Source organism: Prinia subflava, chromosome 14, assembly GCF_021018805.1.
Source record: "Prinia subflava isolate CZ2003 ecotype Zambia chromosome 14, Cam_Psub_1.2, whole genome shotgun sequence".
Lineage (NCBI taxonomy): Eukaryota > Metazoa > Chordata > Aves > Passeriformes > Cisticolidae > Prinia > Prinia subflava.
Genome location: NC_086260.1, coordinates 11,159,707 through 11,731,348, shown reverse-complemented (window position 1 = coordinate 11,731,348; position 571,642 = coordinate 11,159,707). Strand labels below are relative to the sequence as shown.

At 42.3% G+C, this 571,642-nt stretch overlaps 8 protein-coding genes and 4 long non-coding RNA genes across 17 annotated transcripts; 5 read left to right on the top strand and 7 right to left on the bottom strand.

The window, feature by feature from the left end:
- Positions 1-10,213: 10,213 nt before the first annotated feature.
- On the top strand, positions 10,214-30,845 carry LOC134558126 (uncharacterized). Its single transcript, XR_010082288.1, has 4 exons — positions 10,214-10,491; positions 11,213-11,447; positions 26,981-30,301; positions 30,406-30,845. It is a non-coding gene; the product is annotated as an uncharacterized LOC134558126 (long non-coding RNA).
- On the bottom strand, positions 29,666-33,884 carry LOC134558125 (uncharacterized). Its single transcript, XR_010082287.1, has 2 exons — positions 32,761-33,884; positions 29,666-30,485 (listed from the first exon to the last, which is right to left on the bottom strand). It is a non-coding gene; the product is annotated as an uncharacterized LOC134558125 (long non-coding RNA).
- Positions 31,846-50,383, top strand: GATA2 (GATA binding protein 2). Of its 2 annotated transcripts, none has more exons than XM_063411692.1 (6): positions 31,846-32,120; positions 39,172-39,659; positions 40,360-40,959; positions 43,639-43,784; positions 46,742-46,867; positions 47,679-50,383. In XM_063411692.1, the coding sequence occupies exons 2-6, from the start codon at positions 39,431-39,433 to the stop codon at positions 47,976-47,978; spliced, it is 1,401 nt and encodes a 466-aa protein (XP_063267762.1). In that variant the 5' UTR covers positions 31,846-32,120; positions 39,172-39,430; the 3' UTR covers positions 47,979-50,383. The 2 variants fall into 2 exon arrangements, with proteins under 2 accessions (XP_063267762.1, XP_063267760.1); XM_063411690.1 differs by lacking the exon at positions 31,846-32,120 and adding an exon at positions 38,288-38,647.
- On the bottom strand, positions 49,362-55,788 carry LOC134558127 (uncharacterized). Its single transcript, XR_010082289.1, has 2 exons — positions 52,879-55,788; positions 49,362-51,942 (listed from the first exon to the last, which is right to left on the bottom strand). It is a non-coding gene; the product is annotated as an uncharacterized LOC134558127 (long non-coding RNA).
- A 50,539-nt stretch (positions 55,789-106,327) lies between these two features.
- On the top strand, positions 106,328-106,966 carry DNAJB8 (DnaJ heat shock protein family (Hsp40) member B8). Its single transcript, XM_063411488.1, has one exon. It carries the CDS (start codon positions 106,328-106,330, stop codon positions 106,964-106,966), a length of 639 nt encoding a protein of 212 aa, XP_063267558.1.
- Positions 106,967-128,961: 21,995 nt separating this feature from the next.
- Positions 128,962-151,740, bottom strand: LOC134558181 (uncharacterized). Of its 2 annotated transcripts, none has more exons than XR_010082298.1 (3): positions 151,574-151,740; positions 139,193-139,223; positions 128,962-132,961 (listed from the first exon to the last, which is right to left on the bottom strand). It is a non-coding gene; the product is annotated as an uncharacterized LOC134558181 (long non-coding RNA). The 2 variants fall into 2 exon arrangements; XR_010082297.1 differs by lacking the exon at positions 151,574-151,740 and adding an exon at positions 140,306-141,223.
- A 30,079-nt stretch (positions 151,741-181,819) lies between these two features.
- On the bottom strand, positions 181,820-379,245 carry EEFSEC (eukaryotic elongation factor, selenocysteine-tRNA specific). Of its 2 annotated transcripts, none has more exons than XM_063411299.1 (10): positions 378,804-379,245; positions 345,409-345,616; positions 343,031-343,127; positions 341,278-341,442; positions 311,950-312,588; positions 297,349-297,505; positions 255,837-257,015; positions 248,205-248,263; positions 183,185-183,554; positions 181,820-182,041 (listed from the first exon to the last, which is right to left on the bottom strand). In XM_063411299.1, exons 1-7 carry the CDS (start codon positions 379,072-379,074, stop codon positions 256,831-256,833), a joined length of 1,722 nt encoding a protein of 573 aa, XP_063267369.1. In that variant the 5' UTR covers positions 379,075-379,245; the 3' UTR covers positions 181,820-182,041; positions 183,185-183,554; positions 248,205-248,263; positions 255,837-256,830. The 2 variants fall into 2 exon arrangements, with proteins under 2 accessions (XP_063267369.1, XP_063267370.1); XM_063411300.1 differs by having other exon boundaries at positions 183,346-183,554.
- Positions 379,246-385,370: 6,125 nt separating this feature from the next.
- On the top strand, positions 385,371-402,067 carry RUVBL1 (RuvB like AAA ATPase 1). The gene is made up of 11 exons (XM_063411502.1): positions 385,371-385,607; positions 386,337-386,423; positions 387,043-387,175; positions 391,073-391,224; positions 392,477-392,566; positions 393,385-393,534; positions 394,880-394,943; positions 396,040-396,238; positions 397,956-398,058; positions 401,092-401,183; positions 401,480-402,067. Exons 1-11 carry the CDS (start codon positions 385,467-385,469, stop codon positions 401,637-401,639), a joined length of 1,371 nt encoding a protein of 456 aa, XP_063267572.1. The 5' UTR covers positions 385,371-385,466; the 3' UTR covers positions 401,640-402,067.
- A 3,355-nt stretch (positions 402,068-405,422) lies between these two features.
- LOC134558328 (uncharacterized) lies at positions 405,423-414,396 on the bottom strand. Of its 2 annotated transcripts, XM_063412077.1 has the most exons (3): positions 413,668-414,396; positions 406,987-407,163; positions 405,423-405,608 (listed from the first exon to the last, which is right to left on the bottom strand). In XM_063412077.1, exons 1-3 carry the CDS (start codon positions 414,109-414,111, stop codon positions 405,588-405,590), a joined length of 642 nt encoding a protein of 213 aa, XP_063268147.1. In that variant the 5' UTR covers positions 414,112-414,396; the 3' UTR covers positions 405,423-405,587. The 2 variants fall into 2 exon arrangements, with proteins under 2 accessions (XP_063268147.1, XP_063268146.1); XM_063412076.1 differs by lacking the exon at positions 405,423-405,608 and having other exon boundaries at positions 406,860-407,163.
- Positions 414,397-421,523: 7,127 nt separating this feature from the next.
- On the bottom strand, positions 421,524-433,853 carry SEC61A1 (SEC61 translocon subunit alpha 1). Its single transcript, XM_063411363.1, has 12 exons — positions 433,739-433,853; positions 432,448-432,515; positions 431,715-431,780; positions 431,548-431,626; positions 430,475-430,606; positions 429,002-429,111; positions 428,647-428,800; positions 427,683-427,843; positions 426,822-427,019; positions 426,320-426,511; positions 424,638-424,714; positions 421,524-423,851 (listed from the first exon to the last, which is right to left on the bottom strand). Exons 1-12 carry the CDS (start codon positions 433,743-433,745, stop codon positions 423,665-423,667), a joined length of 1,431 nt encoding a protein of 476 aa, XP_063267433.1. The 5' UTR covers positions 433,746-433,853; the 3' UTR covers positions 421,524-423,664.
- Positions 433,854-449,666: 15,813 nt separating this feature from the next.
- Positions 449,667-482,708, bottom strand: KBTBD12 (kelch repeat and BTB domain containing 12). The gene is made up of 5 exons (XM_063411980.1): positions 481,639-482,708; positions 480,423-480,693; positions 477,134-477,284; positions 464,182-464,379; positions 449,667-450,709 (listed from the first exon to the last, which is right to left on the bottom strand). The coding sequence occupies exons 1-5, from the start codon at positions 482,706-482,708 to the stop codon at positions 450,540-450,542; spliced, it is 1,860 nt and encodes a 619-aa protein (XP_063268050.1). The 3' UTR covers positions 449,667-450,539.
- Positions 482,709-504,731: 22,023 nt separating this feature from the next.
- Positions 504,732-566,374, top strand: MGLL (monoglyceride lipase). 2 transcript variants are annotated; one of them, XM_063411981.1, is made up of 8 exons: positions 504,732-505,300; positions 506,365-506,503; positions 525,573-525,679; positions 550,601-550,737; positions 552,243-552,353; positions 556,282-556,371; positions 561,457-561,672; positions 562,641-566,374. In XM_063411981.1, the coding sequence occupies exons 1-8, from the start codon at positions 504,736-504,738 to the stop codon at positions 562,764-562,766; spliced, it is 1,491 nt and encodes a 496-aa protein (XP_063268051.1). In that variant the 5' UTR covers positions 504,732-504,735; the 3' UTR covers positions 562,767-566,374. The 2 variants fall into 2 exon arrangements, with proteins under 2 accessions (XP_063268051.1, XP_063268052.1); XM_063411982.1 differs by having other exon boundaries at positions 505,167-505,775.
- The last annotated feature ends 5,268 nt before the right edge of the window (positions 566,375-571,642 follow it).

Here is a 571,642-nt window from a genome sequence, read left to right as displayed (position 1 = left end):
CCAGCTGCTCCATGATACCATGCTGACAGCACGAACCCCTGGAGCCACCCCAAAGAAAACCCAGCCCGAGTCTGGTGTCTGTGCTCCAGGCCAGTCATCCTTGAGGCTAGGTAGATAGGAAGCCTGAGGTGTGTTGAGCTTCTTTTGTTCTCAGTCTGGTTTGCAGTGCCTTAGTACGTGGCTGGCTGTGAGCATGGCAGAGGATCTGCAGTGGCAGCCTGGGTGCACCCATGGCACCTGCCTTCAGCAGGCACAGGCTGTTGCAGAGCTGGATGGTATCAAGGCCACATGTGACCCATGCTGGCAGAGCTGGGCCGGGCAGGTTATGGCACATAGTCAAGTTCTCTGCCACTTAATGAGTTATCAGAGCTAATAAGTTCTCACAGACAAACACAAGCTGCTGCTGCCAGGCTGTGGTTTCAGCAAGGAGCCCAGGCAATCACTGCAGCTGACTGAGAGAGCAGCTCCTTGTGCGGCAGTAAATGCCCCTGGCACTGCTTTGCTGACCCCTGCAGCTTTGTTCAGGTACATGTTTCTACTTAGATTTGGCTTCTGGTGACTGAGACATCAACAATAATTTCATAAAAAGGAACATGATGAAGCAGGTAAGAAATGGCCTGCACAGAGCAGGAGAGCAGCCTGGGAAAATTCCATGTATGGACACAGGTTCCCCTGTGCCCAGTGCCTGCTCAGGACATTTTCTCACTCAGGTAAACAACACCCTGCACGTAATACCCTCCCTTCAGCCCTGCTCCTGGAGATGCATCCAGTCTGCCTGACCACTGCCCAAAGCCCCATGAGGAGGTCTAGCCCCCTACCCATGCTCACAGAGGACCCATTTTCAGGCAGAAGGTGCTACCTCAGTGCTGGCTGCCTGCATAGGCTGCCAGTACCTTTGTGACCATGCTTTCCACAACTGCACCAAGCACAGAACAGCCCTTGAAGTGCTGATGTGGGTCACTGGGCAGTAAAGCCCTGGGGAGCAGCAACTTAGGAAGAGAGGGGTTTGAGGGGTTTTGTGGCTCTCCAGGTTTTATTTCTAATTGCTACTGATTGCAAATGATTTTAAAAAACCAAACCAAACCAACCAAACAAACAAAAAACCCAAACACACACAAAAAAACCAAAACAAAACAAATGTATACACACTTTAGCTATTTACTTGCATGCTGCATGCCCCTCTTTTCCCAGGCTCTTCTGATGCCTCCACAAATATCTCATCATCCCAGAGGTCTCCAGAGCTCCTAGATGGCAGTGATAGCTTTGTGTAGTTCAAATGCTCTGGGGAAAAGCTGGTTACCACAGTGGGCTCCCCCTGCTCTAAGGTATTGTCAGAGTCCCCCAATCCAACAGTGAATTTTGTTCCTCTTGAGTCAAATACAATTTTTAAAACCAAGAAATGGAAAAGCAAACATCTGGCCCAAAATACAGGCAGCTTCATCCTCTGTGAATAGACATTGCCAGGGCAAAGGGTTAACTCCTGTCTTCAGTGAGTGATGACTATCACAAACCTCCAGGGGCTTGCAGGGGTGACCTGGACTGTTAGCAGCAGAGAGGTACTCAGATCACCACCCTCTCACCTCTCCTCTCTCTCCTGCAGAGAGGCCTGTGCCCTGTTTGCTTGCCTCCAGCACTAGTGGTGCTGGGGGCTCCTGGGGCACACTGGAAAGTTGTCCTGGCAGAGACAGAGCCACAAAGCAGCAGCACCTGCTCTGAGCGCATCCTGCCTGTGTCAGGAGGCAGAGGCTGCTGAGAGACATCTGTCATTGGTGCAGCTTCTTCTCTTCAAGTTCCTGTTGTGCTCCTTTGAGCACATTGGGAAGGTTTGCCAGACTAATCCTGCTTGGTATCCACCCCTTCTGAAACTGGGAAAACAATGCCAGCCCTTAACTTTGTAATCCCAGCAGGCTGGGGAACATGCATGCTTTGAAGGCAGCCCTGCCTCAGCCCATCTGTAGGGCAGGGCTGGGAGCCTCTGTCCTCTGTTGTCATCCTGTGACAGCTCCAGAAGACATCTGTCACCGCTGGTCTGGTGCAGGCATGTGGCCGAGCCAGCACAGCCTGTTGGAGGGGGCTCTGGGCACCTATCGCCCTGGCCCCACCCCTTTCCCCTGCTGCAGCAAATTCAGTTGGAGGGGAAAGGCTCTTCCAAACCACCATTGGGATGTGCCTTCCACAGAGACCCAAGGGCCAGTGGCTCAGAAAGCCTTGCAAGGGGCTCTGGGGCTACTCAGGCCTCAGGAGCCCCTGCCCAGCCCAAATATTCCTCCTTTCTTCCTGTAGGAGGTCTGGGGACTTGCCACTGGTGCCAGTAGGAGAGGAGCTGCCGTCCCCACTCACTCTGCGAGGGTAACACAAACAGGAAAACTGTCAGGGACCCAGCCCTTTCCAGCTGGGAGACAGGAAAGAGACACTCTGGGTCCCACTCAGGGGTCAAGCCAGGTGTGCTAGCAGCCACAATAGCACCCAAACACCAAACAGAGCCCACGCTGGGGTGTCCATCCTGCCAGGCTCTTCTCAGGATCACCCCATCCCTTTACAGCCCCTTCACTGCCCACCCAGGACCAGATCATTCCCAGATTTCCTGAACCTAAAACCAAGAAATGTTACCACCCCTTGAGTGGGAGCCAGCCAGGCTCGGGATCCTGGGGGTGATTCAGAGGCTGGGGCTGCAGGGACCCCATGGCTTCTCTCTAGGGAGGGGTCTGGCCCCACAGCACAGGAGCAGTTTGATGCCCACACAGTATTTCCCCGGGCTGAGGGACAGGAAGAGTTCAGCCAACGGGAAGCCAGGGAAAAGCAGAGACCAAAGGAGGGAAACCCCTACAGACTAAAATAACAGAAGCGACATCGCAATTCGCTGGCCCCGAGCTTGGCGGGTCCCTGGCAGCGGCTGCGCTCCAGGCTGGCTGCGAGCTCGGCCCCGGGGCCGCCGGAGGGCACCATCCGCCCGCTTTTCCCGACTGCCTGGCGCTCCCGAGGATCATCCTCTGCCCTGCTGTCCCCAAAGCAGCCGGGACGCCGTGAGGTTCAACATCTACAGCCTGCTGTCTAAAACAAGAACCCTCCTTCTCCAGCACCCCTAATCTCTGCTCAACCCCATGCACGGGGGAATGTGTGAAAAGTGGTCACAGGCATCCCCACACCGGTGACAATAGGCAGAAGGGAGCAGGACCCAAGAGGTGTTGGCCCCAGTGAGAGGAAGCAATCCCACAGCACCAGACTCCCAGTTCCTGGGGAGCAAGACACAGTGCTGGGCCACATTGGTATTTTTGGGGTTGGAAGTGATGAGGTTTAGTGCACGCTGCAAGGAAACAGCTGGTTCTCAGAGAACCCCAGCCCCACCTGCAGTCCTGGGTGTAAATGTGCCCTGGATATGACACAGAAAGCCAAGGGCACAGCATGGCTGTGGATTCACATCAAATTACTCTCCAGGCTTGGACATGCAGAGATAGAGAAGGAGAGACCTCCACCCATCCCTGTCCCCAGTCCATGCCCACAACAGCTGCCTTCTCCTCTGCAGTCAAGCCTCTGTCTCCTGTCACCATGCCGCTTGCCTTTATTTGAAGTGCCTTGCCACTGTCTGCCAGTGACGAACCCCTGTCTGTGGTGCCATTCCCCCTGTCTGCACCTGGCTGCCCTGCAGGTGTGAAGACAGGACAGCCCTTTATGTGTGAGCCTTCCCGATGTGCCCCCACCCCTGGTGCTGGGCTCCCTCCAGCCTTCGCCCGTCTCCCCCCAGCTTTTCATCTCCTCCCCTCTGGCCCTTCATAAAGGGCATCCCTGTCCTGTGTGGGAATGGAAGCTCTGGTGGGATGGCATGTGCTGCACATCACCCAGAGATGGATTTCCCTGGGGCTGGGCTGGAGTGAGGGAAACAGGGAGACAGGTGAATCTCCTAGGCAAGCCATGATGACGGACAGAACACAGCCCTGAAAAGTAGGCTCAAGAGAGTTTTGCACATCTCTACATATCCCACTTGTGGCCATGCAGCAAGGAGAGGAGTGATTTTGGATATGGACTGCTCCATCATCCCACTCAAGGAGCAGCCTTGGATACAGCCCCCCATGGTGCTTCTCAGGGTGGGGAGAAACCTGCTTCTGGTGTGGTTTGCTCTTTACTGAGCTTTTTAGGGCCAGGAGTTCTTACCACCATGAAGGAGCAAGTCTGACCTCCTCCTCTTCAGAGTTTCTAATTCATTCCATTGAGGAATTTCCCCTGAGAGAACAGTGAAGCAGTTGCCATTATGCCCAGTAGGCTGATTGCCTGCAGGCAACTGGGGTTGGTTTGCAAAACAGAGAGACAAAACAGGTTATGTTTGAATTATTTGCAGCTCTTCCTGTAACAACAAAAACTCAGCCTGTAGCTTCTGACCTGGCACAGATCACAGCCCCTGTGTTTGTTTGGTGGCCTTGAGATTTACACCTGGCCACTGGGGACAGGCAGGGAGACCTTCAGTCACAGCTAAGAGCAGAAAGTGTGTTGCCCTGGCTGCCTGCCCACTCCAGGCCAGGGATTTCTGTGGGCTTGGGATATCCTGCTCCTTCTGCCCCAGGATAGCAGGTGTTGCCCAATCTCAGCAAATCCCTCCCTCCTGCCTGCAGACACAGTTCTGGCACAAGCAGCTGTGCATGTCCCCCACTTGGGACAAGAGACAATGGAAAGGATCAGATCCTCTGAGCAGTGGGCTCGTGGCCTTGGGTGCTTTGCAAAGCAGTATTTCCCTTCCCCTACTCCAAATCTGCAGTTCTTTGGGCACCATTAAATCACAGTGATTTGAAAGTTTGTTTTGCAGTTCATTGATCCCACATTGAGCTGGCACACACTGGCCAAGTGGCAGGAGGATGAGGGATACAGGGTTAGGCTGGAAAAAGAGTTCTCCATCATGCCTTCCCCCTTTTGGAAAATAAACTAGACAGCTCGCTTTGCTCTGTTCTGTGCTGCACGCTCCACTTTCCAAAGCCTTTGCCAGACATCCCCCTGTGACTCTCCTCTGCAGAGCCCGCACTGCAATTGCTGCCCCTTCCTGTTCTCTGTCCCACAGATCATTAACTAGCTCTGCTCTCTCTCCTTTTATTTTTTTCTTCCCTTTTGAATGTATCAGCCTCATGGAATCAAAGAGACATTTCAGTGACTCAGGCGTTTCCCATTGCCCTATTCCAGCATCCTCTACTCTTAAAGCTGAGAGCTTTTCACGTCCTATTTGGAACTGATAGGAAGCCCTTTCATTGTTTCACTACATGGATATTAACACTGATGAAGGAAATGCTCCATCTGATAACAGAACCACTGAAAAGAGCACCATTTCCAAACAGGCCGACTAGGAGACAGTGCATTCCTGCAACTCTCACCAGCCCAGCACACTCACCTCAGGCAGCTTTGGCATGTGGGACCACTTCCCCTCTACTCATCCCTGCAGGCTTGGCTCTCACTTCAGGACCTCCAGGAAACATGCTCTTCCCTCGTCACAGAACAGGACAGTGCCCAGGTTTATTCTTGAGATCAACTTGGCATTTTCCAGGCTGTAAGGAAAAGCTACATTTGAGATGGTCTGGCTTGATTAGCCCAATGGCCAACTGTGAGGTCAGCCCCTGACTGGAGGGAATCTATGTGTCTCAAGGAGTCAAGCAAAAAAAGCATACTGCCTGGGAGGACATAAACTGACATTTAAGGCATTCTCTGAGCTGGTGTCCGTTCTACTTACCAGCTTTTAATTAATTAATCCTGAGAGTCCCTCCTGGGGATGAAGTCTCTTAAATGGAGCTCAGAAGAGATAATAAGTCTCTTGAGGGATGGCTACAGAGAGAGCCAAAAGCTCCATCTCATGCCCCAGCACCGAGTACAGCCACCATAATCTCCAGGGTCATCCCAGACCAACAGCTGTGCCATACCCCAGGGTCCCCAGAAACAGCACAAGCAGGTGGGCAACTTCTCTTCAGGCTATATCCCAAGTCAGGCACCAGAAATACTCTTTCCAAAATGTTTTGATTGTTTCAGGACTTTCTGCTCTCCCTGACACCTCTCCAAAGCTGGCTAGGCAGTGTGGTTTTCTCTCTCCTGAAACTAATTTCCTGCTGCTGTGTCTGCCTTAATCAATTAGTAACTTATAAATAGCCTCCCCGATTGCACAGTGACATCCAAAGCACATCATCACTGCCAGTTTACTCCTCTACCTGGGGAGCAGGCTTTTTCCAAAGCATGGAGGGTAAGTGGGGATCACTCCTCTGCCCAACACTCTTTAATGCTTCCCACCACTGGGTGACTTTCCACTCTCTGCCCATCTCCTCCCACTCCCATGCAAAAAGAAATTGAGTTTTGAGCCTTTGATGTTCTAGTAACACACAGAACAACACAGAAAAGGTCCCTAAGCTCTACTTGCTCTACCTTTGGAGTGGTGGTCACTCCTACACAATTCCACTGAAAAGCCCATTTATCCCATTTACTCCTGACCATCAAGGTCAGTGCTACCATCCCAGCAGATGCTCCAGCTTCCAGAAATGATGATCAACACAATCTCTGTTATCAGCAAACCTCCCAATTCACTGAACAGGTTAAAAAGAGAATCAGGAAGCTTTAGAGGGTGACCCAGCACAGGGACCACAGGGGAGTCTATAGACAAGATCCAGCCTGACAGCACCTATCTGGGACCATCTTCCCACCTGGTGACACGCTCAATGTCTCAGGCAGGATGGCAATGTGTGGTCACCACTGCATGCTTATTGCTGCAGGACAGCCGTGACTATCTCTTTCTTCTGCTGACCAAGCAAAGATAATTAAATCATAAAGTCAGACAGTATCCCAAGTTGGAAGTCACCCACAAGAATCTTCAAGTCCAAGGCTCTGCACAGGACCATCCCACCATGTGCCTGAGGGCATTGTTCTATGTTAAAATCAAAGCATTGTTTGAAATAGAGGGAATGAGGTTATCATGGCTGGCTACCACTTTCTGCCATTTTCCTTTTCCAGCTGATATGCAAACCCCAAATCTGATGGTCCCACTGGACTTTTGCTCTGCACTTTTTCAGTAGATGAGGAATTGAGGGCTTTCACTTCTGAATTATTACAGTAGCCAAGCTGGCTCACAAGCCTGGAAATATAGGAATTCACAGTTTATTAAATGTGTGTGTGTAGAAGAGAAATCAGGTCATCTATCAGAATATACATATCTCATTTATATTTTTTATTGAAACCTCCCTCACTGGGGTCTTGCCTGGGCCATGCAGCAGGGCTGTCCCACAGAAGCTGCTATTCTGAGGACCCAAGACACTCAGTAATTTAAAAATTTCTTTTTTCTTGTATCTTGCCTCTGAAGGGCGGCCTCTGGCACCACTGGAGGAAGTCACCCAGTGTTCTGTTCTCATAAACTGCCCCTTTGATCAGCTGTGATTTGAGTGGATCAAACAGCTCTGAGGACATAACCACGAGTCCCAGGACATTCTATGACTGGCAGGGAAGTGGTGTCTCCAGCATGAGTTGGCAAAGCCTTGGCCATCAGGAAACAGCGCCCTACCCTGACCTGGCCCAAAACCCCCAGTAGGCATTTCCAGGTTGCTACGATGGCCACAGGTGATGGTCTGGCTGGAGCAAAACTCCTGGGACGTGGCTCAGCAGGGAAACACTCCTGCCCTTCCAGCATGCTGAGCCACAGTGTTGGCACTGCACTGCCAAGCCTCAGGCACATGGGGGGTTTTCTCACCATCCCAGTCAGTGCTGACTGCTCCATAGCTGCTTCCTTTTGCCCAGCTCCTTCCCTGTCTTTGGGAACTAACACAATCCTTATACATGTCTGGGGCAATCCCCATCCCTGAGCAGCAAAGCCAGCCACAAGCCTCAGGTAAGTGTAAGTGTCCATGCTCATCCTTCTGGGCACACAGAGAAGGGCTTGGGTGGAAAATGAGATTCTCAAAGATCAGGCTGTACCACAACATTGCATGTTTGACATATTTTTTCCATGTATAATAAGCAAGGGACAGGAGCTCAGCACACAGTTCCTCAGGAGGGACCTGAGTGATCCCTACATCTGGTCTCCCAATACTTGGATATACACAAACCACCATGTTCCTTATGTCTTAGAAGTGTGTTGGTCTGGGAACAGCTGCCCTACAAAAGCAATGTCCAGCTATTTGTTGTCACAAAGCTGCAGCCGCATGTAGAATCTCTGCTGGCTAATGAAAGGTTGAGTGCATGTTCTGCTCTTTCCCTCTGTGGTAGCACTAACAAGCCCTTTTCTCTACCAGTTCAGGACTTTGCACACACATTCTCAGGGGCCTTGAAAAGCCCAGAAAAACAGTTGGACGGGCACATTGAGATTTACATAACTGATGTGCACAAAAAAGTGCATGTAAGAGTCATAGCTTTTGTGCTCCAAAAAAAAAGGAGCAGAGGGTTTGCTGGTGGACTGGATGAGACAAGCTGTCATGGGAGACAGGACACAGTGTCCCTCCAGTCAGCCACCCTCCCCTCCATCAAAGGGACAGCAGCCTCCACAATTTGCTTGTGTCACAAGTCCCCTCTCAGCCACCTTTTGCCAGCTCACATGGCTGCCAGCTCATGGCTAGGAGTTCATTTGGCTGGGTTTGGTGTTCTTCTTAAATCTCAGCTGCTAGAGTCAGGAGAACTGACACTTGTTTGTGATCCACAGTTTGTGATATTTTTACCTAAAAACAAGAGTAATTTTAGCACCTGGAATTAGAGTGGGAGAACCGCCCCCCCCCCCCCCTCACCAAAACCCAGCAGGCAGATGAAAACAACACCCAAAATGTTAATTTTGGTCAAATTTTTTGATTCTGATCATTCATACCAACAACATGGAACAGAGAGATGCCAAACTCACACTGGGTTCAGCAGGGAAACAGGGCAAAAAAGGTAAAACCCTATACAAGATAAAGGCATGCAAGGTATGAGAGAAGCATTGTGCTGGACCAGGCTGGGCAGGAGATGGAGGATGAAATTGTTCCATCAGAGGCTTTGTCATGGAGAAGGATGGTGGCAGATACCAGGCAGATACCCAGGGCGGCCAAGGGCCAGGGACCAGCCCTAGCAGGCACTTTGCATGGGCCAGCCTTAAGCATATTTCCACAGAGCTGGAAGGAAACCCCAGCTGCAGTCCTGAAAAATAACAAATAATAAAAGTGGCTGTGAGCAGCAGCAGGGCTGGCAGGAAACATTCCCAGTAGCAGCTGCTTCCTGAGTGCGACATTTATTTGATCCCCTGGCACCATCTGGGCCATGCCGTACTCTTTGTTTTCATTAAAAGTTTAGAAAAACAATTCAGCTTTGACTAATTGCTCTTTAAGGTCCCAGGCTTACCCTTTCTCCTCCCCCACATTTCCTCTCCCAATGCCTCACCCTCCATACATGCCCTCCATCCCTTCTAGTCAGCTCTCCCCTCCCATCCAGGCCACATAACTCTCCTTGGCCCTGTGTTCCCAGATATACCTGGTGTCCTCTAGTGCCAGGCAGAACATAGCTTCACATGTTGCTCCCCAGAAGCATCATCCTTTGCCTGCACAGGAAACATTGGCAGAAGCACAGCAACACATGCCATGGTGTGCCAGGCAAACTCTGAAATGTCCTGCTGTGCCCCCCTTGGCAAGGAAAATGAAGTGGGTCAGCAGCATCATCCAGGACAACCGTGCTGTGAGTGGACACCTCCCAAATCCTGTAGGCTGAGAGCAGCTGGAGCCCTGTCCAGACCCCTCTTTCCATCTTCAACATGAGTGTGTTCTCCTGGGGGAAGCAGCCCTACAATGCAGTCCAGAGAGGGAGCCCGTTTTGTTGAATGTGTATTTTCCACCCTGGAATAACGAGACAGTAAAAACTCAAGCCTTGATTTGAAATCCTTGCCATGCTGGGAGGGGTTTGTTATTGCACAGGACTTGCATGTTCCTCCCTAACCTGGTGACCTCACCTGATGGCTTTAGCAGGATTCAAAGGCAGGTCAAGGAACCAGAGGAATTCCGGCCCCCTAATTACACTTTCTGGGAGGAATTTGCTTTTGCAATATCCCTGCTGAGTTAACCTAATAAGCATGGAGACGAGCCTTTCTTGTTTAATTAGCAGCTCCACCATGAAGTCCACTTCACAGCACGCACAGGCTGGCTGCCCCCTCCTCGAGAGCCCTGCCGGTGTTTGTTCCCTCTCCCCTCACCCTTTGCCCTTTGCAATCTTCTGCGAAAGCTCAAAGCACTTAAATGCCTTCCTACTCCCACTTTCCGGTCCTAAAAGGTGTGCTTGGGTCGAGGCAGCGGCTCTGTTTCCTTGCTCCTTCCTAACAAGTGTTTCCTGCTCCTTGCTGCCTGTGATTATGTGGAGCTCACGAAGCGCTAGGATTTCCTCCCCTGGAAACCCCGCTGGCCTCACGGTGCTCTCTCCTCTGCTCTCGTCGGAGGGCTGGGTAACTCATTATTCCAGCCCTGCAATCTCGGCTGGGAAAGCCGCCGCCTGGGAAACCGCAGCCACCACCAGCGCTCCCGCTTCCTACAGCGGCAGGTTGGCAGAGGGCTGCAGGGGGAAATTGGCCAAAGGGCGGGGGGGGGGGGGGGGGGGGGAGGGGTTTGGAGTGGTTTAGGGAGTTTTTTTATCCAGTGGGGCTTGCTGCTGGATAGAGGTGGCAGGGATAGGGGGAGCACATTCATTGTGGATTGCTGTGAGTTGCTTCAGAGCCATCAAAGCCCGCAGGCTGGGTCGCACTCAAGGCTTGGTGAAGGTCACAGGTAGAGCTTGGCTTTTAAACAGGGATGAGTCCAGTTCCAGGTGTGGTGTGGCAGCCCAGGTAGCAGAGATCACTGGTGGGCCAGGCTTATGCTGCCAGAACAAGGACTGCCAGGGAAAACCCACCGGGGGTTTGCAGGCTAAAGTACTGACCCTCTCCAAGGCAGAGCGGTGCTGTCAAACTCTGCAGTGAAGAGACTTGTCTTATACTCCAGGCTAGCTGGAGTTGTATTGTAATGAGACAAAACAGAAAAATAGGCTTTCTGGACCTCAAGAATCATGGTGCTTGGCCTCAACTGTGTTGGCTTGGAATGTTGTGTTTTCCCCTGCTGTGAACTGTGGGGTTTCAATAGCTCCAGCTTGCATCCTTAAGTACTGTGGGCATGTATCAGCTTCAAATAGGTACACCACAACCCTCTATCCAAAAAGTTGCCCAGTGAGACTTTCCTTATCACCGGTGCCCATCTGCTTTCTGACTTTGCTGACTATGTCATTCCAGCCCCGAAGCAGAGGCTCCTACAGCCATCCCACTGCTCTCACTTCCATGGACAGCACTCAGCTCCATCCAGAATGGAGACAGAGCTCTCATCTGCCTGCTGAAAGAACCGACAGGGCAACAGAGAAGCAGCACTGCAAGCAGGTGCAGCAGTGGCTTTGCATGACTGCAGGATGCCAGGAGAAATGAACCAGGACATGGCCACCACATGGACTTTCTGGAGCAAGAGTAAACTCAGGTATGAGCCTCTTGCTGAGGATTGAACTCACTCAGTGGGCTGGCAGAAAACAAAGCTGCTAACCCTCTTGGAGATGTGCTGTTGTGCCAGCACAGAGCCCAAACTTGTTCAACTGGTGGATGGATTAAGGGAATTATATATGAACACAGGCAAGGGGGAATCATAGAGGTCTATGAGGAAGACAAAAGGAATCACAGTAATTATTAATCAATTGAGGTCTTTCTGGCTAAAACACATGCACTTTAACACAGGAAATAACCCATAGCAAAAGTGTGGAAGAGGTTATGGGAGAAAAGCCCAAAGTCTCATCCTCCCAGGTTGATTGTGGGCAGCAAGACAGATAGAAGGATATGGCAACAGCTAGAAGAAACATTGTAACAAGCTGCACTCTAAGCCATACCCTAGCTGCAGGCCACATGAGTAGAAGGAAGGAAACAACACTGTCCCTTAGGGACGGGGTCTGTTGCCAACTGTTCTAAACTCTAAAACACAGCAGTTTAGGTTCCTCCAGGGCTGAAGCCGAGGAGATGCAGAGCAGAGGTCCACAGGGAAATGACATTTGTGTGGGCAGTGTGGATGCATGGCATAGAGGAGACATGCTGTGACAAGTCTGAGGTAGGACAGGAGCAACAGGGTACTGCTCTTTTCCACAACGAAACCATTTAAAACGTGCATGTGCTGTCTCCTATGGCATCCAGCCTGGTTGCAGGCACTGCTTGGGTTGGAGGCTGTCCTGGCAGGCTGCAGGAAGTGTGACTTGGGTTTTCAGCAAAGGAATGCTGGGCAGCAGCAGCCAGCTTCCTGCTGCATGTTTCCTGCTCCTGACCCCTGCCTGCAGCCACAGCCTTACTGGAAACCATGACTGCTGCTCAGTGTTGCCAGCCTAGTCACTGGCACTGCCCAAGTGGCAATGGGCCATTGTGAGCCATGGCCTTGCTCTCACCCTTCCCCTCTGCTTTGTGCTACTGCTGGAGCAAAGTGCTTGTGTTCTTTCCACAGGGATCTGAAATAGAATGGGACAGTGAAAATAGAGGGGAGAAATGGCACAAACCCTGGCTGTGGGACATGACTCTGGCCATGGGGAGTTTCACCCACTCTGTCCTTCTTGGTGCCTGGGCTTATGGGGGAGTCACTCTCCATGGAGAGTACCCAGCAGGCTCTCCCAGTTTGGAGTTGCATTAGCCAGGCAGAGAGCTCATGCCTTCAGGATTTGGGCTCACAGACCTGTGCTGCCTAATAGGAACAGGGCTCTTCATTCTTTGCCTTCCAACCCTCACTCCCTCCCATCACCAAAGACCCACACCCAGGCTCCCCTCTAAGGAACTGGCTTAATCTCCTCCCTGCCCATACATCTATCCCAGCTTGCACCAGCAGTTTCTTGCTCTTCAAATCTACCTCCTCTTGTGTGGATTCTTGTGCCAGCCCTGGCCAATGTCACTGGAGGATGCTGCAACCTTCTTGGGACCCACCTTAGCTCCAAAGCTGCTTAGCAACACCACAGATCAAATCTCACCACTTGCAGCCTAGCCCTCCTCATGCCATTTGGTCTCACCTTGACCTTGTTTCTGCAGCACAGACATCTCCCTGTCAGGTTTTTGCAAGGTTCTCTCTGCACAGCTCAAGCCTCATGCTTCACTTTTCTTCCCATGGGGCAGCCATGAGCCTTCTTGCCCTTTTCTCCTTTCACAACATTCTGAGGATGGATAAACTCATCCCACCTGACTTCTGGGTATCCCCAGTCGTTCCTTCACACCACGAACAGGAGTTAACTCCATGCTTACACCCCACTGTGGGCATCACCTGACAGCTGGCCTTCCCTAGGCCAGACAGCCAGCACCTGGCTCTGCCATGGAACACCAGGGATGCCAGTCCTCAGGCACACATCAAATCAGTGTCATCTAAAATGTACCTCAGCTGGCTGGGCAGAAGCATCTCACTCTGCACTAGGTAACCACCTAATCTCCCCAGAGACAGTCCTCCAAGGCTGTTGCTGTTCAGGCACTGATAAAAATCTGACCAAGATGTTTTCAACAGTAACCTGGGAGTAATTGCAAAGTAACCAACCCCTACCCTCCAGCTGGGAAAGGTCTCTTTGGAGTTTTCTTTATAAACGTGCTTTTTTAAATAAATATACATAATTTTTAAAATTTTAGCCTCTGGTGCTAGCCTGACTTGTTGTTGGGGTAGTCCCAAATGTGCATTCCTGGGGTTGGGGGAAGGGAGAGGGATAGATCAGAGGTGAGACAGAGCTCTGCTCTCCTCCCACCAGCCAAGCATCATGGTGGCACCTGGGTCGCAGTGAGAGTGGAGCAGAGGCTGGACCTCAGTTAATCTCCAGTAAAGCCAGGCAACACCTTTGCTCTTGGGAAGGTGACAGAATTCTGCCCACACTAATGCCCAGGGAGCAGGGTGAAGAAAAAAGGGATGGCAGAGTAAAATGAAGCAGTAGCCCCTGCAGAGGGTTTTCACATTCTGCTCCCTTTGGGAGTATGCATAGCACAGGTCCACTTGCACCCACATCTCAGGCAATAAGTAAATCCAACACAGAGACATGGACAGGGCACACCAGCAGTGCCAGCAGCAGCTCTGCCTTGTAGACACCAGCAACTACACCTGTCAGGGCCCATCTTCTTCCACCAGGCCCTCATATCCATAGTGTTTGCCATTCCCTCATGTCTGAGTGCCATGCAAAACGTGATTCTAGTCTCTATCTGCTCCTCCTGGCAGCTGCCAGGGCAAGAGCATGGCTGTGGGCTGGCTCCCCAGAGGGGAGAGCCATCCTTGGAGGTTTGCAGGCCTTGACTGAGCTGATCTAGGATCAGCAAGAGTCCTGCACTCTCAGGCTGCAGCCCTCCAGGAGTGGCTTCCAGCCAACATCTCCAAGACTGATCCCTCTTCTGTAGCCATGCCAGCTGGAGCAATGCCTGCCCTGGAGCAGCAGACAGAGCTGCTTATGTGATGGATCCCAGACTCATAATTGAGATTCTCCAGGCTTGCCACAGATTTGCACTGCAATAAAATGAGTTACACCAAACCAGGTAGCCTTGATCCTCTTGGCTGGGTGAGTATAACACAAACCCACCAGTGCAGAGATAGGCACTGCCATTAAGGCAAGCAGCACCCAGCAGCAGCCACATGTCTGTGCTGGACATCACATGATTTACTAGGCCAGGGCTGCACATGCCCATACATACCCACAGTCTCAATAACCATCACCCAGCATTTCTTTGCAGTTCAGGGGATTTATAAATGCAGTTAATTTAAAAACCACCACAGAAATCCTATCACAGATAAAGAACTTGGCATGAAGGTGAAGGAGTTGGCAGTTTTGGCTGGAGGACTTAAACACCCTCATTTTATAGTGCTGACAATCCACAGCACAAATGTGTCACTGCATGAAAACCATTCTGTGAAATTCAAGAGGCTCATTAGTCAAAGGCATTTAGGGTGGAAACTAACCAAAACACCCTGGAAAATAAATCATGTCAGAAAAAAAAAAGGGGAAAAAAAAGAGAAAGAAAACAAAAAAAAAAAGAAAGGAGGAAAGGAAAAAGAAAGGAAGATAGTAAGAGATTCGAGGGGAGGGAGGGAGGGAGGGAGGGAAGGGAAGGAGGGAAGGGAAGGAAGGAAGGAAGGGAAGGAAGGAAGGAAGGAGGGAAGGGAGGGAAGGAAGGAAGGAGGGAAGGGAGGGAAGGAAGGAAGGAGGGAAGGGAGGGAAGGAAGGAAGGAGGGAGGGGAGGAAGGGAGGAAGGGAGGAAGGGAGGAAGGGAGGAAGGGAGGAAGGGAGGAAGGGAGGAAGGGAGGAAGGGAGGAAGGGAGGAAGGGAGGAAGGGAGGAAGGGAGGAAGGGAGGAAGGGAGGAAGGGAGGAAGGGAGGAAGGGAGGAAGGGAGGAAGGGAGGAAGGAAGGAAGGAAGGAAGGAAGGAAGGAAGGAAGGGAGGGAGGGAGGGAGGGAGGGAGGGAGGGAGGGAGGGAGGGAGGGAGGGAGGGAGGGAGGGAGGGAGGGAGGGAGGGAGGGAGGGAGGGAGGGAGGGAGGGAGGGAGGGAGGGAGGGAGGGAGGGAGGGAGGGAGGGAGGGAGGGAGGGAGGGAGGGAGGGAGGGTCCTGGATAAATATGAGATCAGCAGCAGGATCCCAAGGAAAACAGAACTAGCCAAACACTGGGACACAAAGTCCTCCACAAGCAGCTCTGTCACTGTCACTGTGAGTCTGGCTCAGCCCTGGGGCCAGACTGAGCACACACCACATCTGTGTTTGGGCTAAATAAAGTATTTAATTAGCACTCCAACTAGCTAAGAAAATATCACTACCTGATCTTGTGGAGCAACACATATTTTTAAAAACAGGCTATTTTAATCCTTGGAGCCACAGAGAAATTACAAACCAGTCACTTGATTATCAGAGGAAAATTAAAAGTCCAACTTCAGTGACAACAGAAATAACACAAAGTTATATGTCATGAAGTTCAATAAACAGCATGGGATCAGAATGCTCTTTAAACAGGTTTTTTAATCTCCTCTCCCCTCTGCTCATAATATTGCATTTATTATTTTCTGATGTGGAACCTGATTCCCACATGTGTCGTGGATGCTGGCAGCAGGGTAATGGAGCAGCAGCAATTTCTCCTGAGCAGACCTCAGTGATTTAATATGCCTGCAGAGAGAGAGAGGGGCAAGAAGCAGCTCAGGAGAAGAGAGTGAGCTGGGCAGGAGGTGCCAGCAATATACCACAGTGATTAAGAGCTGGCCATGCTGAGCAGGGTTCAACAGCGAAGGGTAAGCAATGGCCACTCACACCAGCACCATGTCCCTTCCCAGTGCTCTGCCATGCCTGCCACAGCCCTTGGCATTGGTGAGGAAGGTGTCCCAAGTACAAGGATGGGTAAAGGCCATGAGAACTGCAGCCTATTGCCCACATCTGCCCATAGCTGAATTTTGCCAGTCCATGCTACGTGTTCCTGGTGATCCAGAAGAGCCAGGTTGTTGCACAAATGCCCTTCTCAGCCAAGGCCCCACTTACTTGGGAGGGCATTTAGAAAGAGCCCCAGAGAACAGAGAAACAGGATGGGTCACTGGGAGGAAGGTGCCCTATTGCCTGTCCAGCACACTGTACTGACTGCCACAGGGGACAGCGGGGCCATGGAGCCAGTGTGAAGGTCTCTACTGGGTTAAGAAAAAGGAAACTTGGGATCTGAACAGCAGCTTTCCTGTTGCCATCCCACATCTGGCCTCTCAGGACTACTATAACCATCATCTCTGCTGTGTTTCACTATTGAGCTCTGCATGGCCATTCACAATCATCCTGATTGTGACCACTGGTGTGAAACCAGTAGCAGTGACAGACACTGAAGGAGAATATCTAATGGTAGGATATTGGTGACAACACAACAGAGAAGGTATGAAAAGCAAAGGGACTGGAAGAGAGCTCATATCTCCTCCATCCCTGCATAAGAGCATCCACTGTGAGGGAAAGCTCCCCTGGTGCTTACGGTCCCTCTGCTGTCTGTGCCCTTCTGCCTGACAGTGGGACATGTGACTGTAGCTGGAGTGATGGATGGGACTGGAGTCCCTCTTTAATACTATCTCACAGTGGTTTCCGTAAGTTGATGGAGATTGCACAACACTGCCAACTGCCATGCCGGATATATTTTGTAACCAAGGCTTCTATGCCACATCTGTAGGATGATATGCCTCAGGGTCTTCTGAGGAGGTCTAGGGAAGTTTGAGCACAGGAAGAAAAAAGAAAAATAAAAGGAAAAGAAAGTCAACAAACCTCTTTCCATAGCAGCTATTTTGGTGAGGGACCCTGGCCTGAGAGAGGCTGGCACCAGCCAGCTTTGGAGGCACAACAGCCCAGCAGGTTTGCTCAGAGCTCTGCCCACTCCTAGCTGAGAGGTCTCTTTCCCATGGGTGGGTGGCAGTGCACCATCAAACGCCCAGACAGGAACTGCAGACAAAGTCTGCTCACCAGGAGTAGCTGCAAGGCAGGGCTTGAGGTGGTAACAGACCTCCCTGGGGAAGAAACACTGTTGAAATATGTGGGAGGTGTTGGACAGCTGCTGAGGGTGGCTGTGGGCTGTCCCAGCTGATGGCCCTGGGAAGTGCCATACTTGTCATCCAGGTTCAGCAGCTCATGCCAGAGAGTGAAAACTCCCATAACTTGAGGTCATGCCATCTTCCTTCTTCTTGGCCTCTGTCCAGAAGAGGAGAAAGGACTTCAGGATACATGACTGGACTAGAGGATGTTGGAGAAGATATTCAAAGTGATGCTAGCCTAGCTGGTACCACACGTCTTGATCATCAGCAGCTCTATGGCAGAAGCTCCCAGCAGTGACCCAAAGTAACATTGACTCTCAACATCAATCTGTACATCAGCATCACACTTCAAACCCTTCAACAATATTAAAATTCACAACACAATCACAAATGCAAGGTAGCACACCCCACAGCAGTATCCCCATAAAATTACCTTCTTAAGAAAAACTTTGGGCCCAGGAGAAGAGCCAGCCTGTTGATTCCATCAGGTTAGGGCGGCCAAGCGAAGAGAACTCCAGGAATCACTGTGTTCCTGGACTCAGACATGAAACCTTCAGCTCTTGATTTAGGAGGAAAGAGGTGGTCTCTGACATAGGGAACTTGTAAGACTTGATAGACCAAAGCAGGCCATGGGAGACAGGAGCTCCTTACAGGGACAGGACATCAGACAGGTACTGAATTCCCTGTATGACAGCTTCTCATCAGGAAGGAGATGTGGGTTCAGAGGGTAGAATGAAACCAAGGCTTCAAAGATGCTCAGAGTTTAAGTGGCTGAAAATTAAAGTGCTGGGATATTTTTTCAGCCCACATTTAACAGTGGAGATGAGAATGTCAAAAGTTGACCACCAAGAGAGCATCTCTTGCAAAAGACTTGCAAATTATGCTAGCAAAAAACAAAGCTGAGAACTTTATGGCAATGCTTCCATCACGTTGGAGCTGAGCTCTGCTCTGTGTGGAATCCCTACATGCTGACCAATATAGGTCCAGTCATATGTTTCCCATCACTGATGAGAAATGGTGCTATTCATATCACTCCCCTGCCTTGTCATGGATCTCCCTGCTCCCAACACCCAAGCAAGCGAGCAGCTCTTTTCTCTGCAAATTTAATGGGTAGGAGATTCTTTATGGGTGCTAAGAAAACCTTCTAAAACCCCGGTAAGACACAACTCAGTGGAAGATCTGCTAAGGGCTCCCCAAGACTTTTACCTCTCATCCGTTTTCCACAGCTCTGCCAACACGCACCCGGTGTCCTACCTGAGCTCAGACCTTGGAATAACCATGGCCTGACTGTAATCAAAGAGAGGAGAGTTTATTAAGCGGAGATGTCTCACTGCTATAGGACGGGGAAAATCTCACTAATTACCTCTTAAATTAGATGCACTGGAATCCTGGCATGCTTCTCTAAGTCTCAGCTATACCAATGGTTCCTTGATGACCTTGCCAGTCCTGACCACCCCACCTGTGCATGGGTTCTCTCATCTTCAGTATCTCCAGTTTCTCTTTGATGCCTCAGTCCAGCCTGGTTTCATTCCATTCAGAGGCGTAGATAGCACAGACCTCACTCCCTGGACACTCAGGATGCATTGCCCAGATTCTTCATTCAGGGCCAGCCCTTCCCAAGATCACCATGCTAGCATTCCCCATCCCACTCTTCTTATGATACCACCACCATATTGCTGAAACAACACCACATGTTGTTTCTGCTGCTGCTGTCTGGTGCCCTGTGAGCAGGTTTGACAGCCAAAATGCTTCTGGGGGGGGGGGGAGGCCTGTGCTCAAAGCAGTGTAATTCTGTATGTATCAAACATAAGCATCAAGATCCAGTAGGGGGTGTGGACCACAAACAGACTCTGTGACACAGAGAGTGAGGGCATTGGAGGAGTAGCATGGAAAACACTTCCTTCAAATTTCCGTACTCACCCTCACTCCTGGGAGGAAAAAAGGAAGCAAAGAAATAAAAGGGGGAAAATGTATCCTTTTCAAAGCAAGGATGTGGTAAGGCCCAAACATTCTCCCCTGACGTGTAAGGCAGGATACAGAAATGCTGTTTTTTCCAGGAAAAAAGAAGGGATTTTGCTGTATCCTTCACTTAATGAAAAGTTCATCTTACATCTCTACAGGTGAGGGCAGCTTAGCTCCACATTCCTGATGACTTCCCCATGCCTCAGTTTCCCCACCAGTAAATCAGGTTGAGACTCATCTGTGGCAGAGCCAGACAATGAGCCTTAACCTGAAGCTGGAAAGCCCTTGGAGGGCTTCCACAGACTCCACCATTCATCACTGTCTACAATATGAACACAGAGCTTTTGTAGTGAAAAAGCAGGTCCCAGACAGGGAAAGACACTGCCCTTTGGGGCTCAGACCCTCTCCCTTCTCGTCCTCCAACAACAGTTTCCCTTCCCTCTTCTTCCTGCACAGGCCAGACACAGAGCCAAGCTAGTAATTCAGATAACAGAATTAAACCAATCCTGATTAGGAAAAGCCTTTACCCTGAAAAAAGCGAACTCTGGCTGTAATCCAATAGTCTCCTACAGCAGTACTGCAAACCCAAAACCTACCTCCAGGCAAAGGCACTTTGTCTTGGAACAACGGAAGTTAAATGTGTCTTAATGGGAATTTTGACACGTTTTGCTTTGATTTCACTAATGTTACAAAAGTAACTGTTAGAAAATATTTCAACCCCCCCCCATAAGGAGTCAGGTCATTGTGTGTATAGACGAACTGCCCAGGCAGTTGGAAAGAGATTGTGGCTGTGGGGAGAAGAGGTCTTGGTGCCAAACCTCTTCACACTTTCCTGGGTGCAACTGTTTCTTTAGAAGTCCATCATGGAGTCAGGAACCCTTCAGCTACCCCAGTTTACAGTGGCACCTCTGGGGTAGCCAGCATCACAGATGGGACCTCTTCTTGTTTGCCCATACAGACAAAAAATGGGGAGATAATCCAGGCTGGGGGGCTATGACTGCTAGGATGGTGAGTCTGGCACTGTTTTAGTGGGCACTGAGGATAAAGGTCTGCTTGATGGGCATCCCATGGAGCCCACAGAAACACCATCACAAGATGCAGGAAAAAAAGGATATACATGAGAATTGCAAAGAGGGGAGATGCTAAAACAGCACCCACCTGCAAGACCTTTCAGGAGGCAAAGGTGGGTTGTCTGCAACATGCCCTGGGGATCCTTCTCTGTTTATTTTCCACTTCACTTGTGCTGTTTGACTAGGATAGGGCTGTCATTCTGTGCAGAAGCAACACCAGCTCCTGCGCTCTCTTAAAAGCCATCTCCCCTCTTTGTGGAATGGAAAACAAAGTCATTAGGGTGCTCTTCTGCTCAGGCATTTGTCACTGTTAAGGACAGTAAGGCCACTGCCATGTTCTTGATGGGGTGGGAGAGGCGTTCCCCCTCGCCCCCATGGAACCTCTTGGCAGACCCTCCTGGGGCTCCTCCCTCCCCAGCACTGTTTCCAGCCCTAGGCTGGCATTTTATCTGCCCCAGGCAGAGCAGGGTAAGATTCAGCGTGGGAAGGATGGTGTCACGAGCCCGTTAATAACTCCCTGAAGCTGCAGTTATTTCTTTTCATTTGGCACCAAAACAGGACCTGATGCTTCCCTGGTCCTCAGTGACTTGTGGCTGGGGAGATGTCCTATGTGTTAAATGAACTCCAGGAATATTTTGAGTGCATTTAACTCTGAAGCACCTGGGGAAATATGGGAAGAGGGAACCAGATGCCTCTCACAGTGAGGCACTAAGGCTTAGGTAAATACCTGGGAGAGCAGGGGCAGGACATGCTCTCACCAGTGTTTGGGTACTCCTCCTTTCTCCATTCAGAGACAAGAGCATTCCTGATGGATGCAGTCTGGATCTTAACTGCTATCCCAATGAAATGTGCCACATAACCCCTAATCCCAGATATTTAATGGGCAAGAAGCAGGATTTCCTTGGCTTTCCAGCCCAGTGCTCACTCTGTGGGCTTGCAGCACATCCCTGACTGAGTTTTAGGGTGGAGAGAACTAGGGTACCGACAGCAAGACTGCTGAGTGGGCTGAGCAAGAAGTGGAGAAATAAACCTGGTGCAGTTAGGACAGCACTAATTTTAGCAAGGCTGAATGCAACAAGCTCAACTGGAATAAATCAGATAAGCAGCCAGGGCTGGGGGGTTGCAGGAAGAATCTCTGTGCCTCCATGGAGATAGTGTTTACTTGCAGCAGCTTTTTCCGTCCCTGCTCCAGTGGCCCCATCTACACCCAGCCTGAAACAGCCCACATCTGTAAGCTATTTTTTGTTGTTTTAACACAATGCTGCAATTCTAACCCATAGCCTCAGATTGTCAAGCAGTTTTTTCTTCTCTTTCCTTCAGAAAAAAAAATACAGCTGAACTAATTTGATGAAAGAAGAAAATAAAATGTAAGCCAGACTAAACACATGCAGTTCCTACCTACAGCTAGGGTCTGGCTTCTCCCAGGCCAAAGTCAACACATGTCAATTTTTAACATGACAGGGCTTTAAAAGGGAGGCTTGAGCCCTGGATGAGAGGCAGCTGGAAAACATTAATAACAAGGTCTGTCAATTAAAGGCAGGTATGACAAGCCACCAAGACAAGAGCTGGAGGGGGTCCTCTCCTCCCCGTCTTTTCCCTCTTAGTTTGGTGGGAAAAAAAAGTGATTTAAGAACAAAAACCTCAATTCTGAAAGAAATGGAGCCACATTACCTGCTGAAAGATGAGTTTTGTTTAGGAGCCTTGAGAACAGCCCAACAGGCAAGGGTTGAGATTAACAGGTTAAGAAAAGCATTGCTTTCAAGGATGCTCCCAGTGGCTCCACCTATCCCAGTGCCATTGTTCCCACTTCACCTGTGCATGCTGGGGAGAAGCAGCAGCCTGGCTGCCTCCTCCAGAGCATCAAGCATCATCATCCAGAAGGATTTGCAGTTACTGCACCGAGGTGACTTGGTGACAACAGGCAGGTGATGGATCAGTGGCACTGGAAAGGGCTATTTTGGGTCTTGGTCAGGAAAAAAAAAAACAACCCCAAAAAACCCCAAAACCCCCAAAAAACAAACAAAAAGCACCACCCTGCTTTTATCAGCCCCACAGGAAGTGTTTCTATGACTTTCATAAGCTGGGCAGGTTTCTAGCCCAAGCCACCCACTGAGCTCCCAAACTGTTGGGAAAAACAAGGGAAAGGGGCAGAGTAGTTGACAGCCTCACCAGCCTTTTGAAATGAAGGCAAAAGTGAGTGAGGAGAGGGGTAAGGGGGAGTGAGTGTTGGCATTAGGGGGTGTGGAGGGAAAAGGCCTTTACTCCCAAAATCCAGCAAACATCCCACTGAGCCAGGAGAAGGTTCCCGTGGTACAGAGAAGCAGTGTTGTCTTTCAGCTGGGAAAAGTGGGTAAAGATTCAGCCCAGAGGGAGATGGCAGAGATTCATTTCACCTTCATTTCACCCACAGTCACACACTCTGCACAGCATATACTGTGCTGGTGTGCATTACACATCCACACAGCAGAGAAACTGGCTGGTGGAGCAGCTCCAACATCCCCTGCTGCCATATCCCGTCTCCAGCTAGATGCCTTAATAGTTCATAAGAGACTACAATAGTCAAAGGCAATGTGCTCTGCCTTCCAGCATCAGCTCTCTTACTCTCTCAAGGGGAGAGGACCTTCCCGGAGACCCTCTAGTTACAGACATTGCATCCACCCACTGACCTGACTGGTGGATGTGCGGGGCTGCAGCAACACAGTTCCAGTGGCTCAGATGTGCAGGGGCTTTGAGGGATGAAGCTCTGCCCTTTCATGTGCTGCCTGAGTGTGGCAGGTGAGCTGAGCTCCTGCCCTGCACTCTCAGGTTGTGTTCCACTTTTTCTGGCCCAGCAAAAAACCCGCTCCTTCCAACACACATGGAGTTCACTTTGCAAGGACAGGCAGAAACATGCCAGGCTGATTTATTCCAACAAGCCCTAGGCCAGGCCCCTGAGGTGGTAAAAGGCTCCTGGGGTCTCTTAAATGCCATCTCCCCTCTCCATGGAGTGGAAAACAAAGTCATTGGGTACTCTTTTGCTCAGGGATTTGTTACTGCTAAGGACAGTAAGACCAAGACCAACATGCCGAGTGAAGACAGTGGTGAAGCTGATGTTTTCACCCCACTACAGATTAAATGCTCCTGAGGATGGAGAAACCCCACAGGAGAGCCCATACCTGAGCTCTTACACTGGGCAGATCAGTCTTCTCCATTTGTGGCACACTGACCTCACTGCCCAACTTTGGCCACTGCCTCAGCAGCACAGGCCCACTAGGCAGTGCCCACCCATGCTCAGCACTACAAAGCTTGTGATGATATTTCACAAGAGCCACTTTCATCATCAAAAAGCATTTGAAGGCAGAGCTCAGAAAGCCTTCGGCTGTCTGTGCTCTGTGCCCGTGGCTTCGGGAAGCTGTTTCATTGATGCTTCCCATTGCTATGGTGCTGGTGGGACAGGTGTTGGCAGCACCATTGACATGTCCACAGGCAGTGGCTGGAAAACATTGGTCTGAACAATAGAAGCACTGTGGCTGAAGTCAAGAGCAGCTGCCTGTGCTCCTGGCCTTACTCATTTAAATCCTTTGCTCTGGCGGCTGCTACCATGCCCTCTGAACCATCCATTCTCTGGGTGAGTGCTGGCTGCCAGCACACTCCAGGCCCTAGGCTTCCCAGGGCAAAGCCAGAGCATGGTGCTCCAGACACTGGGGCATGGGTAGGTGGCACCTGGGATGATTTATGCCTTTTCTGCTGAGGTACTCTTTGGGTTTTTGGAGATAGACTGTCAGATGCAGTTCAAAGGAGATTGAAGCAGGGAGATGATCACTCTGTGGCCAGCAGGGACTATCTGTACATCTCCATCCCAGTGGCTGCCTGTTGTCACTGTGCTGTCACCATACCCACACTGTTCCTCTAGCACGCAAGTCGACCCTCAGTCACATTTCACATGCACTGCTCTCGTCATTCTCCAAATATCCAGCACAGCCTATCACCAGTCCTTCCTCCTCCCCTTCCCTTCCAGGCAGGCAGAGCAGCCCCTGCTTCCCCTAGTATCATCCAGCAGGATCGCACAGCACTGGGGAACAAAATTGAAGGAAAGCACTTTTAAATCAACTTCATGCCTTGCATCAAGAAAGGTTAGTCTTCCACTCTCCAGATAATGGATACAGATGTTACACTGTTGCCACATTTGATTTCAGAAAGCCAAGAGAATTTAAAACATTTATTCATCTCAAACTGTAAGCAAAGCTTATTCTCAGTAATTTCAATTATTATTCAACTTCTCCCACATCACAAGGAACAGCCATACAATGGCAAGGTTTCCTGCCTCCATAGGACCCTGCTCAGAGCAGAGATCAGAGATTTGCAAGAAATCTCTTTAAAGAGATGTTGCTAGGGTTCCTGAACTGGATTCAACAGGATTGCTTAGGACTCAAAGCAGGATCAGGGTCTGAACTCTTCCCATTCAAGACCAACATATTTGATCCAAGAGCATCAAGGGCTGTTGGTGTCACTATAAGACCAGAAACATACAAAGTCATGAGGGATTAGTAGGACTTAAATCCCTCTCAAACTCCACAAGACCTTTTCAGGCATACAGTGGGGACAAGGATAAATTAAGCATCTCCAGTGTAGCATCAAGTGAACAATTACCAAAAGCTACCCAAGAGGGCCTGATGGAACAGAGCAAGGAGATTTTCTTCCCAGACATGTGTACTAGAAACAGCCTGAAACATTTCCATTTCTGTTGCCTTTTAATAACAAGGTCAGCTCCTTTCTGCCTACCCTGACATCCACCATCAGGGCCTCTTTCTGGGAACTCACAGCAATGCACCAGATGCCACTCAGAGACAGAAAAACAACCAGGATCCAAACTGGGGCATTTCACCATGGCCCTGAATGAACCACACGGCATTTTGCTCACTGGGGAAGGGAGCAGAGAGCAGCCCCTTCATTGCACTGCCAGGCCTCCCAAGCCCCTGGGGCTGGAAGGAGCCCCTTTCTCCCAGCATGAACAGCCACCTTGCTCCTGGAAAAAGCCAGCAGCCCCACATCCTCCAGGCTCTCCCCAGCACTATCTGGCCACTGGAAATAATCTAAATATTTTCAGCCCAAAGGAGACTTGTTTGTTTTCCCCATTTTTGCTGAGTTTGAACAGCACTCAGCATGGTACCCAGCACAGTTCCAGTTCCCAGTAGCCGCAGTGGACTCCAGCGCACAAATATCCCCACTTGTTGGAGGACAGGAATGATCACAGTGAGCCCTGTCACAGTCCCTCCATAACAACCACACTACCAGCACTGAGGCATCTCAGCCCTTACCTGTCACAGCAGCAGCTATCACAGGAGAGCCAGAGCTGTGAGAAAAGACCAACATCACCACCCCAAGAAGAGGGTACTAACACCGTTCTTAAGGGAACATGCTTTTTTAGCTGAAGGACACAATTACTCCCAGATTTCTAAAGGCTTTCTAAGGACTACAGACCTCAGGTATGCAACCCCCATGACAGCTGCTGATCAAGAGGGCAAGGATGAAGTAGGAGAGAAAAGAAACCACAAGACTTAAGAAAGAAACCCACCTGTGTTTGCTGATGCGCTGAATTTCTCCTTCAAATATTCAGCTCAGAACATGTTTCCAGCCTTCTTCTCTTTAGTCCAAATCTTGAGACTAAACATTCATCCACCTTAAAAAACCCCCAAACCATCAAACATCCCAATCCCAGGATCTAAGGTTTAAAAATGTGTAGGTTTGTATTAGCCGTAAAAATGCAGCCATCTGCTCTCCCCTCAAAGGAGCAAAAGGAAGCAGAGAGCAAAGGAAGGGGTGGGGGGGGGGGAGGGGGTAAGATGTTGGTGTGGGCTTTTATGGGAGCACAGGTGCCCTTGGTTAGTGGGTTCCCAGCTGGGGAAGCCATCTTGGCATCCCCCTCCCAGGTGTGCTGCTGAGAGCAGAGGCTGCTCTCTGCTTTCAGAAGGAAGGCATGGCTCTGGCAACTGCTGTGCAACACCTACACGCAAATAGCTTATTGAAAGCACCCTTGGGCATGTGCTGACCTCTGGCAACACCTATTTGCCCTCACCCAGGTTAGGGAAAGCTGAGGCAGTGGGGAAAAAGTAGGTTAGGCTGGGATTTGGCTTTGCCTACACCAGCTCTTATCTCCCAGTCCCATTCCACCTCTCTGCAGCAGGTGTAGATCTCCAGGGATAGACTGGAATACCCCATCCCTGCTTAACCCTCCACCTGGGTTGAGCTGCTCCAACAGCATGGCTGGGGCCTCCTGGGGATGGAGGCATGGGGAAAAAACAGGAAAAAAAAATATCTTCCATCCTTTTGCCACCCTCAAGCTTCTCCCCATTTCCACATATTTCCATAGTATCTATTTTTCCACATTAAAGGGGACTGGAATAAATGTCACGTTGCAGCATATATCTGTGAACAAAGCCACAAGTGTGAATGGCCACATGCACAAATTTTCTCTCCTGATTTCCTAGGTTTTCAGGAGTGACCTTGGAAAAAGAGTGAGCTGTAGTTCTTCACAGCATGGATGATAACAGGTTTGACACCATTCAAACTGTCTGAAGGCTGCCCAGTTTTTATTTTATTTCATTTCGAGGTATCACCAAGACCCGGTTGAATTACATTGCCAACTCTTTCATAAAAGAAAGAAAAGTGACTTTGCTTTCCCGCAAAGGGATAGGGCTTATGGGAGTCACTCAAACGTGTGTGTAACCCCTTTTTCTTTTTTTTCTTTTCTTTCTCTTTTTTTCTTTCCCTGCAAGCGTGTAATAGCTAAAATTTGCAGGTGAAAGGCTTTGGGAACCTACTTGCTCTAGTAAATAAAAATGTTTAATCACCACAGAAAGAAGCAGATGCAGACCCTTGAGTCTGCAGCTTCAAGCCTGCAAGCGGGATTATATTAATTGTTACTATCCGGCGAAGACTTGAGAGGTGCCGTCCCGGGGCGCGCCCCTGGGGTACACCCGTGAGGACCACACGGACCCCCAGGCGAGCGCGGCTTCTGCCTCGCTCACCGCCGGTCCGCGAGCGGGGGATCCTGGGCGATGGCTGCCTTGACACCCCTGGCTGCCTCAGCTGCACCGAGTCTCACTCACTGCTGCCAGAAGGTGCCGCCGTCCGCCTGCGAATCGCTCCCAGCCCAATTAGGCGGCAGGTATCGGCTGCAATCAAGACTGCTGATAGAGATAAATTGGGAAGGCACTACCTGCCCAACAATAATGTGTGCGTATGTGTGTTTTTTTAAGGGAAAAATACTAGAGAGAAAAAGAGAGAGAGAAGAAAACAATTGAACTTTTCATCAGCTGCTAATCATGATTTTTTTTATTGCTTTGCTTAGCATTTTCTGGGGAATAAAACCTTAGAGGAGCCCAGTCTTTTGTGTAAAATGAAAGGGCATATAAAAAAATGAATGTACATGGATTCTAAATATTTCAGGTTGTATGACTTTGTGTTTGACCTTAGCAGAAGATGAACTAATCCTGCAATATAATAGACTTTCATAGAGATATGGAAAATGGCTGCTTTTTTATCTCAGTTGCCATGGGAACCATCAGAGGAAAAGGCCTAGCTGAGATGCAATAGAAGGTTATTAAATGTGTGCTTGTGTATATTGGAAAAATACAGCTTTTTGTCATCTTGTGTCACTCATAGGTCTTTAATGCGTAATGTTTAGGTTATTAATAAACTAACACAGGTCCATTTTTTGCAGAGAACGAACAACTGTGAACACAGCCATATAAAATTAGTACAAGTTGAACATTTGCAAAACTCTCAAGCATGGGCAGGGGCTGTTGCTTGCCTGCAATATCCCATGAAAGTTTCTTTCTCTTTCCAGGCAGGAACAAGATGAGATTTGCTGGACAGGCAGAGGGGACCAGGGGATGGTGGGTGTCCTGTCCCCAACCCAGAATCTTGCTGTACCCCTGGTCTGGGGTCCAGGGCAGTCTTAGTAATATGTGATGTGCTGTAGTGGGGCAGAATAAAATGTTTCCTTGTCTGGTTCCTTGGCAGGTACTAACAGAAGAAAGAAGGGTTGGGTGAGCCAAAGGGACATCTGTCCCTAGGTCTGGGTTGGAGGATCTCCTGTTCTTGGAGTTGGGGGCTGCAGACCCAGACTGGGAGACATTTACTGTTATATAGATAAATTTTGGGAGGGGAAAAAAAAACCAAAACCACACACACACAAAAAAAACAAAACAAAACAAAACAAAACAAAACCAAAAAAAAAAAAAATTAAGAAACAAGGAGAGTAGAGGAAGAGAGAAAGAAAGGAAGGAAAATTTCATATTGCCCTGAGCTGAAAGGGACAGACTTCACGTAACTCTAGGAGCAAATAACTCCCTTTCTGTAAGGTTTAGTTTTGTCCCTCAGAATCACCAATTGCTTCCTAAATTTAGTCTGCCTCAGGTGCCCTGTGACTGGGAGGTGGAGGGATCACCCAGCACCAACAGTGAAGGCTAGAAGCCAGCCCAGCCCTTGGAGGACCCAAGGGACTGGCAGGGCTCCATGACCAAGGTTTGGGGAGAACAAGCTGAGGAAAGCACTGGGAGTTTTTACTAGAATTACCCAGCTGGACCCTGAGACTGCTGAGGGCTGGGGCAGGATTGGGACACTGCTGAGCCTGGACATGGCTTTCTGGGTGGGGACAGAGATGCTGCCATGCACTTCATCACTCCTGAAGCAGTGACTGCCCATGAATGCAGGTGAAGGTGGCTGTGGGTGCAGGAGTGAGTGTGAGCAGGTGCCTGGAATGCCCAGGATGATGTTCACAACTCTTCTCCCTTCCCTGCAAATCCACCAGTACCTCAGCAGAGCAACTCCAAATTTTCAAGCATTCTGTGTTGCAGCACCCTGCATGGTGAGCTGTTGTCCCACCCTGCTCCCCTGGATTGGGTATGGACAGGGGACCCTCTTGTCACTCCATGGAATCCACAGCAAAGACACGAGTGTGAGAAGAGCCTCGGGGGTGTCCCAGGCCCAGCTGGGGGCAACCCTCATGCACAGCAGCCCCACATCCATGCAGACTCAATAAAGCAAGGAATACATAGATTTTGCCTATCTGCCGATCAAACGTGGAGATCTGCTCTGGTAAATGATGCATTAGATGCGGTGGCTGTATTTGTTGTGTGAGTTTTGAAAGGGTTCTGATAATCTGGAAATGAGAGATAAGGAACACCATTTATTCAGCAGCACTTTGGAACCAATTTTCAACCCTGTTCAACCCCATTCTCCAGCAGCCTCCAGGAGCCCAGGAGATAAGAATTGGGCTATTCATTATCTTCACAAGGAACAAAGATTAGCTAGCAGAGATGAAAAATTACCCCTGGATAGTAATAATAAGAAAGCGAACCTGGAGAGCTGCTGAGCCTATATTCTCCTTGCTGTTGGTGCTGCTTCTTCTCTTTTAAAATTCTCTCCCTCTTTTTTTGTTGAATCAATATTGAAAAGGTTGGGGTGTTTTTCTTCTTCTTCTTCTTTTTTTTCCCCCTTCTTTTTTAAAGTTTTTAATGAGGGAGGAAATATTCCCCCACTGTCTATCATGTTTTTCAATATGCAGAATATGGTTGTTACCAAGAAAGAGAGCAATCCCCCCTTCCTCCCAGACTTTCAGATGACATCTTTAGTACGAAAGCTTAACAAGAAAGAAAAACATCCTTCTCTTCCAGAGGACGTGAGGGGAAAATCCTGGCTCCCTGCCCCTCAACCCCCAATGTCTCTGGTGGCACGTGGAGGGGTGAGCCCAGCTGTCCTGGGACAGAGCGGCTGGAGAGAAGGCACAGTGTGGTGAAGCTCGGGTGGGCACTGCTCCGGTCTCGGCCCCTGAGCTCCCAGCTCCCACACCCCCGTCTGACCCCACTTGGGGAAAATCTGTAGCCTTCAAACCCCTCTTTTCCCGTAGTTGAGTGACAGTTCCTGGTTTTGGAGACATTCCGTGCAGGGCGATCCCAGGACGCGGCTGCCGACAGCATCTCCCTCTTCCTGGGCACAAGGAAGAGAAAAAAGAGAGAATATATGTATGTATGTATTTTAATACCACATTGTTTTGTATTTTTCGCCTGCATAAATCTGGTGATGTATCTTCTCTCAGAGGATGAAGGGTAATACAGGAGTAATTAAAACACTTACTTTGGAGATGGGCTGCATGGGGCTGATAAGAATTATCTGCCACATATCAAGCACCCTTCTTCCCCCAAACCATATCACAAAGACAGACAGAAAATGCCAGCAGAATAGGCTCTCTCTCCCTCCTTTTCCCTACTCACATTTCTACCTCCATTATGATGATAATTCCTTTCCCGCTAAACTTTTCTGCTTCCCTTCCCGAACCGTATTTCGTTCCCCCACCTCCCGCAGAGCCCCCAGCGATCGGTCAGGCCTTTGTTTCTGTATTAATATGGTTTTCCTGCAGCCTCGGGCGGGGGTCCTGCCTGTTCCCCCCTCTGGAGAATCTCGCCGTGCCCTCCGAGCTGCCTCGACACGGCCCCCGCGGCCCCGGCGCCCGTCACCCCATCCAGGCAGCGGGCGCTTAGCGACGGAAGCCCTCAGCCCCGTACACACACACACCGGCAGGAAAATACCCGGCAGGTGAGGACTGCCAAGCCAGAGCTGGAGCGTGCAAACATTTCCAAAAACATTCGTTCTAGCTGGATTTCTTATGCTCTTCAAAGTATGTATTTTACCGTCTCTTTCCTAGCTATAACAACAACTCGTCGCATAATATCTGCTTGTGCCTCTTCCAGTTTCTCCACTACTTCACTTACATGCAGGTGCATAGCCTAAAAGGCTGAATTTGGAAGGGAAGGGTGTGAGAAGAAACATGAGGTTGTACAAAAACCAGGCTGGCCAATGGAAAAAAATCCAAGACTCCCAAAGCATTTTCTTCACTAGAGAGGGAAAGAAAATTAATACGACTAGGAGTTATTTATAGGAATAATTGATCCTACAAAGCGGTCCCCCACAGCCCATCTTCCTTGGGACCAGAGCAAGAAGAGAGAGGCTCGGGAGAATCTGCGGCTGCGGCACCCACCGTGCCGGAGCCCGGTTTCCCAGCGCCTGGGATGTGAGTGCGTGTTGTTGGTATAATATCAAGTCATTTAAAATATGAAAGTCAAGTCGCGTAGACTGTGACAGTAACCGTAACAAAAGGTGCAAGCAACAGACAATGTGATGTTCTTGTACAGATATTGTAATGATGCAAATGAAGTGGAGGGGACGAGCTGCCTTATTATGTACATAAATACAGAGTGGCTCGCTGTGCCATCCGTGAATGCAGGAGAGTGAGAGAGAGAAGGGGAGGGAAAGAAGGGAGAGAGGAAAGGAGAGGGAGGGAGGAGGGAGGAAGGGAAGGGGGGAAGGAGGGAAGGGAGGAAAAAAAGGGGCTAAGCTCAAAACTGCTGCCAGTTTTCAGCAGTGAGCGTGGCGACAGCCCCTCGGCCGGGCTGCGCGCACCCTCCGCCCGCGGCAGAGCCACCTCTCTCTTCGCGGGCAGGCGGGGAGGCTCTGGCGGCCGGACCCCTACCCAGCCCTCGAAACGACCCCGCGAGGAGCAGAACTGACGCTTCCCACGCACCGTGCGGAGAACAGAAAGAAAAACGAGGACAGGCGAAAGTCAAGGTAAGGGTAGCGCGGCTCTGCGTGGCCCGGGGGAGGCCCTGTCGGCGCCGAGGTGCGGGTCCCGTTGCGGAAGCGCTTCGCTCGGGGCAGTTTTCCCCAGGGACAAATTTGACACATTTGTAAAGAACGAAAAAAAAGTCCCCAGTGCAGCCGGATCCCTCGGGCTGCCGCCTCCCAGCCGGCCGGGCTGAGCCCGGTGCAGCGCCCGTCAGCCCGGGGACACCGCGGGACTCCCCCGCCTCTGCCGGGCGGCAGGGCTCTCCCTGCGGGGAGCGGGGCCGCCAGGCCCTGGTTGGATCTGAGGTTGGTTGTTTTGATTTTTTTTTTCTTTCCCATTGTCGCTGGGGTGATTATTTAAATCTCCATCTTGGAAAGTTGCATTTCACCCAGGGCGGCCAGGCAGAGATTTCCTGGAGACAGAGTGTGCAGAGCGTCCCCTCCCCGCAGCTACATCCTATCTTCTCTCTCCCTTTGTTGGCAGATTTGGGCGGAAAAAAAAAAAAAAAAAGAAAAAAGAAAAAAAAAGAGGGTTTGTTCTGCCCCGAAAGCCGGCCGCTCTCTCTGCACCTGCCTGCCGGAGAGTCCTCCCGTCCCAGTCCCGTGCGGCAGCTTTACGGAGCTTTGCATGATTTAAAATTACCCAGGCACATCGGGGACACGGCCGCTCCTCTCCGTCGACTCTTTCACCACTTCTCCTTTTTTCCCTTCCGTTTTTGTATGTGCAAAATTCCCCTCTTTTTATCCTTCTTTTGCTTTGGGGTGCTCAGGCTGGAAGTCAAGGGGAAAAAAAAAAAAAAAAAAAAAAAAAAAAAAAAAAAAAAAAGAAGAAAAAAAAGGGAAGTGTCCGAGAGCGAAGCCTGCCTGGATTTGATGCAATTTCAATAAGAAAAGCGATTTCACTAAGGAGGTGTGAGTTTTGGTCGTTGAGATAGTTCTTTCCCGGCTCACGGAGCATCTTTATTAAATACAAATATTTTTTCCTTGGAAATCTAAACTCCGGTCTGGCTCAGCCCCGTGGCTCGCAGGGGCAGGAGGCCGCGGGGCACCGCCGTTGCCGGGCGGGAGTCGAGTCCCGTTCACCATGCCGAGTCGGTCCCTACCCAGCAAACTTTTGCCTGAGGAGAAACAAATCAAACCTGCGGGGTCGGCCTCGTTCCTCCCTCCAACAACAGCTGCTCCCGAAATAACCTTGAAAGCAAAACAAACAAACAAACAAACAACCCAAAAAAACAACCAATCCCCCCCCCCCGCCAAAACCCCCAAACACCAAAACCCAAACCAACAAAAAACCAAAATCTTAAAATTAAAGAGAGATCCTGCAAACGAAATCTTTCTTGGCAGCGCCTGAAAAAGAAAATTATATCTTTCTGGACAAAGCTGCGCGTGTGCAACCTCCCCCTTCGCCATGAAGGCATTTCTCCGCACTAACTTACACGAAAGGCGGTTTTGTGGGCAGGCTGGGGTCTGCTTGAGGCTTTCCCCCCATCATTTTGCAGCCTAGCGAGCCGGGGGGCTGCGCTCACCAGGTAAATTGCGGACAAAGCGCAGGTGAAGGCGTGTGCGGGAGCCTGTCGGGATCGAGACTGAGACCGATGGTTCCCACAGAGGGGTGCATACCCCCCAGATATCCTCTGCGGGATAGATGATAGCGTTTTTACAAAAACAGGGAAAATTTAAAATTTCAGTGATCTATTCCCCTAGTCGTATCTCTCACGCGCTTTTTTCTTTTTTTTTTTTTTTTTTTCCTTTTTTTTTTTTTTTCTTCATGCAGTTTAAGTGAGTTTAAGTCTTGTAGTTACGAGGTAAACTGTCACTTTATAGCCCCATCAGTAGCCATTGTACGTGCTAGTAACGCAGGACGGGGGAGCCGTGGGAGAAGAAAAGCAAAACGGAGACAAGACCAGAGGGCCGAAAACACGGACAATTTTTTTTTTTTTTTTTTTTTTTTTTTTAAGACAAAAAGCAAGAACTTTCTCTTCCCCCAAAATCCAAGGAAATACACCCGAGACGGGTGGGCGAGCTGCTCGCAGGGACCGGCTGTTCGAGGCTCCTACCTGCGGGCGGGTGGGAGCCGCTGGCAGAGCAGGCAGGTCCCCAACCTGCGGGACGCCCACAGCAGGCCCTCCCAGTCCCCTCCCCGCCGGCGTGCAGCCGCCTTTCCCAGCCCGCCCGGGGCTCGCACATCGCCCGCCGGCACCGAGAGCGCCGCGGCCGCATGCGGTGTTAAGCACTGAGCACTTCTCTCCCTCTTCTTTCTTTTCACTGCCCTCCCTGCTTGCGTCTGTGGGTTGCACCTCAGGGAGGCAGCGGGGCAATGCTACACGGAAGGTCTCGACCCCCAGGTCTCCGTTCATCCGGAGAGAGTGTAGCCCTCGGGGAGCCGCCCGGGGGCACCCCAGGAAGGGATATCTGGAGGAACGTGCCCTGGGGTCTGCGGGTATTCCTCAAATACAGTTTTTCCCAGATCCAAACACCCAGGATGGAGGGGGAAAAAAAGGGGGAAAAAGAGGAAGAATCCCCTCTCCGGACATCTAAATAAAGGGTCCGTGTGCGGCCCCGGCTTATTTATTTTCTGCCTTCTCTTCTGCCCGAGAATAGGTGTCAACTCTGTCACATGGCACTACTAACTGTTGCTAAAACATGTTGTCGTCTCCCCACTCCCTTAACGATATGACATCACTTGTCAATCAAATCAAAATAACCAGTTGTGCTTCCAGATCTGGGAAAGCTCCCTTATTAAAAGAGAAAAAATAAATTCCAACAGCAATAAACAAACAAACAAATAAATAAATAAAAGCTAACAAAACAGAGCCTGTAATGCCCAGGGGAAAGAAGGTAAAAGGGGATTGGCAGGCGCGGGGTGAAGGAGTGGGGCCCGGCCGGACCCTCTCCCGGGAAGCTTTGGCAGAAAATTGAGGGAAGAGCTGCTTAACCAGCCATGTGAGCGGTGGGCTGCGGAGCGGAGCTAAGCCGCTCGCCTCCAGCAGCCAGCGCAGTTCGCTACTGCTCCCGGTGGGTGAATTAATTCAATTAAAAACCTCACCCCTGCCGCCGGGGTGTTGAGCGGCCGAGACCATAGCCAGCACCTGGTTCGCCGGGACGAGACACGTCGGGAATTGAAAAAAAAAATTTAAAAAATTATAAAATAGAACAAAACAAACCAACATACTCAGAGCCGGCCGGCTAGGAAGTCTCCCAGCTCAGCCCCTCTCTCAGCAGAATTCTTTCATCCCTGCTAGAGGGGTCATTTTTTTTACGAAGGGTTTTAATGGGAGAGGTTGCAGAAGGCAAGAGGTGAGTGCCAGGAGAGGCGCCGGCCGCAGGAGGAGAGCACCCGGCTGCGGGAAGTTGGTAGCCGGACCTCCGGCCCGGAGGTGGGGTGGGCGCCGGGGAAGCCGGTCCCGAGGTGGCGCGGCCGGAGCGGCCGCAGCCGCCCTCTCGCCCCTCCTGTTTTCCTTCGCCTGCCGGGCCTCGGGTAACCCGAGACGGGGTCTTCAGGGAGCTCTGTCCGGCCAGCCCTGGGGTCTGCCTCGCCATAAATCAAGCCGCCTGATTAATCTTTACAATTTGTCTTTTAAAACAAACACGAACGAATTATCAGCTCGTTAACTGCGATTTTATCACCTGCCTAAAACAAACAGCCCACCCCATTTCCACCCCCACCTCCAAAACCCCAAAAATCACGTCCTCGTGCTGATGGCAGGACGGCAGTAATTAAAACATCCACATTTATTAATAAGCATGTAGCGAGGAGCTGGATTTCGATGGCGGTTGGGAGCGGGAGCCGGCGAGGCCCGAATGATCCCTGCTGACCGCCGCCCTGCTACACCGGCCGGGACTCCCTGGGCACCGCGCATCACGTCCCCGGTCACCTCCGGCAGCGGGTAGAATGAGGCGCCGAGGGGATCTACCTTCAACTGCCCACGCCTATTTTATAGTCACCTTTCTTTCAAAACATTAAAAAATCCATTTTCGGGTGATACTTGGGTGATTTTGGCGCAAGTACAAAGAAAACGCTTCGGAGGGAGAAGTTGGAATTTTTGAAAGCGCGCTTGGCTTTCTCTTGCCTTTTAACTTTCCCTTTTTAAAATAATTGTTTTTAGTTTTTGCTCTGTTTCCCTTGCCTCCCGGGCACCACGGAACTAAGGCTCCCAAGCACGCTCCGCAGCGCGGGGAGCATTTGCCCTTCCGAACCCGGCCTCTCTCCCATCAAGCCTGGCCCGGCGTCTGTCTCCGGCCTGCCCGGGCCAACCAGCCCGTCCCGGGAGAAGCCGTCTCCACTGCCGCCGGAGGAGCTGCTGCCCGGCCCCACCGCTTGCGACCCCCCCGCAGGGACAGGAGGGGGTGAGGGGCGCCGCGGTCCCGGCGCCACCGCGCAGCCCCGAGGTCAGGGGGCCGGGAGGAGCGGGACACCCGGGCTTTGGATGGAGGAGGCGTCAGAGGAGAGCATGTGGAGGGGGAGGAGGGGGAAACATAATCGCCTCCCCCTGTCCCAACCTTTAGCTCCCCCAATATGCCCCCCGCTCCCCCGCCCCGCCGGGCAGCGCTGTGGGTTCTCACCGGGGGGCTGCGTTGAGGGTCCCCTGGGGGAAGGTTACAGGGGGACAACGAGTGGTGGTGGGGGAATAGTAAGGGAGGGAGCCCCATGTCGCTCCGAGCAGACGTGCTCTGCAGTGAGGAAAAGGAGTTTTATTTTTATTATTATTATTATTTATTATTATTGTTGGTATTGTTATTGGTATTAGGATTATATTTTTAAAAGTTAATTTCCTGGCGAATTTGGCAGTGACGGGTGACGTCAGAGCCCCGGCGTCGTAGTGACTGGGGCGGTCGGGCCAAGGGAGGCCGGCTCCAGCTCTCAACCTCCAGCGCTGCCTGCCGCGGGGGCGGCCGTGGGGGTAGCAGCAGCAGCATCCTCGGGGCCGCCCCGCTCCCATTGCACACAGCCCCCCGGATGGGCCCGGCGCAAGTCCGCACTGCCCCGACCGCTCCCGCGCCCCCTGTCCCCGCCACGCCGTCGGGCTGGAGCCGCGGCCGCTGCCCGGCGAGCGGAGTGGCTGCTCTCCTCCGCCCCCGCCCCGATCTCTGGGCAGAGACACTGTCCTTGCCCCGCGCCCAACTAGGAGGGTTGAAGGATTGCGATCAGCATTTCCCTTTCCCCCCTAAAGCAGCGGCTGAGGAACGGGAGAGGAGCGCCTGGGAAGCGGGACCTGCAGAAGCGCCCGGCCGCGCTCCGGGGAGTTGGTAGTGCCTTTCCCATTACTATTATTTTCTCCTCCAAAGGCGGACCGGTATCCCCACCTTCGCGGGTGGGGAAGCCAGACCAGCACCCTGCCTGCTGCTGAGCTGCACCACAAACTCCACAGAAAACGCCTGTTAATTCGGGGTACACCTTCACTCCCTGCCCCAAAGCACACGAGCAATTGCAAATATTAAACGTGTGATGTTTGGTTTTTGTATTGATTATTTTAAGAAAAAGGTGTGAAATTGGAAAAGAAAAAATAGTGTTTGTGTTATCGCAGCCCCACCGGGAGGACTGTACTCCGTCCTTGTGTCTCGGCCCGGTTCGGCTCGGCTCCCCGGGCCCAGGGTCGCCAGCCAACCCCAGCCCGGGTCCAGGCCGAGCACTACTGGCCAGAGAACGGGCATGGTCCGTCCCTGCCCTGCCGCCGGCTCGGCGCGGCCCCGCTGCCCGGGCCCTGCTCATCCCGTCGGTCTCCGGCGTCGGCGCGGAGCCTCGCAATTATTTGTTTTAAATTATTTTTTCCCAATCCAGACAGTTATTTCAAACTAATGTGATCAGGCTGAGGTTTGTCCCGCTCTCAGCTGCGCTGCTGTGCCTGATTTAGGGATTTTAGCATATTTATCTCGCCGGTGCCCATTTCCAGCCGGAGGCATCCCGGCGGCGGCGCTGGAAGTTACGGCTCGGCGGCAGGGCAGCACCCGGCGGAGTCGACCCCATCGCCGAGCCGTTCCCGCACTCCATCTACCCTCGCCCCCCCCCCTCCCCACTCCGCATCCCCGCACTCCCCGGCGGGACCCTCTCTATTTTGCCGTCCCCGCCCCACAGGGGCGTGCAGCGCCCGGGCGGGGAAAGCCCCCACGGCGCTGCCGGGCGAGATGCTGAGCGCAGGGGAAGGGGGGCGGAGGAGGGGGTCTGCCACACTACCCCCACTCCCCGGGCCGGCTCCGTTTGGGGCCGGGGGTGCGGCTGGGGGCGGTGTGGGGCGGCGGGATTGGCTGGCCCGGCCGCCGGCCCTGCGCGCCCCGGCCCGTCTGCGGCGCCGCGGCCAGCTGGCGCCAGCGCTCATATAGGATGCGCGGGGATGGGACCGAGTCGGCCAGAGCAGTGGCTTTGCCATCTGAGTAACACCCGCCGTCCAATCTCCTCTGCTCCTCCCGCTCTCGCTCTGTCTTTCCTCCCTCCTCTCCGTCCTCGCTCTTTTATTCCCCCTCCGTTCTCCCCCTCTTTGCTGCACTCGCATCCTCTACGTCGGCATTCACGGCCACCCAGCCTCCCGCGCCGGGTAAGTGTGGGGCGCGGGGGGATCGCCGCGCCACTGCCAGGGCTCACTCGATGCTTTCTCTAAACACCTTTCTCTCCACTCTTCTTCTCTGCCCCCTCCCTATTTCACCCCCTCCTTTTCCTTTTGTGTCAGTTGGAGTTCTTGCTAGAACTACGCTATATTAGTTCTGCCGTTCTTCCTTTTTCACCCCCCTTTTGAAGCCAGCTGGAAAAGCTCCTATTGACGTTTGTAGCGGGGCGGGGGGAACGAAGCTTTTCCCCTTTTTTCCTTTTTTCCCCTCCTTTTTTCCTTTTTGTTTTTAGCTAAGTGTTTGGAATAGCTCTCTGTTTATTTTATGGGGCAATGAGCAGGGAGAGAGCAAGGCAAGGAGTTTCGGGGACAGGATATTTTTGGAAGGGAGGACGGGCTCTGCTTCCCCCTCCCCATCCATATACCTCTGGGAAAAGAAGCCGGCCGAGAGCCGGCCCAGCGAGCAGCGCACCTAGGGCTGCCGAGCTGCTAAACCCTCCCTTCTCTCCCTACAGGTGCTGCCCTGGCGCTTCCCCGGACCTGCCTCCGCTACCCGCCTGTTGATAGAGGGACACGCTGATTTCAGGGGTCCTGTCCCACTCCTCAGAGGGCGCCCTCCAGTCACCCGGCGGTTTTCTTTCTAAGAAAAACCACCTCAATCTCTTAAAACCCACCAAGCAGCGTCAAAAGCAACCCTCCGAGCAGTAGTCCCCTCCCCCACAGAGCGCCGCTCGCTTCTGGCCTGGGGGTGGGTGAGAGGGGAGGCCCAAGGCCATGGAGGTGGCCACGGATCAGCCTCGCTGGATGGCCCACCACGCCGTGCTCAACGGGCAGCATCCCGATAGCCACCACCCCGGGCTGGCTCACAACTACATGGAACCAGCGCAGCTCCTACCTCCGGATGAAGTCGACGTCTTCTTCAATCACCTGGACTCCCAGGGCAACCCTTACTACGCCAATTCCGCCCATGCCCGGGCCAGGGTCTCCTATAGCCAGGCACACGGTAAATCAGCACCCGGGCCCCTTTCCTACCGTCTCGGCAGCTCTCCGGGCCCCTCCGTATGAGCCGCGGGCGGCCTGCGCGGGGATGAGAAGTTTTGCTCGGTGCCACTTCGGTGTGTTGGAGCAGGAGAAAAGGAGATTGAAAGCAGGATAGACAGTCGGGCATGAGTGGATTTTAACCCTAGGGATAACCAAGGACTAGCGGAGGGGAGAGAAAGGGGGGAGGTGAGAGAGGAAGGGGAAACAGTGTGCGCACGGGCTGAAACTTCTCAGACACAGCTACTTCCCGGATGCAAAGTACAAACGATTCAAAACAGTGATAGATTTTATTTGGGGGTGTTTTTAGGAGCCGAAGAGAGCGCGTTACGGCAGCTGAGAAAGATAGAGAAGAAAGGGATTTGCTACATTTTCCCAGGAATGGGATGGGAGGAAAGGGATTGCCTGAGTCCCCCCCATCCTGCTCCCCTTGCTCCTTCTGGCCGTGCTGGCTGGTATCTCCCTCAGATGGGACAGGGTGAAGGGGCTGCAGCACCAGCCTTGCTGCTCTTCCCCGGGTTGTGAAGCCTCTCCCGTGGCTGCCTGTCCTCTGGCTGCCCGCAGACCGAGGAGCTGCGAGAACTACGGGGAGTTGGGGTCTTTCCCGAGCCGCTCTGGGCTTAGCCGCCCCACCCTGACCTCAAATGTTCTTGTGTTTCTTACAGCCCGCCTGACTGGGAGTCAAATGTGCCGGCCTCATCTTATCCACAGCCCCGGGATCCCTTGGCTGGACAGCAGCAAGGCGGCACTGTCTGCCCATCACCACAACCCCTGGACCGTCAGCCCCTTCAGCAAGACACCCCTGCACCCCTCAGCGGCTGCAGCGCCTGGAGCCATCTCAGTGTACCCGGGCAGCAGCACCTCCAGCACTGCGTCGGTGTCTTCGCTCACCCCAGCCTCGCACTCCGGCTCCCACCTCTTCGGCTTCCCCCCGACCCCTCCCAAGGAAGTGTCCCCAGACCCCAACTCCACCAGCGCCGCCTCCCCTTCTTCCTCCGCCGGGGCTCGGCAGGAGGACAAAGACAGCATCAAGTACCAAGTGTCGCTGTCGGAAGGGATGAAGATGGAGAGTGCCAGCCCGCTCAGAAGCAGCCTCACTAGCATGGGGGGCCAGCCCTCTACCCACCACCCCATCCCCACCTACCCCTCTTACGTGCCGGCAGCCCACGACTACAGCAGCAGCCTCTTCCACCCGGGCAGCTTTCTGGGGGGCCCCGCTTCCAGTTTCACCCCCAAGCCGCGGAGCAAGGCCAGGTCCTGTTCAGGTAAGTGTCGCATCCTGTGGCCTTCCCTCCGTGTCCCGGGTGGAAAGGCCACGCTCTTTAGGCTTCGTGCGGATGGTGGGTGGCTGTACAGGCTGTAGGGGTGAGGATCCAGGCTGCTGCGAGGCTGGGTCCTTGTGTTGGCCCTATTCGGGATAGAGGGACAGGTGACTGCTTGGTTGTGCTTTTCTGGGTTTTTAAAAGTAGGAGATGGAGCTTGGACTGGGCTTCTACGAGTGCCAGTGCATCCAGGCACTGGCCACAGGACACTCGAAGGGGCCGCGGGGCACGGGACCAGGGCAGTCTGAGCCAGCAGACCGCGTTGTACAAAGAGGGATTTATATGGAGAAAGAAACCCGAACCCTATTAGCCGGAGAAAAGCAGGCCTTAGGCTCCCGAGGGGCTCTGGCTCGACCCTGCTCCCTCAAGTCAGGCAAACTTCCATGAATGACACATGGGGACTTACCAGCGATAGGTATTTCTCCCTCCATAATTTCCACGTCTCTCCGTTAACACCACCCAAGGCCTCAGTGCAAGATGAAAGCGAAACTTCCCTGGCCTGTCCCCTTCAGATCGCAAAGGGCCTTTTTCCCTTCGCATTTTACAGGAGCAAAAGTTCAAATATCGTTTACATACCAGTGCAAAAGAATAAGGTGTCCAGTCACTGCTTACTCCAGCCTAACTTTACCTAGAAAATACTCCCCCGGGCTTTTTTTTTTTTTTTTTTTTTTTTTTTTTTTTTTTTTTTTTTTTTACCCTGAACCAGACATACCTCTGCTTCCAAACGACTGCCTGCAGACCTTTCCCATGTTCACAACCCTTCCTTGCATTTCTTCTAAAAGTGCAGTCCTAAATCTGTAAATCAGGCAATGAAAAAAGTTTTGACCCCACTTTGACATCACAGTAGTTATACTGCTAGACACAAATTACGACAATTTATGTATTTCTACTGACCTTCTTGGTTTAACATTCTCACCAATGGAAGGAAAATAACTGCAATATATTGGGGCTGAATTTAGACAGCCCTTTGAAAATAAATGGCCATATAGGCATTTGCATATGTATTCCATTGAACATATTTGCTTATGAATACACTACATGTTTTTTATTTATGTAGACAATAATTTAGAAATATGATCTCTTATGAGTTTTGCAACAACAATACCAGCTATTTTACAAGCTCATCATTACTGTTTCACATGATTCCTCTAAGAGGAAAAATACATTTTTCTCTGCCATTATTTCCAGGTAGTTGTTACTATGTGTATGTATTTTTAGGTAATGCATGGAAGAGAAACTAAAGGCAATGGGTAGCCCAAACCTCCTGAGTTTGGAAACTGGTTCAAGAGCCAGATCTCTAAAGACAGAGGAATCCTGAGTAGCTTTTTTAAAAAAATTGTTGCATAGCTGCTGCTGATTTTTAGATGGGGGAAGGAAGGACCTTTTTTCTTTTGTTTTACAGTTGCTTCCCCCTGCCCCAAGGGAGCTCCCAGTGCTAGGAACTGGGGAAAGTTCGTGACCACTCAATGTTTTTGTAGGAAAACTAAGACTCACGACAAGACGACTCCTGCAGCTTCCTGCTCTAGGAGGGGTCCAAATGCAGTGCCGCAGAGCTCCCCTCATTTCTCACTCTGGACTGTGTTGTTTAAAAGCTACCCACTCCCTAGATTAAAGCAGACACAAGCCCTGCTGAACTGAACATGATCTGCTTCAGTTATTAGCGAAAAGAATTTCCTTTCCAGTTAAATACTGTAGGATTTGCATAAACGGTATTAAGAGAGATTTCTACATTAAGCAGACCTGCTCTCAAACCATCCAAGGCAAATGAACTTTTAGCAAGAAGTTTTCTGATGCAGAAACAGATATCTAGGAGTTACATGTTGTGATTTATTTAATGCAGCCATTCTGTAATGCCATGTTTACCACATTGTACTAAAACTAATAATGAAGGTAAACTGCTCCCTACCAAATTCAAACTGGATTGTTAAAAAATCACAGAAACAGAAAAGCACTGAAGCTTGTTTTTTACAGTAATATCCAGTGAAACTGAACTTTCTCAAAGAACAGCAGTAACAGCATTTTTATGCCTTCAGAATAAAAATCATAACTGAGACTCTGGTATTCTTTATTCCCAGTCCGCTCAGCTCTACTTTCTCATATGTAGCATTTGCAGCAAAAAAGAAAGTGCAGAATTGAAGGTCTTTTTGCTTAGATTTATTTCTAGAAAACCTCTTCCTCTGACTCTCTTTAACATGTTGTGTGCTTGCAAGTGTGTGTGTTTGTGTGCACGTGCACGGGTGTTTTTGTGGCAGTGGAACACAGGATTTCACCACCAGAGTGCAATAGATATGGGAGGAGAGTGGTGCCCAGTGAAGACTGAAGGAGTCCTTGCTGAGATGGTAACTTCCATCTGACACAATAATAGTGTCACTCTTTCTCACCTTGCAGAGAGCGCTGCCTGCTCCTGATCGTGACACAAAATACTCGTTGGAGCCTGGGAACTCTTGAAACACTGAGCTCCTTGCTGCCTGTACTGTAGATGTCACTGCTGTCTGGTTGTGCTTAACTAACTGAATTAGCACACTGTTTTGACCTCTGAAAGATGCCTAAAGGACAATGCAAAAAGATTTTTTGAATTTGTTTTTTAAAAAAGAAAATTGTTTTCTTTGTGTTTCCATTTAGAAGGCAGAGAGTGTGTGAACTGTGGAGCCACTGCTACTCCTCTCTGGAGAAGAGACGGCACCGGGCACTACCTGTGTAACGCCTGTGGGCTCTACCACAAAATGAACGGTCAAAACCGACCTCTCATTAAACCTAAGAGAAGGCTGGTAGGTTTCTTTATTTCTCTTGGGTTTGGGGATAAATGAGGCAACGGGACCACACACAGGCACAGGTCAATCGTGCCTCATCTCTGTTCAGCCCCTGCGTGGAGCCGAGCTGCAGTCACCACCCCACCACCCACCACCTGTGCCCCACACCCCCCCCACCCAGGTCATTGCTGTGCCTCGGGGCACATCTCCTTCTCCATCCCTCCCCAGTAGGACCACTGATCCCACCTCTGTCCTAAGCCTCCCTGCCGCTCACAATGCATGCGGGATATCGTGTGTCCTTCTCTCCGTTTGTCCTCAGATGATAGCTTTTAATTTAACTTCTCAATTAGCTGGCCTCTTGCGATGGTTTGGGCACACACTGGGAGTGAAAGGGTTATGAGCATGAATGTCCTCTACCATGTACTAAAAAAAAGTTCCAGCTTCAGAAAAGCAAAACAAATCAGATTAATCAAAGTTACTGCTCCCTACAAAAATTATTTGTATAAAAGCCATGAAGTAATTTTCACTCTTATATTCTCAGGCAATATTAATATTGGATCCCTCCCCAGGCAGTCACCTACTGTTTAAAAGAATTCTGTTATATTTCCATGGAGTCACCTATACTTCGTATTTTCATTTGGTTGATTAAAAAAAAAAAAAAAAAAAAAAAAAAAGAGTCCTTTCTAAGCTCCTGGTAGTAGTTTCCTATCCGGATATCTGTACGTTAAAGATAATGAAACTTTGTGTATCTGTTTCCTGACTCTAAAAGCTTTAGAGAGTTTCTATAGGCAAGCCTTGCCAGTCATGCTTGCTGTTTTGAAATTTCTAATACACTCTACTCTGCAAATAATGCATAAAATGCTAAGAATAATAAATATATTTTTTGGAGCTTTGTGATTTGTGGTGCCTAAGTCTCCTAGCTATTCGTAGTGAGGTTTAGAAAGCAGAAAATTGGCATTTCTGTTGTAACACCGGGATGGGATATAGCAGATTTCTGTTCTAAGTCAGAATTTCAGCTATGCAAGCTCCTTAATGACTTGCTTTCTGAAGAGACTGACATATAGAAAAATGTTAAGACAACAGTGTAACATTATCACCCTCTCAAGCTCAAGTGCTTTCCAGACTGAATGGGACAGGCCATAGAGTTAAGTAGCATAGTTGAGTAAGCCATCTCAAATATGCAAACATAGGTCTCCACCTTCCAGTGTGTTGGGAGACTGTTATACTTAGCTCAGTGTGCAGGGTTTGGGGGGCACTAGAGAGGTTTTCTTTTCGTGTTTAGCTCTTAAAATGTTTTGTTTCAATTGATTTACAGCTTTGTTTATTGCCCCTTTTTCCACTGTAGTTTGCTTGTTTGTGTGGGAGAGGAGGTGGCCATCTTTGGGAATTTGTTAATCTGCCATGCAATAGCAAAGTGATCGTATTAATAATGTCAGCATTTGGACGTCTGACATTAATTGTGTTTGGGTTGCATGAGTGCATTTGCAGTAGGGGGTACCCCCTCTTTCTGGCTTTGGCCTGTTCTCACAGGCACCGAAATACGAGTCTCGGAGGGCCTGATTCTTGCCTAAAGCTGCTAAACCATCCCATCAATTTTAGAAAAGTTACAGAGGGCCATGGCATAAATCAGGAGCAAGTGAGAACAGAACCCTGTGCTCCTCTTTGGTGAGGGGCCCGAGCTGTGCTTCCAGCGGTGCCTGCTCCCCACTGGAGATGGCAGGCAGAGAAGCACAGAGTTCTCTGGGAATCCCACTGCCCTGGGATTGGCTCTGTGCTCACAGAGATGCCCTGTGCATTACTGTGAGCTTTGCTGCTGCTTCACCCCATGGCTCTCCATGGCTAACTGCAGAAATATCCAGGGAGCAAGGCCCCCGGGGAATGACCATGACTGATAAGCTTTAGGAAGTAAACTCCAATTTAAGAAAATACTGACTCCTCAGCATTAATTCAGTAGCACAAAATAGACTTGGTATTTTGACCACTTCGAGAGGCAGGGCTGAAGGTTGCTAATACAAAATAATTTCCCAAAATATGGGGTGCAGTTAGTCTGTCCATAACACTTTATATGTCACTGTTCATGCAAAGGAGGCTTTATCGTGGGGTTGCTAGACAAGGGCCTGTCCAAGAATCACAGGTGCCTGCTGTTCTACTTTTCCTGTTCTTATTTTGGGAGATGGGTGAATGTTTGTGCATTTTTCACCCCCCTCACCTTGGCTTTAGCAGAACAATAGTTTTAGGAATGGGTGGTGGATTTTTCGTGGTTTTGTTTAATTTTAAGACAGTTGTTTGAGGGCTTGTCAGCCAAGGAACTAAGTAGAGACAGAGGCGGCAGACAGGGGTCAGCAGAATCGTTGCTGCAAGGCATGAAATTTGGTTTGCTAAGTATGTAAAGAAAGTTGGACCCGGTTTTGTTTTCTCTCTTTCACTTGTAAATGCAAACTGAATTTTCAGTGATGGCTCTGATAAATACTGCACCCAGTTAAGTAATGTGGTTCATTTTCTTTTGTGTCCACCTTTCAAGGGCCAGAGTAGAGGTAAAAATCACATTCTTTAAAAATACCTTGTTTTCAAACCCAGTCCAAACATTGGCACAGACTAAACTGGTCATAAAAGAAAAAGGCTAATGCGTTTTCATGATGCGTTCTAGAATCCTGAAAAGGGAAAATTTAAAAAAGTCAAGATTATTTTCCTCCCTCTAAAATTTTTGTTTATGGAATCTGAGATTCATTGTTTCTCTCCTTACTTCCGTTGCACACAGAGTGCTATGAGGTTTGAAAGTTTGCATAGGAGAATAATTAAACAAAAGAAAACATTCATAAAACTTGAAACTGACAGCAACTTTCCTCCAGCCCTGATGCTTTGTAAAATCTTAGTAAAATGTTCTCCCCAAACTAAACATTGAGTCCAATTTGACCTTTCTCATGATATCTCTCCACCTGGTGATAAATTTTAATTTTCTTTCTGTTTTTTGTTAGTCAGCGGCCAGGAGAGCAGGGACTTGTTGTGCCAACTGTCAAACAACCACCACAACCTTATGGCGACGTAATGCAAACGGAGACCCCGTTTGTAATGCCTGCGGACTCTACTATAAATTGCACAATGTGAGTATTTACTAATCTCATGTGTCGCTGCTTGCTTAGTGTGGATTGATGTCTTAACTGCATGGTGTACACTAGGCTTTTATTGGTTTCAGGGGTTTGGTTGTTTTATTCCTTCCCCATCTCTAAGGTTCCCCTGGGAAGTGACAGCCGTTCTTTGTCAGCATAGTGATGCTAAGTTCAGTGACATTACAATGTATTAGCTTGGCTTCTAACGCTTGTGCAAACCAAGCAAAATAGAGCTGCCACACTTCGTTTTAACTTAAGTGGGTTTCCCTCCAGAAACAGAGGCAATTTGGAATGGGCTCTGTGCAAAAATTAATCCTGATGGGCTATTTTCACTTTGACTTGTAAAAAAAATATTTGTGTCTATGGCTTTGTTGTAATTTTATTTTTTTTAAAGAAATGAATCCTAATCAGGAACACTTGATACATTGGAACATTATTTACACTGTCCATAACAGAGGTTACTGGTACAAGATTGCTCATGTCTCAGGACTGAATTTGGGTCAGTGTGTGCCTCCTAGTTTGATCTTCTATTAGAAAATTAATGAGGACTGAGGGTAAGCCTACGGGAAAGAGAGTCATCAGCTGCCAAATTCAGTTCAATTTATTTTTCATGTCTAGAGGTTTTTTGTGTCTGGTTTTATTAAACAAATCAATATAAACAACTTCTGCAGAGAGAAACACCATTTCTTTTAGCCAGAAAAAGGTCTCCATCCAGGAAAAACACATGGGGGCTGTCCAAATATTTTCATTTTTGCACAATAATGTCATTTTGTCTGCATGAGCCTGATTTTCTCATTTCTTGCAGGTGAACAGGCCTCTGACCATGAAAAAGGAAGGAATTCAGACCAGGAATAGGAAAATGTCCAACAAATCAAAGAAAAGCAAGAAAGGCTCTGAGTGTTTTGAGGAACTGTCCAAGTGCATGCAGGAGAAGTCTTCTCCCTTCAGTGCTGCTGCCCTTGCCAGTCACATGACACCGATGGGGCATTTGCCCCCTTTCAGCCACTCTGGACACATCCTACCAACACCTACCCCCATCCACCCATCTTCCAGCATCTCATTTGGACACCCACACCCATCCAGCATGGTTACAGCCATGGGATAAAACCTGATGACCAAGAGACCCATCCAGATATTAAGAACATGGGACTTTGCCTAATATGACACCAAGTAAGACAATGTTCTGCCAACAGGAAAATGTAGGGATGGCAAAAGGAGACCTTTGCACCCATGTGGTTTAACTCTTAATACTGGACTAAAACCTTGCAAATGATGGGTCTTCTGCAGAAATGTGTAGTAGTGCCTGTAATGCACTTTGCCCCCTCAGGTATAAGAAAAAAAATTCACCTGTTCAATACTTAATGGTCCAGTAGGAAGCAAAACATGGCAGAAGATGAAGGAGGAGGCTTGGAACTGGCTTTCCTTTCTCTCTTTGTTACTACTGTGAATATTGTAAAGAGATATAAGCAGCCTCCTGGGATGGAATTGGCTCACTGGAAGCCAGACATGCTGGATTTCTATTGCTGACTTTATTTGGGATAGGGAAAAAAAGCAGAAAAAAAGAAAAAAAGAAAAAAAAAAAAAAAAGAAAAAAAAAAGCAAAGAAAAAAATGAAAAAAGAAAGAAAGAAAAGGGCATCTTAATTAAATGGTAATTTTTAAAATCAGACACAAAGCCATATTTATTTTGTTTTCCACAAAAAAACGGAACCCCTCTGATTGCATGTTTTTGTGCTGTCATTTGCAATGGCTACCCTGTATGAAAAGCTGCCTTCAGAACAAGGAGAGGGGAAATGTACTCAACAGCCCTCTTGGATTAGCTCCATCTAGCTTCCATACCAAAGTTACTAAGAAGGGGGAAAAGATTGTGAGGGCAAGGAACAAAGTGAAAATGTAGCTGTAATATGGAATTTTAATATGCCCAGGATGGTGATTATTTTGACACAACCTTCATTCTTCTCCCCAGCATGAATGATTTATTTTAAAAAAGAGTCCCTTTCCCAACTACTCTACTGTTCCTCAAACCAGACAACCTAGGTCAGACAAACTGTTGGGAAAAAACTCTTGGGAAGGCAATCCTGCACTAGCAAGGGGTGATAGCTGCAACACAATTTTGGTAAATGCCTGTGTAAGTTCTAGCACAGCCAAAACTAATGGGGCACAAAAACCATCCTGCTTGCAGACTTTAGCGATTGAAGCATTTTGTTCTGTTGTGTTGGCAGCTGTCACTTAAAAATACAGATTAGATGCTTGGGTAAACTTTAGGCAGTGTGGCCACCACATCCACATGCAGCCAATGTGTGCTGTCTCCGGCATCCAGGCCCTGGTGGACTTCACAGGCAGGAAAGGGCAGAAATGAGGCTGAGATCTCTGCAGAGGTGAAAAAGAGAGACAATCAGTTTAAACTTCACACATCCATCAAATCCCAGACACAGAGACAGCTGAGGGAAAGCATTGTTCTAAGGAGAACATCTGTTTTCTGTAGTGGATTTTATATGAAAAAAAAAAAATCCATTATTAAACCATATTGTACGTAAATGACCAAAACTATTGCCAGTGTGAAGTGTATTCTATTGATTGTTATGATCTGATGCCTCTCATAAATACAAGCTCCAATATAACATACAGTGTACATATTTAAGTATACTTCTGATGAAAATGCCCCAATGAACAGAGGGGTTTGATAATGTAAACCACGTAAGCTTAACTCTGTGACAAGCTTCTTTTTAGTTTACTTTTTAAATTTTAACTATTTTGTTGTTGGGTTTTTTGCTGTTGTGGGGTTTTTTTGTTTGTTTGTTTTGTTAGTTTGTTTGTTTGGGGTTTTTTTGGTTTTTTTCTTTGATCAAGCCAAATTGTATTTTTATTGCAAAAGTCCTGCTTTAAAGAAAAAACCAGAATGAAACAAAAAATGGATGTATGTAAATTTTTTTAAAACCTGTAATTCTAGTATTTTATAATTAAGAACCAAGCAGCCATGAAAATCCTGCTTTCCTCCTTTTTTTTTTTGGTCTGCATAGGCATATAGGTGCACTTTGTAAAGAAGTGGAAATAAATGGGGAACTAAATTGGTTGGGAGAAATCATAAGGATTTTTAATCTGCTGAGGTAAATAATTCGGTCTTTTTTACTTTTTACCTCTTAAAATGGTACAGTTGTATATTATTTGTACCCAACTCAAATTTCTGTAGGATTTGGGTGGAGGAGAAGGGATGTGGGTGAAAGACAGGGATTACTTATACAGTTGACAAAGTGCAATATATTGTCAGTCACTGCAGCATAGACAACAGCAGTTGAGATTTAAATTATTTTGTACTTGTATCAGCATAAAAAATTCTTCAGTATTTTCTGTTTTTATTTTAATTTTTATTTTGATTATTTTTGGATTAGTGAACTAAATTATTGTTAATTATGTACAACATGTTTATATATTGTCTGTAAAAAGTGTATGCTTTCCTCATATTCCTTCAAGGTGAATATTGCTAAGAATAATAAATACCTTTTTTGTGAAACTACCTGTGCCCTGCTTCATGTCATAAAGACTGCTTCTAGTAGGGAGAGAGGAAAAATTACCATCATTGTTGCCAATAGAATTATTAGCTTATACTTTATGCAGAGCAGTCTATTGATATTTCAAAAATCTAACAGGGTAGGACAAAAAAAAAGGTAGTTAAATAATGATTTAGTATTAGAAGCACAGTACAAAAGCTCATTCTTTGGTGTTGTTTTGGGGTGGCGAGGTCATGCAGTTAAGTACGCATAAGTTTCTAAGCTAGTTTAAATTTTGAGGCAGCAACATTGTAGATGATGAACTGTGGTTTCTCTTGATTTTTTTTTTGTGTGTTGATTCTTTTATTAAAGTGTTTGCAAGAATGCTTTTACATTAAAAACACATTTTAAAAACACTGTAAATATAGAAAAGTGGCCAGCTGCTTAATGGATTTTAAGGCAAGACCCGTATTAGACCAGGGAAAGTCCTCCAAAGAACATTCTCCACCTGGAAACCTGTTTCTTGCCATTTGTCAATGTCAGTGGCGTGAAGGGAGCAAGGGGGGATGGCCAGCCTGGAGCTGCTCAGTGCAGCCTTTGGAAAGAAGGCTGCAGCCCTTGGTGCAGGGAGGTGTGCACAGGGACTACCGTATGAGGATGTAGAAAAGTGCTTACTAAACAGATCTTCCATGACCAAAACTTTGCAGCTGCTTTCATCACACAGTCAAGTTTCAAACTCAGTCGAGTTTGACCCACACAAGGAACCCTTTGGGGCCTTACAAAGTGAAGCAAAGGCTTACAAAGTCACCCTGCCATGTGTAGGGGTGGGCATTGCTGCTGCAACAATATTGTCAAGAAAACTGCTAATGAATTTTCAGTTTCCTCTTTTGACCCCCTGTGGAAACCAGCTTGGGGACAACTCTACTCATTAAGGAAAAAAATAACCTGGGTTCCTTTTTCTGTGTGTGTGTGTGTGTGTGTAAATTCCAACCCTTTCTAGCAGTGCTTCTCTTTCCCCCTGCAGCCTCCTGTCCAGCCCTAGTTGGAAGTCCTGCTTGTGAATATCACGGAGTTGCAACAGCTCTCCATGAGCTGAAGGAAGAACACACAACTGGGACAAGGCCTTCCTGCATCATTTCAGATGAGTTAATCATCTCTCTAACTTGTTCAGCAAGACTTAGTGCAAACAATTAAAAAAAAAAAAAAAAAAAAGAAAAAGAAAAGAAAAAGAAGCAGTTTATAGCATACAGTGTAAGCTTCATTTAAAAAGAAACATGATTCTTTTTTCAGACAAGTTTAAAACAGGTTTATAACTAAACTCAGCCTCTCTCCCTCCATCTTTGAATAGCTGAGAAAGGAGAACAAACAACATCCCTTTCAAATACCGAACGATCAAGCTGTTTGCTTTGGTTGCCTAGTACACATCCCATTCAGGTTGTGATAGTGGCTTACCTGGGGGCGGCTTCTCTGCCATCAGTTTGCTGGTTTGGTTGGATCAGCTCACAGAACTGGGGCCATAATCCATCAGGCTGTCAGGACAGGTGGTGCATCCCTCAATGCCTGGAGGAGGCTTCAGCAGTTCCTGCAACACAGATAATAAATAATCCCGTGTTTGTCAGGTGACACTAATCTGTGAAAGATCAAACCATCCCTCTGCAATGCACGAATTGCGTTTGTCTCCAGACATTCTGCATAGCAAAAGAAAAACAAATAGCAGGGAATGGAAGTGGAGCAAGTGTGTAAAGTTCAACGTAAAGTGTAAGCGCAGCGCAGCTATCAAGGCAACAAATTGGGATTTACACTCCTTTCACTACCACCAAACACTGGGGGACAGGATTTTTGTGAGGGAGGAATCCTGACATTACTTGCCTTTGGTTTCTGTTGTCGGGATTATTGTTTTAAGCAGTGCATAATTGTCATGTCTCCACGGCCATATCAAAAGCCAAGAAGATTAGGTTACAGGGAGTGTTTGATGTCAAAATACAAAATAAATAAAAGGGAAGCTGAAAAGGTACTGTATTTTTCATTATGTCTACTGAGGTTTTTGCTTCAAACATCCCTTTTTAAATTATTATTTTGCAGAGGTTGCACTTTTATTGACAAGATTTTATTTACTTACTTTCAAATTACTCCACTGCTTTCCTGCAACAGCTCAAAAGGGTTAATATCCCCTCTTTGATGGCAAATGTGACATAATTAAAGCAAACTTCTTAAGTATCCTGGTGACCTGTAGATGGCCACATGAGAATTTTTTTATTTACTGACTTGCCAAACGTTTATTGCTTATAGAAGGAAAAGTGGGAGGCAGGCATTAATTTTGATGCTGTTATCTGTGATTGCATGTAAAGTTCATAGCAGAGAGTGCCTATATGTCAACAGCAATTAAGCATTTTCCCATTTTTTAAAAAATTAATTTCACGTTGGTGGAGGGGGTTGAGGCCGCAGATTTACAAACTGAGCTCCTGCCCATTTGCAGAGCAGGCATGACACAGCCAGACACAGGACAATTTCCTCTTACCTGCAAGCTGCAAAAGAAAACAGTCTGGCACCATGGAGCATTTGATCCTTGGCTTCTCCACGGAGACAGTCAAATCACTACCAACTGTGGCAGAGCAGAGAGGGATATTTTATGGTGAGGCATCTCCCCTTGGAAATTAGCCTGAAAAACAACCGAAAATGAAGGCAAAAGTGGCTATCAGGTGAGTATGTTCATTTATCACCAGCCTGGACTGGATTAGAGTGTATGACCTAGAAGTAAAATGTTTTGTTTAGCCCAGTTCCCTGGGCCATCTGGTCCTTGCAAGTAAACATTTCTAAGTGAGATTAAGTGTCTGTTCTTAAAGAACAGCATGGTGATACGAGTGCAAACCAGGCTGCTCTGGGTCTAACAGATCAAACCTCAGCATCAGGGCAGGCAGCTGGTGCCAGTTCAGAGACACCATTTGCTTGAACAGCTTTGGTTGCAATTCTATGTGGTGCCAGCTTTGCAGTCCACCCTGGTTCAGTCTGATGTGTCCCTGTTACATCCAGATCTTGTCCTAAATCCAGGGCTCACATTGCACCGAGGTGCTGCTGGGAGGTCCAGGACCCCCATCAGAGGAAACTTATGGGAGACACTGCAGAACTGCCCCGCATTTGCAGTAAGAACTAAGTTGCATTTCTGAGCACTGAAAGCGCATCTGAACAAAATGTGGTTTCAGGGTGAGAGATACAGCACAGAAAACATCCAGCAGGTAGAAAGACAATAGTGAACTAACCCCTCCTTTGGGGAAAGGCTTCAACATACCACTGAGGGAGGGAACTAATTCTTTTTGGTCTATAAAAATCTGAATCAGGGAAATATAATGTTAACCCAACCTACACAGGGTTTCTACCAGGCAGAAAACAGTCCTTGCCTATATCCTGCACCCATCTCTCTCTGTGATTCTGCACTCTGGACTGCAGGGAGTTATTTGGGGAAAAGTTGACTCTGGCTCAGGAGGGTCAAGAGCCTGTGTAAATCATTTGGGGTTGGGCTTATCAATGCCATAGTGTGAACATGGACCCTTGTTTCTTCTAAACACTTCAGTGCTTCACGGAAGTGCTTCACAAAAGTCTTCCCCAATGCTTTTAGTGTCCTCTGGCTCTTGATTCAGCTCCTGCCCGCTCTCTGTCAGGCAGAGTGTACAGGGCAAATTTCTTTACTTGGCATGTTTTGTTGTTTATTTGGTTATGATCTTTTATCTCTGGTTCTTTAGTTCACTCCCACTTGCCCACATTGGCATTCTGGTGGCAGGTTATAGTACTAGGGTATACTAGGGTGGTCTCAAGGCAATCCCTGCTCTGGATTTTGCTGTAAAATACTGCTTTAATTCAGCCATTGTAGTTTCCATTATTGTAACTACAATATTGTAGTTACATTTAACTACATTTAACATACATTTAACTATTGTAACTACAATCCATTATTGTAGTTTCTTTTTCTTTCTTTCTGGTGTTTTTTTTTGTTTTTGTTTTTGTTTTTTTTTTGTTTGTTTGTTTTTTTTGTGGATCTTTGAAAAATTTGGAAGTAAAATCACATCACTTTGAGAGTTAATCATACACAGAAGAGAACTAGATGAACAAAAAGGAACAGACCAAAATTTTTCACATAACCTTTGAGCCCACAGGCCCTCTGGACTGCACACTATTTTCTTCTTTCCAAACATTACTTCCAGCAGCACAGGAAAGATGTTCTTGATGAAAAGGCACATCTCTGGAGGCAGACCACTGCCTGACTGGTGCCAAGACTCACCCCATTTCCTCACATACACACTTCTGATAACAAGCAGAATTACAGTACTCTGTGCCTCAGTTTACCCTTTCAAAGCAGGCATAAAGAAGACATGACCTGCCCTATCAGCTACATACAAGTGTTAACTTGTTCCAGCCTAGCAAATTTCAGAGCAAGTTCTAACAAATGTCAGCATGTGGTATGTACTGATAGGCACAGGGAAAGGGCACAGCACTCTCTAGGTTAGAAACTCCTTCCTGCCTTTGCTGTTGAGCTGCTGCACTGCTCTGACCACCTCCATACAGCTGTTTGTGGCACAAATTACACACTGGAGCCATTAGTCATTGGAGTGCATCCCCCTGGCTGATTCCAAGTGCTGACCACACACACTCATGGAGAGCCCCACGCACACACACAGTTGCACGCAGTGCCTCCAGCCCTGGCCCATTGTGAAGCAGCCCTTTCACCATCTCCCATGCTGTCAGCCCCTGACCTTCCTTTCACATGCTCTAATGGTCACTAGAACACTGCAGAGAGAACACAGTCCTGGTATTCAATAACCATAGGCCTTTCCCCCTCCTTCCCCTTATCTCAGTCTCCTGCAACTTAACGTTTAAAACAGCTGAAGTTTACAACAAATCAAAGCTCCCAATAGGCCCAGATTGTCTAAATACGGAAAACAGGAAGTGAGTAACCTTCAACGGGAAATTGTTCATCCGATGGAGGCCAAGACCCAAGGCCCGGTGCTTTGCAGTCCTACCCTAGCCCAGCAGACACAGCGTGTACCGAGTAGACACATGAAGTTTGGCAGGAGGGAGCGGGTGGGGGGCAACTTTTGCTTCTCTTGCAGTCATGTTGCAGCTACCTCAAGAAAGGAGATTGTGTTTGTTCCCATAAAGAACAGTAGAAGGGCAGTTGGAAGGGTTACTTTTAGGAAGACCAGTGATGGGATGGAGGAGACAAAAGTCAGAAGGGAACACAGAAAAGATACATAAATCCAAACTAAAATGGTCTCTTGCTTCTCATGACAGTGAAAAGAGCACTGCAAATGGTATTGGGCTGCTTCCAGAAAGATTTTGTGTGACAGCCCACTTGATGATGAAAAGGAGAGCACTTCATTTCCTAGGCAGTGAGATTAATAATTTCTTTTTGTTGAGTAACTTGCCTTCCTCCCCCCGCCAGGAAAAATCCAAATTATTTTACCAGCTGTTTATCTAAGGCTTAAATTATTCACTCCTGAATTGCAACCATTAGTGGGGTGAAACAAAGCAGCTGTTTAACAACTCAAAACAATGGCTCTTTTTTTATGGAAGGTCATATTAAGATCCTCTCTACTGGAGGTGAACTTCTTGCTACGTGCTGCTTCCTCTGGAATAAAACTTTGCTCACAATTACATTTCTGCAAGAGAACCCAAACTGCTAAAGAAACTAGGATGCACAAACACACCCAAGCATACCCAAGTCCTTCCGCTCCAGCTCTGGACTGGGCTAATGAACCATGTACCACAAAGGTACCTGTGTCACAAGCAAACTTCTTCTTACTGCCTTGGAACTTGTACTTGCGCTCATATACCAGGTTTCCTCTGGGCGACTTATGGGATAAGCAGCAGCAATGAAGGCTGGTCTCCAATTTGAGAAACAGGCAGAGAAATAAACAGGCATGGCTTGGTTTGGAGTTGGGCACTACTGTCAAGGAGATGTAGGTTGTTTGGTCCCATCCTGATTTCCTGCCCCAGGACTGGGAGTGCTACAGGTAAAGGGCACTCCTGGGCAGATGTGTACACATGGGACAGTCTCCAGAGGACATTCATGCACAAAACACAGTTGGAACTGGACCTGCCTGACTGGGGTGCTGCACCTCTGTGAAGACTACAGAGACTAGGGGCTACAGAGAAAAGTACAGCAATGGTAACTATTGTGCCTTTTGAGGAAGACAAGCTAGAGATGAAGCTTCTAGATAGATCTCTCTGCTGCAGAATTTCAAATACTGCACTGAAATTACCCTTTAAATATATTTTTTAAATATTTGGTTTAGGCAGAAATATTTTCCCTCTTGCTCCTACAGTCCTTTTCTGCAAAGATTTCCCCAGATTTCTTGTGGTTTATATGGGTGAATAAAATGGAACTCGTGGCATTTGCTTCACAGAGATTTTCTCTCTTGCATAAAGATGAAGTCTAGTTGGTTGTTTTGCTAGCAAACCAGCTGGCTGGGAGAAAGATGCTCTTAATCAAACAGCCTTGCTGTCTCTCTGGAGAGAATTCTGTCTTTTTTTCCCATCACAACAGGTTTCTTCTTTGTTCTGTGGGGGGCAGGTGTTGTCCCTCTGGGATGTGAAAAAGGGCAGGCTCTGATCCCATTAAATCTAGCCCCATTGGTAATAGATCAGAGGGGCATCCCTAGGTTGTGGGAGAGTATGCCTGTCTTGCTTCACTGGCTACAGAATAATAGAGCTGGCTCTAAATGATACTTTCAGGGTTTCTAACAAGAGTCCTGTTCTCCAGAGGGACAATGAAAAGGAAAGGAACCCAGAGAGTGATGGCTGTGTCTCGCATTGCCAGAAATCACAGCTGGTCCTGCAAGTGATGGGAATGGGGATGATGTGTCTACCCAGGAAAGATGCAAAAAAGTGCTCCCCCCACTGCATTATCTCGTTGCTTTATTCTCTTTCTCCACTAATTCCACAGCAAGCTGACTTTGAGGGATATGAATGTGAATTTTTGCACCACTGGAAGGCAAGACATGGACAATCACAGAGATAAAAACACTGCTGTTAACTCCTGATCTCAGCCACTCCTTGGACCTTCTATCTTGAAGGTTACAGCAGCTCTATCTGCCTTCCTAGGAAGAAAGATAGGTTGTGTGGGCTAAAGGAGGTCAGGGAGCTCCAACCACATCCCTGGCCTGGATGAGGTGGTCAGGTCATCAGGGCTGTGGCTTGCCCAGTGGAGCCTGTCTGCCTGCAGTCCAGACATAGCATGGAGTAGCTGTTTTTCTGCTGACCTTGCGCTCAGAAGAGCTGAGATAGCAGCAAGAATCTCTAGATCATTTCCTTCTGTGCTTTCTAAAATCCTCCAGGAGGTGGGTCCACTGTACCTAGGAGCCACAGACTCCTGAGATTTAGAACAGGCTCTACACCTGCTTAACTCAGACCCCTACAGTCTCTGCCTGCTTAGTTAAGGCAGAATTTTTCTATATCATGTAGTGTTGTGGCAATCCATTAATCTGTGTTAGTGCAGGCTTTGGACATGGTCACATGCCAGGAATGGAAATTTGCAGCTGGATACATGTAGCAGGCAAAATATGCAGCTCTCACTGCAAACCATACCATAGGCACATTCCCAAAGTATGCACCAGCACTGTGGGCCTAGAGGCTTGTCCAGATGAAGCAACAGCTCTTACAGACAATCCAGGCACAGGCTTCATGAACTTCCTTTCTTTCTCATGATCCCTGTTGCCAGAGTCATTCCAGCTCCAGCAAAATTGTTCAGGAGGCACACAGACCTGCCCAGCAAAGGTCCTGCATTACTGAGTTAACCCTGAGCTCCTAAGTTAATGCCCAGGAAAGCAGCCACTGCAGACAGTCTCACTGAGGTCAGCTTTGAACACTGCCTTCATAGGACCCTGCAGGACTTGGAACTCTATAGCAACTGAGTACAGTGGTGTCAGGATAAGAACAGAGATGATATTGGAACATTAGACAGCTGGCTATACTTTAACACAGTCTTTTTACTTCGTTTTCCTATGTTCCTCCTTAGTGTCACTTGAAAATTACACTCCCTTTGACCTATGCACTTTTCACCACTTGGCCATCTTTTCATCTGCACCCTCATCCTGGCTGCTTTCTGAAGGTCCACTCTCCCATGTACATCTTTGCTGAATTTACCTCTGTGGCTTACAAACCACCTAGAATCCTTTAAATCCACTGCACTAGGTCCTCAGAAGACTGGTCATTCTTGTAAAGCCACGGGCTCAGGCCATTGCATTTGTATCCAGCCCTGCCTGAAATCACCATCCCTGCTCAGCATTCCTACATGCTACCTTCACTTATAGCCCCAGTGCTGAAAAAGCACAGCTCCCTCTCTGTGTATTATACACATGCTCCCCCCCACAGAAAGAGACTGATTTTGCAAGGTTTAATATGCTCCCAGTTCTGCTGTGGACTCTTCCTCTTTTGTTGCAGCTGTGGTTTTACGGCAGGCTTTGTGGGTTTCAGAGAGTCCTTGGATGCCTTAGGAAATGTTCTGCAGAAGTGCACTTTCTCTCCATGCATTTTGCACTCCAGCCACCAGGTCGTGAAATCTCAGTGCACAGGATTTCCCCTATTTAGATGAACACCAAATCTACTTGACTTTCAGGCATTGTTTCTGATTGATACCACTCATTTATGTCTCCAGGGTCAGGCAAAGAAACAGAAGAGCCAGCTGGACTCCCTCCTGGATCAGCAGTGTCTCTAACTGAGCCACAGCACAATATCAGATGCTCTGAACAGGCTAAGAACCACCACCTCCTCACAGCCACAGCAGCTCTGGGGTGGCTGATGTGAGCTGCTTTGCCACAGCTCTGGAGAGAATAAGATCTCACTCATTACCCCTAATGTTGTCCCTGACATAGGAGAAGCAATATAGCCTACCTTGTAAAAAATAAGGGAAAGCCTACAAGCACCAGATAACTGAAACAGAAACATCATCTGCTTCTCCTGTTCTTATCCTAGTTATTCATGAGGGAAAAGTAACCCTGCCTTAGAAAAGCTGAGGATTATCCCAACACACCTGAGTACCACCTGCTGTTTTAGGGTCTCCAGCTCACAGTTTTGTGACAAGCTGGGTGCTTGGCAACAATATCCCTTTGAAATGGCAGGAATAGAGCTGAAGGTTTGGAAAAGCATTGCTACAGCACAGGGTAATTATCAATATGCACAAAGACAAGCTTCCTGGGGCTGGTTGAGGGCAAGATGGGGGCAGCTTGGGTGGAAAAAATGCTTAAACCACAGCACAAGGCACACTTGTGTTCCAAACCAGCTACCCAGCAACTTGGCCCTTTGGAGTCAGAGCAGCCTTGAGGTGGCTCTGACAGACAAAGCACACAAATGCTGTGATAATAAAACAACCCCCAAAAGCAACAGAATGTCCCACAAGGTTTAAAAGCCCAGTTGTTCAGCCTCACCTATTTGTATGGGAAGCAGGAGCTGTAGCTCCTGAACATGGAGCTGGCAGGCAGCATAGGAAAGGAGAGGGAGGCAAGATAGGTGGCTGAGGAATTTGCAGCCTTCAAGTTTCATCTCTCATGCCTCCTCCTCTCAAAGAAAATCAAAGAAGCCTCTTTTGTGGAAGGAGGCTGGTAGGTGTGCATGCGTGAGTGTGTTTGGGAGCAGCCTGGTCTTGCTATTCCCCTTCCCGGTGTGCTGGGCACCTCTTGTCCCCTTGCCTGTGCTCGGGGATGCCAGAGTACTCTGGGCCGGCTCAGGGCTATTCTCGGAAATTTCCTCATTGTGTCTGAAAAGGTAGATCAGGCAACAGAAGGGGCAAAGGCAGAAGTGGCAATGTCCGGGTTCCGAAGGACTGCCTTTTCAATTTTTTTTTTTTCTGTAAAACAACCCCTCCAAACTTCTTCCTCCTTCCCTCCCCCACTTTACCTTGCTGAATCATAGTGCTAGAGCAGCAGGGCCTGAAACTGGAGGAAAGCAAAAGACAAAAAAGGGGCAATGTGCTTTGTTAAGAGTGATGACAAGGACCAAGGCCAGCAAGACTGGCTGTGGGCATGGCCATGGACAGCTGCTGCTTGCCTTCACCCAGGACTGAACATGGAGTGGAGCAGGCAGCCAGCCCTCTCGTCTGCTTTAGCCTCTGTTTCCACAATAACAGGAACAAAAGAATGGCTGTTCATCCCCATCCCCACCCACTGTATTCATTACATGGTGTACCTGCATTGCCTGGTGGCCTCTCCTTCAGGTGTCCTTAGGAGGGAGAGGAAAAGCATGGCTGGAAATCGCACTTCTGTTTATGTCTCTTTGTTAGCAGTAAAATCATCCTCTCGCTGTGCTTGCTCCTGAGGGAGGTGGTAGCAGTGGGCTGAGGAATGAGAGGGTGGCCCAAGACCCTTCCTCCTGCACCCTAAAATAGTAGGCAGAACAGGCTGTCTCAGTATGGCAATGGTGAACAGGTCTACACCATCCCCTGTGGGCTTTTACCACCATGATCCCCTGCCACAGAGTGCTGGAGAGCTCTTAGTCCACCTTCAGCCTTTCTGGTTTTCTGGGTCAAAAATAAACCCTGCATAAATAATACTTTCTGAAAAACATGTAATTTTTACTTTGCGTATTTTCTGTAGAACAAAAGATATTAGGTGAAGAATGCAACTGTCTGAGAAGGTAGGAATCCCCCAAGAAGGAAGGGCAAATCCAGCATTGCAAAAAAAAAAATTGCACAGTGCCAAAGGAAAAAGGTGAATGAGTTGCAGTGAATTAAGAAATGGAGCAAGTAATGTGCCATGTGAGTCAGTCCTGAGATCTACACATCCTGAGATGTATGTAAGGTAGATGGGGTCTAGCTTACGTAGCAAGGTGGGAAAGGAAGAGTAAATAAAGAATAAAAATGCAAGAAATAAGCCTGCTCAGAGATCTGAGGATTAAAAAGAAAACCTTTAGTAGAAATGGAAAACAGGGAAGCAACCACACAAGAATATTCAGTCAGTTAAGGCTTGCAGGGAAAAGATAAGGGCAGCCAAAATGCAGAACAAGTTAATTATAGCCAAAGGGATTAAGGAGAATAAGAGGCCTTTTACAAATATATCAGGGGAAACAGAAACACTAGGTAGAAGGTGGGTCTGTTAATAATAGGTCAGAGTAGGGAAAGAAAATAATGAAACAAGGGGACAAACCATGCCAACAGCACTGTGGGCATCTTCCTGTTACCAGCCAGTCCAAGACCTCCAAAACACCATAACAGGTCCATTGATGGCGACTGGTTTCAACCCAGAGACTGCCCATCCACAGGGGCAATTCTGAGCTGCCATCACCGTAGAGCTGGATACAGAAATGAATCTCCCCATGTAGTGCCTGACACTTCCTACAAGAAATCAGCATGTTTTCAGAGATGTAATTGCCTCAGCCTGGCTTTTTGTTTTGTAGGAGGCTGGAGAAAGCGCATACATCCAGTTTAGGCCACACATGTTGTCCAATGGCCTTGGAAGAAGACCTGGTAAAACAACCATTGAGTGATAGACTAACTGACCAACTAACTATGGGCTTCTCATCAACTCTTGTTCCTTGGCTTGGCTGTTTCCTCTGTCTGCCTCTCTTACCTCCACTGAAAGCAACAAGAATAAAAACCAGTAAATCCTCTGGGGCTGAAAGCAAGGATTGGCAAATATTAGGACTTTGCAAAGCTTGCATCACACTGATTTATGGGTCAGATTCTCATCTCCTAAGAAATTTTGCTCAAGAATTTTAAATATTTGAAATATGCACACCTTTCTGACATCATGATTTTGGCCTTCTCCCACTTCAGAACTAAAGTTTGGCTCCATTTGGAGGTTTCTGTCTCAGTTCCTATTAAAACAAAAGTCTCAGTTAGTAAAACTACAGGCTACTTAAGTCTTCTCAAAGTCAAAACAGAACCATGAGGAGACAAAAACTGTTTCACCCAGTTCTTTCACAAGAGGAAACCCACCCCTCTCCTGTCTGCCTGTGGGTGCATTTTGCATACTGGAGACATTCCTTGAACAAGACCCCTCAGGCACCTTCCATCTGCCAGCGAGTCACACTGTGAAAAAAAGGGCCAGTTCCTCTGTCTGAGGAGACAAGGTGAAAATCTGCCTGGGTCTTTTTACCAAAGGGAGGGATGCTAGCAGTGTGAGAATGGGGGCTGGGACCATTGCAGGGGTGGGGATTATTTGTCCTCTATTCCCAGCTCTCAGGTGCTTTCTCCACCCTTCTGTCTCCTTCTGATTTTCATGTCTTGTCAGCTTGGTTTTTTGAAATGTTTTAAATAGATATTTAGGAGGCTGCTGTTTTAAGATGGATGATAGATAGGTAGATGATAGACAGATAGATAGATAGATAGATAGATAGATAGATAGATAGATAGATAGATAGATTCTATTTCTCAAAGGGTCCAGTGATCTAATTCCCTACACCTTCACCCACCAATGATACAGGGTTCTTAATCCATGAATAACCATAAATGCACATAAACAACACATACCTTGTCCTGTACTAAGTGCATACCTTTTCCTGCATCCCTACTGCATTTCCTGCCGAGAGCAGCCATGAGGAGATACCTGGGGCCAGGTTCTAGAACACATGGCAATCATACCTGTTTTCCAGCCACACATTTGCTCACTCAACCATGACAGAAATGGACAAATAGAAAAATGTGTGGGACACCAGCACTAGAGATTTTCCTCCTATACTCATCCTACTTACCTTGGAGACCACAAGAGTGACAAAACCAAGTCAGCTTTCCCCCCTTTTAACCTATGTTGCATGTTACAGGGTGAAATTAATACTATCTCTCTGCTGCCTCTGCACTTTCAACTCAAGTACATAAAACTGAACAAGGAAGGAAAGGTTAAAATAACAACACTCCATTATAAATTATATGCTGTCCTTTATAGGTCTTCCCTTTACACCACTGGTCCTTTTACCAACATTGTCTTGGTTGGGTGTTATGTTAGAAGGAGTCTCCAGGAACATGCTGAACATGATACTGGATTTTATAAAAAATAAAAATGTATGCCTCTGTTTTGTATTGCACCCTCAGCCTAAGAAATAACACACAGGTGATGCTTCTAGAGGCATATTTGTGTATGTTCCTCCATCTCTTGCTATATTTGCCTAGCTGTATCACAACACGAGTCCTTCCACTTCTGTTCACTCTGGCAGTCAAGGGCTCAAACAGAAGTGGCAGAATTGCAAAGTATTGCTGCTTCCATGGCTCAGTCCCTCTTAGAGCAGGGACAGAATTCTCTTGCTCTCTGGACTCACGTTTTTTCTCCTGTGCACAGAGGCTTTGCTGCATTACATCTAACCTACTCTTCTCTGATTTTTCTTCTCTTCCTGTGGCTTCCAAGAGATGGTTTGCAAAATCTGGCCAGGAGAGGTGGTGCTGTAGGGAGGGAAAAGGAGGTAGAGCCCAGCACCAAAAGCAGCAGCCACAGAGGAAGGCAAAACTTTGAATGGTCTCATGAATCAGCCATATTATCTACAGTGAAATGCCTAGGAAGGGATTTCTCATGTCCTACCCTGACCTGGAAAAGTCTGAAGGGCATTTTGACTGCCAAAGACAAAGGCTAAATTAGAAGGAAATTATATTTTATTTAACCTCTGCATCACAGTGGAGGCCTGAGGAGAGGGTAGAGGCAGGGGGTGTTGATAGAGGCATTGGGATAATAAGGGGAATTCAGAACAGATAACTCAAGAAAGTAGGCTCTCACTGAAGCAGTGTGTTCCATCAAAAAGCCAATTTCCCTTGACATGCTGTCAACCACTGCTGAGGGAGGGCAGAGCCCCACACAACAGCCCAGTCTGCTCTGCCAGGGCTGTGCTCTGCCATATCACCGTGCTGTTTAGTGCAGAGATGGAATTTCCCTTAGGAAAAGGGCTGTGGTAATTGTTTCTCTACACAGTGCTTTCCAGACAACATGCCAGACATTGGAGCCCTTATACAGGAAAATCTCCCAGGGACACCCTGACTTGGCCTGGAAGACAGCTGGGGCTCCGAGTATGCAACATTATGGAGGATCAGGCTGAAGGACTGTACCTATTGGTGCAGGGACCAGCTCTCATGTAGGTGTCCTGTTCCCAAAGTGTGGCTGGTGGCCATTAAAGAAATCAACATCACAAGAGCTTTGGAGTGTGGGGTGAGGTGAACTTACTTCTTTGCTTACATGGCATTTTAGCTGCAAAAGCTTTAGATGCTATCCTCACATGACATTGTTATAGGAAGTTGCTATAGATGTCCTGAGAACCCAGGCAATCTGGTGAGTAGGTGGAGAAGGGCTATCCAGCAGGGAGGGACTGGGAGAGAAGGCAGAGAATGTAACAGTGCCTCCAAGGGAAGGTGGGGCCCATACCACCCTGATTGTGGGCTTTATGCAAGAATGCCCCAGAGGAGAGGTGGGGACCAAGGCTGTGGAGTACAACCTGTGGTGCCAGCAAGGTGAGGCCTGGGCGGTGGTGTTAGCTCTCAATGCAGGAAAGATAACAAGAGTATCTGAACATCTCCAATGATTCTGTGAATCCCAGCCTTTCCAGGATTGCTCTCTCTCAAGTTTTTTAGCATAGCTGGAGGCACAAATAGGATGGAGATCAGAGAACAAGAGGCATGAGAAGTAGGAAAGGCCTTCAGTATAGATCACCTTATCTGGTATTTCATCAGACCATGCAGGCCTACAATGGCACCTTATCACTTCTTTTGGGAGGTAGTTTCCCTACCTTTTATGCACCAGGAATATAAAAACAACATTGGGTTGTATTTTGCCCAATTTCTGTTTCACTGTAAGTAGAAAATAGTAATGGATTTCCATATGAGTTTTTACAAGTGAAAAGAACTTAAAAGTGAACACCCCCTCCTGCCTTCCCACCCTACCAAAATTATCACATGTCAAAGATCCTCCTTCTGAGAGCTGAACTCTCCCTTCAGACAAAGTTCAAGGACTGAGGCTTGTTCCAAGCATTTCTATTTCAGACTTGGTCTTTGACCAAATCATTGCATTTCAGGCTTGTGCTGAAGACGTAAGGACCATATTTGTTTGTATTCCCTTTGTATTAAGGGCCCGAGGCACAGTCTCATAGTCAGAGATATACAAAGGCAGCAGAAAGCCTCAGCCTTTCCTGAGCAGGTTCTCCCAGATATGTGTTTCCTTAGAGGTCCTGGATACTTTGGGCACAGGTCAGGCACACACCAGTTCTCCAGCTCTGCTGTGTAGGGAACCTACAGCACAAATTAATCTATGGGGAGCATGACCCAAAGTGTCAAAACAGGGCCTTTAACATTTTCCACTGCCACCAAACCTGTTTGACTGAATTGCAGGTTAAAAAGGCATTGTGTCTATAATTGTTGGGCTTTAGAGAGCATGTCTTTTCCTTTAATGAAATACCTTGCTCATTCCATTTGAAAAGGAACCAAAGACTTCTCAGGTTTATGATAAAGTTGTAAAAATTTTATTTACCCCATATTTTCTGCTGGGTTATTTATGAGGTATTTTGTCAGTTCTCATAAAACTGCCTAGTGAAATATATTTTCTTACAAAAAAAAAAAAAATTTGTGTGGAACATCTTGAGAGTAGTGAGGACAGAGTTAATGGGATACACACACATTCCGACCCTGGGAGAAAACAAAACAGAACGAAAGCCAGGCATTGTTGTGCTGCATTAGTTAATAATAGCTCTAGAGCTGAAATCCTGCTCCCACTGATGTTACTGGAAGTTAGTCCTTAATATAAAATAATCAGAGAACAAGCTGCCATGAATTACAGAGCCCCAAAATGAACCTGAGATGTATCAAAGCACCCAGAGGACACACTTCTATTGGGATTTCACAGGAAACACCAGCTCAAAAGGGGTTTTTTAAAATTATGGTGGTTTAGGTTTATGTAAGTTGGGGATGGATGCAAATTTTCACTCAGTCTGCAACTCCAGGTTGATTGATTATTAATACAATAACTTTTACCCACTTAAGGGTCAAGAGACGTGACATGCTCCTTGACGTAAACCTGGAGGAAATCCTATCCTGGTAGTTGCTTTTGAATAAACAGCCTGGGCACAGGAAAAGCATGACCCACCCACTCCAGGCACAGCTGGAGTGCATTTGCCTCTTTTGGAGCACAGTTTTCCAGTTTTATATCACATGTTTGCATCTGCTCGGTTCTCTGTGGTCTAAACTTTTGCTTTTTATTCCAGCAGTACTCATGTTCCCTAATCCCAGTGGGAATCTTGAGGCACAAAGTTTGTTGTGTAGTATCACCCCTAACACCATTCATTTCAACCCTTGAAGCTTCACTCCAGCTATACTCACCACTTGCAGATAAGCAGGACACAGGTAAAAACTCCTTTCCATGTGGCAGGCTTGGTCTGGCTCAGTCAGGAGCTCAGCAAAGGTATTCTAGCTTGGAGGCATCAGAAATATAAAGGAAACAAGAAAATAATGAATAAAAGATTAAAAAAACCCCCACAAATAAAACAGGGGAGGTTGTTTTTAAAACAACAAGACCTGGATACTGGGAAGCAGTCAGAGGTCTTTTGTTCTGTGCCTGTACAGCACTTTGCACAATACAACCCCAAATTACAGCTGAGCTCTTGCTCCTGCTACCCTGCAAACATTAAGAAGCAGAAGCCAAGTATAGGAAATAGGCAAGAAGCCAGGTTTGCAAAGGTATTTAAGTGTGTAAAGACACAGGGGGATATTTATTTACAGATGTTAGTAGAGGTCCTATTTCCTACAGGAGCCAAGGCACATTAGGCTCTCACTCCAGTAGTTTATCAGTACCACCAGGATCTTTAGGTACAGATAGAGCTGGGCTTACCACTCTTCTCAATATAATTTTTTTAAATGCTTCTCTTATCACGGGGTTGCTCTTTATTTGTGCATTTTTCAATGCAAGGTCTTTCTTCAGCCACAGAACCTGTGACAGCATTTAGCAATGACAGGTCCATGCTGTTTTGGGCATGTGCAGATGTTGGGCTGTGCTTTCCTTTGGCACAGCTGTGTTTCTCTTGGGAGGCAGGGAGGTCAGGAGGTGTCTGGGTGATCCAGAGGCCTGGAGCTACCCAGAAATCCCTCTCAGCCTTCTCTTGGGGAGTGGAAGGGGGGATCTGTCTGCTAAACAGAGCAAGGGAGGCTCCCAGGAAAACACCTACATAGAGTGAGATGTACCAGACCTGAGCTTTAACAAGCAGTTCAGGAACTGGCTGCGATTTTAGCAGTTCAACCAAACTGGACCGAAATTCCTCCAGCTCAGCCCTGATAGAAGTGTCTGATAGACCAGAAAATGCCGTCAAACTGCTACATTCTCCCTAGACTGAACTAAGTCCACTAGACTAATGCAGCAAGCAAATTCAAGTTGGACTCACCTGGAATATTTGTCAGTTGTCTAGAAATAAATGCAGTTGGAACCCCAGTGTTGGTAGTCTAGAGAGGAGAGGAGAAATGTGTCTAAAGCCGCTCCAGATGTGACTCGGAATGTTGAGTAAGTGAAGTTGGAGAAGGAAAGCCACTTCTATTCCAGATATCAAATAAGCTCCCAGGAGCTCCTTCTAGAGCTCAATCCATTTAAAAAGATAACACCTTTGCCTCCCAGCTTTCGAGAGGTTTTGGCATCCTCTACAGCCAGCACAGTCAGTTGTTCCAGAATCAACAGTTTTGGTCAATGACTGACAAGGAAAGGCTGCTTTGCCTCAGTGCCCCAGGAAGAAACCAGCAGACATGTGGCAGACACGTTATTTGCACTGGTGGGACTAATGCCTTTGAGTTAGCTTGCTAAAGGTGAGCTGGCAGGATGTTAGCATACTGCATGCTTTGACAAACCCGTGGTGATGAGAGAGCTGCTGGAGACCAGAGCAATCTGGCCCAGGAGGAATGTTTCTCTCCATTCCAGCAGACTGTGCCTATTAATGGGGCAAATTCCAAATTTAAAACTACAAAAAGCACCTCTCTGTGCTCCAAGGCAGGAGTCAGAACATATGGTGCTTAAGGTCTAAAGCCACCTGGTGCTATTTTTAGGAGGGGAAACATAAAAGGACACAGATAGTGGAGATGTGCAATGGCCCATGCTGAGGGCTCTGAAATGCTGCCATTGGATAGGAGTCCTTGTCAAATCATTCCAATCATATAAGCAGACACGAGGCTTGTAGCTGCCCCTCGTTTTTTTTGTTCTTTGCAACAAGCTGTGTTATTTCTCTTCCCTACTGCCAATTAGCATCAGAGACCAACTTATCCACAGCAAACACAAAGATTTGGGTTGTCTGAAACCAGGCAAGACCCTCATCTGGGGAACACTCTGGGGCTGTTTAATGAAGTTAAGAGACCAGAGAAGCATCCAAGTTTTCCTACCATGGTAGGAGAAGATGAAATTCTTTAATTGTTTGTGTTTGACTAAAACTCATATAAAAAGAGGATTTGGGATTCTGGGGAAGCTTTAGAATGGAGTCTGACTTTAAGCCATGTTTCTGAACAGCATCACACGCTCTCACACTGTCCTTCCTGCAGCCACTCTGGAATCTCAGTCCTCATTTACATCCCTCTTACTCAGGTGCATGGAGGGATTCAGGGAGGCAACAGATATTTTATCCTATAGTTAGTACAAGAACTTCTGAGGCCTGTAGCCCAGGCAACTTAAAAGAATCTGTGCCTCTCTTGGGCAAACAAACATGCAAACACTCTGCATCCCATTACAGCTCAATTACCCAGTTATGCAGAAATCCTAAAGTGGTTTGGATCCCAGGTTGGGGTTTCTCCTTAACCCCAGTCTGAGCACATCTGCAACATTTAACCTATTCTGCTCTCATTCTACCCCACATAGTCCTTATCACAGTGCTCAGCTGTTTCCAAGGAGTAGTAAAAGGAATAGACCAATTAAGTTTAGTATGTGAATTTTACTTTGAAAGGCAGAAATCTCATAGGACAATCAGTTTTCATAATTCTGTCTTCATTTGGAATTGAAGTTCTGTGAGCCTGCTAAATTAGCTGCTGTTTAGACCCAAACAAAGTCCTACCTGCTAAAATCCACCCAAATTTGGAACTAGTAGTGGTCATATGAAATCTAAGAACATAAGAAAGCAGTTGCCAGCCCAGTATGTTTCTGTACTGGAAAAAACAGTAGAAGGATCTGAATCTTCCTAAACCTCAGATAAGCTCATTAATGCTGTAGTCAGCCTTTGTATCATCTCTCAATCTTGAAAAAAACAAAGTGGGTTTTGGTGGTATTGGTTTTTAGTTGGCTGGAGTTTTATTTGCTTTAACTGGGAGATACAGGGACCACTAGGAGCTGCTTTAACTTTTTAATCTTGAAAGTCCTTATGGGGTAGGAACTCTGCCTTCCATCCTGCACCACTTCACATTCACAAGTTACTTGTAGAGATGATGAGAAATTTTTCCCTTACATAAGTAAGGGATAAGATTGCATAAGTTTTATTGTCATTTGAGATATAGCTTTGGATGTCATCAAAGCTGTGGCACAAGCACAGGCTTGAAGGTGAAACACAGAATGTTTCTTTGGCTCAAAAGATGCCAGGATACTTGCCCTCAAATGCCATCTGGCACAGTGGAAATCTCACTGACAAAAAGAGCAAGTAACCAAACTGACAATAGAGGAAAAAAACCCAGACATAACAGCACTGACTGCTTACTGCTTTTCCTAAAATTTCTGTATTTTAACCTACTATACCTCTATGAGGAATAACTAAAGAGACTGGGGCATTTCAGTCTGGGAAGTAAATGAATGAGTAAATGATCACAGAGGGCTATAAAATGCTGTGTGGAACTGGCAAAGGTGAATTAGGAACAATCGTTGAGCAGCTTTTACGGCAAAGGTAGGGAGCAACTGGGGAAGCTGGGAGGAGGCAGACGCATAAGAAACAGAAGACAGTGTCTGGGCACTGTATGGTACAGCCTGGCCCCACCAAGTCGCTGTTTTGAAAAATAATCCAGACGAGGGCTACCAGCCCTGACAAAGCTGGGCTGAACAGGCACCAAATCTCTGCATGCTCAACTGAAGGACAGGTCTGGTTAATGACAGGGTGCCTTTGTGAGGGCTGGTCTCAACTGCAGGGAAGACAGATGCTTTCAGTCAACCCTAAAAAAATAACTGTAGGTTTTTTCCCCCTGGTAGTGACATAAAAGTGGATTAAGAGCCTTCCACCTTCTCATAATCCTGGATGGCAGGAATGTTTAGCAGTCAAAGCATGGCACAGGCTGGTTCAAATTCTCATGCTGCAGTACTGGTTATACCACCATTTTATTGCATGGCATTACAAAACACATCTAAGGTCTTGGCATATATATGATGGGTGTCAATCAAGCAATAGGTAGGGTTCTGTAGTCTAAACTGGCTGATCTTGAGAATGTCACTCTTTGCATGGTGGTATCTCAGGAGGGTGGGACTTCCCCTAACATTGCAGAGGTTTAAGGATGCCCAAGTGTTAATTGTGCACATTTGAATTAAACTGAGTAAATTAACCCCAGTTTTTCAGGGTGAGTTGGCAGAAGGCAGAACAATCTGCAAATAAGGAGGAAATATGTTCAGTTTTGCATCCTGAAAGAAAATGCAGATCTAAGGGTTTGGGTTTTTTGTTTCTACTTGAGTTTCAGTGCTGGTCTTCTCTGATTCTACACCTTCTGGCACAGGAATGAAACCAGTCTAATTTCAGTAACTGGCCAAGGAATGCTCAGGCTTTCTGAAGTCCCAGCCTACTTGGTTAGCTCTGTTTCTGAGACAGACAAACAGCAATCTTTCTACTTTTAACATCAATAACACCAGTTATTCTCCCAAAGAATTATTATCAACAATTCCTTTGCTATATTCACAAAGAAGCAGGGCTATTCTTAGAGAAAACATTTTTAAAAAGCCATTTTATTTAGCTTTCTTGGCAGTTATACAAAAATGTAAGGAATGTAGTGAGTTAAAAACATCAAATACCCAGCAGGAGCCTATAAGAGCTTCGTAATGCATATTTACAATATAGAAAGCAACCACCTTCCTATTTTGTAGAAAAAACAGGGAACCTTCTCTTTCCTCCTAGCTGTTCTTGAAGACCAAACATTAAGTTAGACACAGAATGTAGCTTTTAATGGTGTGGGTTGTAAACTTTTAACACCTAGAAAATGGGACTTTATATAAAAGCCTTCTTTTCCTAAAAAGGAATTGGAAGCAAATTCTACTGCTGTTTTTAGGAAAGTTCTGTATTGGCAGCCCAGGGTATCCAAATGCTCCTTTAGCCACAGCTTGGTTTGGCATAGGCAGCAGCAGTGCTAACTTCTTCCATGCTGATTTTGGCCTAGGCAAGGGCATGCACCCCAGAGAGGCAGGGACTGGGGGGAACCCTGTATTCCCATAGAGACCCAGCTCAGTGTGGGGACACGATTATTTGGAAACACCAGCAGGGGACCACCCCATTGTCTCCATATGTGCAACAGCATCTCAGTACTTTGCTCCAGCCTCTGAATACCATTAGGAAGAATCTCTTAGAGGCATTACTTACTGCTTAAGAAGGAGACTGTGTGGTGCATCCAGACCATAGCTTTCCTGATGATGCTGAAAACAAACAAACAAAAGACAGGCATTATTGCCTCAGATTTTGGGGTGGGGGTTAATGAGTTAATCTCTTAGCTGGTGAAAATGGACAAATGCCAGCAATGTTACTTGTATTGCATTAAGCCCAAAAGATTCCCTAACTGTTGTGTCAATACCTCCCTTAAAGAATAGTCTTCCTCACTTTCTTCACAACAAAACTCAGTCATTGGGATTTTGTAAATTAACTGGTATAGACAACATACTGCAAGGGATAATCCTCTACAGGTAGGATTTTTTTTTTTCCAGCTATAACTACACCCTCCCCCCCCTCCATTTATCTCTTAAGTTTGCCAGTGTTGGAGACCCCCTGGTCTTCTGAGCCAGCTTGAAACTGAAGATCTGAAAAGGCTCCAGATCCCATTCCCCATACATTAAATTAGCTCAGGTCTCCCAGGTTAGAGAGAGGCTGGAATCATACTGCCCTATCCCAGCCTCTGAACCAAATCACCATTTGTTGATATGCTGCTGCTAGAAAGCCTTTTGTTTCAGTGGGTCATTCCTGAACCTTCCTTAGGGTGGTGATAAAATTGCTCTGAAGTACTCAAGCTTTTGTTTTTATAACTAATACTCATTGAATTTTATTCAGATTATTATTTTTTCTTTTCTGATCCTTATGAAAGATAATGGCCAAAAAAGTAAAAATCCTTCCTTGACCTACATTGAATCAGTGCTCCAATACTGGAAATGTGTTTTTGGTTTCCTTTGCCCAAATGCCAAGGGCCACAGTCCTGAGAGTTCTACCATTGTCCTCCCTACGAAGGGTGCAATCTCCCTCTTCCCAGGCTGTCCAAATGTGCCACAGCCCTGACACTACAGTGGAAAACAAATATATCATGCAATCATTTTGCAAAGTAACATACCAGGATCTGATAAATTAGCCCTTCAAAACACCCTGCTGCTCCGTTGGCATTAGCTAAAACCAGCAGGAGAGCAGCTTGGCTCTTGCCCTGCCATGGAGCAAGGCAATGCCAGGTTGGAACAAATCCTAATATGGCCCATAATCTCACTGCAGTGAAGGGATAGGACCTAGGGGAGTAACTGCTCCTCGAAGCCGATGATGCAACCCCAGTCAGGATTTCTATGGGTTTTTGTGATTTGTACCATAACCACATGCTTCTTTTTCTACTTTAGAGTGATCAGAACTAAGCAAGGCCTCACCCAGAAAAAAAACCAAACCAACAAACAGGCAAGATAACAAGCACAGTTGAAGGCATCAAGAGGAAAGGAGAGACTCTTCACCCTTTGGCTTCCATTGGCTGTCATGTAACAGTTTCATCATTGTAAGAAGTGTCAATAAGACACCAACAGGGTAAACAATCGTCAGACACATTTTCACAGAGCCAGCTGATTGGACTATGGCTGCTTTGTACACTATGCCAATGCAGTGTAATTTCTAATGGGGGAATTTATACAGTATAAGTATGTCAGAATTTGTTCCAGGATACACACGGTTTAGTTATAAACCTGGCCATTGCCTGTGATTAGTCGAGAGTTTTAAATAACACTAATTATATCAAGTCAGAGGAAGAAAATTGGTGCATTTTAGTGCTTGCCACATACCAGCCCCCGAAGGGGATTAGCTAAGATCATGCCCCCTTTATTGCTGGAAGTTTTGATACATTAGGTCACATCCTCATCACCTGGACCATCTCGCAAACCATTTAAAGACCTTAGTTTGGCCTTTGTAATTATGGAGCAGAAGGGACCTCATGCAAATGACAAGATTCCCAGATGATTGGCTGTAGATGGATGGGATTGAAATGCAAAAAGATGCAGGCTGCCTCACATAGCAACACATGGCCAAAGCGGCTTTGCATCAGAGAGATCTCTCAGAATGTTTGCAGACATATGTGGATGTCAGGCATGCTGTCACCAGTGACCTGAGGATCATGGGCAGGTTTGGTTGCAGCAAAAGGTCATGTTTTTGTCCTGATGGTGGTAATGGAAAAAGCAAAGCTCCTCCAGGCCTGCATGAGCATGGCATCACATTGACAAAGGTTTGCAAAAGTGAATGCTCCATCCAAGAGGGACAGAAGAAGGCTTTAAAAGAGAAAGTAACCTGGATGAATAATAATGGCTGAAAGGTAAGCAGATTGCAGGGTTATGTGATACTTCTATTTTGCATTTTCTGTTAAAAGTGCCCTAATCATCTGGCATCCACAGATTCCCATAGCCAAGAGAGAGAAAACAGATCCATTGCTTTCCAAGTCATACTAAGCTTCAGTTCTGTAAAAGGGACAGAGCTGGCTGATACCGTCGTTCTCTGGCTCTGGCCCCACAAGGCTGTTACAAGCTATTCTGCTTTGTAGCTGCTCTCCTGAGGGCTATTACAATGGTTGAAAATTGCCACCATTTTCAGTCTAACTCAGTCCTGCCTTCATTTCTTGCACTGTGTCACAGAGGGTGCTACCCCTTCACTTTACTTTTTCTTTCCAGTAAATGCTCACTTGAACATGAAGCAATGCGTGGAGAGCTCCAGAGCTCATGGGATGAGGCATCTGAGATTTTGCAGCCAAATTGGACTGAGTCACTATTGCATCATGCTCTTTAGGAGTGGAGCTGAAGCCTAGACCCCAGTAAGCATCTCCTGTGGAAAAGCCGCTTGGGGAGACTCAGCAAAGCAGTCAAGCTCACATCCATACACGCCACGTGGCTAGCTCAGCATGGAGAGGTAAGAAGGCCCCTTGCACCAGATCAGTTCCAGCCAGGTTTATTTCTACCAGCCAAAGGGAAATCCAGAGCCAAGAGGGCTGAATATGTCCCAGTCTCAGGCTTAAGTATGAGCTTCAGCAGCCAATGACCTTGAGACATGGGGGCAGTACAAAGGGCAGGTAAGGTCAGTGACCTATAGGGAAAACAGGGCTGGTCATTGAGATCCCACCACCAATGGAGATACAGGAGAAAGGAGAAACCAAAGAAACAAGGGCATTAGGAACGGGGGGAGGCCAGGGCAAACCATCATGTACAGAGCACAGTTGGGGAGTTCTCTCTCTCAGGCTGGCCAGGGATTTAAAGTCTGTCATGCCAAGGCCAAACCCTGGGTATTGAGTCAAGGGGTTGCAGGGACTCCACAAGTCACAATCAGAAATGGTGCTATTGCTGGTGCTTTACAGTGTCTGCTCTAGAAGAGGCTGAGACACTCAAGACTGTAGAGATACACTTTTAGAAACTGGTAGGATAATTAATGAGAAATCCCCACTACTTCTGCTTCTTCCTGATCTGAAGAGCTACAGCATCAACAATTATTTGTAGTATCCTAGTATTTCTACTTTGTCTGGGATGGGAATTAAACCAGGTGCTAGACTGACAACAGAAATAAGAGAGTGGTGGAAGATTAGCCAAATTTTTTTTCTTGAGATTTTAAAAGTTGCCTTTCATTTTATGAGCCAGCATTCAGAATAGTTTTTTTTTTTTTTTCTGGACTGATTCACCCTTCCCGTTCCTTTGACCTGACAGAATGATGACTGAAGCTCTAGTCTCTGCATCCTGTTCCAGCTGCAGCCAAACTGTGTGGAAGTGTCTGTCCACGGCTGCTTTTCATGGCTTTCATCCAGAGGTTGCCACCTCTTCTGATCTCGCAGTACAACTATTTGTACCATCAACTATTTGTACCATTACTTGCCTAGCTCAATCAAAATAGTCCTGCATACAGAAGACTGAAATTAAATGGGCTTTAAATACAGATACCACATAGGTCTTTGTTGGGATGGGACTAAGGGAAGAACTGCTGTTAAACAGCATGTTCTGGTCAATGCATTGAGCAAGAACCAGAACAAGCATCCATACAACGTATATAATGTACCAGCATTAAAGAAACGAGGTTGGAGGCAGCAGTCCTGCAGCATCCCCAGGCAATCTCTCTGCTGGGGACACTCTCCCACTTGGTCTCCCTCTTTTCCACTTCTTTTCACTTGATCCTGTAAAGAACTGCCTCGATACACTGAGTTGGCCAAAAAACCTAATGAAACCAAAAATTGCTTTCATTTTGCTGCTCAGCATCCTGAGCAGGCTCAGAGCAGTATCCAGTGAGCCCCAGAACTAGTGAGAGGAGGGAGGCTGCTCTGCAGTCACAGCCTAGATACATTGCTGTAACAAGGTGTGTCTCTAGGTCTTAGTCACAAAATCTGCATCTCCAAGCTGCTGTGAAAATAAAAGATGCTGTGGGCAACAGAGAGGGGGATCTGAACAGATGTAAATTTGTGTTTTAAATGAGAAAAAGGGAGTGGGGTGAAGAATAAAGGGTAGTGAGAAGAAGGATGCATTTTTTGAAAAAAGCACCATTGTTGTATAGGACAGGGTATCTCCTGAATTACTTGAAGGCTGATAATTTTACATCTACTTCTGGATGGTAATTCCTAGTCATTTTATGTCATGTCATCAATTGTTCTACAAGAGCCAGCCTTGTAAAATTGCTGCTGTATTTATCAAAGTGCAGTCACATTATGTATATGCATTCCAGTCTACCAACTGGAAAAAGGAAGTAAAACTCAATACCTCCATCAAATTTGCCATCTGAGGTGCTCTGTCTCAGTGTAAGCAGGTCAAAAGTATAAAATCTATATAAATATTAGGCAATGAATGAAGGGATTGGTGGTGGGTTGGCTTGCTGTGATTTATATCCAGTACCTCCCTGCTCTGGAATACCTGGCTGTTCACCTAGAACTGGTTTTCATTTTCACCTGGATTGGGGTTTTGACAAAGGCTCCTTGTTGCTTGTCCATAAAATTGTCATATGAGTGGAAATACTATTCAGTATTGCACTGGGAGCAATGAAAGCCTATTCTGGCTGGAAGTGTCTGTGACTGTGCTGTTCTCACTCTGACCATCAGAGTGCTGAACTAACAGCCCTGGCTCATAACAATTGTTTATTTGGCTGGTTTCTTACCACAGCAGAACACTGAGAGGTGATATTGGCTTAATATTGCCAGTGCCCAGGGTATCCAGCCTGTCTTGCCCAGCAAAGAGGGTAAACCAAGCAATGTTTCATTCTGAGCTGCTTATCTCCTCCACTGTATAGAATTTCTGAGCATAGCAGGTGGCGGATGCTCCAGTCCCAAACTGTGCTGGTGACATGTGGCTCAGACGGCCTCTGTGCTGGCACAGTTCCTGTTCTGAGACACCTCTGGAAAGATTTCAGGGATCTTCCAGCTTCCCTGCTTGAAGGAGCAAGAGAAATTAACTTTTCTTACTTGCTTAGATTTTTGTTAATAGTCAGAGAAGTCACAGTGCTACAGCAGCCTGGAGCAAAGCAAAACCCCACTGCACAGGGCCTTGTAACTACAAGAGCAAGTAGAACAAAAGACAAGCCAAAGATGTGTGTGGGCTCAGATGCTCCAATGTATAGCCCTGTATTCCTTTTCCAAACACCTCAGGAAGTTGTTTGTGACCATGGCTCTTGGATGAGAGAAGGAGGCTTTGCTCTAGGGAGTGGCCCAGAGGCCTGTGAAGTCTGTCACCCAGCCCTGAGTTCCTCTTGTTCTTCTAGCAGTAATAGAAGCCTGGCACAACTTTGCTTGGGAACAAGCAGGGCCAAGCAGCCTCTGATTCTGCCTTGTGCCAAATTATTTTGGTCGCTTTGACACAGAGCTGGAAGGAACAGATCCGTGTAAATGAAGGGATGCATGGGCTATCAGAGGCATCAGTCAGTTGGTGCCAGGTAGGGAGTCAGGGACTTTAAGCCTTGGAGGTAATAAGACTCTCATCAATGACTGCACCAGAACTCTAAAGCTGCAGAGAAGATGGATTCAGCCAGATATGAAAAGGACACGATTTCCCTTTTTTTTGCCTTTCTTTATGTGTCTGTCACCTCCCAAACACCAATTTTCTTGTGTTGCAGAGATGCTGTAATATTTGGAGGAAAAGCACTTTGGGGATAGGAGTCTCAGGTGTGCTGAGCTACAGCCTCACAGTCACCTGCACTACAGCCATCAAACTTGGGGAAGGACTGCAGGAACTGGGAGGTGGCATTGATTATCCTTGTGGAGCTTGGGTGCCAGTGAGGACACTGACCAAGAAAAATGAAATGCAGAAAAAGAATTGCTTTATTCTTCTATACTAACATGGCCTAAAAAGTTAATTGACATGGCTTTGCCCCAACTCTTGATGGGGTTTTCAGTGGTTTTCAGTGCTAAAAAGTGAAATTGATGAAATGATGAATGAAATGTGATGAAGTGGAGCAGTTGGGGATGCACCAGGACAAGGAGGAGAGCAAGGAAAAAGGCATATCAGAGAAAAAGGAAGAAAGATTGGTGAAGGAGAAGGCTGTGGCGTGGCAAAGAAACCCCTTCAGCAACAGCTTCCCGGGAGCAGCAGCCAGCCAGCATGGCTTGCTCCCAGCCTCCAGCCTGGTCCAACTGCAATAACATCTGTTACACTTGAGCTCAGCTCAGTTATAGTGGCATGTTTATTTAATTGTGGACCTAGTTTGTTATTTTGCTTCCCATTAAGAAGCTGAAGAAAGGAGAATGGTGTTTTCATTCTGGGGAGCATTCTGCCAGGACAATGAGGTTTTTTTCAATGGCACTGGGCAGCTAGAACTAGCTGTACTGCTTCTCAAGACAAGGCAGATGCCTCCAAAGCCCATTGTTCAACCTGATGCATTAAGGGCTCACACTTGTAATTTTGGCGCTGGTCCCTTTGCTCATCGTGTGAGCAGAATGGAGAGAAAAAGGAGAGTCTGTCCTCTTTATCTGGCAGTAAGAAAGGGAAGCAGCAGTGGTGGCAGTGACTCCTCCGCTTGCCAAGGTTTCAGCTCTCCTGTGGCAGTAGTGGGGAAGGAGGGCTTGGTGGCTTTGAAATCTTCCTTGGTCACTCCCAGGAAAGTCACTCAGCTTTCAGTCTGTTGCAATTCCTTGGCATCCCTCCAATTTTCCCAAATTCATCACTGTCTATTTTGGAAAAATGACTTCTTCCTGCCTGAGCATTCAAGCTTTTTTGTTTTAATAAAACAGAGAATTGTTGAAAGGGGAATTTTCTAGTGCTGAACAGCAGCCCTGAAACCAGTACCCTCTGCTGCTCCATGCACTGCTGTCAGAAAACAGCAGGAACAAACTCCCATGCCACTGTCTGCATTGTGGTTTTTTTCCAGATCTGACCAAGGTGGTGCAAAGGGCATCCATGACATGAACATCTCCTTCATATGCCAGGGATGGTATTAAAGCCCCCTGAGAGATGTTGGCTTGTCAGAGGAGCTGGCATGTGCAGGCATATCCTGGTCTTGCTCAGAGGCAGGACAGCTGACCAGCTTTCTGACTCAGCACCAAGCACAGATTTTTCTGACAGCAGAAAGCATGTCCTAGCAGCCACTGGGACAAAAGAACTTCAGGAATGGTGATGGGACATACTTCGTACAGTACAGTTCTCCTGCTCCTTCATTATTGGTCAAAACTAGCGACACCAACACAAACCACTGGACCCACTACTGCAGCAACATGCTGAACTCACAAGGGACACTTCACACATCTGCTCAAAAAGCAAAGCAAGAAACCTCTTTCCAAATCATGGCTGGATTAAAAAAAATGAACAGAGCATCAGAAACTTAAATATAAACTTAAAATATTAAACAGGCAATACAAATGGAGCCCTGACTTTGCAAATATTTGTATATGCAAAAACCCTGGGTACTTGGAGCTCGAGGGCAAGTATCCTATATCTAAATATACTCATAAGGACCAGTATCTGCCAGGACACTGTGAATGCTCTGGGGTGTTACAGCAGGGATCCACTGCTGAAGCCCAGCAAGAGTCCACATTTGACCAGAACCTCATTGGCAGAAATAAAATGTTTTGGATTGTAAGCAACCTGGACAGAAACATCAGAAAAACAGCGGAAGTTGTTTTTGATTTTGAATACAACTACAAAATGCTTCTCAGCTTCATTGTTGCAGACTCAAGACTGTCCAGCCCAGCTCTGGCAGAACTGTGCTCTCTATGGCCAGTCTGTCCTCCAAGGAAGGACCCAGCCATGCCTGGTTGCATTCTGTGGATCCCAAACTTCACCCTCAGGCCTGTTGGCTCCATGTTACCTTTAGAAAAGGAATTTTCCTTTACTGCATTTGTGACACTGCAGTTGATCCCTGAAGTGTTGAAACCAGCACTTCAGTTATACCTGGAGTCTCTGTGCCAGCTGTGTTTGGAGCTTGGTATTTTGGGTGAGCTGCCCCAGCTGGTGGAAATTTGGGCAAAGGAGTCTTGCCTCTTTCACATCATTCTGGCTGAGCATGATCTGGTCTGGGGAGGGAAGAGGGACCCTTTGATGGGCTTCTTCTCCCAGATCCTGAAAGCCAGTTATGTTATGGCAAACTATGGTAGGAACTTTAAATAACTAGGAGTCTTGCTGCCAACAATTAAGACTCACTTTACTGAGCTAATTCCATCCATGTAATTAGATGTCTAATTCCAATTAGATGCTTTGACCATTAGAAACTACAGCTTCCAGCCCCACAGGTCAAGAATTATCCAGAGGCAATGGAGGACATCAGTTTTTCCTGTTCCTAAAGATCAGTCTTTGGAGGACTTGAGTTTTTCCTGTTCCTAAAGATCAATCTCTGGATCAATCTCTGCTGGTTTCAGCTACATTTAACAGCCATGCTGGTAGAGCAAGACTCTCTCTTCCTTCCAAACATGTGCCTCTTACATTTTACACCATCTTGCCATGCCTGTCTCAGTGCATGACCTCAAAGGACAGGAGGCATCATCATACCTGCTACCTTTGCAGAGCAGCACATCCTCAATTGCATTTGACATCCACAAGTGTCAGCCAGGTGAAAACAGCAGTGTCTTTTCCTTTCTGGAGCCACAGATGAACAGACTGACTCAATAAAAAACCTCTCTTCCACAAGGCAGAAATCCAGCCTTAGCTCCAGCCTTGCCAGCCATGGCTCACTTGACTTTCTGTACAATGTGAGATGTAGTTTGCTAACCTATTCCAAGGCAGTGGACTCTGTGGGTGCTGCCTATGTGAATGCTGTAAGCCACGGAAAGTAAATTTATTTGGGGTCTGGCACTAAAACAGCTTTATGGGATAAACTGCAGTTCCCATGTTCTTGGGTACCAGCTTCAGTCTCCATGAGGACCATGGTCTGACCTCTGACCTCTATGGTCAGAGGCTCAACAGCCCTGTAGCTTAACTTGATTGTAAGGTCTGCTTGGACCAAATATTAATGAGAAGTCTCCATGCTGGAGGGCTGACTGAGTGGAGGCTCAGTTACAGAGCAAGTGTCCATTAGTGCAGGAGGCAGTGCAGATGTTATCTGGCTACAGTATTATCCCTCACTGTCCTAACTTCGCTTTGGACAGTTAAGATCTTGATGACATTATGAGGAGGACTAAGGGTAAACTGTGGCCACAGCTAGATTAGTGGCACACACAGGGCCTGGCTAGGGAAGCACTGTCTGCTGGCAGTCGCTTGCTGCTGTTGCTGCTCCTTTCCTGGGCTGTCCTATTCCTGATCTGGAGAGTAGTGCCCCGTGTCTGTACCAGCACAATTCCTTGCAAACCATCACAGTCTAATAAGGTGAATTTAAATAAAACTACCAAGGAAAACATATGGGAAACACCTAGTTACACGCCCAGCTGCAGTAAGCAACAGAGGCAGAGAGACATTCCCTGCTTTGCTGAGCGAAAGGTGTGATAGCAGGATAACCTCTCCCATGGGTTCAACCCAGGCACCTCCCAGCAAAGCTTTTACCACCCTCAGCCCAGGGGCGGGTGATGTTTGCTTAAGCTCAGGCAGGTTTCACGTTTTCACAGTGATATGATAATTGCATTTAGATAGCCCTGTCTCTCTGCTGGGCTTTCACAGGGCTCTCCTGGCCTCCAGCAGGGCTCATTTAAAAGCAGCTTCTCAATGATATGCCACAGTGTTTTCAAAAAGAAACAACCAACAGTGGCTCCCTAGAAAAATAACAAAGAGACGCAATTACAAGCAAATGTGTTGAAGGGTCCCAGGGCCCTCTGTAAGCAAATTAGGGACAATTAAAGGTCAAAATGATTTAAGGTATAAGGACAAGAGAGAGAAGGGAAACAGCTGGTCAGATTCCTGCACAGAGTGTGTGTCTGCTGCTAGGTTTGAATATGTTTTAGCACCCAAATAGTGGATTAACTTTAGAGTTGAGGTTGTGTCTGATTTTTAAAGTGGGTAATTTTTACTTTCTCTTCCATCCACGTTCGAGAAAGTGCTTGGTGTGCTCACAGTCAGCAGTCTGTCTCTGATGAGCTCTGCTAGGACCTGGCACATGGGCTGCCTGCATGACCACCCCCCCGTACCCCCGCCCCGTGCAATCTCAAACCCTTGGGCAGTGGTGAGTAGATGAGTTCCATTGTCACTCAAAAACTGTGTGGAGGATGTACTCTGACTATCCTTGATATCCAAAGGGAAAGAGGGGACTCAGAGCAACACTGCAGGTCCTCACTGGCCAAGTTACAGCTAGGGCTTGGACTGGCTGTTTCATCAAGTTTGTTGAATGCAAGGCAAAGCTGAATATTTTTTTGGACAAGTTGGACGGGTCGCCTAGGGAAATGGTGACAGCCATACAGCCTGACAGCCCTGTCTCATCCATTCACATCCTCTCCCACCACACCTCTGCAGTTCTGACCTCTGCCTGTATTCCTGTTAGCTCCATAACTTCATAGCATGTTTATGGACAGGCTGGCCATGGCTGTTTTGGGCAGATGGACTGCTAAGCTTTTATACTCACCTTCCTGCAAAGGTAGCTTGAAATGCAGGACTAGATGTAACCCTGAAGGGTAATGCTCAATCACATAATTTAAATTTTTTTTCAGCAAACCATCTCTTTGGGACAACTGAAAATATTTAAACAGTCATACTCAAGTGAGGTGCACAACTTTTCTGAATGAAACTCTTCCCTCCTGCTACCCCAATATCAAAGCAAAGGGAAAAGCAGCTTTCCCCTCCCTCACTAGGATGTCTCTTTCCATGCCCTCATAGATGAGATCATCTTAACCCACTTAAAAAAGCTGACATCTCATCCAGAAATGGCCCAGCACATGAATCTGTAAATGGGCTGGAGATCTGACACCAAGTTTCCGTACAGAACCTGTTCCTCTGTCTGCAGTCACCACAAGTACCCCAGATATACTGCAACAAATACAACATGATAAATACTTTCACCAGATCTATTTAAAATCAGAAAACATGTTCAACCTCAACAGTTTTCTGTTGAATTTCAGATGAACCCTATGCAGGAGTTGGTTTTTTCATAGTCATTTTTATCCAGAGACAAAGAAGCCTGGGTGAAGTTTGAACTGATTGCTTCCCCACATTACCCCTGGTTCATAGTGGAGATCCACACAGACACTGGAAGGAGTTAAAAGGAAAAGCCAGGGGCACTCTGCCTGCTGCAGGGGGAAGGATGACAGGGGTGGCTGGACCCTGAGCACAGAGAAGTGGATATTGTATGACACAAACCCTCACAGGGGGATCCAGGTCTCCTTTCATGTTCAATTGCTCATCATTGTCTCATCTTAGTAATGGACAGAAATGTAACGACCTAAAGCTTAATTTGTTATTATCTTTTTAAAATTTTCTTTCTCTTCTTGCCCCTTCCCTGCCCAAGAACAGAAGGGCCATTTGAAAACAGTACCCTGGATTTAGAATTCACATTCCTTGGTGAAGAAGTGCTGAAATCTGGAGAAAGAGTCAGGGAAAATTAGTAATGAAATAGCATTTTGCATAGCCCATGATACTGGTTAGCTTTTTATAAGAAAGCAAATAAAATCATTGAGGAAGGAATCACACCACAAATGGTTTTCCCAATTATTCATTATCCTGTGACATCTTCATCATCAGCTACCTGGACCATTCAGAAACAGCTTATTATTTGCAACATATTTCCATGAAGACTTGCTTTAAAAACCTGCCAACAAACCTAAAACAATAAGAGAAGAATAGTTTAAACCCATTTTGTAAATGGCTCTAAAACATCCAACCTTATCCCATCTCCTTCCCGTTTCCTACATTCTCCAGCTGGAAAGAAGACCATAAAGCACTTTTGTGCAGTCACATGTAAATCCCTTGTCTCTGTTAAGCCAACAGATTAGCCTGTTAACAAAGTCAGCATGTCACCTACTATGCTTAATCCTTGCATTTCAAAGTGTAATTTTATTGAGCACCTTGGAGTTGGTATGTGCTATTTATTTATTTTGTTCCCTACTTTTTTTTTTTTTTTTTTTTTTTTTTTTTTTTTTTTTTTTAATTCACCTGGAGCCCAAAAGATTTTTTTTCCTGCCCTGCTGAAACCTGTGACTTTTGGAAAGGCAGCACTTGTGCCATTTGTATTAATTTTAATACCTTTATTTAACCCTTCAGGGACTGAGGTAGTGCAAAGACCCCCCTCCCTCCTCCTCCTCTCCCCACACCTTTCTGAGACGACAGTCAGGCAGTCTCCACACGGTGCCTGTACGGCTTCTGGTGCAGTGGCATATCCTGGCCATAAATCTGTCAATACAAAGAGAACAACACACACACAAAATGTGGCTAAAACCAAGAAATGTAGCATAATTACAGGTTCATTATTGCAAACAAAAGCATCCCCCGATCCCACTCCCTTTGGCAGGGACGGGAGCAATTCAAACAGGCTCATTATGTAGTTACCTACCCAGGGTCAGAGCCTCCTGAATAGCTGTTGTGGCTCTGCTTATTATCTGGCTCCGGACGCTGGGAATCTGCCCGTTCAAGCTGTGGAGGTACAGGAGCACTGGGAGCAGCGAGGCTCCAGGTCTGCTCTCCCCCACCCTTCCTACCTATTGTTATCTCCAGCCTCAGAAGAAGATCTGCCTCTGTACTTGCTTTAAAGAATGTTTGGCCATGGCAAATTGTGCCAGGTTGACAGCCTTGGAGACTGAAGTCTTGTGTTCCTTTGTTGAGTGGGTACAGCAGGAAAAGGGGAGATGGGGTACAGCAACAGGCATGGAAAGGGGAACAACTTTTTCATCTCCATTGCCTGCTCCATTTCCCCTCCAAAATTGCCTGCCACAAGGCTGGATGCTGGCTGGGTGAGGCACACAGTTCCTGCAGACCCCCTAGCAAACACTTCTTTGTTTGGAAACAGCTTGTACTGACCTAGGCTGGAAAAATCGCAGTTTTCCAAACGATCCTCAATTTCCCAGAAGTTTGAGGGCATTCATAACATGCTAAACCAGCACACTGCCTTGGGCTAGCAGTCAAAACTTTTGCCCAAAACATCTGCTCCAGCCCTGTGCCAGCCTGTGCTCTGTCCCATCACTCCTTCCCTACACCCAGCCGTTGGCAGAAGCACAAGCAGCCAGGGATGCAGCCAGTGCTTGTTGAATGTTTCCAGCCTGGGCTCCCTTTCTCACAAGGCCGGGAAGTGGTGTGGAGTCCCCTTTGACACCACATGCCCCTTCCAGAGCCACAGCTTCCCTCTCTGATGGCTGAAGAATTGAGGAACTCCAAACGGTACCGCTGAATATTCAGGGAACCTGCCAGCCCCCTTCCCCTCTGCTTGCAGCAGTGGTGAACACCACTCTCACCCACGCTGAGCCTGCCTCCATCTATAACCCAAATGTCAAAACATTTCCTCTTGCAGCCCCATTCGTCTCATGGAAGCCCGGATCCCAGGTCCCAGTCATGCTGCTGTTGGGGTCTGCCGCGCTAAGCCATTACTGCCACTGCCTCACTGTGCGCAGATAAGAATAGGCTGCTTCTTCTGACTCATTTAGCTAAAACAATGGAGTCACCAGAGACCAAATTAATCTCTGATGACTTTAGTAGAGTTACACCAGTCTAAATTTGGTCCCAAGCATACAATTAGTACAGAGGCAAGCACAATGTTATGACCGTGTCTTGGCTCTCCCTCTAGGCTTCCTTCACCAGGCTCACCCTCTCTGCAGAGCAGCTGGGTGTTCCCTCTCAGCCACCTCATGACCACTGGTCATGTCTTGCAATTTCTGGGCACTGGGGAGGGCACTGTGCAAGGGGAAAAGGCAACTCATCACCAGCAGTTTTTGCCTGGGAAGGGCAGATCCTCTTTCCCCCAGTATATAGGAAGAAAAAGCTCATCTTCCTCACCTTGGTCTTGAAAGAAAATGAAACCCATTCCCTGTGAAGACATGCCTCCAGCATGGACCCTTACAGCACTGGGCATCCTCCTTCAGCTGGCTGAAAATCGCTCTCAGGTCTAGTCTCCAGGCCCTTTTACTAGCACACCATAGGTCATTAAATTCAACCCTGAATCAGCCTTTCATCATAATCATCACCAGTTTTGTGCAATCAGATTCCTTCTAGTAATAGTTAAGCCACTGAACTACTCTTTTTCAGCATATTTCAAATGCTAAGAAAATGTCTTGGAAAATTATTTTCTTTGGTTGCTCTTGGCTGACCAAACACTAGGAGAAGTGGAGGCATTGCCTGTGTGTTCCTGCAGCCACACAGAAATGCCACACCCAAGAAATAGAAGAGGCAGAAAAAAATTAATTAAAAAATATAAAAAGGGCAACTACCCAGAACTTTTCAAACTCCCTAAACACTTCCTCAAAAAAAAAAAAAAAAAGGTTTGTGCATCATGCATGAGCAGAGCCTAGATCACAGAGCTACTTCCACATGCTGTTCAGCAGCAAGGTGTGGGAAATGCCACACCAGCAGTGCCATGGTGTAGGATTGTGGCTTTGCTCAAACTGTAAGAAAATTCTTGCTGGCTTCAGAAAGTGCATGTGTGTGTGAGAGAGAAAAAAATAAGCAACGAAAAAAAATCTAATAATTTAAGAAGAAAAGGGGAACAAAGAGCAGAATGTGGGTCTGGAGAAGGTCTGTGCTCGATGCCTCCCTCTCCCTGTCCCCCTGCTCCCTCTGGGTCCACAATCCACAGCCTTTTCAAACATTCAGACTTCTCATTCCTTTGACAATTCTTCAAAGGCTCTAGGATTTGAGGGTACTTCCTGTTTCGTTGCAAACCCTCACTTTCTTTTCCTTTTCCAGACTATTAAATCCTGTGCTAACAAGTGGTGTTTGCCGCATGTCCCACAGCCCTGCCTGCTGCGTGACATTAAAGATACACTGCTCAAGGTGTTTTGGTCCTTACATCCCCCTTCTGACCCCTGAGTTTACTGCAGAGCAAAGTCTCATTAAGCTTGACACTGGAAAATATATCTCCTTCCCCGGATGCCCATAGTGGTTGTTTGTATAGCATTGTATAGGGTTGTGTGTATTATTTTGTTATTGCAGGGTTGCTGGTGACAACTGATCTGCACACACTGCTTTGTTATTGTAGGGTTGCTTTAAAGACCTAGACTCGTGGTCTTAGTTTTATTTATTTTAGGGAAAGGTAGTTTTTGAGAGTCAAAAAATAAATATGCTTAAACACTTATCAAGACATGGCAAAGAAATGGCACGGAGAGGAAATCCTGTCCAATCCAGGGCCATTCCTGCCTGAGCTGTGCCCCTCCAGCATGACCACTGCTCTCACCTCTGCTCTTCTGTGTCTGTCATGACCGAGCAGCAGTGACTGACTTCTGATACTCAGCATTTTTAGAGGGCATGTTAATTTTGCTGTGAAAACAGCTCAGCATTAACAGTTCTCAAAGGCTTGAGTTACTGTAAAAATCTGCACCAGACATGAAGTTTAAAAGTTCAGATAAAGGAAGAGCTAGAAGGGAGGAAAAGAGCAGGAAGGAAGGGAGAAGTGAATGTTTGCATGTTCTGATGGCTCTTGGTGTAACAGACAGGCATCACCCCAGACAGGATCCCCAGTGCTGCCAGGGAGCACCTGGAAGGGCTGCTGGAATGGCTGCTGAAACTCTCTTCATTGTCTTCTGGTGGGTGACCAGCTGTCAGAAAGGACTTGTGAAATCACAGAAATTCATCCCAGCATCTATCTCACCTACAACATCCCCCAAAACACCTAAATTTGCTCATTTAGACCAGTGTCAGAGTCCAGTCCCTGACATGACTCAGGAGCAGAGCATAGCAGTGATGGTGCAAGGGCCCAGACCCTCACCTTGCCCTGAAATCATCTGGGCCTTGTTTTCCTCATCTGCTGAGGGAAGGGGGAAACCAATGAGTTTGGGCAATATAGAGGAGAAGCAGAAACATGTGACAGTGCACCCTTCCCAGCAAAGCATCCACAGCTCTCCTGTGAAACAGGAGACTGAGAAGACAATGAAATTAAGGGGAGAGACTCATGTCAAGTTAAATAATTAAGTCCCAGGGTACATAATTGATGGGCTTTTGATGTGGACCTTAAATCATTTACAAAGCTAGTGCACCACCCAACATATGCGGCTCTGGCATGGCAAGAGCAAGGGATGAGCACCTCCTGCAGCAGAGTGAACCAAGCAGGGCACTTCTGGTGTGGGTCACACTGCCCAAGAACACACTCCCAAGGGCGGGCTGCCTCAGGGTGCTGCACCTGCCTGCTTCCTGCTTCCCCACCTCTGTAATCAGGTACCTCACCATTGAGCTATCCCACTTGCCTGGCCTTGTGCTCTGGTAGACAAGAGTAGCTCCACTAACCCAGGAAAGAGGTTCATGTGGTAGGACAGAGAGGTATGAGAGGGAGATGCTGCTGTTTTTCTGCCAAGACTTTTCACCCAGCTTCAACTAAGCACAGCCTCAGCTGAATCTTAAACATCAACACAAGATACCCAGCACTACTGTAACATGCACAGAGTTTTTTTCCACCACTAGAGCCAAACTGGAGCTTGCCTGCAGTGTACACAAATGGTCTGCTGGATACAAACATTCCTGCCTAGCACTGTTTGGGAACAGCTCTTTCAAACTCCTCCTTTCCCTACAGCTATGCTGATCCATGTCCCTAACCAAGAGAGATGGAGTAATCAGTACACAAACAAACTGCTGGACTAAACAAGGCCAGATGGGATAGGGCTGTGCTGTGGATAGAATCCCTGGGGTTTCTCTGCCTGGGCTGAGGAGAAGGATGCAGACCCAGCAGCTGACTGCACTGTCCCATAAGAAATACATCTCAAGGGTTTTTTCCACTGTCAGTTATCCGCAGTGCTCCTTCCTGCTCCATCAGTTGCAAAAGTCAAATGGTACCATGCATCTTATTCTGGCCTGGTTCTTTTCTTTTTTCTTTTTTCTTTTTCCTTTTTCCTTTTTTCTTTTTTCTTTTTTCTTTTTTCTTTTTTCTTTTTTCTTTTTCTTTTTTTCTCTTTCTACTCTCCTTCATCAAGAAGACCGCTTTCTCCTCTTCTCATGCCTTCCTATGACCCTGTCACCTGCCTTGCAGGGACACCAATACATTTCATGAATCTTCTGGACATCATCAGCTGCCTGGCCTGGTGGCAAGAGCATGGAGCAGGAGCACAACCCAGGGCTGTCTGCTGTCACAGAAACTGACCAGGAGAGCAGCATATTGGCTCCATGTTGAAAAATATCACTGTTCCTCCTAGTTACCCCCTGCTCCCAGCGTTTTGACAGTCAGCTTGATGAGCTGAGTGTGTTAACAGTCACCCAAAGCCCCCACCGGCTCCACTCCACCCTCTGCCCACCCCAGGCATGCGCTGTCTGCCTGACACTGTCTACAAACTCTATTAGCTTTGTAATTAAAAACAGCTGTAATCTGATCAGGTGGAGATCACGGTTACAAAATGAAGGAAGCCATTAGCAGGAAATGTTGTGGTTCAGGCAGACATCAAATCAGTTTAAAGAGATTGGGTTTCATTGTTTTTATAGTTACTCCATTACTATAATGCACTGGATCTATTTAAGCGGCTGGCTCTGAGGAGTGCTCATAAGGCAGTAGTGACATCTATGTGAAATGAACGGCATAAACGGCAAACGCCGAGGAGATAGTGGTGAATTTACACTCCTGGCTCTGCGGTGAATATTAGTGCACTGTGAGCTGTTGGAGTGGGGCTTGTTGGGGGACTGGTTTTCTCTCCTCTTCCTCCAGCCCCATTGGTGTTGCTGGTGCCTCTGTGGGACTGGAAGAGCCTTCCCAGCAGGAATCAGATCCAAGGAAAATTCCTCTTTACCCTCCAGCCACAAACCAAACCACGGGTCCAGTTTCTCTGTAGCAAGGTGGAGTGAGAACTGAAACCACAGCAGCCACATTGCTTTGCTTCCTCCTGGCCTCTTCACCCCTGTTTAAACACCAGTCAGTCAGGACAAAAGCAGGAGAGTGAAATATTTAAGTTCTCACAAGGGATGTTGCCCCTTTCCTCTATTTTCTCTCACAAAAAAGGGGCAAGCAATCTGTGTTTGAAAGCATCAGACTGGTCCAAGAGCATGCAGCCCAGTAAGGTGCATGAGGTGACCTAAAGGCATTGCCATCAGGAGGGGCTGACTCTTGCTTTTAGTCCTATCCTGAAGCCCATAGCCAAGATAAAGCTTAGGTATCTGAAGGAAAACCTACATCAAGAGGCACAGCATGGCCCCTGACTTCTGCAAAGCTGATGGTGGTGACTAGAGGAGTGAGCAGGGTAGACAGTGGGAGTTTTTACAATATTTTGGGTGTTGCACAGCACCAGTAGGGAAAAGACTAGTGAGCTGAGCTGGACCAGGTTGCCATGAAAAAGCACATCCAGGACCAATGTGAGGGAAGGGCTGTGTTCCCCTGATTTCAGCCTATCTTTGGTGCCTGTGAGCTCTTCATGCTCCGAATATTGGTAGGACAATTGGTGCCTCTAATGGGTCTCTAGAAAATGCCCCTTGTGGTACCACTTGGGTTCATTTTCTCTTCCAAGCCTTGCAGCTTCCTTCCAGCAGGAAAATGGTTAAGGAAATTCATGATGGAGCTGGTAAAGGGTTTAAGATGAGGAAGGTGTTAAGGAGATGCAAACATGATGAGAGCTAGCTACCAGAAGGGAACTCTGACCATACCATGATCCTGTCTGAGGAGTAAATGGACTCTCCAGGCATTACAGAATACAAACACCCCTCTCCCCTTGCCGATCTACTAATCAGTGAAAGAGATAAAAGTGCCCTGCAGATAAATGTTCAGCCTGCCCCCTGCCCACCTGACCAATCTGAACACAGGGAACCCTTGCTCTGGTCAAAATGCTCTTGTTATTGCTAAAGCCCTCTTGGCTGGAAAATGGTTCTGACATTTTCCTACTAATCCAGTTCCCACACAAACAGGCAACGTCTTTCCTTCCCTGCCACCACTTATTGCCTTTGTCTCCTAGTCTCCCCCTCCCCCTTTCCACCCCAAACTGTATCAAATGAATCAAAGCCCGAGTAAATTATGTTCCCTTTGACCTGTTGGCAACAAGTTCAGCCAGAGTACATTAAAAGAGTAGAGGAGTAGAGGCTGAAGTTTCATGGTCAGTGAAGGCAGAAGCAGAGAGAGAACTGCAGGCCTTTTTGCTGCATTGCTTTTGTCTTCAGCAGTGATGTTTTCAGCCAAGTTCAGTGGGTACTCAATACTAAGGTTTGGGGCTCAGCCTGTATGTGAAAGGGGGTGCAGCTGTGAAGCCAGGAGATGATTTCTGAACAGGCCCCACAGCTGCCTGTCCTGGCTGGGTGGTCTGACCCAGCACGGCAATGGCATTGCCTCCCATCAACCATTTCTGGAGATAATGGGCTGGACAGAGGTTAATGGGGGCCCAGGGGAAGTGGCAAGGGCAGGAGGCACAACATAGCTGGGCTGGCTGAATCTTTACAAACCCCTGTGCGGGTGCAACTTTCTTCATTGGGGTTCACCGCGCATGCTGGGCTGATCATAACCTCATAAAACTCTCCCTTATCCTGATGGTTTCCCCAGGCACAGTCTGTGCTTTGGAATTCAGAAGATTACATGTGCAATCCAGGCAGCTTCATATGGTTTGGGGTTTGCTTGCAAATGATGGCTGCTGCTGCCTTACAGCCAGCCATACCTTTGCTGATGATGGTTCCTTAGGCTGCAGCTTACTGCAAGGAAAAGACCTGGGGCTGGTAATGTCAGCAGGTCATGGATTTCTTTTGGGGGAACTTTGTGGGCTCAAACTGGATAAGACAACTAGTGCCCCAAGTTTCTAGCCAGTTGTCCCCAATGTGTGTGAAGTTGTAATGCAGAGGAATGCTCAGAATCACTACAAACCTTTAGCACCCTGTGCGCAATGGCCTGTGTTGAAAAGGGGAATGAAACTGGAGAAAAGTGCATCTCTGGCTTTTGCTCACTGGCTCCAAACAAGATGAAGGACATAAACCAATGGTAAATATTCTGTTGCCTGTAGAGAAGCAGAGGTGTACAGGGACCGGCTGTCATTTCACAGCACTGAGACAATTCGTGCTCTCGCATCTTGGCTGTTCCTGCCCTGACTCCAGGCTCACGCAGATCTTGGAGCACCCTCCTCTGAAGTTGCCGTGACAGCCATGCCAATCCCCTAAGATGCGGCATCCAATTTGGAGCCTGTGAAGACATTGCCAGCAAAATAAATATTCAGTAATATTTTTAGCCTGCTCTTGTTCAGAGAGAATTTCTTTGTGTCCTTCTGAGGAGCTCGCCGAATTTTTCATCAGTTTGTTTTTCTCATTAGCTGGCACAAGCTTTGTTCTTATTTAATAAAGATTAGGGTCTGCTGCCTCCAGCCCTCTCTTTTTGCTCCTCCATCAGGCCCATGAGGGCTCAGGCTGCAGTGACATGTTTGATGTTCGGCCATGGAAGTTGAAATGTGGCACAGAAACTGTTCAGGTCTCACATTTGCTTCCCCAAAAAGCCCTGTCCCACATTGCTTCACCCCTGCACCACCAGCCTCTGCAGAGAGCTGCCCTGCGGCAGGAGAAGAGAAGGGGATGGGACTGATTGGGAACTGCTGCTTGGATCATCCAGAGGTCTCCAGGCTCAGCTGGCTTGAAGCATTGGTCTTGATCTGAGCCCTTGACAGAATGGGGGAAAACCAGGGAACAACTGATACAGCCTGTGCGTGAGGCTAATAAAATAGGAGACATGCCATAAATAAGGGAATGGCTTCCAGTTTCAGAGGTCAGAGGGATATAACAGATCTCACATCCCTTCATATATCATTGAATTTTCCTAGTTATCAGTAAAGTAAAATAGGTGCTTTTTTTCTTGAGCTGAATCATTACTCAGAAAAGAATTACTTTAAAACAATAGCAGGTATGAACCAGAATGAATTTTATGAACTTCCAGAAGACAGTGGGGTCTTCTGAGTTTTGAAATTCTGATCTCTGCTGACAGCCCCCACCACTGCGTGCTGCTCTGGTAGGAATATCACTGCATCCAACTGGAATAAAGGCTGCTATGTGCCAGTGTGGCTGCAGAGCACTCCAGGGGCAGGACCAATGCCACATCCCTGGGACAGGGATGGGAAGGGGATCAGTTATGCCTGTGATGAAGGCAGAACCTATGTCCCAGTTCAAGGTCCTCCTTATTGGCTCCACCGCCAACTGCACAGATGAGCTGGGCTATTGCTCTGCACCTCAGTGTAGTCATCCCTGGAGCTACAGTACGTTTACCTTGTAAGAAATGCTGTGGTTATTTACTTGTGGAAACATATATAATTAGGTTTATACAGATCTAGTGCTGTTAATATTGCTATATGTTAATATGCTTCTTTCTTGGAGATTTTTATTAAAAAAAAATTAAAACATCCACTCTTGGTACGGAGACTTCCATTCCAGCAGGAGAGTCTGTTTTGCATATGTGTAACTTTGAAGGGGATGAATAACTTCATGGCCAATAACATTTATAGCTTTGCCTTGCACGGGGAGATAAGGGCAGAGAAACGAAGGATTCCAGGGCAGGAGCTGTTTGCTGAGAGGGGCCGGAAAAGAATCCAGTCCCCATCCTGCTGCAGCTTTACCTGTGCCCAGGTGTGCAGCTGTGGTGCTGAGCCCCGCCAGCCCAGCACCAGCTGCTGCATAAGGTTGGATACCAAACCTCCGAGCTCATAGCTGGAAGGGGAGGAGGAAAGGGGGACGAATGGGGGAGGAACAGCAGGGAAGGCAAATTTTAGAAATACTTTTTGAACAGTCACACTTGTAAATGAACTCATCCTCATCATGTTTGTGTCACTTGTGTTTGCTGCCTGGGGCTATGTGAGAGCACAACTTTTCCTGGCACAACTGCTCTTGGAAAAATCAGCTTCCAATCCATATATGATAGTATTCATGGAAACCATAATTCTAATTTACATGCACTGATTCCATGCCAGAAACCGTGCTGGCATACAAATTGGCCTTAAAATGCTGTCCTGTGACTTTCCTGCCCCATCACAGCCAACCAATGCAGTTAGAACTGAAATATTTTCCAGGGACGGTTTGCAACCCACAGCCTAGAAAAAGAAAACTTTTCCCAAATTCATGTGGTGGCTCAGCACTACAAATGTATTTAAGAGGCTTCCTGATAGGTATTTTCCAAGACACTACAAAGGCAAAATAAACAAACTCTTGAGAACTAAATCTTTCAGATACAAAATTTCTTATATATTCTTTATTCACATTTTCTCCCTTGTTTTTTCAAGGACTTTACACCATGCTACACAGACATACTCACAGGTCACCCATGCACACAGAAGAACCTGGACCTTTTAAGCCCCTTCTGCCCTGGCCAAATCCAGGGAGAGGTTCTCCTTCCTCTCCCCTTGCTGAGCTCAACCCAGGGACCTGCTTTCTCTGCTCCAGCCACTGCTGTGCTCTGTGCAATGGAGCAAAGGTTGGGGTGGTGGAGACAGAGTCCTTAATAAAGATAAAATCTATTTCTAATGGCTATAAAAACCAAACCCAAATTCCCAGTTACTTCAGCGTGAGCAGTGGAGATGGGATAATGGAGAATAGAGTTATTTATTAATAGAAGGGCATTTCAATAGAGATGGGAGGAGGTGATATGGACCAAATGGAAGCATTTACAGAAATAACGATCAGGAGGTTTTACCCAGCTTGGCCAGGTGTCTCACCAGTGTTTCTTAAGAAAACTTGTCTCGCATTCCCTGAAGAAGAGTTTTTGGGGAGCTGCATGTTCACAAAGCCCTGCTATCATTCAACCCATTTACCCTAGACATGGCTTTCTTTTCCATCTGGAAGTGGAACCAGAAGAACAAGCTTGGAGAGGGGTCCTATTATTGCTGGATTTTTTGCGAAGCAGTGTGTTGCTGATACACTACCCCAGCTCAGACCCTTCCACCCCACACCCAGCGAAGGTCAGAGGGAGCCACAGCCCCTCTGGCACACTCCTTGCCTTTACCTGCCTAGGCAAGGAGCCCCAAGGTCAGGAGCCTTAAAAGTTGCATGAGACCCCACTCTGATTCTTACCACTGCCTCCTACAAAATGCAAAATTTCTCTCCCTAAATTTCTTGCTAAATCCTTTTTGACACACACCTTTGCCCTTGCTTGGCAAGCAAACAGTGCCGAAATTCCCACCTGCCTCTCCCTTGCAACCCCTTCTGGAGTAGCTCATCAGCCATGCAAATAAAAAATGCTCTGAAAACCCGATAGCAAATTTCCCCTCTGCACTGGCAAGGAATGACAATTCACAGGGGTCTTCAGGGATTCGGGACCGAGGGAGGGAGGAACGCGGCCCAGCGTGGCTGCATGAGGCAATCAAGCTTTCCCACCGCCACCCGTCCCCAGGGAGCATCCCAGCTCCTGTTGTAAAGAGACAGCGGCGTCCCTCCCCCCACCTTGTTACTCCCCTTTCGCTGTGCTCCCGGCTCTCGCATCCCCACCCTGACTCCCGGGAGCCCTGGGAAAGCAGCACCCAGTTCTGGCTGCCCCTTCTCCCCTCTGCCTCACTGCGCAGCGGCGCAGGGAGGGGCGGGAGGAGAAGGGGAAATGTGCGTTTTCTTAATTGATTTTGGTGAAAAAGGAAGCCGCGGTACTGTCAGATTAATTAGTTCCAGAGCGGTTTGCAGTTATGAGCCGCGTAAGATCAGTGCCCATTGCGTTTTGGTGCTAGGGAGTGGCGGGGGAAGTTTTTGTAAGTTTTTTTGTTGTGGCGGCCTTCCTTAAAAACACAGAAGAAAATAAAAAAGAGCCCTGTCTGCCAGCGCTGCCCTCAGGGCCAACTCCTGTCCTGTTGCAGCACAGAGGATGGGGTTGAAGTGGCTCCTTTAGTCCTTGTGACGTTCTCCGCCCCAGGCTGAGCAAAGCCAGTGCTTTGCTGCAGCTCTGGCCAGACTCTCCCCTCCTTGCAAGGGCTGGCCAAGCCCTAAGTTTCACCCCGGTGCCATTCCTGCCAAAGTGTGGTGACAACACCAGTTTCTGCATCCCTGCCAAAGTGTGAAGCCAGGCAGCCAGACACACCAGTATCACCTCCAGAGATGCTTGGCCCCTTTTGTCCCCTCTTGCCCTCTCCCCTCAGAGAGCAGAGTGGGCCGAAGACTGGAGGAGAGTCTCTGAAACACCCAGTGCGGCTCATGGGGCTCAGATCCCTGATAAGATGCAAACGCCTGCTGCAACCTGATAACACGGCAGCATCTGACAGGGAGGCTCCAGGGGTGCTCCTTGCACTGAGCAGCGCCTGTTGTTTCGGGAGATATTACCCTGCACTCATGCTTACATCTGGATATCGATAAGCAAACCTGTTTATGCATAAACACAGTGCAACCTGCGGCCACATTCCTCTGCACTCCTCCTCCCCTCCCTCCCCTTATTTGTATATCTCCTTCTCATCTGCTCTTGCCCATTAAATGTTATTTCTGTTCTGCATTCAGAACCAAGTCCCGGGAAAGGACGGTTCTAGTGGGTTACACATATAGAGTGCTGAGGAATGACAAATATTTTAGGTGAATTTCCAAAGTTTTCAAGGGCCTGGGTGGAGAGAAGCAAGGGAAGACACTTTTGCCAGACCAGAACACTGCCAAATAGAGTCCAGCCAGGGTAGGAAAAGGCACCATGGTTTGACCAATATACACAGTATGTTCCTGAGTCTGCTCAGGCAGGACCTCTGCCTCTGGACTTGCACCCCGAGCCTCATCTGCCCAGCCATGCACACAGGCACCCACGGCCCTACATTTGCACATGCTCTTGTGGCAAGAGTGCTACATCTACTGCAAAAGCAAAAGAGCAGGAATGTGGATTTTACAGTGATTAAAAATGATTAAAAAATATAACCTCCCCTCTTCTGCTCCTCATTTGATAAAAGAAGGTCTGAGGAATGAGCAAACACCAGGTGTACCAAACACTACTCTCAGCACCTATGGCTGTCCCCACAGACTAGAACCATCTCTGAGACAAAACACTGCCAAAACTGTGTGCTCTGGGCTTAGACCCTGGGAGATGGGAAACATCCAGCAATGCTGTTGGGTAGATTCAAGTCACTTTTTTCAGAGAAACATGTCAGGAACTCAAGGACTTAGCTTTGCTGAAAGGCTGGCATGCATTATTGCTGGTGCTGCTGTTGGCCCCTGTGCTGGACCCTGAAAGTGAACTCTGGTACGCAGAGGAGCCTCAGTGCTGCCCCACACCTGCCATTGGAGTTGGGGCCTGTGCACAGGGGGCTGCAGGGCACTGTTTTTCAAAAAGCAGTCTGAGGCTTACCTTGAGACCTTCAAAGCATAGCCTTCCCCAAACACTGACCCCTGGGCACTTGTGCAAGGTCAGGGAACCAACTGCCAAGCCCAACGCTTTTATGCTTTCTGTGTGGTGGGGGCTTGGTCCTCTTGACCAGGAAGAAATGCATCCCATTGAGTCTTCTGGTGTTCTCCCAGGATTTGTCCCCAACTCTCCTTGCTCAGACTATGCCATAAGCTCTGCCTTCAGCAGGACAGCAGGTTGCCACTGGGTGTTACATCCCCACATTAGGGCTCCAAGACCAAAAGCTATGTCCTTTGCATGGGCTGAATTAATCCTAGAAGAAGGCTGGTTTCCAGCTCTCTATCTCCCTAGAAAAAGAGGGGAAAGCACATAATGCCAAAGCAATTATGCTTAAGCAATTTATCCAAGAAATTTTGTCCTGGACCAGCTCAGTGACAGCTGCAGCCCAGTTGTTACAAACGTAATCACAACTCACCTCAGAATCAGCTTGACACATTAAACACTGCTCCAAGAAGCTCTCCTCAATCCTTCTGTGTCAGATTATACTCTTTTCTGACTTAGAGATGGGGCAACTGAGAGATGTTTCAAAAACTTTTATTCTATTTTCAGTCTCATATGAAGGGTGAGACAATACAAAAGTTACAATTCACACCATCACAATCGGAAGCCAACTATTTCCTAATTACAATACATTATAAGTGTTTCTTGGTCTATCAACTTTTGCCACACAATGCTGCTAGTGCCTTAAAGCCAATCATCTAAATTTACCCCTCATGGGTCATACCACAATGCACATATGCATAGTTCTATTTCTCCAAAATGTCTAGTCTTTATTTGCAAGGCCATCCTTTGAAACACATTTCTAGTTCCATTTCTTTCTCAACAATGTCTGTCCTATTCCATGGCATTTCTAAGTCAGCATTTCTTATTTCGAAGTTTGCATACAGATGCACAAGGTTATGTGAACCTTCTGTCAGGCTCTGAGAATTCTCTACAAACCCATTTCTCACTTTTCCCCCTCTCTCTTGAATGGAAAAGACTTCTTTGATGGCCTTGTTCGTCATTCGCTGTGCACAGTGAAGTATACACAAGGCAATATCACTAATATTATTACTATAACCATCAATGTATATAAACCTATTTTGCAAAACTCCTTTAGCCAAGGTGCAAAGCTCTATCCTTCAAACAAGTCATCTAACCGAGATCCATCATCTGCTGTAATTTGATTTGCCAAATCTCTCAGTTTTTGAAGTTGTTTGTGGATGGACTCTGAATGGTCAGACAAATTCATACAACACAATCTTTTAAATTCCTCACAACAATGGCCATGTGCTAGTAAAAGAAAACCAATAGCAGCTCTGTTTTGTAAGGTTGCATGTCTGACAGCACTAACATCTGTCATCATGTCACTAATTGCAATGGAAGTAGCATTGACTTTACTCTGCTAACACACCACTCAGTTTAATTTTTTCAGTGAGGCAAGTTGAGGCAGAAATAAACCTGATGTAAGTCATTTTGCAGAGCCCCAGGGTCTGAAATTGCTATTAGTTTTCCTTATAATGATGGGCAAATCTTTTTCCTCTATCTTTTCTCTTGATGGCTTTTTCAACATTAGGTGCTATCACAGTGAGCTGTCCAATGCTACATGGGTCACTTTCAATTTTTGAGGGAATGCCTTGCCAGGCTCTATCTCCACAAATGAGCCAAAATCCTTTTGATAGTTGCTGTGGGGACTCACCCAGATTAGCAATCTCACCTTTAGGGGGCACTGGGGTAGTATAATTGCACCACAAACTGAGTTTCTGTACACAGGATGATGGGGAGTAACATTTAATTGTGGATCTCCCTGGTACTGAAACTCAGCAAAAAATTCTATTGCCAAAGAACCAAGAATTTCCAGTTCTTGAAGTTCAGAGGATGCTTTAAGATGATCAGGGGCCCAAAGATGTCAATTGGTTATGGAATTTGTCTCACTGACAGCTTCAAGCCAATAATCGTCACAATTAGGTATTCGCCACTCCTTGGCTGGATGTGGTAGATTTGTAGATGCACAAGGCTATGTGAGCCTTCTGTCATGCTTTGAGAATTCTCTGCAAATCTATTTTTCACACCTCTTCTCACAGGGGTCACTCAGCTCCTGGATAGGGGACACAAGAGGGATAACTGAAAAACTGGGGGACGGACCTGTGCATTAGTCAAAAGCTATCATTCCCACTCTGGCATTCTCCATTGCAGCTCAGAAGCGATGCCGCTTTGACTGATTCCATGTGTGGGACCAAGTTGCCTATGCTAGTCTTGCTGCCCACACACAAGGACCATGAAGCTCCTCTGCAAGCACTAAGTAAGGATACTTGGATAGCAAGTGTCTATCTAATGCAAGCAAATGGCTCCTCAGTGAGGGGAGGGAACTGTCTTCACTCCTAGGAACTCATCTTCAAGGACCTCCACTTGTTCCCTCACTGCAGTGACTGCAAATACTGCTCCAGCACTAGTGCTGGTTTCTGGGCTGAAGCAGTGGCAGGGTGTCTATGTCTGTACATAAGCAGTGAACTCCTAGTGTGCACGGGCAGGACAGCATCCCTGTCCGGTGTGTGTTTGTTTCCAAGCATCTGTGCACACACATGCGAATGCAGTGTTTTGGGAGCTAGGCAGGGCAGAAGGGCTTCCTGCAGGACATGGGTTTGAGCAATGGGAGCAAGGGCAGCTTGTGAGCCCAAGGCAGTGTGGCTGCGTTGCATGCAAGCTCTCTGGAATGGGGCTGTACACTGAATTTATGAGCTCTTAAGTCATCACATTTACAATTTGTATTCTCCAGTCTTTTAATCTCAGCAATAAACTCAGACTAAACCTTTGCTGAGGCAGTGTGGAAATTTCACTGTCAGCCCATCAGCCCTATGTACAAAGTGCCCACGGGCAGGACCAGAACACACTTCCTGATGGCTTCAGTGTTTTTATTCCGTTCCCCATTCCCATAAAAGTAATTGATCAGTCCTGCTACCTGGGTTGCCCAGGCCGCCCTTGTTGGATGTAAGTATAACACATTAGAAAATATGGGGGCACAAACACTTACCATCTCTCCTGCATGTCTGTGTGCACATCATGGGGAACTTCACCAAAGTTTTGTACCACTTAGGACTCCCCTCTTTCCCTACAAACCAGCACCACTTGTGCATCCACATCAGTAAAACATCTCCAGGAGGTTTTCTGCTAGAGAGCTGGCTCTCAGTAGGGACTAGTCTTCAAAGTGAGCATCTTCTTCATTAACAGGCCTTGAACTGAGATGAAATAAGCACTGATAAACTTACTAATGGAGTCAGGCCTTCCCTGATTGGATGAACCCCACACTTTCAGAGGAGGGTGGCATAATTTCTGCAGAATGCTTGAGTGGCCTTAAATAACACACTGAACTGTCAGGCACAAGCCCAAGTGATGGTGTGAGCCAGCACTGAAATAATGAGAAGTTGATCTACAGCTTTTCCCCTCTGGTTTATTAAATGAATGCTCCACATACCACTTCCCACTGAATGGAAACAGGGAGAAGATCCAGAACAGTAACTCATCATCCTTTCTTTCCCCACAAAAGATTCAAGGCTGTGGCTATGTATGGATGTTGTGAAGTGATAAAGTTGCTGTGGCTTCACAAGTTGCCACACATCAGCTGAACTGTGCCATCTGACCATGCTCCCAGCTCCCTGCAACTGGGTGGTGAAACATGTTCACTCATGATGGGGCTGGAGCAGGTACACTGGCGGGCTCCAGATAAGCATGCTTTGCTGATAAGCTGTACCTCATTAAGCCCCAGGACTCAAAGGCTTGCAATACAATCCTTGCCCCAGAAGCCCCTCCTCTTCTCAAGTTGTAGCCCTTAGTCATGGAACAAACAGCAGGAAACCCCTCTGAGAAAGGAGTCAGTGTTGGATTAATTTCTGTGCATTACATGGGGAGGATTTAGGGCTAGAGACTGTGCCAAAGAGGAGTGGTAGAAGGACCAGCCAACCATGTTGCTGAGTCCAACTTCACCATAGCTATGTCAGGAGAGGATACTGCAAATAACATGTGGAGATGATCCAGTCAGTGAAACCAAAGTGTTCTGAACTCTGCTGGGGTCAGAGTCCATGGACATGAGTTACAGTAGCATTTGGATTTTTCAAGACTAAGCAAGGTCCAGCCTTGGGTATGGGGCATGATATAACATAAAAAACATGTCAGATTTGTTCTTGACTCCACTAAGTAGGACCAGACTCCACTAAGTAGGATCAGGCCTCTTTGTCCTCATATCTCAAAAAAGAATGTTTTTCTGATATTCCTGCTCTTCCCCACTACCACTTGGAGGAAATGGTTTTCTTCTTGCCTGAATCTTGGTTTAGCCTTAAGCCCCAGCCTGAGTCCCAGAAAAGCTGGAAACAGACCCAGCTCTGTGTCCCAGCCTCTGAGGGTCTCTTCCAGTCAGCACTCCCCAGAGCCACCACATCTTCCATCCCACATCCAACCTCTGTGCTAAGCCAGACACATGCGATCAATGCACAGGACTTGCTGACACTCCTTCCTGTACAGAGTGAGGAATCTGTGTTGTTTAAGCCTTTTCTTCTCAACATTCAGAGCTGCAAAAACAGCAGACAATCTCCTGACCTCCCAAAACTGAGCACCAGGCACCCTTCTCCACTGCTCCACCCAGATGCTCTTGGGATGGGAGCTACACACATTCAGGATGGGTTCTCCTTATCTAGGTGTTGTATATTGAGAGGTGAGGAGACCTTCTTCAGGGCAAAATTTCTATTTAGTTTTCAGTCTTGTTCTGAAGTCAGGCAGGTTCCTCTGTTCGACCCCAGTGGGAGGTTGGCCCAGTGTGCCCATTCCTGACCATCATCCCCAGGAAAGTTGCTCCAAGGCTGAGCACAGCATGCCCCCCAACAAGGCTGACCCATGGGGAGGCATCTAATGACAGTTTGACTGGTGGAGGAAAGCATGACTCATGTTTGTTTGGATAGTCAAAGGGCTTGGAACAAATGTCTCTGACTTGTGTTGATTTAGATAAAAGGACCCCAGCCTTGTCACAGAATCAACAGGGCTGATGAGAAATCACTTGTGTAGACCTCATCTGCCCTCAGATGCTTTTAAAACAGAAAAAAACCCCATGATAATAACAATAATAATTATTCTTTAGATTGGAAAAGACCTTTAAAATCACCAAGTCAAACCATTAAACTGAGTGCTGCCAATCCTACCACTAACCCACCACAACTTTTAAATACCTTTTTAAATACCTTGAGTGTGGTGATCCAACCACTGCCATGGGCAGCCTGATCCAATTCTTGACAGTCCTTTTCTTGAAGAAAGTTTTCCTAATATTAATAATCAAAATAATAATAGAATTTTTTTTTCACAGCTTAGAGGCACTTAATCTTTCTGGACCAGGGCTCACTGGGGTGACAAGGGCAAGATCAGGGATTGAGGCTGCATGGTTGGGATCACCTGTCATCTGGGTGACAAAAAGTTTGGGACATTTTGCTGCATGGTGCCTTCTGTTTTGCTCCCCATCCTGACTGGGCTGATAATCCCTGCCCTTACAGACCCAATATCTTGCTGGGAGGGAGGAGAAGGCTGGACATGGCAGTGCCTGGGGTGGGGAACTGAGGGGGTCAGGGACTGCTACATCCACATCCATCTGGCATACTGAAGCAGGGAATGAGGGAAAAGGAAGAAGAGGGCGGGTAGGAAAGAAAATCCCAAAGATCCTCAGATAATAAGCACCATTAAGGTTAGTCTGTCTCATGATTGTTTCTTATTAAAAAGAGACTGTACTTTATCTGTGCAGGATATGCTGTTTGGATGAGGGAATTAGCAGAGTGACTGCCTCCATATCATCTAATTAGCAAAAATGTTGATAAGCAGATACAATCACATATGATTAGGATCCTTTTAAAAAGCCACTCCATTAATTAAATAGACAGAAAGGCTGCCTACAGCTCTCGCGTGCCACTGATTAGAATACAAATATTTACACTAATCTCACCTCTATCAGCCATGGGACACTTTTGAGTATTTTTAGTGACATCAGATTACTATTGATTTTCATCCCCAATGTCAGACCATTTTGTTAGTATCTGAAAGTGCTGCCTTCAGTTTCGGATGCTTTAAATCATGCTAAGGGTTTATCTTAATGATACTGCTGATAACCACTGTTCAGGTCACTCGTACTTTCTCTTCAAAGAACACAGTCTGGGCTGGCTTTTATTGTTTGTACTTGAGATTTAAGATACAAAAAACATTTCTCATTTCAAAGCCTTGGTTCCTAGGGGCTGCCAGGCCAGTTTGGGTCTGGTTACTTGATGTGTGCATGTCTCATTTCCCTTTCTCCCTGCTTCTCCTTGACTCTTCCTTTTTTTCCTTGCAAACCCTTTTGGCTCACAGCAGTGGCTTGTCTTGAATGGCTGCTAATCACTGATGCCTGCTGCAGGCAGCAGACAGACAGGCAGCGAACATCCTCCATTCAGGGATGACAGGAGAAAAACACTCCCTACTTTTCAGCTGGGTAGGATGTGCTAAATTCAAGACAGATAACCCAGTGCGCCAGCCAGTCTGAGATGGGCTCTGAGCATCAAAAGCAAGTAGGGGAAGAGATGCTTTGGAAAGACAACACAAAAGTCAGTCAGCTCTCTTCCGTGCATAGCCCCACTCCCCGAAGTTGATAATTTGGAGAGGACCTGGGATCCTCTCTGACAGACTTTCTGATGTCCAGTTTTCCCTTCTGGGTAATAGAGAGTAGGAACAGCAATTCTTGAAATTTCTGCCAAGCATTTGCAAAAGGACTATGCTGGCAATGGCTATGAGCTGTTGGCACCTTCTGGGGACTTGTGGGTGGTAAACTTGGATCACCCTCAAATCCAATGGACAATCCTTAAAAAATCTAGTCCCTTTCATGAAGATTTCAAGCATAAGACTACAGTCTGAGTGAGCCATCAAGTCTTAGTTCTTCCCTCAGTGTAGAACACCCAGGGTGTTTTGGGAATGCAAAGAGGCCTCTGAGCTCAAATGGGCAGCAGCAGCTTGCTGTTACTTTTGCCATTTCTACAGAACAAACAACATCCAGAACAGCAGAAAAACAAATCATGTAGCACAACTACCCTGTAATTAAGAAGACTTCTATCCCAAAAGAGGCAAAAGCTGAGATCTCTTCAGTGAGGTGAGCCCACAGGACCATGAGCTCATTTGCTTTGCAGTTCCTTCAGCCCCAGCTCCCACACCTACACTGTCCTGTGGCAACTTTTACTGCCCAAAGCTGACAAGCTACTCCATGCTACTGCCCCATCACTGACCAGTGAGAGCACCAGCAGTATAAATACCTTTCTCAACACTGTCAGCTCAGTTGCCTTCCTCCTTCTGTCTCCATTGCTGCCTCCAGGCTGACATGACTGCCCCTTGCTTTCACAGCACTCTCCCCCTCCCCCACCTCCCGGTTGTGTGCTAGGACAGCAGCCAGCTCATACGCTGTGCAAATGCTCTTTTTGGTCCAGCTGGCTCTTGACTCCTTCCCAAAGTGTGGGATAACGGAAAAGAGGGCAGTGATCTGGAATATATGCTGCTATTAGTAGGTGTTTATGACCCTGTGTTACAGACAGATGAATTCTCATTATTGGCACTTCCTTGGAGAGCTTCTTCATGTCATGTTTCCCTCTGAGGATATTGTATTTCCCACCAGAATGGCAAATCCAAGGAACAGAAACAGATGCAGGATAACCCTAGGTTTGATTGCTTGTGTCGAGTTCCTGGGCCATCCCTGTTGTACATGCGTACATACCTTGGGACACATATCCAAAGAGGCACATAGAAAAGAGGCTAAAGTTGGTAATTCTGGGAATTTAATTTACTACCAACATGAAAATGAGGCTCTTCTGAAAGTGTTAGTCTTGTCTGTAAATTCAGAAAAGATTATGATGTCCATCTAATCATGATTTTAAGAAAAATTCCCACTCAGGGTTTAAAAATGGGGAAGTTCTAGTGATTCACTATCTTCATAAAGAAGGATGTACAATGTATTTTGAATTTAAATTTGGCTAATGATATCTTCCAACTGCTTTGTCTGGCAGCCTGAAAATCCCTATGGCACTGAATTTCTGTTCCCATGGAGGTTCTTGCTGACTATGATGCAGCTGGCATTGAACTTCCTCTTTCCCCAAGTCTCTCCCTCCAGAGCATATTTTCCAGTCCCTTAGTTACATTTTATAGCCTTTCCCTGGGCTTTCTCTGATTTATCAACAGTCTTTCTGAACTATGTGTAGCCAAACTGCAGCTTCCCTATAGCTGCTGCCATAGGTAACTATGTCCCATGGAATAGTATGACCTGACTATACCACACTTCCCTGGATTGCACTTGAAACCACACTGAGTATCTGAGGGCAGGTTAAGGCCTAAAGTAGTCTGAAAAAGTCATGAGGGTGGTAAAACAGTGAGACATTGCCCACAGAAGCTGTGGGTGGCTCATCCCTGGAAGTGTTCAAGACCAGTTTGGTTGGGGTATTAAGCAACCAGTTATAGTGGGAGGACACCCTGCCCATGGCAGGGGGAAAGGATTAGATAACCTTTAAAAATGGTCACTTCCCACCCAAACCATTTTATGATTCTATGGCAGTCCTACATCACAGCTGAGTCAGCACTGTTGCATCCAGCAGCTACAACATCATGTGCATAATCTACATTTGGAAACAGAAGGCCAGTGACAACCAACTCCACCCTGGAATGTGGTCCGGACAACTGAGCCAAGGTTGGCTGAACCCTCTCTGAGGTCACAATCTCACGGTTTGTGAGCAACAGGTTTGTACAGAATGTCTATGGTCAAGCAGCTCTTGGTGGCCTTGTACTGCAGCAGACAGAGCAGCTCATGGGGCAGACTGAACATCTCCTACCTGTGAGGAGCGCAGTGTCACTGGGTGTCCAGGAGTCTCTGAATGCTGATCAGCCTTGGTGGGAGAGAGATAACCAGGCATCTTCCAAAAAAACCCCAGCTTTCCTCTGAGATGGCAGATTACTACAAGGTCCTTGGACTGCAAAAAAATGCCTCACAGGATGATATTAAGAAATCCTACCACAAATTGGCACTAAAATGGCATCCTGATAAGAATCCTGGAAACAAGGAGGAAGCTGAGAAGAAATTCAAAGAAATTGTTGAAGCATACGAGATTTTGTCCAACCCTCAGAAGCGATCACTCTATGACAAGTCTGTTGAGGAGAGCAGAACCCTCAGAGAAAGGGCCGCAGTGGGTTATAACAGCTTCTTTGGTTCCCATCATGGATTCTCCCATCAAGAAGAGGTCTTTGGAGGGATGTATCCATTTACATGTATTTTCTTGAACTCTTTTGACATCAGAATCAATGGTGAAAACTGGCAGAGCACAAGTGGAAGAGGAGGAAGGTCCAGGGAGCCGTTTGTGCAATGGAATTCATTCTGTCCCAGCAGGCACACCACCTCCTTCTTTGCTGAAAACACAGCTGGGCCATATCGTGTTAGAACAGTGATAACCACTACTGAAGTGATCAATGGCAAGACAATCACCACCCGGAAAATCATTGAGGATGGGCACGAGACAAAAGAAGTAGAAGAAGATGGCCAGCTGAAGTCTGTAATAATCAATGGGAGAGACTACCTGAATTCTTAATGTCACCAGCACAAGTATTTACTACAAGCTGTGGGATGTGCTCTCATAGCTCAACTGATGGGATCTACTACAAGCAGCATCAATAAATGCTAGTTCATGACACAATCAATCCAGACTTCTTAATGGTTGGGAGCAAAATATTTCACAGTTAAAGATATGGTTATGCTAAACTAAAGAGTGTGAGTCCACAAAGCCTGAAGGAGGTAATAGCTAGTGATTATTCAGTAAATATGTATCACAGACACATGTGAAAGCAACCTTACTCGTTTGCCAAAGAGACCAAGTTGACTAATACAGCAAAAGGAGACAAGCTGGTTTGTGGGCACGTAAGAGAGCCCTACAACAAGCTATAGGTCTTTTCCCACTCCTTGAAATGCCAGTATTAAAGTCCACCAGCTGGATGAATAAAGCCTTGTATGACTCTCATATATCACCCTGAGACTAAGTGAAGAATACCCTTCCTACTTTTGGTGCATGAGAAGATGCACATCCATTGAAAAATGTTTTTATACATGGGCAAGAGGGTTGGCAGGGGGCAGTGGGACATGGAGAGCCTAGAGAATGGCATAGGAAAAAACAAAGGAAGGAACAAAATGTCACTCCTTCAAGTGTAAAAGAAAACTGGAGCTTTCTTGAGAACGCCCTGCAAATTATGACCAGAGGCCCTGATGGAAGTACTGCATAACTCAGGGGCTGAAAGTGAGCAGGGAAAAGGTGAGTTTGACTCTCTGACTGGGACAATCTATATTCCCTCTCTTCCTGGAGTCATTCAAACACAAAGAGCTGAATTCAAACCATAAGCCAACAGATTCCAGGGGGCTAAATTTAGCTCCCTCTTTGTGCAAAGCTGGATATGAAGACTTAGATGGTGCTTTACCATCTTTATTGTCTTACTCACAGCTGCAAGAGCCAGTTCACAATGCATTTCTTGCACAGCCTGCCAGTACACTGCTCTTGTCCTCCACTGAGCTACGGAATGTGCTCCGCATGTTTCCGCCCTCCCCTGGGCTGACATGAACAGCTGAGCCTTGCTTGGCCAGATCACCTTAAGCATTTAAAATCTTACACACCTCTTATTTTTGGTCCCATGCTACATCCTCTTGAGTTTCCCAGATTTCCCTGCCTAGTGAGGTCTCCCTGAAGACTGGAACTAGTTTTCAGGGACATTTTCACTCTAATCCAGATTGCAATTGCTGCCTGCATTTGGGCAGGTCTTTGCATCCTCTGCTGTAAAATGGGAATAACAGACTCCTGTGCTTTGAAGGAGACTGTGAGGTAGTGTTGCTAGAAAATGACTCTGAGCATTAACCAATAAGTTAAATTAGCCAGAATTCTGCCACCCATTATTCAAAGCCTTTTTCTCTTGCAAAGACAAATGTAGCTTAAATCACCATCCTTAGCAATTGATGCCGTGTCCAGCATGGAAAAACAGACAAAAAACTGCATTTGTTCTGTTAAAGGCTGATAAGTCCCTCTCCCAGTGAGAAAAAGACAGCGCTGGGCAGCAAGTGGAAGCTTAACTGCATGCTGGGTGCATAGAGGGAGGCCAGTGGTAATGGGAGCAGGGAAAACCTCTGTGCAGGGACAAACCATGTCTGCTGCTCCTCCACAGTTTGGAAGCCATCAACAGTCCTGCAGGCATTGAGACTCTGAGAACTGCAAATATTTAAGAGAATTGTTACAGAAAAATTATTTTGGTCAGAGCAAACATGAGTAAATATTTCTACCGATACTTCTTCTGTGGACACCATATTCATGAGAGATGGCTTATTGAATTTACGTTATGCTGCCTCAGAGGAAGTCCAAGGTAAAAAAAAAAAAAAAAAATCAAACCAACCAACCAAAAACCCAATGACAACAACAACAACAACAAAAATCAAACTGCACATTTTGAATTGGAAACTGTAATAGTCTTTGATCAAACAACACGTTTGGAAATCTGGACCAGAGTTGAAATCCCATCTCCTGAACCTTTTCAGCTTTTTAGGGCTAAAACTTTGTTTCAGTTTTGTCTCTAATGTTATATTTATTTATGCCCATCAATATTTTTTGATCTGAGACAAAGGTATGCAAGTCTATATACATCTTAGACCTTTCTTGCTTTGGGTCAGTACTTCCCTCTCCTGTGTTGGTATCTAAAGCAGCACCTAAGAGCAAGTTCTTTCTTTTCCATCCCTGGGTCAGAGTGTGTCTATTGCTGCTTGCAGTAGCAGGGATCCCCTGGGGCAGCTCTGGCAGCTGCACATACCCAAACCTGCTGGAAGGAGTAAGGGAACACAGACTGGGAAGGGACCGAGCTCACCCAGAAAGTTGTTGAGTCCAGGAGGACTTGCAGATCCTCTTCCATTTTTCCCTGTGCACTGCAGACCACAGAATGCCTTGCAGCACTTTCTGTGAGCTAAATATTTGAGATTAAAAAAACCAAAACAAGACCAAGATCATAAAGGTCTGATGGTAAGAGAGGAAGTCAATCTGCATTAGCAAAGTCCTGCATTCCTGCAATAGCAAGAAATCTGCCAGGTGTGCCCAAACCACCCCTGGAATGGATTGTGTCTCTGTTAGAGTAAATAACAGAGACACAACCCAGTCTCTAAGTTCTGTAAGTGAACCCCAACACACCTTGCCTTGGAAGCAAACCCCTTTCTGTCTCAGGACATTGGATCAGACTGACACTGAGCCTGCCAACAAAACACCAACACCTTCAAGGAGTTTTAAAAAGCTTTTTCTCATGCCATTTAGCAGCTGCAGCACCGGAAGAGACAGCACCAGATGTCCAACCAGCCACAGCACAATTTTGTGAGTCTTTGCCTTGCCCAATTCCAGTTCTCTGTTCTTCTCCCAAAAACACCTCTTCCCTCCAAAACCTGTATTTTGGGACCTTGCCTGGTCAGTGGTGAGTCTTTCAGGTGTGTTCATGGCTGAAGGTGCTTGCATGTCAATCCCCCTATGAGGACCAGGGGTACCAACTGCACACCCTTATATTTAGCTGCTGAATGGAAACCAGCCCATCATCCTTCCAGTCACTGCTGAGCTTGATGGGTTTATTTCCAGCACCAGCCCTGCTTCAAGATGTCACCCTTGGGGGCAGCTGGAAGCCTCCCTTCTGATTGTGGCTCCAGACCCAACTGTGTGGCCCCAGCTGCCTGTGGCACCAGGCAGAGCAGGGAGCAAGGGTGGCTCAAGCTCCATCACTGAGTGCGGCCAGCAGTCTGTGCTGAGAGGCTGATTTTAATAGCAGGGCCCGGCCCACAACTACTTTAATGTGGGCTTAGGCTGCAAAAACAAAAACATACATAAAACCATTTGGAATTACTTCATAAGGTACTAAATCACGATGTTAACTGACTGACCTTTGCTCTATGCAGACCTGCTAATTTTAGCAATTACAGCCAACAACTTGAACATATCAAGTGAGCAACTGTTTAACAATAATGACATCTGCTTGGAAAATCAAATTATGTCTAAACATCTTTAAATCCCCACCAGGGGATACCTGGTTTTTTTTGCAACTGTTAGTCCCCATTTAATAGGATTTTAAACTCACAGCTGGCTGCACACTCTGGTGGCAGCAGCCCCTCTCCCTGGAGTGACAACAACAGGACAGACATCCCATTAAGCAGAGAGTGAGTCTCTCCTCAGACAGTGATGGAAGTGGTTTGGGTTTTGGCAGCTTAATCTGATACACGGGTGCATTAGCTGGATCCCTTTGCTTGCCTGTGCCTCTGCAGATATTGCTCCCTTCCGCAGTACCCCAAGATTACATGTGCTGAACACATCCAGGGCTGATCTCCACTGGTTGTTGCTTGGGAAGGATGGAACCTTGCTACCAAGATGAGCTTTACAGCTTTCAGTGTTGTTTGTGGAGCAACTGACACAAGATTTCCTCCTGCAATGTCCTCAGACACAATCTGGTTTTATTTTTGGTGATGAGTTCTGTTTCTTCCCTCTCTTTTCTCTCCTCTCTCCTCCTTATCCTCTGCTGCTAAAATCCCTACCTGCTGTTTTCTGCTTCATGGGTGAAACTCCAACACTGAGATCTGTTCTCCCTGATAACGGCCTAAAATATGGCTATAACAGCCTGCAGTTGCTGTTATAGCCATATTTCAGGTCTGTAGGTTTTTCTTGCCAAGAAAAGTGACTTTAGAAGCAAATAGAACCAGTGAGGAAGGGTTGAGCACAAGACACCACATCTCCACTGAGGCACACCAATACAGTCCAAGACCCTCCACCATAAAATTAAGGTCCTTATTTAGCCCCCAGTTAGGTTGCTGCAATGCCCTGAGTTCTGCTGATCTGGGAACAGTCTCAGCTCCATGGTCCCACTCCTGATCACTCAGCACCCTGAGCTGCAAGGCTGTTGTCAGATATTTGAATTGAGATACAAGAACAGAATATTTCTGCCCCTTCTCCCTCCCTCTCTCTCCCTCCCCCAACCAGTCTGGCACTTCTCTGATGAAGTGTGCAGCAAAATCACAATCACATGTTTGCAGCAGTAGGAGGCCATTGGCATGGAAGTGGCAGTGATGTCACAAACATTTCCACTCTATCCCATTTCTCCAGAACAGTCTCCGTTTTTATGACCCCATCCTGAGATCTGCAGGAAATCAAATTGTCCTGATACTATTTTGAGTGCTGGTGTCATAGCATCAATATATAAAGACATGGTGTCAAGCCAGAGAGGCTGGAGCACTTCGTCACAGTGTTGCAGCCCGTTTGTTTTGTGCCGCTTAAGGACTGGATCGCAGCCCTGCAGATCCCACATTTGCCGTGCTGGGACCCACGCGATGTGTGTGCTGAGCCAAGGGGGTGAGCTGAGCAGGGCACACCACAGGGCAGGCCTGGCTTCTGTCCATATCAGCAGTTCCTGCACCCTGTTGGAGGTTACCAGACCCTGGGGCAACACAGTACCAGGGGGCAAAGCAAGCGCACAGGCACGTGGCATGTGGTTCCTATACCCTGGCACGCTGGATGTCAACCACCCTGGGGGCTGCATGCAAGGAAAGAGCAGGATTACAAGACATTCATGAATGGCAAGGGGAGATTTGAGGAAAGACAGACACTGGCAGGGTGCCTAGGACACGAAACCAAATGACAATCTGACCAAAATGGGGAGAAACAGCACCCAGCAGCTACAAATGTTTGTCTGAACTAGGATTGCCATCTAAACAGAATGAGCCATGGGTTAGATAGTTGTCTATCAAACTGAGATTTAAACAGCAGTATGGATTCCACTGTGCTCACAAACCCTCCTCTAATGGTTCCCACCAACACATGAACCTCTGCAGACTGGAACTCTTCCTTGTGCCTGTGCCTCACAGGAAAGATTCAGGTCCTGCAATATCTCTTGCCAATTAAGCTCCAATGGAATCCCTACCTGATTAATCTCCTGCACCCAAATCTTATCTTCTCCTCAAAGAACATCAGATCTAACACGTGGCATACACAGAATACTCCTGAACTGAGATCTTGAACAGAAGAAACAACATCTGCAGTAAAATTTTATCTATTGGACAAAGCTTATCCTGGAAGAACTTAAGAACCCACAGAGACCCTTGCAGCAGAGCAGGAACAAGTACCAGTTTGACTAAAAATAAGCAGTGGGAGAGACATGGTGGTGGCCCAGAGCTCCTAGTGAGTAAGAAAATATGAACTGCTTTTCAGAAAGTGTAGTGGGAGCTCCTCTGCTACTTCTTTTAAGGGACAGGACAATCCCATATCTTTAAAGTTTATGCAGAAGGGTACATGTTCGAATCCTACATTAAGAGCAGCTTCTCCAGGAGAAACATTTTTATAAGGCTGTGTTATGAAAAGCTAGAGCCTCCTTGTGAAGGCAGAAGAGCCTGGTGACAGAATACGAGTGTCTCAAGGCTGACAAAATGCGTCCCAAGTGCTCATGTGTGCTTTCTCTCCACAGTACCAGAAAATATCATGCTACAACACAGAGAGGAAGGGATTTTAACCCTTGAGGCACTTTGTTTCTGATTCTGCTTTTAAGCACGTGGTGTGATGGTTGGGATGTCCTGTGCAGAGCCAGGAGTTGGACTCAATAAGCCTGGTGAGTCCCTTTCAACTCAATGTATTCTGTAATTCTATGATAAAACTCCATTATCTCTTCTGAACCTCACCAAGACCGAATGTGATTACTTGCCTTTAGTCATAACCGCTAAACTCATTGCATCCACAGGAGTCAGTCAGGAGCATCCACAGCTGAGACCAAACAACCATTTTGTAACCTCCTGTATGGGGAATATTAGTAATTGGAGATAGTGTCTAGCAGCTTTCCAGCCTGAGATAACACTTAAATTCACGTGAAATTGAACTGACCCATGAACTGGGTCATTAGTCATTTCTTCTAGCTTTCATTTTCAAGCCCTCCTTTATCTTTGGCTACAATTAGCACTCAGTTGCATTCACCTTTGGGCACCCTCCAAAAAGCACCAGGCAAAGGAGTTCATGGGACTTGAATACCACCCACTTCTCAAGCAGTCAAGAAAGTTCTTTACTGTTTGACTTCAGTATCTGCTTTCCCATCTTCCATGGGGCTATGCCCTGTAATTCTCTCTTTGTAGCTGGCAGAACTTTGTTCCCTTCCTCAGGCTCAGACCTCCCTGGTGCCACTACAGACAGCTCCTCACTTTCCCATGCCCTTGATCACTCAGCATCTTGGCTCAGTGACACCATCCAACCTTTCCAGCTTCTCTGCTTCCTCACTTTACCCTAAATTCCTCTCACCTCCCTCCAATGCCCTCCAGGAGCTGTTTTCTTGCCTTCCTCCTGCTGCTTGCAAATTCTTTCCTTTTCACTTTGGACACTACACTCCTGTAAATAAATAGTTGCTTGAACTTCTTGGTTAAGGACCTGGCCTCTTCCAACTACCCAAGGCAGGAGGAGAACCCTCAATGGTGTTTAAGCAGCTGCAGAATGAGGCCCAGCAGCATCAAGTGACTTGACAAGGAGTGACATTGGTGTTACAGAGACACACGTTCCAGTGTGGCCAAAGTGAGGAGACTACGTAGGGTGATAACATTTTCTTAATCTAATTTTTTATTTTATTATTCCTTCTCTTGTGGTCCCTTCTGTTCCCACAATGAACAGGGGTCTTAATTGCTGGGGTTAAAAAACACGAATTTGCATTACATTCTGGCTCCCACTGTAATACTTTAGTCTTGTTTCTCTCATCCCCTCTCCAGAAGAACTGATGCTATCACAGGCTGATTTAATTTCAAAGACGGATTGTGATTTGGCAGTCATGGGTGGGGGGGGGAAGCCATGTTAATCAAAAGTCACCATCTGCTGTGTTGCCATGGGGATATTCCTCCCCAATAAATGTGCTCTTTGCCAAAATCACAGATAACAGCACTATAGAGGGTGGGAGGTGGAGGGGGGGGAATCAAGGAAAGAAGTTCCAACACTAAGGGGGAATAAATGAAAGAGAGAAACAAGAAGCAGGAGAGAAAAGAACATGGACTACTGAGGAAAAATGACAAATGGACCAACTAGGGACAAGGAGGAAAACAGACTAACAAGCAAGCTGAGGGTGACAAAGTGCTGGAGGAAGACAGACAGCTGGAAAGGAGGAAAGAGGAAAGACACCTCAAGACACTCTGCCACATAATATACCAAAACAAAACAAGCAGAGATAAGAGAATTGCCCTCAAAGCCTTGTCTCAGGGGAAAGGGAGAAAACTGAAGCATCAGTGAGAACTCTGAGGGATGCTGGTTGGAGCACAAGAAAAGATCTTACCATTATTCACACTGCAAAAATAAATCTCTGAGATGGATCGGAACATGTGGGCATGACCGGGGTCAGGTCCCTGGTGTTTCAGCAGCCTGGATGCTGTCAGGTCCCTGTGGTGAGCTGGAAAGGATTGTCATGGTGCAACACAGCACCAGCACCTGGTGGGATAAAATACAAATAATCTAGAAGTGAGCGTCTTCAAGCATCTTGAGATGACAGAGAGACAGGGGCTGGTCACTCAACAGCTGTTCTTGCTTTTCATTTCCCCTTATCATACTGGGCGCTTTGGGTTATAGAATATAAGGCCAAAGAGTGCATCTTTGCACTCTTTTGGCCAAAGAGTGCAAGGGGACATTGCTCTCCCCAGTGCTTAGAGGGGACCAGCCAGGCTTCTGCACCACTGTGCACCCCAGGCACAGGCACCGGGCAAGGCACTTGCCCAAAGAGAAATGGGGTCACCTAATATGAAATGAGTAAAAGCTGTCAAATTTTAGGTCACAATGTGTTGCCTGCCCCCTGACCCTGCTTAGAGTGTGCTTGTGTGTGGTGAGTGCCCCTATTAACCCCAGCAGCTAACAGAGATATGAGAGGCATCCTACCCTCCTCCCCAGCCCTAGTAGGGGCCAAGCAAAGGGGTCAGTTAGCACCCATGCTGGTAGGATGGGATGAATTACTCACAACAGAGGCACCACCAGCCTTTTTCTTCCTCCTTCCCTGTTGGGGAATAATCCTGGAATAGATCGCAAGTTGTATGAATTCTTCACTCAAAAAATAAATGAATGCCTTCAGCATGAACTTGGTTTGCAATTCAACATTAGCACTGAAAAGAAATTGCCACTGCCAATTACTGGAGGAACACAACACCATGTTGCCCATATCCAACAGTTAAAAATGTGAATCAGCTATTCAGTCTTCCCTTTGCTCCCACCTCCTCCCCCAACTAAGAGGTGCTGTAAAAATCTTAAGTCTGAAACCACAGTGTTGGATGGTTTTTTCTGTATAATCATTTCAAGGCACTGGAGTCACACTTCCAACCTCTGCTCAATTGCATAAATGTTTTGTTTGAGGGAAAGCTAGACAGACTCCCATCACATACCTCTGGGAACTGGAGTGTAGAACTGTGCACTAGGTATGTCCCACAAGAGCATTAATGTCACTTTAACCTATGTACATGGGAAGAGTGAATTAATTTAAGAATTACAATGGGAGGTATTGAGTAATATTTTTCAGAGTAGCTTTAGTGAAGACTGAAGGTATTGAGAACTCTGAGCTCAAATGGCCTCACCTGTGCAAAGAGAGACAGATGGGCTGTCACAGCAGCAGTTTCTGTATTCCACATCCCATCCTCCTACCATAACACTAACTCAAGGCTCCCAAAACACCAGGCAATGTCTAGGGAAGCAGAGATGACCATGGAAGTAGTGGGACTCTTCCAGACCCAGTATCTTCTCTGTTTTGGCATAGTGGAACTCACCTCTGGCTGGTGCTGAGGAAAGGTCCAGCAGTTGTCTAAAACCTCTTTATCCTTTGCAGATGCAGGATGGTGCCTTTAGGGAGCCCTGTGGGGCTTCTCTATCATGCCTCCCTCTCTCCTCTCCCTGGACTATTATAACATTTTACAGTGCTGGAAGAATGGTAGTTTCAGCAAGACAAGGGACAAAAATAGGAAATAATGTGGATTTTTTTAAAATTAAAGAATTTAGATAAACAAAAGCTTTTCCTATGCAGTCATTCTATTACTACGACCAGTTTTCTACCCCTCCTCTCCCCAGTTAAACAGCCAATTATACTTATCAAAGAAAAGAAACTAAAGAGAAATCTGAAAGACTGTGAGAAATCTTTAATTATTAGTATAGCGGCATGAAAACCTGTTGATCCCCTTGGAAACATACATGGCCAATTATCAAAAAATATAAGAGATGCAGAAAGAAAGGTTTGTCTAAAGGTTTGTCTAGGGCCATTTAGAACACTAGTGTTAAAGCATTAGAGTTAAATGGAAAAGTAAAAAGGGGCTGATGCTTTTAACTGTTTCACAGGAGGACAAGAGGTTGATACTGATAAGACAAGCAGTATAGTGAAGTTAATTATCTGCGGCCCTTGGTGCACAAAGCTTTTTGAGCTGGTGATTAATAGAGATAAACCATTCAAACTTCACATTTCTAAGGTGAATGAAGATGGCAGAGGAGCTGCACAGCCCCAGCATACTAACAACATACTCAGAGCATACTAACAGCACACTGTCTCCTCTGACAGTGACAGGCTGGCTGCTGCAGGGGGCACTGGGTGGGTTTATCAAACCTGATCTGCTTCCTCTCCTCCAACGGCAAGGAGGTTTGGAAGTATGGAGAAGGGGTGGCCACATCCCCAATGCCTCTGGGTGTTCTTCATTGGAGATGGCTGGGGCAGCTTCCCTTTAACTAATACAAATAATTGTTACAAATACTCCAGTGTTACCTCTCTGTCAGTAACACAGTCTAGGGGATGTTTCTATACAAGTATTTAATGCCATGCACTGCATTTGCTCTTTGTACAAGGCCTGCTTGCTCCTGGGTATGTGCAGAGGACCCTTCAGCCTCATCCCACCCTTTAGCTCGGGAAGAAGTATTGCAACCTCCCTGGACCAGTGTCAGTGAAGCAGGTAGGACTTGGAAGCTTGGACGAAGCATGAGACCTAGACAGTAGTTCTGTGGGGTACCTGCATGGAGGATAGGATTAAGTAGTCTTGCACTTTGGTGAGAACTGTGAAAAAAAGATGTGAAAGATGACTCAGCCCTTGATCTTCCTGAGACAAATAAATCAGGCACCAGGGGGTTTATCATGCTTGAGTCTGGCAGATAAGACCTAAAAACTGGAGAGCCTGGATAGAAAATCAAGAGAGACAGATCTTGATCTTAGAAGATTTCTAGCCCCATCTCCAGACCAAAACAGTTTAGACATGCTCCTAAGACAGTCCTAACCCCTAAACTCTGGGATTTGGGTCAAATATTTCTCCAAATCTCCTGAAACTGAACAACTCCCAGAAGATTTCTGATACTTCCCACTGTACTCCCCTAGATGCTGTAAGGACTAGTTTTCTTCTTCTGATACTTCAGTGTTTTTATCTAGAAGTCAGTTAGAACACTGAAGTTCAGAGACAGCAGCAAAAATGGATCAGGGAAAATGAACTTCATTTCTAAGCTTCACAAACTACATGGTGCATAGGTTTCCACTTCAATTTGAATTCTAGGATGACTTTGGGCTTGGTTATTTTCTTCAAAGTGGTTCCCTTGTCCTTGATAAGTTTGGAAAGGCATCTAAACTTCAGCATCTGCAAACAAAAGAATCTTATATTTTTGGCCAAACTAAATTGAATAAAATTTGTGTTTGTTAATTTCATCCAGGCCAACCTTGTGCAGGGCCAAGTTTCAGTCCAGTGGGATCTGCACATGGACTGGATACAAGCTATTGTAAATGGGGATCCCTGAAAGAAAAGCTGACAGATGCTGATTCTAAAAATGTTTGCCAGAGCCAGCCTTTGTGACACAGAAAACCCATAGCCAAGGGGGTCCCTGAGTTGGAGAGATGGTTCTGAAATATGTGGAAGGCCAGGGGAGGTTGTTGGTACTGGAGAAATTTGACTGAGCCTCTTCTCATTGCTTGCCAAACCTGTTTCCCTTAGAACCTCTTCTCTAAGGTCTGTTTATCTGGATAAAATTAAAATTGTATCAATGCTGCACCTGGTTTTCATCTACGTATTCCAAACTCACTCTTATTTCCATGCTGTAAAATAGGACCAAGATGGACATAGTTTATCCAAGCTGTATGGAAACCCTCCTCTATCAGTACCATGAACAGAGTTACATTTTGGCTTGTGCATCAGCTTTTTGGTGATGGGATCAATACCAAAACGCATTGGTCCATCTCCCCATTAGTACCACTTTTCTTCTAACTAAATGGCGCATCAAAAGCCTGGATGAGGAAAGGTTCCATGCAGCACATAAAAGCAATTCATGAGGAAAAATTTCTCCTTGTGATTTCCTTGTCAACATTGCAAATTCAAAAGTTTCCAGGCAAGGAAGATAAGATCCAAAAATGAATTTCTAAATTGGCCCCATTCATAACATCAGCATCCTAAGACACCAACAGCTTTCCCAAAGTGCTCTGCAGCAAGCATCAAGCTTTTGCAGTTAAGATTCACTCTTGGAAACAACAGGTCTCTGCCTTCCCTTGCTCATCATCATCAGTGTCAAGTTTCAGAGGCTGCCAAAAAATGGCTACATGAAAAGCAGTAATAGAGTTTAAACAATATAAAGGTGCTGTGGGGTCACCTCTGCCTGATAACTCCCGGAAGGGGAATGAGGAGCTGGAGGTGCCTGGACTGTGGAGCCCAGGTTCACAAAGAGCCTGGACACCTGGGGGAGAGGGGAGTTTGCTCCAGGGTGGCAGCACTGGCTCCAGGAGAGGTTACAAGGCCCTGGCAATCAAGTTCAAATTATGTATCAGACACACACTCCCACAAACAGACTCCAGATACCAGCTGTTTATTTTTAGACTGAAAAAGCCTTTTCTTACCAACACAAGTGGTGAGGCTGGAGCATGCAGAGCACCAGCAGAGCCAGCAACCCCATGTCCAGCTGTCCCCAAAGGGGCAGTGCCAACAACCCTCCCAGCATTTTCTAGTCATCTCTTTGCACTTTCACGATGGAAAAGGCTGAAACATTTTCTGAATTGCAGCAGAGGGGACCATGAGAAGCTCTCCTGATACCCTTGCAGAGAGTGTGCACAGCTCTAGCGTGCCTTGCCTGCTGTGATGACCAGGCTTGAGCTCTCTGCTGAGCTCATCAGTCCCAATGTTCAGCAACACTCATTCAGAAACTTAAAGAAAACAATATAGCACCTTGGGAATTGCTTCTAAAACCCCCTTAGCTTTTCTGCATTGCATTCCTCATCATTATAGCTGTAACCAGACTAGTTCACAAGTCCTGACATCCTGCTAGCTCCTTCAGCAACTGGACAAATCATTTGGATCAAATTATTTATTTAATGAATTCTGCTTTTTCCCTGCAAACAGCAAGAGTCCGCAATTGGTTTGGAAACATTTTCTAACTTTTCTGCAACTAATTTTCATGACTTGCATCAATCATTGCAGCATTTGTCATCTGAAAACTGAAATTTAAATCCTTCATCTGGCTCCTAGCAAACATACCTGTCACATGCCCATTTAGGTGGTAAAAAAAATTATGAAAACACATTAAAAACATTAAAAAAGCTGCCCCTCACCCCCCATCATTCTCTGTCATTAGCTCATTTTATCTGTTGCCAATCATATTAATATACATATTATATTATGTATATTAATGTGTATGCCAGGATATTAATGGAAAGTCAATACCAACAGGAAACAAGCTGAGCAAATACATTTTCCATAACTTCATGTCAAATAGCTGTTCTGTGAAAATGCACATTCTTCCTCTTACATCTCTGAATTATACATGGAAAATACAAGAAACAAGAACTTATCTAAGATACCCTTTACAGGAATGGGAAAGCAAAGTTCACAAAATATTTCAGACATGAAGATAAACATTTTCAGAAAAAAAAAACAACAAAAAGAGAAATGGGCTATTCAAATCTCTAAGTTTAAACAAGAGACAGCATTAAGCATTAAACAAGAAAACCAATCTTTCCCTCTCAGGGGAACTCACCTTTCTGAACTCTGACTGCAACATAAGGCTCCACAGAGCCCCTTGGCTCCTGCCATCTTACAAGATCCTACAAAAAAACATATTTTTCTAAAAATCCATATGAATTCACCAGGGGTAATGAAGTATTTCTCCACAAAAAAAAAAAAAAAAAAAAAAAAAAAAAAAAAAAAAAAAAGGCTGCTTCTAGAACTTACATTCTTACTTAACAATGTTCTTACTTCTAGAACATTGTATTTAATGCACTTTCTGCCCAAGACATTCCTTCTGCAGACTTTGACAAGGAAAGCTTGAGATCTGTGCAGCCCTGCAGTGATGGTCACTGCTGTATCCAAACTGTACATTTGGGGTTTTCATCCACATGGTGAGGCCTCAGCAGGGCATAGGACTTAGCAGCAGCTTACACATGGCTGGCACAACAAGGACAGGGAGTCCTAAAGGAGCTCAGCTTCACTAGGAGCAGTCATTTCTGCATGGACATTGAAAAATAATGCCTAAATTTTGGGAGATGTATCCACACCAGAATATTTTTTTTTCCTTTTAAGCAAGAATAACTCTATGATAGGTTTTAGCAGTAATGGAAGAGTACAGCAAGAGCTAGTAATGGAAGAGTGTAGCAAGACCCAGGCGGTGTCTGTCAGAGGTATTCTGCTACAAATACCAACAAGATTTTTATCAAGGGTAACACAAGCACTCAAAGAAAATCCAGTGTGACAAGTTTGTTCCCATCTACCTTAACATCTGGTTATGCCCTTTTGGCAGGACACAGCTCATGAACAAACTCTTACCTCACCTATCATTTTTGAGTGGGTTTAACTCGATCACACTATTGCAAAGGTAATTTATTAGCTCTTCTCCCTGTGTTACACCTCCTGCCCCAAATCTTTGTGCTTTATGGCCAATGGCACCCCCAAGGCAACCATGAAAAATATTCCAGTTGCTTGTGCTGTCCTATTATGGGAAGGTCTTGTCCTTTCATGACCATTCCTGGGGAGTAAATGATATAACACAGTGGTGACATCTCACTGAAGATAAAGCATTGCACAGAGTAAAACCAGACTGCTTCAGGTTTCTGTTCTCTGTCTCCCCTGCCAGCCATTTGTCAGGAATTTATGCATGATTTTTAGTCACAGTTGACTCACCTTCTCTCCTTTGCTTTTAATCACTCTTCAAATAGCACAGGAGAGATCAAGTTCTGCTCACTTCCTTGGTTAGGAAATCAAATGTTTGGAAAACACTGGGCGCATCTTCCTCCCTCAAGACACAACTCATGCATCCTCCTTACTGGGATTGCAGAAGAGTCTTCATCCCCCCTCTCTCCCATCTAATTTTTCTAATGACTCACTTATGGTAGTACAGCAGGGGCTTTCCAGTTTTTCAAAGCAGAATAATCCTGAAGTACTAAGGCAGACTGAAGAACCCCTTCTCAAGCATGTTTTTGTTACAATAAAAGCCCTTAACTCAAAGGAAAGACCTCGGCACCCAAAGGGTAGGTTCTGAGCACCCTGACTCAGTCAGCACCAATGAGCTGTGTGGTTTCCCAGTACCCTTCAGGATGAAAGGCTTTCAAAGAACAATTCATAGATGTTTTTGGAAGTTATGGAAGGCTGTAAATTAGCAACAGGAAGACATGCAAAAGGTCTATTCCATCATGAAGTCTCTGCTATGGAATCATTTTTGTTGTAATTTAGTACAATTAATGATGATAACTAACTATAAAGCCCTAATAAATTTGCCAAATGGCTTTTTTTTTCCACCTAGGAGCTACGCAGCCATATGCTCAACTGCACTCCTTTTTGCATAAGTTAGGCACGTACTTGGCATCTCAAGACTCTCAGTCTGAATTCAGACATGACAAAATACAAATGTGCATGTAACTGCACAAATGGGTAAGTGCCTGCTGGAAAAAAGGAAGGTGGACATCAAACAGATTATACAGTTACATGGTAAATGCTGGGAGATATTCTAGAGAATTTCTCATACAAAGAAAAAGAAATCTTGGTCACAGCTTACTGGGATATTTTAAGAAATAAAGTTTAAGAAAAGGAGAACATTAAAACAGCAACTCCAACATTTTTCTGACAGCAAAAACCATTATTGGCCATTATTTAAGGCAGGTTGTAAAACACATAGATTGGAAAGATGGGGATAACAACATGAATGATTTGCAAGTTAATGTTGGGTTTCAAATTATAATAGAGATTCACTTAACCACTATTTGGGAGGGATATGATGGGATCACCTCAAACTGCAGTGATTAACTGCTTAATTATTTCTAAAGTATGTAAAGGCAAATTACTTTTTGCTCCAGGTCTTTATTTTCTGAGATGAAATTAGAATGATCAGACTTCTTTTGCTTCATGATACTGTTTCTGTTGCCAAAACCTAAAGTATATGTTCTGAGTATAATAAAGCCAATTTGGTTCTTGCTAACACCACAAACTTGCATTGAGTTTTTTAAAAAGGATGAATTTTATCATGCTTACTTGGAACCAACAGCTATTCTCTGTCTCTCACATGCTCATAATTACTATTTTTACCTATATGTGTACATACATTACATAAACATACATATGTATACAAGTATACCATAATCTTCATGCCCAAATCAAGTAGGCAGCTCACTGAATTCAAATAGTTTCTGCTTGCAAAGTTCTCCCATAAAATCCAACAATACATTTCAGAATAAGAGTAAAAAGGAGTGACAAAAGAGAGAGAAAGAAACCAGCACTGCTGAATATATATGGAGCCTGGACTACTTCATTTCTCTGTGTTGAAACTAATTTGTTGCATTATGTTTCTATCTCTTGCATGTCCACATTGCCACAAGCTCTTATTTTCACAAAACAGACCCATCATTCTTTCCCACAGGATGAAAACACAGCTAAATACTTGCTGTAAAAAAACCATTATGTGATGTGCTAGCCAAATGATACACTAATACTCCGATGTAAGTGCTTTTTTGGCAACTACTCAAAGGAGCAAAAATTACATAGTTTTCAACCCCAGTGATGATAAGATTACACAAAAGAAAGCAAAATATACAAAACGGGTTGATGATAAATATTGTACAATAAGTGGAGAATAAGCCAGTTTTCTTGCTGTCACACTCTTTGCAGTTTTCTGCAATTTTTCCATCACTTGAGGTAGCCCTACCAATTATTTCCATTGCATTTGGTGTCCCCTGTAAAAAATTGGCCAAAATAAGGATTTGAAAGATTCCTTTTCAGGAACTTCCTCCACCAACTATTTCCTCCTTTTGAAATGGGGCTTTCAGAGAGGAAGTGGTGGCCAACAGTAACATTCCCCACGGGAGGGACCCATCTTCTCTTCACATGTGGAGAAACAAGAATATCCTTTTATGAGGCAAAGCAGGAAAAGAAATCATCCTTTCATTGGCAATGTATTCTGCCCAGATAGGTGTCTGGTGCCGTGTCCATGATGGTACCTTCAGGGGAGTCATTGCCAGCTGGCTTCAAGCCCCACATTGCAGAAAGACAATCAAGAGCCTGTTGGTTTATGCTCTACCCTACTTACATTGGTTGGAGACAAATCAAGACATTAAAAACCAAATAAAAGCAACGCTTGATCTTCCCTCAGATCCTCCACCATGAAAAGATTTTCTTAGATCCTCAGTGAGGGGCTTAAATATTTCTCCTTGTTGCTAGCAGACACGGAATTGGTGGGAAATGTTCCTTGAAGACTTTCACCCTTTTTTTCCCCACAAGTTTGCAAACCCAATTTCCTGCCTTCTGAGTATTCCTGTGCTCCTTATGAGTGTTTACTAGGTAGGTGGAAGGAACCGAATGTCAAAGGTGCAGAGGAGCTGTGTGCTTTGAATATACTTTGTTGTATTTAGGTACATAATTCACAACTGAGCTCCCTAGGTAAGTTTTTAAACAGAGGGGAAGAAATAAAGGATTACAGTTAGAATGAGGCATGGGCTCAGTGGATGGTAAAGGGGGAAGTCTGCAGCAAAGAAGCCATCATCTCCCTTGTCATTATTAAATACAGTGTGTTTATCGCAATCTCCAAATATCTAGAATCCCACAGGAGCAGCAGCCAGTGGACTACAGCACCACAGCATCTGATGGCACATACCACACTCCCAGAAAGCATCCAGATCACTGGGGAGCCCCCAGCACCCGCTGCTGTCCCGGGCTGCATGATCCAGCCACACAGCTGCCACATGTGGCCAGGAGCTGAGGCTGCCCCAGGGAGCCAGACGAAAAACAGGCACTTGCTGGTGGCCCAGCAAAACATCCCTTGTACACAGATGTTTGGAAAGGCAGGCTCAGGGGGGCCATGGAGCAGGCCAGCGTCCCAGAGGTGTGATAGCACCAGGAATGTTTGCAAACACCATTTAGCGGAAGTCAGATGCCTACTTATCGCTTTCAAAGGGAGACGAGATCAGCTGTTTAGAGTTCGAAGGATCAAATGGGTAAATTAGAGGCAAAAAAGATCGCCATTTGGGCTAATAGGATTTACACTCTCAAATCAAGTTATGTGGATGCATTATAGGGAGTTCACACTGAGGGAAGCCAATTACCCCATTAGCACTAATAGGAATTGCACTAAGGCATTGCGTGAGAAGACACATCCAAAAAGATCGCAGCTTTCCCTCACTTATGCAGGATTATTTTCCTGAAACAAGGCAATAACTGATGGACCTCTCTCCCCTAAACACAGGCCATGGTTTAGATGTTAAGTGTTGGCTTCATCCAGCCTCCTCATTCATAAAGCTGGGAAGAACAAGGAGGGCTCACCTCTCCTGTACCTGTTGCCATGTCAGTTAGTGTGCAACAAGAGCATAAACCCAAGTCCTTCTGCTGCTAAGGAAGCTGCATCCAAGGATGTGCCATTTGTCTGTGGTTCCTTCTGACTCTCTGAAGCTGCTTGCTTGCTTTGTCTCCAGTTGCTGCTGTTTATCACCATCTCTTCACTGGTGAGTGCCCAGCAGTGCCAACATTTATTCCCTCTGCAGTACATGGAGGCATCCTAAACACATACCTATAACCCTAATGACAGTTCTGTAATGAAGAAAAGGCAGTCAAATTAAATGCGACTGGCACATTACCACACTTGTCTTAAATAGATATTTAATTAAAAAGTTAATTATTAATTAAGTTTATCAATTGCACATCAGTTGTTCAATAGAAAAGGGCTCATTAATTTAATTATCTGTGTGCAACCTATAGTATATGCTTTTTAGCCAGGCAAGGTTATCTCTGCATCTGTTCTAATTTAGATCAGTTTAGCTTCTAATCTATAGAGAGTGCTTTCTTTTTCAAGCTTTTGATTTGATCTATAAATGTTTACTCACAGAACTGTTAGGTTTTAGAAGCTGATCAAATAAAGGGAAGAGCTACTTGGAGTTGCATTGAGCTTACCAAAGGGCTGTGGTGTTTTCTTGCAAAGACCTGCTCAGTCTTTGCTTTAACAATGAGCCTGCTGTAAAGTTTCATAAAAGATAAACATCCACCCTGAAAGTATGTTAATAGCCCAAACAACGAGGAATCTTCAAAGGGCAAGAGAGGCCTGAGAGCAGAATACAGCGACAGACGGCCACCACTGCCTGGGGAACCTCCTCACGGCTCCTGATGCAGATGACTGCGGGGCACAGATGATGGTGAGGGCTGTACAGAGGTTTCAGCTTCAGCCCAGGGTGCTAGGGAAACACCCACAAAAAACTAGGCCTCCAGCTTTCCTTTTCCTTTAAAGTTATTCCTAGGTGCAAATCAAAAGCTTTTTATAGAGGATTTTTGGATGCCTCGTAGTAAACCTTGTAATAAAGTCTTCCAGTACTTGGATAGTATAACAGAGAAAGATGCCCGTGGAGGCTGTGACTCCAATAGTGTATTCTAATAAATTATCTTGCATTTATTTTCATTGTAAATCACAGTCCTGTTCAGTTTCTAATAAAAGTAGCATTCAGTACATATATTAAAAATATTAGAGTCCTGGTATATTAGTATGTGACTGGGGACCAGATCTGCCTGGTGTTGATGATGCTAAACATCAGTAAATTTAGTAAGAAACTGAGGGTAACAAGACTTGTGAGCATTTTAGGAAGCAATAGATGGGTGCTGTGTAACTAATTAGAAACAGCCCTTAGCTCAAGCTTTCAGGCTTCAGCCCCAAAATGGGCTGCAGCTCTTGCATATCCCTAAATGATTCTCATATCCATGGCAGGATAGATGGCTTTCCATAGGCAACCACCACAGCACAGGCCCTGCCCCAGGAGTTCAACTCAGATCATGAATGTGTGACAGAAAATGTGGCAAACTACTGAGGGTAAGGCAAGGAAAAGATGAGAGAAGAAGATGCTACAGAACAGAGGGCAGACCGAACTGCCTTGAGGGGGCAATGCTGAAACAGATGTATCTTTTCAGGGCTTAGTTTATCAAGAAAAGGAAATGTATCACAAGAAGTAAATAGCTGCAGCACAGAGGTTCATATAATTCAGGTGAATACCCAGAGTCTGCAGCTTGTATTTGATCTGAAGACAACAAGCCCAGGGCTGTCTCCCATCTCCTGAGTGAAAAGCACTAAGGAGAGAGGGCTTTTAAAAGGAAGGTAATTTACAATGCAATATTGCCAGGGGTAGTGGTGCTGGTTTGTTTGTACAACTGGAAAGATGATAAAAGAAATCTCCATGAATAGTAACCCTGTGTTTATAGATGGGTGCCTCTTTGCCAACATTGCATGCAATGTGTATTCATCTTCACCAGATATTCAAGTGGCAGGACTTTTTCAAGCAACAGTGTTTATAGAACATGACTGTTTTTAAGCTTTACACACTAGAATTTGAGGAAACTTAAAATTCACATTTACAAACATCATCAGTCACCCTATCTGATAATTCAGAACAGAGGAATCTGGCTTAACTACTATAGATAGGCAGCAAACAACAGTCAGTTTCTCTAGAGATTTGCTATTATGGGTTAAAATAAGAAATGTAGCATGCATTGGCTCACAGATACTCAGGGGGAAAAAAAAGCCAAACAAATCAAAGCACTGATTTGTGAGGAATTGTTTACACCAGTGCTTTTTCTTGACTAGGGGACCAAACAGGAAAATTTCTTTTCTATTGTATCACCGCATTTGATGCAGCATTGAGCCACACGATGCTCCTTTCCCTCCAGTGACAGGACTAAGGTGAAAATAAAGAACTTCCACATTGTCACGAGCTACCAATGAAAGTGCTATATAAGCCAGCAGCTCTGAGAGATGGGGGTCAGGGAAAAAAACAAAGCCAGTTTATTTGTTCTTTAAGGTGCCACTGCACAATAAGATGGTTGATAAAGTGAGAGTGTTTGTGACTGGAGCTTTTCCACAACTGGGGGCACCAGAGAGTCTTTTGCCTCCCCCTTGACCCATCCTCTGCTTAGGATCCTCTGCTGTATGATAAGCAGTGAATTAACATTGCAACTGTTTCCTAATAGGGGTGCTAATTTAGTTGGTCATCCCCAGCTGACCAGCTTTTCTGACAAAGCCTGTAAGAATTTCATATGTCTGAGCTCTTCAGGCTTTGTGGCCAAGTGAGTTTGAAGAAGTCACTTGAGGAGGGATTGAGAGATGCTGGCCTGATGTAGGATGTCACACCATTTGTCTTTGAATTCTTGCATTGAAAAAAAATCTAGGATAATTTAAACAACTTCTGTATGTATTGAGCAGCAGGACTTTTCGGATGAGAGCATTTCTTTATAAGTTATGAAAAACCAATAACCACCTTCCTTCCATCGCCTGCAGAAATTAGTTAAAATAAACTAGATTCCTCTAAACCTACAGCCCAAGGGGGTCAACGCTTACCTGAGTGTTAACTCTCTCTTTCTGCCCCAAAGGGTGAACCTTTCCAGCAGTCAATAAGCAGTAAGCAAGACATCAGTCAAGGAAGAACCAGGTCTTCACACAACACTTTGATTAAACCTTTGGTTTCAAAGCTGAATCTCCTGTGTCCTTCTGTAGTCCCAGGCTTCACTGGCAAACAAATGCAGAAATGCCTCTGGGGAAAGCATGTTTGTGTGAGATTTCCAAACCAATTTTGCAGACTCAGATGTTAGGCAGTTTAGATAAGGGGATGATTAGAGGTCTGAGCCTAAGGTTTGAAATACCCAGACTTCCTGGAACCACTAGTGCAAATCCCAGCAGGGCTGACTCAGCCTTCATCTCTCAATGAAGATAAAGTGAGCTCCATGCACAAGTGTGACTTTTGAGGCTCCACCAGCCAAGACCCCACTGGGGCAGAGATGGTGTCAACAGTGTAGAAGGAGATTCCCTATGTGGCAGAGGCGAAGTGCTCTAGGTCTGTCCCCACCACAGCTGATGCTCCCATTCCTGGTCTCCGCCACAAGTGATTTATGAATCCTAAACTTTTCTAGAATTTCACTTCTGCATGTCTTGGTATGTCCAGAGTCTTGCAGTGCTCCTGGCTAAACTATAACCCTTCTTGTCTTTCTGTTGTGCTATATACTGATCCCTTCAGAGGAGCTCTGTATCACAGAGTTTGTGACTCACTCAAAGAAAAGCCCTACAGAATCATATTACATAATTTTTCTATCAATCAGTGCTGTGATCCAATAATTTTTATTTCAGAAAATAAACCAAACTCCCAAATCTCTGGTATGATGTTCACACAAACATTTAGTTTGCCAAGTGCAACTACCCAAAAGCAAAAGCCTTTTAATAAACAATCAGAACTAATCGATTTATCCTTTCTTTTCCTTTCAGCTACTGGACAAATAGCCAACATGACAAAAAATTCTAGCATGCATTTCCTCTTTGAAATTATTCATAATATTCTCCTTTAATAATTCACAGGGTACTTGCAATTTATTCTTTTGTGCCATGTTCTGAAAATTAAGTCATCTTACCAGGGGCTTCTCAGGAAAAGAGATAAAACCACACAGTTTCTGTAACCATCAAACACAGCATTGATGACTGATTTCACAATGAAGCATATCATTTGAAATGCACTTTAAGAATGCATTGAAACAGCAGAGCTAATTAAACCTTCGCTTTCCAGTAACATTCACCTCAGTACAGCTCAGACATTCACAGAGCAAATCTGCACGGGACGCACATATTTGAATATTCTCAAGTGAAATGACAAAAATGACAAAACCAGATGCACATTTTTTCATTCCTCCTCCCATACCAAGACCAACACATTGATCACATTGACCAAATCATGCAACAGGTACTCAGTTCTGTTACTCGACTCAACATAAAAACAGCAGTAAGAAAATCCTCTCTCTAGCTGCTGTTTTCAATCTGGCCAGTTGGATGATGAATCATCAGCACTTCCACCCCCAAAATGTTCTCCAAGAGGGGCAGGAGATAGTGTGCTCATTCACGGTTCTTTAAGCCACAAGAAGCATCTCCAGACTGCCACCCACCTGTGGTGGTGCAAAATTATGACTGTTAAGTTTATTAAGTTGATTGTAACGGTTTGTTCCATGTACCCATTTTCTTATGGTTCGTCCTAAGTTATATAACTGCCAGTGGCGGTTATCTGTCACTCTTCCCCCTCTGTCCATGTAAACCCCACCTACCTATTCCTGATTGGTTTATGGAAAGTTACCTCACTGTTGTACCACCCCCTGAGTTTGAGCTTATTGGTTGTTACAGCCTCACCACTCCCCTCACCACCTGGGTATAAAACACTGTGTCACAGTAGCCTCTTCGGCTAGCTGAGGCTGTCCTGCAGGTGGTGAGGAGGTTGTGTCCTACTCCTCAATAAATTCCCCGTTGGATCCCTCAGCTGGCTCCTCCTGTCATTCCTCCATTGTGGTCAGTGCACGTACATCAGCCACTCGAGCTCTCAGGAGCCAAGGACCCACAGGAATCAGCCCAGCCTGTGCATCTCGCTGGCTGATCCTTAGACAACTGCCGCCGGTGCCTGAGCTAGTCTGGCAGGCAGAGAGACTGTGGTCTCTAGTGGCACCGCAACACCATCCAATTATACAAGTGAATTCAAAACAAACAGGTAATTTCCAGGGAGGTGGAAATAATGACCCAGTTTTCCTGAAATCTACATTCTCATGGTTGAATTATCCTGTGTCCTAAAATGTACAAATCTCATGTAGGTCTTGTGACAGAAACATCTCCAATGCCTGCAAGACAATACCTTACCCTTCTTTTCCTCTTTCTCATACCTTTTAATGCTAATTATACCGCTTCTGCATGTGCAAAAGCTTTTCTTTCAGTTGAAATAATGGCTTGGTTGCCTCTTCTCCTCCTAGTATTTTATTTTCACAAAACAGGAACACAGTATTTTTGAGACCTCTAGCCTCCTGCCATCTTTCACTGAACCTTGCACATAGGCTCCAGTGTTACTGAGGGAAGGAGTGAAACATATTTCTTTTAAGCCAAGAGTAAAAGTTACTGTAGAAGACATGCATGCACACAAGAAAAACTAAATTACTTAATGGAATCCATGGCTTTCCAAGAAGTATCCACTTTCTGGTTTTTGATACAATGCAGCCAGCATTTTCACTCTGATTTGGTCTGGCTTAAATTTGAACTCCCTTGGGACAGTGTCTTTGCCTTTCTATTTACTTTTAAAATGCCCTATGTGCCCAGCAGCTCCAAATATAAAATAATCTCCAGAGCTGCAAGGAGAAAAGTCTCCATGAAGACGTGCCTGAATTTTGTAATGAAGTTGTCTCCATGTTGTGATGGAGAATGTTTCCTGGTGCAGAAAAATTTCTTCGACACGGTTTCACTAGCACAAATATTTGCTTTTTGTCATTTCATGTTAGAATACACAGGAAGACTGCATCTGAGCTTGGGTAAGCATCCACATCAGAGCAGCTTTGTAAGTAAAATTCTCACTCAGAAAACAGAAGGAGTGATTTTTCTTGACCCATTCCAATTCAGCAATAAAATTCAAATGTGGAAAACCAGGCCATCCAGGCTTTTTTTTTTCCCTTTTTTTTTTTTTTTTTTTTTTTTTTTTTTTTTTTTTTTTTTTTCTCAGTCCCTCATGTCTCCTTTTTTCTTAAAGCAACAAACATTTTGTTGAACTGTTCTAAATAATGACAACATTTGAAACAGCTTCAGTCTGTTTAGGATCTCAAGGGAAAATTTGGTGAGTAAATGACTCAGGATAAATCAATAACTGTGTAATAACTGTGCCTCTCACTCTTCTTATCTCAATTGCTGTCCCTACTTCCATGGTCTCCCAACCCCTGGGCATCACCCTTTGCTCTGAAGTCTCTACTGCACTTGTCTCCAGCTGTGCAGTGGTCTTCATCCCACCTCCTATCATCGAGCTCTGAGGTTTCTTCTGTCTCATCTTCCATTGCAATTCTTTTCTCAGTGCAGTTCCCAGCCTCCGTCCACCAGCCCCACACACCTGCCAGTGCCTTCTCTCCCTCCCTGCCCATCAAGCCTGCTGCACAGCTCTCTCTGTTGTTGTCTGGCCACTCTTCTCCCCTAAAATCAATTCTCACACAGGCAAAATCCCACCTGGACCAGACTCTACAGAGGTGTAGAGGGGTACCCCTGTAGAGGTACCCCTCTACACCTCATTGCAAAACTAAGCCAACACCCTTTGCTTCTCCCCTCTCTCTCCTGCCCCACCATCCTCTCCCGATGCTGCTGTTCACCATTTGACACAGTAGCTGCAAAGCTGACAGCGTCCTTTTCCACAGCCTTTGAGTACAGATTGCATGGGAAATGCCACATGACACTGAGCTGCCTCCTGTGCCCAGGCTGTGTGGCAGAGTCAGGAGAGGTCGGGTTTGACCTCCTGAGCCCATCTGCCTCCACGCAAGTGAAGACGCACGCTCTAAACATGGATTATATTTTCAGGACATTTGTTTCGGGAGCGAGTTGTGCTACGCAAAGGTACATCAATTGACAATAAACGCTGTCATTTGTGGGTGATTTGATGAAAACCAGACCATGTAATCAGGTCTAAGGGGTCCCTAATACCAGAGACGCTGGTGCTGTCGGTTATAGAAAATAATTAGAACGTTATCCCTGTGGCAAGCAGAATGTAAATACATCTAAAATACGACATAATGTCATTCTCCTCTGTAAGCCAGGGGATCTGCTTCAAATAAAAGAGCCATTAACACAACAATTAAAGCCAAGGGGGCCGGTGAAGTAGGGAGCTGGCCCGGTGGAGGGCGAGGCGAGGCCAGCGAACGCCCGGTGTAAATCTTTCTCTTTCGCCATCCCAGCCAGGAATGTGACTATTAGCCCTCTCATGACCCGAGGGCTTCCCAATAATGCATCTGCTCTCTGTCAGGGCCAGGATTTCGTAACGTCCTCCAGTGCGAGCCCAGGGCTGACTCCACGGTGCGGCGCCAAAGCAGGAGTCGGCGGGAGCGGGAGGCTCCGCGCTGGACCTTGGCCCCAGTTCAGCCAAGCACTTAAACCACTGGACCCTGGACACGTCTCCTCCCAAGGATGTCTGGGCACTCGGAGATGAGTGATGGATGGACTTCACTCAGTCACTTTCATAGAGCAGAGCTGGACCTGTGGTCATCCTGAGCAGTCCATCTCCGCTGTGGGGATGTGCCCACGGAACGGGGAATGTCCTAGTAAAATTCCAGCTCAGGGAACCTGCAAGAACCAAGACACAGAGAGCACCACGGAAATCAAGGCATTTTTCAAAGGAAATAATGTCACTGCTTTCACCATCCAAACAGCAAACACTCTGAACAGGCTACAGGCAACACAGAGATAATATTATCTATAAGCTCTTTAGCAAACTTTTGAAAATGATGGACAAGTGCCTGGAGAGGCCAGCAGTTCCTACCTTTCATCCAGTCTGAAATACGTGATGATAAAAGTCCTAAACATGTCAGGAGCTTTGATTCTAAGACAGAATGCATCCAGCACATCCCTGCAGGTTGTTGGCAAAGGAAAAATATCACTGAAGTGGTAAAATCAACTTCCACAATAATATCAGGCTCAGGCATAAGTTCCCCTAAAGCTGACAAGTTAGGTCAGAAATAAAATTTTTATTTGCTTCCTTGTAGAGATGAAAGTCTCATCAGATTTAAAAGACTTTTTCATATTTTTTCTCTGTTTTTGATTTTTAGCTTTGTGACTTTTTGTGGTAAATGCAAAATTTTATATATCCAGTGGAAATATAAATGCCAGAAAACAGGAAATGGTTGAATCTTGAAGGAAGAGAACAGCACCAAATCCAGCTCTTTGGGAAAAATCTATCAAAAGTCAGTTTTATTGAACCTATTCTCTTTTTCAGTTCTAATAATGCTTCTAAGAGTATGACATAGCAGGGTCTTCAAAACAAAACAAAACAAAATCCTCAGAATTGTACTGTTAAGCACCAGTGTTTCAAAATCCAAAGTTAACATGCTACCCATGTCCTGTTTTGGGCAAATGGACATTCCCAATTTCCACCCCAAATGAATCAATTTAAATAGTTGCAGGACATACAGAAACTTGTAAAGCAAGTTAAAAATTAATGTTAATTTTTTCAAAAGAAGATAATTCATATCCTCTCAACCTTTATAAGTAAGGAAGATCTGAAAATAACAACTACAGAAGCCACATTTCTCTTACAAAATCATACCAAACACCCAGAAGACACACAGAGAATTTCTCCCTATATTAGTGACTTTCACAAAAGAAGCCCTTGTTTAATAACTGAGAAGCAGAATAACTCAAGGTACACTAAGTGAAAATCAGAACTTGATATCCAGCAATATTTGCATCTCAGAGAAATGAGGCTGGGCTCTGAGTTGCCAAGAAATTCAGAAATTCAGACCCAGTTTTGGGGCAAAGCGAAAATGTCTCATACAGTCTGAGCTGTGTGGGCACTCAGTCCATCCGCCACTGACAGATACAGGATCAACACCCTCTAGAGGATGGACAGCTGAGCTAAGAGAGAATTATGTATGTCAAGGTAGAGCTCACAGCACAGTAGGATCTCAGTATGGGAAAAAATTACATAAGCAAAAGATTATCTGCATGTCCAGTATAGAATAATCTTTGAAAAATCTCATTACAAGTAAACACAGGATAATAACTGATGGATAAGCTAATTAGTCATGCAAATCTGATGGATTTTCACTGCCTTCTTCCAGCCACTTACTTCTTTAGAAGGCATTTCATTTTCTGAGTAGTGCACAGTTTAACATCCAATTCATATTAGTTGTGCAAAAAGACAGTCCTTTAATCTTCTGACACTTGGGTCCTCAGTGTGAGACACAGGGAAACTGTCCAACGGAGAAGCAAAATGGGTCATAATATAAAACCAAATTTTAGCAAAAGCTCCCATGGGACAAAATGAGGTGGTGTTCTTTGGCAGATCTCATGCCTGAGCATTGTACACAGCAGTAACTTGTAACCTGCAATTGCAGAGACAGTAGCTGACACGTGTCCCTTTCAATTATGTGAGCTGCCTTATATATATATAAAGCTGGTAAAAAACATGTGAAATAAACCACAGCTAGCCCTTACAGCTAAGGTCACACCAGCCAAAAGGGTTGTGCATGTTCTAGCAAGCTAGGAACAAGTTTCTAGACAGCTGGAGATATTTTGAGCAAACATGGGCCAAATTAAACCGAAGTGGGAAGCCAAAGTGAAACCAGTAAAAGCTTGCCTACTCAGATGACTTTTGTTTCAGCTGGAAGCTAAATTCAAACAAAATTCCTGGGAGGATGCTGCTTTGACTATGAGCAGACACCTGAGTCACATGATAAGCACTTTGCTTTAAAAATTCCACCATATCACTCCTGAGAACACTAGCATTTCAGATCCATGAGAAGCAAAAGGGAGAAAAAAAGAAAAATAACAGCTTTTGTACAAACCCTGTGGATCAAGTCCCCTATGTCTCTTTCCTTCCAGACATTTGTGGAAAAACAGCTCACTGGAATCACAAAAAACAAAAACTGAGCAGGATTCTAATATGGGACATCCTGCTGGACCAGTGTGAGCTGAAGGAATAAAGAAAGCCACAAACATGAGAACTCAAGTTATACACTCAAACCTAAAGCCTTAAATTTTCGTGCATTTTTTTCATTTAAACTAGTGTAATCTATTGGCCACCATAATAGAGGCTTCAAGCAGCTGGCTCAGTTATGTTCATCTGTGACAAACTCTGGAACCAAAGCCATGTGTTGAAAAGTATACACACTAGGAAATATAAATAAATTATCAACTATGGTGTCTTAAAATATCTACAGTTGACTTTGTGCATCACCACTAATAAGTATCATAGCATACTGTATAGTCCTAATGTTGTCTGTGGAGCTTCCAATCAGTTCCCTAGAAATACAGTTTATACAGCATTAAGTCCTAGGGATGGATTTCCCTTCATATTGACTTAAAAACCATAAATGAAGTTTTATCAAGGATCATTGCCTTGTGCTAATGACCCTATCTTGGGAAACGTTGCTGTTCAGAGAGCATGAGAAATAGTATGAAGAGATTATCAAGAAAAGAAAGACTATAAACAAGATAGTAACTTGGGAAAATGTTTTTTTTTTTTCCCCAGGAAGCAGTAAATAACTGGAAAACTGGAAGGTTTCCTAATCTTTCCTAATTAATCTTTCCTAATTAACCTAAAAGAATTCTTTAAAAGCAGACACTTAAAAGAACATTAGTGACAAGGTCCACAAGTAGTTCTTACCCACCTCTGTCTACCAGGTGGTCTCTACTTTGCTTCCTTCCTGCCAGCTGGGCATCAAGACTTCATGGCTCCACTGAGTTGAGCAGGGCACTGTCACTTACCCCATGCACTGGTCCCCAGTGCTCACCAGCCTGGAGACAAAAGGCTGCAAGGATGAAGCAAAACTGAGCCCAGTCACAGCATGGTGTCAGATCATGGCTGGACCACAACTCCCAGCCAGAGTCCAGCTTGGATCAAGGAGCTGGAAAATGCTCCTTGGACTCTATTCCACTTCTGGGGTGTTTTTAAAAATTGAACTAGCTGCAGAGCCAAGGTCTGATAAAATGGAACCTGGAACATGACCAGGTCTGTTCTTTGGATTTACAACCCCAAAATCCTACAGCCAAGACATCACAAATCCAATAGGGTGCCTGACAAGTTGTGCTGCTTCAGGGCCCATGCTTTTAAGGTCCACATTTGGGTTTATCATATGTTCCAGTATGGTGCAACTGTCCCCTTCATGGCCTTTTACCTCAAAGAGGACCCACACATGCTCAGTTTTGTTGTATCTACCTTCTTTACCTCCACTTTCTCTACACTCCACTACCGCTGTCTTTTTCCATGTTTAGCAGCCTCAAAGATAAACCCAGTAATAAATGGCCAAGGGATGTTGAGGCTGCTGCAAGAACAAAACCAACCCCTGATTCTCTTTTTATCTATTAAGTCAAAGGCTTAAATTATCCTAAAAAAACCCTGGGTTTTGTTGCAAAAGAAAGAAAAAATCCTAGCAACAACAAGAACAGAGATAAATGTTCTAAGAGAATATAATGGAACTGGAGTAAATTACTTTAAAATAAGAAATCCAGGGTGATGGGGAAACTCCCCAGAAGTGAACAAGTGCTTTTCACATCTTAAGTAAAGATTCCTTCCCATCCTCTTTTTTTTTTTTTTTTTCTTTTTTTCTTTTTTTCTTTTTTTTTTTCCCAGCAGCTAGAAATCCCATCTGGTTCCTGTTTCTATTTGTCTGATCTCCTACAAATTTCTAAAAGCCATAAGCATCAGCCAAAAATTCCCCAGGCATGGACTCCTTTCCAAAATAGCCCACAAAACAGCTTTTTTTAGGTGGATTGGTTTGGAAGGAGCAGAAAGGGGAATGTTAATTTCTGTAAAATTCCTAGGAATTTCTTGTATTTATTCTCCCGTGGAGAATTTATTTTCTGCCTGAAATTCCTTTCCACTTTCCACTGTCATGGTGGTCAGCATTGGGACTGCCCACTCCCATGTAGCAGGATTCAGCTCTTCTTGTGGCAGTCCACAAGATGATGAGAGGCTTTTACCCCCAAGGAAGGCAAATGAAGTTGCAATTCTCTTGCAGCTGAGATCTCCTCTGCTGGGCTGGTCTCTGTGCCATTTGGAGGCTGCATAACTGGACTGTAAGCAGAGGCAGAGTTTTTTGGCACCATCAGCTCTCATGGCTAAAGAGTATGGTGGCTCTGAAAAGCAACCAGAGTGTCCAATTTGTGTATGGATCTGATCCAAGCAACTTTTGTCAAGGTGATTAGCTCTCACTGACCTTGGCATGTGCTTAAGAGCTTCCCTGGGCACTTTACATAACTACGACCAAACAAAAGTAGCCCCATCTAATTCATTGTGAGTACACCTCTTGACTGCACCCATGCTTCTTGTAAAGGTGCACAGACGTGTCATGGAGACTCCAAGCTTCTTGGTCTCCTCTGCTTTTGAAGCCTCTTGATCCTTCACTGAACCAAACAAGCTTTTACAAACTTTTAGATAAAGGTTCAGAAACACAGGGAGAACAGGGGAGCTCCAGAGATGGGACATTGACTCTAGAGGTTTGTCCCCCACAAAAAATCAGACCAGGTCACTGATGACTTATAGATTGCTACTTTTTTCATTAATCTGAATTAATGAAATTATTTTAACCTCACAAAAAAACCCAGCTGCCACACTGGAACTGTCCAGTATTTATAGAGTAACAGAATAATCTAAAAGGTCACAGCCTTATCTCTACACTCTCCACTTGCTTGTGCTTGCTTAAGAAAATAAGCTAGAGAGAGCAGTCAGGCTCTAAGGCTCTGTGGCACAGCTCCAGGACAAAATGCCATGCTATGCAGAGTTCAGCACATCCTCTTGTGTTGTCAAAACACATCCACTCAACAAGTCTTGGGTCATCTTAGCATCTAGTCCTGTTAGAGAAGATATCACTGGAGTTCCCTGGCTCTCCTGGCACAACCGCACAACCGTGGCATGTCACCAAAAACCCCACGGCATCCCCTTGGCCTTCCCATTCACAAAATATTTAACCTAGCCTGGTTTTTTGTACTAAAGACCAACTGGCATTTCTAGTCCATGCGCAGTCTGAGATCCGACTAAGAACATCTCTCAAACCCTCTGTTCAATTAAATATTTCATCAATGAAAAGTAAACACACTTCATTTTCTATTGTAAAAGAATCTCTCCCTCCCCCCATGATGTTTTATTTTAGCAAGTGCACTCAACCATGTTCTCAATCTGCATTTCATTTCCTCCTATTCAGTCTTCTGTGGTTCACAGACAAAAATACCTGGGGGAAAAAAACCAAAAAACACACAATACCAGATCCCAGGGGGCTCTGATTTACCACAGGAGAAAAAACTGTAGCATTGTACAACAGGAGCCTGCTGCCCAGGATGGGAGCTGGAGGCACAATGAGTGAAACAGAGCACATTAAGCTCAGGGACAGCTGTGTCAAGAGCTTCTCAAGTCCTCTTCCAGCCAAGGGTTTCCCCAAGAAGGTATCCTTGTCTTCTTCATCTATCATTTATCACTGCAGAAGTAGTAAAGAAAGAAATGGGGTCTTTCTGTGCAGGGTATTCCACCAGCCCAAGAAAAAGAGCAGATAAGAGCTTTAGTCCCTGTTCCTGCCAGACCAGGCCCTTTCATCATTATAGAGTAAACATAGAGAAATGCACTTCTGCAGCCACTTCCATACATGAGGATCCTAGAGTGCAGGGTCTTCTGCAGCTGTGGTTGGTGTAAGGTATGAAAGCAGGCAGAACCTGACAGCAGATTGCCACGGAATTTATAGAGCAAGATGTACAGCAAAATGACATGGCCATTCTCTTTGCAGTTTGGGCAGAAGGAGGTTTGGGAAGAGAGGTTTGGTGTTCTTGGCAATGAGGTTCGTCGCACCCACTGCAGCACAGACTTACCTCACCAAACAGATGCTTCTGGTGCTGCTCCCTGTCAGAGAGAAAACAGGGTACACAGGTGAGTCAAAACAAAAGAATAATCCACCAAAAGAGAGCCAACAGATCCACCTCCTCCACTGCAGCAAGTCAGAGCAGCCAAGGGACAGAAGATAAGGCTGGAGATGGAATTGTGTCCATCCCAGCAAGCATGGTCCCACCCCACCTATTCCACTGGTTACAGTGGTGATGGAAACCACAGCAGGGAGTTCATTCACGTTTTATCACATCACTTCACCTCAAGTAATGTGCAACTAGGCACTAAGTAGGTGACACAGAACTACAAACATCAAGCCTTGTTTCTATGCTCCAGCTTCCCCTGCTATCCCAAGCAGAGAATTGCAAATTACAGGTTTTGCTGGAGTTGATATAGCAAAGAGAAAGGAGGGGGACAGAGCAAGGCCAGAGAAGAAAAAGATGGAGAAAGGAAAGACTGGAGGAAGGAGGAGACTTGGAGCTAAATACAAATGTTAGGGAACAGGGCATGTAAGCACAGGGATAGGAAGGCAGAGAGGAAGAGCCAAGGATAAATTGTTTTGATGACTGCTTCAACGCTGAAATTACTGTAACTACCCAAGGGGGCTGTGTGGCTCAGTCTGACATTTTGGCTATTTTTTTTCAGGCCACCAGATGTAATCAATTTACTGGGGGGTGAGGGGGGAAACACACACATATTTTTATTGCGTTCTAATATATTTAAAAAAAAAAAAAAAAAAAAAAAAAAAAAAAGTGACTTGTTTTGTTTGCGTTTTTTTTCTAGTCATAGTATATGTACAGAACCAACACTGCCCTTTACCATCATAGCATCACAGAAATTGGAGTTTTGGGGTCTGGGTACAGATCAAGCCTCTCATCTACAGCTGAATCCCCAAGCTGAAGGAGGATGTAAGGGGTAGCTGTGCAACTTTGTTCACATTCGCCTCAATACACATGAGGGAACAAATATGGCCAATAACATCCTAAGATATTGTGGTGCTGAAATTCTTTGTTTACTAAGAAACGACATGTTGAAAGCCCTTGGCATTTATGAAGCAGATAATTTCTATTCATTCAATTGAAGCATTTTACAGTACTTACCCAGACACTTGGAGCAATTAACTTGCCAGATCTCATGCAGAGGACTGTGAGGGGCAGATGTGTGAGCTCCACAAAAATCTCTTCGTGTCCTAGAGGAAGTAGCGTGGTACTTGGGTGGGTGGTGCTCTTCCTTCTATCCTGGACCAAGGTAAGGGAGGGGGCCTGTACTGCTAGTTTCTTTCAGTTGTAGCTTCAATTGGGCATTCAGAAACTGTCAACTCCTGTCCAAAACTTGGGGGAAATATTTCTGTGCACTGTTAAACAGCTCCTTCATTCCACCCAGGGGCTGATGCCGTTCTGTGGTAGGTGAATAATTCCTGTATTTACTCTTCGCAAAATATTTTGGACTCCAGAGTTTTTGCTCAGGCAGACTCCTCCTGAATTAATAATAGCTTTGCCTGAGCAACAGCTAAGAAATGAGAAGACAGTGCTGCAGAAATTTGTATTTTTTAATTCATCTTGGTCATAGGCTCTGCAGATTAGCATGCTCGTGGGAAATACATATTCCCGTCTTTCTGTTACATAGCTGCCCTCCTCTATCTCCTGCCCATGTATCTTTCAAGGGGCCATAGGAACTTAGCCCAACACAGGACCAAGGATCACACATCCAATAACTAAGCATAACTATTCACTGAACTCCAATCCACTGAACTGCCAAGCCTCCATCCAATGACCAACATAATGTCCATTACATCCAACCTCTAACCCATAATCAGACCTGCATTTTATTTCAAAATCTGCAAAGATGCAGCAATCCTCAAGAGTTACTTCCACCACAACTAGATTTTTGAGTGTCTTCTCCTTGGATGGCTATTGGCATGGAAAATAAACCCTCAACTTTCCCTTATAGGGTGTCTGTTTTTCAGCTCTCATTAAATTAATCCCCCTCCCATTTCCTAGGAGCTCTGTGCTGAAGGCCATCAGAAACAAGGGAGTTCTGTGAAGCTGCTTAGTTTTAAAAGATGGTCTCTAGTATATCAACTCTGAGCACACAATTTTTTTCTTTAACACATCCTCAGATTCTGAAACTGTTTTTCAAAATCAAATCCACTGCATTTATTTAAAATGTCACAGTTGCTCTTATCTGTCAGGTTAATTATAAAGACTTTTTTCCCTTTAAGTGGGAGTAATTTTAAATATATATAAATGATTCCATAACATGACTTCTTATCACTTATTCTAATGTTTCAAATCAAGTCATCCACTGTGATCCATCCTGGTATTTTGCAAATTAGCCATTTTGAATGTGTTTTGTGTGCAAGGAATTATGCCTTGTGCTCTGTGCACAGTCTACACTGATTTTGTATAAGCATGTACATGTCTGAAAACATTTAAGAAGTTGCCCCATCACAATAGCGTAGAGAAGGAGGTAGAGAAAATTCTACAGCTGCACAATGAGTTTGTCTTAACTCTGTAACATCATTAATCCTTGGACTGGAAATTGCTAAGTTATGAATATTAAATTAATTAAGTAAGCTTAGTATTTGGTTATCCTACCTTTCTAAGAAAAGGAATGTTGTCTAATGAAAACAACCTTTAAGTTTGAAAATCTTAAGGAAAAACATGTATTAAACCACAAGCCTCCTGTAAATGATAAATTCAACCCTGGAATCACTGTTTTAGAATCACCACGAATGCAGGTCTCCCAATCCCCAGAGGTAATTTTTAGTCCTGCGGTCCTAAAGAAATTTTTCTGTATTTCAGCTGTCCTTAAAAAAAACAGAAAAAAACCCACAAAAAACCCCCCACCACAAACCAAAAGCGTTCTACCAGAGATACCCTTAACTAAGACCAGGTTTTTAAGTCTGTCATCCTCAACCCAGATGGGAGGAAAAGCGATCTGCAAATCCAATACTTGCACTAAGATAGCCATTTAAAATTTCCACAATTTTATAACTGATAAAATGCTTTTCCTTAAGCAGAATATTTTTTTTACCTTCCTTGCTAAGGAGATGGAATTGAAGTCATGATAAAGAAACAAACAAAAAAGCTGATACATTAGACATAGGAAGTTTTTGCTTTTATGTTTTTGAATCATCCTGAAAAAGTAGAGCAGATGAAAAACTAATGACCAATTTTTTTTTTTTTAATAGAAAGTGTAGTTTTCACAAAATCTGAATGTTCCATGGAAAAACTTTAATTTTGCCAGAGCTGCTTAGATTTCCACTGGGGAAGATGTAAACAAGAGATTTCCTTTTAAGTTCTAGTTGACTGAAATGTAAGATTTTAAGTAACTTTTTCAAATAATAAGGTAAATAAAGTAGGATCCATCCTCTAAGGATTTTCTTCAACCTGATATCTCCTGAGACACAAAAGATGGACCTTTACCACAAGGCACAGGTTAGCAAGGAGCTCTACAAAGAGGACTCCAAAGAGCACAGTCCCTACCTTCAGCAAAAATGTGTCACTGGGCATGGAAAATTTCAACACAAAGGCAGTGAGCCTGAGAGAGACATGCACACAAGTGATGGAGGACAGGCAGGAATAGCAGTTTGAGCTCTACCTCTGTTCCAGCAGCTCTTGCCCACCGTTAATAAATAACAGTCTCCCTGTGCAGACCACGTGCAGCCAAGGTGAGATAGACACAGTCACTTGTGCTGCTGTTAAGCCTGCAGTAAGTACCTGCTGTGGTTTCATGAGCAAAGACCTACACCATCGTTCTTATCTCCAGGGACATAATCTTTTGGGATGTGATATGTTAAGGGCAATATCCTACTTTTCTGAGCTTCCATGCATGGATCCCTCTGGCTGCTGATGGTTTAGGAGTCTTGCAAGCACCAGAGGTGTGGTTGGGTGCCACCATCTCATGCACACCCTCAGCACAGACTCAGGTCCTTCTGCATGTCTTCCTTGAGCACAGGGGCACTACATCATGACTCACAGGTGACCAGCAGGAAGGGAGCCTGTCCTCTTCCACTTCTCTTCCTGCCAGGACTGGTTCTGGCCAACCAGGACATCTGCTGCAGAAGATGATTCTCCTATGGGGAGGAAAAGTTTCATGGAGCCTTTCCACTGCACACCTGACCTCTCCTTGTCCTTCTTGAGAATCTGGCATTGCTGAGACCTGAGCACAATCTGAGGCAACTGCAACCTGAGTCCTGTCCCAGCCTGAGACACCCCACACAGCTTCTCCCCACACATCTCTGCTCTTTCAGAGCAGGGCAGCTGTCTCCAGAAGGCAGCTCTTGAGACAATTTTCAGACAATCTAATACAAATGGAATTTGAAAACCTGTTTCTTCACAGTTTCTTCCTTCCCTGAAGCACCTTTTATTTTTGTTCACACTGCTGGTGCTCAGCAAAATGGAGAATGGTTTTCTTTTCCTCTGGTAAACAAAAAAAATCAGTGTTGCCAACTCTTGAAATCTTAGTCCCACTATATTTGATGCTTTTCTTCATCTCCTCCTCAGCTTCTTGCTTCAGTGTGTTATACAAAAATCTCAGATTTCAGTTTTAAAGAGAAGAAAAAGGAACAAGCAGTTCGTGGACTTCCATGTTCCAGAAAAAAGCTGAGAAACATTAAGTCAGAGCATCCTAAGGCACCTCCAAACCAAAAAAGAAAGCATAGAGAAAATAATATTTATCACCTTTTTTTTCTTTCTTTTTTTTTTTTTTAAGAGGTGAATTAAAAAAAACCAAAACATCTTGACCTGAAGGACCCAAATGATTTTTGAGCCCTTGGGGTGAAGAGTCATCTAACTCCATAGGTGCCACCAGTGGCTTGCACTGGCCAGATTTCAGCTTCCTGTGCAACAACATGGAGATAAAGAGATTTCTTTTTTTTTAGGAGCAGGGCTAAGCTTCTACCCTACACCTTGGTCTTCTGGAAGAAAAAAGGAATGAATTATGGCTGGAAGGGAAGGAAGATTGTACTTCAGTGGGATTTCAGAGTTGCTCTGTGAGATGGTTCTGTGGTGGTCTGTCGTTCCAGGAAAACAAGTGCCCATGTAAGCCATGTTTTTTCCTGGGTAAATCAGAAGATCCAAGGATCTTCTGCTTATAGACATATAGACATATAGATATATAGATATATAGCATATAGACATACGGACATATAGACATACAGACATATAGACATATAGATGCCAAGAGATACAGGGTGCACACTGAGAGCATGGGCTGCCTTCTCACGCACCCCATCATGTTCTGGGGGACCAGTCAACTCCAGGAATTGTCCCTCCTGTGCTTGCTGTGTCTTGGTGCTTTTAAGAATCATGCCAAGACAGCCTACTTAGTCCCTGTGTCAAGAACCCATTTCAGAGGGATGAGATGCACACAGAGTAACTGAACTGCTCGGAGACTTTGCTTTTCCTCGGTCTTGTTCTGGCACTGCATTTTTTTTAAAGATCTAAAACACAAGACACCAATTTTTGAATTTTGTGGCTGAAATTTTGTGGCTGCTGTTTATGTATGGAAAATATTTAACAGTTCAAGTCAGAAAGCTCAATATTCAGAACCTTAAGGGCAATCCAAAACTCCTAGGGTCTTCACAATCAGAATAAAAATAACATGGGAACAGGCTTCCTTGGACCAGATACTGATTTTTCTGCAGCAGTGTGGAGGAATTAAAGCTGTCCTTAAGCACCAGCTGGGAGCTGCCCTGACATTTTCATGTCATCTGCTCCCTGGTCCTCTAGTGAAGGCCATGCAGTGATGGGCTGGAGGCTTTCAGGGCCCTACTATAATCCAGCAAACCTTGGCTGGTAGAACCAGCCCCAGAAGAGATTCCAGCTGGCTTAAGTTAGAGCAGCCCTGTGGATGTCTAACTTAAACCACCTGCCAGTTCGGTCCTGGGCCAGCTGTAGGATCTGGGAGGTAGAAAAGTGGATAAAAGCCAAATTTGCCTGCTGTCTTCCTCATCTGTCCCAATAGGAGACTAGAGATCCAAATTCTATTTAGAGATGTCCCTGGTATAAGGCATCAGAGGAACACCTTTGAGCTCCTGGTTGCATCTAAAATCCAAGAATGCCCACTATTCAGTCCCATCTTCCTTCCTTACCTTCTCTCATCACAGTGCTTCCATTCACAATATTGAGGCCTGAACATGAGGAAATGTGCAAGGACAGGTTATTTCCTGGAACAGCTAATGCTTTCTGCCCTCTTTTGACTTCCCAGGCAGCCTCGCCCCTGCCGCTCTTGTGCCTCCACTTCTGTAGGGAACCAGTGATATAGAACAGACCAGACAGAGAGGGATTTTTTTCTCTTTTAAAGAGTGGAAGATAAGAAAGTAAATTAAAAAACAAACAAACAAAACTTTCCCCAAATATTTCCAGAGCTGCTGATTCTGATTTGAGCTTTGGCAGTAAGATCACAATAGATTTAAACAGGCCCAATTCACCTTTTTACAGAGACACACACAACCATGTGCAATGGTAGGAATTACCCTGATAATACCGTCTGACTTGTCCTGCCCCTTCCCTTCCTCCTTGTTTTTCACTGTGAAGCTACCAAAGATGAGTAACACTGATATTAAACAGGGATTTGGGGTTTTTTTACCATTTTTTCCCCAGAAAGTGGATAACATCCTACAGTAGATAGAAAAATCCATCCAACTTTATTTAACTGTAACATTTATTAAGAGCAGTGTAAAGGTCAGCATGGAGCTTCCACTGTATGGGGTAAACTCCTTCCGTTAACCTTGAATTTGACAACAGAGCAGATCCTTTAAGATGCAACTATCTTAAGCTTCCCTCCAATGGTTAAACTCTTAGTAATTCTAGGTTTTGGAGACAAACATCAAAGCAGAGGACTCTTCCCTTCATTATTCAAGAAGAGGCCCCATCAATATTATCTGTAATAAGAATCTGCTGTTGACATGGCTCACCCTCCAGTTCCTGTTCCAGGCAGTAGTCCCTGTCAATAGGATTAAAGTGGAGGAACGCCTTTGACAAGTCCACTGGTTGCTGATTCATTGCTACCATCAGGCTGCCGGCTGGGAAAGGCAATAGGCACCATGAGCCAGTCCTGCTGTGGCCAGGCAGGGACAAGTGCCCCTGAAGCTTTGATTTCTTGTGCCAGAGGGCACCTTCCTGGAGCTGCAGGGGAAGAGGGGAGAGGGAAAGCCTGCAAGTGGTTTGCACTGCTGGTGTCCTACCCGGTTGCTTTTGGTTGAGCAATGGGCACATCAGCTGGGAAATTCTGAGGTGGTTTGATGAGCAGTGTTGAACCCAGTGGCATAGGGAAGCCATCCACCATGTACAGGATGGGAAGGAATGTTCCTCAGCCTCTGTCACCACCATCTCCCCTTTGTCAGCCTGGGAGATTTCACACTGAGATGAAAGAGAGACTCTGCTCTCAGCTCTCACACTGGGGTGCTCTTAGTGCCAAGCAGCCCACAGGAAGCCATGAACAGGGACACCTGTGCAGTGCTGCACAGCTGCAGTGATGGCAGCTGACAGACCTGAGGTACAATGGTCCCAGGAACCCACAGCAAGAGGCATGAGCAACTTTCTCTGACTCTTCTTTGTCCTGGAGCTTGGCCTATGCTTCACTAGTCATAAGGATGCAGGGATGTGCTCAAGGGACCAGGAGTAACATCATGGTAAAAATGAACCACTGTGGTTAAAGCCCTGGAAGAAAAAGTCTGGGCACCAGGGGGTGCAGATTGCTGGTGCATAGTTGGGCACATCCAGTCCTTGACAATACTGACTTGTGTCTTCCTTCTTGTTTACCACAGCTTCCTATAAAAAGGCTCTGTCATCACCCCCTGGTTTGCACAGCTCCAGGTTTGCAAAGACCCTGGCTCACCCTCCCCTGCAGGCTGTTGCCTACAGTGGAGGAGCCAGAGAAGGGATTGTGCAGCTCCTCAAGAGCCTGCAGAGTCTGACAGTGGCTAAAAACAAGCACTCAACCACAAAGGTAAGGAGAAAAGTCAGGTGAGGCGAAAAGTCAGGTGCAGGGAAAATCTGAGCTTCTTAAACTTCCACGTCTCAACTCTTTGAGTAGAGTATGCGGGACATATGTGCACACACACACATTAACATCCTCATATTTTCCAATGACTATGCTCCTGTTTAATTCATTCCATTCCTGTCCCCTCAGGTGCTGAGGCCAGGTCAGGAAGCAAGCAGCCTAGAGCAAATAGACCAGCTCTTTTAAAAATAAAACTTCTATTATTATCTTTAGGAAAAAAAATAACAACCCTCATTTTCAGGAACTGTTACATTTTATAAGGCTGCAGGTTCCACTGGGCTCCACAAATGGAGCCAAGAAAGCATGAATGTCAAAATATTCTGCACACAAGATGAAAAACCCTGAGCCGGGCGATCCAGTGAAAGGGAGCCCTGTCAGCCTGCCTGTCAACTGTGCTGCAGATTTTTCAAACCTAATTAAAATGATCTTTATTTTTTTTCTTCTGCTTTTAAAGAAACACATTTTTCTTTTCTTTTTTTTAAATTTTTTTTCCGCTTTAGTTTTTAATCATTCTGATTTCCTCCATTGAGCCAGCCAGGAAGAAAGTGAAAGGGAGACTCACACAGGCATCCAGGACTGGAGAACAGGAGGATGGGTGGCTGTTCAGGCAGCAAAGTCTTTGCTGTAGCTCATCACGCATCCACTGTTTACTCACATATGAGATCAGCCCTAACAGGAAGAATAAGGTACCAAATTCTGTCCCTGTCTCTTTCCTGCCACCTTTGGTGTATGGGACCTTTTCGGCTCTTTGTAAATAAACAGGAGCACATCAAAGGGACACCTGACCACTGCACCCATTTTTGGAAAAACTAGAACTTAACAGGCACTTGAATTTTTGGCAGACAGCTCATACCGAAAAGGCCTTTACTGCCCTGGGATTAGCAGCTCTGATGGTTTGGAGCTGATAGAGGAAACCAGTTTACAAATCTTAAAACAGGAGCCTTATAGGACAGTTTGAGCCACTGATTAATTTTGCTCACACCTATGCCTTGCCCCTGCAGGGCCCTGCCAGCCCCCTCTCCCTCACTGGGTTCATTGTTTATATGTGTGAAGTTATTTGGATGGGTTGATCTCAGAAAAGTGGTCTGTAGAATTTTGCAGCAAAACAGGAGCTTGCTGAGACGAAGACAGCAGCACAGGGCAGAGCAAGTCATTAGGACTACTAACCAGCATGACAAAAATGGGCATAAATGGGGATAAAGAGATTTAAACTAAGAAACAAAAGCTTAGGGGAGGTTAGGTCAACAGCTATATAAACACACATTTCCCCTCCCACCTCCCCTGCTCTAGTGTCTTCAAGAAAAATATTTGCTTACTTACACAACCTTTTTTCAGCCTAGTTTCCTAGAGAAACAACTTGGTTTTGATCACATTGTGGGTGTGTCTGTCTCCCTAACAAAATTGGTGAACTCCCTGGCCAGTTTCAATCAACTTTACCAGTAGGGCTGAGTCCTCAAAGATACCAACTGCTTTAAGATCTTGCCAGAGCTGGGTAGACAAGAGAACACTGAGCCTGTGGTGGTGGGTTTTTGATAAGTTTTGATATGTTATTGTTGGGTTGTTTTCCCAGTGTTCCTGTTGTTCCCCCCCACGGTGCATTTGGTGTTGTCCTAGGTTCTCCCCTCCCCCCTCACTCCCAGTGCCCACCTCCCTGACCTTGCCCCTTGGTGAGCTGCCCATCACACCAGGGGACAATCAGCTAATTGCACCACCCTCTGTTATCACCCATTTTTAAAGCTGGTGCTTTTTGCCCTCTCTCTAGCACCATCCTTTGGAGAGTAAGGATCTCTGAGAGAGCCTTCTCTGATTCTTGCTTTGAACCTAGACGCCAATGATATACAGGGACTGCAGAGAGCAGAAGGCAGCTACGCCATTACTTAGACTGCAAGCAGTGCGGGAATGGCCACTCTTGACCACGTGGCCAGGGTGAGAGCTAGCTGGAGTTTCCCGGCCCTTTGCATCAGACCCTATGGTGAGACAAAGGCTGCAGCCTGGGTACTCCTGACATTAAACACCAGAGCATCCAACCTGGAGTTGCCTCATCTGTTTCTCTGCAGGAAGCCACAGTTCACTGAATCACCCAAAATGTGCTGTAGAAATACCATCATTTGGGCTGAGAAATCAGAATTGTGGTCTCTCTTTCTGAGAAATGCCACAAGAGTAGTGTTAGCATGGGCAGGAGTCCCGAACACGTAAAATGAGGTGCCTGCAGGAACAGGGTAGCACCAGCACTGCTCTCCAGCCACCTAAACTGGTCCTCAGCCCTTCCTGCACCAAAGCCACCTCTTGGCCACCAAGGAGATCCAAGGCCAGGAGCAGGGATGGGGTTGCCTTCTGCTGCATGCAACATCCCAGCTGCAGGGTCTTTCCTGCTGCTTGAGTGAGCACAAGTAGAGGTAGGAGCAGTCCAGCTACTGTGGGAGTCAGTGACTCATAAACTGAGGGCATTTAACCTGCGATCAGCCAGAGGGAAGGACATTCTAACAAGGTCACTCTCCTACAGCATCAATTTTCAGGCTCAACTCGTACTTAAAGAGTAGATTGGGAAAGACCTGCTGCAGATGTCTCTCTCTCATATAAGGGCACAAGGATGCTCTTGGTTGGGGTGGGAGCATGGAAGCTCCCACCTGGGTCCTGCCGTGCTCCAAGAGAGCTTGGGTGCTGATGGGGAGGAGCATTTGTAAAGGACAGTGGAATAAATTGAGAGTCCCAACTAGGGCTGCTCAGTGCCAGCACAAGAAAATGTCTTGATTAAGAGGGTCTCTTTCCTCTAGGTTTGGTTTAGGATGGTTTAGTAAAGTCAGATTTAGGATGCACTAAATGAAGGAAAAAAAGTCAAAGGCATTACCAAATGTTTGGATGCAGCCTCATGGCTCCTGTTCTCCAAGATGATGGCAACAACACAGAGGAAAGCAAAAAGGACATTTCTAATGGGGAGGATCTCAATTTCAACAATCTTACCCCTGCTCCCACATCATTTAAATTTGGAAATCTCCTCAGAATATCACAACAATCCATTTTGCTGTGAATGTCCTGGCCCTTCTTCCCTCTCATCAATTCCCTATTATGTCACTGGGAACACCCTCTCATCTGCTGAAAAAAATAAAACATCTCTTGGAATAAGAAAACCCTTCAGTCATAGCTAAAGGAAGCCTGGCAGGTTTTCCCCTGTGATTGCTCAGGGAAAATTTACCCATGTGATCTTCGTGTCCCATGGAAGAGGTGAAATCAAGTCTTGCACAAGGTGTTGCAGGAATGGACAGGTGGATTTGCCCTCACAGTGAACAAGCTGGGATCTTGCATGCCTGGCAATCATGTCTGTAGGAGAATAGATGGAGCTGGCATTTTTGGGACCCTATGACTAGTTGTCCAATTTAGCAAAGGGTGAGCAGATAATTTCCTGTTGGACTGGTCTGTTGGAAGGGCCTTTCCCCTCTAGGGAGCTGCTGGATACGCAGCCAAGCCTGAAGACCCACGGAGGCAAAGCGTGCTCACTCCTTTTATAGCGGGACTGGTTTCCCCACATTGTCGTCATCCTGAGGGTGAGCAGCGCTGTAAGACATTTGAGGCTCTCCCCCACATAGGGTAAAAAGTCAAAAGGGTATTAAGCTGTCACATTGGGGCAATTTATGTGTATAAACAGAGGCCTGTTTTGCTGATTTACACCCTGATAGCACATAGCCTACAGGTAATGAATGCAGCACATCCCCACATCTGCCAGTGGAAGCAGTTTGGATTGACTGACCCATAAAACTGCAAGGCTTGAAGTTATCTGTCTTCACATCTACATATACACATGCAAACAGCCACAGCTAGCAAGTGCTCATGGAGTAACATGATATAAGCAATAAACGCTTTCTCCCAGCAAAAGTCAAGGGAGATATTAGATAAGATGGCTAAAACAAACTTTAAGCACCATGGTGGTGAGCTTGACTAGGCTGTCCTTTTACTCAGCTGAATAAGTCACAGTGTAGGGAGCCCACAGTACCAGTCACCCTGTAGTGCTGGTTTCCCAAAGGGTGCAGACAACCCAAATTAGCAAGCACATCTGCACTCTCTGTGAAAGCACCCTTATCCCCATCATTATGAGAGAGCCGTGCTCCCTCCCAAGCTCAGGGCCCAGTTAAGTCTTGTCTCTCACTGGAGAGGGGTGCCAAATCCTTTTTCCCATTTGGGAATGCTCCTGTTGGGAGCTAGAGACATGGCTGGCCTTGGTGGGTATAGGGGAGAGGGAGGCATCTCTGGTGCCATTGCTCCCCTCCCAGGTGGTGCAATGAGCCACAGCTCACTTCAACTACATTGCACAACCAAATCCCACTCCCTCCCACCTTTCCAGGGAAAATCATGTTGCAACTTACCTAGAAACTCCATCCTTCCCCGTTCAATGACACCAAGAAAGACTACCCCCCAACCACCAACATCTGAAGATAGGACTGACGGACACGCAGATGGGTGCCTGCTCCTGAACACCATGTGCAGTGTTTTCTTCCCATCATTGCAGTCCATGCCTTCACATCATTTTGCCGCTGTGGGGATGTGAACAGCCACTGCATTCCCCTTCTGCCCAGCAGACTTCAGTGTCAATTGCATGCTTTGGGCAAGAATAACAATTGGAAAAAGTAATCACATTTATCATGTTGATGACTCAGCCAGCTACATAAGAATGTTACATAGCAAAACCACAGAATTCAGCCTGTTTTCACACAGACAGCAGAACAATGACTGGCAGGAGTCCCCTGACATCAGACACTTGCCTTCAAAAACTCAAGCAGTTTTTCCACCATCTCAAATCCAGCAACCTGGGATGCCACAGCAATACAGCCTTCAGGTAAAGCTGAAGCTGATGAACATACCAACAGCCAGAGGACATTTTCCAACAACAATTAAGCAGGGAGGAACACCACAGCAGACTTTTCTACTATTTTGTCAGTGGAGGCTCAGAAAGATGTAGGATTTAACTTCTCAAGTCACACCATGATTCATAGGAAATTAAACTTCCCATGCTTGAGGCAGCAGTGATGGGTGACAGATTATGGAAGAGGCAAATGATGGCTCTTCCAGTGACCATAGACCTCACAGATGTGTGAATTGCAGCTGTACCTCTTACTGTAGCTTTTCAACCTCCACAGTACTGTATGTTATTTCAGTTTAGACTTTCCTTCTTTGCTTAGCCCACTAACTCTGCCCCTGTGTAACCTGGTCACTTTGCATGCACACTGCTTTCTTGCACAATTTGTCTCATTAGAATATGCTGCTAACTAGCTTTGCTGTTGTGAAGAGAGATTTAAGATAATGCAATGCCCATCTCAAAGAGTCCAAGTCAGAAAGTCAACTGTTATTAAACAGGCTCCATCCCTTCTAACTGAAAGGGGCCAGAAAAATCCCACCCGCTCTTTTGGACTGCAGTGACTGGGAAGCCACTCTGAAAGTAGTATTTTTTCAAAGTAGATTGGACCAATTTGAAACCAGCTCATCAAAACAGAGCCTGCACAAGCAGCAAGTAAATCCAGCTCCTCAGATGGTTGCATGGTCACTTCATCCAACACAAGAGACAAGGTGAGGTGGGAAGCTAAAGAGCAGTGCTGCCCCTTTTGTATGCAGTGCCCAGCTAGATGGGTTAGCCAAAACATGAAAATATTCCCCAAAGCCTTGTAAGCAAATGTGAGTTAAAATAGTTCCCTCTTGGAGTCAGTATTCATTGGTCTTCTGATTCCATGGTGTGTAAATTATGTCAGTTGTAGACTCCCCACAACTTCATTGTCTTGGCATAAAACACTGAAATGAATCTGCCTGGGGCATTCTTTTGCTCACAGGATATAAACTGTTGGCAGTGACTGATCTGCCACTTGTCAATGCACTCTTCTAGCCTGATCCTGCAAAATAAACTGCATTTGCCAAAGCTACCTTCAACCTGCAGTAAAGCCATCCCTGGCATTATCTTGTTCTTCTCAATAAAACTTGAACTGCCTCAGATCTTATTTAGCAAACAACCTAAATACATAGCAACACTAGTGCAACTACACTTAAATTGGTCCTAGATGTTGGTTCATGCTGTGAATACAGGTTGTGATTGACATCCTTGTCCTCCAGGTCTTCCTGTGCTAGCTGGTAGTTTGACCACAAGATGCTGATTGGCGCCTCCCTAGAGAGGCTGCCACCCCACAAACCCATTGATGGATATAATCTTTTCAAGCTGAGGTGTACAAGAACCAGTTCGTTGTGGGTGTGATAACATTTCAGCTATCACAGCTGCTTACATTGTGAACACCTAAAGATTTGGAGTTACAACCAGCAGTTTTAAGTCAATTTTAAGATGTTCATCCAAGAACTTGTACTACATTAATTTAAAAATACTTTAGTGTTTTTTCCACAATTGTGTATAGACCAGGATAAAAAGGTGCCTAATAATTCAGAAGTTCTACCTCCCCCAAGACCATTGGCACTTTTTGGTACAGACTTCAACACAAGCAAGGCTTCAGCTTTTACTTATGTGCAGGTGTCAGTTACCAATCTGGCTATGCCAGTGTAGCAATGCTGGTTTAATCTGGCTGAGATTCTGATGCCCTGCACTCAGGTATGCCATGAGTTGCTGAGCCTGGACAAAGATCTCACACAACACAAATTAATTCCTGATAAAGCTGACTCTTGAAGCCTTTTTCCATCTGACTCCCTCCACACTCAGCTTCCAGTTGCTATGAAGGGGTCTACTACAGGAAAGAAAAATCCTAGTATTTACTTCACTACCCACATCTGCAAATTGTGACCAACTCTATCTTCAACTTTGCTCTGGTGGCTTAGCAAACGGGGTCACTCAGGGCTTTGCTATCTTTCCAAAATTTTCCTTGTCTCTTTCCTGAACCCTCTCCAACATTTTGACAGTTTTACTCACCACAGCAGCACTGCCATCAGGAGGAAATAAATTAGAGACACTTTATGCTCTTTCTACCTCCAGGTGTCCTCATGTTCATTTACAGCTTAGCACCAAGACCATCCAGTCAGCTGATATGGGCTGGTGAAGAAGCTTTTCAAAAAAAAAAAAAAAAAGAAGCTTCCCAAAAGCTTCTTCAGGGTCCTTCTTCCTGGAGTTCACTGTTTTATAAATGCAGCCTTTATCCTTTGTTCTTGCACTCACCTGCATCACCATATTTGTTGTTTGCTTGAGCCTGGCTCCCCAAGTACTCTGTATTCCCCCCTATCGATGACCTCCCCTCTCCATTATTTACTGTTTCCATCTCATCACACCATCAGCAGACTACATCAGTGGTGATTTTATGCTTTCTTCCATGTCATTAATAAAAATATTAAAATCAAGAATACTGGAGGGACTTTGCTACAAACACAGCTGGCAGATGATTTACAGTTATACTTGGAGACTTGTCAGGGAGCCAGGTTTTAATCCATGTAAAGCACACCCTCTTGATTTTATACTGCTCTAGATCCTTAATCAAAATGTCATGTGATACCCAGTCAACTGTCTCACAGAAGTCTTGTACGCTACTATCACTTTTATCAACTAAGCTAAAGAGAGGCATCCCATTCTATGTTCCATTAACTCATATCGATTGGCATTACTTACAGTTTTCATCCTTTAATTGCTCATGGACTCCCATGAATAAGGGCTTACTTGCACCACCCAGTGCACCACTAACAGCATCTGTCTGACTCACCCTTGGCACAGCCCATGTGTATTTTGAGAACAACAATCCTGTAAAACCTGAAGCTGGACCTTGGCACAAGCAAAACTGGGCACTATCTGAAGTGGCACAATAGGGGGACCATGGAAACAATCATGGTCTTGCTGATGGCTTTGCCTGTTTCAGAGGGCTGGAAGGGCAGGTGAGCTGTTCATTTTGGACACTGATGAAAGGATGTGAAGAATGGCTCTGTAAAGTGAATCAACCACAACCAGTCTTTGAGACAGTGCTGATCTACACTGGAATCACTTCCCCAGGAGTGGTCAGGAGAGTTTTTTTCATGGTAGTAGGGGTGATACAAAATGTTTCTCTCATTGCAAAGAGACCAAAGCTGTTTATTCAGCATACACTTGAGACTGAAACATACTTCTAACAATAACGTAGCATGTGTTATCTTATTATCAAAACGATTTTGTTTTCTTCCTTGAAGGCTAGACATAATTCATTAGCTTACCTCTGTGTCACTGCCTTGGTTTTTTCAACTCTCCGAGTGAAATACAGGAAGAAGTCCCACAACACCTACCCACAATACTGCCATGTCTATGACCCTGGATTATTCTCTTTTTATCCTTTAACTCTGCAAATCATTGTCTAAGTGTCCCAAGTGGAAGTAATTCCTCACCAAGAAACTACAGAGAATAGAAGGAAAAAAGAATTTAGCTTCAAACATCCAAATCATGTTGGTTTTCATTTTAATGTAGTTGGCATTTTTAAAAACTTTGTAGCAGAACAGAAGTATTGGTTTAACTTTAAACTTTTTATTTTTTTATGAAGGAGGTACGTTGAAAAATTGATTTAAATAAAACTGAAGGAAATTTCTAGGAATAAATGTCTCATGTTTTGCAGGAGAGGAGAGAATATAAGCTGAACATAAGCTGCAGTCCTTCCAACACAATAGCAAAGGCACATCAAAGTGAAGTCACTAAACATTTCAGCATCACTAAAACAGCATTTGTGTATTTCCTACAAATACTCTAGCTGAGGGATTTTTCCAATCACCAGTCTTGGTCAGTTACTACCAGAATTCAACTGCAGCTAATCTCCATTTCAAGTGTGCAAGCCCTAGTAAAGGGTAGAGATGAAAGCCTCATTACTACCAAAAAAAGTAATTCCCATAACAAGACCTGCTTGGATAGAATTGAAGTACCTGATGTAACTACCTAGAAAGCCCTTCTGAATCCTGAGTTTGGAGCCCCACAAATCCAAGCACGAGAAGCAGAGGAGGATGGGGGATATAAGATTGCAGCTCCCCAGACAGGACCATTCTCAGTGGCTTTTTTTCCCTTTTTTCACTTGTCCAACAATGAAAAAAATGACTGTGCTGGACAGTAGGGATGCTTCCCTGCTCAGTGGTGATCATACACAGGCTTTTCTCTGTCCCAGGGAACAACATAGCAGACAGTAAGCTGTAAGACACTCTAGTTTTCATCTTTTCTCTGCTTAAGGCAAAATCTTGGCAGAACATACTGGAAAAACACAAAGGATATTGCAGTCTTGGGGTTAATGGCTATGCTGCTGAAAACTTTGCAGAGCCTTTGACTTATCTCATTAGCAAGCCAGAGATCTGCTTTGGCATGAGATGTCACCTATGCATTTGGAACAATCCCCAGCATCAATAAATCTCAGCAAAATCCCCTCACTGCAACCCAAGCACCTGCAAGGGTGCTAATCCTCAGCCAACATTCACTTGGCCAAATTATTTTTAAAAGATGATGCAGCTAATACTCCTTATTCCAGAGAATCCTGCATTGTTTTCCTTGTAAATTGCTCCTCCAAAAGGATAAAAGCTACAGCTTCTCACTTTCCACTCCAAAATAACCCTTCTCTGCTGGAGCAGCAGCCTGTGAACTTCCCCAGGAAAAGTGAGATGTATCTGGTGAGTCTGAGCCCAGTCCCCGGCCACAGCCAGAGTGATGGCCAGGGGCCACGGCTTCGTTTTGTCATCCCTTGCTCTTTGTTCTGTGCCTGGAGTTTATGTCTGTTTCCCTCCTGAATTTGGGTGTTCCTCCTGCGGTGGGGCTGGGGGGCAGGAGCGAGGCCATGCAGGAATCAGCGCATTGAAGGGCTCTGCGCTGGCAGAACAATGGTTTGCTCCAGGCAGAGCTACTGACTTTTAACAGCTCTTTGCCAGTAACCTCATACGGGATTGCATCACGGAAAATCCTAGTGGAAAGCCAGGAACAAAGGAAAGATGTCAGGCTGCTTTTAAAAGGAACTTGTTCTCGTGGCAGAGGAAGCCCTTTGGCAGCCAGAGTGGGAGGCTCAGCAAGAGGAACCTGAGCTCTGTTAAAGACTGGAGGCAAATCTGGAGACATACACCAGATGGGAGAGATGACAAAAGGGCAATGCTCAGGAGGCGACAGCTTTGCCTCACTTTGCGGCGTTCCTGCATTGTCTAGATATGAAGTGTGTGTGTCTATGTGGAAAAAATTCCTATGCAGATGTAATGTCCCTTTATTGAATTGTCCCCATGGTCCCTGAAGAGTCCAGAGTGCTGGTCAGGACAGAGGATGCAACAAAACCCACAAGCTACTGAGCTTTCATCTCTGATCCAACCTCCCCAGAAAAGGAGCCAGGCCAGAGACATGTCCCTGAAAACCGTGCCTTGGGACACTGCCTGGACCCTGCCCAGGCTCAGATAGCTGAAATGCACCCAGAGCTGACTTTATAATGCATGTCAAGAGACTTTGGTCAAGAAAAGCTCTGTTCTTCAATAGAGAACATAGTGAAAGGTACAAACAGAATCATCACTCCACTTCTGAAGGGATCACAGCCCTAAGGGGTATCACATTGCAAGCCCAATGAGAAACCTTTTGATGGGGGATTAGAAAAGCAACATTATTTCTGTAAGTATGGAAGAAATTGCTCATGAGAAGAAGGAAAATTCCGAAGGAAAACTCAGCAAAGATGCTCTACAATGCCCAACCATATACCATGTGACTTTGGCTCTGATGTGATATCTAACTTACAAAGGCAGACCTTCTTCTCTGTCTTTCTTATTCTAAATTTGTTTTTCTTTAACGCCCCCAGGGACAGCATGTGGAAGGATAATGCACAGCAGGTGCTTGAGAAGCTCTGCTTCCTACTTTGTTGTTCCACTCAAAACACTCCATTTCTCATTGGCAACACAAGGACAATCCCACTAGCCAGTGTGATGCACTTAGATCACATGGCAAAAGGAGGGACACTCAGGTACCATCCATAGAAAGGAAGCAGCAGAGGCTGTAAGCAAGCCTGGAAAACACATTTGCATTCTCATTAGCTGTATGGAAAATAGCTTGGAAGATGATTTTGTTTTTGTTTTTGTGGTGGTTTTGTTGGTATTTTTTGGTTTTGTTTTGGGTTTTTGTTGTTGGGGTTTGTTTGTTTGTTTGTTTTGGGTTTTTTTGTTTGTTTTTGGGTTTTGGTTTTTGGTGTGGGGGTTTTGTTTGTTTGTTTGTTTTTTGGTTTGTTGGTGGTTTTTTTGTTGTTGGTTTTTTGGGTTTGTTTTTGGTTTGGTTTGGTTTTTTGTCAATACAGCTAGCCATTGACTTGCTTACTTGGCTGAAAGACTGATGCCAAGGAGCAGCAAAGCAAAGCAAGAGAGCTGGCCTTGAACCAAGGGATTTTGCAGAGCTCTCATTTTGCATTCATTCTCCTTAGTCCGGGGGTCTTAAGTATTGTCAGTTTTAGGGCATGATTTGGAAACTGGATTGCAGAAGGACCTCTTCCCTATTTGCATTAGGTGTCTCTGCCTTTTCTTTCACTCCATCCTTGGCCAAATAGTTCAGATTTTGGACAGAAAATCCCTGCCAAACTCCAATGCTTCCATGCTTGAGAGTGTAGAGGGCTGGCTGACTGGAGCAGGGCGTGGAGCAGGGCTGGTCCTGCTGTGGCAGCACGGTCACATCCACAGTGCCTGGCCAGCTTGTCCTACTGCTGGCTGGGGATAGCTCTGCTGCCACTCCTTGTCACAAAGGGCACACTCCTTGCTCAGCCAGCACCGCTGGACACCGCTCTGGGCTGCTTCAGTTCCAGTAATACTGGTAGTGTTGCTGGATGATAAATAACTGAGGGCACAGCTCCCTTGCCTGAGAGCCCCAGCATGGACTGGATATTTCAATCATCTTGACCCAGTTGTCTCCAGAAATGACAGCCATAGCAGGAACAGCACACCTATCTCCTGCCTGTACCAAAAACCACCATCAGGGACACGATGGCCCCATGCAAACATCATGGAGCAGCCTATCCCAGATTGCCAGAAGACTGGGAATGCTCCTGGTTTTCCATTACTGTGGCATTATGTGGGACTTTGCTTATAAAGGTTTGCTGCTTTGAGTTGCCCTGAGAAATCCTGACAAGAAGTTGGAAAAGAGTCAATCAGATACCAGCTATGAAGTGAAACCCTTCTTCCAGCAACTTCCTTTAAGGTTGGAGGTGGTTACCTATCTCAAACCTTTTTCCCTACCATCATTTCAAATAAATGGTTTAAATATGGTCTGCCTGCATTCACACGCTTTTGTTTGTTTACTAATAATATTCTATCAATGGCATTTACTGTCAGGTATATTTACCGAAATGGCAAATAATAGAAACCTCAGAAACACAGGAATTCAGACCAGAATCTGGTTCTGAAAGTCACGTACTAGTATTTAAGAGAAGAAACAATGCCGTGTGAATGTTCACCTAAGCCAAAGTCACCAGCACAGCTGAGATTTCAACCATTCACTAGTAACGGGTTCATTAACAAGATATATTGCCTGAATTATTTCTAGATGTTATTCAGAGAATTATTTCAAATAATTAATATATGTAAGAAAATTACTGGCTCTGAACAGAAGAATTGAACTTGTCATATTAGAGATGAATAAATGCCCTGCAACTATTCACTCCTCTCTTTTGGATACACTAATTTCGTCAGATCCAATCTTTAACCCCATTGGGGCTGAAGGAAAAGTTCTCCTATAATTCTACTTGCTGTGGTTTGGGACACATTCCCCAGGAACTCCATGCCTCTCTGTAGGGGAACTGTGGCCTTGTCTCACGGACTTTCCATTGTATTTCAGGAAGGAGAGTCATAGTTTTACCTTTCACTTACCTCAGGATAATTTCTGTGGTCTTCAGGAGAGCTGTGGTTACACCTCCATGCACAGGATGAGAATTGCACCAGGTTTAATCCTGTCAATAGGTCATTGTTTCAGCATCTCAGAGGAGGTGCAGGAAACACTGCGAGCAGAGGGAGGTGCTGGCAGGAGCTGGCAGGACCTGGTGGTCCACAGCCAGATGGTGGGGACAGCCAAACCAGGGCATGCTGGAACCTGTGCTTGGATCTCCAAGAAACAAAGGAACCTTGAAACTATTTGGGCTGGTCTCAGGAAGGGAAAAGTGAGTGTGACCAGTATGTCCAAACATAGATATAAGAAGAATCAGATCCAGAAACTGAAATTCCTGACTTGTACTGTCACAGAAAAATGCAGTGGTAAGAACCACAGATTCTCAGCAGCCATGCATTTTGATAACATGTTTACCAAGTGTTGTGGGTTTTTTTCATTGGTTTGTTTGGGTTTTTGTGCCTATGGTACATTCCAGACACCAAAAGGAGCACAGAGGCTGTAGCCCTCTGTGCCCACAGAGCAACACAACCCCACCAACCTGCACTTGCACCGCAGGTGACTTGTGTCCCACAGCTTTTGTCTTTCATAGTCACACAATGAATTTCTGTTACCAGTAAGAGCAGCTTTGTCCCTAGAATCCCTCCACCACGTATGATGGAGCTTCAGTATTAAGGATGCAGGATCAGGCTTTACATGGAGAAGAGATAAAAATATAGAGAGACATGTAAGACAAGTAGAATAACTAAGGGAAGAGGCATATTTACATGAAAGTTTCCAAATAGGTGGCTTGTTAACTGCATTGTGGCATTATTCCTTGTCCTGTCATTACCAAGGGCTTGATCCTTTCTCATGCGAGCCCAGGACAGGCTTAACTTGACTGAAGACAGGGTCTAAGTTTTACCTGGGAACAGAGGTCAGTATGGGGAAAGAGTCTGCCTTGCAGGGATTGAAGAGGGATTTGGGTGAGGAAGGGCCCAGCGGTCACAATGGGATCTTTTGGAAGACCTCAATGATGCAGCTGATGGCATCTTAGCTGCCCAAAAACATACATAGTCTCAAGACCCAGGAGAACTTTTCTACATCAACAATCAGCACAAAAGTAGTAGAAATAACTAGGAGTATCTGAAAGGGGTTCTTTGCTATTCTCTCCCCCTCATCCCCCCCAACTCCTCCTTTTTTTTTTTATTTCCCTGACTGACAGAGGATTTAAATGCAAAGTGGATCTAATGCACACCCTGAAGTCGGCTGGCAGTATGCAAATGACCTGTCAGATTAAAATCTGAATGAAAGAGATAACAAGCTTATCTTCATAACAAAAGACTCTTACGGGCAAACTATTTGACGCAGTGTTGATGTTTGTTTTAACCCGTGGACTTTGGGCAGTGCAATATTTCAGAGGCTTTGCTCTCCTCACTCCCCAGTGCTTGTACGCCTGTGTGTGGTGTGTGTGTGTGTATTTGTATTTGCACTGGCAACAAAAGGCAAGTGCTGTGATAATAAAAGAGGGAGGAGAAAAAAAAAGAAAAGAAAGAAAGAAAGAAGCCTACTAAGGGCTCTAACAGTTGATTTCGAAGTCTTTTGCGGGGAGGGGATGGCTCTGCAGAGGCGGTGCCAAAGAAACCAGCTATAGGTCAACTCACGCTTGGGACCAGCACTACAGCTGCAGTGAGAATAAGCAAACACAGCGGCAGAGGAAAGAATTAAAAGAGGGGGCTGGGAGTGAGGCGGGCGATTTATTCTTCTGGCACGTGCAGAGGGGCTGGAGATGGATCAGCTGTATTTATTCTGTGAAAAGGGGAAAGAAAAGGTGGCAAAAGAGCAAAGCAAGTTTCACTGCATCAGAGAAAACAAAGATTTTCAATAAACTCCCCATTGCCATCCGCTCCCCGAAAAAGGGGGAGAGGAATAAATAAAAAGAAAAAAGAAAGAAAAAAAAAAAAAGAAAAAAAAGAAAAAATAGCTGCAGGTGTTTGTGAGCGGTCTGTATAGAAGCTGTGCAGGGAATTAGCAACTGAGGCAAGTTGCCTTTGGAAAAGGAATCTGCCCTGAATAGATTTGCATTTCTTAATTTAAGGATCATCAGCAAACAAGAGCCAAAGAAAGCACCCCTTTGCAGCACCAGGGGCTTCAAAGTGAGCAGGGCCGTGTGCCGGGTGGCCTGGGAGGCAGCCGGGCTGGCTATTGAGGCTGGCCGGGCTCCCGCTGGGGCCGGGCTCCTTCGGCTGGCGCCGGCCGGACCCAGAGCCCAAGTCCCTCAGGCCACCCCTCTTTATTCTCCCCACACAATAGGGGAGTGCGAACATTGAGCGTTCCTAGCCCAGAGGAAGTGCCAACAAATCCTACCCTTTCAGGTCCTTCCCAATCCTCTAAAGCCCCTCAGTTAATACCCCGCGGCTCTGCTCCCTTCCTGCTAGCCTCAAACCACCAAGCAGTATTTACAAGCTTTTCCCCACGTTGCAATTTATCCTGATGCTGACCCCTTTGCTGTAGGGGACAGCAGAAATGTGCCCATGCCACAGGGACAGTGGCAGGAGCAGAGTCCTGAGATAGAGCCTGGACCTGCACCACCAAACCAAGGCAGTGGTCTTCACTCCCTAGAGTGACAATGAATCTCAACTTCATCCCACATCCAAACAATTTCCTATTATTCATATATATTCTTGTGTAAGGGCAGTCTTTGCACAGTACACCTTCCCATACATGGTGGTCTGTAGCGTTCCCCAGGCTCAGTCCTGCACTACAGAAATATACCTGCTCTGAATTGCTCTGTGGGAAATGGGCTGGAAGAGAAATCCCAAAGGCAATTGTCTTGGATGAGATTTCAGAGTGTGAAACCACAGGCCAGGGAGAGCCCTTCAGGGCAGGTCTGCACTCCATGAAAAGGCCTTTCAATTCTGGAATGGAAAAGCAAAAAGAAATGTTCCATAGATGTTAAATGAGGAGGGATTTGAGTACTGTGAAACTTAGCCAGTATGCCTCTCACAGCTCTGTCTGAACATGAGACTGCAGCAGATAAACCTGCAGATGCAAAAGGACAGATGAAGTATGTCAGAGATACAGAGCCATAGAATTATTTAGGATAGGAAAGTCTTTTCAGATTATAGAGCTCAACTGTTTAGCCAGCACTGTCAAGGACACCACTAACCCATATCCCTCAATGCCACCTCTACATGTCTTCTAAATACCTTCAAGGGTGGTGGTTCCACCATTGCCCTGGGCAGCCTGTTCCAGTGCTTGCCAGCCCAGTTGGTGAAGATTTCTTCCTAAAATCCAATCCCATTGTACCTCCCCTGGTGAAACTGAGGCTGTTTCTTCTTATCCTATTGTTTGTTACTTGGAAAAATCTGCGCAACAACTCTTACCAACTTTTATGGCTATGGAGTGTCTATAGGTGGACTGGGATTCCTTGAAATTTGTTGGTGGCCATTTCCAATTCTCACTTGCACTGTGGCTACTGATGTGCTGCTTAGCTGTGATCAGGGATGACATGGGCATGTGAAACAGCTTTTTAGCTGGATAAGTAGCACTCCCTCTCAGTCCTGTGGGAAGGGTTGAATATTCAGTGATGTCAAATCTACTCAGCACAATCAGTAAGTTCCAGTGAAATATGTTGGTACAAACAGACAGAGGAACCAGACAAGGGTAAAAATGCAGTCAAAAGGGGTAGTGAAAAAAATTCCAAACTTCTAGTCCTAGAACACTGTTTCCCAGAGCAAAATTTTCTGTGTTCTGGGAAACAGCTTTGCTGGGCCTTCTCTACCCATCTTGTATTTTTGTAGCTGGCTTGAGACCACAAGCTCACAGTGAGCTGATACTACACAAGGTTTTCCCTGCAACTTCAGTTTTATCTCTCAGAGGCAACAAATGAAACCAGAGATGAGGGATTGTCACATAAACTCTAACCTGGGTAACTAACTTTGGGAGGTTGGTGTCTAAATGGTCCTTTCAGAGGAGCATGAAAACCTTAGAAAGAGTAGTTTCTCCATACAGGTATCTAAGACAGGTGTATCAAGGTGAGCACTACAAATACCCACACATTCCTCAACAGGTAAAAAGAGTATCTAGCCTTCATTTATTTGGGAAAAGGATGAAAATACATATTTTTAAGTACCCTTATGGTTTCAAACACAGAAAGCAGGTAAAAACTGCCAGCAATTAAGTTAGCCTTTTAAAAACTTTCTTGCTTGCAATCCAAGGTCATTGTTTTGCATGAATCTTGGATTGCAACCTCTAAATCTTGGATAGCACCATAGCAAGAAAATAACTTATTTTTAGTGACTCAGCCCAAGGATTTGCAAAGAAGTTGTCGTGGTTGGGGGGGGAGGTGAATTTTTCCAGGGAGATGTGGGCAGTCCAATCAGTGATCAGCTTTTCTGCTAGCACCTGGATTGGTCACTCGGAGGTTTGGACACGCCTCTGAGGACACAAAGAGTTAAAAGCAGGAGTCTGGGGGGTTTGGCCTCTTTTCAGATCCTGGTTTCAGTAGAGAGACGTGTGAGGCCTCCTTCCCCTGCCCGGCCACGAGGCTGGGTGGGGGAGGGGAAACACGTGGTCGGCTCAGGTAAGCCGGAGCCCCCGGGGGAAGAGAAGAGAGGGGACAGGACTGGAACTGAACTGCCCCGTCCAGGATGGAGGGGTGGAAAACTGTGGAAGTGCCTTCTGTGTGTGCTCACCCCCCTCCTCCCCCCCAAACTCCGGGAGAAGGTGCCCAGCCACGTGGGGGTTTGCGGAGCCTGGGAGTGCCTCTGCCTGCAGCACCCTGCTGAGAAGAAACTGTTAACCCTTGCTTGGTAGAAAGAAACTTTTCTTAGACATTGATTCTCATGACTGGTGGTTTTCGGAGAGAGGGAAGCGGCCTGGGACCGAGATGATAAAGCATGATTGGAAGGAACTCGATGGAAGAATGAGAGGAGTAGCCTTTTGAGCCGGACTTCTCTTGCATAATGTCAGCCATGGACTGAACTTGAGTCTCTTTTGAACATAAACTGCATTTTTGGGTGGATACAGCTGCCCTTGCTTTTGCTACAGTGACTGGCACTTGAAGTGAGTAGCGAGCAGAGAAGAGAGGGGGAGGGTGAGGTGGCACCCTCTGCCCTCAGGGCAGACCTGCTCCTGGAACCCTGGCCCCTGGGTAAAAAGGGGAGAGCTCGGCATGCAAGTATCCTTAAAAGAGCCCTGTATGCAGTTTTCAGCCTGTGGACAGTGGTGAGAGCGCTGGACATAGGAAAAAGAGAGTGTCACCCTGGCAGACCTCTCTGGGCGGTGCCACGGGTGACATGGGAACACATAAGGGGTGGACCCGTGTTTTCTGAGGAACAGTCTGTGGTGCGAGAGAGACTCCTCTCTCCCTTGCTGAATTGAAGATTAGTTTGTTTTTGAGTGGTGATTGTTTGATCTAAAACCCAAGGGTTGGTCTGTGAAGAGTGATGGGTGGGGAGGTAGAAACTGGGAGAAGAAATGTTCTAAGAAGTTTTTATTTCTGTCTCTATGTGTGTTTAAGAGTATTTCTGTCCCTGTTCTTATGTAATTAATAAAGTTTTGGTGGGTTTTTTTTGTTTTCAAGATTCGAGCCTGCTCTGCTCTGTTCCTGATCACATCCCACAGGAGTTGTTAGAGAAAAAACATATATTCATGGGTGCACTAACATCTGGCCAGTGCTAACCCATGACAGAAGTGTAGACTACTCTTTGCTGAACAGGAATCCTGGACTATTCACTGCCAAGATTAAGCCTGGAACAAAGTAATACATAGAAATGTACAGAAAATTTAGGTCCAGGTTGTAGGAGGCTATTTTTATTATGGTATTTCCAACAGCAGGAAGAGCAAGTGTTTAACCAGCATGTCTGGGTAGCCATAGGTTCATTGGGACATGCCTTCGCTAAAGAGAGGCACCCCAGCCAGCACAGCTCTGCAGTGCTTAGGGCTCATGCTCACCATCTGAGGCTTCTCCAGGCCAAGACTTTGCCAGCAGATCCAAATCCTGTTACCTGCTGAAGCTCTGTTGAAGGCAAGAATGACTCTTAAACCAGGAACTTCTTGGGAGAGGGCAGTTATGACTCCACTCAAATGGACAACAAAGCTGTGTCTGTCTTAATTATATTCAGCATTTCATGCCATCTTGTCTGTTAAATGCCTTAGAGTGCCCCAACCAACTTCAGTGCTATATAGACAGTAAAAAGCCATGAACACAGCATTTCTGCCCTTGTCCTTTGCATCATTTGTCTGTTGGTGATTTTGGTTTTAAGAACTAGCAGTGAACAAAAATCTGTATATTAATTAAGCCTATAGGACACATAAGGCAAAACCTCCCTTGTGCTGGGCATTCACTTTTGGTCTTTTCTCAGCAATAAATAGAAGCAGTAAGGATCCTCAGCTGCCATGACTCAACACAGCTTATTTGAACTCACACAGTGACACACTGCTCCTCTGCAGCACAGATCCTGGCTCCATCTACACAAGCTGAGCCTGTGTTTGCTCCAGAAAGTAAAATAGGATCTAGTGAGATGGCACTACTAAAATGAGGGTGGGAGGATAAAGCCAGACAGCTGGGACAAGGCAGACAGTCCATGACAAGCTGGAATTATTATATTAATTTTTAATTTTTTTTTTTTTTTTTAAGGAAGAGACTCCACTGATGGGACACCGACGTGTAGCTGAGGCTGGAGTTCTCTTTGTCAAGGGCCCTCGTGGAGAGCCCTTGAAGTTTTTGATTGTGCTTATCCAAAAGGAGTTTCAAGATGAGTTCCTTCCAACCAAATTTTTTCTGAGAAATGATCCATGTCTGGAGCATCCTGCCCCATCAGCGACCAAGCTACAAAACCTTAAACTCATGAGGCACATTCTCTTCCTCCCCTTACCTCCTGTGTGCTGCTGATGTGTGTGGACAAACTCCATCAAGTGAATAACTTTTGGGCTGCCCTCCCATTATCCTTGTGCACAGGGAACATCTGCTAGTGCCATGACAGGGGAGCCCTGAGCCCTCTTTCCAAATCTTCCCTGCTTCACAGGCTTTCTTCATTCACAAACCTTCAGGACCTCTCCGTGCCTCAGTTTTCCTGAGTATAAAGCTGACAGAAAAGAAACTCCCACTTCCCCATTCTTTTTCTTTAAATTATTATGACTTCCTTTTACAATGGCAATGAACAGACACAACCAAGATACAAATCACAGAGTACAAATATATGAGAAAAGGCAGTCCTGCTCCAGACATGGCTTTGAACACAGACTGCAGTCAATTTGAACTGGCTCTGTTCATGTTTTTTGCCAAAACATCAGCGCTTTGTAAATAATACTGTGATTCCCTGCTTCATAGGGTTGCTTTAAACCCTCGGTCATCTTGTGTGGAAGAGCAGTGTGAACATCAGCCTTTCCCATGTGAAGTAGTTTATACTGTTAAATCAGGGCATGTGGGAATAGACTCACAAGCACTTTACCTGTAGCTTCCATGGATTGCCCTGTTTTCAGCCAATGCCTGTTTTCCCCCTCTGGTTACATAAGGATAGTGGTCAGGGGGAGGTTGCTGGCAGTGTAGAAACAGCTAATATACAAAGCCAGAGATAAAGTGCTTTGTGAAATAAAAAACAATACAGAAAATCCCCTTGCATTCGCGAATCATCAGGAATTGACTGGCTTATACTCTTAGCTATACAAGTATGAAATAAATAAAGATGATGTTCATTTTGAGCGTGTGTCTAATCCTATATTCTCATTTAACCTTGTTCCTTTAAAAGAGCTCAGGACAATCAGAATCATCTTTACAGAAGACTGCGTCTGCTTTTAAATTAGCTTTTTAAAATGCAGCAATTCTCTTTCTCCTTTTCCAATTCCCATTCACACTTGGTACAGACAAACACAGGCAGGCCAGAGCTAGGAGCTCTCCGAATGTTTAAATGGAAACCACACTCCAGAAGAACAGTGTTTTTCCCCCACAGCAAGTACACAATTTACTGTCTGCCCAAGCCGTAAGAGATTCAAAAGTTTTGTTTGTCAGCAACCCCTCAAATACCAAAAGTTTAGGTAGACAGCTTGCAAAACAACTACCAGTCCATGTGACCACTCATAACACAGGTGAGAAAAGGTTTTACGTTCCAGTAATACCACAGAAAGCACCTTGCTCCCTCAGAAACGTTACTATCCGGTGCAGGTCAAATCTATTTAACCTAATTTTTGCCTATCCTGGGTTTATATCCAAAAGTCAAGTCCAGCTCCCAGCCACATGGGGAGTTGTTCATGACACTGATCTTTGTGTCAAGCACAAACTTGGAAACTGGTGCAGAATTTGACCTGTGACATTTGTTATAACCTCTTTATTAATCATCTTTGTCACTTCTCCAGTGCCTCCCCTCTGTGGATGCAGGAGCACCTTGCAAGCCAAAGTGAACTAAAGTGATGGTGTGGGTTAAGAAGCATATCTCCAGTTTCCACCTGGGAACAGAGGAGCACATGGGGCTGTGTAATTAATGCTCAGGAGATGCAGTCTTCTGGCATTCTCACAGCTGAAGATAAGTCCTGCCAACACTCAAAACCTGCTCCCACTGTGGTCCTGAATGCACAGGGATGTCCTCCTGTGGTGGGGCTGCAGCGTGGGAGAGGAGCCACAGTGGTGCTGTGCCGGATGACTGGAAATGATACAGGAAAATGAACACATTTTGTGGTCAAGGATGGCATGTGCTGGGTGGGGGAATCACAACACAGAAACCATCAGGGAAAAAAGGTTCCATTCTGCAAATGCTGGAATTGAACCACCCTTATCATCACTGGGGCTGCGTAATGGTGCACTTGAATGATCAAATTACTGTTCTGTCTGTGAGCTCAAGTTAAAATCCTAGCAGAGATGATGTCTGGCTTTAGCACAGTGTTTTGCACTACTTACAGGTAGCTCAGCTCAGGCAGGCACTGCTGTGCAGCTTTGCTGCCAGTGACACTGGCACAGCTTATGAGACCGATGTGGAAGGATGTGCCTTGGTGACGTGAACAGGAGCGAGCAGCCAGGACCCCAGTGTCTAGAGGCCCTCCTGCCCTCTGTCTCTGAAGTCCTTGGACCAGCAGGTTTGATTCAGAGTCCTAGACAGACCCAGGTAAAAGGTAATACTATATCCAAGTCTGTAATCCCAATTTTACCACAGTGAGATCCCATCCTAACCTCTTTCAGTCCCTTACAGCTTTGGAAAATAAGTGTTATGCACTTGACATATTTCATCCTCACATTCAACAGCAAAGAAAAATTCACAGAGTGAGGTTTTCCCTTTTATCAGATCAGCTGGAAGCACTAGAGGAGAAAAGACAAGTTACCAATGTTTAAGCGCCTCTTCAAACAGTGTGTGTAAGAATATTCCAAACTGTGGTCTGCAACAGAAATTTCTGCTGATTTAATAATATCCTAGACAGATTAATTACCTTCTTAGTTGAATATTTGTAATCAGTACTGTTTTGCATGTCTTAGAAAAACAGCCCCACAAGTTAGCCATGGGGAAAGTGCAGAAGGAGCCCTGGATGGTCACACGTAACATTGCACAAAACCACACTGGGAGTGAGAAAAAAGGAACTTCTTACATGACAAAATCAGCTTTTCAAATAAGAATGCTTTTTGAACAAAAAGTTTTGAGTTACATTTTGCTTTCTTTTCAAGCAAAAAAAAAAATAAATTAAATGAAATTGTTTTCTCAGTACCAATTCCAGTTTTAAATAAATTGTTTTTTAATCCCAAAAGGTTCTTTGCCTTCTTCTGAAGCACTGAAAAAAAAAACATTCCTTCAAGCTTTTAGGGCAAATGCAGTATTTCCCATCCACCCCCAGCCAGTAGTTTTCAGTGCATTTTTGAATGTGGGGGGAAGCATCAGCATACTTCAGTAATGTGTATTTTCAGTAACACTGGCTTTATAGTTCACCTTGGAAGCCTCAAATTGCTGCTCAGGGCAGCTCAGATGGCAGAGCACCAACAGCAGAGGTGCCACTTGGTACAGACAGGCTGGATCAAATATTGATCAAATGGTCTAAGTGTTCTGATTGAAACTTCTATTATAAGACATGGTAGGGAGGAAAGAGCTTATAATAGCCCCCAGTATTTAAGGAAGGGCAGATGATCTTGCAGAGAAGACGAGGCAGAGTATGGGCAGGGCTCTCTGGCTCAGACTCACGCATCTCTGGGCTCTTGCATCATTTACTCGATGAGCTCCTGCTTAGTGCTGCTTTAAGTTGGAATTAACTAAGAGTTTTCCCACCCTGAAATGTACTTTTAGTACAACAGGGTTTGTGCAAACCCATGCTTTGAAAAATGGGAACAGTTGTCTGTTTTTAAAGGTTGTTAGGGTAAAACTTGGGCAACTGGATGGGTTTGATGAGCAGGGTGCCAGGGAGGTGTTTGGAGACCTGGATTTCGTGGCTGACTGCACACGCAGCTGGGGGATCCCAGTCAAGCGCACACACTATCTCTCTATCTCACTTTCTGCAGCAGTAAAACGAGAGCATTTCTCAAGACCATTAGGAGGCTAAATTCACAAATACTTGAAATTTGCATTGAGATCTCTGAGGGACAGGATTGTGGTGTGCCAAACCATGGCAGCACTATGCGCGTTGGAGGCACGGTGCATACTAGCCAATTAACTGCAGATTTTTATGTATAGAGGAGTTTAACTCCTGGATTCTGATTTGGTACAGCCAGGAGGGTATAACAGTCCCTCTGCTGTGTCCATTAGTGCAGGGTCTCTGTGGTGCAGAAAAGCTGAACCCCACACCAACACCATTCAACAACTGATCATGGACAAAAACTGTCGCCACCAGAGGCTGTCTGGGGAGAGCAGGGGGAATTTGCCTTTTATCTAAACTGATTCTGAAGCTCTCAATTCTTCTCACCCCCATCTTTTTCCTTCAATGTTCCCTTCAGTATTTTGGGAGAGGTGAACATAGTAAACAGCACATCTGATCAAGAATTCTGTTACCCCTAAGTATTTGCTTTCCAGCCTGCCTGGCCACAGTGGGAGCAGTGGTCAGGTCCCGAAGGACTGGATATCTCTGACTCCGGGAGCAGGAATCAGAGCCATGCAGATAAGGCTGTCATCAGAGATAACAGCAGTCAACAACCCTAAGTGTCATTATCTCAGCAAAGGGAAAAAGCGGGCAGCCCCCCTTAATATACAAAGTGCGATGGTTATATATGTGTCCTTTTCAATGATAGATGGAAATGGATAAAGGGAGAAATCTAACAGAAAACCTTCAAAGCCAGCCTGCTTCACATCCTTGCTCTCCCAAACTGGAGCATGTTTCCATAAAAGCAGTAAACAGCCTTCCCCCAGCCCACACCGATGCTCACCCAGCAAAGTGGCTCCAGCAAAGCAATTTCACCATAGATATGAGCAAGGGCTGTTTTCCCCTCCTTTGTTTAATGGAATTTCTTAAGAAGGAATAATGAAGCGGTGATTGTCAAACACACCTTACTGGAAGACAAACAAATTGGGTGGATCAGGCCTTTCTAATTCAAAAAAATAAATAGAATAAACCTGAATTTATTTGCAATGGTTTGATTGTTGTCCAAAGCCATTACACTGTTAAGCTCCTTTTCACCTTGTAATCAAACTCCATGAACATAACATACTCCAGCATGTCACTGTCCTGTGTGAGCTGGCCCAGGATTTACCCAGCTGCATCCTCCCACACAGTGCAGTCCAGGACCCAGCACTTCTCTGCCACAGCTGGTTACTTCCAGGTAGGAGCTTGCATGTCACCGTCACCAAAATCTCAACACCAGCATGACATGCTGCAACTGCCCCTTTCAAATACACCAACTAGTTTGCAAAGCCCCAGATGAGCTGATCCTCAAAGAAACACCTTAATCAAAGCAAAAGAGGAAGCAGGGCAAATTAATAAGCAAAGACACAAGGAAAAGGAAAAACGGCAAAATACTAAATAAAATGTTTGGGTCTGATTTCTTTATGTGCATTTCTGAAGTGAGAAGAAGCACACAGAAGGACATTTAATTAAATCAAAGGGTAAAGGAAGGGGTTGCCATGCAGCTTGCAATTATGTTACAGTTCACTAAAATGAAAACTTATTTTTAAACCTCTGGTATTAATTTGAGATTATTCAGATACTTAATTAAAAGTGCAGCATGTGTTAAATATTATTTCAACAAAGATTATCATCAAACCCTCTATGTAATAAGATCCTTCAATGCTTAGAGCGATATTTTATGCAAATTTTCTATGCCACCAAATGAAGGTCTCTTCAATTTTTTCCCCCCTTCTTCATTTGCTGCAGCAAAATGTTCCTGGCAGGGGTAAAAAAAAAGGTTTCTAGAATAACAAGTATACTATAGATAATGAAGTGCAACAAATAGCAGCTTGTGGTAGTCATGTTTCTGTGCTCAACTCCCTTCCTGATACCACTCGGCAATAAAGAACAAGATCAAACAGGCTTCCATTAGAGCTAAAGGGCTGAATTTTGCTCCCACTGAGGTTACAGATGGTGTAAGCCAGGAGTAAATTTGCCCTGGCAAAACCCTGTCAGAGTACGAAAGGCAGGAATTCACCCTTCATGCATCGGGAATGAACCAACAGTTCATACTTGGAACATATAAGATAACAAGGTTTCCAGGGCAAAGAATATGCTTTCCTTTGTGGGATTTCTCCTGTGGCCTTTACTCCTACAAATGAAGTAAGTGAAGCTGATGGGAATTAATCCTGTAAGACCAAGGTTCAGTGCAAAGTTTTCAGTGTCATTTGCAGAGTTTGATTTTTTTTTTAGAGAAAATAAGATTAAATACTTTCTCTAAGTGACATTATCCTGCCTGAAAACCAGCAAATGAAACCCCTAGGAAAAGAATCAAATACTTACATGGACTTCACTCTCATATAACGGCTGCGTCAGTCCTGCCACAAGCAAATTTCATTTATTGATTAGGGCTAGCATTGCACTGATTCCCTAACAAACCCAGGTCCTGAGCAAAGACCTCTTTGTTTAAAGCAAACATAACAGTCGCAAGGAATTGCACATACTAGTTTGAACATATAAAACACCAATACTCCACAATGCAGAACAACTTCAAAAATAGTTTGTTCTTGCTATTCAGCATGCACTCAATACACTGATTTTCTAAAGACTGGGAATGACTTCCATTTACTAGAAAATTAGAAAATTTAGAAAAGTTACTAGAAAAACTAGAAAATTTACTGCTGTCAAAATATAGGAAAAGCAGCTACTTTCAGTTTAGGGAATAGCTCAAGCCATCATCAGAAACAGAAGAAAAATCTTTCAGAGAACCAAAAATCAAAAATAACATTTTCAGTGTATTAAAAAGTCTGCCCATATCCTACACCCCAGAACCACACACACTCACAGCCTCTCTCATAGATTCTTCGCTTTCACGGCTGTCACGCAGTTTGAAAGCCCCCACTGAAACGACAAGCCATGTATTCTGCTGAAATCACAGCCTGAAAAATCTAGGGATGGGAAATGCTGAGGCTATGTTATAGCAACTGTTAGCCAGCTTCAGATTGTGGTTGGAGGTAAACTGCACCAGCAACACAAGGAAGAGATAATATGGAAGGATAATTTAAAAATATCCAAGTCAACAAATCAGAGTAGCAGAATGCCAGCTGCAGCTTCAGTCTGAGAGCCAGGAAGGAGATTCTTCTGCGCTGGATAAAGATTATCGGTGTGGCTGTCCTCAGAACAAACTGTGGGAAAGGTGCAATAAAGTGCATTTAAGGCGAAGAGAAAATTGTGGAGCTGAGGAGCAGTGCTCGTTTGTAACCATTTGTTCAGTCTTTCCTGCAGCTCGGTCAGTGCTTCAGCAGTGGCAGCGGCTGCAAACTCACGCAAGAAGCTCACCCTTGTACTTGCCAGAAAAGTTCAGAACTGGCTACTGATGCTACCAACATTGGAGTAACAAATCCACATGGGATCTAAAAGAATTTTGGTATAGTTTGGTTTTCAAAGGATCATGTTAACAGGCAAAGAGAGAGTTAGAAAATGTAATAATCATGGGATTTTATTACTGAGTGTGCATGTGCTGAAACCAGCAATGTTAGAAATGATGAAATAAGAGTTAAAAGATGTTCCATCGTGAAATCTACCCATAGCTGTATCTTGAAACAAAGATCTAAGCGTAACACGATATATCATCTTGGGTTTCATATGGACCCACATGCAAACAAAAAGCTGCTTTTACAGGAACTTACATATTCTATATACATAATTAGTCAGATGTACTTCAGGGTGTATTTTTGCACAAGCAATATAATATTATTTCTAGGTATTTAAGTGGCTGGGTGTTTTGTTTTCTTTTTAATAGGTCTTTAAGTTTGGTTTTGTTTTTTTCTATTATGGGGAAAGTTACCTAGGACATCACGCCAGAGCCCCCTCACTCCGCTCTGCAATTATACACACACAAACAGAGAAAAAGCTAAAAACCGCAAAAAAACCACCCTTCTCGCAGGAGGCTGTTGCCGTGATAAGCAGGGATCGCGTGGCTCGGGTTGGCTGCGGGGAGGAGTTTGCGCGGTTGGTGAGGAGTCTGAGAGGTTGGTGCGGGGTTTGCGCGGGGCTGGTGCAGAGTTGGTGCGGTTGATGCGCGGTTGGTCCGGAGTTGGTGCGGGTGCGGCCCGAGCGCGGTCCGAGCGCAGGCGGCTGCTGCCCCCTATGGGCCGGGCCGCGCCGCGCACCGCCCCGCCCGGCGCGGCGTCCGCGGCTCCGGCCCCGCAGCAGCGCAAGCGGCCGCGGCACAGCGCACACGCACGGCTCGGAGCGCCCGCTAAGCCGCCGCCAACTGCCCGTGCTTGGGCTTACCGGGTCAGACAAAGGCAGGCTGGCAAGAGCAGGTCTGCTCAGGGCATTGCTTTCCCAGCGTCGCTCCCGCCTACTTTCACTATCTGAACTGTTAAACAAAACTCCTGGCTTTATTGCGGGCTCTTTGCACTTTAGCTCACTGTTTTATGGTTTCAAAAAGGGATTGACACAATGAGGGAAGAGGGAGCACAAGCACAAGATTCCCACAAGAGCAGACGACTAAGTATTAAAAAAACAAAAAACAAAACAAAAAGAAACAAAAACAAACAAACAAACCCACCAAAAAGATGGGACTTTTGACCACCAAAGAAAGGGGGGGGGGGGGGGGAAGAGCATAGCAATGCACAGGTATTGACTGGTGAAGCCCCACACTTAGGTGCAGTCATTTCTCAGAAGGGCTGAAAGCAACACCCTTACCCAGTCCCTTACACAAGTGTGTCCACGCAAACACTCATGTTCAAAAAGCTCAAGTGTTCCTCTCAATCCTGTCCTCATTTCCACTGATTTTGAAAATCTGGAGAAAAGCCACAAAATTAAATTAAACCAGCAAGAGTTTAGAATCAAGTTTCCAAATATAGTAATTTTAAAGGGTGAACTTGCTCCTCCTAATAATGCATAAAATGTTGATGTCAGTCCTGTTTCCATTTAAGCCCTTATAAATAGTCATATACAAATTGTGTATAATATGATGTCTAAGTAGAAAGAGAATCATGTAAGTGTATCCAGACTGTATTAAAGATAATAAATATGCACGTTCTGTCTGCCCAAAATGCATATTGGGGTAAACACTGAAGCATATAAGACGATGTATATATATACATTTCAGGCATTAGAAATAGCTAATAAGAACAGGCAATGAAAACTTAGGAAAATTTAAGATCATCATTTAAAGCAACTAAGATTAGATCAATCTTTTCAAAAAATAAGTCAGACATCAGGCCCCAGATGTCAACATATCTTGTCTCTCAGGTAATAGCTGAGAAATATAAACCAAGTTGTGGGGTTTGTACTAATCTGAATGTGCGCAGGTGCTTCTCTGATGGGGGCATGTAACTGCCTCAGTCCCAGAACAGAGGCAGTTCAGGATGAACTGTGAGGCTAGTCAGAGCTGAACACCCATCCTCTACCCAATACGGTATTCATAAAAACCAAACCAAATTTATTCCCTTCCTTAAGGTCTTTCAGCCTTACCTGCACCAATCTGTTAGTTCATAACTGCTGCAAGGGTAAAGGCTGCTCTTAATTCCCATGTCTGGTGTGAGGCAGAGGACAGAACTGGTTTTAAAAAGCTAGTCATGGTGAGAGCATGCAGTGCAATGAAAACTGAACAGGGTCAGTAACATTTTGTGATATGCTTTGCAAATTTTATCCCGTCTTTTTCTTCTATTGCAATTAGAAATAAATTAGCTGGCAGAGAAAGCAAGCAGTGATGTGCAGCTGGCCTAGGGGGCATTGTGAAATTTATTATGAAGTCACACAAGTCAAGATTTCCATCACATGGAGGTCAGTGTGCAGTGCACAGAACTCCATAAGCATGTTCTGCGGATCATGTTTTTGTCTTCCTAAATGAATGTGTCTCTACACTAACCGAACGCTTGTTTGCTTGTACAGAGCTCATTACAGCTGGGTCATACTTGAAATCCCAGAGTTTATGGCATGTGCAGGGGAAATTATTTTTCGTATCTCTGGTCCTGCTTCTCTGCAGGCATTTAGAAACACCCACACAGCCCACATCTCGCTGCCAGCCAAGCTGCCTAACACCAATCAGTCAGTGTTTTAAAACTACCCATATCCATAAGCAGCTTTCCATTGACCAAAATGATGGCTGTTAGTCTTCATCAAACTTAAAGGGATACCAACACATCTAAAATACATTTGTCTCCTTTTTTTGTCTGAAAAAAAGAAAGGAAGAGCCACAACTCTGATCAGAAGAAAACTCTGAAAAAGCAGCATGTTTGTTATTGACTGACTGCACAGTGTGACACCAGGTACCTGAACTGGCGCTCCAAAACTTTCTGTGTTCCTACCATGTCTATTAATTGCACTGAAAAGTCCTTCAGTTATTTGAAGCCCTCAGTTATCCAAAATTCTTCCCTTCTCCACCACTGTGTTCAGATAATTGAGGCTGCGTGAAGCACACTTGCAGCCAGTTAGAAGAGCGAGCATTATCTTTCAGCTGATACAACTATCAATAGCAAGTGTACAACATATACTACAAAGGCTTTATTGTGCATATGTAGGGAGATAGAGATGAGATACAGTTCCGGGAGGCAGTCTGTCTAGTGGTTACAGTACAGAGTTGGGTGTCATGAGACCAAAGTTTTAATTACTACCTCTGCTACTGACTCTTGTTACTCAGATAAACCATTCGCTGTCTCTGCATGCCAGCATCTCACCCTGCAAAAAAAGGGCACTATGAGAATTACCCACCTTTGTCAAGCACTTTGATACCCTTAGATAACAGCTTTTAATGTATAACTGCAGAGTATTACTGACCATTTAATTGCATTTCTGAAACTCTTTGGAAAGAAAGGACTGAAATAAAATAGCTGAAAACATTTGAGAAGCATAACTTTAGTTATCAGAGACTGGCACAAAGTTCAGCAGAGCTGTGCTGACTTAAATTAAGGCAGACCTAGCCCTTGAGACATAGTTTGCTGAATGTGAAGTGAGCTGTATGAACACGCTGTACCTGTGCTAGGTACAAACTACCAAATGCAGATTCCTATGTATTGATGCAAAAATCTTTGTCTTACCACAAACTAGTACCAGTATTTGGTATTTGAGCAAGAATAATTCAACATTCATTAAAACAATAATCTTTGTGTTCAGTGTGCTCTGAACAAAGTAATTGTGTTTAGAGAGTCCCAAAACCTTCTGCATAGAAGGATCAGCACCAGTGTGTGTGCTCCCCTTGAATGAAGCCAAGCGATGCACAGCACATCACACACTGGCACCAGGAAAGGTGCCAGGCTCAAAGAACACATCTTAAACCATAGTGCCATTAATGCTTCCAGCACACAAAATGCACAAAGATAATAGAAAACAAAGGTCTTTGAACAGTGATAAACTTCTTGATTACAGGTGAGAGACTACACAAGCTCCTTGTACAAAGCTGTAACTGCATGTACAGTACACCCGGATATGGTGCAGACATATTTGTAATCACTATTCACCAAACTCCTTAAGAGCAGGCAGAACATGACCCTGTGAGGTAAGGAGAAAGCACCTGCCACTCTGCTATCTTTCTGCTTAGTATTATAAGCATCTGAAATTCTGTTTTAAGGCTTTTCCATGTGGTGATTTCTATAAATCACCCTTATCGGCTGGAGTGCTGAGGTGAGAGGAAAAAATCCGGTGCTCACTTAAAGTCTTTTATTTCTCTTGTGACATGGACATCTTGGAGAGCAGATTAGCCAAAGGAGAAAAAAAAAAGCAAGCAGAATACCGTGACATAATCCTTCCTCTCAGAAAAATAAAGGGGGAAAAAATCCTCTTGTGATCTCCAAGGAGTAACTTGCCTTGTAAACTAGTCTCCCGCTTGAAACAGAAATGAGAATGTGAATCTTGATACAGAGAAGCTACCAAAGGCAGGGAACAACTTAACAGACCAGAGATTTTCCCTTTCAGTGCAACGCAGGGTATTACACTGGTCCTGCCTACATTAGAAATACAGGTAGTGAAAACTAAACAGGTTACAAGATCCTTTGGCCACAAAGACATCCAAAGGTGGTTATTAGTATACACCAGGCAGAAGCATAATCTGTGTCCAAGTTTATAAACTGTGGGCTTGTAATTTATTAAAAGGATTATATTACTGGCTCCCCTCTCTTCAGTTATTGCATCCAACCCCCGTGACATGCACTTACAGCCCTCTCAAGCCCGCCCCTCTATAAAACCAGGAATGCTGCCCCTGCCCCCTTACTCCCCTTAGAGAATGGGGGCAATCAGCATTAGAGTAACTAAATATTTGAAGAAGAGATCCATTTTTACTGGCAAACATGATTTGGAATAAAACTTTGTACTTCCTCAAGTGCTTAGATAAAAGGGCACAAAGGCAGGCACACTGGGCGCCATTGTCCTTTTCTGTCAGGTAAGAAATCTGAGATCTGGGGCAAGCTCATGGCAAAATTGAAAACCCCTCAAAGTTCCCCAGGCCCCTTTGGAGCACCAAAGTGGACAATTGGCCCACTGAGCCTAGTCTCTTCTCCAGCTTCAGCCAGCCAGATCAATTCTAACAGCCAATTCTTGAAACAAATTTAATTTCTCCTCCTGCATGCACATGCCCATGACTAGGCTACTTACACCCTCCATTTTTCATTGTCCAGAAATACTTGGAGTGGTGAGGTTTTTTTCAGCTTTGAACATCTCATTCCATTACCAAGAAGCATTGTGAATATGCTCTGAGCACTGTGATGGCATCACTTCTGTTACCTCCAAGCAGAGCATCCGAGCATTGCTGGCTCTGACACATAAACACAACTGGCATGAAAAGCTTCCAGGAGTACTCTCGTGTTTGTGCGCTTGTTTTACTCTGCAGAAGCACAAACACCAGTGAAAGCCTAAATGGAGAGGAACATATGCAAACTGAACTTCATTGTGGCAACAGCTAATTCTCTTTTAAATTCCAGGTATTATCTTCAGAATTCTTTTTTTGCATCCTCCCCAGTTCCTATCCAAGTATCCAATGTCCACGGCTTCCTAAAACATGGTGGCAGATGCCATTCTGATAGGAAACCAGAAATTCCTTCCTGATCCAGCAGATGACATCATACCTCTGAAATGAAAGATCAAATCCAATCCAGCTACCTGTCCATTTCCAGAGTGCCTATCAATTAGCATTAAACACTAATTTGATTAAATCAGTATGTTGAAATTTTATTTGATTCCACCTAAGGACTGTAATTCTCCTTGCACGTTCTCTGTAAACCACTAATTTTCCAATGGAATGGGAAAACACAGGTTGGGATTTGGAGGCTAGTTCTTCTACTTGTTAACATGTGAGCTTAAAACCGCAGTAAAAAATAAATCTGTGCAACTTGGTAGAATGAGACTTGCCAGTTTAAGAGAAAACAGCTTTCTACAGAATAACCCAGATGGGGGAAAAGAAGTATACTTTTAATTCTGAAACCTGAAGTGTTCTTTGAGGGAAAATGAATACATTTTAGCCTTAAAGGGATCATAGACTGCAATTATATAATTCTTGTCAACTGATGTTAAAGATAGGCTGGAAAGAATGTATGCTGAGGCCCTGCAATAAAATGAGCTCCTTTACTCCTTTCAAATGTTTGCAAGCCTTGGAGGTTATCCAAAGGTCGAACACAGGAAAAGTCTTGGTGAACAGAAAACATAATCATGAGCTTTTTTAATACGGGCTCTTTTTGTAATAAAATAAAATTATGGTAAGGGAAGGGAGGGTGGGCTCTGTCTCCTCAGATCTAAGGCCAGGGGGGCTGAGTTTTAATCAGAGGCTGCTGTTCTCTCCTCCTTTCTCCTCCCCAGGCTGTCAATGTACAGAGAGAGAAGCCAGCAGAGGTGCACAGGCACTGCAGAGGGGCAAAGGCACAGGTCTGCACTGAAACCCTTTGGCTTTGCTGCAATGCAAGTACATATTTCCTAAGAGGGAGATGGATCTTCATGGCCAGCCAGCTTGCACAGGGAAGCAGCAGATCCTCCTCAACACCTTCCTAACCTGGGGCATGTTGGAGGACAGCTTCATACAATGCTGGAACTAATGTGTTGCCCCTTCTGGGGTGCACCAGAACAAATGGCATGTTTCCCAAAGAAACACCCCTGGAAGCTGGAAGTAAGGTATATTGAGAATATCACATCCAGCTGCTACTACACAGGAGTTTAAAGGTGGGTTGTCAATATACTCATGGATTTTGGGGTGGAATCCAGGGCTGCAGTCTTTACTCTTTCCAAAAGTGATAGGGCTTTAGTTGTGACCACCTGCAGTCAGGGAGCTGCTTTCTGTTTGACTTGGAGTACCTGGAGACACTGCCTGGTTACCCCACCTGGGCTATGGCCACAAGTCACACACAAGCACTTGAATCATCTCCTGCATTTGGTTCAGAACTTTTCTATCCAGATACAGATTTGACCCCATACCCTCTGTCTGCTAAATGCAAACCTGGAGCAGCAAACCATGAAGTATCTGGAGGGAATTCATGAAGTGGACATTTGCTGAAGGCATCAGGCACCATCACTCTCCATCAGAAAACCATGAGACACCCACCAAGAGTTGCTTTCTTCTAATCCCACACTCTGTAACACTTTATACTATTTATCTCTTATGGTGACTGCTCCATCATCCAGCTGTTGCTACAAATCTGTCTTACCCGTACCTCACAGGCTGAGAAAACAATTTTACAACACACAATATTTTTTTCTCTCAAAAATTAAAAATCTGTTTTAATGATCTAACTGTACTGCCTGGGGAATGTCATTCATGCTGACAAGTCCACCAGTGTTTTGAAGTTACTTTTTCCTGTTTCTTGAATTTCTTCTGGACTTCCTCTGGCATCGCACCATTATCAGTGTGGTTGGAGACACCTTTCCCATTCTATGCTTCATATGAATAAATATAATTAGGGGGAAAAAAGGGAAAAGAACATACCTACCATTCCTATCATAGCAAGAAACCTACTTCAGAGCTGGAGAGAGTTGGAGTAATGTGGATTGACTGGTAAATGCACCTGCTTTTTTAGGATTTGAAGCGGTTTCACATTAGCAGTGCTCCCATGGACCATCTCTCAGCCTACAGACATGAAAACTTGACTGCATATTTAATGTAAATTTAAGCCTTGAGGATGTCCTGTGCAGGGCCAGGAGGTGACTTTTGATGATCTTAGTGGGTCACTTGCAACTCAGGATATTCTAAGATTCCATAAAAGTATTTTTTATGTCATTTCATGCCTGTAGTGTGTTTTCTGTTATGAACAGCACATTTTGTTCTCCCTCATCTTTGAAGAATAGATGCAGAGCTGCCTTTCACAAAGCCAGGAGACAAAGATCTTTGACAGACCCTCAACACTATTGCATGCAGAATTACCATATATTTATTTTTAATAGTACAGTGAGTCACAAAAGAGTTGTGATTGGCAGCCCTATTGCATTCCAGGAATGATAGTACAAGCCTCCCATTAGGAGGTATGACCTCTCCATTTCATTTCATCTCTTCCTCTTTCATCCAATCCTCTTCTTGCTGAGAGGTGTTCCATGGCTTTATCCACATGTTCTTCCTCTTCTCTTTAAGCTGAAAAGTCAAGGGAAGAAATACATGAGCACTGGAAAAGCCACTATAAAGCCAAGGGCTCATTATAAAAATAAAGGTACACATTCACAGGCTGATTTAGAGAGTTGTTTTGGCATGTACCTAAATGCAGCAGATCTCCACAAGATGTAAAAATGCGCTAAAACTCAGACTCCAAAACTCAAAAAGACATTGAGAAGCCCTTCCTCCATGAAGCCACTTGCCCAAGCTAAGAGATAAGTCAAGATATCCTAGAGAAATTCCACATGCTCAGGACAGCTCTTGGGCCCAAGAAACTGTGATAGCAGTAAGCTAACCCTGCACACCAAAATTAAATCAGAGCCTAGGAAGATGAGATCCAGTTTTTTTTCAGAGCAGAAAATGGATGCTCAGTGGTGCTGCAGGCAGGCAGCTCTTCAAATGAGCTGCACACATGGGAACAAACATGTCCAAAGGCCTCACACCCAAAGGGAAGCTGTTGGGTGCTGAACACAGCTGAAAATCTGGCACTCAGAGTGGGCACTGAACCTATGCAAATCCAACCCCCATCCCTGCTGAAAATCTGTCACCACATCATCAGTGTTAGGAGACGAGTTTTTCAAATGGGAAAAGTGTGTTTATCACCCTCAGCGAACTCACAAACAACACAAGGCATAAGTGCTCAAATGTCAAATAAAAATGCTTCTCTGCACAAACACCACGCGTGGACCCTTTTTGATCCCTAAATATGAATGCTTTAGAACAGGATGAGCATGTGGCTAGCAGGGCTGGAATGGAGAGTGCTTTGTAACCTTAACTACACCAGGCGTGATAAAATGCCCGCTATCATGAAAAAAAAGCTCATCTATAAGACAGAGGGAAACCAGATGGGAAAAGAACACAAACTCTCAGCAGAAATTTCAGGGATTTTTTTTACATTGCTTTCAATTTTTCCAAAATCAAAATCTCTTCCCAGTGCTCAGTGCCAAGTAGAAATATGGTCTGATCACCTGACGCATTCTGAGGGCAAGGCTGAAAGGTCAGGGTTAGCTCTGGTGCTGGAGCTGCAGCCTCCCATGCCATCGGGATCTGTGAGCCCAGCCCAGAGGAGCAAGTACTGCCAGGCCCTCCACCCCATCAGGCACCTGGAGCTGCAGGAGTGCCTACCTCAGCTATTGCTGACTGCAACACCTTGGCTACTTCTGATACTGCAATTCTTTCTGCTGCCCTGGCAAATGCTTCAACAACCCTTTCTGCCCCTGGGTTTTCTGATGCTCCCACCACAATCGCCGCTGCTCCTCCAGGAGTGACCACCTTCCTGCCCAGACCTGCTTCCACTAGGCTTTCTGCCTCTGGCATTGCAGCTGCTTTTTCTGCTTTTTCTGCCTCGGCTTGTGATGCTGTTGTGTCCTTCCCTGCTTCCTCTGGTGCTGTGACAGCCAGCAGCTCCATGTCCCTTGCAAGGTCATCAGCAGCCAATGCAGCAGGAGGACCCTTCCTTCCCTGAAGACAGCACAGTTGTAGACCTGGGTGGAACCTGTTGGTAGAAAGAGAGTGTGAAGCAGCACAACTGTAAAGAAATGTGTTTTCTGGTGTCACTACAAATGGACCAGCGACAGGTCCTGAAGCCAGCAAGGACTGCTTTCCCATGTCCTGCCTTGTCCACAGCAGCCCAGAACAAGAGACTGGGACTCGCAGCACTTGTGTAGTAGCACAGCTTTGACTGTCATATCCCAGCCTCACATTCTCTTGTGGGTAGCAGCCACTTTTGCAGTCTTGGACTGAGGCCAAGCTCCCAGTGTAACGCAAAACATCTCAATGCCTCATATCATGTGATTTGTGTAGCAAAAAAGAGAATAAAAAGAAGGCTGACTCTTTCCCAAGATACATTTTTCCTTAATATTCCAGGAAAAAACCCCAACATTCTTTACAGAGAAAACAGCGTAAAACCTATGGAACACGCAAGTCAAAGTGTTTTTTCAAATTGTCATAGTCTCCTATGAAAAGAATCTGAGGGTCATGCCCACAGGTCGGGAATAGCAGGCTTGGGTCAGACAGACATGGTGTGTCTTGTCCCAGAGTTTCTGCTGATGCATCTCACTCCTGGCCTGCACCAGCCTCCCTGCTGCAGTCTGTGCTCCCCGTACACATTTTGGCTGTTTGGCTTCAAAATCTCTTCAGTCACACTAAGTTTTCAACTGGCATGTTTGTCCCATGCCATGGGAGATACAGGTACAGAAATTTTGACAATTCAGCTATCTTTTCTGGTAAATACACAAGGGACATTGGTAGAAGAGATCCATAACTATTTAATATGCATGTATTAATCAACTTTTGTATTAGAAAGATCCTCTAACAAGTGTAGCTGTTATCAGGTCAAAATATATCTTGCAGTGAAGTAAATGAGTAATTTCCATAACAAACTGTGAGAGGTGGTGTACTGTAGATGCTGCTGCTCCTCCCTGTTGATACCTACTCCAGTCTATAAGTCAGGACAAGTCTGAGAGGTGATGCTGGAAGGACTAAATTGTATGAGTTTGCAGTACGAGTTAAGGAGTCAGAAAAAACCATTGAATCTGCTCATACCCACTGACTTGGGCAGAAAAAAAAATCACCATTTGATTAATTCCTGCATGTTTTGTCCCATCTCTCTTACAGAGACCAACACAAGCACCCAATTAACACACACGTAACTTTTGGCTTTTACTACAAAGCAATAAAAAGAGATTTCTGGAGCATGGAGGCATCCTCATGCTGGCTGTAACCCTGCCAGCACAACACCAGGGTTTGGCACAGCTCACAACCCCCTGCACACCTCCACAGGCTGTCCCAAGAAAAAGAAAAGTAACACTTGACAGATGTGCTGAGAAACTGAGATCGGTGAGCACATGGAGGACACTGGCTGTTCCGAGCTCACACGTGCTCCATAAACTACTGGCACGAACTTGGGCAGGCCTGATGAAATAGTGATGACACCACCGTTCAATGCTGCTTAGCATCAGTAATTAAAAAAAGAAGAGGAAAAAGAAGGTGGAGAGATATGAAAGGACAGGATGGAATAAACAAGAAGTGCTAGGGTTGAAAAAAAGACAATAGTAGAGAAAAAAGGTAAAAGGAGAGCAGAGAAGGTAGAGATGAAAAAGTGGAGAGGAGGGAAATGGGATATGGATTGTCACTGCTGAGTGTTGTGCCCAACTGCACTTAGAGAGAAGACGGGGCCCGAAAGCCACCTGAAGTGTCCTGTCACACACACCTACATCCTTGTGGACACAAGTCAGTCACTTGCTCACTAAACAAGTTACCTGCATATCTGCTTCATTAAATAGTAACCCTGTAGGTCTGCTGACAAGAACATACTTCTCTCTCCTTTGGTAATTAGCCCTGAAGGCTGGTCATGCTCACTGGCCATGAAACACTGCAACAAGCAGCCTTTTCATGACTCAAGCTTACCTTTGTCCCTGTCTGTCCCCGTCAGGCTAGTAAAGGCAGGCACGATACCCACCTGACACTGGTGCTCCCTGGTTGCATTCATGCTCTCACCCCGACCAGAGGGTGCTGGCGTCTCTCAACAGGACAGATATGAGCTTGCTGGGACAGTCATGACCGTAGAAACCAGGAATATTCAGCCTTTTCCTTCTGCTTGGAAAAAACCCAAGGGCAGACTCAGGAGCAGCAATTTGTTGCCAGTCAGCTTGAGACAGCTGCAATTTGATATGCTGGGAAGAGGAAGGGCCTTACAAGGCTCCAGGCATACACGAGAGAAGCGCAGGGTTTTGTGTCAGGAGCTGGACAGGAACTGGAGGCTCAGCGCTTCTGCAGTGGCTGGGTACACTGTTTTCTCAGCAAACCTGAAACTGGGGCTGAGCTTTCTCTCACTTTTTGCTACCAAGGGCAGAACTTTGCAGGCACAGCTCTAGCTCCAATCTGACATAGTCATAAGAGCAGTAAGAGACCCAAACCTATTTTAACAAACGTAAAATTCCTGCCAAAGTTCCTGCAAAGTGGGTTAAGTTAAGCAAAAGCTGACATAAACTCAGTGTAAGGGATTAAAATGGGTTTGGAATTTTTGGGTTTTGTTTTTCTAAATTACTTTTCTTGTCAAAAAACAAAGGAGGCAGATTACTTACACTTACCCCTTTCAAACTCATTAGGAGCCTGAAAAGAAGCATGCATAGCCCAAAGCTTTAGCTTTATGATCACATTTCCCCTCCAAAGTATTTTGGAGATAAATTCCAGGCACTTCAGCCTGGAGAACTTCACTGGAGAACAGTGCTAAGATTAAAACCAAACATATTGCCAGTAATTCCTGGCAGCCTGTTTCAGCAGTGAGACCATGGACATGGGAGTGAACCTTCACCTGTGCTCTGACTCAAGATAAAACCTTGAGTGAATCCCACCTGCTTCTCTGGCCTGCCATACTCTGCAGGGGCAATGACTGAGAATTAGCAAAGGTTATTCCTTATTTTATGGTGTCTGAAGTCTGGTCTCTACAAGCCTGTTTTTTCAGGAAGCTTGCTGCCTGTCTGCACAGTTTTTGTATATGTACATATTAGCATTTTGACCCACTTGCATAGGGGTCAATTTCATCTCCTAACCTCCATTTTAACCTCATAAATTGCCTCCAAGCCACCAGAACATTACTCTGCTGTTCCCCCAGGAGAACAGACTGGCAGGATTCTGGATCAAGCCACCACTCAGCTGCACTGTACTGTCAAAGTCCACCACCCTCTGCCCAGCTCACTCCAAAACTGGACCTGCATTGATCCCAACCTGACCTCCTTTTCCCAACCACTTGCACACCTGGCTCAAGGCTGCTATGTAGGTAAACTCCCTTGTGCTATACAAGCCATGTTCCTTCCACCAGAGACCATTTCAAGGTCTGTTTTCTGCTCTGCAACAATTCTTTCCATGCAGAGACACAGTTTGCAAAGCCCATTTTTAAAAACCTCTCCCACCATTTAGCACTCATCTAATCTGCCCCCAGCCCAATTGTTTATGTTTGACTAATGTTCATTGCTTCAAAATAAATTTAGAGCTAATGCTGCGTCTACCAAATAAATGTTTGATGGAATGACATCAAAATAAAAACAGACAGAAAAAAGTATTTTCCTTTGATATGCTGACCACATTGTACAAAACTCACTATTATAAGACTCAGGTTGCTTAGAATTTTGCCAGACTTTTATCCTTTGAATTAAAGCTTTTGATGCTGGTTGTCTGCCCTGGTGGAATTCAGGGTGAAAATTTCAGGTAATGCAGTTCATCCATTACAGGAAAGTTTTTAACCCTGGTTATAAAAAGAGAAAAACAAACAACTGATATCTCATGCAAGGTTTTGGTTGAATAGTCTCAGTGCTATCATTTTGAGCTCTGCTTTAAATTTTGGCAGGAAGGTCATAATGATGTCATGGAATAATTTTTTTGCAGGAAGGGTAATGCACCTTTGGCCAAGCTGTGAGCTTCTGAAAAATCAATTTTTATATGCTCTGTAGTGATTTGTGATAGGCAGCAAAAATATTTTCCAAAGTCCTGATTTCACAATCTAAATATTCTTTTTGTGCAGTTTTGTTTTTCTTTAATGTAATCTATAAAAATAGCTAGTGACCTTTAGTGACATCTAAACAGGCTCCCAGTTTCTTTCCATGGTTTGAAGCCTTAAACAATAGTCCCAAAGAAATGACTCAGTACCACACACACATATACTTGATGCCTGGGAAATTGCTGGTTGTTGGTCAAAACAAGGAGATTCACACAGCTCCAATGCATGACAGGTTCAGGGAATTTGGGGAACTCAAGGCATCGAAGGCCTGAGATGCAGGAAAGCCAACATTCCTCCAGCTACCACTCTGCACTCCAAGCAGTGTGAGGATGTCCATGAGTTTTGAGTGAAAGATAATGAGGGTAAAAAACCTTTTGGAATTCCATGGGACATTGTGGCTCCACTCACTAAGCTGCCGGCACAACACTTTCCATGTGCTGACCTCCCAACTTCTTAGTACAGGCTGCTGAAGTCTTTCAGTGTGGCAGAGGGGAGGATTTGTGCTCCCAAATCAGTGTATTCCTATATTAGAGCAGGAGCATTAAATTACCCTCGTTCTTAAAGAAGGAGAAAATTTCAGAATCCTATTAGGCAAAATTCACCTGACACTAGCTTTTAACATGTTTATGTATAATCTCAGACAGAAAGGAACATTTTGACAGCTCAGCTGGTGGAACTGTTGCCTTTAGACCACAAGCAACATATGTGAAACCTGAGAGAGTAAATCTGCAGGTTTCTGAATAAGTCAGGATTCTGGAAGTGGGATCAGCCTTCTGACTGATAGTCACAATATGGCAACCACCAGTGTCCAAGACAGTGGGCAGTTTGCAATGAATTATGTTGTTGCTCTGAAACCCCTGTGTCCTAAGGACTTCCTTTCTATGTATCTGCCAAAGCTGCTATTTACCCAACATAGTCATAGCATTGGGTCATTAAACAATACTGATGGCAATGCCCAGAGAATTCCAAGCACCTATTGTACTATCACTGAATTCCTCCTTTGATCACCATGGTCAGAAATATCTGATTTTTATCACCCTTTAATAGCTCCCAAACAACTTTAAGAAGTTACCACAATGCTCATGGTAGAACCTTTGTCAGACCAGGCTAATAATTGACAAATCCAGAACAGCAGATCTCACTAGCTCCCCACTGTCAGTCATATATGACCTTCTCCATGAGTTTGAAACCCCAGGGACAGGGTCTGAGCTTCCATGTTGAAGATTACTCTGCCTGTGTAAAAGCAAAAAGAGCTGTAAATGTAGAAGCCTTTTCTCCAGCTTTCTGCAAAAGCCCACAGAGATAATTAGGGAATAAAATTTGAAGTGCATTTGAGTAATCTCAGGACACACACTCCTAAGCATGAAATAGGAACATTTGCGGACATGTTACTAGATCACTCAAGAGAAATACCTCTTTCTGATGCTTAAGACCCAATAAGACTCTTCCTTGTACAATTCTGCCACCCTTCACCTGTGTACCAGACCATGCTTACAAATAATCAGGCAACACCTCCCAGTCACTGTTACGACTTAGAGATACCTACTTTCACCATCTTCCCCTCACGAAGGTGGTCTAATTCACACATATCTAACCACAAGCAGCTGCTTATTCAGTATATGGTTAGCACTGACAGCTTCTGGTTCAGATTTGGAGGGCTCATGTGCCTCAAAGTTTGCCTGAGCTCCCCAACCATGCTGCTCCATCTAATAAAAGACACTATCTCTACCTACAAGCCTTGTCCAGCAGTAATCAGAGAAATGAATCTTGTCTGATTCCAAAATTTGTCAGCTAAAAGGAAATTAAAACCCAGTGCTCTGATGAATGCTTCTGAAAACAAAATGGTCAAAAGAAAGGAATCTGAAATCAAGTTTATAAATTATAGAAGTTAATATTATTTTACAAATCCCTGTTTTCTGGATGCCGCTAATGTTGCTCTTGAGAAGCTTATTCTTGAAACCTAGGAAACTCTCAAGAATCAAAAACACTGGAAGTGAGTTTAGGACCAAGACTTCTCTTGGTGAAGGAGACATACATCAATACCCATGATGGCTTGTTTAGGTGAAAACAAAAAGGGTTATCCTTGGATTTGGATTTATTCTTTGAAACTAATGAAGATTATAACCCAGTTGCAACATATTTAATGAATCATAATAAGCAGATGACAAATTTGCAACAGCCATTTGAAGAGGAAGAATTTTTAGGTAATCATAAATTATGTAATTAAATTATTAATGGTCTAATTTGTAGGTAGTCAAAACATGGCAATAATACATACTAACAACATGTTTAATCCAGCTCCATAATGTGCAGTTGTAACCCCATGTTCAGATAAGAATTTCTCTCTTTATTACCTTCCTGATGATCTACAGCCTGGAAATTCCCAGACTGACACAGAAGCACCAGGCATTATCTAGAGGCAATACAGTGGATTCAAGAGACAGCTGTACAGTATATTGGCCAATTGGGGTGACTTTCTAAAGGGTTAAACAATAATGGGAATTTACAAGACTTGCATGTTCCTGAGGAGTAAGAAAAAAAAGGAAAAATCACATATGTCTAAATGAAACTTTTAGAGTGGGCGTGTTCATGTAAGATACCTGGGAAAGATGAAATAAAAAGTGTAGCTTGCATTCAATTAAAAAAAAAATCTTTATTTGATACTTAAAACCACTGAGTTCTAAAACACTGAAGTGTTATTTAATGACCACTATGGCAGTGTAACAGCCAGATGCAAGCTGTTCTGAGCTGTCCAAACTCAGGTTCCCAGGGGTGATGCTCTGCATGACACAAACACTCCTAGCAACGAGTCTGACAGTCAGAGTCAACAGAGCAGCTCCACAATGTTTGAGTCCTTGACTCAGCACACAGCAAGGCACAACATCCATCTCCTCTTGCTCTGGGTGGGACAGAGGGGTCGAACTCCCCTTCAAAGCAGCCTTATGTTACACTATCCACTAAACTGTATCCATGGCTCTCTGGAGTGGCTCACAGAGCTGCTCTTGGGCTCTGTCTCTTCCTACTGAAGCCACTGAGCATCTTGTAAGGAGCAAATGGGAAAAGACCTTGCATTATGCTTATGCTATATGGCAACATAGTCCATATAGAGCATGCATATAGAATAATTGAACCTTTTCCACAAAGCATCTGTCTCAGGCTTAGAAACCAATGTGTCTTCACTAATTAGCCAATATAAAGATTGAGTTACTAAGGAACAAGTACCCATTCTCTCAGGGAAACCTTTATAGCATATATGGATGTACCAAGCTTTTTGTCTGGTGAGCTCTAATTACTGAAAACCACACAGATGCAAGTAGCCAGACCGTGCTCAGCCTCTCAGAGGGACACTTGAAAAGCTCTCTTCTAATCACCACACTGCATCAGAGAAGCACAATTAGAAAAATTCAAGCAAATCCTTTCTAGTTTCTCAAAGGAAACTCTTATCCAATCCTACCATCTACTCAGAGATTCTGTTTTTGAAGGAAAAGGACTTGCCTCCCATCACAAAGTTTCCTCCAGCATCTGAGCTGAGCCAAGTGCAAATGAAACCTTGAACCTATGCCCAGAATGATCATCAAGAACTGAAACTTTTGTATTAGGACAATGTAAAATATGCCAATAAAATTTCTTTACTGCAAGTCCTGTTCTGATGTATAAATCTTGCCTCACATCCCTCCCAGTCTAGCTAAAACCTGGGCTGTGCAAAAACCCCAGGGAAACCCCACTCACTGTATTTCTGACACAAGCCAGGGAGCAGTTGAAATTACAAAAGACAGTTCTCAGATCAAAGAGACCCACCTCAATTTGCATGAACTTTTATATAAACACCAAAAAAAAGTTGAAAGTTCACTGAGGGACTCTTTTCTGCAATCACTCTCACACAAATCTTATATTTGCTATTTGTCTTGAAGGATGGTAAGGTCTTAGGGCAGGCATTACCACTTCCTCTGCATTAGTAAAATACCCACCATCAACCTTTGGTTCTAAATGGAGCCTGTGAGTCCTGCCACAGTATAAATAGAATTCGTAACCTATCCAATCCCTAACACAACTTCATGAAGACCCTCCTCTCCTCTATCCATGCTGCTCTAAGTTACTGAGGTGAAATTTAGTGAGGTTAGAATGTGAAATTGGCTCATGCATGCTGTGTCGAAATGATCAGAGATGGGAAACAAGACACATAACCAGGACATATCAGAGTAAAACTGAAAAATTTACAATAGAACTCATCTCTCTCTCATTCCTCCTTTAATCACCAGATGCTCTCCATTCAACTACCTGCTATCCTCTCTGAGATTTAAATTAGGCACATAGTACTCCCAGAGATATGATCACAGCACAGAAATGTTATAGGAGAAATACATTTTTGCCTTTGCATCCTACAACTGGTAAGAGATATGAAAAGAACTAAAAATCCTGTGATGACAAGCTGGCTTCGGGCACCCTAACTAAGAGTTCAGAAATCTCACTATTTCCCTTGTATTAGAGAGAGCAGCTTCACAAAGAGTCAAACCCTAGATTATCTTCAGGGTTATTGTGAGGTGACTGCAAAGCTTTCTCATCAGGCTGCCAGTGGGGGAGACAAAAAAAAGCTTTCTGAATTAGGCACTTATCATTTATACCCCACTACAATCCAAAATGAAAAATTACTTGCTCCAGATTTGATAGAATAAAGCATCTTGAGATGCCACAGAAGTACCCAATTTTCAATGAAGACATTAAACCTAAGATTCAAATAAAGGAATAATTACGTTGCTTTTGCTTTGCATTCTAATGTTAAAAGTGTCAATTTATAAAACTAGGTAAACCACAATTCCTAAGCAGACAGAAGCTAATTAGACCCCTTTTTGATCTTTTATTTTGCCTAGAAGCTTATTTAACAACTTTACACAAAACTCAAGGTTTTGACACACTAGTGGACTGGGGGAGAGAGGAGACCACAGAAAAGAAAACTTTTCTCTGCTGCTTGCTAAGGTGGGAGGTGGTCTCTTCCTGAAGCACACTCACTAACAGCAAGCCTGGGAAACTTTCTAGCCATAAAAACAATTGCCTCTTATTTGAGCTATCTTGATGGAGACATTAAGAATGATGATGCAGAACAAAATATGAATATCAAAGCACAAATCAAGTGGTTACAAATGCTCCAGCTCTACATGCACTATTTGTGTGTGAGAGTTACTGGTTTAGATGAAGGATCACAACAGTGAAGACCAAACAGAATGACTCCAGAGCATTGGGAGGGGTTGTCTTTACTTGCTACTGCAAATAAACTGGGCACTGGTGTTCCAGTATTCCCCAAAAGGGCTGTGGAGTGCAGAGAGAGGAGGGAGCTGCAGTTTCCTACCCGAGCAGCAACGACCTACCCTGCAGAGGAGGAGCCCAACAGGGTCTGGTGGGAGTAGGACAGGCAGTGCTGGTCAGAGCAGCAGAGCCCATCCTGTGCAATGCTGCACCAAAACAAACCTTTGAGCAAGTTGACTCCATCTTGGGGCAGCAGAAAGCATTGGACAAAATCTCCATGTCCCTTCCAGCCCTCCTTCCCATGAGGAACTGACATTAAAATAACCATGGTGACACAGAAGCCACTAGAACTTGGGCACTTGTCATTTCTGTGACCACATCACATCTCCCTCCGTTCGGTAACAGGAGAGACAGACATCCCTACTCCCAGGAACTCACCATGGCAGCAAAGTCAGGAGTGTTAAGGGCAAAAAGCTTCTTGTCCTGTCCTGAAATTGAACAGCATCATTAGACTTGAGGGACTCAGATCGTTGGGCTCATGCACACAGAGAAAAGCAAAAGACATAAACATCCTTCCCATTCATAACAACTGAGAGATCACTCCCCCTGTGGATAATCCCCGCTCTGCCTGGGCATACCAGTGGGTGTCTCTGCAATCTTTCCCAGAGGATGACAGTTTCACACCATCCACCTACATTGCAGCAGCCTTCCCACTACCCGGGTGTGATGGTCAGCCCTTAAAGTAGGAAGCCGGGCATGGAGAGGGAAGAGTAACAGAGGGGAGAGAGGGAGTGAGCTGCTTCAACAGCATAGCTGTGTCTGCACTGACATGCTCCTGTCTGCAAGCAGATCCCATCAAGCAAGTATCTGGATAAATCTGAAATAACCATAACTATCTTGATTTACTGATTCAGCTGTGTTAATCCTCTAACAAGCAAACCTGGAGCCTGGTGCAAACCTCAGTCCAATGTTAGTAACAGACCTCCAGTGTTTCCTTGTCACCACTTAACTGTCTTCAGTCTTGAGGTGGGAAAATCTGAGCTTACCTGATAGCTTAATTTGCCTAAGGTTCTTTGTTCAAGCAGGAATAAACATGCTGATGGCAGCTCTCAGGCCCCACTGAGCTTTTACAGCCTGCGCACACCCACAGCCAGGTATCACCCAGAGGATTCAGACACAGCCCTTGACTGTGGTCCTATTCTCCCACCCTAGGCTCACAACCACTAAGAAAGCTTAAAAATTTGCAAATTTCTTGAAAAATTGATCTTCCTCACCCAGTTCCAAGGCTGTCCTGGCTTGCAACTTCCTTTTCTCCTCACTGTTCTGCAGGTGCATCAGCTGAATGAAGGTTCAACAGAGGAAGGGAAGAAGGAAGTGACCAGAGGTGGTACCTGCACAGCAGCAGTTATTTCACCCTCATGCTGCACATTGCAATGTTAATGATTTCAGAGAAAAACATTTGCAAAGCTAAAAGCTTAATGTAGGAACAAAAATCAATACTGTGCTCGCTGAAGTCCCCTGATACTGTAGACTCTAAAATATCCTTCAGGTATATAGCTGTGGGTATTCCCTCCTTAATGACTGCTTGCAGATCATTAAAGACTGGACAGTACTTTAATTTATCCTCTTTATCATTCTAATATAGATCTTCCCTTTTTAAATGGTGATTGTACTTTTTACTGCAATCTGGGTTCAGAAATAGAACAAGTCCTAAAAGCTGGGATCAATACAGTCTACATTACCTTTCAGAAGGGAGGCAAAGAGTACAGCAAAGAGAAGAGGGCCAAATGCCCCGCTGGCAGAAATAGTGAGTTCCTTGATGCTGCTGTTTAAAATATGAGTCAAAATATAGACTCAAACCTAGCTGACTAAATAAAAATTAAAAAGGGGGGGGGGGGGGGGGGAGTTTAAAAAAAACCAGCCAAAACACCAAACCAAATTTAAAAAACCAACACAAACCAAAAAACTATTCCTCCTTCTTTTGCCAAGAACAGCTCTCTGCAAATGATTTCAAGCCTTTTCCAACTGTTAATAATTTACAATGTATCACTACTGATAACACTGGCAAATGGTACTGTTGGGATGCAGAAACTGAGCAAGAAGTCTGACCTACCCAAGGCAACAAGCAAAAGAGATGAGCCAGCTCACTTGCCTGCTGCCCATGCTGCCTCTGGCACAGAAGGATCTCTTCCCCTTTCCCAATACTCCATGCTATCCAGACACCTGAGAATTTTAAGTAATTTATCTGGAACTATTCACAAGTGAAACAGTAAACATAAAAGCTCCTTTTGCTTGCAAGGGCAAACACTGTTTTACAAACATTAAGGTTCTGTGAATCCACAGAAATTATGATCCCTGATTCCAGAAAACTTCAAATGCTGTGAGTCTGGTCTGTCTCTTTTCAAGAAAGGATTATTCCCAAGGTTTTCTTGTTTGTTTTTGTATGCCAGACTCCTGCCCTCTGAGCAGAGGTGGAGCATAGAAAGGCATTTCCCTGTGTTGGCCACAGTGGGCTTGAAAATCTTCCTAAAGGAAGCAAGCTTAACAAACAACAGCAATCAGTCCAACAAGCTTCCTCCTTGGCTCCCTAGGTGCAGAAGGAAATAGATTGAAAAAAAACATGCTCCCCCCAAAAAATAGTGGAGGGAAGATTTTGAAAAAGTGGCCTGTCAATATTTCATTTTGGCTGTGTACATCAATGAAATTTTTAAGAATTTAAATGTTGTGGGGTAATTCCAGAATGAAAATTGATCTATGTGTTCAAGTCTCATGCAGCTGTAACATTTAAACAAGAACTAGCTCTAGACAGTTAATGGACACAGAAATGATGATCAGGTATGTAAGATGATCTCCAAAAGTTGCAGGGTTAGCACAAAACTAGCACCTCTCTCCAAAAGAGACAGGTTAGTACACAGTGTTTTGACGTACACAGGTCACCCCAGGTGATCTGAGGTGTCTCTGTAATCCAAAATAATTTATGCATCCTTACAGGAGAATGTGCAACAGGCACAGAAGCTTAACTAAAGTTTGGTTTTTTCTGATTTAATTGATATAGGTTTCTCAATCTGACATTGCCCTAAGGGTCAGAGATACTCTCTACTTTTATTACACACAGATGGCAGATCCATATAGCTGTGTTCCACAAGAAAGAAATCCCCCAAAATTCTAATTGTTTTACATTAAAAACCCAAGCAAATGAAAAACAAACCCTCTCCCGCCACCTACTCAACAAGCACATGCAACTCTACCCAAATACTGCTGCTAATGCTTTGCAGTAACACTTGCTCAACACCAAATAAAAGCACCTATAAGTCATGGAGTCAGCTGGTAAAATCAGATCTAATATGTCAAAATATTTCAGTTTCACCCAAACACTCTTGGTTAGTTAGTGCTAAATATTCATTCCATCTCTTAATCCTTCTGCTAGGCAAGCCAGATTTCCTGCTGGCAAATGAAGTCAAGCAACATGTCTAAGATCACAGAGGAATGTTACCTGGACCAAAACATTAACGAACATCTCATCCTTCAGTCTGCCCCTCTCCAAAAAACAAGGGTCCACTCCTTCCACTTCAGGACATTACGCCATAGTGGCTTTTATCCACTGCTTATTCATTTATTTCCTCTCTCCTAGAATCCAAATAAATATGCATGGTGCTGAGTTCCTACAAAACAAACAGTGGAAGAAAGGCATCTCAACCCCCTAATTCACTGAACAGCTCAAGCAACCCAGGAAAACGAGCCACGTGTCCCCTGAGGCCATGCATGGCCCTCGAGGTGACTTCTTTGGGGGAGCACCCACCATTTCCTCAAGGAAGCCCCTGCAGATCACTCACTGTCCCTGCTTGAGCAGTGGGGCTGGAGCCTTCAGTTCTGTCTTGCTACACTGTCTCCTGGGTTTGACCCAATCCCTGAATCCTTCCACCCATTCTTGGGAGCTGAGGTTCACCAGGGAGCATCAGAACATGTTTAAAAAGCAATGGCTGAAGAGTGTCCAGAAAGCTCTATGAGTACAAGTGCTTTTGCTTCCACAGGAGAAGTATCTACAGGGCAGCATTTAGGGAAAGTGCAAAGAAACATCTGTGTGCTCACAGCAGAAGCAGTACAGGCACAAGCTGCAGCTGCAAAGCCCCTGCAGCTTGGCTGGTGTGCTCTGCTAACTGCTGGCACAAATATAGCAACAGGGTTGCACATATGGCAGGCTGTTTAATTTTAGAAATCAAAACTATCGAGTGATTTAGTCATCCTTCCTCAATTTGGGACCAATACAACACTACCAAAGGCAGTGGTCATAACCACTGTGGTTTGCCAAAGAGGAGGAGAGTGCATATGCTCCTGCAGCAGCAGGGAACACCAGAAACCCAGTCCTACTCTGTCCAGCCTGGCTTCTCAAAGTAGGATCAGACAGAATTGAAGAAAATCCAACTTAAACTAGCCTACAAATGAAAACTGAGAGCCTGCAGATTTGCACACATGAACATGCACACCCTGCAACATGTTCTGGATGGGGTGAGGCAGAACTGCTGCCCTGAACCTGGTGCTTTCAAAAAGTGTGATGAAAGTCCCACCATGCCAATTGGCCTCTGGAAGTGAGATCCATTCAAATCTCAGTCAGGGACTTGAATTTCCCAAAGGAAACTAATGAAGAGGGAAATGGGAGCCCAGTTCAGTCAGCATGGCTGTCAGGGTGCAAACATACCTCGGTCAGGAGTAAGAGCAAGTTGTGTGCTGGGACCCTGGACAACCCCTTGTCACCAACTGGCTGAGTCCTACCGTGCTCAGCAGCATAGCCTGTGCCAACATGAACCCACCTGTGGCTGGGAGGGGCCTTAATGCACCCCCAAACCAGCTGCTCCCTCTGCAGAGCCTGTGGCTTATCCTCAGCTGCAGCATCAGTGTCACCAGGAGGATGCAGCCCTGCAAAGCCAGCCAGTATCTTTCCCTTCCAGTGAAAACCAACGAATGGAGAAAGCAAACAAGCCATGGAGGGATTATCTGTTTCTCTAGACAAACACTATAAGAACAGTTCAAAAGAGGCTAATTAAATTCCAAAATCCCTGCACAAATACATTAATAATAATTTTGAAATTAGCAGTTAACCAAGGAAGTTTTCAAGGTGGGAAGTGTTTGATACAGAAGAGTGTGTGAGAAAGAGCTGCCCAGCCTACATTAGAGACAATCTCTCTGGCTAGCACATGTGTTCAGGGGAGTGGGCATAGCAAATACCCCTGGGCCCAGGAACATCAGTGTCCCTAGCAGAGGGACAGAGAAGCCAATCCCCTTCATTCCAAATCACCAGGAAGCCAAGTAAACACTAAATGACATGGTCTCAAGTCTGAACAGTCGCTGCATAGCCTCACCAAAGAGCTCCTCTTACCCATTTCTAGGATGAAGGAAAAGCAAAAGACTTTTTTTCTCTCTTGCTGTCATTATAGGAAATTTCCAGACACCAGTTAAATCTTTTTTGTCTTCCCACACAATTCTAGGCAAATCAAGCATCTACCCACCTTGTGCACGAAGCACGAAATGATGAAAAATGGATAACTTGTTATAATTGCTCATATGGCGGTGGAAAAATCTGATATTGTTGCATGGTCTGCACTCCCACGGTTCATGGACCCTCTCAGTGTTAAATGCTATCATTCTCACAAGCAGGAAGGACAATAGTACCTGCCAGTGTCTTTCTCTTCAAGTGAAAGATATCCATCTTTTTTCATTTAACAATGGCAAATCAAGAAAAGAAGTGATGTGAAAAAAACACAGAAGAGAAGTGCTCTGTCATGGACTTTACATACTTGTAAAGTCCATGACAGAGCAAGGACTTAAACCCACTGGCTGAGGCCCTGAGCACCAGATCACCATATCTCAAATCTCCAGCCATGGTCACAACATTCTCTCACTCTTTTCCTTTTGTTCTTTACATGTCTTTTCCCAGCAAAATACAATTATGTTTTTTTCAGGCAAGCTCTCATGAGATACCAATTCATATGCTTGTTAAAACTTAGGTCTATTATGCCTCTTTTTGCTTTCATTCACTAATTTTATTGTCCAATAAAATAAAAGGTTTTCTGGTGAGTCATATTTAGTGTGCTGCCACTACTGCCAAAGGCATAGAGCTGACATCATCTTCCAGAAACAGGTTTGTTTATTTCATAAATCCTGGTTTCAGTATTTTGCTAAATACAGAAATTACATATAGGATAATAAATTCCAGGATCATTCTTCCTTTGGATATGACAAATAGAACTGCAGTTCTTTCCCCAGCCCTGAATTACTTCTTTAAAAGAGCAGTTAGCAGCCTGATAACTTTAGATAAACCATTTAATTTCCAGAAGGAGCCTTGTCTGTATACACATAGTCTATTGGGTGTTCTCCTTTCTCCCTGACTGCTCCCTGTTGGGAAGCAGAGGCTTTGGTTGAGTAACTGGCAGTCTCAGCTTTCTGCATCACAAAGCTGTCTCATTCAAAATTTAAGAATCACTTTCATGAACAAAAAGAAACTGTGTTATTTACCTCTGCCACGATCCAAGTATGCTGTTCTACGGTTTCACAGCCTAGGAGAAGAGGCTCAACAACTTTTTTTTTTCTTTTTTTTTTTTCCCTTTATTTGTATGAAACTAGGAGGGAAAGTACGAAGTAAAGATAGAATAAAAAATGACCACGAATTGTGAGGGACTGGCTTAGGAGGGAAAACAATGAAAGAGTGAAAAAGCTATGTAGCTTTGACTCCTGTTTAAATGCTTCAAGAAAGGGGAATAACTTAGAGGTAAATCCAGTAGGTATAACTAGAAGAGAAGGAAGTTAACTGCCAAGTTCAACTAGATCACCAGAAAAAGCCTCCAAGCAGTTTGATTCTTTATACCTTGGTTAATCCTGCTTAGGGAGAGATTTCACATTTAAAAGCAGCTCAAATATATGTAACTGGAGATATGCTCACCATACATGAACACACATCGGCTACCTTTAACTAAAACTTGCATATTGATAATAGCAGAAACAGGACAGGACAGCTCAGTACAAACCGGTCATCAACATCTCCACAACTTCAGACAAATCAGCCTTCCCAATACACACATCTCTATGAGAGCCCTGTCTAACAAAATGCATGGAAGAGTCAAGATGGCAGAAGAATTCCAGGATGTTAAAATTTATTTCCTTGTAACTCTCTAATTCTCTTTCAAGCTTGACCTAGGGCTGAGGCAGCTCAGCACAAGAAGGAGCTCTGCCCAAGGTGCTCAAAGCAGTCATTCCCACTCACACCACTAGTATTCCCTCTTGAAATTTCACGTGGGTAAATCACCCTTTACCCTGCTTGTCCTGCTAATGTGGAGCTGCTGATCATCCAACCAGACAAGCCAGTCACCTGGAAAAGGGCTTGCATCCTTTGAATTTGCACTGAGGCCCTTTGCAAGGCACACAGAGATTCTCCATAGACAGCAGCTCACTGCCAGTGAGGGAAGGTGGGCAGCAGAATTTCTGAGTGTGTTAATCTCTTATAATGGCAAAAGTATATTTTGCTCATGCTAAGGTTTATTTTTGTCCACCTGAAAATCACTAGGAACAGTGATTAAAAAGTGCAGAATAAGGCCCATAACACCTCCTGTCTGGAATCTAGGGACTATTAATCAAGAACATCAGTGCTTTTGCACAAAAATGTTGTTAGATTTTGTTGTCTGTACTTTTCCATGCATCCTTGGGTAAGGATTTCCCCCCACTGGTCTCACAGCAGCTAAACAGTACTGAACCCCTGAGAAGGTATGGTCACAGAGTAAAGATCCTCACTGCAGAGATTTTACAGTCTTTTCCAAATCAATGACTAGAGACATACCAGGTTAATCCTGATTAGTAACAAACACCTTTGCTGTGATTATACTGGTAATAACCACTTAAGGCTTCAGGTGGATCTCATTTCATGCTCACAGCTGTGTAAGGTATTTTAGCCACTTCTCCATCCTTTTTCTCACTTGTCCGTTCTTTCACATATTTCTGTAACTGAGGAAAACAAAACCAGAAAGAGGTAGGAGTGATTATCAGAATAGAAGTCTCCCACTACTACCACTTCTCCCTCCAGCCAAGGATTGCGTTCCTGTTGGGTCTCCCTTCCCCTAGCTGAGCTTTGGAGTGCTAAGGCACCCTTAAAATCTGCCTTGTTAGAACAGGTCTGTCACATTATAATAGAGCGGAAAAAAAAAATCACAGACCAGCAAGGCTGAGTTACTGGGAGAACCGTGCTATGCAAACATTTCAGTACCTGCACTACACAGGTATTTATACACCTTATGGGCTGCTCCTAGAGACAACAACCCCAGGCTAAATACACAAGGATTGGGATGACAGGGTGATCTAGAAGTATGGTGAGTGTGCAACCACTCAGCTAGACATTGTGGGATAGCAATGGAAAGAGCTGGCACATGCAGAGCATCAGTTATTTGGGAACAGAGACAGCTCATTGGCTGTGCTAAATTTGCCATACCTCAGTAAGCCCATTTGTAAGGTTGCAATACAACAATGTAAAATCCAGAGAAACACTCCCCTTGTCTGCAACATGCTGTAATATGAAAGAACACAGAGGTTACTTGCAACAAACACCAAGCACAAAGAAGCATGTGCTTTAACCAGCTGTTCGTGTGTCAGAAGAGGTCTGATGTCAGAGCTGAGATGTCTGAAGGTCAGCAACATTGGTCAGTGGGCCAGAGCAGGGCATCCTGGCTCCTGTCTTCAGCTTGAAGGGTGTTTTATCTCATAGTCAAAAGCAGGTGAACCTAGATCAAGTTTTTGCTCCTCATTCAACACTGACTCACTCTGTAACCTTGAACAAGATCCTACACCATACCTTCCCAACATGGAAATGGTACAATTTATTCATTTCCCTGTGCTTGTGCGCCTGGTGCAGCCAGTGCCCACGAGGTACTTTCAGGTCACCGGCTCAAGGGTGCCAGGTGAGAACAGAACCTGGCTGTTTTAATACATCCCAGGCTTATTCCATACAATGTTAGAGCCTAGGTCAATGTATGTGATTTTTTTCCAGCATTCCATGAGTTTTCTGTATAGCAAAGTTAAAGCAAGCAAGAGAGAGAGAGAAAGAGAGGGGTTCCCATTTGATTGGCTGTGACTAGCTGCAATTAAAAACTGTAATTTATTACCCTGGATTATGAGTATAATTTCAATGCAGAGAATTAAGGTTTTCTTCTGAGATGGAAATAAAGATTAATTTTTAATTTCCTTTCTCACTGCACATTTAAGAGCAATGGACTCCATAGAAAACTACAGGTCAAAGTAGTTTTATGAAGGAATGACAATGTTCCATTGCCGAATAATTTAATGCTCTTACTGCCTTTTTAATATTTGACTGCAGCTCCTTCATGCGTAACAGCGGCAGCAGATGCTGTACACGTTTGCTGCAGCACTCAGGTCAAAGTGACTTTGAAACAATAAAGTTTCACTGTTCAGGATGTGGACAGCTTTTGGAGTTCTCTGATGCAGGCAGCTGCTGCAAGAAAGGCACAGGCAGCCCTTCCATCAAGGCAGGCAGCTGGTCTGGGGATGGGGAGAGCAAAGGTGGAATTAAAGGCTGAGGAAAGACAAGGATACTGAAGCCTGAATGGAATAGGTACACAGCAGGTGCATCCCAGCTTGGACATGGACAGGTACATTCAGATAAAGCAAGAGAAGTATTTCCATCCTGGAAATGCTGCTGTAGGACAGCAGGACTCAGTGGGTTTGCCTGCACACAGATTGTGTTATTCCAGTCTGCACAGCACATCAGCAGAACACAGGGGAAAACTGGAAATCATGAGATCATGAATTCACTTGGTCATGGACCATGATTAGGTCACTGCTTGCCAAAACTGCTCCCAGTCCCTGGAGAAAACAGCCTGGGAAAAGATGAGAAATCCACAAAATCACACAGTACTGCTGGGTGACCTGTAAAGGAGAATCCAATACCACACGAGAAAAGAGAGTGGGGCTGTGTGCATCCATTCCTCCAAGAAAAAGAATCTCTCAGGACAGGATTTTCTGTTGCTGTTCACAGCAGACCAATACCAGCATATGCTGTAGGCCTAATATTTTACTATGGACAACTGGCAGAGAACAAAAATGTAACTGAAATTCAGGAATACTTTAAATCCTTGCTCTCATAGTAGAAATTTAAAAACAAAAACAACAAAAACACAAACAAACAAACAAACCTTTTAAAAACCCACACAAACTAAGCAATAAAATCCTGCCATACAAATTGCTTGGATCCCAGTTAACTGAATAACCCTGTGCTGACAGAACTGCATCCTCAATGGCCTGGTAATATATAGTATAACCTTTCCATTGCAGGGTTTTAAAAATTTATTGGCATCTTATACTTGGCATCTTGGGTTACAAACGCAATTAGATGCCTAAGTGATGCAACTCCTGAGCACTGTGCAGGGTCACCAGGAGGAACATCCCCATGGGACCCAGTGGTGGCAGTGCTTTCAATATGGACCAGATCCTCTGAGTGCCAAAGAGCCGCAGCTCTCTTGGTGGTCTTCAGATGAAGTCTGTTTAAGGAGGGGAGAGAAGACATTTTGTGAAAATCTTTTCCCTGTGTGAAATCTGTTCACATAGATATCTTAGGGGAGATTTGGACAGAATAATGAAACAAGTTCTCAAAGTTTTGGCAGTCCCTTTCCCTCCAGAACTTCACAGATGCATGTAAAGTTCATTCATTTTCAGTGCAGAACAACAGGAGAGCTAGGAGCCCAGTTTAGGACCAATCAACACCTGTCTGCTACTCACATCTGGGCTTATAAATTGATCCTGTGTAAGATGGCAGTTTCATGAGGCATCTCCTCAAAAAAGAGGACAAAAAAATCAAATGGTGCTGTCATTCACCCAGAAATCTACACAAACTGTATTTCAACCTTTTCATGTTAAGTCCCAAAATAGAAGAAATAACACCCACAGACAGAGCTTCCCATAACTCTCACTGCCTAGGCAGCAGGACTGCTCTGAGTCTGCTGCTTGTGCAGGGACAGCTCCAGCCATTTGATGTGCTTCTGCTCATCAGTCCAGGGAAAGACTCCTCTGAGCTATCAGGAAAAATCAAGATGAGCAGTTACTCAGAAGCACTCTAGAGAAAGCACAGAAGCTGAAAAAATTAAGGTAACTGAATGGGGAGTGCCGCTTCCTTCTAGTCAGGGCTGCTTCACAAACTAACCTCTTACTTCGTGTGAGAGTTTGGAAAACAACTCCAGCCAATTGCAGTGACCAGAGCTGCCTCAGTACTTCTTGCAGCAAGGGTGCTAAGTAACACCTGGACTGATTTCTACCTTGGGCATTTATCACATCCTGACACTTTACAGAATTTTCTGCAGATTTCCAGTTGCCTACATCATTTTCTTGCACTGTCTGTCCTAAACAATTGTGTCTAGATATTGTTCTCTTGAATCAATTATGTTTCTCTTCCCCTGTGGCTGCCTTTCAGCAGCAACTGAAGCACTCACTAACTACAACAAGTTTTCTTCTGATGGCTGATGACTCACAAACCCTGCAAAGGCAATACACACAAGTCTGGATGTGACCAGATTTTGGGAGTGTCGAGCTTTATTCAGCCCAAAGCACATAGAATTTTGGTGGGTTTTTCAAAAACATTTCCCCTTCCACTGCAGGGATGTTTATGGCCATCTTTGCCAAATACTCCAGGTATTGCACCATTTGGGACTCCAGTTTTGGAGCTCTGGGGAAGCAAAGGAGACACAGAACCACCAGCTACAATAAAGCATCTTGCTCATGAGCATTCTTCATCAGCCCTGTCTCTAGCAGCCCACCCTGGTATAACCATTGACTGAGTGCAAAGACTGGTGTGTGTCTTCGGAAATGGAGTTTAGATGTTTGTCTTATCTGAACAAATTCAGTGACTGAACATGCTGCACAAAGAGCATGAGTAACCCTGACAAAGCAACTGCCGCCTCCTTATCACCGTCTCCAAAAGGACTGAAAAGAATCAAGCATCAGAGGCTTATCTCTGGAGAGATGTTCAGTGCCCATGCCTGGCTTACCAATCAGCCCTCACTCCCTTTTCCACTAGGGTTCTTTTGCCTTGTTTTTGGTCATACAGGACAGCCTTGCCACTTCCTGAGTGTGGAGGAGTTGTGAGGCGAAGTGGGGTGTGGAGGATGGGCCCCTTTGCCCACGCTGTTTTCTTGTATTTCTGGATGGTGGGATGTTTTTACCCATGACAATTTAACCATTATGATAACCATAACGGCCATCCTGGTAGCACAGAAGGGTTCTGAAGGTTTGTGTGATGACAAAGAAACAGAAGCTGAGGACAGGTTTTCTTGAAGCCACATTAATCTGGGGTCCTTCTGACAGCCTACCCCTGCCCTCAGAGCTCAATTCAGGGTCCTGCTGCCAATGTGCCAGCTATCTGAAGGAGAAGTGCTCACCCTGAGATGGGAGAAGGCTCCTGGTTGTGGCTTACTTCCAGCTCCATATGAGCCTTTTGGGTTATGGTGTTACTCAGCAAAAACAGAGCCATCACAAGAGTCACTACATGATAGTGGGACACCTGCCAACTGGCATTTTTTGTGCCTGGATTAATGGCTCAACTCCTTATGTCAGAACCTGCCTGCAAGAAACAGGCTGGGATTGGTCACATACTAGCTCCATGGGTAATACTGTTATGGGGATCATAAGCCTCAAATGATCTCCTACATTCACAATGTTCAAGATGGTAAAAATTGAAATGCAGAAAATATCAGGTGTAGAGAAGGAGGATTCTGATTTTCACTCACGCCCAAATCTTAACCAAATTGTGCTAAACCAGGTCAGAAGAGCCTACATCTACACCTAAAATTTTATTTAATCTCCTTTCACTGCCTTATCCCAAGTTGATTTATTTAGACCTAATATACACTCTTGAGATCACTCTGAGTTCTGATATTTCTTAAACATGAACATTTTTCTTATTGACCCTTTGTTCTGAATGCAGTAAAGGTATAAAACTAGCATCATGCTTTATCCTTAAGACCACCAGCACCTCTCTCCTCAAAATGCAGGGTGGAAGGCAGACATCATGAGAAGGATAGTGAAAACACCACAGAGAGAGATTTAGCACTAATTTACAGGACTATTCCCATTTGTCCTTTGCCCACATAGGCCTGAGGGCACAGCAGTGTTTGAGAATTGGGCAGAGCCACAAGAGCTGCAGCCTAGCCCAGTTTTGTTCCTACATTCTTGCATGCAGCCCTGAGCAGGTCACCTTACCCATCGTCCTCCCTCCACCCAGCTGTCTGCCCTGGCTAGGACTGTCTCAAGCTATTTGTAGCAAGGTATATCTCCTCAGGCATATTCTGTACCTTGTTCAGTGAAGCCCTACTCTGACCTAAGGTCTCTAAGCACTTCTCTGAGACATATATTCAATAATAACATGAAACGGATGCTAAGCAGTTGTGCAAATACCTCCATTCATTTCCATATTTTAAAATCTTTCATCCAGAAAACCCACATAATCAACACAGATGTCTACCCATAATCATGCAAGGCTGAATTCATAACAGATGATGTTTGTGGAGAAGTCTCACTGAAGGAGCTTTACATAGCTGAAGTTCTTTTATCAGGCATTCCCCAAGCAGTCCCCCTCTTATGCAGTGCTCAGCTAAACAGATACAACAGGGGCTGGAGAGGAATTTTCAGCTGGCAGATAATAACCATCACTTGAATTTTTTTTCCAAACCTGCAGATTGCCAAGGTTTGGCACACTGATCATCAAGAGCTTAACTTAGCTCATGGCTTCACATCAATTTGTACAGGACACTGTGGAGTTCTGCAAGATTTGCTCAAACATCTCCAGCAGCTGTACCAGAACCTGAGCTATAATAAAAATTTCTCAGCTGTTTGTCATTAGGCTTTTTCTCTAGGAGGATAAGGACCAGGCAAAACAGTTCTCCTCTTCATCTCCAAACCCATTATGGCTGCCCATTTCAATCACAGTCTGCCACTTCTCACATTTGCCAGAAGCAGTCACTTAAGGAATGAGTCCAGACCCTTGCCCACAGAGTATATGCCATCACAAGGCATGGTTCAACATAAAATAGTTATCCAGCCTTTGCTGCATAGGCCTGAAATAAGCTTTAGAGACTGTATAATGGAGATCTTCTACACGCTCCCCCAAAACCCCCCCCCCAAAAAATAGAATTCAGCAGAGACTGTAAGGAGCACTGGCTGGCCACTACCCATGGGGCACCCATGTTTCTTGGAAATCAACAGGAGAAAGGGCTTTATCACAGGTCAGACCTACCAAACAGAGCTCTGAACAAAAATACATCTTGTTTTCAAAGATTTTCCTCTAACAGGCATTGGATGAAGAGAGGAAAAAACCCAACAAAAACCCCAAGCTCTGATGAGAAAGATAAATTCTCAAAAACAGTGACAGACGCACAGAGCAGATACCAGAGGAAAAGTGCCACCAAGATCCGATTAGCTCGGTGAATCAGCACTGTGGACAGTATCTCTAAACCAAACTGCTCTTCGATTTTCCCCTCCCACACTCTTCTTCCCATCATTACAAAGTCCTCCCAGCCCACAGCTCACATTCTGCCAGGGGTCTGGTGCTATCAGTGCTGGCTCACACAAGCCCCTCTGTTGAGGCCAATGAAGTCAATGCTGGTGTAGACACTGGACCCTTGGCTTGGGATAGCTTCCCTCTCTACATGGTTGCTGATGTCTGCTTCCAGCTTACTTTTAGACTGCATTTGGGACAATTCTGAGTTCATGCAATTGGGAGGGATTGGGTTGGCATGCAGGGAAAATGCCTTTATGTGAAAGATAAGAAATGTCTTCTTTTTATCAAAGGAAGACACACAATTGTTAGACAGGTGATGTTCTGCTGCATTTTCAACCAGGGTGCACTCTCTATACTAACACAGGTTTTCTCCTGCAGCTCTTGGAAGTCTCCTAGGAAGAAAGAAATAACCCTTATAGAAAGTTTGTTGACTTCATGACCTTAGGGTCTGGAGGCTTGAGTGAAGAAGTGTCCTATTCCCTTTTCCAGTGATCTAGCCCTGTGTACTGGTCAGTGATGGCAACTGAAGACTTCACCAAGCTATCTCTAAGCCATCCAGTCTGCCATGGGCGGTGGTTGTTGGCTGGATGAGAAGCCTGCACAAGGTTCTCTGAAGCCACTTGTATACAGGGAGATTAGCTCAGAAAAGTTATGTGATTCAGCCACAGCCAAGGCAGATCTGCCTCAAGTGCTTTCCATCAGCTGAAGCAAGAGAGGACAGCAGTATCCAAGTCAAGCAGCACTGGACAGGTTGTCTCTGCTCTCAGCCTTTCCCTGGGAAATGGAAAAACTGCAAAGGGTGTGAAGGACACTGAGAGAATATTGCTCTTCCACTGCACTGAGTTTCTTCTTTTCCTCAAGAGAACAAATAACAGCCACTGTGAGCCAGAGTACTGGGTGAGCAGAAGCTGTGAGAGGAAAAATTATCTCCAGAATAACCAATTGTGGTCCAAGAGCAAAGAAGCAGGAAGAGGAGTGGCAGGTGGATCCTGTCCTGAGCTGATAGAGGAATTCAGTCAGGTTTTAGCTATTTACAATCCCCCTGCTAATTCACTAGCAGACCTTTCAGTGACTTTTCCCAGCAGTAAGACAGTTCCCATACCGTAAGCTGCATCATATCACTCCCATGCCAGCCAGATCAAGTCATAGTTTTCAGACCAAAGGGGTACCATTTTGGTATGTCCAAACTCAACAGACAAACTCAGAAAGAAAGCCTGGAGTAGACAGATTCTGCAGCCTTACCAAACCACTGGCAGCAGCTTTACCACGTAAACATAAAGCTGGACTCTATCTGCTTCAAGGGGGCTGCTTGAGCCCCTGGCTGTAGAGCAAGACCAGTGCCACTATGCACAGTGGCTCTCCCAGACCTCCTTCTGCTCTGTTCTGGGGCCAGGATAAGCAATATTTCTGTGGAAATAAGCCCTAAGAGTTGCTCTGGGTCCAGCAGGAGGAGGTGGCTAAACGCATATTTTTGTCTTAATGTAGGGCCTAAATAAACAGTCAAATAAGACCTCAGTTTGAAAAATCCTGTAGTTTAAAGGATTCCCTCAATCTCAGTATTTCTTTTATTCCCCTGGCAACTGATATGAGTCTGATTTGCAGCCCAAATATTTTCTCCTGCCTCCTTTTCCAGTGTAACTGGAAACATACACAAATTTAATATTGGCTTGTACAGCTTTTGCAAATACTGTAACACATTTATTCTCAGTAATTGGTGAAAGCACATTGCATTTTTAAAAAATACGTATCAACTGCACTGACACACAAGCAGAACATTTGTGTAACTGAGAGACTCAGAAGTACTCAAAGACTTCCTATCCATACATCCAAAAGCTGCAGTGCAGGGAGTCAGTTAACTCTTACCTTTAGGCCATTTGGGCAGGCAGGGGTGCACAGACCAGCCACTTAGTTGCCCACACCAACCCAGCAGTAGTCCTGTTACTTCTCCATACTGACTGCAGGGCCAGCAGATTCAGCCAAATGTCATCAACCCCAGGTTTCCTAATAATCATCCTCCTTTCAGGCCCTGCTGCTACTGCCATGTCATTTGGCACTTAGTGCCATGGTTTTGCTGACAAGGTGGTGATCAGCCAGAGGTTGGACTCAAAGATATTAGAGGTTGTTTCCAACTTAAATGATTCTGTGACTTGGCAGGAACAGCAGTTTCTGGTTCCTCTGGTTAATGAAGGCTGAGTTCAACCATAACTCACTTGCCATGAAGGAGCTGGAATCAAATGGAAAGACCCTCACTTTAATTATGTGGTTTAAACAGAGATGTAGAAAACCACCATCTCAGTCTTCAGGTCATCCCTCAAGATTTTGTCATTTGCTGGCCAAACTGCCACACTGAATCCTCTTCAATTCCTAACCATAGTAATAAGGAGCTTGCAGGACTAGCTTCTTATTTGGCACACTTACCAATTTATTTAGCAGAGTTTGGGTCACTTTTCAAAGGGTCCATGCTCCTGCCACCAAAATATACATTTCCTGAGACCCTTTAAAAGCTTTGTAAAATATCTTGCTCAGCACCAAATAACAATGGAACAGCTTGCTCCCAAGCTGGGAGCAGGCTTTTCCAGGGACTAGGAGAGAAGCAGTAAGGACTTTGCAAAATTGTCAGATATGTGCACCTGCTTATGAGTGGATATTTTTTCCCATATTTTTGTAGTAGAAAAAGAAATCAGAGGTTTTACCTGACAGCTTCTTACAATCCGACCAGTGTAAGGTATAATACAGTCTTTTTTTCCTTTGCTTCTCAGATCTCAGGAGTGTGTGCCAAAAGACTGTCAACTTGTTAAAAGTACATTAATGCAAATTCCAGAGCTTTCAGTTATGTTTATGCTAATAGAAAGCCCCCCCCTCACCCCGTGACAGGCCCAAGTGAAGAGTCAGTAACAGGAAAATTAATTCCAGCTGTTGAAATTGATTTAAAACTAGCTTATTCATAATAATAATAATAAGGCGGGGGGGGTGTGGAAATCCTGAAATAAAAATAAAAAAGGGAAGTACAAAATCATGTTTACTGCATGAAAGCAGAAAGGGTTCCCTGTTGGGGAAGAAATCTTCCAAATTTAATCAAGCCTGGTTAGAAGAAAGCTCTAGCTTGTTATCGGGTTGTAAGTGTAGATTAACATGAAAAGAATTAGCTATGTGCACAGCCTGATTTTGCAAAGGAAGCACAAGGGTTTTGTGCATGTATTTTGTTTTATATTCCTTATGTTTAATCCACAGGCAAGGAGACCAAATCTAGGCTGCAACAGGAGAGATAATATTTTAGATAGTAATGGTTGCATACTGAGAACTCCAGAGCTCTGAGTGGAGAAGACTGCTGCATTTATTCAGTGCCTTTACATACATTTCTTCTGACTTGAGTTCTGAGTGATTTCTGTGTGTATACAACCACATTCTTGGGATCACATACCCAAACTTTGCTGGAGTTTCAGAGTTCAAACCGAGATCTGGTGGTGAAACTGCTGGCTGGTGTGCCATTTCTAAAATGGTCTCAAATGTCCATATCCTTGATCTAAATATCCACACCATTTTTATCTGAATTTTTCCTTTTAATTTTCCATCAGTGATACCCCTAAGTCCTTGACTGTGTGTATGCGTAGCCCTAAAAGTTGAAGGAACACAACATCTTGCAAAATTCAGTTTTGATGTCGAAGGGGAGGCAGTCTTTAAAAATTTGTTCAGAAAGTGACTTTCACTCATTCAACACCTACAACTGGAACCAGATTTGAAAATGCAAGGTATTCTCATTTAGCCAAGAGAAGAGAGTTTCCAAAGTACTGGTCTCAGACTACTACAATCCTCCCTGAGTATAGGATCTGCCCTTTCCTAAGGAGCACTTGTGAAAGACCAGAGGTCTTATTTAGGGTCCTGTATAAATCCTAAGCCTTATTGTTTGCCACAGGGGCATCATCTGATTAGGTCCATATTCCTTGCTGCTTTCGAAGGGACTGATCCAGAGTTCACTGAAATCAATACAAACCTCTCTATTGGCTCAGCAGTTTTCACATCCAGTTTTAAGGGACAAACTTGCACTTCATTATTGAAACAGTCTAATAAGCTCCACAGACTCTGTCTTCACAGCCCTCCTCTTAGTTCCATATCCCCACCTTGTATCTATTTGCATTTGCCTCCATTTTAAACACCACACATTTTTCACAGGGGTGGATGGAGGGGCAAAGACAAAGAGATGCCATGACTTACATGGAACCTCATCAACTTACGACACTGAGAAATTTACATGTGTGGGTGGATGTGAGGAAGAACATTTAGAAAAGCCAAGTCAAACCCATAGTTATGCAGGAAGTTAACAAAGAATGCCAGCCCTAACCCTATAAGGAAAGAAGTGGGCTGATGTGTTTGCAGAAGATTGCTTCATTTCAAGGTAGGGGGAAAAGGGAAGGAATTTTCTCTAGAAATATTCCTAGAATTTCAGAAATTCGCCTCTTTATTGTCAATTACAGAGAATTAAGACAAACCTTAGAGTATGGCACAGCTCAGTCAAACAATGAAATGGGCAGATTAATTGCTGAAAAGAAGACACCGTTGGTTCAGAGACTGACAACGCCCCTGACTCATGTCATCAGAGGGAGGAAAAAACAACAATAAAGAAAGCAGGGGCTATTTCTCAGAGTGCACCCCATGACTTCTGCTAGCTCATGCCAGCAAAGAAGGACACTGCACATTTTCAGCTGAAGTGTGGTCAGGTAGAACCATCATTTGCACTTAAAAGGGCCATTCAATACTTTATTTACCAAATACAGTTAACCATGTGGGGAAACAAAGCATTGCAATTTAAATGAAAACCTGATTAATAAAGGAGGAAGGGATATCATACATTGCAAGACTGAAAAGTGAGGGAAGTGTGTGGAAGCTGGAAGGATTTTCTGTAAGGGCTAATGTTTCCTTCCATGGAATTCACACCATTTTGCAGGCACTTGCACACCAAGCTTCCATGGTCTTTGCTCACATAATTTTGCAGGCACTTGCACAGCAGGCTTAACAGGCTCAGGCCATTTACAAGCAAACCACCAGTTTTTTGCTTCTCTGTTCTAATGCAAGTCAGGCTTCTACCTGCCTTCAGTTCCTATGGCCTAAAACCAGCAACACAAACCCAGGAATTCAAATAACATTAGTCTGGGGATGGGATAGTGATGTTTGTTTTTAATAACAATCAGCTTTGGGTTGTTTTTCTCTGCCTTCTGGATCTTGAGTCTTTCAAGCATAACCAAATCACACTTTCAAATTACATGGGGAGGAGTGTGGGGTGTAGAGTTCACACAAACATCAGGGCTAGAAACATGCCTTTGAAGTGAAGTTAAAATTCTCAAGCAATTATTTAATTCCCAAAGACCAAACACTAAACAATAAAAAATATCCCTGTCCTCACTGGAAAGCCTTGTGCTGCAAATTCCCTCTTCCTACATATTTCTTATTGACATGAAGGAAGTTTGACTTGAGACCTGAGGAAAGACAATGAGAATTTAGCTTTATGACTTAAAGAAACTGTTATGATCCAAAATCTGTAATGGAAAGCAGAACCACAAGTCTCTTTTCCCCAAATAAATGGGGTTTGCTTGAAGCAGGCAAGAATCCTGTGCTGTAAAAATTCAGGAAAAAGTGTGGATAAAAGCTCAGAAGGAAAATGCACATAAGTAACATTAGGAGGGCTTCTCTTCCTTGCTCTGGCATGGCTTTTGAGCCCACTGCTCTAGTCAGGATGATAATGGAACACAGGGATTTGAAAAAAGAGATAAAACTCACTGTCACCTCAGCAGCACCCTGGCTGGACAAGTCTGATTCCCGCACCTGCTGGGAAGACCAGAACATTCCGGATTCCACACACACAGGGTCGGAGTCAAATTCCCTGTGTGCTGCCCTGTTCCTGTTCCTATCCTCCTGCAGAAGGCCAGGCTGGCCAAAAAAGCTGGAGCATTCCGAACAACTCTCATACTGCCCACGACTGATCAGCTGTTTCCCCAAAGCATCCCAAGGCTGTGCAGCACAAATACACCTCCTGCTGGACCCATTCAAAGAGCTGTAGCTACAGGAGAAAGGAGCTGAGGTCTTTTACAAGGCATTAAGTTTCATTTGCAATTACTTGGAATTTTATTGCACTACTGAATATAACAGGTTCCTTAACTGGGCCAGCAGCATTGTACCCATATGCCTTTTTAACAGAGCTTTTCTGTTATTGTTTCCTTATTGGTCTTTTCCCTTTTGCTACACACAACTGGATTTTACTGGCATCCAGCTTGTGCAACAGGCCCCAGGTGGCTCCTCCAAGAGCCTTATTTGTTAATTTGATGGCATGAGGAATGAAAACTACTGAAATGCAATGCCCAAGATGCTACTTCACAGCAGTGGCAACAACCCAGGAAATGTTCCCCGGAGTAAGGCTGCTGGGTGAAGCAGTTCCTTGTCCAGTTCATCCTTGGAAGCAAGACACTCCTTGATAAAACAGCTACTTTTTTCTGCAATTGATTGTGACTGCAGTAGGATGCTAAAGAGCTGTAACAAATCACCCTACTAGAGCCACAATGTGCTGCACAGGGATGGAGCCACATGGAGAGATAACAGGGCTCTTGCTTCTGCAAATATAAGCTTCAGAACACCTGCAAGACTTAAGTGCGCCTTAGAGACAGACGACAAGTAAGAAAATGCAAAAAGCCCCAGCATTTCCATAGAGGACACCATTTTTTGGGCAAAAATTCAGAAAAAAAAAAATCCCGGTTCAGTCCAACAACTTCCATTCAGAATACAATGACCAGGTTTACAAAGGAATTTAGCACCCACTGGCATCAAGTGTTAAGTGAATTCAAGAACTCCAGCTCCTTTGAAAACCTGGTTTCCTGAACAAGATACCAGCAGCTGATGGTAGAACACTAAGGGTTCTACCATCAGGGTTCACTGTACTCTTGCTCTTTCCTTGTTAAATAATGCATTTCTTTCTACAGTGAATAAGAACTGATAAGTGTTGTGGGAGGAATACATCTGAAGAAGGCATTAGAACAGAGATAAGCCAGTGGTGGAGGAGGAGTTCTATTTGCAGAATTCCACATCAAGATTTTTTTTTCTGCAAAAACACCCCACTCCTCATCAGAAATTTCAAGTTATCACAAGGAAAATGTGTGTAAGAAAGGACTGCTTATATTTCTGACTTGGGGAAAATTGGGGGAAAGGTTTCCGGTTGTTTGCCATGACTCTTAATTTGGATGTCCTAATTTAGACTTGGAGAAGACTTGAAATAAAAATAGCAAAAACTAAAATAGATGTTTCAGTTGTTCAGGTCATATGTTACCCGAGTCTTTAGGTTTTATGGTGGGAGGGCTATTTTGTTTTAAGATTTTTAAGTAGAGACATCATTATCCTGATTTAGGAGATTAGTTGGTTTTGGCTATTTTTTCTTGTGCTGAAAAATTCTCCTGAGATGGGAAATCATGGTGAGCTCTGTTCTAGACCCAAGTACAAGGAACAATATCAAAAGACATCACCACCTGAGAGTAATTCCTTTTGCTGAAACAGAATACCAAAACATTTGCTTTGCCAAGAATAAAAGAATAGAAACAGCATGCTCTTGCTGGGTTAGAAGCCACCATTAACAAATATAATCTCCTCATATCCCAAAAAAGAGCATCTTGTGCAGCTTTACTGAGTCAGGGTTGCTTGAATTGAGTAGAAGATGCATTCCTGATAATCCACAGCAGAGACAAGAAAACTTTACTTCTCCTCAGCGCTTCTCTTTGCCCTACCTACTCAAGTTTACCCTCATATTATGTCACAGATAACAGTGAAACACAGAAAAGGCATTATCCAGGGAAAACCTGCCCTGATACATCCTTCAGCCCTCCCCACAAAACCCCTTGATGTAACTCCTCACCTCTCCACCTTCCCAGAACCTAGTGGAGCCCTGCCAGCATCTTCTCCACCAGTACCCTGGACACTTGAGGCAGTGAAGGGTATCTCCACATGCAATTCCACACCAAATCTGAACCCTTCAGTGCTTTCTGGAACACCCAGAGCTATCTTCAGAATCCCTAACAAATACATTAACTGCTTTCAATTTATCAGCCTCAAATCATTCTGTCTAATTACCATTCATCTAGAGTTTGTGTTTTTAATGGTTTATGGGTATTGGTGGTAATCTTTTAATTTCTCATTAAAAACAATATCTTGTACTCACTACGTGTGAAAAGCCGTAATCCGATAAATCAAGCAAGAGTAACACAGTTAAAAGGAAATCAGTGGAACAATATTTGGGTTTATATATTTCTGCCAGTCAATTTGTAATTAAAAGTTGCTGCTTTAAAAAACAGTTGTTGCTGTGAAAGCCATTATCAGTCGGCATTTTCATATGAATACTGCTTTAATTAATTAGCCAAAGTAAATACATTATATATCAAAAACCGCTTTCCCACTGAACCCATGCGTTCCAGAACAAAAGGCTTAATAAACCATACAAAAGAGGGACAAATTAGCTGATCTCACCCTCCCTTTTCAGATTTAAAGTCTTTTAAACTTCTCCAAGGTTTTTTTTTACCCCACACTTGCTTTTTTTTTAATACATTGTTTGTTTTTCTTTAGAAGTGGGGGAGAAGATGCTACATAAACACAAAACATGCCATTCAAACTAAATTATTTGGAATTCAGTTTAGCTGGTTCTTAGAAAACAGGAGTGTTTATGATTATTAAAACCCAAATGTAATTATGATCACATACAACACAGTCTCTTTGGAACACAGTATTTGCTGAACATTAAGGGGTTGGAGTTTGATTCACAAATGGAAAAGAAGTGTCTGTAAAATTCTTTTGTCTAGGGGCATTCCAGAGACTGGAAACAGCAAAAGAAAACTCTACATTTTCATCAACAAGCTGGAGAGAAAGTGTGGATGAGTAGTGTTGTTTCAGACTAAGGCCTATGATAAGAACACCTTGAAACATCAATGGCATCTCTTATCTCATAGGCCTTTAACAAGAAACAAGGGTCCTGCCATCTGACTAGCAAACAAATCATTCACCTCATCCTGTCTCTCTCCTGCTGAAGTGCTGCAAGCAGGCTTCATATGTGGGTAAGGAGCAGAGAGGAACTAGTGTCTCAGTTGAGCAATGACTGTGGCAAGGGCTGGGCTACCTTGAGACAACAGATTGGGCAAAGGCAAAGGCAACCACTCACACAGGTGTAGAACAGGTGTAGAACCTGACCGAAACAAAGAACTCAGTAAGGCTCTGAGCGATGGATAAGACAAAAAAATTTAATTATGCTTACCTACTGAGCTGGAGTTCACAGCACAGTGATGAACAGCAACATCAGTAGGCTGATCCTCACCACCTTTTTAACAGCATAAACAAATATTGGTGAACCGGTAAGGCCGAGGAGTGCAATTATCAGACTGAAAGTGTTGAAGCCCAGGTTGGGTGGGGCTCTGAGCAACCCAGTCTAGTGCAAGGTGTCCCTGCTCACAGACACAAACCATTCCATGATTCCATGAAGTCCAAAAGGATTCAGTGGAAAAAAAGGAAATTACTCAAGGGACAATTTTTCCATGAGAGTACTGGAGGTTTTAAACCAAAGCATACCTCCAAAAATAAAAATCAGCACTAAGAATATGAGAATATTGGACTGGCTAATGGCTAATGGTATGGCTAATGGTATGGCTGTGTAACCCATGCAAACATCCAAAATTTCACTAACATAGGAAAACCAGGGGCGCACGCATGCAAAAGCAGTTTGCAGTCACCAAGTCCAACCCTCTCCACCAAATTTCCTCTCTTATCAGATATTTCAACACTCCACTCAATCCTGACTCCTCCCACTTGCTGAGATGCAAGTATTCCTTGCAAAGTAGATTGCAAGCAATCCTTCTTGAAGGAAGTCCTGAATCGTCTTCCTCTAATCTTGGATGCAAGATTTTACAGCCTGTCCCAATCCCATACATCCTGCTTTCTTATGCTTCTCTTCCCATGTATGCTTAGACTTCAATTCTTTGGAGAAGGGACAGTTTTTCACTCTGACTCACAGCTTTGCAGTGACACACACTCCGACATGACTCAGAATTAATGCTTCAGGATGTCTTAAGTACTCAGATGATTTTGAAGATTGTCCTCCTGCTCATTCGGTTCCTTTACACCATCACATTGCAACAGCAAATTTCTTCAGCCTTTTCTGACAGGAAATCTTCATCTTTACACCTTGCTTCTCATCCAAGGCCTTCAGCGCAACCCTGTGTCCCAACCTCCATCCCTCACACATCAACTCTGAGGCACAGTTTGACAACTCGCTTCTCGGGTCCCAGCATGACCTGTACATAAGAACAGTGCCAGCTTTCCAGAGAGATGAAAGTCACAGTCCTAATCCATTGCTGGCTTCTTGCAAGGGCTGACATACCAGCCCTGCTATAATCCCACTGCACTGGGATGACATCTTGTTGCATTTGGGTGATTATTCACCTGGACATGTTTCTAGTAGGATTTGCACCTCAATCAGTGTGAAATCTCGTTAGGAAGGTACCATTAAATCAAGCCAGAATTCCCCCAGCAAAGGGTTCATTTGGGCAGACACAGGGGGATGAGACAGCAATGGGTGGAGTGCCCAGAGCAGCACCGTGCTGAGCGATGTTTCAGCACAGAGAAGTGTGTGCTTCATGCACAGGCATTCTTTTCCCTGCACATAACTTCATTGATTTTTATCATTGTTTTATTTGGTTTAGCCGCCCATCTGGAGAATTCTTGCCTCCCCTGGCCCCCATAAATAACCAAACTCGGCTCTAACCAAAGGCAGTTGACAGAATCAGCCCCACTGCCCTTTGGCAGTTCTTCCAGGAATTTTTAGGGTTTTTACCAGTCAGGAAAAAGCTTTGATGCTTTGGAATCAGGATTTTATGAAGATCACTTTGCAGGGTTCAGCCAACTCATGAAGTGTCAAATGTGAGGCACTCTTTCATCTCATCGCTGGATAGGGAAAAGATCCTCCCTCTTACCAGAATGAGGACTGGAGAGGGGGGAAACAAAGAGACGAAGTTCATCCATATCTTTTCTCTTGATAGAGTTCACTTGCTGCATTCCCATCATACTGATTGCTGCAGTCCTATCTGTCTGCTTTCCAGGCTACATCAGATAAGAGAACTACTTGTTTGCTGTGGTTCTGATCCTGTGCTGAGGGGCCTCCCAGCTGCAAGGCCAGGCTCTTCCTCACCATTCTTTTCCAGCTGCTGTTTTAAGTGGCTGCTGCATCAGGAGGGATGCTCTCAGGAAACCTGCCACATGCAAAGAATGAGATAGTAATTGAGACCAGCCTAAGGAAGTTTCATCTTCCACTTCACACTCATAAACACCCATCTACAAAAGAGAGCAAGAAAAACCCTGTTCTCACTCAAAATTTATGTGCAAATTCCTACCCAGCTATACCTGGACTGTTAAGAGCTTGGCTGCCACCTCCCCCTGAACCAGTCCCACTGTTGATGGCATTCACACACTAATGGGCTGTTTCTGAAGCTTGCAGCTCCACTGCCTCAATAATTGTTCAGAAGCTGCAGACTAATGTCTATTTGGCAGAACTTAAGGCTTCTGTGATGCTGTGAGCTACACAGCCCATCTTCATCTAGCAGCTGATGTCATTCCACCTGGTTCAGAGCAGCTGAGTTGCACAACAATTGCTTGCATTCTCTCCCATGGATGGGCATGGCTGTATTGTCCTGGTTTACCTCAGTGCAAATACAGCTTCTTTGTTTGGGTACTCTGCTCAGGTCAGACCACTCAGAAAGTATTCCTTTGCTGGCTGTCTGTCAAACACACATCCATCAGATCCATGGACTAGAAGAGGGAAAATAGCAAGCAGGACGTCCTACACCCAGAGCTTCCACTCCTCTTCTGCAAAGTAGAAGCCAAAGGCAATGTCAGCAACCGTCCCAAGGGAAATGACAGCAAAAATAACCCTGATGACCTCCTTCATCTTGCTTCATTCATGTTCACAACCAAACACAAACAGAGGCCAGTCCAGGGTTCATCAAACTTACGATCCAATGCAAGGCACAAAGACAGCATGAACACTGGTGGCAAGGGGGCTTCTGCTGTATCTGCACAGCGTTGCCGAGGTTTAAGTGGGGAGACCTGGAAAAAAATGTTTCATGATGGTCACATGCCTCCAACATACTGCTTTTCTAGGGGCACAACCTCCACCACACCAGAGAACATGAAAGAGCTACTGAAAACAGCCAAGCAGTCTCACAGCCATTTCTCAGCCAGCAAAATACCAGTGAGAATCAGTATGGAATTGCCCTTTGCTGCTGTTGCACAATATAGCCTTCTATATATTATGTCTTTTAGGTCTATTACTAAAGGTAGAAGACTCAGGTACTTACACCGCTGGAGTAGGTCTGCTTCCAGTTCCCAGCTCTGTATATGTGACCTTGCAAAAGTCATTCAACTTTTCAATGGCTGAGTCATTCAACTTTTCAATGGCTGAGCCATTCAACTGCAAACCAAGACTTTTTCAGCGTTTGGCTGTCTTGTCTGTTTAGACAGACAAGCTCTTCAGGACAGGGACTGTCTGCTATTAAACAATTGTAACTCTCAATTAGGGTCTTCTACACATCCAGGGCCCTCACAAAAATGTCATAAAACAAAAGCTTTCTAATAAATTCTGGGGGATTCCAGACTGTGATCCAAAACAGCTCAGTGGTTTTCCCTGCTGAATATGATGCCGAATCCCTTGTTAGTTTGTGTGTGTGAGGGGGGAGAAGGGAGACTATAATTTAAAGAGATTGCATAAAAGACCATTTAAGTCATTGTGGCTGTATATTTCTTTTAATTAGTTTATGCACAGTGCATTTGCATGGGAAGCTGCACAGTGTGTGGACAGACTTAATTAGGAGAACAATACATTCCTCTTAAGATAATGACTTGAGGATTATGAAAATTATTTTTCCAGATCCATCCATGGGTCATTCGAGGTTCAATATCCAACGAACTTTTAAAATGCATTGAGGTCAGCAGTTTGGATACTGTCAGTAAAGTAACTTGATTTTACTGTTGCTTAAATGATTAATTATGAACAGTGGCTGCAGGCATACCCCAAGCCACACAATAGCCCAAGGACTCACTGCATTTCACATGTGCCATCAGCTCCTCTGGAGAGACAGATGTCTTGAATGGGGCCGTAAGATCCACTGCAGACATCTGCCAGCAAAGTCTCCTTGTGAGCTCACCCCACTCCCTTTCATCCATCTCTTTGCCTTTATATTCCTGGCTGGGGAGGCAAGAAATTTCCATCTCCTCTAATTAATCTTTGCAGTTGGAGAATCAAGACAATTAGATGAGAGTTTTAGGACAGGTCAGTAGCCCACATGAGATTGGCTACTCACATGTCACATTTTAGAGCAGAGCATCATAGGCAACTGAGCTGAAGACATCACCTGAGTGCACCTCAGCTTTAGCTCATAGCTTGGTGGGTCTTAAAAAAGGTTGGGTTTTTTTCTGCCTCCCTCCAAAGTCCAATAAATTTTCTTTACTCTTAGGAAAGTAGGATCATTGTGACAAAGCATAGGAACAGTCCTCTTTGAAAGAGTTTCCACTCTTCCATATTTCAGAGCCGACGCAGTTCAAATAATCTGAGTACCCATCCTGCTGCCCCTCGTCAGAAATGGTTGCTTTTGGGTGAACAGATTCCCCACTGCAGCAGGGCACCCTGGAGAGGGGCAGCCCTCTATCCCAAATCTCCATCTCTAACTGTAAAGGCTATGGGAAATACTATCCTCAAATTTGAACCACCAGGTGCAGAACAGACAGCAATCCCATTTTTCACCTTAAAAAGCAAAGCCATATATGCAGTTGAGGAGGACAAGGTCAGCTCTTTCCACATCAAAATCCATGATCATTTAGGAATCATAGCAATCACATCTTGAGCATCCTTTCCTTCCTCTTGCCCTATAATGATAAGACAAGTTTTCCACTCAAATGCAATGACTGTGAATTAAGTCAGGCTCTTTAATAGCAGTGACAGCAGAAACTTGGTGAAACCATTAAGTGTGGTGCTGCTTTTAGAGCTGAGGAAACAGCAATTCTGGAAGCAGAGAGGACATCTTCAGCTGTACCTCCCCCACTGAAAAACTTTGATTTAGGTTGATCAAAAACTGACATTTCACATCTGGAGGTGAGAGAAAAATAGGTTTGAAGGGAAAAAAAGAAAGACAGTTAAGGAAAAGAAATTTCAAAGGATCATTCTGTGGATTAAGAACAACTCAGCCCAGTGATTAAATCCCTCACAGTCTTTGTACATCTTCTCCAAAACTTCAAGACAAGAGAAAGAATGAGATGTAATGTCTGTACTCACATTGGCAAAGGGAAAAATCTGTGACTGGTCCCAGCAGCTGGTCCCTGCACTTTTCCTTGCTACTTTTGCTATTTTAAGGCTTCCTGAAGCCATAGTGGTGCTTAAGGCCAACTGGGGAGAGTGAATACCACAGAAAAACCACGGTTTGTACAGCAGGACATGAGGCTGTGCCCAGGAGAGGGCACAGCTCCTGTCACAGCACAAACACCATGCAGTGGCTCAGCAGTGGCTCCATCTCATCTACGGCCAGAGGGCTCAGCAAGGTCTGGTTATTATGAAGCAGGGGGAGGAAAACAAAAGCACTATTAATAATAGCATGAGGAGAGAACAGCTCCTCAACTCTTCAGGGTCAACAGACATGATTCGAGAGCATCACCCATTACGCAACCTCTCTTGTTGATAATATGGCACCCAAAGCATGCCAGACACTGTGCAGGGCAAACAGAGATGTCCCTGCCCTAAAGAGATTGCCATCTAATTCTGATTTTACAGTCATATTTCAAAAGCACAGTGAGATCAAAGCCCTTCTTTCCTCCCTGGGGCACTCATTCTCTCTGGTGCAAGAGATATCTTGATTCATAAATCAGAGAAGCAGCGATCTCAGTGAACACTGCCATTCAGGACACAAAAGGAAACACTGAGATGCGAGAGGTAGTCCTAATATCATGCTAGTGCTCAGTAGAGTAATCTGATGTGCAAGAGGAGGGAAAACACAGCAATTATTTTTTTTTTTCATTACCATAGCAGATTTTTTGTCTGTCTGCAGCACAGACAGCAGTAACAGCACATGACAATGACCCATGGCACCCTAGAACAAAAAAATGTAAAAAAAGAGCTCAGTCTAGAAATTAAATGTAAGTTCAGGAGCTATTAGGTGAGATGGTCAGAAAATACCTCGAGAATGAAAACAGACATTGGAATATGGTAGCACTCATTTGGGAAAGGACACTGAATTAGACAAGCAATCCCAAAGGCAAATCCCAATGTCCGCTACTTTCTGATTCATCCACAGGTAGCACCAGCAGCATCAGGACACACTTAAACACACAGGAGTAAAGCTGGTGGTCTCCCAAGAACTATTCCCACTGCAATATCTATGGGTTCCTCCCCCCATCCGTCCCCCAAAAAATCTGCAATTTAAAAACTAAATTTTCCCCAGCACTGCAAGCTCCAGCAATCTCCCTGCAATGGGTGCACAGGCAACAGATGCTCAGAAACCAACCTGGCACTTTGCACACCTGAACGTGTGACTGGAGCAAGACAGAAAGGATGCACATTGCCTGGGAACATCAGAAAAGGCCATGCCCTTCAGAGCCTGCACAGCAGTGAAGGGGCAGGAGAGAGGCTTAGAAATAGCCAGAAGCTTTCTTCTTCCATGAGTCACTCCTGCTTCAAGGAGCTACAGCTTTGATTATTAACTGGGCTAGTCAGCTAGATATTTAAATGATTCCCAAAAGTCATTAAAAGCCCAATCAGATATGCAGTGCTTGACTCTAGCACAGGATGCAGAGAGGGAATTATCAGCATAAACTATGCTTTAGAGAAAACCTACACGTATTTTGTATTTCAGGGTACAGGGGAATCTGATTTAAAGAGAAGAAAAAACAGCTTAAGCAATTTATGGGAGAACATTAAACATGGAAGGGAGTAAAAATATTAAAAGAAAACATCAGCTACCTCAGGGATTATGAATAAAAAAAATAATGTCAAAGCACTCTTCCTCTCTATTCTCTAAGTAACAGGCAGCTCCTTTAGATTTCCCTTGACTTTTCAGAGAGCAAATTTACACTCAAAGTCAAAGCACTGCTGAAAGTTGCATGCCTGGTCGGGAGACCTGATAACCCTGCTGTACTCTGTCCCAGACTGAGACCAGAGGTATGAGTTGATGCAAGAAGTGAGGGAATGGGCAGACACAGATTTTTTATATTTACCTGGCCTCCACTACAAAGCCATGACACAGACCCTCCCTCAGCAAAATCTCAAAGCCAATCTTCTGTAGATTAGTTCTACAGGAAATATGGTTTAGCAAGAAACCCACTGGATTCAGTACCAGAAAACAATACCAAAACAGAAGCAATGCCAGAGTAGGGGTAATTTCATTCTCTGAAATGGCAGAGGGTCACCTAACTTGTCTGCAGCTTTTCTGCTGGTTTGTAATTCACCCCACATCTCTGTACGCTCAACCTAGCAGCTAGTTCCTGCCACATCCTGCATGGAATCCAGCTCCTGGGATGGTGAAGCAGCACAGGACTCTGTGCAGGGGCTCATTCAGAGCAATCATACCCAGTATGTTGCATTCTTGCTGCTTCAGCTTAAAATCAGAGCCACTAAAACAAATCTGCAAGACAAAACCTGATTCAGGGTGATAGGAAAGATGGGCTAAGCTTGGAATTTATAACAAAAGAAGAAGGCAGGCAAAAGTGGTGCTTGCAAAATTGTGTGTGGGATCATCCCTTTAGAAGCAAAGAGTGATCAGCAATTCCCTTCGTAGCCCTGCTTTTCAGCAAAAAACTCCATGGTTTCTCACAAGAAGTCAGTAAATAGCATAACCAGAGGCTGGTCACTGGAACTCTTTATCCATCAGTTCCTAAATCCATACATTGGGGCTTAAAGTTTTTTACTTTCTTCTTTCCATTAAGGAATGGGAGCTGGCAGATTGAATGTGCTCATGGCTATGATACACCTTTTTCAGAAAGAGACTGCCATAAAGAGGGCAAAACTGTATTGTGACTGCGATTAGAAACCTCCCATGCAGTTATTTAATTAAATCATAAATACAAATGGATAAGTGTCTAATGAGCCAGCTCTACACAGTGTATTTATATTCCTCTGAAAAAGAACAATGCTTAAACTGGTTGCAAATAATAGTCCTCTCTCCCAGCCTGGTTTTCCCTGCAATCAGGAATCAGGCTGCACAGTAGTTTGCTGACAAATTGGTTCATGTTATGAAGATAATGAAGGCATCAAATTACTCTGCACTCCTTCCCCCTGGAAGCAGCAAGGCTCTTGCAGACAGCGATTGCCAGGGTTTTATTTGTGCCTGCATGTGTGTGTCATTTGTAAGCAGACAAGCCCCAGAGGCCTGTCAGCCAAGGCAGGATTACTCCAGCCATCACTTCCTGGCAAACTCCTGGTGCTGCACTGACCTTCTGGCTGTGCACTTGTCAGGCTGCCAGGGAGGTGACCATGGCAAAGAGCCACAGCCTCTGAAAGGCATTTTTCTCCTTCAGCACCCAGAGAGATGCTCCAGGTTGTTAAATGAGAGCTTGCATGGGTACCAGAACCATTTAGTGATGCTAGGGCAGCATTTCTCTTGCTATAGTACACTCAGCTTTCCAGGAACAAAGCCTAAAGCAACAGATCCAGCAAAGCATTTAACCAAGAAGCTGAACAAGGTCATCTCCAGAAGAAATAAAATACTTTGGCTGGATCACAGTCCTTTTGGACACTGGCTGTGGAATTTTTTCTACCTCTCTTCCCTTTTCTACTTGCTAAAAGGATGTTTTAACTCCTTCTTTGTAGAGATTCCTAGAACTCAGGTGGAGAAGGATAGGAGAGAGGAAAATATTCCTATCCTGAGGTGTTATTATTAAATATATAAATAGATTCTGAACAGGTAAGATTTCACTAAACTGGATCCAAATAGCTTTTTAAAGCCACTGTGGGCACCAATAAGCCAAGAAAAACTTTTTAGTGATCATAACAAATGTGACAGGCTTTACCATGCAATTGATTAGCTTTTGGTAACATAAGTTAAGCTTTAAATCTGTATTTCATATATAATCAAGCAGGCCTTTTAATATAGAACCCAGACCAGCTGCTGTGTCTTTAACTCAACAAAGCTACAGCCAGGGAAGTGACAGTTCTTTATTATTATCCCCCCTGATCATACCCAACTTCTCATCTCTCTTATCAAATTTCTGGGCCTTTTTGATAAAAAATAATTTAAGAGTGCGCTCCACAGGAAGCACATGAAGATTACAGATTGAGCAATGCCTGGGAACCCCTCCTTAAAAGGTGCAAACAGAAAAAGGGCCTGAGAAGAGGGGCTGCACACAAGGGTGCCAGGGTCAGACACTCTGGGAGAACTCTCTTCCCTTCATAGTCACCAACAGTACGTTCTGTTGCTGGAACCCAAATGAGGGAGGGCTTTTGAAAATCACTCTCTAGCCACTCATCGGTGTTGCTTGTTTTCCTCACTCTCTCCCGCTCCTGCATTGCAAAGCTTCCCCAAACGGCCCACTCTACACTGCTGAGTCAGGCTGAAGAAGAAAGTTCTTCAACTCTTTCTTACGAAAAATGACTTGGGTTGGGGTTTGTTTTGTTGGTTTTTTTGGTTTGTATTTTTTCCCCCTAGTACTTTCTTCAGCAAAACAATTTTCTCTGTTGGCTGGGTTTTTCTTTTTCTTTAAACTGGTCACAGAATTTTTCTCTCCTGCTTTGCTGGGGCTACAGTTTCATGCTAGAAATTTGGTGGGAATTACAGTTTTGGGGATTCCTTTCTGAGTGCATCGCCTTGCAATGTGTGATACCCTAGGTGTGCTGCTGCAGAGGTCTATGACATCAGCCTGGCTGGAGAACTGATTCACTGTGACAAGAAACACACAGGACACACAATAGCAGGGTTTTTCTTTTTCTTGTGCAGCTGGATCTGTTCCCTAAGATATTTCACTGCACTGCCTTATAAAACCACATGGTCACCCATGACAGAGATGGCTGCTGCAGGCTGGGAATACCTCAGACCGTGATGCCAGGAAGTTCTGCAGATGAAAACAGAGCTTGCTGTGGCTGGCTCATGCCTAGCTTCATACTTCTGCAAGTGAATAAGTGTGGTGTCTCCACATCAGCAATTATATCTAATAATAAAACACAGCCCCTTTGGTGAATCAAGGTTTTTCTTTTAGATGTCTCTTCTGGGACATTTCAGATTGAAGCTTCTCACAAGGACCAAAGAAATTTGAGGATTTGGTTTAGATGCCATTTCATAGCCAGCTACACAAGTGACAAAGATTCCACCCATCTATGAAAGACAAAATGGATTTATGTCCAAATTCACTGTTTAGCCCTCTGTGACTGCTCCACAAATCAGTGTATTTTTCACTTGCAGCAATAGCCCACAAATCAACATGCAACAGGAAATTTAGAGTTCAGGCTGGCACCTTCATCCATACTTTGCACTGTCAAGGGGAAGAATAGGAGGAAAAGACCTAAAGGGCATATTTTTTGTCTCTGGAAAAAAAATGGACGGAAGGTTCTGCCAGTCATTCACAACCTTATTCTTCATGGACCACGTCTCTGTTACAGACTAGCAAACTACTGCACTCATATTCAATGAGCTGCATTCACAAATGCCAGTCCCTGAAAGCCAGATCAGCAGAAAGGCAAGGATTTTCAAGCTTATCTCTTACCTCTCCTGCAAATTTCCCGCCACTGCAATTCGCTTGCTGCCCAGTACTTATAATTGGGTTACTTTACAAAGTTTCTGCCTTAGAATAACGATTCAGTGTTAACACTTTGAGATACCGGGTGGCAACATTATAATGCCCTTTCCTAGTGCTGCAGGGTCACACCACAAGGTATGAGAAAATAGTATTTTTCCCTCTAAAGAGAAAAAGGGGTTTAATTCTAGATTATTGTGTTGCAGAGGAACTTTGTTACAGTTTGAGCTTTGCCAGATTCAGCCTGGACCCTTTAGTTAAATAACTTCACAAGATGTGACAATTTCAACACTTCCTGTACCCCAAGCAAGACCTCCTAACCAGATATTCACAGAGGAATGGAGTTTGCTTGGCCATTGAAGGTTTTCACAGGTTTTTGTTTTGGTTTGGTTTTTTAAACATATTTTTAAGCTTTGCCTTGAAATACCTTCGAAATGGGTTGACTGGCTGATGGCTAACACCTGCAAGTCAGGATGGTGGCTCAGTGTTTTCCAGTTCAAGCCAAATAATTTTCTAAAAGATATAAGCCATGATGTATGTATGGAGTCAATTAGCAACATAGGGTTTTCTGAACTTGGATTTGGGAGAGCTCAATTTTTAGGTTACTAATTTCAAACGTTTAAAAATAACCTAGATGCTTAAAAAGAGCTATTTTATGCCAGTCTCTGAAAAGCACCCTACTCCAAGAACCCAAAAAATAAGTGAGTACTCAAAATCCCTGTGCATTTTTCAGAATCTTAGAACAAATATGAAGATGATTTTATTTTCTTTTTGGAAGTGAGTAGTACTTATGGCCCATATATTTGTATTTCCTAAGGTTCTGCACCTCCATGATGTCCCTGCGGAGTATTTTGCTTTCCCAGGTCCAGCAGCTTCCCCACACTGCACTAGGGCTGTTTCAGGCCAGGTATAGTCACGAAAAGGTCTGTCAGGTTCTTGGGAGCAACACATGGAGGGGGTTTTTGCAATGTGCCTAGTAGGAGCTATTAAATTAAAAAAAAAAAAAAAATCACTTCAACTGAAATAAAATAAGAAAAGCTTATCCCTGAGGCTTCAGCACCAAAACAGGTGGGAGGGGGGGGTGACAAAAACACATGAAAACCCACAAAACCAAATAGCAAAAATTACTTTTGTGGCCTTGCTGTTTACACATAACCAGCACAAGACTGCTCACACTTTATCCAAGACTTTCTGAGAGAGCTGAGCATCAATCATCATACATTGCCTATAGTCTAGCATTAACTCCTCTCCTAGGTGGATGATTAAAATGTACAAAGGCCATTTAATCAGCACCTCATGTCATGCCTTAAAACTTGCAGTCATCTTGTGGTAGCTACCAGACAGAGCCATACACATCCACCCAGACACTGTCACCCCCCAGGAACACAAGTTCCTCCTAAGCAATTATATCTGTGCGCCCCCTAATTCTGATCTCTTGCGCATTTAATGCGTTTGCTCTGGGGTCTACACAATCCTGCTCTAATTTTGCCAGGGGCCTTCGTATCAAAGGCCTGAGCTGTGTGAAAGGTGATTTAGCAGAGATGGTGTCAGTGATTATTTTCAAAGGAACTGTTGCAGCCCCACCATGAGCGACACTGCAGCCTCCAGATAGGGGACCCTTATCATATTTTCTATTCTCAGATAAGATTATGTTTCGTTTTTTCATCCTCCTTCCTGAATGTTCTTGATAACAATTGGGGGCCAATCATGGAGGTTTAATCATAGAGGTTGAAATAACCAAAAGGATTCCTGGGGTAGTGCTGGGGAGGGCAGGGAACAGGGCCAGGTGTGTGGGGAGGAGGGAGAAGCCTCACTGGACAGAAAAGTTGGGTAAGAGCAACTAAGAAATTAAGCCAGCAGAAATAGAGTTATTTCAAAGTGAACAGCTGTTAAACTGCAACCAAACAAAAAGCACATGCAGCCAATGTTCTTGTGGTCACTCGTCAAAAACAAAACAAGTTGATCATGTGCCCATTCTGTGGTCTAAACAAATCAGAGTGAAAATGGGACCAAGACAGGAAGATGGATGACCTCAAAACAATGGGGACAGGCCCTTTGTGAAACAGCCCTTTCTGCTGCTGGTAGGGGGTTTCTAAACACTAATATCTTTACAATAAGATGAATCACTAGGGCGTGATGTGAATTGGTTCCAGGGAACCAACTCTGACCCCTGTGGTTCAATTCTACTTGGACTGAGCATCAGAGACCAAAGAGAGCAGTGAGTGCCCTGTGTTACTGCCCCAAAAAAGGATTCAGACTTGGAGTCAGAGGGGTACAAGGAGCTCTGTAGCTCTGGCCAAGACTGTCCATTCCAGGACAACACAGTAATGTTACAGCATGGTGAACTCCCTGGCGTATGTCCAGGGGGGTTAAAAAACTAGTCAGTATTTGAATGAGATTTTTAAAGAAACACACATCTGACCTCCTCCACAATGACACCATGCCCTCCAAGTCTGGTCTGAATCAGCACCTAAATGTTGCATCAGAAGGTGCCACGCTTAGACAGTGGCAGTTGAGGAGCAGAAGGTGGAGTGAGAAGATAACATATTTCAGATGGATTATAAATCAGAACTGTTCATCGCCTGTTGCTGTTTACCATCCCCCTCTCCCTTCTTGCTCCGTTGCAAAAACCTGAAATATCCCATTGTGCCTTAGTAGCATTACACCCAAACAACCCCTCAATCACCAGTGTCTGTTGTGTCAGTGCCAACATCCCCACATGCCAAACCACAGAGGACTGTTGGCCCACCTGTGCAAAAGGAAACGATTCTGCCCTTATGGACTGTTTGCGGTGAGAGGCAAAGCATATCTAAGACACCAAAGAACCTCTCAAGGCATGTCTTACCTTCCTCAGCTTGGAATGATTGCCTAAAGGCAGCCTGGACAAGAAAAAACCATTGAGACACTGCCACCACAATATGACAGTGGTAGGGACAGGGCCAGCAAGAGCCATTCTGTCCATTGTCCCTGCTCAGAACTAACAAAAAGGTCTCTGTTTTCAACTGCAACACTGGAGGCACCTAGAACTGCCCAGGGACCAGGTCATACATGAAGCTCCCAAACATGGATGGGATGCATAAGCCCATTGTCCAGCTTTTGGCCACTGACGTCAGAGCTCTGTTCTCTCCTGAGCCTGGCCTTTGAGACTAGAACCAAACCTTGGACCTACCTTTCACCAGTGACAACCAGTTCCAACTGAGCTGCCCAAGCAGAGCACTTATCCTCCAAGACATTCCCATGCAGAGTTCAAAGCCAGGCCTGTGTGACCGTGAGGCAGCGGATGGCAGCTTAACACAGAGTTCCTGGTAATAAACTGTTTGAAGACTCAGTGAAAAGTGTGTTCCTAATAGAGGATAACATTTCATGGTCATTATGTGATACACTTAACTTTAAAAGGAACAAAAATGCTGAGAAAGTAATTTTCTGAAAAGGACTCACGGATTTCATTACTATGGGTCAAGTGCCTGGGGAGAAGAATTAAAGAAAAACACGAACTTGTGCACAAATTAATTAAAGATATTTCCACTAATAAATTGTCCCCATATCCCAAGGCAGAGTCTTCAGTTTGCAAAATGGGGTAATATTCAAGTTGTAGTTTTTTCCACCAGGCAAGCGGTTCAGCAACATTTAAAATCAAATGGACAAGAGCTGGGGATGTGGAGTTTGGGAATGGGATGGGATTTGCTTTCTACTTCAGCCCCTATAAAAATTAAGGTATTTTAGTGCATTTCTAAGAAAAAGCAAAAAAAAAGTCTTGTTATCCTCCAAGACTCTGATGACCATTTAAATTCTTATTTTTCCTTGATACAGCCAGATTCTCCAAACATCATCCCCTCCTCCACATTCTTCCACCAAAATTGTGAAGGACTGTTCCTTTTGATGCAAAGGCAGTGTCAGTTGCTGTAACATGAGGAAATTGCAGCACAAGAAGAAAGAAAACAAAACAAAAATCCCAGAAGGAAAAACAGAATTCACTGTCAGCAGCTTTGAGGAACAGGCCCAATACAGCCCAGTGTTAGTGACCTCCTTCCAGCTCAGGAGCAGCTACACAAGAGGAGCTGTATTTAAGCAGCTCAGAGCAACAGTGGGATGGCAGCTGAGCACCCTAGGTATAAGCTCTTTTCAGTACATGGCCAAAGCTACTTGGTTGTCTTGACAGGCTTAATAACATATAGATCCACTGTCGGGCAAGGCACCCCCAGCTGAAGGTCCTGGGCTGTGCTGAAGCCAGAATGCATCACTGCATGGAAATTGTTGGCTTATGAGGTTATTGCCACAAGGGGTAACAGCTGAGTGCTCAGACATGTCTTCTCATTTTCCCCTGTAACCACCAAAGAAAACTGAAGCTGAACTTGATTTTTTTTTTATTCCTATGACACTATCCCATTTTGTGGTGTTTTTCACTTGGAGGAAAGGGAGGTGGGAAGATTTGGAATCCTTTAGCAGCACATCTTCTGCAGACAACCACAGTCTTAGATCACTACTGGCCTAGTGACAGATGGGAAGAATTTGGTCTCGAAAGTAGGTAACCAACAAAAGAATAAGTCTCTCAGATACACAAATACAGCTAAATACTCCTGTCCTAAGAGCTGGGACAGTTTATTTGGTTTGTATTGACATGGTTGCATTTGAACATCCCCGTTCTTAGACTGATCAGGGGCTGAGATGGAAGGAAATAGCTTCAAGCTTCTCTTTTCCTTTTTTTTCTTCCTCCTTCTCCTCGCTACCACTTAAATTTCACAGGCACCTGAATCTGATCACAACTTCCTCTGTCCAGTGTAAAGTTTAGTCTGAGAGAGTGCACATACCACAATATGTTGGGATAATATTAATGTATAGTATTTGAAGCCCCAGGGCTTGTATGTTTCATTAATTTCCTCCCCATTAAAGTAAAATGAGGATATCCTGTAGAGAATTGCAGTGAACCATTTGGACCGTGAAACTCGTCCTGACCCTGCTAAGAAAAACAGACAGAATAGGAAAGAGCAGCTGATCGCAATATAGAGCCACCCAAATGAAACACAGGGGCTCTTTGCTCAGCCCTCTCTGCACCACCACCATGCAAATATGTAGCTTAACAGGATGTGAAGAGCTGGCCAGCAAGCGTTAAAAAAATACACACTGATTTTTATTTGTTTAAAACATAAAACATTTCCCCTACATTCTTTGCAGTGCATTAACCTCAGGCACAATTTCCACTCTGGGATTGAGCAAGCCAGGGACCTGGGTTGCACACAAATAATTCAGATTACTGCATCTGTTTGTGTGTGGTAGAAGCCTGCATACCGATCCTTGCTCATTAATCCAGTACATCCAAGCTCTGCCAAACCCTTGAGGGCTGCCATCCTCAAGGAGGCATCTCTTCCAGGACAACTGGCCATTGTGATGGTGAATCCCAGCCCATGAATGGCTATCAGCTTTAGGACAAATCTAGCAGAGCCCAAGGCCTTAAAAAGCACAATATATGCACTCTACTCTGTTACCATCCTAGTTCTGGTGTTGCTCCTTGCTTAAAACCCTTGACTCCCTCTATCCAGTAACCTTGGTCCTCACACCCTACACCATAGCTTACCTATCCCCCAGCTCATTTAGCAATGACTAAAGGAGAAAAGTTCCCCCTTTGGACTTGAAAACCCAAGTGTAATCATATGGATTTCATAAGCAGGAAAGGAATGGTTTCTTTGCAGAGGACAAGGGCAGCCATTCAGCCAAGGTTCAAGTTCTATCAGTTCCTTTTTTTCAGCTTTTTCAACCAACTCTGCCCAAATGCCTGAGCTCCACTGCTCCATGGCAGCTGGCAAGACCGGCAAGGTAGGAGGCAGAGCTGTGAGCCCTCTGAATATCACTGAACAAGTGAAGAGACTCAGAGCTTACTGCCTTCATTTTTTGGCAGGCACTGACTTTGCTCTGCAGGTTTTCCTATTTGTCCAGCAATTTTCACATCATGCCTGAAGTGTTCCCCAGGAAGGCAGGGTGAAGCCTGGGGACCAGCCCTGCTCAGGGTAACTGGAACAGACTGCACAGCCAAGAGGTTGCACAAACTTTCAGTTGTTCTGGAAAGCAAGCACCTAGATTGGTCTAAATTACTGTCCACTGACAAGAGACATGCTTCAAAAATACATCTGGGAAATCAATTTCCTCTTTGTAGCCCCTTCCAACACCAATCCTTTGATGACTTAATTTCAGTCCCAAGCAATGGTACTGCCCTGGTCCCAAGGCTGCAGGTTAAAAAGTATATTTTGGAGGCAGTGTCTCCTGCCCTGGGGGAAGGAGGCAGTTTGAATTACCGTGAACCAGCCACTCTGGATTGCTAACAGACCTGCATGGCTAGCCTGCAGAAGATGCCCTGCCTGTGTCTGAGAGAGTACAGTGGGTTTGTGATGCATGGTATGGGGTAAACCCAGATAGGGGTAAATCTCAGAGGACTAGGAAGGTGTCCTTGCTCTCCTTACACAAAAAACCCCACAAAAAACTAAAAACCAAACACTCCCCCCCAAACCCCCCCCAAAAAACCAAACACATACCCCCCCTCCCAAAAAACCCCACAAACCAAACCAACCAACCAAAAAAACCAAAACAAAACACCAAAACCCCAACAACAACAAAAGAAAGAAAAAATCCTCTCCATGCTTCTGCCTATGCATCAGGGTACAAGTTCCAGACAACTTGACCTCTGCAAATGCTGCTGAGACTCAGGGGCACAGAGGTGACAGTAGTGCAGGGTAACATGCCCCTCCAAGGCAATAGCCAGTTAAATCATCCCCAGCATGCACTCCTCTGAGATAAGAGTTAAGAGTCATGGAATTATTAGGGAATTTGGTTGACTACCCCTCAAAATCTTAGTCCAGCACCTCACTTGCACTGTCACAAAGGTGTAACTCTAACTGATGGTCTTGACTTGCAAACCCATTGCCAATGCACCTCCCATGCCAGAGGCTCATAAGAATTAGCCATTTGTACTTGCTTGGACTTTAAAAGCAAATCCCATTTCAGATAAACTCTCATTCCCGTATTTCCCAGCTGCAGTTAACCATTTCCTCAGCTTTCTACCAGCTCCTTCCAACAAATCCCAGCCAATTCTTCTCCCATTTCACTCCACCTCTGCTCTTTGCCAGCAACTTTTTTCCTTCTTCTACCCCAGAAGTATCTTACTCTTACCCATTGCCCAGCACACATTTCAAATGCTTCCCTAAATTAGAGCTGGATCCAAAGAATGAAGGTCAATTCCACATGTTGTGATGCTTCTGTGGCATTTGGCTCCCAGGCAGCCACTTGGGCCTTTTTCTCCTTCCAGGGCCCTAAACTGCTTGAAGAATTTGACCTCTGGGCATTACAGGAATGCATATAATAATTGATCACAAAAGGCTCCAAGCACAACATATATGCTGGCAATCCCATTTGCACCATTTAAGATCTGAAACAAGGACTTTTATGCTTATATTGGCTTGTACAGTGCCAAGCTCCCATTTGAGACTGTGAATGTATCATTTTCCCATTCTGCACAGACCAAGCCTTCAGCCAGCTCTCATCGGGGGTGGGGGGAGGGCACAGTCATGATATAATATGCAGTAGTCTGATGATCAGTAGTATTTCTTAATAAAAAAGCACATATTAAAAAAAATCCAGCACTAAAAACCCACAGCCCTCAGCTCATTATTTGAATAAGGAGGAGGGAAGAAGGTGTGGGGAGAAATTGTCTTAATTAAAATTCTCCCTTTCATCCTGGTAATTACATTCAAACAGGCAACAGCAGCAGCATTGCTGTTTTGTCACCATGCCAAAAAAAAAATTGATTTGATCACTGGGACATCATGTTGCATAAAATAAAATTCTTAAAAATTGCCAGCTTTTTTTTTTTAACTGTAATTACTTCTTAAACACTGCAAAGAAGGGTGAAAACAGAGAAAAAAAAAAAGAAAAGGAGGGGAAGAAGGAGGAAGAAGGAGACCCTATGGCAGACAATATGCCAGTAATGATGGAAACACCTGTAAGCCAGTGGAGATCTAGCAGCCATCAGCTTTGGCTGCATGCCATATCCATTAGCTACAAGAGGCAGCTTGGGTTCCAGGAAAGGAGGGGGCTAGCTCTGACAACTGGTGAAAAGCTGATGAAAACGTACCAAAGGGGCAGTCACGGTGCTGCCATTTGATAAAGAAGGAAAAAAAATACAGAGGAAAGGGAGAAGGAAAAAAAAAAGCCAGGAGTAAATCAGTCTAATTAATGGCTTTGCTCATTTATCAGGGGCAAACGCTAATTATTCTTTTTAATCAGTTTTCTGCCACAGTTGCTCATTCTCTCTGATTTTTTTTTTCCCCTGCCAGCTCTGCTTAGTGAGAGAGTCTGGAGAAAAGCAAACCAAACCTCTGGCTTATACATAAGGAAAGCACAAGAGAAAATGAAAGAATGGATAAAATTGTTCTATGAAATCCTACCAAGCTTGCCTCCGTGCATAAACTCCCAGCACCCTTGCTGGTCTCCTACCTCCTTTTATGACCCACTGGGTAAAAACCAAAATGCAAGATCAGTACTTGAGAGAGGCTAAAGATCCTGAAGATAGCTTTTAAAGTCAACCCTTCAAACTCTGAACTGCTGCCCTCATAAAGCACATTGCTATCCCTTATTATTCACCAACACCTGCATGGACAGCTTTTGCTCATGCGAATCTGCAGGAAGCAACTCTCTGTGACAAACCCAAGAGCTTCTGTGTGTCAGTACCAGTGGTCAGCTTTCCCTTCTGTTGTTTTATCCATGATGCGCAGGGCAGGGCTTTCAAAAGCAGTAAGCAATGATGGTTGCACATCTCCAGGCACCTCAAGAGGCTGGCTTTGAGAAGGCAGCAAACACACCACCTTCTTAAGCCTTTTCCAGGTGGTTACCTGAAAAAGCCACAAATTGCCACCATAAATCTTGATCCTATTCAACAAGAGGTGAGCAGAAACTTGGGGGTTTGGTGACCAAATAGTCCATAAACACAGGGACTGAATCTGAAACAAACCCACAGACTTAAAAAAAATTCAACAAAACCACCCAGTGAATTGTCAAAAGAAGAAAAACCAAAAGCCTACACGCAGGAGCAAATGCCAGACTGAAATCAAATCCCAACAGAACAAGACTCAATTCATGGCTGTCTGGACTAAGATGTGGATGAGCACCCACAAAGAGACAAAGGTAAACCATGACTGCCAGACATGACCAACTGTATTTGCAAGTATGTGTGAGAAGCATTGCTTAGCCAACACAGCCAAGACCTGAGAGCCTAGTTTTCCTTGCCTTTAATTTGCAGAAGGAAACAAATTGCTCACCCCAGTGAGACAGGTGTATCAGCCTAAGCACCTCTTCCCTTAAGAGCAATGCTCCCCATGGCAGCAGGATCTGGAGGTGAGCTGTAAAAGGAAACTGTCAGCAGAGCAGCTTTCTTCAGTCACTGTTTAAAGGTCTCCAGTAAGAATTTAATTCAACAATCCAGTTACCACATAGTAAATCCCCTGAGTACTAGATGTGTGTCTTGATAGCTGCTAAACCTCAGTAAACAAATCTTTAATCATCCATTGGTAATTAATTAGCAAACAAGAACTAATCGCAACTAGATAGCTTTCTTAGATTCAAGACAGTTGTTTTACATTAATTAAATATAGAGGTCTGTGAGTTACACAAATACATTCTAACCAACATACATGCAGGTTTCTAAAATGCATTTGGCTCCTAATGAACCAAACCCCATTAAAATTGTTCAAAGGAAGCAAATTTCAGGGTGGTGTAAAGACTGGCATCTGTGACAGGTGCCCACAAGCACAGATACACTCATCCAGCTGAAAACAGGACACCACAAAAAGGAAAAAACAAGCTCAGGAATTCAGAGCCCAGAGTCCAATGCTCAGTGAAAGGCTGAAAAAGCAAGAAATTATAAATGAATGAGGAATTTAGTCTCTACTACACTTGTAGTCTGTTCTATGCAAAGTTGCTCCTGGAAAAACTGTTTGCCTGGATTTGATGCCAATCCTAACAGCATTAAGTCAGACTTTTGTCACCAGTTTTGAAAAGAACCAAAGCTTTTAATTTACCCTGTGTTTCCAGGCCTCACTTTATCACCCATTAAAACAAGCAAAGCCCTGGACCACAAAGTGGTACTAAAACAAGAGAAATCAAAGCCCCAGTTTGGCATTACCACCAAAGATTTTGCATAATCAAATGAAAATTTGTGTCTCTTGCTCCCTCAGGTTGATCTGAATTACAGGTTTTATAGACCCCTTTGTCCGTCTTCAAAGACTCTGGGACCTTCTTTTCCCAGCTGTGCCACTCACTTGCCAGGCAATATTCACCAGCAATTCCATGTGATGTCCTAACAGCCATTTATAGTGATAATTTGTAAGATTTGGTAAAATGCTGGGGTTATGTCAGCATTTCCTAAGAGGGAGAGATCATTTTGAGTCCAGGAAGGTTACAGAGAAAATGAACTTGCGTGGCTCAGATGTCTGGGGCTGCAGTGCAGAGGTTCTTGGGCAGGGAGAGACAAGGAAGGACAGATGACTCCTCACTGAAGAGGTATAAAAGAGAGGGATGAAGCTAGGCAGATGAAGTTCAACAATTGTGATGTAAATGCACAATGGAAAAGCAGCAACCAAATGGTCTGGGATCCAAGTCCCAGATGCTGCAGCTCTTTGCTGTGAGGAGGCTCTGTCCCCTTGGCACAGCCTTCCCAGACACTGTACTACACATAGTTATGAGATAATTTCATCCAAATGTGCAAATACACAAAACAGACAATCGAAAGAGTTTGAGCTGAAATGCATTAATGACTACGACATCCTAAACTCTCCCTGCACAGCTCAAACAACAGAACCTTGCTGCCCAAACTCCTCAAAGGGGCTGGCACACAACTCCTTTTTCATGTCAGAGCATGGGGGAGGCAAAATCTCTACACTGCAAACTCTTATCTGTTCACATTTACCCACCCAGCAAGAGCTGGACTTGAACAGAAGTGAAGGGACAGAAGGTGAGATTTTTCATCTCAACCAGCAGATCTCATCTCACTCAGCAGCCTCTTAACCCTGTAACACCCCTTTCAGGCCCCTGTATCCCTTTAAAACACACGCACTGAGCATGTGCTTACTAACACACCATTTATATGTGTCACATGCTCCCAGACAGCATGCCAGGAGAGAGATTTAAACAAAAAATATGTTTTTCTCTAAATACTGTATGTTCCCTTGGTCTATTCATTTCATTCTGCTTTATCTATCAAAAATATATTAACCCAAAAGCCTGTTTCCATCAAAGTCTTGATTTTATGAACATTTAAAGATAAGCCTTACCTTATTACTGGTGCATTAACAACAGAAATCTAAAGGGCTACTGTCAATCATCTCCTTTTGTCCATTTCCTTTTCCTCTCCCCTCAAAACAGCTTTGCAGAGCACAACTGGGATCTCACAGGGGTTCTGGCAGACACACACACAAGCACAACCTGCTCCAGTGAAAAGTACCATGGAAAAAACTGATGGTTTGACCAAGGTCAGGCATGCACACATGGAAAAGGAAAGAAAGTAGCATCAGGCAGCATCCACCCAAACCAAGAAGGAGCTCACACAAATTTCTACAGATGCTCCCTTCATGCAGAGCCTCATGGCAGATGATCCCAAAGCAATTTTCAAGAAGTTTGCACAGAAGAAATGAATCACTTGAAAAAATCCAAGGTCATAGAGGTCCCACTTCTAACTCCATTGTATCTCCTGCTTTATTACAACAATTTTTTCCCTTGCCATCCTTTAATTCACTACTTTTCCCCTCTATACCATCTTCCCAACATCATGTGTTTAAATTTTAAATAATTCTTCTTAGGATATTTGCATCAAACTAAGGCATCATCCAAGTATCTTGGCAGAGATGTTTGTTTGAGGCTTTAAATTAAAAGGTTGTAGATTACTTGTGGAAAACAGTAATCATTTTTTACAGTGATCTTCTGGGGCAGAGCAAACTCTGCAGTGGACTGCAATTCCATGCTTCTGGGGCAATTAAAATATCCACCTTAATTTTGCAGCAATGCGTTTTCCTTCCCTTGCCATTTTTTTTGCTTTCTAATTAGAAGTTTTAATTTTGCAATGAGAGTCACTAAGAGACTGAGCCAAAAATAACACAGCCTGTTCCAAAGGCCCTTTGAAAAGCTTTTCTTTTTAAAAGCCAGAACAAGACAGACAATCCAAGAATGATAAATCCAAGGTTTCTGAAAAGAGCTGAGGATAGCAGGAGGGCAAAGAGACAGCTATGGATGAACAGCATGCACAGTGCAGCTCATAGTAAAAACAAACTTCTTCTCATATGAAAAACTCAACTGCACAAGTAAATTTCTACCAGAGATCTTACCAAGCCTTGCTACGGGCCAAAGTAGTCATCATCACCGAGGACTTTCATTCTCAAGGCCTGATAACCTCTAACATCAGCAGCCCCTGGACTGGGTTTGCCATCCTATTTCTCCAGATATAGGAGAAAGCTCAAGCTTTGAATGTCTTTGCCTGGGGTCTGTCCCCTGAGCCATATGAGAGAGCATATTTTCTCCAGCCATGAAAAGGAATACTCTTCTGGAAACATGGCTCTGGGACTCTCTATAATGTCCCTCCAGTCAGTTGAGTGCAGTGAAACCACTGCACGTGGTCAGTAGCTTCCTGGCCATTTATGTCAGATCAGTTTCATCTTCACAGGCCCAGCACAGAGAATCCACCACAGCCAGAGCAGCACCACAGATGTTCAGGACTGTCCCACCCTGTGCACAGCTGGAAGCTGGAACCAGACAACAATTGCTACAAATGACGCTTCTAGAAGAGTTTTATTTCACCTTCTCTTCACAACTTTTTCAACAATTTATCTGTTGTATGCCCTCAGTTCTAGGAAACATTTGATCTTCAGATCAAAACTCCCACTATAGGAGGCTGACACAAAGAAGCAGCAATGAAAACATTATCTACGGATGATGTTCTTTTAAGCTACAGGAATCTCAGGGTGAACAAAACTGATTTTAACTGTGGCTGCACATGGTCTAGCACAGATTCGCAGAAATTAGGATTCACAGATATTGGGAAAACATCTAGCACCAACCTCTGCTGAAAGAAAAGTTATTTCAAACTCGGTGACTTTATCCCAGTTGGTCCTGAAAATTTTGCAAGAATAGAGATTCCAGAAATTGAAATGACAATTCCTGGTCCAACCTACATATCTTTCCAGACTGAAGCACTGTCCTTTCTATCAAGTGTACTGAGGGGGAGAGACAAGGTTAAATTGTGTGAAATAGTTTAACAGGTCACTGCTGGAGACAGAAAAGCATTTAAGTGTTTCTCTGAAGTACTATTTGTTGTATCACATAAACTTGCATTCAGATAAACTCATCTACAGCATCAATCAAGTCACACCCAACAGTTCAAGGCAGAATTAAAATCAGGTTACATGTTATGGATTCTGAGAAAATAGAAGAGTGCCCTGTAGATCTTCCAAAAACACTGCACAGGGACACACAATTTTAACCAGGAAAACACATCAGATATTTATGCATGTTAGGTGTTTATTTTTCAATAAGGTACTTGTGCCTAGACCATGACAGGATGTTTGAACTGTGCATATCAGGTCTTTCACCCACTGTTTATATGAATGTCATTCACTATCAGCTCTCTGCGGAAGACAAACAGACTGAAGAGAGATGTGGACATATCAGAGTTTTGCATTGCTTCCGCCTCTAACTTTGCTCCTGGTGCTATAAGAAACAAAACCTCTTGACCAGAAGCATGTCAGAAAAAAAACAGGGAAGGGAGAAAATGCATTGGTCACAAACCAGGAAGCAGAGAACAGTGCAAATCAAAGACATCTACATCATAATGTTTAGAGATGTGTATTCTTCAGACCATGGGACACCCAGGGCAATTTTTCAGGTGTCTGAAGGCAACAGACACAAAGTAGCTGAAACTAAGACCAAAAAGACACATGCTCTACTTAGTTGGCAGAAAATATTCCACATGCATGGCAGAGAGACTTGCTAAGGGGACTGAAGGATGGCCAAATCCTTGCTGACATTTGTATCACTGGGTTTCTTTCTCACTCCAACACTTGTGAAGTTTCCGAACACACAAAGTCAAGCAGTAGGCTTGGACCTATGCATGATGCAGGGAGAAGGGCTTAAACGCCAATCACAAACAGTATTATTCTTTGATACAGTGCACACCATGGTCAAATTGACAAAAAACATGGGCACAAGCTGTAAACCAGTATCTTTTGGTAGAGCCATCCTTGTCCTGTTTTTGCAGTGGATGATCCCAAGATTTCACACACACCAAAAGACAATATCCAATTGTATTCAGTGGTCTGTGCTCATATTCTACCTTCCTTAGATGTTTTCCCTTCATTTTTCCTTTCCTCTGCAGGAATACCAGTTTACTGTGTATGTGAGGAGAGGTTTGAGACTAGAGACTATTGAACAGAATATGCCCTATAAAATAAGAGGTTAAATCCCTGTAATTCAGAGGAAAATGCACTAACTCTGTTGGACCAAGGTCACTTGCAGCCATAACAAATCAGGTATAGCAATTTGGTTTGGGCTGTCAGCTGCATGCTATGTGCACACTCCTACCCCTGAAGTTAGCCATGAAACTCGCTCCGACTGTTTTAAGAGTAGGTTTAGGGTTACTGCTTCTGAAAATCCCATTCATGGGATACCACCTTTACCTTTGAAAGGTAATGAGAAATAATGATTCAACCTATGTACCTGACACAGGGCGGACAGCTAAGAGCAAAAGGGATATTTGCTGCACTCATTTCTACGTTCAAGCTTTTAGAGCACAAAATACTATCTTGGTTGTTATCTAAAAGTCACTTACACTGACTAGAGATTAAGATGAACAAAAGGCAGATGATATGGGGAACTCTCCCTTTACACATTTTATAACATTGACTGATAGAATTAACAAATAAGAGGATAGCAAGACCATGTGCAATCCCCCAACAGCCCCAAAACTCCACTGTTACTGTTGGGAAGCTCATAGACTCAGACTGCAAAAGAAAAGAGCAAGTAACAAACTAGCAGCATTTAGTGACAAAATGAGGCCTTAAGCCTGTGACAAACAGCAACTTGGTGGCCGTACCAAAGAGTTTACTGATAAAAATTGTTGGTGAAACAAAGGGAGAGAGAAGCAGCAATGATGGGGTAAAGATAACTTCTTCACGGGAGGACCAATGAATTCACCACTCAAATATCTGCAAACTCAGAGTGGAAAGACCACTTCCCTTGCATTTGAGGTACTCTTATGCACTTCAGGACAGATACCATCAAAGCCCAGTGTATTTTCTGTGTGGCCCACTGTTCCCTGGCTGAAGAGCCATCTTTTGAAAAGATGAAAACATCAAATGCTAGGTATTTTCCATGAAACATCCCTAACCCCAGGTGTTTAAGATGCAATCTAATTCCGCTGCACCATGGGGACAAAAGTACATATAACTCCTACTTTCGGTTTTGCGAGCAATCAGAACATCAAGATATCATTTGAGCAGTCACATTTACTGGAAGAAAATGCTACAGGAGAGTGTAGGCCTGAGCCTCCTTGGGGTGGGTGACTGGATAGTATGCTGCTGCTTAAGGCACTTATCCATAGGCACGATTAAAAGGGTAGACCCTATAACAGATTATTGCCCAGTCAAGTTAGAGTGGTAACTTACTCACACCATCCCCAATATTTTGGAATGAAGATTTCCAGATGCATACCTCCATGTCACTACCTGGGGCCCACACCAGCACCATGCATTATTTCCCATTCCTACAAATGAGCCCCAATCCTCACTTAATGGCATTCAGTGAATTTCTCACATGGCCCTGAAGGCAACCTTCTGTCTCTGCTCCTCCTTGGAAGGACAGCTGCAGAGTAAGAACTCCAAGTCCCAGTTTCAAGCTTTTTGTTTCAATTTCATCATTTCCCATCCCAAGCTGGGTGGGGGGAGATAAAGGCTATCAGTCTGTCTGCAGAACAGGCTGGCTCTGTTTGGCCCATGCCCCAGCCAACAGAGACTGTTGACTTTTAATGGGGCACTCAGGTTTCCATTGATGCCAGTTGCAGATACAGCAGCAAACAAATTCAGTCCCTGAGAGCTGCTCAGATTCTCCTCCTATTTGTTAGTTTACTGTAAAAATACAGTTGGGCTAATTCTTGCTAGTGTGATTGTAAAGATATGTTTCCCTCCTCTTTGGAACAAGTAAGGGGAAAAACCAAGCAAGTGCAGTGGGGCTAATGGAGTAAGAGAGCATTTCCTATGGCTTAGGAGATAGAAGGGATTTTCGGCTGGGGATTGTTTGCTGAACACCCTCTGCAGAGGTGAAGTTGTGCGGCACTTTATAATAACTAAGACCCATTCATTACACACAAAGATGCAAGAGGCATCCTAGTATCTCCATGTTCAGATGGGCTGAAATACAATAGCTCCTCACGATGTCAGCTGTTTAATTTATTATATGCTTATTACAAGGCCAAGAAAGGAGAAGGAATTATTAGCAAATATCTTAATTGATTTTTAAATGTTAACGAAAACACTTTAATCACACCTGAAAGCATCATGATACTGAAATGGACCACAATACTAACCGGCAATTCAAATCCCCACTTATTCCATAATGAAAATGACCCTGAATGTCTCCTTGGACTCCTGTTAGGATTCACTCTTGTCACCAAAGTGTTGTTTAATTCAACTGGAAGATTTGCTGCTTCTTAATCCTAAAAGCCTTACAGGCTGTGATTTAGACTGGACACATAAGAGAGAAAAGCTGCAGGGCTTAAACTGGGTCCAGGCTGTATTTGGATGCTTGGCACCCAAGTGTTTGATGACAGCTCTGATTTAGGTCTGCAAGTGCAGAATACTTAAACCACACTGCGAACACAGTCTTGCAGGTCAAGATTAAAATGCACCTACAGAACAAAGATAACTTGCACATCACCTATGTGCAGTGTCTTTTGCACCAAAGCAGTCCACATTCCTAAGCATCCTCTTACACACTAAAAATTTAAATTTTTCTAAGAAAAATGGATTCTAGTAAAACCCAAAAATAAACACATGCCTTGGGGCAGCAGGCTCCACACAGGTCCAGTTTTGCAGCTGAAGACAAATAAGAACAGTATGAATAACTCTGAAAATATCACCTAGAATATAGGTGTAGGTAGCTTGATTTAGAAAAAAAACTTTTGACAGTTTTCCACAAGATATTTGCCTAAGCAAGCTAGGGAAAAGTCACCTAGAGAAACTAATAGAGAAACTAAACTAGGCTGAGCATGAGACTGTTTGGAGAACACAGAATAGTTATTGATGGTATGCTGTTTGGGTGGGTGTATTAAGCATGGTTCACAGAAGCCTGTCCTTGAGCTAATTCTATTCAATATTTTCATTAATGATCTCAATTACTTGATAGATCAGTTGGGAATGAATATGCTGGAGGAATGGACTAGAATGTGAGCCCAGCAAACCGGGACAGTAGTCTGAAAAAATAAGAAGCTATTTAAGAAGGGATGTTGAAATGTGTAAGTACAGAATAAGAAATGTAAGTCTGTGTTAACAAACCTACAGACAGGCATTGTGATCTGAGCTCACACATTAAACTCGAGGCAATAAACTCCTAATTGTGCAAAACCTACAGACAGGGAAGCATAAACAGGAAGATGTCCTGAGACATCCCCAAAGTTAAAATCCTACTTAAATTAGTCAGCACTTGTGAGGTCTTAGCTAGCGAACTGCCTGGCTGAGAGAAATGTACTTCAGAAAGGACACAGATCATTTGGAGAAACTCAGGAAGACAGAAACAAGACCAAGTCCAGAAAACACAGCCCCCAAGGGAAGAAACTGTACCAACAAAGAACATTTAGTCCAGAGGAAAGAAGATTGATCATATCCATGCTCAGTCTTCAAGTATATAAAGAATACTGTAAAGTGAAAAAGAATAGACTATTCTCTGTATTAGCACAGTGGATGGGGATTTAAAAAAAATTTTTTTTAAAAAATATATAAATAGACTTACACTGCAACAAGGAAGATAACCAGGAGAAAAAAACCTGTTCCCTTGGTCTCCCAAGCAACCCTAATGATACTGAAGTCCTGTGACAGCTAGTAACAAAAATCTCTAAAACCCAGTTAGCTGCACACCAGAAAAGAACATATATACAACTGATCCTTCCTTTGGGTAGAGAGAGGGACAAGATCACTTTAGGATTTCCTTCAAACCGTAATAGTTCCTGCCATTCAATATCTGTGGGTAAAAAACAATTAGTGGCTGACTTGAAATTGACAACTGGATTAACCAATTAAATATAAGGATACACCTTTGTCTCACACAGGCTTAAAAATCAGAAGAATCCCGGCAAGATTCCTTTCCCTTCCGGCCACAAGAGCAGGCAACACCGGCCCCCTGGGGCCGCTCTATGGAGAGGCCCAGGCTGGCTAGATCTCCTGCCGCTCCCCCACTTCTGGGGGAGAGCCGGCCCTGGCCTGGCTGTGCCGACGGGCCCCCATCGGCTGCCGGTGGGAGGGGTGGGAGGCTGCAGCTTAACATCTAGCCAACTTTAAAGCCTACCCCAAGCCAGCCGACCTGAGGAAGATGTCTGCTGAGCCCCTGATAGCAGCTCCAGGCTCGCACTGGGGCTGGCCCCACTCTGCCACGAGCCCATGAGACCAGGGGTGGGAAGGAGCCATCTACATTCCCGGCTGTTAAGATGTCTGACTACGCAAGCAGCTCCTATCTCTCAGCTTAAGTTCCACCCTCCCCCCCGACCTCATCGGCACAGCTTTAAAATTTAACACAGTGAGCCACAGCCCAAAGGAGAGAGGACCTAGGCAAAATATTAACTCTTTCCTTACACTAATAAAGCTTCCAAAGCCCTAACCCTTCTCTGAGGGTGAGAAAAGGGACAGAGTGAACGTAGAGAAGACATGGCATGAGATAAAAGTCAGTGAAGAGAAAGTGAAAAGACTTATTAGGAAAAAGGTTTGTGGAGTTATCATTTTAGGCTAAACTTCTCTTACGAGCTATGGTAATGAACTGTAATGTATTGGTATTCCCTTAAAACCATGGAAAAATATGCATTTTGGGGAGATGGTTATTCAGATTTGTGGATTTAAGCAAAGGTATCTGTGATGGCCTAAGTGAATATTGAATTAGTAGCTGTGATCTTATGATCCCATGAGATGTTTGAACAGAGAGAGATAAGAAGTCCTCTGCGCCACTGAAGAAGTGAGAAGACATCTCTGTTCCCTGTGATGAAGAATCAAAATGACATCCCAGTATGCATGAGTCCATAACCCATAAGCAGCTTGGGAAACTGCTAATGGAAGGGGCTTCACAGTCTGCAGAGAGTTTTTTTTTTCCAGGCGGGTGCAGATTCGTGACATAGGAGCCACCAGAGGACTGTTTTCTTGTGGGGATGTTTCCACAGGAAACTAAGAGAGACTCCTCTCCCTAAAGAACTAATGAAAGATTATTTTTTAAATGATGAAACTAACTGAAAATCACAAGTTTTGTCTCTTTATTAGTTATTAGTGGGAAAGTGAACACTTGGGCAGATGAGGAGGAGTGTTTTGAAAGTTTCATTTTAATTCTTATTTTCTTCTTTTAGTGTGTGTTAATAAATCTATCTTTATACCTTTAAGTTTGGGCCTGCTTTGCTTCTCTCCTGATCCTATCTCACAGAGAGAAAAAGAGAGTAAACACTCAAACCACTATACTAAATTTAGCAAACAAAATTCAGTGAACATGAAACCACAACAACATCCAACAGATGACAGCTCCTCACTGAAAATGTGCACAGAGATGCTTGTCAATCACAGATTCTGAGGAGATCTTGCTAATGGAACAGAAAAAAATGCTTGCTCTCTTAATATTTTTATATTGATAAAAAAGCAAGCCACAGGATTCCAAGACAAAAATGGAAATGTCAGAAACAGAGTGGAAGTTCAGTACACAGTACTTCAAATGGGATTTGGTGCTGTCTTAAACAGACACTTTTGTATCGACATCCAATTCATACATGTAACAGAGCTCCTTCTCTTCACACACAAAAGCCACAAGCTGGAATTGATGTGGCACTGCTGCTCTGTAACTCACTCTGCTGTTGCTGACCATCCCTCTGGGAAAGGCTGCACACCTGTGCTTAAATGAAGGGATTCTCCTATTCTAAAATGTGCAAATCACTCACCTGTATTTGATATTTTGAGCTTAGAGTAGCAGAAACTCCAGTACCACAAGCACAAAACAGTGAGATGGGCCACAAATGGAAAGACACCTAATTTTGCAAGCCAGGAGCCACAGCCTGTTTACACCAGAATGTCTCAGCTATAAACATTTAATTAAATCAGCCTTTTTTCAATCATGGCATATTTTCTACATCACTGCTCATTTTCAAGTAGTTGCAAAGCCTCTCCTGATGTTCCCTTTTTAAGACACTGAAAAGCTGGACTCAAAGTTACTGCAACAGGCAGGAGTCAGGAGCAGCCAAGGGCTGAAGAATGACACTGGATTTGCTTAGCCACTTCTCAAGCATTGCCCACCTCAATATCCACAATACCTGCAAAAGTCCTTCCAGCAAAAAACTCATCATGCTGCTGACAGTGCTATCTTACAGTTCAGATGAAAATAAAAATTTCATCTTTACAAACTTAAAACAGAATCTGCTTTTGCTAGCAGGTGACAAACTCTAGAATTTGTGTTTGCGACCTAGAACTGCTCAGCAAAAAGTGGAGATGCTCAATAACATTCATTAATTATCAACTTAGTCACTTCTATTGATAGGTATAAAAATGACAAATTCACTAAGTAAATGCATGATCAGCAGAAAATGACTGATAAAATGCTTCATTGATTATTGACAGCATTTTTAAATTATTTACACACTAACAGATATATATGTCTTAACTACAGTCAATCACCAGAGTTACCACTTTCTTTAAAAGAGAACTCACAAAGAATTACAGACCAGTGTCAGCTTACTTCAATGTCAGATAAAAACATGAGGCATCAATCAAAACCAGGATGGCCCATCATCCTGATCAATGTCGTTCACTGAGCACCAAAAAAAGCCAAGGAAAACTGGATACCTCTATTATACTGGAACTGTGCACACACATTCATAATCCATTTGGTTACCAAAGACTTCCTGCAAGAAAAGCAAAGAAAGAAAAGGACAGAAGTAAGAATCTGGCTTTATTCAAATGAAAGATAAAGTGCCAAAAACGTCCACACTAACTCAGTGTTGCTTAACTAGTGACCCTCCAGAAAGGGAAGAATTACAACTGGACAAGATTTGCAAAAAGCAGAAGGTTAATTTAGCTGTCAGGGAGAGGAGGAAGAACTTAAGTACCACCAAAGCTAGGCTGAAATTGAGTATTGACAAGTGAAAATTAACCATCAGTAACACATAAATTGAACTATGTGGATACATTAACAGAAGAATCCAAAATGAAAGATTTGGACATGAGCATGAACACTCAATAGAAATGAACACTCAATAGAACAGAGACCCTGCACAGCAGGACTCTGTGGGATGATGCTTAAAAGGGACAGATATTGAAATTATTGAAATGCTGCTTATTAATCTTCATTTGGAAGAGCATATTGATTGACTAAAGCCATTAGAAGCATAGATAGTTTTCTATACCAACAGAGGTTGCAAAGATTTGCACTTCTGAAGACAGATGACATCTGATAAACAAATTAACAGCAAGAAGTAACAGAAATCATGACTTCTGTTCCAGCAGAACACAAAATCAACTCAAAATAGCAAATTATAACTGCAGTACCATAATTAGTTTGTGGATTAGAGTGCCACAAGACATCTTGGAAAATGCATTTCAGCAGTTTTTTAAATGATTGTGTATTTGTCTGGCTAACAGAAAAACCCACACTTACTCTAGACAGAACAAAAATATGGATTGTCATGCTCAAAGGACACAAGATATTCACCAGTTGTGAGGAGACTCGGGAAACAGTTCCCTTATATAGGTTATTAATCTGTCCTATTTCCCCTTGAATCTGATTTAAAACAAGAAAGAATAAGGTAAGGGAGATTGAGCAACTCCAAACATATCAGCCCACAAGGCTCCCTCGCACCCAGCAACTCACTATGCATGGTGTGTTACAGACAGCCCAGATCAGCAGATCAAGGATGGGGAAGCCTCTTCAGGCAGCTCTTCTCCATTACAGGACTGGACACTGGAGTTGCAGAAGGGCCAGGACAGGAACTGATCTCTAAAGACAAGGAACCTTCCTGCACTGGCGGCAACACAACTGGAGTTAAGTGGACAAAGGTGCTGCGGTGAAACACTCCAACAATTGACCTATTAGTCATTCAGGTTTGAGACTTTGTCCTTACACCTTGTGTATGATCTGTGAATCTGCAGCTCTTCCCTAAGCTCAGGCTCCTTGGAACAAATGAGGTCTGATCAGGAAGATGAATGCTTCCTACCTTGAGGAACATTTCCTGATCCAAGAAGCAAAACACACCTGCAGGCAGGAGGGTGGGAGGTAATCCCTGTTGTGCTGCAACCCTACAGAGAGAGCTGATCCTTCTGCAATTTCGAACTGCCAGTCAAAGCTTTAACATCTTAATACACAGCATGCTCTAATTAAAATTTCTAATTAAGGGGAAAAACTATCCCGCTCTAACCAACAAAATGAATGTTGCAAATTAACAATTCTTATGTACTAATTGAAGGTGGTCTTTGGTGCTCTTTCATAGATTACTTTAATGTTAGTATTTTAAGCAAATAATTGTGGACAAAGTCACCACAAGTTCCCTTCTACCAGTTTTAGTAGTGGGACACAAGTACTAATTCCTACATGAGCTTTCTGTGTTAGGGTGGATGGCAATCCACAGACACTCCATTTAAGCAACCTCCTTTGGAAGATGGATGAAACCAAATATGGACCATATGGACAAACTCTGCATTGCCTCAGTGAAAAATAAAGTTATGACAGATTTCCTCTTACTTTTGCCACAGGAAAGAAATGTTCTGAGGAGTCCAAACTAGCTACCCTCAAGGCTGGCAACAGCAGACTCATCAGTGCCTTTCACATGGCAGCAAGGGAGATGTGGGAAGAGAAGCAGCAGGAGCCATAGTCTGAAGAGTCAAGTCCACCCCCGTGACATCCCACATGAGACAGTGGACAACTGAACAAATTCATTCTCCCACTTTTATATCTATCAGTTGGGCATCAACTCACTGCACTAACACATAAATGAGGGCAAGTTGTAGATAATGATGTGGTTTTGAAATACTTCATGTATCAAAGGCAAAAATTGTCAAATATTGTCAGCCCTTAGTACTGGGAAATCAAAATACTTTGTAAGAGCTTTTCTCAATACTGATCTCACAGCAACTCAGCTTTAAGAGAAATTGTATATGTTAAACTGTGATGCTTAAACATTAATATACCTATTGTAACAACAGAATTACTAAATAAATGTACTCAGATACCATTATTACAGCAGTTCAAAGTCTCTACAAATACATTTCAGCCAAAACCCCATGCCTCTCATTGAGTTTTGTGTTCCTGATAGTTCTATTTTCATTCCAGTCTGGCAAACCTCTGTGTTCTTCCACTGTTCTAAATTCAGACCTCTGTCTGGAACTGCCCGGTCATGCCATATTTTGCCAGATGGCAGATGAGATTTACAGCTCAATTCAGAACTGGACAGAGACCAAACTGTCCACTCACCCAGTGGGGTTCTAAGCACAGATCAATCTTCACTCTTCAGTTAAAAACCACACAAAATTCCCCCAACACTGAGGTATAAAGTGATTTGCATTTCTCCCCAAACAAAATGCTTCTCTTGCCAGAGCTCCCCAACAATATTTTTAAAAGGCAAGATGACACATCACCATCCTTTCCTTTTCCCTTCCACATTCATCAGCAATTGAAACCTACTTTAGTTCATCTAAAAAATGAAACAAATAAGATGTACATGAGAAAACTCAGTTCTCAGATGTCTGATTTTTGGGGGGGAATAACTTTAGTTATTCCTGCACAATAAATAACTAAGTAGCCCATCTGCATTTCTACTGTCCTTACAGACAGCATGACCAGCACTCTGCAGAAAAAAAAAATCCCATATCAATTTAACAGAGGTGGGCACCAATATAGATAATATTTCAATAACTGTGTCTAGAAGAGCTTCTGAAAGACCTTGGTCTTTCCAGGTAAGAAACCTATGTTCTCAGAGAGTGCAGAGTTCAAGTCAGCTTTGGTTGAAGTGAGGCTTAAGAAAGAAAACTAGACGATGGATTGCTTACTTTAGCAAAAACTAAAGAAATTTAGGCAACACCTCTGTGTGGGGTCTAAGTTTCAGCTTGTCCTTATGGAATGCTGCTTTGAGAATTAATTCACCATGAGGGCACGGATCACTCCTGACTGTCAGACTGAAGTTATAGGCACTAAAATATCAGTTTTCACAGAAAACAGTATAAAAGAACTGGTTCCTACACATCTGAATGTGGGCCACATACAGCCTAATAAAAGCAATTTTGTGGTCCAAAAAGGATGGAGTCTCTCTGATTGACATGAATGAGGCCCTTGAGAAATCTCAGAATGATCACCCAAAACCACAAGAAGACTGCATGACTGCCACTCAAAGGAGAAGAAATTGATGTAAACAGAACATGCTAGAGCTAATGAACAGCCTAGCTTTCTTAAAGCTGTCAAAAATAATCAGATCAGTTTAGTGCCAAATGCCAATGCAAGGGTGTTAGCAGGCACCTCATTCACTGCTGGGGTTGTTTGTTTAGTAGCACTTGATCCTGACCTCAAATTACCTTTTGGTTAAGAAATATGAACTAGAATAGGCAGGATTGGGAAGGACTCAGTAGTCAAAAAGACAGTCTTGTTTTTAAATTTTGCGTTGTAAAGCAGTGCAGGGTTGAGATTTACCAAAGATCTTGCAGTATTTTCTGATTCTGCTCAGTAAGTTCCTTTCACAGCTGACTGTGAAATACAAAAAGATAAGAATTTGATAGATTCACTCTCCAGTCCTTTACTACAAAAAGTATACAAATCTATACTTTGTGTAATGTATCAGAAATGCATGGCTTAGACATCCCTTAGAGGACTCACTTTTGACAAGCAACAGTCACCTTGAGGGGGAAGTGGATGATCCGAGTCTTGCAGACCGATTGCACCATCTTGGAAAAGCACTCGCATCAGACAAACAAAAGAAAACAAAGAACTGTAACTGAGGAATGGAAACCCAACAACTGGAACTTCAACTAGCACAGCATGCACAGCAGGAGATGTGAGAATGACTCCATATTCTGGCGTTGACAATGGGAAATAAGCAGATCCACTGTACTCTTTTTCCTCATACATTGTCAACAGTGTAAACTGACATTTTTAACCTGTTTTTGCACAGAAGAGCAGGAGAATTTGTGGGGAATCCCAGAAGACTGGCAGTACCTTGCTTTAACTCAGCCTCCTCAAGACCCTGGATTCTTTCTGGGTGCCCATCATCTAGCAAAACTGGCCTTACCATACAGTCATACAGTCCTTCCCCTTCTGCCAGGCCTGGCAGGTTAGCTCCCAGTGCCAGGCTCTATCTTAAAATAATTCTATTTATATCCTCAACAAGTTTGTTTAAAACTGATGTGTTTGTAAATGAAGAGCTTTTCAGCTCACTGTGGATATGAAACTAAAAGGGAAACATGAAGGGGTTTTGAAACTGCTAATAAGGTAGCATTCCTCTGCTGCCTTTCATCCTTCATTTCACAAGATCCCAGAGCACTTTGCAGACATAAACACAGAGCTGCTCTCCCAGCAGAGAAAGGCAAACAGTGCTGGGCTGTACTGTAGCTTCACCACTGCAACTCCCCATGAGCTGTGATGGGCTCTCATTTGCTTTACCACCCTGTGGTTGTTCAACTTCAGAGTCCAACAGACAAGGAAAGTGCTATTTCCCAGAAAGAGATGCCTTGTATACATCAAGAACACTCCTGTTGCAGATGGCTCACTTTTCCATAGTCAGTTACTTGCAATCAACTAATACAGGATTTAAGAGATAGAGCTATTTTCAGCTGAGCCAGAAACATACAGAAAGCACACTGGTGCCTCAGGCTTTGGTCAACAGATTGGAGTTGATGGCTCTGTCACAGACATTAAATGCATTGTAGTTTTTAATAGAAGCTGTTCTTTAAGAGCTGGGTTGTAAGCCTGATGCAAACCCTTCTGTCTCAGTTCCAGTGAAAACCCCCTTTTTAGGTGGGGAGACACAGCTTTGATTCCAAGCAAAGGATGCCACCTACTGAATCCTTTCTACCATAAACACAGCTTTGACCCTCCTGGCTCCAGACCTCTAGCATGATCACAAGCCAGACTGCAGTCCCAAAACAAATTCCAAGGAAAAGTAGAAAATAGGCTTGTAAAAATGAAGCTTTTCTCCCTGCTACTCTCCCCACAACCCAAAGATGTATTACTCACCAAACATCTGCACAGCCACAAAAATTTCTAGTTTTGCAACACTGACAACCTTAACAGTATTAAAAAAAAAAACCCCTTACAATCTTTATTCTATTTGGGATTCATTATAATACAGTCTGACAATATATGCTAGTGCAGTACATTCTGCAACATTTAACCCATGTTCCCAGTTGCTGTTCTTAACTTCATGGCTTAATGACAGAGTCAGTAGATCACAGTATGACCCTGGTAATATTTTTTTAATGCCGTTTTTACAAATTACAGCATAATGCACTGATTATGAGGATGAAAGGAAAGTCTCTACATCTGTCTGGAAACCAAATAAAAGAATGTTTGAACATCTGTTCATCCTACAAATGTCTTTAAAAGCTTTGATTTTCCCATAATCATTTTGTTCCACCATTTCACCCTTTTTTGAATGTGTATCCAACAGCCTCAGGACAGCAGCCAGAGATCTGCAGTAATAGCACATTATAATCAAAGTTCTTGGGCACACTCAGATTCTCCCTTTGGAAGTCTACATTGGAGAAACACAAAACCAAATCCCAGTCTTCAACAGATCACTCCCCAGCTGCATATCCTGCACAAACCTCTACTATAGGAGCAAAATGAGAGGATGAGGCTTTGTGACAGGGGCTCTCCACAGACGATTCCAAGGCACAAGGACAGGCTAGGGTGGCAGTTGAAGGCACAGCCTGCTCCTGTGGGTCCTTCAGAGCTGCCTATGGTCAAAGCCTGAATAGAGGCAGCTCCTCAGTGCACACAGGAGCTGGGATGAGCTGCAGCTCAAAAGCCTTCCCCACCTCACTGGGCTCCCAGCAACCGTTGTGGGAGCCCTGCCATGGATCCCCAGGGCAAGAGCAGAGCCAGAGCAAGCAGAAGCAATGAGCAAAGAAGGAAATGGGAGCACTGAGGAGGAGATCAGACCTTAGACTGAGAAGATGGAAGAAAAATGCCAAGCTAGTATGCTAGTCTGGAAATGAAATGGAAGATAGGAAGATTTTAAAAACATGTTTACAAAGACTGGATGAGAAAGGGATGTAGGTTCAACTCTGGAATTACTGCTGCTCAATCTCTTGGAGTACCCCAAGCAAGTAAACCATTGAACTCCCTGCACTAGAGTCCTTTCAGCCAAGCAGATGACGGCAAATCTAAGTGTTCAGGGTTAATGAGTTTTCAAAGGGATCAGATTCTGTAACAACAGATCCTGTTAAGGACAATCCATGATGTGGGGAGGAAAACATTAATCAGACAGGCTTTTGTAAAATTACATACCCCCATTTACACTGACAATCTCCTTTCCAGAACTACTCAAAAATGTCTTAGAAATGAGAAAGACAAAACCCTGTAAGTGCAAGATAACTCTAGAAGCACCTTTCCTGATCACTCCCCTTTTCTTTCCAATACTTCAAATTAGCAACCCATTTAAAATTTGGCAAGGACACTAGAACTATACAGATACAAATATAAGTTCCTTAATAACTAGGAGTATTTAATTAGATTTTTTTAAAACCCATAATTCTTAGATTAACCTGGGATGACCAAAGAATGCTTTTGGGGGTGTTTGGGAAGAAGAGAGAAATGGGGAACAAGAGGTGACAGCGCTGTGAAATGCATTTTTTCCATTACAGAAGGATATATTTTCCAGCAAGGCTGGCAGCACAAGTTATGGTAAGCCAATAGCTGAAGCTGCCTGCCTAATTCCTCTGGGATCACACTGAAAGCATACCCCATAATCTTAAGGGATGTGCTAAAGCTTTGCTGGGACTCACTCAGCAGAAACTGTTTGGGATTATTACACAAAGCACTAATTCTGTTATGATTTAAAGGGGGAACTATCAGCCTAGTTTACACACCAGGCTTGCTCTGTCTTGCAACTGTCCAGCTGTAAATATCCTCTCAACAGCTGTTGAGATATCCTCCTCAATACCTGTGCCATTTGTAACCACTTTGGCTACCTAGAAATTAAAAAGGAAAAGACTGGAAAAAAATCAGGATCATTTTAACACAATGTTAACTCATGCCCATCAAGACATATAATAATACGATTAATAAGAATGAATGTAGCAATTATTTACCTCCATGTGCAACTAATGCACTTACATTTTACCTATGGTCACCATCTATAGCTGACTTCAGCAAAGGGTCACAGGCTATTATTCAGCATGAACAAGGCAATATGCCTTGTCCAAAAGGCAAGAACTAACATTTGCCATGCTGCCAAGCCTGAGTCCAATTTCCGTTCCACACTGCAGCTTTCATACCTGTGGAATTGCTGTTAGTTTTCATGTTAAGGTGTTCTATCCTTTGTATGCAACAAGGACGGGATATTACCAGTGCTCTCCTTTTCATGAGCCTAGGACATGAAATTGAGAGAAAGTACTATGAAATCCCTATTGAAAACTAATGGCTCCATCTTGGAGACACTCATTTTACAAGGCTTATGCAGCAATCTTCTATCATTATTTTAATGAAAGGAAGCTCTTGACTATTTCCAGAGACAACTTTTTCTTTCACACACCAAAGGCATTTTGGTTACAAAAAAAAACCCAAAAACACCAGTTTTGGAATGGGATTCATTGCAGAACAAGCAGGAAAATCAGAGAAGTTACATAAAATGTCACTGAAGTTAAATTCTGAACCTTTGGAACAGCAAACAGAACAATTAAGACTCTCAGCTACACAGATCATTATGTTTAATATGAAAAACATTTCTAGCTATAAATCATATTTATAAAAAACACCCATACCATCTCTCAGATAGCATCTTAGAGAGTTCCAACTGAAGGAATGTGAAACATCCATTTTAGATTTCACCTATTAAATAGTGGGCCTTCTGTCTCCCACTTTGCTCAAGGAAATAAGAATAATCAGCTTTATTTGTGGGTCACGTGAAATTCACATCTTGACTTGATTTAGATTAATACTGGTGGGAAACTTCTAAATCAAGAGAAACTTCAACACAATTATCCAGGAAAACAGTGCAATTAGAATGTAAACCCCAGTGTGCTCACCTGGCAGGTGAGATTCTCTGAGATGCCAAAATGATGCACATCACAGAGATGACAAAATAAGCATATTTGAACAGAACAATATGAGATTGCACAGATTTTGAAAGGGGGCACAGTCAGCATGAGCTTCCAGGCTCTTTTTGTGAGGAAGGAACAGGTCTAACGTGTTAGGACAGGAAACACATTCCACCTCAATGCATTTCAGGGTCTGGACTTTGAGGTGTAATCAGAGGCCTTTCTTGCTTCCTCAGGATTGAATCATTTTCTTCTGTGTGTCAAAAATGTATCTTTTAAAGATAAGAGAGATAGTAACAGGCTGAGCTGAATCATTCTTGCTGCTTTCATCCTCTTTGGTCATATCCCCCTTCCCTCCCTTAGATTTCTTCTTGGAGGCAGCAGTTAGCACCGTCTTGGTATCTGGCTTCAGCCCATCTGTAAAAGAACAAGAATATGCATGACTAACACACTCAACATCACATTTCAGAGAACTAGAAAAAATGAGCATGTTTTCATTTGAAATCAACCTAACAAAATAAAGTAAATTAAATGCATTAGCGAGGTCCCATTTCTGCATAAGACTCCTGCAATATGGTAATTTACATAGAAAATAAGAGATGTCTTTAAACATAACAAAGTTCACAACAGTGATACCACAAATCCAGTGCAGTATCTTGAATCCTTCAGTGTCCATCTGCAGCTTTTGAAGTATTAAACACAGGCAAGAATTTAAACAAGGCACATCAGCTTGCCTGGTCTAAGTAGTTTACCTGGCAGGCCTTTCTTTTTATTTAGACACATACCCAAAGTTTCTTGTCATCACTAAGAATATTTATAAAAATTTAAGTAATGAATAAAAAACAACTGGTAAAACACTAAAATTATAGAAAGTCACAAGACTCAAAAGATTCTTCAATTTCTTTAAGTCTATTTTCTGGATTTAGCAGAAGCACACTGCTTTTTTATAACTTGCATGTTGTAAATGATACACCTTTTGTGTTTATTTTTGTTTGTTGGGTTTTTGTTTTGTTTTTATTTTAAGACAAGTATTTGTTAGGGGTTTCAACATGCATTTCTTGCTTAGGGGCACTAGAATTAAGCTGCATAATATTTTGGGGATCTGTTCCTCCAGACATTTGTGCCAAACAAAAATATTTGTCCTTTTCTTTCCAAATGGCCAGGGTTTATTACATCTTTATTTTTCCTTATAGCTCAGCACACTGGTAACATTTTAGATAAGAAATGCAAGATAGCAAAGACCAAAGAAAAGCTATAAAATAAGACAGATGCAGCTCCTCAAAGAGCACTCCTGAAGAAGCTTTTTCATAAAGCAGAAGGCAACAAAATCCTTGGAAGCTTTTTTCAATGCTACCACAATACACTGCAATGTGGTTTTCAGGCAATGGGAAAAATCAGTTCAAGTATTTTTAAGCTGTAGTGTCACATAACCTTATCACAAACACTTAATCAGCCTCTCTCTCTTAATACTGCAATTCAGATGCGGATTCTCATATCATGGCCTGACAAAAAGATTGAAATGCTTATGATTTACTGGAGACAGGAGGTCTACAGACAGAGATCAACTGCTTCAGCTCAGACACATCCAGAAGCACTCACAGCTGATGGCAAGGGGACCCGGCCCCAGAGGCCACCTTCTCACCTTGCTGTGTGTCAAGGGAACAAATTGTTGCAGCAGCATTCCCACCACATGGCCAAGGGAAGGGAGGAAATGACAAAGTGTTGAAGCAAAACCAGGAAACTGCCCATTTGCCATTTCACAATCAGAGGCTGTAAACCATCCCTAAGGCCCTGCAGTGGGGATATTTTGACAGAGACAGGTGTTTTTTGTTTGTTTTAAAACCAAACAAAACCAAAAAACCAAACTGAACAAAAAAACCAACACACAAAAAACCACCAAAATAAAACAAAAAAACCCCAAAAAACCAAACCAAAACAACACAAGAAAACCAACCAACCACAACAACCACAAAAAAGTGCAAGGGTCCAAAAGAAGAGAAAGGCAACATGTTTTGTACGTAACTAAATTACAGCCCACACTAGGGCTGGAGGAGTCCAGCATCAAGCAGTTCTGCAAGATCATGCATTTCACAGTCATGGTAGCTGCTGTTTTCTCTTTCCAGATGGCAAGACACAAAAAAGCAATGATTATTTCATTTTGAAAATAATTGAGACTGTTCTTCCTTAATGGCTGAGGAGTCTGATAGTGACTATCTTTGCACATGTAAGGTTCAATTAATCAAACTATGTAATATGGTGTGGCAAGACCACATATTTATTATATTATTTTATTACATTGTAAAGTCATGTTTGATGCATCTGTTTCGATTTTTTAATTGGATGCTTTCATATAAATCCCATTAATATCATTACCCTTACAATCACTGCATCCTCACTATGAAAAATAATTTATCGCTACATGAAAAGCAACTTATTTCCTATTTGGAAAGCTGTAAGAGCACCATGGGTACTGCTAGAAAAAAAATAGCAATAGTCAAAAAAGGGGAAAACAAAATCAGCAAAAAAAGTGACTTCACGCAGCCCCACTTGCTACCTTTGCAGAATTTATTTAATACTTTATGTTTTCTATTGTTTTGATCACCCTAATTGTAACTATCCCTGCACAGGGTTTCCTCCGCTTTCCTGAGATGATAATTTATTTTTTGGACAAAAACATTTAATTTTGGTTTCTAGTTGGTTTCCCTTTCTGGGTCTTATCACTATTACAAATGTTGCTGTTACTGGCACAGCACTATTTAAGAAAGATGCTTAACTAAATCCTTTCAGAAAGACACAATTTAATTAAAGCAAACAAATCCTAAAACACTTTTATTTATGTTAGCAGGCTTTGTGAGATTCTAATTTCAAAAAAATGCTAATTGGCGGAAAGGAGAGAGGAAGGGTGGAGATGTGGCATTAAAACAGCAGCCAGAATTTTCCCTTATGGGTATCTGAAGAACCCAGGCTGCCTCTGCAAGCCCTTATCCACAGGGACATGGCAGTGGTTGGCCTCTCATCCCACAGAGACCCCTGGCTGCAGCAGCAAGTCAGGGAAGTCTCAGCCACGAGGGTGAAATAACCACCGTGGATAAACTGAGCTTCAAACTCACCAGTAACACTGGCTTGGATGGCCCGACACAATTGAAACCTGGCACAGCATCTGCAGCATTCAAACAAAGCATCTCATGTCTGAAAAAATTTGTTTTTGAGAAAAAAAGACATGATGCATGTGGAACTCTGCCGGGGAAAATGCGTTTAGAACTGAGCCATCTCACCTCCTTCACCCTATCACTAACTTCCACATAGAAGTAAAGGTATACCTCATATACCTCATCTGCAGCACTTAACACCTATTTGGGCTAAATACGGTATTCCAGGTAAGAAGTTTACAGAAAAAATGGCAGAACGTGGTAGTTCCTACCAATGAAGTGACAGGCTAACAGCCAAAGGTAGCTCAGGTATTATTAAACTCACATGGTATCTAAACTACCTAATCAGATCCCATGGCTCTCATTCTGCAAACAGATTAGTTGGCTGGCATCATAGCCTGACAAATGGCATTTTCTGTTTTTCTGCTCTCATGCCAGCAGGTCTCAGGGCTGAGGAGGCTCTGAGACAGGGAGCAGCACAAAGGAGCAGGCAGAGCGAGACAGGCACAATCGGGGTTTCATCTACCTCCGTGGATTTCTCATATTACACACAATGCATACTTTACATTTTACAAAACCAAGGAAATGAAGGGAAATATATCTGTCACCGAAGAAGACATCAGAGCTTTAATAGCTGAAATGACAGATATTTTTAGATGGAGGTCTAGTTTAACTTACTTACATTAAGGGTCTAATCTCTGCTGAATAATAGCTGTGTTAGCTTGAACACATAGTGAGAAATCTGTTCCATTAATTAAGTGCTGCCTGACTACTCGGATTTGTAGCAAATGCTAATAGATTTTTTTTCTTCCTCTGTTGGACAATTACTTTATTTTGGCAAGTTGCTAATGGATTAAATTGAAAAGGTCCGTGTATTAAAAAAAAAAAACCACAACCAAACTTCAGCTTCAAAGTTCTAAAAAATGCTTTGCATACAACAATGGAAAATAACTATGTGTTAATATTATTAATGGACCTTCCTCAAAGGCACATAAGACATGTGAAAGCTTACCAAATTCATTCCTACCCATCAAAACCATGACTGTAAGAAGTGCCCAGACAAGGTCTTATGCAAAATGTACTTTTAGCATCCACTAACTCAGGTTAGATATGAAAACCTAGTTGCAAAACAGTGTAATCTACTTCATTCTTTTCAACTACTGTTAGTAACAAATACAGACTCTTTAATATCCTTTGTCTCAGAATGGCCTGAAGCATTTAGTCCAAACTGATCAATTTATAAATTATATTAATAAAAAAACGCATTTTCAAATTCAAATGAAAGCAATATCACATCATCAGGAAAAATACTTTCCAAGTCTAAAAACAATTTCACATGCACAAAATAAAGGAAAACGACAGTTATTTTATACAATTTCCACAAATAAAAAGCTAGCACCTTAGTGATCTACATTATCTTACACATTTAATGAATGGCAGTGTTGAGTTGTACAATTGCTCAAACAAGAAATTTGCATAGAAACATGCAGGTTTTAACCACTTCATATGGAAATTCCACACTAGAATTCTGGACCCTTTCTTATGTATAGATTAAAATAAAATTTTATCTATACACAATCAATTCAGCTTCTCTCCCTCCGATGAAGTTACACCCATGGACACAAGTTTTGTGCTCAGGTTAAGCAGGATGTGGCACAGTCGTGCGATGAACACCCTCCTGCAGATCCTGAGGTGGGCCTGGGACAGCCTCAACATCAGCCAGCCTGGAATACCAGCCTGGACAGGAATCACAACACCCACACACAGCACCATCATCAGGTTCACTTTTTCTTTGTTTTTACTACTGCTTCAGCTGGAAGGAGGATGAAAGCTGACAAAAGTATCTGCTCTCTAATTCCTTTTGCTCACCCAACGTAAGGGTGAAGGAGCACCTCTGTGCTTTTGCCCCACATAAATATTTATTTTATCTATTACCTATAATGTTGGACTCTGCTTTGCCTTTTACACTTTTAACTTCTCCACTATACATCCTCCTTCACTTAATACTGTCATTCCTTATCAACATCCCTTGTCAGATTTGTTGACTTTTTTCCTTATTAGCCTTCTGCTTCCCTGCTCCTTCAAAAGGTCTCCAAGGGTGGTCTCCATTCATTCTTTCTAAAGTCCAACTCCTTCTTCCGTGACTCACAATTGCACTTGCTATTCAGCCCTTCAGGAGTTTTATCTCTCTCTCTCTCCCCCTTTTCCAATTTAATTTTTCAGATGTTTCATCTCTGTATTTCCATTTCCTATTTTCACAGTTCTCTTCAATATTTAGGAATAGTCCTGTCTCCTTCAAAGCTAATGAAACATTGTGTTCGAATGTAAGATTTTAAAGACTGAATGGCAGAAGCACTTTAGATGAGAAGCAAGATAATACAGTACCTCCTTGTAGACCAGCCAGAGACAGGAACAATTTTTAAGCAACTGATAAACCCATCATTGAAAACAGGTGTAATAATATAGGTGCAGGGCATGCTTTCCAGCACAGCCAGGGAGAATAATTTATTTTGCTGAACTTCAACAACTCCCTTCTCCTGTGCACACTTGTAAAAAAAGCCTACTGCTAACTATGCTGGTGAACATGGAAGTATTTGCATGGATGACTACACAGTTTTCTCACAGCATAAGAGTTGTAATGGGAAAAAAAAAATCATGTTAAAAGATTTCAATGCTCCCAATTAATGAAAACTTTGCTTTCAGGCCAAAATTAAAAGTTTATCCTACCCTGCACTGATACTTGCCATTGTCTGCTGGAAAAGCACTGGCTCAGGATCCTTACCATGCTGTTTAGAAAAAGCACATTGAGGCTACACCAGCATCTACCCTGGGAACAGAAAATATTCCTTTCTGCATTACATATTAAGAAATTACTAGCCTGTTCTTGACTTGCCAATACTATTGCCAAACTTTCCATTCCATTCAGGAATTTGTGAGCAGAATTTCAGTGGGAAACTGAACTTGCTTCTCCCTTCTGTAAACAAAATATCCTATTCACTTCCTTCAAATGCTGCAGGTAGAAGACTCAGCTACATGCAACTTCTTATTTCCTGTCAAGATTCAAATGTTAAAAATTGACTAAACATCAGAGAACAAGTCAACATAGCATATTTAATGTTGGAAATAATTTTAATCTGAAGCAAACGTAACCTGTTATTATGAGAGGCAGACATTTTTCTTTCCTCACGAGGGAAGGAAAAGAAGAGCAAAACTTGAAAGAGGTGAAGTGTTGGGGATAATCCTCACTCACAATGGATTATTCGTAACAGCTGGTTTGCGCAATTTCAGGATTTCCTTAAATTGAACTCTCAGAACCTAAACCCTAATTACACAGTTAGAGAGTGTGTGCATCAACTCTTGCTAACAGAGAGCACAAAAGCTGGTTGACCTGAAAATCAGAAATAATTAGAAGCCCAGATGGAGACATCCAAGCTATAGTCTGATGCAGAGGGGCTTCACCAGAGAGTGTACAAAGACCAGCCTCTCCCTCAGCTTACTGCAATGATGGACTACTGAAAGGAAATAGAAACTTTTTACCAGTATTGCAGGACTCGAGAATCCTATATTTCAGCCCAACACAATTAAAAACTATATACATTTATCTATCCTTAAAAAACATCCATTCTTAAAAAAAAAAAGCTACCTATGTCCAAAGAAAGGTACAAGGTTCAAACAGAGCAGTACTCCCATTTGTTTCACATTCTGATCAACTTTAAAATAACAATAATAAATTTATCATTGGTTTCTATCAAAATTAATAGAAATACCAGTGTTAGAAGTAATTCTCAGAGTTCCACAATACACTAGAAAGTACACAGTTATTTTTCAACTAGTCCCAAAACATATCAGCAGTTCTACAGAATTGTTTCTATGCACCCTAAAAACTTGAAAAGCTCATGTAATAGCCCTAAAGTAACACTCCAGAGTTTTGATTTAAACAAAAGTCAGAAGCATTCCAAAATGAGAAGCCCTGTTTGCCCAGCCTCTCCTGTTACAATTATCTCTGCAGTCAGGCAGAAAGGACAAGAACAACAAAATAAAACATCCTGCTACCTCAACTCCTTAAATCAGTTAGCAACTCTGCTTCTTTTCTCCTCTGCTTAAGCTACCTCAAATCTTACCTTTTGATTTTATTATTGCAATTTTGGACCTTCAATATCCTAGGAAAACAAACAAACAAACAAACAAACAACCAAACAAAAAAAACTACAATGAACCAAAACCAAACCCAACAAAACAAAAATCCAAACCAAAAAAATGCTGAACTGATCAGGAAAACCAAGATTTTTGTGAGCATTTCCAAGGACAAAAATACTACGTTACTGTACCCATAAACACTGTAATACGGACCTCAAATGCACCACACTGCTTCTAGTGGACTGGATGACAGGTCATCTAGAGACTGCTGATCCTATCTAGCATGGCATCATATCTGCCTATCATGAATATATTGTGCTTCAGAAAGAGTGAGAGTGAAACTGTGTCCTGAGCTAACCGGAGCCCAGGATCAGGCAGGAATTCTCTACCTGACAAGAGGGTCAAGACCTATAAATCTTTTATATGCAGAAGATTTAAGTTCTCTTACAGGAGCTAATCTACTCTGTTCCTAGGTATTCATCATCACAATAACAAATATAATATGATTATCAAAGACAATTTCAATAATAGTAATAGTTGATCAGAGATTCACTCAAGAAACAAGGGATACTCCTTTCCTTACTACCCTCAGAAGCTCAGGATTTGAGCTTCAACTACTTTCACAGATCAAGCAATGGATTTTACTTATGTAAATCCCTTCACAATTCTCCAGTAATTCTATTTTGAATTCACACCACCCTTTCCACATTTCTTGTCAGCTCTCTCAAATATTCTGTTAGAGTTGCAAACTCCAGAGAAGAGTAATCTTTCTTTTCTGGCCAGTAGAAGATCAGTTATTATCACCTTACTTGGCTTGTGAATATTAATAGGGCTACAGCAAGAAGTTGGCCAGGGAGCAACCAGTCTCCAAGAAGAAAAGGAGACTCCTTCCTTCTAAATGTGCTAAATCTTCAGCATGGTATTTGGGATCTACGTAAAATATCCACAATTCATTATTTGATGAGAGACAAGAAAAAAAAAATCTCACAGCCACTTTGAGCAGAAGTAGACTGCCCCATGTTCCAAACAAACACTGTTGTGACAGTCAGTCTGCATCTACCAATGCTATTCCTGAAGTCTCAGCATGGCAGACTGCTTGGAAATCCTTAACAAATAAAACATCTACCCATAAATTGGGGAACAGCTGTCCTGTACCACGTCAGAGAAGGCTACAGCTCAGTGGTGAGCAGGATTGAGTCTTGCGTATCAATTTAAGTTTATACAGGCTTTTGGACTGAAAGACATTATTATAAGACATGGTACTACTGAAAATAACATGGATTTCATTATGTGCTCCTACTTCACGGGGAAAGAGCCAATCTTCCTTGATGAGGAAGACAGAAGCTGTTTTAATTTAAGAAGTTGGCCTCGGTGAAGTTCAGGCTGAAGCTGGGTTCGGAAAACTCTCCCATCAAGCCGGACACAACCCTTTCAAGCTCAGTGCCAATTCCACACAATGGCTTGAACTGCTCTCCGGCAGCACTTAAAGGCACATTTTGTATCTTGGCTTTTGTTGCAAGCAATCAAGAAAGAATGCAAGAAACAAAACTGTTTCCCAAGCACTGTCTGGTGCTTATGCTGGTGGCATAATTAATATAATCAAACAATTCCACAAATTACTTTCAATTGTTGGCGTCACTTTCATGTGCAGAGACAGATTTCCAAAGAAGGGTCCTTCTTGTCTTACATCCTTACACTGGTAACCCTTGCTTCACACAATAGTAAACAAGATCTCGCTAAATAGTAGAGGGTAATTGGTACTGTAATAGGTCCCCAAGGCACCATGGACACAATTTGAAATGCCATCTAATTTTTCTTTTTAATTAAAAAAGCAGTTACTATATTTAAACAACAACACAAAGAAGTTCAGAGGGGACAGATCCGAGTTTCCCACAGCTCTCTGGAAGTTTTCTCAAGGTCAGGAAGAGTTTTATAGGCTCAACTGGTACACATTTTTTTCTTTAATTAGTCTGTCATACCTTCTACATGAAGTCAGCGTCTTGATTTTCAGTCTGATATTTTTTCATATTGCTAAATAGAGCACAGACTCCAGCACCATACCGTAGCTGCTGACTGCTGAGAGGGTTGTACACTTCCCTGTACTTGTTTGCCTGCCCCTTCCCTCTCCCCTCTTCATCCTAAGCCTGTCATCCACATTGAGGAGACCCAGCATAATGCAGTGCATTGAGTATGCCATTCATTCAGCTTTATATTTCTCAATTTCCAGCAAGATGATGAGGATATATTATCTGATTTCCCAAACTTACATAATATGACCACATTTTAAATTGTTTTTCAAAAATAAAATGCAACTATTAAACACCATGTACAAATGGATCACTGTCATCTGAAGCCACATAGCAGGACAGATTTCTGAACTTGACAAATCCCCATTATGTATCACACCACTGCTCTGCATCCACCTCATTACTTAAGTAAATCTACACAAGCCCACACACACTTTAGAAGGATATTTGTAGTTCCCACAGTGGGTTTTCCAAAATACACCCTAATCCAACATACCCTTCAGCCTTAAATGACAGCATGGAGACTAAGTGACATACTTAAAGTCTTAATTTCTTGGCCAGCTGGCCATCCTTCAGCAGAATCAGCTGTGAGTACCAAACCTAATCCCATTTTATAGGCCAACACAGCTGCTGTTGCACGGCACACCACAACCATTTGTTGGCCAAGCCTTCCTGGAGCAACTTCCCCAAGAGCAGAGGACTTGCACTCTTGGAGCACAACTATGAGTTGCATACTCTACAAAATTTCATCTTTCTGTGCAGGAGGGACTAACATTAATACAGGTTATAGGGCGACTCCAGTGCACCATGCACTAGGTCTAGGCTACACAAATTAAGCGTACGCACAACACAATGGATCAAGTGTCAGGGCTAAAAGACAACCACTATGATCATATTTCTAGCCTCAAATCCAACACTGTTCCACTACCCTAGAGGAAATTTTCAAATTAATTTCTCCATGCGCTTTCAGTACAGTAACAAGGTTGCAATTATGCCAGCTGATGTATCATACCAATAATTATCAAAACTCTATTCTCATTTGACGGCCACTCAAGGTCCACAAAGCCATTGAGATCATGTGCAAATGCTGTACTTGCTCTCCCAGTATACCTGCAGGGAGAGGCACCACTCACACAGGTGCTGTGATTTCAGTCCACACATTCTTCAAGCTCCCTGAAGCAAAAACTGAATGCATGGAAAATACTCAGTGCATAACAGGAGCAACTACAAAAAATTAATAGAACTAATAAGGAATCAAATTATTAATACATATAAATGTAATGTTGGAAGCTTAGGATTATAGGCAGGCTCTTCTTACAATTCAACAGTAGAAAAATTACAGGTCATCATGAAATACCTAAGACCATTCAAAACACTCGAAGTCACAACAGTGTCTTGAAATCAGAATTACTATCACTGGATCTCCTAAGTTCTCTCTCTCCTGGCAGAGTACTAAGAAACATGCAGATAGAAATACAGAGTAGAACTTGGAAGAGTCTATGACAACTGTTGGACAGGACAGATTTTCACAAGTTTTATTGTTGAGGTAGTCCTTGCTGAATAAATTCTCATATCAAGAGGAACAATATCACAAACATGCCCCCAGAGAGTACAGTTAGATATGTAAAAATAGATCAAGGAATCACTAAGCACAGGAGCTTTCATAATTTTAAAAATCATAGACCATCCCTTTGGCACTAGATTTCTATCCAGTGAGGGAGTTTATCAGACCAAAGCCACTCAGCAGTGGTGCAGAAGACACTTTGGTTGTGTTTTTGTCAGCACTCCAGTACCTATTAAATAGTAAATAAACCAAACCAACAGTGCTCATGCTGTATGCACCAAGGTGAGCAGAAACAACTAAAACCAGATCTTGCATTCAACACAAGGGACTAAAACTTCATCATCCCAGTGAAAACAGAACAACAAAACCTGCATCAGCGCCCAGTATCTCCTACAGCAGCCTCTCAAATGTATACAATGCAGAAGTTCAGGTTAGCAGACGTGACACAGAATCAAAGGCAATTCATTACAAAGCAGCTCCAAATGAAAGTGCTCAATCCACAGGCCTGTCTGTAATCTTCCCACCTTGCCTGCAACTCTTGATGTGGAGGAGGCATTGCAGCTGCCAGTTAAGTTGGACCAACTTCTCTGACATATCCCAGGCATCTGCTGCTCAGCACTGGTCTAGAGTTTAAGTCTGGTGATATTCAACTTCCCCCCGGCTACCTTTTTAGAGCAATCCTGAACAATGGGACTTCTGAATAAAGACTAAAACATTTAAATATTTTTTTAAAAATTTCTAGGCAAGGGCCTTTAAGGCGATTAGAAGGGGAGGGGGATTGGATAGCAGCTTTTGCTTTTTCATGTTATGTATATTGTGTGTAAACAAATATGCAATTTGCTTTAAAAAGATAAGGTGATTAAATTTTTATCGGGCTTGTACTCTGTTGTCACCATAACAAAGAGAATTAGGAGGAGGAAAGAAAGGCCTTTTTATTTGAATTACGCTCTTACCAGAGGTTCTCTGCAGCACAGCTGTAAAGCCACTCAATGTTCTCCAAACAGGCCCTTTGATTACATTTTATTCAACTTGTTTGCATTTGGAGCAATTGAAAGGAAAAGAACGCTCCACATTTTGATGTCTTAATGTTCCTTAATACCTTCTTTAATTTACATTAAGCTTCTTAACTAGGGTGATGAATTCTTCAAAAACAATAAAGACCTAGTACAGAAATCTTTCACACACCATGAAAATTGAAATTATAATGTATTAATGGCTTTTTTTGTTATAAAAAACATTATTTAGAAAAAAGATTTAAAGCATATGAAAAAAAAACCCCAAAGTTGTATGAAAATTACTTGAGCCAGAGAAACAGAGGAACGTTCAAACTAATTATTACAAGGGAAATAGAATGTTGTAGAAGGTGGAGGAGAATAAACAGCATGAGAATTTTGGGCTACTGTGAAGTATTCGGTCTTTTAATAAACTATAAATATCTTTTCTATGGCTTTCTACAAAAAAAAGAAAAACAACAACCAACAAATCCACACACACAAAAAAACTCCACCCACTAAAAATTTGTAAAATTTTGTTTTACCAAGACAAAATCAAATGTTTGCCAGTTCTTTTTCCTTTATTATTCATATACTTTTTCCCTAAGATGACTCTTCAGAGTTCTACAGTGTGTTCCACTCCCAGTGCCTTCCATAGTCTGCCAAGACCAACAGCCAATACTGAAATTGATGACCATCACAAAGGGGTACTCAAACACCCTCAGATGCAGCAGCTCCATGGGGCACAGATGTGTTCCTGGGTGAGGTTCCCAGAGTCAAATCCCATCCACAGGTGGGTCTCAATTAAACAGGAGGGAAGGCTGCGTGAGAAAAGCAAGCGTCACTCAAAAAGTAGAGGGACACTTGAGGGACAAGACTGGACAGGTTTGCTGTCACAGGCACTGTGTTTTCCAGTTATAGTGGATGCTCAAACACTAGTTATCTGGCTCATGTATCAAAACTCATTCTCAACAATTTCAATGTTCTTTAAAAAATCCCTTCTGCAGAAAATTAACTCAGCTTTCAGTGAAAGCCCATTATGGACTTCTACACACAAATATATGTATGTTTTGTATGCTTTACATACAAAGCAGCCTTAGAAAGAAACATCCAAGGGTGTACTTTGTCTTTGCTTCCCAATTTGTCTACTATTTTACCTTTCTTTTTACTTAAAAATTGTACATTCTAATTCATCTGCTTTAAGTTTTCAGCAGTATATATGCATCTGCACATGGATAGCCACAAATGCCTCACTTTGCTCCCCCCTGTTCTCTGCAAAAGAACTCCAGAGGAAAAAAACCACAAGCTGTGGCTGGTACTTCTCTGAACACCAATACAGTGCCCAGGGCTGTGCTACAGTGACTGAGTGTCTGGGTACTACAGCAGCAGAGAAATGAGCTTCCTAAGTGAATACTGAACTACATAAAATCCTCAAAATATTCTTGAAATAATAGATTTGAAAGAGAACAGACATTTTGATCTGGAATAATTGTAATTTTCTGTTGACATCCACTGACTGCTTGCTTACATTCTCAGAGTCATGTTTTTAAGCAAATTCCAAGAAAGCTGAGTTTAAAACCTCACAATAAAGCCTGCCACGCTTACAAAATGTTTGTGGAAAAGCTCACTTAGCTGTACCAGAAATCAACTGGCCACAATAATTAAAACAATTAAAAATTCACATGCTGCATTTACCACAGAATAAAACAGTGCTGATACTAATTTAACACTGTTGGTACCCTGGTTGAAACGACACCTTCCACTCCAAAACAAGTCACACCACACCAGCACGGAGCAGCACAACCCAAGTTAAAGAGTGAATATGGATCAACAGATCAAAACTGAAAAACCTGACTACCACGAAATTGCAGACTGTGACTAAAGCAGCACGAAACAGCTTTACCAGAAAACAAACACATTCTTGCCTTCTGCTATGGTGGAATGTTTTCTTCACAGCTGTTCTGCAAAGTAGTCACTGCTTTTGCAGGAAACAAGAGAAAGAGATGATACAATGCTAATATAAACAATGATTCACACACAATAATTATTGCATAACAGGTAACCACTGCTGTAGCCCAACTATTTAAACTTTCATCTGCATTTTTTAAGGGAGCAAGTACAACTACATATCCCAAATAGTATTTATGTATGTAACCAGTTAAGTCTTAACTGCTGTATCTATAAAAGCTTGTGCCTTTAAGCACAAATGATTCATGAATTTTAATTTGTTTTAAATGTTGAAAAACTCTATCCAAGTAAATTGAGTCAACAAGCCAAACGATGAAGACATGTATCTGGCTTTTATTTAAAAAATAAAAAATCAAGTCTATAAATTTCTTAGTCACCCACAAATCCTCTAGCAGTGAAAAATACTTTCCAATAACTAAGTTTCCTGCATTTCTTTTAATTAAGACACTATGCTTTTCACATGCTGGTTGAACACTACTGACCCTTAACATGATTCTCTTTCTATTATTCAACTACAATATTTCTAAATGCTCTTACAGAAATAAATTAGCCAATGACTATCAGAAGGGGGGGTGGGGGGGGTAAGATTGTAGAATGGGACCCTGTAAGCTGCTTCAATATCGTTAATTTAAACAACACAAAGTCATCACTCTACAAATAAAAATGCTTAAAAATAATATAAGCATTATTCTAAAGGTAATAATTTATTTATATTTCCTTCCCAAATATCAAGACTTAGTTCAATCTTTTCATGCTTTTTCTTAGTAAATACAAAGACCAGAAATAAAACTTGGAATATAAAAGTTAATGTTTTCTAATAATTACTTATAGTACTCAAGCTCCAAATAAACAGCAATGTCAACCAAACTGAACATAGACAGTGATATGTTTCAAAAAGGGACAGGCACAGTAAGTCAGACTTCAAATGAGATAGCACAAGCTGCAGAGATACAGTGACACAGACCTAGCACATATTAATAACTTAATACCTCTGTCCATGCCACAGCACTACTTCCATTTTTCTAGGCAAGCTCCCAAGGGCTGGGTTTCCTTCCTCATTACACTCTTCCTGGGGCACAGACTGTTCTAAAGCCCAGTCATGTAAAATATCAGAAAACAGGTACAGCCTCTGTCCAAGTCCAGGGAAGCAGATCGTATTTAGGCTGAAGATCAGCTTTCCTGAACCATCACCCCAAAACTCTCTCTTAATCTTTCTGAAATTTCTAGGTGCTGATCACACTGTTTAGAAATAAGATGTAGGCAATTCACAGGGCTCTGATGCAGAAATTATTAACAAGTGTCCTGACACAGGTGGCTGGCTGGAACAGAACAAATTACAGCAACCTAATGGACAAGATTCCTCCTACCAATGCAAAGCTGTTTGAGTGTCTGGGTCCAAATTCAGCTGTGAAATGGAAAAGGTTTGCAACTTATACTGCAGGGTGTTACAAAAACCAGTCCAGCTCTGTGGAGCGACAACCTGGAGTGACGAGAGCCACTGCACATTTCCAGCACACCAACTCACTCTGACTTGCACAGCAAAAAAATCCAACTCCCACAAATAAATATGGTGTTTCTAGGGAGTGCAGTAAAAGGCAGCATTGAGGCAAAGGAAAATTAAATTACAGAAGATGTAATATGACCAGCCAAAACACACAAACAAGAATAAATCAGCCCCATTACTAAAACCACAAAGGCAGCATCTTGTGTGATGACTATTGATTTCATTAAGTTTAGGTTCTAATACAGTCTATTTCAGGAGCAGAGGCTGTCAGATCTGAAAACTTGTTTTTCTCGACAAATAATTGTTAAGCGTTTGCCATGTATTAACATACCAACGTTTACAATATCTTAAATTACTCAGACAACATAGGAACATATTTAGCCTATCATTATAAATAACTTGTAGAGTGACCCAAGAAAGGCATGGAGTATCTTTTGCCCACTGAGTTTTCCTAGAATACTGAATTTTTGAAAGGGGGTAATTCAAGAAATGTTCATATTCAAATTACATTTTCTCTGGTAGCTCCTCTACATCTTCCTTGTAGCACCCATTATGATACTGCTCCAGTCAACTCTGCACTTCACAGCATCTGAAAAGTCATCCAGTAAAAGGAAACCTTGGCCCTTCCCATATCCATGTTCTCTATTTTGAGCTCTGATATCTCCAGTTATAGCTCGGGGCAGAGTTGATCAACTGCAGGTACTACGATGGCAACCAAGAAGCCATTTACAATTAACAAGTAACAGCTGTTACTGATTTTGCAGCAGAATTATGGCAAATCTGTAGTTCAAACCCTTCTTCCTTATGAGGAGGGGGAAAACAAAAACAAGCAAAAAAACCACACACACACCAAAACAAAAACAAAAACAAAACAAAAAAAAAAAAAAAAAAAAAAAAAAAAAAAAAAAAAACACAAAAACACAAAAACAAAAACAAACAAAAAAACCCCCACAAACAAACAAAAAAACCCAACCACAAGCACACCAAAAAAACACCACCAAAAAAACCCCACCACAAACAAAAAAACAAAACCCAAACTAAACCAACAAACAAAAAACCAAGAAAAGGGAAGGACTGGGGAAGCGTCATGGATAAAGAGCACAGCCCTGGCTAATAACAGCTTTGCCTGTGCAAAACTAGGAACACAGTTCCTATCACACCATGTTAAGTCAAGCCCAAGGTCCTATCTTATCCAGGTTCCTTCCTTAAAGGGAGGCAAGCAAAGGGGGAAGTCTGTAGCACACCATAATATTGAGCCTTGTTCTCCTTCTAAAGCTCTCCATGCTCTTCTCCACAGACTGAGGCACAGTGCGGGGCTACCTCAGGGACTGCACAAGGAAACAGTCCAGCCAGGAATCAGATCTCCACGCAGGTTAATTGTCGTGCCAGCACGAGCACCAGCTCAGGCTTTATTAGTCTTCCATTCCATCAAAATGGAAGCAGCAGCATTCCTTCATCCTGCATGCTAATGAGGGAATTGATCGAAGCGTTCATAAAGGTGTTTTACATGCAGTTCATCGAGGCTATGGTTCTACAGGAAGTTTACATTACTACTTATGCTGCTAAAATTGAAGTGCTAGTAAAAACTCTAGGGAGAAAGAAAAACCTGAGTGTTTACAAAACCTACCAGATGCACTCCCTTCCAAATAGATCTAAACAATAAGTCTTAACAAGATTTTCCCAAAGACAGCTATCCCTAAATCCTTGGAAGAAATATGGGATACTGTGAGGAAGACACAAGCCTATCTCTCTGGAAGGTAACCAGGTACTTTGCCCAAGAGACAAGGCAGGTGGTTAGAATGTGGCAGCCTCTTCCTCCCTCTGAAACAAAAGCAGCCTCTATGTCTTGAATGCCCGTATTTCAGACAACCTGTGTGGTACCCAAGGCTGCTCAAGATGCAAGAGAAATTACCAGCCTTCAGACAGAAATGAACTGGTCTTATTTCCTGTAGTAGGTAAAAAGAAGCTAACCAAGGTCATTTTAGCAGAATTCAAAAGATGCATAAAACAATTATTTTTAGCATTTTGTTTGATGCTTGCATGCATCAGCTTTGACCCAACAACTTTTTTTTTAAAAGTCAGCAGGAGTAAAACACACATTCCAGGTAAGACCTGCTCAACTTGCAACTCCAAAGTATACTTCTAGTGAACTTCATCAGAACAACAACAAAAAAATTATTAAAATAGCATTTACATTGGAAGAGTCTCTCAGTCAGCTGACTTCAAATGAAGGTTAGTTTGTGCTCTGTAATCTAAAACTATAATGGACAGGGCACTCTATTCCCAGCTTTTATTCAGTCCTATTTTACTACTTTAAATATATACTACCTAAATCTGTATACTATTTAACAGTAATTAATCTTCAATTAAAATACCTAGAGCAGAAACTAAGATAACTGGTTCAAAAGGTAAAAGCTCACTGACAAAAATGTATTCTTCATATTGCTATTTTTTTAAATTCTGCATATTAAAAATGTCATTTTTATGACTTGGAAAACATATTCAGGAATAATGAAGGCTAACAAAAGACTGAAGAGCAGTAATTTAAAAAGCTCCATATGTAGCATCCTGATTACTGTATCAGTCCCATTCCCATAACGAAGGGAGAAGTCACCAAACTGCCTGTCCTTTCCGGTGACAAGAAAAGGGCAAAGAGGACAGCATGTTTCCAAGGCATCATCCTTCAGGCTCTAAGGGAAGAACAAGAAGTCTCCTGCAGTACAAGATGTGGGAATCCGTGTCCAGCACTTTTCTGGAATACGGTAACCCCAGCTTTGGTGGTCCCTGCACATGTAGTTAATTTGGAAGCAGCTGAGTTCAAAAGTTTATCCTCTTTTTGACCTGCAAAGGTTTCGTGTGTGGGCATGCACGAGTGTGTACAACATACCACACAAGCAGAAGATGTGCAGCCACAATATCACAATATACACTGTGTGTGAGCATTTATGTGTCAGGGTTTGCACACTTAACATGCTGCATCTTCCAATATACCACAACATCATCAAGTATGTGCTGGAGTGATGTACACTTGATGCATCGTTCAGCCATCCCAAGCCAAACATAGCCAGTCTGCATTTCAAAAAGCTTCTGGAATTTTTAAGCATAATTTCAAAAGGACAAACTACTGAAAAAAATTAATTGCAAAACTACCTACTTAGATAAATAGATTGAACATGCTCCAGATAAAGTACACTGACAAGTTCTGCAAGACTGACTAGATCTACACACTAACATGCCCACCACAGCTACACCCAAGTAATGGATTCAACAGACAAGGACTTCTCATCATATTTACAGTGCTTTTCATCACAGACACTGCAGGATAAAAGTGTACATGAAGCTCAGAGTTCAGTAAGATGAGCAGGAAGACCAGAAAGCATGAGGAGGCTGAGGATCACTGAGCACAGTAAGTTCATAAGTAACAGTGACAAAAGTAGAGTCACAGACTAGTGGAATATTCACAATTTGGAAGAATGAATGTATTCTCCAGCCAGCATCTGAGTATCTTCTTGAATTGCTCTAAAGCACCCTACAGTTGCAGGAAGAAATCTCTGATCTTGGCATAAAGGATATATTTTTCAACCATCTGTCATTTTATGGCTCAGAGGCACAAGCAAGTCAGCTGAACTTCAGTAACTGCGAAATGCTGCTCAGCACATTGTATTCGCTACAAAACATCTTCACTGGAATTTAAACAGAGATCTGAGGTTATGAATTTATGGCACATTTATGATGGAGTTTGAGCACTCAGACAGTCACTATCACTGAGATAACAAACAGTAACTTATTAATCCATGGAAATGTGACACTATAGTTGAGTGCAGCAGTCTTCTCAGCACTTGTGTTATTTTGAAATCTTGAATCAATTGTTTACAGAAGCTCTTCATTTGTGTTCACAGCAGTAAGTGCTCTACATACCAGTCAATCTTTAATACTTCCTAAGTTGCAGCATGTATGAAATAGTGGTTTCTTTTATTTAAACAATAAAAATCAGCACAGATGGATAAATAGTTCATGATGAGTGTAAGACAAATTTTCAAACAGAACAAGCACTTAGTATTTCTTGATGAACTTGTACCTTTCAGTCAGAATTACATAAAATAACCCTATAACAAACCAGTTCCAAAGACAACAAGGGTAAAATACTGTATGCAACACAAATCAAGTAAAGTATGTAGGCATAATGGCATAGGAGGAAAACAAAAGTTATTTAACAGAAGAGCCCATACCTCAGCAACAAACTGGGAATTAAAACACAAGATGGAGCCCTAGGGGGAACAATTAATACAAAGACAGTAAAGACAGCAAGTCTGTCAAGTCAAGACTACTTGACCAATGCCAAAAACCACCAAACTCTCTTCAAAAGTTCCAGGAACAAAGTGAAAAGTTAATGTTCAGAGCTATCGTTCATTTCAAACTTTCTTGTGACCTAAAAATAAAATCCATCCAGCTTTACAGAGAAATTTCCTGTTTTCAAAAAAGATGTTTTATATACTGCTTTAGCATCAGATGTGATGCCTAATACATGAAAAATAAAGGTAAAAGCTCTCCAAGAAAACAAAAACTATATTTTCATTGTTATACAGTAATCCTAACATCTAGTCAAAGAAAACACTTCCTATGTATGTTTCAGCACAGTAATACCCAACTACTTTAAAAAATCCCCAAACAAATGAAATTAATAATAGCAAGTCTGATATATTCCATTAAAGCAAATAAATAAAAGAGAGAACAACAGGCTCCCAATGCCATGCAAGGCTTTGGGCTGACGGGTCTTTGGAAGGGACACCTGTCCTAACTGCTGTGTGAGCAGGGATAGCATGTTTATTCTCTCACAAGTAAAATCTGTTTTGTAAGAAAGATGTGGGAGTAACTCTACACATTTGATGGTTGAAATGAGAGGACAAATCAATCATTAACTGTTGCTTACAAAAATGAAAACAGAGGGACAGATACTGCCTTACAGAAGCCTCCAGATTATCACACAACTTGCTCTCAAATTTTTGCAGCCCTAATATGCAGACATTTAGATTGGAAATTAAGAAACCTAGGCCTAGGTGGTTTTGCTTCTTTGGTTTCCATCAGTTCACAACATTATTTCAGCTCTGTCTCAGCTTCCTCACTTAGAGAACATTGTTCCTAATGCTACAGTTCTTTATACAATACCTTGGAATACAGAGTCCTTTTTCAACCTGAAAAAAAGCTAGACATTCTGTGTAAGTTTACAAAGTGTCATTGTTGATGAAATAGCCTGTTCCTTTCATTTCATGTTTAAACAACTCTGCTGAGGTCTGAAGATGCTGATTTATTTCTGATTTTACAAATTTTAAAAAAGGCTTTCCATGGAGATGTAATTCATGAGTTTAACATTTCATCAAATATGCTTTTTTTAAGTGTGGTTGAGCAGGCACATTACTCAAGGTCATAAAGTTTAAGTCAAATCACAGGCAACTGAGCATCTCCTGTGTTTTTTCTATGGTCTCTGCACCTCCACAGAAGGCTAATTATTTTACAACAAAACTTGAGAAGTGTATTTTTTTCCCTGAAGCCATATTTGTTCCTTGTTTCACTATTTCTGTTTCCACAGCAGGAACTCTTACCTGCAGTTCATACTTTCCCATCAGAACCACAGTGCTTGAACCATCCGTACACCAGCAAAAAGAATCATGTTGAAGGTAAATTACATCCTTAAGAAGCATTAACTTCTGAGCGATGTGAAATTTAAACCACAACAAAAGAAAACATAGACACAGAGTTCAAAAGTCAAATAAGAATCAGAAGAATCTCTCTCAGCTTGTATAGCTGTGGGTCTTTCAATGTTGCTGGCAAAAAAACACAAACCAACAAACCAAAACCCCACTGTCCTCTCTTTTTTGATTGTGACACAATCAAAAGGTACTAGAAAGAAAGTGAAAAAACCCAAAAACTAGTAAGTTCTATTTGCTAAAAACTTGATCTATTTGGGTCCTTACAACTAAAGATGTATATAGAATTATGTAAAATTATTACATCATCCAGAGAATATCGCAATTTAAGACAAGATATTTCCTGAATGTACAACTTTGGTTACCTTTCCAGATGCATTTACAACTCTTATGAATTAGATAACACACAGTTTTCTTCTGAAGATTAATCCTTAACAGAGAATGAATGCAGTGGATCAAAACACACTATTATGACAAGTAATTTAAAAAAAATAAATTACCAACAGTCAATGCCAACAGGTTTCTTCTGACTGATGCAATAACTAACCTGAAAGACAGCACACTGCAGAAGCTCCAGGAGATGGACTTATACTGGTTCAAAACCAAAAATCCAGTGTCTTCTTCACTGTACTGCCATAAATTTGGGGGCAACTTATGTAATACCTCTACATATCTGCTCCATGGCTTTATAGAGGAAAAAAAGAATAAATTCCATCTGATATGAGACAGGTACTAGCTGGGGGCTACCACTACAAATTGTCAGGGAAAGGACTTGAAACAGTTGCAACCCATCATACTCATATTAACATTATGGATATAGCAATAAAATTCACGTGTGAATATACAAAAATTCAGACTGTCCAGTTTTGCCCAGAATTTTGCTGGACAAGAACTCTGCAGATAATGTGCACATTGCCAGAACTCAGCAGTCTTCTGGAAAAAAAAAAAGAAAAAAAGGAAAAAAAAAAGCCCTAACCTCTTTGCTTGTACTGAGGTAGGCACATTGTGCTCAGTTATTTGAGCATGTAAGTTGTTTGAATTCATTTTTACATTGAATATAACTTTCTTCATTCATATAGGGGTTTTTTTAATCAGTGTCAAATTTGCAGAAAAAGAGTCCTGCAAAAGTAAACAGTTTCATTATTTCTAAGCAACAAATCAGATGGCTATGATGAAAACCATTATTATTACATTCAGGTCCATTCTTAGGACAAGCCCCAAGATGTGCTGACATAAAAAACAGAAGTCATGGAAATACAGAAACAAAAGTCTCAGGGCATTGTTTTGTACAAAAATAGGTATTCCTATTTTTAGAAGAAAAAATATCCAAAAAAACAGCAAATGTATTGCTGAACTGTGACTGGTCTGGAAAAGGGAGTTCCCTGACTATATAAATTGTCGACCTCACTCAAAATAAAGCTAGTGGGTTGTTTTGGTTTGGGGTTTTTTTACATCTGTTAGGAACAAGTGACCCTCTTAAGGGAGGTAAAGTCTATTTTAATCTCTTCAGTTGTCCTGAAGCTCTTATTTTATCTTTGTCAGTTCTACAAACTGGTCTTTCACAAGTACCCCTGAACTCAACCTTCAAGTTCTTTCCTACTCATGGCACTTTTCTGAGTATGTTTGAGGGAACAACAATCACATATATGCTGGCAAAGGGCTTCCTGCACAGAAAAAGACTCACACGCTCAAATAACCTGGGATGAGACAAAAAAAAAATGCCATGATAAAATACCATGTGCCAGCCATTTGCTGTTCAGGAAATCAGTCCTTAAAAGTAGTGTCATAAAACACAGCTGAGCAAATGAAAAAAGAAGTCCTACACTTTCATTCTAGGTATTACAACTGTCTCTGATAAGAAAAGAAGGGAGATCAGCAACTATACTGGGAGACAATGAAATCATAACACATAGTACTGCTCGAGGTGCTAAAAACATTCACTTTTCAGGAGCTGGAACACACGGGGATCTCATATGTGGCTCTCCCAGGGCAGCCAAAACACACATGCTGTCTTGAGTCAGTGCTTAGCAAAAGCCCATTCTGAAATCCATGAAACCTCTTTGGACACAACACAGTGAAATCAAATGGCAGGGATGCTCAAACTGCTTCTCCATCTTCTTCCAAGCACTACATACAGCATTCCTTTGTATAGCCTTGGCCACAAGCCCACTGGTTTCCCCACTTAATGCTGAGATGAGCTGTAAAGCTTTTATATTTGTGGAAGCACGTTGAGAAAGTGCCTGAAAAGTGCCAGTACATGTCTGAAATGCCACCAGCCCGTACCATCTTAAAATCACATGCAACATTAAGAAAAGACTGATAAGTAAGACTCATATAAAACAGGTCCAACAAACCCAATTTAATAAAAGAAATTAATTTATAACTACTGCAATCTTTCTCTTTTCATGATGACCAAATATGGGTACAAAGCATCAGCTTTCAGTAAGGCTGGGGGAAGGGGAAAGACTTAACAGTTGGTCACATTTAGTGAGACAAAGCTGGAAGGATGCAAAAGAGTAATAATTTAGTGATGAAGAAACTCCAAAGACCTAGAAAAGCATGGCAGCCTCCAGAGATGGGGCTTGCCAAAAGGCTATTTTGGGGACAGATAGGGCTACAAAGCTGCTATTAGGCTTCAATCCTTAAAATAAGCCCATAAACTCAGAAAATATTTATCTGTAAGGGTGGCAGCCCAATAAAAGTTTTATGAATGTTTTAAAACTGCCCTGCCAAGGGGCTAGCCACTCAGTCACCTCCCTCACTCCTAAAAAACAAAACAAGCAAGAAAGTTAGGCCCATGTGTCAGGTTCCCAAGCAGGAATGACAGGACAGTCTGAAAAATGGCTCTGCACCTCCTGCACCTTCTCATGAAGCCAGCAAAGCACACACCTCCCTGCTGGGAACAGGGCCCTGCCACAGCGTTCCCTCTGCTACCACAGGCAAGCACATCCCTGCACCCATCACCCAGCCCTACACACCCCCTCAGAGATCTTTCCTCCTTCCTCTTACTCACTGCATGTTTGGGAAGGGGGGAAAGAAATCAGTATATATGAACAAGGAACATCACAGACAATGGGAAAAAACAAACCCCATCCAGTTTTAAAGTTTAATTTCTGAAATCTTGTTGGATCCAGAAATGGTAGTAACATTCGGTTTGTGCTGCCCAAATGAAGTGGTCACTGTTAATTTGGCACCGGCTTAGAGACAAACAGTGGGCCAAGTGTAGAGGATCAAGAAATCTCCACTCTGGACTTTCCATGTGTCCCATTTTTATTAACATCTAAAGACTTTAGAGGAAAAATTAAGCCGAAATAATGCAGACAGAAAGACTGATTTTAAGTAAAAGAATAATATAATAATAATATAATATAATAATACTCATTTACAAAACTGTATGAAGCCTGGAAACCCCAGACAGAAGAGTGATGCTGCTCCTCCCTCCTACCACATATTTTTTCCTTTCCTATTCCCCACTGTCACCAAATCTAAAACTCCACACAAAGCTTAGCCAGAGGCTTGGCACATTCCTCAAAATCCAGAGAAGGAATAATCACTGACAGCAAAATCAAAACGGGATGATAGATAAGAATGAGCAACGAAAAATTGTTTACAGCCAACCAGACTCTCACTGCTCACATGCAGAATTTGCCATGACAGTAGTTAGGTCCAATTTAAAACAGCTTCCAAAAAAATGAACTACAGTTTGTTTATACTTAGTCCACTCTTCCTAAGCAGCACCATCTTACATGGTTTCTTCATTTTCAAGTAAAATGCTTATAGACTTAAAACCAACACAAAATGCTCAAAGAAAATAACCCAAACCTCTGTGGCAGAACAGAGGGTCTGATGTGCACTCATACAATGGAGCACACACAGCTCCCAGGCTGGTGATGCAGATGTGAGGCCGTGGCCAGCTCAGGGATGGTTGGCAATGCAGATGTTTCCTGTCACCAGTGTTATGTTTGTGCTGCTACAGATTTATTTTTTTTAATGTATTGTGTTACTCCATCTATCTTAGTGAACTGTCCACCTTGTAAAATTCTAATTATATTATTTTCTTCTTGTTATCTGCATTAGCTAAAATTATTTATACTATTATAACCTTGGTTTCAAACACTGGTTATAAACATTGTTACAACAGTTATGAGATATGGGTTCCTATACATACACACAGAGAAATGAATAATTTACTTTTTAACTGGTCTGAAATGCTGGAACATGCTTCTGTTTGCCCAGCACGCTTCTCTAGCAAAAGTCAAAAAAAAAAATCCCCAACAAACTAGAGGGACAAGATCCAATCTGTCTTCCCCTGAGATCTCAAAATAGCAGCTTTCCTGAAGATGGCACAACACTGTCTTGAATTTGAAGCTTTGTTGGCCACTTCTATCTGGGGGCGCAGAGCAGTTGCTGAGCCAAAGTTTGGCAGGAGTAAGTGCTCTGTTAGATTAAATTTCAGCATAATGCTCTCGATAGGAATCAGAGCACCATCCTGAAAGTGCAACGGGAGGGTAAAACGCCAGCCATCAAGATGGATGGTTTGTTTTTATTTTTATAGAGATTTTCTAAACCTCAACTTTCACCTCTTAGCCCCCTCCTCCTCCTGTTCTCAGTCACCTCCAATATTCCATCTGTCTGCTTCATTTAATAGAAACCTATATTTCCTAGCTAATGGATGCATTTGGCTAAGAAGATAATCTCTTTGAGTTCGCTTTAGTTGCCACATTCCAGTTATCATATTAATACTGATTAAATACGAAACCCAACATTGAAGTCAGACCCCACGCATTATTTAAAAGCAACAAGATGTTCAGATTTTGGCACTTTGAAACCTCAGCCAGCATGGAAGTGACCTCTCCCCCCACTCTGAACACCTTTCAGCTGGGATGCCATCCATATGGATTTGTACAGGACAGGATACTTTTAAGAGCATCGTCTTAATTGAGAACACCAAACAAAGTTCAGGTTTCCTGAGAAGCTCTAGGAGCGCACAAACCGTTCTCAAGGAAGTGAAGACACTGCAGGTCAAGCAGCACAACAGTGGAGGTTACAAGACAAGAAAGGTCCGCATAGATCTCTCTGCTCACTCAAAAATGTCCAGGGGCCATTAAGAACCCATGTTTGTGCCTCAGTTTCCCCATCTGTATGAGAGGATATTTTGCAACCTGTGCTGTAGGTGTGCACTCAGATATTTATTAATTTCTATTTAGGTCTGCATGGCTACAGACTGAAGCTGCTGCAGAAAAATAAAGTACAAATAACCAGACATCAAATCAGCAAAAACTGATTTAACAAATTCTGGGATTTAAGCCAACTTCGTAACATGTCACATTTTAAAATCACCCAGTCTCATGTGTGATAAAGCACACTTCTAACCCTGAGCAAAGACATCCTTAAATTCCAGAACAACTCTACTCATCAGAACTACACTACAATAAGACGCAGATGAATTTGCACCATTCCTTTGTCATTTCTGATGTGACCATCACCATCCTCTGTGGAGGATGAAAACTGGGACAGAACAGCCATGGAAATCAGCCTAATGAGATGCATGCTTTATCTCTCTGTATAGTTCAACATGAAACCATCACTATTTTTTTAAAATAAAAAATTATTAACATAACTACTTATTTATTTGATGTTTATCCCATTCACTTTAATGGGCTACCACTGCCAAGTCAACAGAAGCAGAAATTAGTAAGACAACCTCAAAGTTCTGGTGAACTTAGGCATGTATGTCACTGACTTCTCAGAACCGAAATCAGTAAGTCTGAGTTGCATCTTGCATGATGTGCAAACATCAAGACTCATAATGAAAGCACCATAGTTACACATGCTACACGTGCAAATTATCTATGAGTTCCTGAAGACAGACCCAGTGTTCCAGCCACTCTGATTACATCTACCTTTCTTTGAGACCAGGTCTGAGCTGCACACTCCATTCAGCCAGTACTTCTCCTAGAAGGTGATGCAACACCTCTGGAGCAGCTTTGGAGCAGACGAGGTTACAGCATGGTCAGGAAAGCTCCCTTGGGATGTCTAGAAAGCTAAACTAACCTTCTGAGATCCGTATAAACAAACAACCGAACATGGAGAGCCTTGAACCTAGGGACTGCTGTTTATCTAACCCCTGAACTGCAAAAGACATCAATCCCTGGCTTATTAAAGAAATGCATACGCTAGCCAGGCATGCCTGCTTCATCATCTCTCCCATTCACAGCTTCTCCAGGGTTGGAGGAAGTTTCAACAGGCCCTGCTGCATAAATAAAATCCTTCTGGCTGGTGATATGTAAATTGTATTAAGACTGGCTCAGACAGCTTCAATTAGAAATAATCAGCAAGGGTGGACTGAAATATCCTCCATCAATTTGCTTACAGACGGTCTTTTCCTCCCCAAGCCAATTCTACCTGGTTCAATGAAAGTAGCGGGGAATCCATAACATGCTTCTACTTATTCTATGTGTAATCCTTATGTATGTGTGTCCTGAAACCAAAACCTAGCATCTAATATAAGAGTAAAAGCTTTAAATAAAAAGCTTTGGTAGGCTCTTGCTTATAGAGGCAATCAACAGGTCTTTAACACAAGATTCCAAATCATCAGCAAGCAAACCCAGGAAACTTCAGAGTCTGAATAACACAGACCCTTCCTCATGTTTACAAGATTTCTATCATTTCTTTAGCCACCTGAAAAGCAGTCATTTGTGTATACTACAAATCCCTCCTTTCTTTATGAAGATCACAGAAAATAAGGTTATTCAACCAAACTCATTTGCAAAACTCTACAGCATAGTCTTCTTACAAGAATCAATATTTATTAAAGCTCAGAATCTTACAGAGAAATGACATTTAAAATCTGTTGTTAATCTACCTATATTTTTTTCCAAATGCCAAATAAAACTTCTTTTTCCTGTGCTTATAGGAAACAAATTCTACAAGAGACTCACTCCTGCTCCAGCATACATTTACTGTGAACTCTAATCACATATTTAAGATTAAACACTAGTGAATTGCACAATGATCAACTGAACAGAAATAGTCAAGTTGTAGTATTTTCATAGATGTGAGAAATTAATTTGATTTTTCACAGGAATAAATTGTCAAACATTAAATTTTAGTATTTTCCAAAAAAACCTCTCTATTTGGCCTTAGTCAGTGGAAAAATATTCTTTAAAAAAATCCACTTCTCTTCACAGAAAGAGTAGTCCAACAGAGAGCCTGGGTCAATAAAGCCAAGCTTAAATTTCACTTCAAGTAAAAAATAAAACCACTGATAATTCACTGAATAAGTCAGTCTTGCTCTGAATATGCACAATTTCAAGAGAGAAAAATAAAATGCACAACTAAATTCAATTACATTATGTCCTCAAATTACTTGCTTCAGAGCATAACAAGGAAAATATGAAGAAAAACTAGGGGGAAAAAGTCTGGGATTGGGGAAGCAAGCATCAATTTCCACATGAACTCCAAAGGGACTATAATCTTTGAACATCTTCTGAGGAGGTACTTGTGAGAACAATCGACTGTAATGAGCCATGAAAAGAAAATCCCCAGTTCACGATATACAGTCTGCTCTCCTGTCAGCAGGAACTTGCATTCTTTAGCACATTTTCAGTCCTCAAAAAACAATTCCTTTTTCTTATGCCTGGCACATGCTGCTTGGTACAGCCTGTGTTACCATTGCAGGAGCTTGAAATGATAATTCATTGCAAACATAAAGAAAACAAATGCATATTCTTCAGGCTGCATTCATGTTGTAATGCCAATCCTGATGAGCTGATACTTCAACAGGCAAACAGTTCCTTGCCTAACACATCCATAGATCAGCTGGCTATATTAGGGAGAGAGAATGTTGTTCTTTGACAGAAAACTGAGAAGGTAAAAAAACATGCTGAGGAGTAAATACAAACCTGGCAGCAAACTTGTACTGAATTAAAAATCCTCAGGTGCACAGCAAAAGCCTACACCACACAAACAATGTTCCTTATTTACATACAATGACACAGTTTAGAACAACAAAGTAATCAAAAGGATGGCACCTGTCCATCTTCTTGGTTCACAGTATATATATACACAGACACACACATACATATACACACACACATATGTTTTTCCCTTTAAAAAAAACTCCAAAAAACAGCAGAGGCTGCTCTGGGTTGTGTGGGAAAGATCAGGGCAAGGGGCTGCAGAAGTAAGAAAAGGCAAATGACCAAACAGAGAGGGAACGGAGTGGGGAGGGGGGAGCAGAAATAGATGAGAGTAGGACAAGAAAAAAATCAAACAGGGTAACTCATCAGTTCTAACAGGAAAGACTAAGTTCTCCGAATCACCTAATTGTCTTGATTTGCTAATCTGGAATTGTTGACATGTGTGAGGGGAAAGCGGTGAGGGGAATTAAGGGTTCAGAGGTTTAAGAAAATAGTCATAAAACCCATAGCACAAAAGCATGCAATATGGAATTCTTGGGACTGAAGTTACAATTTCAGCTATTACACAAATGATTTTTCTAAGCAGGATAATGGTCTTCTCTACCTTTCCTATAACTTTCATTCCATGTATTAAGTATTTTTTAAAGTATTTTTTGCAGATTTTTTAAATTCAGTAATACCGCAGCTATGGGCAGGAAATGCTTTTATTGTTTATGTATAACATTATATAAAATCATGTTACAGCAGAGCCTTTCCTATGAAAACAGGTCTATTGAAGCTCCAGTTATTTCCCATTCTTTATTAAACACTCAAATCCCTTTGTGAAAACACAAACCAAAGACTGCTTTACAGAGACTTCCTTGAAATCAATGCACACTATTAAGAGCAACTATTATTTTTGTCCCCAAACTCAAAACACAGATCAGGCTCTCAAGGTTAACGTCCTTGTCACAAAACAGTTCTCATACACTGTGCACTGGCCACTGTTGTGAGTCAATACTTCAAATACTCTGCAATTTGGAAACCACAAAGCTCTATGCTTCCAGGAAACCCCTGTGGTGTATTTTTTTTACTCAGACTTCAAAAAGCTATCAGAACAAACACTGTTGGAAAGGGAAGGTGAAAGACCCAGGGGATGAATGATCAAAATCAAGTAAGCGAGCACAAACAGTTTACAGAAAGGGAGACAAATTTCATGGCGATGGGGCAACCTGAATGCATGAGTGACCCTTGTAAAGACTTAAGAATATCAAAGTTATGTAATGGCTTGTAACCTAAGTATTTTCCACCCAAATACTGCAAGGCCGTGAGTGAGAACTGTAACATCCAAAAACCAGCATCCTGTTTTACACACAAGAAAGCAGAAATAAAGATGAAGGTACCTTCTTTGGTATTTTGTAAATAAACTACAGATCTGAGGACACAAAATTTGGATTCATGGCTTCCACTTCCTTTCTTCACATATACAAGAGGGCTCTTGGAGAAAGCTGCCCACTAAAAATAAGACACATCAAGTTTCTCCTGGTCAGCTCATCCTGAAACCCTTGGTCCACCTGTCTACAGAGTATTTCAGTCATCTCTCACCAAAAAATGTAACGCTTCAAAGTAAAATTCCACCTTAAACATCAAAAGAAGTAATTATAAATTGCATATTTCCCCTCCATTATTTTTTGGAGAATTTAAGGATCACTTTAAAAAGCACCATGTTTGGGCAGTTCGGTCATGTACCTGAAGCTCTCACATTTAGCTGTACTGACATCAGCTAAGTCCTCGGCAAGAAAAAGGGCCACTCCTTCCCAAAAGACAATGCTTAACTAGCAGCAAACCAACAGAAATCTTAATGTCATTTTGTAACTCTTCAAAATGACTTTCAAAACTCTTCAAAACTGTGTTTTGTTCTTTCTGTACATTTTTCCAAGGCACTCACTGAAGCATCCCAAACTTGCAAAGGGCAAGTATATGCGAACGAAAAAAAAAAATTTTTTTCTCATTTTTTCTAGGAGATACAAGGTATTAACAAACTATTATTTTTTGATGCTCTAAGGCTGCTTAGCCAAATTGTATAGACACATAATAAAATCCACTGTTAGATATATTCGTTTTCAAGAAAAAAAATGTTTTCACGTTTGAATTACAGCAAGCATGTACTGCAAAATGAAACACCTGCTGCTATTTGCAGGATGTGTGATACACTAAACTTCTGTACTATTTCATGAAAGTAAGAGCAATCATGTTGTTCCATGCCATGTTCTAATCCAAATTGTTTGCAACTTCAGCAGCATAAACCTAGTGATGCCAAAATTAAATTAAGAACTTGGTCTGTAAGGAACAGTATATTTGGGTTGTAGTAACTATACAAGGCATTACCACTTAAAATGAAAAATATCCAAATTAAAAATGCATCAGAAATTTTAAAACCTGAATATGGTTCTATTCTGCAGTTGTGTGTTTATGGAACTATCACATATGCAAAACAGGGCAGAATTGCTTTTATAGAGGAAATAAACTTATTCAGCTCCTCATTTGAATATTTAATTTTGCCTCCCACCCATATGTTGGATTTTTTCCTCCTTTTTTCTTCAAAAAGGTAAAGGAGCACTGAACAAAGGATGTCCTAAGCACATGAAGCAAGATTCACAACAACCCAGCAGGCAGTTTACGTAACAGCAGCATGGAGCCAAAATGTATTAGATAATTTGGAAACAGTGTCCAAGTAAGTTAGTGGTGATGTGATGGCAAATACAAGCACAGAACAAACACAGACAAATAGAGCAACCTGTTTGTCCACATCCACTGCAGACATGACCTGCCAGAGAGCCGGACTGAGCAATAGGCTCCAAGAGTTTACAGCTGCTGTTATAATTATTCAAAATTCAGCACAGTAACAGCCCTAAATGTGCAAGATGCTTATCTTCTCCCAGGGAATGCAGCTTTCCACAATAACTACATTCCCGCAAAATAACAAAGCCTGGATTAATTGGAAAGGCGTACGATCACAAGAGACTCTAGACAGAAGTAAGGTTATTATATACAGCAGCATTTCCAGCTCTCAGTTTTACCACCAATCTCAAGATAAGTACACCTCTTTATCCCAGATGCTAAAAACATGCAACTGAGTGCAAATCTCAGTTTGTTTAAATTATGTATCTAGCTTTTGTAGCTTAGGAGAATCTTATATATGACCTGAGTTTATCCAAAAAAAGAAACAATCTTTACAGATTTTTTTTTCTTTTAATGAAAGGAAAATCATTCTTTGTGGGCTTACTATCATGAGTACTTTGGACAGCTGACTACCAATGTCACTTGCAACTGAAACAACAACTGTGCAGTTTCAAAAATACTTGTAAAAACCCACAGTTGTCTCCCAAGCTCTTCCCACACTATCAGATCCCGATTTTATCTTCAAATTAAGATAAATTCTACTAGAGCATCTTTCCATTTTGCAACAGGGATTTGAAACTTAACTTCAGGATAACTAGTAAAACAATTGCTGTTCTTGGAGGCAAAAAAGGAAACTTAATTAGAATGCACTTAAAGCATACTGTTTGGGAGCTCAATTCCCAGTGATCTCCATTTGCAGAGGGCAATCTCAGGCACAGAGCTAGACTGGATTTTCCCTTCAGCCCTTCCTTTCAAGAGCTCACAATATTGCAGCACAAGAACATCCCCAGGTCAAAAAAATCACCCCTACCTTGCAGATCCCTACAGAAGCCTGAAAATGCTGGTAGAAATATTTGAGGGCAAACCAAGCTGTTACTGGCATCCAGCTTCAGAGACCAAGAAAGATGGGCAGGAGATGCATAGCAGATGAATAAAAAACAGAAGCAAGAGAGAGGTGAGAGTATTAGCAAAAACTTAGTCAAAGTGAAAGGAGGCTCAATGGAGACTGGAAACAAATATTAAGAAAAGAAAATGTATGCATGTGATTACTAAGTGGGGTTTCTTTTGGTTGTGGGTTGCAGGTTTTTATTTTCTTTCCCAAGTGGTAGAATCTGTAGAAGTTAAGATACCTTATGGTCAAACAAATCCCATCTGCGGGAATTATTTTTTTTTTATTAATAGGATTTTTTTCCATAAATGGTACAAATAATTCATTTCATATTTACAGCAGGACTCCAGTGAAATGCAAAAAATACAGGAGTTGATTACTCATTGAGGAGAAAAAATCCCTCCGTACACGACAACAGGTCAATTACAAAGCATCACTAGCAAAGTTTTCCTTGCGTGTGTCAGCATGGGGAATGCAATGACTCAATTAGACCTGGTATCATAATGCCTCTCACAATGAAGAACTAATTAAAATATCCTTTTTTATATCTGAAGTTCTATATGCTTACACTTCACCACCTTGTCTTTTCAAGGTAATTATCTTTATAGGTTGAGGCAACACCTACATCCTTAATACTTTCCACATACAAACAGTAAGCTCAGAAAAACACGCTCTTGTGAGTTGTACAGAAATAAACTAAACACAAACTGAACAGGCAGCAAAGCCCAGAGCGAAAGCTCAGTTTGCTTTGGAGCTGAGCTCACACTTTGTGTAAGTGTGAGTTGCTTTGCTACTCAGGGGAGCAAAAAGGGTTCAGTACACACTACTCTTTACTGCCATGGCAGTACTGGTCAGAGAACAACAGCACTTCTTCCTGAAGGCCATTCAATAGCCCTGCCCTTGAGGGGAGTTGTGATGGTCACCAGTGTGATGTGGTCTGTAGGAAAGAAACACTGCAGTTACATCATGTGGTACAGAACCACCAATGTTCCTTCTGTTGCACTAGTGACAGTTCCATTAAGGTCCTCTTGCACAAGAATAGAAAGGGTGGGTGTCAGTAAAAGAAAAGATAAAATTTAAAAAAATTCCCTCTCACTCTTTTCAATGATCCAGAGGATCACTATGTAGCCCATACTGTACCCAACACAAGGACTCACACAGGAGCTGCACTCTTTTCTCGCAGACACACTCAAATGCTGCTAACATCACCCGATGCCTGATAATTCCATAATCCGTGTCTGCTTGATCCCAAAAAACCAACCTGTTGGACAGACACTCCAATGGAAACTTCAAATCCAAAGATTCATAACCTCCCCTGGGAACAGCATCTGCTCTAGTGTGCAATGACCTACTGCCTGTGAAACCAATCTTACTATCAATACATTCCCCCTTCAGAGCTCTCAGTTCAGAGATTCCATCCCGCAATTCTGTCACTGCAGACAAGACCAGGATCCCCCAATCCTATCACGAATGAGGCAGACAGGCAGTTGTAAGTTAACATTTCATTGACTTCTGTTTTCATTCAGAAGGAATGTACACAAATTTTGACTTTGATTCCACAAGAACAATCTAAGGTCAATAAATTGGGTTATTCAGCTTCAAAGGTCAATATGGGCTCACACGATGCCACTGCTCGAAAGTAGGCTTGACTGCTCCAGGCCAACCTTTTTGTGTAAATGCAGTACAAATTCTTAGTTCCTATGTGATCATCAGGACTTCCACATCACTACAGTTTAATCTGCTCAAGAGGGGATCATACAAGGAAGTGATGCCTCCCTGCCAACAATCCTCTCCCAGCCTCTGTCCATACTACACCAGCCAACTTTCACAAAAAGGAGAGAAGGAGATTTATGGCTGAAGTACCCCTTAAGGATTTTAAGTTTTGTTTGGTTTAGAGGGTAGGGGGAAAGAGACTGTGAAAGAACAAGCAGAGCTAATCCCCAGCTTTTAAATAAAACACAGCTACACAGATTTCATTGCCCTTGGGCTTTTGTTTTTCCTCGACTGAAATCCTGCTCAGCCTCACCTGATACTGACAGGGATGGCAACCCACCAGACCCTTGCAGCCAACAATTTTTTATTTTCATTTATTAAAACAGAAGCCAGGCTGGGAAAACAAGGACATTAAATGTGCCTAAATTCCATTTCACCTAAGAGATTATCCTAATCTAATGCAACACAAGCAAAGAATTCCAAATGCCAAGATCTCCCACAAAAAAAGTATGCTGCTTAGTGACAGGATGTTTAACTATTCTCAGGGTAATGAAAAGCTTTAGGCTACCCCATTCCTACTGATGTCAGTAAGGAGTGCCCTCCAAATCAGAGTTGGGAATGAAATTTATCTTCAGTCATTTAAAGCTTGTCTCCTACAGTTAAGAAAAACCTAACACCCTGAAAGTACTATTCCACAAATGCCAGCTATATTGGTGTGTTGAGACCTACCTGAACAAAGCGCCATGTGCCATGAATAATAATGGGAAAAAAAATCAAATATAAAAAAAGAATACAATTAAGATAGCTCTTAAGGAGGAGGCTACAGAAGACAATGTGATACACAAATTATTCCACTGCTGTATTTTTCAATCTTCACATAACTTTAATATTTCTCTCATGCTATTTAACCTCTAGTCACCTTCCTTGTTTAAGTGGAATGCTAAAAAATACTGAAAAAGAATTGAATTCCACTTTTAAACCCTCAGTTTTTAACTGGAATTGAAATCATTCAGAGTAGTGATGTTCATGTACAGCTGTTACACCACAGCTCTCTCGCTATGTCATTAAGTACTTTGCAAGACAGTGTGGGATCTCATCCAATGAAAGAAGTGGCCAAATATAAAAACACCAAAGATGTACCAAATCCACAATATACCAAGGGGAAAACATATTCTGCATTTCTACCTTTAATTTCACGTGTAAGAACACAAGGAATTCTCAAGAATGAGACAGTTTGCTGAATTCTGACCACTTCATGTCACGTTATACCAATACTGCAGGATCCCAGAGGTACTGGGATAGGTGTCCGGGGCTAGGGAGAAGATTTGTGCTGTTACTTCAGAACAGACTTTTATGGCACATTCAATCTCTCTTACCATGAGACAAGCAGTGGAAACAGTGGAAACAGTGAAATGGACTTGTTCTCGAAAACGCAAAGCAAAAAGTTACTGGCAACAAAAGCTGGTGATAAACCAGTTTGTTTTCACCTGTTTTAAGAAACTTAAAACTCCTGTTATGCTGTATGGCTAAAAAGAACAGAGAAGCCACAAAGCTTATACTACAATACTCTCATTTTTATCTCTTCTTATGGGAAGTGTCTTTTATTATATTTAAATTTACTCAATTCAGAAATGTGTTCAGCTCTTAGGAGTGTTAGATATGCACTGCTTCTTTTGCATTAAGAAATAAGGTAACTCAAACTAAGTCACGTACAGCAAGTTTTAGTCAAAAAGAGGAGGATGGCAGTCACATTGCAGTGCCTCAGAAAGATGAACATGTCACTAGAAATTTGACAGAAAGATAGAAATGAAAGTGAACCATGCCTGAGATATCACACATGCTCCAACTAGATTTAAGAAGTTGCTACATTGTACAATAATCAAGCACAAGACAAATGCAACGAGCCAAAACCAAAGAAATGGCATATCTAAAATCAACCTTTTAGAAGATGTCAAGATACGTAGCAACAGATTGTGATTTTGCAAACCGAGCATAGTTTTATAGGGTCAGTTCTTGGGTGAGAGACAGTTAAATAAAAACCACTAGGTTATACAAATGATTTGCTGAATTTTCTCAATGTCTGATCAACTGGCACAACATTCCTTGGTGCAAGGTATGTTGAAATAAGCATTTTCCAAAGACTGTAATTGTTAGTTTTTATCTTTAAAATAAGACACTTAAACATACAGTTCCTGCCTCCCCTAACTTGTTCTTGAACAATACTTTTCACTCATTTACCCTTTAGTGTTCTGTTTACAACTATAATAGCTGCCACATATCACCCACCTCAGTAAGCGGCGCCCCATCAGTAGCTCGCTTCCTTATCCACACAAAGCATAACTTTAAAATGTAGTGTAGCTTGTCTTTCAAATCCCATTTGCTTTTTAAGCAGCTTGTTAAACTATGCAAAATTATCTTGTGAGTTTAGAGATTATGTCCTCCTTTTTATGCATTTGATCATGCAACCAATCTCAAAAGGAAGCATCATCCTGTCAATTAACAGGGCTTGAAAATTTGCCTTCAGTTAAAGCACAAACAGCTCCATAACTAAGCCCTACAGAACAGCAGATGTGCCAGCAAATACATTCTAGAAAGTAGGTTATACCTTGTCATTCAAGCAATAAAAGCATGCCTGGACACAAAACCAAAAGTGAGATGAAAAATAAATTGTACTTCCACCCACCATCCTACGGCCTGCCTGTTTTACCCTGCACTAGCAAACATCAGGCAACCTACACAAGTATTGTCAAATTGGAATACATCATCTTCCTCTGCAAAGATAATCTGGCAGTACAAGACATCTCTGCTAAATAAAATCTCTCAATAGGCAACTTACACTTTGTTTTATTTCATGTTATTTAGCTTTGCTTCCACCTCCTTGGACCACCCTAAGGGATTCTTCTCCGTTATGTTCTTCAAATACTTGTGTATAATGATGTCTCTCACTTAGACATCATTTAGCCAAGTTTCTTGCAATTCTTTTCATCTTCTTTCCCTCATAAATCAATTCCTTCAGCCTCTCCAGCACTCTTGCTGCTCTTCCCTGAATTTTTTCCAAACTACTGACATCTTTCAGCAACTGAGGAACTTCCAATTGCATGCTGTACTCTAGATGTGCTTTTTGTACTCTGAAGAAAGATAATTACATCTTTCCAAGAAATATTAATGCTCTGAACCTGGAATAAATCTAAATCAGGAATTTCATTATTTGAGGTTTTTTTCCAGAATGGATAGTAATTATCCCCATTTCACACAGCAGAAGACCACAGAGAAGTATCTGACTTATTGCTGTACACAAGCAGTGCCAGAGTAAGAAATAGATGCACATTCTGCCATTCCCAGTCGTGGTCTGCCAAGTTTCAGCCCACAGATTACATTAGACAATGTTCCCAGGCTGACCTATAGCAAACAAGCCATTTCCAAGTGAGTACGGAAGAACACTTGGGGAGCCCAACACTTGCTCATGTGAGTGGGTGGTGTTGGTAGCAGGGGGACCATGCAACACCCTAAGATGTGCCATGGTCTATTATTACCTTTAGTAATCAGGACACAAATCTCTGACACATCTCCTTGAATTTTACTGCCATGGAGAGGTTTGTTTCTAAAACCAGCCACCAGCTATCATCAGGTCAACTAGCTGAACAAGCAAACTCAGTTCTAGAGGTTGATTGGTTTTAAATACGAGAGGACTGATGACCTGCCAGACTGAGGCAGTACAAGGCAGTTTTCAATCTGGACATTTCCTTCCCTTCCTTCCCACTCCCTGATACATTTCTGGATGAATCACGGAAAAATAACTCAGAAAAATTTAAGAATATGTCTACACAAAAAAAATGTAAGACACTGTATGAGAGGAGGCAAGTATGAAGAATGGGGTGAAGGTAAGGGAGAGAGAAGTCTGACCAATTAAATTAAAAAAACCCAACCCACAAACAGGATGCAGACACATTAAAAAAACAGCACTGATCTAACAAAGGAATGTGAACTGCAGTTGACTCAAGCAGTATCACAGCAATGGCCCTCCCACTACACACAAATCTCTGGAACTCTTAAAGGGACAGGTTTTTAGGCTCTTTCAAATTCTGTGCTCCTTTCCCATTCCTTGATACCCCCAGTCAAACGTAATTTAACTTCCTGCCTTTTCTTTCAAGACAACAAGAGCACCCAAGTTTGGCCCAGGCTAAAGCAAAGCAAACTTGTTGCCATGAGGTTTTTTCCTGGTTTGCCGAGTGTTCATATTAAAGGAGAAATGTGCAGTTTCTCGCGCTCGTGAATATAAACACAGGACCATGTTTTGTAAACACTGCCCTTGTTATGAATTCCTTCTCAAGGAGAAGGGGAGGTTGAATGACAGCCTCCTTGGCCAATCTGGTGGGGAGGTGGGAATTCCATCCTCCAATCCACGGGCCTCATAGGAAATGTATAAAACTGGGTTTTTGTAAATAAAGTGGTCTTCCTGCCCTGCATGCTCTGTCCACCAAGATCTGTCTCCCGAGTCTCATTTCTGGTCAGGCCCCGCGGTGATACAAACTAAGTTGTATTATTCTTCCTACCTTAGAGAGGTATTAAATTCTAGCATTCTGCTATATTTTCTTCTCATTGAAAGAAAAAACCGTAAAGGGTCCTGTTTCAAGGTTTGCTGTTAAACATCTGATGAATGTAACCAAGATTAGATAATGAACACCTTGGTGAAAGGTATAATTTCTTCCCACTAACTCAATTGATAGAGCAAAACTGCTATTATCTAAATCTATATACAATTTTTCTAATGTAACTGCTGGTTCACAATTACAGTTCCTGCTTAAATCTACAAGGGTACCAGAGAATCCTTATAAGGCTTCTCTCTGTCCCAGGAAGAACAATTTCCTCCATCCAAAAATGCAGAAGTAGCAATATAAATGCCATTCTCCTGTCCTTTTTGTTCATCAGATTTTTGCCTCCAGGAGAGAAAAGTTACTAAGAACGTTACATAATTACATTTTTAAGCAAGACACCTTCTTGATCTTCAGCTTTTCAGCTCTAAGGTCATCTATGCATCATTTCATTGCCTACCTAAAGCTATCTCAGTGAATCCCTACAATCTTTTCTATACCAGAAAAATAAAAGCAAACACGAATCTGGTGCAGCCTTTTTCTTTAAATGTGAAGTGTGCTTGCTAATTAGGCTCTCAGACATATTTGCAAAATCTATCATTTGGTGACAAAACTACAAGTACAGCTAGGATACAACACATGAGATATTTTACATAGTCAGAAATTCTTATCCTGTAATAGGAAGAAGAAAGGAAACTTGCAGACTCTCAAAATTAGAGGAGTTGCATCACACTCTAAATTAAATGGAAATATAGTCCATCTTCTGCAAGGACTCAGGAAACTTCACCTTTCTCTGAAGATCAGTTGCTGTGTTGACTGTTTACTGCCATAGATTATAATTTCTTTTCTCCACTTGTTCAACAGAAGTAATCTTGCTCATCTGCTTAAGAGGGTGGGGGATTAGCTAGTGGGCTGAAGACAAAACAGAAATACTAAAGTACTGCCTGGTATCCTTAAAATCTTATCCTGCAATCTGAGTTAAATGCAACACCTATTACCACCTTTTGAAAAGGCTCAGAACTACTCTCCTGCCTTAAAAGAAGGAGGAAAAAGAACCCCAGTAAATGATACTTAACTCTAGCACCCATCATTTCCCATGCTCTAACCTAAGGAGGCATAAATCCTTCCTGTAATTCACCAAGGATGAAAAATACAGTCATATATAATATTATAAAACCAGGAGACACAAGCAATAAAAAAATCCTCTCAAGATGTCCAAAACCCCATTTATCAAGCAGTTTTTGCTTGAAGGCAAGTTAGGTAATAACATGCAGAACAGAGCCAATTTAAGGTACTTGCATCCAATATACTACATTTAATAAGTAGCTACAGGTAAAAAATATTGCAGGTTTGCTTTCTTTTATTTGTTCAGAAGGGCTCTGGTGCAAATCATACATACATTAAGAGAGGCGAGTACCACAAACCTCTGGGCACAGCATGAATTCTGTGTTACTGCCACTTATCAAGAGTAACTTTGAGACCTGAGTTTGTTGACACAGGGGATATGGCTTCAGGCCACTTGGTCTAACACTGTCACAGCCACCATCATGTAATTAGAAGAGGTATAGCACCCACAAGATCCCTGCTCCAACTGGATATGAGCTGATTTCAAAACTTCAGGAGATTACTAGTAGCACTTCACCTTGCAATATGTAAAGATCCTCTGCATTTAACACAGATTAGTATTTGTTAACAGCTAAGCACCTACCTGGAATTCGGATTTTAAATTTACCACTTTGTCCAAAACCACCATCTATTATTCCATCTTCTCCTGTAGATAGTTTCACTTTGAGACCCACAAAAATCTGGATGTTTGTTTCCTTTTTAAACAACGAACGACCAATCACACTGTAATCATCCATCACCTGCAAAAAAAAAAAAAAAAAAAAATAGGGATTCATAACTCTACAAGCTAAAGTGACAAGAAATTATCCATGTTACATGCCAAGTTGGGCAACTTCTATCACTCCACTTCTGACAAACAAGTTACCCCCTCAAATGAGGAAAATTCTGGGTGAGTCATCTAAACTGCTGACTTTAAGGCAATTTGTGTCTAAAACCATAGAAGACTTCATGAACTACCACATTTCTGCTTCTACCTCCCCTATCAAAATACAGGAATTAAAAAAACCCTACATCAGAACATGCTGTAAAGGTCAGTTAATTAAAATATTTTTTTCTGCTTTGAAACCTTTCCATGAAAAATCACTGAAGCACCAATGCTGACAAGAAGTTTATTCCATCACTTATTCTACAGCTAAGTACATTATCACCTACATAAACATTTTTTCTCTTAGCTCCAGACCTGCACTCCAACAGCTACACTTCAAAAGCAATGACAGTTTCTAAATAGAGCCTTTTAAATACTCACCTTTACATACATATTGATTTGTTAAACCAAGAGCCTTATGACCACTGTATCAAATTTTAATTTAAGGGTTTGTAACCCAGTGGGAAGAACCATTCCAAGTTGAAATCTTAATTAAGCTATCAGGAACCAGAGGTTGGTGGGTAAGGCAAGATAAAGAACCCTCCCTTAGGCATTACAAAGTATAAGGTGCAGTCAAGTGAGCCTAATCCTGTAGGTGTGAATACCCTTGTACACCCAACAGCCTGCAGTTACTCTACTTGGTAAATGTAGAAAGTATATTTATTTATCAAAATAAATATGGGGATATTACTTAAATCTTTCCAAGATTACTTCTTGTGGTAAAAGTTGCAGCTCTTTGTCATACCTCAGGAAGCATTTTTAGCTACACTTAAGGGTTAGGTGTAGCTAAGGACCAAAGTGACTTAGAACAGTAAAGAATTGCAACACTGAATACTCCCCTTTACTCAGTTTAAATGAACTCAAAATATTGTCAGTTTATTAAGCAACTGTCCTTCATAATGTCCTTCAACATGTCCTCCTCCATAAACTATCATGCATATACAGACTCAAATCCCTAGGATTGTTATAATTTTGTTACATATATATGCCTCCATTTTAATGCCAATCTCAGCACGGTAGTAAATCTAGCATCAGAAATTTCATTTTTCTTTTATTTTAACAGAGCTTAGTTGCTGACCTATAAGCAGTCTTGAAAGGGCTGTGGCAGTACTGGAGAGCATGGGTAGGACCCCTCCCTGTCCCAGACCAGATGCAGGATGAGAAATAAGTACAGTTCTTCTTGTTTCTGTCACATGGAGATGACAGCTCTGGGCTGGGTGCAGCCAAGGCTGTAGGCAGAAACATTCACAGATGCCTCAACAACATTCACTGCCTGAAGTCATCTTTCCCCAAAAGAACACATTTATGGTTTTTTTGTTGTGTCTGTCCTCTCCCACTCCTTCAAAATAGCTTGTGAACCACTGATGGCAGTATCACTGCTCAGCAAAATTCTGGCTTAGATGTAAAACTGAATAATGTCTTTTCCCAGAGCCCCTGATAATAGGCGGAGGTAGAGGGGGAAGCTTTTGGGAACACTTGCCTTTCTTTGGGTCTGAAACAGAAGACTAGGGAAAAAGAAGCTGTTCATTCCAACCTGAAGAAGCACTTACATTATCAAAACTTAATTTTTTTTCCAGTTGCAGTGGCTAGAAAAACTAAAATGTTACTTAATCCTATAAATCTTTTATTCCTAAAACAAGAATTTCAAAACTGTTCATCCCTCTTGTCCACTGCTGGCTAGTGTTTCTGCCCCCCGTGTTTGAAATAAAGATGGTACAATATGCTCTAGGTAGGATCTCTAATGTATCTGTTATTTTTGCAATTATCCCTCAAATGGCACAGGAAGCCAACCTTAAAGGCCACCATCTTTGGAAACATCTTTTATTTTTTCAAGAGCACTTAAAAGTTATCTTTAACTTAATAAAAATGGAATTACAGGATGAGCAATCATATCAGGCTAGAATGGTTCAGTTTAGAGTCTCCCCAGCAAGGCTGTCAGAAGAAACTCTAGTGATTTCTGTGAACAAGTGTTACAGGCATCAGAGTAAACCAGCAATGATAACCTATAATTGAGTATTAGAACGGAAACAAAATGTATCAGCATTTAGTTCTGCCACACTCACTTAACACCTTGGAATTAAAAAACTCTTACCTTTTATAAAGAAAGGTGCTTCTTTTAGGGTCTTGCTCTTGCACATTCAGGATAGGAGAGTAAACAAGGACTCCAGCTGCACTGTTCTTTTCACTCTAATGGTCACAGAAATACTAGGTTGGAAGTCCAACCCATGCCCTAACACTACTTCAACTAAACCATGGCACCAAGTGCCACATTCAGTCTTTTTTAAACACATCCAGGGATGGTGACTCCAACACCGCCCTGGGAAAGATGATTCCGGTACTCTAGCACTCTTTCCATAAAAAAACGTTTTCCTAATATCCAATCTGTATTTCCCTTGGTGCAGCTTAAGACTGTGTCCTCTCGTTCTGTCAGTGCTGCCTGGAGAAAGAGTCCAATTTCCACCTGACTACAGCCACCTTTCACGGAGTTGTAGAGAGTGATAAGGTCACTCTCAAGTCTCCTTTTCTCCAGGCCAAACAACCCCAGCTCCCTCAGCCATTCACCAGCCTTGTTGCCCTGCTCTGGACGCACTCAAGCATCTCAACATCCTTCCTAAACTGAGGGGCCCAGAACTGGACACAGCACTTGAGGAGCAACCTCACCAGTGCCAAGTACAGGGCAAGAATGTTCCCTGGGCCTGCTGGCTGTTCCTGATCCAGGCCAGGATGCCATTGGTCACCTTGGCCACCAGGGCACACTGCTGGCTCATGTTCAGTTGGCTATCGACCAGTACCCCCAGGTCCCTTTCTGCCGGCCATACTGTCCCCAGCGCATAGCATTGCAGGGGGTTATTGTGGCCAAGATGCAGGACTTGGCACTTTGTTTTGCAGTTATTAAACTTCATTTTACTGGGCTCTACCCATCCATCCAACTGTTCCAGTCTCTCTGCAGAGCCCTCCTACCTTCCCAGCTTAGTGTCACCTGCCAATTTTCTAAGACTCAATACCCTCATCCATATCATCAATAAAAATATTGAACAGAGCTGACCCAAGCACAGACCCCTGAGGGACACCACCAGGAACAGGCCATCAGCTGGATGCAGCACCGTTCACCACAACTCTCTAGGCCTGGCCATGCAGCCAGTTCTTAACCCAACTTGGCAAAAAAAATCCCTCCTTTAACTAATCAATACGTTCTGTAGGTATCACCATGATTCCTTGGGCATCTCTATAGGCCATTAGAAACAAAACCACTTTGGTGGTGCTGACTGAATAAGTGATCAGTGACTTGCCTGACTGGCTGTTTGGAATAAAACCTCTATGACCCGAAGTATCTGTCTCGCTCACTAAATACTGTACACCCCATCCTGTGCTATCCATGCCCTCCAGTGAGCCTATCATCAATTTATCACTAACAAAGACAAAATAACTAGAGAATGCCTGTCTTGACAGGAACTAAGATAACTGGATCAGTCTTTGCATTAAAATAAATTAGTATAGCAGAGAATTCCTATGAAGGTAAGCTATTTTTCTCAACTTAAAGATTGTATTAAAAAAAATAAAAGGAAAAATCATATTTTTGGTTTAGCTTTGCTTTGTAAAAAGGCAAAGAAATGCATGTTGTTCTCTCTAACTGAAACTCAACACTTCTCATTACTTTACCAGCAACTTACCTCAATCATGGGATTTTAAGTCAATCCACTTTGAGTTCTCAGAACATCTACAACAGCAATCACTTTGCCTATAAGCTGAACAGCCTTTTGGAAGAGCTTTCTGCTTTCCTCTAAAACACTCTTTTTTTGGTATAAAATATCATAAACTTACAAAGCCAAATGCCATAAAGACAGTAAGGGATACACAGTCTGCTCTGAAGCAGCAGCAAGGGGCCTAGCAACGAGGGCAGACTAATTTTATTAACTTCAGGGAAACTTCAAAAAGCTTTAGAGCTTTAATGCCAGACACAGACGACCCCAAAAGTCAGTTTAAGTGCTACATAAACATAGGATTAAGGCAAGAAAAAGCTGAAGGCTCCTTGCATTTCTTGTTTACATTGTCATATGACCTAGTAGGAGTGGGAGAGGGCTGCCTCTTTGACTTCAATCCCCCATGGTATACAGTGGCGTTTCAGTTCACTGACCTACATTACGATAATATTTTTTTAAATTTATGGGCAGAGGTGCAGCATCAAACTCACTTAAAGACATTTAAAAAAGAAAAGGGGCAGGATAGGAAAAAAAACCAGAAGAGAAATTTTCTGCCTGGTATAGTCTCCCCCTCTCACTTAGGTTAGATTAGCAGCTTAGAAAAGGATTTCAAATTCAAAGGGAAAGTCTCTGTTACTCTTGTTTTATGGCTTAGACCAGAGGACACAGTACAGATATTATGAAATATCCCTTCCCACTTGGCTTTTGTGTTTGCACAAAAAAAGTAAACAGTGCTTTATAACCATAGGTGAAGTATGTTCATCTCTGGCACATAATCCTTGTGCAAAAACCAAGAAGTTCACATAAAAAATAACCAACTCGCACTCCTCGTATCTTCAGTAGTTAACCTGCTTTAGACTGTTTGCAAAACCACAGTTCACGTTATGTATTGGAATTCAGTGCAAACCATAGTATTAATTCCAAGGAAAAAACATCTCCAGGATGCCCCTTTGAGCAGGGTAGCAAGTTATACTGTCCAGCCTGTTAAACAACTTTCCTTTTTCGGATAATTTAGCAATTACCGTCATCTGAACACCCTTTCAAACAATCCATCACACACATTTTGAGGGCAACTAACCCTCATCTTTTAATGTACCTGTAGGAAAATAAAAGTGGATCAGAACAGAAACACACAAGAGGAAACAAAGTGGTACTAGTATGAGAGGGAACTAAGGAAAAGTTTAAGACAGAGAAAGTAAAAGCACTGAATATTAAATACTAGAAAAGATACAGAGAAAGAGAAGGAATAACCTTTCCTGATTTAATAAAACATTACAAGAGTTTAACAAAAAAATTTAATGGCTTAAGTATTAGTCTCAGCAAACTGATAAAAAGTTCATTGAAACTAAAGTAGAAAAACAACAGGAGAGGAAAAAGAACAAAAAGAACCTTGACTAACACTGAAAATACAAAACATTTTTATTACTTTTTTGAACTTCAGAAAAAGTACACTTGAGACATCTCCATCATGATCAGTGACACTTCATTTATTTCTAGAGAAAGTTTCCAGCACTTTCCACTTCTGTGTCAGAAATGAGAATATTTTTGAGGCTGCAAATTCCTGTTCTTTTCTAAAACAAAGTTTCATGCATTTAGAAGATGATGGTACATAAGGCTACAAAAAGGTGAAGGAGAAAGGAACTGAGACAATTGCACCAATGAGAAAGTTTCCAGATTTTTTAACTCTACAAAGACTTCTAGCTGGTTACTGAGAAGTAGCTGAACAATTTGGAACAAAGAAAGAATGATTTGGTCAGTCACAGCTTTTCCTCAAGAGTTTACTTACAGCAGCATAAAGACTTTTCTTTCTGCAACTCCCTCCAGCGCTAGAAGCTTTCAGCTTCATATTTCATTACTGCTGTTTTAATGGAAGCCATCACATTAACATCTCCACATATCCATTAACTTGGTTTTCAAATGTTCATCCCATCTCTCACCAGCTACGTTTCTTATATCCATAACATTTTCCTTCTCGGCCTTTTTGAGTAAAGGGACAATTGAGTTTGGGAATATTTAACAAGCAGCCATAAAATGCCCTTCTCTTTGCTGAGCACTGTGCCACCACTAGAGCCTGGTAAAACCTTGCATGGCAGCAAAAAAAGGGGAGTGATGATTACTGAGTCAGAACAATGAGTGAGAGGTGCACAACCAGACTGCTTTAGGTTCTAAAAGCTCTACACCTCCCCAGCAGCATTCTCCAGGCACATACAGGGTTCCAACAGGGCACTATTCATTCATTATGCATCTTTATAGAGCAAGTTCCCTTCATATCTGTTTAAAGCTTAGAAGGGTTGAATTCTGTAGCCAAGATGGTATGTAGAGGTCTTGACCTGGCTTTGTAAGCATGACACAGAGAGGACTGCCAAGCTGAAGAGGGCTCCTCTTTCTGGAGAAGGTTCTGAGCAGTCAGGAGGATGCTAGTGCTACCTCCATGACTTAAAAAAGACACAGGCAATTTCTTAACTATTTTAAAGTATTTCAGCTGTGGTGATCTGTGGTTCTTAAATCCTAAACATCCAAAAGGAGACATCAGTGGGACACAGCAAGTTTCATTTGGAACATTGGATAGACCTGGATCATGGCAGGAGGTCTGCTGTAGCAACAGTAAGCTAAATTTCTTTCCAAAGGAAACTGCCCACAAATAGCTTGAGGAGGGCAGGGGGGAACAAAGAGCAGAGGCTTACAAAATCCTCACTGGAAGGAGGCAACAAGGACTGGACAGGCCTGGAAAGAGCTGCCTGAAGCAAATGATGCTGAATAAAGAAGAGAGCTGACTGACAGACTTGCATTCCCCTCTCAAGACATAGCATAGACATCCAAATACCCTGAGTCTGTCCCCTCCCTGAGAACCTTTAACTCCAGTGTGTGGATCTGCTACCCAAACCTACCTTCTCTATCAGGTAACAGCTTCCTTCTGCCATTTGGTTAACAAGGTTTGTGCTACCCAGAAACACAAGCCTGTGCTACACTGTTGGATGATTGTAATTGCAGCCCCAGTGAAGGTGTATAGTAAAGAGACATCTATGCTTCAGCAATATGGAGGTTTAATTTTACTTTTTATCTTTCGACTTTAAAAATACCAAGGAAATTAAATAACTTAGGTTTTATATAAATCGAAGTTGCAGAATTGGGCACTTAAGAAGTTAAGAAATGCCAGATGTTCATACAACCTTATCCCTGTTCTTCTTTGAAATGCCCCATGATACAGTCTTAACATAACCACATCCAAAAAAGTTTCAGAGGACCCTTGCCTTATTAAGTGCACAGGGGAACAGAATTAATGTGGCATAAATAACTGTAAATCTGGTATTTCCTAACTTTCAGGTTCTTGATTTTGCAACCTAAGCAACATTCTTAATTTATTTTTGTATTCAATAAATAAAATGGTGTATTGGTTGCCTTGCTGACAAACTGATTCCCCCACAGGTGACTGTTACACAACCTCAGAAAAATCAAGACCAGCTGTCCACACATTTGCAAGACTCAAAAGCATGTCTGCACTTTAAATTTAATAATATAAATAATAACCATAGGTGTTACTCAAACTTTGCAAAATTCTGCTACCCATTCATGCGGAGTAAGCCATTCTTTTGCACGTGAGTGATCAAAACTTTTTTTTTTTCCTATGAGTAAGAAGGCAGATTCTGCAACTTAACTGGTACACTTTTATGATAAATTTATTGTACTATGTTAAACCATATGCTGAGTTAGGAAACGCTGGGAAATATCACCATCCTTTTCTCAGCATTATTTAGCAGAAATAGTATTTTTGTTTAATGGGCAGTAAGCCCTCCCTTCTCCCTTCCCCCACTAAGCTTCTCAAACTCTTTTACTCAAAAATTAAACAAGAGCCAATAAATAAATGCATCTTTTATATTCTTATTTAACAGTGCATTTTAACTAGTGAGTGAGCTGTGCACTTTTATTCACCTGATTGCTTCCATCTCTGTGTTATTACTGTATTTAGCATTCCATCAGCAGCCAAGCAGAACCAAACAAGCTTATGTTCAGACTTCAAAGCAGGAAAAATAGTAATTATGGTGTCTGCATGTTTACGGTAGATGATGGAGTGACATCCACCACTTCTCCCAGCTAGAGTCACACGGGGTTCTGCAGACAGCCCAGGTCACTGCTTGTGCGTGCAGGCAGCACTCAATCAGATTTCACTGTTTGGCCTTGTTACTCACATTATGCCCCTATGAGTCTGCACACCCCACCTCAGTCACCCAGAAAGCACCTGGCTGATGCAGAGTTTTGCTTGTTATGGCCCTGGCACCACACTGCCACTGTAAGAAAACAGTAGATGCAACACTAGCTCTAGTAACACAAGCAAACATCTTGTACCTAGAAATAAGTTAAATGGAAGAGTCTAACTATCCAAGGTGGTAAAATTTAATTATCTTCATTCATAGCAGCACCATGCAACCACGCAAGAGAAATTTAAGGAAGAGTATTTCCATCATAAATACTTTGAAAACAGTCTATAGGCACAACTCTGAAACAAATTCTGGTATTACAGATATCTGGAAAGGATTAAGTGAAAAAAGTACCAGTGTTGTTTATAAATGATCCACTACCCAGGAATCTTTCCAGACAGGAATACTCTGGTACTCCTATACTAACTTACTGCCTCCCCAAACAAAGGTAACCATCAGAGAACTGGTCTCATCCCTCAAATGAATCATATCAAATGTTCCTACTCACTCACGGGCAAGTCCCATTTTCCTCCTTTGCACACTCCTTTAACAATCTGCTTAAGTGTGTGGCTGAGCTACTTCAAAACTTGGCATGCGCTCAGTAACTAAATGTGCTGTTTCACTCAAATACTGCTCATAGTTTTTAAAAACCACCATTTTCAAAACTGCTGCTTTTGAAAACATCTAGTTCCCCAAGGAACAGTCTGGGCCATTGCTGGTCATCAACAAATTTAATATCATTGTCTCACAGTTCCTGTAGTTGCCTACTGGCACTCATCTCCACAATTCTCAAAGGTCAGAAAGATCTGTGAAGTGATGGTGACAAAGACCTTCCCTTTGACCACTCAAGTAATGTACCTGCTCTGACAAAGTTCTTCCTATCCTGCTGGAAGAAGAAGAAAGAGCCCAAAACTTTTAAAAGATGCTGAAAGGTAAGCTTTCTCTCTTCCATCCAGGCTTCAGAAGAGATGCACTGATAAAGATCTTAGTAACTTATCTGCTTTCACTCCTTGCTCTTGAAACGATGTGTTTCTCCTTGGGGACACTTAGATAACACCAATATTCAAACAATTAGCAACATGTTGTTAGTAAGCAACAGGCATCCCTAAAAACCAAGCATGCTGCCTACATGATGCCCCCAGGAGAATGAGTACAAAAAAAATCACTATCCACCAATACCTGTGAACAGAGTGGCTATGAACAAAACCAGGACATTGTGCACCATGATTACCATCAAGTAAAGCCTAAAGAGCTAGGCAAATAATGAGAAAGATACATTAAAAACTTTGAAATAGAGAGAATTAATTCTTCAAACAGAGAACACAGTTAAAGTATCTTTATAAAGGACAAGTCCATTATGACAGGAAAGCATTCTGCTTAAATGGGAAACCATCATAGCCAACATGTGTATATGTTTCACTACACAAGCCTGAAAGCGCAGAAGGTGCAGCTCACACCGTGCAAGACAGAGTTTTCCTTCTCCTTTTGTTTCTGCCAGAGCCATGGATTTACGAGTACCCGTGACAATAGGCAACCATCCTAAGATAAATCCTGCTCGTGCAAACGTTTTCAAAACAGGCAGAACATATGAGTCACACAGGAAAGCATGATGCACTCCTGTGGTTCACCTTTCAGTTGAAACTTTCTGCACTCAACCTGTATGTTCATGGAAGCCAAAGAGCAAATAATGTGACAAATACAAAGGATTTATTCCAGGAACTGAGTAACTGTTTCATGAGTCAGACTGGAATTAACCTGCAAGGCTGCACAGAGGTTAAATTCAAATAAGGTATTTCAGAGATGATGTTAGGATTAATACAAGTCTCTTTGCCCAAAGAACTGTGGAGAGCTGAACACTGAGCAGCTTGTCTCCAGAAGCACAAGACCAAGGACAACAGTTGCTGCTTATTTTTGTAACTTGTCTCCAACTCCAGCAGTTCAACAAACCCATATCCACTGCCAGTACTGAGTGTCATATTAGAGGGACCAAACCTCCTTCACACTCATTTGCCCTTTCTTCACCAAGATTCCCATATCACGTCCCTTAGAGCTGCACTGGTGTTCACAATAGCACTCTCTTTTACCCTTTTATCAGTACAAGCCACTTGTTCCCAGCCTAGCTTTTTCCCATTGAATGCACATTTGTCAGGCAGCCAAGGGTTTGCAAAAATAAAATGTCCAGAGGGCAACAGTCTCTGCCTCCACATAACCACACTAGAAAGATGCTCTTGATAGAAACTTCCTCCCACTGAAGTTCTCCCCTCTCTCAAGTCCTCTCTGGAAGAGAAAGCTGGACTGTTATTCCCCATTGGTTTTGAAACTATCAAGTTAAGTGAATACAAACCTCTGCCACTGTCCTCTTCTCATGAAATAGCATATTTTGATTTTCCTTAAAATTTACCATACTTAAACATAAAAAAACCTGGTGGTCTAAAGTAAAACAGAGCATTCATGCATTTTCATAACAGGTCAAAAATATCAAATGGTATAATACCATTTACCAGATAAAAACCATCACTGCAGTAGAGCTATGCAACTTTTTTATAACCAAGATGCAATCCCAGCATCTCAATTTCATGGACTAACCTGCACCTCAGACAACACTAACTTCTGATATACTAATTTCTAATTTGTCATAGATCACAGAAATGCGTATTTCTCTTTACCCTCCTCTCCTCTGAAAAAATCAACAGATGAATAAACAAGGATGCACTGCAGACAGGTAAATGCAAAGATTCTGATGAGCAACAGTAGTCAAGTTTGATCCTTTCTCTCCCAGTGCCCCACTCAAAATTGGCATTAGAGAAGTAAGATACCAAAAGGGAAAAGTGAGAAAAAAAATGCCATGACAGGGTATTTGAATTTTTGTAGAACATTTTCCATCACTTCAGCAGATGAGAAAAACCAGGAAGCTTAGGCATGAAATTTCAGTAAAATGTACTACTTGAAGACAGTTTGCTAGATTAAGTATGATTTTTTACAAATATTGTGTAGTAAATGCCATATTTTCCATGGATTTGATTTCTATGTGAAACAGGAAAAATGTCACACTTTCTTGCAGAGAGACAAAAAAATGTTGGAGAATAAATATTTTTGTTTTATTAAAAAAAATTAACCTTACAGTCCAGAAGAGTACCATGCACAAGGGGCACACAAGAAAAATACTCTGATGCTGAAACTTAATGAATTTACAGTTCTTACTGTTCCATCAGTGCTCTGAAAGTAATCCGAATAGGAACAAAAAGCTAAACCATAAATGCCTGGTTTCTCCTGGGTAAACTGGTAGTTAAACCGCAGGGAATTTATTTTAATTCCAGCAGCAAGCAGGAGGGCTTAGAAGACCCCCACATCATATTAGCAGCAATGTTTTACACATGGCACTATTGAATTCCACTGCATCCCAGTTATGGAAGCATGTTTCTATCGCAAACCTGGGAAGGTGGACATTACATGCCCCTGCCTCCCTCTCTCCTGGCCCTTCAGGAAGCTATAAAGCTAATTTTCCCCAGCAGTATTCTCTGAAGGAGAAGTTCACTTCTTGGGAAGGTAACATGTATTTTTTAATTATTATTATTATTTTATGCCTCCCCAGGGAAGGTGAGGTGGGGGAGTTTCCTTGCTTAACACAGAAAGAAATTTTCCTGTATCAGTGCCGGGAATAGACACCCTAAATTCAGCGATCCTAATCTCCAGCCATCCATCAGCACCAGGGTGGGACCAGCTGATTCAAATTTTCTATTAGCTGGTGACTTTGTGTGCTAAAATAAGTCTTTGTACCACCCAATTGTTCCTGCTGCTGTGCTCTGCAAAGCATAGACTTAACCAGCAGCTACCTCGGCTGTAAGTACTTCCCCAGCAGGGCACTTTATACCTGGCACAATCCGCTTCCAATCAACCCTTCCAAGTCCCTGAGTGCTCCTGGGACTTTACACCATGAGCCTTTCCTACAGTATTTTCTCCATTATCCCTTCAGCATGCATCAGGGAAAATGTCAGCTCCAATGTCTGCACTACCACAGGAGGCAGAATCTGGGTAAAACAAAGCTGCAGAAACTACTCGATGGCAATTGTCCCTTTACAGGACCAATTAGTATCCATATACACGGTGATCAAGGCACATATATAGGCCACAATGTGATACAAAGGCAGGATAAAATATTAAGCCTCCCTGATCTACATTTTAAAAGACACCTGAAGATATAACAGTTCACTAACATAGCCTAATAAATTATTCTGTTGGTTAAATATTAAATAAAGCATGTTCACTGGTTATTGTTTGGGCCAGAAAATAAAGTATGTGTAATTGATTAACGTTATTCCATTATTTACACAGTAAAACCAAGAGCAGAATATAAAAACTGGCAAAGTTTGAATATAACACAAAATAAAAACAATTAAAATTGTATTAATAGGGCTAACAACAAACTGTTAACCCCATCAGACAACTCATACAGTTGGTATCCCCAAGTTTTTAAGTGCCATAGATTAGTGCCGTGTATTGGGAACAAATAAAGAATGTGAGACCAGTTCACCTCAGTTAGAGAAAAGCATCTGTCTCCACAGCTCACACAAACTTTTTGCCATTGTTATTGTAAGCCAGGTCTCACTGGATTCTGGCAGCATGGCCCATGCACAAATGCGTCAATCTTTAGCCAAGATAAAGGCAATTTTTTCATGAGTTCAGAAATCTGAGTGTTAGAAGAATGACAGACATAGATGGTTGGTCTAGAGCTTCTCTGAAGCTTAGAGCCCAGAACACTTTGGACTTCTTGTTCTAATTCAGTATCTCCACCAGCCAGAGAGAAAGGCAGTTGGACATATCAAACAAAGGAGACATTACACCTGCTATCGAAATTGTGAAGAGTGACTGCAGATTTTGGGTGTTTCAGATAACACATATAAACAAAGATAAAAATTCAGAAAGCTACAGACATTACCCTCCTAACTACCACCCTTTCTAATGACAAAACTGGCATTCAAAATACCAACAATAATGCCATATGTCTGTCGTTCCTTTGAAATAAAAGTCCTCCAAAATCATTAGTGAAAATTCAAATGAGAAACTTTTTTTTTTTGGTAAGAGCTAAAAATTCAACAGAAATCTCAGGAAAAACAAGAAGAAATATGAATTAGCTGAATATGAACTGATCAATTAATTTAGTGAGGCATTCTGAAGAACCTCACTAATCATGCCCCAGCAGGGATCTTCCTACTATTAAATTAGTAAAGCAAACAAACAATATTCAAGGAGTCTGCGTTATACATAGTAAACAGGGTATCATATGCCAAGTGTTTAGTCTCCTGTAGCAAATTAAGGAGAGATACTGTGCAATCCTCAACTCGGCTTTATGGAATTTTGAATAAAAGAATGCTAAATTTTTTGTTCAAACAATGAAGTTTTTGAGTTGAGAAAAATCAAAATTAAGAGTTTTTTACCCAATATTTAATAGACCGCCTGTCATACCAATACATCAAGTAAACAAATGCTGAAGTTTGCATCAACTGTGTTCACTAAGGAGTAAACAATTAAGATATTTACACATCAATTAGGTACATCTCCACCTAAACCGTTAATCATGAAAAATTCCACTATGCAATGTATAAACAAGTGATTCTCCACTATTGACTGAAGGGTAACCACCACCAAGGCCAAACCTATGGTACCAATGCAACACCAACCACTATAGACAGTGCATCTCTCCAATTCTGATGGCAGAGTACAAACAAATCCCCTTTAATTTTCTCTGTGGCTGCTAACTCCTCCAGAAAGCATCTCTGTTTTCTGCTACACTGAGATGGGTCAAATACAAGCACTATAGCAAATGAAAACAATGATGATGACGATGATTATTACCTGTGTGACATAGTAACAACATGCATTAGGCATGGCTTAAGTTTTCCATGCCATGAACCTGATTCCAACTTCAACATGCTGTCACTTGCAAGGCATCCTGTAGGACATTTCTTTATGCCTACTAAAATAAATGCTCTTATTTATTAAAATGTAAAGATACAAAAAAATAATTACTTGTGTTATTTAAGTGAATCCTAACTTTGTTGTCCACTGTCTTTACATTTTCAATGTACTGCAGACTGTGTAAAATACATCAATAGAAAACTGGACTTTTTGTCACTTAGGAAGGTGCACAAAGCCGGTCTCTGGGAGAAACACGCTGATCAAGCTCCAAAAGGAACAGTGAAAAAACAACACCAAGTTATTCAACACTGGATTGCACTGAATAAGCCAGTCACTTTAAAAAATGATTTCTGTTTGCAAGCAGACCAGATGGTCTGGGTAATACAAATCTTAGAAAAACCCATGTAATGGCTCTGGAACACAGCAGTGACAATTCTGTAGCCCACCAACATACTTACAGGAAAAATATTTCCAGTTCCCATATACAGCATACAGAGACAGCTTACCCTTTCCACTTGCCCTTCTTTGTGCTTCCGTTTGTACACTTTCAGCTTTGGAAGGAAAGCCTCTGTGTAGTTCTTGTCTTCCATGCCTTGGAGCAGTACCCCATGGAATGCCAGCCTGCAGGTATTGGCATGAATATCTGTATCCAGCTTAGAGCCGATCACAAGGCACAGTTTAGGACAAGTGACTGGTTTTTCAAACTCCAGCAAAGCCCACTGTTGTTTTGGGAGCTGGATTTCTGCCTGGTCATTTTCTTTGTTCTCCTCTGAAGAAACCGAGTCTTTGGACAAATATTCCTCTTGATAAAGGTAATCTTTTTCAAAATCAAACACATTTCCTTGAATTTCTTCATTGAAGTTAGCAGGGTCTGGACTGAAAAACATCACTCTTCCCATAACTGTTTCATGACCAACTGTGACGTGGAACTTGGCCTTAGTCTGAAGAGCTCCTCGAAAATACTGAATTTTCTTCAAGGAAATTATGGCAGCATGGATGGTCTGAAGTGAATCTGGGGTGCAAATTAGGCCTCGTTCCAGCAGTTTGGGATCAAACTGGGTCACACAGACACCTACTCTGTCACCCTGCATTGCATAGGTCACAGGAGTATGGAACATCTGCATGGACTTGACCCTCTTTGTCACCTATGAATGAAAGGGGGACAAAAACCATGAAAAAATTAATTGCACATGAATGCATCATAAGCACTCTTATATGCTTATGTCACCTGATATGAGCTTATATTGTGATTTATCAGCCACATGACACCCTGCTGTCTTGTAAGACAACTGATCTTCAAGAAGAATCCACAACTCAAAAAGTAGAAAGCCAACAGTCTGAGAACTCCATCACTTAAAATCACCACACATTTGAGCCCCCTAGCTCATTCTTCTTCTGTTCATGAGACTGAAGATTATCATGACCTCAATTATGTTGATATTTACATTATCTGTGCTGCAGTATCCACAATACTATCTGCAAATAATCAGATATACCGTGGAATAGCTTAAATATACTCCCTCAAGCAGCATCAAAAGTATAGCATTACAATACAATTCATGCATCTATGTGCCTGCTTCTCACCTCTTCCATGAAAATCCTTTCACATATATTTTTGACATGGTTGAATAAACTGTAAAATATGCAGAGGAAAAAACCTTTGCACAGCATCAAGCATAATGAACTCTCATGAACCATCTCTACAAAATAATCAGTAATACAAAAGCCTACCCTTTCCTAGTCTGTAGTATTCCATACACTAAAATAGAAAATCCTCAAAGCTTTCTTAGGAAGATTTGAATGTTCATAAACATATAGCTAGTATTGATGTCACTAAAATGCGGGGCTGCATCTCTCAGGAATATTGTATGAAAAGTGAAACACCAATCACGACTTATACTGAAATGTCCCAGATGCTATCAAATTTTGGCCTTAATGAGCTTGCTATTGTATTACTTATTTCAAGGAAAGAAGAAGAATAAATAAGCTTTTAGAGATCAGTCTAGGCTCAGCTTGATCAGATTAAACTGGTTTAGTATAACAAGGATTCATTTTTTGCTTTTTTCTTTTTCAGTTCAGCAAACCGTCACCCTTAATAGCATCCTCATCCCCTCAAGTTGCATGTAACCAAATGTTTTTTCTGGTAATATGCTTATGGTGCCACCTGTTGCATTTGTACTAATGCTGGATGCTTGGATAGGTAACCACTCTGCTTCAAGTCGCTACATTAGATAGCCTTTAATACTGAAATTATATCTTTGGCATTAAAAAAAAATCTCCAAAATAAGTAGTATGTACTCAGATAAGAGTCCTTAGTACAGAAAAGTTATACACAGCATTTTTGAAGGGCTGAAATCTCAACATTCAGATCCAAGAACTGAACTCTCCATGACAATGCTGAATTCCAGAGATAATTTTTTTAGTATACTTTTATCTATATACAATAGATAATGCTGTGATGTAGCAACAATGTTGCTAGGACAGATCTCAACTCTCAGCACAATTTCTTCTTCCATCTCCTTTTACTTAGCATCAATTTTACAGCTATCAAAAATGTTCATGCCAAATGCTGCTGTGCAACTCTCAGCATTCAAGCCTTTCTTTACTTACTTACTCAGACGAAACTATTCCCAAATCAATCTCCAACCACTGCATGTCCTTTAGTAGCCCATCTTCTAATCCCAGCCCACTCATTTATATTTTAACTCCTGAAAAAAAAAAAAACCCCAAATATGCAAGCATTGATGAAGAGAATTCCAAACCAAAGGACTAGACTCGGCAGAGCTGGGCTTCATCCTCAGATGCCACACAGCTTCAGAGCACAGCATTTAGGTTGGACAATTCAGAACAGTCTGGGGAACTTAATAATTTTAATCACAGAGCCATTTACTCAGTAGTTCAAAATACTGAAAATATCAGCTTTATTTCTGCATCTTAGCTGCAATGTATAAGTGGAAACAAAACAGCGTTTTTCATATTCTCCTTTTCCACAAAGCCTGCTGCCCTGTATGGAGAACATCTCACTTGGCTCCAGATAATCTCTCTACGACTACTCCCAGCATCACCTGACTCAGAGGGGAACATATTGCAGAAACTTAGATCAAAACAGAAGAGCAGATGAAAAGTCTTTTGGCTGAACTAAAATCTTCAGTAACTGAAATATAAAGAGGTCTCCAAGTAAGTCAGCAAAAAATGGTCACAGGAAATATACAGGAAGCTGTTTTAAAAAAAGAGAGAGAAAATCTAGCAGCTACATGCCTTCTGGAAAATGACAAATCTTGTATTCCTCTTGGATATCATAATTATACAAACAACAATATTCATGAGCCTCATGACCACAAATATTGTTTGGGTTCCCTGAGCCTCTGGCTGCTAAACAAAACAAAAGAAATGCCCTGTTACAGATTATACTTTTTCAAATCAAATGCCACATCAATGCCTGTGAATTCTTGAAGAATCCACAAAATATTATGAGAAAGGAGATCAAGAGGTATTCCATATAAGAGGAAAACCCTCACTAAAAATGCCTGAACCAAAGTAGTGTGTCAAGATATTAACTAATGTCAAAACAGACTTAAAAGGCCATTGTGTACATACCTGGTAGTTTCAGTTTCAAGCATTTTTGTACTCAAACACACATTCATTACCCTTTTAGCTAAGCCTCTTCAACAATATTAACCATATAGACAAATTGGAGAGAATTTAGCATTTACCTCCAGTTTTCTATTGACTTCTGAGATTGTATTTTTAAAGGCTGGAAGTAGAGGTGCTTGAATCAAACCTTTCCCAAACTCTTCCTTCTTCCACTACCCCTCCCTCTCCAGTTTCAACCATTCTTACAGTTGCAACAATGGTGCAACAAAAAATGTTTCATGACTTCAAGAAGAGAAATAAAACATAAAAACCCCAAGGTTTTCTAAACAGAAGTGATTCAAAGACAGTACAAACACCAGAAGAATGAAACTGCCATATGGAAAGTATCAGCCCAAATTATTTTGAAAGACTTCTGTGATTTCACATGTGATAATACTGGCAGTAAATCTTCCCTCTTCTACAATCATGGATGGGGTCAATAAATTGGCAAGAACTAAGGAATCTTCCAGCATTGTCACACCTCAAAACAAAACTGGAACCAGAAGATGCACAAGAGCTCTGTCTAGTTTCCTATTTTAAATGAAGTCACAAAGACTTTATTATTAGTATTCCAGTTTATATTATTATTTTTCAGAAATTACCCACCTAAACAGATGAATGAAAGTATTACAGAAACATTCTACATATATTAATCTAAAATATCTTTAACAGAATTTAGATAACATTTAAGAACAAAAAATGCGATTAGAAAACAAAATTGTATACATATACTCAAGACACATATTGGCTTTTAATTAGGCATCAATGAAACTCTCCTCTTAAATTAACTCAAATGATTACGCGCATCTGTCATACAGCCCATAAACAGTGATCAGAAGAATGACCAGTACTTTTGAAATACTCATTTCACATGATTAACCTTTTCTCATTGTGATTTACACTTCCCAACCATAGCATACAGAGCTACCTTGTATCAGAATATAAGCTGTGTTCTGCCACATTCCGCAATGTTCAACTACATTAGGCAATACACAACTGTAAAGCATCACTTCCTGTGACAAAAAAATAGTCTGCTGAGACGTCTAAGTAAGATAAATGTTGTAGTGGAGTATGGACACAAAAGTATTTTCCAGTGTGGCACGAGGCTCCTCCTAATACATTTGCTCATGGTTTTCACAGTTTCAAATTGTACTTCAAGAACAGTACCAATTTGATCCTGATCAATTCTCTTTCAGAAAACATTATCTTAACTGAAAACACACTGAAAATTTGCAGAATCATGTAACAATCCACCCACCCCACTCCCCTCCACCAACCAAAGTAGGTTATCTATGCTGCCCTCAGCTCTCTCCCGGGAGGAAATCTGTCTTGGTCTGGAAAGATAGGTATCTGCCAGGGAAAACTAGAGTTTCCCTTGGAATGGAGAATGTAAAAACCCTCTCCCCCCAAATTATTACAATTTTGCAATTAGGAGCTTTCAGGCAAAAATATTGGAATAGGAATAACAGTTGTTTACTAGGAATATATATTAAAAAATTACAAATGCAGTAGTACAAAAAACAAACGAGCAAACAAACAAAAGTCCTAGAAAACCCTGACAGAGATACAACCTGACACCCTGTTGTCAGGGTTGGAAGCAGTCCAAATAAGTCCTCCTGGAGTAACAGACGTTGTTCTGTGAAGTAGAGATGATTCTGTAGAGAAAAGAAAAGGGTCCACTGCTGGCGAGATGGGTCCAGTCTTCCTCCAAGGATTCAGTGGAAAACCAGCTGCATTAGTGTTTGGGATTGCAGGTTTTATGCTGGTGGAAAGGCTTTGGGTCCTCCCACTGGGTGGAGCATCTCACAATGGGATGAAGTAATGTTGCTAGTCATGTGAGAGGCCTTAAATGGCCCATTCATAGGTGAAGCCCCTTGGAGGATGCAGGAGTAGGATGTATGGAGCAGGAGAGAAGAACAATATCCCCCATTGGGTTTCAACAGATGAAAATAGAATACGCATTTTTGGTTACATTTTTCAACCCAAGACAGAAGCCCTGCACATCATGACTGTGCTCACTCAGAGCTCTAAGAACCACCTGATTTCCTTTTAGCTGGGTCTGGCTTTCAGACTGGTCTGGTTGTCCTCAGAGAAGAGTAGGAAATGACATTGTATCACTCAACCTACTGAGAATCACCACTTCATGCTGATCTATCCAGTACCCTGCAGATTATTTAATCAGTCCATATTGGCTCTAATTGATATCTATTATTGTATCTGAAGTTTCCATAAACCTATCAGAGAAAGAACACATTCAAGCCCATTCCTTTTTTTCCCCTCCTGGTCTCAGTGCCAGAATTATCAAAGGAGCACACAGCACAGTATCTTAACTGACCATAACCTCTGTTCCAATAACATAATGTTTGTAGGAATTATAATCTGACAAGAACAATGCCAGTGTGATTGAGGGATTAGATCACCCAAAGTGAACTGCAGTTGCATCTCCTTCAAAAGGCCAGACATGGAACCAGCAGAGAAGTGAATGAGGGAGTTGGTCTGCATCCACTGTATGAAGTGACTAGAGCCCAAGTAGCTTTAAATCACTGATTTACTGTTTTCTGAGCAGACCATGAACATCAGTACAGTATTTTATTCCATTTCACTCTGATACTGACAGACAGAGACATTTGCCCATGGTTTAAACTACTCCAAATGTAGGGTTTTTCTTCAAGAGATTCAAGTACATAAGTAAAATTCATCTGTATTTATTCTGGCCTTTAAAATACAAACCCAGAAGCACTGAAAAGGGTGCAACTGACTCCCAGTATTAAATTTGTTTCTCTTATGCATATCTAATTTCCCTATGTAAGGGATCCCTAAAGCTATAACAATTCTAAGCTTTCACATATTTTCTTTAGCTTTACAGCAGTGGATTTTTCAAGTAGGGAGTTGGGGCTGGATCACTCAGTCCACACCTCTACCAACAGAATGAAGTAAAATACTTCACAGCATTGCCCTGAACAACAGGAATTAGTAACTGAGACCAGCTATGACAAATATTTTTGGCAATTCTTTGCATTTATTTCAAGCACCCCATTTTAGTTCTCAAAATGCTGTTTGGAAAACAACTTCTATCTTCTATTGCCCATGAAAATTACGCAAGGCCCATTTTAGCAATCCACTCAAAGTGAGAAAATTAGGTCTTCAGACAATAGAAAGTGAACAATACAGAGTGCAACTTTAAAGTGACAGGCTTTTCTGCATGTGAACCATATAGGTAAACATGGAGAGCTTGGATACCATTACAAAACTTGCCACAAACTTTGCTAAGAAATTCACACATGTTTTCTTGTGGCACAAGGAACTGATTATATCCCAATACATAAATCAAGACCCACATGTTGAAATCTTACATCATTTGCAGAGATTGCTTCCTGTTTTAAATTTTAGTTTGTATCATCACATTAATGTTCCTAAAGCATTATGCAAAAAGCCATAAAAAGGGTGAGAAAGAAGTTTGTATTCAAATGCAGACTAAAAAAAACGCAAAACAGAAATCAAAAGCACACAAACAGTTCCGCCGTTGAGATAGACAAATGTATCCAATATACAAGAACCCGTTATTTTAAGACCAAAGGAAAAGCTCACTAAGATTTTCAAAACGGTTTACTACAGACTGATAGAAAACAGGATACAGAAAAAGTCCACTAATGACTTTTTGCATTGATACGTCCGACCTTTTTTCCTTTATTTATCCAACTTGCATTAAATTATCAGCCATATGCCATTGCTCATAGCTTCTTTAGACAAAAACCTAGCCATCCTACTGCCTCTCAATGCTGAGAGTGCATCTTTCTGATATGAGATAAAGTAACCATGCCTCCCTGTAATAATGATGAGAAACTGCAAAGTTAAAATAATTAGTCTCAATAATATGATAAAGTACTGATTTTGAGTGCAGTATTTATAAAAGTATTCCACATGCATTATAGAAAATTACTCCAAATAGTAAGGAATTCTAACAAGTTTAAAAATCAAAATCACACTTCAGAGCCCAGTCACTACGAGCTGCATCTTTAAACTTACATCAAAAAAGGAACTGAAATTAAGAAAGCATCATTTCAGCCCTGAGGTTTAAAAATACACCAAGTGCAGGCCTGCCTGAATCAGCAAGAAAAAACTCTCAAGAAGTATAAATTGGCCATACACAGTAGCAAAGTGCCAAATGCATGAAACACCACCTTAGTATCATCCAGAAGTGCATCCTTGTAAAAGCAGAAGGGGAGCAGCAAACTCCCAACTGCATGACCAAAATGCATCCCATACCTGCTGCTTTTGAAAGCAAGAACTTCCTTCCTCCCTATTGATCTACTACAAAGTCAAACAAAGAATAAGATATCTCATCTTCTCTCTTCTAGTATCCCCTCTTGGTAGTCAGAAGATACCAAACTACATTGGCCTCTTGTCTGAAAGGCTACCACAAAGGCTGAAAATTTCCAGTTTTCAGTCAGCCTGTGTTTAAGCATTTCAACAGAAAAAAAGCAAAGCTCCAATTCAGACATAGAACTGCTCCCTACATGTAAGCAGATCTTTTTATAAATTCTCTTCTAAACATGAAGAATCTTGAATTCTTTGCTTTACGAGGGATGGCAAAGCCAAATCCCATAGATGAGCAAGCAGCCATGTATTTAGTGAAGCTGGCAAACCACTCCTGTTCAGAAGCATTAAAAGGATATATGGGCTGTGAAGGCACAAGAGAGCAACAAACAATGAGCCATCAGAATTAAAAAGTCAAATCCTCCATCAAAATTTAAAAAAATAAATCTTTCATTTTACAAAATAATGTACCAAGTATTTTCTAGATTCTCTGAGATACCTTTGTGGTTCATGTAGTAACTAACCAATTCCAGAATTTTAACCAGGATTTCAAAACAGCATAAAATGGAGATAAAACAGGAGGTGTCGATAATACAAGAGTTGTCAATAACACATCACTGAACAGTAAACTCTGCCCATTGCTCAGGTTCAGAGAGCTCAGCTCTGAAGTTGACTCAGAGAGCTTTCTCTTCTGAGTCAACCTCACAAGACCACCTAGGACCAGCTACAAAAGTAGAAACCTCAAAGAGTCAGAAATAATTCCAAGTTTGTGGGTTCCAGCAAGATCATGTGTTTAGTAGCAATTTGCTGAAAGACCTTGAATATTTCTAGAATCTGTTATTTCTGCATGGCCTGACCTCCATGTGGGAAAGGAATATAGAATCTGGAGGAAAAATTATTTTGCACTGAATGATTCTTTTAGCTCAATTTTTTTTAAGTGAGTTTTATAAGGGCATTCACCATATGACCACTGCAGTGCTTACGTAACACCACATACATGCTATCAGATTTTATTTAATATATTCCTCCTTCTGGACAAAATAACACCAGAGCCTGAAGAGCCTGCACTGCAACACTGGAATAAAGCAATATAAAAGGGGATACTAAAATCCATTTGGGTTATTTCCTTTCCCAGCATCTAAAATATGAGTATGCACCTGGTAAGTAAAGAAGCAGGTCAATGACCTTACTCTTAGGCTACTCTGCTTCAATATTATAATTTTAATTTATATTACATGTATGCTGTATTCATGCAGATAGTCACAAATCAAAAGATTTAAGATTTTGCAGGTAAACTTAAGTGACCTTCTGTGCTTAAGCAGTCTCCTCTAGCCTTTAAATATATAAACCCCAATTTTTTTCAACAGAACCTAATCTATCCCATGTACAGGCTGAACAAATCTCACTGAATTAAAAACCCTGCCCTCTATTTATTTTCTTCTCATGACTGAACGGCCCAGAATTCATTTTTTCCTGTAAACCATCAAATTCCCACTGTATTACATGTAGGCTATCTTACTGTTGTATTTATTTGGTAAACTCCAGTAATCTTGTCACCCTTGTGATATAACACAGCACTACACCTCACTGCAGATAAACTCAACTGCATCATTTGTCACAATCCAAATTCTTAAGAAAAAAAAACCAAACCAATGTCCACTTCTTAAGAGGAAAAGGCTAATTTTTCAGAATTATTATAATTTCATAGCAATTTTCCTCGTCCACAGCAAAGCTTCTAATAGACTTAACCATTTCAGGAAACTTTTAACTCCCACCAGCCCCCCGAATCCATCTCACCCCTCCCCAGCTGCCACACAAGAATGTTGTGAGAGATGTTGCCCAAACCTCACTAAAGCCATGAGTCCTCCTGTCTCTGTGCTCTGCCCCAGAAAACAATCAGGCTGCTCAAGCAGCTTGCAGCATTACCCAGTAACACAAGTTCTTAACACACTCATTGGCTCCTACCCCTCACCTCTGCCATGCCCCACTGCACTTTTATTATCTCTCTGCTTTGCCTCTTTTTCACACAGGAGAGGAATTTTTTCACACAGGAGAGAACCACCTCCCATTTTAGTCCTCTGGCCAAAAAGCCCAACAGCCATACACATCAAATGTCTGGAGCAGATCCCTACAAGCCCTGGAAGCGTGGAAGGATGCAGAAGGCAGACATCTACTATAATCCTTTCATCTCCAAATGACTAAACTATTTCGGGGGTTTGGGGTTTTTTTTGTAACAAGAGAGGAACATTAAGATATCAAGTGTCCTAAATTACATGGTACTGCTTGTGCCACCTATCACTACAGATGACAAAGTATGCATTTTAGAAGCATAGTGTAATGCCAGTGATTCAAGGTAGCAAGCATATATGCAGAGAATGTCAGACCCATAGTAAAACCATGACACAGAAGCAGCTTAACATTTACATTCCAATTAAAATTTCTGCAACTTATCAAAAAATTTCAATAAAACATTTTTCAAAGACAAAAAAATAAGTCAATACCAATGCAAAGTTATAGGTTAAAGAAAGGCTGTCTGGAATTTTCTTCTTGCAACAGAATGAACTAAATTATTTTTTCCAAATAGATTTAGGTTTAGAACAATAATAATACTTTTATCTGAAGACTTCAAAGTCACATGCAAAAAAATATATCACAGTAAACACAGGGTTGAAGGTTTTATACAATTTCTACAGGCCTTTTTTTTCCTTCTTTAAAAGAAATTTGTTTACTACCAGTCTTTGAAAAGCATAAAAGGGAGGAAACTAAAGGGAAAAGAAGTAAAACTTTTATGTGTAAGGAACATTTGGAGCTTTGTGAGAAGGCTGGTTTTGACAGAATATGCGACATGTAGCCCAATGTGAGTAATGTTATATCTCAAATAAAAATCAGCCCATGAATATACATAATCCAAAAGGTAATTCTCCCAATCTCCGAAATGTAATGGAGCCACTCAAGATCACCGAGGCATGAATATTTACTGTATTCAGGCTTTACTGCTCTCGATCTGGGTTCAATTTTGCAAATTAAAATGAAGGCTCTGTGGATAGAGAGATTAAAGAAGAGCATCCCAAAGCCTGCCTGTTTCCTTGGTGTGGTAGCAGTGATCTGGTTACCCTTCTGTTGGGTTATTTCTTTTTACTTATTGGAGTAGTTCAAAAGCAATTGAGAGTGGAAAAGGAGGTCATTATTGGGTCAGAACCTTAGATTTAAAGGTTCACTAAGGAAAACAAACAGTCAACATAAAGCTGCATTTAAAAATAAAAACCTGTAATGAAAATAATATTTTCAACTCTTTTCCTTCTATTTTGAATAGCCAAGGGGAGAAATAGGAAAAAAGTTCTTTCGCTTATTTCTTTCTCATGAACAAAGTTCTCCTGTCCTTTCTCTAAAATAAGCTTGTTAATAGAAGCCATGATTTATACAAAATGAAACAAAGCAGATAAATAATTCCTGAGAGATCTGATGGGCTTCATTAGCTGTGGCAAACGTTAACATCAATTGTGATGATTTGTACATTTTCTAGGAAACACTTGGAATATAAATACAGCAGCACTCCAGTGCAACACAGCAAACACAACATGCACAACAGTACAAATCAAAGGATACCGTGCTACTCCTGGTGAATTCCTTCTACTAACTACATCCAAAACAAAGGCTATCTCTGCTCAGAGAAGAAAAGAAAAAAGAATTCATTATGACCAGATGAGTATTTTTTGTGATACTTTTTAGTTTACAAAATAAAAAACAATTGGCATACAAAATCTTTATAGTTTTCCCTCGAGGTAGGATTTTTTTAATGGCAAATTTTAAAGAGTGAACTGGTAAGCAATTTTCTATTACAAGTCAGTAACGGTGATTAAGATTAGACGAGTAAATTTATATCCTCTGCACTTTTGCAAGTCCTTAGGATATTTGCAAAATCTAAGCAGCTAAGTCTAGAGCAACGAACAAGTGGATTTATCCCTATCACCTTGGGAAATTATAGTAAACTGTTAAATGAACAAAGCAGTATGGTGAAAAGTGTCATGCAGCAAAAATAAATTCTAATGCAAAGATACCTGGTAAAAAAAGTCAGGTTTATGACTTATGATTCTGATTTCTTCATTCAAATGCAGCCAAAGGAAAATGGAGGTAAAAGGTGAATTTTTTTCTGAATGAAAAAAGTTGGGAAAAGAATGAAGATACTCCCTCTTCTGAAACTGGAAATAAAGGCAAAATGTAGTCATCATCAGGTAACAAAAGCTGCATTTACTATATAGAGGTGCCATGTGATAGCTTATGAAACAAGAAATTCACACTTCTTTGCTTCTGAGCTACGTCATGCTACCAAAGGGTTACTGTGCTTTGAAACCTTCACCAACAGCCTTACTAAACATTTAATATTTTTCTTTCTGCTTTCTTCAAGGCCCCAGATGTGTTCTTGCAGATCAAAAGAGACCAACTTATAAAGTTAAACGAAATCAAGGGCTTTTGTTCCGAGGCATCATTGCTGAACTAATTATTCCTGGATGTTGTTTAATGAAACAGTGGTGCCATATATTAAAACAGTTAACAGATGAGTTGTGTGAGTTATAGGAAAGGTCTGATCTGGGATTATAAATTTAAGGTTTTCTTCAAAGGAGATGAAACAAACTACTCACAACTCCCCAGTCCTTTCCGTCACTGAAAGACTGAAATAAAAGAACCCAAAAATGTATGAAAGTTGAAATATCATTTTACATATTTACCCTTCCCTGGATGATAGAGAACTAAATGTGGAGGAGTTAAAAAACCTCCCAAGATTCTCTGAGCTGGGGAAATGAAGATCTAAGTTATCCCACCTATTCCCTGAATGCTACAAAGCACAAGTCAAAAGAAATATTGGTAAGTCTTAGAAACTTCATTTTAGACATACACATACAAAAAAAGAAAGGACTCCCATCTTAAAGCAACCCAACACAAACACTTACGAGCGCAATTAGGTATATTTATTATCGGGAAAAAGGCAGGAGGTAGACAAAGAGGTATTCCAGCATCTAATTATTAGCAGAAGTAGATCTTTTACATTATTCTGCAGCCCCCATCTGTACTACTATTTTTGGTAAAATGCATATTTAACTATACAGTTACCTTACTGAGAGAAACAAAAGACTCTTAAGATCCCTAAGGACATCTCAGGCTAGGAAGGCAACGTTTTATTCTTATACATTCAGATAATAAACACTTGACTTCCCTACTGATAGTCTCTTCTGTGTTTGTATTTTACAGCCCGACACAGGCCAATCCAACACTTGACACCCAATTAACAGACCTAGGAGCTGGAGGTCCATATATTGATCGCACTAAATGAGATTAGTGTGAAATAAAAAGTTCAAAGGGTCTTGACCATACTTCACCACAGCCCAGCTGTGACAGCTGCTATGAATTTGTGTATCCACTGCCTTACATTTTTATTAAGAGGGTTCTGGTGCACAAAAGTTTGCAGCAGCCTATGAGATCACGAAGGTTCACTAACAATGTCAGGCTCTGTAACTGTAGTGATTGACCAAAGAAAAAATCTTCTTGTTTGTTTGCATATGTCTTTTTGATTAACTCATGAAAATGGCCCTCACATCTTATACAACAAGCATTTACAGTAGACGAAGAGCTGTGACTTCTCTGCCTCTCAAGGATTCATTCACTTGCTATGGAAGAGCTGTCCAATTTGAAAAATCCTAGGTTTGACTATGAAAGAAGTAATTCCTGATACATGCTGCAAGCACACCTAGCATATTCTGACAGTGACAAAAAGGAGATGTATTCAAATGACAGAAGAACAAACTATTATCTTCTAAACACTTCTAATCTTCTATTATCTTTCTATTTGCCTAAACCTTTCAGCTGTCATCAGGTGAATAAATATTTCTACATTTTGCACACAGGCACTTCTTACTGGCAGTCTTATTGACATGATTTTTAAAACCTTCCTCAAGATCCAAAGAAATTACAACAACCATCAGCATATTTAAATATTTCTCAGTACCTACGCAAATCCATTTCTTACTTAAAACAAGCAGCCTCATTTACCAACATCAAGTATCACAGACACCTGTAACAAACATAGGAAATCCACTGCAACTCAGGGAAGGGAACAAGCCCTTCATTCAGAGACGTGCAAATACCACTGAGGTACAGTGAATGCTCAACAGGATTCTCTTGGCTGTTATGATGTTTACCAAAATATTCACAATAAACTACGAACAAAATTATTGCTTTTATTGGTGGTTTTATTTATTGATTTGTTTTAGAACACACTATCAGAATATTTTCTGAGAAGCATCCGTTCTGGGCATTTATGTATCAATGATAAGGAAACAGTCATCAGTCAGGAGAAAGATATGGTAAACAGCTGTCAACTTATAAATAATTTTAATCCATTATGGGTCTTTTAAAAGGAAGCTAGATGTGGTCCATGAGGAAACCTTAAATATAGGCTCACTGGGGTTGCAACGTGCATGTTTAACAGAGGAGACAGCTTCAGAGCCATCAGCAAGAACACCTGACAGGAAATTACCAAGGAGAGAAGCTTGGTAAAAGTAAAAGGTAACTTGAAACCTATGGAAGAACCTGTTACCTGTTGGCACATAAAGATGTTTCACAGAGTAAAGAGTAATTCTTTATGTGGTATTGCAGCACACAAAAAACCAGCTTTTCATTTCCTTTTGGTTTTTTCCTATGTATGTCTCCTCTGCTCAATTTCTTTCCTCACAGAATCCATATTTTCCTGTCCTTTGGGTCTCAGGACTGTAGCTACCCAATCACACCAGCTGAGACAACCTTCACTAAAATGGCCAATGACATTTCAAAGTACCACAATTAGGCTTCAAAATTAACATTCCAGGACTCGAAGAAGATTTCACATATGACTGCTCTGCCTGCACTCAAGACTGGAAAACTGCAACTGTCACTCCTTCCCAAATCCTGAAAGCTAGAACCTTTTCTTTTTAATTTAAACTTGAAATTACATGTAATCCAAAGTGTACACACCACAAAAAAAAATCTATGAGATGACTGAATCCAGTCCTAAGAAGTTTATCTAGCCTATCCAGCAATGCAAATTTTTTTTCATTATTAGAAACTAGATAGTTACGGTTGGATGTTTGGAATTTTTTTTTTTTTTTTTTTTTTTTTTTTTTTTTTTTTTTTTTTTTGGTGGGGGGGCAATGTATTTTTAAAAGTTTCATCAGATTTTTTAGATGTACTTCTTCATGATCAGGCTTCCTTATCTGCAGATTTTTTTCATCATAGTCACTAACTCTCATAGCTCCAATATAGCAAAAAGCACTGTGCCTCCCTATGTTATCAGTTTGTTTTCTTTGTGTTAATAGTTGCTTTAATGTTCGTCTACAGCAAATACAAACACGGAAGATCCTCACATTACAGTGAAACTGCAGTATTCAGTTACTTGGAGACTGCATAAAGATATAATTTGGGATGCACTGTCCCAGTCCTGTATGACTTTCCTAGCACAATGCAAGGGGCTTGAAAAGAAAATACAATTTCAATGGAAGTGACTAAGCACATTTTGGAAGTAAAATGTCTACTAGAAAAGCATATGACTAAGTCCAGAGTGAATCTGAAACTAAAAATGGACCCTATTATTTGGAAGAAAAATGTCAATGTTAGAAAATCTTGCTACTAGAGCCAATGTTCATTAGAGGAAATTCAGTCAGCAAGTTGGTACAACTGCTGGTAGTTTTGTCACTGCTTTCAACAGCAGGAGTGCAGGAACAATAATTTAAACAGAGATGAGGCCAAAGATAAACACAAAACAAGAAAAGCTTTTAACTTAGACAGTAAGCCAAGTTTCTCAAGACTCTCTACAAGATCTTTGCTTCAAACTGAAGAGACTGAGCTTCAAGAATCAGTAAAACAAAAAATGAGAAAAAATATACATGCAATATTTAAGCATACATTTATATCCCACTGGTCCTAGATTCTATGTGTACCATATGTACATTTCATATCCCTTCAGAAAATTAGAATTAGAGGAAAAAAGTTTTTACTTGAAGTTCAACAAAATAGCTGCAATTAGTCACTTAACAATTTCATTTTTCTGTCATTCTTAAAAGGAAAAACATCACTGTACCACTGAAATACTCTCTGTTCAGCCATCACAATTTTTTGCATCCCTTTGGATATCATATTTTAATACTATGATAGTTTTTTCACCCTTTTCCTACAAAAGGTAGATACCACATTGTCTTTGGGGTTTTTTATTTTATAAAAATGGGATGAATCGCACACATTGTTTAGGAAACATCCCATCCCTTTATTTTTATGAAAATATTATTTAAAATCCCAAAAGGATGCTAATATTTAACAAAAAGCATAGGATTAGCCTATTAGGATACCAAGTCTGACAAGTTATCTAAGGCAAAGCCCTATTTCAGTCGTTTCAGAAGAAAAACATAAAAACCCACTACCTTACCAACCAGGCAACAATAGAAACAAGGTTGCAATGAATTCCAGTCTAACCCTCAATAGTGGATTCCAATTACCATGTTCACAGGAGAAGGAAAAATATTGACACAATATAACACCTTTTTTTCAGATAAAGTAGTGAATCCTGCCATAGAAAACACCGCACAGATGTAAATTTACAAAGAAAATCAGGTTCCCACTCAAACTTCACTCTTTTTAGTCTTGGTAGGCCCTTGGTACATGAAGGGATGAGCTCTCACTCTGCACAGACACAAGGGAATGAAAAAGGAATACTAATGTGAGGTTTAGCAGCAAATAAATAGTTTTGCTGTTATAAATTTAAGTAGAAACACTATTAGTCAAACTTAGTGGGCTTTGTGGTTTAATATACATTCAGCACAAGTCATTTTTCTACAAGCCTTTGGCTCCATCTGCTGACTTTTAATATTAAAAATAATTGACCAGATTGAAAGTGTTCATGTTTTTGGAACATTTAAATCACCTACATTTTTGTAAGTGTGGTTCAAAAGGTACAACTAAATATTCCAAGTGTATGGTCTTGTAAACTTGTCAGTTAAAATAACCTTGAAGCAACAACATTCCAGCTCTGAGAAAAAGGCACCTGAGTGAGCCTTGGATGTACAAGGGGTACACAAGTCTTGCTTGAGAGACTGGCTGGAATCAGATTTAGACAACAAGTAGACATCTGGATGTTTATGCCACAGAATCACCCAGCAATTAAGTACAAACCTGAGAAGTGAGATTCTGAGCAGACTAATAAAAAGTATCAAAAATCCATAACACAACCCTTGTGAGACCTCATTGGAGACATTTGCTCAACACCTGCCTGTGCTGGTTTCAGCTTCTCCCATTTGCAGAGAGATGTCTGCTTCAAAGAAACCAAAGCTTGTTTTATTTATTAACAAATAAAAAAAAGATAAAAAATAACCCTGCAGATTCAAAAGCACACACATTTGCCTGTTCCAACTCTGATATTTTTCATTATTGCAGAATTCTGATCATTATCAGAGAACGACAAACTCAATCTAGGTAGAACTGCCACATGAGAAATTGCATATGAGAAATGGATTTAATATGCCCTTCAAATGTAGCAGGGGGTAAGTCTTATCCCAAAATAAAACACATTTATGATACTTTAATGGCCTTTTTTACAATTAAACAACTAAATCCATCATTAAATCACAGAAGTCTGCTTTATATTAACACTGAGCTCTTGCGGCTGCAAATTATTTGAGTGGTAACTGGGATAATCAGTATCTCTGGGAATTTGTTTTCCTTTGTGACTTAAACTTTTAGTATCTGTACTAGAAAAATCTAACAACCACACTTTCACAACCTGCTCCCACCAAAAACAAACAAAAAACCCCAATACACTTAACTTTCAAGACTCAAGACTTACTGTGACATCTCTGCACACTCTGAACCCTTCCTGTTACTATCACCGTAAGAGATACAGCCTCTCAATCCCAATCCTCCTTGTTGTAATTCCTACATATAGAGAAGATTGTTTTTTTCATATGCTGCTCTTAGTTTCTATATCAATCTACGGGAGTCTTAGTAGCTGACTTAAAAACACAGGTAAAAAACAATAGATGGAAAAAATTATGTTGGCAAGGGGATTTAAACATGGAATGAAATCTTCACTTTGTTAAATCTCAGATAGACAGAATCTGAAACAAATCCTAAAGCTCAATCTTTACCACAAAAAAAAAGGCTCACTTCATAGTTTTCCAGACAAAAACAACTCTTCTGAAATGAAAGTAAAAAAAAAAAAAATCCCTCTTAGATATAGCACAGACCACAGATACTGTAGTTTCTAAAAAGTTTCTTTTAAAACTATTAATGTTTATAATGTCTCCTTCAGATCCAAGACTGAACCTAAGAAATCCACTACTTTCAAAAACCTGAAACACAGGAATCCAAATTCTGAAGAAAGAGATCCAATTAATGTTAATGGTCTACAAAACATTAGGAAGATACAAGATCCATTTCTACACAGCCACGCTCAGATATAGGCATGACTCCAATAGGTTTAAAACTTAATTTATGCAAATACACTGGAGGAAATTATCACTACACAACTGAGATCAAGGGAGACATTAATGAAAACTTAAAATATAATCACATTTAAACATAAATCTAACCTGAAATTTTGATTCTTCATATGTAGGAAAACAGCAAGAAAATCAGCATGTACTTTAAAGCATTTCCCATAACTATAAAATTTTAAATCACATCAACAACTTTTCTGTTGAAGTGTATCTAAATCCTGACTCAAATAAAAAGCCCTGGTGCCAGCATCACTAGATGACATGGAAAAAATGAAAGGCAGGATTAAAACTTCATTTCCGAGCTGATCAGAAGTGACTGTCCATTAGGGACAACAAAGTAATGCAAAAGAAAAAGCAGTAATACAATGTTTGATTTACAGCATTACACTCACTGTGCCAGAAAACATGAACATTACGGATTCAGAATAACATTAACTCAGCCCACTCCTCACTCTGGATATCTAATGGTATGTTTTTACAACTGTTTGTAATGTATGTGTCAGATGGACTAAGTCTTTCTTGTGAGTCACACTATAACCACAAAACTATGCCTGAGCATTAACTTTTCTTTCTCCCCTTCTCCATTTGAATCTGACGTAAATACTTCTTTGAGATCTCTCTTCCCATATATGCACCTTCAAAGCATCTTGCCAATACTGAACACATGAAACCCTCAGACAAGAATTAGAACCACCCTTATTTAAATAGACAAAACAAACGAAAAACCCCCAAACCTCCATCCTCCTGAAAATGAAAAAAACCCACAAAAAAGCCACAAAAAAAAAGAAAGAAAACCAAACACTACAAAACCCCACAAATCAATTGAATAGAACCCTTACCTTCACTTTTTTACCTGTGTGTTTTTACTAGAGAATTACTGTCATTTTTCAAAAACAGTTAATTTCCTGTCAAAAGCATCCCTTTAAAAAGTAAGAAAAAGCACCTCAGTGTTTCTAGCAACCCCCAAATCATTTCAGCATATACATGTTTTACAGAGGGTAGAGGCTACTGAAGCCACAATTGCTTTCCCTAAACATGTTCTCCTTTCTCTTATTAACCCCATTCTCTCTCTCTCCAACAGTAAATGTTGTGAAAAAATTCCCCCCACCATAAAGACTTAAAAATCTCCAAGTACCTCTCCAGAACTGCAGCCAAAGTCTGTAGCCTCAGCTCTGACAACCAGGGATGTGCTACCTGCACAGATCACGCATACGGAAAGCAGATTTAAAAATGAAAGTTCAACAACCTCCACAGAACAGATGAGTAAGCAGGAAAAGTGAAGACGAAAACAAAGCAAAGTAAAAGGAACAACCTGAAAAAAAGATTTTGTACTACAAAAAAGTGTTTGACCACAATTGTGTTTTCTGCAAGAAAGAAAAGCAGACACTGAGATTTCTACCAACCCAGGAATTTTCCACCATTTTCCTACTATTTAGGGAAATACACACCTGAAAAATATTAACACAACAGCATATATTATGTTGAACTTCAATCTTACATCTCAGACTCACCAGAGGGCTCAGAACAAGCTGGGGCCTTGCCCTATGTTGGAGAACTTTCACCACCTGCACCCCTAAGAGATTAAAGACCTATCCAGGAGTGAAGATATCTAATAACCTCCTCCACAGCCCAAACAATAGAGCAGCCCTTGACAAGAATGAAGAGAAGCATTAATATGAGGGTCCTTGCCACCTTAATATACTTTGTACACACTACTACTTTTCCCCAAACAAGAGGATCATGTCAACAACAGAAAAGGAACATTTCAAATAGAAACACATGTTGTACAAAACATTCTTGTTCAATCACCACTTGACTCCAACTCTCTCCTAAAACCAAATGCAAAATAGTTCACAGTGGGATTTACTGTTGGATTTTACTTTATTTTACAAAGATTTGCATTTAGACAAAACAAACTGGTGTTACTCTGTTCTGACTCAAGGCCAACCAGGACATTTATTTTAGTTGTAGTGAGCATTTACTCCAATCCTTTAGTGAAAATACATACTTTCAAGCTTCTGTTTTTTCTGTGGTTTCATTTTGAGCATCTGTAGTACACCTGCATATTCCTCGCTCCCTCAAGACTTCAGACAAGACATCGGACAAAAATCTCCTGTAGGGATCCTTAGCCTAACAGCCTATTGAAATTCATTATATAATTAATATTAAGAAAAAGTAACTACAACACAGTAATTGAAATTAAGAAAACAAGAGCAAATAAGTTAAAGGAATACCAAGAAAGAGCAGAAAAACTTCTAGACATTCTGAAGCCCCACAAAAAACTTACACAGCAAACAAATTTCTGACTTGTTTTCTGTACCTCTATCCCCTTTCTGTTGAAGAAAAAAACTTGACAACTGTATATATACACCGGGGTTATTTATTTCCATGAGTTAATCTGTTCTCACGGCTGATTTCTGCCACCTAAACTACACAAGGATTAAGGCCACCTCTGCCATTCTTCTGCAGAACCTCTTACATACCCTATACACATATATTGAGAGAATATATCTTAAATACAAGTTGCCTAGAGAGGAACAGCTCAACTACTAAATCTGTCACGAAGACAGTTTTAAAGTCTACAATTTTAGCATTAAAATGTATTAGCTACAGAGATTCTTTAAAATGCTATTTGACCATCCCTTGTTATTTCTGAAGTGTGAAATGTTTATTCTTCATTATTTATTCCTTAGAAGAGAAAGCAAGAGAAGCCAATTTTATGTCATATGCTTTGAAGCTAATCTTTACTCCCATGAAGAGCCTGGGAGTTTGTAGCTTTCATTTCAGAGAGCTGTAAATGGAAATCTGTATCTACACATTCATATCATGCTCATCACAGTACAATCTGGGCAGCTAAATTAATTATATCATTCCAGCTGATGCTGTAAATATTACTTCTCTCTAGTATTAACTTTTCCAATTCAAGCTTCACCAGCTATTACAACATGAAGTGATGGGAATATGTTAGTGAAAAGATGCATCTCACATTTCGCTTCAACAATACATGTTACTGCCACAGGCATATGGCAACAGATTCAGGTGATGAGCTGAATAAACATTTAAACAGCAAAGTAAATTCTCATGTAATTTTCATGGTAGTATCAAAGAATAAACTGTAGAGAGTTCTCTAAGTGAACCCCTCACAGAAACACACAGTAAAAGACATGAAATCCAGAGGACTTTCTATGGCGTTATAGCAATACTTCAAGAAAGTACTCTGGTAACACTTTCAGAAGTATTTCTGAAATTTTCAGTGCCAGATTTCTGGGGACTTATGCACTAATCCATTTTCTTCTGTCTCTGGGTCATATTTCTTTTCAGCAGCATTGGTTAAGCAGTGTTTTCAACATTCAGACCCTTTCTTTGCCAGTGACCAGAATGGAGCAGAACCTTATAACATACAGATCACAGTTTAGTTAATGTGGCACTTGCTGAGCTGTTCTGCTTCTAAAAGCCTGATCAAATGAGGAATTGTACTATGTATGGATGACCAAGGAAGAAGAAGAGTGACATTCCCTTCCTTCACTCTGGTTACTGAAATCTTGCCAAATCCCCCAGCACTTGAATTTGAGTATTTGAAACATGAGAGTTCTTCTCTGCCCTAACTAAGCCTTCTAATACCATTACATTTCCAGCAGCAATGCCATGTGAAGGCTGCGTGTACCATACAGGAGGTTACCTTCCCAATTACTATTCAAGCATCTCACTAAGATTCCTGCTCAAACGGTTTGTGTATGTGCATGTGGGTCTGCTTTCAATTAAACTGCACTGAGAACAATTCTACCTGATAAATTAAAAGAAATAAAAATAAAGTTAATGACTTGGCAGCAGCAATGCTTAAGCAAACAAGCTATGCAAATACAATGCAGCCATCCTTTGCTTTAAGGAGTTACCATAAAGTTAAATAAAAAGGCATTTGGATGGAACTTCTGATTACTTCAGCAATGTCCATTAACTTAGTTTCAAACTGATCTTGAAGCCCAGGATACACAAAGCCAAGACACAACACTTAATCCCTGGAGCTGCAATGCTTCAAAAGCAAAGATGTTACCTACTAAGTCCCAGGATAACATGTGCCTTTTTGGTCAGCTGCATCCCAGTGACAGCTCAAAACTGCAACAGAAGATGAGAAAACGCAAGAAAAAAGTTTCTTCAATCTATGGTGTAAGCAGAAAAGACCAATCACTTTGACGAGCAAACTCTGAGACTAGAAAGAAAGCTAGAAATGGACAAAAAAGGACAGGCAGGAGAAAAAGTAGAGTGAGCAGATAAAGGAAGTTGAGACAATATAGAAAAATCTAGATGTCAGGAGTAATCTTAATAGCTCATCAGATGTCTAGTTTTCTTTGCCAACTCATTTTGGAGTAACCTTCTTATTTGTTTATCCTCATGTGTTGTTATACCAGAGCCAAATTGCTCACTCATGTAGCATACAAGAACATAATCCACTTCTCCATTTGTGGCACATTTGTGCACTGGGATCTGGAGGCTTTACCATCAGATCCCGCAACTCAGTATGCTGGTAATTCCAAAAGAGCTACAGAATACTGAGTACAAGAGACTACACATGGACATCACATCTGCCAGCAGTCTGCAAGAGTTCAGAGAAGACACTAATGTGCAACTATCACACTTCGGCACCAAGACCAACCTCAGAACTACTCTGTCTATATCATTTTCCTGTCAGTACAATGGCTTCTTCTTCAGCTCAGTTTCTTTCCCACCTTGTATCTGTCACAACTTTCTTTAGCTTTTCTTTCAGTTCTCAAGGAATAAAATGCTTACTGAAATCTTGACAGAAAAAAACATGACTTATCTAAGAAAATCGTTCATCATATCAAATAAAAGTATGGCATTCATATCACACAGTGTTTTCTTCTACTTAGAATCAAGATCGTCTTGCACTACTTTTTCACTTTAAAACCCACTGAAGAGTGTACCAGTTCTTAGGCAGTAACAGCTCTCTGCACGAGCTAACTATTAAGGCAAAATTATCTGCATGGCAATGGCACAAAATACACACTCCAACTTCATCTCATGCATTAACCACTACCAATCAGCATTACAGATAACCCTGCACAAGCAAGCAGTGCCATGGAAATGCTGCAGAAGTTAAGTCTGCCTTGGAGAGCAATATTGTTTCCAGCAATGCTGCATATGTCCAGGTGTAGCCTTGATCCCAACAATTATTTCAAGATGATTTAAATAGACAGAAGCAACATATAAGTCACAAATCTCTTCCTTTTCAGATTCACTGTAGGAAGAAACTCATAGGCTTTGCCTTCTAATGGATGGGAAAAATTACCCAATCTTGTCCCCAACTGTCTTTATCTGGCAGGGAGCACAAGGTACACCTAAACCTCCAAGAAAAGCTGCAGATGAATTTCAGTATTTGAAGAGTTAATTGGCCAGCACTGACTAGGCCAGTTTTCTGCCTACAGAGATCACATTAGACACACAAGCTCGAAAAATACAATGTATGGTTTGGATTAGCACTGCTCAGGTTGGCTGCTCTGCCCTGGCTTCCTCCCCTTCTGCCTGGACTAAACAGAAAAAAATTAAAAGCCCCATGACATATATCGAGACCCATTTCTATTATGTATTATCCCTGGTACTGAAGAAAATAAACCGTAACGCACAATGTCATTTATCTTGCTCCCTCACTTTACTGTACCCATGATACTTAATAAAAAATTGCAAGTGATTTGAACTAAACATTGTACTTCAATAACAGATAGTGAATGAAGAGCAACACACAAATCTCTCGCTGAACATTTTTATTCCTGAGGGGTTTTTTGTAAAGGTCTAAAGTTAACCACAATTTTGTATTTTTAATACAAACTCAAACTTGAAATGGATTTTGTGCTTTGCAGTCTTCAGGTTTTGTTGGTGCTTTTTTTTTTTTTCCTTTTTTTTTCTTTTTTTCTTTTTTTTTTCTTTTTTTCTTTTTTTTTTTTTTTTTTTCTTTTTTGTTCTGAGGGCTTGGTGTTGGTTTGGGTTTTTTAAAAATGTGAACTAAAACAGAAATAAAAAAAAACAAAACCAAAAAAACCCAGACAGTAAAAAGTTACAAAACCATACCTGAAAATGAGGGAACTGATGTTCAGAAAGAGCTCAGCATCTGCGACTCTTATTCTCTTAAGAGATTGAGCCAAAAAGATCTGAAAAGTTTTTATTGCCAGATCCACATTTCATTCGACAGGCACAGGATCAGATCTTTCATCCTTTACTTAACCACAAAGAACTGTGCAGAGCAGTTTAGTTCTTCCAAAACAACTGATAATATCCTAAATGCTCAAAGCAGAGTACTTTCCAGTATAAGCCAAATCCTGCATATTTTGTTTTTAAGTAATGCCACAGCAGATGCAAAACTAGTAGGATTCACACTGATGTCTTCTAGGAAAGAAAAAAATCTCCAAAAAACCATAACCCATGCTTTAGAAGCAGCAGACAAATAAAAAAAGTTTAATTCTTGTACTGAATTAAACCACACGTATAACATTATGTTTACATATTTAATTTATTGCTTTAGGATCTAAGATTGCATTTTTGCAACCGCATTTTTAGTATGCGCCATAAACGCCCTTTTCACAATTTTAACAGCTGCATTAAGGTGATTCTCTCTCAACCCAATTCTCTCAACTGCCCTTCTTCACAGCATTCCAATGAAAAGAAAATGTTCAAGGCAAGCAAAACTCCCTTCCCGGAAGAGGACCTGATGCATTTGAAAGGCTGTTTGTATCAGTATTGGGCAAGAAAAACCCAAGCAGCACAGGAAGAAACAGATGTAAAAACAATGTTCAGATATACTCTCAGAATATATAGCAAGGGTTCTCTCTATTCATGGTGCTTAAAGCAGTCAACAGTGGCTAATTTGGAAGGGGCATATTAGGAGGCCCAAAGTGCTCAAAAGGGTAAAAGCAAAAACGTATTTAAGATTGCACCATTAAAGTCCACATACAAATGTTTTCGTGATCCAGTTTAGTGGAGTTTGATCCAATCTTGTCTTCTGAGATTTAAATCCTCTGACAAGGCTTAACTGCATAACGCTGATTGTGCAAAAGTCCTTAAATAAACTAAAATTAGTTCTTTCTACACGTATATACTCACTAATCAAAGGTCTGGGGACATCAGATAGACTGAAGTACTTATATGGACAAAAGCAGACCTCTCTATTACAATTTTAATAGCTACAATGGTTTGAAGGAAACAGTCTTATCAATACTACTTGAGTTATTCTATCAGACACTGGAGAATTTTTTTGTTGTACTAGCCATAAAAGCTACAGAACATTTGCCAAAACACAGACCAAAGTTATCTAACTGTCTTGACTTGCAATATATAACCAAAAGCATGTATTCTATTCCCAATCTGTTGAAACCATTTGAAGAGACTTTTTTTTTCCTTATCTCATAGACACCTGTCTTTCCAAACCTAGACACCAGCCAACAAAAAAAGCTTAGAAGAAAACATCTCTTTTCATGTGGTGAAAATATATGAAGCCATGAAGCTTCTCAATATCATGCAAAACATGTTTCTTTAAAGTTCATGAAGTCAGTATAATTTGACAGTCTTGCCAAGACAGAATCACTACTGGTTTAAACCAAAACTCTCATTTGCAAGGAGACCTTACTAGATAAACAGAGGCAAGCTCCTCACATTTTTCATATCTAAGTCTCACATGACCTTTTGAAAGTTCAGCTGAGTACTGAAACAATCCATATGACTACCCTCCAACACGAGGGGAGCTTTTCATAAATAAGCTTGCAACTTTTGAGACTGAGATGCTCCACACAAATAGTGGCAATTGGCTACTACCAACCTGCAGGATGGTCAAGGTTGAAGCTGGTAAGAATATTTCTCTTTCCTTTTAATGAGATTTATTACACAAGAAACAACTCTGTACCATACAATACCAGATATTCAGACTCAGCAGAGAGTAAGAATTCTACCCCCCCACAATCCCCTAGAGAAAAAACACGAATGTAACCACTCAGCAGGAACACAGCTACTCAGCATTCAAGATACTCACAACTTCTGACTCACACACAGTACAAATGACAGCATCGGACTTTACAGAGGCTCCAAGTCAGTTATTAACCTCCACCAGCCACTCAGCTTTCATCAGTCTGCTCCAGCATTTGTCAGCAATTCATTAAACAGGACAGACAGGAACCTGACTACAAGACAAAGAAAAGTTTCTACTTCTTACAGTTCCTGAAATAGAGCCCCAGCAGTGGTCTTCATACTTGGCTGCCACATCCATGCACTGGGTCTTGCATACCCAGAGCCCCAATCACAGGGAAGGCAATATCGAGTGCACACTTTCAGGATAACCAGATCCATGAGCTGTGTATATCCTTCTGCCTCCTCACCCAATTCAGTCATGACCTTTTCTTTCATCTTTCTCACCTGGATAAGGAAGGCAAAAAATACCTTTCCCCCACTGAAAACACTTTCCTTTTTTCAGTTAAAGTGTGCTAAAAAAAGACCCAGCAGCACTGGAGTTTGATATTCATTTAAACTAAAATCTCTCACATTATACTTTAGATATCAGTAAAATAAAAACCTATCAGTAAAACAAAATGAAACTGAATTGAAAAAATCCTTAGTATTCAAACGCCAGTAACTTAAGCAGAAATGCAAGTGTCACAAATTTTTGCAGTTTATAAACACTAAGACTATAGAGACTGAAAGAACACTGAAATAATCTTAAATTACATTCAGAGTTCTGCCAACACTATGTTTTTGCTGGAGAAATCCTTGGTTCATGCTCTTCAAGGTGGATTTCAAGTGCTAAGGAGCAAATAGTCTAACTGAATTGGATAGTGAACTGTTTGCTGTGTCAAAGCTTTTTGCCAAACACATATATATAATTTTTCTTTTCGGTATATGGATAATCAACCCCAGATGGCAATTTACATAGGCAAAGCATAAAGGAATCCATGCACTGCTGGCACTCTCAGTCTCAATCAGAGCAAGCATGGGCATTTGAGAATGTCACTGTTTATTTTTAATTGCTGTGTCCCTTCTTTGTGCAGGTTCAAACGGTCAAAGATGTCGAAGTCCATTAGTAGAACTGGAAGGTGATGCCACTTCATTTGGTGAGGGGGTTCTTCAAATTTTAAAAAAACAGCTGGTTTGTAATGTCCCTAGATGTACCAGCTGTCAATCTCAGTTACCATTGAGTCAGGGCAAAAAAAGGTCACACAGAGTCAGAAACCACAATGTGTTGTGAAATGTGCTTCCTCTGTTAACCTTGTAGGCCTGAGAAAAGGTTTGACCTTTTATAGGTATCCTAATCCAGCTCTGCGTGATGCTGGCAGGGGTAAGTACAACACACAGCTCAAACTTGCAAACATTGCTTCCTTTTACTGTGCCTTGGTTTCTCTACCTGTACAATACGAAGGTGAATGTCCACAAGTTGCTAGTGCCAAAACACAAAACTCTGCCCACTGCTATTATCATTCTCAGGCATGGACACATCTACTTCACACACAGCAGTGGAATGTTTAATCCATTAACAGCAACTAAAAAGGAAAAATAACTAAAAGGGAGGGAAGTTGTTAATGCCTTAAGAGCCAAGTGATCTGGCTTTTCTTAGCAAAGGGCCTGCTAATCTGCTAAGCTGCCTGTCACTTCAGTGACTACTCTCCCAGTCACCTAGGAAGAAAGCCCACTAAAAAAGTCACACTTAAAGGCTTTTTCACTGTCCTTCTAAACACCAATTTACAAGTTATTCACTATATTTTTGTCATTTCCTCGTTCATACGTCTGCTTTAAAAAGCAGACTTATTCCTAAATATATTTCTTCAAAACATTTTTGAACTACAGATGAAAAGCAGAATAGTCATTTCCAGATAGAATCTAGTGAAGTATGCTTTCTTTGCAAGAAATAATTACTGTGCCCTGTCTCCCCCATCTCCTGGAGCACAAAATGACAGGAAGTTTGACAAATGCTATGCCAAAAAGAAAGCAGTGAACTCGCTATGCAACACCTTGTTTGGGCAGGAGTCATCTCCATCTCCTCGTACTCCTAACTACTTGCCCCTCTTTGGACCCCAAGGACAGGCAGGCTCAGGACAGAGAACAGGACACAATAGCAAAGGAAAGAACACTGCTAAGGGGAAACCAGGAGAGGTTGAAGCTAGAGCTTCAATCCCAGCAAGCATATTCCACGCAGGAATTGAAAGCATGGCTCCCAAAATAGGCTGCATGCTGTAAATAAGAATATGGGCAGTGAGGAACTCGACTGGGGAAGAAGAAATGTCAGAGCATATATTGTACAAATCACTTCTATGCAAAAGACAACAGGATATAAACTAGATGGCCACAGGTATCACTGGAGAGACTGACCAGAAATGAATGGTCTGTTATCCAAATACTTCAGATGAATAAGCTAAATACTTCAGGTGAAATCAGAATGCCTCGCATAGTCCTTCATTTGTCCAAACAGTACAGTCAAAAATGAGAAAACAGCACCTTCACTCAATGAAATATTAAGGTCCTTACAGTAAAATGACTTGAAGATAATACTGACAAGCAGGAAAGAGTCCCATCTAGGCTTGTTAGGCCAAAACTTGCCTGCCCACACAATGTAATCAGCTGGGTCCACCTTTAAGTGGTAGCTGCAAAATATTCCTCAAGTCTTAATTCATTTGGGCAGTTAATACCACAGGAAAATCAAAGCAGTTACAATCAGCACCTGTGAAATAGATGTCACATGTTCCAAGCATAAAGTAATTTCGGTTTCTTTTAAAGGATGAATATATTTAAAGGAAATTAAATAGTAACAACAGTTGAGCAGTTCAAAGGCCATTGGAAGGTCTCTGACTTTTTACAGGCTCTCCGAAGAGCCCAATGGCAGCAAGTCACCTACTGCATCCCAGCAGTTCTCTCAGAACATGCTGACACAAATTAAAGCCTCGGGAAACAAAGAGAATGTGCATCAAGCATTTCAATGCCCTCTTCTTGTCATTTCCTTTGCTTTCAGACATTTCTGGAAGCCTACCTACATGGATTCTTTTGCAAACCTTCTCACTGCAGCGTATCCCAAATGAAAGTAACCTCTTTCAAACCTTGTTCACCCCACCTTGGAAACATGTCCACTTTGCTTCTCTGAATTTGAAAGCCTAACATGCTAATCTAGATCAGTCTTCTCTTCATCCAACTAAATTATTGAGAGGGTAACTTTACTGACTGCCCATTTTAAAAATCACTAGGCCTCTTACTGTTATGAGCTGGGTTATAATAGAGTACAAAAATAAAAACTGAAAATAATTGAATCATTTCAGATTGGATGAGAACATTCTCTTCTTTGTTGAGTGTCTCTTTCTATCAGGAAAACCAGAGTGAAAATGAGAGACTCACCTTCAGGGCAGGAATCTCCACATTGTCACCAAGGCTAACAGAGCCAGAAAGAATAGTCCCTGTCATCACTGTGCCTTGACCCTTGATAGAGAAACAGTGGTCAACTGCCATAAGGAAGTGTCCTGAGGGGTCTCTTGATGGCAGGTAAGCCTGAGACTTCAAGACCTGAAAAAGAAGATGAAAGCAGCACCATGCCTGGGTGAAAAGTCATGACAGCAACACAGTAGAAGGCAGGCAAGTGGATGATTGATTGAACAACCTTGCAATTTTACTGATTTCAGGCATCTCCCAAGGAGCTTAGAACTCATCAATGTCAAATTAACTGTGTGTGCCATAGAGGAGCCACATACTTAGCAGCAGGAACAGTTCTATTTTCGGCCTTAGAAAGATTTGGTGCTGCACATTTAGCTTGGTTAGCAAAACCTCACTGGTGATAAAGTTGCTGCCAAACTCAATATAAACACTGCAGCAGAGCAAAGCGGAAAAAAAAACCTGCGTGTGTCATCTCCCCCTTTTTCCTCCCTCTCTCAAAAGTACAATTTCACAGTGCGTTTTGCTACTTCAGTTTTTTTTGGATTTTGTGAAAATGAACTTATTTACAGATATTAGTGCCCCATAAAGCCCATCTCTGATTTCCTCCCAGGAAAACTGTAATACTGGGTTAAGTTTTCAAATTCAACTACCCCTTCCGTTTTTTGTTAGTGTTTCTTGAAGGATTAATCCGTTAAGAAAAATTCCATAAGTACCATTTTCTAGAGAAATTCTCTGAATTTATAAATTTTCTTTTGTTGACAAATACTACATTTCTTTAAATATATCATCAGACAAAAGATTTTCATTACAGAAAGGAAGTCATGCACTCAACAGTGCTTTAAAGGAACTGATTCACTCCTGTGTCAAATCACTTTTGATCTCTGTCTCTATTACGTCACCTGCATATACATTTGGTATTGCCTTTAACATCTGTTTTTAAGGTCAAAAACTGCAGCCCAAGCCCAGGTTGTAATGACAGAACAATGGAGAGTCTCTTAGGAAGGACAGAAGGGATAATAGCTCAAAGTCCAATGGCAGGGCTCACACAGCATTTGCCAGCTCTCTAATACTAGGTTTCAGTTGACAGAACAGCTGCAATGAGTGTTTCCTTTAAAGGTTTTAACCCTGGAGAACATCCCAGTAAATCTAACAGGAACCAGATAAAGGCAGAAGTAAGCACTGGCATATCTCCCCATCTCTAGAAACTGCTGGGGGCAGATTGGTCCTGGCTAAGTCTAGTCTAAGGCCATACTACATCCCATCCCCATGCCCATCCTGACTCACATGAGCCTGGGAGGTGATACAGCATTCAGTGCTCAGCAGCCCTGTGGAATATCCTGCCTTTACACAAGCCTGGCTGCCCAGTGCCAGGCATCCCTAGATTTTTTGATGACTGATGCTGCACCTTAACTTCAGTAATTTACATCTACTTTAAACCTGGCAGCATCCAAATCAGAATTTGACAAGTCTTCAGAGAATGATGCCTTTGTTTTGGGACCCCTTTCTGCTGTCTGAAGTAACAGTGGCATCCCTCCAGGGCAAAGATGTTCCTTTCCCTAAGCTAATTACAGAAAGGGTAACCAGTCTATTGCAAACTACAATCTGCTCTCAGTTATTTTAGGTGTCCTGCCCTTGACAGTATAAACATCATGCCATGTAATTAAGGGTTTTGAACATCTGAGAATAATGCTTTCATGTTATCATGTTCTTCAGCAAGTACCTCAATTAATTCAGAAACACCCAGTGGATTCTCAGACTCTGGGGCTTCTGGTCCACCAGGTTTTGCTGCAACAGCAACAATAGGACACCCAGAGAATCTGAAAGAGAGAAAAACTTTCACCATTAGACAGATCTCTGACACATGTCAATATACAGAACTTCCAGGCTCATCTGAATGCTAGTAAACTCCCTAAAATTCCAATTTATCTGCTCTTCCCCCAGTGCGACTGACAATTTCTTCCTGAATTACCATCAGATCAGCACTACTGGACTTCACTATGAAAGCTTCAGTCCTGTTCCACATTAGCTACTGATTCAATGCTGTAACACTCAAATGCAGAATTCAGTTTATTTCAGGAGCACAGGTCTGCGGTTTACATTCAAAGTCATTTTACCTGGAGACTAGCACATTTTTAACTTTCATTAAACAATTAAAATTCTAAATGTAAAGTCATAACCTTCAAAACGGGAGCAAGATGCAAGATGCCTCATGATGCCTACCTGAGTCTGCAAGATCTGTAGACAACACACAGATCTAAATCTACTGAAATCAAAGTCTGCAAAACTTGCAAATCTCAAACATGCAAAGGTTCAGAGAGGAGCAGTACAGCCAACTGACCTCAGTCTATCTTTTGTCCTACAATCAGTTTTATTTTTCAAGTCCTTAACTTACAGAAGATTTTTTAAAAAAAAAAAATTCAGTCAGCAGACTTAACTTTTGCTCCCTAAAATACAACCTAGTGTTTTTTACTTCATTTTTTCAAAAATCAGAATTAACCACATAAAATATATATTAATGTCATGGAATAATAATCAGTCATTACACCAAAAAGTGACTGATTCTCATAGGTACTTAATTCTATGTAACAGATTCAGACTAAAATTATTTATTTTGGCCATCCTCTTGACACCCACCCCCCACTGATTTTCTTTAAAAAGGGAGCAAACTAGAGGGAAGAGATGGTGCCTTGTTAAAGGAGAAATGTTAAGTTTTATAAAGGGAGCTCACTCAGTGACCCAGCTGTAATCAGGCACATGAGGTATTTTCTTTGTTTACACGCCATAAGCCTGAGGCATCTAAGGACAAAGGGTAATAAAAACATGCATTGAAAATTCCTGTGATTAACCATAAAACTTTTGGAAATTTATTTTTATACAAGTATTGCACAGTACTATATTGCAATAAACAGAAATTTATGCTGAACCAGATGCTTTACTCCTCTTCACATACACCAGAACAAACCGGAGGAATTGTATGGTGCATTTGGAGGCACTTTTAAAGATGATCCAGTCCTACTGAGACTCTTACTCCACCACACCAAATTTCTCTCAGCAGAATTTAGATCCTGATGGACAAAGGGAGAAGGTGATGCCCAAAAAAATTTTTAAAAAATTGAAATCCCATTCATAGAGACAGTTTGCTTTTAGTTTTGGTATCAATTCACAGAAAATCAAGTTTTGGTTAGGTAAATTCACAAGTATCAAACTATTCAAATACAGAACAGTTACTTTCCTCTGCCTTTGGTTTTGTTGGTTTGTTTTTTGTTTGGTTTTTTTTTGCCTTCCATACAATTTCCTGACAACACTACAATAATCTCCCCAGCACTGGTGGCAACATCTACTCTACAACTGCAACAGCCTTCAGCTTAGCTTACTGCTGTGGAATTCCACCTATGTATGTAGTGAAAATACTTCCAAAAGTAAACTATTTGAAAGAAAAACAAAAATATCACAATTGCCATTAGAGGCAATTGCCAAATGGTATCAGCATATATTCTGCTAATAAAAATAGTTTAGGAATAGAAAAGCATTTTAAAATCACACATTTGGAGATTCAAAGTCAGGTGGGAAAAAGGCTGTTGAGAAACTCCACATGCCCGAGACACAACAGGACAAGCACTTTGCAATCACACCCAGATCAGCAGTGCTTTCACAGCACCATCAAGCACAGACTGCACATGCGAAAATTGAATTTTGGTTCTCTCTCCTCTGTGCTCCGAATCCTGTTCCTTAGATTCTTCAATTCAAAATGTGACCTGATAGGTATGTCCCCTTATATCCCTGAGCAAAGCAAAGATGTGCTGCAGTTTCTGTAGCCACATCCAACAGTTCTTCACCTGGATATTCTGGCTTTGTATTATCCTATCCAAACTCCAAGCAGCTCTTTAAATTGAGAAATTTAATTATCTGAAAATATTTCTCTACACAAGATACTTGCGGATGTGAATTTGGAATTGCACTTGAGTTTCTGTAAATCTTTTCACTCTTATCTCACCATTTTTGCTTGATGTGCCAGTATGTTTGGGTACATGTTGGAAGAGAATGTTGGTATTTTTGCCGAACTAAACTTTGTTATCTGTAGTATTACTATTCACTTACTTGGTATTTTCCAAGGTCTTCTGCATTTTCTTAGTCATCTTCTCAATGGCACTCTGTCTCTTCCCCTCTGGAAGGAGATCTATTTTGTTCAGAACTACCACCATCTTCTGGCAGGCAATTTGTCCAATTACCAAGCACTCTGCTGACTGTGTCTGCATCCCTTTTGTCACATCTATCACAAGCATCATTAAATCGATAATCTGGGCACCTGGAAGAGAACTCACAGTCAGTATTGCCACACCATAAAAAGATTAAGAATAATGTTCTCAAATCGTTTCCATTTAAAATTGTCAGCATATGTACAAATGCCCAGAAAGACAAACAAAACACATCAAAGTAAGCACTGTATGCCACAGCTCTTTTGAAATTAAGAACTTAGGAATTTAAGCTATTATAGGCTATCATCAAGTCATAAGAACAAGAGAAGAACATGATAGTTCAAGTCTAAGGCTGTTATCACTGTATTAAAAAAATACTAAGTAAATTAAGCTTGTAGCAACACAGGCATGATATTTGCCTCAATTAAAAATTATAATATAAACAGCCGAGCAGGAATCTGATACAGCTAAAGAAACACACAGCAACACTGCAAGGAGTTGTACATTCAGAGCAATCTCCACAAGAGCCAACCAGGTACCCCATAAAAACATCCACTAGCCTCAGTCCCTACCTGCTTCTCGCCATTTTTCTTTCCAAGTCCAAAATTTCACAAAAGACAAAACTGTGATCACCACCAGAGACAGGTTTATCCCAAGTCTAAAGAGATTCTTGAATCCCTCAGTGTCAGGAATAGGCAATTTAAAACCTGCAATATATCACCATTCACTCCCAATTCAAATCCATGTAACTTGAACAAGTCATTTCAAACACAAGAACAGAGATCTGATTCCTAGATCTCTTTGTGGAAAGGCTCCTGAACTTTAGGCTGACATTATCTATCACCCTTATGGATTATTTTTATATTTCATGGTATTGTTGTCATGAACCCTTAATTTTTTGATTGAAGCAACCTGAATTTCATGAATTTAAATTAGTTTACAGAAGCTTTTGATGAACATTGGGCCTTTCAATAATTACATTCAGAATTTTCTTGTTTCATTTGAGGTAACTGAAATACTCTGAATACCAACATAGAAAAGTGCAACAGATTCAAGTGTTGAGAAAGTTTAAACATAAAAAAGTAAAAAATAATTTAAAGCCAAAGTACTAAAAAGTCATATGCCAAAAAGAGCACATTTTGAAAGATGATAAAAGCTAGATATCATGTAAAATTCCAGCTCTCTAACTTAGATACTTTTAATACTGGCCTTAAGATCAGAAGAAATCAATACAACTGTTCCTTGTTTCTCTGCTCTCTCCAGCCTTCCCCTTGCCTTTTTTTGTTTTTTAGGGCTTTTACAATGGCTACAACAACAACTACCCTTGTTCCTAACTCCCATGAACTCAGGATAGGAAATCATTCTGAGGTTGAAGTGCATGGGTGAATGAGTGGGTGGGAACGCCAAGAAAAAAAATTATGGCTACAAATGACTATTTCAACCTACCAGAGCTTTCATCTTGTAATAATGAATGTTGAAACCTTCAGAGCACTAGTTGGATAATTATGGTATTTCCAGTGCTCCTGCAGAATTTTCACCAATCATTTCAAATTCCTCTCCCTGACAAACCAAAGATGGGCATTGTATCTTCAAAAGAAATTTGCATTTTTATTGTTTCAGGAATTGTATTGATTTAGAGCTTGTTTAAATTTCAACACAAACATCATCAAGACTGTACAAAAGGCTCAGACTTTATACACCACCCAAGTGCAGACTTAAAGGTCAGAAACCAAGGGAAACAAAAGGCATGAAAATAGTTTGAATGGGACAAAGCACTTAACAGTCAGAATGGATCCATTTTTGTGAATACATACAACAGGGCTGTTTTAAACTTAAAACACATATTTTTTATTACACTACTCTACACAGCTGACATCCTCAAAAGTAATGGGAATAAACAAAGAAAACCAAACCATCAAGTCCAATTCTTTATTAATACTATAAAAAGGACATTCTGGTAACACAACATTGCTGCAGCTTGAGCCTTACTAAACATTACTGTGATTTCTAAAGCACAGCGATTGTCATGCTCCAGAACTAAGCCAAAGCAACCATACCCAAACCTGGCCTTGAAAAGGGCAGTTGATAAGATGTATTTTATACAGTGTGGTATTTTTCCCTCCAGAAGAACACAAAATCTGCACTGAACTGCAATGCGCAGTTTCGGTTTACCTTGAAACTCAAAATGAACTGCTTCAAATTCATTTGTTGTAAAGCAAATGCTTGCAATTGCTGTATTTATGAATCTATCAGCAACACTTTAAAAGAGCCATAAAAGTCATCAATCCAGTTGCTAGAAGGTCAAAAATGTTTGCCTTGGGGCACTGCACAGAAATGAGAAGATGAACAAGAAAAATAACTGTACATGCCACAGAAAAACTCCAGAAACACCAGAAGACCCACCATGACACTCCAGACAAAAAAACACTTCAAGTCAAGGAAGCAGCAGCACACAAGTTCACAAACACTTGTCAGCACAATTATTGTGCCTTCTCTAGAGCCTCAGCGTACTGACTGGCCACAGCTCCTAAGAGATGGCACAAGATAGGACAGAAGGCATGGCAGGCAGACCTGGCACACAAGCACAGTGGGAAGCTGCTGCCCTTCAAAGGAGTCATGGAGCCAAGGCAAAGACCACAACAGCATTAACAGAAATACAGAAATTATATCTCAATAAATCTCTCTCAATAACAGAGAACAGAAATTCTCACCAAGGCATGAAGATGTTCTGTAATGTTTTGTATATGTCTACTTGTGCAAATCAAGGCAGGAGTGCTCAAGTTTACATGCCCCTTGAGTAACAAGGCAAAAAAAAAAAAAGCTAAAAATTAGTTCTTCAACTTTCCTTTTTGACCTGTTTAATAAACCATCTTTGACAACACATGTTCTTCCCAGTCCACCATCTTCTACGTAGTTTTAAATTTTGATTTATTCTAGAATCCATTTCCTTCACTGTCCATCAGCCATGCATAAAGTACATTAAATATTAAAACAAAATAATCTAGAGAAGTGTATAAGGATTCACCAACATCACATTTCAAACGAGGAAAGTTGGCTAGATGACAAAACTGTAATCCTCTCCTACCTACCATGGAACACCCCATTCAGTGTATTATCTCCTCACAATATATAAATGTGAATAGCAGACTTAGAATGTGTTGAACTTCATATTCACTACCTAAGTAATCTGCAGTAAACAATCAGCTCACTATCATATCAGAGTTCAGTCAACAAAAGGAACATTATTTCTGAATAATCTTCTGCATCAGAGTAAGATTTAACAAGGGAACAGTGAAGCAAGGATGAATTGTATCAGTATTCTCATGAATACAATCTCACTTGGAAATATTTTTCAATTGGGACATAAATATATTGCAGATATACTATGTAGAGACTAAAAAAACAGTAACAGGAATTTAAAAATGTGAAAATATTATCATACCTGCACTATCTGGCAACAAAGTATTAGCCATGGGGTCTTGAGCAAAAATGGAACAGAAAACTGAAAAAACAGAGAACTGAACTCCTCAAAAACGGAGACAGAATAGGGGCCTGGGCCTACGTAGTTAAGAACAGTAACAGGGAAGAGATTATGGATGATTTGAATATTTCTCAAGCCCTCAGAGCAAGAAAATGGTTTGAAATTACTTTGAACAAAGCAGAGACACACGCAAAGAACAGGTTTGCATACAAGGAAGCACAACAATCAAAAAAAATGCTATCTGCACTGAAGCAGGACACATAGAATCAATGAAAAAGTTAAACGAAGATACTCAAATTATTTCTTCTACAGAGAAAACAGGAGTGTAACCTTTTATTTGCCACTTCATCTATCAAAGACATGTTCAAGAACATTGAGAAAGATAAATCCTGACATGTGATTTCTCACTTTGCTTGAAAATGAAAGATCAATTATTGGAGTACCCTTTGTGTGATGACACACAACTCAGATGAAACCCTGTAAAAAGCAAATGAAATAAACAAGTTGTCATCAGAAAACACAAGGGGGTGGAGAGAGATGGGAATTATACTTCAAAGATAAGCAGCTAAACCACAGCAAAAATAAAGTAGATAGTCTGAGTGAAGAAAAACAAAGAAAGATAAAACATGAACTGAGATATTTTGGATTACAGCCAAATACAGGAAAAACATAAGACTAGCAGCACAGCATCACAAAGACTGCAAGTGCCTCCTAAACCTGGAGGCAGCAGCAGTCATTTGTATCACAAAAGTGACAGGGAACACAAAATTCAGAAAATAGGAAAAATACCTTCACTGAGAAGATAAAGAAAAGGTCCAGTTACTGCTTTGTACACACAACCCATGCTAGCTCCTGAATTTTGAGGAGTATCTGATTATAAAAAGTCAAAGAAGTAACTTATTACTCTTTACTCAGATTAGTTCAAATCACAGATGTCAGAGATTATGACAAGTTTCCAAAGAGCAGAAGGCAACAACTCAAACTTCCCTGAAGTCGCCATCAGCTCAATTTTTTCATGGGAAGAGCAAAATGATACTACTTGCAACATCGTTCCTAACTAGCTCTCACTCTTGGCATCCTGAAAGAACTCAGCAGCTGCTGCCCGAGTACACTGAAAAAGAATAGTACGTATTTTAAAAGTATGTATTAATGAACTTTTAATCTTTAGGAGAAAATTCACTGCATTCTCCCTATTTGCCTTATTTAGTATAATATATCTTCAAACCTTTGCTGAAAGAGGAAAAAAGTCTACCCAGAGTTCAAGACAACAAGGCTGCAGAGCTTCATCTCCTCCATCAAGTTCACTCCTCATAAATGTGTTTAGTGTCACATACAATTAGTAAAACCAGCTCTTGTGCCAGTGTTCACAAGGAAACATCATGGGAGTTACCAAGACATCAGATGCATTTTCGAAAACAATAAAGCACTACAATTGCCATGTTTTATTCTGGAACAGAACATTGCATCTTAAATAACAAAGCTCCTTCAACCTCAACCACAGAGGCTGTTGCAGTTCTGCATGTATATGAACTCAGAACACCTTCCATTTGTGAAGCCTATTGCATGCTTGTAATTTTATACCTGAACTCCCAGACTGAGCTGTGCCCCTACAGCAAAATTTAATATTAACACTAGTTTAGAAAAAGAGGACATTATTAGATCTAGAAAGACAAATAAACACTTCAGCCTCATGTATTAGTTTATCAGTTCCAAAAATGTATTACTATTTTATTATACACACACTGAGCCCGCTTTCAGAACCAACCAGTTATAATCTCCAAGCACTAAATTACCTACCAATTCCTTACCAAAAAGCTCACCCAAAAGGCTTTTTCAATAAATAAGCACAATCTCAACTGGTTTGTCTTTATCAAGTGTAGATCAAGAATATTAGAGTATTTTTAATTTGTATTATTTTGGCAGCATAACTAAAGCATTGCATTATATTTCCAATAATACATCAATATAAAGCTGACATGGCTTCAAAAGGTAAAACCTGGTGAGTGAAGGGAAGAAGAGGGGATCAGGTCCCTGTGTGAACAAATGGGAGGTTTTACATGCCACACAAACACAGAACACAGGCATAGATTCTAAGTGGTGGCTTCTTTAAGCTACTGTGTCCTGTCCTGTTTGTGGTAATCTTTTTAGCTGACTTTGCACAAACAGTACAACTCTTGTTCACAGGCAGCAAGAGGAAACAGAAAATGGAATTTGAAATGCAAAAATAAAATAATTGTGGGCCACGGACTATAATTTGATTTCATGCTCTACAAGGAAATGAAAGAGAACTTCCTTAAACATACTTTATTTTTAAAATATGCTTTTTAACATGTTAGGATTTCCTCTAGTGTAGAAGAGAAAATAGGATTGCAGAAAATCTACCGTTCTCAAGTATCATTCCTACTCAAGGGCAAAGCTCTGTTTTAATGTGCACTTCCCATTCTGGGCAAGAGGAAATTCTTCAATTAATAAACCGGGTGGACTGAGGCGAGTTTTTAAGGCTTAATCAATTTCATCTGCACACAGGATAAAAAGACCAACTATTCTACCATTTTTACCTCTGCTATTCCCCTTTCAAAAAAAGAGAAAAAAATTAAATCAATGTTTTATTTTAAATTCTTTGAGGTTAGTATCTCCTGTCTCAGGAAATATTGCCTATATCATGCAGTGAGTATCCAGCTTCCCCTTTCACAGCCTCCTCCCCCCACTTTTTTTTTTGTTAAGAAACTTCATTCAGAAACAACTAAATTATTCCCTGTTTTCATATACAGCTGAACCCTGCAAAATGTTGCAAGTCACACAGGATTTGCTAGTTACCTTAGGAGAGGCACTGTGATGAATAAGAAAGATGTCTTACAGGATATGGAATCCCCCAAAATACACACAGAAATAGGAGGTGTAAGGCAGGGAGAGGCATGCATTTAAAAGGGGAACATGAATTACACATGAAGAAACCTTCTGTAAAGCAATGCAAATCATGGATCAAAACTGACAACTTCTGTTAGGAAACACTTTCAAAAGGAACTCAGAGTTCAAGCATCTCACCATCATTTTCAATGCAGGCCATCAGCACTTCGGAGCACAAACAGGGAGCTGTGTAGCTTCAAACTCCGCAACACCAGATAGAATGGATCAGACTGGCACCCCACAACATTTCTGAGTACACAGTAAAGCTTAAAATTAGAAGCATTATGTCATTGTATGAATTCTCTTCAGATGAAAACCAGCCACTATGGTTGGTCTGTAACTGAGAGCTAGAAAGGGAAAGCAATGTGGCCATAAGGACATAATTGGAAGACGTCCATTTCTCGTACGTTAACCCATCTATTACAGTTACTTATTTGTAAATGTGAATTCAACTCAACTTCAAGTAGTAGGTGATAACTCCTTATAAGAAATAAAAGGATTCTTTTGCAAAAGATGTCACACAAAAATCCCCTTGAATATACTTTATCTGCCACAAGAAACAGTGTGCCATTTTGTTCTAAAGAGGATAAAGGCAAGAATGCATCTACCATCTCCTTTGTCAAGTCATGCAAAGATCTATCTCGTTTGAGTAAGTTCTAACTACATGTCAGAAACATGTTTGTGTTCTTCAAAGGAATGAAATGCCTGTAATGATTGGACTATGTCAATAAGCTTGATCAGCCATGCTGAAGCAGCATGAACAAGGCTGATAAAGCCTCTATGAAGGACATGCTAAGAAAGACTGAGGAATATCTTCCAAAAATTAATTAGATGCTGGTCTAGCTATTGCAATATTGTACACAGGATTAAGTTTATATGAAGTGGATGAGTTATTGAGAAAAAAAAAATCACAAAGTGAAAACACTCAAAAAATGCAGAACAACACAGGTAAAAAGAAGGTTATCAAGAGACCCTTTGCAAGGATTTACAGAATGTAAGGAGTCTCATGTTGTCTTCAGCCCATTCAGAGGAAGGTCAAAAGCACAAGCCTGAGAAACATCTGAACAGTTCAGTAGTTTCCACTACTTACAGAATACAGAATACTTAAGTTCAAATACACGATGCCCTTATTGCAATCAGACTAAATTCACTGGTTAAACACACACTAAAATTACATGTAGTTTTGTAAAAAAATAAAATTATGTTGTAAAAAAGTAAAATTATAGAGAAACCTTCCTCCAAAGACTTCCAAATAGAAATTCACTACTGAAGAGAGATTGCTATGAACCACTTTAATTTAGGTAACAAATTAATTTCCTGTACTTGTCCTCCCATCTCCCCAGCAGAAATGGAACCCTAAGTACACCTCACTTCCTCCCAGCCTGAGCATAAGCTAGAGCAGCACAAGTAATGGCCACTGCTAAGGACACATCCTTCTCCAGCCAAGGAAAGGCCACAACTAATACCCTTCAGTTCCACTGTAAAGGCAAAACATGCACGGGGAAAAGGCAAATTTACCCATGTGGTTTCAAGCTAGGGCAATCACACATTTTACTCTGTTATTGTGATGACCTACATCTCTACCTGTACATAGGCAGCAATCTAAAAGCAACTATCAATTAAGTATAGCAGTGAAAAGGCTCTGGCCCCTGGGCATGGAGGCTGCAGTTCCATGAGCTGGGAAGTTCCTGCTCCCAGTTACACTTCCCCACCATTGTGTTCATTTAGGCCTCCCATAGCTTACGGAGGGTCTGATGAAAGGCACAGTTGAAGCTCACACCAGTCAGTTCAACTCAGCCACACCAGAGAGCTCTCCCTGAGACTGGCAAGGTGACCCAGCTCCTGCAGCACTCCAGGGAGAGCCAGAGCTGGCACAAGGAAGGACCAAACAGCCAAGAGCTGCAAAGGGAAAAACAGAAAGAGCAAAGCAAACCTCCCATTCACATGGACAAGATGCTGCACGCCAAGGGGTTCACTGAAGAGCAGCATGAGGAACTATAAGGAAACTTAAAGCTGAATAAACAGTCCACATATTGTTAGGAAGAACTGAAAGAAACTTAAGTACATGTGTGTATATACAAAACTAGAGCAATTACTTCAAAAAATTCTGAAAAGATACAGTCATTATATGCTATTCAATGCCAAATTGTTTTAAGTTTAGAAGTAGCAAAGAAAGGTAAAGTACTAGACTGCCTATATACAATATAATATTGAAATAAAATACTACATTTTGATTTGGTCACTTTCTGGAAAAGGAATCTTAAAGATAAAATAGGTTCAAAAAAGGAAACAAGACAAATGCAGCTAGGTCCTTAACAAAGAAAAATCCATATTAACAGCACACAGTGATAAAAGCAAATGAAGTTGAATGAAAGAAGGGAAATAAAACACTTCTAATAAAAGAGCACAATCAATGATATAATTTTAAGCAGCAGAGCAATTCAAATTCAGTGCTGCTAAATACCATTTGTCTTTAGACAAATAAAAATACAGCTTTGATATTTACACCGCTAAGACTTTAAAGCTACATACAGCTAGATGAAGCTTCATTTTTAATAAAACATTTATAAATTTATCCTGCATAAGAGGTATTAAGATGAAACTTAAAGAAAGGGATGCTTTATTACATCACTGACTTTCTTGGTTTGTCCCTCAAAAACACTCATTTCTACTAGTTCCAAAGAAAATGTAGCAAACCAGATGAGTGACTATTAGGGTCTGGCATTTAAATTCCTATTCATTAAATAAATATTTCTGTCATAAACAAGAAAATCACCCCAAACGACAATCCCATAGACAGTGAGGGGAGAGCAAAGCAAACAATCCTTGCCTTGTAACATGAAATGCCATGTAATACATAGCATATGAGAGAAAACGTCATCCTTCTTCCATATGTACAAAAAGTAATATTACCAATTACTAGATCTGAATTTCTATATTAACAGGACAAAATTTCTATATAAACTGGACAGAGTCCAAAAAAGACCTCTACTTATTTTAATGCTGAAAACATAAACTATGGTACAGTTTTTAAAAGCCTAAATATCTTGGAAGAGCAACAATCATTCTGAGTAGACACAGATGACTGCTACAAAAAAAGGTAGCATTTGCTGAATTACTCAACACCGTGGTATTTCAGCTTTCTTGGCTTGAAGTCAAAAGTGCATAAATTGTGCATTAGTTAGCAAACATTAACTTTTTAAAGTGTCATTCATGTATATGCAAATACAGACACCAGTAAAAGCTCAGAAGGTAAATATTTAGGATATTGCACAAAAATACAGTGAAGTCACTTAGCATTTTACACTGAATATCATTATACAGCTCACCAGTCATAGAGTACAATCTGTGGCACATAATTAGAAAAACTATTAGTTCATAGACTTGAAAGCAAAAGAAAGCACAGAAGAAAGCAATTGGATTATTACAATCCAAAGAGTAAACCTGGTTTGTCCGGGGGGTTTTTGGTGGGATTTTGTTTGTTTTTTTGCACTACCCACCTATATTAAATCTAGCAGAAAAAAGTTCAGTTTCATATTTTGGAATTCAGCCTATAAAATATTTCAGGCTATTTCAATATTTTTAAGTTCCCAAATGTCACAAAAAATGGCACCTGTAATTCCACCAATTCATATCAAATGCAAACTTAGAGATGGGCAATGAACTGCCCTGTTCCTTTTGCCTGGAGTTGCTTAGTTCATAAATTAAGGTTTCTGAAACAACATGACAGTAAGCTGTGTAAGAAATCAAAGCTTTATGTTCATGCTTCAGGAAAAAAGTTTTAAAAAAGGAAAATGGACACTTGTAAACCCCTGCTTTGGCCTCCTCAGATGATATTGTGTGCTCAGGGTTCTAGTAAGCTTTCTGAGTGCCTAATGAGTGATTAGTTCAAGTTTCAGACTTGTTACTCAGAGGTATTTTGTTTTGGTATCAAGGCCATGTGTGTTTTTGCACTGCTCCGAAGAGTTAAATATGACCTTACATAGTGGCCATAAATGGTCCCTGATGGTCCATAAAGTCTTTACTGTAAACACTGAAAAGCAAACAGATCAGAGGACCAAGAAGAAAAAAAATACCCTCTTTATAGTCTTGACCCATATCAGCTTTGCATTTGCTCTCTACAAAATCTCCTGCAAAGTTTCAAGAAAATAATTATATTTCCATGTGATAATGTTAAATATGTTGCAAAAAATGTAACTACAGGTATGACCATTCTGTCCTTTGCATCTTTCAAAGATTACAGACAGAGACCATATTCAAAGCTATTTCCAAGACCTGAAAGAGAATACAGTAGATTAGCAGTATAAAAAGAATCAAACATCTGGAAGAACTGCAAAGGCACTGAACCTGCACCAATGAGGACATGAGCCCATCTCCAGTTCTGACTGATTTCCACACATTAGGAGTCTTCTGCTCCATCTCTAATGACTCAGTTCCCACCACACAGAAACAGATTATTCCCAACTTCAAGTATGTTGCACCTGAGCTTTCTCCACTAACTGAAGTGTGGAGACAAATATTGTGTGAAAGCCTCTGTGGTACCTAAAACCATGGAAATTTCTGCTACCTCCCCAATACTACAGGATGGTCAGGCCAGAGCCGACAGCAGCCTATATCAGTATGCCTTTCACTACGAATGATAAGTCATGATAAAGTTTATACTGGAAAGAGAAAAGCAGTACAAAAATTACTGGAATAACTTGATATATTTTCCAAGACAGTTTCAGGGAGAGAAGCACGTAAATAGCCACCACTGCACACATTTTCCATCAAAGCAGTGAACCATTTCAGTAAGTTAACTCCTGTATGAGCTTTTTAGACTCTGATTAACACTCTGATTTCCAGGAACAGACCAACTGAAATGTTTCCTAACTAATGTGTTCATATTTCTGTCCATATTTGAATCTACTATTACATACAAACCCAGTACTGGACTCAGAGAGGGAGCAAAACTAGACCCATGAACAGTAACTACGAAGTTTCTGTAGATTCTGTTCTCTATCAGCACTACTTCACACTCAGCTCTTCAACTTTTCAAGTTTTTAACATTTGTACAAGATGGTATCTTTCCATTACCATATCTAAGATTCAATCACACCCATGACCCCATGTTGTATCACAAAAAGCACCAGCACATCACAGAATTATATGCAATACACAACTGTAGTATTTGAATCTCAGGATAAAACGAATGTGCTATGCTTAATGATCAACTAGTTGTTTCTTTCCTTCCCAGAGGATGGGAGAACTATTACTACAGTGCAACTATTGCCTCCCCCAGGAAGCTTTGGAGAATTACTGAATTATAAACATCTTGGAACATGTTAGAATTTCTTTGAGCATATTTTTATCAGTTTAATATTAGATGACAAGGAGACTTTATTATTATCTTTTGTGTTAACTTCTTCAAGTCCTGCCTAGCCAGAGGGTATCTCACTAAAATCTTTTTTACTCTTCTGCCATTCCTTTGAAAGAAGGTCTAAAGAAAAGTTCCATGCAGCAGTCCTTGGAGATAAGGACCATTACACAGGTAGACAGACCTGAACATACATTTAGATATGCAACTCCAAACTTCCAAAACCTATAAATGGCAGTTTGCATGCAGTCAAAAACAGGTATAGATACAAAAGTTGTAGCTGAGAGATACTGCTGAACCACCTTGAAATTCTTGACTCCGAGTAACTTTTCTCTATTTAAATTCAATGTTTTAGGCCAGCTACTCTGAAAATCATGGAACACACTGGAGTCCCCAAGAAACACACAAATTATCACCTTGATCACAGAGATTTGCTACAGGATTCTCTCCTTTCCACCCCTCCATCAATTCAAGGACACTAATCTTATAGTGCACCTGCAGCTTTAGATAGCTCACCACCACCACCATCAGTAAGAAATAGATAGAATCATCACCAGTAAGAATTTATTTAAAACCTTGTACAAATCAAGAGCATATTTCTACAAGACTACCAAAAATAAATTTTCCTAAACAATTCTGTCATGAAGTCACCAAGCCCAAAAGTAAAACTCCAACTCATCAGATTCTAAATTGTTCTTCTGCAAAAAACCCCATTGTTTCGTACAAAGCTGAGAAAAAAGGTATATGATTCTGCTCTGAAATCATTACAAGCCCTAAGCTACCTTGTCCCTGTCTTTGAAATAAAGTAAACAAAGGTCTTGCACCCTGCATTAAAGAGCTTCTTTTGTATTAAAATCCAGTCCTGTTATGTTTTTACAACACTGCATGCAACACACTGTCTCACCAAAACAGTTACGGTAGAGTACACGAAGATATTCCTGCACAGCTCTCAGATGCGTTTCGTCTAAGAATGTAAAACAAGATTTAAAAAAAAAGAAAAATTAGGAGTTTACATTTTGCTTTTTCTTTTTGTATCTTCTCTCCTGTCCTCAAAATAAATAAAATTGAAGATTGCTAGAGGCAATGAAAAATGTATTTTTTAATTTTCTGTTCACTCTCCACAATACTGAAATAACATCAGTCAGGTTTATAAACATCTGTAATTGCCAAGGGAATGTACAATACATTCAGAAACTCCAGGCCCACATATCCTGTAGCTCTGCATTTCACAAACAAAAGGTTGGGGAAAGAAAGAGGGGGTGGAGTACAGGGAATAAAGGCTTAAAGATTAAAGTCACAGGCAGAGACAGACGGCTCCGTTTTTTAATAACTGAAAACACTAGTTGTGCCTGAATGTGCTCATTGTCTTATGGCAGGGGGGGAGAGTCTCTGCATGCTGGACTGGCTGGCGACAGAACTGCCTTTGCATCAAAATTAAGATTTGGGGGGGGCGGGAAACAGAGAGAGAGAGAGATAGAGAGGGAGAGAGGGAGAGAGGGAGAGAGGGAGAGAGGGAGAGAGGGAGAGAGGGAGAGAGGGAGAGAGGGAGAGAGGGAGAGAGGGAGAGAGGGAGAGAGGGAGAGAGGGAGAGAGGGAGAGAGGGAGAGAGGGAGAGAGGGAGAGAGGGAGAGAGGGAGAGAGGGAGAGAGGGAGAGAGGGAGAGAGGGAGAGAGGGAGAGAGGGAGAGAGGGAGAGAGGGAGAGAGGGAGAGAGGGAGAGAGGGAGAGAGGGAGAGAGGGAGAGAGGGAGAGAGGGAGAGAGGGAGAGAGGGAGAGAGAGACCAAACCCATGCCCTAATTTCCCCTCTTGCAATGGTTAATGACCTGAACTGCTTTTAGGTAGCAGCCAACAAATTATTCCACGTTACCTTTATTAAACTGGGGAAAGCTTCATGATTGAAGTATTACCTGATGGAAACAGTGTAAGACAGGGCTGCAGAGATGGTTGAAGGTTTTATGCTGTGAAGGAACAGCCTAAACTTCAAATAAGAAGAGTCGTACACGACAAACAAACACTTCTAGGGGACAACAAGCTTACAGATCAATTTCTGATAGGTTCTCCACACAATAAAAACAGTGCTGCAAGACTGAACTATGGTATAAACAGATTTTTATATGGTTTCAAGAAGTTTAGCTGTCATGAGGAAGTTCTTAAGTTCTTACTTTATAAAAGCATCAGTTATACTTTTAGTGAATGAAAAGTTGCACGAGCTGGGGTCACTTTAGTCAGTAAAAAATGCCGTTACCTTAAACTATTGCATTAGAGCATTGAAAAATTGAAAATGTTTCTTTTAGGCTTTAAAGTAATTTTTTCTCTCAAAAACTTAGGAGTACAAGAACTTACACATTACATGGCTACTCAATACGCATGATTATAAATGTGTATTATTTTTAAATTCCATGATATTACTTTTTCTATTCCAAATAATCTAGTATTTCTCACAATCTATTTCAGTGGAAAAATTTTTGTGAGTTAGATCCCATTAGGCCCAGGAACCCACCTTAAGGTCAATGATGTCAATTCCACCGCAGTGAGGTCAGTTCCACTGCTCAGTGCCAGTGGACTACAGGTAAGCAAGCAGCCTCAACAAACATGAGTAAATAAAAAAATATGAAATCATTCTTTCACTTTTATTCTAATCTAGACTCAGATATTACCATAAGAGAGCTTTTGTTTTACTATATTTTTTTTTTACCTGCCAACTTTGCTTTAAATATAGACAGAAAGGAGATAATTCAGTAAGACAACAGCTCTTTCATCTAAAACGATGAAACTCCCAGTCATAACTTCTTGTGGAGGCCTAAAATAAGGACCAGGCAGCCACACAACAGGAGTCAAAGAAAAGTAGTCTCATGCCCAAAGCCAGCATGCTGTGCCGGGCGGAATCAGTGGCCACAATACACAGCCTCTCTGCCAAAAATGTCAGACCTGGAATGCTCCAGCTATCATCCCCTCTTTGCTGATGCAATACTTTTGCATCACCAGCCACTAGACATCTTGCTGAGATTAAAAATATTGTGGAGAGTTACTGCCTGTTTAGCAAGAGAAAAAAAAGACAAGAGCCCATGTCAGAAAGGGAGGGGAAAGGAAAAGCAAAAACATGAGCTCATAAGCCTGACGTGGAGAAAAAAGGGAGGCTTTGTTTTACCTCATTCATACTAAGTACAAACAAGAGATTCATCACTGTTTTGAGCCTGAACTGCAAATTTGTTCTATATGCAGCACTGCCTCACATAACTCAACTACCCCTCTTTCTCAAAAACAGCTCTGGTGATATTCCAATCAAGCATTTAAGACTACATGAAACCTGTATAGTAACAGACTCGCATTCTGCCCACACTACACATTCTGACACTTCAGAAGCACCTACAAAGGCATTCCTACATGGTAAAGACCAGCCTTGGTTATACCATTGATGCTGCCCTTAAGTCCTTGTGCACTCAAACAAAGTAACTAAAATTAAAATATAGGAATATTTAAAAGAAAAGAAAAATCACTTGGAGGACACACTGGATATCTAGTCACACTAAGAATTAGGCAACAATTATTCAACTGGAGATACTTCTTTGGGCAAGAAGTATTAATTCTTTCTAAACTTCCAAATGCAGAATTCATTTCAAAAATACAACACAATGTTTAAAAGGTACAGTCTCTGGAAGATCTGAGGCTAAAAAAACCCCACCAGAAAGAAAGTCTGTCCTGTGACAGAAACACTACCCACCAGTGCTGTCCTAAAAGAGCTCAAGGGCAATACCAAAAGGCAGCATGGGAAAGCAGAATCTGGATTCTACTTTTGTGCTCTTAGGAAAAGGCGAAGAGGGTGGTAATCTACCGTGTACAACCAAATTGTACATGAAAGTTTAAAAACAGCCAATTAAAGCTAACATTATGGAATGGAACTGAGGTCCGAGTGGAACGCATTAGACACGCATTCCAGACAACGGCTCCAGAGTCTGCCTGCGAGGCCAACACTGTACAAAGTACAAAGGGTCAAGAAGCTCCACTCAAAGAGAGCCTCAGCTTTGACTAGGAGTCAGGACATCTTACCCAAAACACAAACATGGTGCCCAGCTGCACAGTACAAAGCCTCACCTGCATTGAACAAATGCATCACCTGCATTGAACAGAATGCTGTGGAGAGAGTTTGAAAATTTGTCAATCAAGCAAGGGCAAATCTCACTACAACTGAGAATTAAACGGAGGGGAGTAACAAGGAACAAAGAAGAACACCCCTAAAACTTACAGCAATAAACATGCCTGTATCAGTTAAACTCTCTTACACATATCGCTTTCATACACTCAACTACAGGTTTGCTCCTCTTAAGCAGGTCAGTGTAGAATGAGTCGAAGAGTTACTAACACTCGTACTAGTAGGAAGTTGGAAGACAACTGTCTCAAGGTACCAGGACTATGTTACATTTCGCCTTAGAGTCTTCTGCACATCAGAGCATGATGAACCCCAATTTTAGTGCAAGTTTCTGGATTTCTGCGACAGTAATGCAGAAAACTGTTGTGTTGGTATTCCAGCTGCAGAACATAACCAAATGGAAATACAAAGAGAGAACAATGAAGTTACTTCTTGCGTCATATATTTCAACACAGAACTCCACACACGCAAACTGGGAAATTAATTCAATGTTATGATACAAAATTCTGTGAGACTTCTATAAAATTACCACTCTCAGTCTCAAACCTTCATCATCTCCAAACGCCAATAAGAATTATAATCTTTACAAGAACAGTAGTTGGATCAAGGACGAAAAATAGATCCATGTCAAAAAAGTAAGGTTGTTCTCAAGAAAGACACCCTGCAAACAATCTCAGTTTTTATGTTAAACTGTATTTCAAGCACCCGCATTACTACACAGCTATTAGCAGTGCAGCATGCAGAAAGATATCTCAAACAAATCAGTCCCGAACACACTAAAGATGCCAGTTCTGAGAAATAGAATATTTTCATTCTCTGCAGTTCGCACAGATAATTAGAGCCAAAGCAAACAAGCAATACATTGGAAAACGCATTTTTCTGGACACATTCTAGGCAGCAGTCAGTTACCCTGACTTGCTGCCACGTTTAATATTAAGTGCTTTGCTAACTTGCAAATTTCAGCAGAAGAGTAGCCGAAGAGTTAATGTTGCCATTAAATTGTTCTGGCTAAGGTTTTAAGACTGAACTACCAAGGGAAGTTTTTATATGGAAAAATCACCCTAAACTGATCACTTAAAAACCACAGTCAAAGCAGTGATCTATTAGTTTATTTTCAGTTCAATTTAACACAGTTTTCCATGTTTGTACACAAAGGCTGTAACTTGCATTTCTCTGAAAAGATAAATTGGATTCACCACTCAAATTCCGTTAAAGATTTATTTTCTATTTAGTTCTCTGGCCTTCAGTCCATGGCAGACACCAAGCTCTGCCCAACAATTCACTACCTAATCATGACAGTAGCAAGCATTTTGCATAGTTTGTCATTCCGCTAAGTCATATCACATTGTGCTAGAGACCTGTCTCTGAGAAGGCCATTATCAAGCACATGGTAGTATTTCATACCTCCAGCCAGGCCAGCACAAGGGCTTCTGACAGTGTATTTATTTTTATTTAAATTTTTGCTGACTAGGATTGCACAAGATACACACCTCACTTCACAGCAGTCCCAAGGGGTCAACCGTCATGTAAATCTCACATCCCAGTACTTCAGGACAAAACAAACTATATCATGTGGATATGCTATCTAGACTGACAACACCACAAAGCACTCCAAAAATTGCAGGGTGTAAGGCATTTGTGTTTCACATTATTACATTCTCCATATAATCAATAGAAGTCCACTAAAATATAAAAGGTGATGCTCACTGTAAAGGAGGAAAGTTTTGCAAAGTTTAATTACTAAATAAAACTAGGAACAATACTTGCCAAGATTAGAATTTATACTGTGTTTAGAGGGACTGGAATTTAATGATCTATAACCACACCGAGATAAGAGACAGTAGTAATGCCTGAGTAAATGTTTTCCATAGTACTAACAGAAGGCAAGGTAAAAAATCTAAGTTATCATGATTTATAGCCAGATGACTTCTTTAAAAAAATTTTACAGCAGAGTGAGTGCCATAAGGATATTCCAAATTTCACTGGTAGACTATTAGTTTAAAAATAAATACTTTAAATGCTTTGAATTATATAGTTTATTATTTAAAATTAGATACTCATGCAAATGAACCTTTACAGCCAAGGAGCAAAATACCCATCTAGTCTGCCTTCATACTGGTTTGGACATTAATCCTGTAGTGTCCCTTACTGAGTTCATTCCTACAAGGCTTCATGGATTCAGAACTCCCACCTGGGCACTGAATTCGTACTTCTACAAAGCTGCAAATAGCAAATATGCAAAGTGCATAGCACCTCATAGATAAACACAAAACAAGACCCTAGGTTTACAAAGCTCACAGACTAAATTTAGACCCCTTGCTCCCTAAAATATTTAAAGTATTTTAATCTGACACAATCACGTTATTTTGTTGTTTCAAGTTTTATACCTAGAAAAGCACAGATCTTTGTGAGGTGAACGTACAGAAACCATCAACATACAAAACCAGGCCCTTTATCTCTAAAAGCCCTCATAAATATAGGAAAAAAGTTTTCAATTACGTATTTTGAAGAATTTCTAAAAGTGAAGTTGTTTAACACAACTCAACAAGGAAATTTTGTAAGACAGCTCAAACACTATATAAAGCAGAACATGCTTATCTAATCAGAGATATTTCAGTATAATTCAGAGTAAGTCCTTCCAGCATTTTCTCTAGGATGAGCGAACAACTGAATAAAATACAAGTGTTCACACAAAGGAACAGCATTTTAAAAGCAGTAGTGCCAGTTTATGTATGCTGAGTTTGTGAGCAGTAACACCTACTGGTTAAGCAAAACATCACTCAAGATCAAAACCTTCTACAAGAACAGAACTGTGACAAAGGAGGATCATCAGAAGCAAAGTAAAGCAGGTCTCCAAGTTTTGCATCCCACACTCACCCTCCTGTTTCATTTAATCATTAAAAACCACATTTTTCCTCACAAATCAAAACTTTAATTTTCAAGTTAGAACAAAGGCTGACAGCATCCCCAGGGAAGTGGGAAGAACGCCTACAGAAAACAAAGTCCGCTCAGAATACACATTGCTCTACCACGTTCATGTGACCAGCTCTCAGGAATGCTGGCACTGCTCAAGTCATTCGCTTGAAATAAACAACAAACAAGATTCTTGGATAAACAAGAAAATAACATGGAGTGCAAGGCACTAATGCTGCTACTCCAAAGCTATAACAGTACATTTGCAGTCAACTGCACATTGCAAGACGACACCAGTCCCAGCAAAAACTCAGAGCAGAAAGTGCAGGCACTGAGCCATCATTCTCTAGTTTGGATGGGGTTCTGGAAAAGAAGTGCCTGGAAGTCCAGTAAAGTCATCTGCCCTTGCTAATCTAACCTCTGTAGCTAAGAGATTAATTCCTAAGCATGGATACAAAACAGGATCAAAAGCATATCAAGTATACAAAGAATATTTAAAGATTACTCACTTTACTCTTTCACAAAACCCCTTCTTGGACATTCTTGCCTTATACAAGCCGTTTTATATATTTAATTATTGCTTTTCACATTTTGTTAGGTCTTCTTTCCCATTCATCCCTTGTAAACTCAGAGACTACAATGGATTCTAAATTGAACTTCCTGACAGGAAGAACTAGAATTACCAAACAAAGGATGGAAAACTCAGAATGAGAATTTAATTTCAAATGAAGTTAAGTAAATATACTTAATTTGTTATCTAACCACTTCGGCCTTCACATCAAACTATGGAGACAACTGCTGTTGAAGAATTGTATAATAATGAGAGCAGAGAAATACAATGGAACTTTATTAAGTATATTCTTACTGACAATTTATTGTAGACTTAAACTAAATTTTATTAGAAGATTTCCTTAAAGTACTTCCAGTAAATTATTTTTATTAATTATGTTTAAAATGTCATAGTTAATTTGCTTTTGAGGAAAAAATTATCTTGCCGTTTTGTAAAAATATAACATTGAAATAAAGCATATAAAGATGAAAAAAGGTATGTAGGTACATAAAATGAAATCATCTAATGACTGCTGTACACAGAAGAAAAAAATCAAATAATCACAGAAATAGATATTTAATTTTTTCCTCCCTTAATAAGTAATAACAGGATCTGTGTATATGCTTTTTACCTCTAATGTCCTGTTAAAAGCAAGGTACTCATTGGGGCTGGAAAGACACTTGAGACACCACAAGAGGGAATCAAGTTTTTAACAGTTTCCTCATCTGTAGTCAGCATGTTTTAAACATACTTAATGTTTTCTGTTACTCTAAAAACAAGAATTCAGTGAACAATGAGAAGACTTGCCTCTCCCCTGGACCTAGATTCTGTTGGTCCATGGAAAATTGAATCATAGCATCTCAAAGTACCCAAGTGGGCTTTACTAGCAAAATGAAAGCTTTGAAGTTCTCAGTCCCAAGAGAGCAGCAACAGTTTCTTCCCTCCGCAGCAGCACTGGGCAGGGAGAGAAGCCTATTTCACTGCAGCTGTGTTAATAAACTGGAACTCAGGCTTGGATACTGTTAAATCTGGAAGCAAACCGATCAGATAATTTAAAAACATGTAAACAGAAAATATGAAACCAACAGCAGTGAAGCAACATGGGTTATCAGCAACCCAATTCCTCCTGCCACAAACCACTGTAACTCTCAGTCCAACACTGCCCACTTAAATTTAACCCTAGTTATGAAACAAAACAAACAAGGGCAGTTTTTAAAAGTATCAAGATCCTTTTGTTCTCCCTCTTATTCATACAGGCAAAGACACCATACAAACATCAAGAAATTGGTTTTCAATTGCATTAGACACTACATTGTCCCTCTCCTTTTCCTTCGTCCTTGACATCCGTTTAGGCAAAGATCTTTTCATTCATTTCTGGAACTCCAGCTTGTGAACGTAGAGAAAAATCTATTCTAAGTACAAGCTTCCACACTAGCCTCCTACAGAACTTATTACCCTGTAGCTGAAAGAGGCACACCATGAACCGTTGATGTTCTGCAGACAAATATGGAGATGGACTACAGAAAGGAATTCTGAAAGTCCAAAGCGGTGAGAAAGAACATCAACAACAAAACCAACCAACAACAACAAGAACACAAGCCTCATTTTTTCCTTTGTTTTTCCCATAAAAATCAGATAAGACTATCATTTAAAATTATGCCAAGGCTACAAATGCCTCTCTACCACTTTCTTTCATGTTCTTATACAGCAAGAAAAAAAATCTGCTGAAACTGCTCAGTACCAGCCAAATTAAATAAATCAACACTATCTCAAATTGTAAATGCATCACTAAGGTAAATGAATGCATAATTGAAGAATACTAATCACTCTTAATGAAATGCTGAAATCATCAAGAAAGAATACAGCCTTGGTGATTAAAGCTCGATTTTTTGGGGTGCTCAGAGCTAACAGAAACAGAGATTACAACTCAAGCATTAAAGTATTTTACAATGATCATTACCACTTAGAGAGAAAACACATTTTCCAAAATGTATTTAATTTTGAAAAACTGGCTTGGTATTTTGCTGATCTATTACAAAATCACACTTGCCACCTATAGACTATGCCCAAGTATCCCATATTTGCATCATGACTTAACTACACAATTCTACTCTTACAGTAAGTTCTCATAAATGGCTTCTTGCAGCTGAACTCACTTTGTCTGCTTTTACTGCATCTAGACTGTACAATGCTTCTGACTCAGAAATTAATTTGTTATTGTTAGAAAACAGACTCCACCTCAGCATCCTCTTTCATTCACAATACTTGTTTATTCTACTTTTGAACAAACAGTGCATAAAGAGGAACTGGGACAAAAGTACAACACTTTGACATAAAACTTCTAAATAGAATAACAACATCCCCAAAATGAGTGCATTTTGATGATTTCATAGTGTCATCCTGAAAATTTTCAGCATCCAATAACAATTAAAACAGGTGCACTTGAGATGCTACAAAATCCTTAGCTCTCCAACAGAAGAGATATTATCATATGCCACTAAAATGAATATTAGCATCACCTCAAACATTCTAGTAACGACTTTGTTCCAACTATTCTTAAAAGAGATCATAAGTAATTGCAAAAAAAATTGAAACAGCACACAAGCCTTGAAAGAATACTGTTAACTAATTTAAATTTCACATTAGTAATTTCTGGTTTTACCTAGGATTGACTCAATTATATGCAAGAACAGAACAAGAAATTCCATAAACCTCACATCACTTTCTGTGTAATCTATCCTCTTCCTAGCTACACTCCACCATTTTCTTAATGGGACAAAAATAACTATCTTTACAATGCAACAGAGAAAGAAACAAGTACAGTGACCAAAATAACCTTCCTCCACTGCATCAATTTGACTGCAAGTCCTAAAAAAACCCAGCATTCTCTTACACAGTAAGAAACAGCTAAATTTATCTTCACTTTGATTTGGTTGGCTTTAAATTACAACAAAGAAGATATGAAACTTCACAAAAGCAGTGCTCACTGTTAGTAGAATAATGAACTATTTTATACTGTAAATAAAATTTTTAAAAAATATAAAAAAGAAAGCATTTAGGGACATTTAAGGACATACGATGAAAGAACTCCCAAACATCTGCCTCCACATAATTTGTTAATGAACACAGTTCAGTAATGAAAACACCTCTGAGACAAACTTTCTGTCAAGTTTGAGTTTTCAGTCATTTGTTTAAAATAGAACTTCGCTTCAGTTCAAAACTCTTTTGTTCCCTTACCCAGGAAAGCATTTTCTCTATACAAGTTTGATACCGATCAATTTAACCAAATACACTTTTTTTTTTTTTTTTTTTTTTTTTTTTTTTTTTTTTTTTTTTTTAATTTCCCCTAAAAGCACAATGCAGCACCACAGACAGGTGAATCTCTTCCACAAGAGACTCCAGTTCAACACCAGTTTCAGACAGAAAACGCCACCATTGCTGGATATGGCAATACACACTAGAGAAAGTAAACAAGAGAGCTCAGCTACAAATACATGGGCCAACACCACCGGCTCCACAACTTTATCACAGCACTTGAAATAATGGGAGAATCTCAGTTGTTAGTCAGGTGAACTATCCACTCAGAGAAAAAATACTCATGATGGTTCCTCCCACAGGGTGAAAACCTATCAAACAGCAAGCAAATCCAAAGAACAAAATTACTTCCTCAAAAAAAATTTATCAGGGGCTCCTGACCTGTGACTTTTGAAATTTTAGACATACACAAGAATAAATATTAACTATTATCTCAATGGTTTTATTATTTGCTTCATTTATACATATATAAACAACCAGATGTAATTTCAGTGTAAAAATTGGATTTTCAAGCTTTAAGGAATTTTTTAAATTAGGCATATTATCACATGATTTGAAGTTATAATATAGCTAGACAGGGGCCAGCTTCAGTGTCAAATGCCCAAAGCTAGTCCCTTAGGTGAAGAGCACTTCTGACATTTGGTGGATTTTTGTTGATAAATTTTTTAATACTCTAAACTGAATACTCATCATTTCACAGATCAGGGAAATAGCCTAATGCTGAGTGCTTTTAAGAATGATGATATTATGGGATTTCTTTAGTCTCTAAATGCAATCTAGACACCTAAAATTAAGTACTATTTGAACCATTTTCCTTATTCTCTGATGAAATGTGTCTTGGTCAGTTCTTTTCATGTCTTTAAAGGATACTTCCTAAATTAGTGTACAAACTCAAAATGTTTTCTACTTAATGCACAGTTCATCATTTTTTTCATAAATCTTCAGAGTTAGGGAACAACAGAGTCCCAAAATTGTGTACGTACAGAACTACACACACTAAAGCCAAATAACACAAAATACTTATTTAAAGCTTTCCATTACACTGGTGCACACGTACATTCCAATTTTGCTGGATGCGACAATCTGTCTCTACAAAGTTGTCTAACTCTTTGCATATCCACATTCATACTTCTGCTGGGTTCCTCCACAACCAGCACCACCACACTGGTGCCGTCCTTCAAGATGCTGAACACCTCCAAGCACCTTGAGGGTTAATAATAACACTTGCTGATGAGTCCTAAGCCCTGTGCACAGGATCATTCACAGAAACCTCCCTCAGCCCACATTTATTACTTCTTCCCTCCTGTTCCAGCAGGTGATCAACACACAAAGAGCTGCTGCTGCGCTCACCTGACAGTGACAGCACAGAGCCAGAAAGGACCGAGCTGTGCCACACTGGTACTTTGCACGTGCACTCTAAGCCACTCCTTAAATCATTTCACACACTGAAATGTCAGCATGGAAAACCACTGCCAGAACACGACACAGAATCCCCCCAAGTCAACCACAGGTTCAGGTAATCGTGACCTCTCTTTTTACAACATAAATGCATAATTTCCGTGCCACTCTGATGAAGGGACCACAGACTTAAAAAGAGGAAACAATTACAGTCATTAGAATTTCACCCAAGCGTGAGATTTAATCTCAGGCCATGGTCTTGCCAATAGCTGTGGGGTTCTCAACAGAGACAAAACTGCCTTGTGGGAGAAAAAAATGCCTTGATGATGACATTAGTCAGCACGAGAAACTGAGCTTTGTCTTCCATCCAACAGCACAGACAAATACAAGGAAACCATTTTCCCTCCCCTTCTTCTTGATCCTAAAAAAGAAAGCTACAGTTTTGTTTTTCTCTCTGAAATGCAGTTTTTGCATACTTCAGAAAACATTCTTCCCCAAAGCAACACTACTGAAAGGCTAGTTTTAATATAAGAGAAGTAGATTTAAGCATGAATAAACATCTATGACAAAAAAAAAAAACAAAAACATTTCCTATGCCTTATCCTTATTAATATCATAGTATAGTTCTATCAACAACTCTCAAACACTCCATTTCAAATTTCACATATACAGGAGAATCATATCAAAGTATGCTCACGTCCTCTACAATGCATTTAATGGAAACAAGACAGGTAAAATTTGGCTGAAAAAAAGTTAAGAGGAAGTTTAACAACTAAAAAGAACTCCTGATATCCAAGAATATCAGCTTACTCTCATATGCCAATCATACATTGCACCCCAAATAAGACAGAAAACAAATGAAAACAAGCACAAAAGACAAGAAAGTGCTACAGTTAACTGTATTAAATACATTTTTGCAGTACTGCAGAAAAAATCTAATCTGCAGTGGACAAAAGAGTCGTCGTCATCATCATCACCCCTTCTATAACATGAAGTAAAAAAGGAGATTTTCAACTAAACCATAAGCCCAAATCAATCATCTCTTCTCTAGAGCCAGAGGTGAAACAGCCTGGATTCTTACCCAAAACAACTTCCATAAATCTCAAAATTCAAATCTAAATTTTTATTTCCCCTTATCAACCTTAACCTCCATGATGCTCCTGAATACAGTTTCTTCATTTTTATTTATGCTACCCTGTCTATTGCATTTCCTCTCCTTCTGCTGTTACATTAAACATAAATATACATTTATTATAGTTTGTCTGGTCCCAACTACCTGTAGTGCTGGTAATACTGATAATTACCATCTAAGTAGGATTAATCAGCCTAAATCTGAAACTGAGATTGTAATTCAATTTGAAAGCCAACACTAGCCACTTCATGTTCACTTGAAGAGATTAGATAAACTACACGAGAATATTTTGGTTAAATAATTGATAAGGAGATGAGAAATAAGAATTATTGTTATTTACTTAGCCTGCAACACTTTCTGGAAGCAAACAGTTTAAAAGAAGCACTTCAGAACAGCTACCTAATCTAAATTTGCAGAAAGCACAAGGAATATTTTCTCACAGAATGCACAGTATCTCTGCAATCCCCAGCTATCATACGAGCTGTTCAAGTCTCCTTGCTGAAGCTCGCACTCAAGTTTTACCCCATTATGAGCTATGACCTGCAGAACACAACATGTTCAAGAATCCAGCTGGAAATTACCACTGCAAAATATCTGTCCTTGCTCTTCAGCTTGCCAGGCCAACCTTAGGATTCCAAAACAGAAGACAACTCACTGCCACAAGGAGAAACAACTTTTTATTACACTTAATGAATGACAGTGTGCAGGTTTGGTTTGCTCACTTAGTGAAATCTGTTGCATATCTGCTTTACAATTATAACCTAAGTTTTACCGTCTGCATTTAGTTCCTCTAGGGGTTTTCATCAATAGTACTTTACAACAGCCACGCAAAAACATGTATTATTTTAAGTACAAAAAAACCAAAGCAAATATATTAAGGAAATTCAGTTCATGGCTCCATCAAGCTAACTAGCTATTAAAAATGAGTTTATACATAAACAACATATCATTTTGCTTATATCTACGATCTACTAGAAGCAGACAACTCCTAAATCAAGATGCAGAATAAATACAGTAGAACATTATAAGGCTGGTTTGTCAATTAGCAGACCATTGAATTGCCAAATTGTACTATTTAGCAAGCAAGCACAGCCATCGTGAGTAAAAATGCTACTTTGAAAAATGTGCTTTAAATTTACTTTGACAAGGGTGATTTTAACTACAAAAATACTTCATATTTTACAGTAAGTTGTTCTAGATTTTATGCAGTTATTTATAATACTTCACTACATTAGTTGATATTTTAAAGCATCTAAAAATTGATTAACAAAGCTTCCCCACTCTTCCAAACAGCTTACAAATTAATTTAAAGCAAGAAAAAATATGAAGCAAAAGTGAAAAGTGGTTATTTGATGAATGTTTGCACACAGTATGCTGGAACAAAGAAATTCTGGTTTTAAACCAACAGGAAAAATGATCAAACAGACTTGAACAGCACCACTACTGTGCTTGGTTATTAAGTTTGCCTGAGAAGCTGTAATGGCTTTGTGTCAAATAGCACAGTTTTGTTGTATACAAGCAAACAAACACAACCACTCAGAAGCCTTGTAGAAAAATTGTCATATTAGCAAGGGACAATTCACATTCAAACAAGTTTTAATAAAACCACTCCTGGTTAAAATTTACACTTAAGATTAAGAATTCTATTATAAATCACATATTCCAAACAAGAAATGCACTATTATTTTTATTTTTTAAACCCCACACAGAAACCAGTACCTTTATGACAAGATTCTAAGAAGCAGCAGAAGAGAACGTGATTATTCACTGTAACTTTGGATATCAGGAGACAATGGGTCTCTTGCTCCTTGTAAACTACTTGACCCAGAAAATGAACAGAAGACTCCTCCTGCTTTGGTCTCTAATATTGGCTAGCAGTTGTTGTGTAAGCTTAAGAAGTTGTAAAATGTGTAACTTTAACAGGGAAATCAGCTTCAAGTCAAAATTGCAGAAAAGGGGCATACAACAGTAATAATAGCAGCAGTCTCGCAGTCACATCACTGTAAGCCCCACAGAAACATGAAGCAATGCAATACATAGAAAGTTAGAGCTATTAAATTTATGATATAGACAGGTAAAAACTCCACTCCACAAAACCCATATTTTAAAATACCCTGATACCCCTCTCATTCTACCTGATATCACACAACAAATCCTGTTTCACACAGTAGTGGTTCAAAGCAGATTTAGTACAACTAGCTTCCTTTTACCCAGTCATTAAAAGACATGGGAAAATGGGGAAGGAAATAAAAGACTTGTGCACACTAAATTCCATGGCTCCCATATCAAACCAGTTGGTTTTTTTCACCTGTTACCTGTGTCTCATGTCATGTGTAAGACAACACCCCATATGTTTTTATGGCTTAAGGTACAAAAAGCACAACCCAAATTATACATGAAATAAGACTAACCTTCCTTAAAACACAGAGGATGTTTTCTTTAAGAACGAGAAAATTAACCCAGAGTTGTGTTCCAAATCGTCTACTTAATTCTGTTTCAATTCACACTGAGGTCACTCCCCCCATGCTGACCTGCTACCCCGAGTACTTATCCCCAAGATCCTACACTGTAAGCAAACACTGCCCTCTTGTGCACTGCAACATCCAGGAGACAAAGTTCCATTTCGGGGGTTGTGGAGACCACACAACAAAATTTTTATACTTTCGTCATGCATAGCTCCTTAATTAAAAAAACACTGGCGTTCATTTTAAAAGGTCAATAAAAAAAATAAAAATAAAAAATCTGGCACCAGCCAAATTACAGTGATTAAAAAAAGACACTGGTTCAATTTCATTTACAGAAATAAAGTTTATTTGAAATTTTAATACAAAGCAGTGTCAGCAATTCACAAGCACCATGAACCCAAAGAGTCTAACAGGTTTTAGAAAACATTCCCACTAGTGGTAGCTGAAGTCCCTTAACCCATGAGGACTTCCATAACATCAACTGCTACATCAAGGTTTGGGGATAGGAATTACACCACAAGAATTGTATGTTAACAAACATTGTATGTCAATAGAAACTACACTACAGGAGATGTGTTATTTTTTTTTTTCCACCAGAACAGGGTTCATTATATTACTCTCACTTCAAGCTGGCAGCCAAAGATCTCAATGCTCTCCAGTGACTTCTGACTACAACAGTATCCACTAAATACAACGCACTCTTTCCCTCCAGAGGTTTCCCTTCATTCAACATCCATACTCAAGAGCACGTCATCCGCATATACATCTACAGCTATAAAACTCTACTTGCCCACTCATCCAGAATAGAAAAAAAACAAGAACTGTCATGCCTTCACAAAGGTCTCAACAAACTAAAGCTCACACCAACAGAAGTGTGTTTTCATTGCAGCAATGCAAAGGTAACTCCAAGTTTAAAAATCCTCTTAAAAGCTTATAACAAACTCAGCAAAACAACTAATCTGTGATAAAAGGGGGGGGTTGTGATATGTTAATTTTTACAAATAATCTGCATCTGACTGAATTTGAATGCTCATAGCAAGACCACATTTCCCTTGATCTCCCAAGCCTGTTTTCATTGTACTCATTTGCATCAGCAAGACATGCTTTTGCTATACTCATTTCCCCCTCTCCCAACTCCAGTGAAAGTTCAAAAGTCTTGGCCCCTCCAGTGTATCAGGTATGAATTAATACCCTTCCTCAACCAAACACAGCAGCAAAGTGGAAACAGACACTTGCAAAGCAGTCTTCTTTGAAAGGAACTGCAGGGACAAATGGTGACAATGAAGTTCGAGTTATGAAGTAAAAAGGTCAAAGGTTCAGACAGGCATAAGGATTACAAAACTACAAGTTTGTCAGAGTTCTTCCCAGCCCAGGTTTAAACAACCAGGGTCAAACAGTAGCTTTCCAATTAAAACCCTATAAGGATACTCTGTCCTTTGAACTTCATAGGGGAAAAAAAGAAAGAAAAAAAAAGAAAGGAAAAAAAAGACAATTTTCTGATTTAGAAGTTCTTTTGAGGACCCATCTCGAAATCAAAGAGATAAACGGCATCTGACAACAGCTCACCTAAAGCACACACTCCGTATCCCTTCGCTGCCTGTGTGGGGGAAGTTGGGATGAGGTAATCGTGTTCTCCAGTATTAGTGTGCTGACCCTTTCTAGGGCATGAAATTAACCATCAGCAAGGAAAAATCTGCTACTGCTTAAACTACTTTGCTACGCAAAGTGGTCTTAAAATGAAATATGGGGATTGAATTCCATCTGGCAGATTAACTTGTCTAACCTCTCTTCAGGCATCCCTTCCTGCTGAACTCATTTGAGAAACTATTCCAGACCCTACTGGTGCACAGGTCTGTGACAAACAAATGCAAAAGCAACTCTTACTTTATTTCAGCAACATTAACATCAGCTTTGTGGAAGATCAGGAGATGAACACTAACAAAAGAACAGAAGCTTTAAAAACCCCACAGTGCTATGACACAAACTACCCCATCTCAGTGTGGAATTTTATCAAAAATACCACCCTACATCTCTACAGCAAGAGAAGAATGCAGTAATGACAAAAATATCTGTCCTGCGTCTTGCAGTCATTCCTAGAGGGTACAAACCAAGTGTAAGTCTGGTGTGGGTGCTTCTTACTGCTTGGGACAAGATAAGAATTGGTTATTAAGGTTCAGTTACTCAGATTTGTTTGCTCTCCTTAGCAAGTCAGACACAAATGGCTGTAAATACTGGTTTTGTTGTTTTGCTTGAGACAAGATCCTGCAAAAGCACAGGAAAAGTCTCAAATTGTGTTTTAAAATAAAGAGTTCTGTCCTTATTGTTTGAAAGAGTAAGACAAATACATAGCACAGTCCAAGCCACACAGCTACCTACAACAACTTAATGCCTTCCTGTCATAGACACACGAGAGCCTTAGAAGAATATAAACTAGTATGGTTTGAATACAAGTGAAAGGCATGATGAAGTACTCCAAGTGATATTACTTATTCCATTCCAACCTTGTCACCTTCCAGTTGAAACTTAAAACATCTTGGGTGAAACTGCCTGCAACATTTCCAATTCCCAGCATGCAGGTAAAAAAAAACCCAAAACAACAACAACAACAACAAAAAACCACACAAAAAACAACCCAAAACAAAACACTTTTGATTTAACAGTCGATATACTTTGTTTTCAAGGACAAGCTTTGCAAGAAAAGTGTAGCCACACAGAATGAAATATGACTTCTATTTTTCATTCCATTTGGTTATTGCTCAAATATTCTGCAAACATTTAATCCTAAGGTATTGTGTCTGAACAAGCATCTTGTGAGTGACTGTGAGAAGTATTCACAAGGTCAAGCACTACCTGGCACAGCATGACAAAAATGCAATACTAGATTCTGACATGAAAAAATCCATTTCAGGAATTAGCTACATAAATATACTAAAAAGTGGTAAACAATACATTTAATCTGTGAGAAGATTTATCAGCTTTGTACAGCAAAGGAATTAACCCTTAGAAGTACTCTGGGAGCACAGAAAAGATGACAGTTACAAAAGAGAGAAGCTAGGACACTACTGGTGAAAATGGCACTTTGGAAGAGAAGAGCCAGAAAGTGACTCCTCAGAAGGAAATACTTGAGCTCCTCATCTCATGGGAGACCTGAGTGAACAATGCTGGTGATACCCAGCCACAGTAGATGGTGTTTCCATAAGCTGGGATCACTCAAGGGGAAGCCAACTAGTTTATCCCACCTTCAGAGAAAAAAAAGAGAACTGCAAACAACAAGATGCAATAACATTTTCACAGCAGTAGCTTCTCCTGCAAACCCTGCATGCATGACTAACATAAGAGTTCTGAAGCAGCCCTCTCATCTCAGCCATCAGTCCACCTTCCAAATCCTCACATCCAGCTCACTTGCCCACAGACATCCTACTTCTAGTTTTTCTGCAGATCAACTACCACCTATAGCTACTACAAGATTTGAATTCAGAACAATGATATTTTAAAGAAGTATGGGAAATTTGAGGTGCAAAATAAACACAGGAAGATAAAGTACTTTGCACTTATGTCTTATTGAAAAACCATATATAGAGAAAACTTGTAGTAACAAGGAAATCACAGATTCCATCAAAAAGAAAAGGGTAGTGGCATTCCTGGTTGCAGAGAAAATATTTGGAACAGTGAACCCTTAATGCTTAGTGACAAGGAAGTAGATGAAAATAACCTAAATTTTTCAAGTACCATTATCTGGGAGGACTCACTTTCCATTCCTGAAGTGGTGAAAAACTTGGAATTATAAGAAATGCACATGAACACCAAAGAATGCACCCTGTTACACAAGACATGCTATACTTCAGTTTGAGTTTCACCAAACCACACCAAACCTGTAAGCACCTAAATAGTCCCACAGACACACATCAAGGTTTCACTTTTCAAACTTGGTAGTAAAAAAACCACCCACTATCAAGATACATCTAGGTTATCAAGTGAAAAATTGAAGTTCCCAATCCTTTAAACTATTAACACAATACTGCATTTTCTCTACAACCCTTTCTGAACACACAGAACTCACACTAATCGTCTCTTTTACTTCAGTAAGATACATAACCTGGAATAACTGGAATTAAGTGAGTTTGATGTGTTTATGTGTCTGAATTACCATCTATAAAGAATTATTTTTGCTGGGAAGAAATCTCCATTGCCATCTCATTTTGCCCATGCCTCCCTTCTCCCTGCAATGCCTATCAATAAGCAAATCTGCATAGCTTATTCATCTGATGTGGACAACCGTGACTAAATAGTTTGAAGATCTTCATAAAAATAACAAAAAGCAATGAGAAGTCTGTGTATCAAACAACTACCCCAAATATGTGTTAAAGTATTGAAAAACATAACTGTTAAAGCTGATTTCTAAGTTTTCCCATGTCCTCTTCATGAGAAAGTTTACACCATTCAGATTCGTTGCTTCTGGCAGAAAGGAATGTCTGACTACAAATGACTCTTTAGTGCATCTGCCAAAGGCAACTTTGCTCTTCAGGAGATAATCAGGTGCTTACAATTACTAAAGAATGATAAGGGATTGTCAAGTGCAAGAGACGACTACAAGACCACAGTCGGATTTCTCGGATTAAGCACACAGCCACTCCTCCCTTGCAGCTGTGGAGCACACATTGCTAACACAGAGCATTTTACTGCTGGTGAAATCGACAAATAGGTATTTATTATCGTACCCACAAGTGCAATTTACAAATAACACAAATGTTCAAAAGGGGGTTACATTCCTACATCATGACAAGTAACTCAGCTGAACCTCAGTCTAGCCAAGAAACTGTCTTACGAAATACCACCAAGCTGTCATTCAATAGACACTGGCAGAGGAAGCGCATAGGAACTGAACTTGCAGGCTGATCCCCGCAGTTGCATCAACCTGTGACTACTTTAAACTCTTGCAGCTGTGACTCCATCATATCCATAGTCAAGCACCTCTTATGCTCTTTAGGAGAGATGGAAAGGGGAGATAGAACAAGGTAAACTAATTTAACATGAGTCCTAATGCAAAACAAATTAACCTTCTGATATCGCCTATGAAGACTAAAATAGAGTTACCAAAACCCAGAAAATTATTTCTAAGGCTAAAATTATCATGTTACAACTCCCTAGTCCTCCAAAACAACATGGGTATGTCCAGCAACCATATCACAGCTCTCAACTTACAGACAACATCAAACTCTGACAGCTTTAACAGGCAAAAATATAGAAATTTATAGGGATCTTCTGTGCCATTAGCAAGGCCTCCATACACAACAAATAAAACTTTTTTCCCGGTAAGTGTAAGAAACCTGAGCATACCTGACCATCCAAACAGCACCCCAAGAACTCACATGTAAAAAGTGCTTCTTTATAAGCACTGATTTTTATTTGAAGAGCAACTACAAGCAAACGTAGTAAAGTCATAGGTCCGTGAAACAACTGACACTCCCCGTCTTCTCGGTTTGGGCATAGCCGGAGACCCCGACTCCCAGCGGCCCTAGTCTCAGCACGGGCACGAGCGGGCGCAGCCCCGCGGGCCGCAGACCCCTACGAGGGTTGGAGCACCCCGGCACGCACGTCAGCCACCAGGGCGTGCCCCCCTGCGCCCCCCTTACCGCCGATGATGGTGCGGATGAGGGAGGCGTGCCCCGGGCAGTCGACCAGAGTGAACTGGAGCTCGCCAGGCCCCGGGCCCAGCTGCGGCGGCAGCGCGGTGCGTAGGCAAGAGAATCCCAAGTCCAACGTGATGCCCCGCGCGCGGCTCTGCGGCGCTCGGTCGAAGGCGGCGGTAGAGCCAGTGGTGCTGAGCGCCCGCGCCAGCGCCGTCTTCCCGCTGTCGATGTGGCCCAGCACACCCACATTCACGTTCAGAACGCGGGCGGCCATGGCGGCGCTGCGCCCGCCTGGTCCGTCCCCACAGCGCCCCTGCGGCAACGCGGGCCCCGCCGCTGCCGTTCCGCCCGCCGGGGGCCCGTGCACAGGGAGACCTGGCAGGGTGAGGTTTGGGTAGAGCCAGCGCCGGCCGTCCGCTCTACGGCCGGCGATGAGAACCACCCCAGCTCACCTCTTTGCCCTGTGCTGCCCCTACCAGGCACCCCCTACAAGGAGAGGCAATTTAGGCGGGTTATTTAATGGCCACATGCTGCGCTCACTCCCCGATGTGAGCGATGTGAGGAAGGGCTGGGAGCCAACAGCTCGGGGAAGGGTGCACTGTACTTGCCCGGAGCATCCACACCTTCGCTCGCTTCTCGCCCACACTAATCAGACACTGCAGGACTGCTTAAACCAGCTCACCGTCACATCACCGCCTCCATTCTGCCCCCAAGCAAACCCCGGTGGTGCTGGAACTATGGTGACCAGCTTTGATTTCAAAGTCCCATGGGCATGGCAAACCCACGTGAAAAAGCAGGTCACGTTTGGATCGTTTCCTCTCCTTACACTTAATAAAATCTAGGTTTGCATAATTCGTTTTCCTGTAAAGAGATGTTTAAGTTAGGTAAGAAGCTGCTTTAAAAATCATATCCTTAATGAATTAGGAATCCAAGATTTTTAACAGTGATGACCAGCTCTCCTGGACACCACCGCTACCACCACCAAAACCGACAAGTAGGTGGACATTAGAGAGGCCTGAGGGCATTCCAGAGGCTAAGGGCATGATTCCTTCACTGATTTAAGTCACTTCACTTTACTGATAACCCAGGGAAGCTAAAAACTCTACAGGATAAAGCTTAACACGTGCTTGGCATTTCAATAGCGACTAAGGAGCCCAAAGTACCCCTTCAAATGATTACAACTCTTTACAAACCAAGAAACCAAGACTGCATCATGGACTTCCTACCACTGTCAAAGTAGAGTAGACTTGTTCTATAGTGTACTTTTGTTTTTCCTCTGAGAGCAGTGCAGTTGCTTTTCTGCTTGCTCTGTGCAGTAATACATATTGCTCGTAGTAATAACATTCACATCTGAATAACTAGTGAATGAGCCAGAAGTGTAAAATGGCTTGCCTAAGGCTACTGTCAACATCATGGATTTGGTTTTTAGGCTTTGACTCCAAACTCCAGGATTTTTTCCTTTTTCTTAAAAAGAAATCTGCTTCATATACCAACACCTTCAATAAAAAAATTTTGGTTTAAAGCTGGATGCAAATTATTCCTCCTTCCTAAACATATTGAAGTCAAGATGACAGAATCAATGATTCAAATGAAAAAGGGGGAAAAAGTTGCATTTATTCCTAGCACTCAGTGCTATTTGAGAGACAACTGTCTCCCTTAAAGGAAAGACTCTGAACTCACAAGGAATACTGAGCTAGCCTAGCTAATCACCTTCTCAAGCAGAATAGTTCAGCCTGATGGAAGCACTGTCATGGGAGCCAAATTAAGCATAATGTCACTTTTCAGACTAAGTTTCCAGGCTTTGAATAGTTTCCTGTTAAATCATAAGGCTCATATACACTTCCTTGTGCTGAATCTGTTTCATCAACATGCACTTGCAAAGGGAAGGGAAAATTTACACCAATTCCCATAAGGCCCTAAAAAGTTAGAATTCTCACAGATATCCCTGTATCATATAACTTACCCTTTGCTTCTTTTCTTTTAGCATTATTAGATGTGTTCAGAAGGAAGAGGTGGGAAAAATCTGATTCTCAACCAGAAAAGGCGGTATCCAGAAGTCCTCCAAAACATCTAAAATAACAGCTATTTTTCAACAAGCCTTGACAATGTAGAAAGCTCTAAAACTTTCTACAACTCTTGAGAAAACTGGCAATAATGTCAAGGATGTCCCATTTTAATACTCACAGTGTAAGAAGCCACAGCAGGGCTCATGTGAGATCCATTTTGGTCTGTCAGCTTAACGAAGAGATGCATTTTGCTCAGCCAGAATTTAGAGGGATTCTGGATAGAACTTTTAGGATGAAAAAAATTACAATTCTTTCTGTTAAGGATAGCTAAGGAAGGAATATAAAAATCCACAGGAAAATGGATTTTATTCCACTCCTCATGTAACAATAGTGGCCCTTCTTTTACTCCTGAGTGACCTGCAAGAAGGAGGAGTATGAGGTAGAAATAGAGGTTTGGTTTTCTCCCTTTAGACACAGAAAGATTTGCAGCTTTCCAGATAGGGAAGCAGTTGCTCTTCTGTAGAGGGAAGGAAAAAACTCAATGCCTACACCTTTGTTGTTACCACTGAGATCGTACTTCTGTCTCCAGGGTTTTTAGGGCCTGTGGATCTGATTTTGCCATATATCACTTGAGGAAATCTTAGATTGCACATAGTATGTGTGAAACTAATAACTTCAATCACCATTATCAAAGAAGAAATCTGATAAAGACAGTCATCAGTAGTTTTATTCAGCATATAGAAAGGTCCATTCTGTTAGCTTACAAAGTTTTGGAATTAATTACAAATTTGGAAATTAAGGTGTGGCATTCAATAGGACACATTGCACATCCTATTGCTTTGAAGAACAGAAATATAATCAGCTTCTTTTGGAGAGAACAAAACAAGACATGACCACCAGCCCCAACACTCCCTACCCCTACACAAAGGTCTTGGTATTACTAAGAGAGAGAGGGGAACCTGGCAAAATGAGACAATCTCAACTTCTCCAGATTTTTCTGTATCCCTCACAAAATTTGTAGCATTTAGCATTTGTAGCATTTCCCCCTAAAATTTGTAGTTAAATTTGTTTTCCCCTAAACTAACCATTCTTCATCCCAGTTGTTATCTCCTGCATGGAATTTCTTCCTTAAAACATGTTGATTTTAATTGCTAAAGTTTGTGGACTCATGGGAGAAAGGGCAGGAAGTCAGACTTCTGGGATAGGGTAAAAATGTAAAGGTCATTCACACACTCACACGCACATACTCTCTCTCACTCCAAAAATAATACACTATTTGACAGTTTCAGGATTCAGCATGTCCCACTGAAATTTGAAAGCTTATGTGAAACTAGGCTATGTCCTGCAACCTCAAACATTTAGTCTAGGAAAACAGTTCTCAAGTCTCCAGCTCCCACATCGAGTATCGCGTGACATCTGTGCCAAATAGAAGACCTCAAACCAGGGGGCAAAAGAAACGTTGGTAAAATGAGTTGATTAAACCTGGGGAAAAACAGTTCAGACTGTTAGTGACAGGTATTATTTTTTCTGATTAGCTGGCTAGCGAAATATTAAATTATACTTAAAGCATCAAAGAATGACCTGGGCAGAATGGTCACACAACCTATTTATATTCCATCTGGTGGCCTGGACAAAGGAGGAAGAAGTAATGGTTTAAAATTGAATGATTTTATCCTTTCTAATACGTTAACTAGTCAAAAAAATCACAGAAAATAATGTAAAAATTGAGGGTTTATATTTCCTCATACTGATGCATCACAACACAAGACGCCAACTATAAAAGATGATATACAATATGGAAGCTCAGTTCTAAACTTCCCAGTAGTTCCACTTGTACTCTGCTCTTCCTGGGGAATAAACGATTAATCCTGTGTGGTCTAAAGGATTATTGTTTCTTTTCCCTCATTTGAATGTCCTTTTTTGCCCCTCTTTAACTGCAACTTCAGGACAACACTCAACATAGAGAATGAGTAAAACAATCAATACAATGAGCAATGCTAAACCTGGCACAGTTGAGTAATACCTGTGAGCAAATAAGAGGGAGAAGCCAGCCTAACATTTATCTAGCAAACTATTTTTTACTTTTATTTCTATTGAGGTATCCTCTTCTACTACAAACACAAACCCAAATAATTTTAGTCATGCTTTCTGCAGGTCAGTATTAAAATTGTACCTTCATTATGGCAGCAGATTTTATTTACTGAACAGCAATGGTCAGTAGCAGATGGAAGTTTTAGGCTCTAAATTCTGAGTTTGAGACATCTTATTGCTGTAGACAAACATTTAACACTGTTTCTTATCCACTTTAAGCAGGAAAAATCTCTAATTAGTATTTCCAAAGTTAAAGAACCTTATGTAGCATATCTGATTTTTATAGACATAGAATATTTTTATCCTTCCTCCAAGTTACAATAAAGATTAACAGCAATTCTCTATTCCTACCATCTACATTCCTGTATATTGAATTTAACCAAAAATAAATAAGCAAATATTACTAAAAAGACTTTGAAATGCCATAATCTCAAAAACAGGTCTTGTTGCAACATCAAACAAGATAACATGGACCATATGGACAGATTTCAGTCTAAGCTATCAAATTATTATGTATTTCACCCTTTTGAAAAGGAGGGTCATACTTACCCTGAACCCCTTGATAGCAACACCACTGCCTTCAGAGCTCTTACCAGACTTGCTAATTATTCTTACAGAACTGGCAGAAACTTGAACTCTGACCAGACTTACCCACAGCACTTGTGACAGTTTAATGCACTGGAGAAATCAAAGTTGTGTATTTGCTCTTTTACAAAGGAAAAGGTTTGAAGCTCAGTACCTATTAGGTGTTTGTATTCTGTGACTAATATGACCCTGAGAGGATCTATGCAGTCTAATAGCATACACACTTTTCTAATTATTTAAAGAATAGCTCATATTTGTTAGTCAAAAATTCTTAGCTGAACAGTTGTACTGCAGGATACCCTTACAAAGGTGTTGAACTACACATGTGTGCAATTATATTGTAATTACAATTTTAAACTAGAGTATATAAATATAAGCTGACAGAACAATTAACAGAAAAAGAAAGCAACAATAAGCAAAGTCTTTTCTTTGCCAAATTACATTTATAACAAAACTAATGGAAGCTCTCGAACAAAGAGGGAATGAATAGCATGTATATGGTTCACTGGGCTTTTGTAAATTGAACTCCCATCCTCCCTAAAACTGCTCCCCAAGCTTGTGCTGTCACAAGACTGCTTTTGCAATTCCACTGGCAGTGCACAGGAAAGCCAAGTTGGCACCAGACATCAGTCCTGCCTCATACCAGAGTAATGCACTGGTTTTAAACATTGCAGACATAGCAACGGTTTTATAATCATAGAAAACTCTATATATCCATGGGAACCATTCCTTGTCTCTTTTGAGGCAGAGATCACAATATCTACAAAGAGAAACTCACTGGAACTGCAGGTTCCCAGATCCCATCTAAAATTTCAGTGTCAGTGATCTCCATATTATGCTTTTAAACCCCTCATAGAAGGTGCAACAGAATTACCAGCAAACCACAGTTAGGAGGTGTAACAGCCTAGAAGTTGCAGCATGACAGACCTCATGAAACATGGATGTTTCTGTGAGGCCATGAGACGACCTGCTGAGAAGCTGGAGTGTTTTTACCCATTTCAATTGCTCAAAGCTCATAAGGAATACATGCTGTAGGTACAGCACATGTCACAGCCTGAAATGCTTACAGAAAGGCTTTCAAGATGCAGAACATAATGACTGTGTATTTTCACTGAACACTAAAAACTAGTGAGCAACACCAAGCACATAAGAGACCACCCTTACTTTTCTTGGCAGGGGAGTTGGACTATGGTGGTCTCCAGTGGTCCCTTCCAACCTTAACGTTTCTGTGAATGTTTGACAAAGTTTTAGAAAACACTTTTGGAAAGCCTCAGCTTATTTTTGTGACCTAAAGCCAGCCGAGCTTTTGGTAAGGCTCCGGGTTCCCTGGCGCACTGTCAGCGGCTGTAGGCGGGCACGCGACAAGACACAGCCAGGGACACCCAAGACTCCACCAGCCTCGGCAAAGGGGACAAACGCTGCCTCCAGCGCCAAATCGGAATGCAGGAAGAAAGAAAGTGCTTATGGTGCTGCAAGGCCAAGAAACCTGCGAGCAAGAGATGGTTCCCCCCGCAGGACGGCTCCACTCGCCTCTCCCCAAACCGCCCCGCCGATTTAGAGAATCAGAGAACCACTTAGGTTGGAAAAGACCTCCGAGATCACGGAGTCCAGCCCATGACGGGTCATCACTTTCCTAACCAGACCCTGGCACCAAGTGGCATGTCCAGTATTTCCCTGAGCACCTCCAAGGACAGCGACTCCGCCACCTCCCTCCTTCCCGGCCCTACTCCTCCACAGTACCCGCGGCCGCCCGGACCGTCCGCGCGCGCCGCAAGCGGAAACAGGCGGGAGGACCCTAAAACTTTGCGCCCCTGCGGCTGACGGGCAGACTCCGTGCCCAATGAGCGCCGAGAGTGCAGTCGTGAAGGCCAATGACGAGGCGGAGGCGGGGCACGTCGGCGCGCGCTGGGAGCCCTGGTAACGCGCGGGCCGCGTGCGAGGAGCGCGGGGTGGCCGCGCCGAGCTGCCCCTGCCCTGCCCCGCCATGAAGATCGAGGAGGTGAAGAGCACCTCGAAGACCCAGCGCATCGCCGCCCACAGCCATGTCAAGGGGCTGGGGCTGGACGACAGTGGCGCCGCCAAGCCAGCGGGGGCTGGGCTCGTGGGGCAGGAGAACGCGCGGGAGGTGAGCGCGGGACCGGGCCGGGTCGTCTGACAAGTCCCCGACAACGAGAGTCGTGTTTGTGTTCCTTCGTGTCGCTGCTGCGGTGTGAGACGGGATGGGGACGGTCGGGGCTGTATTTGCTCTGCTCCTGCTTCGTGCTAGGACACTGGCGGCCTCCCGGGTGTCGGGCGTAGAAATTGGGGTGTTGTAGGCAGCGGTACCCACCAAAGATCAACAGATTTGATGCAAATAAGGATTGGAGTATTCGTGTTAATGCTGTGGCCGGATAAAACCAATCACAGACTTGTTTGGTTTGGAAGGGATCTTAAAGATCATCTCTCGATCCAACCTCCCCGCCTTGGGCAGGGACACCTCCCACTGGACTAGGTTGTTCGGAGCCCCATCCAACCTGGCCGTGAAAGAAGATCTGTAGAGAATCTGCGGCCCAGGCAGAGAAGTTTAATTTCTTGCTTTACTTTCAGGCCTCCCTGTGCGTGGGACTGCAGGAGGGAAAAGGAGTCAGAGCTTACAGATTGAGTTTTGTTGTCTGTGGTTTATAACGTCTATGTTAGATAAAATGAATGTAGAAAGTATGTTTTTCTGGTCTTATCATTTTTTTTGTGTGCAGGGAATTGAAATCTTTACTTTTTGTAAAACCTGTTATTTCTACACACACGTCAAGTAATGTTGGGACAAAAGATACTATAGCAATACTTCTGTTAACAGTATAAATACTTATTTAACTTCTAGGCGTGTGGGGTTATAGTCGAGCTAATCAAAAGCAAAAAAATGGCTGGCAGAGCAGTGCTGTTAGCAGGACCTCCTGGAACTGGCAAGGTACTATTTTTCTGTTTTCTTACAAAATTAAGTATTTCCAAATCTATTTTAATTTTTTGTCAAAACTGTTACAGAGTAGTGGTTACAAAATGTTTTTATATACAAGTTTTTTGTACTGATGTAGCTTCCTACTTCGTATTTTTTCTTTCGCCATGTCATCGGCACTGGCACTACCCAATGAGTGGTGTGTTCAGCATCTTTAATGTGAAACCACCTCTTGTAGGTTACTAATCACATGGGTCTGAAAAAGTTTTAGAAGTTGCTTTTTTATTACTATTATATTAATAGCCAGAGTAGTTTTTGCTTGGTTTACTTTTTTCCTCCATGCTAATTAAGACTTTTTGCATCTCTATCAGCTGTCAAATTCAAATGCCCAGTATTGTGTCTTCAAGGTTTTTTAAAAGTCTTTGGCCAAGGTCACCTGTGTTGGAGGAGGGTTGTTACATGTGAGAAATATATGTCAGACAGAATAGTCTTACCACTAAATTGATAGTTAATATATAGAAGGAGATAAAATGAAGAAAGTTAACTTTGTGCAAAAAGAATTCTTTCTTAATTCTCTTCAAAATTAATGTCTGAGGTTTGTATTTGTTGTTTTGGGTTTTTTTTCTTTTTAAAGACTGCTTTGGCTTTAGCTATTGCTCAGGAACTGGGAAGCAAAGTTCCCTTTTGTCCTATGGTTGGAAGTGAGGTCTATTCCACTGAGATCAAGAAAACAGAAGTTCTAATGGAAAACTTCCGACGTGCAATTGGTAAGTTTCAGGAAAAGAAGAATTAAGTGTTTGCATGATACCTACTTTGCTTTTTCCCAGTCATCTAAAAAGGAAGAACTTTTCAGTGGTCATGATGTTCTCAGCTTTTTGTATGCTTATTTTCTTCAGTGCCTATCCTAATTTAGTGAATCTCTTTCGCACTTAGTGGAGCCAGATATTCTGTTTACAAACTGTAATTTAATTATATTTTGGTTTATACTTCACCAAGTTCTTCTTTCATCCTCCAGATTCACCTTTCCATTTTGCCTATCACTGAATAAAACTGAAAGAAAAACTAATTTTTAGTTTCTTACATTAGCAGAAATCCTTGTAGACAGAAAAATGTTCCTGTTTTTTTAACGATTTCACCCTACTAAACACACAGTCTTAATCAGGGGCTTCCAAACAGCAGCATTAAGCTGACTTAGTGTTCCAGCAAGCACAGAGAAAGTTCCATGCCAACTAAATAAACATTTTAACTTAATGTCTTCCTCAATTCTACAGTGCATTTACAAGTTTGATGTTAATTGGCTTAATTTCCAACACAGCCTCAGTGATTATTATTACACAATTGCTGCTGACAGCTGATAAATGCAAATAGAAGTGGCCATTGTTTGTGTGAGGATTGGCTAAAGAGAGCCCAGTTGATTTTAGTCCTGAACATATTATCAGTAATTTTCCTGTTTCAGTACCAAGTTTCCTGTTGGACTTCATCTGGCAGCAGCAGGGTGAAGAAGTCTCTTGGTTCTTCAGTGAAACAAAAGTATTCAATTGACTTTTATAAGAAAGCAACTTTCAGTAGTCTCTGTTCTTCTGGTTACCATGAAGCTGGCAGGGCCTGGAGGAGGGAAGCCTCAGTAGTCTGCAAAATTTCCTTGATGTGATGAAATTCCCTGTCAGAGATTTAGAAACCTGAACCAACAGGTGAAACTTAGGCCATCTATGCTGTCAGTTCTAGAGATAGCAAAGATTTAACAGCCAGTTACGTTGTTAGTCCCCTGCATTCCCTGAATGTCAATAGAGAGACACTTCTAAACAAATATTAGTGTTAATGAAGGATGGAACTTCCTTTATTAATTTCTGTTGAATTCCATGTCACATTTTCATAATGCAGCCTTTATTGAATATTTTTATGTGTATAAAAAACAATTTTTTGAATTACTTTAATAGACTAGTAACCATCATTTCTTGTAATGAAACAATTTCAAATTGGGTTTTAATCTCAGGTAAGTTTTAGCTTCCCTGCTTGGGAAAGAAATATTTTACAAGGGTGCATTAAAACAAAAAGATTCTGTGCAGTGTAGTTGGGTCTAGGTGTAAGGGAAGCTTCAGCTCACATGTCCATCAGTACTTAAAGACATTTAGGATTAAACATTTAGGATTTATTGAATTTTTTGTTTGTTTGTTTGTATGTTTCCTTGGTAGCAGGTCGTGTGTACATCATCATTGCTCATATCCTGCATTTTGCTTTCAAAGGGTTTAGCCACATGAATTTTTAAAAATTTGCAGAGATATTACCATCAAATTTTTTACTTAATGGTTGGTTTTTTTTTTTTTTGGAAACTAGAGATCCTGACTGGTTTGGACCTAGCACCTTATAAGAAAAGTGGGAGTTACTCTGAGTTTACAGAATTTTTATTGTTGTGAGTCTTTTAATAACAGACTTGACATAGTCTCATTGCCAAGTAGTGTTTGGGATGCAGTAGAGAGATTATAATATGTAAGAAACATAAAAGGATGGAGTGGGAAATGAGGAGATCTAATTGTTATATGGGTTAAAAGAAATTTGACCGGGGAGAGGTTCATCTAGTATATAGCTTATTAGCAGCTGGTGAGGATGCTGATAACAGCTAATGTTTAGAGCTCAGTTGCAGTAAAAATAACTGTTGCATTAGCCACTTCAGTGGTATAACTGTTCCTTGTGTTGCCAAATTGTGCCTGCCAATGAGTCAAGCAAGCACTGTTTAGCTCCATGGAGTGCTGTTGAACCAAAACATATAGCCCACAATTGCTGCCTTAGATTTGTGTCTGATTTGGAAGTAGATGTAAGAACTCTTCTGAGAATGAAGTTCATAGTTGACACATTCATATTAATGTGAAATCAAAGGATCAGCAGCAGCAAGTTCAAAACATCAATTACCTTTGTTCAGATCATGTTCATCTGTAAGTATTTTCTACAGACACATCTCTAAGAGCACATTAGTCTGGATTAGAGGAAGGCTTCTGAAGCAAATCCCTGGGTTTGCCCTTGCTGACTTGGCTTTGACTTCTGTTGTGGAACAGAGTGAGCACATGAACTGGATTCTTTCCAGATGAAATGGAACTGGAAGATTCATTGCATGCTTCAGCAGCATACAAATCATACCCCAAACACAAACAGGCTACCATGTTTAATAGCAGAGTTGAACTTGTACTGGAAGTTTAAAAGCAAAGCAAAGAGAACAAGCAAACCTGGTCCACTTTGTGGGAATAGCAATGTGCAGATTCCCATATTGCTTCACACTCATTTTATATGAGCCAATGTGACACAGCCTTGTCCAGGTTTTATAACAGGTTTTTAACAGGTTCATTAATTTCTGTCTGGTGTTTTGGCATACCTGAAAAACATTTCAAAAATTACTGACATTAACCTTATACACAACTTTTTACTTCGTCTTAAGTAAGAGAAAGCAAACTGTTCTTACCAAGAATTTGTCATGTTATCCACAGTTAGGCTGTTTCTTGCATTTCTGATCCTGGTCTGAATTTGGGCCCAGTAGAGGGAGACAGACTCATATTTGTCAGTTCTCTATAGCCCCTATCAGCAGCTCAAGATTACTGGTGAAATATCTGATCTCTTTCAAAGCAAAATGAAAAGTTATGGAACAAGGAAAGGTTTATAAAGTCATAATACCCTCAGATCGGGCAGGATGACTTCCTTATATCTTGTTACAGCCCATTCATTGTTTTTGGTATGGCATGTGTGTCTCATAACATACTTTATGGAGTTTCTTCAGATGTGGATTCTTTGAACTTCTGTGTAGTTAGAACGTGCATAATTGTAGTGGTGGTGGTGGTGATGATAGTAGGTTTGCTTTGAAACAGTTTGCCTGTAAATCTCTTCAGCTCTAAATTATTTATTAATTTTAAATAACCTAGTTAATTACAGTAGTTGTGACTAGAACAGAAAATAGCCAGATATTCTGATGATTGCTCGGCTGTCTGAAAAATAACAAAGTAAGGATGTAATTTTCAGCTAGTTTGAAATAGTTTTTAAGTTTCCATTGTCACAGTTTCTGCTAAATTTCATCTTGCTCACCTTTTGCTATTGACTTGTAAAATATTTTAAATTATACATTAACCCTTTGGTAATTTTATGATGTTCTAGTACAATAGCTGTTAATCAATTTATGTTACATTGTTAACTCAGTTGCTGGAGTATAGAGTTTTTTATGAAGTTACTTTTTTTCTTCTATCTTTTTGTCAACTTTGCAGGGCTTTTTTGCTGATCCAAAAATTGTGTAAAACTTGTTATATTATTGCCACTAGTTTAAAAAGATGATCTGTGTTTCTGGCTTTAGCATAGGGGAACAAATGAAGCAAATTCCCTCTTTGTGGGTGGGAAAAGAGACAGAGGATCCTAACATTTGCTTCAAAAACTAATAACAATGAACAGAAGAAAGTAATTTCTAAGTTTAATAAACATCTTAGCAGGTTAGAACTTGGGCTGAGCTTTCATTATGACGCACAGTATGAGTATTCCCATTTAATATTGAAGAAGAGAACAATAATTCATTTTTCTTCTTTTGAAAATTACCATTAAATGTAACACACCCTAACAATATGTTACATTTTGTTGACAGTAAAGCAGCAGACTCCTGAGTGTATACTGAAACTATTTTAAACAATTTCTTTCAGGGTTGAGGATTAAAGAGACCAAGGAAGTTTATGAAGGAGAAGTCACAGAACTAACTCCCTGTGAGACTGAGAATCCTATGGGGGGATATGGCAAAACCATCAGCCATGTAATTATAGGACTCAAAACTGCAAAGGGAACCAAACAGTTGAAGGTATGCGTGGTAGTCTCAGAGATTTCCTTAAGTATTTTGAGTTTGCGGCTTCTATTTTTAGCACTTCTTATTTCCATTTCAAGCTCCTGATCCCCATTTCTCTCAAGTGGGGCTGCCAGGAGGCTGCTGTCTTTGGCTAGACAACTTTATCCTGTTAATCTGCTTTATGTAGAATATTTAGATATTGATGTTGTGTCCTACTAATTGAAATAAGAGATAAACCCATTATCACTTGATTAGCAGCTGCTGTTATTTCTCTGTTTGACAGCACATACCTGTATGTCTTCAATGAGTTAAAAGTGAGTTTTAGTAGGAAGAGGTCCTGATGCAGTTTTGTAGATCACAGGCACCACAAAAATGGGCTGAGTTGGCAATTTGAACTTTGTTCAGTCTCAGTCTGTGATACATTCTGACCCTGGTACATTAATGTTCATGGTAATAAACATACAAGAAAGGCCTTGTTTGGTTTTGTTTTCCTGATTGTCAGGAACCAAATTTTTGAGGATGCCTTGGAAAATATTGCCTGTTCAAATAGAAATTGTTCTTTCTGTTGCATCTTTTCTTTCTACATGGAGTGTCATGCTCTAGTGAATATTTGATAGAGAACTGGAAATTGAGCTGGTGTGTTGCCAGCTCAGGCCCACTTTCCTTTTGTTTTCTTGTCTCCATTCAATTTCCCTGTCAGACTTGGAGAGAACTAAAAGCTGTCTGTGTTGTTAAGTATCATCTTTCATTTGTTCAGTCTGAAAACAAGGAAATGAAGAGGAAAAGTGAATAAACATGTATCAAGAGAAACAAAGGCATATAATATATTCCACAGCCGCTCTCCCACACAGGACTCCACAGAGGATAAGGACTCAAAAAATCAAGGAATAAAATTCAATGCTATAGCCAGATTTTTTTTATAAAAGTTTCCTTAGAAAGCTAGAGAACTACTGTTTCTTAGGTATAAATACATTGTCACATTACTCAGAGGTATGTTTTGTAGGTGGTACCATTAGGTTTCTGGCACTGTCACTTCCTTTTGGATAGCAGATTTTTTTGTAAGACAGTAAGTTCTGTGCATCTTCCAGATTTATTTGCTATCCCTACTCCAAATGTTACAGCTTTATAAAATCCTAGAGGTATTGTCAGGATGAGTTGCAGTTTAATTTCGTCTGATGGGAGTGAGCTTCAAGCTGAATTTAATTACCTTGATTACTATAACAATATGGAGCTGTTTTGATCAACTGTACTGTTTGCTTGTCTCCAGCTGGACCCGAGCATTTTTGAAAGCTTGCAGAAGGAGCGAGTGGAAACTGGTGATGTCATTTATATAGAAGCAAACAGTGGAGCTGTCAAGGTAAAAGAAAAGTCCTGTACTTTTATGCAGGTGTATGTTTTTTGCAGACCTTTCTCTGCCTTTGTCAGAAAGCTCTCAGATTTATTAACCTTAACTGACATGATATGGTTACATGGAAATTTTAAAAAGAGCCCAGTGCTTTCCTTATCTGGAGAGAAAAGTCTCTTTTGCATACAAAAAATGTGGTGGTGTGTTTCACAATTAAGGTCATCTGGCAAGGACGCCATCACTGATGCTGTCTGGATGAGTTTTCTTAAGATCGAGGCATCTCTAAGGGAAGAGGGGAAGAATCAAACAACTTTAGTCATTTTCAGGCTGACATGTGTAGCGTATTTAATCTTTTTATCGCTCTGATATTTTTTCCACAAGATATATACATGTAGAAGGGAATACTGCCTTAGTTAGCATTCTTTTCATATCTGATTTAGAAAGTAGTGTATAGTGATACTTGCTGTTTAATGGATGAGCATAATATTTTCTATCATATAACAAATCACCCACCCACAAAGGAAGTTCTCGCAATCTCTGGTTAATCTGCTGGATTTGTCCTTTAGCAAGAATTGCATATGGTAAAAAAAGGAGAGAGGAATGGAATATTCTTGTCACTGAAAATATCAAGTGTTTTTCAACAGAGTTTTTGAGCTTTGATCAGTAGATAGGGTATGCCTGTTGCTAAGCAGGGAGTGGGAGATCTGAATTGTCAGCTGAAGCTTGTCAGAACTGGAATTGTGAACTAACCCTGTTATCAAATTCATGTCACTCAAGGTTTTGGCACTGAAATTAATTATATACCTGGGTTTGTCTTCACTGTTCCTCAGAGGCAAGGCAGGTGTGATATCTATGCTACGGAATTTGACCTTGAAGCTGAAGAGTATGTTCCCTTGCCAAAAGGTGATGTGCACAAGAAAAAGGAAATCATTCAGGATGTCACGCTGCATGACTTGGATGTGGCCAATGCTCGACCTCAGGTATCTGACTTCACAGACGAAGTTTTGACAGAAAAATTACTTGACATAGATGTGATGTTACCAGAATAATTGAGATTTAGGAGGTTGAGCTAACTCACTCACCCTCAAAGACATCAGTGTAGGAAAAGCATTAGGTTTTACACCTTGAAGGCCAGTCTAGCTCTCCTCAGTGAGGTCATGCTGCAGCTGGCTGTCTCAGGGCCCTGCCATGGAGGTTCAAGAGGTGGTTGCTTCCTTAAGATTCATGCACCTGGTCATGGAATACTGGTGAGCATAACACTCCTAGCACTACAAAGAACAGTCTGGGAGTTGTAGAACAGCTTCCCAAAGGTATTTGGGATCCACCACTTTTACAGTTAATGCATAATCTAGACTCTGCTCTCCTTCCCTCCACCACTGTGCCCCATCACTTGCAGAAAAAGAGCATTGTGAGCTGTTGCCTCTGACCAGAAAAAAAGACTATTGCTTTCTCTCCAGAAGAAAAGCTGCCTGCAGGTGTGGGATAGCGGCAGCCAGACCTGCATCATTCCATTTACTGGAAGTTCTGAATTCAATTTAATATATTCTGGTCTGTGTTATGGTTTCATAACCATGAAATGGAAACTGCAAGGACTGTGCTAAAAAGTGTCTTAAGTATTTTTGACTCTTGTGGATTCTGTTGATGTTCTTGCTTACTTCAGAAGTGTTTCATAGCCACTTGTTAAACTTGTTTGTGAATTTCAGTAGAGCTCTGCATGTATTACAGGGAAAAAACCCAGAAAATAGAAGAATCACTCCTTGCTGTGATTTAACATAAATCCACTCTTGAGAGAATTCGTCTGTTTCAAAAAATGGAAGTCACTAACAAGTTCAAAGGCTGGAATCCCTACAGTAAAACAATACAACTGTCTAACTTCCTCAGTTTCAAAATAAAGCTCCTTATTTACAAAAAAATAATTTATTTGATAAAAATCGTGGTATTAAAAGTCCTAAAAATTAGAATAATTCTTCCTTTGTTGGCAGGCTGAACACCTACTGCGCATGCAAGCAATTCAAGTTTCTGTGTTCCCTGACAATTTCATTCCTTAAGAGTTCCTCTGTGACAGTTTTTTCAAGAGAGGATCTCTCATTTTGATTTTTTATGCTCTCCAAATGAGCAAGGATGAGGTGGTAGCTCAGTGATAATGTTTATAATACTCCTGTCATGAGGTGACCTAAACTTGGACAGATTATTAAAGACTGCTGATATAACGTATCAAGTTAACTGTAAGAAACAACTTCTTTAACCGCTTCCTGATCTATAAAATTCCCAAGATGTGTGCTCAGTAAGTGACCTCAAAGCTTATCTGTCACTTTCTTTTCCTAGGGAGGACAAGACATCCTTTCTATGATGGGACAGTTGATGAAACCTAAGAAAACTGAAATTACTGGTGCGAAACCTGTCTGGTATTTGGAGATGATACAGTCTATTGTGTTTTCCAGTTAGAAAAGGATTAGAAATAGATTTACTATATTTAAATTAATGCCTACATAATACATATTCATAAATACTCAGACTTCAAAAAGCAGTGATACAGTTATTAGAATTGCAATGGCTGGAGACAGTACAAGTTACTGGTTCGTGCATATAATGGTGAAGTGTATACGGTGCTCTGCACCCATCTTCCTGGGGAGAGGTGCCAGTGCCCATCCCACAACATTCCTGCCACAGTGTTAGGTTCAGGCTTTCAACGAAGAGCCAAACTGAACAGCAGTAATACACAAATTCTAAAAACTGTTGTCGCAATCATACTGAATTTTGGTGGAGTAGAAAAATGGCACCTCTGTAACAGCTGTCTAAGGACCTGATGCTCCACATGCACTGCTGCTCCTTTACCTACAGGTCTTTAGAGAAAACAGTATCTACAGACAGATCTACTCTCCTTTTTGCTTTGAAAGAAATTATGCTTCACTAAGTTACTATCTAAATTTAAATCAAAATCTGTTTCAATACCTAACTGATCCGTCATCTTTTGAAATATTTTGTCTGTCCCAGAGGTTGCTTTGCTTATTCTAATATCAGATATATTGATGTAACATCTGGCATATCTTTGAGAGCAGTAGGTTCATAGAAATTTATATAGCCTTTTTTTCCCCTTTTTTGGTTAAACACAACTTCTTTGCTGAAATAGAGTAGCAAGATTTCATTCTTTCAGTGATGTTCTTTTCAGCCATGCTTGGAAACTTCAGTAAGTTTGGTGTTTAAAATGGGGTTTGGCTTGACTTCTCCACCCCCTACCAAACTCCACAAACCTACGACAATCCATTTTTCACATATGTGAATGTTTCAGTTAGAAATGCTTTGTTGCACAGATACCTCCCCAACACAGTATGAAATGTCACAAAGTTTTAGTGCCAGTTATTTTCCTTGTGGCAGTAAGATACCAAACCATGGAAAAGTTCAAGGAGAATTTTCCTTGCTTCAAGCCTTACCTACTGACCTATAGTTTACTAGCAGAACAACCAGCAGTTTCTTCTTGTTCTCAGACAAACTTCGAGGAGAGATAAATAAGGTGGTGAACAAATACATCGATCAAGGCATTGCAGAGCTAGTGCCAGGTGTGCTCTTTGTGGATGAGGTTCACATGCTGGATATTGAGTGTTTCACATACCTGCACCGAGCACTGGAATCTTCTATTTCTCCCATTGTCATCTTTGCTTCCAACCGAGGAAACTGCATTATCAGGTATGTGTGTAAACTTGAATTTTCCAGTTTGCATTGGTCCATAAACCTTGGAATTAGCTGTATCAGTAGAGTTACAATCTTCAAAGGCTTTTGTCTCTGACCCTGACACCTGTGATAGTCCTCTGCATGAGTTGCAAGCTGCATTGGTGCTCAAGGACTGCTCATGAGCTTCATGATAGGACAAGCATTTAACACCAGGCTGACTGGAATTCCTCTTTTCCCCAAACCTCTCTCCTGGTTTCTGAATTGTTTCACTTCCTGGGTGATCTGTGACAGTTACCATTCTCATTGTGTACCTCAATACATCTGTTACGTGCACATTAAGGACATCAAAAGCACCAGAGCTACAAACCTCTAATATTATTGTTTCCTGCTTCTGGATGATTTTGCTGCTTGCTATCCCATTTCCATCAGACTTCAGCTTCTCTCTTACTCGTAAAATGTGTCACAGCCCTCTCCCTTTTCCTGCTGTTGGTCTGGCTTTTTGTGATTCTTCAGTCTTGCCAACCAACTTGTTTTTCATCTCCACTTCACTTTGTGTCTTGACTTTGATATTTTGCTCCCACAAAATGCTTTCTTTGCATGTTCATTGAAAGTGCTCTCCTGTTTCAGAGTTTTCTGTAAGTTCTACTAGTTTGTGGTCTAGGTGTAATTATGTCTAAACAAGCTGCTGTTAGCGATGATTGCTGCTCTTTGAATTGATTTAATTCAGCTGTATAACTAACTTTTGCTTTCCCTCATGGTGGCTTATCTGGTATTAATCTTTCCTTGTTTGCATTGCTTAGAAGTGAGAACAATAAGCCCTTCAAAAATGTTTAAGATGGACATTGCTGCACTTTCTTTGCAAAGATCTAAAAAGGCTGTCTTGTAAAAGTAAAGGAAGTAGAGATCTGTCAGCATGGATTCACTGCAGATCTTGTTATGAAAAAGCTGTGATTTAAGAAAGGAATTTTTCCATATAATAGTGGCATCTAATATTGGAGAACCATGCAGCCAGAGCTGCAGTACCTAAATACTAGCACTGAACTTAAAAGTGTAGTTCTTTACCAGTACTTCACTGTTTTTACTGCAATTGTGTAATTCTCATAAATTAAATCTGGGTATCTTTTGACTTCACAGCAAATTACAGTGGTCTTGGGAAACCAAGAATACGTGTGTCTGCAGGCTTTGCTGTTAGGTGTTATATGTCAAACAAATAAAATGGTTTGGGATCTAGATCCTGCCCTATCCTTCACACAGAGACCTAAATGTCTCCATTTGCTGGATTGCAAGCATGGAATAAAAACCGCTGAAGTATTCCCAGGAGGGACTGGGGAAAGAATGGCTTGCTCAGCACGGGGGATGTTCTCCAAGTGGGTGATAGTATATATAATTTCTGCTGACACTGCTAAACAACTTAGTAAGAGTGATTTGTTCCTTGCTGGAAGATACCTTGGAACATCAGATAAGGCTGTATTGTGAGACACAATGCAAGAAAACACCTCTCTCTATTTCTGAGAGGCACATTTAAGAGCTCCAGCAATAGTGTTTATTTCCCTGGGGCTGTCTAGAATGAACCTTAGACCACAATGTTCCTGTCTCTGACCTAGGGGGTGTGTGTCTCTGTGGACACACAACAATTGTAAACCAGTGTAGTCACTTTTTACTGATTTTAACCAAATGAATGTACTGAACTCACAGGAGTGTCCGATTTCTTTCTGTTTGGTTTCTCCTCTAGAGGCACAGAGGATATTGTGTCCCCTCATGGAATACCATTGGACCTGCTTGATCGAGTAATGATTATCCGAACCATGCTCTATACACCCCAAGAAATAAAGCAGGTATGCACAGGATTTTAAAGAACTTGTAGCAAGTCCCCAGAGTTGTGCACAGCTTCTACCTCTTATGTTATTGTCGAGCTGTTTGACTCTGTGGTCACCAGGGCTTGTGCTAGAAAGCTTCCTGCTTGTTAAAAGCCTACTTCTCTAGGAGTCAATACGATGAGCTGGTTAAAACTGTACACACAACTTTGCTGACTCCCAGCCACTGAGGAGCTGCTAAGCACATGGGGAGCTGGAAGTGGCACATCACTTGCAGGAAGGCATGAAGTGTTAGCTGAAGCAGTATCTTGCACAAATGTGCTTCCCGTAGTTTGCAGATTTCAGCAGACAGTGCTTTTTTAGTTGGTGTAAGGTAAAGTGTCACATCATGAGATCTTTAGTCCCAGACCTCAGGCTTTTCCCTCACATGAGACATGAGATGGATTGAAGAATACAACCTCGTGCTGCATTTTTGCCTATATACCCTGTACTGTAGCTTTAACCTACTGGCACTGTCTCCTGAAACAGGGAGAATTTTCATGCTCCTAGTCAAGTTTGGAAATGTAAGCACAGAAAGTGTTGCAGAGATAGCTTTCCAAATGCCTGGAAGTTTTTCTGTGGGGCCATCACAATGAATTGTGTAATGATTATAATGCTTGGTGCCATTATGATGCATTGTGTCTAAGATCCCCCCTGATTAACGTTTCAATGTTGGGAAGTGACACAATGCAGAAGACATTAGGGTTTACCATGTCAATTCTTTGTATTATTTAAGAGATAGTGTCAATGGAGGAGAGCATTGTCACCAGATAATGGTCTCCTGCTGCTGGATAAGTGCCAAGGTGATGTAGACAAATTTATAAACGTAAAGGCAAAGTTTCGTTTCACTTGGTTTGATGAGCTTTTCACTGATGCTGTCCTGAGCTCTTCTGAGGATGATTTTTTTTTTGTACATAAAGGACGCTTTGAAGCATTGTGGTATAGATTGCAGTAGAAGCAGCCCAGTCATTTAATAATACAGTCAGGTTTAGTCTCTATACAAAACAAATTTTCATGTGTCACTTTTACTCAGCCTGGGAGTATTAAAGACTGTCTGGATTTCCCTATAGTGTAATGTGAATTCTGTGTAGTTAGTGCTGTATTACCATCCAGGTAAGACACTTTGTGAATGCTGATGTTCAGAAGAGCTGGGTAAGTGCTGGGATTTCCACCCTCCCCAGGGCTGAGGATAGGAAGTGTTCACAGTAGCATTTCCTAAAGCTAAAAATAGAATCCAGACATTCGGCCCCATAAATCATATTCTCATAGTCAGATAATCTCATCTTCCTTAAATTAAGGCTTTTGAGTGGCAATGTCTCATGGGAGAAGAGGAGGAGCAATTTAACTTAACTTTGCTTCTAACTAAGTATAGTTGGGGTGGGGGTAAAAACAAGGAATACGTAAGTTAGTTCTCTATTTTTGATCTCATTTGTCTTTCATATTAGGAAGAAGTTTCTGCTGCTGATGTTTTTGTGTGAGACTCTTTACCCTCACAATTGATTCCTTTATCAGCACAGAATCTGGTCATGTATCTATTGAAAGTTTGCTCATAATGAGTTCAAAGCCTTGTTTTTTATGTGTTGATAAAATAGAAATCCCATTGTGAAGTACTGCTCTGAGACAAGACACACAGTAACCTTAGTGCAACCAGAATAGGGAAAAAATTCACTTTTATGCTTATTCTAGTCAGGTGGTATTGTAATCAAACTTTTTTGCATATGTGCCTACTGTTGGATATTAGAGTTATAACTGAGATATTTTGTTCCTAATTTATTTCACCTGATAAATACTTGTTTTCCTATTCCATAATAAATGCATATGTAAGCAAGTGGTGGATTAATGGCTTGGGCTTTCCTCCTTCAGTACTAAGGTTGTTCCACTAGGTTGCTAGATAAAAAGTTACTTTAAAAAACATTGTTAAAAATGTGGCATTCAATACCTTGTTTGAAGCAGAGGAAGAACAAAGTAGCACTGTTTAAATGAAGGTTCGGGAAAGTCTAGGTGATCTACAGGTAAAAAATCTTCAACCTGAAATTGCAATTGTCAGCAGCATTGCTAATATGCAGTGCACATGTCTTAGCACCAGCTTCCTGCCATTTCAAGCCCCTCTCTTACTCTGCTCCCTACCCTGGCTCCCCAAGTGCATTTTTATGGCTTTAATTTAAACGAGTGTTTCTTGATATCTTGTTTACAAAGCTGCCAAAGTGAAAAATACCTGTATTATATGAGGCTTGCGGTTCCAGAGTTATCTCTGCACTACAACACAATATCATTATCCAGTCTGCCCCTTATCACTCAGCTGGTAATACAGACTACTGAGAGACTTGTTCCACTTTTGTTACAGCTTTATATGCTCAGGCTTATTGGTGATATCTTCCTCTCCAACTTTGTAAAGATCTTCAAACTAGTACAAGCCTGAGACTGTTCTTGAAAGATTAGATTCTTCTTAGTGATTTTTTTTTCTTCTTGAAGGAATAGGTGAATCATAGAAAGTAACTTTTTGATTTATTTTACTATCTTCTTGTCAATTGAATAAAAACTGTGTTGTGAGCTGCTAAGGAAAGGATGTAGCTTTCTGTAGGGCTTTTTGGAGGGCTCTGCTGTACAGCATCAGTGATACACTGCCAAATTCAGTAGGTGCTGTGGCTATCCAGAAGCCTTCAGCTGCCCCTAATTTCTTACATACATTTTCCATTTTCTTGTATAAGTTCTCATATTCTGCTCTTTAGTAGGTAGTAGGTAGGCTTTGCTAACCATGCAGAATTACCATGAAGGGTTAGCAGTCCTGATGTGTGAGAACCTTCCTTTTGTGATAATAATTTTTTTAACATTTGCCTATTCAAAGACTTAGAATTCTACAAATTTGTGGTTTAGTGATAATTTACACCAGGGTAGCTCTCCACACCATCTTGTTTTGTAGCATCTCATCTCTAAGCCAATAGTTTACAGATATTAAGTTAAGTAATTAAGCATGTTAATTGTTCGGGCATGTACCTCGCTTACTCTTCCCAACAGATCACAAAACTTCGCGCTCAGACAGAAGGGATTAATATTAGTGAAGAAGCTCTAAACCACTTAGGGGAAATTGGTACCAAGACAACCCTAAGGTAAGTTGGGCACAGTTTTCTATTCACCATGACTGGGTCTGAAGCCACTCACTGTAGGATAACTCACTGTTGGAAGCAAGACAAACCTCTCCTTTACAATGACGTGGTCTGTTAACAATTGTTAAAAAAAGAGTGGTAATTCTCCTCTTTAAAGAATATATATGCTGGAGTGCTTGCTGACCTTTTCATACTGCTGTAAGAGCTGTGTTTCCTAGCAAACGTCCCACCTCTTTGTATCATCAGTTCCCTGGGATGCACTGAATTGTAATTACTCATCTGCCTCTGTTTGATCACAGGTATGCTGTGCAGTTGCTGACCCCAGCTAACCTGCTTGCCAAGATTAATGGGAAAGACAGCATTGAGAAAGAGCATATTGAAGAAATAAATGAACTTTTCTATGATGCTAAATCTTCAGCAAAAATCTTGGCTGATCAACAGGAGAAGTACATGAAATGAAAAGCTTATCATGTTAGGTGCTTTGAAGTAGCTTTAACCCTTAGCCAGGGCTGGCTTAGTTATTGAATGAGAAATGTTAATGGTTTGTCTCTTTTGGGACTGAAGAATATTTAAATGTTGGACTGCTTTGTCAGGCCAGAATTAACTGTTGAGGGTTCCCTTTTCATTATCAACAATAAGATGCTCCGTGGTGTGTGTTTAACATCTGAGTCTCCCTTATATCAGTATCTGTGAAATTAATAGCTCTTGACCCATCAGTTTTGTCTTAGATTTCATCACAGAAGAGCTCCAACTGAAGTTGATGCTTAAGAACAGTCTATTTTCATTATGAATCCTGGTTTAAAATAGTTTCCTTTTACAGATGAGAACTTTTTGGTTTTGAATCAAAGTTTGTCCAAAGTGCTTTATAATAAAACATCTCAAGAATATTGGAAATGTGCATTTGTTCACTCTGGGTGTTGACCTAAGAAACAGTCAAAATAAATTGGAATTAACAAAGCCAAGTATGAGTGAAATGGATCTGCAACACAAAATAGATTGCAGCAAAGATAGATTGGGACCTTTTAAAAGTGTTTACTTCTTTGCAGAGTTTGGGTTTTATTTTCTGAAGACTTCCTTGGAGAATGCAGAAATATATAATAGTTATCTTAGCCCTGTTTAAAGCTTTTCCCCCAGAGTAAATTCAATTTTCCTTGGGTTTTTCTAAAGCAGAAAAATTTGGTTTCTATCATGATTAGCTATTTTTTGCACTATCCCCACTTTCATGATCACTCAAAATCAGGAAAAATTTTCAAACTAAAACTGAAATCCCACTCTGCACAGACTTTGGATGAACTTCAGCTTAGTCTCATGGTGATTTCCTTGTTTTGTGAAGCATGGATACCTGATTGCTTCACACCACTTCGAGGTTAAATGATTAACAATTTAGGTTCTCAAAACACTGAAATACAAATCTCTAACCACATAAATGGATTTATTGGAGAAAAAATGTAGAAGCCTTATCAAGTGACTAATCTCACATTCCTTATTAGAACCTTTAGGGATTTAAAACTCTGTGTACACTACTTTAATAAGCATTTCTTGGGGTAGGGTGGGAAAAAATAGTAACTTATCAAGGAGGCGAGTTTTAAACGTCCTTTTTTGCATCTGCAGGTAAAGGGAATGAGTTTTCAATTAATACTTTTTAACTCATCAAAAATTTTAATCTGTGTTCCTGAATGAGACATTGCCTCACAAATACCAAACATACCCAGCTTTCCATGAATTCTCCACAGGAAGTGAAGAGAATCTCAGTAACGGCAAATTAGGCAGACACAGGCAATTGCCTTTTGCTGGGGGTTTTGTTCTGTTTTGTTCTGTTCTGTTCTTAAAGGGGAAATCTACCACTATTACTCATTTTACTTTCCCAAGAGGTTGTCTTCTGAGACTTTGTGATAGTTAAAGAAGCTAAAATTATCACAAAGCCATAGCATGCACATTTGTATAAAATAATTTACATAGGTTAATTGATACATATCAAACATAACAAAGCTCCTTTATTAAATCAGAGAATTCTGCCTTCTAAAACATGAAGGAGCTCGGTTATCATCTCCTTGGGGAAGGAGTGCAACTGCTAAAAATCTCTGTCCTCACCCCTTTATGCTCTAGAGGCTAGTCTCTTCCTTCTGCTGAAGTGCTCTTAGTGGAAATTGCTAATGATTTTTCACCTCCAGTAATTGTGGATTGGATAGCAGAGACTGCTGGGGAGAAAAAAACAGAGCTGGAAGGAAGCTGGGTGGTTTGGATTAAATAATGTTTTGATTATATTCTACCATCTCAGTCATGTAAAAACCTGTCCTATTCTTCAAAATAAAAGTCAGTACTCTTGTCAGCCAGTCCTAATTAGCTTTTGTACTTTAAATAATCTACCTACTCCTTTCTCTAGATCTCCAAGTAAACAATAGTGACAGACAGATTTAATGAACGATTTTTGGTTTATCAGTGAATATTTTTGGCCAAGGAGCATTCCTGCTTTCAAACCTAAAAATCTGCTCTCATACTAACTCCAAATAAATAAAGATTGCAATTACACCATCAGAATAATTTTCTCAGTGCTTCTAAAATCTCTTTTTACTGTGGCTGGACGGCACGTTCTGTTTTAGTGCTATGGCAGCATAGAAAGAGACACAGCAAATTAAGCTTCTGCATGATCAAAATTGAATTTTTTTTTCTGTTGCAGTTTGAAAGTTCTTCTTGGCAATGATGAATGTAGTTATTTAAGAATATAATTTTTCATTGAGTTTTCTGAAATATCTGACTGATCAATTTAGAAAGAAGTTTGAATAAGCCCTAAATAATTCTGAATGCCAGAGCAGTTCAAAGGCCAAATCAGTGTTTGATGGCATTGACTTTTTAGTGATAAATTTGTTCGCTTCACAGCAAAAGACCTACTGGGCCAGTGAAGGGTGGTACCTCCTGGAATACTGAAATGTTAAGACCACTGTTCCTACTTACCATCAGCAGGAAGGGGCAAAAACTTGTTTCTACTTTAGCAAGCCATTTGTTTCTTTGCTTACAAAATGTTCTTTATAAAAATTCACGCTTTGTATAACTGGGGAGAATTACCTGTTTTCACAACAGTAAAGTGATTCTCTAACACTCAAGCTGAGTAGCCTGCCAGACCTCAGATAAAAGCAAAGACCTGGTGTGGGCTGGATATTTCTGAAGCATGAGAGTTTGCTAGCTTTCCCAAGGGAAACTTCGGCAGTTTCTCCTTTCCCAAGCAGCTTTGGGTAAATAACTATTCTTCCCATAACATTTCTAAGTAAACAATATTCCTTTCCCATAACAACCTCTCTCCCAGGTGTTGTGTTACTTAACCAATGGAGAGAGGTATCAATCCTATGGACCAATAATCTGCCTCTTTAGCGCAGCATGTTAAAAAAAGGCTGAATGAATTGTAAATAAAGCCTTCTGATTCTCTTCTGCCTTCTGACTGGAGTCAAGCATTTTTATTTTGTGTCCAATAGCGACAGCCTGGGAAGAAGTGAACTGTACTACACACTGCAAATAAGCAGCTCCATCCAACCCTGGTTTCACAGTAGACTTCATGACTGATGGTACTTGTCACTTGAGACTGACTGCAGGTACAGGTGTACTTTCAGAAGAAAACAAGATCTCAAAATACACAGGGGGGGAAAGCAGCAGCAATCAAACTAAATTGGTTTTCCCAAACCTTGAGCAATATAAAAAAATAAAATGATTACATCATCATGCAAGATCATCCTTACATCTGCCAAGTCTGTGGCAGAGCAGTGGCTGGTCCCAAAGAATCCCCAGAAAGGAGCAAAGACCCTCCTAATGGGCAGAACTTGGTGCAGAGTGTGCTCAGGAGGAGCTACTGTTACCTGCAGGTTTTGCTCCTAGAAGGGCCCCACTTTTCCCTTCTACACCTTCATGTCTGTACAGCCCTTGCCCTGTAGCACCCTGTCCCCAGAGTGCCACCTTTCTGATGGCCATTAAGTGCCTAGGGAAGATGTAGAGCTGTGGTACAAAAGAAAAATCCTTCCACTCTAAATAGTGAGCCAATGTTTATCTGGCCTATTAAGTAATGTCCAGCGGACTTACTAGTGTCAAAGCTTTGCCCATGAAAAAACATCTTTCATATTATGTTAAAAACAGTTCTGTTGAAAGAATCACTGCACCATATAGAATAGGTGCTGCTCAAAGATCTTCAGAAAAAGTAGAAATACTTCTGACACAAAGCTGCCCCTTGAAGAAGGAAGGTACAGGCAGCAAGGAACATTCCCACAAAATAAGTTTGGTTATTAATATTAAACATGAAAAAACAAACTATTATTTTAATTCTTTTCTTTCTGTTTTCCACAAAGGTTGCACTTGATGCATTAATCTTCTCAGCGAAGTTTTTACAACCGATTGCCTACACACTATGAGAAGTTTCTCCATCCATTACTTGCAGGGAAACGGGTCCTGCAGTATAGAAAAATATTTGTTACATCTTATCAGGGTGACACATAATCTAGCAACAATTACAGCAAGCCTATATTTTGTACTATTTAGTTTTCAATGTGAAAAATAGTTCCAATATTAAACCTGGGGTGGGTGGGGGTTATAGTAACCAGTTGAATATTATAAGCTGTGATTTCCTTTCCATGTGTAGCGATGCCACACTTGGATCCTGCTCTGAGACAATGGATACAAATAAATCCAGTGTGCGTGCCTCCTATGCAGATGCCATGGTCTGGTAATACCTGAAAGTTGATTCCTCCTGTTTATACACACTGAGGGCAGCAACTGCCATGTCTTTAGTTTTGGTGTGGCCAAAAGCATATAAAACACAATTAACCTTTATGAGAAAAGTGGGAGATAGTCTGAAAGCTGACCCAGCCAGAAAACCACTACTGTCAAGAAAACTCAAGACTATACACATCCTGAAAACTTCTCATCTCAAAAATTGGTCCAGATGCCCTCAGTGGAAAAATCTTTGATTCCTTTCTTGCGCTGGCTTTTACCATTTGAAATTGGGGTACCCACAAACAGCACCAGGGTGAATGCAGCACCTCAAAGCATGGTAAGAGTTATGCTGTGGGTCAGCAGGCACAACACCCAGGTACAACCTTACTTCAGACTGCAGGATGGCCAGAGGATGTGCTGGTGGTATACCAGTGACCTGTTTTACACCCTGCAGGGCCAGCAAAACACTCGTTTGGGAAACCCTTCCTCTGTACCGATGCCTGCGCACACAGTTGGGGTGTGAGATACACCAGTGTTCCTCAGGGTGGGAAACATTTCAGAGAGGTGAAGATGATGATGCTTTTTATTTCTTTGCAGAAGTTACCCTGGTATTCAAGAGTCATTACCAGCAGGAGTTTATTTTAAACTCCACTCTTATCATCCAGCCTGACAATGCCCTGAAGCAAACAGGAGCTTTTCCTGCCTAACATTTTGGTATCTTTAAAAGGAACAAGTGCCATCCTCTGCACCAGCTCTGTGAGCTGGGTATAGACACACTTTGGGCTCTCAGTTCACAATTTGTATCTCTTCTGCCAATTAATAGCTTTGGAGCCTCTGCATCCACATACATTTTTAATTGTGCATGTCCAAGTGAGTCATTGACATCAGCAAAGCAACAGCACTGATATCCTGGGAGTTAAAGCCACAAAACTATTTAGTGGCAACATTTTTATAAAGTGAGCAGGCCAGGGAAAGAGCAGACACTTTTTCCCTTTAAACAACAAAATTAGAAAGGAATTTATTTTTATTGCAAAACATTGTAAACAACCTTCACATGGTTTTTATTTTGGGTACCCATTAAGGATTTCCAAACAGAAGAGGACATAACACTTACTTGACCTTGTAATTGTGCAGCCTGCATGGCACTGCAGGGCTCCCAGCCCCGACTTCCAAACCTGGCATCAGCCTCCCAGTTCTGCCACTGCCCATCTCCAGTGGCTGACAGCCCCGCGACTATGCCAGTAGCCAGGGAAGCTTGTGATGGTTTTCTGATGGTTTCTGGTTTTAAAACCTGGCAAACAATGGGAAAGAGCAGAGATTTGAGCACGTTTCAGATTGGAAACTGGGCATAGGAAGAGGTGCAGGGAGAGGAAAGAAGAAAAGAGCATGCTCACATCTGTAGTTGATACATGCTTTCTTTCCCAAAGAAAGTTCAAATTCCTGAGTCTGCAATGAAAAGTGGGAAAATGACACAATCTGTCTCCTGTGAGAAGGTGGAATCCACAGGGATTGTTGAAGGCAACTGCCATGGAAACAACATCCAGACTGAGTTCAAGCAGCACAGGAAATAGTCAGCAGGCCAGCTCTGGGCTCCTGAGCTTTGGGAACACAGCGATGGCAAGACCATCAGGTCTGCCCTCACCAAGCCTTGGACAGAGCTTCTGGCAGATGCTGCTGCCATGCAGCAGAGGGGGTGGCACTGGGCTCCCCTCAGCAAGCCATTTGCCTGTTCAGGACATTTGCCAAGCAAGTGTTAACAAGGACAAAAGCAGCATTCCCAGCACATGCCTGATCCCTTAGAATTGCGGCACTGTCCCTGCAATCGTCACTCCTCCAGTGCTCTTAACTCCCTTGGCTACAAGCTCTGCCTTACAGGGTGCTCAGCTCACTTGATGTGTTCTGGGTCAACAATTCATCTCCTTGATTCCCGGCTTGCTGTTTTCTGCCCTGGGGCATTATTCCCCCTCAAAAGCAGTGGTAGTAACCCTCCGCGATCAAGTACTTGTGCAAGGGACAAAACAGATTTTGCTTTCAGACAAATCTGTGGCTTCCAGGGCCCACCTGAAGCCACTGTTGCAGTCCAGAAAAGTGAGAGCAGCACTGCCAGATCACACAGACCACAAAACACTGTGGATTCGCCTCTGGAAGTGAAGACATTGCCCAAGGACAGCAGCAACTGCCCACAAAGTCCCAACACTCATCACAGGGCCCTCATGTACATCCACTGTGCCCCTGCAGAGGCTGCTCCACCTGTCAGAGCTACCAACCCCTAGAGCTGCTGTGGGGTCCTGTGACACACACCTCACTCTCAAGTGTGTTCAGGTGACTGAACTGAGCCCCAGAGCATTGCAACAAAAACGAAGAAACGCAGAAAAGTTTTTTAAAAACTGTTTAGTAACCTTGTATGTGTCCTGAATGGGACATATGTTGTTCAGTTTTCAAAATCATCTTGGGCACTTGAGGTACAGGTCCCTGCTCTTACAGCTCCAGGCCATGGACTGCAGAAAATGTTACCAGACAAAAGCATTATTTACTCATCTTAGCACTATAATATATCTGGTCTAGCACCAAAACATATTTGAATCATCTTGCAGAGTATATATGAAGGGTTCATCCTTTTAAGCATCCTCTGAAGCTCCTGCATGGACAGACCAAACCAATTGTGCAGGACCTGTTTCCCCTCCTGTGAGTTCTTGTTAAGATCTGCATGGAGACCAGAGCTCTGCTTCCCTGCGTGAGCTGTGCTTATCCATTCTGGGTTCAACTCTTCCATATGCGTGAGGGAAACATTCCTCAAGGACTGTTTAGACCACCCATGATTACCAACATTTATCCCAGCCATGTGGTTCACACACCCACCAGCTACTGTCTGCAGAAGTTATCTGCTTTCATGGAGTGTTGGGGGGTTAGATTTGGTTTTGGTTTTTTTTTCCCTCTTCTCACAGAATTTTTTCCCATAAGTTTCCAAGAAGCTTTAATGACTACTTAGTCAGGACAAAAAGAGTGCTTGAGGGATATGGCAGCACGAAGCTACACCTATTGTTTTTGAGTCCCTGGGAGTGTCCCGCAGACGGGAGAGATGATTAGCTTTGGGGAAAGGCAAAAAGACAGATCTGGGGGAGGGGGAGGCACTCTTGCTCTCAGCGCCGAGGAGGACGGTCAGGCTGCCCTCTGCCTCTGCCTCGTCCTGGGAAAATCTGTCGTCATCTGCTGTGTACCCGGGAATCCTGAACTCGTTTTCTCCAGCCTCTCCCACCACCGCCGCTGCTTCTTCGGAGCTTTGAGGCTCTCCTGCTACTCTATAGCCCTGCACTGCCCAGCCCTGCCGGGACACCCCTGCCTCCAGCTGCCAGCGCAGAGCTCCTCATCTCATCCACCAGCCCGGGACTTTTCCTTCCTTCCAGTTCGGCCTCTCGGAGTCCTGCAGGGGCACCCAGATCAAACTGCTCTGGGCTTTTGTAAAAGAAAGCCCTCAAGGTTCTTGGTTCTGTTTATTATTGATGCTGTAGTTGTTGTTTGTTTGTCGTTTTGTCATATATACTAGTAAAGAACTGTTATTCCTACCCCCATACCTCTGCCTGAAAGCTCCTTTAATTTTCCTTTTAATTGGAATAATTTGGAGGGAGGGGATTTGAATTCTCCATCTCTAGGGAGGTCCTGCCCCTTCCTAGCAGATATCTGTCTTTCAAACCAAGACATGGAGAAAGCAGGGAGTAATCACCACTGAATTTTTGGAGACCAGATAGAACAAACTACTTCTTTTGGAGATGCCGCCTAACCCTCCCTGCTTTCTTGCTGATCCTGTGGGATTTGAGACTGTGGACCACAGAGACCAGCACCCCTGATTTTACAGACAACCTGTTTGATACAGGTCTTCACATAATCCTCACTTTTATTAGGATGAAAACAAAACCAGATGCAGATTAGGAAATCATTTGTAGGGATAAGAGAGCATAGAATGAGAGAACCAACTGCCAAATGCTAATGCTTAAAGAATTCAAGCCCAGGGCTTCATATCAGAGAGCGACTGACAACTGCAGAGCAGAGCTGGGCAGCCTGGAAAGCTGCTAAAAGCCACAGGAGATAACTGCAATTGAGGACATTGCTGCTTATCCCTTAAATTAAAATAGACATGTTCCCTAAATACAACAAAATGAACTCCTCAGTGCATCTCACAGATCTGAGCACCTGCTGCTCTCCCCAGCCTCTCAGAACAGGGCTGACAGTGTCTCTTTCACATCTGGGGTGGAATATACTACCGCAAACTTCCCCAGCTGCTTCACTCCTACATGATTGCTTGGAGGGGCTGATGGGTGTGCTGGGCACCTGCAGTGGGATCCTCCTGCGATGGCCCTGGGCACTGAACATGTGGGCATGGGCTCCAGGCAGCACAACACTGCAGCTTGGTCTATAATCACGGCTTCAGGGAGGCTTTGGACTAATGCACGAGGAGCCCCAAGAGCACGTGAGCCAGGGGCAGCCACGTTGCAGTCTGGAGACAAGGACATCCTGCCCTGGAAGGCAGAACTCCTCCGGGGAAATAAGGCAGTTTCTGCACAGTGCTGCTCATGATGGCACTGTGGATTGAGTCTGACTGAAACCAAAGTATGAACCAAATGGATGTGAGTAGGGCCCTGCTGCAGGGAAAGTCACAGGACCTATAACCACACATTTCTTCCTCCAGGCTGCAGAGGTGAAGAGAGATCCCTGCCCAGCATAAATCCAGACACAATGGAGTCATTCCAGTTTATACCAAGGACTCACAGCACATGAGGCTACTTGCCAGTCCCTCCCACCATGATCAGTTCTGCCATGCAGGAGGATGGTGGCTTTCAAAGTTGCTCCTGTTCAAGGCTGGGCCAAGGATCCCTCTCCCTTCACAGAGAGGGCCCCAAAGCACTGAAAGCCAGGAAACACAACAGCTTCAAATCCACCGCTGGATCCCTGCTGGAGGCACAGGCACCTCAAGCAGCCAGCATCACCTCCAACTTCACTTTTAGATTAATGTTCTTCCAAACTTTTCTTGGCTTCCCACTCTTCCACTTTCTGTCACCCTTCTCATTACAGATGTATCTTTGCATCAAGAAAAGCATGAGGAAAATTGTTCTTTCAGGGTGACAGCTGAGCGAGGGCTATATTATTAAAGGTACCAATCATAGGTGCCGAGCTATCATCGCAGGATGAATGCACTTGTCAGGAGCCCGCGGCAGCCGGGGGGGAGAGGGAGGGAGGGAGAGGTGGTGGGACAGCAGCTCTCGCTTCCCCGCTCCTCTCCTCCCGCCCTCCGCTCTCCCTCTCCTTTAATGTTGGCCACCTCTGCTCGCCTGAACTTGGACCTTCAGCAGCAACAATTTCTCTGGCCTCGACAGCAGGATTAATTTCTCCTGCCCTCAGTGGGGCCTCTGAGTGTGGTGGAAGTCCAGCTGGCCTGCTGCTGATAAGATGTACCTTTTGATTTGTTTTGTCTTTGATTGCCTTTTCTGTCACCTACAATGGCTGGCTGCCTGGAGACCTCCACGTCGCCTGACTGACGGATCTATTTATCTATAGGCTGCTCCCCGGCTTCTCCTCCCCCTCGCTCCCCTCCTCCCCCAAACCACCACCTTGTACCACTGAAGTCCCAGTCTAATAGAAGCTGTGAAGGCTCATTCACCATAAAATACATCTGCCATCCTCCTTCTCTCCAAGATAAAAGCCTGTCAGTGTTACTTTCCAATTCCAGGCAGCTTGATTAATGGTGAAAAGCCACTGCAAGATCGACTTCTGGTTTTTACAAGCGCTGTCAGGCAGCCCAGGGTTATGCGAAACACACTCATAGAAAACAAAACAAAATGAGAAAAGGTTGGGTGGGGAGGGAGAAGAGGGATAGGAAGGAGGGGGTGCGGGTAACCAAATCATATTAGGCTCAAGACTAAATAAAATAGGAACCTGGAGCCATCAAATACCTGTCAGTTGGGTGCAGAAATACACTTTCAGCTCATTGTACCAAGGCAAATTATGGCAATAATAAATCATTGTTGAAGGAAGATTGTTGATAATTTTTTTTTGGGATGGTGGCATTCAATAGGAACTCTGGGACACCTGCCACTGGGCTTGGAGCGAGAGCCAGAGCAGGTTATTAGCCTGTCACTCAGGCCTCCTCCTCACACCCCGCAGGAATTACAGGGAGTAGAACTAGAATATAAAGCCTGGAAAGAGAGATATTTTTTAAAAAAATTAATTACATAGCTGAAATACTCCTACAGGGAAAAAAAAAAAGGGAGGGGATCAAAAGAATTACAGCCCTCTTTGCAAGGCTCATTTTTGATAAAGCATATTTTACAGTGGCCCAGCTTAGTAGTGCTTCAATCACTCCACTTCATCTGCCATCAAGAGACAACCATCTCTAGGGCGAGATATGACTGATGGAGCAAGGTAATGCCACGCACTCTGGAAAATATATAGTGCAGAAAAGAAAACATGGAATATTCCTGACCCACTAAGACTGGGCTTGAATGGTCAGGAGTGGGAATTATTCAGGCTCAATCCTATGACCAGCAACACCATGAAGTGTGGAGGTGTGAATGTTGTGAGGGTGGATCTCAACTGACCCACAGTACCTCTCACAGCACAGGACTCTCTCTCCTATATGGGATTATCATCCACATCCAATGGAAAGAGCTTCAGAAAAATCATTCACTGCAACATCTCTACATCTGAGGTAAGTTTCCCATCTGAGATGATTAATTCTAATATTTCTGCGAAGATGAGATTTGACTGGATCGTGAGATGTTTGTTAGGCAAGGTGCACATTGCCTAACAAAAAAAATCCCACGTCTCTGCTTTCACCAAGCATGGGCAGGGCTCAACATCACTTTTTCCAAGATGGAAGGTCAGGCTGATCAGCAGACACCACCTCTCTACCAGTGAGAGGGGAAGCTGGGGGAGCTGGCAGGGTAGATGTAATTTCCAGTGATCACACACAGATAAACTCCTCTGTTCATTTGTAGGATCCTATTTGTCCATCACACTAGGCAGAACCTCTGACCTGGCAATGGGACTTCAGTTTATAGTCTGTTGAGACACCTAGAAGAAGACCGAATGGACTGAAGGAAAGAGCTGATAAAGAAGGAGCAGACACTGCAAGAGAGGATGGCAAACCTGAAAGATACAAAGAATAAGAGAATGGAAAATAAAATTCCCTGAAACAGAAGAAGAAAGTGTGAGGAAGAAGAAAGAAAATCCAGTGGATGAGGAAAGAAAAAGACAGAAATATGCTAAGAAAGGCAAGAGAAAGCACAATCAGAGGGGAAGAATAAACCCTCTATATAGCAGATGCGATGCCAGAGAAAGCAAGAGAAGCCCACATGAGGTGGGATGTTTGGGATGTTTGAAAGAAGGTTGTGCATTACAAAAGAAGGAAAAGAGAGAGGAAGACCAGAAAGGTGAAATGGAGAAAGCAAGAGAAAGAGGAACCCCATGGAAATGCAGCAGGCTCACTGGCAACCTTCTTCCCAGGAAGTTAATGCCAGTAAACAAATAGGGGGCGGGGGGGGTGGGGGTGGGGGTGGGGAGGGGAACAAGTGTTGAGTAGAGAAGCAAATCCACCAAAACCCCAGGCAGAGGTTTTACTTCAGGTTATGAATCACATCATGTATTCAATTCATATCAGAGACATCTTGGTCACATGCTTTCCTAATTTTTGTGCGTGGTGGACCTCAGATACTGGACCCCTTTTATTACACTGCTCAAAACACTCGGTTCCCCTCAATTATCTCACCAGCTCAAAACACTCGGTTCCCCTCAATTATCTCACCAGCCAAAAGCTGTCACAATTCACTCCCACCAAAACTTCTCTCCGCGCTGATGTCTGCGGCATCAGTCCCCCGTCATCTGGTTCATGAACTGCCAGGTGTGGGGACACGGGGCTGTCGCTCTGCAGGACCGGCTCCCTTCCCCCGCCAGGGCACAGGAACCCGGGTACAATGTCCCCATTGTCCGAGAGCTCCTTGATTTCCCCGGGGCACAGATCGGTGATGGGAGAGCCGCGGGCGAGCCGCCAGCGGCTCCGCGCTGATGTGAGCTGCTGCAAACGAGGGGTGACAGGAGGGAGCGGCGGAGGGGGCACAGCGGGGACAGGAGGAAGCGGCCGCGAGGTCGGTGAGCGGCAGTGGGCAGGGCCAGCACCGCAGGCGTTCCTCTTGCGGAGGAAGCCACCGCAGGCTGCCTTTGGAGTGGAAGCACGGGACAATTTCTCCATCCGGGTGAAGTTAATGACTTCCACACTTCAGCTCTTCTCATCAGCCAGTCCGGCAAGCGGACACGTCCGAAGCCCGCAGAGATCCCAGGGACACTGGGGCTCCTGTCCCTGCTCGTCCCGGCGCTCGGCGCTCTGCCTCGGCATCGCCCCCATCGCTCCAGCCCCTGCCTGCCTGTGCTCTACAGGCACCACTCGCACCCGGGCTTCTGAAATCTTCCTAGACCCAGCACAGCCAGAATTTCTGCACTGTCTTGAGTCCCTGGATCCAGCCAGATGACACCTACCCGCACCTTTCACAACAGCAGGATCGGGAACAGGAATTGTCAGAAACAGGGAAAGTTCAACTGAGAAAAACAAAATAAAAATTAGGAACACATGGTTAGGAATTAGGAACATGTATAAAAATTTATAAAAATATATTCAGTTTTGAAATGATAATGTTACTTCTGTACTCCACTGCTTGAAAAGAAAGCCTCCTATAAAACGATTAAATACTTCAATTTGAGTTAAAACATATAACTACATGTTAAAACAGGTAACTACAATTCCCATTTATTGTTGGCCAACTTTACTGTCAGTCCTTAATATTGTACTCCTAACTACATTAAAAAGAATCTATATTGAAATCTCACATCATTTTTTCCCTGGCTAATTCTTCAAAACAGAAGTTTTTATGTATTTTATTCCAGAAATATGACTATTTTCTGTGTGTTATCTAATTGCATCACACACCATTTTTCATCATTAAACAAGCAGAAAAAGTTTAGCTCAAACAATAACTACAGGAAATATTTCACTTTTCCTGAGAAACCCATGTGTTTTTCCTCCTGTCACAAGATTTTCTCCACTCAATAGTTGACTTCATTTTTTTTGAAAAATGTATAAAATTCAGAACCTTTTTCTGTGATAATCTCTCTGCTCTGTGAGGCTTCAATGTCATGAATATTCAAACCTGGCAGAGACTGTTCCTTGCTAAACCAAACCGTGGGAGCAAGATCATCATCTGAACCAGGTTCAGAGCCTGTCACACATTGCTCTGTACTCACACAGTGATTCTCGTGTGCATGTGGGGAGAAAGACAAAAGGATCTGTGGTGCCATCACACCTTTTACCTCTCAGGGAGCACAACTCTGTGCCAGCCTGGTGCAGAGCAGTGGCTCAGCAGCATCACTTCCACCACAGCCTGGCTGTTCAGAGAGGAAGAGATGGATGGTCAGGACTGCCTGGTCAATAGATCTTTTTGTCCAAGCCTTTATCACAAACAATAGGAGCTGCAGCAATCCAAAATATATTTAGGTAAATACTGGGAACTAGCAAGCCAAACGCTGCCACAGAGGCCAAAAACAATTCCCCAGCACCACCTTTCTTGGGTCCCAAATGGGGACTGTCAGGATCCTCAGCCCTGCTTCAGCCTGTCTTTTATTTTCCCCAATGCTCTCCAGGTCTGGGAGCTGCACGTGGTTTTCCAGAGCAGTGAGTGCAGGAGTGATGTGTTCGAACTCAGTATTAATGTAAAGAACTATTGCAGCAGCTTTATTGAATGGCTCTAGCCCCTCTGGACATCTGTATTTTACAACTTGGATACAGGTGATAGGCACCTAAGATTACAGAGACTGATAACTATATATTCCTAAAGAGTCCTGTCCCTCTGGATAGATTTTTTCAGAGGATGAATTTACTTTGTCCAATCCAGAAAGCAGGATCTTGCCAGGACTGTCCACACATATCATCACTTGTCTTCAGAAAAACCAGTCACCTTCTCTCACACAGAATCAGAGCAAGCAACCCCACCCAACCAGTGCTAGGGCAGCAGGAAAGCACTCATTAAATGGCATTTCATGACCACTTGAACACACACATAGGAACAAGTGAGAAAATAAAACATTACATCCAGGAATTGCTAAGCCTTTTAGACAGAAGTGTAGCAAAATAGTTTTACATGGTCAAGAGCTCTTGCTATTGTTGTAAGACAAAAACAAATTGTGTGAAGTTCATCTCACACCTGTTGAAAGGTCATGTTGGACAAGGTCGCAAGGCTCCTGTGCCCCATCTAATTTGGCAGCCAATGGTACAAGGCTCTTGTGCCTTCCAGCAGACAGATGTGTGTGCACAAAGCTGTGATGCACAGGGTAGAAAGGGCATCTCTGACCTCTACTGCCCGCCTCTCAGGGCATTTATCCTGCTCCTCAAACCCCTTAGCTCTTCCTGCCCCTGATACAGGGATTTTGTTCCTGCCAGAAGATTGACAAGAGAAAGGCAAAGCTGCCTTTATTGCTGCAGTAATGGCTCTGCACGGTAACGGAACAAAACAGCACCTATTCAGATGACAGAGGTACCTGCTGAGGGGGCTCCAGGTGGGGGAACAGAGTGCTCCCCAATGTGTTTACATTTGCAGCAGCACATTATTATGGGACATGTGATGTTTGGACAGTCTAAGGGTCACTTTCACAGAAGGACTGAAGCTCTGACATGAGAGATATCTTTGTGCAAGAACCTCCCAGCATAGATCCACTTGTGGAACACAAAGAAATAAAACGAGGATTTTGCACAGGTCTTTCAAGCTGTGGGCTAGAGTATGGGCTAAATAAAGGTCTTTTTTCCCGATGATTAGAGGGTGCAAATTCGTTATGCTCACACAGAGCTCCCTGAGCTGAAGCAATGTAACAGCCTGCAGGACACTTCATTATGTCTCCAATAACACTTCCTAGGACCCCAATAACATCAATCTCTCACCTCTGCTTAGGTAAAAGATCTAGATTTGAGTCAATTGTATAGCTATTATGTTTAACAACCAAAACCATAGAGAAATGGTTTTGTCTTCTCTTAGAGTAAAGTGTTAAACTTGATGAATTGCAGGCACTCAAAGCTCTGATCATCATTTAATGGATTATGCATAAAGGAAGCACTCTCTGGGGTAGTAGAAATATCTGCAAGGGTAAAATAATATCACAACCATGATGTATCAGCAATTCTGCATGAACAAAGGAAATCATGACCATGATGGCACATGGACCACTCAATTCGCTGACCCCCATTCTCCTACAGGTATCTCACTGCTGACACATTGATTTTGGGGATTAAGGACAAAATTAAGGGTATTATTTCATTAATTAACTGTTGATAGTTGTTTCAAAGACAGCTACTTTATATACATACATGCATGCAGTTTGTATATGGTGACTGCATTTCAGTCACTACAGAGTTAACACTTTTTCTGATGTGTTAAGAAGAGGCAACATCGGTGGAAGAGGCAAGCAAAGAGGTGGCAGACATTGTTTGAGCCAGGACTCTGTAATGATCAGCTGTAGGACTGGGGGCAGGTCCTGTCTTGCAGCATTTTTTTTTTTAATTTAAGTGATAGGAGTTTTTTTCAGAGTGTACAATTTTTGGAACCAAAAATCTCCATAGTATTGTAATTACAGCCAGTACTCACAAAAATGATAGCTCAAATGCAAAAGAAACAACTCCTGCAACACAAGTAAGAGATGAGAATGCACTTCATAAAAATGGAAACACTTTTAGTCTATTTCCTCTGCATCTAGAACCCTTCTCTTTTAACATGCGATATCCCTGTCACCATTCCAGTTTAATGGATGCTGTGAGCTTCCAGCTATCCTGTACAAAAAGGTGGATACCTGTGTTTAAACCTAAATAAAAATTACTTTGATGTACCTCAGTTGCAGAAAGCAGTGTCAGTCTCCCTGGCTTGTGCTACTGTGTTCCATCACTACATTAGATAAGTCTTATCCCAAATGCTGGCTTGTTTCTGCCAGCATGCACTGCCTAAGAAATGGGAAGCACTGAGATAAGAGGCAGCTCTTTTCTACCTACTTGAGGAAATTAATATGTCCCCCCAATAAATCGCTCTTCCTTTCAAGAGTCACTCAAAGCAAGGGGGATAGGTGAAAAAAAATTCTCATCTAATAATTTAAAAATCAACAGTTTAAGCTTTATCTTCAAACATCCAAGATAAAAGTGCCTAGAAAAGGAATTATTTTAATGAACACACTTTCCTATCTTACATGTTTCTACATCTGCAGACACAAAGAAAACTTTGGACAGTGCAAAGGAAACATGAGGTCAGTCTGGGATACCAAGGTGAAACAAATCATTGTTTTCTATAGCACACTGGTATTCTGGGCTTGTCTGCCAGGGAAGATCCAGCAGGCAGCTGCCCCTCTGCATTTTAATCACCACCCACAGCCACAGCCACACAAATCACTCATGATTTGCTGTTAGCACTCTTCAGAATCCTGGAGCTCGAGGGCCTTTTCAGACACACTGATTTTAGGTATAGGCACATCATACCACCACATCTCAGCTTCATGAGGGTACATCCTTTCACTGCCTTGGCTTCTGCACTGCTTCTTCCCACAATTCCCTCATGGCCTCTCACCACACACCTACCAGTTACTTTCTGCAGCTGAGCTCTGTAATCCCAAATCCTTGTGTAAGTGACCACACTTGAGGTCACAGGGAGCCCTTGCTCTTACCTGCATTAGGCATAGCTCTGCAGCCCTAGGGAATCCAGCAGCAACAATTTCATGTTCTTGCATTGTCAAAAGATAAAGCTTTTTAAACAAAAATTAAAATCGCACTTATATAGCAAAGTTAATCAGGCAGAATGTTCTGCTCAGTGTTGCCTGTTCCTGTAGGTCTGGAGCTGCATTTTTCTTTCAGAAATCTTCACACCACAGGTATTAAGAAGAGACACATAAGAGCTGTAAGAACATCAGAGAGGTTCAGAAATGCTGAAGATTGAAGTGGATAACACTCATCTGAGATTTCAGATAGCTAATACTCCCCCCAGAAGTGCTCACACCATTTTTGGAACTATCCATTTTAGCCTTAATATCTAAGAAGGGGAAGCTGGAATTTTATATATGTGCCATGTATCCTGATTTTCTTCAAAGCAATATAAAAATATCTGAAGCATCTTCTTAAAAATATGTATCCTTGTTGTTCTATTTGTTCCCTCTGTTTTAAGGTCACAGGTATTCCAATTTCTGAGAAACTGGCCCAGTCTTGTTGTTCTTCAGCAAGAAATATCTCAGAGCCAGCATCCCATCTCTGACCTTGACAGCCCTTCTCTGCAATGACAAAGTGTACCATGCTCGTTCAGTCTCCAGCCCCTGTGATACAGCTGCCAAAGGAGGTGCCAATTGTCAGGGTATTTCCTTTCTGCTAAACGCTGCCAGCTTGGCTGAACCACACTGGCAATGGCCAGAGGATTGCTAGAACCTGGCCCACAGAAGAGTTTAAATTTTAGCAGATCCATCCAAGAGCACATTATAAACCAGAAGCTTAAAGTCGAGTTGACTAATTAGGTCCTCAGCTTAGAATATTGATTTTGGTTTTAAATGCTTCTTTTTTTGACTTCTTTCCAATCCCATAGACTGTCTCAGTCTAGGCTTAAGAGGCAGGAGATGACAACTGCCCCACGGCACCCTGCATGCTTGAATTATATTAGAAAATATTATAAATGCTCTAAAAGATTATTTTCAGCATTTCATATTAACCTCAATCCTGGCCGCAGCTCCTGGAAGTACAAATAAATACCGGCAAACTCTGCTCCAAACTTTTTACTTTGCAAGACGCCCATCGGCATACTAGCGAAGAAAAAAAAGGACACGCATTTGGAACGGATTTGATCCGCCTTTCCCTGATCCCCATGGCCGTGCTTGACTCGCAGGGTAACATTGCCACCCGGCGGGCAGAGGCTCCCAGGCCGGGCTGGGAGCTGTGGGAGGCTAACGGAGCTGAGCTTCCGGAGCCGCAGCCCCTGCAGCCACCGGCCTTGTCCCGGCACCTGCACATCCCTGGCCGCGGCCCAAGCCCACCTTTAGGGGCAGGAGGCCGCCGAAGGCGGGGGGGAGTAGAAACCTGGCAGAGGAGCGCGGGGGAAAGGGAGTTGAGGGACAGGCAAGGCGCACACCGGCTACAGCAGAGATGGCACCAGTGTCCCTCCCTGCCCAGAGCCCTTCTCCACCGGCGGAAGCAGCATGAAGCTTGCGCGGACCTGGAGGGACGCAGCCGGGCCGTGGGAAGGGCTGGGCTCCGCAGGCAGCACCCGGCAACGCTTCAGGAGCAGGGCTGGGATCCAGGCAGCGGGACTGGCTGAGGACCCGGCAGTGTCAAACCACTCCCGTGAGCAAACAGCTCACAGGAATCTCGGAGCCTCCCCACAGCAGTGGGAAAACTGAGGGCCACCTAAAACTTGGTATTCTTTGCAAGAGCGCACAGTTAGGAAAAGCAGTTACTGGGCCACTCAGCTTCCTCCTTTACCAAAAGCTGGCTGAGAAGCCTGTTCCACACATCAGTCTGGTTACAGTATGGGACAGGGTTATCCCCAGAAAAAAATCAAGGGAGCACAGTCATGAAACATTTAAACTAAAGCAACAACCTTAATAGTTGCAGCCAAAAGGAATTAATTTCTTTTTAAATATAAAACCCCAACAACAAAAAGTTTGAGAAATTAGGAAGAAAAGTCCCTTTGTTTGCCATCTTGGAATTACATGGAAATAGGCCCTAGGAACAAGTAAACTAGAATAAACCAGACAATTTTTAAGGCTTAATGAATAATGACAAAAGAGACAAAAATCAAATACTCAGCACATAAATGCTAAAGAAACTAACACGAAATCTGTCGTGCAGAAGAAAAGGACATGTCAAGAATTTTGGACAAAACACTTCCAGCAGAATAATGTCAGATGTTGCCCTGGTGTTGGTTCTCATCCAGCTCTCTTGCACATAACTCATCACATCTACAGTGACCTCAGTCATTTCTGTGATCATGCATTTTGTGGGACGACATAGTATTCCCACAAAACCATAATCATCAATTCAAGTTTCCTGGTGTAAAAGAAAACAGTAAGGGAGAAATCAGGGTGTTGTTTAGAGTGACTTCAAACACAACCAAAATCATGGCTGAACTTCCTGCATCCAGTAACAGTATTTTCAGTAAATTTGCTTTCAAGTACTGGGATATTTCTGTTCAGCAATAAGGCAAAATGTTCCCGTACTTTAAGTTTAAAAACTCAAAGGGCAAAACAATATTGGCAATATCATCTGCTTTGAGTTTTGTTGTCTCAATTGTAGTACAAGAAGACTAGCACTGTATCTCTCATGGAAACAAGTTTTCGTTAAAGTGGTGCATCATTACTCCACTCAGCCTCTATTTACTTTGCCTTTAAAATTACAACTCAAAAAAGAAAAGCCCATAGGAATGGTCAGGGTTCAGCTATTTTGGCAACCCACTACTGAGAGACCTTGGAGTTAATCTAAATTCTTTATTTCATACTGACTCTCTATTAAGGTGTTCTGAGGGTAGCACTTTCTCAGTTTCCTATGTGGGTAACCTTTTTTTACAAGTGTTAGAATTTTAACAGTATCCAAGCACCAAAAGCCAACTATTAGCTCCAAAGATGTACTTTATTTCATTATAAAGCAGATTTTTTAGGCATTATTTCTTTTTGTGAACATCCACCATATGGCCAGCAGGTCCTGCTTTGAGACACAGCTGTTTGATAACAAAGATTTACCACTAGACCACAAAAATACAGATGCACAGAAAAAGTGCTGCTTAGACACCAAAGATCAAATGGTCTAAACTGCAAGAAGTCCAAACAGATATGACCAAAAATAAAAGTACAGCTCCAGCCCAGCCAGAGCAGCATGCACAGAAAGGGGTCTTTTACATCAAAACAAAGTTTATATTCAGCTTCCTGGAAAAACAGCCAAAAAAAAAAATTCCCCCCAAAGCAGAATTGTATCAGAACCCTTTCCCTCTCCTTTAAATGCTACTTTTTAACTGCCCTCATTTCACATCCCAGTTGCGCTGTGGTGCACTAGTACTTTATGAAAAACACAAAAATGATTGAATGTAGTGTGACACCATAGTGAATGGCTGACAGTGATCATTTCATGGATACTTCATCCCAATTCTTTATTCCTTTTCCAATCGTGATCCTCACCCCGGGCAATTGACTTTCATTGATAGGTGCATCTCATTCCACATTTGCATATTTCCCACGTGTTTGGTATCTGTGCTCAGGGTATTAACAAGGGTTTCTGGATGTCATCTGTGCTCCTTGGGTATGTAACAGAGTCCCACCACTTCAGCAGAAACAGTGACTCACATACTGCCTGCCCAACATGCAAAAACACACAGAAGGCAGTGTTGATGCAGTGTAAAGAAAAGTTCCAGCATTACAACTCCTCATTCTGGTTTCCATGTTGTCCAGCACTGATTGAGGAAAAGTGTATTTACAAAAGACTCATACACAAATATTTGCATTTGGTCCTAGGCACCTGGTTAGTACTGACAACCCAAATTAAAATGGAGAATTAAGTTTTATTCTGGTCCATTACAGCCGTAACTGTAAACTCTCGAATTTGAAGGTGTGATCTTCAAAAACGGAATCCCAATACCCTCTGAAAGAGTATTTTGCTATGTACCACTCAAATCTATGAGATTATAGGATAGAAAAGCCTTCTACATAAGCCTCTTAGTGGAGTTATCTGACAAGGGGCTTGTATCTAGATCTACAGAAACAGATAAGTAACATCCATTCTTTCCACTCTTTTTTGGTAATGAGACTCAAAATTCACTAGATATGAGTAATCAGATAACACTCTGATTGCTATGAGACCAGAATTCATTATCAAGGAAACAAACTTCACTCTAGCAAAGAGCACAAGCAGATTTGCATCTAAGCAGCCATAATTCTCATTCCTTTCAGCCAGCATCAGAAGTACAGCCACCAATGGCAATAAAGACTAATTAGACGGCTTTACAAAGTTGGTTTAACCAAGTTTCAAAGTAGCAACTCTTAGGCACAGGTTCTGGCAGAATCTGGATTTACCTGAGTTTTCTGCTTGTGGGGGAGAGGTGGTGGGAAAGAACATATTCCTTTCTTACACAGAAACATGAAAACAGTCTCAAGCCCAATGCTCAACATCTGACAAAGTCTTGTGTAGTAATTACAAGACAAAACATTTGGAATTAAAGATATTTAGTAAAAAGAAACAACTGCCTTTCAAATCTGACCTGAACACATGGAAACACCATTTCCATGTGCTTACAACCATAATTATGGAACTTGAGCATCAGATAGAGAAGTTCTTCTCACCATTACTGGAAAGGAGCTGCAAGAACAAGTTAAATGGAAAAAATCCCTTCCAAATATTCATTTAACAAACATTAATTAAAACCTGTAAAGGCTTCAGGTTACTAAATGTGAAAGGGGCTCAAAAATTTTTCGGAGTCATTGAACTAAATCCAAGTCAGAAAGCTGACACTCCTGACACATAATTAAAAACAATTTTCTTAAAAAACTTTTTTGCACATCTTCCTCATCAATTTATAAAATGCAAACAGTATGCTAGAAAAGTTTGAACATAAGGGAATGTGCTTTGGAAACATTATTAAACCTTATTAAAATATGTGTTTCTATAGAATGACACTATCAAGTTTATGATACTTCTTTTGCTTTGTCTGGCTACACTTTGAGAATGTCCCTCCTCTCTTTCCTGGGTCCATGAGAAGCTAGGTTTAGAAAAGAAGAGCTCCCATACTGCCAACTTCACTCTGTTCTTTTACAAAAATTTCAAAGTACTGATAAATGATGGTGACAGCGAGCAGAATTCCAGTTCCAGAGCCAATCGCCCCAAGGAAGTCTGCCAGCACAGAGAGGGCACCGATACAGAGCCCACCAAAGGCAGCAGCTGTAGGGATGTACCTGTAAAACAAGAAATAAGAATAGAAAAGGGACCATTAGAGTTTGCTCAGGATAGTAACAAAAAAGTCAATGGCAGAATTCTCTCTTCTCTTGTGGGTCTGAAATCAAAGGTAAGGAACACACAATAATGCCAGTGCACTGGGTAAGGAAATAAAATGCTCAACCTGACTGCAGAACAAAAAAATGTTACACTAAGAGGAGAAGGTATTACAGTCCACCATGAAATTATGCACTAATATTAAACTTATGGCCACTGGCTCTTCAAATCTTCTGTTGATGACTGAAACACAAAGTTAAAATAACATTTCTGTAACACAAAAGGTACATAGGTCCAATACTGAAATCTGAAAACCTAAAGACCTCAACCCCTGCCCACCTCTGCACCTAGGAGATTTAACTTGTTATAGAAGCAAGGTCTGCACAAAAACAGTACTCAAGATTAATAACTCTCAAAAAATTACAGTCAGAAAATACCTCTGGGTCAGCTTGAAGTAGTAAAGTAAATTGAAATGCTCATTACTAGCTACCCTGAGAAGATTATATAAATGAAAAAATAAAACAGGAAAATAAAAGGTCCAGAATTTAAGACAAATTCTTTAAATGCAAAAATAAGCTGTACTGTACATGTCTTCCATTAATGAGATTATGTTCTATGTCTCATGTAAGTAACATCAAAGCTGAAATAGTATCTGTGTTCTAGCACCTAGAAAATGGAAGTCAAAGCAAACTTTGCCATGTGTTTGCCCATAACACTTTGCACGAACAGCCAGTGAATATGTAGCTCACCTGTTGAGTTCATGTACCATTGAAGTTTCTCTGTGCCCTCGCATTACCATTTGCTGTTCTTTCAATTGCTTGGCAACCTGTATTGAATCAAGGAATGGAGCAAATAAGATTAGTGTCATTTACTAAGGCCATGAAATGTGCTGTGCAAGTACTGTGGGAAATCAGAAGCAAGACATTGCAGTAAATGGTGGTGGGGTTGGGCACTTTCTGTATTGTTTTCGGTTTTCGATTGTGCTTTACATTATTCATCTAAGTTTAAAATATCCAGTATTTTAACTTCAGATAAATTACAGTCACAGGAGCTTTTCTACCTGTCAATTATACAAAGCTTTCTGGATAATTCTAGTCCTACTGAGAAAAGGAAAAATTTGGATACTGGTCAGCTCTCATACACATAATCGAATCCATGTTTTGCCGTTTACCCTTCTCCTGATGAGGGTTTCGTAGATGTTGCAAAACCATACATTGAAGTGTCCACCCCGTTTCAGTTTCCTGCATTCAGCTGAGTCAACTATTTATTTGTGGAGCCACACTAGATACCAGATTTAGAATCTCTTCTTGGAACATTATTCTTAAACTGGATTTCTGCAGTTGCACAGGGTTACAGCAGAGCCCTGCAAACACTTTACTAACAACTCTGGGTAACGAACTCCAGCAGGGGAGCATGAAGCTGCTCATCACTGACTCCATGCACTGAGAAAACACTTCCAGATGAGTTAGCTGCCAGTTTTCCACTACACAGTGAACATTTAAGTAATGATATTTCAACTATTATTTCTGACCTTTTTTGCATGAACTTAAAATAAATTTACTTAGTATCAGGAAAAGTATTAAAGTGTTAAAACCAGTGTCTGTTGGTTTACTCTGAAGTAAAAACTGGACTGTACATGGCTGTGAGTGCCCCCCTGCATGCTTGAGAAGCAGCAAGATGCAAGTCCAAAACAAGTATGTGCACACTGTTACAGTAACTGTGCAATTACTTATTGGTTAAAGAATGGATTAAACCATTCCCTATGGCTGCCAAACTTCACCTCCTACCCAAAACTACACAATACAAATACAATGACAGCTATTTTACATTTTGTTTTCCAACTCCAATTTCAGGACGATATAGTTCCTGAATGTTAAATATCCTGTAGCAAATGGAATTTTTGAGAAGCTAGCCTCAGGTACATTAATGCACCACACTATACTCTCCATTGTCAGTGCTCTCAAGTTAAAAGTAACAACCTCTAGTTAATTTTCCCAGAAAGGAAGCTCAGAATTCTCTGTGTCAGGAATGGCTATCTGAGGTTTACCTGCAAGTCTTTAAATGGCAACTGCCTTGCACACAGTTCACCTATCATGTGGCACTGAAAGAGTTTCTACCTCTCCTGTCACCTTTCCTGCTCTCACACTAATCACGTTTCTGTGTTCTAAATTTCCTAATTCCAACGAAAGCAATTTAAGTTTTGATGTTGTTTTGAAAAAGCAGTAAAGAATACAGAAAAAAATGACCCCCATTCTGTCTTAATCTTGCCCAATTAAAAAAAAAAAAGACACAGTCCCTATTTACACAAACAATGAATATTACCAACAAGATTACCAGCAGAACAGCTGTTTCAGAGGAAAGTCAGTCATTCTTACAACAGCCCATCTGTTTTCATCTTGTAAGCTTACATAATTTGTAATTTTAAACTTACATCTTTGGCAGAGGAGCCAGAGACCTCTATCCACGTCTTAGAGAAGAAAGCACAGGAGCCCAACATAAATACAATATAAACAACTGCATGTACAGGGTCTTCCAACACTGAAGAAAAAGACTCTGGAGGTGACAGGTAATAACAGAGCCCACCGACTGGGTAAGCACGAGCAGGGCCTCCAGATGATGTGTCCTGGAAGAAGGAAGCAAGCAGTCAGTCACCAATCTTCCCACTGTTTCTTAGCCATTAAGCCAAGTCTTAGAAAAGTTTGTATCACCTCTGTGCCACTTTGCATAATTACTACTGAAGCAGCACACACATTTACATTCATCACAGCAAGCCTCACATGTTACCATAAATTCAAATAAATTACTAACTTAGGAGTTTTAGTGTGCTTGACTACCTATCAAAGTGTGTCTTAATATTCATAGAACATCTCTTCCACCCCACTTTTCAATGGTGCCCTTGTAAAGATATATGCAAGATGAGAAGGAATACTCACAGACCAGGTGCCCAGCAGGCTGACCAGCAAGTTGCCACTGAAGCGGGCAGAAAGCATCTGGGAGATGACATACAAGTTTGACACCAGGGCAGACTGGAGAATAATGGGAATGTTGGAAGTATAGAACAACTTGATAGGGTAGGTGTTGTACTGGCCCCGGTAGCGAGCAGATTTGATGGGAAGATCTACTCTGAAGCCCTGAAAAGTTTTGAAAAGGAAGTCCCCCATTACATCTGGACATAAACCCATACCAGAGATTGTAAATTGCAAGTGCAAGTCCTTGACAGCGACAGAAGAAATCTGCCATCATTTTGTGCAAGTACACTCTGCCCAGAGGGCTCTCCTCTCCATGAGACCCCTTCTGCAAAGGGTCTGCAAGCCTGCATGGTTGTCTAAACACACACTCACACACAAGAAGGTATGAAAGACTTAAGACATCAGAAGAAATCTGAAGTTTCAAGAAGACTGAATAAAGCATCCAGGAAAAGAAACATTAAAACTTCCTATATTCTTCAGCAACAAACAGTAAGAGACACACAGGTCTAAAAACTTCAAAGTATTTCCCAGTAAAAAGCAACAGCATTTGGGTTAGACAATATCACATGCACACGTGCATCTAGGTATTTTTATTTGGTTTTTTTGTTTCTTTTTTCAGAGACCAAAGTTTCAAGGCTTCTGTGTGACTACAGTAAGTGTGACTACAGTAAGTGTGGCAACTGATTAAGAGGAGGCAGTGTATAATAAACATCCAGATGCTGCAGGTACAAGAATGAGCCTTGTGACTATATAATTTCTTGTAGAAAGAAGCAAATTTCAGACCTACTTCCATATAGTTCTACAACCCTCATTATTTCAACTGACCTGGAAGTAAATGACAATTGCAAAGACAAAGATGGTGGCGATCAGATTCATGAGGTTGGGAAGATTTTGACGGTAAAAGGCCTCACGAAGAGCTCGGACTTTGTCTGTGCGAGTAGCCAGAAGATGGAACAGAGCAATGATAGCTCCTTCAAATTCCATGCCTTGCAAAGGAAAAGAAAAAGGTGAGCTGTTATTATCTCCAAGCTTCAGTGTTTTGTCCCATTACGCATACTTCTGAATTACAGGATTCAGAATGAGAGTTCTCTGAGTCTTTTGCATCTTGAGCGTGTTCTCAGGCTTTTACGCTGTCACCCTTCATATCAGCCATGTTATCTCCAAGATTTTTTTAAAAACCCCTTGTAGTGGCCTAGAAACAAAATCATAACCCAGCATGAGATAACTTTATTGGTCTCTAGAAACACTGACAAGCACGAAGTTCTTTCTTTCCTCCTCCTGATCAAAAAAAAAAAAAGTAAGCTTACAGGGAAGCATCAGGCTTTCTAGTGTCAGTTGTGGTGAGACACAAGTTATTGTTTGGATTACAGCAAATGGCATAACCACAATTCTGTTTTCTACTATAGAGCAGCAAACAGGATCATCTCCAGTAACGTTTGGAGAATAAGGTCTTTAGGGCAAAGTGTAAAAAAGGCAATGAGCAGAAAGAAACAGCTAATATTTGGTCAGTAAGTTGGGCAGCAACCGTAATACAATGGCAGTCCACTACTGCTGACTTTTAATGAAGGCACTGTAAGAGATTCAAGTTCAGTAAATATCTTGTGAGATACAAATTGAGAAAAAATGTCTTTGTGCATGCACTTTGCACAGCAGCATCTGCTGCATTAGCAAGATTCACTACACAACCAAGATGGTAGTAACAGCATTTGGCATTAACAGTGAAAAAAAAAAAAAGATGTTGCCTTTTTATACAAACTATTGGTAAAGAAAACAGACTCTACCATATTACCTCGTCCAGTGTTCACTGTGGTGGGGCTGAATGCTTTCCACACAATGGTCTCACAGATATTGGTAGCAATGAAGAGAGAGATGCCAGAACCAAGACCATATCCTTTCTGGAGCAGCTCATCCAAGAGCAGAACTATCAAACCAGCAACAAAAAGCTACAGTAAAAAAAGAAATACAGCATTAGTTCCATGTCTTTTTCATTTTGTTAGAAAAATAATGTGTATTAAAAGATTAGATTATACATGAAGACGCAGGTACATTTGGGCCTTTTTTCTCTGCATGTGGGACAGCCTGTCCATAAGGCTAATTTTTTGACCCTTTCAGGGGAAGAGTAAGTAGAGAAGACTAGAAATTACCTGGATTGTGATAAGCAAGCAGATACCAGCACCCATCTCAGATGGGTCTCCGTACATTCCAGTCATTACATACACAATAGACTGTCCAATGGTAATGATCATTCCAAACACTACAGAATAAAAAGAAAAAGTATGAACTTGTCCTGGATATTTATGTCAGTGAGCAATCAGAGAAACAGAAATCACTTCTTTGTAGAGAACCTTAGTTTCAGCTGAGATAATTTTCTTTGTAGTAGCTGGTAGAGTGCTGTGGTTTGGATTTTCCATGAGAGTAATGCTGATAACAGGCTGATGAGCTGTTGTTTTAGTTGTTGCTTACCCCAAGTCAAGGACTTCTCAGTGTCCCCTGCTCTGCCAGCCAGAAGGTGCACAAGAAGCTGGGAGGGAGCATGACAAGGACAGCTGACCCTAAGTGGCCAGAGGGATATTCCATACCATGGAATATCAGGCTCAGCACATCAACTAGGGGGATGGGCCAGGAGGGGCTGATCTCTGCTCAGGAACTGGCTGGGCATTGGTCAGGCAGTGGTGAGCACTGTATTGTGCATCACTTGTTTCTTTGAGATTTTATTTCTCTCTCTCCTTTTTGTTACAGTTGTTGTTATTGTTGTTATTATATTGTACTTTGTATCAGTTACTGAATTGTTTTTATCTCAATCCACCAGTTTAGTTTTGTTTTTTTTCTGATTGTCCCCTCCTTCCCAGAGGAGAGAGAGCAAATGTCTGATGTGATACTTAGTTGCCAGATGGGGTTAAACCACAACATTTGGGAATGAATAGGTAAGTCACAGGATGTTTAAATTCAAGAGCAAGTTAATTTTGCTGTCTGAAATCTGGCACTGAAAACAGAGATGCACACAGATAGTTCAGAGACAAATGCACTTAGAAGCAAGTAGGTTTGGTTACCAAAGGCTGCTTTAGATACTGAAAACTCTGAGGGTATTAAGACAATACTGTAGTTATTTATTATTTTTCCAGTACACGTATCAATAAATAACGTACAGCTTCGAATAGCTATGAAATGCACGTTTTTTTCTGGAAGTCATTATCAACTGACCACAGAGACCCCTTCTTGATGAGAAAGACTCATGCCTGGAGCTGCAAAGTATAAACAGCTACAACCAACATCTTAATCACTATGAAATACTCAGATTAACACTGACTATTACAGGTCAAAAGTTGAGTCTCCACAGTCTCTACATTGCTTCACTTATTTGAGGAGACTACAGCAGCAATGCCAATTGCACTGACACTTTTCCTTTTCACAACTTTCTGAAGCTTAACACCCAACAGGACAGAGAGCTGTCAGTAAAAGACCAATGAAATACAGGTATCTGCAGCAGAACATGACACACAGCACAACAGAAATCCACAAGTCCAACTGCACCATTCATCCCATGGTAAATTCATACTTTTCACTGTTAGGATGAGATACTCTAAAACCAACAGTGCCCAACATGAGCTTTTACTCACGTTTCTGGGCTCCATTGAAGAGAGCTCTGTCCTTTGGGGTGTCACCAACTTCAATTATCTTAGCACCTGCCAAGAGTTGCATGATGAGCCCTGAAGTGACAATGGGTGAAATGCCCAGCTCCATCAACGTTCCTGCCAGACATAGTAAGAACAGTGAAGCTCAAAGCTAATTTTTATCAACCTTTACATCACAATGGAGAAGATCTAAAACTCAAAATCTCCATATACGTAAAAGTTATCAATGATAACAAAAGTTCATTAGGAGTCAGTTTGATACGTAGTACTCCCCAGTATCTCAAAAATAGTGTCACTGAAAAAGACTTTTGCTGTCAAGAATAGATTTACTCTGCATAAAACAATGTATGAGATAAACTGATAGCTCAAATGATATAGAATGATAAAGTGAACTCAGGAAACTGTCATAATTCTTAATTCATAGCTGCATTAGAAAGCCTCTCCAAGAAACAGAAAATTATATAAACTATCATGAATTTTAATCTTCATACCTGACTTGGAAAGCCTCTACAAGAAACTGAAATTCATATAAACTACTCTGCATTTCCATCTTCTGTGTGACAGACTCAAAGATGTCACCCAGGAAACCACAGCACTCAAGGAATATGATTTTGAAACACAAATCTTGAAGATTGCAACAGCAGCAATGCACGTAATTAGGACCTGTCTCTTCCCTAACCATTTTCCTCAAAAAAAACACCAAAAAAACAACACGCCCCCCCCCCCCAAAAACCAAAAACAAAACAAAAAACAAACAAACAAAACCCCACACAAAAAAAACCCAAAAAACCCAAAACAAACAAAAAACAAACAAACAAACAAAAACACGCTTAATTTTTGTATATATAATAGATTGTACACAGTCAACCATAAACTCATTTTGTCCAGAAATCTGCGCCTTTCCCAATGCCACACTGATTTATGACTTTAAATAATACAGAAAAATTACTTTTCTCTCTCAACTTCAGTTTTTATATTCATTACAGTGGAACAGAATGCAAGTCCAAACCTATTTTGATTCAAGTTAAAAAAAATCCCTCCTGAAAGTCTGGCCATACCTCTATTTGACGCCAAAATCACTCTCATCCAGTAGAAAGGATCTGCAGAGTCTGATGACATAATGCCAAACAAGGGAATCTGCATTTCCAACCAAGAGATTAAATTAGAGACTTCATAGCGTGCTTTAAACATTTCAGCTCTTCCTCAAAAAGGGAAGCAAACATACCTGACAGCATACTAAGAAGATGAAGAGTGTGATAGCTGTCCATAGTACCTTTTCCTTAAACTGAATCTAACGGGAATAAACACAAAATCAACAACAGATGATAAAGCTGTCAAGATAACAAGACTTAGTCCATCAAACAAACTTTCATAGTAGCACACTTGATTTTTTTGTGGAGGGACAAAGTATACCACCCTAAAGAAAATAACGTACCCTTCATCCCTTTCATCCCATATAAAACCAAAGAAAGCTACAAAGCTTTATTCAAAATTTAATCCAAATAAACAAGCTTATGTCGAAGCAAGGTAATTCTAGTACTTCAACAGAAATGAGTTTCACATTTTCATGAGTAAAAGCTTATGATGAAAAAATTCGCAGTAATAGGGAGCAGCTTATGCCAGCAAATAATCTTAGATTAGACTTTATAAGCAAAGATTTTCAAGTTGCTGCTTTAACTTAGTCTGGTTTGCATTCCAGTCTGTACCGCCTTCAACATCTCACCATGCACTGCTCTGACATAAACAAATCTGCCCAACCGCATTCATTCTTGTACAATCACATTCACATGTGAATGTGATTTAGTGGAGATGCATCACACATGCACTCCACTAAAAACAACTGTACCTAAAACTGCCATCCTCCCATCAGGGAACAAACCCCAAATCCCACAAACACAAACTCTGAACATCTTATATCACACAAACACAAACCTAGGAAGAAAATTTTATTAACCTACCTTCCGTTCTGGCTTTTGAATTTCAGGCAAGATAACACAAAAGGGCTTGATCACTTCAAGAAATTTTACTGTACAGAAATAAGTTAAAAGACAAAGTGAACACACAGATACAATGAACACTGGAAAAAGCTCGAGCTGAATTGAATTTGGACATGTACGTTATATAATAAAAGTCCCGGTTCTGGGGAACTTTTGGTTGGTTAGTTTGGAGCAGGGGGTGTGTTGTTTTATTAAATTCTTATCTAATTACACAGAGATTCATCTAGCACATTTTAAGTACAGTATGGACTGGGAACAGAATTAAAGAAAGCCAAGCATTTTCCCATTTCACCAAGTAGGTTGACAGCACCAAAAAACCTTTGTCATTGCTTTATATGAGTTCATCAACACCCCAGAACTTTTACTTCATGGTAGCTTCTCACCAGTCTTGATATTAGAGAAAAAGGTGCCTTGGGTATTGTAAACATTTTACTTTTGAGACATACAGTTTAAAATTCCTACACACTTTTGGGCCATACAGGTTATCGCCACAGTTCCTAACCACACAATTCAGAAGCATCAATTCAAGTTAGTCTACAGAACATCTCATGCCATGATCCCCTCCAGCCAAAAGGAGACATTGTTAGATCAGGAGTCTGTCTTAAAATAAGCATAAGAAGAAGGGATTTGCAAAGTCACAAGTTCTCCCATAAGCAGAGAGCTCTCAATTTGAAGAAGAGTTAATTCTAAATCTGCTAAGACAAATCTAGGTTGCATTTGAAGTATGAAGAGTACAACAGTACAGAACTGAAATTACTGGTGCCTTTCCACCTTTTCATGGAACGTTGCAACTTCAGTGGCAACTTAGTAAAGCTTTAAGACCAGCCCACAAAAGATATTGTCTTAATTTCAAACGATTATGTCTGAAAAGTTACGGTTGGACCGCGATATTCAATTTAATGCAAATCAAGGGTCTCTCCAACATCTACAGTGACACAGTTATCGACTAAGACGCTTTTCAAGTAGCTTTTTCTCGAGGTACGGGATCCTGCAGATTCACACTGATCGGATCACTCCGGGATGCAGACACAGTCCCTCTGACAATGTCCCTGGAAGAGTCATGCCCGAGGTGACATCCTGCCCCCGCCCCCCCCCGCACCCCGATACCGCGCCCTCAACCTGGCACGGGGCACACAGATCGGTTCCTTCCCCGGGATGAGGTGCCACCCCCAGGAACAGCGCTTTCCCGGCCAGAGGGGAGAAGCAAGAGCCCAGTGGGAGCCGCTAAAGCAGGGGGAGCCCCGGTACTCACTGCCCATGGCGGCGCCGGCCGAGCAGCAGCGAGCGGCGGCCGCGGAGGGAGGGACACGTCAGGCTCCGAGCGCGGCTGCCTTCTTCCGCTTCCTGCCACGCGCCGCGTCCGCCGCCGCCGCTGCGCATGCACCAGACCGTGGCCACACGGCCCCGTGCCTACAACTCCCATCGTGCCCTGCGGTCAAGGAGGATAACATCCATGGCGCGGATGGCCTCCACGGCGGTGTGCGCCTTGCTGGGAGTTGTAGTCCTCCGACTCCCGCCATCTTGGTGTGGTATGGGACTGGCTCCTGTGTCAGGTTGTGTCGAGAAACGCGTTTTAACTACCAGAAAGCGTAGCGCTGGTTTAAGAGATTTCATCAGATAAATACATAAATAAACACTTCAAATTAGTTTCCTGGTTATGTGTTTTCGTAGTGGGATGCTGTAGCCCTTGCTCTCTAGTAAGAGCTTCCTTGCACCGGCCACACAACACGTGCGTCAGACGGTAGAAAGAGTGGCTTTGTCTGAATCCCTCAGCTGCGTTTCGCCATTTACAAGTGATGTGTGTTGGTAGTTCTCTGGACTCTGTGGTCGATGGGCATACAAGTGGAGAAATATTCTGCTTAGCTTACATGTCTGGAGAAATCTGCTTTTCTCACACAAGTTTTCAGATGAGATTTATCATCCTCCAGAGGTATTTATCTGGATTTGTTTTAGAGGGAACTAAGGTGACAACTTCAGCCCAGATACCTGTATTTTAGGTGTGTGATGTCAGACAGCTCCAGATGGCAGTGTCCCACAGTCCCTGCCTGCCCGAGGCCACATGTAACACACCCAGAACCATTTGGGCTTTAATAAAATATAAAACATTGGTGAAAATGTGAAGCTTTGGGCCGCGTGTTAAGGAAGTCACGGGACATCCACAAGTCACTGTGTCACTGTGTCACCCAGCATCACCAGCAAGGCAAACATGCTCTCAGTGGCTGATTGAGGTGTTTCTTTCCGAGAACCACTCAGTGTTTTCCAGGCCTCTACAGGGGAGTTATCAGTGGTCTGAAAGGGAAGGTAAACAGAAGTCAAGGGAAAGATTAAAGCAAATAGAGGTGCTAATACAAAGCAATAAAGTCAGCAATTAAATTTATACACTCTATAAAACGTGAAATGGCTTCCACAAAATCTCCCTAATAATTAAGTGCTCAGGGGTTCTGAGCACTTAAGTATGCTTTGATTATTTCATCTCTACTTTTCTGAGATTAATTTAAAAGACCAGCACTAATTTCCGAATAAATTTTTTTCTTTTACTTTTTTTTATTGTTGGTCTGTATATTTGCTCTTCTCTAGGATTCTGAAGCCATACATCTCACCTTGAGTTATTGAAGACATCTGCCAATGGGTGTGAGAATGTTTTAGTTCTTGTCCAGGGGTGCTCATTTCAAAACATCCAGTTTATTGAAACTGGTTTTAATCCACCCATTTTTAATTAGAAAAAAAGCAACTCCTTTCCAACTGACATGCTGTCTTGCAGAGCTGATTGGATAAGATTGTTATGACTTAGTAATGTGGACACTGTGCTGGTTCATCAGAGCTAAGTGGAAAAGGGAGAACCAGCAGTGATTCTGTGGAAGTCTGGATAGGGAAGCATAGCAGTGATCAGGGGATTGATGGTAGAAGCATGCAATGAGATGCCAGAATTTGCACAGTCACACATGTCATTTTGTGCTAGTAAACTCTGTGCCATAAGAATAGAGAAAAATATTTAATAGGCTGTTATTTGCATGGCTCACCTGTCAGACTTCTTGTGTTCCCTTTATTTTCAAAATAATTTTAGACAATAACATAATTTGGTTCTCTACTGTAAAAAAAAATGTATAATTACACAGAATTGTCTACTTAGACAGGGAGGATGAAAACTCTCTAGATTTTGCCTACCTTTATTTTGTCCATCCTGGACCTGAACACCTTCTCATTTTGGGTGAAGAGGATACAGTCCAACAAGTGAAATTTACCATTGAAGTTCAGTTCTAGGTAGAAGAAATGGTTGCTGAAAGCAAGCTTCCCTTGGATCTTACAGTGAAAAAAACCTGTTTTGAAACTGTTTTGCCAACTGCAGTAAAAAGATATACAGAGAGGAGACAAGTTCAGCTCCTTTATATAATCAGATGTCACTCTGCAGAAGTAAAGAGCAAAAGAAACTGAAGAAATAGTTCTTGGGGCACTATTACATGTGAGACACTGAGTTAAATTTTGGCCTGGTATGACTCCCTGACCTTGACAGTTTACCCTGGGGAAGTTTTTTGGCAGCCATTTGCAGACAGTGTATCAAAAATGGAATTTTATACACTAGGGCTGATTTTTACACTGTTCTAGAAGCATCTACTACTGCAAAAGGATTCAGTGTGGAGTGGTGCCAGCTGGTACAACTGGAATGATGATGCTGAAGAGGAGGAGGGTAGCATGTAATTAATAAACTGCTCTTTAGAGAACAGCAACATTTGAGAAGCAGACAGATTTTAAACAGCAGATAGATATTAAATCTCAGGGTTGCTGTTCCCTGGGAGTCTCCTCGGGGTTGCTGTTCCCCGAGGTAATAAGGTTTTTCGTCTTCTCTAGCCCTAAGTGTTTCATGCCGGAGCCAGAGACGACAAGCTGAGTCTGCCAGTGCATGTTTCCAAGGTTGTTTATTCTTCATTAACTCTCAGTTCTTTCTCAGCTCTGCCAGGCCTCCCTGGCCGGGTACATTATCTTAGTTCTTTCTCAGCTCTGCAAGGCATCTCCAGCAGAGCAGGACATGCGGTGGACTGGGGCGGATCAGAGAGTCCCGGACCTTTTGTACATTTCTCTGACCCAACCACCGTCCACAAAGTACTTTTTATTTACAGAATTTTACCAATACTTACTACCTATGTTAACATGTCATTTCTACTCTAAACCAATCCTTGTAATACAACTCAGCAGAAAATGGGGGAAAAGAACAAGAACAAGGAGGACAGGGCCACTCCCCAATTCTTCCATCTTGCCTCTTCAAACCCATATACTAAAAATCCTAGATTCTACGTTTACACTCTGTGATAAACTAACTACTACTTATTTTGAATTCTCTCAGCCTGTGATTCTTCTTACAATGTGGGCATTTACTCCCATGGACAGGGATCAGAGGCAGTGTCCTCTTGGGCTCTGTGTGAGGCTGGTTGACCCCCTTGTACAGATCCCAGACCCCCCTGTCCGGTCTCCAAACCCTCCAGGTTGACCAGAGGGATGTTCTAGACTCCAACAATTAAACAGCTTGTTCTTTTCATGTTTTGCTGTTCTTCTTCACACCAGGTCAGTCTCTCCTACATAACCAAGCTAATTCTACTTCAGAAAGAATGTAATTTAGGACCATTAAAAACATTAGTATTCATTTACTGGCACTGAAGTTTGTTAGCCAGTGTGTTTCACTGTTTCACACAGTGCAAATCTTCAGCCTTTAGTCCAAAATTATATATCTCAATAAACCTCTATTGCATTAGTGTAAAGCTGACATTTAATTACTGCTTTTCAAATCAAGCTTTACTCTGTGGCAACTGACTACAGATGCTGGACTTAGTTGTGCTGAATTGTACCCTGATGCAAACAGCAAAGACTACATGATTGCTTCAATAGCCAGAGGTAAAAAGCAGAAAATGGGAACAGAGGGTAGAAATGGGGAGATCAGCATAGATGAATTTGTGTCTGCCTTTAATTGGTTTCTTTTTGTTCTAGTCATTGCTTGCAGAAACCAGCTGCAACCTCTCATAGAAGAAATCACATTATTCACGCCTGTGACTTCCTCACACCCTGTTCCCACACCAGTACATTTTATCAGTATGTCAGGGATTGCCTGTTGCGCTAAAGGCCCTTCCTTAGCAGGGAGGATGAAGGAGTCCTTCCAGCTGTTAGGATCCTGGTATCAGAGCAGCTGTAGGCTGGGATGGCCAGAAGGCATTACAAAGCTATTGTTTGTACACACACGTGTGTGAGTGCACACACGCACACCTGGATGTTCACCTTGCAAAACAAGGCTAGCTCATATTTGTAGCATCAGTCTGCAAGAGGGGTCCTGGACAGCAATAGCCCTGCATGGGCTGGGTTTGTTTAGCTGCATTGTTTGTATTCAGTTCTCTGCCAGTAGTTGTCTGTGTAACCACAAGGTGGAAGAACTGCTTTATTTATGGTGCCTTCTTAGCTTGTATGAAATGCACACAACTGTGTAGGCAAGTTTTATTAGTGTCATTATTTAATTGTTACATCAATGCCCAAGGGCCACTTTCAGGACCAGAAGTCCTTGTGTTAAGTGTAATATGATAAAGCCCACAGTCCTGCAAAGAGCTTCCTGCAGGCAGATCCCTGGGCCCCACAGGGTGTGTCAGGAGATCACTGTGACTTCTCTGCAGAGTACAGCTATACTGCGAGTACCCTTAAAAGATCATCATGCAGGGAGGTCCACGAGATCCTGCTGAGATGGTGCAGCGGCATCTCCAGTGCTCTGACAGAGTGTTCCAGGGACCAACCACAACAGTGACATACTTGACATCCCCATTGCCTGCCACCCCCATGCTGTCTTTCAGCCTGTTTGACAGGTGCTTGTTAGATGTCCCTAAAGGTTAATTTATGCATGTAGATGGGCTCTAGAGGTGCTAGCATGTGTGAAACAAGGTGACTAAGTGGAAGGTCATGATCTGAATGGCAACTGAGCACAGACATAAGGATGACCTTCAGGAAACCCTGAAGGAAATTGTTTGCTACTCACCTAAAAGAGACAGCTGCTAGCTCCTTTAAGCCAATAGCCAGACTCTATTGATTTCCACAGAGCCAGAATTTCCCTTGTAGTCTATAATCAGGAGACAATCTCCCAGCTTGCCTGAGGAACCCCAAGCAGCTGCCAGTTACAAGTGGTGTACCCCAAGGCACCACACTGGGGCCAGTTCTGTTTAATATCGTCATCAAAGATATCATCTGATCAAGGAGTAGAGGTCACCCTCAGGAAGTTGTAGATGACACCAAGTTTGGTGGAAATGTTGATCTGCCAGAGAAGACACTACAGACGGATCTGGGCATGTTGGACTGATGGGCGAAGGCCAATTGCGTGAGGTTCTGTGAAGTGCTGGGCCCTGCACTTGGTTGTTTCATACCTGTGCCCATTTGAAAAAAAAATAAATTCCAATTTCAATATCTAAAATGAGATACCAAACCACTGAAAATAGAATACATCGAAAGAAGTAAGCTTAACTTCTCTGCCAGACATAAGTCCAAAATTGCAATGCACGAAAGCATTTTCAGTATCATCATCAGGACATGAGAGGTTAACTAAATATCTTGCTATTTTGCACAAAATGTTTTGAGTCCTGAACTCCCATTATGACTCACACCCCTATTTCTCAAATTTGTTCACCCAGGTGCTTCTAGAACATAATTTTATTCCATGTATTTATGGTAATGCTTAATAAGGTGTCTTATTAAGGCAAAATACTGTATAACACTGTACCTTTAACAAGCCGTGCTACCAGCTGGCAGCATTACAGTAGTGCTTTCTTAATAACAAGGATCCTGATTTCTGGCTCTGATAAAAAAAGACCTTCTATGTAACATACATGCTTTGTGTAGCATGAAGAGTCAGTGGCTAAACCCTGATCTTGTAAAAGAACAACAACAAAACTGCAACAGGAGTACTGTTTCATCCTCCATCTTCACATAAAACCTCAATATTTCAGGTAGAAACAAAAGGTAATGTGTAGTTTTGCAATGAGAGCAGTACTATTGATTCAGCAAAAGCTCTGTAGTAAAGCTACCTTCTGTTTGCTTTACCATGCCATGAAGGGAACAAATTATGACAAATTATGGTAAAATTGTGCAGATCAGCCAAGAAGGTCAGATACTTACCACCACCAGTTCATGCAATACGGGCAGTTGAAATATATGCAAGAAGAAGGAAGGGATTTTACACCCTTCCCTGAGGGATGCGGTGTTGGTGACTGCTGGCCACAGAACTCCAGACTAGATTGATAATGGCTCATTCTCAGCTGACAGCCCGCAAATTGTACCTGTTCATGGTGAATGAACAGGTTTACCATGAACATGAACATGAACATGAACATGAACATGAACATGAACATGAACATGAACATGAACATGAAGGTTCAGCAAGACTGAAAAGCCTACAGCTAATACAAGGTTAAAGTCTCTGTACCATCTAAATGCTTCCCATGTGTTCTCTTCCAGCTTCTTTAAGGTTTCAGAAGTCTTAAGCATGTTTTTTTGTGTGTGTTAAACCCTTCCCCCCGCATAGATTGGTTATTTTTATGCACTACTTGTTTTTCTGTGGCTTATCTGACTAGATTCTGTAAAAATTATAATAAAGCTAACTAAACCAAATGTTTTCATATTTCTAGGGATTAAGAACTAGCTTTTACTTATATGATCTGTTTTTTTAGCCATCAAACTACTGAGCTGGAACCATTGTTTAAAAAAACCAACAAACAACAGTGTTTGGAACATTAAGGAAAAAACTGCTTGTCTTGCAAATACTGATGCCAGTTTCCCTCAAGGGCCTATAGACTAGTAACCAGATACATACAGCTCTGATAATGGACTAATTTACATAAAAATCACTGCCAGCTTGATTGTAACATTCCCCATGTGGAAATTGGCCATGGCTGGAAATCACCGCTATTAACCTGAGAGCCTTTACACCTTTGCAGAGACAGCTTTTGGCACAGAGCCCTAATTTCATCTAGAATTTTATGAAGCATTAGCAAAAATACCTTTTGTGCTGCAACCACATTGGACCTGTATTTGGGAATGGAAACATACCAACAGAGGAGGCTGTTTGGTTTTCAAGTCAGCAAATCTTACCTGACTGGGTCCCTCTACTCCAGCTGGAAAGTTCTTACAGTAGTCAAATAACAACATGAACATTGGACTTCTACTTCAGCCGATGTTTTTCAAATCAGTGTTTGGATATTGAATTTGAATAACCCATCCGCACAGGGCTGTGGAGTTACATTCCCCTCTTGCACACAAAGCTGCACTGGTGGGGTACACACAGAGTGAGGCTGAGCCTGTAGCTGCATAGCTTTTTCATGCAAATTAAACATGTAATACACCAACATTTCTGCATGCAGTAATTATCATGTGTATACTTGAAAAGAAAATGCTGTACATGTAATATTCTGCTTTTGATCCTGGAAATAGAACTGGTTTCTGTTTATTTTGTGGTTATTTGAAGCTCTTGGTGAATGATTTTGTGATTCTTTCAATTTTGATCTCTTGACATCAGCTTTTAAATCCAAACTCTTTGTAAACTACATTTTGAGCAACTGTCTTTTTCTTTCGTCTGGAATTCTGAGCAGCAGCAGAAATTCATGAAGTAAATTTTCTTCCTGGCTTTAAAACCAAAGCTGGAACCTGAGCTGTTCTGTTTGGTACGTAGTGAATGGGCTTTGATTTGATTTTTATTGTATTTCATTCAAACTTCATTATAAAACATCTCCCAGGGACACTCGCATGAGAAACGCTTTGCAAATAAAACAGCATTGTATTTCCAGTTTCCCATTTTTAAAGGTTATTGTAACATTTTTGTCATGGTTGCTTATCTCTGTAATAATCCACTATATGGCAGACAACTGCAGCAGTCAGGTCATAGAGCTAGATGTCTCTGTAGGTTTTTCTAATGGATTTTTTTCCCCTACTACAAAAGGGTTTCAATGTGTCATTAACCCAGTGACCAGCACTTCTGCAGTCAGACTGTGGGCTGTCCCCAGGCAGCTATATTTCCAGTGTTCTCTGACTCCAGTTTTGTCTCAACTGATTTACTGACGTGGAATTTGGTGTAGATTTGAGATCCGTCAAAAAACTATTATGGTTTAAATTGAGCAGATGATCTTTATGGATGGTTCAACAGCGGGTGTTATGTTGATCCTAATCATTGGTTCCTTCAGAATTTATCCACCCATATTTTTCAGTGGAATGACGGTGACTTTCAGCAGATGGATAATTTCAGGTTTGGATTCAGGTTGGGCATACAAAATGTTTCCTTGATCCTCTGTAAGAATTGCAGTTTAAATCCAAACTAGATATAAATTACAACATATCACTTCTTTTTATTGATTTTTGATTACTATTTATCTCCCAGTCTCAGAGAACGCTTTTTACAATACTAACAGGCTTAGTTTGATCCTGCTTCTGTTTCCATCACTGGCCAAAAATCCTGTTGGGTCACATCCTCTGAGTAGACATCTCTGTGGCTCTCCTAATGCACTTTATAAAATGCATCCAGTAAATCCAATAACAACAGAAATATGATTAAATACACAGTGAACACAAGGCTCAAAAAAAGCAAGTTATAGCTTCACTTTGAATTTTTACTTACAAAGATTTACTTTCCTTGTGAAAGTAGGCCATATAAATCTTTATCAATATTTACTTAGCTCAGCTAGGGAAATAAAATAGTAAATACACCCTGATCTGTGCAATATCAGAGTAGTACAAACAAATTAAAGTCCTCCTTAAATGCAACCGGGCAGGATGCTGGCCAACTAGGAAGAGCAAGAGAATTGCTAACATGCCTGAGTGCCAAGAGGCTTAGCAGCCTTTAGTGAACATTGCTGTTACAGCAGCTTGCCTGAAATAAGAAACAAAGAAATCATAGTAAAGACTGAGCTGCTCAGGGCAGCAGCATTAGTATGGCAAATTCCTGGCAAGAGAGCTGTGATTTTGGGGTGCTCCATGCTGCAGTACTGGGTAGCAGTGGATTCCTCATCTGTTCTGAAAATACAGAACAATAACTGGCCTGTCAGGAAGGCTTTATCATCTGTGAATACTGGAAAGAGGGTAAATTTCCTGTCCTGTGGTTTTGTTCATTTGCTATTTGGCATTTTTTTTGTGAGAGCCCAAGAAGCCATCAAGCAGTAAGCTATTAATGCACCAGTTATGACAAGGCTTTGGAGCAATTTCAGTCTTTGTATAGCCTTTGACTGTTTGTTTTCTCAGAGCAGTCCAAAGAGCTGACTTTACAGTGGGCTAGCTCTAGAGCTGAGGTGAATTCTGGTGCATCAAAGCATGCTTTGATGAGTGAATTTTCAAGTGGCAGTGCTGGCACAAGCAGCTGCTGTGCCACAGATTCCTTAGTGAGCACTTGTTCTCGGTGCCTCTCTCTGTGCTGGTATAAGCAATTTGTAGCTTCATGGCAACATGGACTACAAAATGATGTGGCTGCAAAATGCTTTTTTAAATCTTGTAGATGAACTACAGATTTAGTCTTTTTTACTCATTTAGAAGTTCTGACTGCAGCTTGAGTGAATACCTTAGTTAGCTTCAGCTGAGCCTGATAATTAATGAGAGCAGCAAGCATATAACAGCTTAAGCTTCAGCATAGGCTGTCCAAGCCAGCTAGAGATCACACTGAATTGCTCTGACAGCTGGCACCTGCACTATTGAATCTTCACTGCTAATCATTACATCTGGCTTGGGTACATCTATTCAGCTTAAAATCACGTCTCACAGCAGGAAGATGGCCATAGCTTTTCCTAAATGGAGGCGTGTTCCTGCTGACAGAAGAAGGGAGATGGAATCAGACACCTTTAAAAGTTACTTTTCCTCTTACTTTTTAATCTTCTTACCTTTCCCTATACATTTTATAGTGTACCTGTGGACTATTCAAGTAGTTAAGTGGGGAATGCAACCTTAAAATGTGTCTATACTGAAGGATGCTCAAGGAATAAACAAATTAAGAACCCCTTAAAGTTTTACTTAGTTTTATTTAATTCAGTAGCTGAGCAAGTAGATGCCACATTGTTTCAGCAATATTGTAAAACCCTTTTTATGCATATTCTGTAGGTGATGTCCTGGATGCAACAGGGCCTTTTAGTCATTAGTTAAATCAGTCACAGATTTGTTACAGAGCTCCCCAGAGAGCTGAACCTTTCCTGAAAACATGTGGTAGATCATCTAAATTCAGGTCTCAGTTAACCAGTAAATCTACTACAGTTCTGCAAAGCATCTTCTCTTTTTTTGCTCCACTGCAACTATGTCTAAGTGGCATATTTTATTAAATCTGCTTTTGAAAAAAAAAAAAAAAAAAGTTCATTCATCCTTCTAATTACTACTGTTCAAATTTAGCCTCAGTTAGTGACCTCTCAATTTGCTGAGATTAGTTCTGCCTGTGTACAAGCGAGACTGGCTATGAAGGTACATGTAATAAGCCCTACATTCCTTCTACTTTATACATCAACAATTATATATATGGTGTTGCTTTTCTATGAAGGAGTTAACAAAATGCTCTCGTTTGCTGCAAACACTCAATCTCTCCCAGAAAGGCTCAGTTTTGAATGCTAGGACAAATATGTTGCCAAAAATCAAGGAGGTGAGAGCAGTGCAACAAAGTTATTGTTCTACCACTGTGTAACACATTCTGATATGTGGATCTCAATAAAACATTACAGAGATGTGAGCCACTCCCTTTAAACACATTGAGGCAGAGTCACAAAACGAGTAGGGATGAATTATTTTAACTGTTTCACGTGGGTGAACCTGGGCGGAGAGACCAGATGCCCAACTAGTAAACGGAGTAACTGAACTGAAAACGCACCCCAGAGGTTCAGATTTCCAATCAGTGCTCTAGTTACAAGATATCTCCCTGTGATCTTCCTCCTCATACTGGGAAGCCCGGAAAAGCCTAGTTAATGGGTATTATAGCTTTTAATGTTTGGATTCAGCAGTTGTTTCAGCCATGTTTGAAAGGACTGAATCAGGAATTTGTGTATGTGGGAAGTGGTTTCCTCTCACATTACTGCATGTACGGATGAAATACATTTCCTCTACTATGAAGCTGCTGAATGAGAAAATAAAGTAGTGCAGCTGACTGACACTTTAGTGGCTGTACTTGGACCCTGATAATGAAAAGCCAGTGGCCTTGGGAGGCTGATTTGGATAATGCATTCCACAGAAAAGCTGGTGAAATCACTTGTATTATTATAAAGAATGACTAGAAAAGGACAAAGTAGAGAAAAAATACCAATATTAAAACCTGATAAATTAGAGACCCAGTTCTTTAATGAAACCTTGCCTGGCTGAAAATGCAGGAGGAAATCTGGCTTTAAGACATGAGCTATAATGCAATAATGAAAACGCCTCCCTCTGTGCTTCAGGCAGTTTTTGTAAAACTAGTGTTCAGGAATCAGAGATAATGATAATGGCTTGTGCCTGCAGTCATTACAGCCACGGCACACACAGTATGCAAGGCATTTAACGTCAAACTCACCAGCACCATGCAGTGAGATGGCAGCAAGGCTGAGTGGAACGCAGGTCACCTCCCAACCCCAGCCATAGCCGCAGGGTCTGCGGCATATTGCAGAGCAGGCAGGATTCATCTGGTATGAGAATGAAGAGCAGAATTTGGATTGGGGCTAGAATCTGCCCAAAGATGAGTGTCCACAAATCCAGGGAGCTGGTGTGATCTTCCTTTTGTCCTTCAAAGCTAGTTTGACACTGGAGTGATAGGCTTCTCTAAGGTCTGTAGCTGGTGAACACCCCAAGGTCTGTAGCTGGTGAACACCCCGAGTGGCTGTCGCCAACAGCTGGGGAACTTAAGGAGAAACAAAGACATTTAAGGACTGGACAGGTAAGTGGACTGAGGAAGAAATGGGATTAGGGGAGGAGAAACAGAAGAGATTTGCATAAAGATTTTGCAAAAACTCTGACGAGAAAACTTTGAGAAAGGAGTTCAAGAAAACTTCTGAGGAGAGTGCTACAGCCAGCAAAAAATTGGAGAAGGAAGAAGACATAGAGGAGATTTCCCCATTTGTTCCTTAGCTCAACAAGAAATTTAAGGATCTTTTGGACTTGAAGCCCACAATAGTTCCAATTATTTAAAGACCAACACTTTTTTTTAAGTACTTTGGTGAGGTAGGCAGAAGACAGAGTTGCCAGATATGCTTTATAAAAAGAATCTTACTGCTGTCAATAAAGATCTAAAAATAATGTTATATTTATGTATATAAAATACATAGAGCATTGTGGAACACTCAAAAATAAGGTTTGAAGGTAATTCCTTAAGCAGGATAGGGCAGCCACAACTCCACACCATGCTGGGTCCCTCTGCTCCAGCAATACAAACACACAGCCGCAGTCATGGGCACAGCCAGGGGTGATGAGTGAATCATTCCAAAACACCAAGTAGGGCAGTACACACCAAGACATTCACCGAGAGAGAAGGAAAGTGTACTTCTGCCTACTTTCTATGTATATTTTTGCTATTTCCAAATATTTCCTTTGCTTTCAACCTCTACACACCAAATGATAGTAAATTGCAAATGTTCTAATTCCAGCTGAGCACAACTAGGGGTGAAATAGCTTTTCTTTGAAGCTGTAGATAAAGTCCACTTGAAAAGCTGTAGAGAGAGCTACAGACATTTGCAAATGAGAACTGAATTTCTCACCAGGTGAGTCAAAGCATTGTGATTCAAGAAACATTTTCAGAGGAGCTACAGAATCCATTAAGAGAGCAGCCAGTGAAAGGGACCACCCCCATAGCTGGGACAGCAATCACTAGGTAAACAGCTTATTAAAAGAATGTTATTATCTTCCAAATCAGCAGAAGAGCAACACAGATCTTTATGAATATACCTTCACATAAAAAAAAAAATTCTAGTTTTTTAAAATTTTTTTCACTCATTAACACATGATCATGGATCTCAATACACATCTCAAGTAGAGGAAAAAAAACCAGGATCAGGATTCAGGGCCAAATCTGAACCATCCATACAAAGAGATGGTGAGAATCAATCATGTCACCTTGGCTCCACCACGTGTTGTAACAGTCTGGGAGCACTTCCCATCTCTGTTGTCAGTATCTTGTATTGCTGCTCCCTCAGCCTCTTACCTGGTGCATCTTTGGGAGTGCTGGTAGAACAGCTGACAGCTCTGTGTGCACCAAGGCAACTTTCTTTTAGCAAATCAAGGCTTTCTGAGTGCCAAGGTGTGTCTGCTGGAACACAATACAGATACTTCCCCATAAATTTCAATATTGCACACATGCAAAATGGGTGTGTTTGCCTCTTGTGGACAGGGACTGAGACACAGGCAACCAACCCCAGCAGTGCTTTGTGAGGATGAGTAATCAGATGTCTGATGGTTTCCTGTGTGATCACATGTATGAAAACAGACATGAGAAATCTGCAGGGATCTTTATGAAGTCAATTATCTATGGACAATTTAAAAATAAAACAGTAGTTGGGGTTAAAAATTGAGAGCTTCAATTAGCTTTTTGTAGTGTTTCATTTTTTTTCTTTATTCCCTGTGTGCCATGTGATCAGCTACCTTTCCAACATTTTTCTTCATGTATGGGAGCTAATGAAGTATTTCAGCACTTCAAATGAAAGTGCTGAAAATGTAGTATATGTTTTTGCCTCATAAACACCCCACTCATTTAAACAGTTGGTAGCTTCCAGCACTGCTTGCATTTGAGTTATGGATGAAACACTAAACTAATTGCTGCTCAGATGGAAAGGAGTTGCAGTAAAATATTATTTCAGTGAAATCCACACTTGATGGAGGTTGGAGAATGAATATGCTGTAACTGTTTGTTTGTTTTGGGTTTTTTTTGTTGTGGTTGTTGTTTGTTTTTTGGGGGGGGTTGGGTTTTTTGGGTTTTCATCAGTTTTTTTCATAGAAGAAATTAGACTCTTACGGACTTTCACAGCAGTGTGAGATAACCCGTGGACATAGCAGACCTGCATATTTATACTCTCAGATGTATGTTTGCTGAGATCTACACCTCTCAATAAGCATGCTTTCTGCTTCTGCCTTCCTCACAGAAGCTACGCTTTCAAATAGTAATTCGGAAATCATAGTCATCCCAAGAGCAACCCAGGAACTGCATAAGGCCCACATAAAATGAAGAAGTTAGTGCCCCCATCCTAAATATTTAATCCAGAAAAAAAACATTCCCCTGCTTGATAAACAATGCTAGACATTCTGACTTGGGCAGAAACAGAGACAGACAAGTGAGGGTCCCCACTGGCAGTCAGACCCCATGGGCAGCAGGAAAGGTGATGTTCAGTGCATGTGAGGGAAGGTCACTTAGCCGTGCTGCATGGAAAAAACTCTATTAACTGCCCAATGCAGTTTAAGCTCACTGATTGGAAGGCCATTATATAAAATATATGTCATTACTCTCCTCAGTTATCAAGGGAGACCTTCTCAGACCTTCTCAGACATACTGTCCCTCCATCCCGCTCATTAAATATCAGTCTTAAAAGCAAAACATATGAAGTGAGAAAGAAGCAGCCAGCTTACTACTGAAATAAAAGTTTAATTGAGGAGTGCCAGCTGAGTTTCATTTCACATACCTAGTCAAATATTACTAATGAAAGGCTGCAAATATCTCCCTTCTTCCCTTGAAATATTATGAATAGACTGTCTTTTGGAGACTGAAATCCAGTAGATTAGCCCAGGCTTTAAACCACAAGAACTGTAAGGAACAGACCACAGAGCAGAGACTAAAGAGAAAAAAAAATCCCTTTAAAACAACTTCCCTAAAGAAGAAGAAAAGAAAAAAAAAGGAAAAAAAAATAAAAAGAAAGAAAGAAAAAAAAAGATGGAAAGAGCAAAATCAGTAAGTACAGTTGCAGAATCTGGAGTTTCACAAGGAAACCCTTAATAGATGTTCAAGAGCATTGCCTTAAGAGCCTTGTAGAGAAATTAAAACAAAATTACCTTTATTTCACAGTAACAACAAAAGTCAAAGAGTTGCCAATATTGGATGGTTACTGATTGGAAGAACTTTCTACTGATTTTGTTTAAAAACTTACCAAAGCAGAATTTGCCTCCTTGATCTTACACCTACAACAGCACTTGATGACCATAGGGGTTGAGATTTTAGGAAGTGGTCACTGATTTGTACTGCTGAAGTTCATGGTTGTTACAACTCTGTTCTAGGCAAATGATAACCTACATATGAGCAATGGAAAGAAAAAAGGATGGCTGAATAAAACCAAAATTATGCAGACACAGGAGTACATGTTTAGGCTGTGACACACATTCTTCTTGGGAAATGTAAAGGGAGACAAGCAATTAGCTGTAAAGATCATGGATTTACTCTTTTTCTATGTGTTTTCCTAAATTTCTTCCCCCCAAATCCCTTCTTGTCTGAGCATTCCTCAGTGTCCTGCTAGAGTTATCAGGAAAACTTAGGGATCTTCCTTCTAACAGTTTTATTTTTCTAACAGCTTAATATTCCCACTGGATATTTATAGAATGATTAATGAATAACAAAAGTCGGAATTGGGAAAGGGCTTCTGGATCATCCTCTCCATCTCTCTCTGCCATAAGCACTGCAGTGAAAAAGGCAACAAAAAAAGTTGTCTTTTTTGCAGCCTAAAACGTGCTTGAAAGAGAAAATTGAGAGGCTCTAAAATACAAATCCTTGAAGTAACTATGCGTAAACTACCCTCATTTCTTTGCCTTTTTTTTTTTGTTCCACTTTTGTTGCTGCTTTTGTAGTTATGAAAAGCCACTTCTTGCTGACAATTATGATTCTCATACATCATAGTCTAGTCTTATGTTTGCCTTTGACATTCAGTCTGCATTGCAGCATGCTGTCATTTACAACTATGGCCCAAGAGCACAATGAGATTCCCCGTTCTCTTGTCTGTACTGCGCAGGCAGTGACAGATACACTGCAAGGTAGGCACCAGAGAACTGATGAATAGTTATTGGTAATTCAAATGGGATAGCAGTACTGGTAACAAATTTCACTCTAACCTATTTCAAGCCCTATTAAGGCTAACACTACCTTCAGAAGCACTGTTTGAATCGTTCCTCTTCTCTTTGATTATAGCCAATTCTGTTGGTAGAGAATTAGCCTTATGCTGCTGCATTAAAGCTATTTCTGTTATAATAAACATTTATTGTTTAGCACATTCCTCCTTTCCCTGTAGCTGCAATACTGATATGCAGACGATACTGGTTTCATTTACTACTTTTTAGTTCGCATCTCTTTATTCATCTCTCTATGGAAGTTTCCTGAGCTCTAAGATCCTGGTCATACCAGACTTTGTAATAAATAGTATTTATGTGAAAATTAAAGATTCTTCTTGTCTTTGGTTGAAACTGCCTACCAGCCCTAATGAAAGCCTCATTTGTGATTTGCTGCCAAATGATTAGTTTTCTACTAGCACACGTTCATGTCTATTAGCAAAGACAGGATGTCTTGACTGTTACGTCTGTGCTTCAGACAATGTTTGCAGGAGCTGGTGTTCTTGGCTAATAGACCTTGGCTAATGGGATTTTGTTTCAAACAAAGGCTTTTCTATGTTTTACCTTTGCATCAGTCAATTACAGTCTGGCACTTGTTTTTCATCAGCTGACTTAATCTATTTCTTAGCTTCCTGGGTAGCTCAGTAAATCTGAGTGGGATGAACAGCACATGAGGAATTTCCCTGGCTAGAGCTTTCTGTCATACATCTGCTGTGAGCTGAGCCCTGGGCTGCCACTGTGCCTGTGAGGCAAGGGGTCCCAAGCAGCCCAAGCTTCACTCACCACTGGAGTGAAGATGACTGAATATGAAGAGCCACACACAAAGGCTGGACAACCTTGGCCTTCAACCACAGAAGTCCAGAGCACCAGTACTATCAAATTAAGCATCATCAGAGAAGCACAGCTCAAAGGCAATTATGTCCTTAAGCACATGTTGCCCTTTCCTCTCTGTGGGACTCAGCTGTGATCCAGAGCCAATGCAGCATTTTTCTACCCAAATTCTTCAGTCTCTGCACAACCTGAAAGCATTGAGAGTCACTGAACTTCTATTGGTTCACTAAATCTGGAGGAGGAGGGATAAGATCCCGCGGGTTCAGCCGAGCAACAAGGCAAACATCGTAACTGTCATGCATGAGGACATTAGTGGCCACCACGTTCCACTGGTTCTCCCATGTATCCAGCTCAAGGATCTCTTTGGTGATAACTTCATGGCGAGCTGAAAAACAAAGGCAACAGCAGCAGGCATCAGGAGGCAATTCAAACAGGATCAAAGATGTTTGGGCAGTTGATAGTATTAACCTTCTGAAATATTGCAATATATAACCAAAAGCATGTATTCTATTCCCAATCTGTTGAAACCAATTGAAGATATGTTTTTCTTCCTTTATCTCATAACTTTGGGGCAGGGGCAGGGAGTGGGCAGGTGCCTTCTGTTAATGGACCAGCTGTTAAAACCAGGTGGAGCAATGTTCCTTATCCCTTCAATGACCCATCCTCCCTCCAGGGGGATATCTCCTGTTAATGGGCCATTAAGGCTCACCACATGACTGATAAAATTACATCATCCCATTGTGAGATGCTACACCCAGTAGGAGAAGCCAAACATTCCCACTTGGATAAAAGCTGAGACTCAGACCAGCAGAGCAGCCTGTTTTCCACTGAATTCCCAGAGGAAGGCTGGATCCATCTCACCACCACAGGTGCCTTCTACAGGATCACCTCTACTCCAACAGAACCACATCTGCTACTCCAGGAGGATTTATTTGGACTGCTTCCAACACCCTGACCAACTGGGTGTCAGGTCATATTCTGACTCTGTCAGTGTTTCTAGGATTTTTGTTTGGTTGTTTTTTGTACTACTACATTTGTATTTTTAATAATCCTAGTAAAGAACTGATATTCCTATTGCTATATCTTTGCCAGAAAGCTTCCTAATTGCAAAATTATAATAATTTGGAGGGAGGGGATTTACATTCTCCATTCCAAGGGAAGCTCCAGTTTTCCCTGGCAGACACCTGTCTTTCTAAACCAAGACAGGAAATGAAAAGGTAATTAAATAATTAAAGGTACTAACACTGTGCAAAGAGCATGTGAGTTGTCAACATACAGCAAATTAAATAGTGAAGATGGAAACTTCCATAGTGCATTCAGTTCTCACATGTGGGGTGCCAGGTGCAGCTGCAAAGACAAAAGTGTCAAGTGCTCCATCTTTGTACAAGTATGCAGGTGGCATTTTATTCTGCAGTCACTTGTCAGATGCTCATCTTTTAGAGACAGAGTATTGCCTCTTGTTCACAAGTATTGCCTACATGCAGTGTGTTCATTTCCTAGCCCTGACCAAGATGTGATTCTCGGGCTGCAGGAAGCACTCCCATGGTATGACTTTCTTGGGTGCACAATCTGGACATCCTGTGATTTAGGGAGAAATAAAGACAGAACAACCTGTACACACACACCCCACTAGGCTCTAAATGCACTTTAGATGTTTTGAAATGCTGAGGAATTTGTCATGGGCTGGCAGGTTAGAAAAATGCCATTAAATCACAGCCAATCTCCAGACAAGAAGCTTTTTACAAAGACAAACAAAAAATGAAAGAATCACCATGAAGCAGAGAACCAGCAGTGCTATATTAAGATTCTTACAAGACCAGAAACCCTTTATTTGTTAACAACAGTCCTGAGCTCTGCAACAATTGTTACTCAAAGCCAATCTTTCCTAAAAATAAAACCATCTTTCATTTCTGCTCACTTTTTCTTTTCATTTTAAAGTTGCTTTCTCACAGCAAGTAACCTTTGCCTAAACTTTACTTGCTTTGAGCTGAGGACATTCATGTGCTTTGCTGTCAGATGAGCCTTGGGAGAGATGTATTAAAAGCCAGGTCTCAGACTTCCAAGAACAGACATTTCACAGGTACCAGTATAAGAACCATCATAGCAAGAAACATTGAATACTCAATACTGTTTTATTGAGTCTTAAGAGACTGGTGACAGGATAAAATTTACAGGCTCCAGGGTGGGATTGCCAGTCAGCTATCCCTTATGGGAAGTTTTTTTTATACAAACAACCCCCCAGCAACAGCCTTATCTCACATCTATCAATTGCACCTCATGATTTGGGCACTGGCCTTATGTGAACTGACACCAAAGGATTGAAGAAGGGCAAAAGAATGAAAGCAGAAGAGCACCCAGAGACACAGATTGTTTTTCAAGTTGGAAACACGTATTTCTCCAGGGGACAGCAATCCTGGGGGTTTAGTACCCCCAGGACAGTGCTGTGATGGTTTAGTTTCCATGCAAAATTGGTATTGATGTTATAATGATGTAGTGTGGTGGGATTTAAAATACCCCTAAGGCTCCCCTGCAAGGAGGAGATTTGGGATGTGGGGAGGTCAGATGGAAGCAAGACTTCTCCTCCTCCCAGGAACTGGCTTCCTTGCTGAGTGGATACAGGACAGTTCTGTTTTCTGCAGGTCCTGAACATGCACAAGATTTGTGGATGTTGCACAAGTTTTGTGGAGATTTCTGCACATATTTTGTCGTGCTTATCTAAGGAAACCAGTCACCAACCATTCACCATTGCCCTCTTTCATCTGGACAAAGGAGGGCAGCACAGCATTTATACCCCAGCTTCCACAACCTGCTCTCATTTCCTCCCCCATTGTGTCATAATTTATTGTGGTATAATTTTTGTTGGTCCAAAGCCAGACCTCTGTGACTCTCATAGATCTCCACAAGCTTACTCTCCAGGAGCTTTGAGTAAGATTTCAGGATATAGTCTTTGTTCCATTCCTTTCTCTGAAACAAGTTATGGTGGTTTGCTTATTGAACCTGGACTTTAGAGGAGAATAATAATACATGGGAAGACTGCACCCATTCAAGATAGAAGACGGCAAACTGCTAAAAAAGCCATTTACATGTGAAGAGAGAAGATATGACCAAAAAAGAGCAAACAAATAACACATGCCAGTACCAGCAAACTCCTGTATGACCCTGCAAGAGTGAAGAGGTTTTTCCTGAGGCAAATACAGAAATACAAACAGACCAAAGCTGTGACACAGGAGGCTGCTGTCTCTGTGATTTTTTTTAATTAGATTGTCTCTTTTATGCAATAAATTCTTATGCCTGGATTTTCTTTGGCATGGATGATGACAAAAATGAGACAATCAGAGGAAAAAATAATCAAATGCTGGAACCAAGACATTCTGTGATTGATTGCAACACTTCAGAAAAAAAAAAAATCATAATTAAAACATCAAAGGCAGATTCAGCAATTCTTCCTTACAAGCCTTGTTGTGGGTTTTTTTTTCCTGACCGAGGTGACTCTCAACCTTTATGTCCTTTGTTTCCTTTTTCTGTGGGATATTCTAACTGCTTTTGTTCCACTCTAGAAATTCTGCTTTCCAGCACATGGAGTGTTAGTTAACTCTTAACCCTTGGGAGATAAAAAGAGTATTATTTTTTAAACAGGGAAGCAATAATTTCTCTAGTCTTATCTTGTTTATAGGAAATTAAACAGCACCCTTTAGATAAGAAAGTTCATGTGAGGCAAAGCATTGCTCAAAATAGTCATACTTCAGAAGAAACATTACATCTTTCCTATTTAAAATAGCAGTTGAAAAACTTTAGTTCTCAAGCCTTATTTTTAAATTTATTTTTTCTCTTATTTTTTCTTGGTAAAAACAACAGAAAAGGTGGTGCTATTCAAAGAGAACAGCACCTTCGATTCCAGGCTGTAATGCTGGATTTGGGCTTTAATCCGAATAAACAGCTTGAAAGTACAAATAATTTCTGATTCTTCTTCATTGACTTGCCTTATCTAATTGCAATTTTTAAAGGGCAATATCTTAGCAGACAATTTTGCTCACAGTAGAATCATGTGACACCTACAAAAAGAAATTTGCTGTATTACAGAGATTATCTTCTTTAAAAGCCACCCTACACAACTCCCTGTCCTCATAACATTATTCTGCCTCACCAGATAACCACCTTACCTAATCAAAGGATTTAATTCATTTTAGTTCTACAAAGTGAGGCAGTGTTTTTCTGCACATCCTTGTTTAACCATGAGAAGTTTTAAGAAATTTTCTTACACTGTGTTTTTCTGCACAGGATTTAAACCACTTTATATTAGAATTATTCCAATGGTACAAACCTAACCTTGATGCAGATCCTTTTCTAGCAGTAAAACAGTGATTTATTCATACTCAGGAAAGAAAGAGGCCAAACCAGCAATGGGATCATTAATCCCAGTGTAACTTAATCCCCACCAAAAATTCTGGTATGTTAAAAAGAGTCAGAACTCTTTTAGTACAGTTTTGCCTTCTTGATGTACAAGTACAGACTGAAGGTTAACAATGAGCCTACAAATCCATCTCTTTCTAGTGACAAGACTTAAGTGACACCTGAAAATGTTTAACTTATAAGTGTTAAAATAGTATTTTATACATGCAAATACAGTAGTCAAAGCAAAATGAATCTCTTATTTAAATTAACTCTAATATTCTGGTCTGCAAACAAAACACTTTCCCCATAATTTTTCATATTATTTTTTTCTTTGAATGTGCAGAAAGAAAAAGAACAAAAATACCAATTTTCAGTAAGTGATTGTTGTGATTATTGCACTCCATATACACAATCCTGTCTTTTCTTGGAAAGGTTTGTCATTCACTCCCCAAATATGGCCAGACTTAATTTTATGCCATAAGTTTTCTCATGCCATTTGAATCAGGATTGAACATAAAACAGGATAAATGATTCTTGGCAAAGACACAGAGTATGACTGCAGGCAACATTAATATTTGATGTGTTTCTTCACCTGGGTTTTATTTTGTGGGGTTATTGTTTGTTTGTTTTTTCAGGTTTTTTGGGATTTGGGGTTTTTTTAACCACATTGCAATTCTGATTTGGAGGCTGGGAAGAGAGAACAATTTTCTATATGACAATAGCATTTATTACAACTTTTGGTCTTTTTTTTTTTGACCTTTCTTTCTCTTTCTCATTTGTAACTGAAAATTCAGGTACAATTATTAGGTTTTGAGTTGGGAGGGTTATAGGGAGGCAGATGTAGAATTAAGCAATATGCTTAGCAGGTAGAAAATCCATACGTCATCCAGAACCAGTAACCATGAAGCTATTATGTTTGTAACCAAGATAAATAAATTCACTCTGCTGTAGCCTGCTCCAGAGCTAAAAAAAAAATAATTCTGAATTTTCATTCCATTGAGTTAAATCTATGGTAAGTTTGCTGAAATGTGGTTGATATTTCATTGTTTCTTCCAGAAGCCCACTGACATCAGCTGGGAAGTTTGCTCTGCCATAGGAATGAGGAAGCAGAGTTGTGGAGACAGTGACAGCAGGTGCCAAGTCACAAGTCATGATGCTTCTGCATCAGTGCAGGGCAGAGATATCCAAAGTATTTTTGGACAAGTTCACCTGCCTTCTAGCAGTGACAGAGTCACACTGACACACTGTTAGATGGCCAGCAGCACCTCAGCAACTTTATCCAGAGCAGGGCCTCCTTGTGCACTGGTGAACATGTCAGTGTCATCTGTGCTTAAGCTCTGTGCCCTGGGACATCTTCACACAGACTACTTGTCTGAGCTCCTTCTGATGCTGGTTCTCAGGTTGATACAACATGTCTTCCTTTCCAGTTTGAAGGTTCCTAATAGTCTCTGTATTCTTTTGCCATAAATCAATTTATATAATTTTTTTTTAAAAAAAGACCATAAACCTGTAGCAGTTGAACTGCTGTCTGCTCTGCTCTTGTAATGGAAAAAAGCACCTGAATATCACAAGGTGCTTGCCAATTCAACAGTTCTTGAAATATTTACTCAGGTGTTTCTTTCACTTGTTTGCCCAGTTCTTAATAGCAAATAGCCACACAGAGCTGCTGGGAAGCAGTTCAGACTCCACTGCTGGTTTGCACCTGTTTTTTCATGCCATTATCTGTACCAGAGTCCCATATGGGACTGGCCTGTGCTACTTATCTTCCTCACCACTAATTGCTGCATTCATAATTACATGAGACAGAGTTAGGTGACCTGGGAATTCCTATTTGTGTTGCAATGGGATAGAAGTGCATTTAGATCATTACTACCAGATGTTCTGGCTCCTAATTTGCAGTAGGAAAAAGAGTAAGTCAGTGGCTTTCAATCCCATTTGTGTGTGTGAGCTGCTCCCTAACTCCACCAGCCAACACCCTTATGAGGTCAAGGACATCCATCATCTGTGCCTGTGGGCAGAATCAGGCAGAGAATACACAGGGGAGGAAACATGGCTTGGCTGTTTAACATGCTGGTCAGCCTTCATGATGTGAAGTACCAAGGCAGTGTATCCCATCAGCTGGGAGGAAGGTTGGGGCTTGAATTTACCACTGTGGCAGTTTACTGTTTTCCCAGCACCTGCATGGAGTAAGGTAAGATATTCATTCTCATAGGCAGGTCCTCTCACCTCCTGATTTGCAGTGCAATTCTTCAGGCCCATAGTTGGCTGATCCACCCAGTCACTCACAAATCAATGGATACTAAAATCAAAAAAATATATGGGCTGTTTATAGAAGGGAACTTCTAATTCAGTTGTTTCAATTGTTATCCTTGGGATTGACCCAGCTACTTAAGCTTTTAAAATCTTCCCAGATTTTGTGCGCTCTTCATGGCCAAGGCCTCTTTCAGGCACAATCTTAACAAGTAAGTCATAGCACGATCAAAGGATCACAAGTTACAGGGGCAGCAAGTCAATGCAATGTGAACTCCTATGGATAAAAACAGCAAATCAGAGTAAGAACAATTTGGCTCAGCCCATCCTGAAATACTGTTTCTGAATGCCTTCCAATGGGTTCATATATAATTTATAGAAGATATAAAACATGTTTAGACTGTGTGCGCAACAGGCGGTTCTGAACACTATAGAAGATGTCATACATGGCTACAAGCCATGTTTCTAAACAACCTTTTGACCTCTTCAACAATTAATTAAAATGCATTAAAATATCTATTAATCATTCATTAACCCTTTATAAACAATAAACGAGCCTCAGTAAGAAGCAGGACTTAATAGCTAATACCATGCTTCCAGCGAGTGAGAAGGTCAAATTTAGATGTGAAGTGAGCAGGTGCTGCTGCCCAGCAATTCCCTGACCTGATTTGGCCTCATTTACAGCAGCCCATTTCCAGCTAATGAGTAGGGTAGATGAGCAGCCCTTTCTGGGCAGGCAGCATTTGCAGAGGTCTCTGCCAGTGCCAGCAGCTCATGGGGGACAATTTGGTGAAAGGTCAAGGTGCATTCTTTGGGATGGATGTGGCTTGTGAGGTGCAGAGCCATGACAGTGCCTGCAGCCCTGAGCAGAGTCCTGTGCTGAGCAACATACAAGTGTAACAATGAGGAACACCGACACACAATCCCTCCCGCATGCGAAGGGAATATCTTTGTTGTAGATAACAGCTCCCTTATACGCCTTTAGTTTCCACCGGACATAACCAACACTTAACAGAAAAAGTGCACCCATTGGCTGCTCAGCCGCAGCGCTGTTGGCCAGGCGTCTCACCACCCAATCAGCTTGCCGCTCACATGCTGTCCACGCGTCTCTCCCCACACCTGCCTCTCGGCCCCAGGTGAGCTCTGGCTGCGCAGCCTGCTGATGTGCTCTGCCACAGGGCTTTCTGGTAAATATAAGCTTTAATAACTTCTACAATTATAGCCCCATACTCCATATACAAGGGCCCTGGATCTCTTTCATTGGTGGAAATACTTATTTTAATGGCAACAACTGTGGGCAGGAGAAGTTTAATTCTTCATCTATGCACACTAAATTTTAAATTTAAATTTAAATTTGTTTATATTTAAACAAACACTGCTGCGGATAAGCAGCTGGGGGTTTGAACCTCTGCTTTATTTAGCTGGGAACATGGGAAGGTGCTGGAGAACCAGGTTTTGTTCCAATCTCTCAACCCCCAAGCTTCACAACTGCAGTATTTACTGTGCCAAATTTCTTAATATGTCTATATTTAATTCCAGTAATGTTCCATAACCATTATAATAAAAAACAAGCACTAGAATGATTCTCCATCTAAATCACATAGTAGAGGAGACTAAGGATAACAGGTTTTATGAGAGATTAGTCAAATAACTGTTAAACTAGTCCACTGTTAGGAGTGGGCAGTATGGAGATAAAAATTCATTAGCTCAGCTTGAATATAGTAATTACTACACAGTTCTGCACTGCTGCAAGCAGAGCTGCTTTTATTTCAATTCATAGATTGCAGGATTGCAGATTATGTAAATGAGGAAGAATAGACAGAAAAGTAATCCATGGTAATTTTAAGAATCAAAATTAATACAAGTAATAGGACTCCGTATCACTGTCACCTATCCTGGGTAACAGTTGCAAGCACAAAACAATTTAGATTCTCACATGTCCATTTCATAGATACTGCTTCCCTTTTCCCTTCCTCTGGCTGTAACACTATTCAAGTGAAAAATTAACTTCTACTTGATATCAGTAAGTAAATAACAAAACTGGATTAAGCAGCTCTGGTCTCACACGAGACCAAACACGTTACAGAAATTTTCAACATACATGGTAGGGAAGCAGTACATTCACCTCCTTTGATCTAAACTGCATAGGAGGGAGATGGCAAAACTGCTAGTTCAGAGACAGACAGTTCCACAACAAGCCCCATTACCTGATGAAATTATAAGACCTTGTTGGGGATATGTGCTGTTAAGAGCAGATCTATTAAATATTTCATAATTTGCATTGAGGTGGTTGTACCTGGACTTTGCACATCACCTGATGTCACATGGGTGACACTATCCAGTAAAGGTGGCATTTTAATTAATATCAGAGAATCATTTAGGTTGGAAAAAGCTTCTAAAATCACCAAGTCCAACCATTAACCCAGCACTGCCAAGCCACCACTAACTCATGTCCCTCAGTGCCACAACTACATGGCTTTTAAACACCTCCAGGGACAGTGATTCCATCAACTGCACTGGGCAGCCCATTCCAATGCTTGACAGTGCTTTTGATGAAGAAATTTTCCTTAATATGCAATCTAAACCTCCCTGGCATAACTTCGGGCTGTTTCCTCATCTTGTCACTTGTTACCTGGGACAAGAGCCCAACCTCCACCTGGCTATATCTTTCTTTTAGGTTTTATAGAGCCATAAAGTCTCCCCTGAGCCTCCTTTTTTCCAGGCTAAACACCCCCAGCTACTCCCAAGGAGACTTCTGCTCCAGCCCCTTTCCCAGCTGTTGCCCTTCTCTGGACACCAGCATCTCAATGTCTTTTGTGTAGTGAGGGGCCCAAAACTGAACTCAGGATTTGAGCTGCAGCTTCAACAGTGCCCAGTTCAGGTGGGAAATCACTGCCCTGGTCCTGCTGGCCACACTATTGCTGATACAGCCAGGATGCTTTGAGTTAAAAACAAACAAAAAAATCCACTCTGGATTTCAATTTCTTTCTTTCAAATCTATGAAACAGCCAGCTGGACCAACATCTATAGCCTGAAACTGAAGCTACAATCCCCAGCCACCGGATACAGGCTACAAGTGACAGTGACAGCAGATGACATGGTCCCAGCAAGCAGGCACACTCCCTTTCTTTCATTACTTTCACCAGAAAAACATACTTATAATGTTTAGATCCAGTCAAAAAGAAAGGGAACCTGATCTGGCAGGAATTTTATACGGGTGAAATACTGCATACCTGAAGAGCTGCTCCCCTCTCCATCAGGGAGCCACGCTAATGAGGCTGCTTCTGCTGGGCACAAGCTGATGTCAGCTGCTGTCAGCCTGTGCAGATTGACAGGTTTTTTTTCAATGAAAAGAAAATAAAATATGTGAACAAGAATACTGTACAGTCAGGCTGCAAAGGCTGGTTTAAAATCCACAGTTACAATAGGAAATGTGGCAGTATTTTAGCAGAAATCTGGCTGGCTATTGCACACTGAGCCCTGCTGAGTATATACTAGGGGTAATGTTTTCATTCTCTGCTGAACTATAAATTAACGGAAAAAAAATAAAATATGTCTGATTATCTTGAGGAATGCTACAACAGTGCTAGAAAATGACAACATTTGTGACACAAGGCTTCATGAGCTGGAGCTGAGACAAGCAGCTCTGTTTACCATAATAGCTCCTGTCTACCATAGTGGTTTTAGTAGAAAATGAGCTAATTTATATAGACTGCTGGCCAACAGATGAAGTTTTGCAAGTCTTGCTAAGGAGGAAACAGATTCAAAACAAGAAGTGGGGTTTTGGGTACTTATGACTAAAAACGTACAACATTCATCAGCTGGTGATAACAATATAGAAGTCTCTCAGGTGTTTGCACCATCAAACCATAGACACCCAAGTTCCTGATGTGTTTTCCCTAGGTAAGCCAAGTTAGAGTCCTTCACATCCTGATTTAAACATGAAGCTTTAAGAGGAGAGCTCCTTGGAGTTCTGAATTTATTACTGCTCCTTCAGAGCACATATAAAGCACCAAGGATCTGAATCTCCCTCTGAAGTATCTGGTTCTCCATCTGCTGCAGGGAGCCTGGGGTTACCAAGGTCTTAGTGTAGGCACTGCAGAGAAGTATCTAAGCTTCAGTTGCATTAACCCCCTTTCCTCTTCCATGGCCAGGTTTGAACAAGCTTCTAACTTGAGCAAGCCTCAGCAGGGGAAGCCTTACAAGCTCTACCAACATATCTCAACATTGAAAAATATTCCTTGCAGTTCAGAGGCATCTTGAACACACTTTGGAATTCACTCATCTTTTAGAAGGACTCCTATTGCTACTGTCAGTTGTCCAAGTTCCCTCTCAGGTAGCTGCAGTTTTTCTTCCTTTTCTCCCGGGGATGATGTTAGGGCTGCACCATTTGTCCTCCCTTCAGGCAGACAAGGACTTGTGACAGGCAATACATATGGAATGAGAATCCTGCCATCACAAAAATTCAATTGTCACATGGCACTCAGAATATATGGTAGTTGAGCAGTACTCATCCGTTCTTCCAAATTTAGGGCCCTTTAAGCAGTTAACGGCTGCTTTTCAGCTTTGGCTACAGCATCTCTGGGCTCTAATGATACACTTACGTTTATAAGCATGCAGGAAGGCCTACAGAGCATGACACATACCAGTAAAAATTAACTTGCAACAATGTCTTTACTAGGTCAACTTTCTGCCGGTTCAGGAGTGGGTTTAAGTAAATGCAAAGGCAAGTGAATGCTGAAGATACTGGACAGATCTCTACTATCGAAGGAGGTAGTTTCAGCCCCATAGGCTAAGACTTTCATTGCAGCAGTGATTTTGGCTCATTTTACTTTTTTTTTCTCTGCTGTGCTTATTCTTGAATGATCACAGCAGTCCTTTGGCATTCAGCAGGCAGAAAACCCAAAGACTACAGCTGTGCTTCCAGCTTGTTCCAAGAACTCCACTTGGATGTAACTAAATTACAATGTTTTGCAAATTTGGAATATTCTCTTTCAGTTGCGTCCCTCACAAAAAAACAAAGTGACATGCCAAGAAGCCCAAAGACCAAAACCAAACAAACACATGCTGTTCTGTACCTTGAAGCTGCTGAGCTGTTATTGTGAAAGTGCTGGGTCAAGTCACCCTCTCCAAGTCCCCATGTGACACTAATAACCCTCTCTCACTCCACCCTTCATCCTCAAAGAGTACATCAGGCAAGAGCCCTTTCCAGCATGCAGAGAACTTGTGGCCAGGGAGAGAGGCCAGCCAGGTGACATCTTCATGTTCAACTTATGGCCTCTGCCCATCATTGTCTTGATGATGGTAGCTAGGAGCTGTTACTGTTGTGACCATTTAGAAAGCCCTTTTCCTATAGTAACTTCAACATTAAGAGTAACATTAAGAAGCCTGTCTTGTAAGGCACAGGTTCCTCTCAACTCCTCAACACTTGATTTGACAGTGAGATTCCTATTTTGGCTGCCTTGTTGATAGACACCATAGCAATGTCTAACAACACAACTACTGACTACTTCTTTACTGGTGTACAGAATGCACATGTAGGGGGTCAGAATTCAGGTTGCACAGGTAACTGCAAAACTGGCAGTTTTCTAACTTTGGCTTCTTGTTTTCCAATCTAAATAACACTATTAGTGCAGAGGAGTTCTATACATAATGATATAGATTGCAGTAGTAGAGAGAGGAATCAGAACCCCATTGAGCTGGCACTATACAAATATACAAAAGACAGCCTTCGTGAAATTCACAGGAAGACTTTCAACCTCTTCCAGAACAACCACTCTTTATACATGACTCAGTGACAGAATGTGGTAGTATTGTACAGAAAGTTTTTATGGCTCTGAAGTTAGCCTAGTCAGAAAATCTCATACTAATCTGTTAGTCACCAGGAGCAAAATTGCTTCATTTTTCAGTGCTAACGATCACAGAGTCATAAATTTTTTTAGGGTGGAAAAGACCTTTAAGATCATCCAGTCCAACCACTAACCCAGGACTGCCAAGCTCACCACTAAACCATGTACCCGAGTTCCTCATCTACATGTCTTTTATATTTCTCCAGGGATGGTGACTCAACAATTTCCCATGATTAGCCTTTTGAAATTTTTACCCACTAACTTTAGGCTCTTTCATAATGTTGCTGAGAAAAAGACAACTAGAATGGCACAAGGTTTGCTATGGAAACACAGTGAGTTGTCATAAGCATAATTTCTCTGACATCACAGAAGTTTTATCAGAGATGACATGAGAAAATGCCTGCTAGGGAGCTGCCAAACAATTGTTTTCAGGAAGCAGCTTTCTCAAACAGTAGCAAATGAAAGCAGGAAGCAAGTTGTGAACTAGCTGATGAAAATCATCCTTCTAAAATAACAGCAGCTTTAAGTTTAGAGGTTGTTATACAAGTAAAAGTGTAATGAGAAGGACATATCTTCCAGTGATACCATGTGATTATTCTTGGTCAGCAGTGAGGCTGACATGACATTTATTAGCAGTGGATAACTGCTATTGCTATCTGTGCTATTGCTTTCTCCTAGAAAGGAAATTGGGGTGGCAGCTGTATATAGCAGAATAATTTAGGTGTGCTTGTTTTTCAGTCCTTGGCATTTATAATGAAAAAAATACAGGTTATTGGCACTGAAGATCTAGATAAAGCTAAGCAAAGTTGGAAAGAAGATGACTTAAAAGAAGAAAGGTGTCCTTGGGGCCAGGATTATTTAAAATCACCGGATCTGGAACTTTAGTCTTTTTGTATCTCAGTTCCCTATCCAGGGTACTCATTAAATACACAAGCTTTTTCAAGGTTGATTACAAAAAGCATGCAAGTAAGTAAGCAGAGTGAGATAACATGGCTAAGGACTGAGGGACAGGGCCTTAATCTTCAGCAAATATAAGTTCTGTAATGTCCATAAAACACTAAGCTACTCATTTCTGTGACTCTAAATGTAAATCCAGATTAATTCTGCTGAGGTTTTAGATTTGGACAAGTTTAGTGCAGATCAGAAACATCTTTAAATTTTTTGTGTTTTATTAAGGACAAAAGCAAAAATCAAACAGAACCCAGTTCATATTGACATTAGGAGCCGGCAGTCCAAAGGGCAGAATCAGGTCTGTCGCTCCAGGGCTTGCCAGTGCCACCTGATAGGACCAATCACTCATCAGGTCAGTCTGTGTCCAGTGAAACTGATTTTAACTGCACAGGGAATGTTAGACTCATTTTAGTACCTGCTCCATGAAATCCCCCACAGAGGTACAGCTTCCCTTCCACAGAGCCTGCGCTGGTAGAGTTTGTTCGTAAGGAGAGGAGGGGAGAAGGCATAGGGGGTCCATCCCTCCAAAAGTCTCCATCAGGGTTATAAATCTCCACTGCATCAAGACATTTCCGTGTCTGTCCTCTGTCGTAACCAAGGCACCCAATTCCTCCTGCAAAAGATACATAGGTCAAATGTAGCAGTCCCATGTTTTGCTGTAAAATACATGGCTGGCTGCGTTTTCTGTTTACATCTTCTCATCTCCCACTCTTTCCTCTTCACAGCTTCAGAAGTTTGTGAGAGAACTCAAAGCAGAAGCTACAGCACATTATCCACAAACACCAAAGCAAGATCCTTTCTGAAGTCAAGTATCAAAGGAAGGACAAGCAGAATGTCTTCAAAACACAAAGGTATTTTGTTTTGTTTTCTTCCCATATGGTAGAAATGGTCATAATTATTTGTTCTATTTGCTGGACAAATTGCAATGGATCAAAACATGTTTTTCAAATACTGTTGGTGGATTTGACCCTCACACGTTACTAACAATTATTTGCGTTTGTTGGTTAGTTTTCTTCAATAAAAGAAAAATATTACACCTATCTCTTACGACAAATTACACCTATTTCTTAAGGCAAATTGAATTCCAGGAACAAATCCATCCAACACATAGGAGTGCTAGCTGAGTTACTAGCAACAAGCCCTACTATTGAGTGGTTAATTAGGGTGCTTGAAATCAGTATGCAGGATTAAAACAGATCCCAGTTTCCTTTTGCTGGGGCAGGCTGCAGATGTACCTGAGATCCTGTGCACACAGGAAACGCTATACTCTGATAGTGCTTTGCAAACTCTGCCTTTCCAAATCCCTTCCAGTGATCAAATCCGCATTTTGAATTTACAGCCTTTGGTTCTCAGGAATTAATATGCTGACGTGTCCATGCAGGTTTTCCATCTGTGCCAATGGACACAATACTCTGTAATGAGCACTGATGGCGTTCTTTTGTGCATGTGTGTGTTTGTGACTACTCTTAAACATAAAATGACTGCAATAGGCAAGCCATTTCCACATGAAGGCTGGCATTCCAGATACACGTGTAGGGCTGCTCAATTGTGCAACTCCAAAATGCATTGTAAGCATGTGATTATGCCCTTGCATATGCAAAGGGAAAAGACTGCAAGTGCAACCTGTGCTGCTTCAGCTGCTTTTAAAATATATTGGCCCTAGTGCTGTTAAGCTGGTCTGTCAGAGAAATGAGCCCCTAGGGCTCCAAGTTTTACTTGCATATGATTTTCCATCTACCTCTTAAAATGGACCGTGTTATTTTTTAAATCTTTTGTGCATTCTCCAAAAGTGTTTGCAAGAGGAAGCTCCCTATAAATGGGGACTGCAAGACTCCAATTTACTAGCACTATATTCCTGATCTGTACTTTAGAGTCAGGCAAAGATAAAATCAGTTAAACCTGCATCAGAGCTGCTAAATTAGACTAAAATTCAGTGTCCATTATCATCAGCAGAACGTTTTCCACTGGCTGAAATTAACAGTAATTTATTTTGTTCAATATTTGATATTGAAAACTTTCACCAAGTTTGGTTTTCATCTCCTTTTTCAGCACAGCAAATCTTTACTTGCCTCAACACCCACCAGCAAGGTCCTTGCAGTTTGTACTAGATACCTCCTAGTGTGTGCTTACACCAGGCTGGCATCTAAATGTGTTCAGTATTAACACCCTCAATTAAAGCAGCATTTGCTCTGATGGGCTCCGCCTCTGAGGCTTGATTCACCTAAGACAGCCAAGGTGGAGATTAACTGTGGTCATGGAATTTTGCTAATAATTTCCATGTCAAAAAGGGAAGCATTACCCTGCTGAGGCTTTCTCATGATGGGATGTCACTCAGCTGTTCCTTGGGGTATTTCAGAATTCAGACATTTACTTATTGTATTGTTCTTTATGCCAGAAGCATTTTCCTCTCCTTTTCCACTACTCCTTCATGCCTCATGAAAGAAGTGCCACTCTTAGGACAGGATAATATTCCCCTAAATTTATCAAGAAAAGGTTTAATTGCTAATAAAAATTTTTAACTGATAAGGCTATTCAATTGCTTATTTCAAAGGGTTTCTGACTGTACAGCTTCCATTGGCAGATTCACAGACTACAGCATGCAAGACAATTTTTCACCAGTTTATGTACAGTCCACAGACTGCAGTGTAATGCAGAGAGAGATTCTCAAGAAAGTTTTAACTGGGAACCAATAATATTAAAACTCCCCACAGACTAAATTGACCCTTTCAAAATACAGCTTTGTGGTGCTAAAGACAGATGGCTGCTGGTTGTCAAGCTAGATATTTTTAAATTAGCCCAGTTGTTACTGTACCCCACTGAAGAATATGCACTCACCCAAAAGAAAAGTCTTCATGTGACAAATGAAAGAGGTTCTTGTTAATCAGAGGAATAAATGATACCAATTAGGGAATGCATGCAGCATGTCAGAAACCGATAACTTTGCTGATTGCAAAACTGACAAAGCAGTCAGTGCTTTTTTGCAAAAAATCTTCACAACCATTACCTGTTAAGGAAGACATTCAGCTGCCACTCCAGGAGATCCACCACCAAATATTTTTCCTGTATAGTTATTAAAAGTAGTTATAGCTATTAAAAGTAGTTTTCCAGGACCTATTGATGCATCTTTTCAAAAATGTCAGAGCTACTAAGTTTTCAAGTATTTATGAAACCTTCATGGGGTGATTTAAGCAACTTATATTTAACCTCTTTTAATCTTTTTACTCTTTGTCAGAGACAGTCCTGAAGGTACAAAAGATCTCCATTTTATTTAAGCCCTGCACAGCTATTTCAGCTAAATCCAATTTCATATTCAATTTACAACAGCAAAACTAAGTTCTCAGCAAATAGAAAGGAAGAAGAAAAAATCAGAGGGGAGTAAAATTCAGTTTTCAAGCTTAGAAAAAGAGCATTCTGGAAAACAAGAAATCATGAACTTCAACCTCCTCTCTTAAAACAGTGTTAACACTGAAAGGTTGCTAACAAAGGAACTGAAGATATCAGATACTCTAAGATGGTTTTCTGTGTTCCCAGATGCAGAAATTGAGAATTACTCCTGTGAGAAAGTATATTTTTTCCTCTATGGAAATGGCTGTCTCAGGAGTCTTTCCAAAGAACTGAATACAAAAATCAACAAGGAAAAAAAAGTCTCAAATTTAAATCAATTCACATTTACAACCAAGTGGAGGAAACTCATATTAACCAGGCTATTCATAATCTGCAATGTATTTACCATGTGAGATTTCATGTTGGCAGAAAAAAACCACTTTGCTGTGTCAGACAACTCTGGCCACTTTCTGCTCCATCACTCAAGAACCCCGATCATCCCGTTCCACTGGCTTCTTCATTCATATGTATGAAACCATCAGGAATGCAAGTGGAGACATATGGAACTATAGTTAAGACCACAAAGTTTGTCTTTATCTCAGGTTCTCTGGATAGAGTAGCTGAAAAACTGAGCTCATGCTCTGCTCCTACAGGAGCATCTGCTTAAAATGGGGTGACATTTAGGGAGCTAAGGCAGTGTATAGAAGAGGGAATAGGGGCTTGGGTCATTTGAGGAAGACTCTTGTACCAAGTGATCCATCAGCAGTGCATGGTGTACTTGAGATTGTGCCTTAAACCACCCTAAACTATAGATGGGGTCAGTACAATACATCTGGTCACAGCCTCCTGGGAGTCCCAGCAGGTGTGCCAAGGGCAGCAATACCTCTTTCCATGCCCATGATGTGGGGAGGGTCCTTTGTTAAGCCACATTTATGAACAGAGCAGGTGAATTCAACCCCACCTGGTTCTGTTCTCTGTCTAAAGCTCAATTACAAGTTCTTTGTGCAGGGAAGATGGATTTCTCACCGGGAATTTTAAACATTTCTGTCATTCTCACATTGATCACATGAGAAGATTAAATCCTGGAACGCAGTCTTCCTATCCCTTACAAATACACCCTTTCAACACTTCAGGCTTTTTACAATTGCACTTTTCGTTGGAGATATTTCAGATGCCACTGAAAGACTAAAAAAAACACTGAAGCCACCTTTGTGTTCCACAATCCATTAATGCTTGAGAGCTTTCCATATCACAGTTGGATTAGTCTGCAATTAAACATACTTTTAAGGGCACTCTGTAAGCAGTGGTACTAATGGACTTTAACATGAAGCTCTTTTAGTAAAATAAATATATAAACAAAATACATGATCTTCATTGAGAAGTCAGGATAAAGAAGACAAGCTTTTGATGCAAGAAGGCAAGGCAGGGCACGTGATGTAATTAGCACATCTTCAGCATTTCAATGAGGCACAGTTCTGTGCTGTGCTCTGTCCACACACTGTTTGTATCTTGCTGAAGGCAAAGCACCCAGCTTCGGCTGGGGTCAGCTGCCTCTCCCTTACCCCATGCTCATTGGGGAAGACCAAATCCAATTTAGAGCCACATCAGCCTTAATAACAGCACAGCCTTCCAGCACTTGGGGAGGAAGGTCTATAAATGATGGTGAAGTGGTAAAGAGTCACTGTCAATAATTAGTTCAGCAGGTGCAGAGACAATAACTGCTTTAAATACCTCTGAATATTTCTACAGGAGCGAGCCTGACATGCAGTTGAGTTACAAAAAATAGGGAACATTCCAGCATCCACTGACTTCACCCATCACTGATACAAAGCAAGCACTGGCACAGAGGAATTGCACTTTTAAGTCTCATCCACACTGAGCTCTTACGGAATTAAATTTACCAGGCAGCCAAGTCCAACAGTGACAATTTCTTTTCCTCCAGGAAAACCACACAGATGTAAGTTTAGATTGCTCATTGCATAGACAGGGTGGTTGAACAAAATAACACCTACAAGGTGGCTGGGAGTCCACAATACGACTGTGCTCCATTGAGACTGACTACAAATTCACACCTCATAATTTGGTTGAAGTTAGACACGCACTACTGTCTCTCAGACAGGGCAGTGTATCAGGGAACAAGAGCACAACTGCTTCCAAAGGGAAGTTGAGCCAGATAACGACCTCACCATGAGGGCTCCACAGCACCAGAGATGGGCAATTGCAGGGGGCCGTACCAGCGGGTGTTAGGCAAAGGCACAGAAGGGAATGGCCCCTCAGGACTGTGTTTAACTGATGCTCCTGGATCTATGGGCAAAAAGGGTGGGTGGAGGCCTCAAGTGATGCTGCTCAGGATGATCAAGACTTGTTAGTGACCTCAGGGTTCTGACAGTGTTATTCTTTATCCTATAACTGAGTCACAGTTATAGTCACAGTTATGTCAGATCACAATACCAAGCAACATGTGCTCTTAGTGCATGTTTGAAATTTTATCAAAGAAACCTGAGAAACTGGGAAAAAAAAAAAAAAAAAAAAAGGTAGCCCTTCAACGAGCAAATGAAATCCACTATTTGTCTCCCATAAAGTAATTTATTATTAAATTGATCTCTGGAATGTACAGTGGATTTAATAGTGCTAATCTCTTATGTAATGTTCCCCTTCATTACCAGCACTCAAGCTGAATCTCAGCAGTTACATTTCTCTCTCATTCTCTGCTAAGCAGGGCTGTGTAGCTGGTGTCTCAGAGTCTCAGAGAAATGAGGGAGCCATAAACCAGCCCTGGCAGGTACTTCCAACGCGGAAACCAAGGAGCACTGTCATCCTTTGGTAACCCACAGCACAGCAGATGAGGTAATAGCTTGTAGAAGACGAGGGCAAAAGATTGATTAGAAACAGGGCTGTTAAAACTGATTACTGTCTTCCTAAGGATAGTCAGTGTTTCAGATTCAGCTCCTTCTTTCCTCATAAAATGCCTTTTCTCACTTCCTTTGAAAATACCTAAGTGTGTAGAAAGCAGTTTCAATCTCATCTATTAGACCAATTTATTTGCCTATTTTTGCTCCTCCCTGCACATCGACACTTTGGAGGCTGTTGCACAGATATAAAAGCTCAGAATCAGACCCATAAGCTGCTACTTGTCAGAAATCCAAAGCATATTTATAAATAGACATGTTTATTTTAAAAGAAAATGTTATTCAAATGCACAGTTAATACTCAAACATGAAAGCTATAATGTCTTCTTTCAGCTCCTCCTACACACACTTTCTTTTCCAGAGAGACCCCAAAGTACATATTCAAATAAGTATTTTATGATCAAGACATTCAGTATTTAATTGAACCTCATTTAACTGTTTAAAACTTAAAAAAGGCTTACAGCAAGATCCCAGGGGGAAAAATCCCAAGTTGTAAGAGGTAGGATGCCAGTCTGAGGAGGATAAACAAAAATTCTTTGGCTCCTAAGTCTTCTCTAATAGGATTTCTCACTTAAGTCCTTCGATAAATTATTATTTATAAAGCAGGAATTATACAGCATAAAAGCAACACATGGTTAAAACTATCACAGTGATACAAATTTTTTTTACCAGTGACCTGTATTTCAGAGACACTAGTTCTACAGAGTGTGTTTTATCATAAGTAAAGAATATGGCATTCAAATGGATTCATTTGGATAATTTTTCCTAATTTGTATGTTGGCTGTGATATGTTTTCAGAGAAGTAGCTAGAAAGGATATTTTTTAAAGTGAGAGATTAAAATGCATGACCTTAAATAGAGCCTTCCAATCTGGTTTTCTTCCAAAAGTGTCTCAGTTGCCTCTGTCATTAAGAAAACAATAGTGCTCTTTCTTGGGCTTTCCAACGAATATAGTTATGTTCCTGGGAAAATATGGGGAGAAAGAGCTGAGACCAGTGAAAAGAGATGAATAGGAGAAAGGATTTTGAGCCTTAGGAAATGCTGTTCATTTACTTATGAGGATTATGTATGGTGTATAAATAGCATGAGATTCTCTAGGAACATTACACAACAAACAGACAATAATTATTTTGCTGGATTGCTTATTAAGACACGCGGTACAAGTTCTTGAACAATACTCAGACCAAAAGCTCTGATCTATTTCTCATTTTCCTTCCATCAGTGTGACTCCAGAATAATTCCATTTAAGTCATTAGGGTTTTACATGCTGGAGCTGGCAATTAGTCTGGGAAGGGCTTTTGGACAGTGACTGCATACTCTGTGCTGTACCAATAGGACTTTTCAGAAATTAACACTTCAAAGGCTAAGCATGAGATTCTGATCTGGGTGAGAATAAAATGATCTTGACACAACACAACTGCCATTAGCAGACTACTTACTACAGATTTATACCTACATGGGTGAGAACAAAAATTAGACTTGTACATCTATCAAAGAATCTGCTACTTCACCTTATTCAAAGCTAGTATTCCATCAATTCTTTCTGCTTCATATTTATGATAGAAATTGTATTTATACATCACAGACATTAGAGAGGATCAACTTTCTCTGCAATGAGTTTTCATCTATGCTCTTGAGTTCCTCGGTGTCCTGACACCTGTGTAAGAGATCCTGCTGGAAAGAGCTGACAACCTTACTTCATTTAAGGACTTTGTTTTTAAGACTTGCTTGAAAGAACTCTTATCTCTCTGCATCACTATGTGCCCAGCTAGAACTATCTCTTTATTTCATGTTTTTATTCCTGGGAAGCAGGGTGTGGTCCTCCAGGCATACAAAAATATCTTGCATTTATCTGTTTCCACCTTGCGTCCTTTCCTTTCCTTTCTCTGCCTTCAGCAGCCCTAAGTGGATCTCCTTAGCTGGCTGCAGACTGCAGGATGCCTGTGGAGATGATGCACCTCAAAAGGAACAAGAATGGTAGGAGAAGTGAGAGACACCTGTGGGAATCCAAGCAGTGCCATTCAATGCTTCTGAATGGCCCCTTCACTGAGTGTCCCCTGACTGGGCCTGCACAGGAGCCTGTTAGATGTCCAAGTTCTGTGCACACACTTCACCATGACAAATTTCCATTAGGACTGGGGAGGGTATCAATAGCAGAAACTAAACAAAAGTGTCTCTCTCATCTATAGCACAGAAGTTTAGTCATTATGCCTGAGCTATCTTTGAGGCTACTACATGAGAACAACCTATGAGCTATGATCCTCTTCAGAATGTGTCTTTTTGCACAAATCACCCTTGACTCTTTCTAGACTCCCAGAGTGCCTGACACTCCTTATGAAGTGGGGTGATGTCCAAGGGCATCCACAGCTCTGGGGAGCCTGCAGTGGTTTTACTACCTTCATGACATCTGCTATTCTTTGCTCTGTCACTATCAACCTCTATTCTTTCCATTCCCATTCTCTCTTGAACATCATCTGTGTGATCAAGTCCCACATCAGCCAGAATCAGAACACATTCACTGCCTTCCTCTCAATGCCATAAATTGCCTGTTCCCCTGGCCAGGGTTACCATCACAATTGTGTCCAAAGGGGAACTGGACCCACCTCACAGCTCATCAGCCTGAGAACTCACAAGGTGACAAGAACCTGTCACCACAGATAAACTGTGGAACTTAGCTTTTCTGTATGAGGTTTAATTACAGTTGGCAAGTGTGAGTTTACAGCCAGAGATGAGGCCATGTGTGGTGTCTGCAGAGTAAGATGCCACTATAATGTCTGTATCACTGTTTCCACTGAGAGTTCATTTAGAAATTGCTTCATCACTTTGAGAGGTCTTAGAAAATGCTTTAATCTCTCCACAGAGTTTTCAGACTGTGATGGTTAACATTAAATAACCACATTGTCTTCTTAATTTTAACAGCTAAAGCTCCGTTTCCACCCATACTCTTGCAGGTGGATTTAAATCAGCATATTCAAAGGCAGAATTTGTTGACCAGTCATTTTGGGCTCAGACTTGTCTTTCAATTAAAAAATTAGGTGTAGTATTATTTGACTTCCCAAGAAAACAAGAATTATGCAATTCCTCTAACTATATGTGAGTTCTCTTTCTACATTTACATAGCTTACATAGCTTTTGTGCCTTTTGGACAGTTTCAATTAAATTTTGAAGATTTATAGATATTAAAGTTCTTGCAAGGTTTGTGAAAACTGGCAATGAGGAGTTTGGGAAAACAGCCCAGACCTAGGTCAAAATGTCTTCTCTGCAATTGATATTTCTGATACCTGATGGTAAGTAATCCGTAATGCACTTGCTGCAGTTACACCTTGAGCGGGCAGACTATCAGAAGGGAGACAGGCTCAGAAATGTAATGGTAAAATCTCAAAATCTTCAGATTTCTCAAAAATCTCAGATTTCTCCACAATCTACTGCTTGGAGCAGCGTGTGAGCTTAGTTACCCTTGGTATTAACCATGAGCAAGTTTGTCCATTACAGTGAAATTACCCCAGATCTACACTGTTAAAACTCAGAACAAGCACTGCTTTTATGAATGTTTAGTTAGATTTATTGGCAAGAGTGAAGGGTCCAATGAAGCAGACTCTTAAACTAAGCATGAAGAGCATTGGTTCCCTTAGGAATAGGCTCAAATAAAGACGGCCATGGGAAGGTGGGTGAACCAGCAAAATGATAGAGACAGAGCAAAACCCTGTTACCACCCATGTGCAGATCAGATTGTAGCAAAGATTTTCTCTCCCAGGAGCACAGAATTACTGATGTTGGCCAGCAAGTAAGAAAGAATTAATAGTGTTCAGCTCCCTGAATACTGCAGCACTGGCTACTACACATACAAAATCAAGGCTTTTTATTTTTTCAATTAGCAAAATGCTTCTGAAGGTCAATGAGACCATGAACTTTCCTTAATGACATTTAAAATGGCATTTTTTATATTTAAGGCTGTGTTTTGTGTTCAATCTGTACATTTCATTACTGTAATTGCTCACATATGCTTCTTGCTTTGTGAAATTCTGAGGGAAGAAAATGCATACTGTTTTTCCCATTAACCACTCCTTTTCCTTGTGCCGGTGTCAGGCTTGCTGTGAAGAAGACTGTCAATTTGTTTTATCACGTGCATCCCCAGGCGGCTGCTTTTTTCTGCTCCCTGATTCCCTGTGTCATCACAGCCTTTGAGGTCTTGATCTTGGGGAGCTTCTTACTGAAACGCATGAATGCTGCTGTTCTCTTCCCAACTATTCCATTAGAGCATCAGTGTCAGTATAAATAATTATATGTATTTAACTTTTTACAAAGCATGAAGTCTCCACGTTTTCAAAGCACCTTTGAACCTGGGCAGCCAACACTCTCGTTATTTAACAGCACACTGACATTCTCTATCACTAACCTTTGACAAGGGACAATGACACGACTTTCTGTTTGTAAAACTCACTTTTCCATATGGGCTTCTTTAACCCTTCCTCCTAGTTGTGCCTATGGGCCTTTCTCAAACCACTTAAGAGAAAGACGTTTCTCTAAAAGAAGACAAATGCAGCATTAAAGCCACTTTCCTCTTCTGCTTCAAAGACACATTTCCTGTATAGCTCCCTGCAAAACACTTTCTGTATTATGAGCCAGAAACAAACTCTGCTTTATCCCTAGTATGTAAGAACCCAGACAAAGCTGGAACACCCTGATACAGGAGTTATATTAAGCTGATAAGACTGTATTTTTGTGTTCACTTTGATAAGCTTGTAAGCAGGGGTAGTTTGAAGCAGAGGGGTTTGAAATGTTCTGAGGTCTTGACAGAATTGCTGCTTTCTTCATGCCTAAAGCTGCCCATGAGACCATGGGAGCACGGAAGGGCATGAATCACTCACAGCCCACCTGTAGATTGACTGGATGAACTTTTTCCCCCACTTCTCCAAGAACTTTCCAGTCATATATCTATCAACAATAAGATTTTGGGGCAAAAGATTTTGAGATAGGTAGGAGATTATTGAACTCATTTCCACAAATTGTAAAACTTTTGGTCAAAGTACTATTTTGAAACAAAAACCAGTAAAGGATTCAATCAAAAATTGACAAAATTATTAATTTTTTTTTAATATGTTTTGTTGAGGTAGGTGGAAGAGAAGAATTCACTGACTTTTATTAGGAGACACTCATGCTGTTGGTTTTGGGAAATCAAAATTTTCTTTATCCTTATGTCTTTCCTTCACGATTGTGGTAGTTTAGCCGGGAAGTGATTTTTCAGGAAGTTATAGCTTAACAAACCAATTAGAAAAAGATACGTCTGCGTGAACATCCAGGGGTTAAACATCGGAGGCTCCTAGAGAATGGCCCTTTTTCCTTTTGGCCTCACAAGAAGTAAAAAGGCAATCTCAGCTCCCTCCTTGCCGGAGGCGGGACGGCCTGGCCTGGCCTGGCCTGGCCTGTCCGGGCTTTTTACGGGCCCAGTGACTCCCGGGCCGGGGAGGGAAGAATATAGCCCGGCCCGGCCCGGCCCGGCCCAGATAGGGTTTTTAGCAGCTGTAAAACACCCTGCTGCTTCCCCCTGCTGGGAAGGAGCCGGCCTGGGGCCTGGCCGTGGCCCTGGGCCCTGCCCCCTAGCAAGGGGAGGGAGGGGTGTCTGCAGCCTCTGATGGCAGCTCCGAGCTTGGCCTCTCCGGCGGAGACCGAGGGGTGGGAGCAGGGAGCACGCACCTGCCAGGCCCCTCCGAGATCTCTCGGCCTGAAATTCTTCCCTCCCCATCCCCGCGGCTTTTGAAAATCCTAGAAGCTGCTGCCCGGCAGAGATCACATAACCACCGGAGGCCTAGGCAAATTGAACTCCTTCCTGGCACCAGATCCCACTTTCAGAGCACCGGCCCTTCCCTGAGTGAGAACACAGTGATTGAACGTAGAGAAGATACAGCATGAAGTCATTGAAAGAGAGAGTAAAAATACTTTTTAAGAAGAGGGGTTGGGAAGTTTACCATTTTAAGCTAAATTTCTCATATCAAGCCAGAGTATTAAACTCTATATGTAAATTATCCCTTTAAATCATAAGAAAAATATGCATTTGAGGAAATAATTGTTTAGATTTGTGGATTTTAGCAAAGGTGTCTGTAATGGACTGAGTAATATTAATTTAGAATCTGTGATTCTGATGATCCCATGAAATGCTTAAACAAAGAAAGATGAGAAGCCCTCTGCACCAGTGAAGAAGTAAGAAAACATTTCTGTTCCTTGAGATGAAAAATCCTTTGCCTTCAGAGTTGTTCATCTTTAAAAAGTGACACCCCAGTATACAGTATGCTTAAGTCCATAGCCTATAAGCAGCTTAAGAAACTACTAATGAGAGGGGAGTTCACAGAAGCCAAGTTTTTCCCAAGTGGCTGTTTTTGTGACAGTTAAAACCCACAACAGAACTGTTCTAGGTTGTCAGTGGGGGAAATTCCATGTTAAAATAAGAGAGAGACTCCTCTCCCTAAAGAACAGATAAGAGATTGTTTTTTAAATAGTAAACCTGAGTAAAAATCATAAGTTTTATCTCTTTATGTTGTTTATAAGAAAGTAAATACTTGTGGGGGAAGAAGGAGTGTTTTAAAATTTTCATTTTGATTCTTATTTCCTTCTTCTAGTGTGTGTTAATAAAACTATCTGATTACCTTTAAGTTAGGCCTTGTTTTGCCTTTTTCTCTTAATCCTATCTCATAGCAGAAAAGACACTTAAATAACTGCACTAAATTTAGTAAACAGAATTCAGCGAATGTGAAACCACTACAGTGATACTGCATATATTCCTTAGCATTTCACTGCTCACCTGTGAAATGGTGCTTCAAGGCTTCTCTACTCACCTTTTAAAATTCATTATTATATATGGCACACACTGATACCTCAAAGAAAAGTATCTTAAAAAGTGATGTATCTTTGTTGCATGAATCCAGAACACTCCACATTCACATAATTTAATCTACATAAATTACAGAAGGAAGAAATAATGTGGGGAACAAGTAACTTTAGAAAGATACTCTCCATTTAGTACAAGGTACTTTTTCCTACAGTACATAACAAAGGGTGAGATATTTCACTTCACAAAGGCAAATTGCTGGAAAGAAGAAAAAGTCATGGTGCTATCTGTTAAAAATCTGTTTCCTCTTACCCAAGACATAAATCTCCCTGTTGACTACGGCTGTGCTGAAGCGGTACTTGGAGAACTTCATTGGAGCTCTTTCCGTCCATTTGTCTAGGCCTGGGTCGTACTGAAATGTTCTGTTACTTAATCGATCCGGCTCCTCGTCAGGCAGATCCATCTGTATGAAATATGACAGCCAGATAATAATACAACATTTGGAGCCCTCCACATATGCCTGTAGGCAATTAATCACAGTAGACATCTCAGCAGATAAATAGCATAAACACATCAATTACAGCTGCTGGGGATTGTATGCCCTGGGGTTTAACAGCACCCATGGCTAGTGGCTGGGAGTCTGCTGTAGAAGGCGAAGGAATAAGTGTGTATCTATGTCCTGCAGCAATAGAGCCAAGGACTTGGGTACTAACAATACACTCAGGGTTAGGGTTAGGGTTAAGGTTCCCAGCTGTGGAAGAACATACCCCCTTCCACAGGGCTGCTGTACAGTCCTAATAATAATGACAGAAAACCAGTCTTTCTTTTTTTTCCTGCTAAATGTTGAAATCTCTTTTCACTATTACTCACACTGTACCATGAGTCTCAGTCAGGTACTTTGCTGAACTTTCTCAATCCTATATTGATGTATTTATATATATTTATACATCTTTTCCTAGTAAACATTTGCATGTTTATTTAGTCAGCCTAACCATAGTGATGTTGTTTAACAACTGTAACTTCAATAGTTTTCATAATAAGCTCCTAACCCCTCTCTGTATCTTTTTTGCCATAACACTTTTTATACTCACTCCTACTCCTCTTGTTCTCTCTAGTCTTCTTCCCTCTTCTCTGCCTGTCTTATACAATGCAGGGGATTCAGATGCTTTTTTTGTGGGTACAACACCCTTGAATGTTAGCAGTGGGATGTGGAGGGAGGATTCTAAAATATTTTGGGATGGAAGTTTTCACATAGAGAGAGTGAGAATGAGAGAACTACTTTGCTTGCTTGTGATGATGTTACATGTGTCCTTGTTTTCTTGTTACTTTTCTTTCCCAAAAGACCTTTCCAACAATAATGTCATGGACAAGATAGTAGGAGGCAAGCTAGAGAGTAAATTTAAAGCCCCTTGGTTATTCCCTGTAAGTGCCTGGGGCATGTTCTTTCTCTGTGGTAAGTGTGAAACACTAATTTATTCACTGAAAGAGGGGTATTTGAAAGCTGTGTATTTTCAGCTCAAACGAAACATGTACTTAGGAGAAGGTATCACTTGACATGCTGTAAATTCACATCCAACCTCATTTTTGTGGTAACATTCTCCTTGGAGTGCACCCTGTTCCCTCTGTGTACAGAAAACATAACTTCTAGCAGCTCTTCTCTGTGTCTCAGGGGTCTGAAATCTTTCTCTCAGCCTTACCAAACACTTTTCTCCATTTTAACAACCCCCAGTTACCAAGGCTGGAATCACTTTGGGTTTTAACTGCACTGGGATCAGGGACCAGATCAATGCTGAGCAGAGCAGCACTGCTGTGAGCAAGTCCTTGCCCCCTTAGCTGTCATTTTATGTCCTGGCTTGACTTTGTCTTATTTCAATTACAAAGCCTGAGTGGGAAGAGAACATGTATTTATCTCTGTCCTGTAATGGACACATGCATTTAGGGCACTCTGTCAGTGCTGTTGTTAGTGTTTGTTCAGGATTGACGGAACATTCAGTGCTGCTCCAGCACAGGGACAGCCCCTGGTTTGGCCAGCTCATTTGCTTTCCCAGTGCAGCTGTGGTAACCCCACATATACAATCACTACATCTGACAGGGGGAAGATAGATGGTACCAGAAGAATTCAGCACTCTCTAGTGCTGGTCTTAAAGCACTTTTTTTGAGAATTTTAGCTAATTTATTCTGGTCTGTGTAGGTACACCATAATCTTACAAAGCTGTGGGTTTTGATCAATTGCTGTTAATCTGCTCATCCCAAACCTATTTCTGTATAAACTCAGACACCCATGCATTGTTACTGATAGTACTGGTAGGCAGGTATCCACTTTAGGTGACTTTTAAAAACATTATTCTTGGCTCAATATTCCTGACTTATGCTTCTAAGCCACTTTTCCCTCTCACAATCTGTTCTGGAAAAAAGCTTAATAAAGCTGGTTGTCTGACTTCAACATCTGCCTTTGTTATATGACATATCTTTCAAGTTCAAGTTTTTTTTTACAGACAGATTGTTTCTACATTAAATGTTTTTTAGTTCTTTACTATTTTAGTTCTTTACTATATTAGATACCCTTGCAGAGTTGTTTCTGTATCAGAAATACTCTCTGGACTTTTGTTGCCTCCTTGGGACTCCCGCACTCAAAATATTTAAAGAGGTGGAGGTCTTGTTAGCTGAATGCATCTCACATTTAAATACTTTAAACAGTAATTTATTTTAAGAGGATAGAAACCATTGAGTTGTGATGACAGTCTGAACATATTGCAGTGAGGATTATAGATGCTCCACTTCATTGTCAAATGAATGTGGGGCTTCTTCCTGAGCACTCAAATTTAAAATTCACCAAGCAATAAATAAAAATGGGCTAAACTCTTAAAAGAAGATATTTGGCACTGGGAGCAACCGGAGAGAGTGAGTACTGCCCTTGACATGCATCTTCCTTGTAGCATAGCTCTGTATACTCTCTGTACTACTGAACATGAATCTGTGGCTCTGCTGAAAATCCCTCTAAAAACTTTACATGGCCAAATAATGCAACAGAAATAAATAAATAGATTGGTTAAAGGACTCTGTTTCCCAGAGAATGCTTTGACTTTTCTTTTAAAATGTAATGTAGTGAAAATCAAATAATTTAACTTTAGTTAACCAAGAAAGCTTCCTGAAAAATCGAGGTGAACTTTAAATGTCATATATAAATCTATCCCTGAAGTGTACCTGTGTACACACTTTTTGAAGACATGGCAGAGTTAAGGGTCCCTGTATGATTAAATGCATTATTTATTATGTCTAGAAAAATTAAGAGATGGTAAATAAGGAATAGAAAGGATGGAATTTTAATGACAAAGGAGATGTATTTTAAACTCTTGACCACCGTCCACATCTCTGTGAATAAAAACCGCCCTTCCTGAAGTTGGTATTTACAGTGAGGACGGCATAGATGGATATTATTCTTCTTCACGTGTTTGGTTTTCCTACAGAATATGTTTAATCAGAAGAATGTGAGGAACTTATTCTTCTTGGTGTATTTTCCCATGCAAGAAGCACTGTAAAATTACACTACAGATCTTGTTAGTGCACAAAGCAAACGAAGCAAATAGGCACAATTCTCAACCTGTGGTGTCCATCCACCTAGCACATACAGCTTGTCCTGCACTGTCACCACCATGTGGCAGGCCAATGGTACTGGCAGAGGTGCCGTGCTTCTCCAGGTGCCTTGCTCCATGGAATACTTCTCCACAGAGTTTGTGACCAAATACTGATTTTTCACTTTCATTTGCCCTCCTATTACATAGAGGTCGTTGTGGACAGTGCCCAGTGCGTAGAGCTCGCGAAGCTGAGTGGTGCACAGACTGTGCCAAAAGTGGTTTCCTTGCTGGTGGTATCTGTAAGAAAATCCAGAGTTGTAAGTGCCCTGGTTCACCCAGGTCCCCATCAATCTCTTTGGAAATGTTACCCCCTTTAATTGTCAGTGTTTACTCAGTACAATGACAAGAGGAGGTTTCTCCTTCACAGAGAAGTTATAAAGTCAAGCCCAATGTTTGCAAGATCAAGCATTTTAATGTGAGGAATCCTAGATGTCCTCTGAAAGACATTTGACCCTAATTAAGGTAAGAAGTCACTTATTTCTGCATGTGCTGCTCAATCACAGTTTCTACTGAAATTAGTGGGAGCAGTGAGAACTCAACACTGCTGAAAAGCAAGCCACTTCACCTGCCTCACTATGAAATTATTTCCTCAAATGTATGCATTTGCATTTAAAATGCTGTCACCATTTAAAAATTTTATCTTTAATCCAGAAAACGTCTGGTTTTCTTCAAAATGTGTGCATCTGAAAAAGATATGAGTAAAAACAGAATGAGGTTTTTCAGCTGTTAATCAATATCTTTAACCTGTGAAGTACTATCATCAACATCACCAGAGAAGCATGTTTTCTCTGTGTTGCTGGGCTCATTGGATCATTCACTTAGCTCATTTCCCCCTGCTAATGACCTAGAAAAGAGGTATCCAAGGAAAATACTGAGATTTGGGTAAGGAGGATATAAAATCTACATGCATTGATCTGATTGAGCCCATTTACTCAGAGATACCACAAGAGTAACTCCTCATTCTTTCAGGAGAAGAGGTGTCAAGATTTGGTTGTGTGTCTATAACTCAGCTATGAAAATAAGTTGTGACAAATTGATTAAAGTAATCAAAATCTCTAAGAAAAAAAAAAATCAAATAAAAAATGCTTTGTTCAATGGTCTTTTTTCTTTTTTGTCCCCAGGGACATTATTTAGATTTAAACTTTTTAAATAATCGGGGGATTTCTGACAGAGGGTACACACCTATAAATTTCAATGTTCCTGGTCCTTTGTCTAGACATTTTGACGGCACTTGCTTCACCTGCCACAATGATATCATTTTTCTCAGTGACAACACCAGTGCAAACACATCCTAAGCCCTCTCCATACTTCGGGGAGGAAATGAAGTAGGTCTTTCGTGTCGCAGGGGCATAACAGAAGCTGGCATCTGCATAGCTGCCATGCCTGGACCTGATGCCAAGGGAGTTGTTGCCGATGCAGAGCAGGAGATCCGTCATCTCCATGCCATATCGCAGGCTGAGGGAAGGGTGACTGGACAGTTGGATGGTTTTCAGTGCTTCTTCGAACATGTCATTGCATTCTAAATTGCACAGAATAATCGTGTTCCTTTTCTGGGCTTCCACAAGAAATGAGGGGCTGACAAGTTCCAGTCTCACTTGCTTGAGGAGCTCAACAAGGTGTTCTGAACGTGACTCTCTGCTGTGCTTGACCCATCTAATGACGAGGTCCAGAATGCTTTCCTCCCTGGAAATATTCAGATCAGCTGATTTGATGAGAGTCATCAGCTGCTGGAATTCAATCTCTAATATTTCTTCCTGCAAGCTCACCTCAGCAAAATGCTGATACATGTACTTCCTCGCTTTGTCACATAAATCTTCTGCCCCAATGTGGTTTGCAAAGTAGTAGATGCCTACACAGTTGGAAGCATCCATATGTTCTGTCATGTACTTCTGACACATATTGCAAACCTCTTCCATCTGCATGAAGTAGGCAGCCAGGGCGACAGTCTGCACATTGAGTGTGGTGAGGCACAGGTCCGCGCTGTACATGTAGTGCAGGATCACCGACACACTCTCAGCAGAGATGTCGTGCAGCACCACTTCCCTCTGTGTGCACTCTGCCAAGCCACATGTGAACATGGCTTTGAAATAGGCACTAAAGGCAGCCAGCACCACCTTATGGCAGGGGAATTTCTCACCTTCTGCGATGAGCACCACGTCAATTACCTGTGTTGATTCTTTCATTCTCTTTACTTGCTCCAATAAAATCAAGCTATGGTGCTGCTTTCTATTCTCTTCCGCCTTGCAATTCATGGTTGATCTCCAAACTTCCTCTCTTTAAATATCCTCAGAACTCAAGGTCTTCTTCGGGAATGTTTCTAGAGGTAGAAGCATAATATTGTCCAATAAGAACAAACAAATGAATTTTGCTATAATTATCTAAAGTTAATCATCTGTATGATGTGATATGTATCAGTAGTGTATAAAAATTGTGCAAAATTATGCTGAGGTCTCAGGTTCAAGGCCTCCAAGACAAAATATAAGAAAAATCTACCCTTCAAATGACCTTCAGTATTCAATACCTACCCACAGGTTCTGTGATTATTTAAAGACAATTACAGACTTCCCTTCAAAGCAGCCTTTTTCAACTGCCTTCTCCCTCTTTTCCCTGATCCTGATACAGAACCTGTAAAAATTGAATTGCGAGAGTCAACACAGTGTTGTGGGTAGATGCAGCTTTTATTCCCAAAGACTGGAGTAAGTGGAACGAAGCAACTTGGTCCAACCGGCCAGATTATTTTCTTTCTCACACCAAAGCATAGGTCACTGGTTTCTAAAGAGTTGCTACGGTTTTTCTTTGGAATAAGTAAAGGATCAGTAAATACAGGCCAGCCTTCAAGCTGTCCTCCTTCTTCTCAGCAGGATGTTTATGTGCTGCAGAGTCACAGTTTTCGTTCCACTCACTGTAAACTCAAGGGACATTTTAAATTAAATTATAATTATTGACATACTCAGCTGAACAAAACTCCACCACCACATATACCCTACAGTTTTATTTATGAGGGGAAAAAAGGAAATTCGTGGTCTCATTTCTGTTTGGTTTTTGGTTTAGTTTTTGTGGGGTGTTTTGTTTTGTTTTGCTTTGGGTTGAGGTTTTTTGTTGGGTTTTGTTTGTTTGTTTGTTTGGGGTTTTTTTTGGGTTTTTTGGGTTTTTTTAAGGCAGATCCTTTAGTGAATCTCTGTCTTTCTGCAGAATGTGAAGTACAGGTGTAGAATTTCAGTTGGACAATGACATTTACCATCACTTGAGGGATACCAGTTCTTATCACAGTTTTTGGCTGTACTATGGTAATGAGACAGTTCTGTTTTAGAAATGCATTAAGGAATCCTGTCATGAATCACCAGTACACGAACAAGTCCTAAAGCTGTGTTATAACCTTGTTTGAAACATATTGTAAACATGCTGCAAAGTGTTTAATGAGACTGTTGAAATGAGTAACAGTCCTCAGCTGCCTAAATATTTGCAGGATCAAGGGCTTGTATCACAGATTGAATTGGTTTTCTCAAATCCTGGCAGCACAAAGAGAAGTCTTAGTTTCATTAAAGAAACATGTATCAACACAAAAAATGAGTATATGAAATTCTTTGAAATTTTATCTAAAGGTATTTTTGCAAACAGATTTTTCTTCAGATTTAGATAGATTGATCTTTAAAAATAGTACAGTTATTTCCCAGGTGGAAAGGAAATCTACAGCTATATCACCAAACTCAAGCCCACTCTTTTAGCTGTTCGGTTGTTTTTGGAACTAGCCATCATTCTACAAGTTAGGTAGATTCCTCACTTTGAGTGCTAATTTAAAAGCCAAGCATGGTTGAAGATTGGCATTTCCTTAATTTGATCAATTCTTTCCATATTCCAAATATGGAACCAGAAGCAACAAGTGTATGGAATGAAACTGGGTTATTACCAGAATTTAAAAATGGATTTGGATGACTAAACATTAACACGTAGATGTGGGCCAAGCTCTGAGCTCTTCTTATGATACTTTTAAAATTCAATCAAAACAGTAAGTTTAGTACAAAAAATACAAAGATGGTATTTAAAAATCTTGGGGTTTTGTCAGGGGTTTTTTGTCTCCTTTGAAATTAAATACTGCTGATTTGAGAAAACATGGGTCTTAATACTGTATCAACTGTCTCTGGAGCAGCCTTTACAGTCAGTAGAAGCCTTTCATGAGATAGGAAATGTTCTTGTTTTTATCCTACATGATAATTAGATTATTGTTTTCCCCTTGCTATTTCATCACTTTGTAATATTTGATCTTCACTGTATTTTGATAAAGAAACCTCTCTATATCTCAGAAATTATACTTACTATCTCAAAGACCGTAAGCACAGATATCTTAAAGAGGATGAGCTGTAGTGTCTTGAATCAGGTGTTCATCTCCAGCTGTTAGAAAATGTTAGTAAGCACCAACAAGCCCCAATCCCGTTTCACAATCTGACTAATCACGACTTTTCCTCCAAAATTATCAACTTCTTTCTCTTTTATGATGTCAGAACTTCATGCATCCCCCAGCTTTTCTATAATGATCAAAATGTATATTTTTAATGTTAAGAACAATTGAGATAATTAATCACCGTCATTTTTCCCAGACTTTTGTACAGATCGGGAAGAAGCTGTGTGTTGAGCTGAGTTATGATTTCATTTCCTTTGATGATCACCTTTAAGTTTTCTTTCACTGTAAGAGCAACACTTTGTCAGTGATTACACTGTTCATTAGATTTGTGAATTTTAAAGTGTTCATACCAGTGATCAGCACATCTGGTACAAAACCCTGGCAGCCATCTTCTCTGCTCTTTCATTAGTAAGGCCTCAGCAATGGCAATGTTGAGGCAAAACATAGCTCATGCCATTTATGTGCTACTTGAGGTATTAATAATCTGATGGACAATAATCTGATCCCACACCCACTGCCCAGGCAATGAAGGGCAGTGCCCATCTACACCCAGGGCAGGTGGTCTCCTCTGCTACCTCAAAGCTGCTGGGTCTGCTCTGGGTGCCCTCCTCATGAGCTGCCAGTGGGAGAAGGAGATGGGGTGGCCCCTTCTGGACCTGATCCATACCCAACCATCACCTCATCCTGTGCAGAGTCTGTGCCTTCCAGGCAGGGTCACTGCAACCCTCCAACCTGTCTTCACCCACCTCATTAAGCTCTGCAGAGCAACTCTGCTTCCCCAGGCAGAGCTGTAGGAAGACTGTAGTTACCTTACACCTGCAAGAAGACAAAATTCACTTTTCCTTGTCAGAACACACCTTCTTTATCTCTGTTCTTTGACAGCACAGCCAGCTTCTGACTGAATGTACTCAACAAAATTGTGCTGTTGACTTACATGTAAGTCTACTTTCTCCATTCTACAGCTGAGGAATCTGAAGCTAAAAGGTTAGAAGAAAAACAGGATTAAAACCCAGGGGTGAAATCCTTTCATTAACTTCAGAAATTCATCCCTGTGCTTTACCTGCAAACTTGTCATTTCCCTCCTGGCTTTTAGTAGTGTTCAAGTGAGGTCATTGGAAGGATATTAATATTCTCCTTTATATCACTGGAAAGACTATTAAAGTGTAAAGATGAAACAGTGCTGCTTTTCTTTCCCTCTGGGTTACAGAGGGAAAAAGATGGTACATTGATAGTAAATGAGAGGATAAGTGTGATACAAATATATTTTGCAGCAAGACACTGCTCTGAGATTGTGTCAGAGGGTGGGTTGTCATTATAAAACTTCCAGTGCAAGGTTCAAATCCTTTTATAATGTCACCAGGAACTGAAATCAGAGTTAATACCTTACTCAGATTTTTGGGATACTTTTTTCTTCTACTGTGAAAAATGGATTCAGGTGCAAACCTCCATTGGCTGTTACTTTATTTGAGAGCTAGGCTATTAATTATTCTCCAGCACTCCCTGCTACTTTAATTTTTATGTCAACCATTTAGTTAATCTAATTTCACCTTTTCTTTTTTGACTTTGTGCCATGAACCTTATGAAAAGCCATATATAATGGTATGCAGGACCTCCAGCATACACTTTGTGAGGCAGTAGCATGCTGCATGAGCAGTTTCAAACATAAATAAGCACACTGCTCTGAGCTCAGCTCTCCCACTTTTATGTGGCTATCACACTATAAATAAATGCTGTCCTCAATTCTCAGTTACACTGCAGGCTCTCTGAACTGCCCCAGTGCAAAGGGACTGTAAACCAGATGGAAGTAGCTCATCAGGAATTTCCCCCAACCTCTGGGGGAAAAAAAGCTACCCTGTAATTAGAGACATTATTTTGTCTATATTTTTTGTCTGGGACATAATTTTTTTTTTGTCTTTTCCCGAGGAATCTCCTATTTCCGTGTCGTGGTGGGAGGGTGGGAGCTGCAGGACCTGGCCCAGCAGAGGTCACAGCACCCACTGTGGGGGGCACCTCCTGCATCCTCCTCTTCCCTTCTGTTTTTTTTTTCTTTTTCTTTGCCTTAATGAGGCTGCCCTGCCTTCAGGCGGCCTCCCTTCAGGTGCTGAAGGGATCAGAGTTCAATCACATCAAAGAACCAGTGCCTCAGCCTATGAATTATTTGTGCTTCCTTTGTTATCAGTAAGCTGAGAAGCAAATCTGTTAATTGTATGCATTATGACATTTGGCTGACAGCCACAGTGAGGCAGAAATCAGCACCCAGATGATAATAATGTTATAATCTTAGAGTTCAATTATGAAGGCTGTGCTGGCATTTAAGATCAAGATTTTAAACAGTGCAGAAGATCCCACAGTGCTCAAAGAGAGCAAATAATAATGCTAATCTTGATACAAGGAAAAGGTGTAATATTATATATAAAGGAAGCTTCCAATGAATTATAGATGTTCCTATATTTATAGGATAATAAGAATCATTCTCTTAATTCTGACACTTGGAAAGATGCCAGAAGAAAATATTATGTGATTGAATTGTAAGGATTTAGAGGGTAACAAGATGATAAAAGCAGTTATGGCACCTATTTATCAAGAACAAATTGTGTCAATCCGATCTAATTTTCCTCATTCTTTTTAGAGATAATAGGGGATAAATTAGATACTTTGTCTTAAGACTATTGATATGGTCATACGTGACAAATTGTGATGAAATCCACAGGCTAAACCAACATCACTTAGGTGCCCAATTGGTTGAAAAAGCAGATTCAAATGGTAATTATTGGTGGTCAGACTAGGAAGCATCTCCAGTCTGTTGCTGGAGATCTGTGCTGAAAATGTCACTCATAGTTTCAGGGAATACTTACTTTCTTGCTTTGCATCAGATATGATTTCTTGAATTAATTTCATCCATTATGTCCAGATAAAATATACAGACTTCTGGCAGAAGATTAAGTGGGATAACAACCAATTCTTTTTAGGAAATTTATGTTCATATGGGCATACAGGTAAGTGTGACTAAAAGATGGTCCTCTGTAACAACTATACATTTAGTGCGTGGATATTTCAAGTATCACTGTAGCTACCAGCAGCCAGGGTTCCTTTCTGGAACTTTTCCATATTCAGTCAGTTGCCAGTTATTTAGAGAATTAGGATTTTCAGGATTTTGAAGAAATCTAATGAAGTTAAAAGCCCAGCTCCTGCTTCAGCTCATTGTGTAATGTAGGAACTGAAGTGTATGCATCACTTCTAAAGGTAAACCTCAGCCTTAAATAGCTTAGGGAATTCTAAAAGATTTGACAGATGATGAGATCACCTTCTATTAAAGTCATAGAAAGTACCCTCCTTGCTCAGCCCTCTTGTTCTCCCAGGGTCAGCCCCATAGCAGGTACAGTTCAGGTGATCTGAACTGATTTATTCCTGGAAGGGAAGGAGAAATTTTCAAGTTTTGAAACTACTAAATCAAATTATGTCACTGGCCCATATAAGATAAAGTCTAACCGTCCTTCTGAGAGAGACTTTAACTATTTTTCTCCCTCCATCCCTGTGGCACCTTGTTTCTGTACTGAGAAGCCTGAGTCAAGGCACTCTGAGGTCTCACTATATCCAAGCATAGGCCTGTTGTTGCTGGGATGTGGTGCTAGGCAGGCTCATGGGAGCCTTCTTAGCTTGTTATACTCTGCAAATAGTGCAAAAGGAGGCTCTCAGTGCAGGGAGACAGGCTGCTGACTTACAAGATGCTTCTGTAGATGTAGACAACTGTGGCAGTGTTGTGTTCCCCTGTGTGCATCCCCTGCATGCCTGCTGCTCCAAGCATCCCACTCCAGCACAGCCTGCAGTCATCTCCACTCAGACTGCAACAGAGACAGCCTGGCCTTTCTGCAGAAGCTTCATTTATGTTCTCATTGCATTGCTCCTTATTTAAAATAAAACTAAAATGGTTCTCAACAAGGTTCTCTGAGCTAGGAGAAACTTGGTACCTACCAGGGAGATTTTTTAAGCAGTTTGCAAAGCTTCAAAAACTGTGTTTGGGAGCATGATTGACCATTGGGGACCTGAAGATGCTTTGATCAGTTTTCAAAGCCTTTGGGTAGTTTATGATTCTGGGAAGATTTGACAGTTTGAGCTCTGTTTACTGCCAAGACAGGGGCCTAGATGTGGGATTGGATTAATATTGATCCTATCTCAGCAAATACTAGGCATATTTTTTTTCCTTTAAACTGTTATAGATTCATGAAAAAAAATCAAAGCAGCTGGAAATTAAAGACCTCATAGGCCATCTTTTTAAATGTGCCTTCACCTGACTTAATCTGGTTCAAAGCTCAGTGAAGTCAATGAAAAGAATCCCACAATTTAAGTAGAAAACTGATGTGGCTCTGTTAACAAACAAATGCCTATGAACAAACCCCAGTCTAAGCCAATTAAGTGCATTAATTGTATGAGAAGAATAGAAGCTAAAGATATACATACCAAGCCAATTTCTTTTACAGTTCACATATGCAGATCATTTTTCTTGCATATAAAAACTAACTGAAATGACAAAGTGCTCATTCACGGAAGGAGGATGCACAAGTTTTTTACAATGACAGATGCCAGCAGAAGGAAAATGTATTTCTAAAATGCATTTCAGTAGCTCTTTAAGCAGCCTGACAAGGGCCTTAGGGGTTTCTCTTTTTGCATTTCTCTAAATATACTGGCTAGTATAGGAAAGCCTCACTTTCTGGAACAGTTATATCATATAATGTAAACAGGACTTTATCACAATTAAAAGAAACATAAATTAATAACTGTGCAAACTAGGCTGTCTTTGCATTTTTACAAAAGACTGTGAACTCCAGTTTCTAATATTTACATAACTCTGGAGCATGCATCCCTCAGGTGAGCAAATGCTAGTATGTAAAAACTTTATAATCCTGTAATTCAGCAGTGAGATTAGAACTAAGTGCAAATTGTAAACCCTTATAACTCGATGTCAGGATTCCATTTTTTACTGTATGACTCCAAACTTACCAGTTTGAGTAATTCTGAATTTCTCCAGTTCCAATTTCAATCACTACCAAGCAAACATGTGGGTATGTCCATATTTACAGAAAGGAAAATTCAGAGAAACCCATGGCAGCAACATACCACCTCATCCAAAATGGCCTCTGCAGACATGCATATTCAATGTCTCCTAAATCTGCAATCCCCACTGAACCCTCATATTGAAAATGTTCATCCCTTTGGCAGGGATCAGATAGATAGATATAGATACATATAGATACCCTGATGGAAGAGGCAAGAGTTTCTCTGAGCTTCCTATCTGGAAGCAATGCCAGATGTTTGCAGGTTTGTGGAGTATTCAAATCTCCCCACCCTGCACAAACCTCAGGTGCTGAAATTTCTGTATCCACAGGCTGATCCTGTTTCCACACTGCTGATAAACTCAATATAGCTGCAAACAGACCCCAAGTTTGATGTTGATCAGTGGTTCCTGTCCTAACTTTGTAATGAATCTCCTACAATTCCTTTATGAACTAGACAGTAGGCACTGTAAGGAACAGAGAGGGCTCAGTTTTGGCACCAGCCTCCTCCCCCTGTTGCCATCTTGCAGCTGGCCCTGTGTTTATGCTTCTCTGTACTACCTATAAGGGTTCCCCAAGACATTTGGGTATCCCTGCCCACAAGTTTCTCTTGCACCCAGCAACCCAAAACAAGCTTGGCCCTGGTGATTCCACATTGCCCATCTGTCCCAACAGCAAACACCCTTCCCTCTTCTGTTCCAAGTGGAGATGGGATTTAAATGTACCTTTCCGACGCTGGGAGCGGCAGGGGCGTGTGAGTGCATGGGAGAGGGAAGCAGAGCTCTCATACAGCAGCACAGAGCTCCTGGTAACAGTGAGGTGCCAGGACTATAAATAGCCTTGCATTGGGCTCCTAGCTGGGATGAGGAGCTGCTCTAATGTCAGGGACAGGGGCACATTAGGACGCAGCTGACAGGCACTGGTGCCATTCTTCCTACCCCCTGTCCATGTGCTGCCTGCCCTGCTGCCTGCCAGGCACTGTGCTAGGGAGCATCAGACTCTTCTTTGGGGTGGTGCAGCCTCAGTTGGTGTTGGTGACCACTTCAGGAATTGTGTGCCCCTCAGACCTTGCACAGAACCAGGCATATCTCTGGGTGGCAGATGTTCCTGGGTGGCTGGAGCAGTTTCAGGACAGGAACACCTCCCTACCTCTGAGGCATGGCTACTCAACCACAGCAGATGCTGTTGCTTGCTGATCTTGTCCAAGTAATTTCCAAAACCAAAGCTGCTGTCTCCATAGCTTATAGAAATTTTCCCAAACTCATCCTCCTGCCCTTCTGTGAGATCACCAAGAGCTGAAGCTGTACACAAAAGAAGGATTGCTGACCAAATCGAAGTGTTATCTGTATATTTTATGCCTATCTTCTTGTTTGTGCTGGTGTAGATCAGAAACAGATCCACTAAATTGGTCCAGAATAGTGGGGCTGCTCTGATGTACGTCTTGTACTCTGAAAATTAAAGAGGAACCGAGATGACCATAATACACTATTTTTATTTCCATGTGTTTAAGCAAAGATGAAAAAAGATTAAGCAGAATTTGGGATTATAAAATTGATTAATGTTGAGCCAATACTTTTAGCTGAGAAAGACATAAAGGGGTTTTCAGAATGTTCTTTTTTAAATAGCATCAATTTATTTATTCACCGTGCCAACTGGTTGATGGATCACATCTTCTGAGAAAATTGAAAATGAAATGTATTTCCTTATCTAGATTTTAAGTCTGATGATTTTATTACACAGTTTTTCTAAAATCCATAGAGGAAGTGTGCAGAAATGTTCAGCTGCTAATAGCAGTTTGTTGGGTTTAGAGGGAAAATTAAAGTACATTATTTTAAAAGCATATTTCATAGCATTTGTGAACAAAACTAGGAAAAAAATTCCCAGTGATTAAAGTTAATTCCTGTCAGAGAATTTGATAGACCAGATAACAAAGATATATATTGTCTAAACTCCCAGACTGTTCTTATTAGAAGTTCAGATTTATCTTGGAAATAAAAATACCCAATCTGATACCATAGCTTTCACAGAAGCCAAGATAGAACAGTGTGCTGATGAAATGCCATACCTGTGATAAAAATGGACCATATCCCATAAATTTCCCTCTTCTCCTCTAACTTGGAACAATTTATAACATGGTGCTAGTTAACAATGGAAAATCTATGTAGTTAATTTTATTTATATGAAACCAGTCCACTACTATAATAATAATCATGTTTCCTCTATGGGCGAATTTCTTCTGATAATTTCTATAATGAGCCTGTTTCACAAAAATACTAACACTTTTAAGGCAAATTTCTCTTTATTGCCTATGAAATTTTGAGTATTTCTCTTGCACGTCACTGAATTAAATGGGACACCCTGTCATGCAGTGGAGGAACCCCTGGCCAGCTAATAGCAGCACTTCATGATGTCACAAATAGAGTGTGTGCCTCCCATATTTTTGCTGGAATTAAAAGCTTTTTCTGCTTCACTCCAAGCCTGATTTCACCTTCTTCATGTCATAATCCTTTCGTTCTGATATCATTATCTGTTGTCATGGTGATTTTTATTAGAAAAATGAATGGCTGAGATGTGGGCAAGGACAAGTTTTTCCTGAACTTTGTTAAGCTAATACCAAAGGAATTATCTGTGATAATTCAACAAATGTGTGATCTTTTAGCACAGTGTATTTTAAAACAACGAGAAGGAGTAGGCATCAGAGACAGAAAAGGCACATTTAATGCAAATATATCAGTGTTTAGGAAATATGTGTTGAATTTAATGTTTTAGAGCAGTGTCTGCATTACACCAGTCATGCAGTACATGCTGGTGCTGCATGAGCAAAGACATTTGCATCCCTTTCTAAATCCCTGGCATCCCTTTCTAAATCTCAACTCTTAGTGATTCACTTATTGGAAAAATAGCCTTCTTTTTAGGAGAAAGTCTGACCAGTTTCCAAGTGTGTGTTTATCATAGCCCAGACTTTGAGAACAGCTACACAACATTCACACTTCACCAAAAGCAGGACACCTGTTCTGGTGGGTGGGTGCACACAAAGTGTCCATGGGTGAAGCTTTGCTCTGGTTTGCCATGAGCAGGACCATGAGTCACAGTCAGTTCTAGCTGAACTTCAGAGGAGATCTACATCAGCTCAGTTAAACTCTGGTGGCATCAGGACATGGTTTTTCTTTTCTGCCACTGAAACATTGCAACCGAGGTTCTGAGCTGAATTCATCTCCTCTGTCACTCTTGCCACGGTTCAGAGCAGAACCTCATTCTCCACTGAAAAATACACAGTTGTGTTATTAAATGGCACATCATCATGGCTTGGGAGGAGACTCTCATGCTTGGTAATTTCATGCCCATGGGTGACTCCCCAGCATGGCCACTGTTCTTCTCATCTCCCATCTCAGCAATTCCTCAGGGCCCCTCAGCCTCTTTCCCTGAGGAAACATTTGTTGTCAGAACCAGGAATGATATTTTGGTTATGATATCTTTATAAAGAGTGCCAGTTAGGGTACATAGAAATACAGAGAATTCAAGTTTAATTGTATTATCTATTCTCTTATGACAGTCCAGATACATCAATTTGGTTTTTTTCCTTGGGGTTAATTTTGACCTTTAGAGCAGGCCAAGGGCAATCTGGAGCTTATCTGTGACCACAGATCTGTGAGGCAGCACCCTGCAGCCCCTTTGAACTGAAACTTTCCGTCTCTATCAACTGATTCCCAGGTTGCCTGACAGATAATGTGGCATGCCAGAAACCCCCTGCTTTTCCATTTAAATAAATGAGAAAGTTGTGGTTAAATTAGCACTCCAACAGAGGTAATAAGGACCAACTCAGCAGCTGCCATGATGTATGCAAATTGCAGTTTCACACATTAGGAGCTAGATGTTGCTTAATTTGTAGGTCTTTCTGTCTTTTAAATGAAAGAGCCTCCATCAAGTTCAGGCAATCTCAGAACAAAAGGCAAAAGAAACCCCTCAAAGTCAACCACTCACCAGTGCTTCTACCTGCACCTACAGTTTTTCTTCTGAGGTTTGCTTCCTGAGCCCCGATAAATAATTATTACTGAGTTACACTGCACTGCTGGTGCTTTTAGGCAAAATATCTGCTGATTTCCAAAGAACAGACAGCCTGATTAAGGAGTTACTACTGGCCCTTTGGTATAAACAGAAATCTCATTTCATTTGCAGTGATGCCACAATCCAGAGGCTCAATAGCCATTACGGATTTTCCTCTGGAAATGAAACTGTAACAGAGCAAAGGAAGAGCTGTGATAGCTGCCAGTTAATCAGCAGGAACAGGCTGATAGGAGAGTCCTTTTCCTCCTTTTAGATCAGTAGAGATGGGAATGAAGATGCAGAGAAGCATGTAATGGGATGGGGTTTTTGGAAAGGTTGGTCTGCACATTAGTTTTAATGCTCCTTAATCTCTCTAAGAAAATTATGTGTGTAACTGTGTTAGAGTCAAAAGATTTCCAAATGGACACCAAAACTGAAACTCCGTAAGGGAAGTGCATCCTCAGAACAGCAGAACATGGGGTTATTATGGCCAGAGAAAATAGGAATAACTAATGTCCATCAAGGTGTGCTCTTTGAGAAGAAGTAAATTAATAAAACATTCTGAATCAAATTTTAGCTGGCTCAGAAATGTGCCTCTATATATAAGGCTAAAATATGATTGAAGCTCACATGATCTTTTCCAAATTTTATTCAGAAAGGCAGAGAATTCATTCTAAAACAAATCCCATCCACATGATTTAGGGATTTGCCTATCTTTTTTGATCTTCTGATTTATGTGGTCAGTTCTCAAAAGCTATTGCTATAGGTCTTTGAATACCTCCTTCCTCTGCTCTTGTCACCAACATATCCATGCTCTCTTCCTGATCCTGGATATCATCTTCTTAGCCTTCATCTCACCTAGAGATACCTTAATGGCCCCTGGCATCCCATTAGCAAAGAAATAATAGGAACTTGCCCTGTCTAGTCATTATGTGGCTGCAAGCATTGAAACAAACTCTCACAAGAAAATGCAAGATAAAAAGCTGCAATGAATTTATGGACAGTAAACACTCAGACTATAACCAAAACATGGTGTCTGAGAGTTTCCAGAAGTGAATCCATAGTCAGGCTGGTTTCCAACTCCCTGCTGCAGTCAGAGCTGGCAGGTACCTCCTACGTCCTCTCCATTGCTCTTACTTCTCAAGGAAAGGAAATCTGAGCAGTCAGGTGGGATGAGAGCTGCAGCCTGCTCTGAACTGAGCTATTGAGACAGAGATTGAAAGAAAAACCCCAGGTGCCTCCATTCTACTCTTCAGATGCCGTTTTGCCAAACTTGGGTGGTTTACAGTTCAGAATACCAAAGAAGACTGCAATTCTGTCTGCTCTGACTCTGTCACTCAGTACAAGCCCCTACCACTCTGTTTGGTCTTTGTCTGTCATTGCTGAACCAGGATAATGATGATTTCCTAGCAGTCTGAGAGATTAATTAGCATTTACTAAGCTGCAGGGCCCACATGCCAATTGTGCAAATACGTGTTTGTGTATTCCAATAAATTCTGCATTTGCTGCATTTCTCCAGCCTGGGATACAATGAAACCACAAACACACACACACACACACACACACACACACACACAAAAAAACAAAACAAAACAAAACAAAACAAAACAAAACAAAAAACCACCATTGTTCTTCTGACAAGCCGAGGCAACTCTGAGAGACAGAGTACTCCCATCATGGGCATGAGGCTAAAGTGGCACGAAGATGAAGTTGGTTCATATATGTCCAGTCCTGAGCTCCAAGCCACATGATGACACTATACCAGAGACACACATACAGGCTGGACTGTCGGTCCAACCCTGGGTGTCCAGGTAACTGGGAGACAGATGGTCATAGCAGGAGCGTGAAGGAAGGACCACCAGCAGGACCTTACCCTCACAGCCCTCAGTAAATGGTGCACATCCTGACAGGCTGAGAACCAGATGTCCTCCTTCACCCTGTGGTCTGTGACCAGGCTGCAGCTTCGTGAGTTCACCTCTGAGGGTTCTCATGAATTACGAGGTAAAAATTTGGAAAGATTTGCAATATCACCACTCTTTTAATTGCCCACCTGCAGTTACCCATAAGCATGCGTCTGATTTTGCTTAAACATCGCAGCTGACCATAGCAGTTTATCCTAGATCAGCACAGAAAAGAAACAGGAATTAGGACCCTTCAAAAAAAGTAAAATTTCTTCTATTTCTGTTCAGAAAAAAAAGCGATGAAGAAATGTAGCATTTTCCAAGCTACATTCCATGTGGCAATCTTCCAAACCTCTTTCCATATGTTCCTAAGTGTTGAAAGCCCAAATGTTCCCTCTCTTGCTGCCAAATTATCTGCCTCAATCCAAATGGCTCTTACAATACAGTTGGATATTATCTAGTGAAAAAAAACCCCTCAGACTGAGTGATAATTAAAAATATATTTGATCATCAGATAGAGAAGAATGGCCAAGGAGTGCTGTGCTGAATGAATCATTCATGCTCACATATTTCAAAGCAGAAGGATGTCTTTCCGATCTTAATGGAGTTGCCCCAGAAATCCTTAATTGTTACAGAACATAATGCTGCAGATATTTGAAACTGGGCACAGAGGAGGAGGCAGATGAGCTACAGCAGTTATCTGCACTGCCGGGCGCAGTCTGGGGAATTTGTCTGGCAGGCTGCAGAGGGAGGCTTTGGTCTGCAACAGACATCACTGGATTGGGCTCAACCCTGTTTCATTTCAGACTGAGCCTGACAAAACTAAAGGCTAGGATTTTCTCTTTGTTTTAAACCAAAGCATAGCTGCTGCTGTAATCCCATCCCTGCAAGTGCTGGGGTACTAGGCAGAGGTCTTGGGATGGGGCTGAGGCTACTGTGTTGGTCAGTGCTTCTTGTATGCATTTCATGGCATGGGAGGGAAAGAGAAACTCTCCAGCTTAGGAGCTGCATGTTGCAGTCTCCCATCTGGTGTCCTCTTCCTCAAACCTTGCAAGGTCTAGGGATGATGGAGCTTCATGTAGATATCTCCATCCAGGAGCTGTCCTTCCTCTTGTGTCTGAAAGTGCAGCATCTCCAAACTTTAGTTTCCATTTAAAAACTTACTCTGTAACTCCAGAGAAGGTTCAGTAATGTTCCCAGAAAATCAACAAGTGAAATACATCCTGGTGACAGAGCATGGTACTGTGAGCTGGAATGTTCCCATCTCCAAGAGTTCAGGAATCTCCTCCAACAGGTCTGCAGCATGAATATGAACTCTTATGAGTCCACAGCAGCTGCAGATGCCACTGACTCCACAGCACAACAAAATCACAGACACTTCTGCTCCCTGAGAGTCAGCGACTGTAGCCAAGATACAATGGATAACTTGTGTTGAAGGAAACAGGATGAGGTTTGAGGGGGGGAATAACTTTTGACGTTATTAACAGTACATGCTACTAATTTACAACAAGATCAAATGATGGGTGTTGATGGCCCTGAGGATTGAAGGCACATCTCTAAAGCATAGGAGGCTCTGGGACACATCCCTTTGTGTCCTAAGATTGTCCAAGAAGCATTGCATCTTATATAGGAGATACTTTGGGATGCTTTTTCCCATTTTTCACTGCAATGCTTCTCATTTGACTTCTTCCTGTGTACCCCTGGGTCAATTACCACATGCATTAATTCAGCCTAGGAGAAAAACCAGTGAGTGCATTTTCCTGCTCTAGAAGGTATAAAGTAATTGTAGCAGACACTGTGAAAATCGAATAACTGAGAGGGAACAATTATGAAGCAGGTGCAAACAGTAATGAGTCTGGTGCTTAGTACAGAATAGGTCAATGTGATTTCATGGTATTAGGGTACAACACTGAGCACAACTGGGCCTTAGTTCTGTTGGTAACCCAGTGTTACCACAGTAAAAGAACTCTCCCAGGAGCTAGCAGTATATTTGGGATAAGTTTTCTGCAAGACATTAAGATCCTGCCTAACACCTATACCAGGATGGCAGAGTATCTGCTACAGTTCTTTTGTTGTTCCATACTACAATGCTTTATTTTTTCTGTAACGTGTATTTCACATTAGGGATATTTTTTATTTTCTCTGGTACTATTTCTGTTTTGCCTCAGTTTGAGCAAGACCAGGATCAGGCCTCCAGTTAAATAACTAGTGCGGCTGTTTTGCTGAACCAGCTTCTTGGCTGGGAAATGAATCCAGTCAGCTGTGGATAACAAACCTCAGTAATAGAGATTTCAAAGATTTCATACATCTTTTTTTTAGATATTTGAAGTTACTTTTCTTACAAAATCTGTTAGGCAGATGTTAGGAAGTAATTACTGTACATGAATCAGAAGGAGAATATGCACATCTTACATTCAACATGAGTGGACTGAGTAAAGAAACTGATGATAGATGAGAAAAAAGCCATAGTATATCTTAGTGAAATATGCCAGAATTTGCCTCAGGATTATAAGGAAGAAGGAGCACAAGGCAAGCTCCTCTCATGAACCATGTGTTCATTGTCTTTCCAAAACAAGCAGCCCACTGCTTTTTTTTATCAACAGCAGAACCACTGAGAAAAATTTGCCCTGGCTGGGCAGGGAGAGTTCCTATCAACACCTAACATCTAGGTGCTTTCTAGGCAATTGCCTCAGTGTCCAGTGTGGTGGACAGAACTCAAACATCACAAAACTAAAATACTCTCAGGTATCTCTAAGAATTCTTAGATCCTGGAGCACAAAGATATGGCTGATAGGACTGATCATATCAGTAAACTCTTGTCTCCATCTACAGATGCATTGTAATTTTTATGTATAAATACAAACAATCTTCAAATGATGGTGTCAGGAGTAATAACACCAGAACAATAGGATAGAAAACACAACTGTAGGGAAAATGTTGCCCTGAAGAACGCAATTGTCCAGGCCACAATATATTTACAAACTTGAGCAATCTTCAGTGGCTGAAAAAGTTGCTGCTTCCACTGTACACAGTGCTCTGAAGGATAGATTTTGAGATGAGGTGGGAGTTAGTAATGGTATACTTGGGTAAACAAAATCAAGAGCATTAAGAACAGATTCTGCCTCGACTTGTCTCCAGCACTGAGCCCTACTTTCTCTGCCCTGGTTTCTCCTATGTAAAATACAAAAAATTATTCTTCCTTCCTGAAGTACTTTAAAATCTCAGGTTCAAAGTACTACATTAGAGTTAAATAAAATATCTCCACAACTGATAATAAAAATACTGTATGTCTTTTTCCATCACTAGAAGTTAACGCCCTTCAGAGATGGGGTTTCTGTAATTACCTTTATGTCACAGTGTGGCTGGAGCAACTGAGGCCATAATCAAGGAAATTATTCACCTGTACCATGAAAGCTGCCTTAAGATTGTTTTTAGGGACACAAACGGGACTTCCAGATTGTTCTTATTGTCACATATAAAGTCAATTTCATTCAAAACACAGCCTTCTAAATCCCATCCCAGAGTGTATAACCTATAAACACCATAAACAGAACTGTTACAAAGGAAAACTTTAAAATTACAAACCAGACAGAATGTTTAATATTTCAAGTCTAATTTACAATATAAAACCTAATCTTGAAAAATGCTATGAAACCACCAGGGTTGGGTGCATTTTAGAACAGCATTTGTCACAAAAAAGAGCTTGAACATTTGGGTTGCCAAGGCGGAAACAAGCACCACATAGTCATTTTACTCTTATGGGGATTCATCAAGGTTGTGCTGTGCAGCTGTTGTCTTAGAAAAAGAAAGTATTGGCCCCTGGCTGAAGGAAACAGAAACATAATTATGTTATGATGAGCTGGAAAACTTGCAAAGAAAAATTGGAATGCAAAGCATGATAAATGATGCTTCATCAATTGCAAAGCAGCAAGAAAAGCAGGCAGCACAGTAACAACCCTTCTCTAGTAGATGCTTCCAGTTCAGCTACCAAAATAAAGCACCACTCTAACCATGGCAGGGTAGTGCTAACTTTTGGCTGTAGCATTTAGCCCTGGTGCAATAATGCTGGGTTTTAGAGTGGATTATGCAGTCAACCTTAAGAATAAAAATGAGAAAATAGATGGTCGCGTACTCCTCAAAATTGAGACCACAATTCCTGCTAGAGAACATTTATAGTGTCATCTTACTCTGATTTTTATGCATAGTAAAATTCAAAGGTTTGGACATTCTCCTTCAGGTTCCTTTTGATTATGTTTTCTGCCTCCAAAACCCCTTTTCTGACAAGGTGACCAACATTTTTTGAATATTAATATGGCCATATGCAAGGAAATGCCATTCTGTAAAGAAATTCTTTAAGCTGTCTGTGCTCATATTGACAGGGGCAGGAATACCCTTCAAGTAAACCACTGAAGTTCACTCTAGTGATGTGAAGAGGGAGAATTGGAGTAATTACATACCAGTACAGGAAACTTTTATTTAGATATTGCAAAGATAAAAAGGGACAAATATCTAAAGAAAACCTCTAGATAAAGGGTAGAACGAATAAAAACAACCCAAACCAACCCAGCTGAGGGTTTTTTTGGTAGGGCTGCAATGCCCACATATGGCCCTTATCCAGCAGAGCCGAGGCTGTGCCCTCTAGTGCTGGCCACACGCAGAACTGAGCTGAGACACCTCTGCTGAGCTTGTGCACTTCCAGACCTCTGTAAAAACTTATTAATTCCCAAGGCAGAGCTATTCGCAAGCAAAAAGGCTGCTAGAATAACTCCATCAACCTCCATCCTATGGAAAAAAGCTCTAGGGCAGAATTTCCACTCTCATTTTGAATTTCCTGCCTTTGGAAGACGCCTCCCTTTTCATACCAAGAATGTCTCAGAATCTGGCATTAATAATTAAAAAAACCCAAACAAAAAACCAAATGAAGCACCCAACAAAATATATATTGCTTCTGTAATTTAAAACAAGGAGTTCTCAAATTAGCATCTATGTAGGATAGGTAATCTTCTATACACCAATTTAAAAGGCTGAAACTGATATTCAATACTGTATTTTTTGCCCTGTCAAATAAGGAGCACAAGCAAGACACTAATCACGCCTCTCATACAGTTACTGTTTGCAAGTCACAGATTTGTGACTTTTCATGACAGCATGATTTATAAATTTTTGTTACCTACAAAAATTAGGACTATAACATCTAATCATTTTTATTTATGTGGTAAAATTACTTTATTATTTGACTGTAGTTTACATCTAGAAGTATTAAACCACTTGTAGCTTAATCTAATAATTTTATTCCTGCTGATTGGGGAAGGTGAGATTACTGAGGGGCAACAAATCAGTGGAAGCCTGCAAACAATTCATGTATAATACTCATGTATTCCCTGTGCTTACTCTTCAACTATTCTCCATTTCATGCTAATCTGTGAGGAAGTCCATGAAGCTGTAGAATTTTGCAGAACAATCTTGAGCTGTTTATAATTCGTCCTGACATTGTTAACATTAACCTGGTCAATACAATATTTTTGTCTAGCATTTTCTTCCTCAATCTGATTTGCATGACACCAAGCTTCTTTTTTGGCTGCAAGTCATTAAAACAGATATTTTATAGGAAAATGAGAACAGTTCATCCCAGCCCCCACTCCTGCCTTACACCCATACATATCTTATTCAGGGATACCAACAGGAAAGCAAAGGCAGATTACAGAAGTAAGTAAATGTGAATGACTGGACTCCATCTAGGGATTAATAATAATTACAAAAAAAAAATCAGCCAAAAAGAAGGGCAAATCCAAATCAATTACTCTAAAGTGACAGCTTTAGCAGCATTGGCTTCTTTGCTTTTCACTTGATTTCAATTTTTTCTCTTCATGCTTCATTTCCCATCATTTCCCACATGTTTTCTTGCTTGTGCTGTCTGTTGCTCTCTCCAGCTGCTGCCTGGCTACTATAACTTCCAGCATTTCTCTGGTTTTGTAGCAGATTCTTCCATAATCACATACTCCTAATATATTTTATTATTCTGTCCTCCTCTGATATTTTTTCCTCCTTCTTGTCAGCAAAAGTTCACTTTGTGGTTCTGGTGAGCAGAATCCCAAATGGTTTAGCACAAAAAGCTTACCAAATCTACTTCCCAAACAAAACTACTGCTTTAAATTTTAGGAACATGGTGTTGTCAACAAGAGCAGAAGGATCTCATACAGTCTGTTTACCTTTGCATGCCAACAGGATGGGATTCATTAAAAATTCACTTTGGAAACAAAAGCCTATCTGCAAATGAAGTCCTTGTTCCTTGTTCCCTGACACAACTATCAGAGCTACACACCAAACTGCTGTGGTCTCTCCTCTCCTCTCCTCTCCTCTCCTCTCCTCTCCTCTCCTCTCCTCTCCTCTCCTCTCCTCTCCTCTCCTCTCCTCTCCTCTCCTCTCCTCTCCTCTCCTCTCCTCTCCTCTCCTCTCCTCTCCTCTCCTCTCCTCTCCTCTCCTCTCCTCTCCTCTCCTCTCCTCTCCTCTCCTCTCCTCTCCTCTCCTCTCCTCTCCTCTCCTCTCCTCTCCTCTCCTCTCCTCTCCTCTCCTCTCCTCTCCTCTCCTCTCCTCTCCTCTCCTCTCCTCTCCTCTCCTCTCCTCTCCTCTCCTCTCCTCTCCTCTCCTCTCCTCTCCTCTCCTCTTGCTGTGATATCAAGTTTCATTACAAGTATTTACTCTGTCATTCCAGCAATTGATCCTTTTCCTAAAATTTGCCTTGTCTGAAAGTGAACCCCTTTTCTGTATACTCCTGTGCATACCTTGGGGGTCAATGGAGACACTTAAATTAAGCAGGGCTCAGCCTTTACTAAACCAAACATCCTTTCCTACAAGTAACTTCCTCCGCAAGTAATTGTGGAGTTAGTGTAAAGATTCACCATGTGTGATTCTATTTTTTATTAGAAGTTGATTTAGCTTAAACTTTATTTCTGAAATGTATTTCACTCTACCAAGACGAGAAGATGTTGCAGTCTTATAAATACTGCGTGCTCAGGCATCCCTTTGATTTCTCACAGGGTGCCAGTAGGCAGTAATTGCTCTGCTGAAGCCTGGTGTATACTCTGGGTATCAGGTACTTGAAGTCCTCAGACCAAATCCATTTTTCTCCAGTGGCTGTTCATTCACAGCTAAAACTCTGCACAATAATAAGGCAACAAGTAAGTAGTTGCTCCTCATTAATTTTTATGTCGTTAACATTGAGATGGGGAAGTGTGTATGCTCCATGGGAAGAAATGTCCTCAAATTCCTGGGGTCTTAGGGAAGCTGGTGAGAAGGGAAGGAGCTGTTGGTTGATTCTTCATTCCAGTGCTGTGGTGAGGATCTGGGCCTGCAGAGAGGGCAGGCTGCACCACAGTTATGCTGCCTCCAATTTTAGCTACGAGGTTAACAGAGTATCAAGGGAATCATATATCTGGACTGACCAGGGCAGGCTCTCAAAGTCAGGATCTCAACCTTGTGTCCCAACAAAGATCTTTTTCCTTGAGATGCTATTTTTATCCAGAAGTTTAAAAAGAGATTTTTCCTCAACTCCTTCCACCCCTCTGTGGCTCTGGGAACTCTGATATCCCCAGCACCACAGTAGGAGAGGAGCCTATTCCTGGCATCGGATTTCATGGATTGCTGTAGGGAAGCAGTTCAGTGTTCCTGTCAGATAAACCCTGACCAGGGGAAGAGGCTTCTTTCCTTCTTTCTTTCCTTCTTAATCCAGTTATTATCTGATCTGTATCATTTAAATAATTGTATATGTCCTTGCTTCTACCAGCTCTGGAGCTGGCTTGTGATAGCTCTTTAATTCCACCCATTCATGCTTAGATAGCAAGTAGCCTAGCAAATGGTATAGCTCCAGGTACAGCTCCCAGGGCTCTGCTTAAGAACCATCTGACCTAAATCTCACTCATCATAAACAACCATAAATGTTGGGTTTGTTTATTTTTTCCAAACAACAGCAGTTACAGAAACATGTAATTTTGCTTTTGCTGTTTATAGCTAACACCCCTCTAGGCATTTAATATAAACGACACTGAAAGATAATTAAATAGAATCTGGCTTCAATTTCCTTTTTATTTTTATATGGTTCATCTCGGAGGTTTTGCATTTATTGTTATTAGTGTTAGCATGTATTTCTTTCCTCAGCCTTTGTTCACTGATTTGCATTTGATGAACATGTTGCCTCACTTTAAAAATGAGGTTAATAGCTGCCTCTTCTTAGAAAAGCTTGGTACCTCTAAGCATGTGTAGGCATGTAAAAATTAAAGGGGCTGATGAAATGTAAAAGGCATGAATCTGTGCTCAGTAAACGCTAAGCACTTAGCAGTATTAAATGACAAAATTCTGTATTGGGATGTCTTGAAACTGGGGAGCTATTTTGGCTTCAGGGAACCTTGCTGTAACAATTTTTATAAGCAAGTATCAATTACCGTCAAATAGATCTCACATTACAATGAATAGCAGCACATGTATTGCATGTAATCTATAGTGATATAATGACTAACGTGAGTAAAAATCATATGCTGTGTTTATAAATGGTCTTTACCCTGAAACAGGGTGCAAAGCTTGGGCACTTCTCTGAACTAGTATCTGAGCGATCTCCCCGGTATGACTTCAAAGGTTGAAGGGATGCACACATTAAACGCAAACAGCGTAGTTCAGTGTTGGGATCCCAAGGAGCGGTTCGGACCGGGATGTGCAGGAGGCAAAGCAGCATGGCTCCACTACGTCCTCTCTCCGATATTCTGCGCGAGCAGCCGCCCCCTACCCCCGGGGTGTCTCCGCTGTCCCCCAGCCCGCAGCCGCTCCTGTTGCCAGATCCCGGTGCCGGAGAATGGGGGAGCGCTGCGGCCGCTCCCCCCGCCGCGAGGGCCACATGAGCCCAGCGGGGCGGCAGCGGAGCTGGAGCGGAGCCCCCGCGGGGGGGGGACCGGGGAAGGGGCGGCCGTGCCTCCGCCCTCCCTGCGGCCACGCGGCCCGGGGGCACCGCGGGCCTCCCTCGCTGCCCGCCCAGCCCAGCCGAGGGTGCGGCAGCACCGCCCGCCCCTCCATCCATCCTTGCAACCATCCATGCATCCATGCATCCTCCATCCATCCAAACAACGACCCACCCTCCTCCCTTCCGCCGCTGTCTCGCTGCTCTCCGAGAGCAGCCCGTGCGCACCGAGCGGTGGAGCCACCGCGCTTCGGCTCCGCGGGCGGACGCGGGGCCGCCGCGCCCGGCTGCGGTAGGAGGATGCGTGCGCGGGGCTGGCGACCTGGCATCGCGTCGGTGCTTGGATCCTCCCTCCTCCTTCTCCTCCTCCTCTTCCCCTCCCTCCCGCCTGGCAGCGCGGGGCTGGGGAAGTTGCGCTTACACGAGAGATGGCTTCGCAGCGGAGATCGCTTTGAGGAAAGGTCTCCCCCTCCCTCGCCTCCCCCATCGCCGCGGCCTCCGAACTGTAAGTGGCAGGAAGGAAGTAAAGTTGCAAACAACCTGCCGCGGCAGGAACTTTGTGAGCTGTTCCAGCTGCATGTGTTCAAGGTGCCTTTGATGTACGTGCAGCAGCTTCTGGAAAGTGGACTGCAGCTTTCCCACCCGCCAGCCCTCCCTCTCCCCAGCCCTTCCTAGCCTCCCCTCCCACTACCGCCACTTCAGCCCGCACACGCAATTTGTTTGAGAAGGGAAAAAAAAAAAAAAAAAAAGTGATGAACGAGAAGTGGTGAATTACCCAAGCGACTTTCCTCAAAGAGCGAGCGAGCCGGGGAGAGGAGCCGGGGCGAGCCCCGAGCAGCGCCGGGAGGGACCCGCCGAGCGCCCGCCGGGAGCCGTGAACGCGGCTCCGCAGCGAGATGCAAAAAGCCTCATCTGCTTGCGTTTGACTTGCGATGCCGGCTCCTCACTAGAATGCAAACCCTTGCACAGGATGAAAGCAGGTTTGTGACAAATTCTGGAAATGTTTCGCTCCCCATCGCCGCCGCGTTTCTGTCTGAGATGTCAGAGAAGATCTTAATGATGACACGATGGCAGATATCTCTGCTGTGTACCCTCCACTGTTCTTTGGAGATGTTCCACCAGAGATAAATCTTTTATGCAGCTGTCTTTTCATATCTGTAGCGACCGCTGCATAATTTGCTCTTGATTGCAGTTAAAATATTCTCTTTAGGATCCGTTTCACAAAATGATACAAAATAAACTCAGATGGGAGAAGTGTGGAATAGAAAGCTCTAAATGAAATACGAATGGTGAATTCATCTTCCTTTCTTCTTGCTCCCTTTGCCCTACCCATCCCAATGCTCTACCTCTAAATGTGGGCCTTTTCTGAACAAAAAAAATTACTATATTTCTGTTTTGAAGTAGTGATTTTGGGGGCTCTTTGGCTTCGGTTTTGGAAGCAGCCTCCCATCAGTGGTGCTTGCCTTACTGATTGACTTTCTTGAGTGTCTGTGGCTGCCAAGCCCTTAAGCTTTTGTCTTGTCTTCACCTCTTTTTAAAGTATGTCTTTTTTCTTCTAACATCTTGCAGGTCATTCCTCCAGAATGCCAGAGGAAAGTTCGCCAAAGCGGAGTCCTCAAAACATCCCATACAAGGATTTGCCCCATATCATCAATGCTGATGGGCAGTATCTCTTCTGCAGGTATTGGAAGCCCGCAGCATCTCCCAGGTGAGCACATTCAAGCAAATGTCCTTTTTACTATCACTAAATATGACTCTCTTAATGTAGTTATTATTTATAGCTAGACTGGCATTTCAGGGCTGTGTGCATGGAGCTTTATAGAGCCCCTAAGAGAGCTTTCTCTCAGCTGAGAAAGTCCTTACTGTAAAGATTGTATTCTTTAAACCTTTACTTGCTCGAGTCAGCCTTGCAGATATAAAACATGGACTTACTGGCATTCCATGCATAGCTGGCTTGGTTGGCAGTTCAATATTCTACCAAGTGGCTCTGGCAGGTGGCTGCTGCAGTAAACAACTCTTCCCAAACTAAATGAACAGGCAGTCAGTGAGTACAGGAATACAGGCTTTGGGATGTTCACTCTTTCTGATTTTCCCAGTGTCAACAAACTTAACATAAGCCTCTGAGTTCAGTTTCAATAGTTATAGCAGGGCAACAGGCAGAATGTTTGACTGCATTGCTTTTTCACTGGTTTTAAATTATTTACAGTTAGTAAATGATTCAGGGAGCTCTCTCACCAGCAATTGCAATTTCAAAACTGACCTGTGTAATAAACACAGACAAAGAATCAGACAGAGAATTTTTTCCAATATTTTTGTCATAATTTAAATAATCTCTTTAATAGCTTTCTGTGTGAATTATGATCCACTGTGGCTCCTATAGTTATGATCTTTTTTCTTCCAATATCTACTGGCTTGGCATGTATTTGTGCTGCCACTAGTTATGTAGATATCTACTTCATAAAAATCTGAATATTGTTTAATTGGGGTTTTTTCGGCAAGCCAACAGGAAGAGCTGTGTTGATTTTATACAGCTAGAAAACAGTCACAGGAAAAAGTTGTTCAGTATGTTGTAGAGAGTTAAACTTTATCCTGACAACCCAACAGACACCATCCTCTGCCTACACCAGCCTGCAACTGCTCTGAGAGATGGATACGGGTCCAAGTTAACTGGCCTTGGAGTTTATGCCTACAAAACTAAAGGACAATGGGAATAACATAGGGCTGGGTTAGCACTCAGATAATATAAAGAGTGGAGCAAGCAACAAAATATACTGTCCCCAGAGGGGAGGACAGTGCAGCCACCCCACCACAGCTCCATTGCACAAGATGGGCTGTAGGACAGAGGTCTGGTTCAAGATCTCCTGGTCTACAGAGTATTTTATACTTGCTTCTACTTGCTGCCTTTCAGAAACAAGGACAAAAGTTTTTGGCACTGATGCATTACATAGTCTTTGCACCAACCTGAAGATTGCCTTTATGGAAAAATAATGCTATGGAATCAAGGTTCTACAGTGAAACCAGGCTGTTTTGTATTATAATGGTAATTAATTATTAACAATCCTAACATTCATCACCCAGTTGTGAAAACTGCTTTTTTATCGCATTTAATTTCTTACCAAATTAGTAGTGGGTGGATGGGTCTTTGTTCCAGAAATGATAAGGAGCTGAGATTGAAAAGTTGATGTCTAAGTCCTCTGGGTAGTTAATTTTTTTTTTAGTGGTTTGTGCACCAAGCCGTTAATTAAGAGTGAACTTGTCCTAGTTTTGTGACAAGAAAAGTGGATGGAATCAGTGCTCATTTACAAGGAGCTCCTGAGTGTGTGTTTGCATGTTTGTGCGTAAGGAAGAGGGCATATTGTTTATTATTAGCTCTTCATGAATTGTTATATATGAGAGAGATGGTACATGACTGAATAAAAAGTCAGTGCCTGGATCCGGCAACCAAGAATGCTCTTGAATTTCTTTGATAGGCAAACCAAAAATACATTATTTTGCCCTCTTTCACTTTACCTAAGAAGCTCTGCTTTTTCTTCTTCCTATATAGAAACTCAGCAACTTTCATCTAATTTTAAATGTTCAGCAAAAGTGATCTCTCTGTATATATGTATAGGGAGAGAAAGAGAGACATCTCAGGGGACTTTTACAGGTCTTTACAATTTATTTCAAATACTGAAAGCAATTCTTTCAGTCTTCTAACTCAATTGTTGATTCAGGTTCAAATCTTATCACTAATGAATGATGCTATAACCATCAAATGGTGGATTTTTCATTGTGCCTAATGCCAGCTAGAGCTGCAGAAATACATCTTCACTGCAGATGCCCCAAGATTATCATTGACTTGTCTTCTATTAGAATAGAACTTATCGCCCTTGATCCCTTCCCTAGGGAGGGGGAAAACCGAGGATGTCTGCCAAAGGAAATATTAAAAAGTAGCCCTAGCCTGGGCTTGAAGAGCAGACAATGGCCAGGCAGTCTCTGAAAGTGGGGATAACTGACAGACATCACCCCTTGGAGCTGGTGCTTCTTTTTTATCTACTTAAACAGACTCATAAATGTGGATAAAAGTCTGTGGCAGATTATTGTGTGTAATAGCATATTTAGAAAAAGAAAAAAACACCACCAAAAACTATTTTTTCAGGAAGATGGAGGAATTTTGTGAGGCTTTATTGCTTCATGCTCACAAATACCCAGGCTCTGATCTTGTGTGGTGTTGATCTGACTGATCAGCCCATACTGGTGCACATATGGAAGCTTTGTTATAAGTGCCACTGAGGCCAAGGTTGTCCTGCCAGTGAAAGGCACCTATTGTGAGTTCCTCAGCAGGGTCTGCTTTGTTTCAGAGGGGGATTTAGGTGATTACTTCACAGGAAGCTGACACACAAAAGCACTTAAATGTCATAATGATTAGATGGGGTAGATGGAGTAAGGAGTAATGGGACTTTGGAAAAAGAAAGACAGCGTTTTCCACTTGTTTTTTGCATGGGAAGTCACTCCCAACAGGAGAACTGGGGCCTGGGTGTTGTCTTCTCTTGCTGCCTGGTGACAGCAGTGCGGTTGCAGCTTCCCTGGCCAGCAGCCCTGCAAGCTGCCCAACTTGTTGAGCCAGTTCCATCTTCAAGTGTAATTAAGTGGTCTTGCTGTATACACTAGGGAAGAAAAAGCAGTATGTTCTGGTGTCGTTTTTATGCCAACACAGAATTTGTGGACCATGAAAACGGGTAACTCTTTGGCACCAAGTGCTCACTGCTGAATGCAATGCTTAAGATCTGGGCAAGGCATGGCATTTTTAGGACTGTGTAGTGTTGTTTGGAGAAATTAATTCATTTGAACCAAACAGGACTGATCTCATGCCTATAGCATGTCCCAGTAGCCAAAGAAACCCTACTTAATGAGAAAGCAGTCATTGTGTAAACATCAACAACAGCTCCATGCAAGGCTTAAACCTCTGCCACCACCCTGAGCGCTCTGAGACAAAATATGAGGGTAACAGGAGATGAGGAATTAAGAAACCATGTTCTATTCCCAGCTCTCAGACAAAGCTGCTAAGAATAGAGCCTGATGAGGAAGGGGAAGGAAAGCTGGGAGGAGAAGTCAAGACATTTCCTTTGAGGCCCCTGAACGGCCTGGGGAACTTCAGAGGTGACCTGCTTCCTCTGTGATCTGTATCCCTGAAGCCTTTTCTGGATGGTTCCTCCATTCTTGTCACTGCCTAGATAAGCACAAATAGTTTTTTTCTGGGGAACTTTTAGCCCTCTTCTTGACCTAAAGTAAACCCTGTGAGATTTATTGACTTGGAGTAATTTTTTCAAAGGTGCTCATAGCTGCAGCTGCCACTGACTTCAGACAGAGTGATGCCCGAGTCTCTTCTGGCATATCAGTCAGTTTAAGCTGGGCACTTGAGACACTTGAAGCTGGAGGATGCACTTGAAAATGTGATTTCCAGACATCTATGAATCTGAGTTTCCTCAGTCACCATTACCTGCCTAGTTAGCATGGTTCTTGACTGTCTCTCACAGAGTGGTCTCTGGTGGACTAAGAGGGTTGCCGGGATCCACTGTGGTTCTCTGCCTGTGGGTCACAGAGGCATTCCTGGGCCATTGTTAATGTATGCTGGAATGGGTTGGCTCAACTTTAGACAGCCTGACCACTGTTTAAGTAAACAGAGTTGAAACTGTCTCAATAAACAGTGCCTTTGTAAGAGTTCTTTCAGTTCTACACCTGAGAAGGGTTTAAAAACACAAAATTAAACAAACAAAATACACCCAATTCTCTATTTACTTTTTACATTTCTTTTACTCTCTAAAGAATGTCTGCCATTCTTTCTGACTTCTTAGTAATGAAAGGCCAAACCAATAAGGAGAAAACAGATATCTCTGTTCCCCAAAGACTTGCAGATGCCTGTAGTGCAGAAATACAAACTGCTTTTATATTTGAACTGGCCCTTAAATTGTAAATATTGGTTTTGGCATCTCATTACCAACATTTCCATGCCATTTCCAGAAGAACAGCACCCAGTATGAGCAAATGACAAAATTGAATGACAAAACTGAATTTCACTTTCAGACCTTTCCAAAATGAATGAATGAATAAATAAATAAATAAATAGGCCAACGTGAAATCAAAGCAAAATAAATCAAGTCACTGATCATAATGTCTTTAATTATGGTGTATTATGTTAGTATCTAGAAATACTTGAAGCAGTTTCTAATTCAGTGTCATTTTTGAAGAGAACTTTGTTTGTACTAATTAGGTCAACTTGAAATTAAAGCCAAATCTGTAGGATGCAAAGTGACTTATGTCAGCACAATTTGCCATAGATGAATTCATCTCCCTCTGTTTTTCTGATCCCATCACACACACTGCAACAACAATGATCATTGTCAAATCATCATTCCAGGCTTTGCTTGCTGTATTGCTATTGAGTTTCTAAAGCATCCCTTCTTTTCATCAGCTGTGTATGTGTTCCTTTAATGCCTCTGTTATCTTTGCTCCATGTGACTGTCTTATTCACTGTGAATGGGGACACCCTTTTATGATTCCTTATGCGGTTCCAGAGGATGGGCAAATTAGGAAACCAGCTACCTATAAGAGGGACTTTGACAAACATGGGAGCAGCTTTGGTTCTCACTGGAGATCCTTCCAACAGGCTTCTTCAGTAGCATCATTTCAGTCTCCACAGGAATGTCCAACACTAGCAAATTTGCTTTGTATTCCACAGAACCCAAGGAAAAAGGTGAGTAGCAAACAGAATAACAATTGTAATTAAACTATCCCTTTTGCTTATTGCACTGTTAGCATCTGCTTCTGAGCACATATGTACAACTTTGTGGCATCAGTGTCTGGGAACAAGGTGACTTTTGGAGTTCTCTGTTGTGGGTCTCAAAGCAGTAATATTTCATCCTGATCCCAAGAGCAGCAAAAAAACCAGTGTTGGTTCTATGTGCCACCTGATGAATTGGAAACAATGCTGTCCAGCACAGTGAATATAAGAAGCAGAAGTAGAAATAGGAGAAAAGAAGAAAATGGTCTAGAGATAGTGCTGCAAGGGTAATTTTCCTGCTTGTTACTCTGCCAGAGACTGAAGGATAAACAAACCTTTAAAACAAATGGTTCATTTGCTTTTAGCTGGAATACAAGTTTGATGATCAGTACTGGCTTTGTGCCATCACTCCAATGGATGCCCAAGCTGATCACTCAACATTTGGAGATCTACTGGTTTTGTCTTTATCCTGGGCAGACCCTTCACTGACCTCTTCTTCAGCCCATCAAATGCTCTGAACCAGCTTTTTGTTGGTAGTGACACAACAGCTTAGGCAGACAACTTGGTGATCATATAAGGCTTCCATATGCGAAAGCACTTCACTGCTATAAGAAATATGTGGGTTTAGTGAAAATAATAAAAGAGCTGCATACAGTTGCTTGCTTCAATTTCTCTAGCACTCTTGGGACATCCTTTGGGAACACACAGCAGCTCTTTTAGATCACTGTGAATACATCTACAAGAACGGGCTGGTATAGCTGTTCTGGCTGGAAGAGGGTATTTTTTCTAGATGTCTGTAGCAGAGGAGTTGGCCTTGCAAGTTCCCTTCATACTGCTGTGACTGGGTCATTTTTTGAGCCATGGCAAACATCTGATCTCTTTGTTCTTCTAGGGAAACTGCATTGTTCTAAGAGCTGTCCCTGCAGACATATTTGGCTGAGCTGCCTTCCCTAGGTTCAGGCATGTCATTGTCCTAATGTGTTCCCACTTGAATGGAAGCCATCAGTGTTTGAAACCGCCTATTGTCCCTTATCCAAGACATGTGACACAATCCTGATAGCAAATGGATGATTATTTCGGGTATCCAAGGAGATACTGTTGCATCTTGTTCATGAGATTCCTAAAGTTATGTTTAGGCAGGTCCCTTACCTCATCCCACCCCAGTTATATCCTTAACTACACCCAGCCAATCCTGTCCTATACTCTACAGCACAGACATTCTGATGCTGTATTAGTATGGCTTGTTATCCATAACAGGAAGGAAGGAAATTAGCAAACATCAGGGTAAGTAAAGTTTTTAAACATCATTAAAATTATATCTACTCTAGGGTTTCCTCTTGCAGACCCATACAATCTCACTTATGTTAACTGAAAGAAAAATACTGGTACAGCAGTCCCAAATACCAGCCTTGGACTAGTCCCAACTATAAATGTCTTCTAAAGCAACCAGACTTGGGGAAGTCACTGGGTGGTGGTGGCAGGAAGGCATCCCCAAGCTGACCAGACTCACTGCCCAGACAGTAATACCAGGGTGTGGCCTTGGAGCCAGGAAGGGAACAGCTGGTGGAAGCTGTCCTGGGGGCCACAGAACTGCAGTCAGATTTACCCACCTCCAATCATGCTCCTATGGGATATTCCCATCAGCAGGAAAGGGAATACATCTTGATCTTTCTCTGCTTGGGAATGCGTTTGTTCCTCTTAAGCAGATGCAGTATGTTTATGTCTGAAGGGATTCACTCTTTTTGTAGCAGTTTTCAATGTCCCAGGACCTTGAGTAGCACCAAACTTCAGGAGTACTTCCAGTGGCATGAAAGAGTTCCACCTTCTGTTTCAGACGCTGGCTCTCCAGCCAGGAACTGTTTCTGTTTGGCAGGCGCTTGATGATGGAAGCCTCTGATTCCTCCCATACTGAGTGATAGCAAAGACAACTTACTAGACCTAGAGAATTTAGTGCCAGAAAATGGAAAAAAGAAGTCAATGAGGAGCTGAGAACAGGCAGAACATGGTCAAGACAGTCATTAGACACAGTGACCAGCGATTTACAGAATCGGACTTAAGATTTCTCCGTACTTCTGTTTCTTTGTCTACAATTGTGTGTAGTCATCCAGTCAAGTGATACAAATTGGGGCTGGAGTCTCTAGATGAAAGTTGCTAGAGAAAGTAAGTTGTTCCTTGAGCAGCTGATGATTGAAGAAGGTTTGATATTTGAAGAAAGATTTTAAATGAAATCTGCTTAGCAAAGAATTAGTTGTTCTCTGCTGTCCTGCTAGAAGTAAATTGTCTCAGCAGCAATTGTTGAAAAGAAAGAACAGGGGGAAAAGGGGGACAAAATATTGACAGCTGGAGTAAAGCCAAACATTCAGCAACAACAGCGTAGCAATCATTTGGTCCAGTATTGTGTATGGCTAGGTAAGGAGAAAATATACAGACCACTATAGATTTGGTATGCAAGAAAGATTGCTGATCTTTCTCAGACATCTGTCTGACCTGTGATAAATATCTTGCTCTGTATGTTTTCTTTCTTCCTTGCTCATGCTTGAAGCTTGCAGAATGGGGGAATAAGACCTAAATCACTGGCCTTTCCTTAGAACAGAATTTGGTTTAATTTGCTGTAGATGTCAGCAGGTTAGTTGGTTCACCAACAGACAAGATTATCTTATTTTTATAATTTTTCAACATACTTATATTTTCAAAACTATCTCAGTGGGCTTTCAAGCTCAACTGTCAATTCCAGAAATCTGCAATGGTTTAATTTGCTGGATGAAAGACATAAAGAGTAACAAGGAAGCAGTAAGTAATTAAATTTCTGTAAGATAACATCTAGATGACTTAATGGTTAGGCTTTTTCTTAATTTTCTCAATTTTATGTGAGAGCTAGTCTACAATATTTGAAGCATTAAAATCTGTATGCCAAGCAGCATTCATAATCTCATGTTATTAAAAAGACATTAAAGCAATCAGCATTCAGTCATCCTCTGTCCCTCCCCACACAAGGGGCATGGAACATCTCAACCTAGCTTGTGCTGAAAATGCACAGAGCATCTCTCTGACATTATTAGATGCCTACAAATTCATTAGGTCTGAAAGATTTTTTAAATTTACTTATTTCTTTCCAGGTTCACTGTGGTCCCATGAAGGTAGCACAGGGAATCCATGGTGATATCTTAACTGTGTTGTTAAGCTCCTGCTGGCTGCTTTAGAGTCAGGTTTTTACTCATGCTGTGTGTCCATCCTTGCCTCTGGCATGCTGTGTTGCCTTGGGAAAGGTTTTTTACCTCTGTGCTTCAGCTTATGTGGCAGTGGGAAGAAGGGTTGATACTTGCTTGGGATGGGGTAATGGATCAGAGAACTTCTTGAGGTGCCACTCATCTCTGCCTTGTCTGACCTCTGCAAGTCGCCTGGTTGTACCATTTGTAAAGCATTTTGGGTTTTCTGTATGAGGATTGTTGTACAAAAGCCAGCTGCTCATTATTTTTCTTCTTTATTTACCGGTCACATTTCTCAGAGCTGGGGCATGGAAAAAAACCAAGCAATCAGCAGATTCACTTTGTTTACGTTTCATTTCACTTTCGGTGTTTGGGGAATGCTGATTTGTTAAACACTATTCCTTCCTTTGAAGCCTGTAATTTTGCATAGAGAAAATATTGCCTCATTCTTACACACAGGTGTACATTTCTCTTTTGAAGCATTATTTAAAGGTTCTGCCCATCAAAGGTTTGCTTCCTGCTGGGCACATTCTTCTCCACACCAGCTTTCACTCTTTCTTTGCCAGGAATTGAAGGAGTCAAAGCTGGCCTGGCTGGTGGGGCTAATAACTGTGGTATTGAAAGTATTTGCTCTGGATATTGTTGAGGCTTTTTAAAAATGGTCAGAAATATATGGTACAGTCTCTGGTAAAGTGTTCCACATGAAATACAGCATTCCTGCAGCAGAATAACAGCTTGTGGTTTAAATAAATGTTGTTATTTCTGCTCAGCTGTAGGTGTACATGTATGTTTTGGTTCAGTGACTTCCAGATACTGTAAATGAGTATTGATTTCCTTTTCTATTTTAAGCTTTTCTTCAGAAAAGACATCCTACATGTCTTTGGCTTTCTTTGCCTGTACCTAAAATGATTGCAGCTAAGGACTCGTCTAAATAAATACTCTGTTTTTTTATTGTTACCACCGATCTTTATTCTAGTAGTTGCACATCAAGTTGGACAGATCCCCATTCACATTTTAGAGCTTAAGGCTATTACATCTGGCCCTTCTCGAGAGCAAGTCAACAAGGCAGGGATTAAAACTCATGGCAGGTAGGCTCCTTATTTGTGTTAGCTTGGCAGCCCTCACTGTGAGAGGTGAAGCTGCCTTGGTGTTAGAAATGAAGTAACATTTTAGGAACCAAGCCTGCAGTAGCTAAAGCCTTTGAACATCCAGATTAGCTCAGTGCAGCCAAGAAATAACACATATCAAATTGGCAGCCATAGGCTGAAGTCTGTATCCAACTCTTAAGTCATCAGTAAGTGAACCACTGCCCTTCTCCTATGACTAAAATTCACTTTGGTTCAAAACATGAATAAACATTTCAGCCTTTAAAGCTCCTGTTGCAGTGATCATTGTCTTAGCAGCATTCCGTGTCTCATGTTTAACTGCTTACATTCAGCTTTCCTTCCTACCTCAAGTCTACAGCAAACATGGAATAGTAAATTAATTGGAACATGCTGAAAGCCTTGGCAAACGCTTTGCGAGTGACATTCCTAATTTCCCAGAGGAGTAGCTGCTGATATTGATTTTGACAGAGCCTGTAAAGCCTCTTGCTGCAAAGATTCCTCTCATAGCTGGGCAAGGCTGAAGTGCAGCACTGGGATGAGCCTAGATTTCATTGGAAATTAATGTGTTTAATCTCAAAATATGTTAAAATATACATAAACCCTTTATGATTAGGCAATCAATCCTTGAGTTTCTCTCTCAGAGTTTATGGGATAATTCCACCCTAGATTTTGGAAAATCATGAGAAAAAACTTGGCAATTTAGAGACCCATGCTACCTCTGACATCTGAACTTATAATGAGTTTGTCAATTAGTTAAGAATAACCAATTAAGATCTCTGCCAACACTGACAGCTGACAAAATTGGATCAGGAAGGTAAAAGTGAGGACGGGCAATTGACTCAGTGCAGGAAGTCATCAAGAGTTCCACATTAGGAGTGGAATTGCCTGGCTACAAATAGTGTTATTGGGTCTAAGTATTTCAGGGAATTGAAGTCTTTCCTTAAACCATTGCCGTACAACTGGGAATTGCACAGTCAGTGCTTTAGTAAAAAGTTATAATAACATAGTATCTTGACTTCACAGAACAGGTAAAGTGTCATCTCCTTTCTTGCTCCTTCTTTATTCACAGCTCTCTTCCTGGAAGGTGTCCCTGACCATGACAAGGGGGTTGGATTTTTAAGGTCCCTTTCAACTCAAACTATTCTATGATTCCAAGCTAGTGAAGATTTGCCCACATAAGCCCCAAGTGCCTGATCAAAGTACTTCAGTCATGCAGGAATAGCTCAGAAATGTTTTGACCCTCTTGTGCCAAGTGTGTGCTTTTCAGCCATTCCCTGCACAGGTGCTGAGCTGAATTCTTCCTGTAACTACTTTTTCAGTGTTGCTGGTCATGAGTTGTCTGTGCCATCCACTTCCTGAAACAGCAGCTTGATACTGGAGATGATCAGAGTCATGGCTAGAGTCTGAATCATGGAAAAGCACATTTTTAAGAACCATTGATTTGGAGGGGGATTGACTATGAAGAACCTCTGGTGCACCTGGATTCAGACTACAAGTGCTGTCCCGTATGAAAAATACCTTGTGAAAGAACTGAGGTCACAAGAAGTCTGCAGACTTGACTTAGAGGACTTCAGCAAATGCCACTTAACATTTAGATGTGTTGTTCTCTGGAGCACTTTGTCTCAAACCACAAGGCCTTCGTAACAAATCTCTGAAAATAACCAAGCAAGCAGCATGTTCCTAAGGACCTAAACATTACCGTGTACTTGTGTGGATCTAACCAGGGGATGGCTTTACAAAATAAAATGATTTTCATCATTTGGAAACTACAGAGGCATATCTAAAACTCCTCACCTCAATACATGAATACTGCTGTCTATTTCCATCTTCTGTGCTATGCCAAAAAGTGAGATTAAATTGTCAAAATGTGGCTGGGATGCCATGTAATGAGCATTCTTGCATGATTTGTGTTCATCCCTTAATTAAGCACACCTTGTTCCTTTCTAGGAAGCTCCCCTTGAGGGGTTGAGTTGATTTGTCAGGCTATGAACTTATAGCAGCAATAATGACTTGTCACTGGTCAAGTGGCACACCTTATCAATGTTCCAAATATGCCAAGACTTCAAGGGAGTTCAGTAAAAAGGAACTGGTTTTGCTCAGCTACTTTGAAACAGAGACATACTTTTATACAAAAAAAACCCCTTTTATCTGTTCAGAGAGCAGATGTAGTCCTGAACTAGTGAGTAGTGCTGAGTTTAATTGATAGTGACAGTGCAGAAGAAGCTTCTTGCCCTTCAACTCTAGCTTCTCATGCTTGGAAAGGACAGTCTGTCTCATTACACAGGCCTTTTTATTTTCAAGACTTTGGGTCACGAGGCAGTATCTGCATTTTGATTTCAAGAAGAAACTGCTACATGACTGGCTAAACAGTCATTTTTGTCCCTTTGGAAATCATTAAACATATAGTGCAAGTGAAGAGGAGAGAGAGCCTATGAAAACTGTTCTTGCTCTTACTCCCTGTCTGTTGGTGCTCCATTGAGAGTGGTGGCCCTGAAGTCGTCACTCATCTGCACAGACTTTGCTTCCAAGTCAAAATGAATTTTTAATAAAACTAACCAGAAATATTTTATTTTTCCTGATTTCCAAGGGGGTCTGTGCCAGAAACTCTTCTGTTTCTTGGCATATTCTCCCTCCACACTCTAAAGCTAATCTAAAAAAGTTTGGGATGATTTCAGATTGACTTGAATTTTGCAGCTGATGTCTTCTATTTAAGCAACATTTTGCACAGTTTTTTTTTTGGCAGACACTGACTACCTTGTGCATCTATCCCTGTAGATCCCATTGTGAGATACAACCTCCATTTCATCTCCCTTGTAACCCTTGTATTGAGCAAGGGCTGAAGCAGAGCAAAGCACAGGACTGGGATGTCCAGTTTCAGCATTCTTCCGAGTCAGGTCCTGGGGCAATTCTGTCCCCCCACATCATCCCTTCCTAGGTCCTGCATATGTGGCAATACCTACCCCTTGTCTTGTTGGAAACAGAAGTCATAATCCTTCTTTCAAGGCTTCTTGTGCTCTGTAGATGGGCAGCAGCCACAGGAAAGCTCAGATCCAACCCTGGGTTGCCCAAGTCTCCAGGGATCTTCTCTGTCTTGCAGGTTCAGAGCAGCAGGTCTGGCAGTCAGTTCTGCCAAGGCAAATCCCATCTCTGATATCAAAGTGGAGGAGTGTCAAAGCAGAGTAGGCAGTTCATGTAACCCTAGAATCCCTCCTCCTCCGTTTTATCCAAGAAAGGGTTGGGAAGATCCAACCCATGAATTTTAAGCTACACACTAGGCATTTCACCTCTGATGTCAGTTTCATGTCCCCTAAAATATTACTTCAAAGCCTTCTTGAAACTAAATGCAGTTGATCTTAAATGTTAACTTTGCAGACATTTACCCAGAGCTATGCAGTTGCAAAGACCCAATAATAATTTCTCTCCCACTCCCACCTGAAATTTCCTTCCTCTTTTCTCCCTGTATTAGACTGCTCGAGTTATTCTCAGTGAGAGCTTGCTTTTTGAAAAACTACAATAAATCAGCTTAAACTATTTTTCTACATTGTTTTGTGCTAGCTCTAGCTGCATCCTGTTGAACCTTGTGTTATGAAATAATATTTCTACTAACTGTCTCTGCTCTACTGATTTATGATTTCTGCACTTTCTGAGGTGGTTGGAGAACTTAGCCGTGTTACTCCTTCTGAACATCATGGGAGTTCTGAAATGTCCTTCTAATTCTGCTCTTGTGAGGAGTTGTGATTTTGACATGTATGATGAGACCAGGCTTGCAGACATATTGCAAGACAGTCGCTTACAGGAACAGGCACGGATTTTAAGACTGAGCCCTATATCTCTATGGTGTAAGACAGCAAGATGGTGCTTAAATTAACAGCAGCCCCTTTGGTGGGGCTTGCATGGGAACTTCCAAGCCTGAGGAAATGAGGAAACGAGGAAAGAAAGCAGGAATCAGAGCTTGCTGAAGAAGCTTATTTTTTAGTTGCCAATTTAAGAACTAGACAGGAATAAAGCTACTGATTCTACTAGTCTAGTGTAGATCAAACCACATCAAACACAAAAGTACAGAACCCTCCACCCCCACAAGCTCTGTATAGTCAAGCAGAAATTATGTATTGTGAGCATAGTGCAGGTTCCTTTCACATGTTCTTTCATGCATAAAGGTTTTTCAAAGTTAAACCCCAGAGATAAACTTCTCCAGATTCAGAGCTCTGTGAGGTATCCATACTAATGTTGTATGGTCTGTGATTTTGAAAGAAGGTTGATAGAGACTCAGCTTCAGGCTATTGACATTCTGATTTGCTTTTTCCCCCGATTTGGGAAAAATAGTGATAGAGATGCTGGAAAGAGGTAGCTCCCCAGAGGCTGGGCCTACCTGGCAAGGCTGTGGGGCAGTAGGGCAGAGGCTAAAAATGCAAAAACCTGAGCAAGAGAGCAGTAAAGGCTCTTGGGTGTCATGCCTCCTTTAAACATGGATTGGAATTGGGAGAAAAGTCACTCCCTCTTGCACCTTCAGGGGGACATAGCTCAGATGTTTCTTAGAGGCAGAAGGATGGCATGAAGGGACACACCTGACTCCATAAATATTCTTGTCTAACTGGAGTCACTAGGCTGAACTCATGTTTAATTGTGTAGGTCACAAACATAGATAACATGAGCGAAATTGCTGTAGTTTTTTGTAACCTCTACACATGGCCCAAGTCGTTTCAGGGTTGTCTTGGGGCACAAATCACCTCCAGAAAAAAGAATGCAAAAACTGACTCAAAAAGCAGATACAGAGATAACCCCCTTCCAAAATTTGGGTCTTAACACCCAAAGCAAGAGGCTGAAAAACCCTCCAGAGAAAAGGAAAAGATCATCAGTAGTGAACAAAACATTTATTTTTCATTACACGTTCTTGTAATTATTAGCTGGATTTTTTTTTGTAATCTTTAAGCAAATACCAATAGTAGAAAATTAGATTGACACTTAAACCTCAACAAATCTTATTATATGATAGATAGCTAATCCTCATAGTGAAGCCCATTCACCCAGCTAACACAAGAATAACCATTCCATGACTTTCCATTATAATATACTTTGGAAGCAAAATACACACATAACATTTTTAACTCACTAAAAGATCTGTCAGCAACTATCCAGCTGCTTGTCAAAAAAAGTCACCAGTTTTTCGTAAATAAAAGTTAATTGTTCAGCTACAAAGGAACTGATAAATCAGCTCAAACACAACAAAATGTAGTACTTAAGCCAGTCATTTTTCTGGCAGCTTAGCTGGCTCAGAGCTTTCCTGTCAGTCAGTTTTTAAGAATTACTTTCGGAATTTAGTGTCTGGAATTCAAAACAATTCAACTCAGATGTTTTTTGTTAAAGCTGATAAGGTTCTGGTAACAACATCCGTGAGACCAAATAAAAAGCACAGTTGCTTAACATAGAATAACATGGTATTAGCTGAAGTTGTGAGGGCTTGCTTCAGGAAAACCCTTCTACTTGTGATTAAATCAGTCCTTATTCTGGACACCATTTATAAATCCTTTTTAACTTTCATCCTGTACTTTGAGAGTCCTGTTGACTTTCATGTGTTGAAGAAAGTTTCCTGTGGTTAAGGCAAGTGCTTAAATATTATTCTGAAGAGAGATGCTTTTGAATGGGGTGAGAAAAGATTGCATTTTTTATATGCAGTCATAGGAAGCTTGTCTTCTATTCTTTGGTTCAGTCCTAATGTTTTGGGTTATTTTCTGGCAATAAAAGAGCATGCACGGGGTCCCAGAGAAGTGGCTCTGTCCCCAGAGGACACAAAGATGTTAAAGTCACATTACGCTGCTTGCAACCTTCTTTGTCTAGTTCAGTTTCAACATGAATTTTGTTGAAAGCAAAGCAAGAACATGGATCTTATGCCCAGCAGTACCCACGCCCTGAGTGCTGGACACAGCTAAAGCTTGGATCAGCTAGTGACCTCTCCAAGAGGCAGGACAGAAAAACAACGCGTTCCTGTGGATTTGTGCACACGGTGTTGCAGCCTGGCCTCCACACCGCCCATCCTCCCAAATAAAGGACAGGGTGTTTGCAGGTGCTTTGTGTTAACTGCGGGCGTGGCATTGCTCTTTTACAAAGTTTAACAGGCTGCAGCTGCAATATAGGAGGGACTGATGGCAGTCAGGGATGACCAGCAATGTGGACATGTGGGAGCAGGGACAGGTCACGGGTGCCTATCGCCTCCTCAAGGAAGAGAACTAAACGCAGCTAGTAGTTGAATTGAACAGTAAAGACAAACATTATTTTGCCTTCTTGTTGTAATAAGCAACTGCATCTGTTTGCCAAGCTGTGCAGTACCAGGAGACAGAAACCTGTGGTGGGGAAGGGGCAGGAGGAGGAGGAGGTGATAAAGGCTATGGGAAGGGCAGAAATCTGCAAAAACCATCTGTTGCTTTTGCAAACAGGAGTCAATAATGTGGTTTCCTTTAATAGCCCGTAATTGTTGTTGCAGAGGTAGTGAGATAGAGCGTGGGCTCTTACTCATGCCCAGCTCACACCTCGGCTTTGTGTGCAGACACACCCGCTGAGCGCGGGGGAGTCCTGCTGCTGTGTGAGGAGCTGCTTTCCTGAGCAGGTGCCAAAGCCATGCTATTTTGAGATGTTCAGCAATCACAGTTCCACCAGCCAAAACCAGCTGAAGCATCCAAAGATGCATGAGCTCTCCCTGCCTCTGGTCAGAGACATTAGAATTAGCAGGGATTCAGGCACAGGTCACTTTCCAGAGCTTTGCAGGCTGTGCACAATGTTTTCCACCTGATACATGCGCACTTCCAAGGATTTCAGCAGCATAACTGCAAAAGCTGGAGATAAAGAAATTTCTCCCCATTACCAGTTTGATACGTAGCCAAGACACAAATCTTTTTTGAACAAAATTCTCATTGAGACTGCACAGAAAGCGCACAGAAAGTCACTGCAGTCCTGCAAAATCTCAAACACTACAGGATCCATATTAATTTTAAATCACTCTGTTGAAAGCAGTCGCTGATATTCGGTCATTCCAGCCATCGTGGTAAGGAAAGAGAAGACTTAAGAGCAGGGATATCTGCAAAAATGTTTACAAACAGGAAAGAACTGCTGTCAATCTAATTGTTTGTTGTATTTTCCTGGCAGCTTGCTAGTGAAAATATGTTAAATCATTTATTTGTTACACTACCTTCAGGTATTATTTGCCAAATCTAAACTAATTTTGTAATGGAAAATTGGAGATTAAGTGAAAGAGCCAAATCCTTCAATTCTTGTTCAGATGATACTCATACTAATTTCAATTTTTGGTTATGTTCTATATATGGCCTTTGTGTTTAGACCTGAAAGCTGAAGCTATAAAGCTGTGTAGATGTGACCTAGTTTTTAGTCAGTAAAGCTACTCTCACTTTTTATTGAACAACAGGACAGCCTGATTTTGTTTCAGTGTAACAATTTGGAAATTTTCTGCTTTGTTTATGATTATTGATAGGACAAAACTTTCAAAAGTATCTAAATCTTTTCAACAGCTACTGTCATTAGAGTAAGGCACAAACAGTGCCAACAGGTTTTATTCGGTATTTTGCAGACAAATAATAACCCACGTCTGTTCCCTGTGGTGTGCCAAGGCTCAGTTCTGTGACACTTGGCAATTATGTTCCAGGTGGAAGGAAAGGTCACAGAAACACCTTGCCTCTCTGAAGCTTTGGGTTTTTATCTTTTTTCACTTGGTTTCACATAAAATGAGGGCTCAGTATCTTGAAGGATGCTGACAGACAAAGTCATGGTACTGCATCAGTGTGAATAAAAGCAAAATAAGGGCTTTGCTGTTGCAGGGATGAAGAACCAAGAATTTCCTGGAAAAGACCTCTTTGCCAGCTTCCCTTTAGGTTTCATCCACTTAGTGCCATTTAGTGCATAAGTTCAAATATTTCTCTGAGAAATGAAGGGCTATATTCAGTCAGCCAAGCTGCACCTTAATCTCTGTGCCTAGTCAGCAGAAACAAATATAGGTCCCCTGAAGAGGTTAAGTAAGACGTTGAGCAAGGAAGCTGTCAAGCTTGAAGGTAGTAGGAGGTCTGGGGCAGAGAAGCTTAGCCTGGCTGAGTCTGCTGGATACTGGGGCAATGGATGCGCAGGAAGAAAGTTAATATTCACCACTTAATAAGCAATGTCTCTATTTCTTCAGTATTTGGAGATATAATAATAGATCCTGCACTCCTAAAATCAGTCTGTCTGCCAGGTGCATTGGTAACTTGACAAATCAATTGATGAGGGACAATGACAAAGAAAGGAATGACTGCTCCACAGATTGTTTTGCAACCTTCAGTGACACTAAAGAGGATTTGTAAGGCACAGCAAGTTAAATATGGTACATGACCTAACCTCACTCTTGCTAATTGGTGTGAGACGGATACCAAAGCATCTTTGCCTTGTTTCTCTTGTGTTTGCAGTGGACTCTGTACAATCCTTCTGGTCTGGATGGATGCTCTTTCAAATTGTCCAGCTGAGCAAATGCTTTGAAGCAGGTGCTAATTAAAGAGCTGGGACAGGAATTTTGACATCATCCAACATGTTTTTTAAGTTTAAATATATTAAGATCTAAGCAGTTTATTGCTGTGAATACACTGTCTAAAAAGGTATTCAAAACCTCAATCAAGATAAAGCTGAGGAATTCCCTAGCTGTTACCTGCTGTTATTGTTTTATGTTGTCAGTTCTTGTAATATTTCACTGGTCGTGTACTGAAAACATCAAACTTGTAGCCTTCAAATGGTTTTGTGGCTGCTGATGCTGCAATGACAGATGATCCTTTTAAACAAACAAGTTATGTTTATGTTGCTAAAGCTGGATTTCAAATAGTCACCTGTCAAATACAGCAGAATTTCTGTAATCTCCTTGCTACTTATGCTATAGTTCTAACCCAAGTCTATACACCTTTTATCTAGCAGAAACACTGGGGATGTTCAAGTTCAGTCACTTTCATTTGATGACATTCCAGTAAAAGTAAGGTATTATTCATAAAACTGGAATATTCAAAGATAAGTTTTTGCAAAAATAAGTGTGTACTAGACTAGTTTTTTATTATCTCTGTCTGTGCAATGGCTGTGTAGGAGTCACTGTAATCACACAAGTGAAGCAACTGTTTTGGGGCAGAAAGTGGAATGATAAAATTACCATAATTGGGTCAAAAGATAAAATTCCAAACTCTAAGCAAAGTGCCGGAGACCAATTCTTTGGATGAAATTCCACCTTTGAGTGTTCTGGAGCATCAGACAGTGTTTCAAGCTATAAAGTTAAAGACAGTGTTGATATTTGAATCACAGAGAGATACCAGTCCCAAAAGAAACAGATGGCATCACTTACGCTGGAGGAGCCATGTAGAGCCTCAAGCCCCCATGGAGTTATCCAGCTCAGGGACTGATGCTAATGCCCATCTGCAATTTGAACTTGCAGCAGACCATGGTGGCTCTGTCCCGTGAGCAGTTTCCTTCCTTGTAATCCATCCTACAACAACCTGGTGAGGGCCAGGGCAATGGCAGGTCAAAAGTGACAGTGGTTTCCCCTGTATTCAACCTCTGCAAATTCTGTACCTGCCTGGTGTTTGCTGATGTCTAAAATGCTGTTGCTGAGTTGAATGTGCTGGTTCCCCTTGCAGCTCTGAAGCCTTTGAGGGTTGATTGACACGTTAATGATTTATACATTGATGCTCCATTTAGGGCCCTCGTGTTTATCGCCCATGGCGCCGGGGAGCACTGCGGCCGCTATGACGACTTGGCCCAGAAGCTGACAGGACTCAACTTGTTTGTGTTTGCCCATGACCATGGTGAGTAGCCTAAAACTGTACTTGATTTACAGCAGCTCAGGCCTTGGCTGAAGTAAATGCCATTACAGTTACTCGGCAGTGAAAGAAGACCCAATAAAATATTTACAACTAGACATAAATGAGAAAGGGATTATCTGTTGCTGTGTCAAGATCTGCACCCTGTTTCCTTTGAGTTTTCCTCAGCCTCGCCCTTGACATTACTGCTGGTGCTATTTTGACCTTACTCTATGGGATAATTTCTCTTTCACCTGTCTCTTGGGGGTGAAGTGGTATTGTCCACTGTGGAAGCGGGACTAGGAGCCATTTCTGCTGGATTCATGGTTAGTGTCCTAAGTGATCCCAGTCAGGAGGCTGAAATGTCAGCATAAGTTTCATATACTGATACAATGAGACAGCTGCACCCTTGGAACATAAGGAGACAAGAAGGCATCACAGACACCTTTGAGCACATTCCACAGTCCAGCAGAGAGACTGGAGCTGGCTGTGCCTCAGCTCTGAGGAGAAACCAGCCTCAGTGCATGCAAAGCTGTCACAATGCAACAACACCCTTTGGCCCTCAGCCAGCAGGGTGGGGCACTGCTGGGCCAGCTACACTTAATTGTCCCTGCCTCTTCTGGCTTGGAGATCTCTGCTCTGTGCCCCATGCTGTGATGGAGCTGTGATGGAGCTGTGCGGGGTGTAACCAGGTCCCCTGCAATGCATGGATCAGGACGTCCCAGTAACATATTTGAACCATCTATCCTGGTTCTTTGGTAGCCTCCTGTCACACATCACACTTGCAACTTCATAACTTGTGCTTGGAGATCTTTGCTTTGATTTTATCATTGTAGACTACTGCTTCCTGTGACAGCCACTCTGTCAGTACCAGTATCAGCAAAATCAATCAATGGGATTGATGATGGCAGCAGACAAAATGCAAGTCCAAATTCTGAGCTGACAGGTTGAAATGGGATGAATCTTGGTATAAATTTGATGTCCTTTGGGCAGATTATCTACTAACATTGGGAAGTGTACTGCAATTTACTTGGCTGAAGCCAAGACTCAAACCTGCCCCTAGGTCTCCTCAAAGACAGGATTGTTTAATTTGAGTTTGGAGATCCTGAATGTACATGAGTCATTGCACCATTTATCTGTGAGAGGAAAGGCAAAACCTTAATCTGGATACCAAGGCTTTCCCTTGCTCTTGCTCTTATGACTCACTTTTGGTCACAGCACTGTACTTGATGTGGAGAAATCACCCCTACATTTCCTCTGAAAAAGAGAATATCTAGTCCTCATGACAGCTTTTAAGGAAAATAAATAAAACCCATGTGAAATCTGGGACTGTACTTGGGATTGGAGACGGAACAAACGCAGATAAGACCAATGTGGTTAATAACATACCTTCTCCCTTTTATTCTCAAAATGGCTGGTTTTATACAGTGCAGAATAGTTTACAGTTGCAGGTGCATTTCTATCGGTATTCAGCGAGAACAAATATGTAAACTATTTCAGTTTAAGGCAGCGACTGTGTTTTTATCCTAACTATCCTAGCTAAAACATGTACACACCTTAATTGAAATTCTAACTGCACCACAGGTTTATCTGCTACTACATGGGCCCAAATCTGAGGCCTTGCAGGCCCAAATCTGAGGCCTAGTTTGGGATAGCTCAACCTTCATTCCATAAGTCATCCTGCTCTTGCTACACCCATGTAACTTTTTTTTTTTTTTTTAACAGTTGATCACATGCTATGTTTGAGACTGGCTTTGCAAAGAGAGTTGACCTGTGCAGGAGTATCCTTACTCACCACCTAAGTCTTTTTCTCCATGTATAGGCAGTGTTCCTAAATGTTGATTCCTAAGTGTTGATTTCCCTCTGTTTATCTGTATGTTTATGGAAAGCGGGGTGGAACAGGCCATGTGCTGCTCACCCTGCAGCTGCTGTTAGCAGACCACACCCAGTCCATACAAAAGTTACTGAACTCCAGGACACACAAGCAACTTGTTCCATCTCCAAGAACCTGTGAGGGATTGCAGTTGCTCTCTGTGCATGCTTAACACCATACCTTAGCTCCTCATTCCCATAACGCTTGATAAAGGTTTTAAGAAGTAGAGTTAAAATAGCAATAATTAAAGCAACAAATCTAGAAGAAATGATAAAACATTGTCTTTATTGCATGGATTTGATACAGGGAATGCCTCCTCTGTTGATGGAGAAGGGCCTTTGAGGTGCATGTTCCTGTCAGGCATGTTTTGTGCTGTGACTATTTGCTCTCCTTTTCCTTGAATATCTTTTTCACTAGAGAAACATAAATATTTCTTGGTGTTTTGTTTTTTTGGTTTTTTAATACACTAATACTGCTGGATTAAACAGTGCAATTAGTACAAATCTGGTTCCTCAGGTCAGTTAACAACTTTGTTCTCACTGTCAGTCCTACAGTTTTGTTTGTAAATTCCGTTTTCCTGATCAGCAAAGAGTAGAGAGTGAAAAGGAACCTGAAAGCAGAACAATGGAAACACAATTGTGTTACACAAAGAACTGATGTAACTGATCCTTGATTCACTGTAAGTTAGAAAGACTATTAACATCTTTTAGGCTTTGTATAGTAATCTTTGCACTTAAAGAGGCAACCACCAAGGATAAACTCTGATGAAATACAAGTTACAGCCTGAGCTAAATTCCAGTGAGAGCTGAAGGACATAAACACCTCCATTGCTAAAATTGCTCTGGTCAGACTGGGAGGTTTAAAGTTTTTCTTCACTATTTTATCTATTCCAAATGTCTTCAGCAGTGTGTTCCCCTTTGTGTCCCTTCCTTTGGATATCTTTGGGTAATATCAATTATTCAATTGTGTTAGCACTATAATAGCTGTCTGTTCCCTACTTTATACCATGGCTCTCAGTCATATGAGCTCAGTGTAGACTTCCTGACCAGGATATTTGTTCTGGTTATGGTGTTCTCATGGATAAAATTCCCACTACAGGTGCATTATCCATGAGATCATTAATGCAGTTCCACAGCATGGCAAGTGTGATTTCCCAAATGACTTGGTAAGTTACCAGGGTTGTAATATACGTGACTTGACTGATTTATGTTATGTCTATCCTTCAGTCAAAAGAAGGAAAAATAATTTCCATTTTTATTGCTGATTCTGTAGGAGCTCACACATGGGCTCTAAATCTTGCCAAAGGCTGCTCTACATCAGTATTTCCTCTTATGCAAGGCTTCACCAAAAAGCTTCACAGAGTAACAAACACTGTGAACTCCAATTTGTGTCTTAGTATTGCCCCGTGTAAGGTATCTCTGGCTCACTTCTCTCAGTATATCAAGATTTGAACATTTACTCTTTATAATTTTTACTCTTCATTGTAATCACAAGACTTCTGGACCTCTTAAATATGTATTAAAATTTTTCCATGGTGTTGGTGGAAACTGAATTCCAGAAGACCTCTTAACCTCTACCTTACATCTAATATTATTAAATGGCTTTGGTTTATATCAACCCTGTGAGAGAGGAAAATGGAATTTCTATGTAATACAGCATTTTTTTCCTGTGGTCTCTTATAAGGTGTTTTTAACAGGCAGGTAACTGTTTCCCATGATTTCTGGGTTTGCTTGGCATGCAGCTTCATGAAGGCAGAATTAAGGCTGCTGGGATGACCTTGCTATTTCTGCAAGTTTAGGTATTTTGAAACAATATCTCATCTTTTCAACTTTATTTCTGTATTACTATTATTTTATTGTCCTAAGATTCTGATGAAAGAAGAAAGAGACAAACATATTAGGTTACTGGCAATCAATTTAGGAAAACTCTCTTAGAATACCTGTGGGAGATTCATCAAAGTGCAGTGATATTACTGTTCTTCAGTCAGCTACAGAGTGCAGGTCCTTTAGTTTTAACTCAGTAATTTTAGGGATCTGTAAAGCTGAGAGCCAAGGAAAACAAGAACAAAGGTTAGAGAATGTGGCTTTGTTTTCTCATACCAAGCATTTTGAGTTGGTAAAGCACATGATGTTCCAGCCATCCTCATCTCTCTTCCTGTAACATCTCATTTGCTGAGATCTAATGCACATGGTTGCATTACGTGGCCAGAGCCCAGAAAAACCACAATTTCACCTTCAAAAGTACATGTCAACTAATAGCAGCCAGATACACATTTCCAATATGTGGGACCACAAAAATGTGTTTATTTTTTTCTTACACTTTTTAATCATAATTAAAATTATCGTGCTTTTTCACTTGGACTTGCTCATGCTACTTACAGGTATTGTGTTTGTCTTACATGAAGATGAGGAGGATTAAATACCCAGCCCTAACCTGGTGGAATTTCCTAGCCATCAGATTCACTTCCATCCTGCTTTCTCCAGGAGAATAAACCCTTTCACTCTTTTTGAAGGTGTTGAATTTCCACTCTTGAGATATGTTTAACGTCAGATCAAAGCAGAGGGAAAGCTCTAACAGCTTATTCACATTCTTTAGATGTTTCTAAATGAAGTTCAGCTTGCTTTGGCAGCCCTGCTGCTGCTTTGTGTGTGGTGAGCATTTCTGATGGGTTAGCAGGTCTCTCTCAGACACCCACTGGTACTTCTTCTTTCCATTAATTTTCTCACTGCTTTCTCTGTTTAATGAAGAATTTATTTGTAAAATGTAGAAAATAGCTAGAGCAGAGATTTTTTAAATGCATCAAATATTAGCTGCTTTTGTTTAGGGTTTTTTTCCCAAATGATTGCTGTGTTGTTCTTGCAACTGTTAAAAGACCATTTTGTTGATGAGAACAGAAGGCTTTTATTTATTCATAGCACTGAGAAGGATTGGTCTACTCAGAAAGATTAAAAAGAAAGGAACATGGTCAAACTGGGAGGGAGGAATGACCAAGAAGGATGTCAGAATTAATAAGAACAAGAATTAGGGTAGCACTGCAAGTGTGAAGCTCATTTACATTAGCATGCAGGAATGTTCTGGACAGCAGCATTCCCTGACATTGTGATTGGGCAGGCTCCAGGGCAATCTCCAGGGATGGAGTCAGGAAAGTCTTGGCAAAGGTCATTTGGAGCTGATTTGTCCCTGGACCATCACCACTGCTCCATGGTGCTGGGTGTGGGCCCATAGCAGTCTGCTCTCTGCTTTCTCTGGATGAGCCTGTTACATTGGAGCAGGGAAGGTTTGAAGTACTTTTCTGCAGAGCTGTGGGAAAGAGTGGCACTCACTGTTTCCTTTCCTCTGACAGGAGGCCTACAGTGTGTTGTGGGCATTTTCACTTTTTTCCAGCTGAGAGCTATAAGTTCCTCTTAGCAGGGGACTCCAGAGGAGAAGGCTCTTTGCCTTGGCTGGTAGAGCACTACCACTCCTGTTTTATCCCTGTTTTGACTTCCTACTTGGTACAATCCTGAACCTTTCCCTACTTTTCCTTCTCCTGATGTTGAACGAAGGTAGCAGTCAGGCTTATCTGCCTTCCAAGCAGTGGTGAGGAATGCTACCCGTGTGGGGCACACAGGAGCTGAAACCACAGCATGGAATTGCAGGGTGAGAGTTCAGATACTGCAGTACATCATGGAATTCCTTAGGCAGTGAGACAACTGTGAGAACCTGGAGAAAAGTGGTCTTATAAAATGAATAGCTAGTAAGTAAACCTAGTTCTGCCTTCCTTCTCTGTTTTGGCAGTGTGGATTCTCATGGAAAGAGATGAGCTGGGAGACCATCCTGCAGCCACCAATGAGCTCCAGGCAAAGTGAAACCAGTTGTTTCTGACCTCCAGCTCTTCTGGAATCACTGATCTTGTAACTCTGGATCTCAGAGTAGCAGTGACAGCTTGCTGAGGATAAGTCATTCAGTTTTCGCCTCTGAAATTATAGGCAAAATTACTGCTACAACTAAGATGTAACTTCTCCCATGCACTGAACAAGCTCTCAAACACAATGTTTCAAATGGGCAGTCTATTTCCCCATGCTTTCTCCCAGGCTGCTGCATGAGCCTGGGTTCTTTTGGTGGTTGTGAGATGCTACCTCCCAGATGGACCACAGCTCATGCAGGAAAACCTCTTCTGGATACACCTCCTATAACATAATGATGCTGAAATGTGCCCATAATTGTATCATAACACAATGTAGCCCAAGGGGAGTATCCTGTGGCACAACAGGGAATTTTAAGCACTTTGAGATGGGCTTTATTAAATGGAGGTTTTCACATTATTCTTGTTATTTTTGAGGAGTTCATTACAGACTTCTGCAGCCCAGTCTTGCCCCAGTGAAGTGACCTCTGCAGAGACTCTGCTGCTTTAGCCCTCACCCTTCATTCACACTGGGATCACACGGTCCCAAATCTCTGTATGCACCCCATGGCATTTTTCAGCACAGTTAGCGTTGTTTCCATTTGAGAGAAGCAACTACATAACAAGAAAGAAAACTCGGGGTGAGTCATGGAAGCACATACCTGGGGTGTCTCTTGCTCTAGAGAAGGCCAGAAGCTGGGACTTGGAAAGGCAAATGCAGTCTTTGTTTTGTTTGTCATGAGAAGGCAGATGAAACAGCACTGTTGGGCCAGGAAGCAGCTAGACCACAGCAAACTCAAAATAAAGAAACAGTAAGGCTCCACACAGCTGATGTGTCTGATGTAGCACACATATGCAGCAGTGTAGTATTTTGTTTTAAATGTTTGGGTTAGGAAAGGTGCAGGGGGTACTCAGGGATATTTCCTCTCTTCTTCACTCAGGACGATGAGACTTTATTTGTTTCATACACTGCTGATGTAAAAGTGAGGAAAACATAGACTTGCACCTATCTTTTTGGCAATCAAGTTTGGAAATTGTGAGGACTGGATACACTTTTAGCACAGATGGATGGAAAAAAGAGCACCTGAAATCAGACACGTAGTGTCATCTACTGTGAGCTATGAAAACGTGCCAACCACACCCAGGTTGCTCAAAGCAGTCTGTTTGTTTATCTGAACCTGACCAATTACTATTTTTTCAGTCAGATTTAATTGTGGTACAGTCAGTGAGGTAAGACAGGTAAGCTCCGTGCTATAGCCCAGAGCTGGATGCAGGCACTGTTGGGATAGGGGGAAAGACAATGCAGGTGTTCCTTCCTTACTGCCTCTGTACGTGGACATCACTAGGTGATAATGTTGGGCTGCAGCAAAGATTGCAAAAGAATGGTTGTTGTTTCTTCAGTTACTCTGCTCCTCCCAACTGCTCAACCATTTCCTCACTGCTTTGTATCCACCCTGGAACAAAAGGTTATTGAATAAACAACGTGTCATCCAGTCGAACAGAATCTTTGGCTCATGCCCTGGCTGAACTGAGCTCACTTGTCCTCCAGCAGAGCTGTGGTGTGATCTCTGAGGGAAGCAGAGCTGGGACACGTTTTACTCCAGTCATGTCCCATCTACCTTCTGGCATGAGCCATTCTCTTTCCTCACTCTATCAAGGGATGAGAAGAAAGTGCTGAAGAGCCAGGTACCCTGGCTTTGTTGTACACCCACTTTATGAGGGAATCCCTTTTGGGGCACACTGGGATCTGAGGGCCTGGCTTTTTACTCCAAACGAAATGAGCTGGGCAACCCACCCCAGTTCTCCTAATTATTCACTGCTTACCAATGAGCAGCGGGAGAAATGTCAGTAGGTGTTCCATGAGACAGGACATCTTCTCAGGAGCTGCTTCTGGAACAAAGCCTCGCTGTTGGCCTTCACACAAGGAGGCGTGAGGCTGGAACAACAGTCCCAGTGAGTGCAGACACAGCAGCAGAAGGAACAGAGTGCTCCATTTAGAGCACAATAGCTGAGCGTGGGACTGTCAGCTCTGTCCACTGCCCAGACCATGCTCCTCAACCTGCCACTGCTAATCGTTAACTGCTGACAGACAGACAGCATGACAGAAGAACGACAGGTCATTCATTCAGGAAACTTAAAAGGCTTTTTCTTCCCATGAGGGTTGAGTCCTGGTTTCCCTTCCACAGTTCTGCCTCTCAGATTAGAGGTACACTCCATGATAAAGAGGAGTGTACCACTGAATTTGTGCATGGTGCTGATAATGTTGGGTCTAAATGATAGGCATTTTGAATGAGTGGTCCAAATAATCAGGAATAAAACTTCCTCTTTTTGGATGAAGGTTTCACTTTGGTGAATCTGACAAACTCAAGGGGAAATAGCCCCAGCTGAACTCAGCTCATTTCATTTTATAATCTATTGTTTTGCTCTTGTTATTTCAAGATTCTGTGCAGTTGTCATCTGTACTCAGTCTTTACCTGTGTAAATTAATCTCCAGATCAAGGGTCAAATTCTGATTTCACAGCTGCTCATATAAATCCAGGATATCCCTGTCACTATGTCAGAAAGCAGGTTGAAGCTGAAACTTGTAATTGCATTTCATATTAGTGCAGAAGGGTTGGCAACCTTGTGTAATATTTTCAACAGCTTACTTGCTCTCCCATAACCAGCTCTGCAGGCTATAGGCGTACGTCTGCATGCAAGATGCTTGAGGGTGGAAGGACAAGGACCAGATGGTTACTAGAGCTAAGACTGAGAGAACAGATCCTTTCATGTTGCCAGCTATGTTTGTTATCTGGGGCTACTGGACAGACATCAAAATTGCTTCAAACTTTGCTCCTTAACTGACTTCTGTGACAGGACATTAGTTCATATCATCAGGGACTTTGACCTCAAGAAGCATCAGAGGAATCTGTATTCTTTAAGGGAAATAATAACAAATCAATGTTGCATACAATATCAGTGGACCTTTTTCATTAATGGTGTGGATGATGGGATGGAGAGCACTTTCAGCCAGTTTTCAGGGTGGAAACTGAGCATATTCTGGAAGACTGCTATTCACAGGGACCTTGACATGTGGAAGAAAGGGACTGGCAGAGACCTCGTGAAGTTTCAACAAAGGCGCTTAGTGAACTCTGCATCTGTGGTGGAATAACCTCATTCAACATTAGGCTGGGCACTGAATGAATGGAGAGCATCTTTGTAGAAAAGGACCTGGGGATCCTCACAGACAAGCTGAACATAGGTCAACAGTGTGACCTTGTGCTGGAGAAGGCCACCCCATACTGAGCTGTATTGAAAGATTATAGCCAGTAACCAAAGAGAAGAGATTATTCTCTTCCATTCAGCATTTTTGAGACCACATCTGAAACACTGGGTCCAATTTGTTCCTCAGTAAAATGAAAACATTGACATACTGGACCAAGGCCAGAGGAGGGCTGTCAGAACAATTAGGGTACTGGAGAACAAGATGTGCGAAGAGAGGCTGATAAAACTGGGCTTATTTAGCCTTAGAAGAGAAGGAAGCTTTAAGAAGCCTTATTTAGGCTTAGAAGAGGGGATCTTGTTGCTGTCTACAGGTCTCCAGCAGGAGAATGTGGTGACAGCAGAGCCAGACTCCTGGAGGTGCCAAGTGATGGAATGAGAGGGAAGTGACATGAGTTGCAGCACAAGAAATCCAAATTATGGACAAGGAAAAATGTTTTCACCATGAGGGCAGTCAAATGTTGGAGCAGGATCCAGAGAGGTGGGGCCATCTCTAGCCTTAGAGATATTTAAAACCCAGCTCAATAAGGCCCTGAAAAACCTGGTTGAATGGGAAATACTTCGAGTAGGGGCTTGAACTAGATAATCACTGTTATGTCTCAACATCAGTTATTTTTTTATGAACTGAAGAGCATCCTAGCTGATAGTATTTGGGATGTTGCTTCCAAAAATAAAACACAGAGGGTTTTGAAATAGGTGGAAAAAATTACCTTCGTGAAAGCAGACTTTACTAGTGCCTATAGTTAAAAACAGCTTCATCTTCAAGAAGATACTTTTGGACATTTTTGCACAGTGAGAGAAAGAAAGCATGTTTATTTCCACCTTTAGAGGGACAATTTTCCCATAGCAACAGCATTTCATTAATGTGCCTAGCTTTCCTATTGTTTGCCAGATATGTCTAATTTGAATGGCGTTTCAGAAGCTAATTACTGATGATTCCTCACCTACAAATGTATCCTCATATAGGTGTGGACTTTGTCATACTATTGAGATACAAATGACTGTTCTAAGTTACTAAATACCCTTTGAAAAGTAAAGGGAAAAAATACTTTGTTTATATAACTCCAGTTGGATTAAAACATTATTTAGGTTCCTTTAGTATATTTTAGACAGATAACAGGAGTCAAAGGAGCACAGTCCAGCTCACATTAGCCCAGCTCAGATTGGTACCTATTTCAGCACTAACCTGGAGAAGCGCCTTATTAAGGAGTGTGATGTGTAAAGAGAACTCTTATTTGCACAAGCAAAGGCAAAGGACAGGCAGATTTACGAAGAGAAGTAAAACATATAACCAGTCAATAAACGGCCTGAACCTGCCATTTTGTCTTCATTTCTAATGCTCTTTGAGCCTTGTCTACATTGGAAACAGAATACTGAACTGAACAGATGCAGTATCAGGGGAAATGATTCACTAAAGCAGCAAGACTTTCCAAAACTTCCGATAAGAGAATGGTAACTTCCTTCCAAAGTCATGGGAAGGCTCATTTAAGTTGCATGCATTTGTGTGTTTTGATCAAAACTGTGGCACTCAGCCTTTTTTTCACCAAAACTTGCTATTAACAGACTCCCTGGACCTACTCCAGGCATACCTACCACACTGTATGTGTTGGCACAGTGTGAAATGGCAGGAGTTGGTGCAGGGTCTAAGCCAACTCCAGGTTCCTTCTGAGGCATCAGCCTCCCACAGTTTCCTGTTCCTTCATGACCCAAGCTCTTAAGTTCCAGAGCTCCACTTGATGAAATAAAGATGCAGAAGCAGCCCATTTACTGCTTTTCATAATCTGTAGTTCTAGTGTTTGTTGTTTGTTTATTTGCTCACGCATAAATTGTGACATGTTATTCCAGAGCTGGAATGTCCGATTCCAGCTGGTGGATTTTCTCCCTGCTGATTTTCCTGGGAGCAGCTCAATTTGTTACAGACCACAAGCAGACCTTTTAAGGGACTGTCAGAAATCTTAAAACTGATAGACTTTTTTTAATAAAAAAAGATACAGAGAGACTTTTGTAAAAAACAGAATGTTCTCTATCAGTGCCTTCAAACAAGTGCATATTGCAGCAACAAGCCCCAGAAGGAAAATAATCAGTAAATAATAGGAAAATTAATCCTTTGTTGATTCACATATTCGGGTTCTTCCTTCTTCAATAAGTCCAAGTGTTGCAGATAAACAGGTTTGGTTATGCAGTGTCTGGTGGATTTAATTTAGTAGTGCTTCTCCTATTGCACTTTAATTTTGAATGTAAAAGAGGTTGTTTATCTGATTAGACATAAGACATGCTTAAGACATACTTAAAACATGCTCCTGTTAGCAGCACGGTCAGGAAGACACTCCCTGTATTATCTAGGCATTTGTTCCTGCAAACAGGATCCTTCTGTCTTCTTCACAAGTCGTCAAAGATCAGTTTTTAACCAAGATTGGCCGCCAGCAAACACTGTTGCTGCTGAGCAGGCTGTTCCAGGCTCTTGCTCTTCTGACTCTTTGAAGGTCCTCATTTTTTGTCCCAATGTATTCCTGCCCACATAAGGGCTGTATGCCAGTGTTTTTTCTCTTCTCCGTCTAGTAGTTACCCACAACATGTTAGTTCAGAGCATTTCCCTTGATTGTCTGTGGAGCCTGGCAGAGGGTTTACATAAACTGCTGTCATTAGCTGATGTTTTTCACTTCTGTACCACACATCCCATGGGTCTTTCCTGGTTCTGCTTCTCCTTTCCTCTTTGAGATATCACCTGATCCATACTGTGGGATCAGATGCCATCAGCTTCACCTCTCTCTCCTTCAGGGATGGTGCCAGTCTGTGCATGCACAGCTCAGCACTGCAGCCTCTCATTTCTTTCAGAATGCCTCTAACTTAAAGCCATGTTTATAATGTGATTCTTATTCTTCTTATACTCTTTGGGGATTTATTTCTTAATTGCTTGAGCCTCAATTGCTTCTGTGCTGCTACACACAAAATACATGCTTGCATCCTCTGAAGGTGGTACCTAAATGCCACTAACTTCAGTAGGACCAGGATTTGACTCATAGGTTTTAGGGTTGTTTTTCCTATTTTAGTAAAATCTAGCATATCTTGGACTTATTTTAGAGAATAAAATATAATTCTGGTGTTTAAAGTGTACAGGGAATTATAAAATCATAGCTGGTGCTTTGAGAAAATGATTTCAGAATTTCAGGAAATTAACCTTGATAATTGAAAACCTCTGGCAGTGTGATCCTCTTCACTTCTGAGGCCATTGGTAAAGTAAAGCAAAACATCTGGTTAACTTCTGGTTCATTCTCCAACCCAGATGAAATTCTCCAGCATCCCAGTAACACTCCTTTTGGCCTTGAGCCTTCTTTGGAGTAACAAAATGAGGGTTGCAAAAAGTGTCACAAAACCTAATGCCATCTGGAAGAAGTCTTACCTGAAGATGTGTGTGGAGCTCACTTTGAAGTATTCTGTGCACTCTGGCAGAGAGGGAGGCAAGTGCCATGGGGAGATTTTGGTTTCATTTTGTACTAAGATATCAAATAACTCATCAGCCCATTTCTGTAACAGCCCGTCCTTAGATGGGAGCATGTCCAGGTCTGTGCCAGCTGTGGCCAAATTTTAGTGACTTACAGTAGAAAAGCTCTTTTGTTTATATTTCTGAAGACTTCCCTGGATTTCACATCATTTTAATCTGGCCTGTGTTCTGTTATGCTACAACAGAGCTGCAGTTTTAGCTATGGGTATCGCTTGCAGATCAATCCTGTATGATTCAGATCAGGATGTGGCTCATTCTGTATTACAGTAGTAGACTATGCAAGAAGGTGTTTGGAAACTGCCACAGGTTTGTCTTGGCTCTCAGGAATAACCTGCCACCTCAGTATATCTCAAGTTATTCATGAAAACATCTGAATGTGATGTTGACCCACTTCCGGAGAGTTTGCCCTTGAAAAGCCCTGAGCTCCAAGAATGCAAAACCATTACTATAAATGATTCTTCACAAGCTAAGAGGAAGATTCAGTCAGTGAATAGAGCAGCTTATAATAAAACTTCTCACCACTATTGAAAGAGATGAGGCAGAAAATAAGAAAGGTTAAATTGCACCTGTATAGCTTTTCCTTATATCTAAATTTTAAGCACGTGCTTTCAGAACTGCTAAGGAATAGGCTGTGGATGGAAAACAAACAACAAGATGTCAGGTAATTACAAGCTGCTTGACTAGTTTGGTAGTTACACATAATTTGGTTGAATTTGTCTTCAGGATGGCACCTGGAAACTTGACCATTCCACCAGCAACACAGAAAAGTTACTGTGTCACCCATTCTAAGTTATTCTAAGCCTGTGCTTTACTCCACCCTTCATCAGTATTGCTCCATGAATAGATGAAACCCTGTTCTAACCACAAAGTGAGATTTCCCAGAGCATTGAAATTGATACTACAGAGCCTGTCCTGTGGCACTCAAGGGTTAATTTCTCTAAAGATACTGTCTGCAGCTTCATGGGGAGAGCTGTTATACCCACAGCATCTCTAATGCTGCGATTTATTCAGGGCTTGGCAGTACTCTGTAATCTGAGAATTCTTGTTTTGCTACAAAAATAAAATTTTTAAAAAAAGTGCTGAATTGTAGATGGTACAAAGACTAATGCTCTCAACCCAGATCTCTTAAAATTGATGTTCTCCATGCTACATTTATTTTCTGATTCTGAATTTATCCAAGACAAAGCCTGCTGACAGATCCTGGCAGCTTTTCTAATGCTACAGAGTGGGCAGCCTGACCCATCATGGTGCCAAGTTCATGCTCAGCTCAGCAGAGGGCTGGGGGAAGGGAGGGGAGGCAGAGGACACTTCTGAACTGAGCCTTCCTGATACCACCTGTACTTTTGACTACAGGCCTGTGCCTTTTCATGAAACTTGCACTTCTCCTGCCCAGATTTTGTAGAGAGCTCCTCCTGAGCTGCAAATACACACTAGCTAGCTGATTGTGAAGCAGTTCTCATAGCCCAAAACCGGCATATGGGTCAGTAAACTTAAATAGCTCAACACTTGTATCTGTGCGTTGTTTACTGAACTTAGACCTGCCAGCCAGGATTCATTGTCTACTGTCACCCAGCCATGGTTTTAAATGTGTAATAGAACACAGAAAGCAATAACTTGCCTTTGTCACTCTGGATTTTTTGGTAAATATATATGCAGTGAGGAGAATTTCAGAGTTGCAGTGGGGAGAGTTACAGAGAGCAGGGTATGAAGTGGTAAAAAGCAACTGAAACAATAACTCTGAAACCAACCTCTACCAAGAAAGGACAACAGCTTTGCTGCAAGACTAATTTAGGAGAGCTATTTTCTGCCCTGCCACTTCCCCGTGACTTCCCCCGTGCACCATCTAAATGCCACTCAGCCATGAGCCAACTGGCAGCATTTATGCTCTGGCACACTGGGCAGGATTGACCCAGCCAGGAATGCGCCCTTCATCAGGAGCTTTTTTCCTTAATTATGTTGCTCCCGGTCAGATCTGTTAGGGTTTGAATGAGCTATAGCTCTGTGCAGATGTACCCTGCTAAAAAACCCCAAACCATCAAATTAAAAAGGCCTGCCCCTATTTCCAATAATCCACCTGCTGCTCACCCATTGAGCCTGTGCAAAGTATAAAAAGCTTTCGGCTCTGGGAGAGTGGTATTTCCTTCATGCCTTGTCAGGAACAGGGACAAATCCCATCTAATGAGAGTGGCACTGCCATGTGGCAATACGAAGGAGTGAATCAAAAAGCGAAAATCTTTTTAACGCTGTGGGAAAGCTACCTTTGGACAGGCTGATTGAGAACTGGAAGTGCAACCCATGGAGAGAGCTGGCCCTGAGTGAAGGGCCTTGAGACCTCAGGTTTGGTAATGACCTTTTGGCAGATTAATTGGTTAAACACCTTACTGGTATCCTAGAACATGAGTCGCTCTTTTTTAGAAACAGTATTATTCATTTGCCAGTTGCTTAAACATTATATAACCAACAGTTCTGTGCCAAGATTGCTTTGGAATAGAGAAATGCTGTATTCTGGTGCCAAGAATCTCACAGACTAAACAGAACCCACTGGGAGTCCTTGCTCTAGATGGGAATTCATGTTTATTTTAACATGTAAATAAATCAGATGAAAAACGGGTTTTCTAAATTATTTTTGTTTTTGTTGTTATTGATGTGGGTCCCCAATGGGTCGTCTGCATGGTAGGGAACCTTTTGAAGAGAGCTTGAAAGGAAGTTGTGTCCATCTCCCAAGACATGCGTCAGCAGCATGAAGGGGGTTCTTATATGATCCAGCTTTCATCTTCTTTTCTTCATGATGCCTAAACTACTGTAGGCAGGGAAGAATTAGGTCTGTCTTTCCAAGATTAATTGATTTGATTGTTTAGTCAAGCACAGAACTACCCAAGGCACACATCTGGATTTTGCAATGTAAGCAGCTGGGTTGATGCTGTGGCAGGGTGTGGGGCAAGGCTCCCTGCTCAGCCACCCAGGGCACTTGGAGCACTCTTTGGCAGGAAACAGTCAGAAGGGTTGTGCACACTCTCAGGCAGGGCAAACGGAACCATCTTTAAGCAAACAGAAGAGCAAGAAATGAATGGCCTTTGTTAAGGAAAGAAATGGAAATGTTTTCTAGTTAAACAAGCTGTCATTTAGGACTTAATAGCTTGTGTGTGTTGGAGAGTCAGCCCACATGCCAGCTGTGCTTTGGAATAAATGGGCAGGGAAGGGGAATGAGAGTGTGCAGTCCCAGCACTGGCTTTTTCATTGAAAATCTTGACATTTGAAATTAGTGCCACAGCTGTTTTAAAATTGGAACTTGGATCAGAAAGTTAATGCAAGTAGATTTTCATACTTGTTCTCAGCTAGGAAAAAGTACAGTTTGCACCCTTGTTTTTAATTTATGGGATCAAAATGAGAGAAGAAAATTATATATGTTTTTAAAACGTAAATAAAATACTAAGGGAGATACCCCTTAACTGCTTGCCTCTTCAACTGCAGATGAAACCCTAGATACCATTAGTGATATCTCAAATCATACATGGAGACCAGAAAAAAAGCTCTTTTCTGCTCTTAGATCAGCAGTATATAGGTCAAATGAACTTGTGAGACCCTGGACTAACTCCAGCAAAGTCCATGCATTTTTTTTTCTGCAGTATCTAGGCATTGGTACTGGTTCTATGTCATGCCAGAATAAGTCTTTGAAGACTAACTCCATTACTAAATAAAGTCACATCACCAATATTTCAGGAAATTATGTGTTCCTCATGAAAGAGAACAAAATCTCAGTGCAAAACTGCAAAAATAACTGTTAAAAATTATAGTACCTTATAAAACTTATTATAGGCCCTAAATAAAATCCCTTAGTGCTTGGTTAGCCAGTGCCTCTGACTCCTTAGAGCCACTGTAAGTTGTGCTTCGCTGATTGTATATCTTATACTGTGTTGTGATCTTCATCCCATAGGACATTAGACAGGAATCATTTCATTCATCAGCAAAAGAAACTCTTTTGCAGAGGAACTCAACAGCTACTCAGCCATCTACAATGGCTCTTTGTAACATTTTCAAACCATTGATTCCAGTAGCCTGGTAGAAAAGAATTTTTCTGCAGCTGTCTTCAGCTTTTATGTTCTTAAGGGCTGCCTTGGGAGGTGGAACTGCAGAAGGGGCCAAGGAAGAAAGTGGAATACTATTGTGAATGTGCTTTGTGGAAGAGGAAGTGGGCTCCTTAGCAGCACCCGCCGCGCCACAGCAGCTTCCTGATTTTGTGATAGGGATGGCAAAGCTGCCCCACCCTAGGCATTGTGGAAAGTGATGGTGGCATGTGGAGATTTTCATACTGTCTTGGCCCCTTCATCTCATGGCATCCCAGGCAACACTTAGCTTTCTAGCCTGGCCACAGTGACTGCTGTTTGTAAATGCAGTTCCTTAATTTGCAACACAGACACTCAGATGGGTTTTTCAGCATGTTTTCATGAGCAGCATAATGTTCCAGGAAGACTTTTAAGGAACTGCAGTTCAGAGCCAAATTCAGCAACAGCGTTAGAAATGGGCAAGTCTTCTAAAGCCAAAGAACCATGTTTGCATCCATTAGAGAAGAACTGGCTCTTAACATTGACAGAAACAGTTTGCCTTGTTGGCCAGAACTAATGGCTCCTCTGATGTGTACTAGGTCATTTTGTTTGTCATCTCTGGAGTACAGAGAAGATTTCAAATGCCTTTACCAAGATGTCTGGTTCTCTGCTCCCTAGCAATAAGGCAGAAATAATTTTAGTATAGAAAACTGACTGTTGCTTTTTTTCCTAACCGAGACAACAAACAATATATCTCTGTGTGCACTAGTCTAAAAATATCTCATCTCTGCAAATGTGTCTCTGATGTGGGAGGAGAATGCTTCCAGTTTACTGCACTCTTTGTGTGAGGAAAGTGAAAAAAAACTACCCAGCAAATGCTGAAAGGAAAATTATTTTCCTAACCTTAGAAGGGAAGAGGGAAGCTGATGGACTTGTGCTCTCAGGACAAGGCTCTCTTTTGGTCAGAGAGAGGCAGAATCCACCTGTAGTTCTTAGTTACATGCTTCATACGTAAAACACCCTGGGTAAGAGGTAGTTCTGTTGGGTACCATATCTAGTGGTTGTATAATGTGCTGTGTGGGAAAACCCAGCGTGTTCACTGCACCTCTGCTGGTGGTGCCAAAGAAGGGGTGCCCAGGACTACCCAGATGCTGGTAAGGATAAGCATATGTTGAGCTGTGTTTCAGGTTCTCAAAGAACATAAAAGTGGAAGCAGTGGTAGGAGAGGATCTTCTCCTTTTAGTTCCTAATGGTTCCCATCTGATGTGAAAGTAGTCTTCCTGGAAAAGACCATAGGCTTGTGTCAAACTGGTTTTTCTTCCAGTGGAAACCAGAGTGTGGGAGAGGATGAGAGCGCACAGCTAAGGCTCAGTCAGGTGGACACTGCGACACTCACTTCCAATGTTTAGCCACAAAATAAGCACAGCAGCTGACCTAGATGGCAGTTTGATCAGAGTCAAGGGACCGTGACCTGTGTCCTAAATCCTAGGACAGCTTACTCTACATTCTCCTAGCTCATGTGTCTTTATCCTGGTGCCAATGCTCTCCACAAGCAGCAAAATGAAGAGTAGGTACAGATGGAGGGCAGAAATTTCATAGTGCCCTCTATGCATCAGATTTGATTTGGTTGAAGAATGGAAAGAAATTGGGGAAATCGAACTAGAACAGGCTCCCTCACTGAGATAAGTCTGTTCTGAGGACAAGAAAGATGATTTGTTGAGCAGGAATCTGCAGGATGATCTCTGAGGTGCTTCCTCTGTGTATTTGTTCTGCCAGTGGAACATTTGCTTTACATGTTACTGACAATACAGGCACAGTCTGTTGACTTTTCCAGATGCTGATTGTCCTGATTTGAAGCTTCTTCCTGTTGTTTTAGTTGTTTGTGTGTCTGAATGGTGGGTTAGATGTGCTGCTTGTTAAACAAATAATTAAACACTGAGAGCTTTGAAATCCAGTATGTTTAATTAATGAGCTTTGCTCACTTGATGAAAAAGATGTGTACTTAAATCATTACAAAACAAGTATAGTTTTTTCAGTAGTGAACTGTTATGACAATTTGAAATGTTTACTAGTTCATTAATAATTTCTTCATTAAACCATAAAAATCACCAAGCAGAAAATCAAAGCTTCCCAGAACATTTGCTGTGTTGCCTCGTGTATGGTCTCCCCCAAATTCTCCACCTATGTGCTTTCTCCAAACTCCTCCTCTGCAAAGCAATGTCACTTTATATGCTGGGATTAGAGTTAATTATTACTTTTAAGTCTTGCTGGACCTTGGATCAAGGTCTGTGGTGATGCCCTGTGGTGCTGGTGCTGTACAAGTGCCAAAAAAAAAGTAGTCTTTGCTCAGAGGAGTTTCAGTAGAGCTTATAAACACAGGCATCAGCTGCAATGCCTTGTGAGACACTTCATTGACCGCTGCACTGGCTGGTAAAGCTAAAACACTTTGGAAAACTGTATCTGCTGCATCTTGTGCTTTAAGTGTTATCTTCAAGTCTGAATATATTTTGTAAAGGGCAGAGAGGAAACCAGAGGTAGGCAAGTGTCACTGTCTCCCAGTCTATGGGGTTTGGATAGTAAAATGAGCTGCTGAAGGTCCTTTCCCATCGCACTGGGGTCTCAGGGTAGGTTGAGGGCCACCATAATGAGGTGCCCACCTGAGTAAGCTGCCACGAGCTCAGGAATATCATGGGAGAGAGTTTGGGCTGGCAAATTAGACCTATTACTTGAGAGGAACTATTCACATTTCTGTCACTGGCATCTCCCTCCTGTGGGCTCCATACCCAGCATCATTCCTCTGTGGCTGTCTTTGTGGGCAACCTGCAGAGGGAAAGGATCTATGAGAATTTTTAATTATGGGATTTTTTTTCCTAAACCAGACAGCTGAACAACAAGCAGGACACAACTATTCTCATGTCTCTTACCAGCAGCATGACCTGTGGTGAGGTGAAAGCAAAAAAGGGTGAGGTAGGCTCACCTTCCAACATCACAGTGTCCAACACCAGTGAGAGGTCCATTCCATCTCCAATTTTGGGCAGAAAATAGAAGCAGAGGACTTCAGGAATAAAACAAATCTTGTCAAGATCTGATAAATACATAATAGCTTCTTTCCCAAAAGCCATTTGGGCATTTGCTTCAAATGGACCTGTCAGATTCCAACAAGCTTATTGATGAGCAAAGCAATGAAAGAAAAGGGTCTTCCACCTGAGCTTGGCTGTGGGCTCTAACAAAAATCCTTCCTCTGCACACCACTGTCTGTGCTGTAACTAGCTGCTGCCCACTGCTGCTGCAGTGCCAGTGCTAAAGCAGCAAAATCACCTTTTCTGGACTACAACAGCTCTTTGGGAATTGAATCACATCATGCTCCCGCTTATTAAATCAAATGCTCCAGCACCAAGCCTTGCCAATGGCCCCTCTGCCATCATTAAGACATTTCTTTCCAGTGTGGGACTCTGTGGTACTGAAGCTGCTCCTCAGCTGTGTCTGGGAATCATTAACTTCACAATGGTGGCACTTCTCACCTTTAACCACTGAAAACTCCTGACACTTCTCTGTTAGTACCATTGCAATTCAAAATATGTCTGTGCTGAGGGAGTGGTAAGCCTGGAATTCCAGATCTAACCACTGGCTCGGCCTGTTCCTGATTCTCCCACTCCAAAATCTTGGAGTTATGCCTCTAGAGAGGAAAACAGATAGTGTTGATGAATCCTGAGGCAGGAGTCAAGCCCTGCATTCCTCCTTATTGTTTCTGCCATCAGTTGGCCAGGGAGAACATCTCACCCTACAGTGGTAGTGTTCTCACTACAATAAAAATGGATACAAATCATCCCCTTTCCCCTAAAGCTGGAAACATCAAAATATGTGAAAAGCCAAGATAAAAATTCTTCCTGAAAAATTACTGTTCCCTAGGCAGATTCCTCCTGTCCGCTCTCTTTGTTTTATGGCTTTTCCATAATAAATAGGGGGCAAAGGCTGAAAAAAACAACATGGTGCAGAATTTCTGCTTTCCCACGACTGTAAGCTGTAAGGAACAGCACTGAAATTGGTGATTTACAGCACCATAGCTGAGCTCAACATTTGACCTGCATTCCCATCACCTCATTTTCCACAGCAAAATGTTCCTGCTGAAAGTTGGAAGGTCAATTCAGTCCTCACCTGAGCATCCAGGGTCAGGCTCCACTTTTGTCAGGAGGGTTGAGCACTTGGGAAGAGAAAAAAAATATGTATAGTGTGTGGCTTTTGTAAAAGTTAGTGTTTAGAAGAAAACAAGTGCAGGTATCTGAGGGTGGACAGGGTGTGCTGCCACACTCACCCATCCCCACAGTGCCTCTGAGGGCTGGCTGTTGAGGCACCCCACAGTGTGCAGGGACAGGTCCTGCCAAGCTCTCCTCTCTGCCTAATATTCTGCTTGTCTTCTTTACTGCATTTAAGGACAGATTTTTCAGCTCTGATGTGGCCCCACAGCCCCAGCAAAAAAGCATCATGCTGCTGGAGATCCAGCCCAGGTCCCCTCATCAGAATGAGCCTTCCCCAAAAAGCACAGAGCTGCTTATTTCTTCAGGCAGTCCCCACCTGGTTTTTAATGAAGGGAAAGGAGTGTCAAATTGGACTGTGCTTTTTATTTACATGTTCTTCAGCCTATCTCCAATCTGACCAGGATGTAACCTTTTTTGAGGCATGTGAGCCAATGTCAGCTGAAGGCCCTGCCTGCTTTGGAGTGGTTTTCAAAAGCAAGCCCCACAGCATGAGAGAATATGGGATCTGAGGAACGAAGGGACTTGTAGAATTATGCATTTCCAGGGTCACAGGATCTGTTATGCAGGCAGAGTCATACCTACACCACTATCACAGACTCCCCAGAGACCTCACATCCTCAAAAACTCCATCCCTGAACTTTCAGATTTGTCTGCCTGTGCAGCCAGTCAGAATTATTTTATCCAGAGAGATGTGCAGTTTTGGAGGATCTATAATCCTCCAAATCATGGAATCATGAGTGGAACCATGCTCTGAAGTCATGCTTTCTGACAGGACTGACTAAGTTGTTGTTCTTGACTCCAGTTGCAGAGCCGCAGTTTGAGCATACTCATGCCAAAAATAAGGGAAGAATTTAATACCTATGACATATTGGGCCACATCTTCACAGCCTTTATTCAGATTTTGTTTGAGCAAAGTATGTTATTTTGCAGTGGTGTGTTTGGTTGGAATGGATGCTTAAACCTCCTATTTCTAGATTTGCAACTTGAAAATATGTGGTTTGGATCCTCATTTTTAAGACTCGTGGAAAGGGTGCCTGCAATTATGTCAGTACACAAAACCTGAAATGATCACTGAGCCACTGCACAACCACAGTACAAGCAGTAGACCACACAAGCTGGGGGTGAAGCCAGTTTAAAAGCTTTTGGACGCTGAGTGTGCCATGGTGATGTGCACCAGCAGTCATACTGTGCACTGCACCTCACCCTGAAACCAGGGGCCCCTTTGGGACTGCTGTGATGAGGAGCTCATGAAGCTGTGATTCTTGGGACACTTCTCTGTTGTCACTCTTGGCGTTGTGTCACTTGGGTGTGGAGCAGTCTCTTGTTAGTTCCAATTGCTGGGGGAAGGTGGCTTCTCTCCTCTTGCACCCACTGTTTTGCCTCTGGCACTGTGGAATCACTACAGCAGATTCATTCCCAGCAAAATTCAAAGCTAATAGCTTTACATCAAGAATGAACCTGATGTTTCATTCTTAATAGCTCTGAAGGCAAAAGATCAAAGAAAAACACATCAGTATGCTAGACTGTACTGATGTTTGGTTGTGCAAATACCTTTCATCTGATAGAAGGGGTCTTAGTTCCTCACCCTGAAGCTTTGTCAGCTGGGGGATTCAAACTTGTAATATGCTCCTTCACTGGGGGAACAAGTTTGATTTCTTGGAGGGGAAGAATGGAAAACAGTAAAATAAAAGACCATGACCTAGCAATGCCCCCTGGCTAACCTTGTGCAAGGGGCAGGGATAATTTTAAAACAATGACTTGCATGGCTTTCCTGTCCCACATATGCAGACAAACTGCTGCTCAGGCTTTGCTTTGTGCCATCTGAGTGGGGAACAGGAGTTTAGTATTTAAAACCAGGGTTAAAAGGTTATTATTATTAAATTTATTATTAAATTAAGCTATTAATAAAAACCCACAAACCCTAGAAAAATTCAAAGAGTAACTTGTCACAGCATTGCACAGGTATTTCTTGGATTCCACAATCATTACTTTGACTGTTACAAGCAGTGTCACTGTTATGTGGTAGGGGCAGGGGAAATTCTCCACACTGAGACCCAAGGAGGCTTTCCAGACCTGCCTCTGTCTCATCCAAAAACAGACCAAAGACTCACACTTCCAGAGCAAGGAGTCATGGCCCATTTACAGACCTGTGCCACAGGGGGTTGCTGTCTCTGCTTGCTCAGCTGTCTGAGCACTGGAGAGAAGGAGAGACTAGAAGCAAGTGAGACAGCACTGGAGGAAAAAACCTGAAGTGCAGAGGTCTGTTAGGGAGAATGTTCCCCTCTCTGGACTGTTCAACTCATATTAACCTGCTACATTTGGAGTTGAATAGTAGGCAGAGATAACACATTTGAGGACCATAAAGTGAGTGGACTGGATGTGTATAAAAGTTGTAAAAAGCTCACTTTCCATCTGTAACAAAAACCAGTTTAAAGTTAATAGTTCCTCTAGCCACACACATGATTTCCCTTCTGGAGATTACAATGACTCATATTTTAATTTGGTCTTTGATTTGTTTCTGGTCACTGATCCATGGAGGATGCTTGCTGCAGCATATTTTGGCAGGAATTGGAATGTGTGCATGGAAAGCAGAACTGGTAATATGTTATTTATAATTGAACGGCATGACATGTATGGGGTTTTTTGACAGCCAGTGTGACTGCTTGCAACCTTCACTCCCAAAAGACCCGGCCACAGAGATCACCTGACAGGACAAAAAAACAAGTTTGGGGTTCAATTTTTCCTAGATGGAGTGAATTTAGTCCAGCTTTTTATTAGAAGTTCTGCCTAATTTGCAAAGTGATTTTTTTGGGTGGCTTAAAGGAAAGTTGAGACCTACTGATTTCCACTGGTATGACCACTGCCATAACTCACTTTGTGGCTGTATCAGCAGTGCTTTTCTTTGCTGGTCACTGGAAGGGGAACCATCCAGCATGTCAACAATGATCAGCTTCACCTCCTTTAACAAGTCATTGTCCCTTTATGTCTATAAATGTGCCTCAGTGCCCACTAGAGAAGGCCTAAGCCTCAGCAGAAGGGAGATGTTTAAGACCTCCTATACTCTAACCCATAGGGTGGGATGCATTTGCCCCTTCACAATTTTCCTTAACAACCTGCATGGAACAGAAACAAGCAAGGGGGCTATTTCTAAGGACAAATCCTATTTGTGATAGACAATAGCATGCATGTGTGGTCAGATAAGCATGCAAACTGCTTCCCCAAGGTGGTATTAATTTTAAGCTTTTGCAAGCTCAAAATTGCCTGGGGCTGTGTTGGTGGTGGTGTTGGCTCCTCCTCTGCCAGGGATGCCACTGTTCCCATGGCAACTCACCATCTCCCATTTTAATCTTCCCCTTCCCTTCCATTAGGCAAGATAATTCCCAGATACACAGTGAGGAAACAGTGTCCAGGTATGGTACAGTTTGCATTAACACTTGTTTAGAAGGAGGATGCCACTGCAGGCTGTTACAACCTGCATCACTTGACCCCTTGCCTCTCACAGAGGAGGTTTCCAGCCCACCTGTACTGCAGGGTATCGTGAGAAAAGCAGGACTGTGAAACCTATGCACATTCAAGCCCTGGAAAAGGCAATTTCTTTGGTCCCTTAAGTTTATAGCAATTGTATCTAGTCTTCAGAATCTTTCTTACCAAGATGTTATGGCTGTACAGTGAGCCACCAGACCCAAAAGCATATGATCTCTGAGGCAAATCCCCATTTCCCAGGATACAGTGACCCATCAGCTAGGCAAGACAGCCCTTCCTTACCCTGATGTTGGAGGTTGCAAGAAGTAAATCACTACTCTTGGTTTTGAAGAGCAGATAGAAACATGGGGGAATAGAACTCCAAATTTATAGGTCCCTTGCAACCTCTTAACATTCTATGATTCTATGATTTTTTTAAAAAAAGTCAGGTCATGGACAGTATGGCATTTGACAGCTCTGTGCAGTTTCCTTTACATTTCTGCAGCACTTTTTTCTGTTGAGAGATGACTGTAGGAGAAGTCAAGTTAGGACGGAAACAGTCCAACAGGCTTATTTCTGCCAGGTCTTTCTTGTTTGTAACCACTGCTTCAAATGACTTAGCTGTGTGCTTTCCTTTTCCCCTGCAGTTGGCCATGGGCAGAGTGAGGGTGATCGTATGGTTGTCTCAGATTTTCACGTCTTCATCAGGGACAGCTTGCAGCACATTGATCTCATGAAGAAAGAGCACCCTGAACTGCCTGTTCTCATCCTGGGGCACTCCATGGTAAGCACCATCCCCTACCCCTCCCAGCAGCACCCAGGACACGTATCATAGTCTGGTGGTACTCACGTGGATAGCAGGAAATAACTCATTCCACAGCAGGAACCAAAACTACAAGGAACTTCCCTTCCACTTAATTCACTGACTGATTTGCTATAACCCCAAGATCTGCCTTGAGTAAAGACAGTCCTCTACTTTTCTACCCCCACCATGGCCCTAATTAGTGCCATTTGCAACAAGAAGCCTGTTTTTTAACACAACAGTTCACTCCCGTGGCTATGTGGTAAGTCTCACCAGCTCCATGCAGCATCGGGCTTCGCCTTTCTTTTTAACCAGTAACCAGGAGGTTAAGCCCTCCAAAGCTTTGTGAGCAGCATGGGGATGAAACATGAAAATACCCTGTAGCCTCATTCTGTTAAACAACCTAACAGGAAAATGTACCAGGGATTAAGGCTGAAAAACAAATGCACTGATTTGGTGAACAGATCTGAAGCCTGATTCTGACAGCACGAGCCAAATCCCTTTATTCAAACTAACAGTACTCCCACTGATGTCAATGATCTGCCCTCCCTGCCTTCCCAGAGGAGAGGAAAATGAATAAGTACTTTGGGAGTCAGTCCATGCTCAGATAAATAAGTGTTCTTGCATAAGTAGGCATGGCATGCTCTGAAGGGCTCCTGCGCTCCAAAGCCGCTCTAACAAGGAGCATTTCCCAGTGAGGTCTTTGAGATGCTTCTCACTGCTTCTCCATTTAACAAGACTCTGGTTCTCTAGCAGTGTGGAAGTTCACCAAATATTTCCCTTGGCAACTAATCCTCTGCAAACTTTCCCAAGCAAGCCCACTGGGTCCCCTCCATCTGCATCCCTTGCCATCAGCTCCTGTCCTCATGTGGGATGGCTCAGCCTGGCTGCCATTCAGTTCTGGACCATGGGCTGGGTGTTTGCTGCCAGGCCCTTGGCACAGCACTGTGGGGCTGGAGGGGCTGGGGACACTGAGGAAAAGAATATTTGATTCCCATTAATTAGTGAAGATTTCCACATGCCAGTGGCAGCATTGCTGTTGCCTGGGTTACCAGTGGCACAGCATGGAGCAAGCCCGGCTTCACAGCATCTTCCTGATGCTGCAGCAGTCTGTCAAGCTGATAAACCTCAACTTATTTTTCAAGTCTCACCTGAACTACCACTTCAGACATTTTCTTCTTACTTCTTAGTCCTTTTAAGTACGGAAGACACAAGGCATCCCAGGGAGCTGATGGACATTGCATGGACAGTTGAGTTCAATGTGACATGAGGGTTTATAGCATGAGAAAAGAAACCAGATCTCCCCCACAAAAACCAGACACTTCCAGTGCTTCTACTCCTCCAGCCTTCCTTGCTGACCACACTGCACTCTCAGTGGGGCAGTAGTAATTGCTTGCTTGGACTAAACCCCTTCCAGTAACAGGATTACTATACAAACAAGATGTTGGCACCTGTATTAAGCTGTGGGCTGTTATTTTGCATTGCAGGGGGGAGCCATCTCCATTCTGACAGCTAGTGAGCGACCCAGTGAGTTTTCAGGCATGCTGTTAATCTCTCCTTTAGTGGTAGCCAGCCCAGAAGTCGCTACTCCCATCAAGGTAAGAGCAAACCCGCGTTGCACATGGTCGCCTTGCTCTTCTGCAGAAGGCAAAGTGTTAAGATCTGGCCTTGAAATGCAAAACCCTGCTGGGATCTGAGCCACCCAGATGCCAGTCAATACTTTTTTTCTAAGTGCCTCCCCCTACAGTTCCACCTCCTTTTCAGAGGGGAAGTGAATCCTGAACCTGTCCAGAAAAACTTACTTAAGCAAGAGCTGGGTACTGGTGGTAGCAGACTGTACTTTCTTCACCTCACCCCGTGGCAGCCCACACAATGCCGTCTTTTCCCTTCCTCTCCTACAGCTTTCTTCCTGACTCACGCAGAGTCTGGTATAGTTGCAACACGGTTGCTGGCTAAGTCAGGCCAGGGTTATTTTTGGCATTTGGGGAATGACCAATTTCTTAACAGAACTAGAGCTTCTGAGTCCCAGAAATCTTTTATGAGCTTCAAAAGAGGCTTCCAGCTAAAGCATCACTGCCCCAGCTGCAGCCCATTTGGCTTGGGACCATAACTGGTTCTTGTCCAGACCATCTCTTTTGATTTGCATTTAGGCTTTATCCTCCCTCCCATTCACATCTGCCCTCCAGAGCTGTTCCTGATCCACAATTGCATTGCCCAGTTTGCCCTTCCCCAGGGAAGTTCTGCAAAGCAACTGGGCCTCAGCTCTCTCCTTTTTGCATTTTTAAAAGAATAAACAACAATCCTAAAAGAAGCTGGAAGCAAAGGGAAGGAGCAGCTAAACCAGCAGGAAGGACAGAGCCTCTCATTCCCACAGAAATCCTTTCTTTATCCTTTCTCCTTAGACATTTCTCCTAGGGCTAGCTTTTTGTTTTAATTTACTTCTAAGCTGTTTCTCCTTTTTTTTTCCTTCTGTGAGGAAGGAGACAAATTGCCTCAGCTTTCAGTATTAATCCTGTCCCACTTTCTGCTGTAGCCAAAGCCATCTATGGACCTCACAAATCATTGCAAGCACCAAAAAGGGTGCTTTCTAATCACCTCTTTTCCACTGAAGAAAATACATTAAGACGTCTAGCCTTAAGATGCAGGAATCTGCTGAGATCTGTACCACCTGGATGCCAGTCAATATTTTCCTTCTAAGTGCTTTCCCATAGTCTAATTTTAAGAGGAGAAGTGAATCCTGAAGTCAACCAGTCCAAGTAAACTTATTTAAACTGGAGTCAGAGTACCAAAGTCTGGTTTTAGGAGGCTGAGTACAGATTCTTCATGGGTGAGGGTACATCTGGCATAGGTGTCCTGTGAGCAGCAGTGCCCCTGCTTCTTCTTACTTGGGAAAGTGAAAAAGAATAACTATTAAGAAAAAATAATAAAAAGTCTGAATATGAGAGAGCCTGTTAGCATTTTCTTTCTAATCAAGGAAAATAGAGAAAGATTGCTATAGATTTGCCTTTTGCTAGATCATAAACCCTTTCTGAAACAAGAACTCACCAGTTCTGTAGGAATTAGCTTCACTGTAGTCTGTTTTGTTACAGATCTGTACCGAATGTTGCTTTATTTCCCTGTAAGAAATAAATGCAATGATGCATTCTTTAGGCAGGAAATCCTACTCCCTAACTGAAGTATTTTGGAGGTGTTTATACGGTCTTTTTCCTAGAAAGTCTCTCACATGCCATTACAAAAGCACAGTCGGTTTCTTTCTCTTTCAATCTATTGTTGCATCTCAAAATTTATAAAGAATTATTACTGAAATAGCACTGCTCTGTCACACTCAGCTGAAATAATTTCTTGAGTTGAAAAGGTATTTGCAAGAGGAAGGATTGAAAACAAGCAGAGTATTCCTGCATAAGCCACATTTTCCCATAGAGCTGTGTGGTTTTTTTCCCCTGAGAGTCAAAAAGCATTTCGTGGTGATTGTGCTTCTGAGGAACAAAGGCTTAGTTTTCCCTTGGAACTGGTATGACTTCTCAGCCCCAGGCCATTTCCCAAGGACCATTGCATTCATCCCTTTGCTGGGGAAGTTTCCAGCTGAGCAAGAATTTACCTTGGCCTGAAAAAATGAAGGCTCAAGACAACAATAACAGTGAGCCAGATGACACACTGGGTCCTTCAAACCCTCTTAAAAATACCTTCCCTGACTGCTGAGCCAACTCTGGCAGCAGCAGAAGCACAGCAGGTTTGCAGGCTCTGTGCAGGAGGAACAAATGATGCTCTTTGCAGAAACACAATTTCACCAGTACCCTATAAATCCTGTGTCCTGATGGAAGCATCCAGTTGCAAATCCAGTAGAGTGAGAGGGGTCTTGCTGCCTTCCCTCTTTTCTTCTCAACTGACCTGGACAGAATTCAGTTCTGAATCTTTGCAGTTTCAAAGACTGTAGAGACAGGAGTCACATATGCTGGCAAAGGGCAGAGCAGGGGTGAAAGAGCATCTGCCTCTACATTTCTGGTGTTGAAAGCTTTGAAATCAGGTGGGCAGGACAACCCCTTTAGGAAATATTCCTTGGTGTTTAATCCTGTACTGACCCTCAGCCTATTGTTTAAGAACTCACTACAATATATTCTCTCTTTACCTTTTGTGTTTTCCATTTCACCTCTATTGTTTTCTGGGCATCATGTTGTTCACATGTTCAGCCTGAATCTGCACCCAGTAACACTGCAAAGGACTTTTCCTAAGGTGTAATCAAACTAGAAGAAAGTACTATATTAAACCTTTTTTTTTCTTTATTCCTTTATTCTACCCAGTTTAGCAGAGATGATAGTCATCAGGTTCGGAGTCCATAATCCTGCCTAGGATACATAAAGGTGCATAGCTCAAATCATCACTTCCTGGAGTTAACATGAAATGAGGAAAAAACCATTTCTTCTTGGATCATCATAAGCTCATTCCTGCATTGTTGAGTAGAAAAAATTAATTTTGCTGACACAATGTCATAGCCAGTGAGGGGTTCAGAATGCTGGCAGACAGTGACACTGGTTCCTATTCATATCTACCCCAAGGTACACATGTGCTTCTAAACCTGCTGTGAGTCTTTACTGCTTTTCAGTCCTCAATGACTGACTTCAACCTTGTGTTATTCCTCTAATATCATAATTAATCTGTCATGTGTCATCTGTGATCTGAAGTGCCAGGGATTGCTTCAGAAATGATTAGGTATCTTCAGAAACACAGGGCATAGGGGACAACCTACCTCCAAATGTTAGCTGTGAACAGCACAGGGCCATAAACCAGACCAGTGAACACTGTGTCTTTTCTGACTTAAGTGGTGATCACTTAATTAAAGGCAGCTATCAAAGATCAGAGCAGAACTCTGGTATCAATGTGCTTGTAGTGCTATTGAAATGAAAGATCATACCCTTTCTTCTACCAGCGGTTTCCAGCCTGGGCGGCTCATTGCTTTTTGTGTTGTTCCCAGGAGATGTGTGAGCAATGGATTCCCTTAGCCAATGCATGCACACTTGGCTGTTGTTTGTTTATAGGTTCCCCAGAGAACACACTTATCAAAATGAGTGCAGCCTAGGCAACAGCTGCAAATGGCACCTAACATCACTTACCCACTGCAGCCTGAAATCAGAGCTGTGGAAGCAAGGAAAGGGCAATAAAACACCAAAACCCAGCCCTCTAAGAGTAAGAAATTACCTTTTCCTATCAAAGTACTTAACTGAGACCTTTCAGAAATTAACTTAAGAATGAGGAAAAGGCACAGTACAATGAAGTTGTGCTGCTGCATGTGGATGGACAGCTGATGGCATTTCAGTCTAGCACACCCACTCCTTGCTCCCAGGAGAAGTTTAAACACTTTCCTCATTAAGAGAAATGTTTTAAATATAGGACGGATCTTTATCCAGAGTTATCTGACAATTCTCAACTATTTAACTCCTGTGCTGATTTCCATCAGCTCAGGATTTGGGCCTCTATGTTCCCTCTCTTCCTCTAACTGGCTCTTTGACTGCTTCCTTTCCTCTCTCACAGGTTTTTGCAGCAAAAGTGCTCAACTTTGTGCTTCCAAACCTATCACTGGGATCGATAGATCCAAATGCAATTTCCCGGAACAAGAAAGAGGTGAGAACCTTAAAGCCATTTTAAGTCACTGCATAGTTGGTATCTTGTCCAAGTCCTGCCTTTTTTCTTTTAGAAAAACCCACAAGTTTTTTGCTAAATCAGGAGGGCAAAATGTGTGCTGGTGTAGAAAGGTGACATATCTCTGAAGCCAGTGGAACCAACTGCTCACAGAAGACTGTGGGAAACCAGCTGCTCTGCCCTAGGTGTGCCTTGCACCCGCAGCTGCTCTGGGTACCAGACATGACAGAGAGCTACAGGGGCAGTGGGAAGCACATGGGAGCCATGTCGTTGTCTCTGCTGCACCACGACTACTCATTACAGCAGCAAAACAAAACTCAGGTAGCATGTGCACTGTTAAAGTCAACTTTTCCACCCTTGCTCTTTGCGGTGAAATCCTGCAAAACCTTACAGTCCTGGAGATTTGTTTTCCTCCTTCCAAACCAGGATCACATTGTGCCAGATGCATTCAAGCAGAAGAAAAGAGCATGCTTGAACCAAAGAACTTGTTACAAGGTCTCCTGGATCACACTCTTACTCTGCTACAGCATTTCCAAACAAATGATATATTCATGCTGCACTCAAGAATAATACTTTAAGGAGCTGCCATTGAAGCAGCTTAACAACACACGGCTCCAGACTCACCACTGTGAATGTGCATGAAACTGTCCTGGGGTTGAGTTTTTATTGTGCCACAATAGCCTGGGACTTGTGTCCCATTCACACTCACTCCTGGTTATAACTGTGTCAGCCTATTCACGCCAACACTGTAAAACAGGTGTAATTGCAACTGCTGCAACACCACTTAATGAGGGTTTTTCCTTCTCACCGTTGTGGGAGCAGTGAGAGTCACAAACAAGTGAATGAAGGTGCTTAGGCTAGACCCAGAACTTGGTGCGTTTCAGAAAGCACTATTTTTTTCTTGAATTATAGAAAATGGCGCTCAAACGAGTCTCAAGAGCTTAGCTGGTACAAAGCGGTCACTTGTTTCTGTGCTCCCACGCCAGCTCACATCTCACTGACAGATGCTGTAATTTTCCCTGCTGTTCATGCAATGGTTCATACCTCAACTAGGAATTAATAAATTGCCTTTCTCTGGGGTGGAAGTTTGATCAGCATTAGAATTGAAGCTGAAAGGATCAGGTCCAAAGATAGTGCCAACATCTGTGTGAGTGCAGTTCATTTGGCCTCGGCATATCCTATCTTTGGCTCACCTATTCAGAAAACTGGAAAGCAAGGAGTTTCCCAGAGTAGCCACAAGGATCAGGGTTGTTTCTTGGCACTACCAGAGGGGTTTTTTTCCAATGACTTTCGGTTCACTTATCATTGAACAGAGCATAAAATTTCCCTGTGTTGGAGGTGGAAACATCCAAGGGGCTGAGGAAAAGGAGACAGGAGTAGTGTGCAGTGAGATCATGTGCATCTGCCAATGTACCGTGTGACATACGCTCTAAAGAACCATATGAGGCTGCACAAAATATATGCTTGGGAAGAAGGCTGACTCCAATCTAGCTGTAGAAACCTGTTCTTAATTACATTCAGCTGCCATAACTTGTTGCATATAATTCAGAGAAAAGGCTTAAATTAGACAATTGTTTCACTAAAATGACAGAGGAAAGTTTTCACATCTATGTTTGTATTTAGAGGATAAAAGCAATCAGTGCTCTGGAAGAGGAGAGGAATTGGAGAGCTTTATTCCCTACCTGAAGAGTGAGTGTGTCTGTGACGTGTGGGTCTTTGCCTGCTTCTGCACTGATTTGTTATGTGACACCTGAACTCTGCTGCAGATGCATTTAAAGGATGTTTTAAATTTAAAACATTTAAGGATGTATTAAATACACCTCCAAGAGCTGGATCCTCTGCACTCGATAGCTTTGTAGGAGAAAAGTGATGATGTACAGACATCCTGAATAATAATAATACATTTAGGAAAGTGTCAGAGAGCTCCTGAAATTGGCGCACAGTATTGACCGAGCACTTCCATGTTGTGGTGATGTTAGGAATCACCACAGCAACCACTGGACATACCTTATAATAAATGCTATTGTGTTGTCTTTCTAACCACGTATTTGCTGCTGGTTTGTCTGCTTTGTGATGCTTCAAGTCTCTAAAGCTTCCTTGAAACATTGTTTTTGCTCTGCCCTTTCCATGGAGCAAAGGAGAGCCTTTTGCAGCAGATAAAGGTGTAGGTCTGCCTCCTTAGAGCCTGCTATTATGGAGACATCTTCCAAATGAGACACCTGTGTGCTGTGCTGCCTTCTCGCCTATATGTGAACACACAGCTGACATAGCAACTGCAGGCAGTGATGTAAAGCACTTTCCTAACCTCCTTCAAGCACCAGGATTTGAGGCTCCAGTCACTTACTGAAGACAATTCAGCATTTTGGTCCTATGGCTGCCTCTAAGCACACTCCCCCCTTTTGGATTTAAGACACTCAGATTTAAAGCACACAATGTACTGGAAAATCCCTTATTTATATGTTACACATACTCTCTTGCCAGACCAGTTTTCTATTCACTAGAAATATTTTTGGGACAACATCCAAGAATTTCCTAATGAGTTTGTGTTCCCAGAAAGCCGTCTTCATGGTGTGGGGACTGAAATATGGAAAGACATAGATATAGACATATCAATGTGTTTGATACAGCAAACATCAAACAAACATCAACATGTTTATTTGATGTTTGCTGTATCAAACACAAGAGAGAAAAAAGAGAGCAAGAAGCAACCTTAAAAACCAATCCTGTCATTCGAAGGACGAATGACATCATAGTGGCAGGAACCTCTTTACCCCACTAGTCTTTGTTAGCTGCTGTTGACTTAGTGGAATGGTACCCCTGACTTGACCCTTTTTCCTGCCAAGTCCACATAGGATGAGGCTGCAAGAGGAGATGCAGACCTCTAAACAGGTTGATGCGATGCAGCAACCCTGATGGTTGCTTCTGACTTATAATTACATAAATATAAAAAGACCTGTTATGAGAGACCCTGGAGAGCCTTTGCCTGACAGGGTCTGGAAGGAGTCACAGGCTCTCCTAGGATCACCTTCTGTTCTTGCCCCCTGTCTCAGAGCTTGGTGCAACAGTTTTGGGCTTGCAGGGTTGCAGATTGTAGCCTGCAAAATATAAAGCCCATTGCCTGTCTTTCCTCCTTCCCCAGAGAGCTGCTGCTTGGCACTCACCCCATGCACTGAGCATTAACTCTGACAAGGATTCCTGTTCATTGACTAAGACGAGGATACTGCCCGTGTAGTCTTGATCATTTCGGGTTGGGACTGGGTTTGGTCTTTTTTTTTTCCTCCTGCCATCATCTACACAAAAATATTTGTTGGCTGTTCAGTAGCTAAAAAATCCCTGTTCTTTCAGACAACAAGAGAAAGAAAGTAACCCTTTAAGTCATTCTTCTAGTGTTTAGGGGCTGGGGAAGGGGCCAACTCACATGAATTCATCAACACTGTTTTACTCCATGGGAAGGGACCTTCTGTCAATCTATCTACTCACCCCTCCCGAATCCTCCCTGCAAAATCTCTTATTTATTGCATTCAACCAAAAAATCCCAAACAAACAACAAACCAACCAAATTAAAAAATAATAAAATCCACCCATCTCAAAACTGTGTTGCTTTTGCACAGCACTGTGACATAGGTCCAGATTAGGCTGAAGCCAGTTGCTAAGTAGCCAGTGCAACACCGTGGTTTTGCTCAAAAAGCTAATGAAAAGTCACCATGTTTGCCTGAGCACATCAGGGTAGACCCAGCTGCCAACAGGAGAGTGAGCTGCACCCCACCAGGTGGAAGTAAGAAAGTGATGGGGAAAGACTTGCGAGCACCAGGGTGCCTCATTGCCACCTCAATTTCCAATGTTTTGTGCTCCAGCACATTTGAGATGATAACAGGGGAAACTGACTTCAAACCCTCTGGCAGGTGAATGCATCCAGATGGGAAAGCCCCACCATGTACAGTTCTGCCACCCTGAGAATCTCATCTCACAGTGAATTGAAGACAGAGTCCATCCCAAAACCTTTCAGTGCATACTGTCTTACAGTGCCTACCGGTGGCTACACCTGCACATGGCTACATGTCCTTAGGTGGCCTGTTGGGTCACCTCCTACCCATGGTCCCCTCCGGGCAGGCACAAGCAGAAGCAAAAGGACCTCAAGTTAATGCCTTCAAGGTAGAATTCAAACAGACTCCACTGCCTGTGAGGAGAGGAGGAGACTGTTTTCAGCTAACCTATTAAATAACCATCATTTCTATAAACATCTGCCAGGGCTGGTAGAAACTGGAGGCTGTGCCAGAGACCAGCCCATAATCAAAGCATTCTGGCTAATATTGCTATAGTGGGGTTTGTGTGGGCCGTCTCCACATGCAGTATACAAATATTTACTGTAGATTTGCCTGCTGCAGTAAGTACTCCTTCCTAGCAACTTTCTACACCAGCTCTTGAGCATTTTTATTCCCTCACAATCTGGCTGAACAAGTTGTTGACTACATTTTTTTTGCCTACCACCTAATACCATCATTTGCTGCCTTGTCTGTCATGCTTTGCAGCCAGAGATGACCCCCTGGCTTTGCAGTCAAGCTGTCAGTTGTCTGTAGGTGAAAGTCATAGTCACCACCCTCAGACAGGGAAAGAGAACATTTGAGCCCTCAGCAGAGATGATAATGACCTAGAGAACATCAGCTTTCAAATAACACAGTCTGAAGAACCTTCTGTAGAAGAAATACCACATTGAAATGACAGAAGGGCACAGCAGAGGAGAAAAATGCAGGCAGATGCCACTGTGGGAATGGTCTTTGTCCAGCACTGGTTGTTTCTGTACAGGAGCTTCTTTCAGAGAGCTCTGGCTTGAATGTTTTCTAATGGTGTAAGAGAGAAACATGCAGCAAAGAGCATGTCAGGTTGTGTGAGCAGTGCTGGTAAGCCGCAGTACCTCGACCTTGACTCTGATGGCCAGATGTCCTGAGAGAGTTGGGAATGACTGTGCAAGCCAAGGGAAGACTCTTCACTGGCCAGGCTGATCTTTTTTTCTCATATGCTTGAACCAAGACAATTGCTAATCTTACATTACATCTTTCTCCCTGCCAGATGGAGTCTTACACATCTGATCCCCTGGTCTACCACGGTGGCATGAAGGTGTCCTTTGTCATCCAACTGATGAATGCCATTGCCAGAATTGAGCGAGCCCTGCCCAAGCTGACTTTGCCCATCCTGGTGCTTCATGGCTCTTCCGACAAGCTCTGTGATATCAGGGGCTCTTATTTGCTGATGGACACAGTGCAGAGTCAGGACAAAACACTCAAGGTCATCTTCCTTTCTTGATTGTTAGGAGATTATGCTGTCAGTGTTGGCCTGAGCATGAGTGACTGTGAGGGGTAGGGAACCTGCTGACCTCTAGAGAGCTGGAGGCAAAGAGATGGATTGGTGAGGCTAGGCAGGTGACAGCCCCTTTCACCAGGAAGCAGTCCAAGCTCAGCCCTCCCTGGGCTCAGTGCGGTGACCTTTCATCAGCTACAGCCAGGCTAGGGGCAGAGGATGGTAGGCAACCTCCAGGCCTGCCCCAGTGCTGGCTGTGTGCCTAGGGGGTGTCTTGGACATGAAGCAGCTTGGTGTAGGAGAAGAGCAAGGCTCATAAGCAGGTAAAGTGTTGACCTAAAATGCTCTTCTGAACAATGACAACTGTGTGAGCACCAGCCTTACCTCATGTCCCAGCATGTAAAGGTGCAGAAAGGTTTTTCCAAAATGCTGGACAACAAAAGCCACTTCACATCTGCTCATTTCAAGAGAACCAGAGCTGATTAACCAATTGTTAGCACATGAATAAACCTGAAAGAGACACTGGGAGACCAAGGGGAAGCTTTTGTGATCGGAAAAATATCTGGATAGTCTGAGCATAAAAGGAGTAAAATTGCACAAGGCATGATGGGAACAACCCCCATTGGCCTTTACGCTCCAAGGGCATGATAAGTATTTCCTCCTCCTTAGTGGGATAAGAAGCAAGAAATGTATAGGACTGGGACACACATTATGTTTCTTAAGGACAGCAGGGTGCTCTGGTACCCACAGATGCCAACAACTTCCTGCTTGTTGAGGGCCAGCACCACCAGTGGCATCTCCTTGATTTCATAACCTGCTACATTTCGGAAAAAAACCTGATAAGTTGTGGGCAGGATGTGTTTGACTTGTGGGTGTTGACGAGAGAGGACTGAAGGCTGTTTTGTTCATGCAGATTTATTTTTTCTGTGCTAATTTCTACTTCTCCCTGGTTGCAGGTGTATGAGGAAGCCTATCATGCTCTCCACAAAGAGCTGCCTGAGGTCTCTACCTCTGTCTTCACAGAAATACTGACGTGGATTGGCCAGAAGATCTCAGCAGCAGGGGAAACCAGCCATACTTAAAAGCAATTGCATTTGCAGCTCTTATTGGGGTTTTCTGGGAATAGATGTTTTTCTTACTAGAAATCTCTTGGGAAAAGATCTAACATGGAGGGATTCTTGGAATATTTTATCGCACACAGCATCAGGGAGGGTGGGGGGAGAGGCTCAGGGTAGGGCATTATTTGCTGATGTGAATGGCCACTGCCCTAACCTGGAAAAGAATTAATAGCTGTGGGGTGCCCTTCATCCACCAAACTTTCTCCACAGCTTTCCCTTCTCTGCTTTCGCTGTGGTGACTAGAATGTGTTTATACTGCAATAATTATTGGTATGTAAAAGAAATCAGTATCTTCCACTTCATGGTTTTGATGCCAGGTGCGTCCCTTGTCCCCACCATCCAGTACCTTAAAAACCCTGGTCCTTGAGAGGAGAGCACTAACAAAGGTGCTGGGTGATGAGGAGAGGCTGAAGATGGAGTTGGCAGCTCCCTGAATATGAAAGGCTGATTTTTAAGATCAGAGCGCTTTGGATACTACCTTTTTAAGCAGACCAGGCCAGCGGAGAGCATAGAGATGCCTCCCCCACCTCCCTGCATGTGCTCTGTGAGTTTGCACTCGGAGAAAGTGTGGAACAGTGCTTTGATTTTCATCATCCAAGCAGGATCCCAAAGGGAAGAGCAGGAATGTGGAATCAAACCCACTTAGCACATTCAATTCCCATGCTTTTCCCCACATCAAACCCCATCTCCTCTGCAAGATGAACTATTGTGTAAATATTCCTAAAGATAGGGGCTTTTCCTTCCCTTTTGTTTTTTTACCCTCCTTTATTTTGTTTTGGAATTAATAATTTCTGATACTGAAACTGAAAAAGCAAAGTTATAAGAGATTATAGTAATATAATATATGATATATAGAGAGGTGGCTGGAAGCTGGGAAAGAAATGGGAGGAGAGTAAGAAAGGAGTTTATCATTCCTTCTCTTGGCAAGGAACAATGTTGTCCTACCAGGATCCTGTCCTCTCACCATAACTTTACAGTCATAATCTGTTGTTTTTCTTCATCACTTGGAAAATATCCTGAAAATAATGCTAGAGAGAAGTGCAGAGCATCTGGTGGGTGGGGATTAGCAGTGGGTGTCCTCATTGTCCACTGGTTTAGCAGGAGACCCACAGCATGAGCAGAGATCCTGTCCAAGCCCATCCCAGTCTCCTCCTAATCAGCGCTGGGTTAGATCACAGAGGGGCTGAGCTCAGCCCTTTAGGAGATGTGGGGAGCTGAAGGCAGAGTGTAGAATGTGATCATCCAATCAACCTCAACCTTGTTGTACCACGGCATCCACAGACCCTGCTGTACAAGCTGCTGTGGAGGAGCCTGTGGACAGGGCCTGTGGTGCAGGTAAGCCAAATTCTAGAGCTGCCTGCATCTCTGCTAGCAGCAGGGTGAGAGGAAAGAGTTTAGACCCTGGATGAGGGCAGAGACATCATACTGACACAGTAAAAGCTGCATAGTGATGACAGAGTGGCTGTGCAGGCCAATTTATTCAGTGTGATGGGCCTCAGCATGAATATATTTCTTGGCACTATCCAAAGGGCAGGGGTTTAACCTGCACCTCACCCTCTGGTTTTGCAAGAAGACAATGCAAATGTTGCACTATGAGAGAGTGGGGCATCTCCCCCAGTGACAAACCAGCCTTTACTGCCTTCCCTGGCAGCAGCAAGAAGAACCATGGTCTCTTGAGCTGCTGTCCCCAGGGCTGGATCCCTCCTTTGACAGTCAGAGGGGTCACTCATCTCTTCTCCCTTTGGAAGCAGTTCTAGCAAGATTCAGGAAAGGGACCTCTGTGCAATAACAGTCAGAATCAGGGCTCAGTCCCATTCAATCTCAGCAGCATGGATGGATGAGAGATGTGTGGATGCAGATTGTGTCCTTGTAGCTGCCCTAAGGGGCCCAAGTCAGGGAAGCTCTTTTATACAGGTTGATCCAGGCACTTTGGCATTTGTATTTTTTTGCCTCTAAAGAGAGGAACGAGCTGTAGACGAGCTGTAGTTCTCCCAGTAACGCCAGCTTTTTACTGAAATATTATTCCAGTGCTGTTCTCAGGAGCCCCTGCTAAACCTCTGACGACACTTACTCTGGGAAGGAGCAATGATCAAGTCACCTGCTTTCCATCTTCCAGCAGCTTGTCTTGAGGCAACTTCTGTTGCCTAAGCAAGCTCCCTCCTGGCCAGGTGCTGCTAGAGAAGACAGCAAGAAGAGAAACACTACAGCAGTGATAAATCTCACCTGCTTCTTCAGCTGGAAGGGGAAAAAAGTGGTGTGATCCAGAGGTGACAGACGTTGTGGGGGTAGTAGGAAGATGATGACTTAAAGACAGGATTTTTGAAAGCACTTTTCTTGAGGAAGTCAGGAGGAGTAAATCAATGCCCACATTCTTTATATCCCTTTCAAAGTGACAAGCACTTTGCAGGAGGGGAGAGGGAAGTGACCCTTCAGCAGAAAGGTCAGAGCCCGTCTGCTCCCTCCAGCCTGGCAGAGGAAAGTCCCTTGTCAGTGCCTTTGCTAAAATGTGTCCTTTCACCCAAGAAATATCTGCAGCTGAACAGAAATAAAGGGAAACAAATTACATTATCTGGGGAAGACTTGTCCTTCTGTCTATAGCTAAGCTCTGCAGTGGCACTTTAGCCTGGGGAGGCTGTGTTTGAAAAAAAAAAAAGGTTAACAAACAAAACCTACAAAGAACAACAACATAAAAGCCAAATGACCCCAAAGCCATGGCACAGCAGCAGGTATTGCCATCCTCAGCTAGTTTTCCTAAGAATGACCTGAGGCAATTAACACAGGGAAACCTATCCAAAAGAAGCTGGGCACTGCCTATGCTGACCCCACAGACCCCTGGACTGGCTGCTGAGCAGAGACCATAGCTCCTTGGCAGGTGCGGAAATGAATGCAGAGGGAAGGAGCCAGGAACAAATCAGCCTGGGCCAGGAGAGACACTGATCTGCACATTTCAGCACTCTCTGCTGTTGCTGATCTCTTTCCCTGCCTGTAAGCTCCTTTATACTGACCCAGTTAGGTTTCACCAATCCCCAGAAGAATTCTTCCTTGGCTGACCAGATTAGCAATGAGCAGAGCAGCTGCTGAGGGAAATGTAATTACACTATTTCCAACTGGCAGGTACCACTTGCAGGGAGCACAGCCAGCCTTATGAATGTTGCTGTGCAGAGCTGCATGAGAGTCTGGTCTGCCTTGGAGAACAGGTGGCACTCGTGACTGAGCAATAGCAACGTGTAACTACTGTATATATCACCACCTGTAGCACTGAGAGGCCATTTCCCACTGCCTAACCCACCATGTTTTCTATTTAGCCTGTCCTTTTTATACCGCTCACCTTAGCACACTGCCAGCACAGACCTGTTGGGATCACATTTCCTTTTACAAGTTATTCCTGAGGTTGTCTCTCTTGTTCTGTTGTGTTCCAGATCAATAAAATACATTATATATATATATATACACATATATAAAAACATATATACATACACAGGTATTTTCAGTGGAAAAACCATATACAAGTTTAGGATTCTTAAAGGAATACAATGTATATTGCAACTAATAATAAAGTTATGTTTTCTGAACAGAGCGTGTCTGAGGATGTCATTGGTGATCATTCCAAAGTTCTTCCCACACCCCATATTAAACAACAGTGTGGAGCTGGTGGAGGATACACAGTAACAGGCAAACTCAGCCTGCTTCAACACCTGGTTCCCATGCTTTCAGAAGCCTATTAAAACATGATGTTGATCCTGAACTAAACCTGATTCTGCATTCAGCATCTGCACCATGGCCAGGAGCAACTGCTGATTAAATCCTACATTTTGTTCCTAGCTGTGACTGCAGATCAGGCTGGGGAGTGGCTTTCATGTTCTCAGCTCCCAGGCAGTGCCCAGATGTTATAAGAGCTCCTGGTCCATCTAGAGCTAGGGTTGGTGCTGTCAGAGTGCCCCACACTGCAGAACTGTACACCCTGCCCAGAGAGTGGAGCTGGGCCTAAGAGCAGCCACAAGGTCCTCTCCTGCTCTCCTCTCCATGCACATTTCAGGATAAGACAGTTGTTCATAAGGGCTCCCCAGCCATTCACACTCCACAACACATGACAACTTCTGCAGCAGGAGATAGGACAGGATGCTCTTGTGCCAGCCCTCTGGCCAAAGTCATTAGCAGCACCAGACCCAACCTGCAACCTTCATCAACTCATTTCATCTTCTTTATGCCTCAAGTCACAAAATCAAGAGAACAATATTTTCCTTCTGAAGCCCTGTGCAGGCTCTGTGTCTGATCACAACCCAGCTCACCAAGTCAGAAGCTTTGGCCAAGGGCTTTGATACCCATCAACACAGAAAACAGAGCTGGGGCTTTTCACCAAGCCAGCAGGCATACTATGCTAGTAAGTAACATCATTAGTAACATTTGCTTTAATTCTTGCAAGTCCACAGCTCGCTCTTCTGATATTTTGGTGGTTTATTAAGCTCATCACAGTTTTGAGGGTCACTGGAGAGTGCACACTACGGTACTGGGACAGGGATTGAGCACAGGAGGGAAGGGATAGTCCTTCACAAGGCTGGGACCATCAGCACAAAGGAGCTCCTTTGAGGTGCACTTCTCCCAGTGTCACCAGCAGATTGCTGGCAAGCTGTCACAGCCACAGGTGGCCTTCCTGTTTTTAGCCTGTGCTTCTACTCTGATCCTGCGAGTCTGTGGGAACACTGAAGCTTTTGCCTTTTTCACTTCACTCAGCCTGTGCTCAGTCTTGTGTTATCCAAGACTGGCTCTGGGGTTGGGGATCAGCCAAAGAATGGTAAAGCAGGAGTCAGGGTGAGGGGGAGAGCTCCTTAGGAGTATTTTGCAGTCACCCTGGCAAGGACAGACAGCCTGCATCACCACTGGGACATAAGAGAAGAGGTGTCATAGTCACAGTGCAGCAGGGACCATGCTTCTGTCAGACTTCTGACACCACACAGCCCAGCACCCAGGCCAGGCTCAGGCACTGAGAAGCTGCAGCTCCAGTGAGTGGTGAAGAATTTTAATTCAGATGTGCTCAGTATGTAACCCACAGTGCTTCACTTCCATTTGCCGCTAGTTAAGCATCAGAGGAGGGAGAAGTGGGGCTGCAACCCACTGCAGAGCTGCTGAGGGTGAGCAGGGACTTGCATCTCTCCTCCTGCCACTCCTGCCCAGTTTCAGGCAGAATTTCATCATAGGAAAAGGGAGATGGAGCTGCAGGGTTATGCAGGTGCCACCACACCACCAGAGATCACAGATGCCACACACATGCTGCAGCCTAACTGCCTGCCAACACCACTCCTGCTCATCCAGCCTCTCAGAAGTGAGGGGGTTGGTCAGTCATTTACTCTTCTCTCCATATATGAGCACAAGTCTCCTTTGCACACAGAAACAGGGTCCTGCTCTCACAGCTTATCCATCTGGGATGCTCTCTTTTTCCCTCTGATGGGGAAGCTGCTGATACAGAGCTGCCACTCACCTTCCTGCTGCTCTCCAAACAGCTGCCTTATTAAGCAAAATTGCGACAACTGTGAGCAAACACTGCAGAACCCACATCTCCCAACAGGGACAAGCCAAACAACCAGCCTTCCCATGGCCACCACTCCTCAGAAGGGAGTGACACAGGATTAATTTTCCTTCTCTCTGGAGGAAATTCTTCAGTGTATGGAAACATTCCAGGAATTCAGATGAAAAACAATTCCTAAGAGATCAATTAAGAGTTTGGATAGAGATCACATGATATGTGCTATCCAAAGGAAACTTGGCAAAGAAAGCTACTCAGCCTGGGAGGAGCTGATGGGAGGGCAAGGTGTCAAGCATGGAGAACACTAGTCTTCTAAAAAACACACAGAGACAAGAATGGTAGAGGGGAAGGAATAGTAGTTCAGGGGCAAAGGACAAATAGTACCTCAGGAAGGTTCAAAGGCAAGCAAACCCCTGCCAAAGCACAGTAAACCCTGTCATGAGACAGAGCCCCAGGAAAAACTGGGCTTTCCAGCCCTCCCAAAATCAGCAACCTTTGTGTCAGCATCTTGTCTTCATTTACATAAAAACCCATGCAATGACAACACCAGCAAAATTCTCTGCAGGTTGACACGGTGAACCCTGGAGCAGATTTTTTTTAGCAAATAAACAACTCAGGTTCCCCATACAGAGGAAAACAAAAAAGTTTCTCCCTCTGGCTGGACTGCAGGGTCAGCCTCATGCTGAAATGACAGCAGTGAGCCATCCTCCCTGTGGGCTGCAATGGGCAGCCCTTGTCTCTGTCACATCAAAAGCTTCCAGGGTTCACCCTTTGCACTTTTAACACCAAGTCCTCTCCTCTCATGCTGAGCTTCTGTACATCCCACGCTGAGACTGGTCTGTGCCAAAACCCAGCCCTGAGGCACTTGTGTGACTGGTAAGTCCTGGATTCCCAGTAAAGGCTGGAATTAGCATGCAGGCCTGATGTGCCCCCTCACTGCAGTACCACAAGCACTGTGGTCAGCAGAGCAAGAAGTGCTGGCCCCTTGTGTGCTTTCAGACTGGGAAGACTGATGTTTAATTGCACACCTGATTGGAAAAGGTCACAAAATCAGAAAATGAGAAATACCGCCTCCCTTGCCCCCAGCAAGAGAAGGAGCAGTCACCCCAGGAGCATCTCGGCCAGAGCCAGCACCTTTAACAGCTTTTAAGATGCTGTGCCTGATTGGCACTCAGACCTGAGAAGCAGCACAGCAGAAAACACCTGAAGCATTTTGAGCTTCTCAAGAAGAGCCTTTGGAAAAGGGAAGGAGATTGAACTTGCCAGCAGCAAACTTCTTTTGAAACTCCTGGATAAATTTTAGTTTTAGACCCATGGAGAAAGGGGGTGTAAAGAGCTCTAGAGAGCAGATGGCTGGCTCCTGTTACAGAAGCAAGCTTAATAAAATTAATAGAAATATTGGTAGTTCTGCTATGCTGTGCCAATAATGTGTTAGAATAAATCCTTCTGAGCAGACAGGAGAGATACAATGTCAACTTAGCCTTGATATCAAAGATCAGCCTTCATCTCCTGAACCATGTCCCAAGCAGTAGTAACGAACACACTAGCTTGCCTTCCCCTCAGAGCAGGTTTCTGCACAGTGTGCCTCATACAGTTCATCACTTTCAGAGTCTTGTACAAATAGTACTGGGATGACCCTGGCTCACTAAGAAGTTATAAAAGAATAAAGACAGAGGCATTTTTCCTTACTGGAGTTTTAATGACATCACAGTGCAACACAGACCAGCTTGGTTTCCTCCACAGGAAAGCTATATCAAATTATTTTGGACCAAATATACCCTTCCCTGAGCCCATGAACAGAAGCATCTGGCTACACCACAGCGCTCCCTTCACCTCCTTTTCCTCACCCAACATACCAAATCAACAGCCTTGCCTTCTGCTATACCAGCAAACAGAGCAAGCAGACTGCTGCTGTCATGAGCGAGCAAATTTCATTTTCTAATCCTGCTCTCTTTCCCCTTGAGCTTGCTCTGCTGGTAACTGGAGAAGGGAGAGGAAAGCTCTCACATTCATTTTCAGAGCTTATTTTGGGAACTGGCAGCCAGACCCTTGGGACTGGAGCTAGTTGCTTGTATGGTACTGATTCTCTTCCAAGGTTTTTAACGCCCTTCAAAGCGTGCCCTGCACTTTTGTGCTTACAAAGTTAACCACAACAGGAAAAGCAAAGAGCAGGTGCATGCTGGTGTCTTTCCCCAGATGATGATCACATATAAGCTTGAAGTTCATAGCTTGACTTTGGCTTAAGGATCTGCATGTCCATAGCTGCATCCAAATGTGGCTGCTGTTCCCTAATTAACTACCCCTCTGCAGCCCTTGCCTTGGTTATTGCCAATAACCCACCTCCAATTTCCAACCTAAAACCCTTCAAACCATTTGCAGCCTAAAAAAGGGTTCTCTATCCTTCTCCCTCAGCACTTCCTCAAGGCAGGCAGCAACCCTAGCAGAGCCAGCACCTTTGTTCGTAACAGACCCCAACTATAATAAATGGTTTGCTGGTGGTGCCTCTCAAGAATTTTGTTTTGTCAAATCTATTTTAGCTTAGAAGGTAAAACAAAAACCTGCTCCTCAGCACACCCATCCCCTGTGCGCAGAGAATCAAGCCAAGCCATGGTTTCCCATTGTCAGCTCTCACTGAGATCACTCATCCCTGGGAGACGAGCACAGACACATTCTGGCTCTCAGACCTGTGATGGGCTTTGCCAGGCTGCCCACAGGAAGAGAGGAAAACAGTGTCACCCTGAGCAGACAAGGCTGTCAACGCACACCGACTGCAAACTGCTACATGGGCAGTGCCATCTCCACTTTGACCACAACTGTACTACATGTACAGCTCAAGCCTCTTGCAGAGACTCATCTTTTACTCTCACAGCACAATGCTGCTCCTTTTGTGCACTGTTCATCGAGTCCCGAAAACCTGATTAAGCCTTGAACTTTTCCAAGCCCTCCCTTCAACAGCATTAGTCATTCAGATGTTATTAGTATCTCCTCTCCACAAATTGCATGTTCCTAAACAGTGCAATAGGAACAAGATGGATGATCATTCCCTGAATGCCAGTCATGCTCTGAAGTCAACAGGGGCTGCAAAGACAGCTCAGCTATTGCCTTTACCCAAAAAATTGTAGCCACCCAGGCATACAAGAAAGCAAAACAGGTGTCTGTGTGCTCAGAGAGGAAGAACTGCCCAGACACTTCAGAAGTCAAGTTTTGGAGAAAACACGTGCTTCCGATTCCAGGAGTGCACTGAACAAGTCTGAATAGTTAAGAACAAATACTGAAGAATCTCTGTCCTTGGGTATAACAGTCAGTCATCAATGACAGG

Coding starts and splice junctions, on each gene's coding strand:
- EEFSEC (XM_063411299.1), bottom strand. CDS start 379,074: ATGGCCGCCCGCGTTCTGAACGTGAATGTGGGTGTGCTGGGCCACATC. Junction 297,506..311,949: donor AAGAAGGGCAAGTGGAAAGG/GTAAGCTGTCTC, acceptor TTTTTTTTGCAG/GTGATGGATGATTACAGTGT. Junction 257,016..297,348: donor ATTTAAAATCCGAATTCCAG/GTAGGTGCTTAG, acceptor GTTCTTTTACAG/ATGGGCTGAAGCCAGATACC.
- MGLL (XM_063411981.1), top strand. CDS start 504,736: ATGAGCCCAGCGGGGCGGCAGCGGAGCTGGAGCGGAGCCCCCGCGGGG. Junction 506,504..525,572: donor AAGCCCGCAGCATCTCCCAG/GTGAGCACATTC, acceptor TGCTCCATTTAG/GGCCCTCGTGTTTATCGCCC. Junction 552,354..556,281: donor AAGTCGCTACTCCCATCAAG/GTAAGAGCAAAC, acceptor CCTCTCTCACAG/GTTTTTGCAGCAAAAGTGCT.
- RUVBL1 (XM_063411502.1), top strand. CDS start 385,467: ATGAAGATCGAGGAGGTGAAGAGCACCTCGAAGACCCAGCGCATCGCC. Junction 385,608..386,336: donor GGCAGGAGAACGCGCGGGAG/GTGAGCGCGGGA, acceptor TTTAACTTCTAG/GCGTGTGGGGTTATAGTCGA. Junction 392,567..393,384: donor CAAACAGTGGAGCTGTCAAG/GTAAAAGAAAAG, acceptor ACTGTTCCTCAG/AGGCAAGGCAGGTGTGATAT.
- GATA2 (XM_063411692.1), top strand. CDS start 39,431: ATGGAGGTGGCCACGGATCAGCCTCGCTGGATGGCCCACCACGCCGTG. Junction 40,960..43,638: donor CAAGGCCAGGTCCTGTTCAG/GTAAGTGTCGCA, acceptor GTTTCCATTTAG/AAGGCAGAGAGTGTGTGAAC. Junction 43,785..46,741: donor TTAAACCTAAGAGAAGGCTG/GTAGGTTTCTTT, acceptor GTTTTTTGTTAG/TCAGCGGCCAGGAGAGCAGG.
- KBTBD12 (XM_063411980.1), bottom strand. CDS start 482,708: ATGAATTGCAAGGCGGAAGAGAATAGAAAGCAGCACCATAGCTTGATT. Junction 480,694..481,638: donor AGGAACATTGAAATTTATAG/GTGTGTACCCTC, acceptor ATTTTCTTACAG/ATACCACCAGCAAGGAAACC. Junction 464,380..477,133: donor CAGGGAGATTTATGTCTTGG/GTAAGAGGAAAC, acceptor TATCTTTTGCAG/GAGGAATTGGGTGCCTTGGT.
- SEC61A1 (XM_063411363.1), bottom strand. Junction 427,844..428,646: donor CACAGTGAACACTGGACGAG/GTAATATGGTAG, acceptor TTCCTTTGCAAG/GCATGGAATTTGAAGGAGCT. Junction 424,715..426,319: donor CTGGCTCCTCTGCCAAAGAT/GTAAGTTTAAAA, acceptor GATTCAATACAG/GTTGCCAAGCAATTGAAAGA.
- DNAJB8 (XM_063411488.1), top strand. CDS start 106,328: ATGGCAGATTACTACAAGGTCCTTGGACTGCAAAAAAATGCCTCACAG.
- LOC134558328 (XM_063412076.1), bottom strand. CDS start 414,111: ATGGAGAAATTGTCCCGTGCTTCCACTCCAAAGGCAGCCTGCGGTGGC. Junction 407,164..413,667: donor ATTGTGACAGCTTTTGGCTG/GTGAGATAATTG, acceptor ATTGTTTGCCAG/GTTTTAAAACCAGAAACCAT.